Source organism: Emys orbicularis, chromosome 2 (genome assembly GCF_028017835.1).
Source record: "Emys orbicularis isolate rEmyOrb1 chromosome 2, rEmyOrb1.hap1, whole genome shotgun sequence".
NCBI classification, from domain to species: Eukaryota; Metazoa; Chordata; order Testudines; family Emydidae; genus Emys; species Emys orbicularis.
The window spans coordinates 193,911,134-194,487,849 of NC_088684.1; the positions used below are offsets into that span (position 1 = coordinate 193,911,134).

General features: G+C 42.8%; 1 protein-coding gene across 1 annotated transcript; it reads right to left on the reverse strand.

Moving 5' to 3' along the window:
* Positions 1-19,009: 19,009 nt before the first annotated feature.
* On the reverse strand, positions 19,010-260,566 carry ADCY1 (adenylate cyclase 1). Its single transcript, XM_065399454.1, has 20 exons — positions 259,910-260,566; positions 180,927-181,076; positions 149,105-149,223; positions 138,109-138,220; positions 110,579-110,706; positions 90,291-90,449; positions 88,313-88,454; positions 64,804-64,959; positions 61,335-61,529; positions 58,787-58,884; positions 52,843-52,927; positions 49,203-49,292; positions 45,987-46,243; positions 45,101-45,227; positions 33,637-33,753; positions 31,670-31,816; positions 31,149-31,247; positions 22,305-22,419; positions 20,259-20,383; positions 19,010-19,348 (listed from the first exon to the last, which is right to left on the reverse strand). Exons 1-20 carry the CDS (start codon positions 260,564-260,566, stop codon positions 19,010-19,012), a joined length of 3,417 nt encoding a protein of 1,138 aa, XP_065255526.1.
* Between the last annotated feature and the right edge of the window lie 316,150 nt (positions 260,567-576,716).

The window sequence follows — 576,716 nt, forward strand, 5'->3', positions numbered from 1 at the left end:
CTGATGGTATCCAGTTTGCAAATTAATTTCAGTTCTGCAGCTTCACGTTGGAGTCTGCTTTAGAAGTTTTTTTGTTGAAGAATTGCCACTTTTAGGTCTGTTATTGAGTAACCAGAGAGATTGAAGTGTTCTCCTACTGGTTTTTGAATGTTATGATTCCTGATGTCAGATTTTTGTCCATTTATTCTTTTGCATAGAGACTGTCTGGTTTGGCCAATGTACATGGCAGAGGGGCATTGCTGGCACATGATGGCATATATCACATTGGTAGATGTGCAGGTGAATGAGCCCCGGATGGTGTGGCTGATGTGGTTAGGTCCTATGATGATGTCCCTTGAATAGATATGTGGTCAGAGTTGGCACCGGGGTTTGTAGCGGGGTTTGGTTCCTGGGTTGGTGTTTTTGTTGTGTGGTGTGTAGTTGCTGGTGAGTATTTGCTTCAGGTTGGGGGGCTGTCTGTAGGCGAGGACTGGCCTGACTCCCAAGGTCTGTGAGAATGAGGGATCATCTTTCAGGATAGGTTGTAGATCCTTGATGATGCGCTGGAGAGGTTTTAGTTGGGGGCTGTAGGTGGCGGCTAGTGGCGTTCTGTTACTTTCTTTGCTGGGCCTGTCTTTTAGTAGGTGACGTCTCGGTACCCTTCTGGCTTTGTCAATCTGTTTCTTCACTTCACCAGGTGGGTATTGCAGTTTTAAGAATGCTTGATAGAGATTCTGTAGGTGTTTGTCTCTGTCTGAGGGATCAGAGCAAATGTGGTTGTATCTTAGAGCTTGGCTGTAGACAATGGATCGTGTGATGTGGTCTGGATGAAAGCTGGAAGCATGTAGGTAAGTATAGCGGTCAGTAGGTTTCCGGTATAGGGTGGTGTTTATGTGACCATGACTTATTAGCACTGTAGTGTCTAGGAAGTGGACCTCTTGTGTGGACTGGTCCAGGCTGAGGTTGATGGTAGGGTGGAAATCGTTGAAATCTTGGTGGAATTCCTCAAGGGCCTCCTTCCCATGGGTCCAGATGATGAAGATGCCATCAATGTAGCGCAAGTAGAGTAGGGGCGTAAGGGGAAGAGATCTGAGGAAGCGTTATTCTAAGTCAGCCATAAAAATGTTTGCATACTGAGGGACCATGCAAGTACCCATAGCAGTTCCACTGACTTGAAGGTATAAATTGTCCCCAAATCTGAAATAGTTATGGGTGAGGACAAAGTCACAAAGTTCAGCCACCAGGTTTGCCGTGACATTATCAGGGATACTGTTCCTGACGGCTTGTAGTCCATCTTTGTGTGGAATGTTGGTGTAGAGAGCTTCTACATCCATAGTGGCTAGGATAGTGTTTTCTGGAAGATCACCAAAGGATTGTAGTTTCCTCAGGAAGTCAGTGGTGTCTTGAAGATAGCTGGGAGTGCTGGTAGCGTAGGGCCTGAGGAGAGAGTCTACATAGCCAGAAAATCCTGCAGTCAAGGTGCCAATGCCTGAGATGATGAGGCGTCCAGGAGTCCATAAACCTGGGAATCCATCGTGAAGCTGCAGAACTGGCAATAATTTGCAAACTGGATACCATCAGATTAGGCCTGAATAAAGACTGGGAGTGGTTGGGTCATTACAAAACCTAAACTTAACTTCCCCAATACTTATTTCTCCCTATTGTTACTCACACCTTCTTGTCAACTGTCTGTAATGGGCCACTCTCTTACCACTTCAAAAGTTATTTTTCCTCCCTTGGTATCCTGCTGTTAATTGATTTATCTCACTAGACTGACCTCACACTTGGTAAAGCCACCCCCATCCTTTCATTATTTATACCTGCTCCTGTATTTTTCACTTCATTTATCTGATGAAGTGGGTTCTAGCCCACGAAAACTTATGCCCAAATAAATTTGTTAGTCTCTAAGGTGCCACAAGGACTCCTCATTGTTTTTGCTGATACAGACTAACACGGCTACCACTCTGAAACCTGTCTCTATGGTCTGTGTTATGTAGGAGATCAGACTACATGGTCGTAACAGTACCTTCTGGCCTTACATTCTATGGGCAAGAACCTCAGCTGGTGTAAAATGATGTAACTGCAATGAAGGCATTGGCTTTACACTGATAAACAACAGCTGAGGATCCGTATCTGTTGTAGTTTAACAACACTTGTATGACATGTCAATTGCTAGAACCGTACCAACTGTTTCTATTGATACACCCACTGGTATATTCAGCCCATGTCTAGCTAAGAACAAATGTAAAGTAGACACCTACACTATTCAGTCAATATTCATCCTAAATATATAGCAAACTATAATAATATTGGGCCAAATTCTGGCTTCAGCCATGAAAACAGCATAAACCTGTGTCAAACAATGGGCTCAAGTGATGCCTTGTTAATGTAAGCACATATTCTGACTGTCCTTGGCCTCGTACACAGTAAACCTATGCACATTACTACTGCTGCCAGCAGCAGGAATAATCTGCATGGGACTGGGAGTGTAGGATCAGGTCAGGATTCATATGCACCAAACCGTGTGAGCCAGGCTCCCTAAGTCCCATCCTCAAGTATACCCTGCACAACTCCATGGGCCTGATAGGGAGCCAGAATCACAGTGACAGTTTTTGACATGTGGTTCCCTTTCCAGCTGTGGCATTTTGGGTATGTGTGTGTGGGCAGCCCCAGCCAGCACATGGGCCGTGATTAGTACCTGTATAACTATTCCAGTCCATTATGCGACAGCACATCATGTTCCACCATCAGCAATGGGAACCCAATTGACCTACTGATTCAAGAAATGGCTGCAGAACTCTGGATAAAACCGGCATGCTTTGACATAGGTATAACCCAGTGACAACCAACCAATAATGCCCAGCCAATGCACAGAATGTTCTCTTTTATTTTAAAGGTATAAAACTATTTCATAACAGCAAGAAGTGTTATTCCACTCCTTGGGTGGTTTGGCCTTCTTGTCCCAGAATATCACTTGAGGCTATGAACCAATTGCAATGTAGCACATTGCCTGTAGTACTTCATTACTTAAGCAATACAAAAATCTCAGAGCGTGTGATTATGCTACTGACCCAGCTCAGCTGTGTAGGGGGGCACAAGAGGAAACAAACTGTTCCCAAGGTTCAAGGTAGTTGAGCAAGGTCATTAATCAGCACAGATGCATGAGCTAAAGTGTCTCACTGAGATTGTTTAGAGAAACACTGTGAAAGTTACAAATTTTAATATTAAAAAAAATGGCATTAAGTACTTATGTGGAAAAGAATTCCAACCACAAAAGGCCAGCTCTTTAGCTAGTGTAACTCAGCATATCTCCATTGACATCAGTGGAGCTCCACTGATTTACACCAGGTGACAATCTGCTCCATAGAAAAAATGAATGAAAATAAATGGTTATTTAAGGTCTGATACTACACCTCTCACTTATACCAGGGTAAATCACACGTAATTGCATTATATTCAGTGTCATTGTGATCACTGTGCAGCATAAGCTGTGTTCTTTAAGTAACAAGCTAGTGTGTCTGGGAACTACAGTCCAGCATGCTGAATAAAGAATCCTTCACATGAATCCTGACTGGTTTCCATCACAAGGGGACTCCACACTTCCAGTCTCTCCAAGGTACCTCTGAGATCTCCTTTTCTGCAGTGCTAAGCTCTGACTACAGAACCCATTTCCCAAAGCAGAGTGGACTGACCAAGACACTCTCAGCTTTCAGATCAAAATGCAAAACCTGCTTCTTTGCTATACCTTTCCACCATCATACACTAGGAAGACAGAAGAGAATGGTGTTTCATTATCTATCTCTGGCTGCCCATGCCTTGGGCTGAGCCCCACCTGCCCCCATTGAACATATGTGAGAATTGTTTGTATATATCAGAGGGCAGCATCTAGGCCTCATTTTGAGTGAATGCAGCATGAATTTTCCTCAAAGCAGTGTAAATTCTTTATGCTTATCTTCTCAATAGCTTCAGACTTTCCCTCTAGGGGATGATCAATGCTCCATCACAGTCAATGGAAAGACCCCAACTGCTTTCAATGGGCTTTGGAACAGGCCATTAATGAATAAAGCTTTTTGGTAGTACCCATCACTTTTTCACACCATGATCATAGCATCAAGGCTTTGTCTTCACACATTTTAAGCACTGCCACCACCTCCTGTGAACACTCTTATTTCAGATTAAAAGCCTGCCCTATTCTGGGCCTTAAGTCTGTAAGGGACTGATTTAAGCACAATCAATGTAAGCTACAGTTTCAGAACATCCACAAAGGGGTTTTGTGCTAATGTGACTAAATCTGGTTTTAAACCAGTTCTGTTTAACCCAGTGCAGCTTTGTGTGTGGACCAGCCCACTGTCTTCATGCAGCATTCACTCAGCACAGACTTCCTTTGGGATCTGCCATACACAGCAGCTGCTCTACCCATTCTGAACATTGTGTGGATCCCTAAATACACGTTACTTGCAGGGAAGGACTGCTGTTAGGGTGGCAGCATATGATCTAGCTGCCATTCCCCTTCTACTCTTCTCCCTGGACGCACGCTGCCAGTATTTGAACTTCCCTTTGCATAGCTCAATAAATGGGAGCATATGGCCTGAGCTAGCTCCGGTTGTAGTCAATGCAAAGACTCCCATTGACTAAAATGGGAGACGGATTGGGCCCATAGGATTTTGTAGTCCAAGGCAATCCTGAATGTACAATGACAATTCTAGATTTGAGTTCTTAGAATGCAAATGTAAAAGCAGCGCTGTGAGCCCTCTGAAGCACAGTTTAGTGTGGTTAATGTATAGAACGTAGTAAAAGAAACAGCAGCTGTTTACTCAAGCAGATTTTTCCTTTATTTTTTTTTTAGTTAGATTTCAGAAATTATAATAGTGCAAACACTCAGTATAAAAGTTGCAATAAGAAATTTACATTCACATTTACCATTTCAGCCCATTCACTTTTTAACATAAAAATAGGACAAATATTCAATTGCTCTTCTCAAATTTAACAATGCTGAAAAAGAGTGGAAGATACTCTACAGTATTCTATTTACATAAAAATAGACCCGTATTTATGCAAATCTAACATTAGATGTTACCCAGTGTTGTTATTGTATTAATATTTTATATATATATAGTATATGTGTATGTGTGTGTGTGTGTGTATAATATTTCTTTAAAGCATCAGTGGGCTACAGTAGTTGGAAAACAATGACGTCTTGGCCCATTAGTCCATTCCTCAAAGCTATGAATATCCATGTTGTTTTACCTAGAGATGTTCTATTACAGCACAATGAGCCTCATTCTATTCCCATAGAAGTCAATGGCAAAACCCCCTTTGGGGAGCAGACCCTTAATATAAAACCTGACACAAATCCCATTGAAGTTCATGCTTCCATTGATTGCAGTGGATTTTGGATCAGGCTGACAGGATCTTCTGGCGTCTCTTATACCAATACAACTGAGGAAAATGTCTGATTGGCTTCCCATAATTAAGGATGGAATTACATTATATGTGGTGATAATGAACTCAAATACTTTCATTAAAGTATGCAAGTTAGTTTGGAAGCCACATCGAATTTACTGCAATCATCTGTGGTACAGGTAAAACAGCAGATAAAATTACTGTAACATGGTCTTCTTACTTAATGGCTGGATTCAAGTTAGCTCACAATAAAGTATAATAAATGAAGTTTTAATCCCAAAATTGCACAGTTCAAAATCAATCTTTGCTTTGATTTTTGGAGGAAAATATCCCTATAACACTCAGACTAAATGATCATTTCTGAAATTGCTTTACATATGTTATGTATTTTCAGCAGAAGAAAAAAAAATCAAGTTGCTTACACTATATCATTTGGGCCACGTTACTGCTTTCCTAATTCTCTCTAATAATATACACACTGTGTATAAGCCGCATCAAAGCATGTATTATCATATATATCTTAATACACAAAGCAGAATTATGTTAACATCTGAAGTGTGTGTGTGTGTACCTGGCTCTTTTTCTTCTTAGCATCACTCTATTTGTGGATAGGAGTTTAAATGTCTTTGGGATACTTTCAAGCATTCCATGGGGCTACAATGGATAGTATGGCTGGCTGTCATCTGACGACAGACAAGTTTTGATTGTGAAACATACGCTCCATTTTTGCTATCTACCTGCTTGGTGCGGGACAGTTTGTGGTAGAAAGCAGAGACACAGGAGTCAGAAAGCAGGGATAGTGCATCACATCTACCCTTTTCTATTCAACCATTTATAATTATTTGTTTGCTATCTTGTGAGGTGAAATCAAGCCCATGGAGAGGCTAGCACAAAGACTCACCAACACTTGAAAGTGCAGTAGGCCAAGGCACGCTCTGGAACTTCAGCAAGCTGTAACAGTGTCCACATTGGACGTTACATGGCAAGCTGCTGCTCTGGAGATTCACACACTCGCTTGCCAGGGAATTACTTGCCATGTAGACAAGCCCTTAGTCCTACTTGAGAACCACATAGGGGGTGGATAGTTGTTGGGTGAAATCTCGGCCCCACTGAAGTCAATGGGAGGCTTGCCATTGATGTTAATGGGATCAGGCTTTCACCCCTCGTGCTGGCTCTCTGCACAGAGCCAAGCTCACTCTTTAAACACACATCTAGGACACTTTAAAAGACCCAGGGAACATACAGAGGATTTCTCAGAGGAGAAACATAAGTTAAAACAAGGCATATTAAACTTTGTGGGCCAGATCCTGCCGAATTTGGCTGTGTTTTGTGCTAAACACCCAATCTTCCTAACGGCCCAGTTAGTAGGAGATGGGGACAACCCATAATGTCAAATTATGTTTAACTCAGATTGCATTTTTGCTTTACAGTTCAAATCAGGGGGTGAAATCCTGTCCCCACTGAGGTCAAGCCATAGACTTCCACAGAGCCCAGATTTAACTGAGGGTCTTTAATCAAGCTGTTGAAATTAATAAATAACAATATAGAATGGATATGTTTTAATAAAAGGACAGTTGAAAATTAAAAAATACATGTAGGCTGCCATATATTAAAAATGCTTTAGAGTAAGGGAAATGCAGCAAAGGAGCGTGGTGATACATGTTAACAACAATGCCATACGAGAGAGTCAAGCAACTACTGTGCTTCTGAAAAGGACAATCTTTCTATAAATGGGAACAGACGCGGCAACAAAGCTTACTCATGTCAATAGCCTCATTAACTTTAATGGGACTATTTGTGTGAGTAAAGTGAGCAGAATTTGGCCCATAGTGTTATGCATAAGTACACTTGTTCATACTTAAACCAACAATTCTTTCAAGATAATGGAGGAAAAAATATGTACAACATTGTGATGGGGTTTACAGACCTGATACTAAGGCTAAGGGAGTGAAGGAGCAGTATTGGGCCAAGAAGGCCCTGACCCTCAGCAGCTGCAGAGCATGCTCCAAATGGAGGATCTACTTAAAAGGGGACTCGGACAGTCAAGTAGTGAAGGAGAAACAGACTGTCTGGAGCTTTTGGGACACAGGGATCTACATGGGAAGGATCTGGAGTGTAAGACCTGAGTGGGAGAATAGGGGCCTGACCCCCCTTCACCCTGACCAGGGAAAAATGGGGATGCCCCAGCTGATTATCTGAATTGTTGACACTGTGTGAAGAACACCCTTCTGAGAGGGAAGCAGAATGTTGGGACTATGCCCCAAAGCGAAGAGAGAACCAGGGAGGTATGAAGGGGCCCAGGGAAGGTTGGTCTGGTGAATCAGCTAAGATGGGGCTGAGACTCTTTCTCCCCTCTTTCCCCTAGGGCCCTGGACTGGGAGCTGGTGGAGCGGAAGGGCCTGGGTCCCCTTACCCTTCCCTCCTCCTCTGGCTGATTGCAAGAACCCCAGGAGCACCACGCTGACTGTAACTTGGCTGCTGAGCCCTCAGACTGCCTGGCAAGGCCATTCCAAGGCTCTGAGAGACTGTTGAGCTGTGGCCTGCCCACTAGGCCCGCTGGCCCCCAGTGAAGCCTACTACAAACATTGAAAGAAAATCACTTGCAATATAAAATATATTGTACAAACTCAAAATGTTAAGGGCATGTTCACATGAACGTGAAAGCAGGCCAAAGATCTGTAAATCTGCAACATTTAAAAACAAGTTGTTATAGCTCCTGTACTACTAACTCCTGTTAAAAATGTTTGTGCATGAAAAAGTATGTACACACACATACATTGCTGTAAGACATAATACTTATGGCCAAATTCTGGTATAAGCAAAATGATCTGCCAAATGAATATTTATTGCATTAATATGCACCTGTGTTCTGGCTGATAACAGCTTCACACCCTGTTCCCAAATGGAGGCATAAATCTGTGCAAGTGTATGTGCATATGACCATTGCTGGATCAAAGGTGTAAATGCATCAACAAGTGAATCATACTTCCTGACTGCAGTACAGATTACACCTTGGCAGTTGTCACAGAAAGATTGTAGAATGTCTTCTCTCAAAGGCCATACGGGGGCAGAATAAGGGTTGTTGCTATGGGATTTCTAGCTTGCTAGGTAAAATTTGTTCCCAAAAGCTGTAATTTTGAAAGGCATATTTTTATTTTTAAATGTTACAGTGCCTTATTTTCAAAATTGCATGCTTAATTTTTGTGTACAATTACACCAATTCTGTGCAACAATTGGTCATTTGCACCTTAGGGAAAAAAACTTACAGAATTTAACAGAAAATTATACCTATCTATAGAATTTCTGAACCACCTGTACAATTTCATAGAAAATTATGTCCATGCTAGTTGCTATGGAATTCTATAAATTGGTTTAAAGTTCTAAAGAACGGATGTTCTCTATTGAATTCTGTTTTTAGAGTAGTTTCTATAGAAGCTTATTGGCTCCATCCCTATTAAGTTCTATAGGACTTTCCCATCTGGTTGCCTACTTGTGAGTTTAACTGCCTGTCTGGATGCACAGATAACTCATTATTTGCATATGCTGAATCCAAATCTGTAAATGCAAACGTTACAAATTTGCAGTGTGTGTGTGCAAATCAGGCAGTCAATTTACCGTTACACAGTTTTGAAAATCAGGCTGTAAATGTTCAATGGGTTATCAAAGCAAAAGCAAGAGTAACAACGAGAGAAAGTTTTTATTGGGGCTACTCTTTAAAAACATTAAGTAATTTTATTTAGTAGTACACACAATTAACCTTAAATTAATCTACATTTAATCAGAACACGTTGATGTATCACTTGGATTTCCAACTTTAAGTGAAGAAAAAAAAATCTCTAGGTTGTTTAGAGAATAATACAAGTTTTACAATAGCCTAAAATGACTTCAATTTGCTAATTCCAATCTGTCATAACTGCTCCCAGCATCAACACATCTGGGATAAAAGTCATATGCCAGGCACTTTAGCAGTAGACACAATGGAGTGTGCAAAAGCAGTAATTAATGCACACCTTGGCCTAGTCTACAATGAGAATTTTTAGCAGTTCTAACACCATTGGTCTAGCACAGATACAGTTACATTGGTGCTAATGAATGTGAGAGTGCCACTGTAGATTGGAAATAGGTGTTTTTATCAAGATGTCTGTTCTGTACAATATAGGGCCAGCTCCTCCATTTAGGCACCAAAATAACTAGCCAGATTCTCAAAATAGATTAGCATGTTGGATGCTGAGGATTTAGGAGAATCTGGCCCTTATTTAGCTTTCTAAATGGGAGCTGAACACTTTTTAAAAGCAGGCTCCTTAATGATAAATAACAACAATAATGGTGGTAAACATTCCCGTGTGTGGCCAACACAAGCACTTCCACAACTGATGGCACTGGTGCAGTTGTGTTTGTGCTAGATCAAATTGGGGAGGAAGTGGTAAAAATGCTCTATACAGATACAGCTCTGCGGCCTGACTCTCCATTCTGTTCCACCAGTTTTAAGACGGTGTGACTTCTTTGATTTCAATGGAAGCACAGTGGATAAAACTGGAGTAGTGGAAAGGAGAACCGGTCCCCTAAACCATACGGTAAGGCACAAGCAAAGCCAAGTGCTTCAGCACATCGGCCATGTACATTAATCAGCGCTAAGCCACAATCTGAAATATTGTGATTATAAAACAGACATTTAAAAAAAGAGAAAAATAACATTCCAAATTAGTTTAAGATTCTGAATACAGGTGAAAAACCAGCCTATTGACAGATCTTACACTTTATTGTGAAAATGTAAACAAACAATACAAATTTGGCCCTGATTCAGCTAAGCACTTAAGCAGTTGCTTAATTTTAAGCACATGCCTAAATCCAGTTGAAACTAGGCACATGCTTGAATACCTTGCTGAATGGGGGCCTAAGCACTGAACCCTGCACCACTAAATCCACTGGGAATTTCACAACTAACTTCAAAGGGTGCAGGATCAGACCAATACTATTCCTTTTCTTTAACATAGATTTTCATCCCCTGCAGCATTTTGGACCCCCTTCCTGCTTTGTGCTTTTGAATTGCCCTCCCAGTCCTTGCCCTTGCTGCAGTTTGGCCCATTCTAGGCTAGTCAGCCTCTGAGGTGCAGTTTGGCAGATCAAAAAGGGAAATAAGGACCAACAGGCAGCTCCCAGTTAAAATGACACTACCAGCAACATGGGCTGCGATGGGGCAGGTTGGGTGGCTGTGACAGGAGAATGTGTGTAAGGTGTAGTACAAACACTTGGTAAGGAAGGGGAGAAAATTAGATGGAAAAGGGGAGAAAGCAATATATGAAAGCAAAGAAGAGGGTTAGGGTGGTGATGGGAATAGGGGAAGAGATAAGCAGAGGTGTAAGAGTCCAGATTGTCATTACTCATAACAAATATATCACATTTACAATAAAAACATACTGAATTTGAGATGAATTAATCTATACATACTATTAAATGGGTTTAGAAAATCCTTAATTGTCATATGAAGCCAGTCATTCAATAGGATGTAATGATTCATGTATGAAGCCAATTTAGATACATGGATCGATGTCTGCATTTATGATGACAAGGTTACTTATAGAAACACTAGTGTAAATTAACCAGGCAGTCATGTGAAAGGATTTCAAGCCCTATAATAATACCAGATAAAAGTCTGCAAAATGTAAGAAGTCCATGTTAACCCACAGCATAAGTTATGTATACTATACATAGTGCATACACTTTTTCCACTTCCATCAGCCTCAGTGCTGTTCTGTGGTTAGTGGTCTCAAATATATTATTGAATTATTATGTAGCAGAATTGCAGTTGTGTAAATAGTTTGTCAAATACTATTAGCTATAGTAACAGATATTACAGCACAACATTATAAGGATTTAAAGTTTTCATGAGAGATTGAATAGGAGATTGGCTTTGGAATAACTTTCCCATCTTCCCTGCATTGAATGGGATTAAATTGCTTTGAAGCATAAACTACAATCAGTTAAAGGGGCAGATTCTGATCTGTTATACAAATGCACTTGACATCAAAAGCTGTCTCAGGGTCCGATACTGCACCATTGCAGCCAATGGGAGATTTGCCATTGACTTCAGTGGGAGTACGATTGGTGCCTTATACAGGAGGTCCCAGAAAAACCAACACAAAAAAGCCAAGTTTACGTATTTTTTTATCACAATTATATGCAGCACTCTTATATTTTGAGCTATGGTTCATTTTGCAACATGAGTCAAAAAATAAGGCCATAGAATGAAATGTTTATTATATACACACATATATATTTATATGAAAATGATGTATTTGTATAGTGCATTTCTCAGATACAATAACTGTAGTATTTATTACTACATTAAAAAACAATCTGGGTAACACCAATGGGCCAAATTTACTTTTTCCCCCTTCAAATGAATTGTGCCTGCTCACCGCACTTATGAATTTGACAACGGCTCTTTCTCCCTTGATGCCTGTCCTAAATCAAACAGTACCTGTTGAATGCCAGACTTGTTACACTGTTAGAAACTAATATTTCCATTCATTTTTATTTTACAGTAAATGGTGTTTAATTTATTGCTTCTAATGACCAAAAGGTACTTTTTAAAAGATAGCATAGATGTTGATAGCACATTTCATATACCATAACATGGATTTAGCAACACTGAGGTTGGCGTGATTATTAGGTTACAGTTTCTCTTTGTTTTGCTGTTGGTATTTTGCTTTTGCTTTGCAGAATGCACATGCAACTAGTGGATTAAACTCCGTCAAAAGTGATATGTCAAAAATATTTAGGAAAAACTTACTGTTTTCTTTTGTTTTACTGAAGTCAGGCATGTGTGGCATGCAGTAGATTGCAAGGAAAAACAAAAGGATGTCCATTTCCAAAGGATTTATAATCTTCATGCGCATGTAAAACCTCTGTTACAAAAATCATTAACATTTGTTAAAAGTGTGCCTTTTCTTTTTTTTTTATACAAGTGTACATGCAATAACCTGTCATAGCTAAAACTATTTACAAAATTTCATACAATACCTCTTAAGTGAATAATACATGAAAGGCCAATGTTTAACACTGTACAAGATTACAAATAAATAAGGCATTATAATACAGTTTTATCACAAATTAAAAAATGTTGGTTGTCACTGCAATACAAAACTGTAACTTGAAGAAAGAACATTATGGCTAAATAGTCCTCCTGACTGGACAGAACATGTACAGAATTTGGACTTGCTGATGGTAGAGTAAATGCTTAACTTGTGCTACAAGCAGATAATCAAATGAATTAAAATTATTCATATTGACCGCTTACTAATATATTCAATTCCTCAGTTTTGAAATGGCACAGGACAAACACACACAGATGTTTCCCAAATACTTTCTTTGCCTTATACTTACAATACAGGCAAAAATGGGAAAGACATTTAAGTCTGTAATCTACTCTGTTACACTGTTGTAAATAAGGAGCAACTTCAATGGCGTTACTGGAGATTTACCTTAGTATAACCAAAAGCACAATCTGGCATGCACTGGGCCAAGTACTAAACTCCTTCGACATCCCTCATTGATTTGAACTTTTGGGTGCATAAAGAATGCAGGTTCAGGCCTGATAGCTGAAAGTTCAGGCTCTCCCAAAATCTCACCTAAAGGGAGCAGAGCTCACTATTACAAGAGTGTGCTTGTTTTTCAGGTGATGGTAATGGAATGTCAATACTCACAGGTGAGAACATCTACAGAGAAAAAATGCACTTTACCTGTGGGGTAAAATTGCTTTTTAATCGATCCGCGTGTTAAATGTGTGGAAATATCTAGCCAGTAATTCAGCTGAATGCCAGTTTGTAATCATGGTAGAATAAAAAATAATCATTTAAACATAATTGTAACATAGGAACATTTTGAAATTAGTTCCCAAGAGAGAAGGAAGTTTGAAGACCTCTGATGTTTATCTGCTTATGTAAAGAATGAAAGACTTTAAAATTATTACTATTATCTTAAGAGAAAACATGCAAACTGATGTGAAATATTGTGCTTGCATTGACAGACATTAACGACATCTTGCCACAACTGGCACCGGTTTATTGTAGGGCTCCTCCCAGTTAAGTGTTCAAGCCAACAGCTACACAAGAATAAATGTAAACTTAGGACACTATTCTGCCCATGATGTCCATGTAACGTCCCTTAATTAAAATGGGAAGTACATATGTGTATCAAAGGGCAGCACTGACCCCTTAATGGGGCTACAGCAAGATCATCCAGTGCAAAACCTCAGAGCATGAATTGAAAAAATAATAAATCTAATATAGGTGAAATGCACCCTGATCCAAAGCCCACTGAAATCAATGGGAAGCTTTATATTTACTTCCATGGCATTTGGATCAGGCCAGTTATTATCTTCAGATGGTTGCCACAAAGAAACGTAAGGACATTTCTTAAATTTGTCAAGAATCACATGCTTTTGTGGGCTGAGCACAGTTATTACTGCTATTATCGTTCCTGCATAAAGCTTGCTAAAGGCATACATGGGAATGTAAAAGGGTGGAGAGACTACAGAAATATGTCATTTAAAAGAGGATACAAAAATGTACAGAGAGAAATTAAACTGGGAAAGTCAGACAAATAGGAAATGAGAGCAGAAAGGCAAAAATACACTTTTAATACAACATTAGTAGAGTGGGTACCTAGTAGTGCCTGCTGTAATGGCTGCAAAACAGTTTCTATTGTAACTCTGTTTTAATTTTTAAACCCTCTGTTTTTTCCCATTGGGAAGATGCAGCCATCACAATGTAAACCGATGTACTGCTGCCTTGTTAAACCAGCGTTTCAGAATTGCCCCCAACTACAGCAACAGCAAAGGGAGGAATTCACTCTTCCTCACTCTATCACCTCAGTGACATTAGATGTGAAGGCCATTTCCCCTTCATATTTCCTGCTTTTAAACATCCTAGACAATTATTTAGATTGTAAGTTTTTGGGGCCAGGGACCGGCTTATTGTTCTGTTTCTACAGCACCGGGCGCAATGGAGTCCTGGTCTGTGACTGGGGCTCCTGGTGGTACAGTAATTTTACTACTAAAAGTAATAATAAATGAAAAAAAATGGTTTTAATTTGACATAACTGGAATTGTAGTAGGAATGAATGACCCTAAACTGTATGGTTTAACTCACAACGTCAGTAAGTGCATAAGTTAACGGATGGTATTGCACCTATACAGAATTTTCCATTTTGGTTAAATGTCTAGCTTAACATAGGTTGGTTTACTTCACAAAAATGCATATTATAAACCATACAGGATATGCAATGTGACCAAGTTCTCATAGCTTTGGAACCTCATCCTTTCCTGACAACTTTTTATTTGAACAATACAATCTCAATGTTGCATTAATACAGTTTGCTTCAATTTAAATTATGCAATTTTTTGTTCTGGCTAATGTGTGTGATCTGTTTACTTAGAGGGCCCTCATCACCATAGTATTTGAATTAATGATTTTATTCCCAGCAACACCCTTGTGAGGCAGGGAACTATTATTATCCACAATCTGAAGACGGAAATACACAGAGATGAAGTGACTAGGCCAAGGTCACACAGGAAATCTGTGGCAGAGCCTGGAATTGAATCAGATCAATCTAGTTCAGTGCTTTAACCGCAAATCTAGCCTTTCAATCTCTGTACTGACACACTGAAAATCGTTACAGAAATGAATAAAATAATGTCTACAAATCCACGATACACAATATAGCATTGTTTTGGCTACATGGAGAGCTGAAAACAAACTTCATCATGTTTACTCCCACACTCTGCAACTGTTGGGACAACATTTGTCCATAAAGAGACCCCATTAAAAACCCTTTAAAATAAGAACAAAAGAGCTCCTATAGTGGGCAGGCCCAGTATCCTGTCTCCAAGAGTGGTCCATGGCAGAGGTTTAGGGGGGGTGTACAGAATGGGAAATTGTGGAGTGATCCACACATCTTCCACTGCCAGCTTCTGGCAGTCAGAGATTTAGGGTTGGCGTCCCTGACCATCCCGGCTAATAGCCATCGACAGACCTATCCTCCCTGAAGTTACCCAGTTATTTTTTTAACCCAGTTATGCTTTTTGACATCACAACATCCCATGACAATGCGTTCCACAGATTAGTTGTGCAATGTGTGAAAAACTACTTCCTTTTCTTTGCATTAAACCTGCTGCCTACTAATTTTATCAGGTGACCCCTGGTTTTTGTTTTTTTCCACACCATTCATGATTTTATACACTTCTATCATATCCCCACTTAGTCATTTCTCTTCTAAGATGAACAGCCCCAATCTTTTTCGTTTTTCTCATATGGAAGCCGTTAATCTTTGTTGCCCTTCTCTGAAATCTTTTCCAGTTCCACTATATCCTTTTGGAGATGGGGCGACTAGAACTGGACACAGTATTCAAGGTGTGGGCATACTATGGTTTTATATAGTGGCATTATGATATTTTCTGTGTTATTTTTTTATCCCCTTCCTAATAGTTGCTAGGATATAATTAGCCTTTTTGATTGCTGCTGCACACTGAGCAGGAGTTTTCAGAGAACTATCCAAAGTAATTCCGAGATCTTTCTTGGGTGGGAACAGCTAATTTAGAACCCATCATTATATATGTACAGCTGGGATTATTTTTTCAAGGTGCATTATGTTGCATTTAGCAACACTAAATTTAATCTGCCATTTTGTTGCCCAGTCACCCAGCTTTGGAGATCCCTTTGCAATTCCTCAGTCTGCTTTGGACTTAACTATCTTGAATAATTTTGTGTCATCTGCAAACCGTGAAACTTCATTATTCACCCCCTTTTCCAGATCATTAATAAATATGTTGAACAGCACAGGTCCCGGTACAGATGGCTGGGGGAACCCACTGTTCACTTCGCTCCATTGTGAAAACTCACTATTTATTCCTACTCTTTGTTTCCTATCTTGCAACCAGTTACTGATCCACGAGAGGACCTTCCCTCTTATCCCATGGTTACTTAGTTTCCTTAAGAGCCTATGGTGAGGGACCTTGTCAAAGGCTTCCTGACAATCCAAGTACACAATATTGACTGGATCACTCTTATCCACATACTTGTTGACTCTCTCAATAAATTCTAATAGATTGGTGAGGCATGATTTCCCTTTACAAAAGCCATGTTGACTCTTCCCCAAACAAATTGTGTTTTTCTATGTGTTTTTGTTCTTTACTACAGTTTCTACCAATTTGCCTGGTACTGAAGTTAGGCTCACTGGCCTGTAATTGCCAGAATCTACTCTGAAGTCCTCTTTAAAAATTGGCATTAGATTAGCTACCTTCCAGTCATCTGGTACAGAGTGATTTCAGTGATAGGTTACATACAAGTTAGTAGCTCTGCAATTTCATATTTGAGTTCCTTCAGAACTCTTGGGGTGAATGCAAAGATCATTGCAAGCACACTGGCATATGGATGGGCAGTTTACAAAAGAAGTGGCCTATAGAACTTGACTGGGTGTATGCCTTAAGGCTTAATATAGGTGTTTGGATACCACAGTAATGGGTGTGGTATAAGATGATAGACAGACTTATCCATGACAAAAGCCTACTCCAAAAAAAAGCCTCTAGTATCAGAATCACAGTCAGAATTTAAAACCCAATCCTGTTCCTACTGAAGTCAATAACGAACTTCTAGTGGCTCCTGCACTGAGATGGGAACTGTGCAACTAACGTGTGCATTAGATATTAGGAAACTTGTACAGCAAATACAACAGTTTTGTTCTGTTGTACATTCTGCACATTTAAAAATATTTTTTAAACAAAACTAGCTTCTAGCCTCTCCCAGTGGCAATGTGTATTTCACTTGTGTGTGCTGCCTGTACCTTGGAGTGTTGCGTGGCAGCAACCCCTGGACTACCTGTGGCCTAGACCTCTCTGCAATATGACCCACTGTCCTCATCTTTAATACATAAGTGCATGCCACATCATCTTGACTCAAGATGAAACACTGTATGCTGGGACAGGTAATCTTTGTGCATTGCATTTGTTTATTAGAGATCATAAGAGCGGCTGAAATATGTTCCCTTTTATGCGAATTAAGAGCAGCCCTCAAACTCAGGGGAAGTTTACCAACGTGATCGTCATTTGGAGAAAGTTTGATGTGCTTGCCTTTCAGAGTCCTATCTTCAAAAATAGGTATATACTTTCTGTAATTGTGTAACTAAGGGCTGGTCTACACTGGGGGGGGGGGAATCAATCCAAGATACGCAACTTCAGCTACGCGAATAGCGTAGCTGAAGTTGAAGTATCTTGGATCGAATTACCTGGGGTCCAGACGGCGCAGGATCGATGGCCGCGGCTCCCCCGTCGACTGCGCTACCGCCGCTCGCTCTGGTGGAGTTCTGGAGTCGACGGTGAGCGCGTTCGGGGATCGATATATCGCGTCTTAACGAGACGCGATATATCGATCCTGGATAAATCGATTGCTATCCGCCGATACGGCGGGTAGTGAAGACGTACCCTAAGAAGAACAAGCCTGGTGTTGAATTAGGATATATAATAAAATGGTGGCATCAAATTTTTTAAAAAAATGTTGGCAAATGTACAAATATAACAATACTAACAGCACATTTGTAACTGATACTGGTCAGCCCTTTGAACGGTTCAAACAGGCCTAAATCCTCACTGAGCAAGAAAATCTGTGCTTTCAGTGAAAGTCTGCTACTGCATAAAGAGAATGTCCCACTGTTCTCTACCTTCAATACAATTGGCAATGTGCATAAAACAGGAAAGATTGTTTCTATATTGCATAAGCATATTGCTGTGCTTGCAGGATGGCACCTCTGTCTCATACAAGGCCAAAATGTCCTACAGAAAGACAGTATTTTAGCAACCTTCTTTGTCAATGGAAAGAACATTTATTAGTATCTGGTCAAATTCCTAAGCCCTGTCTCTTGTCTAGCTCATAGCATTGTGCTGTAATTGTACCTGGAAAGCATTCAAAGCTACTGAACATGCAAATAAAACTTAAAAGATACCTCAATTTAGCAGTTGGCTTTAATTCAGCCTTCATTTACCAGTCGCTGACGAATTCTTGTTTCCTTATTTCAAGCAGTGGAGCAAGATTTCCATAACGCTTGCTATAGCCCCAGATAATTTTCAATCATCTCACCCTCCTTTCCTAATAGCAGTTTTACTAACCTCAGACCCAACAATACTGGATATGGTGGTAAGAGAAATCTCTCCCTTATGCCATTGCAGGTGGATGTGTAAATAAATACATATTTTATATATATATAAATCTCTGTTATCTATCTCTATATAGGAGTGTTTGTATATGTGCATATATAGATTTAATATATACATATACACACACAAATACAGTGTCACGTGTACACTTTTTTCAATTATAGCATTTATCCTTTAAAAATGCCAAGAAAATATTCCCTATTTCCAAAAAATTGGGTTTAGACTTTTCCTAACAGAATTGCTAGCCCTTATTTGTTCCATTCCAAGAGTTCGTTTATGCAGTTCCCAAGTTCTCTTTGGTTGGGTTGTAGTGATCCTTGGTTGATGCCATGGCCTATGATCCTTGACCTCCTGGTGAAAATTCAGGCAACCTCTGCTCTCTGAGTTCACTGCGAATGCCGTAACCAAATTTTCTCTGCTCTATGCTTCTTTCACAGCTGGCACAGAAGGAAGGTAATGTAATGTTTGATTTGTGTGGGTTGTTGATGCTTGAAGTGCTCCAAGCCCAGCTTTTACAGTAAAGCTGGCGACTGAGGACACTGACGGACAACTGGTGCCCAGTTTGGTTTGAATGTTTGTTCTCCCGTAGGAGTACATTTTCCGCTCTAAGTTTAAAGACCGTGGTTGTGAATTATTTCCATTGGCCTTTCCTTCAAGAAAATAGGTCAACATTTCGCCTTTTCCCTTTACACTGACTTTACCTCGGCACTCAAACTCGTAAGTGCACCTCTTTAATATCCGCTGAACTTCTTCTGTCACCTGTGGGTAAGAACAGCCAGTATTATATTTTACCATTCCTATCAATTAGCTAGGGTTAATCCTAGAGTAAGAAAACAGAATTATACTTCTCTATGGCACTTCCTTTAACTGTGATGAAAGATGCTCCATGGAATGAATGAGTAACTATTGGTTTGGGTTTCCCCTGGTATGTGCTTTGGTGGTAATAATTATAATAATGAATAATGAGATGGGCCCTAAGGAGCAAATTTCAGATCTCCAAAGTTCTGGGGCGTTCAGAGCTGGGGTTTTGGTTCTCTCATTAGAAACACAGGGTCTAATTCTCCGGTGGTGCAAGCTAGCACAGCTTCATTGAAGCTAGTTTACAGCAACAGAGATTTTGGCCAAATGTGAAGTTCAGATACAGGCAGTCCCCAAAGTTCAGTCTGTGCTGGGAGCTGCAGCTTTGTTTCAGGACAATCTCGAAGATTAATAATATTTTACAAGCGTGCGGCGCCTTTCATCCAGAAAGATTCCACAAGCTATACAAGATGTGACTAAATACAATCTGATATAGGTCCTTATCCTGTAGTCCTTATTCAGGCAAAATTCCCAGAGTGAAATGGAAGTTTGGGGGTGACTGGCCTGCGTAAAGACTGCAGATTCAGGCCTATAATCCAACAGAGTGCAGTACAGCACAGCAGGAATTTGAAGGGGAAACCTCTCTTTGTGGTTTGTTGATCCTTTGATTTCACCACTTAAAAGCAGTGGAGCAGATAACAGAAGAATAACTACACAGCAGGCACCTGAATCACCTTGGGGATGTTGCCACCTTCATAAGAAACATGAAGAGATTGAGGCTGAGCTTTCTAAGCAGCCTTGAAAATGTAATCATAGGATTGTTAATAAACAGGAACTTCAAACTGATAAAGAGTGATTGGAATGTACTCACCTGAATTTTACCCTGCACTCCAGTACTATCCATTCTGCTGGCAACGTTTACAGTGTTGCCCCAGATATCGTATTGTGGTCTTCTGGCCCCAATAACTCCTGCCACTACAGGTCCAACATTAATACCTAAAATCAGAACAACGGCTTTTATTTTGTTGTTGCTGCTTCAAGTGCTGTGACATAGATCTAAGAGAAACAGTCACTCTTTCCAACTGTTTCACCATAAATGACTTCAGTGTTTTTACCTGTCATAGTACACAATAGCATCATCTTATATTAGAGCTTTTCAACACCCAGGATCCCGAAGAGTGTTAGAAATTGAACTATACAGGCACACAGAGCTCACCTAAAATATAACATTATTTTAACTCAAATTAAAAAAACCTGTTCTAATCTCATGAGGGAAATTCTCAATTTCAATCTTCCTGGGGGGAGGAGGAGGAGAGGAAGAATCACCTCTGGCATAAAAAGTATCAGCTGTTTAGTAGCACATGTCATGGCAAGAGGTTATTGACCCTTGATTACTTCTTATGGGCTCTACTGTGCTTTTTAAGAGACAGCCTCCTAAGCAGGAGTGCACCGACCAGGCACCGCCATTGGCCTGGGAAACATCAGGAGTTGGGGCAGAGGGAAGCAGGTCACATGAGAAATTCTGATACCAGCACTAGACTAGGGATATATTCTGCATGCAGAGGCACACAGGCTCCCCTGGGAGTGCTATCAGGGGAGAAGTGCTCAGAACTGGCACATACATTTCCTTTTTGGAGGCACAGTATTAGCTCCCAGGCCTTATGCTGATTTCACCAGCTAGTGTGGAAGTGGGGAGCAGCATGACCCTACCGCCTTTTGCGGTTTCTTGCACAGCTGCTGGTTCTAATGGTCTCAGGCCCTGTGCAAGGATGAGAATTGTGGCTTCCCCATGACAAGTTGCACAAGTTAAGTGGGGAGAGGGATCCTGGTGCTCTGTCTGTCCCTTGCACACTTGTGCATGGCCAGCCACACTGTGGTCTTCTAAGGACACTTTGGAGGAAGGCATTGTACTAGTGATGGAGGAAAGCTTCCAGTTGCTGGGCGGTGGGGGAGTTCAGGACTGTAGCATGACTCGCCTCTCCTCACTATTGATGTCATGGTCTATGACCACTTTCACCACTTGGCTGCTAGTGTATCCGCTCCACTTTAAGTGCACAACTGATCCACTCCAGTTTGAGCGCACAACTCAACCAATGAGCGAGGAAACAAAAGGGGTGAGGGTGGGGGAAGCATGTCAAATTAGAGGATTTCACTGAGATGAGAACAGCTGTGGAGTTACCGTTGGGGAAGGGCTGGAAGGAGGGATGGCACTGAAGCAATGAAGGCTGCAGAAGGGAACTGGCTTCCAGGGGTGAGGATCACAGTGCAATTCTTCATGTGGAGGAGAGAAATGTGTGTGTGGCATGCGAGGGCTAAAGAAGGAAGCGGGGGGGGGGGGGGGAAGCAGAAGCTACAGCAACTAGGAGAGGAAATGAGCTAAAAGCAAGAAACCTTTTGATAACATAAGAAAGGTCTCAAAGATTCCAAAGCATTTTACAAACTATATATGCACACAAAACATGTACACACACCAGTGAAGTACAGCTAGCTCTGGAGTGGAATTCTGCAGCAGTTTAACAAGGCACAGCAATATTAGAGAACAGAGTATGACAGGGAATGAAAGCTAACCGTATGCAATTGAAACGCTAAAACAATTTTAGCTAAGCATCACGTAACTAACCAAACTGGAATTGGTCCTGGACATAAAGCCTAGCACCCTTAATCTTGATGCTTTCATTCCCACCTTCTGCATGTGTAACTCCCCTTAAATTAATGGCAGTTGTGCAAACATGCTAATGATAAAATGGCCATCGATCTAGACTCTTCTGGCTCCAAGTTTCACTCAAGAGCATGAATATGAGCATTTTCATTAAAATATATGGGCAATTCTCTACTACTGAACCTCTTAAGATAAAATGGGGAAGGCAGCCAACAGCAATGCTGCGTTTTATAGGCTAACTCTAGAAACATGACTTACCAACTCGGAGGACAAAGTCGTTGTAAGACTGATAGTTGATTTCATCAAGAACGTCAAACATCTCTATTGCAAAATCTGCCAGTGTACTCAAGTGGGAATCAACTGATTTTTTAGCCTAGATACAAAATAACATTTTACATTAGATTTACGCAGTAGTATGAGCCAGATGAAACACTGCCATACCCCTTCATTCTCAACTGCATCTAAACTATTTTGCTAAACGTGAAATGGAACTTTCAATTGTGTTTCGGATGTTTGTATTATTTTCTCCAGTGCTGAATTGTTTTTGTTTCTCTTTTTGACTTCTGGGAGTCATGGGGACAAATCAGGAGACACAGACACTCAATGGGAAAAAGGGATCACAACAACAAGTCAGATGTGGCCAAAGCCGTTATATGAAGCTCCTCCTTCTATATTCCAGTAATTGACATTCTTTGTCTATTTATTATGGATTAGCATTGCAGCTCTGGCACATGACTTACCAAGGACTTACTACCAGCTTAAACTTCAAGACAGAGCTGTCCTTACTTTTGACCATCATCTTTTCTGTCCGAAACTCAAATGCTCTGGATTCCTGCCTTCCTCAGGGGTTTTTGAGAGGAGAAACAGATGAGTAAACACCAGGAAAGCAAAATTGATGTGGGAAAAAGTGTTTCTGTTGCTGGGCAACAGCTATTTGTTCAGAGCTGTAAGCATTGCTTCCTGTGGTAACTGATAACTGGGGCTTTTGCTAGCTAAGTGGGTTCTGGGGGCTTCATGCTGCTCCTGTTGACAACATTCCTGTTGACCTGAGTAGTGCAGGATTGGATTCAATCCTGTCAGGAATGGAGAAGCCTTATCTCCCTTGCTTTCAGTAGGAGGTGAAGGCTGGTCAGACCCTTCAAGGTCTAGTTCCTTTGTAGAGATTTAGTCTGAATTATGTCAAGATTAAATATGAATAGGTAGAACAGATTTTCAAAGTGAAAAGCTTGGAACAACTGTAGAGGGTGGGAGAGAGGTGGAGGGGCCAGTGCAGGGGATGGTTTTGGTGGGGTGGCAGGAAGGTTTGCACAGGAAGGCTTTGGTAGCTGGCATGGGATGAATCGTGATAGGTGAGCAGGCAGCTCACTGGGTGGGTTCATGGTTGTGGAAGCAGAAAAAGAACTGTCAGAAAAGAACTGCAATGCATGACAGTTTGTTAGCAAAAGTCAGGCTAACTGTAACCCTGATAACGCAAGATTTGTAGAAGCGAGGATTGTGTGAGGCGGGTAAAAAAGTACTGTGTGAGAAGTTATTGTGACCCTGTATAAATAAGGTGTAGAAGACCTTGTGTAAATAAGGTATAGAAAATATTGTATGTTGGCAAAAGTCAAAACAAGTAAGGAATTAAAATATCAAGATGGCCTATGTATAAACAAAATGCAGCTGTCCCTCATTATTTCTGTAATGAAAGGTATAAATGCTTGCTGTAATTAGTTACCTGAGAGAGACCTGCTTAGCTCTCTCCCTCTGCACAATTGTGAGAGTTAATAAAGCTTCTGACTTGCTGTACCCAAACAAAAGAGTGAGAACTCAGTTTTTCTCCGACATGATGGTGAGGATGTGACATGTCTAGCTGGGGGAAGTCCAGAGTGGTCCCCAGAGAGATGCATTGTATTGCTGCTCTGTTGTCTAGCATTATTCTGATTGGGTGGCCCTTGATGTGTGGTGGGAACTATTGGCGAGTGTAACAAACTGCTCTGAGCTTCAGTATGTTGACATGGAGGCTCATCTCCTGAGGGGTCCATTTGCCCTGTGCTGTCAGTTTCTGGAACTGTGTGCCCCAACCTATCAGGGAGCATCTGTGATGATAATCCTTCTGGGAGGAAGCTGTAGGAAGGGAACTCCCACACACCCATTTTGTGGGTCCTTCCACCAATTTAGTGAAGCGAGGACTTTCTGAGCAACAGACGCCTGCTTGGATAGACTGAGATTGTTGGGGATGTAGATGGTTTTCAACCGTGCTTGAAGACACTGAGATTGAAGTCTTGCTAAAGGAGTCAAGAATGAAGAGGCTGCCATATGGCCCAAGCATTATAGGCAGGCCTTTGCAGTGATATGTGAACATTGTTGAATTGTTGAAACAAGGTTGGACATTGTGGCGAATCTGTCCTTGGGGAAGTACACTCTGGCAGACAGAATCTAGTGTGGACCTGATGAAATCTATACACAGGGGTGAAAGTAAGTTAGGCCACTTACCAGTATGGGCCGGGGGGGGGACGGGGACTACGGCCCCCGGAAGGGGTGGGGCCTCGGGTGGAAGGGGCGGGGCTGGGGGGGTCAGCATCCCCCAACCAGCTCTTTCAGGCCGCCTGGCCCACGCCACCCAGGGCTCCCGTGTTGATTTAAAGGGCCCGGGGCTCCGGACGCCACTGCTGCGCTAGCGGCAGCAGCGTCTGGAGCCCCGGGCCCTTTTAAATTGCCGGCCCCAGGGCAACTGCTCTCTTTGCCGCTCCTCCCCCCCCATCGGAGGCTATGGGGGGGGGCAATGGGGCAGGGACATTAAAGCACGGCAGGGCTCTTTGCTGCGGCAGCGCTTTAACATTGCTGCACCCCCCGCCAACCCCCACTGCCACGGCAAAGGACCGTCCTTAAAGTGCTGCCGCGGCAAAGGACTGACCTTAAAGCGCTGCTGCAGCAGTGCTTTAATGTCCCTGCCCCTTTTGCCTCCCCTGTCGACGGCCCTGCTGGTACGGACCCTACCAGCAGGGCTGCTGACGGGGGAAAGGGGCAGCGACGTTAAGCACTCCTTAAAGAGCCGCCGCGGCAAAGGACTGTCCTTAAAGCGCTGCCGCGGCAGCGCTTTAACGTCGCTGCCCATCCCGCCCCCCCGGCTCACTTTCACCCCTGTCTATACATCGTGTGGGTGTTAGAGTAGGCTTTTCCACATTGAGGCAGAAGCTCAGAGAGTGAAACAGAGAAAGGGCCTTGCTGATTGATGTCTGTGCTTCAATAAGTAAACAACCTTTCAGGGGCCAATTGTCCTGGTAGGGGAAGATGATTATGCCCATCTGGTGCTGCTGTGGCTGACAGAACTTCGGTAAGAACCCTTTGGGCAATGGAAAGGCCTAAGGATAAGACACAATACTGGCAATGATCCCTGCCTACCACAACACGCAGGGATTGTTTGAGGATGAATGATGACATGAAAATAAGTATCCTGAAGGTCCAGGGAAACAGACCAATCTCCCAGACCTAGGGAGGGAATTATCGTTGCTAGGGTTAGCATTCTGAACGGTTGGGAGTGGGCAAAAGTGTTTAAAATCCTCATGTCCAGAATTACTCTACAGCGTTTTTTTGGGGGATGAGGAAGTACCAGGAATAGAAGCTTTTCCCAACCAAGTCTGGTGGAACAGATTCGATCATCCCAAGAGCTAGCAGGGATTAGAGCTCCTGCCTTAAGAGGTCTTTGTAAGATGGGTTCCTGACGAGGGAGGGAGGAGCCATGGGAGGTGGTAGGGAGCTGAACTGGATGGAAAAGCTTGTAGAAATCACCCCTAGGATCTGTTTGTGACACTGACAGACCAGCTGCCAGCTCACGCCAAGGTCCGTAGGCCATGGAATACTGACAAATGCATAGCTGGAAACCAGTCTGGCTCACCTGTGTGTTAGCAGCGTTAAAATAGATATTAGAGTTATAAGAATGTGGTTAGTGTTTAGACTTAATGAAATGCTTGTAGGATGCTAAATGTATTAATCTTATTTATAATATCTGTATTCCATGTTACAAGGTAATATTTAAGTGTTTGCTCTGCAACTATAAAAATGTTTGCTAAGTCTGAAAACCCCACAGTCGGGAGAGAAGCATTACCAAGTGTGAAATACTGATTTACCACAAGAGGAGTCATCTCCTCCCCAACAAAAGAAGGCCTATAGGCACCAGACAAGCTATTGTGGAACATCAGTGGACATAAGACTTTATTGATTGCTTCCCCTATACCCATGAAGAGGGTATGTGCACAAGCCCTTGTCCCATCTCAGCTTGAATGCTAGGGGAAGGGAATAAAAATTCCTGTTAAGGAGAAATTATCATCACTATGCTGTTTGGGATTTGGAGAGGGCGATATTTCTAAGCATAAGCAAGGGATTACCAAGCCACTTAGTTTGGGTTTGTTAGTCTCTAAGGGTACGTCTACACTACCCGCCGGATCGGCAGGTAGCGATCGATCTATCAGGGATTGATTTATCGCGTGTAGTGTAGACGCGATAAATCGATCCCCGATCGCTCTCCCGTCGACTGCTGAACTCCAACAGTGCGAGAGGTGGAAGCAAAGTCGATGGGGGAGCCGCAGCCGTCGATACTTACTTCGCGTCCTCGTGGTGTGGGAATTTTAATTCGATCTAAGATACGTCGACTTCAGCTACGCTATTCTCGTAGTTGAAGTTGCGTATCTTAGATTGATTCCCCTCCCCCCCCAGTGTAGACCAGGCCTTGGGTGCCACAAGTATTCCTGTTCTTTTTGCGGATACAGACTAACACGGCTGCTACTCTGAAACCTGTCATTATGCAAGGCGCTGAATTTAGCCGTATGGAGTGGAAATCCATCAACTTAATGAAAAAAATCGTACAGAAACAGACAAACATCATCTTCCTTTCCAAATGCAAACAGATGGACATCATACCAAAAGGACTAAAGGTAAAAAATCCATTACAATCTACATATCACACAGACTATGCTGAGAGATTGTGCCACACACTCTCAAAGAAACTGCGAAACCACCTGATCAACATCCTATACAGCAAACCGGGAAAGATTAAGAATGAGCTCTCAAAAACTATGCATCTGATGAAGTGGGTTGTAGCCCACGAAAGCTTATGCTTAAATAAATTTGTTAGTCTCTAAGGCTAGGTCCACACTACCCGCCTGATTCGGCGGGTAGAGATCGATCTTCTGGGATCGATTTATCGCGTCTCATCTGGACGCGATAAATTGATCCCAGAAGTGCTCCCCCGTCGACTGCGGAACTCCTGCTCGCCGAGAGGAGGAAGCGCTGTCGACGGGGAGCTTGCCTGCGCCGCGTGGACCCGCAGTAAGTAAACTTAATTCGATCTAGGAAACGTCGACTTCAGCTACGCTATTCTCGTAGCTGAAGTTGCGTTTCCTAGATCGATCCCCCGCCCCAGTGTGGACCAAGCCTAAGGTGCCACAAGTACTCCTGTTCTTTTTTTAGTTTGGGTTATCACTAAAGGACATATACAGCTTGCATATATAGCAGCTACTATCACCTTTTGTATACGTTTATCTGCTTTAACCTTGTAAATAACCCTTATTTATTTTCTTGGTTAATTAGTTAGTTTATTACAAGATTGTCTACAAGGTTTGTGTTTGGTGAGATCAGGGGTGCAATTGATCTGGGGTGAATGGCTGATCCTTTGGGATTGTGCGTAACCTGAATATTGTTGTGATTTTTGGTGTAAGGGGCCATTTATCACAAAGGTAAGCTTGTCAGGTGGCAATACAGACTGGAGTGCCCAAGGGAACTGTCTGTGACTCCCTGCTAAGGCTTTTATAGTGCTTGTGGAGTTCACACTTGGTACTTGGTTGATGAAATCTAATGACAGAACACACAGCCTATTTGGAGTTTGTGCCCTCTTTCTTGACAGTCTGCCCAGAGCTTGGCTCCCATGTTTGTGAGCCTCTCTAGACTGCTTGACACCATCTGTCTGAGGTGATGAGATCCCAGGAAGTTAAGAAATGGGAGAGATGATCCTCATAAAGATAGGTACAACATAGGATCTGGGGTAAAAAGTTTAGAGACCCTTTACCAATGGGTCAAAATGGGCATTTCAAGGCTGTTGCTGTCTAAGAGGTTGCTGTAGAAGAGAAAACTTTCTTAGTAAATCTGGGTGATTTGGACCCTGTGATCTCAGAGAGTGCTCCATAGGCAGGAATTTAAATCTGACCTCCCTCCGTTTTTTAGATCTGCTTTTAAATCCTAAGCAGATCTTACATTTGGAGTGGATGTGAGTCTCTCTGTTGAATGTCTGTTGCTGGCAGGGTTTGAAGCCCGGGGTCTTAGGCAGAACCTGAACTTGAGGAAAAAAATACAAAGCCCAAGATGGGCAAACAAGGACAGAGGTGGAAAATGCCGTTCAAAGCACAAACTCCGCTAAATAACAGAACAAATAAAGAAAAACTAAAGACTAAGATAAAAGATAAATAAAGTGAGGTATAGCCAGGCACATGGCTGGCTAACGGATACCGTGATGCTCCATCTGAAGCTGCAGGCGGTTGAGAAGGAACTAGAGTGGCAGTGAGACTGCTCCTCCCTATATTCCCAGAGTATCAGGGCACAAGGGTGTCTAGAGCGCAGGCACGGATGCTCCTGATGAAAGTCTCTGATTAAGAGTGAATGAGCACATGCACATCATGACACAGTGTCCCATAGGGACACTACTCAAAGAAGAACAAAAAAGATGTAGACATCTAGCTACTCGATTTATGGGTGCATCAGATAGTCAAATGTCTAACACCTCTCATTTAGAATTATCTGCACCCACAATGATGTGACCACAATCTATTTTAGGCACAAACCTGGAAGTGCAAAATTAAAGGCTGGGTCAGATTTTCTGTTGCAGTTGAGATCCACTTGGCACAGAGGAGATGGGTAAATGTCAGGGAGCCTGATTCTGTGCTTGGTTCCACCTTGGACCCCGGGTAGGTGAGAGCTTCCTAGAGGCTGCACTAATTTACATCAGCTAGCAATGATCCTTAAGGGACCATATGCCAAATGGGGTTTGCCAGAGCTCTGGCTGTGTTCCTTCCACATCTCTAGTACTGGATGAAATGAGAGGAAGAGGAGGGACATAAAAGGCTGGCTACACCTATGCCGGATGAGGACTTCTTCATACCAGGAAATCTCCATAAGGTGATATACAGGGAGTTTCTACTCTCTTTGTACCACATGAACAACACAAAGGGAGCAGAGCAGAACTGAAAATCTAGCTCATTGTCTAAAATTTTGGCCTTTACGGTCTCTGTTTTTATGGAAAAATAATGAGGATATTTTTGAATTTCTATATGATTTTAACCATTGTGCCTGGCTATACCTTACTTTCTTTATCTTTTCTCTTAGTCTTTAGTTACTTTTTCTTTATTTGTTCTGTTATTTAGCGGAGTTTGTGCTTTGAGCGGCATTTTCCGCCTCTGTTCTTGTTTGCTCATCTTGGGCTTTGTATTTTTTTCCTCAAGTTCAGGTTCTGCCTAAGACCCCGGTCTTCAAATCTCTACTATAGACGTTTGAGTGAATATTTCCAGTACTGGACTAATTCAAATGACTCCTCTGCTAGCAAATATACAATACATGAGATAAACATATTTAGCTTTTGGAACATACACTGCTGGAGTTACCCAATAACACACTTGTTTTTGGGATTCTAGTTCAAAGAGCATTTATACCAGACATACTGATATGCCTCTGCTTGTTTGCCTGAGATCACACTGATACAAAATTCAAGTGATCAATTTTTGCCTGTCTCAGGACCTCAATTAGAGTCAACAATTTTACCACACACAAGTATTTTAAAAATACATCTCTGTAGGTTTGGATTTACGTTCGTTTAACAGTAGCACAGAAATGAAGAGAATTAGGAATGGCAAAAAAGCATCAGAGGCATCCTACAATCACAGAATATTCATTATGTGGGATATATTCCAAACTGATCCCAATAATTGATTCAGCTGTAGCCTTGTTTTTTATTTATTTAACAAGGTTAATTGTCTCCTTGAAAAGTTCATGGCTCGTTCTAGCCCTTTTGCCCTCCAGTGCACTGTTATTCTGCAATTCTATTTCAGCTCACTCAAGGGCGCCTCTGTGATTCATGGACATGGACATCAGATCAGGCATGGACAAATTAGGGGGTACATGCTAAAATGCATTGACCATGGCCTCTGATATAGAAGTCCAACTCCAGACTTGCTGTGATTATTCTGATTTATACTAGGTTAGTGCCCAAAGGATCCCTCATTGTGCTAGCTTCTGTACAAACACTTGGAAAACCATGATCCCTGCCCCAAAAAGCTTACAGTGTAATTTAAAATAAGACAATAAATAATAGGAGGAAAAAGTGGAGGGGCGAGGACAAGGGTAGCAGTAATAAGTTCACATGCTTACACAGGGTAACTGTGCACATGGGCAGACGCTCAGAACTGTGCTTAGAACTAGATGGCTCTGAAGTCATTTAAAATTTAAAAGGGAAAAAAAGTTTAACTATGGGGTTGGGGCTAGAGAAAGGATGAGGGGAAGGATGGAAATGGATAGGTTTTGGAGGAACGAGGATGGCAGTTCAACTATCATACCTGAGTTACCCTCCCTGTTTCTGGGTTTTTGGCTGGAAATGTAGACCAATGTCTACATTTGGCCTCAGACTCGTTAACAAACAAACAAACAATCCTTAAGTTATATTCTGGTGGAACTGTCACTGCAGGACTTCCTGCTTCTCTGTTGCACTTATGGAGCTGATACGAGTACAAAGTGGGTGTAAAACACTTCCATTCTGCTTGGGTAGCTTTCACACTTAATTTGCACTGGTGAAGATAACTCCATAAGGTGCAGAGGAGCACAGAATCAAGCCCCAAGTCTTAACCATGTGAGTAATGCTCAGCACACCATGCTCGCATTGTATCTCTAGAGTCTGAAGTTATTGTTTGTTTTTCAGATGTAAAAGAAGGTTCAATTGTTGCAAAGAAATCAAACTGTTATCAGTTCTATTTCTAGCCATATTTTTACGACGGATGGTGTTTAGTTGTTCAGTTGGAGACTGAATTAGCATCACTTGCACATGGAGTACACAGAGTCTTTCATTTTACTGTGTGACCAGCTTACCTTAGTTCCTGTAGTTGGTACAAGTCCTACAGCTGCCATATATGTACTGCCAATTGTCTTGATCTTTTCTATGTCCTTATAACATTCTTTGTCCAGAAGCTTTGTTTAAAACATAAAACTGTTAAACATTACATAATATTTTAGACAACAAACCATAGCTATCAGATAATATGTGCATATTAAAGTTGATAAACCACTTCAGTCTTTATAAGCCCAGTCTTGTTCCCATTCAAGGCAGTGGAAATATTCTCAGTGACTTCTGTGGGAGCCGCATCAGACATAAATGTTTTTAAGGGCATTTTGGGCCAGATTTTATAAAATATTTAAGCATGTACAGAGGCATATGGGTGCCTAATGGGATCTACAAAAGCACCTAGATTCCTAACTCCCACTGAAATCAGATGTTTACAGAGTCACATTATTAGATAGCCAAACTAAGAGGAATTTTCCACAAATAATCTTGAATTGGCAGAAGTCTGGTGGACTCAGTAAGATCAAATGACAGAGAGTTTAGACCTTACCTCATCAAAATCGGCAATAATTTCATTTAAGAGGCGTAAACACTCCACTCCCATGTTATTGCCATCCAGTTCAATGTAGAAATCGTTGAAATTTGGGATGGAAGCAAACATCACTCCCACTTGTGAATATGACTGGTAATAAAGGTCCTGCAATTTTTGAATTATATGGGTTTTTAAAATTAGAATTTGACATAAACAGGCAGTATCATCCTTGTGATTTCTTGAGCTCATATTTACTTTTGTTAAAGAGAAATTCCATAATGTTTACCAAGCTCTGTCCTATAAATGAAACAGGTCATAGAACGCTGTTTTATTTCCTATGACATGTCCTGCCTCATTTTCCACCCCTTCCCCTGGGAGGTGTAGAGGGCCTGAGATGCAGCACAAGCAGTGTAATTTTGGATTTACAGAACTCCTAGAAGGTTGCATGCTTGAGAGATGGGAGCTTGAAGCAAGGTGTGTGATGAAAGCAAAGAAAGACCGTGCAGGTTCACTGGCTATTCTTGCCTGTGAAAGAGGAGCAACGGTGGCTGTACGGGTTACTGCAGCACTGAAGATGCTGTAGCCACTACAGAGTGGCTTTGCTACCACAGAGCAGGCCGAGGGAGGAAGAGACAACTTCCTCCTGTTACAAGATATTACATATAGAGCCAAGTCCTTCACTCAACACACAACCAGAGTATTGAGGCTTTGAGCTGGGAAGATCTATAGGGTTGTATCTGTTTATTTGCTCCACCATCTTTTTACTGTGAGACATAAATACAGTCCACGCATGCATTGCGTTCGTACAACAAATAATTATAAGAGCTCAATCATGCCTCTCCCGAGGCTGGGCCAGACTGGGGATAGGCAGCAGAAGTATTGCTGGAGCACTGGTGCCTGTGGGAGAGCTGCTCCTTTTTCCATTTAGTCAATGTGTGCAGTATGAGCCCAGCAGTGCAGCTGTCTGGGATAGGGAAGGGCAGGGCCTTGGACTTACCCTCACACTGGGCCATAACTAATGGCCAAGCTGGGTCCATTAGTTCTGCCCATAGCTTTAGCACCTTCCCCTACACCCACATTTCCCTACAGATGTGCAATGGAAGTGTGGGAGGTGGGTAAGGAACTCTCTGCACAATTCTCCCCTCCCCCCATGAAAGCTGCATCAGGGCAACCATAATGTAGCCCTAAACATTTTTATGAATTTCACATTTACTACCTAGCATAATGGGATGCTGACCTCAGACTGGGCCTTCTAGGTGCTATTGCAACACTAGCAATAACAGTAATAATTCATAGTGTCATTAGTTGGTCAATTGGTCCATCCCCTGCATTACTACAGGATTTAATTACTCCTACACTCTTCCTTTAAAAAATAGGTGCCTAGATATTAATTATTATTATTATTCTAATCTCAAGTATTCCCAATTATCATGATTCCACGCTATCCTGTAGCAGTTCGTTCCCTTGCCCAAGCTTTAAGATTAGTTTTCACACTCAAAGTTACTGTATCCTTCTAGAGTTGTAGAATTCCTTATTTTGACTTTTAAATTTCTGTTTTTGTAAATGAGGCACATTTCAAGAACCTTGAGTGGCTCAACTGGAAGCGTCTGACATGTCACACTATATTCTATTCAGAACCAAACTGATCTCAGTGGAAGATTGTAATAAACTCCGATCTTTTGACTTGATTGGAAAAGAAATTGGTTATCTGCATGTGGGCACTCAACTGCATTGATGCGGAATGACACTGCATTCACATGAACGGTATTGTACTTAAGTCCTTCAGAAAAGATGAATGCTACCGAGAAAGTGAAACTAACCCTGAACTGACATCTGACAATGGCTTTTACCAGAACTATTCAATTTAATGTGTATGAAATGTAAATGTTTCAAGCTTTTAAGAAAATATATAATTTCCCTGACCTGGGTGTCACACAAAAATCATGCATATCATTACGTGCTTATTTCCCCCCCCATAGCCTTACCATGTTCCTAGGGTTAGACATAAGAAAGTGCTGTGCAACATGTGCTGGCAAGAGATTGAAGAGAATTCTTTTATTATCCAGCTTTACTCTCTCCATATCATCTCTCTCTTCTTCTGCCTAAGGGTGAGAGCGGGAAAAGCTCTTTAAAATTACTGTTTTATAATGAGCATAACATTAATTCAGATTATCAAATTGCTTCGTCCGGCTCCAGGCTTTAAAAATCAGATTGCACGGCAAAATAATAAATATCACTCTCTATTACAGTTGCAAGAGCTGTCTGCTTTTAACATACAGAGCAAAATCCTGAACTCCTTATTAGGGTAAACTCCCACTAAAGTCTGTGGGCCAATTTCTGCTCTTAGGTCTTGATCCGGAGTCCGCAAAAGTCCCCCATTGACTTCAATGGACTTTTGATCAGGACCTTAGTTATAGGTGTAACTCCACTGAAGGCAATGTGGTCCAATGAGAGTTTGTATGAGCAAGGATTGAGTCAATACTTCAGGATTTGGCCCACAAATCCTTCAATGCCTTTTTAAAATTTCAAGTATGCAGATGACAGTTTCCTAAGAAATATTTGCATTCTTGTATGATTTCTACATTATACAGGAATTCTTTGTGCTTCTATAGAGACTTTATCACTTGCAAATGACAGAATTTCTCCAAATGGGGCTGAAGATTCCTACACATTCAGACAACAGAGTCTATCATTTGCTGTAGCGGGTGATAATGCTCAAAAGGACGTTTTAAAACATTTGTACAGGCTAAGGAGCATGCGCACAAAAAGAGCTTGGATGTTGCAAGCTAATCTAACCCTGGGTGCCTAAAGTTAGATTCCTGGATCCATATTCAGGCATCCAAATATAAATGATTTGATCTGCAGAAGACAGAGGGAACTGCGGATTTTCAGCATTTTTGAAAATCAGACCACTTTTATTTAGCTGCCTAAACATGGACCTAGGAATCTGACTTTAGGCACCCTGGTTTGAAAATGTTAGCCTCCGCTCTGAGCAAACACATTTCCCCCAAATTGTATATCCCTAGTCTTTTCTCAAGACACAGTGCCTATCAGATCTTTCATCCAAACGCTCCTAGTGAATCAGACAATTGCTGATCAGGAGGGTAAAATTCAGCCTACGGAAATCACAGCAAGTAGAATTTATTCTTTTAACTTCAACTCCCTCACCAAGCTGTAACACACACTCCATTTGTCATCAAGCACAACAATAATTCTTGTTTACCTATTTGCAAAGTCAGCAAAAAGATGGAGGGCCAAATTCTCAGGTATTATAAATCAATATATCTCAACTGAAGTCAATGGTGGATTTACAACATCTGAGAATCCAGCCTAAAATTTCCCAATGTCTTTTTTATATGTAGACCTTGTCACACTACTAACATTGCAAAATCTGTTTGCTCTTCTCACAAAGACTATGCACATACTGACTAACATGGAGGGTTGCCTGGTACACATTTGCCTGGGAGAAAAATCAGCATGCTATCTCCCATATACATACAATCTTATGATTAGAAGAAAAGTTTTGATGAGGAGAAGCAGGTTTTGTTGTTTTTGATGAAAAGTTTAAATTCTGAATGGAAACTCCCTGCATTTTATTTTTGATAATCTCTACACAACAGTCATTGATCAATTATGGATGGCTTTGCTTAGCAGCCATTTTCTGCAGAGTGTTCTTTGAACTTCTTGTCATTCTTTAAAGAGATGCAGAAAAAGAAAAGCTGAAAAAAACTAATTTTGTCAAGTTGACCTCTTTGGGAATGATCACCCCCTTTGGAAATACCCATTCAGCTTCTGCTCTAATTTGGACTGCAAGAATTTATTATAATTTATTCTGGATCCCTTACTGAAGCTGAGCCCTCCAGTGACTCTGAATACAATTTGCAGTCCAACCAAAGTCTCTGTTTTCCATCTGTGAAGTATTTTCTTGACACTTTTTAATGCTTAGCGTTCACACTCTGTCTGCTTTCTCAAAACAGCCTCACCTCCTCCTATTTTAGAGATGCAAACACTGTGTTTCTTTATCATTATCTACAAGCATTTGAATATGTGAATGATAACAATCTGCAGCCTTATTGGTGGAGTCTGAGTATTTTATAGTAAAAACAAGAAGCTTTTCTTGAACTGCAAACTGAAACTGAGTTGTGTACGTCCTGGCTTGTATTATACTCAACGCATGAAGCTAGGGTTCTGAGAACAGTAATGGGAGTCCTGCATTCCTGAATTCTTACTCTATCTGTGGGCCTTACCAAATGCTTCTATTCCTTCATCTTTAACTCCCGGGAGTGTTATGAGGATTAGTTAGTAATGGTCTGATTTTAGAGGTGTGGAGTACAGTACTTGCAGATCCCATTGAATGGTTGCTGCTGAGAGCTCAGCATTTTTGAAAATCAGAGCACTTATTTAGGTGCCTTGTAAGGATTTTGGGGCACAATTTTAGGTGTCTATTTTTTAAGGCCACCATTTTCAAAAACAGGAACCTATGAAATCTAGAGAAACACTTGAAGGTCAGTATGATAATATTATGCAGGAGGTTGGACTAGATGATCATAATGGTACTCTCTGGCCTTAAAAATCTGTAAAAGGATACTTGTTAGTTAGCTGTGTCTTTACCAAAATGGAAGTGTGAATGATAAACAAGAAATACACATCAATAAACCAGAATACAAAAATTTATAAAGTTAGGTGTGAGGAATATCCCATGTAACCATCAGGTAACGTTCTGTGGTGATGTGCACACCATGATGTAAGACAGATGTAATGTTCTCTTCTGGGAGCACTTCCAGTTTTGGCCTTCTTTCTTGTTAGTATTTATTAGGATCAAGATACCTTTAAATGGTGAATATGCATAGTCATGTAGTCACCACAAACAGTGAACCATGGGTGTTATCATATAACTGTGTATGAAGCAAAATACCCTCCAGATTAACATTACGGGGCAGAACAGAAGTTAAAATAATAGTATACCAAATTCTTCCAGTCATGTAACAGATGTGTGGAGACATATGGTCAAATCAGAGTAGTCTAACAGTAGGGCTGGGTAAGTGGAGTAGAAAATTTGAAGCACTGCATGGATATTAATGCTATTCAATCACTATTTGTTTGGCCATCTGAGGCAGGAGTGCATGATTAGCATTCCTCTAACTCTGATTTGTCCAGTTTTAGGCCATGCTTCCGACTCCTGGGCAAAATAATTGAGCAAGTACTAACCATCAAACTTCATCAACATGTGATATCAGCCAACATCCTGGAGGCCTCACAATCAGGGTTCAGACCAGGGCACAGCAGAGACCGCTCTAGTGGCACTAAAAAAGGTAGGGACCACAAGGTATTACCACACCTACATGACACAACAGGAGTATATAGCCCAGCACTACAGTGGCTCCAACCACTGCTCTCCAACAGAACTTAGAGTGGTGTTCTCCTCTCCAAATGTCCTCATCTGCGGAGCTTTGCAGGGACCCATACTATTCCTGCTGATCTTCAATATCTACATATCTACCACTGGGAGAGATAGTGATATGTAGTGGGTTTAACTGCCAAGAGGAGGCCGACGACACTCAACCACCACTACTAAAATGTCAGAATGCCTGCAAGAAATTAGTTCTTGGATGAAGAGCAGCTGCTTAAGCTGACCCCAGGCAAGACCAAAGTGATGCTGGGTGCAAAGGGGAAACACTTCCAAGAGCCAACACTGGCCAAGATGGTATCTCCACCTTTCACCAGAGTCAGGCGGTCCCCATTAGTCAAAGTGGTGCAAAGCCTCAGGGTCTTGTTTGACTATTCACTAAACTTGGATGAAAAAGGAGGATCAGTTTCCAAAACTGCCTTCTTTCACTTCCAGTTTGCTATGAAATTTCATCCCTTTCTCCCCAATGAGAAACTGGCCACAGTGATCCATACATTTGTCACCTGCAGACTGGACTGCTGTAACTCACTGAATAGGAAGACAATGCACCGGCTCTAGCTGGTACAGAATGCAGCAACTTGCCATTTCCATGCCTTAGCCACAGTGGGCACTAGGGTGACCAGATGAGAGACATGAAATATTGGGGGGGGGGGAGGAAGGGGCACCGGCGGAGCAAAAAAACAAAAAACAAGAGCCGCCAGAGCATAGGAAAAAATGGTGGGGGCTGAGCCCCCACCAGCAGCTCCCCGCCCCGCCCCGCACTCACCTCCACCTCCCCTGAGTGGGCTGCCGCATCCTGCTTCTCCCCCTCCCTCCCAGCGCTTGCGCCGCCATACAGCTGATTCGTGCAAGCCTGGGAGGGAGTGGGGAGGAGGAGGAATGCGGTGTGCTTGGGGAAGAGGCGGGGCCAGGGCGGGGATTTGGGGAGGGATCCAATGGGGCAGGGAGGGGGCAGAGTCAGGGCGGGGCCGGGGCTGAGTTGGGGGCGGGGGGACGCGAGCCCTCTCTGCCTGTGTGCCGGAGTGCAAAATATCGGGACAATTCGCGTCCCGACCGAACATCGGTAGGGATATGGGACAAACAAGTAAATATCGGGACAGTCCCGATAAAATCGGGACGTCTGGTCACCCTAGTGGGCACATCAGGCTTGTGATCAAGACTCGCCAATGTCTCCATCAGCTTCTGATGCCAGCTTAAAGCTTTGGTCCTAATTTTCAAGCTAATTAATGGATTAAACCACAGCTACATCAAAGACTGATTTTCAATCTATGAACCCCCACAACATCTGGCACAATGCAGATCACAAATTCCTGGAGGGAAGCACACGAGAGGGGGCACAAAGCATTCCATGTCCCAGGGATCCAGATAGAGATAAGGTGAATCCAGAGCCTGACCATCTTTAGGGAAGACTGCAAAGCATTCCTCTGAGGAAGAGTTTCCAATATAAGTGACACTCACAATATAACCCCCCCACACTATTCCAAAGCCCTACCAATTCTACAACTCTACCCCCCTCCACAAAAACACCCAAACCATATCCTACGTAAAGCTTTGACCCCAAAAAAGGACAGGTGCCAGAGACCCCATGAAGTCCACTAGAGACTTTGCTATTGCTGTTGATTTTACATGGAAGGACTCAGATACTAGGGTGATGACAGCAGTATAAAACCCTAAGATAGATAGCAGAGCTTGGAGCATGCTGGTCATGCACTCTGAGTTCTGCCTGTGTTGGGCCCAAGCAGAAGGTAGTGTTTCAGCTCATGCACTCTCCTCTCCTCCTCACCAGATAGTGGGTGTGGGGAACAGAACCTTCCCCAAGTCTCAGGGGAAAGGGGAGTAAAGAATTCCACAGGTGCTCCCCTCTCATTATGCCCTGTTAGGGAAGAGGACTAAAAATTCTGCTGCTGCTAGGCTCTGGAGATCCTTCCTCCCCGTACCTCTTAAGGCAGCGCTCATCTTCATCTCCATGGAAGTCAGCAGGGAGGAGAGAGAAGATCTCCTTGCCTCAGTGGCAACTGCAGACTTCCTACCAGGCGCTAAGGAATGAAGATATCCCAGGTCTCAAAGTGAGGTGAGGAAAGACTTCCTTTGATTTTCATCAGCAGAGAGAACTCCAGTACTCCCCTCCTCAGGTGTCTGAGGTGAGGGGAGTGAGGCAGTCACTGTTTCCCTTATGGACCCCATTATCCTTCAGAGGGATGGACATGACTGCTATGACTCTAGCTCCACTCCTCGGGCTTCCTGAAGAGGATAGCAAAGACTCCTGCTGCCCTCCCTCCATGTAGCTGAGATGAGAAGATCTGGCTGGGCCCTTTCCCTGCCCAGACAGAGGCTGACAAAGAAGAAAAAATGGTGTGAGGTCTGCAGTAGGAGGAATAGACCCATATTCATAGGGGGATGATATTTACATTCAGGGACTGAATATTATCCATATAGTTCAATGCCTGAATATTATCCAAGCATTGCGCTGTGTGCCCTCTGTTTCTATTGGTTAGTTCAGGATAGCTGACAGCATGCTGTTTATATAAGAACAAAGTAGATTATTGAGAAAAAGCACGAGACAGGAACTCAGTAGGAATAGCAACAAGAAAACTAACTGTCATATGGACCACAGTAGTTTGGTAGTTATAACATTTACTGGCATTTTGGTATCATTTTGAGAATTCAAAATTGCAATATTGTAAATTAGGACCTTTTTTCCTCTGATAAAAGTAAACAGTTCTCTGATGTCATGTTTTCTAATGTCAACATGATACCTGGGTAGACTTATAACTTTGCATTACATAGTTGCATAACAGCCAGACCTACAAAAAGCTAAGGCAGAGAGGGAGTAAATTCCCATTAGCAAGTAAAAAATGTGTACAAGTACTGACAAATTCTCAAGCTCTATGTTATAGAGATCAGCTGAAACATTCTATGCAATTAGTTAATAGACAAGAAAGGATCTGCTTTGGTAAGGTAACTAACTAGGTAAAAATTATCACACAAAGTTTCACTATCTGGTGATACAGCTAAAAATAAATTGGGCTACCACAGTTCCTTTACCAATACATTCATATCACCTGAAGGGGGCACTAAAATCACAAGAAAGAGACAATATATCAATAAGCAATTTTGTGAACATGGAATAAACAGGGCCAGGTTTTCAGCATTAGGTATGTAAAAAACTTTGAAATTCTGGCCTACAGACTGCAAAACTGCAGTTAGGACAGAGATTCTAGCTTAGAAAATTATTAATGGCTGACATTCTAGTATTCCGTAAATAATTCAACTAAAGAAACAATCAGACAGTAAAGTATCAGGGGGTAGCCGTGTTAGTCTGTATCTACAAAAACAACAAGGAGTCTGGTGGCACCTTAAAGACTAACAGATTTATTTGGGCATAAGCTTTTGTGGGTAAAAACCTCACTTCTTCGGATGCATCCGAAGAAGTGAGGTTTTTACCCACAAAAGCTTATGCCCAAATAAATCTGTTAGTCTTTAAGGTGCAATCATACAGTAAGATTATCCTTATTTTCCTTCCCAGAAAAACAGGTAAATGTCAGAAGTGGGCAAACAATTCACAATGAATAATTTATCTGGTAAGATTAACCTCTTTTTCAGGTTCTTGACATTTTAATTTGTTCATTATTTGTAACAGTTTGTTGAATCTTTTGTAGAAGCAAACTTTATGATTGCACATACTGTTAAAGTACTCATGTGAATATTTGCAATTCACACATATGATTAGTCATATAAAACACATGAGCTGTTTGAAAACTATATCAAAACTTTTTTTTTTGGGATAAAAATGGCTTTTTGAGAAAATGGAAATTTTTGTAAGAACTTCTTTGGTTTTTGGTTTACTTTAAAGTTTTTTTCAGAAACAAAAATACATTTTTTTAACCAGCTCTATGCTGATTAATCGCAAGTGTGAACAGAAAATACGTACACAAATATTTTAACTGTTTGTAGCAATCACAAAGTTTGTTCATACACATGATTTGGCATATTATTAATTATTATTATTATTGTAATATTTCTGTTCCTTGGTTACATAACCTTAACCTTTGTAAACTACCTTTACTTCTGCCTGAAACAAATTTTGTTGATTTACTTAATTTTGGCTACAGGCCCAAAATTTGGTTTCCTCAAACAAAACTTTTTTTGGTGTCACAATTGGAGCTAAGAGATCTGAGACAGCCATTGTGTTAATGGGGTTAGAGAATTATCATATTACTCCTTTCTTAGCTCATGTTGTCAATTTTTACCTACCTCTAATGATTACCTACATTTATTGGGAATTACTGAAGAAGAATCTTACCATGTAATACTTTACTTAGTTGTTTCTCTTAGGGAACCCTAAAATGTTATTAAACAATATTCTCTTTCCTGTTTCTCAGTTGTTTCAGTAACACTCTTCTCTGAACGAAACTGGCTTAAGTCATGTACATTTGCAGTAGCAGACGTTTTAGGAGCAGTGGCTATTTAGCAGGTCTTGGCACATGTGGTCTACGGCGAGAATTTCTTACATGTCTCAGACTGTGTTTCCTGGCTCTTTGTGCACACACTGAATTTAAATTCAGCTTCGACACCTCCCCTCACCCCAGTCTTTCACCAAACTCAAATGTCTGAAAGAAATTGGAATTTCATGTGAGTTTTGCTTTAAGAGAGCAGAACTGAACCCTCAGTGAAGGAAAAAAAACACAAGCTTTTCATTTGGGGTCAGATTTGTAAAGGTATTTAGGCACCTAAAGATGCAGATAGGCACCTAGTGTAATTCTCAGAAGTGCCTAGGCACCTGACTTTCCATTAGTGCTGAGGTACCTAACGTCCGCTGGAGCCTAGACACCTCATTTCAACTTCCAATGGGAGTTAGGTGCCTAGGCACTTTTAAAAATCCTACTAGATGTCTACCTATATCTTTAAGAGCCTAAATACTTCAAAAAAAACCCACTGTCCCTGGGTCACCATTTTCCTAGAACACCACTTTCTATCTTTAAGACTCAGGTATTTAATTTAAGTGTGCTGCCTATGGAATTTGCATGATATAAAAGGGCTAGATTGTGGTCAATTAGGAAACAGAGGCTTGGTCTACACTAAACCCCCAAATCGAACTAAGGTACGCAACTTCAGCTACGTGAATAACGTAGCTGAAGTTCGAAGTACCTTAGTTCGAACTTACCTCGGTCCACACGCGGCAGGCAGGCTCCCCTGTCGACTCCGCGGTACTCCTCTCGTCTAGCTGGAGTACCTTATCGCATCCAGACAAGACGCGATAAGTCGAACCCAGAACTTCGATTCCCAGCCGCCGAACTAGCGGCTGGGTGTAGACATACCCAGAGAAAAACAGGGACCAAATCCTTAGCACCTGTCACTCCCATCAAAGTCAATTAGAGCTGTGGATACTCTACATTTTTCAGGATTTGGGCCAGACTTGTATTGCTGGATTTTCCATGGAGTATAAACGCCTATACATTTTAATCAGTCGTAGACAGCCATCTTATAAGGTGACATATACAATCTCTGCCATATGCTGTATCATCTGTTAACTCTATAAAGTATTAGGGGCAATGATGAAAATCAGGCTGAGATATTACAGAGATGGGCACTGTAGAAACGTGTAAGACATATACACTATACAAACAAATAAGTAATAAACACTATGTTTGAGTTTTGACCTAATATTATTCTGAATATTTAAAATCCATCCAAAATGCTAACAGGAAATATCTACATTTTAAACCAGCCTTCAGATAGTAGAAAGATTATAAGTAACTAATTGATTCCTCTTTATATCCTTATTAACAGTGGTGCTGCTCTCTGGACGCCTCTGTGATGTTTAAAACATGATTTTATTAGGACTAGATTGCCATGCAGCATGGGGTAGGCAGGATGTGGTTTATAAATCATTGGGCAATCAGTAGGAGCAGCATTAATTATTGGTACAAATGTAAATAAACAAAACATTGAACAAAAAGAAAATCCTTCACACTGCAGTGTCACAAATGGGGCTACTCATGCAGGTAAGGTTCTACAGCAGAGGTAGGCAACCTATGGCATGTGTGCCGAAGGCGGCACGTGAGCTGATTTTCAGTGGCACTCACACTGCCCGGGTCCTAGCCACCGGTCCGGGCGGGCTCTGCATTTTAATTTAATTTTAAATGAAGCTTCTTAAACATTTTGAAAACCTTATTTACTTTACATACAACAATAGTTTAGTTATATATTATAGACGTATAGAAGGAGACCTAAAAACGTTAAAATGTATTACTGGCACGCAAAACCTTAAATTAGAGTGAATAAATGAAGACTCGGCACACCACTTCTGAAAGGTTGCCGACACCTGTTCTGCAGGATCAGCCCGATGGCGAGCCTGGATAGAGCTAAGTGACATGAAAGACAGTGTAAAGTATATTTTGGTTGTAATGAATCTCCACTGGTGTAGAGTTTTGTCATTACCACCCCACTTCATTTGTCATTATTTGTGATTTCTTTGCCACTTTGAATGTAATAGGAGGCTACAGAATACACCACTTTGCAAAACACTTATAAGAAGATATCCAAATAAAAGTTTGGGGTACTACAGCCAGCGGAGTCAGCACCACCTCTGGGCGCAATGAGTCCCCATAGTGGCTCCGAGGCTGCCCACCCAAGCTCAGGGGGTGATTCTAGAAGAACAGGGACCTGGTCAGGGTGCCGCTATCCCCAGCAAAGTTCAGCTTCTGGAATGGTCCCTGCGGACCATGGGCTTCTGGGGATATGCCCCCAACATCAGGGAAGCACATGAAACTCCCGTTTCTTCTATACATTTGAGTTTGTAAAATTATAAAAGTAAGGCCTTTTAAGTTTTAAGGATCATATTCCTTAGGGATGCACAATTTTCTTCTCCAAGCCGGGTATGAAAAACTGAGTTTTGTGGAGAGTATTTAGCAGGGTTTGGAAGGATGGAATTCACCTCTGATTCTCAGGCAAGCTTTGGAGCTGCAAAGCATCCCCTCCACAGTTGCTACTCCTCCATCTCCTGGCTGGAATACTGACTACTGCGGTACAAAGCATTAAAGCCAATGGATCCACATAGTTACGGCTCAGAAGGTTCCTCCCACAAACCACCACTATGCACCAGCCTCTATAGGGCCAATTGCTACCCAATTATTCCAGTTATTTGCAGCACATGTCCCATACATTGTCCATACACAGAAGACCAAATGCGGTGATAATTTATACCTGGTGCAATCCCATTGCCACTGCATTCAATGGGGTATAGGTCAGCACAGAATTTGGCCACCAGGATATATAGGAACATTGGAATTCTCATTCTGGATCAGACCCAATGTCCACCGAGTCCAGTATCCTCTCTCTGACAGTAGTCATCACCAGATGCTTCAGAGGAAGGTGCAAGAACCCTGCAGTTAGCAGATGTGGGATATTCTGCTCCCACATCAGGACTCATCCTGACCTTGTATAGAGATTGACTTATGCACAAGGTTTAATATCCCTTTCATTTTTTAATTATGATAGTTCTGGATATTCCTGTTTTCTATGTAAATGTCCAAACCCTTTGAATCTTGCCAAGTTCTTGGTCTCAACAACTTCCTGTGGCAATAAGTTCTGCAGTTTAATTAAACATTGTGTGAAAAAGTATTTCCTTTTATCAGTTTTGAATTTGCCACTGTTTATTGTAATTGAATGCCGCTCCGCCCCGGCCCCGTTGTGGCATGAGACGAGGTGAGCAGAAGCTTTTGATCTATCTTCTCTATAACAATTCTATAACACTGTTTAGTTGATTACATTCCTTAATATGAAATTCCCAATATAGATAAAGTTACTCTAATTTTGATGTATTATTGTAAGACATTAACGCCCACAAGATTCAGTTCTTGGAGGAAAAATATTGTGAAGTTGCACGTGGAAAGAAAATAAGGGACTCCTTTGCTGGTGAGCCACAACAAATATGGAGTTTTGTTTTGCCTAGCCAATGCGTGAAATATGAATGGACAGCATACAAAACAATTAGACAACATTTTGTGTGTGTGTTTTGGAAAGAAAAAGAAGTGCCTTGCCTGCACAGCCCAGAGGTAGTCCAGACGTAACTTCAAGTCCACCTGCCTGGAATGAAGTGCCAAAGCACAAGAAAACAGCAAAATGGCTAATATAGGTTCATAGCCACGCATATAAAAGGAGCCACCCCTTTAAAAAAAAAGAAAGAAAGCATAAGTTAATACAGATCCTTTAAAGCAAAAAACCTTGGTCTAAATCCTCAAAAGTGACTAGTGATTTGGGGTGCCACACTTGAAACACACTGAAAGGGTATGATTGTCAAAGTGCTGAGTATTCATCCTCTGAAAATCAGGATCCTTTAAATTTAGGCACACAGAAATGGAGGCACCCCAAACCACTAGCCCCTTCTCAAAATGCAGGCCCTCTCATGCAAATACTGTCAGTGCACAGGCTGACACTGCTGTATGATCCCTGCACCATGCCCCAAAACAAAGTGTGCCCAATTGCTTCAGGGTCTTACCCATCAAGAGCATAAATGTAGATAATATGTACCATGTACTAATATGCACCATGTACATGTGTGTAGCTTTGTTTAACATTATTTCAGCATTTCAATTACACATAAGGGCTTCATTCACTGCTCTGTTAACACCATTTTTAAACCAGTGAGTGTGACTCCAATGAAATCAACTCTGTTACACCAGTGTAAAACTGGAGTAACGCAATGGGGAACCAGGCCATAGCTGTTAGTTCACAAAAGCAAATGTTCCACTCATGAATATTACCACAATAGCCAGATCCTGCAAGGTACTGGGAGTTGAGCATCTCTCAGTATCTGTCTCTTACACAGTACTGCAGTGTTTTAGAACAACAGTAGTAAAACGGAGTCGGCAATGTTTTGGACCATCCATAATGCTACTACTTTCCTTAATTTTACAGTGTACTTACCCTACTGCTTTTCTGTATCCGCTGAGTTCCAGAACAACTATGTACAAAATAGTAACAAAAAGCAGGAGGATCATTTTTGGCAAGGAAGAGACACGTAGAAATATTGCCAAGGTAAGAGTCCCCACAACGCAGGAAAGGAAAGCATAATGGGCTGTATCACATGGAAGTTCATTCATTGTTTTATTCATTCCACCGGGAGAAATGATAACAATGGAACTGCTGGAATTCGCACTCCATACCCAAGGCATGCATCCAACCTGGGGAAAACAGCAGGGTTTAAAATGAAACACTCCATCAGAAGTTCAGTAGCTCTTGGGCCTGGTTATAGCCCTCTTCCTTCAATCAGATTCTCAAGCCAGAAACAGACCTCATATTTCCCAACTCCTAGACTTGCCTCTTAATAACAAGACTATTCTTCCTCTCCTAGCACATTTCCACCTCTACTTGAGGCAGGAATCATGCTCCCAATCCACTAGATGGCAGCAAAGGTGGAGAATTAGAGTTTGAACATAGTTAAAAAAAACCTCTCCCTTTTCAGTGCTCAAGCAACAAAAGGACCCAAGAAAATATCTATTTATTAATATTTAAAAGTATTTTAATACCCATATAAGTGGCGATCTTTGCTAGAATAGTTCTCACTCACATCAGAGGAAGAAGCATGTTGATTATACACACACTGACTAACTCTAACAATTTAAAAAATCAAGTCACAGACGTAAAACAATTTTTAAATCTCTGATGAAAGATAAGAGGTATGTAATTATTCTCTTTCATCTATGGAGCTAAACGTGAATTACATCAATAACCATAACAGATTCAAATAAGCCAGATATGGATAAGCAGGAAAAGCAGAGATCCACAGATAATTAAGGCTAGGGATCCTATCTCCCTTTTCTCTCTAGTATAACCACCATTAGTTTGGCACTCATCCTCCAGCTGGGAGGAAGTATGATCAAATTCTTCCAAAGATGATGTCAGTGACACATCCCAATTCCAACAGCCCGGAAAGTGAGGAATCCCAAGTGCATGATCTTGTCCCAACATTTTTGTTATTATAATCACACATCAGCTTTTTATCTTACACCATTGGGGAGGACTGGAGTTAACATTAAATGGGAGAGTGTGGTGGTAATGTGGGTTTAGGAGGACATCAGTGTTAGTAGGCATCTACAGATAAGCTCTATCTGTACTCTCCTTCTATTCTGAAATCTATTATTAGTCTTCTAAAAAAGTATTAACCACCGATAATGAAATTTTATAGTGTGCCATAAAATCAGTGACAGTCTGAAAGGTGATGACGCAGTACATTTTATAGGCAGTTACAATCATTTAAGAAGATGAGACTACGAGATAAATACTTAATAGCTAATCTTGTGATACAAAATCAGAAAGAGGGAAGCAAAAAATTAATTGAACACAATTTTGTTCAACAGCTTACTTAAAAATGTCACTTGCACTACACAGCAGCCAACATTTCAAAACTTAGAAACGTACAAGGGCTTTGTAAATGATACGCAACTCATCCAGGAAAACACCATCTGCTCTGTAACTAACTAAGGTGAAACCTCAACATCTATCTGATCGTGAACAATTCTGGAAGGGTTTTTGCAGGAACTTATTCTACTGATTAAACAGCTCCCCAAAACATTTGAAAGGTTATAAGTTATTGCTACACTAAAGTGTAAAGCTACAGATGTGAGATGCAGCATGGTGTAGTGAAAGAAACTGAGGATTGGAGAGGTCAGGAACTTTTGAGTTTTAGCCCCCACTCTTCCATTGACTTGCTCTGTGGCCCTGGACATCACAATCTCTGTATCTCACTTTCCTTATGTGCAAAACAGGGGTAATATTTATTTCACAGGGGACGGAGAAGTGAGGCTTTTATTAAATACTTTGAAGATGTAAGGTGGTGTGTAAAAGCTGCTTCAGAAATGATTACAGACACATACAAGTAGATATTCTTACAACAGGATGGGATTAAATTCCTGGCGGCACTTCTTGGAACAGCACTGTAATTTCAGCGAGAAAGTCTGTGTTACTTGCGATTTTTACTCTACTTTAGGGAGTAGCCAAATAGCAGGATGTGAAAGTAGTGGTTTAGGTAATTCAAATACCTAATTTCCCTGCAGATATCTAAATACCTCTTGGGGAGGGGGATGCCTGTGAGGAGTTGAATCTTTTTTTTAGCCATAAAAGGTCTCCATAATACTTGGCACTATACATCTTTAAATGTTTTATAAACAGTAGGTAATCAACCCTCACAACACTTCTGTGAAGTGGATAGGTAGATATTACTATGTCAATTTTAGAGGTTAGGAAACTGAGCCACAGAGAAGTCATGTGACTTGCCCAAGGTCAGACATCAATTCAATTGAGGAGCCAGGAAAAGAATTTAGAAATACAGAGCTTCTAGCCTCTGCTGCACCACTCTGCTTCTCTAGCTTGGCTTTTAGTTCTAGAATGCCATATTGTGACACACCACATTTAACAGACAGCATCAGCCATCTTGTAATATATTCAAAGCCTAATGTTAATGGAAAGACTCTCTTTGGCTTCAGTGGGATCTGGATCAGGCCCAGTGTTATTTCTCTTGCTTTTTATATATATTTGTGCCCACATTTTCAAACCTGGGATCCTAAGCACTTAAAAAAGTGGCCTGATTTTCAGAAGTGCTGAACACCTATAACTCTATACCAGAGCAATTACACAGGCCTAAGAGATAGATGGACATTATGACTAATATATTTATATACCTCCTTTCATTACATAATACTGTCGTGATTTCAAGATCTGATCTCTCATGATCTATCAGGTATAGAAATAAATGTGTTATTCCATTTGAAAGTGTGGATTCCCTGACAAGTCACAAAATATCAGATGTTCAGCTGGTCCCTGGTCCAATACTGAACATTTCAAACATAATTCTTCTGTAAAGTATGTGACATATGCAGAACATATGATGGTGTGGTTTGATATGAAGATTTATTTCAGCACTAATTTGGAATGAATTGTATAGCTTACTAGTGGCTTCCACTACTCATAACTAATATAGCCTTTAAATCACACCCCATTGCTATAGATACTTTATTAATATATTTACATATTTTGTGCATGAGAGAGAAAGAAAATGGAATGAGGTGGGAGACTAAATGCGATCTATAACAGATTGTTCTTAAACTTAATGTTTATATATTTGGCTTATAGTTGTATACTCACCACGCACCCTTGAGCCACAGAGTAAATTAAGATCACAATAAAAATACATAAAATGGTACGAATCTGTATTGTCAGGCACCCTGGAAAACACTGCAGGAGAAAAAAAAAAGATTGTAAAATAAGGATGTTTTAAATCCAAATAATGTAAAAAACGGGTATGTTATTCTTTACAAGGATAGGATGTCAAATAAAATAGGGAATAGATATGTGAATTCTGCCTGTGCTGTAAATTCCAAATTTTAATAATAAAATAAGAAATGTGCACACATATTTTAAGGACAGTCATGTTTTCTGTAACAAAAAGAAAACAGATTTGTAAGTTATTTCTCACTATAATTAAAACTGGCTTTTATTTTATTTTTAATAGGATTTCTGTTCACGATAAATACAACAAATTAGAATGCTCTAATTAGCATTCTATTCTGTACATGTGAAGAAATGAAAACAAACAAACATTATAACTGTATGGTTTGGAAACTGTCAATTGTAGACAGCACCCCAAGATTCCAGACCATACATACCGCACAGAATTTTGTAGTGATAGTTCAGTAACAGTGAATGCCAGTTGAGTTTTAATTAGTAGAGCCCATATTTAAAAAAGTAATCTAATTTGTCAGACTAGGAAAAGCAGTATGGAGCAAAGATGGTTAATGAAGGCAGAGTCTTGAGCATCCCTCTCTCATCATTCATGTTCATCTAAGTATCTGAGCACTTGCCCTCAATATAAATGAGCTCTTGGGTAGAAAGTGGGAAAGGGAGGGTAACAGTTTGCCTGGAATGTGCACTCGTGCTGGGTTGAGTTATACTGATCTACTTTGGTCCCATGGGGAGCTGCTTGCTTCCTTATCCCCTTGGCTTGCAAATGAGTGGCACATTTGCTATAGCTTGGGGCTTGATCCTGCACCATTCAAGTCAACCCTCAATGACTTGAATGGGAGCAGGACCAGGACCTAGAAGACAAAGGAGTTTCAGTGGGGGAACATCAGTGTGCTTCTAAGACAAGGAAGGTGCTTAGCCCCATCTGGGCTGGATTTGGCTTAGGCCAGTGACGATGAGGGAGAACCAATTTTTGTATGCCTGCTGGTAAATATATGTAAGCCATGCTTGGTTGGTATGGCACTCTGTCCCCCTCTAGTGGTGGCTAGGCCAACTAAGATTAATGAGCCTGCTACAGCTTTGGCTAAGAGAGGTGCATCTTTTTGGCTCAGGCAATAGAGGGCCATCTATTAAAGATTCAGCTGTCCCATGTTCGATCCCAGCTGCTGACGATTCACCCAGAGGTTACAAATACTGGCCTGTACTGGGAACTGAATTCAGTAGATTCTGAAGCTGGGGATGCTTCCCCCTCTAATGGTGGCTAGGCCAACTAGAGATTAATGAGTCTTCCCAATTCAATTGGCTTACACATGATATCCTCCGAACTGCATGAGGAACAGAGAAAATACCATATACACTTCACTGCAGAGTACCACAAAGGGGCTTCTGTAGGAACAGGTATCATGCACTGGAACTCCTGCTCTCCCTTTCACATGTGGAGACATGGACTCACTGGGTTTATGTCACCCCTATGCATGGCAGTGACAGAATATACGGTCAGTGATTGCAGGTGAACTGTACTCATTTGTATTGCAAAAAACATAGGAATACCAATTCTGTGGCTAATTTATTACACCAACAGAGGAAAACAAAACTCAATGTGTATTATGTGATCTTGAAATACATCCTGGCTTCGATGTGGACCAAGGGATAATACCCACATGGATGTAACAAGAGAAACCATTATTGTAATATCAATAGTAGATTGCTATAAACAACATGTTTAAAACAGAATGGGATAAACTGATCCCTAGTGAGTGCAATAAAGTTACGCCAGGAATCAATTTGATCATCTGTCAATATCATTAAAATATGATGGAACATCTGGGATATAACATTAATAAAACAATGATAATATTGTGGAACAAATCTTTCCTACAGCAGTAAACTTGGTCTGCACACAGTATCTTCACACATTGTCCACTATGAGAATCAACTGCTGAAAATCTACTGTGTCATGATAAGGGGAAAGGGTCAGCATTGTGACAAATACTACAAAGTGCAGCAGGGGACAGAACTCATAGCCAGGAACAAAGTCCAATATGCGTCTTACACAGGTGATGTGATTCAGTACCTAACACAACAAAGGATAACTATAATCCCATCGTATGACAGGAAACATTTTTTCATTGTACAGTGAATGATGCAGTTTGCAGTGGAAGTAATTCAAGGATAATTTCCTTGTTCTTCACAAAAGCAATAACAGCAATAATGAAATGCAGGATATTCTGTTAGTACAGTGATAACGCTGCATAGTTAAAATGACAAACAAGTAACAAAAGGTTCCAACTGCAATCCTGCCACATTGTATATCCTGTACATTTTATGGTTTACATACAGTATGAAGCGTAATTAAATAAGCAACAAATTTAACGAGAAAAACTAAGTATAAGTAATGCATGTAAGACTTGGTCGAGTTAAAGTTACACTTAAACTTTTGCATTTCCTGCCTTTTTCTTATGATTTTAATATTGCAATCGCTATATTAACATAGGTTTTTGCATGTCATTGCCTTTATTTACATTTATTTTCAGGACCACTGTATCGTCATTAATTAATTAATCACCCCAGATTCCCTAAGAAGGTTGGTAAATACCTGTATTATTATTTTTTCCATTTTATATGTGAGAAACTGAGGCACAGAGAAGTTGAGTGACCTGTCCAATGTCATACAGCAAGAGAGTGCGCCAGAGCCAGGATTAGAATACAGGAGTTCCTGGCTCCCAGTCCCAAGGCTAAGCTGCTTCTCTAGACAATTGCTGATGTTACATATGGAATGTTCTCTCTCTGTTTTCAGATATAGGGTTCAATCCAGTGAAGTGATGAACACCTTTATAGGGGTTGTCATTGACTTTAGCAACAGCAGGAGCGTACCTTAAGTTTACATTAGCCTCAAAGGACCTTAATAATGGGAACGATTTCTTACAAACTGCATGAGTATGAACTACTGTGCCTTTCTGAAATAAAAGAGACTAACAAAATTACTCCCAAATAATTGTATATGTTTGTAAATAAAGATTTGCTTTTTACCAGTTACTCTGCTAATTAAACTATTTATGTTTCCAAGAAAACAATTCCTCTCCTCTAACCAAAGGGCATTTTTCTTAATTTAAAACAATTGTGTACTAATCAGCAGAGCTGATTAATTGTGTGGGTATTTTCTCCTGCTCTTTATCTGAGAATACCAAATAAAGACTAATCCAATGAGGACTTTCACCAGAAAAATTAGTCTCTGCAGATCCCTACCCTGATTTTCTCCTTCTACAGTGTGCAGAATGTCCTTCTGCTTTATTACCATTTTGAAAACCTGCTCAAAAACATGTCTAGCAGAGGGAAAGAGACATCTTTAAAGTGAGCCAGTCCCAGATTTGTTGGTTCTGTTTGGAGTTTCTAATGCATTGCTTTGCTACAGATTAGGCAGGTTAGAAAAATACACAGATTACATCATGCTATGAAGTGCACATAGGTGTTACCAGGTTCCAAATAACTACCACCAAATAAAACTCCTGAAGGAAGAGGTATCACGAAGACTCAAATCACTTACTTGTACTCGTGTGACATGTAGGTACATAATACAAGCCACTAGGAAGCATATGCAGAACACCAGGAGGACAAGGACTATGGTACTCCTAGAAGAAAAAAATATAGCAGTAAAGCAATGCAACTAAAGAGTATATCTGAGCTAGCTGTACTGGTGTTTTTCTAAAGCCATTTGGTGGATCAGAGCAATGCATGTGGGATTTCCCCCCCAATATCAAACTGATGGACACAGAGGGAGTTTTCATTTTTTTTTAAACCTTCTTCCTATTGTGTTGCCAGAAATCCTTTAGTGAAATTCTCAAGAATGACAATTCAGTACTTTTTTTTTATATAGTATCTATCAGGAACCTAGTAAGGGGATCACACAATCTCAGAGCATCAACTGTATTAGGTCTCAGGTCGTGCAACATGGTGGTGCTGACCCCTGCGCTGATATATAATGGTTATCACAGTTCCTCTCTCTTTAACTCTTTGTGGAGAAAGAAGAGTTATAAAGATTAGAGGTTTGTCCACTCGATCACTTATTGAATTGGATCTTAGCTGCTCCATTTCAGCTGCTCCAGGCAAAGCAACCGGAAACTTAACAGATCTCAACCCTGAGAATGCCCCATGCACAGGGAAAAAATTGGGTACTGCAGAGTAGCTACAGTAACTCCTGTATCAAATTCCCTCCCAGCCCCCAAAGCAGGATATGAGACTAGGAGAAAGGGGATATGGCCAGGCAATCCTATATCTTGAGGATCCTTGGCTGCTGCACTAGTCGCTTGAGTATGTGGATAGTCAGCCATAAATTACAGCATACATGCAGGTGTGCTAATTTATGCACGGGCCAGGCTGGCCCCTGGTAAGCCCCAGGATTGAGGGAGCATATAAATTGCGTAACCTTTTTATAGGCCATTGTGTCTATGTCTGTGTTCTTTTATGTCACCACCAAAAAGTTCTTGCTCTTATAGGGGTTTAGAATCCAATAGTGGAAGAAGAAGAGATTGACTACTTTACAGTGGAATTTTTCCAAGTCACTATATGATCCCAATAAATGTCCCTGATTTAAAATTTAGAGAAGTCCTGCAGTACCTACTGAGACATTTTTTTAAAATTGTGAGAGACTCTAGCTGGGGGTATGTTCTTTAGGACAGGAATTACTGTTTGCTATATGATTGTACAGAGCCTGGCACAATGTCTCCATTGTGACAGATATGGCCTTTTCCTGCAATATCTCTTTGGGGGATCTTAAGTTTATGCATCATTGTGGGCCAGAGATTGCAAGTATTTCCATGGAGTGGGGAAACCACCACCCTCCAGAAACTAAGAAGTGGGCAGGGAGGGGATTAGGCAAATTCACTCAGGCTGTAACAACTTCCAAGAGGTACCACCACCAGGAGAGGCTCACATTCACTGGATTTTCTAGAGACCAACACAGGCAGAAAGGACTTTTGGATAAATAGCCTGAGTTTACACTGACTCAAGACCTGCTTTCTGATCCAGCAAATGGACAGAATCTTCTGTCCAAGGGAGGCTCCAATCGTTCCTGGAAAGTGTTGGAAGGGCTTGACCTATTCATGGGGTATTCTTGTTGTGAGGAAAACATGTTCTAAACTTGTAACCACAGAAAAAACAGTGGGGGGTTAAAAGAACTGTCCACCTGCGAGAGCCCATGCTGGAGTTGGGATGATCTCTGGTAAGCTTATTAGCATGTGTGTATGTTCTTTTATTGTTTGTAATATGTTTTCTCTTTAATGCTTGTACCTTAAGAATAAATGTGCTTGTTTAGAAACAGCTGTGTAGTAACTTAACTATGGGTAATTATGCTGGTTATAGCCTCTGAGGAGAAGGCAAAGCAGGCCTGCTGAAGCATTCTGACTTGCTGGGGAATTCACAGTGTAGGCAGGGAACTGTGCAGCCTGGAATCACTCCGATCAGGAGGAAGAGAGAGATGCATGTCTTCATCCAAAACCGATGATGGCTGATGCGCCTAAGAGTGGGTGCCCTTTCTGGACCACGGAAGGGGAACACAGGTACAGTTGCCCTGAATTGTGACATCCATGATCTGGCTGGCCTGTAGCTGCTGCCGCAATATAAATATTAATAATAATAGTAGAAAGCAGGTGCTACCATGCTTTTAAAGCACTGGCTTCTGTATGGTACAGCCTCATACCACCTTAGCTGGGAGGGGCGCATCTGCTGCATCACCCCAGAAGGTGGTGAAGCATACAGTGTCCTCCATAGTTGGCCAGCGTAGGTAGACAGGATCATGGCCTAACTTTCCCCCACTCCTTTTGGTGAGGCAAGCACCACTTGTCTGTGCAGCCCTTTAGCTTAGTTGATCACAAGGACTGTGAAAGTGACAGAGCCTTGTCATGGTCTGTATCCCTATGTTTACCGTTTCCACAAGACTATGATAAATTTGGAACAAAGTATGCCTTGTGAGGTATCATTTGAAAACTCATAATCTGCTGAACATTACTGTCCTGGTAAAATGTGTGTGGCAACACAGTATGTAAAGTTATTAAATTCTACTGTATAAGACATGTTCAAAGTTTAGAAAAGCAGGCACAAAACAGTTCCTTAGGGACAAAAGGCAAACTAACACCTCAGCTGGGTGTTAATCAAAATCAAATGGACTATCACCAGGTTAAGCGACCATTCTTTAGCAGGAAAGAAAAAAGGGTGTGAGCGATAAATTTACATGTTGGCAAAGAAACAGCTGGAAGTTCCTGTCTCACAAACTTGCTGTTGCCTGAAGCACAGCTGAAGATGATTCTCAAAGAAGAGAAATGTTATAAGAAAGGAGAACAAACTCCTCAGATTACCTCTCTCCCTTCATCTCTACTCAAGGCATCAACAATGCTTGAAAGACAAAAGAAGCATCACTGGACCGGGGAGTGATCCTGGCTGAAAGATTCAGCCAGCAAAACTGCTAGAACATGTGGTGACAGAAATCTGTTGCTTTGAATTCACTCTTATGTTTGTGTTGTGTTTTACCTTTATTTTCTTGTAACCAAATTCTGACTTTTATGCCTCATTACTTGTAATCACATAAAATCTATCTTTTGTAGTTAATAAACTTGTTTATTGTTTTTATCTAAGCCAGTGTGTGTTTGAATTGAAGTGTTGGGGAAACTCCATTTGCGATAACAAGGTTTGTGCATATTAATTTCTATTAATGAAATGACAGACTTTATATGAGCTTGTACTGTGCTAGGCAGTAGAAGACGCACACTTCTGGGGGAAAGTCAGGGACTGGGAATTTGCTGGTGTCACTCTGCTGTATATTTCAAGGGTGGCAGGCTGTCTGATTGAAGCATTCTTGCAGTATAACTGGGGGTAAATTTATATGCTGGAGGCTGTGTGAGAGCAGAGAACTGAGGGGCACAGCTGCCCAAGAATCCAGGTTGTACCCTGGGGAACGTCACAAACCTTTAATAGACAGCACAGTGAGCAAAGGATTCTTCCCCTTTATGTGCTCATGCAATGACTGACCAGAGTCTGGCTTTTAACACGGAGAAATAATATGAAAGATTTTGTTGTTGTCATTGCACGTTCCCTCTGGCAATATTTCTCCCGTTAGAGTCGTCAAGCTTTTTGTTGCTTTGTTATATTTTCGCTCCTGTTGCAATAACATGACCTACATCCTTCAGCCTCTCTTTGTCTCTACTGACCAGAATCTCCTTCGTCATCACATGTGGCTTTTGGCCATTTAAATAGCATTTCCAAGTCAAAAGTGTTGTGGGCAAGGGAGATCAGGGCTTTCCTAACAAGAATTTGCTTTTTCCAAGTTTTGCAATGTGGGCTGTGATTTTGTCACAACCTTCAAAGGAACTGCCCAAGTCAGTACTCAGAAGAAACATTGTCCAAGAACCCCTCCTGTGGATCCTGCAGAGAGTGGTACTAGTTATTTGGGAAGTGCAGCTTTTCTGTCTAAATCAGTAAATAACCAGTGCAACAGCATGGTGTTCAGTAGTGCTGATCAGCTGGTGGGCTGTCAGATTAGATGTTAACCTGAAGGCCTGACCAGATGGTCACTAAATAACTACGCCCCTTTTTATAAGAGTCTATTTCCTATATTTCCAATTCCCTATATTTTTTGTCCCCTTAAGTTCATTCTCAAGTTTCAACTGCATCTGCTATATTTTGACACTTCCTGTCCTGAACTCCTAGATGCTGCTGCTTGAAATTAAGTGAAGCAATTCCTAACTATGTTTTACCTACTTCAGGGAAGCCTTTTGGGGGTTAATTCCCTGATTTTTGTAACTGGCTTTGAAATCCTCAGATGAAAGAGGCAATAACCCTTTAAAGTATTATTATTATTTCAACAATAAACACGTGGCTCAGACTTTCATATTACAGAACCTTATTAAACTACAATTTAATTTAAACTACCAGGAAAATTTAGTAGGGAATCACTGAATTAAGACACCTTAGAGACTAACAAATTTATTAGAGCATAAGCTTTCGTGGGCTACAACCCACTTCTTCGGATGCAAGTGGGTTGTAGCCCACGAAAGCTTATGCTCTAATAAATTTGTTAGTCTCTAAGGTACTCCTGTTCTTTTTGCGGATACAGACTAACACGGCTGCTACTCTGAAAACTGAATTAAGAGTTAAGGGTGGGTGTCATAAGGCAGTGTTTCTCCCCAGCTTGCTAATGGCTCACTCACACCCACAGTCTTTTTAGGCAAGATTTTATTGTCCAAATTTAACAACCAGCCAAAAGCACAGTTTCTCAGCTCACCCTTCATGTCTCAGGCTCTCATTGCCTTCCCTCCCAGGGGACTCTGGCAGTCCTGCCACTCCTGCTTCCTGCAGCTAGCTAGCTAGCTAGCTTGCTTGCTTTCTCTCTCTCTCTCTCATTCTGTTTCCACAACCATCCCTTCACTGGAACTCCCTCTAACCATTTACAACCTCAGATGTAGCCCTGCCCCCTTAATTGGCCCAACTGGGAATACCTGCTTCTGCAGAGGGGCGCTTGACCCACTTCAATTGCAGGGGTCAGCCACTCCGTGACAGTGGGATTTTCAGCCATGGCCTACCTCTATTCACATCAAAGTCCTAATGACTTGGATGGGAACAGAGTTAGCCTAATATTGAGTGCTTCTGAAGATCCCACCCTAAAAAGGATATTGTCAAAAACATTTTTTTTTTAATAATTCTCCCCACTTGCTGACTATAATAACCCCATGGAAACTTGACTCTGATGTCTGCTTCTTTACCAGTTAGAATCAATTCATGAGACTCCGTGCTAATTACTGAATTATATGAATTAGCCAATAAGCAAATGTACAATCAAAAGACAAGATACTACATCACAAAATATTCCTGGCTCTGTTATTTCTCCAGTGCAGCTTAGTTTTAAATACTCATGATAAGACTTCATAGAAAACTAGTAAATATTCTAAAAGTTAAAGGTATTAGTAATATGAGACCTCACTACAGTGCTGCTCTGCTAGTAAACCTTTGCTGAGAATTGGGGAGAGATCAACATTTTGTGTGTGTGAATTATCTAAGCAATGTCCCATTTAGCAAGTTTCTACTGTATTCTTCTTCTGCATGCATACTTTACAAATTTGTTCGTTATTAAAGGGGTTGAGCATCAGAGGTAGGATGCTGGCAATGTGAAAAACCCCCAAAGATGAGCACTGAAGCATTTGTTTTGAAACAAGCCAGCTAAAAATAATTATATGGTGATTTTGTAGACAGGTGGAAGGGACAAGGCTGGAGTTTGGATTTATTGTTTTACCACTGAATTCAAAGTTTACCAACCTTGTCTGTATACTTTCAAAATATCCCTTCAAATGCCTTTTGTTGTTTGGGGTCTCATTTTCCCTGCTGAGTTACAGGATCTAGTAGTATGTACTTCAGTTCTCGCTCCAGAGCAGCTAATGTTTGAATCTGTGTACAAGATCCTTGAAAATGCTGTGCTTTGAATTTAAATAGCAAGAGATACTTACTGTGGGATTATTAGAAGGTAGACAAGGCCAAATAAGGCAGCTAGAATTAGTGAAAGAACTACAGCACTGGTGAAGTATTCATCCTGAAGCTGGTGGTACTGTGAATGAGAAGAGATGCACAAAGACAGTTAGTGAGGCGTCTATACCATATCTTCTGACTCTAAAATAGGAACAACTGTGGTTTAAAATAGAGTGTGCTGCTATATTTCCACATATTTACAAACGTAGCAATGAACGTGTTTTAATTCACACCCAAAAAATATCTTTAAATGTTATGTATATGTAAAGGTAGCCATCCTACAGCAAAAAAAACCTTCAGGACCAGACTCCAAAGAGAAACTGCTGAGCTTCAGTTCATTTGCAAATTTGACACCATCAGATCAGGATTAAACAAAGCCTGTGAATGGCTAGCCAACTACAAAAGCAGTTTCTCCTCCCTTGGTGTTCACACCTCAACTGCTAGCAGAGGACCTCACCCTCCCTGATTGAACTAACCTCGTTATCTCCAGACTGAATCTTGCCTGCATATTTATACCTGCCTCTGGAAATTTCCATTACATGCGTCTGACGAAGTGGGTATTCACCCATGAAAGCTTATGCTCCAATACTTCTGTTAGTCTTAAAGGTGCCACAGGACTCTCTGTTGCTTTTTACAGATTCAGACTAACACAGCTACCCCCTGATACTTTAAATGTTATTATTCAGTATCTGATGTAGTTAAGGCTGCATGACACTTTCCTTTCTCACCCTTTGTTTCTGTACCCCATATCTTTCCCAAACATTCACCTTTCAGTCTGCAATTATTCAGCTTTGCCCTCAGCCCAGAGGTGAATTGGTTTTTTGAAAGATTGAGCAAAAAGAGTTCAGCTACTTTGTGACAGAATGGGGAGGAAAAAATAGACTTTTCCCATTATTAAGAAAAATCTTTGCTGCTTTCAAACAGCCCTTCAACTGAAACAGCTGAGGGAAGAACACTCACTTGTGGCATGGAAATACCTCTTATTGAGAGATGTGAGTGAATCCTTGGTTTTGGTGTAACCAAGGCATGAGTCTGAGAAACCAGTATGCTGCACAGGTAAAGAAGAATTTGAATATGTTTTCTCATTAAGTGCCAGATTCCGATCTCAGTTTCACCAGCACAAACCTGAACTCATTTTACTCAGAGTTATTCAGGATTTACACCAGTGTAACTGAGATTGGTATGTGGTGCTAAACTTAGAAAGTGTGCAGCTACATAAGACTGCATGTGCACCATTGTAAAGTGTGCAGAGGCTGAGCCTAGGGTCCCACATGCTCAAACCCTGTGAGTCTGTAAGATGTAAGTGCACTTTGAAAGTGCACAGGTGACAGCCCTGCTATAATGCACTTCACAAACAGCTTAGGGGTTGTCTTCTGTGGAATTCTTAGGGGCAGGGCTCATCTCCTGGGGTTTAGCCCCCAAAAGTTCCAGGTTATGGAATTTACAAACTATTGCTTTTTTCTTCTTCTTCCCAAATTAATAGAACTTTGAAGCTCTTTCTATGGATTTTTGTTGTTCACACCACCCCCCACCCCATCTCTTGTCTTTGCAGTGTCTACTCCTTCTACATGGAAGCGAGGGAGTGGGAGGCACAGAGCTGGCTAAAATGGCTTTACATGACTCGAGGATTCCCTTCTCTCCAGTGGAATCCTTGGCTCCTTCTTTAGGGCAGCTTTGCAGATGCTTTCTGCTGTAAACCACACAAAATCACCAGCTAAACAAAATGTCTTTTTTAAAAGCTCTAAACATATATTTTCACAAGATTCCATATACCTTTACCCCCAAAAAGAGCTGTTCCATTTTCACTGGTAAACCTCACCCTTTTTTACAACTATACAGGAAGGGCTTGTTTGCTTTTTAAAGAATGAAAATTAAATGATTAATCTGTGGCATCTTGAAATGAATATTAATGGGTAAAAATTCAGTTTTGTGTGTGGGACACTGATCAGAGGTGACAACGTACCCTTGACTGTATGGCTTACATCTGAGGGGGGGAAAAAGGGCTACTACTACATTAGTCTAAAATCAGACCACTTCTGCCTTCCTTCACTTAAAAGAAAAAAATAACCATGTGAGTTAAGACGAGGTAGGTCAGGGCTGGGTCCAGGAGAGATGAACATCAACCCCTGGCTCCAGCTTTACAGAAATTCTCCAGAAAAGATAATGTGGCCTTTTTTCACGGGGTAGGCTACTATAAGGAACCACAGAACCTGTGGAGGCAAGTGCCTCTGCATGGATCCTGAGCCTCCCGCATATGTCCCTACGTATGGGCCCTGCAGCCTATTACGCAGGGCAGGAAATACAATCCCCATGCTCCCAATGGAATGACAGAGGAGGAAATCCACAAAGGAATCATCACTGGGATTTTCTCCTCTTTAGCCCCATCCTGTGGATTTCTGCAGGAGCGAGGTGTCAGGCCTTGTAATATTGTTTAACGATAATGAGCAAAATTTGGACCTTGTCTATGAAGGTGCAACTCCATCTGTCCAATTAGCTTTGGTCAGTGAACTTATTCAAATTCTCACTTACTTTATGCTCACGTTCAATTTGTTTATACTTGAGGGTAATGAAATTCAAGTCAGCCATCTCGGACTCAGTTTGCCGGGCCTCTATCAAACGGCTGATGTATCTGTTTACTCGAGTTCCTGGGGTGGTGTATACCACATTCGTAGAAAAAGAGGAACGATTCCTGAGTTTTTCAGAGGCTGTTCTTAATGCTCTCCTCTGCAGCAGAAAAGAAAACAAGAGCATGACAGCTATTCACTGCAATGACATTATTCGTGACTGAAAATGTCTCATCATTTGTATTGCCAAGTCCCCAGTCAGCATCAGGAATCTGTTCAGCTAAGCAAATACAAATTTGTAGACAAATACATGAAAAGACATAGTCCTTGCTCCTGTCAATTACAGTCTAATTACAAATTAGTTACAATTTCTCAGGTAAAATCCTGGCCCCACTAAATTCCATGGCAAAACTCCCATTGACTTCAGTGGGGCCATGATTTCACTCCTCATCCTTAAAAATCCCTCTACATATTGTCCTTGACAGCACTCTACTCTGCCACTGTGGAGAAAGCCAGCTCATCCCAGATCAGGGTGACTTGATCAGCAAGGTAACAAGAAAATTGATCTCAAATGAGAAAAACTCAATTCTGTGGCTTAGCGGAGACAACTCAAATTAACCTAGACTGTCCATGCCTCTGAACAGTTCTGCTGTTCAGGACGACATGGATGGGATAGTATTTGCAAAGCAATTTTTCTTCACCTTCTCCACATCCACAGCATAAGACTTTGAATAATTTTACATCAGAAGTTTAGCCACAAATATAGGGATAATGAAGGGATTCCCTTATAATTATATTTCCTCTGTTACCATTTCTCTTGTGTTACTCACTCCTGTGGCTGCTGTCCTGCAAGCCTGGGCCTGGCTCCCTGCTCCAGGTGTTGCGACTTGATGCATGGGATGACTGCGCCACTCAAGTTTGGCCTGGCTGTGCCCCTGTCATGCCTATACAGAAGGGCTCAACCTGTTTCTACATAGTCAGAAACATATTTCCTTTATGAAACATTTGCAGGTGTCAGGGAAGGCCATTTAATACATTAGGTTATGACTAATCAGCTTGGGAAAAAAAAAACAGATGTCTACCACCTAGGATATAATAAGAATAATCTTTCCTGTCACTATTAGAAACTTGTTACAAGGTCTCAGTGCAGTGCTGTCAATGTTTAATAGCCCACTTTTTAAAAGGCTATATACCTAGAAAATATCTCTGAGATTTTACAATTCCCTTTCAAAGTCACAGCTCAGGGGACAAAGGTGACCAGCTAAATGTATGGAGAATGAATAGATGTTTCTTTTCTTACTGTGTGTGAAACAGGAGGGGCAGCTCTTCTTAAAATCAAAACGAAACACAACACACAAACAAACACAGGTCAGCAGCTAGTTTACTACCACACATAAGCAGACTTTCCTGTAAAGTAGATATATGAAGCTAGTAATCAGTCAGGAAATACTACAGACCAGTGGCTTGGTTCAGGAGTGGTCCCTGATAAGTACTGGAAGAGAGTCCAAAGCATAAATAAAATATCTTTTCAGTTCTCTCACTGTTTTCTTGTTCTCATATTTACACTATAGTATTGGTGCTAAATGCTTATGCCACAGCTAAAATACCTACTTGAGTTTTGCCGTTTGAGTTTAATATATTGAATAAGCATGTAATCTGAAGGGCCACTATGTTAACATGTACTTAAAATTCCAGTTAACACACACAAATAGATGTGTCATTTCAGATGCTTATATTTTGGTGCCTAATAGTTTTGCTTTCTAAACTAAATTTTGCAGGCTGTTTTTTCAATTAAGTGACCTAGATTTTGTTTGAGTTTTCTGTTGAAGAGAATTAAAATGGAGTGAGCTATTAGCCCACAAAATCAGCTACTGTGCACATATACCTACTTTTTCATTTATTTTCTAACATGCATTTTACCTCTTTTTTCATGTTACAGACTTTCATGATGTCTCAAGTTTTTGCAAGGTAAAGTATTTTGTCAGAGAATTTTTTTAACTTTATTGTAGCACAGATGCAGATAATACTGGGTCAGCTTCAAAGAGTTTTGAGCTGTATATGGCTTTCATGATTTAAGGAATAATGATCTCTGAAGGAAGCCTGGAGAGCAGGTTGGTTTGTATAGATTAACCTCTTACATCATGTTCCCTGAGATAAGAGTCCCATATGAGTTGCAAACACTTGACACACAACTAGGTAAGTTAAATATAACATTATAGCAGTGACTTTGAATGTTCTGACTGTGGGGAATTTAAGCCAGTTCCCTAACATACTATAGGTTTTGTATGTGTACTATGTATACACGCACACACAAAAAAAGACTAAATTGTCACATAACTTTTATAGAATAAACATAGATTTTTCAAAATACTCAAAGAGCGTTTAAAAGACGTAATTCAGAGCAATGATGTCATGTGTGAGTTACTATGTGAGTTACGCTATTTCTATAAATGGTAAATAAAGGCTGCAATAAGAGATTTAAACCAAAAAGAGCTGCTTTTTTAATTTTTGTGTTTCTGTCAGTACTGGGAGAAACAAAATTTTCACGAACAGGAAAGTTCTAATACTGCCAGAAAGGCAGATTTGACGTTTTTCAAAATGTATCTTGTTTATATCAGAGACAGTCCAAGACATAGTTCAAATCCCAATGAATGAACTTCCTGTTCTACCGCAGTTGACATACAAGCAGTAAACTATGTAACATTGCCACCTACTGGCAAAATAAATGATCTGACAACTCTTCCAATCTTTTGGTTTCAATACCAAATCAGCTTTATGATTCATGGTTACCATTCACATTTTCATATAGAAATGTGTAGGCATACAAATATACTTACTTTCTGTATGCTACTGCATGTACAGTGCTATCAGCTGAAAACTGTGGAGGACTCCAGGGATTTGCAAAACAGCTGTTTGAAATTTCTGCAATGGCCTCAGGGACTCTTTTCTGAAGGACAAGGCCCAGATGGTAGCCAGTTGTGAGATGTGTGTGCACGCACTTGTATGGGGGACTCTGCACCTGAAATCTGCTACACTTAAGCTTTGTCTATACTGGGGAAATTCTGCAAAAGTTTCTCATCATTGCTAGCAGTTCAGCTCCAGGACTAATGGGAACACTGGGATCCCTAGCACAGACAGGACGCTGGTGCCATTTGCCTTTTCAAAAGCCAAGTCAATTTACTATGCTCTAATTTACCTGGTGCTTGAAATGTACAGATAAGGCACCTGTGGCTGCCTCAGGATTAAAGCTGCTATTACCTACTGAGCAAAAACCATATTAGCAACGATGGGGAATTTTTTCTAGACAAGGGTTTATTATATTGACAGCACTTATGTAGTAACAACCTGTTTTGGTTTAGTTTGTGAGACAACATGGAGCAACAGACATTTTAAAAGCACACATTCAAGGACCTCAGAGAATCCTTATTAATTACCTTATCATCATCCTCACATGTCATGACATTGGAGAAAGGTATCTCAGCTTTGAACATCTTACGACAATGCATGAGCTGGACCAGCAGGTAGCAGACTGTTTTGAACTTCATTCTTTTGGCAGGCTTTATGTCTGAGAGAATCAGTCCTGGAAATATCTGTCAGGCAATTAAAAATATGAAAAAGATACACACAGGTTTACATACATGTAGACATACCTACATACACATATCCCATCCAATGATCAGAATAAGCATGAAAATATTGTGATCAAACAATGTATTTTATTACATGCCATATTTTCTTAGGGGTAGAATACTTCTCCTTTTTATATCTAGTATATAGAATATGTTTAACATATTATCTTTAAGCACAACAGAACTAATATTTCAAAATTGAGTTTCTATAGAAACTACGAGTATTAAAACCCATTAGCGACTGATGTAGAAGAGAGGCATTATTTGTATTTCTTCTTCTACTTTATATTCATTTGATTTAATAACCATTTTCCCCATGAAAATAAAAGCAGCACGTAAGAAGTATAAGCATGAGTGAGCTTTTCTGTTCATTCCTTTTCTTTTTAGAACATTCCTGTCATGTTCTACTTACCTTCACTCTCCCATTTTAGCAACTAGAGTTCTGGTTCCAGGATACTCGCACGCATCCATGGAACCATGATCAAGCAGGGAACCGGGGGACCCAACTATTATACCCCACATCTTGCTTCTTCAAAACTGGGGACATTGAGCCATGGAGCGGAATTCTGGGGTGAACGTTTATGGGTCCACTTCTTTCAGCACAGAGGACCCGGATTCAGAAAAAGCACTTGCTTAACTTTTAAGCCTGTGTTTAACACCCATTGACTTTGATGGAATGTAAGATATGCTTATGTGCTGTTCTTAGATTAGAACCAGGGCCAGAACCCCCCGATCTATTTTCAGGAGCCATGCAACCTCCTCTGCTTGGATTATTTATGCTTTTGGCATGTGTCATCTGTGACGGAGGATCTGTGAGAATTTTGAAAGGCCACACTACCTGCCAGCACTGTAACACAAAGAAGTACTGTCACTCTGATCAAATTATTATGCACCTATTTTAGGAGCAAAAGTGAAGAGACCCAGAGTTTGGTGCATAGTGCCCAGACACCTGAAACATATTCTCAACCCCAAACAAAGCTCAGATCTTTGTCCTTAGGAGCCAAGGAATATGGCCACTGAAATGAGTAAAAAGGATTTGGTTTATAATTGCCATTAAGAGTCGAGAAGTATGATGGTTGTTTACTGCAGCATTATGTGTCTACCACATGTTCACAACTGGGAGTTGCCCATGCCTATCAGGATCCAGGGAAACAATCCCTTACTTCACCAAAATCATTTCTTCTATAGCTGCCCTCTACCTACACCAACCATGGGAAATGTTACAGAAATTTTTTTGGACAAATTAAAGGGAATCCAACAAAGTGATTCAGAGGAGCGCACTGCAGATGAGTGAGAGTCCCAGCATACATGGAGGGCTGCACTTCTCTATCTTGATAGCACAGATCCAATTTACTATGGCCATGTGTCAGCCAGATAGAATACACTAAATGGAAATGTCATCTTGGTCACTAAAAGTTCTATCCATAAGAGAAAATGTTTGGTCCAAGCTTCCATTATTTGTTTATATCACTTTTTTGGGGAGTGCTCACTTTAATGGTTGGCATTTAGGGTTTGATATCTAATGAACATGATGCAACGGTGTCGACTGCTTCATTACATCAAATCTTAATGAGCAGGGTAGAAAGGAGGAAGTAAATCAGAACTGTTTGCTCAGATACTAGGGTGAACATGTACATACTTGGTTATCTGAATTTAGAGAAACTGGGACAAATTTTCTTCAGTTATACACCCTATATTCAACTTCAGGACCAGTATTCAAAGAGAAACTGCTGAGCTTCAAGTATCAGAGGGGTAGCCGTGTTAGTCTGAATCTGTAAAAAGCAACAGAGGGTCCTGTGGCACCTTTAAGACTAACAGAAGTGTTGGGAGCATAAGCTTTCGTGGGTAAGAACCTCACTTGCATCTGAAGAAGTGAGGTTCTTACCCACGAAAGCTTATGCTCCCAACACTTCTGTTAGTCTTAAAGGTGCCACAGGACCCTCTGTTGCTTTTTGATGAGCTTCAGTTCATTTGCAAATTTGACACCATCAGATCAGGATTAAACAAAGCCTGTGAATGGCTAGCCAACTACAAAAGCAGTTTCTCCTCCTTTGGTGTTCACACCTCACCTGCTAGAAAAGGGCCTCATCCTCCCTGATTGAAGTAACCTCGTTATCTCCAGACTGATTCTTGCCTGCATATTTATACCTGCCTCTGGAAATTTCCACTACATTCATCTGACGAAGTGGGTATTCACCCACGAAAGCTTATGCTCCAATACGTCTGTTAGTCCCACAGGACTCTTTGTTGCTTTTTACACACCCTATATTATACACAGAGTAAGTCAGTGTGGAATTTGGCTTTATATCCAGGTTAAAATATGTATATTTAGGTACTGAGAAATGCATTGCATTTTATGGTGCAATACAGAGCTTTTCCTATTGAGTTGTGTGGGTACTGTTCAGAAGACTACATGTTACACTGCGACAACCAAACACAAAAATCAATTAGTCTGTTTAAATATCTGCATAACATTTTAATTAATGTGTGACACAACCTGTTACTAAATTTAACAGGAAAAATATTCCTGAATGGGCACAATTAGTGTATTGTGCACTTGAAGGATGATTAAAGTAGATTAATACTATCTACATTATACTGCACATCTGATAGTACTTCAATTTAAAGGACAATAGTTTACTGTGCATGTTATTCTGCTATATAAGGAGTTGATTATGTTTAGGTTAGAAATAGTGAAAAAAATCTCTCTTAAGTGGCTTCCCATATAATCTCTCAGTTGAGGAATTTCTGGCAAGTGACTCACTGCTGGAAAGCAATATTCTGCCCAAAGGACATTGTATAGTGACATTCACTTCACTAAATATCTTGAACACATTCCTTAGTTGTTCATACCAAATAAGATATTTTTAGGCATAGATAGCCCTTAGGTCAGAATATGGCAAATGGGATCTACCTTCAGACCAATGCTCTTCAAGGCCCCAAGCTAGAACATAGCCTTTGGGTAGCTAGTTGTGATGTTACGGATTAATCCTATCATGTTTTCTTAACACATCCATAGCTCTTCTAGAAATATGAGTATTTTGCTGCATGCCTTTCTCTAAACCCAACAAAAAATGTAGCAGCTTTTTTTTTGCAATTAACTCCAATACTTTTGCTCTATTTTCCAAGTCGTAGTAATAGAAAGGGAACATATGGAAGGCACTAGGTGAAATAGATCTTAGCATCACCACTGGAGCTCAACTCCAAAACAACTAGTCCCCTTTCCTCTGTCTGTCAGACAAGGTCAGACCTCTCACCTGGAAGTCACATTGAGCAGATCAGTGATTTTGCCACACATCTTGATTTTGGGGGCCATATTAGGCTGATTCTGAGTTGATCTTCTAGGTAAAGAACGAGAAGCTCCTTTGCACCTCGGAGTACCCACAAAAGAGAAACTTTAATATAGCTGGGTGTGCTAATGGAAGTTTCTGCTAGCAGAGCTAAGAGGGCATGTATGAGAGAGCGGCAAGAATAGGGCCATGGTCTCTCTCTCCCCCTGGAAGTGCTGGGAGGAGGGTGCTTTGGAGAGTACAGTCTAAACTTACTTCAGTGTATCAAATCTCCTGTGAACACTCTGCTTCTGTGACTGCCCAGAACCATTATGACTAAGGCCTGGTCCACACTAACCCCCCACTTCGAACTAAGATACGCAACTTCAGCTATGTTAATAACGTAGCTGAAGTTGAAGTACCTTAGTTCGAACTTACCGCGGGTCCAGACGCGGCAGGCAGGCTCCCCCGTCGACTCCGCGTACTCCTCTCGTGAAGCAGGAGTACCGGTGTCGACGGCGAGCACTTCCGGGATCGATCCCAGAAGATCGATTGCTTACCGCCGGACCCGGAGGTAAGTATAGACGTGCCCTTATAGAGGAATAATGTCGCCTGACAACTTTGCTCAGGCAGTGTATCTCCTTCCTTTCCCCAACCTGGCTCTCCCTCAGAAGAACCCTCATGTGTGCAGATAATTTTTATCCAGAATTCCAGAATTTATAACAGCTTCTTTAATATAGCTTCAAAGCAGCAGATGGAGCAAACTGTTTATTTACCAGTCATTAAGCATGGTTGGGCTCCTGCTATAACAGAGACACATGGTCATTGCCAGGAGGGTAGTATTACCTTTTTATGCCACACCTAAAAAAAAAAAAATAGGCCATCCTTGACAGGCATCCCACTGAACTTGCTCATGGCCTGCTTTATTTTATTTTGGCACTTCCTTTTTAAGTGCAGTGAACTGATGCCTGTTCATTTGCAACATAATTTTAGGAAGGGTTCTTTGTAGTAACATAGCCAGCAAATCAGGGTAAGAACAGGGATGTTCTATCAGACCCCTACAAAAGGCAGCCAGCCTATTTACAGCTTTGAGAGTGCATTGAAGCATGTGGAATACAACAATCATTGATTAAAATTCTGAGAAAACATCCCTCTGTTTGCATCTCTTGTAATACTCTGGTAAAGGATCCACTGGTGCTTATCTAGGCTCCTCAGAAACAGCATCAGACTGCAGTTCATTTTGCTATGGTCACCTAGGGGCATGAAAAAAAAAATCACAGAAAAGGAGGTACCGTTGATATTCAAAGTGCATTCACAGAACGCTTCCGTGCTGTATTGTATGTGTCTCTCTTGCTTATGCCTTCAGGTAGTCAGGTCTGAACTTCTTGGTATTAGCATCTTTCCTGTTATTACTTGCAAGTTACTGAGCTTTCCTGTGGACTTTTTTTATCCTGAGATAAGTGAGCAGGTTTGTTCAGGTTTGTCTTTTCACAGCTATGGTAATTAGCAATTTTTAGACAACTCTCTCATATGCCATTTTATTTATTTGTAATCATTTCTTTACTAATATACTAAAGTCCATTTTACTTAGTGGTGAAAGAATACAACTTGTCTAAGAAAGAATTCTCCATAGTTCAAACCAGTTTACCTACCTATCCAACACAAATACAGCAAATATTTCTAATGGTTGCAAGTGTTAAAAGATTGCTGGGAGACCAATAAAATAGATACAACCATTCTCTAAGCCCCTCACCTCTCTCGTCTCCAAGTGCCACATCTTTGGGGAGTAAAATAAAATGGGAGCAACAGAACATAAAGCAAAGGACAAACCCCACTCCCACTGACAGTGATGGAAAACCTGGAATAATTCCAGATTGGGGGGCATCAGACTGACATATGTGCATTTCTGTTCCTAGCGCCATTCACAGTGACAGCAGGAGTGATATGTGACCCTGGCAGATCAGGTCAGATCAGGGCCATAGGCCGATTCACTTGTGTATTAGTGTAGATCGAAGAGAGTAACGTTTTAAACTTCATGAAAGCTAGTGGAATGTTATTCGTATTGTTTTCACTTATCTGTTTCCGTTATAATGTAATAAAACATTTACATTGTATATGCCCATGTAACTCAATAACCCAAAGAAATCTTGTGAAATGCTAATTACCGAATATATCAGAAAGGGTGCTAATTCCAAAGCAAATGGCCATTGTGATGATGACTGGAGGTCAAAAGACTAAGTGCATTCCTCACTCACTGTCATCAAAGGAAAAACCTACATGGGTAGAGACACAGTCAGCTTGCTTTCTGTGTGAAGATACCATAAATATGGATTCAAAGAAAGATCCTTTATCTCTGACAGTTTGGACTTTTACAGGGAAGTGTACCAGACGCAAAGCAGAGATCCCTAGAGACAATTTGGGTATCTTGAAAGACTTTTGGGAAACTGGCAGTTTATTATATCACTGCTACCATTTGGAGTTACAAACTGTGATTCACCTGTACATCTATTTTACCTGCTTTAAACTCTCAATAACTCTCATTTTTTGTTCTTAGCTAATAAACTTTTAGTTAGTTTACTACAGAATTGGCTGCCAGCATTCTCTTTGGTGTAAGGTCCAGAGTACCAATTGATTTGGGGTAAGTGACTGGTCTCTTGGGACTAGGAGAAACCTGATGTGTGATTTTTGGTTGAAGGGACCTTTTATCACAAAGTCCAGTTTGTCTGGGTGGCATGACAGGCTGGGTCCTAAGGGTCCTAAGGGGACTGTTTGTGACTCTGTGGTAAGACTGGGATAGTGATCCCGGAGTTCACATGTGGTGCTGGCTTGGTGAAATCTAATTATAGAATATACTACCAGTTGGTGCTCTTGTTTTCTGACAATCTGCCCTGAGGTAAGCACTCAGTTGTGAGCCACTCCAGATAGCACAACACCCTTATCTCCTTCTTTGGTCAGTGGTAAGCTACTTCCAATGCTAGTTGTGTGTTTGGTAGACCTACAAATAGTGCTCTTCATTGTTAGCACATTTCTGTGCACAGTTTTTGAATTAATACAGATACCCTTCAGTGGAAGCTTTGAACAGTAATTATGTCCCTTCACTGTGTCAGATCTGCATAAACAATGATCAGAATGTTCAAATTTAGGTGGCTAAAGTTAGGCATTTAAATTCACATTTAAGTGCCTAAATAAAAGTGATCTGATTTTTCAGAAGTGCAGGACACCCATTTCTCCCACAGACAAGCAGACAATGGGAGCTGTGGGTGCTCAGTATCTCTGGAAAAAAAAAATCAGACCACATAATTAGGTGCCTAACTATGGATTTAGGTGTCTAACTTCAGGAACCTGAGTTTGAACATTTTGGCCTAATATTTTGGTTTTGTGGTCTCCTCTGCTTGTACAGAACACAAGCCTTAAAAATTTCACCTATGCTGCTGGAAGAGAGTGTCTTTTCTATAGGGACACACTGTTATTCAATGGAATTCACCTTCCTGCAAGGAAGGATATTGCCAGCAAATAAAGATAGAAATTTAAGTCTCTGTTAGTATATAGATGGATATAAAAAAAGAAAATAAAATGGCTGGAATGCTAATTTTAATCCTTTTCCTTCTCTCAATTTATTCTCCCCCCCCCCACTCCCCGCCCCATTCCTTTTTTATTTGTTTACACATTGCTGACTAACAATTTTTCAGCTCATTAAGTTCAGGGGGGTTTGGGTTTTTTTTGGTTAAGAGGAGTGAAAATCTAATCCCCACCATGGTAAAGTTTCTTTGGTTGGTCTGACAAAAACAACAACAGCCTGCTGTCAAAAAACGTATTCCAATAAGAATCATACACATCAAACAACCTACACTTGATGAATAAAAGTCACTTGAAAGCCTTTGCAATAGAATGAAAAGCATCCAGGGACCACATACAGAAAACCAAATGCACTTGATAAATCTGAAGAATGCAAGCTGCTAACAATGATTCACTGATAAAAGCTAAATTGTAAAAACCACGCAGTAATTGTATATTCTGCCTGTTCTTTGACAATGCTATCACTCTTTGATATTGAGTGTTAAATTCTATTTTTGGAGGCAGCTTTACAGGGAGGCTACCAAAAAAGTATTGGTAGGCTAGCTGAAGTGATATTTTGGGGGTACAGGGATATGAGACCCCTGGTATGTCCTATTAATTGTTTTTACTAGAAGATGGAGCCATGAATGGAAGGGTGGAGATCTGAGGGTGGGGGATACCATGATAAAACTTGAGTTCGCTACCCCCTCATACATGAATTCTCAGTCTTTTTCATACTGATATCCCACACTCAGGTACCTGTAATCCATCCTTTGTACTGGTTTTCACACTGCAGTGGGAATTAGCACAATGCTTTAGTGTCTACTTTCAGTATCTTTTTATATGCACAAGTGTCTAAGGAAACTGTTTCAGATGAAAACCAGAGACAGAGAATGAAAGCAGATTCCTATTATATTTGGATCCAGCAGAGGAGATAGAAACACAGCTCTCTGCTGTGCTCCCTTTATTGTTCTTGCAGCAAAACTGAAACCAACATGAAAGTGAGGCTTTGCACTGGGTGGGATAGGGGAGTGCTCAAATATTTAAAGGGACAGGACATCACTTTCGTCCACCCTATTTAAAATTTCCCCCCCAAATATACATACATTTGTGTGTGTGTATATATATAGGCTATATAGTGTTTTATGTTAGCCATGTAAATGATGATGATGATGATGATGATGTGTGTGTGTGTGTGTGTGTATGTGTATATATATATATATATATATATATATATATATATATATACATATACATATACATATACACACACACACACCATCATTTACATGGCTAACATAAAACACTATATAGCCTAACTAAAAGTTGTGGGTAGACTACCAGAGATTCTCAAATGGCAAGGAATTATACTGCCCTGAAATAGCAACTCACTGCCATATAAGATCAGGCGCACCACTGGTTTTCACACTCTCTTGGGATAATGGGGTGATGGTTGTGTGACAGTGTCCTGAACAACAGGAACAGTCGGTGGTAAGGAATCTAGTATGGCTCTAGTATGGAATCAGCTGTGATCCCTTTGGGAGCAGATGCACCTCTCCTCATATCATGGTGTGAGCTGTGGTGCGAGCTGTGGCAACCTGCTGCAATAATCTTTGCACCTGTGTCCCTGACACAGTGAAGGGCAGTTGGAGTACATACAGATCAATAAGAGAATACAGTTCTGTGGGGGGGAAAACACAGCACATAAAATGGCACATTTACTTTGTCAGTCCTTATGTCTGCTTATTATAGCGCAGTCCTAGCATACCAAAGCATACTGACAGTATATCCCCACTGGTTCTGGGGGCAGAGTTAAGGTTGCGTGGCATAGCTTATGTGTACTGTAACTCTGTATTTCCTGGGTTTTAGAGATTTAAGTACAGGTGCACTCGACATTCAGGAAGTACATGGTCATACTTAACTCTGCATTAATGACATTTTGGGGCAGTGAATAATCAAGGTTGCCTAACGTTTTCCACTGTAAGACTCTGTTTTCAGTTACTTATAATTTTCCCAAGTTTTAACTGTGTGGACTGAAATTTTCCATATGGGGTGTCTGCCTTAGGTCGAATATTTTTGGAAAGTTTGGACAAGTTCAACAACACTGGTTCAGTCATTTTTGAGAACAGGGTTGGAGAAAATAGATTGTTTTGCCAATGTTAATTTTTTTTACAACTGTTTAATTGATAATCTCTAGCACCCCATGCTTTGCAGTAGAGACTTTAAATTTGGCTGGGGTCAGAGAGATGTGTTTTCCTCCTGTCCCTGTAAAAATCCACCCACATTTGGCAGTTATAAGCCTCTGAAAATTGCCATTTGCACATGGCTAGTAGAGGTTTGCTAGAGGCTGGCTGCTAAAGAGTATCTGTATGCATGAGCATGCTCCAGCCCAAACTGGCACAGATGAGCAGGATTTTCTGTGCAATTTTCTTCTCTTAGAGGCTATAGTGCTGGACACTGGAACTGAGAGCAGGGAGACTCTCTCCACTGTGCACTCAATGCCTCCTGATGATCCAGGCAGCCTGGAGGAGGAGGAAGCATCCTGCATCAAATGCAGAGGAGGACAGGACAGGCTGAAGTCAAAAGAATGGCCATACTGGGTCAGACCAAAGGTCCATCTAGCCCAATATCCTGTCTTTTGACCGTGGCCACTGCCAAGTGCTTCAGAGGGAATCACCAGAACAGGTAATCGTCAAGTGATCCATCCCTTGTTGCCCATTCCCAACTGTTGGCAAACAGAGGCTAGGGACACCATCCCATCGAGATAAATGGGGTCTGTAGTTTTTTGTGTATTACTGAACTTAGAGTGTGTGTTGTCATTAATGTATCAGATTCCACAATTCATGTTATGCGGCCTATCGTAAAATGTTTATTTTGGGCTTTGTGGAAAAGTGCTAATACAGAACATGCTTTTGCGTGAGTTGGTAAACTGTTTGTAGTGAATAAGTGAACGGACATAGCCCATTTTTACTTTTTGTGAGTTATCTACAGACAGGCTTTGTTTTTTACAAATATGCTATTTATTCAAAATTGTTTGGTGAATGCTTTATGCAAACATATATCAGCCTATCAGCTAGTCCAAACTATTTGATTATATCTTCAAATATTTACTATTCTTCATTAGTAGTGTGTGCCTGGTCATCTATGTCTACACCCAGCCGCTTCCCAGTTCGGCGGCTGGGAATCGAAGTTCTGGGTTCGACTTATCGCGTCTTGTCTGGACGCGATAAGTCGAACCAGGAAGTGATCGCCGTCGACTGCGGTACTCCAGCTAGACGAGAGGAGTACCGCGGCGTCGACGGGGGAACCGCGGCGTCGACGGGGGAGCCTGCCTGCCACGTGTGGACCGAGGTAAGTTCGAACTAAGGTACTTCGAACTTCAGCTACGTTATTCACGTAGCTGAAGTTGCGTACCTTAGTTCGAATTGGGGGGTAAGTGTAGACCAAGCCTAAGTCACCAGGTGTTTGTATTTCTGCTCTCTGACAGGATGACAAAGTGTTCTGAACAGGAGATTTTTAAGATGGTTACCATAATCAATTCTGGCATGAACTTTTGCGCAAACATACATTTGCATGAGTACTTCCCAGACTTCCAGCTTCCCCACAATGAATATTTCATTTTCTTTCTGAATGTTGATTGAAAAAAACAAATGCTAAACTTATTTCATATTGTTTGCACATCACAAAATAAGCCGCATAATATCATGTTGATTTCCTCTTCAGCCTCCCTAATTTCTTAGAGCCCAATCCTGTAATCTTTGTGTGTGTCACTCCCATTGAAGTCAATGGGAGTTTTATGTGAAGATAAATCTCACAATGGCCTAAACAGAACATTTCAGTAAAATATCAAAAATGTTTGTGTTCTTCACATAAGAGTGGGAAATATACTGAATGCTGATAGAATCTGAAGTCTGCTCTGTGCTGTTTGCTCTATGCTATAATAGGCAACATTTGCTCTATGCTCATTCCCAGTGGCGGCTTTAGAGTTAGTGGGTCCCTGTGCACAGCTTCATTTTCCAGGGCTCCCACTCAGGACCCAGCCAAGAAAAAGAACATTCTCTCTTATCTCCCCCCCACATTTTTCCTTCTTTTTTTCTTCATCCCCCTCCTATATTATAAGTAATGGGAAGTAAATGAAAATAAAGTGAGGTTCCTTGATTGGGGCAGGGGGTTGGGGTGCAGGAGGAGGTGTGGGCTCTGGAAGGAAGTTTGGGTGCTGGATGAGGGCTCCGGGCTGGGGCAGGGGGTTGGGGTATGGGAGGGGGTGAGGGGTGCAGGCTCTGGGAGGAAGTTTGGGTGCAGGGTGCAGGCTCTGGGCTGGAGCAGAGGGTTGGGCTGCAGGAGGGAGGCAGGGGGGGAGGCGCTTAACTCGGGTGGCATGGCTCCCAAAGCGACCGGCACACACACCCTTCCGGCAACGGCTCCTAAGCGGGGGAAGCCAGGGGTCTCCATGCACCCCCGCCCGCAGGTGTCACCCCCGCCCGCAGGTGTCACCCCCGCAGCTCCCATTGGCCGCAGTTCCTGGCCAATGGGAACTGCAGAGTCGGCACTCAGGGCAGGGACAGTGCACAGACACCCCACCATCTCAAAGGGCCGCAGGGATATGCCGGCCCCTTCTGGGAGCAAAATGGCGTGGAGGAAGGGAGGCAGACTGGGCAGGGAGCCGCCTTAGCCCTGCTGCTGGCACGTCTCTGTGCACCTCTTGGGTGGAGGGTGGCAGCGGGTCTCCATGCACTGCCGAGGGTGGGGGCAGCGCACGGAGCCACCTCCCACCCCCTGCCAGGGGCGCGCAGAGATGTGCCAGCAGCTGGCCGCTCCCCAGCAGCGGCGTGGGGCCACCGGCCACAGCATGCAGGCAGCTTGCCTGCCTGAGCCCTGCTGCGCCGCTGGCTGGGACTCAGGGGCAGGTTGTCAGATATTTGTCCTGCATTTTGGGGGGCCCGTGCCACCGCATGGTTTGTTTCATGGTAAATCCGCTCCTGCTCATTCCAAGCTGAACAAAACCATCAAATCAGTTGCAGATAAGATACATTAAACAACATGCATTGTTTAGTGGTGAGAAGGCATAGGGCTCAGTACAACATACAGGGACAGATTCTCAGCTGATGTAAACTAGCAAAGCTCAAGTGAAGTCACTGAAGCTACACTGATTTACGCCAGCTGAGGATATTGCACTGTGTCAAAAACAGTGTTCTGATATCCTTCTGAAGCATCAGAATTCTATATAATCTGTTTACTTTACAGCCACTCACTTAGTGACAGGATTGCGACTGCAGGAAGTTTAAAATCACATCTGTTTATGTTAGATGAAAAACAGTGTATGACAGTGATGTGACAGCCATCAACACTTCTTCTGCAGCTGCTGTCACACAATTTAAAATGAATCCCAGGTTACTGAATTTCTGCCTGTTACATCATGAGTCTAATGTAAGAAATTAATTGATCACCTTTTGAGCTATCAAATGTAATTGTGGTTTATAGTAAGTTTTCCTCAGAGGTGTACTGTAGATAATTGCTCTGGATCTCTCCAACACTCAAGCCAGCTGGTAAATTTTAAGCATTTAGTGCTACATATTCCAAAAGATGATCCCAAGGTGTCTCATATGGAGAGGAATCCTGCACTTAAGTGTTTTGAACAGGTCTCTCCTAAAACAAACAATTATTGATTTCCTCTCTATTTGTAGATACGTCATTGGTAGCAGGGTCCATCTAGCTCTCACTTCCTCCTGTCAGGAATCCCACCTGCTGAACACCAGAGAGATTAATGAGGGACAAGGAAAGATCCTACGCCCATTCACCTGGGAATTTCTGATTGGTTACAGTCCCACTGAGTGACCACAACTAATTAGATATGAATAGGCTTTTAGAGGGAGTTGTAGGGAGGTTTTGCTGAGATTTCTTGAGAGTTCCATATTCATATGGTGAGGAAGGAGGGAAAAATGCTAGACCTTTCACAGAGAAAATGGGAAAAATAAGGGAAAGACGAGACAGAGAGAGTAGCCATATGAAGGAATCTGACTAGTCACAGAAAGTAAAAGGAAGGAGATCTTTTTACAGTAGGGTAAGTTGAGTATAAGCCAGCTGAGTGATGAGAGAGCCTAATCAGAGAATGGACTGCAGATCAACCAGGAAGATAATGGATTTTCAGAATTTGAAGAGAGGCAGTTAGCCAGCCTAACATAAAGGGGGCTGAGACTTGTTAAATGCAGATGTAGATTAAGCAGGCCTAGTGAAATGTACAAGTATAAGCTAAGCAATATTCACTCACAAGCAAGCCAAAACCCATGATCCCTGCGATGATAAGATCCATATACATTGACTTGCTGCCCCAAAACGAAAACAAAAGGGAGAAAAAACAGGAATTGGTCACTGACCGGAAAGGCAGCAGGAAGAATCACCTGACACACCTCACCCTCAGTTATGAGCATGTAGAACTGTCACAATACCAGGCCTGAGTATTGAAGGACCTGGGATACTCATTTGCATGAGTAGGCCCTTATATCTGTGCACAGTCCTACAGAAATGAATGGACTTTCCACAAGAACAAGGGCTCTTCTGCACAGATCCCTTCGCAAAATCAGGGTCTTCATTGTAATTCCCTTTTAGACAGTGCACTTAACTGTCTTGTGAATATACAGTTTTTACTGTTTCCCTATACTAATTTCAGTCACACTTCATATTAATAGAATATTTTAAATGATTAGTAGATGTTGTAAGCATGTTACAGAAATGAGTAGCATGCATTATGGATGAACATTAATGTTATCCTATCAGAGAGCAGAAATAACTACCACCTGATTTAGGTGACCAGTCACACACCACAAATAAAGAATAGCAAATAATCAAAGGCAATTCAAATTGTTTGTTAATAATCCATAAGCACATTAGTAGAAGGTGTTGCAGACAGCTGTAAGGAAGCCATTACCTGTTGGACTCTAACAATTCATTACAATTTAATAACTATTAATTAAAACCTCCACGATGTATTTATTAACCCTTTATAAACTATTTATAAATGTACATTTGTATTTAAGTATGACCATTATAATTTTAGTATCACTTCCATGGGTATAACTCCCTCAGATTTTTTTTACTGGTGTTCCACAGAATCATTTGGCCTCTTCTGTTTTTCGGGGTTATCTGTCTTTCCCAAATGGTACTGAATCAAGCAGGAGAGCTTAACTAGTCAAAGAGTGACACTGATGGCATGTACTATCCAGCTGACCACAGAAGTTGAGACTTTCTGGGATAACTTTTTGTACGTTTCTCCCCCCCAGGTAAGTCCAGAGTTGGCCACTGTTTAGGCGTCTGGTAAACTATCTGGACACATTACATCATTAAATGTTTGTTGTTTTCTTAGCATGTGAGATAATGAGGCTTTTTAAGAGGCATGAAAAGAACTAATGCAATGGTTACAAAGGAAGTATACCTAAGACTGTAACTGTCTCGATATTACCAAGGCCAAAGACCAAACCTCATAGATGCAAATGTGCCAACTATACAGCTGGGAGCCAGCTGGAATCCATGTTTCAGCTGTACAAATGAAGCAATGATGCCTTGACTAACTGGCTCTGGTGATTATGAAGACCAGTGAATCAGAGAATGCAGTCCGGTGAAACAAAGGAAGTTAGTCACACACTAAAATTTAATTTTGAATGCAGAACAACATTAGAGTTGGAAGAGTATAAGCCAGGAAAGTTACAAGGGTAATTATCAGATCCAGAGATTTAGCTGGGGCTGATCAGACACTCTTGCAGGGAGCTCCACTGCTGCTAGGAACTGGCCTGGAATTTTCTACAGGGAGCTGAAGTACAGTAACATCAGCAGTACCTCAGCAGGCCAAAAACATCTTTATAACTGGGGGTGTCCCCATGTGTTTCAAGTTGAAAGCTCAATAATTAAGCCAAAATTTTAATTTGACTTCAGTGGGAAAGGTCCATGTTCAGCACCATTGAAAATCAGATGAATTATTTAGGTGGGTTTAGGAGCCTAATGTTAGGTCACCAAGTTTGAAAGTATTGGCTATAATGCTTGCTGATTAAAAACAACAACTATAATTAACCAAACCCTATAATGTAATCTCATGCTTCCATGGAAATAATAATTGTAACGAAGCAAAACATAAAATAAAAAATGACTCAGTGGCTGCTTCCAATAAGTCCCTCTCCACTTGCTAATGTGCATTTTAAGTCAATAATCACACCAGACCTCTAGAGTTGGATGTTAATGGGCCTCATATAAAAGATTAAAAAGTTGTGAATATTTTATAATCTGTTCTCATTTAAAGTGCAACTGGTACATGAAAGGGCTTTCGTGTGTTATTATTCTCGTTCTTGGCTTACAAAATCATCGTGACGATAGATCATTCCAAAAGATTTTGAAGGAAGTGGGGAATATATCTTCCTCTTAATTAAAACAAAATATTCCAAACTGCTCCTATTTACCTTTCAAATTGAACAGATTCTTGGCCATCTGTTGCTGATAACATTGATTTTCATTCCTCTTGGCATCGTACCTGCTAAAGTCAGTTCATATTAATGTCAGAGATGATGCATAAAGAATAAAAAATGTGACCATGTTTCAGCTATTGAGGCTCAGGAGGAAGGAATACAATATTAAACCAGTGGACATCTGAACTCAGCTAAATGTATCAGATTTTGTCCAAGCTTCAGGGACAGTCTTCCATTTATCTGTCTCTAGAGACTTAGTGGTTGATTCAAGAGGGGTGGGGATACTATGTGCTTTGTGGTGAATGTAAAGATAATATAAAACATTTTTAGTCAATGTTTTATGGTCCAGTGATCAATATGCAAGTATACAATGACTATGGAAAGGTTTGATATGCTGCAATGAACTGCAAAGTGACACATTGATTGATCTGTGAGCAGAGTGTAGAAGTCAGTTGATACCAGTAAAATTCATGAAGTGTTTTTCTGCCAGTTTCACAGACACTCCATTGATGCATACCAGAGAGCTAATGTTATTAGCTAAGTTGTACAGCAACATCTGGCACTTCCATAAATCAATCAGTGACACAATAATGGGGAAGGTGCCATTTGCTTTTTGCAGCTGATGACAAGCTAATCATTAGCTTCTCGCTATTCAACACACCCCTTGCAAATATAAAGAACCGTGTGCTCACTTATTATTAGCCCTTCATCCTTGCAATTAAAATGCATGTTGACCTGGTTACCATAATATTTAAAATGGTTTCAACTCATAAATTTTGCTTTGCCAACTCCTCCCTCCTTTTTCCATTTGTCTCTATGCATCAAGTTAGCTTGCTCTTCTCATTTAAGTCCCTCCTAAAAGATCACTTCTTTTAGTTAAGACTTCCTGCTTCCAAACTACCACCACCATCATCATCAATATAATAAATTAGAGATATAATGCTCTAGAAGTTATATTACAATAATGGAGGGGAAAAATCTATAACCAAGAAGCAGCATTTCTAGCCTAAACAATTCCTCCTCCTGCCCCTTCCTGTGTCTCTACATTGTTTAATTTAGGGCCTAATCCTGTTTTTATGGAAGCCAAAAGTAGAACTCCCTCTAGCCATGGGAGCAAGATCCAGCCCCTTGGTTTAAAGGGCCACAAACTTCACAGCAAGTTTATATTGGACCAACAACCTTTACAGAAAAGGCCTCTTAGGAAACATAGGAACATAGGAATTGCAATATTGGATCAGACCAGTACCTCATCTAATTCAGTAATCTCTCTTCAACAGTGTCCAATATGCTTCAGAGAATGTGCATAACCCCTACAACCACCATCTGAGATAACCAGCCCTGAAGGAAAGCTTCCTCCAAACCCCCTTTACTAAGAGGGTGGCTAATGCCCTGAATTGTGGGGACTTATATCTCTTCCACATCTCTTGTTTATTTTTTTCATATTTGCTCTTATAAAACTCTTGGTTACACATATAAATGTCCAGTGCCTAAGAAAAACTTGTTAGGATAGACTAGGAGGGTCAGGTGTATGGAGGTCTGTGTCCTAAGTTGTCTGACGTGGTGTGACGGGGCGCACTCGTCCCGCACTGAACGGGGAAGGGTTCTGCACTGAACGGGGAAGGGTTAAGCCTAAATTGTGGGCTGAGGAAGCCACATCCCCTCAACTCTACTGGGCATGCTCCAAATGCACCAGTATAAAAGGGAGCAGCTCAGCTCAGTTGGGGCTGACTGCCGGAGAGGAAGGGCGCATGACGCTGGCTCCAGCCAAGGATCAGCCGAAGCCCGAGGTCATGAGAGCTGGAGATGCCACAACGCAGGCAGACGTCAGGCTACCCACGGAGGTCCCACAGAGTCCAGAGTCGCCGGGGACAGCACAGACCAGGGAACCCAGAGACAGCCGAGACGCCAAGACCGCAGCAGCAGGAACCACGGTAGGAAGCAGCCCAGGGGAATCAGACAGTGGCCCAATTAGTGAACCAGAATATTGAGTCAGCATGTTTCGGTTGGACTACCCCCACTGACTCAGTGGCATGCACTCCTGCCACTACCAGGGCCCTGGGCTGGAGTCCAGTGGAGAGGGACGGCCCGGGTCCCCTACCTGGGCTGCCACCATCCCCCTTTCTGGGCATGGCTGCCCCCTTCTCTGATTGAGGCCACTTGGCCTCTAGGCCTTACTGCCCTGTGAACAGAGACGAAACAATTGACTAGCCCCTACTGCCCTATTAGAGGGGAAAACCTATTGACTCTGGCCACTGTGCTGCACTGACCTGCTAACGGGCAGATGCAGATGCAGTGACGTTGGTCCCCAGGCCTTGGTGCCCTGCGGACTGGGGCAAATCCATTGACTTTGGTCACTAGGTCTTACTGCCCCGTGGAGGCAGGCGAATACATTGACTTTGGCCACTAGGCCTCATTGCCCTGCTAACAGAGGCGAGTATATTGATTCTGACTACGGAGACATAGAGGCAGGTTATGCACACCCTGCCCCTACACCCTAAGGGAGACGAGGCGCACTCACTCTGCACTAGATGGGGTCCCCCCAACCATGTCACAGGTGGTAGAGAATGTGGGCAACACCCCAGGCCTGAGGAGAGGCCTAAAATAGTAGATCCGAGGGAGGTACGGGTTCTTCCCTTTACCTCCCTAGCGTTCTAGTTACCTGAAATTAGTAGACGCCAGCATGGAATTGGACAAGGTCTTGAAATGGCTCCTAGAAAGCCAGCAAAAACAGGTAGCACAACAACAGCAGCAGCAATATGCACAGGTGTTGCAACAGGTTACTAGCCACCAACAGGAGTTGGCCATCCAGCAGCAAGTCCAACAGCAAAGGCTAGTCCAACAAGTAGCGGTGTTATCAGGGACAGTGGGATACCTTTCTAGCCCATTACTTAACGGGGCCAGCCCAGGTGGCCTATCGCAACCTTGACCACCAGGACGCCGCGGACTATGAAAAAGTGAAGGTGTCCACACTAGACCAGACCGATATCAGCCCCGAGACATACCGCCAGTGCTTTAATCAGAAATGGTACCCTGCAGGGGCTAGGCCACGAGCAGTGGCTCAATGTCTCCGGGACTACACTTGGCGATCACTAAAGCCTGACAAGCGGTTTGGTGCTCAACTGGCAGAAGCGGTAATTTTGGAACAGTTCACCCAAATCCTCCAGAACAGGGGGAAGGAGTGGGTGCATAGAGACTGCCCTGTAACACTTACGGAAGCGGTTGGACTGATGGAGGATTACTTGGTGGCCGAAATTACGGAATCCCAACCCCATAAGATGGAGGAACCTGGGCGGAAAGACCGGCCAGCCAAGGGGAAACCCCTCCCGGCCCCACTGGGAGGACTACAACCCCTGTCGAGAGCCTCAACGAGGAACACTGACATGAGTCTGAAGCCGACTGCTATTCGAGGCCTTACACGGTGGGATGAAAGCCCACTCATCGGAGCCAACCCGATTAGAATGGACTCGCTACCCAGAGGGGCCGAGACCGTTGTTATGAATGTGGTCAAGAGGGGCATTTCCGACATGATGGCCCCTATATGGACTGCAATTACGAGCAGCTCTGGGTAGCCAGCCCCTGGGCTCAGAAGAGGGGCCCAGAGAAGCTCCAGGTCCCGGTGCTCATAGAAGGGGTTCCTGCAACAGCACTGATTGACTCTGGCTGTAGCCAAACTCTCATCCGAGGCGACCTGGTACCAGACCTTGAGCCAGACGGGTCCCCCATCCACATCCAATGCGTCCATGGAGACCTACATTTGTATCCTGCTGCCCGGCTGATGCTGGAGATATACCACCAAAGCGCGGCCCTCTCAGTCGGGCTTGATTCCTAGGCTGGCCTATCCAGTGATTCTGGGGGCGGGACTGGCCGTGGTTCCTAGAACTACTGCAAGAGCCCTCTCAGTACCGTCCGACAGGAGAAGACGAAGGGCCAACAAAAAAGGGGCTACTTGTGAGGGATTGGGATGCCAACCCAGGGGAAGGGCCCTCCAAGTCTGCCATGATCTCGGTGCCCCCGCCTACACCAACAGACTCCTCCGTCAATGATGCACGAACAGAGCTTGAACAAGATGGCGACTTTATCTGGGAACAATGAGAGGACCCTACACTTAGTCATGCCTGGGAGCAGGCTACCGCTAGAGATCAAGAGGGGAGGGGTGCTCCCCAAAAAACCCCAAGGCCCATGCTTCGAAATATGGCATGACCACCTCTATCGCCTGGTGGAAGAGCCACATACTAGAGAATTGCTTCGCCAGCTGCTGGTCCCTCGGAGGTTGCGCCAGGGTCTTTTACACCTCGCCCATTTGGTGCTCTGGGCAGGGCACCTTGGAAGAGAAAAGACCCTCCAACGGGTGGCACGGTGGTTCTTCTGGCTGGATATCCACCAGGAGGTGAAGAATTATTGTGCCTCATGTTCAGAGTGCCAATGCATGGACCCAAAAGGAGTGCTGAAAGGGCCCCTCATCCCCTCCCTGTGGTTAGGATCCCCTTTGAGGGAATAGGACTTGACTTGGTAGGCCCACTAGACAACAGTTCCTCTGGCCACTGGTATATCCTCATGATAGTGGATTACGTGACACGCTACCGAGAAGCAGTCCCATTATATGGACTGCCATGCCCCCTAAGATAGCCGCTGAGCTCATCAAGGTCTTTGCACGGGTAAGGATACCCCACAAAATCTTAACAGATCAGGGGACGAACGTGACTTTCCGATTGATGGCCGACCTCTGCCATCTCTTAGATATATGAGCCCTCAGAACTTCCCTATACCATCCCCAGACAGACAGATTGGTAGAATGTTTTAACAAGACCTTAAAGAGCATGCTACGCAAATTTGTGGAAGAGGATCGGCAACATTCGGATACACTACTCCCAGCCTTGTTGTTTGCCATATGGGAGGTACCCCAAGCATCAACGGGGTTCTCCCCCTTCGAACTCTTATATGGAAGACCACCCTGTGATATCCTCAACCTTCTGAAAGAGGGCTGGGAAGGGCAAGAGACACAGGCAAGGGGGGGTTGTCCATCATGTGATATAGTTGCGGGAGAGGTTTCAGATGGTAGGGACCTTTGCCAGAGAAAATCTGAGGCAGGTGCAGCAGATTCAGGCACAACAGTGTAACAAGGGAGCCAGGCTGCTGAGCTTTGAACCAGGAGACCAGGTCCTAATCCTGCTGCCCTCAACCGAATCCAAACTATTGGCTAAGTGGCAAGGCCCCTTTGAAGTCACGTGGTAGACTGGGCCGGTCGATTATAAGGTCCAGCTGCCAGGCTGCTGAGCTTTGAACCAGGAGACCAGGTCCTAATCCTGCTGCCCTCAACCGAATCCAAACTATTGGCTAAGTGGCAAGGCCCCTTTGAAGTCACGTGGTAGACTGGGCCGGTCGATTATAAGGTCCAGCTGCCAGGCTGGCACCACAAGACATGCACGTATCACGTCAATTTGCTAAAGTCCTGGAGGAGCAGGGAGGCTTTACTAATCACACCCTACACCCCTGAACCAGAATTAGGACCCCTGGTTGATGAATCCTTTGAAGATGGGCCAATGTTGATAGGAACAGGACTCGTCCAGACCCAGAGTCCTGTTGATAGGAACAGGACTCGTCCAGACCCAGAGAGAGCAACTGCAAAGACTCCTGCAGTCCTACCCAGATGTCTTGTCGGCTCATATTGCCACCATACCAGGACAAAAGGTACGCAACCTCCACCGACCTCTGCCCAAGAAGATGTGGGGGGCCGTCCAGAAAGAACTGAAGGTCATGCTGGATATAGATTTGATGGATATAGATTTCATAGCGAGTGGCAAAGCCCAATAGTCTGAGTCCTGAAACCAGACGGGTCCATCCGGTTTTGTATTGACTTTAGAAAGGTGAACAGTATATCCTGATTCAATGTCTACCTGATACTGCGGGTCAACGAACTCCTCGAGAGGTTACTTTGGATCTTACCAAAGGGTATTGGCAAATCCTTCTGACCCCAAACTCACGCTCAAAAATGGCCTTCCCAACCCCCTTTGGCCTGTATCAATTTATAACCATGCCATTTGGGCTACATGGGGCAGTGGCCACCTTCCAGTGACTCGTGAATCGGGTATTACAACCACATGGGCAGTACACCACCGCTTATATCAATGACATCGTCATATATAGCACGAGCTGGGAAGACCACCTTCAACACCTCTCTAAATTCATACATGCACTCAGGGAGGCTGGACGCACGAATCCAACGAAATGCCATCTTGGGCAGAACGAAGTAACATACCTAGGTTATACTGTTGGGGGCAGAGAGCTGCGACCCTTAGTTGGGAAGGTACAAGCGCTGCAGAACTGGCCCATGCCGACGACAGTGACAGGTTCAGCAATTCCTCGGCCTAGCCAGATATTGCCAGTGTTTTGTACCAGATTTTGTGAATTTGGCGGTCCCCCTGACTGACTTGATGAAGAAATCACAATCCCAGAGAGTTCAGTGGTCTTGGGAGTATGAGGCAGCCTTTCAGGCATTAAAGGAACGGCTGACCCGGGAGCCGATCTTGGTCCATCCCAACTTTCAGAAACCCTTCATCCTGCAGACGGACGCATCGGAGGTAGGGATCGGGGCAGTACTGTCTCAAGGAGACACCAGAGAGGAACATCCCATATTATACCTGAGGCGAAAACTGTTCCCCAGAGAGACCCGTTACTTGACTATAGAGAAAGAGGCCCTAGCTGTCAAATGGGCCACAGATTCTCTACAGTATTAGAGAAGGGTCAGGAAAGCACAAGTGCCTCTTCTTTGCACACAAGCCTGCTCTTCACCCCCCACCACATCTCAATAGATCTGGCAGGGGGCAGAGGAGGGGAACAGGGATAGGGGGAGCAGAGCTTTGGGAAGGCTGTGGATTGGAGGGGGGATACTGAGGGCATGTGGGGACTGTGGCTGAAGTGGATGAATGAACAGGGGCAACGAATCTGAGGCCTCAGGAGCAGCTCAGCTCATCAGGAGGAGGAGAATGAACACACTGGGCAGAGTATTGAGTATTTGCTGTGCTACCCTTTTAAGATTTGCTCTAAGGCGCTTGAATGATTAGCAAACACCGATCCAATGGTATATGGACTCAAAACCGGGCTGGCTAACTCTAGCTTCTTCCCCTGACCTCGATAACTAGGCCTGTGCTGTAGAGCTCACATGGCAACTTTTTCAAACTCCCATGGTATGTTAGGTCAATTATGGGTGAGTTCATTTCACTTACTTTTCTGCTGCAGGCAAGACATGACTGTAATCACTATTTTTGCTGCTTCTATCCCCTGGGGACTCCTTCAGGCCTAGTAAATGGGCCACTAGTATCACACATTATTGTAGGAAGGGTTAGGGGAGCATGACTGGGAATGTAAACATGTCCAAATGTGGACATGGGAGAGGGGAGAACAAAAAACAAAAACAAACAAACAAAAAAGTACAAAGATGGAAGGTTTGATGTTCAGAAAGCTTATATAAAAGAAAAGAGGGAGAGAAGAATGAACTTCAGTCACTGGGGTGATATTTTATCACGTACTATTTGACAGTACAGTTGCAGGGTTTGAATGAACCATCTGCTTTTCTGACAGTTCATACTTAAAAGTAGATTATTTTTCAGAGAATGATCAATTTTCAGAACTAATCATGTATGATGTCCCCCTCCCTCCAAAATAAAAGATCCTATTTTCACGGACGGTTTGAAGAACTGTTAATAATTAAGACATTACTTGCAGATTTGTTGTAGCTGTGTTGGTCCCAGGATATGAGAGAGACAAGGTAGGTGAGGTAATACTTTTTATTGGACCAACTTCCGTTGGTGGAAGGGACAAGCTTTTGGGCTTCACAGAGCTGAAGAATTGCTCTGTGAATCTCACAAGCTTGTCCCTTCCACCAACGGAAGTTGGTCTGATAAAAGGTATTGCCTCACCTACGTTGTCTCTCTCAATAGTTAATATATATAGATATTGCCTCTGTTTTAAGGGTGGTTTCACAATATACTTGTTAAACTATGAAATTACACCATGGAACAAGCTAGAATTAGTGAAGCCTACCTTCCTCCGATGGGATGGCACAATAAAAAATGTTTCAATATTATGCTTCTTCAAGAAACTGTTCCTTTCATGGCCATACCCTGGTTCTACCTCATAGTCACCGTTTAGGCACTCTAAGGTGGTCTTTGTTATGTGAACTTTCCTAGAGAGAAAGACAGGAAAAAAGAATTTAAAGCAATGATGCATTATGAGCCAGGACCTATTCATTTGGGTGAAATCCACCACTGTGCAGAGGGCCAACACAAAGGTGAATTACATGCACAAACAGTAGGTGAACTTTTGTTGTAGGGCAGCTAAATTCTTGCAACCAACTAGAATGCAGAGGTGTTTTTAGCATATAAACTTCCTAAATTTAGCAGATGCTTTGAACAAATGTAAGTAACTATAGAGTACCACCTCAAATTGCAGTCTTGTTGATTTTACAAAGTATACAGGCATACATGTTATATTTCAAGTACTCTAGCTTTCTAAGTATTTATTAAAGCACTTGCTGGAGATACTGGCCCTCTGTTTGATGCATGCCACCCCACTCTTTAAATCTTACTAATGGCTGTTCTTTTTCTGCTATATAAAGGTCAGGCTTTTGTATTCACTTTCCCGTCCATTTACAACTCTGAGGGCTCGTCTGCATAAGTGTAATCGGGAAACTGAACCTCAATTAACTTTCAAAGTGGATTAGTTAAACCACATTAGGACTCTGGGTGGACACTCTAAATCAGCATTAAAGTGCCCTTAATTCAGTTTAGTTTAATTCACTTTGGAAGTGAAATAAGCTACACTGAATTACAGTCACTTTAATTTTGAATAAGAGGGTCCACACAGGGGTTTAATGAAGTTTAATCCACTTTACATACACATAGTTGGTTAATTTGGATTAATTTTCCTGAATGTCCCCATGTAGACAAACCCTGATGGTCTCAATTTAGCCAACCTATTTTATTAGCTGCCCCCGCCCATTCTGTTCTCCCAACAATGCCAGCTAGGTTTCTCCCCATTGGTCTATTTTTCCTATAACTGTTTTTATACTTTCTTCTATGTCACCCTTTACACATGGAACATTTTCATAGAAATTAACTGTAAAGGTATTACTTCTCTTAAATATCTTTTCAAATTCTTTTTACTGTGATGCCTTAAGATAAGAGTTTCCAAAGCAAACTAAACTAAACTACCAAAATCATCTATGGTAAACAAATGTCAGCCAAGTAGGAAATTTCCCATCTTACCCACAAGAATTAGCAGGCCCCACTTCTCCCTGTTCAGCAGAACACAAATTGTTTTGTAAAAATCCAACAAATCTCCAGTTGATACAGGGGGTTGTGTTCTAACATGCTTGCATGCACTTAACTTGTACTCAAGAAAGCTCAATGCATCCTTGAAATTTCAGTACCTGCTTGTGCCCATACCCAGTTAAATTACTAGTTCTCCAAGAGCACATGCAAATACATGATTTGCACACATACGCCTAGTATTTGGATACATATTTTAAGCACAAACTAATGTTTGCATGGCATTGGGCATGACTAACTTTGAAAATCTGACTTTGTAATGGTAATACTAAGCCACATATTTGGAGGCAGAGATGGGCAAACCCTCCCCTCCATTACACTGAGGTAACTCCATTTTACTGAGAGGAGTATTTAGCTCTTTCTTTACTAAAATTTTATCATTGCCTCATTCCTACCCTTCATATTTGGCAGTTTCTAGTGAAAAGCTTATTCAAAGGACATTTACATTTTAACAGAATGTTGTTCACATTTACTTCTCTGTACCATTACTAACAGAAATCTACAGGTCACTCAACCCTAGTGTTCCTTAGGAGATGTTTGAACAGCAGGTAATACAGCCTATGAGAGTTCTTAATCTGAAACACCCTTATGTATCAATTATTATAGTAATTGGCTTTGCAAAATACTTTCAGTTAAAGAGAGAAATAATTGATGCTCTCATTCAGGGCTGTAGTTTTTTCTCTGAGACTTACCCAGGCAATCCTCCAGTTTCCATTACATTTGCTAGAGTCACGTCATTTGACCAGACATCATATTGCCATTTGCGGAGACCTAGGACCCCACAAAGCACCCTGCCTGTGTGTAGTCCAACTCTCATGTTGAGATCCACTTCAGTGGCTTCTGCTACAGACCTGCAATAGATGGTATCAGATCTTTAGAGAAGAACATTTCTTTCCATCACCTTCCTGTCTCTTTCTCCCAAGACTCATCATTTCTACACATTGCCAACTGCAGAGAAATGATCTTTAAAAATTTCAGACAGGTGACATAGCCAGTTAAGGTTCTTGCCTTCCCAAGCTTTTGGAAAAGTTCAAACCCTGATTCATATCACTAATGAAATAGATTTGGTGATCTCATCCCAGCCCCCGGCGAATCAAAATCTCAGTATCCAATAGTGGATTTTCGCCTAGAATCTGGCTACTTCATGCTAATTGCAAAATACAAATCCAAACAGCTCTGTGCTAGATGGGCAGTTCCCTGTTCTATCAGTGTAAAAGAAATGATCCCAGCAGTAGAAAAGTTGCTGCCACCACAATGTTCCCCAGAGGTGGATTTTCCATCGTCAGGACCCCCCATGTCACTGTCTATAGCACACTTGTAAAGCTGATTTATTTTCTCTTATTGCTCTCAGTTTTATTTCCTTTCACTTTTGCTCCTATAAAAACTTCTCTTTCTGGTCTCTTGGGGTAATGGCAAGTTTACCCAAGATCTAAACCATAATAATAATAGAATGTTTTGTTTCTTACAAGGAGTGAGTGTTTTAATTCCTAACTTTCAGCACCAAATGAAGTTTTGATTTGATTTTCAGGTTTGAATGAATCCAAACACTCAAAGCAAAATTCAGTCAAAGATTATGTTTCACCTAATTTCATCCAGAAAAAAATTCAGGGTTAAAGCAGATGTTATACATGGCTTCAATTTATATTGTGCCAGGGTCATCTGAAACTGGGTTAAAGTTCATTTGAAAAGTCTGTTCCTCTTAGCAAACATTTTTGTGAACGTGGTCCGAGATTCAAGTTTTGCAAACTGTACTATGAAGTTCTAGTTGCCACCTTCTCAGTATTTGCTATTAAATTCCTTGTGAAGCTTAGATCTCCTATCAAGATAAACAAAATACACTCTACTTGTAACTCAACTGATCCAGTGACAGCCAAACTACAGCACTTGCTTGTTTATCTTCTGTCTCCACTTATTTACCCACAGTTTTTTCTGTCATAAATTTTCCTGTTTCCTAATGCATATTTACTTTAGGCAGCTATGACAGCTGACAGCAAACTGATGGTGGAATCAAAAGAAAATTGTTGAAACTATCTTATTAAGTGTAATTTTAACCTGACATGCATCCAAGCAAACATATTTAAATACAGTATTACAAGGGATTGCTTTCAATTGAATATTAAAATGGACAATATTACTTTTAGAGTTCCTTCATTTCATAGAAAGCATATATTCTATTTATACAGCCTTTTTTTGTGTTAGAGGCTGGAGAATTTTGCCTGGTAATTCGTCTCACACAAAGACCATGGGATTTATATGGGTAAAGGGATTTCACCATAAGCATTCATACAGGGCACTGAGGGGAAGGTTGGTCTTGTGGGTAGAGCACTAAACCGGGATTGAAGAGCTCTGGCGTCAATTCCTAGCTCCACCCTAGACTTCCTGTGTGACCTTGGGCAAGTCACTTAATCTCTCTTTCTCTCAGTTCCCAGTCTGCCAAATGGAGATAACATTTCCCAGCCTTTGTCTGTAAATGGCACAGTGGTTGGCCTCTAGGTGTGACTGTAATACAGATTCATAGCAATGATAATAACGTGATATGGAGGAGATGGTGCTAACCCTCTGTACTAAGGTGAATTCCATCCACTGTTTTCTCTTTGTGCATCAGAGAAAGTCCTAAACAATAAACATCAATAAAAATGTTTATCTTCTCTGATTTATTTCCTTATTCTGTAGTAATGTATTTGCTTGGCATTCTATCTTTTAGTTTTACTTTAGTTTTATTTGATGAACAACTCCACTTCATTTCATTGATTTAAAACTTACTGAGGTAAAAATAATTTTTTGAAGCGTCTCTGATTGTTTAATTTCCTCCTCTACAATGATGCATATTTAAACACACCAGTAGTCATTTTCTTGTATTAATTGCTTACTGCTCTCAAGATTTCAGATTCAGAATCAGTAAGCGGGAAAGATCTGCCCTCCCCCCCCCCCCCCCAAGTCACACAAACATGATATTCCAGTCCTGATCCCTGTGCTCCTGCATGTAGTTGGGTTAGCTATTCAGAAATACATGGGGCTAGATTTTGTCTAGTCCTATGAGACCACCCAGGGAAGTAGGGTCCCCCTGACAGCCAGACACTAGATTCTCTGACTGAGGCTCAGGGAGCAAGGCTGTGCACATAAGACTTTCCCCTCACCTTACCTCTGTGAGCAAATGGGCATGAGGAGATGCCAGTGGGGAATATCAGGGATGGGGCAAAGTCTTGGCTCCACCCTCCATGCATCAGGCAGCTCAGCTGGCAAGACACAGGGGTGGTGGTAAGTAACCCAACAAAGGGTGAAGTAACACGATTCCTCAGCATAGGAAGGTAGCAGGGGAGGAATTGTGACTGAACCGTAATATCTTTCCTCCTGTAGTAGCAAAGCTACCCACTGCCCCATATGCAGGGCTGAGCCTGAAGGCTCAATCTAGCCTGAAGAGATTTACATTTTATACACGCAGGAACTGTAATCAGGGCCGGCTCTAGGCACCAGCAAAACAAGCTGGTGCTTGGGGCGGCACATTTTTAGGGGCGGCATGGCCGGCGCCAGAATGCCACCCCTAAAAATGTGCCCCGGCTGCCCTAGCTCACCTCCGCTGCTGCCGCTCACGCGCCACAGCGCGCAAAACAGCTGATTCGCGCGCCGCTGCTCCCCCTCCCTCCCAGGCTTGAGAGCCTGGGAGGGAAGGGGAGACTCTGAGTGGCCGCGGCGCGCGCGCCGCTTCTCCCCCTCCCTCCTAGGCTTGAGAGCCTGGGGGGAGGAGGCGGCAGGGCTGGGGATTTGGGGAAGGGGCGGAGCTGAGGCAGGGCCGGGGGTGGGGTAAGAAAAAAACGGGGGAGGGGGGCGGCCAAAATTGTTTCTGCTTGGGGCGGCAAAAATCCTAGAGCCGGCCCTGACTGTAATTAGCTGTTAAAGTCATCTCACTCGGGTGGCATTAAGAGGACTTTTTATTTCTAACAATTGACAACAATCTATTGCACGGAAACTGCAAAATCTTACACGTGCTTAGGAGCTATCTCCACAGTTAGGATTGCATTCTAAAATGGGGCATAAATTCCTGTCTCTCTTTAGAACAGGGGTGGGCAACCTTTCAGAAGTGGTGTGCCAAGTCTTCATTTATTCACTCTAATTTAAGGTTTCGCGTGCCGGTAATACATTTTAACGTTTTTAGAAGGTCTCTTTCTATAAGTCTATAATATATAACTAAACTATTGTTGTATGTAAAGTAAATAAGGATTTTAAAATCTTTAAGAAGTTTCATTTAAAATTAAATTAAAATGCAAGCGCCCGCCGGACCGGTGGCCAGGACCTGGGCAGTGTGTGTGCCACTGAAAATCAGCTCGCGTGCCGTCTTCGGCACGCGTGCCATAGGTTGCCTACCCCTGCTCTAGAAGTAGGTGGCCAGCTGGGGTGAATTTCACACAGGGTTAATTTTATGCTGTTTGAATTTTCCATGTAGGTTTTAATTTCGGTTCGCCTCATACATTTTTAATCAGAAACTTTTGAATTTGGGCTGTGGCTAAAATTTCCCTGCAGCAACTTTTCATTGTTGACAGACATCTCTTTGAAAACATTGTCTTTTTCCACATAACTTGGCAGAGAGGCAGACCCTGAAGAAGACTGATGCAAGAGGGAGTTTGTTTTTGAAAAATGCTGAATCTTATGTAATTGTTAGCTGAATCTTATGTAATTGTTTATTCACACTATACTCAAAAAGTTTATGCGCTGAGCACACAAACCTGATGGGGGCCAGGAATACACAAGTCTGATTGGTAGATGGTGGCGGTGCCAGGTGTATATAAGTTTGATTGATTGGGGGTTGGGGGAGGGCCAGTTCATAAAAGCTTCTCTGGGAGGAGCTACATTCTTGTATAAGATTTTTTCCTACAGCAGGGAAGGGCTAACATGCAACTGCCAAGGGATGAAATACTCTCTTGTTGCATTTCTACCCCCCGCCCCCATAGGTCCGCCCCCATCCAATACCCAACCCAGTTAAGTATTAACACCCTATGAAATTAATACGCAAAAAACTGTTGTGAAGCAGTTAGGATGCAACACACACAACCTACCTGACACTAACCCACAAAATCAAGGAAATGGAAAATTAATCCACCTAACAGTACATACCCTTCACCCCCACTCACAAGCACACACCTTACCATTACCACACCAAGAATACACCACAGACCATGCACTATGACAGGGGTGGGCAACTTTTTGGCCTGAGGGCCACATTGGAATTGCAAAACTGTACAGAGGGCCAGGTAGGGAAGGCTGTGCCTCCCCAAACAGCCTGTCCCTTGCCCCCATCCACCCCCTCTCACTTCCCGCCCTCTGACTACCCCCCTCAGAACTTCCGACCCATCCAGCCACCACCACCCCCGGCTCCTTGTCCCCTGACCACCCCCAACCGCCCCCCCGGGACCCCACCCCCATTCAACTGCCCCTGCTCCCTGTCCCCTGACCCCTATCCACACCCCTGCCCGCTGACAGGCCCCTTGGGACTCCCACGCCTATCCAACCCCGCCCCTGTTCCCCATCCCCTGACTGCCCCCCCCAGAACCTCCACCCCATCCAACCGCCCTCTGCTCCCTGTCCCCTAACTTCTCCCCACAACCCTCCGCCCCCTTACCATGCTGCTCAGAGATGCAGAAGCTCGCAGCCCCGCCGCCCAGGCGGAGGCAGCTGAGCTCCCCGCGCGTCAGCGTTGCTGCAGGGGGACGGGACAGCAGGGGAGAGGCCGGGGGCTAGCCTTCCTGGATGGGAGCTCAGAGGCCGGGCAGGACGGTCCCGCGGGCCGGATGTGGCCCGCGGGCTGTAGTTTGCCCACCTCTGCACTATGACCTTAACTTTGCCCCTACAGGGATACCAGCCTTCCATCACCTCCTTTAACCACCCATCTATGCGCAGCCTTTTACCAAACTAGCTTTTTGCAATACAATAACCTACTCCCCCAAACTTCCACAACTGTTAGTGCTGGGGAAAAAGTAAAGTGTGTATGCAAAATGGCAAAAACAGGGCAAAGCTAGGTTTGCAGTGCATGGTCTGTGATATATGGTAGGAATGGTATTGTAAAATATGTGCTTGTGGGTGGAAGAATGGAGAGTATGTACTATTAGCTGGGTTAATTTTTCATTTCTTTGTTTTCGCAGGCTTGTGTCAGGCACCTTGCGTGTGTTGCATCCATAATTTCTTCATGATGGAAGTTGTGTATTAATAATTATTGTATTTATGTCCTATTCTGTGAACTATACTCTCCTTCCTGGTAAGTGGTGCTTCCCTATTAACTTCAGTGTTGCCTGGTGTTACCGAAGGAAGAATTAAGCCCACATGTACATTAACATCGTTAACTAAAAAGACTCTGGTTTATCATTTAGCAGAGTAAACACACACGTTTGCTCACTTTTGACACGTCAAAATGCTTTGAAAAATAATTTTTAACATTTGTTCTTATGTTACAGTGTCAGGGCAGCTTTGCAATAGTTAAAGTTGAAAAATCCTTTCCATTCTAACCCCCTAATTCTAAACTGTCATTACTTTCTCAAAATTATACCATTTGGGTTATAATTTCTTAAATCGGGTCTTAACCAGAGATGAATTTTCACTGGAAATTTGAAGATAATCAGTTTAAGATATATCTGAATTAGGTAAGAGTTAAAAAGAGAAACACACACTTTTTTAATTAAAAAAAAAAAAAAACAAGGAGAGAGGTAACCACAAATGTTTGCACATTCTTACTATGTCTAAATGTTTGAAAAATAATTCAGCTCTTGCTCTTCTGTTATAGTGTTGTGGGTTTAGTGTTTTTATTTTAAAAACACCTTTCATTTTTGTGTTTAATTAATTCAAACTGATCATTTTGAACATTCAAACTAAGGTCACAATCCTGCACACACGTATGCATGTGCTTACCTTTACTCATATGAGCAGTCTCACTGATGCCAGCGAGACGATTCACATGGGTAAATGTAAGTACATTCATGAGAGTTTCAAGATTAGGGCCTTACTAGCCTTTATATAGTCTATCACATAACATAGTAGCTGTATATTAACTGGAGTCAAGTACCTGCAAGTACCTGTGCATAAATTATTATTTTGTATTCACAAAATACTAAAAAATCTTTCATATTACAAAAAAGGTATGTTGAAACTCACATTAAATGTAAAGGGAAGGGGAAGGAAATATTCCCAAAAAGGGAAAAGAGGCACAATCCATCAAGACCTTGAAACTATTCTTTCCTCTGTTCTAAATGTCCTCAAAGGAAAACAAAAACTCATCTCTTAAGGAAATATGCTTCTCAAAACTGGGAAATTGTAACAAAATTTGTCTTCAAAGTTCTAGTTAGAGATCTCAAAAGATAGAGTAAATACTACATTACTGATTATTACATGTTAAGGAAAGCGAGCTTTGCAATATATTCATGGATCATGAAGTAGAATCTGAAGGCATTTTGTGCTTTGTTCAATTAATACAAAATCTAAATTGCAAATGTATTTCTACCCTCTTCCCAGAGACTCCAAAATGTGTCAATGATATTTGTATCACTATTAAAGCCAAGCAGAAAAATTAAAGACACTGTTCATGTATATTTGTTCAAATTTTAAAATTCCCAATTTGCTTTGGGTGTGTTTGTACCTCTTTTGCAATTAGTTTCCATGAATTTTCTAGCAAACATATGAAAAATGGGGAATATTAAGCAACTATTAATGAATACATTGGTGAGCAAGTTTCAGACACAAAATTTCAGCGTGTCCTCCTAATGTCGTGACATTTCTGTCTAATCAAAAAACGAATAAAAATTGTTCTATGTGAATATTAGAATTCACTACAATCTGCTCATTAACAATCCACAGGCCAAGAACTATTTGCCAAAAGTAATCAGTAAATAATTTCAAATTATGAATACATTTCTGAAAGTCACCAGCTATTCAAGGACAACCATATTACTACAAAAGAAATTGAAGTTTGTCAAATTATTCATTCCATAGATTATTTCTGTAGCTAATGATTCAGTTTTTTGCTTTCTAAACTGGACCCAGAAAGAAACTGAGGCTGAAATTCACTCTACCCTCATAATCCTAGTATATTGTGGATCCGTGTAAATGGCCTATGGGTAGATGAAATCCACTCTACCAGCCCAGCCTCTGCTGCTCCTTTAATTTTAAGAAATTATGGATTTAGCTACAATTATTTCACATAGCTCTTACAAACTATCAAACTCATTTTAAAGAAGCTGAACAGTTATCAGATGGAAATGCATTTCAGAATAGATCAGTAGTGACTGAGTTTGAACTGACAGCACTGAAATAAGAAAATGCTTTTTATCCCATTTCCCACAAGTCATTCAGTTCCCACCTTCATTTACCATGTAAGTCCAAAAGTGTCTGCATACAAGTAGATATTTCCTGGTAAAGCCAAAAATGAGCTTTTCTAGCTATTTAAGTGTATGAACTCTGCTTTCTAAGTCTAAAGAATTCCCAGCTGGTGGTCCTTAAATATTAGGAACAGAGTATGTCCCTTGAAGTTTTCCTAGATACTTTTAGGATGGTAGTTCCATTTAAGAACCATCAGGAATCAGTTAGCTCTTGGATGCTAATGACAAAGACTGTCTTACTATGAATTGCCTCCAGATTATCTGGATGTTTTTGAATAAATGTATTAACTGCTATGATAGATGCCATGTCTGGGAGGACCACACACTATCATATTCTTCTGTTGTTTAATATGGGTGTTTCACTGGAGAGTACAGAATACATAGCAACTGAGTGCCATTTGTATAGCTACACAGTGTATACTGTGGGTCAGTCTTTGAAAGGCAAACATCTTAATTGGATCCCTAAATCCCAATGCCAAGATTTAAAAAAAAATAGAAGGCAAATGTTAGGCTCCTAAATCCATGTTCAGACACCTAAATAAATTGCCTGATTTTCAAAAGTACTGGGCAGTCAGCAGTTCTCACTAAAATCAATTCACCTGATACCAAGTGTTTATAAGACTTAACAATCTATTACACATCCTCATCAGTAGGAATGGATAAAGCAGTCTGGGTAAAATATGGGCTGAAATGTTGCCACACGCATGAACTGAACAACACAGAAACTTCTATGACCCATGTCAAAGTCACACCTGATTCTGTATTGCAGGCAACAGCCTTCTGAGAATGCTCCTCAGCTGACTTAGAGCTGTTGTAACAGCTGTACGCTAGCCAAGCTCTCAGGCCCTAGCTTAGGGATATATCTGCTTAGGGAGAAAAAGGGTAAAGGCGGGCCAGGAGTGAAAATGGAGTATGTCTGTAATAGCCATTTTCTGCTTGTCTGAGTCCATAGGATGCCATGAGAAGCAGAACAAAAGTAAGGCTACGATTTAGACACGGGTATTTTTAGTAAAAGTCATGGACAGGCAATAACCAAAAAGTTATGGCCAGTGACCTGTCTGACTTTTACTAAAAATACCCCTAACTAAATCTTACCTGCTGAGGGGGTGGGGAGAATGGTGCTCCAGCGGACGCTGCTGCTCATGGGGGTGGAGGGCAGTTTGGGGCTCTGGCGCTGCTGCTGCTCCTGTTGGGAGGGGCAGTCCAGGGCCCCGCCACCGTCGCTGCTCCTCTGGGCCGAGGGTGGCCTGGAGCACCAAAACTGCTCCTGGACCGCTGCTCCAGGGCAGCACCCGGGACCAGTTGCCTGGGGCCGCCGGAGCAAAGGCTGGTGCGACTGCAGAAGTCACGGAGGTCCCAGAATCCATGACTTCCATGACCTCCCTGAAAGATTCGCAGCCTTAAACATAAGAAAAAGCAGCTTCAGGTCTGCTCTAATTTACCCCAGGGAAAAACAGGCTCTTTGCTGACTCAGAATATATAGTGGGATAAAGTGGTTTAAAGCCACTTTCCTTCACATTCCCATCTATTCTTGCCCCAAATGCAGGGAAGAACCTTACCGTATCCTGTTAGCTCCCACAGTTAAACAGAACTGGACCAGGTGAATATTTGGATGGGAACACCTAAGTGCTGCTGGAAGTGCTATTAGTGATTCAGCTATGGCATGCTTCCCTCTGTATTGAACTGCGCCCCAGCGTGAGACTGTAGTGTGATATGTGCCATCTAGCTGAGGAGAGGTATACCCAAGGATAGTGATTAAAGATCCCCTAACACTTTTCACAAGCTTATGAATGTTAACCCCAGTGTTCTGGCCACATTCCAACTGTAATATTTATCTCCTCCTTACCCATATTCTGTCTTCATTTTCAATTGGATACATTACACTTCATTTCCTGCCCTGTGGCACTACTGAGTACGATTAAATAATTCCCACATTACATCCCTGAAGAGGCTGTATTTCCATCCTGAGGAAAGGAATTCTTTATATGTAATTAGTATATCAGTTTTTGAAATACTTTCGGATCCTTTGGAATGAAAGATGCAAGTTATTATTTTCTGTTTAAAGACTCATACATCTCCCACCTTTAAACGAGGCTGAGGCTCCCACTTCCACCCACTCTACTGGGGAGTAGCCAGCAGCCTGGAAAACTTGAGTTACATAATAAATATACCCTGGCAGTTACATAATAAATATATGATTTTTGAAAGTAAAATACCATCATAAATAATACTGATGACTGAAACCTTCAAGGTGTGACAAGCAATTTAAATAAGATGAAGTGAAAGAATCCCTGGCTTAAATACTATTAAAAAGTGAGATGATGACACCTGCCACATACTGATGAGAAGCTAAAGAATAAGGGCATGTTTAACTATGTCACTAATGAATCTAATAAAAAGAGATTTATGGGCAGAATTCACACCCATGCTGTGGGCCAACAAATTCTATGTAACACTTAACTCTACCTCAAGTCCCACTTAAGACTTAAATGGGGCATACGCCTTGTGCTGTACCCCTGCACAGTGGTGAATGTTTCCATTACCCTAGGGCTATGTAGGAATTCAGCATGCAGAACAAGGATAGGATTGTAGTCTAAGCATTTTACTACTATGAAAGAGATGCCTCACACACTGACCATAGTCTGACTTGGATTGCGCATTTGAAGAGTTTACTCTGAGGAAGAAAGAAGTTGGGGCAACGATAGGAAATTTTCAATATATTTCTTAGAGAATCTCCCAACACCGCTTGGATCACTTTACTGGTATCAAGGAGAAGCACCATCAAATGGAACCTAAATGCAGGGCCATATTTAGGGCATTTAGAAAAGGAGCATCTGCATGGACATGTTAGAGAGTACGTACCTTATTGAGCCTAGGGACTATACAAAAATGTAGTAAAAGACAGTCCCTGCCCTAAAGAGCTTGCAGTTTAAGACCCTGTTACTGCAAGCATTTGTGCACATACATAACATTGCACAAACAGAACTACTCACATGTGTAAGTGTTTGGAGGATCAGGGGCTAACTCTATACACTGAGGACTTTTTTGTCCATCCCAAAGAAAGCTTTACTCCTAGTGTTCCTGTAAATTGGAAATGTCTGTTGCGATTACCTAATCGTTAAACCTTTCCAGAAGATCCACCAGGTGAATATCAAACAGCTCAAACAGATGATTTTTCATTTCATTGTGTAATGTGACAAGGCTGATACTAGGGATGGAACCTTTCTCCAGCCAAGGATTTATACCAGCAATACACCTCTTCTGCAGTGGGGCAAATAGACCTTGAGAAGCCCACTAGTTCTACAGCTCTGATGTTGCCTGAAATGAAGGGTAATTTAAATACCTAAAATGCTTCCACAGGTCATGGAACTGATGAACAACAGCATCTTCAGCTTTGGAATCACTAACCAGACTGATGGACTATAATTAAAGTTGAAATTCAATTTCCATTATAAACTGTGCCTTAAATCCCCTTTTTCATTTGCTCATTACACACTCAAACTAAATTCCTTTGTAGTCTGAAATTTTCCAAGCTTGTTCTCTGCACAGAAGTAAAAAAAAAAAAATTTTTTTTTTACCTATGCATCGACAAAATCCGGTTAGCAGCTCTTGAGTTCTGTGAACGTCTGTTGGCTTGGCTATACATTCCAATCAATCTAATCTCTGCACACATAGCTCAACAGTGTCGGACTGGATGATGCTCCCTGTCGCAGTGTTATGTACTGGGCCTGGATCCAGGCTAGCCTCTGCCTCAGTTTCCCCTTTAGTTCCAAGGCCAATTGCCTGTCCGAATTTCCCAACCTTCCCAGGAAGGCCTCACTGCCATGCCCAGAGTATTTCAGGCCCTTCTTCTAGGGCACCAGTTTATTAATTCAATAAAAGCTCACAATCAGTGCAGGCTGCTGGGACCCAGAGGTCTTTCATTCTACTCCCCTATCTTTCTGTTCCAGGGCTAGTCATAGGAGCCAACCTCTCTCCTGCAGCTCCCCCCTTTCAACTGAGGGCTCTCAGCCCTTTGTAAGGCTCACCTGACCCCCTCTCCAGCTGAGTCTGATAAACTGAACAGGGCTGGTTGGTCCTAGATTCCTGGCCCTTAAAGGGGCAGGCCACCCTGGTACACTCATATTAAAGTGAGGAAAATGTTTGCAGTGATTTCAAAGGCAACATTAGCTGTTCCCTGACCCCCTTCTGATTTCTGAGATGATCACAGTTTCTATGTTAGTTAAGGCATACGCAGCAGGTCTGGGTCTTGCAATCCTTACTCACACAAGTAGTTCCATTGAAATCAATGGATTACTTAAATGTGTGAAAGATGAAGGATTGGCCTCTGCCAATTTAACTCTCTCTATAAATCTGACACCACCAATTACTGCTCCGTCAACCTTGACTCTTCTTCATCTTGCCCTCTCGCACCATCTCCTAATCTCCAATGCACACACTGTGCTGTCTTTTCCAATTTATTAAACCCTGTCAAAAAGAAAATGCTGAAGTTGCCTGTTACTTATCTTCTACCATGAGTTCTCACTGACTATGCCTAGATAATACACAGCAGCCCATCTGCTTCATTCCCTCTTTTCTAATCTGACTTATTGATGTTTACTTTATCATGATAGCAGACATAAACGCAAACATAAAAAGAGAATATGCTCCATTTCTAATATTGGCATAAATGAGATATCCAAAGAGTGGGCAGCTCAAGTGATATCATTACACTACATATATTCACATGAAAGAGAGTCCAACTAATGAAATTATAGATTAACTTTCATATTTAAAAATAGGTAAGAGGAGGAAGCAGTGCCTTTGCATACATTTTAAATGAGAAGTTTACAGAATCTGTAGAAGGTCTATGTGTCTAACTTTACTTCTCCCCAATCCAAAGACTTTCTATAAGTGGAACACCTATGTACTACAGAAGGAATGCTATGCAGAGATGGCTTTGCAGGATACATTTATTTAGTAAAGACAATAATGATTCTGATCCCATTGTGTATATCTGAATTGCTGAAATATCCCTGGTTACTATGTTTTAACTGTGTTTACATAACAAAAATAACTAAAATAATAATAATTATTATTACATAGTAAAAGACATAATAATAGATCTTTAGGTTTGTATATCACCTTTCATCCTAAAATGCTTTACAAATTTCACAATATATACAATACAACAGGAATTTATACTGGATGAATGGATGCCTGAAAATGGACAAGTTTATCCAAACCTCTTAAAATTTTGGTTATTTTGATAAATGGGACATAGAACCAAATCATGCCTGAGCTAATGTATCACAAGGAGACAGAAATGCGATACAGCCACTACCTATATCAGATTCTTCTCTGCCTTTCTCTGCACTATGGAATTCTCCTTAAAGGAAGTCTAAAGGAGCTATGCCACCACAAAGCTCCAGAGCTGGTATGGAGATACAGAATTGTGTGTCTATTGCCATGTATCTCCAAAGGATCTGCAAGGTTTAGAAGACACAATCCTTGCCGTGACTTCAATGCAGACAAACCCATCTCTCAAAAGAATTTGGAATAATAATAATAATAATGATAGAGGAGAACCCCATAAAATTTTCCACAGCTCCAAGCCCCTTCATGAAGCAGCATGATCTGGCTCTTATACAGCTATTTTATATGAATGGAACACACGATGGTGTGGTATTCATCAGCACACATTTCAGGTTCTATCAGCATGCGTTTCAGATAGTCACATTACATACAGGTGGCAAAGTCACTTTTGAGTTATGTAGGTCGCAAGTGCCAGTAAGACTTTTACAGCACAGCACACCATCATATATTGTAGGGCTGTCACATATGATAGACAAAAATACTCATAGCAATGTTTGAGAGAGTTTTTTCAAATGTTATGAGGACTGTTTTTTTCATAATGCGCTGACTGTGAAACTATGGCCTCAATTATCCTGTTTGCTTGTGCTCTGGTCTGATTGCTTTAAATGGACTTTGCACACGTATAACAGACAGCATGCTCTGGCCCCCAGTATCTTCGTCCAGATGTTCAGGTCTCAGAAATATAACTAATGCATTAAAAATACCTCTAAAAAGTACTTAATATCTCACCAATTTAAACCTAGCATTCAGAGCCATTCCTAGGCTAGGAGTGAATGCCAAGTCCCCGCCATAGGGAAGTTGGGAAGCTTCCATTTCAAGACTTAGTGTTTTGTCAGATATCTGTCCTTAAATCTGTCCTTGACCAAGAACTGAATTTGCCCATTCTGCAACTTGGGCAATTAGAATTCTGGGAGCGGGGGCAGGAGGGAGTGCTGCAAAATTCACCTTTGGACTGCAGAGGAAACATTTATTTGGCAAGCTGATTTAAAAAGTAGACAAACATGGTAACTGTGCAGAAACTACTCAATAGTGACTGGAATGTTAGTCTAAGTCCTAAGAGAGATGGATCAGTGAGCAGCGCGGAGGTGAAACGATCAAAGTTACATGCTAATTCATTTATCACGTGGCTCTGTAAGATAACACATGGATATTGCCTCCAAATATGTGGGATAGATAAAGACTGAAAAGCAGACTAAGGCCTGGTCTACACTAGGAGATTATGTCGAATTTAGCAGCGTTAAATCGAATTAACCCTGCACCCGTCCACACAACGAAGCTATTTAGTTCGACATAGTGATCTCTTTAAATCGATTTCTGTACTCCTCCCCGACGAGGGGAGTAGCGCTAAATTCGACATGGCCATGTCGAATTAGGGTAGGTGTGGATGGAATTCGACGCTAATAGCTCCGGGAGCTATCCCACAGTGCACCACTCTGTTGACGCTCTGGACAGCAGTCCGAGCTCGGATGTTCTGACCAGCCACACAGGAAATGCCCCGGGAAAATTTGAATTCCTTTTCCTGTCTGGCCAGTTTGAATCTCATTTCCTGTTTGGACATCGTGGCGAGCTCAGCAGCACTGGCAACGATGCAGAGCTCTCCAGCAGAGGTGACCATGCAATCGCAGAATAGAAAGAGGGCCCCAGCATGGACTGATCGGGAAGTCTTGGATCTGATCGCTGTGTGGGGCGATGAGTCCGTGCTTTTGGAGCTGCGATCGAAAAAACGGAATGCGAAGATCTACAAGAAGATCTCAAAAGCCATGACGGAGAGAGGATACAGCTGGGATGCAATGCAGTGCCGCGTGAAAATCAAGGACCTGAGACAAGGCTACCAGAAGACCAAAGCGGCAAACGGACGCTCCGGATCCCAGCCCCAGACATGCCGTTTCTACGAGGCACTGCATTCCATTCTAGGTGCAGCCGCCACCACTACCCCACCACTGACCGTGGACTCTGACGATGGGGTATTGTCGACGGCCGCTTCCTCGGAGATGTTCGTGGACGGGGAAGATGAGGAAGGAGATGAGGAGGACGAGGCAGTCGACAGCGCTTACAACGCTGATTTCCCCGACAGCCAGGATCTCTTCATCACCCTCACGGAGATCCCCTACCAACCCTCCCAAGGCGTTAACCGTGACCCTGAATCAGGGAAAGGATCAGTCGGTAAGTGTTTAAAACATGTAAACATTTATTTTGAACAGAACAGGAATATTAACAATATTAACAATGGGTTTTTCATGATTAGTTTGCCCTAAGCGCTTAACGTTTTAGTCCTTGGCAGTGCAACTACTGCAAAAGAATCAAACAATGTCCAGTTTATGATGATTAGTTTGCCCTAGGCGCTCTACTTTTTAGTCCTTGCCAGTGCAGCTACTGGAAAAGAAGGTCTACATGTCCGGGGATAGAGCTAAAATCCTCATGGGACATCTCCATGAAGCTCTCCTGGAGGTAACTGGAAAGCCTTTGCATGAGGTTCCTGGGGAGAGCGGCCTTATTGGGTCCTCCGTGGTAGGAAACTTTTCCACGCCAGGCTATCATCAAGTACTCCGGGATCATTGCCTTGCAGAGCATGGTGGCATACGGCCCTGGTTTTTGCTGGCTTTCACGCAGCATGCGGTCTTTCTCTGTCCCAGAAATCCTCAGCAGAGTGATGTCACTCATGGTGACCTGCTTTGAATTAGGGGAATGTTACTGTTGGGACTGCTTGCCTGTTCCTTTACAGAACTGTAACCGGCGGTTTACAGCCATGCGGTGGAGGCGGGAGAGGGGCAGCATACAAGGATCTTTCCCGGGGACAGCCGCGAGGGGGTGGGACAGGGGCAGAGTTCATGCTTGCCGGATTGCCGGCAGCAGGAACTGGCCAACGCTAGGAGCATTGCTTTGAACGTGAAAGGAGGGCACTGCTATAAATTAAGCTTTCAGCAGCCAAAAGTCTACGGCTTACCATGTCCGCCTGCTACCTGAATTCTGCTGTCCTGCCCCGCTTGTGTGATCTGTACTCCAAGACCCCAGGCACTGAATGGGAAGGCCGAAAATTCGACCTTGTCCTGAGTGCGCATGTGATAGGTGCTGTGCATGGTCTTGTTCACAGAAAAAGACTATGTTCATTGTTCATAAAAATGTATCTTTGTGAGGAATTCACTCCCTTTTTCCCATCCCACAGCTGCGAGTGTCTCCCGACATACCCCGGCATCCCCCTCCCAGTGGCTGGCGCAGATTAGGCGGCGAAAGAGAAGGACACGGGACGAGATGTTCTCAGAACTTATGGGCTGCTCCCAAGCCGAGGCGGCACAGCAGACCCAGTGGAGGGAGAACATGTCGCAATACCAGCGATCACACAGCGAACGGGAGGACAGGTGGCAGCAGGAAGACCAGCAGGCGACTCAAACGCTGCTTGGACTAATGAGGGACCAAACGGACACGCTCCGGCGCCTTGTAGATGTTCTGCAGGACCGGAGGCAGGAGGACAGAGCCCCGCTGCAGTCTCTCTCTAACCGCCCTCCCCCGCCACAAAGTCCCATCCCCCCTTCACCCAAAGTCCCAAGAAGGAGGGGCGGCAGGGGCCGTGAAAACAGTCACTCCACCCCTGCAGACTGCTCAAGTACCAGAAGGCTCTCATTCCCAAAGATTTGATAAGTCCTTTCCTTCACTCCAAAAGCACCTCACCCAAGCCCCCGTCCCAGTGTCATCCCCTAACTGTGTAGTTGTTAATAAAAAATACGTTTATCTTAATTACTGTTTCTGTCATGTTCTTTTAGAGGACAGTGTGTTTGAAGGGGGGAAAGGGGGTTGGTAATTGGAGAGGACAGTCACCTTTACCAAGGTACAGACACGGGGTCAGGTTCAGCAGCAGGTCACACACACATTGCAGTCACTAGGCACCCTGGTCAGTCTGGGAGGTGGTTTTCATGTTCTGTGGGGGGGGGGCTATGTGAGTTTGTGGCGGGGGAGGGCGGTTACAGATCTTATGCAGCGGTCCTTAGCCTGGATGACAGAGCCACGCAGCAGGGGATCTGTAACCGTCCTCCCCCGCCACAAAGTCACATAGCCCCCACACAAAGAGTCCCGAAAAGGAGGGGTGGCAGGCTCCGTTGAAACAACCAGTCCACCATTGTGGACCGCTCTAGGAGCAGGAGCCTGTCATTCCTCGAGTTTCAACCCTTTACCACGAAACCCTTAATAAAGAAAACGGTGTTAATGAACAAAGTTCCATTTATTTAATTTTTAAAGGTGTGTTGGAAGGGGGGCAACAGGGTGAAGGGGGTATGTAACTGGAGAGGACAGTCAACATTAAGTGGGAAAAGAAACAGGGGCAGGTTCAGCTTCTCTTTAAACAAACTTAATAGTCTTCTAATCGCCCGGCTGTCTGGCTGGGCGTAATCAGCAGCCAGGCGATGTGCCTCAACCTCCCACCCCACCATAAACGTCTCCCCCTTGCTCTCATAGAGATTGTGGAGCACACAGCAAGCTGCAATAACAAGGATATTGGTTTCGCTGAGATCAGAGCGAGTCAGTAAGCTTCTCCATCTCCCCTTGAGATGTCCAAAAGCACACTCCACCACCATTCTGCACTTGCTCAGCCGGTAGTTGAAGAGTTCTTTTTCACTGTCCAGGGCGCCTGTATAGGGCTTCATGAGCCAGGGTATTAGCAGGTAGGCTGGGTCCCCGAGGATCATTATAGGCATCTCCACATCCCCAACAGTTATTTTGTGGTCCGGGAAGTAAATACCTTCCTGCAGCCGTCTAAACAGACCAGAGTTCCTGAAAACACGAGCGTCATGAACCTTGCCCGGCCATCCGACGTTGATGTTGGTAAAACGTCCCCTATGGTCCACCAGTGCTTGCAGCACCATTGAAAAGTAGCCCTTTCTGTTAATGTACTGGCTGGCCTGGTGGTCCGGTCCCAGGATAGGGATGTGAGTTCCATCTATAGCCCCACCGCAGTTTGGAAATCCCATCACGGCGAAGCCATCTATGATGACCTGCACGTTTCCCAGGGTCACTACCTTTGAGAGCAGTAGCTCAACGATTGCGTTGGCTACTTGCATCACAGCAACCCCCACGGTAGATTTGCCCACGCCAAAGTGGTTCGTGACTGACCGGTAGCTGTCTGGCGTTGCAAGCTTCCAGAGGGCTATGGCCACTCGCTTCTGGACAGTCAGGGCTGCTCGCATCCGGGTGTCCTTACACTTCAGGGCAGGGGACAGCAACTCACAAAGTTCCAGGAAAGTTCCCTTACGCATGCGAAAGTTTCGCAGCCACTGTGATTCATCCCAGACCTGCAGCACTATGCGGTCCCACCAGTCCGTGCTTGTTTCCCGGGCCCAGAATCGCCGTTCCACAGCATCAACATAACCCATTGCCACCATGATGTCCACGGCGTGGGGTCCCGTGCTTTGCAAGAGGTCTGTGCCCCTCTCAGACTTAATGTCCTCACCGCGCTGCCGTAGCCTCCTCGCCCGATTTCTCAGCATCTGCCTCTGAAAAAGGTGGATGATAAGGTGCGAGGTGTTGACAACGGCCATAACTGCAGCGATGATCGCAGCGGGTGGCTCCATGCTCGCAGTGCTGTGGCATCCGCGCTGTCATTCACCAGAAAAGTGCGCGAACTGATTGCCCGCCGGCGCTTTCAGGGAGGGAGGGCGGGAGTGACGGTTGAATGACGACAGTTACCCAAAACCACCCTCGACACATTTTTTTCCCCAGCAGGCATTGGGGGCTCGACCCAGAATTCCAATGGGCAGCGGGGACTGCGGGAACTGTGGGATAGCTGCCCACAGTGCACCGCTTCCAATGTCGACGCTTGCCCCGTTAGTGTGGACTCACAAAGTCGAATTACTGTTCGTAGTGTGGATACACATGTTCGACTTTGTAATATCGGTTCCACTAATTCGATTTAAGTAAAATCGAACTACTCTAGTAGTGTAGACATACCCTAGGACAGAAAGATACTACATTGTAAGGCACTATAGCCTCTTCATAACATTTCTTTAAAATCAGTACTGAAATGTTCCTGAGGACTACAAATGCATACAAATTATGCCTTTCAAAAATTATATAACTTCAAGGCATTTTAATTTTTTGATCACTCTACATAAAACTATAGCACAAAATGTTTTACTGCCTGTTTTCAAATTAAAGGCTAGACTGTACCCTGATTTATGTACCTCTGCTGGGGACTAAGGGGCTGCAGGTGTGTAAGGATCACTTCTCTTCCTCCCCCAAGCAGGTAAGTAATGAGGAGAGGTGGAGCCTTGGCTCTGGTCCCTCTCCTGTCAATGGGACAGCCAGTGCAAGGGGTAGGGGTAGGGGCAGGGGCAGTAATTAGCTACTGATAAGAACTAATAGCCAATTACTATCCCCCCTCAGAACAGGGCTCCTGGAGTGTCACTCCCACGGGGCTTGTGGGAGAGCCATAATCTAGTCCAAAGGCACTAGCATTACATAACTCAGTGTGGCAATGTGTATTTATATGTAGCATGACTATGTGTCTGTGTGTTCACATATATATTGTCTTTGAAATATTAGATACATGGTAGTGAAGAAACCACACAACAACGTCCTCCCCCGCTCCCTCCCCAGTGTCACTATATGAAATACATTTCCAGCTCCTGCTTAGTAACTAGCAGGTCATTCAGAACTCTCTCACATTCACACTTTGCCTTTTGGTAAAAAGGCAATCAGTTCAGAGCTCTGAAGCATAACCAAAACTTCTCTGAGAGGCAAAATGAATTTCACATTACAGCTCTGATGAAAGGCAAAATAAAAGTTTCAAAATGACATACAGAAAGGCAAAAATCAGAGTGAACAATTGATTTGGGAATATGAACACACACAATGGATATACATCAAAGTCTGTTTGGAATTTACATACAAGTGGGTGAACTGAGAGTCGTTTTAATATTGAACAAGCAGGAATTAGATTCCCTGCTTACTGGTTCAATGCACATTGCTATGGCAAATAGTAATAGAGGTAGTTCATGAGTTCCCCTTTTCTCTCCCCCCTCACTGCGCGGCGCATGTGCACGCACACACAAACTCATTTTTTCTCATCAAACTGATTAAATGGAGTAGAAAAGCAGTGCCTAGAATGCACTGTGTAAAAACAAGACTCTCTCATGGCACAAGTGAACCACTGTAAAGGTTTACATGAGCATAGTTCCAGCAGAAACTGCCACTCCCTTAATAACGCAAATCACAAACATGGCAGGGATGATACTGTTTCCCATTGGGCACTGAAGCCTGAGAACAATGACTGAGATACTTACGTGATGGTGTCAATCATATCCAGTCCCATTTCGACACAGCAGTGGGCATGGTCCGTTTTGGGCTGTGTCAATCCTGATACACAATAGTAACAGTCCCCTAGAATTTTAATTCTTCTGCAGTGGTTTTCCTTTAATAAAAACAGACAGGAATAATAGATTATAAAAAAATATTTACAATAGAAATCACATATTTCTGCATAACAAACTTTTTTCATATAAAGTTTATTTGGTCATAGTAAACAATCTACAATGCAGAAGCCATGAGGTCCCAATGCTGAACTGTCACCTTCTGTATATCAAATAGGGCAATCAGTCCAGTTTTGTTCAGTTGGGCAGTATTATAATTCCAGATTACAAAGCAACATTGTGACAGTATGTCTTCCAATAGAGAAGCCTCAAATCAAAACACCGTATCTTAACAGTCACAAACAGTGCATAAGTTTGGATCCAAACTTTGCATCTGGACTGCATGTCTATAATAGTTCAAACCAAAAGGCTGGAACCGAACTACCTCTGAACATTGGGGAAATTTGGATTCAGATGAATTCGTGACTCAAACCCATCTGTAATTTACAAGGCAGGTGTTTTTGTTGTTGTTGTTGCTATGGTGGTGGTATTTTGTTTCTTTCTTTTTTTGTTTTTTCCTTTTTTTTTTAAGAAGATGCTCATTGGTCTGTATTACCAATACATAAATCTGATAGGGCAAACTCATTCTCAATTTAAATGTGCGAACATGACATATGGGTAGAACAGAAGATGCAGTCATGCACTGTTACTGAATTTGTCTCATATTTACATGGGCTGGCAAGTTTTTCAGTAGCAAGCGTATGACTAAATCTCCCATGATTTGAAGAAGAAATGATGGGAGGTGGTGACAGCTATATTATTTTCAGCAGCACCTTCACCACTTGCAAACTAGAACACTGCTTAGTAATAATGCAGCATCATAGGGGTTGAGTTGCTTGCCAGATCTCTGTCCAAAGCCCTGACATGGAAGGTGTTTCCAGTGATCCAATGCACAGCTGCCAGCTAGGACCTCACACATAGAACTATACTGAAATTGTTACTCATTTGTTTGGGACAGTGACTATGTTGAATGGTGAAAGGTAACAACAAATTGGAGATCAGGAAATTCAACTAATGTAGTTGGTACATGATATGAAATATTACTATATAGTCCTGACCAACAACCCAGGATAATGTAGGTAGGGACTGTTTTCCAGAAACCCCTGGTCAGGATCTGGCAATAACACAGTTAAACAAGAAAAGACGGTGATGGTATCCATTGCAACAAGGACTGCACAAAACCCCTGGTGAGAGCAGTGACACAGAGTACCTAAATAAACCAGATTAAAGGCTCCCACTTTTATGGCTGGGACTATGAAGGCACGTGCCTCACGGGAACAGGGAATCAGGGAACAAAAACAATAGCACATGTCTCACCCCATCACCACATATACTTGTATCAACAAATAGCAAACAATTTGGTAAAAACTTTAAGATTAAGAGCTGTTTACTGTGTTTTCATAAAATATATAAGTATTTCTGACTAGTGAACAAGTCTGTATGTATACACACACACACACACACATATATATATATATATAAATTATATATAAAATAAACATCTGTCCTTGAACAGAAAAGAGGGCGAAATCTGTAAAATGAATGGTGAATAGTTTGCCCAACTCCTTTTATACAGCAAATAAAAGAGTAGGCCATTCTTTCCAGGTATGTTCTAACTAGCAGCATAGATATTTTAGTAGGTCAGCTAACTGTTTAATATGCCTTAGCGCATGAGTTGGACTGTATTAGTCTTTATCTTTGTCCATATATATTTTTTATTAATTTCATCATCATTATTTGGAAAAGTCAAAATAGCTTTATGATGCAAAATAACTTCTGGTAAAGAATACGTGTATTTGGCAGTTATTCTTCAAAATTACGCTTTATTGCCTAGGAACCCAATATTGCAAACACATATGAATGTGCTTAAGTTTAACCACTACAACTGGGGCCTTAGTTAGGGCCATTCCTGCAGCCCATACTCAGGAATATTCTTATAGATTTTATTGCAAGTTTTAAGTAAGTAAGGACTACAGATCAAGCCCTAAGTATTTTAAGATCCTTGACTGAATGACAGTATTAATGGAAGGAATGATTACTACAAACAACATACCTATGAATATACAATCCAGGAAGTCCAGCCTGACATGAAACACCTCTTCTTACTCCATGTACTAACTTTTGAACAGGAACTGCTAAATTATGCTGACAAATTAAGCATTTTTAATGGAGCAAATTATGGAGCAGTGGTAGCTGCTCCAGAGTAAAGACTGAAACCCACTTTTTGGCCTACCCTACATAAAGTTTTTTTCAGCTTCAAATTTGGTGTGTGTGGTCTGTGACCAGCAGATGACTGCTTGACCTAATCAGAAGTTAGTTGAACAAAGCCACTTAGAAATATGGATGCAGAAAATTAATTGTGCCACATTGCTTCTTCAATGCCTACTTACAAAATGGCTTGAATGAAAGACTTAGTTTTATTAGAGAGAGCTTGGTGTACAGTACTGCATAAACCACCTGTGAGATGGTGTCAAGGGAACGTACTAAGTTATCAGGATCATCACAGCAGCAAATCAGAATCCAGCAGATTTAAGGATTGTTGGGTACTCCAAGGTGTAAGATAAGACAGAGTTTTTATTATAACTATGTGTATTACCATAGCGCCTGGGAACCCCTTGTACTAAGCATTCTACAAACACAGAACAAAGGATGTTCCCTGCTCCAAAGAGTTTACAATTTAAGTATAAGACAAGAGAAAACAGATGGATAAAGACAGACAGACCAGGAAGAACAATGAGACAATGTTGGTCAGCATGACAGCCAGCAGTCCCAGCACATCAGCAACCTAACTGTTGTCAAGATTTTTTTAAGCATCATGGGAAGGAGAGTTTTAAGGAGAGTTTTTTATTATTATTCTTTTCTATCTCTGTAATTTTTTTAATTCTATTTTTGTTCCTTTCCCTTCCCGAGCCTGGACATAAAATAAGGGAGAAATCAGTTGCATTCCCTTCAAAAAATACTGTATGGTCGATAACTACTCTTCCTACATCAGCTATAACTCAGACAGAGAAAACCACCCCATTGCAAAATTTTCTTTAGGATTGGTTGCGATTTAACCACATGTCTTTCATCAAATTTAATGAAACACACCTGGTGGTTGAGGTAATATCTTTTATTGAACCAGCTTCTGTTAGTGGAAGGGACAAGCTTGTGAACTCCACCATCATTCCTTTAGCCCCCTCTCCCCTCCCAAAAAAACAAAAGCAAAAAACAAAACAAACACGCTTATGGAGGACCTTGGCCTAAATCATCTGCACGGCTTTGAAAAATCCCACTATATTCTTTATCAGCTCTTTTCCTCACTCATATCTATTTATAGCAACTGACTAATGCACAGTGATCTGTAGGAGCTTGTTTGATTTTCTTCTTGCTGCTCTCTCTCTCTGTATGAGGTTGATTTCCAGTGCTAATAGTGAATCTATATGTGAACAATCCCTTTAACTTGATATGCAAGTTAACAAAAGAAACCCTTTCTTTTTCTCAATTTTGTTTTATTGAAACTCCCAGAAACCACCTGAGTCAACACAATTCCACAACAGTGATAGTTATAAATTCAAGTCAACATTGATTCAGGCAGCTCCTGTAATAGTTGATCATTTTGGCCTCATATGCGTAATAGAAGGCACCAGGGTCTGCCAGCATTTCCAGCCCACTGCACCCGCCAACCAGGCCGTCCACCTGCAGGGTTTAATCAAAATACTTCCAAAATGAGCTGCAGAGAGTTCCCTCCAGACAAGAGAGCAATTTGTTGGTATCAGGTGGATGCCTAAATCTACAACTTCACAGATGGCAGACTCTTTCAAGTTGCTAAGTAACCTTTAAATTTTCAACTGAAATGTCTTATAAACCCGTTGGTCTCCTCTGAGTGGGACAAGGGGAGCTTTCTTAATTCAGAAAGGGTTCTGCTGTTTTTACATCTCTTCAGATTTTCTTGCAGAAGTCCTGTTTGCCACCTCGGGATACGGAATACAAAACTGGAATCTCAGACACATTAGATGAAGCCCCTTGTACCGCTCAACCCAAATTATGTTTCATGCTCAGCGGTTAAAGATTTTTAAACAAAATAAAGGGAACAGAATTCACAGAGGAAGAAAGGACCACATAAAAAGGTATTAAAGTTTTGACCTTGAAGGAACTCTTAATAAATGCTTGAGTCCCCCTGAAGCCAATGCTTTGCTGGCTCAGCACTTAGGACTATAACTGAGAGACCTTCTCAACTGCCAAATTCTAACAAGCTCTAGAATTGCTTTTTGTTTGTCTGGTGCCAGCAGAGGAGATAGACAGATGCTGATGGGCATACAGCTGTCTGCTCTGCAGGCTTTATTGTTCTGGCTACAAAACTGAAACTAACTAACATGAAAGTGAGGCTTTGCACTAGGGACGGGGGAGACCATAGAGCTCCCTGAACATTTAAAGGGACAAGGCATCATACTGTTGATCAATGCAACTCCCTTTTTGTACAGGACTGATAAAGAAATTTGTTGTTACATGAACAGATCTAGGTCAACACTTTGAAAATATTGGACATGTCTACACTCGAGACATCTTGCTTGAGCTAGTGCATTGAAAATAGAAGTATAGCTGCAGCAACATGGGAAGTGGGAAGGGGTAGCCACCCCAAGTGCAATCCTGCCCAGGACCCTGGGTACATAATCAGGCAGCTAGTCCATACTAATGCCCACACTGCCATGACTAAACTTCTAGTTTAGTACAGGTATGTCTGCCCAAGCTGGAGATTACACCTTCAGCTCAAGTATAGATGTAATCACTGATGCTTTTAGTTTATTGTTACAGATATTAGAAAGTTACCAATGCAGAGATCAGATGCTTCTCTATTTAGAACACAGTGGAAGCTCTAGGGTTGCAACTATCTATCAGGGCTACAGCATAGTTTCTGCGCACCAAACCCTCCTCCTCCCCCCAAAAAGAGCAAAAAATGAAGACTATTTAAATTTAATTAAGACGAACAAACTCTTAAAATCTAAATGTCAAATGTAGCCCTAAGGTAACTCCATTAACTTCAGGGATAAATTTGACCTTATTTGACTTAAATACAGTTAACTCAGTGTTTGACATATGGATCCAACTTACTTTCTGTAGGCCTATTTTAACCTGTTTTGCAGTTATGTTCTTTGAACAAGTTTATTGCTTAACCCCTCTGGAGTCACAATCCATGAATGGGGGCTGGAGGGAAATCTGTTAAGAGGTAACATTTTTTATTAGTAGAAAAAGCAAGAAAATGTATATCAGCTGAGCCACAGAAAGAGCTCGTTCACCATAGGAGCTAGATTTGGGCTCAGTTCTGCTGTGCAGAGCTACAGGAACAATTAACAAGAACTAGGAAAAGATGCAGAAGCAGGGCTCCCCATTTCTTCCGCCACAGACTCCAATAGCCCTACTCCCTTTCTCAGACAGCTCATGGACATGATAAAGAGTAATACTTAGCTCTTATACCAGCTAGACAGAATGAATGTGAATTCAGTTACTGCTTAACAACCTATTTAAAATGATTACAAGAACCAGAGTATTTAAAAAAAGCAAACAACAAAAATAACCTCCCATATACATATTCAGCTATTTAAATTAAATGCGGGTGTCAGTTTGTGCTGGATAGGCACAGGCCTGCATTGGAAGATGGTGCTGAGTTTCACTCTCTCAGGGGAAGCTCCTACCTAACCTCAGGCTTTTGGCCAGAGACCCAAGCTTTTGTGAGATTTCTCAGTCCTGCCTCCATGGTGCTGCAATCATGAGACTGGCCTCGCATAGAACAGAGAAGTAGGCATATGGGTCTTGTCTGGGCAGGCTGGAAAGACAACAGCTCTTGGGCTCTTCTTCCTCCATACACATTTGGAATCATTATTGCCCTGGTCTTTTAAAAAATACATTTCCTTTATGCTCATTTCCCGCCTCGCATGTCAAAGAGGAGAGGGAAACTGCTAAAACTGGAACATCTCTGGCTTTTCAATTTCTCACTGAAGCCCCAGGAGGGATTGTGCAAGAGCTCCAGGGAGTGCAACGGGAATGTACTCAGCATGGTGAGCAAGCTCCCCGCTCTGTGGCTAGCCAGTGCAGAAGAGAGGAAGGACTGCAGGGCCTCATCGCCCCCCTATTATCTCTGGGGTGTCTTCAATTCATGGCGGTCACAGGTGTGATCAATGAGTAACTGGCCCTTGACTGAGGGAGCAGTCTCTTTGCACTCCCTCTCTCCTTATATATTTTCCTTGCTTCTCTCTGTTCCCCATTTTCACTTCTCTCTGCTACCCCCCCTTCTCCCCTCATTTTTCTGTTCCTCTACACCAGTCCCCAACGTCCAGAATAGCCACAAGCTTTGTTGGCAGTTTTGGTCCTGCAGCCTTTATGTGAGGAGCCCACTGTAGTTATTCACAGGAGTTAGGGACATGGGACCAGATTTCCCGCTGCAGACAAGTGGCATGGCACCACTGATTTCAATGGAACTACACTGATTTACACTAGTCAAGCATCTAGCTCTCAGGATCCAGCCCTTAGCCTATTTAACACCCACTGAAACCATCACAAATGTATCCTTGTTTTAGGGACTAAATATAAAATGATTGTTAGAACAGAAACAACCCCTCCTTCCCCCCACAAGATCATATCATTGCAAGACAAAAAAACAACAACAACCCCCTCAATATTTAATCTGTTTCCCTAATCTAGGACCTAATTCTGCTCCCACAGAAAACCAATGGAATTTTTACCATTGACTTCAGTGGGAACAAGATAAGGCCCCTATTATTTCATTAATGGCTGTACAGACCTTTGAAGATGTGCTATAAAAATGATAAGTAATGTTGCTGTTGTTATCCAGTCTAGCTTCTTTTCAGTTTAATAAATATGTCCAGCTGTAAAGCCCTATGAAGCTTAATAGAAAATTAAAATGGTTTTAGAGGCTTTTTGAATCACCCTATAGAATTTAATAGGGAAGTACTGTACATCTCTACTACAGAAATATATAGGATGGCTAAAAAAAAATAAAATCTATAGGTCCTTACTGGTTTCATCTCTATTAAATGTTATAGATTTTTCCATTAAATTAGAATATTTTATATAGAGACAGAAAAACAGATTATCTTGGGTATAACACTGCACAAACATTCATACACACAATTCTGTACATTCAAATATTCAGCTTCTGACCTATAATTCCTTGAATTCAGTTATTAACTAAGGTTAATGGTAATAATTGTAGGAAGCTTTGTAAAAGCCAAATTGAATAAAATGTATACTCCCATACCACATTAAAATCACATTTAAAAAAACCAGATCTCTTTATTCTTCTTGCCTACTTTATTTCTGCTTCAGTCCAGGAAAGAAACATGCCAGATTAGAAAATAAAAAGGAAGTATAAAACAAGAATAATAAAGGATGGGTGAGTTCCCATCCATAACATTTTCTTAAATTATTAGATTAAACAGAAATCCTGCTACTGCAACTCACTTCATTGGGGCAGTGTGCAGGTATAGGGGTTTGCCTACAGGAATGCAGTTGCAGGATCAGCATCTCAGCTTACTGTTTTATGTATTCTATATTGTATTGTATGCACCTGTTGGAAATTCTGAAACTATTTAAGATGGTGGGAAAGTATGGGTGTTCAACACAACCTGAATCTAATAGCTTTTTGTCTAGATGCTAACCTAAAGTTGTTTGTTTTCAGGACAATATCCCGTATTTCCCTTTCCTACATCATATATGAAATGTATTCTCCCGACACTAGAAATGTGAAATATGAACATAATGGAGAAAATAGTTGGCATTTGATCAAACTGAATAAATAGTATTATCTGTACTGTGTCTTTCATAAACATCTGCCTCTCCCTCCCCCCCCCCCGCACAAGAAAAATATTTTTTTATTTCAATTAGTAAATCAACTGACCACTTGGTGGCTCCAAGCAAAATTTGTAGTCTCTAAAAAATACAGCATTTTGAAAAGACTGCAAAATAGCTACTGACAAGTTATATACATTGTTTGCAGTGTTGTTGTAGCTGTGTTGGTCCCAGGATAGGAGAGAGATAAGGTGGATGATGTAATATCTTTTATTGGACCACCTTCTGTTGGTGACAGAGAGAGGCTTTCGAGCAACACAGAGCTCTTCTTCAGGTAGCTTGAAAGCTTGTCCCTTTCACCAACCGAGTTGGCCCAATGGGCGTTATAGAAGTGTTATTTATTCCAAAATGGCAAGTGTATAAGCAGCTCGTTTTAAGCCAACAATACTGAAGAGCTGTTGAAGAATGTGGAAAAGTAATTATAAAACCACCCCCCTTTGTTACTAAACTTGTTCAATCCATGAGTGCTGAAAAGAGCACACGTCTCAATAACCAACAAATATAGTTATGAGATCACTTGACCTTAGTTCAAAATGAGCGTTGGGAAGGAGTTAGAAGCTTATCAGGCAGAAGAGTCTTCCTGTCCCTGGAAGATGGATGGAGCAGGCACTCTGCACCCCCGCCCCTCCCGCAATCCCATCTGCCCAAAGGAACTGTTGTCTCTGAAGTAGCACGCAGATACTATAGTGATTATATAAAGTGGATCAGCCATGAAAGAAGGAGTTGACCTTCAACGACTCTCACATGAAGTGGTCTCTGGAAGCAGGAACATGCCACCAGTGGCTTAATCATTACAATATTTGTTGGCAACAAAATATTTGAGGCTCATTTTCCCTCAGGTATCTCTTGTAATATAGGTCTCTCTAATTTATTTGAATTCTTTGCGCATGACAACAAAATAGTGGATAAAGCATAACTGACTCTCACAATTTTAGAGTTTTAAAAAGCCTTTGACAAAGTCCTTCACAGGATGGTCTCAGGGAAACAATGTCCACCTTGCAATCATGGGGTGTGACTATAGCACATATGGACCTACTCTAGCTAGCTTGGGTTATTGGTAGCAGTGAAGGCACGGTAGTGCCTGTAGAAGCTGTGGAAGCCCACCCAAAACCCAGGGTACTTACTCAAGTGGCTAGTCTACGCTGAAGCCTGTGCTGTCGCAGCTGCTCTGTTACTGGTACCCAAGCTCGCTGGATTAAAGTTAGCTCAGGTATATCTACACAAACTGCAATCACACCCTTGACTGCAATTTAGACATTCCCTAAATTGTCATGGGGTGAAAACTATGGATTAGAAACTGGCTAAGAGAGTAGGCAGATTAGGAATAAAAAGTCAATTTTCATGATGGCAAAAAGTTAATAATGGGATGCCTCAATGTCCTTTACTAGCATTGGGGCTGTTCAATTATTTATTGATGATCTGGAAGGGGCAGTAAACAGGCAGGTGTCAAAAACTGCAGACTGCACCAATTTACTTAGAAAGAAGAACAGGAGTACTTGTGGCACCTTAGAGACTAACAAATTTATTTGAGCATAAACTTTCGTGGGCTATAGCCCACATCAGATGTAGCCCACGAAAGCTTATGCTCAAATAAATTTGTTAGACTCTAAGGTGCCACAAGTACTCCTGTTCTTTTTGCAGATACAGACTAACACGGCTGCTACTCTGAAACCTGTCAATTTACTTAGGTCATTCATGCCTAGAGATGGCTGTTAGGAACTTTAGAGGGACATAAGAAAACTAGGTGAATGGGCAACCCAATGGCAGATGAAGTTCATGGTTCAGAAATGCAAGGCTATGCACATGGGTAGGAGTAATTCCTGAACTACTCAGGCATCTCATTAGACTCTTAAGTAACTTTAGCCACTCAGGAAAGAGACCTGAACATCACTCTGGACAGCTCAATGAAAACCTCTGCACATTGTGTAATGATAAACAAGAAGGATATTGCAGAAATGTCAAACAGGTGAGGAAAGTGACCCCCCCCCCCAAAAAAGTGACAAAAGTTATTCGATGAATGGAAAGAAGATGAGGATTGTTTAGAGACTAAATTAATAAAAGAGGAGGTATGCAAACTGTAATGAATGGTGCAGATAACATCAGTTGAATGCTCTTCTTTACCGTTTCTCATAAAACATGGAAAAGGGCCCCATCAATGAAACGGAAAGGCAACAAATGCAAAAATCATATGACAAAAACTGTTTACCTAATGCCTAACTAGCCTGTGGAACTCACTGCTATAAGAGATCATTGAGGTTAGCAGGATTCAAAAGAGGACTGGACATTTATATGGATAAGGAGAACATCACTGTAACACTAAGTAGGAGTAAAAACAAAACAGAACTGCAGCAGTTACATGCTTCAGGGCATAAGCCAACCTCTAACAGATGAAGGTTAAGAAGAAACTTTCCCTATGAGCAGGATATTCTGTAATTGTTCACTTTGAGGTTCCTTGCAGCTTCCCCTGAAGCATCTGGTACCAGTCACTGTAGGAAAGAGGATGTTGGACTAGATGAACCATGGGTCTGATACAATATGGAAATTTCTGGGTCCATATGCTATTGTGAGTAAGGGAAAATGGCTTATGAAATACGTGCAGCATTCCAAACCTCTATATTTTGTGGGTGGCTGTCAGGAGAGGTGTATACAGTAGAAGATGCTTATGAGATGCTTATGCTTACACTGTAGTGAAACGCCTGCTATAGTGAAGTAGCATGAGTTATAACTTGTTTCAATGCACTGCCGTGTGCCAATAGCACTTCTAGTTAGAGGGATTCTCCACTTATGAGAGAAGTAATGCTGTCTGTAACGGTGCGGGACTCACCCCTGCGGCGCCTCCTGCTGGTCGTTGGCTCTTTTTCCAGCTCCGGAGCGCCCTCTGCAGGCCGGTTTCCCGCTTGCCGCTGGCCCTCATGTCCCTCCCGGACCCCAGTGCCCCTTTACCTGGGGGCTGCCCCTTGGCAATACCCCCACCAGTCTCTATGGGTCTCCCCTCTCTGGGAAACCCCCAACCCTCTAATCCCCACCTTGCCTCAGTCTGGGCTATTGCCAGTCATCACCAAGCCCCCGCTCCCTGGGGCAGACTGCAGTGTAAAAGCCACTCATCATAGGCAAGGGGGTTCGGACCTCCTGCCTTTCTCTGCCTCCCAGTACCTCTATGGGCCTTGGACCAGGCCCTGCAGCCTGGGGAGTTGCTAGCCTGGAGCGCCCCTGCTCCTCTGGCCTTTCCCCAGCCATGCTTCACTCCCAGTACCCTTTCTGCAGGCAGACAGGCCCTGCTCTCTCCCAGCCTGGAGAGAGACTTCTCTTGGACCTCTGTCTCACAGCCTTTTTATACACAGCTGGCCTGATTGGGGCATGACCCAGCTGCAGCTGCTTCCCCAATCAGCCATCCGCAGGCACAGCCCTCTCCAGGGCTGCCTTTAACCCCTTCTATTTTAGGAGCGGGGTAGCCACCCCGCTACACTGTCTAAAACAAATTACTTAACTATAAGTGTATTTCACTATATCCTGTCCATTACAGTACACATATTTAAAGGATATTTCTGCTGCATTTAATTTTGAACTTTAGGTTAAAAAAATACTGCTCTGGAAACTTTTTGGCTTCAGTGCAGTCACATTCCTGGAATTTAATGTCGGTAACAGTAACTTTACAAAGTTACACTAGTTTTCTTTCATTCCATGATCCCATGCATACAGAAAGCTTAAGAAGGAGCAGCATGCAAGACCCTACCGAGTTCAATTTAGCTGGGTAATGGAGACATGGGCATAGCAATAATAGTGAATATGAGCTTAAAGGGAAGTAAGGCCTTTTACAACATGAGAGGAATAATAGAAAAGGAAAACAAATCTGACTCCAATATAGAAAGTCCCACAGCAAATGGCTTGATGGCTTTGATGGCAGAAAATTGGTTGTCTCCAGTCAAGCCTACATAAATTTGCAATTCAGTGATGTGTTTGTGAGGATGAAGTGAAGTCATAGTAAATGCCCCACCATCCTGGGAACTATATTACAGATGAAACAAAGCAGAGTTATTTACAGTAACCATGAAATGGAAGACACATTTTGTTTCATACAATTTTACTTAGTGTTAAGTATGTATGTTAATTTGTAAGAGTCCAGTGGCTTCTCAACCTTTTTCGTATGTGGAACACCTCTCCCGCCTTGGAATTCCCCTCTAATCTAGTTGGGATCTATCTCTAAATTAGCAATATGGGAATGTCAAAGTGGTCGCAACGCTGGGTTGAGACCAGTTTAATAGTCACATATGTTAATTTACATGCTTGACTACTATAAGGCACGTTGCTAAGAGAAATTTAACATGACAGACTTAGACAAAACTTTTCATTGTCACTCTAACTGTTGTACACTGTGGATGTTGTGGTCTTAAGCCTAGCTTTCAGCCTGTGCCCCTAGGAGGCTGTACTTTGGTCATGCTTTATGCATGTCCTATGCAACTACTAGCACTAATGCAACATCAAGGTTGAAAAGCCAAGTGCAGAAGAAAAAATAAATAAATCGGGAAAAATCAAAGGATTTCTTTCCCAGTCTCTCACCCCACAAAAACCACTGAACAGATTTTGTTCAAGCTTTCCAAAAATAATGTCATTTTAAGCAGGTACTAAACATGGGGAAATTAAGCCACACCCCAAGGTGAATATTTTGGAAAATTATGCATGTGTAAATGCCTGGCAATGGCAGATGACCTTGCATAATAGACATTACTGAAATATGGTGAAATGAGAAAAATCAAAGGGCTGCTGTAATACCTGGCTATAAACTGAACAGATCAAAGGGCGGGGGGGAGTAGTGTTATATTTAAAAGATACCACAGAATCTAGGGAGATAAAAATTCTTAGTGGAAAGGACCACAACTGAATAGGTGTGGATACAAATCCCATGTTACGAGAATACTGGCAGGGTAAGAATTTTGACTATGTTCTACCAACAGCTTCCAGACCAGGCCAAGAATTGCACAGTGCTGAGAAAGCACAACGAGGCAATGTTTAATGAAATGGCAATCATGGAGCAATTCAATTATCTGTATATATTAACTAGTCAGAATGGGATAATGTTTACAGAAACAATTTCTTACATGATTGCTTCTTGAAACAGCTAGTCCTAAAGCACAAAAGAGGAGAAACTATTCATTCTTGATGTAGTACAAAGAAAGAAACAAGAGTTGGTTCAAGAAGCAACTACCGTTAAACCTCTGTGTAACAGTGACTATAATATAATTAAGTTCAAGGTCTCTGGGTATGTCTACACTACCGCGGTAGTTCGACGGCTGGCAATCGAAGTTCTGGGTTCGATTTATCGCGTCTGGTGTGGACGCGATAAATCAAACCAGGAAGCGCTCGCCGTCGACTGCGGTACTCCAGCTAGACGAGAGGAGTACCGCGGAGTCGACGGGGGAGCCTGCCTGCCGCGTGTGGACCGCGTCTGAACCGCGGTAAGTTCGAAGTAAGGTATGTCGAATTCAGCTACGTTATTCACGTAGCTGAATTTGCGTACCTTACTTCGACTTGGGGGGTAAGTGTAGACCAAGCCTCTGAGGGAGGAAAGGTACCGCAAGCTAGCGCTTAACTTTAGAAAGAGGGGAATTTAATAGAAACGAGAAAGCTAGTCAAAAAGGTCTTAAAGTCATGAGTAAATAAATTAAAATACTTAGATTTAGCATGGATTCCATTGACACAGAGTTTCATAGCATATATAACTCTAAACTGAAAGGGAAATAGACATACAAGAAATAAATCAGTGCAACTAAATGGCAACATCCAAGACATTATACAAAGCAATCAGAGATCTTTCAGCATATGGAAGCCCAATCCTAGTGAAGCCAATAGGCAATTTGTAAGAAGGAAATTAGGTGTAGGACAAAGGTGGAGTTTGAAAGGCAGATAATTGAAGGCATACATACAAATAGTAAGAACTTCTCTATGTATATCAGATGTAGGAAGCCTGTGGGGAAATTTTGGGTTCACCACTATGACAGGGAGTATAAAGCCCTCACTGGACAGGAGGGGATTAAGAAGCAACTGTGGGCTAAGGAGGCCCCGCACCTCTGCCCGTGCTTGGGTTGGAAGTGGGGTTTAACAGGTAGCCAGACAGCTCAGTCAGGGCCTGGCAGGCCAGGGAGAAGGACATGCTCTGGGAGCACCTGTGAAAGATGTGAGCCGAGCCCTCACCAAGCCAGGGAACGGGGGAGCCAAAGCACCTGGACACTGAGACCACGGTTGGAAGCCCTGAAGGCAGTGCTCCCAAGGGGTGGCTGGCGGGGATGTAGAATGAGATAGGACGTGACCCAGGGAAGCTGACTGAGGCTGAAAGAAGACACCACAAGGTGAGCAAAGCTGAACCAGCCTTCCAGGGCCCTAGGTGGAAATCCAATGGAGTGGGAGGTCCCGGGTTCCCTACCCAGCCCCAGGACTGCACCCGCTAGGAGGAACGGCTGCTTGAGAGCTGCACCCACTAGGCAGAACTGCTGCTGGGGATGAATCATTGGGTGTGACTGCTGCCTTGGGCCCTAACCGCTAGGGGGAGAACCTGCTCCAGCTCATGACCATTACAGGGAACAATTAAAGAAGACCAGAATATTTGTTGGTTGTTTGTTTTTGGTTCAGTCTTCACCACACAGAATGTTGGGGAGATACCTACTCTTTTCTGGTAATAAAGATGAGGAACTATCCACAAATTAAAGTGTCAGAAGAAGGGGTGCTGGAACAAATGGGCACACTAAAAAGCAACAAGTTACCCAGTGCAGATGGCATACGCCCAAGAGTTCTGAAGGAAGATGAGGATGAAGTGGATGAGCTGTTAAGAAAAATACACAATCTCTCATTGAACAAGTTACCACATGTGACCCAAGGGCCTCTTGATGCCAATTGGCAGTGGGCACAAGGAGTAATAGTAATAGGATGAAATTTAATAGTGAGAAGTGTAAGGTGATGCATTTAGGGATGACTAACAAGAATTTTAGTTATAAGCAGGGGACGCATTGGTTGGAAGTAACAGAAGAGGAAAAGGACCTCGGAGTCCTGGTTGATCGCAGGATGACTATGAGTCGGCAATGTGACGTGGCCGTGAAAAAAGCTAATGCGGTCTTGGGATGCATTAGGCGAGGTATTTCTAGTAGGGATAAGGAGGTGCTGCTTCCGTTATACAAGGCACTGGTGAGACCTCATTTGGAGTACTGTGTGCAGTTCTGGTCTCCCATGTTTAAAAAGGATGAACTCAAACTGGAACGGGTACAGAGAAGGGCCACTAGGATGATCCGAGGAATGGAAAACCTGTCGTATGAAAGGAGACTCGAGGAGCTCGGTTTGTTTACCCTAACCAAAAGAAGGCTGAGGGGGGATATGATTGCTCTCTTTAAATATATCAGAGGGATAAATACCAGGGAGGGAGAGGAATTATTTCAGCTCAGTACTAATGTGGACACGAGAACAAATGGATATAAACTGGCCGTCGGGAAGTTTAGGCTTGAAATTAGACGAAGGTTTCTAACCGTCAGAGGGGTGAAGTTCTGGAACAGCCTTCCGAGGGAAACAGTGGGGGCGAAAGACCTCTCTGGCTTTAAGATTAAGCTTGATAAGTTTATGGTGGGGATGGTTTGATGGGATAACGTGATTTTAGTCAATAGGTCAATAACGTGCCATCGCTGGTAATTAGTAACAATGGTCAATGAGGGTCTGGCTGGAGAATCTTGCCCGCATGCTCGGGGTTCTGCTGATCGCCATATTTGGGGTCGGGAAGGAATTTTCCTCCAGGGTAGATTGGCAGAGGCCCTGGAGGTTTTTCGCCTTCCTCCACAGCATGGGGCAGTGGTCGCTTGCTGGAGGGTTCTCTGCAACTTGAAGTCTTTAAATCATGATTTGGGGACTTCAACAGCTGAGTCAAGGGAGAGAATTATTCCAGGAGTGGGTGGGTCAGCTTTTGTGGCCTGCATCATGCGGGAGGTCAGACTAGATGATCATAATGGTTCCTTCTGACCTTAAAGTCTATGAGTCTATGAGTCTATGATACACAGGGATCCCATGGCTTCACCAAGAAATGTCAGATAAGGTCTCTAATGAAAGCCTCCGTTACAGTGGTCATCAATCATTGTAAGATGTATGTATGGAATAATATGTGAAGAGTTACATATATATGCTGAAAATTACATTCTCTAGGTCTTGTAGTTAAAGCCAGGTTACTCAAAGATAGCGTGCTCTGAGACAGGAGGTGGAATACACTTATCTCCCAGTGGACCATTTTGCGTCTTACAACAGAAGTTGATTAGCATACTGAGTCAAACGCTAATGAAGGGCTTGTGGAGACTTCAGAAGGAAATCAACAGGAAGAGGTAAACAGTGGGGAGGGAACGCTGTTTTCAGATGAAGATCAAAGGTCTGATCTATCTGGGGATGCAGAGAGATGTTCTGGCATCCTTCCATCTTTGAAGACAAGCTGCAGTGGGTTTGATCTTATGAAATGGGAATTTCATCCATCCTGATGGAAAAAGTACTAGGAAAAGGACTTGGGCCAAGCTATCCTGTAGGAGACAGGGGAATGTCCTGAGAGTTAAGTTTAGGCCCTAGAAAGAGTTTTATGACTTTGCTGTATCCCTTACTATTTGTTAAAATATTCTTGCTTACTACCATTTGAATCTCTGTTCTTTGATAATAAACTTCTTATCATTTCCACTATAAAGATACCTAAGTGCTGTGTGTTAAGCAGAGCAGTGATCCTGAGTTAAACTAGTAAACTGGTGTGTACTATTCCTTTGGAAAGAGAGATCTGAGTGTTCAATGAATCAGCGGCTGGGCACTCCAGAGGGATGCTTGGAGGACTCAGGGCTTCGTGTGTGCTTATTGCTAACCGTACAGAGACAGTGAGGTCTGTGGAGGACTGGAAGGTTGTGCTTGTGTTGCCAGAGTCTGGTGGATTTAGGGAGCTGACTCACAGCAGGTGCAGTCATGACTTCCTCTTGCTAAGGGCAGGTGGTATCGAGGTGCCTCATAACCCTGGATACCCCTAGGAGGCATCACACCATATAAAAGAACTGAAGTGCAGCAAGTATTGTACCTATATTTTAATAGAGTGATCTGGGATTTACACACCAGTAAGACTTTTGGTACCTGGTGAACTGACTGAAGTTATAATTAAAACTAAAATACCTAGCAGATACATTCACTTCTAACTAGCACAGCTGCTACTAAGAAAATTGTGCCTCCCTTATCTCTCAGAAATTATTTGAACATGCCTATGAAATAGTGGATAAAGGAGAACTGGTTGATATAGTTTATTTAAACTTTCAAGAGGTCTTTTTGACAAAGTCCTAAACAAGAAGCTGTTAAAGGAAATAAATAGGCATACCATAAGAGGCAGGTGTGAGAGTGCTGTCACGGATCAAAAACCGATTAAGAGAGAGAAACAAAGAGTAGGAATAAATGGTCAACGTTCATCATTGCAAAAGGTTAACAGCAGGGTGTCACAAGATTCCATGCTAGAACCTGTGCAGTGTAATGGATTTATTAATGATGTGGAAAACAGGATGAACAGCAAGGGTACAAAATTCGAAGACAAAGTAATGCATGCTGGAGGGAATAATTTCCCCTGCTCATACACCTTACTGGATTCTAAATTAATTGCATCAACTCCAGAAAGTCCTGGCATCTTTGCATACAGTTCAATGAAGATCTCTGCTCAGTGTAAAAAGAGCAGTCAAGAAGCAAGCAAAATATTAGGATGCATAAGGAATGGGATGGAGAATAACAGAAAATATTACGTCATTATGTAAATCAGTTGTGTGCCCTCTGTGTTCAGTTCTTGTCACTCCATTGTAAAAAAGGACATAGCAGAAATGGAAAGGTTAAAGACTAAGGACTTGCTACATGCCAACCAATACTCAGTGCTAGGAACAAAGACTCAATATAGCCCTTAATGATTATTATAATATATTTTAATCTAGTTTGGGATCATTTGGGATGAAAGGTGCTATTTAAATATTTTTAAAAAAACTAAGCACCAACAACAAACACAATGTACAATCACAGATCACACTTCAGTAGTCACAGGGACCGTACACATTGCAACTAAATGACCATAGATTTTCCTTGCAATTCCCCCCACACACACCCTGGAGTTTTAATGCACACCATTGTTTTTAACCAACACAGACTAGGTCTTTGAACTAATCAGGTACAAAACACACGCAGTAGTTGTTCTAATCAGTAGATTAGAATCCCTGTGAAAAAATCATGTATCTCTGTGCACATTTCATCTGACTGAAAGAGACATGATTACAAGACTCTCTTTACTGCAGAAAAAAAAAAGACAGGTTTTGTCCTCTTTCACACTCTGCTGCCGTACATTACAAACTACTGTCGCATGCAAATGCTGGTTCATGCCTTTGCATCGTTAAGAAGAGACAAGAGATTTCATTTCATTCTCAAAGGAAAACTGTGTGTAAGATTTTAGAAAGTTGAGGCGGGGCGGGGCGGGGGGAGGGTTCACTGCCCCAATCAGAGGATGAAATTCACCCATGAAGTGAAGCTCCAGAGGGCAAGAACTCAGAAAGGTACTTAAGCACATGTGTAGTTTTAAGTACATAGTAGTCCCATTAGCTTCAAAGTTATGCATATGCTTAAGTGCCTTGGGCACTAAGCCCCACATTTTTTCTGGGCAGGGATTCCAATGGTGAATTGATCTTGGAGAGATTTATGTGCAACCCCAGTGTGCCATGTAAACAGTTTCACTATTGGCTCCACATATATTGGCTCAGGACACAATGGGGCTGAAATGGGAAGGAGCCACACATTCACATTTATGCAGCTCCAATAGTGCTAATATTCAGTGCAAACAGCTCAACTGGGCTGTTCTAGTCCATAAACTACAGTAGCAGCCCTGCACCCTGGCCCTGGTTTGGGCAATGGATTTAATCTTTCCAGTTGCTCCATGCTCTACTCACATGCAGCCTGAATACTTGGGATTTATGTGCAACTGACTATCTTGCAAGTGCATAACAGAGTCACCACGTAGTTTTAAAACTCTACCATACACCTTCTTTAGTGTTTATATCTGGGTTAGATTTATGCTCTTGATTTGTTTATTGTCACCATTTGCATGAATCCACTGCATGCTGCCTCAGTGCTAGAATGATGGTGTGGAATGTCCTAGAGTAGACACACCATGAGAGGAGAATCAGGCCTTTCATGTTCTCATTAGATGCAGAAACAGACTTACTACAAGAAAATAAATCATAAGAATTAGATAGCTTTCTTTTATAGCATAAATGCAGCCAAAGCAGAAACAAGACTTTGATGACCCTCCCTAGAAGAGGAACGATGGTCCAGTGGTTAGGACATGAGCTTGAGGTTCAGGAGACCTAGGTCCAATTCTTTGTTCTGCCACAGGCTTCCTGTGTGACCTTGAAAAAGTGAGTCTCTCTCTATGGCTCAGTTCCCCATTTGTAGAATGGGGATACCTCACAGGGGTGACGATAAATGCATTAAAGATTGTGAGCTGCTCAGATTCTGCACCTAAGTACCTTAGGCCTGGTCTACACTATGAGTTTAGGTCGAATTTAGCAGCGTTAATTCGAATTAAGCCTGGACACGTTCACACAACGAAGCCCTTTTTTTCGACTTAAAGGGCCCTTTAAACCGGTTTTTTTACTCCACCTCCGACGAGGGGATTAGTGCTAAAATCGGCCTTTGCGGGTCGGAATTGGGGTAGTGTGGACGGAATTCGACGTTATTGGCCTCCGGGAGCTATCCCACAGTGCTTCATTGTGACCGCTCTGGACAGCACTCTCAACTCAGATGCACTGACCAGGTAGACAGGAAAAGTCCCACGAACTTTTGAATTTCATTTCCTGTTTGCCCAGCGAGGAGAGCACAGGTGACCACGCAGAGCTCATCAGCACAGGTAACCATGATGGAGTCCCAGGATCGCAAAAGAGCTCCATCATGGACCGAACGGGAGGTACGGGATCTGCTTGCCATATGGGGAGATGAATCAGTGCTAGCTGAACTCCGTAGCAGTAAACGAAATGGCAAAATATTAGAAAAGGTCTCAAAGGCCATGAAGGACAGAGGCCATAACAGGGACGCACAGCAGTGCCGCGTGAAAATTAAGGAGCTAAAGCAAGCCTACCACAAAGCCAGAGAGGCAAACGGAAGGTCCGGGGCAGAGCCGCAAACATGCCGCTTCTACGCGGAGCTGCATGCAATCCTAGGGAGTGCAGCCACCACTACCCAAACCGTGTGCTATGACTCCGTCAATGGAGAAACACGCAACAGGGAAGTGGGTTCGGGGTATGAGGAAGATGAGGATGAAGATAATGTAGATAGCTCACAGCAGCAAGGAAGCGGAGAAACCAGTTTCCCCAACAGCCAGGATATGTTTATCACGCTGGACCTGGAACCAGTAACCCCCAAACTCACCCAAGGTGTGCTCCCAGATCCTGAGGGCACACAGGGGACCTCTGGTGAGTGTACCTTTGTAAATATTACACATGGTTTAAAAGCAAGCGTGTTTAATGATTAATGATTAATTTGCCCTGGCAATCGCGGCCAGTACAGCTACTGGAAAAGTCTGTTAACGTGTATGGGGATGGAGCGGAAATCCTCCAGGGACATCTCCAGAAAGCTCTCCTTCATGTACTCCCAAAGCCTTTGCAAAAGGTTTCTGGGGAGGGCTGCCTTATCCCGTCTGCCATGGTAGGACACTTTACCACACCAGGCCAGTAGCACGTAATCTGGAATCATTGCATAACAAAGCATGGCAGCGTATGGTCCCGGTGTTTGCTGGCATGCAGACAACATCCATTCCTTATCTCTCTTTGTTATCCTCAGGAGTGTGATATCATTCACGGTCACCTGGTTGAAATGGGGTGATTTTATTAAGGGGACATTCAGAGGTGCCCGTTCCTGCTCGGCTGAACAAAATGTTCCCCGCTGTTAGCCACGCGGTAGGGGGGAGGGGTGAAGTGATCATCCCAGAGAATTGGGTGCGGGGGGAGGGGGTAGTTGGGTTTGTGCTACATGTTAACTCGGAAACCGCAGCCCCTCCTTTTACATTGCAAACCCATTTTAAATGGCCAACCCAAGGAGTGCTTGGTATGGGAAATGAGGACGCTACTGTTTGAAACCATTCCCACATGTTAAGAAGGTTAAAAAAGCCAAAAGACTGTGGCTTACCATGGCTGCCTGCAAGCCGAAATCTGTTGCCTGGCACTGTGTGAGTGATCTCTCACACCAAACCGGCAGGCCCTCAATATAAGAGGAAAAATGCAACCTTGTAATGAAAGCACATGTGCTGTGTAATGTGAACAGCAACATTTAACGTGAAAGAGTGTACCCACTGTTCTCTAATATGTGTCTTTTTTAACCACCTCTCCCTTCTCCACCACCAGCTGCAAATGTTTCCCCTTCACAGAGGCTAGCGAAGATTAGAAGGAGAAAACGGCGGACTCGGGATGATATGTTCTCGGAGCTCCAGATGTCCTCCCACGCTGACAGAGCACAGCAGAATGCGTGGAGGCAGTCAATGTCAGACTACAGAAAAGCACAATATGAACGAGAGGAGAGGTGGCGGGCTGAATCGCGGGATGAACAGAGCAAGTGGCGGGCTGAAGATGATAGGTGGCGTCAGCTTGCAGACAGAAGGCAAGAGTCGATGCTCTGGCTGCTGGAGCATCAAACTGATATGCTCCAGCGTATGGTTGAGCTGCAGGAAAGGCAGCAGGAGCAGAGACCGCCGCTACAGCCCCTGTGTAACCAACAGCCCTCCTCCCCAAGTTCCATAGCCTCCTCACCCAGACGCCCAAGAACACGGTGGGGGGGCCTCCGGCCACCCAGTCACTCCACCCCAGATGATTGCCCGAGCATCAGAAGGCTGGCCTTCAATAAGAGTTAAAGTTTTAAACTGCAGTGTGACCTTTTCCTTCCCTCCTCCCGCACCCATCCCGGGCTACCTTGGCAATTATCCGCCTGGTTGTGTGATGAATTAACAAAGAATGCATGAATGTGAAGTAACAATGACTTTATTGCCTCTGCAAGCGGTGCTCGAAGGGGGGAGGGGAGGGTGGGGTGGTTGGTTTACAGGGAAGTAGAGTGAACCGGGTTGGGGGGGGGCGGAGGGTTCATCAAGGAGAAACAAACAGAAGTTTCACACCGTAGCCTGGCCAGTCACAAAACTCGTTTTCAAAGCTTCTCTGATGCGCACCGCGCCCTGCTGTGCTCTTCTAACCGCCCTGGTGTCTGGCTGCGCGTAATCAGCGGCCAGGCGATTTGCCTCAACCTCCCACCCCGCCATAAATGTCTCCCCCTTACTCTCACAGATATTGTGGAGCGCACAGCAAGCAGCAATAACAATGGGGATATTCTTTTCGCTGAGGTCTGAGCGAGTCAGTAAGCTGCGCCAGCGCGCTTTTAAACGTCCAAATGCACATTCCACCACCATTCGGCACTTGCTCAGCCTGTAGTTGAACAGGTCCTGACTACTGTCCAGGCTGCCTGTGTACGGCTTCATGAGCCATGGCATTAAGGGGTAGGCTGGGTCCCCAAGGATCACGATAGGCATTTCAACATCCCCAATGGTTATTTTCTGGTCCGGGAAGAAAGTCCCTTCCTCCAGCTTTCGAAACACACCAGAGTGCCTGAAGACGCGAGCATCATGTACCTTTCCCGGACATCCCACGTTGATGTTGGTGAAACGTCCCTTGTGATCCACCAGAACTTGCAGCAGCATTGAAAAGTACCCCTTGCGGTTTATGTACTCGGTGGCTTGGTGCTCCGGTGACAAGATAGGGATATGGGTTCCGTCTATCGCCCCACCACAGTTTGGGAATCCCATTGCAGCAAAGCCATCCACTATGGCCTGCACGTTTCCCAGAGTCACTACCCTTGATATCACCAGGTCTTTGATTGCCCTGGCAACTTGGATCACAGCAGCCCCCACAGTAGATTTGCCCACTCCAAATTGATTCCCGACTGACTGGTAGCTGTCTGGCGTTGCAAGCTTCCACAGGGCTATCGCCACTCGCTTCTCAACTGTGAGGGCTGCTCTCATCCTGGTATTCTGGCGCTTCAGGGCACGGGAAAGCAAGTCACAAAGTTCCACCAAAGTGCCCTTACACATGCGAAAGTTTTGCAGCCACTGGGAATCGTCCCACACCTGCAACACGATGTGGTCCCACCAGTCTGTGCTTGTTTCCTGGGCCCAGAATCAGCGTTCCACGGAATGAACCTGCCCCAGTAACACCATGATTTGCACATTGCTGGGGCCTGTACCTTCTGTGAGGTCTATGTCCATGTTAATTTCCTCATCACTCTCGTCGCCGCGCTGCAATCGCCTCATCGGCTGGTCCTGGTTTTGCTTTGGCATTTCCTGGCCCTGCATATACTCCAGGACAATGCGCGTGCTGTTCATAGTGCTCATAATTGCCGCGGTGATCTGAGCGGGCTCCATGATCCCAGTGCTATGGCATCTGGTCTGAAAAAAGGCGCGAAACTATTGTCTGATGGAGGGAGGGAGGGAGGGAGGGGCGAGTGACGACATGGCGTACAGGTACAGGGAATTAAAATCAGCAAAGGTGGCTGTGCATCAGGGAGAAACACAAACAACTGTCACACAGAATGGCCCCCCCAAAGATTGAACTCAAAACCATGGGTTTAGCAGGCCGTTGATTTCACGGAGGGAGGGGGAAGCAAATGAATACAGAACAAATCTATTTTTTACATCTTAAGCTGGCAGCCGACAGTGCAGCATGACTGATAGCCCTCGGCATCTTCTGGGTGCTTGGCAGAAAATAGTGTATTACGACTGATAGCTGCCATCATCATTGGGAAGGCAGCAGAATATGACTGGGGGACATACAGAGTTTCAGCCATCATCTGATCGAACTGCAGTATGACGACAACGGATACCAGTCGTAATACACCATCTACTGCCAAAAGGCAAGGGGCTGCTGCTGTGTAGCAATGCAGCCCCACGTCTGCCAGCCCCACGTCTGCCAGCACCCAGATCGCCGATGAAGGCTACCAGTCATACTGCACCGTCTACTGCCAAAAGGCAATTAGCTGCTGCTGTGTAGCAATGCAGTACCACGTCTGCCGGCACCCAGATGACATATGGTGACGGTGAGCTGAGCTGAGCTGAGCGGGCTCCATGCTTGGTGTGGTATGTTGTCTGCACAGGTAACCCAGGTAAAAAGGCGCAAATCGATTGTCCGCCGTTGCTCTGACGGAGGGGGAGGGGCCTGACGACATGTACCCAGAACCCCCCGCGACACTGTTTTGCATCATTCAGGCATTGGGATCTCAACCCAGAATTCCAATGGGCGGCGGAGACTGCGGGAACTGTGGGATAGCTACCCATAGTGCAACGCTCCGGAAGTCGACGCTAGCCTCGGTACTGTGGATGCGGTCCGCTGACTTAATGCACTTAGAGCATTTTATGTGGGGACACACACAATCGGCTGTATACAACCGATTTCTATAAAACCGACTTCTATAAATTCGACCTAATTTCGTAGTGTAGACATACCCTAGATCGCCTTCTGTGCCATTCTCTCTGTTTGGGGTATCAAACACTTGCATCTTTGAGTTCTGGGAAAGAAAGTGAGAAGAACGAATAGATGTGTAGGAATAATTGTGAACCACTGACAAGAATCCTACTCTAATGCTGAGAAACACTTTAGTGTCTCCTCATGCTGTTGGAAGGAATTGCAAGAGATCTTGCTCACTTAAATCATGTCTGGCTCTCATGGTCTTCATTAAAGAATTCTCTGAGTCTTCTGGCTGGACCTCTATGGCACATTGAAAACTTCAGAGGATTAATCTACTTTCTCATCTGGTTTCTCAAAGGGTGTCCATGCTTTCGCTACATTACTCCTCAGGAAGGCGTCCTGCCACTGGGAAAGGCATCCCAGACAAGAAATACAGTGCAAGAAATGAATGATATACAACAGAGAATAGGTAGGAGCTACACCTGCAGGAGATAAAGTGTCAACAAGATGAAATGGAGCAAGACAAGATGGTGAGAGCTCAGAACAGGGAAAAGAGAACTGGTGGCAGGGACAATCCCTTTCCCATGATAGTCATATATTCAATGCACATGCCCTACAAAAGGGCAGTTTCAGGTTCTCCCAAGGTGTCCTTGTATGATCTTACTACTAGGCTCCTCTTTGTCTCCTGACACAGGCATTATCCTCATTCTCATCTCCCCTCTATAGCACACAACGTGCAGTAGATTCCTCTTATGGAAGTCATAGGAATCAGAGGAAATGCAAGCACCCTTATTAAAATCCAGAGAAAGACAGGCTAACTCACACCATCTATATACCACTGCTCAATCAGAATGCATCCAATACAGAGATACCCTATCTGGCCAAAGGCCAGGGACACCAATGCTGTAGGCACATTTTATAAATAAAATAATAAGAATAAATTTCACTGAATTCCTGGAGTTTGAATATTTTTATTTTAAAATATTTGTTCTTATTAGTTCCTTAACAAAGAAAATGCAGAAGTCACCTTGAGGTCGAGAGCTAGGACCTAAGGCCTGATCCAAAGACTCCCATTGACTACAATGAACTTTGCCCCATTGCGATTGGTGATTTTTTTTTAATTGTGAAAAACACTCAAGCGTAAAGGGCATCGGGAATGGCCCAAATGCTTATTTATTGTCACACAGGGTTGACATTCATGGAGCTGTGCTGGTATTTAGAAATTATGCAAAGCTTCCCACCTAAATCCATTGTCACTTGGCATCCATCCCGTAGGCCATCAGTCTAATCAGCTCTGCCCATGCTAGTGTTTGGTGCATCTGGCATCCCTAAATGCAGCTCTGAGGTTGAATAATTGTTAAAGATAATTATAAACGCTTCTGTGGCTACATGAGGCAAGTTTTTAGGCTACTTTGATCTAAAAGGAAAAGTGAATTTCTCCCTCACTTTTGTTACGCTACAGGCAGCCCCTACAGAAACAGCTAACACATGTGGGATGGGGCTTAGGGGACACTAGCAGCCCTGCCCCCCAATCATACAGGCTACAGAAGGAAGAACATCTCCCGAGGTGGGGCCAGATCCCTGGGAACAAACAAGGCATCAGCAGAAACTGTAGCTACTCCACTTGCAGGACAAGGAATTGAGAAGCCCAGAAATGGCCATTGTACAGAGGGATGGAGGGCACTTCAGCTGGAATTGCTGCAGCAATGGGGCAGGGAGGCTGCAGCCCAGCCAGTGCACCTCTTTGGGCCTGAACACCATTGGGTGGGGGGACTTTAAGGGATGGGAGAGAAGGTTCTGTCATGGTCTTCCTTCACAGTTTCTGGACTCCTGTGACACAGAAGGAAACTGACATTTTACAGTTTGGCCCTGATCACCTCACGTAGAAGTCCCATTCCCTTAGACAACTGAGAGAAAAGGAGGGCCCCGTAGGTCACCACACCCTCCCCACCCTCCGGTATCGCATACAGCAGGAGACTTCCTCCCACCCAGGAGACACTGCCAGCTATCTTATCAGCAGGCAGTTTGGCAAAGGAATGGGGGGGATGGAAACTGCTCATCTGTCTCCAAGCTTGACATCAGAGTTATATACAGGGACAGGGGATGTGTACTGAGGAAATTAAGGGAGGTTAATCCCTCGGAGGTGCAGAAGGACACACTCTGGGTTGCTGTGTGGAGTCAGGAGAGGAGATGGTAGGATGGTGAGAGAGCACAGTGCATGGGAGGATGTTTTTAGATGGTGAGCGCCCTGTGGGAAGGAATGGAGAGTCTTGATTAAGGGATCACTATATATTGAAAAGGACATTTGTGGAAGAAACATTTTGTACATAATATAGAACATAATTTGGAACAGGACATGGGTGTCACACAAACACCACGTGAACTCATTTGGTCATCTGCAACCACACATCCTCCAACTTCCCCACCAACTGTTTGTATTTCTCGACTGCTATGACTTTGTACCATTAAAATATCAGATCTTATGGGCAAGGAATGTGTCTGTCTTTTTATTCCATAAGGCATCTACTACTCTGTGGGTGCTGTGACTAGATAATAAATACTTGTAATACATCTATTACATCCATAATAGCCTCTTTGATGAGCCATCACAGTTTCTGTGACATGGGCAACTGTCAGCGAGGAACTGAACTGAGGCTCTGAACTCTGGTCACCAACACATAATAGATTTATACTATACATTCAATATTCACATCTTCCACTATACTATTTCTTTTCTATGAATGGTAAAAAAATTACATTTTTAATAGTTACCTCCATTAATGGTAAATAGGTCCAGTCAAGAGCACTGGGGAAAAGTATTTTAAAAATAACAACTGCAGTTTCTTTTCTTACCATTTAAATGGATTGCTTTATCTCAGAAATATAAATCAATGAAAAGAAACATTAGAAACTCATGATTTATGGGCCTCACAGTGGAAATGGGGCTAGCAATCAATCTATTTAATGTCTCTAACATATGTAATCCACCCAAGACATCATTATTCAAAAAGCAATTAAATTAAATAGGGAAAGAAAAGAAAAAAAAGAGAATGACATGCTTACTGTAGCTAATTCATCAAACTTGCCAAAGAGTTCATTCAGAAGCTTCACCAGCTCTTGAGCAGTGCACTGTGATGCCAAACTAGTGAACCCCACAATGTCTGCAAACAAAATGCTGTAAAGAGAAGGAAGGAAACATGGAAACATTAGTGCAAAACACACCTTCTTATTCTAATTATCTTCTTCTATGCACTGAGTGCAACCCAGACCACAAACCCAGACCAAAAAGGATTGCCACCATTAAAGTGCTATGCAGAGCACAAATATCAAAGATTCAGGATCATCTTGCATGTAAAGCACAGAACTAGGAGTCAGGGGAATCTGTGTTCTGTTCCTGGCTCTGCCACAGGCTTCCTGGAACCTCAAGCAAGTTTTGTCTTAGGTACTTATATCGCTCCCCTCCCCATCACTGTAGGGGGTCTGAGTGCCTCAACACCCCTGTGAGGTAGGACAGTACTATTATCTTCATTTTACAGATGGGAACTGAGCCACAGAGAGGCTGAAGTGTCTTGCCCCACATTAGAAAGGAAATCTATGGCAGAACAGGGAATTTAACCTGGAGCTCCTAAGTCCTAGGCTAGCACCCTAACCACTCGACCATCCTTCCTCGCTTAACTTCTAAATTGTATAACCTTTCTGTGTTTCAGTTCGCCTACATGAGAAATGGGGCTCATGTACAGAAAGTACTGTGAGGCTCAACTGATTAATGCTTACAAAACACTCTGAGGAATTAAGGCTGTGGATCAGGACTCAAGAGATCTGGGTTCAATTCCTGCTTTGCCACAGACTGTAAAACCCTGGGCAAATCACTTAGGCTGGAATTTTCAAAACATCCTTAGGGAGTTAAGTACCCAAATCCCACTGACTATCAGTGGGACTTGTATGCCCAACTGCCCTCTCTGCCTTAATTACACTTCCAAACCTCATAGCGATGTTGAGAGGATAAATCTAAACGTATGTGGGAGTTACTCAGATACTGCATTGAAAGGGGCCATATAAATACCTAAGTAGATCCTTGAATGGAAGTGTCTACGGAAGTATTAATTATTTAGATTTACTCACCTGCTGGCCCAGGCCCTGTGGCAGCTGTGGAAATGCTATGGATCTACTCACATGCAGTACCCAGCCTAAATAACATCAAATAATTATTTATTTAGGTTTATAAAAATGCCACCTACCCATATGCTCTAGATGTGCGTGCATGACTTAATACATCTTGAGGACAGCAATTTAAGATAACCCAGCACAAATCTCCCTCCTCCAAAACAATTCTCCATTCTTACAATTGCAGCTCCTTCCCTCCCAATTAATGTAACAGATGCTAGAAACACAAACCTAACCAGTCCCCCATTCTTGCTTCCAGACAAGGTCACCAAATCTGATCCCTCACCCGAAAACCCAAGAAAGGGAAAATATAACCTTCTCAATTCCCAACCCAGCCCTTTATCAAAGGCACATAAGTCACCCCACTGCCACAAATCCTCCCAATACCTAATTTGATTCCATGCAATTGCTAAAATAACTTCTGCCCCCAAAATCCTTTTCACCTCCCCAACCTTGGTAACCTAGCCCAACAAAACACTGAACCTTCTAAATTTCAACAGCTCCAAACCTCAATACAGGTCTAGAAGCTCATGTATGTGCTGTCGTGCATATCCTTAGAGCAACTCCTCTTCACTTCCTAGAACATACTTTGTTAGAGCATTGTTTGAACATATTACACTCCAGAATTTGATCATTTACATCATACATGTGTTTTATCATCATAGTAAAGATTTTTTAAATATAAAATATGTATGGATAGATTAATCTCTGGTGCCTTGTGACTACAGTGTCATGACCATGAGACACCATGGAGATGGCACAGTGAAAGACTTAAATAGAATATAAATAAATATGGTAGTGCCAATAAGTGCTCTTCAGATTTACCCCCAAAGCTCTGCCAATGTACTTCATTTTGGACCTACAACATCACTGCTTGATAGACCTGGATCTGTCTTTCATGAAATCAGTCAGCCAGTGCCAAATCATCATACTAAATTCCCTGAAGTTTTTGAAATACACTCAGATGTGCATTAAAGATTTCTAGAAATTGACCCAAACACACAGGAATTCAGCTATCCAAAAGGTAAAAAGCAAGGACTGTTACAATCCAATGTACCACCTAGCTGTCAGACTTCAATTATATTCAATTAGACATCACTGGTATTTTCTTTCATGAATTATTACTATTCGATTAGAAATTATATTTGGTTTCTCTGTCACGCCAGAAGTTCCCAGGATCTATATAAGCATATGATGAGTTTTTCTGTTTATGTCTGATGTATTGCTCTATGCGTTTTCCTATTCCTGGCTTCAGCCAAATTTTCAGCAGTGGTCACTGTTTTTGGCTGCTCAACATGAGACAGCCAAATGTCTCATGAGATGCCTCATACTGGGCACCCAAAATTAGTGGCTACTATTTTAGAAAATGGTAGCTTTAGAATTTTATGGTTGTTTGTCTTTCAAATCTGGACACTTCTTTAAATCTTTCAAAACATATAAGACAGTAAAACTCAAGTATTTGCTAATCAAGAAATTTTCAAATCGGCACTCGGGGTGAACACACACACAACACAGACTGCCCGATATTTTAATGGAAAGAATGTAAATGCTCAAATAATTAAATGCTAAATATAGTAGGTGACCTACAGTTACTGTTAAGAACAGGTATGCTGTAGGGAATTACATCTAGAGCTCTTCATTATTTAACCATGGCCTACAGTAAAGGTGCTCATTTATTAGCTGTTTACTTAAAGGAGGGTTATTTTACAGAATTGACACAATGAGTTATACAACAAATACATTCATTTAAAAGGAACATTTATTTGGCACATATGTTGATCCTTCTATTTCACCATTTGGTCCATAGGGTTTTCATTTATTAGCAACAGGCCAAATGGGGGATGTATAAAGTGACCCACAACACATACTTGCAAACACTTTCATTTCATACATCACTAGTATATGCATAACTAACTATGTAAAATATATGAATAGTTGTGTGTTAAGAGAGTTCTGAAGTGTATATGGTTACATTTGTTTGTGAAATCTGAAAGGTGAATTTCTATATATCAATACTGTTAATTGAATGTAGACATTTTTTAAAGTTAACAAAATCTTTATATATGTTATCTTACCTTATGGTCATTTCCATTTAAGGTTTAGGGGTTTTGTTTGTTTTTAATAACTGTAAGTTCTTGAACATTTTAATTGTAATGTTCCAATTATACACAGCTGAATATTAATCACAAGTCTTTATTACAAATGTACAATGTTCAAAAATGGCTGTTTTGAGTAAAAAGGCAGTGAAAATGTCAAGTCAAAATTGGACTCAAAATTAACTCTGCCCTCTTGTGCGTATGCACAACAATACAGTCTAATTATATTATTTCAAATAACTGCAGGATACCTGCCTCATTCCATGTATAGCTTGGACAACACACACTGAATAAGACAGAGGTCCTGTGAATCTGTGCCTTATGTTGGATTAAATTATATTTTTCCATTACCACAGTGAAAACCTATAGCAAGCCATAGATTTATTCTGTAAGTCATATTATTCATTCTATAAGTCATATTATTTATTATTTAGGCATGGATTTATTCTGAACAAGTGATAGCAAAACTGAGTCCTCAGCACAGAGAACAGACAGAATGCAATGAATGAAGTAGGGGTCTTCCAAATCCCAGGCCGCTGCTGTATTGCAGCCTCGCTCATTAAATGGTTTGTTGTTGTGCAAACAGTGGGGTGCATTTAGGCCCTATCTTCTATTTATGAAAAAAAAAAAGTATTTAACACACACAAAAGTGGAACGAAGACTCATTTTCCAGTTCAAAAATATTTAACACCATATAGGTTAGTACTGGTCAGCAAGATGTTTCATTGGTTCCATGTACTCCCCATCCGTCAGTATCCATCCGGTATCTTTAGTATTATATTTTGGTTGTAAGCTGCTTGGGGCACAGACCATGTTTTTGTTCTGTGTTTGTAAATCACTTGGCACAATGGGGTCCTGATCCATGACTGGGGCTCATATGTGCTACAGTAATACAAGTAATAAATAATAATAGTAATTCCATTTTGTGGGATAAACACATTGCTTTTCATGATGTCCTTCCCCATTTGTTGGAATGGAAGGGACACTGAAAGGAGGAGGAGAAATTCATCCCTATAGTAAGAACATGAGAGGATTATATGCTTTGTGTAGCCACAGGATTTATAAAGTTGTTAAATAGAGAAATTACAAGAAAATAATACACTAGAGCTATGTTGTAACCTTCTAATTATTTGTAATGCAACCAGTATGTGAATGATCCAAGTCCTACCTGGTCCTCAACAGAGCACACCAACCCTGAATTAGCATCCAAACTCACTCCATGCCTTTGGTTTGGCTTTATTGTTCCCTCAAAAATAATGCCTAATCCATCCCTCGAGGATCTTCTCTGCCTTAGCTCCCTCCCACCGCCCTTATGGCCTTGATGGCATTAACGAGCTGCACCTGCCACAATGAGTCAGCAGACCTTCAGCAGCTTTCTGCTGGGTTCCAACATCTGCTAAAAGTGTGCCTCAAAATTCTGCTGCATAGCATAGCAGATCTAGGCTGCTACGGTTCACTGCTATATCCCATTATTTATATAGCATCCTCGGTTTTGGAAGGAAAACACTGCAAATACCATAGCAAATTTAAATTCTACAGATGGCGAATGTTCACTTTTTAACAGTGTTCATGCATACACTTTATTCACATAAAGAGTCCTATTGACTTCATTGGAACTACTCACATAAGTAAGTGCTCAGCAATGTGAGTAAGGATTGCTAACTGAGCCTTTAGGTCACCTTCAGTCAACATACAATAAGAACAATTTTCTAGTATAATATACTGTCACAGGACGGAATCTATAACAGTTTGATAAATAAAACTGTTTCTACGGGTACATCTACATTTGAGCTGGCAGGTGTGATTCATAACTTGCGTAGATGAACCTGTGCTAGCTCTAAAAATAGCAGCGTTCCCAGGATAGCACAGGCAGCAAGTTGGTCTAGCCACCCAAGTATGTACCCAGGGGCTCTGGGTGGGTACATATTCCATGAGCTAGCCTGAGCTGCCACCCCTGCTACCCAGGCTATACTGCTATTTTTAGCATGGTAGCTGGAGCACAGCTGGCATGAGTATGTCCTATGGGAATGAGCTGGGAATCACACCTCCAATGTAGACACATTCTAAGTCACTAAGATCTACAGTAGGCTGTGTGAATTATGAACTAGGTGCTCACAAAAAGAACATGGGGTTGTTGGAGTGAAATCATGAAAGGAAGAAAATGTATTCTTTATTTTTTTAGAAATTTCCTTAAAATCAATTCCCAATGAACCATCTGCCTCAGGAGCATCACATAACACAAGCTTTGAAACCTCGCTACAGGGTAAATTAAGGGCATTTTTAAAGTCATCTTGACATTTCATAAACATCTGATTTTTAATGAGACTGGTATTTCTGGTCTGATCTTTCTTGGGACTGAAGATGCCACTATTAATCTAGGAAATGTACTGTTTCTTAAGAATAGTAGCCTCTATTTAGGCCTTGAATGTCCAACTCTTACATAGTGGCAAGCATTTACAGGAATAATCCCAGAGATTTTCAGTGGGACTACTTTCACAAGTAAATGTCCAAAGAACCTATAGGGTCTGACCCAAAGCCTGCTGAAGACAATGATAATGTTTCTACTGACATCAATGGGCTTTGGATCAGGTGCTCAGTTTGTAAGAGATCAATATTTTCAATTTCACTCTATATTGTTGCCTGCATTTAGTGTATTATTAAAATTAGGCTAAACTAAACTACCATAGTAGAGACTAGAAAATTCGTAGTAGCTTGAATGCTCATTATCCATTTATATCTTGAGGAATCTGATTCACAGAGCAGAGTGAGTACTTGTCTGTTTACATTCTAAACTGGCCACATTTCTGTAAGCTGCATATATTAAAATATCTCTATTAGCACCTGATTATGAGTGGGAAAAGCTAATTGCAAAGTAGATGAATAGGCAGATTCTCTGGAGGCCCCATATAAAGTGTGCACATGAGATGATTATGTTATTTTGATTAGTCTTATAAGCAGCACCTAGCAACTCCAACCAAGCTTGGAGTCCCATTGTGTTAGGCACATACATATATATATATATATATATATATATATATATATATATAGTAAGAGATGGTTTCTGCCCTGAAGAGTGTATGATTTAAATAGATAAAGCAGACAAAAAGTGGGAGAAAGTATTATTATCCCCATTTTACAGAAAACTAAGGCAAAGACTGATCTTCTGCCCTGATCCACCCTCTTTGTGCCACGCTAAACCTGCTTTTCAAGACCATCCCCCCTCCAATGCCTTTTCCACATCTTTCTTGATGCCGTGATCATGTCAGACAAGCAAATGTAACCACATCTTTCTTTTCTGCTTTCATCCATTTATTCTATGAAGAACTTTTTTCAGGTAACCCATGGCATTTGCATCTGTTCCTATTGTTACATCGAACAGCCCCATTAAAAACAAAACATAAGCAAGCAAACAGTTCTGTTGCTTTCTTGATAACTGACACAACAATTGTTGTCTCTCTGAGGTCAAGGTCCATCCATTAGATAATAACTAATTATTACACACAACATGTAGGAAGAGGAAACAAAGCTACCCAGAAGAGTACAGATTTCATCTGCACAATATTGACTCCCATCAGATTATGAAAAGTCCATTTGACCTCTTCCCTGGAAAGCTTCCAAAGATCAATGTTTTCTGTTTTTAATCATGATTTTTATGTACCTCGGGCCACATCCTAGATATAGTGAAACTTTGCCTTGGAAAGATTTCTTCCCCGCACCCACACATATAAATACACACACAGAAGCCTACCATAACATAATATTTTCTTGTGCAATTATTTGGCTTCTAAGTCTGTGGTCAATTTTGGGTTCATTGATCCTTCTCTTTTGATAGGTAACAGAGCTCAAACCCAAAGTTTTCATGCTCTTTATGGCTTCAGATGATACAGGTAAAAAATGTAAAGCCTTTCTTAACATACTGTCTTTTTAACTGTAAATAATATAAAAAGATACTATGCTATAAACAGCCATGTACTTCAGTTATAAGAAAGCAAGCAAGAATAGCTTATCACTGCTGTGGCTGTGAGTATGATGGAAAAAACAAAGGCTGTAAATAATTATTTGAGAACCCATTTAACCATTTAAATTCAGAATGATATAGCTACAGTGATATAGGCAGAAAATAAGTTGTCTTCAAAGAAAAAAATCTGTAAAAAGATGAATGATGATAGGGAAAGAAATGCAGCACTGATAAGGACCAAAGAACACTTTAAATCATAATTAAAACTAACATTCTAAAGTAATTTATTTAGCACCAACAGTTAGCACAGCATTGCATGAACAAGAGCCTGATTCTGCTCTTTCTTACACTGGAGTAACTCCATTTATGTGACTGAAGTTAAAAGCAGGGTGATAGGAGTGTCAACCTTACAATCTCCGTCTCATTACTGGTGGCACTTCACATTAATAGTCATAACAACGGCTCCTTCCCAAGGAGTTTACCTTGATTTTTTCCCCCTAGGCAAGAGCTTGTGACTTTGTCTTCCTGTCCAGTCTAACCTCCTCTGTGGAGTTTGCCTATGAGAGAAGGTGAGTCAAGATTCCTGGGTATTATAACTAGCCCTACACCTGGCTAAATGAAGACACTTAATCTCTCTGCCTCAGGCTATTTCATCGTAAAAATAAGACTTTATTTATCCTTTTTACTCACAGAAGTGTTAAGAGCCTTAATTATTTTATGCTCATGGCTTAATGTTTGTGACATCCTTGAATGCAATGTGCTGGATCCTACAGGTGTAAATTATTATTTAGTTGATATGATTATTAATGACAGATTTATTGCACCTGTAAGACCAAGTGAAAATTCCTTTGAGTAAGCTTTTAAAATTTCTCATCTAAAATGTATTAATTTTATTTTCATTTAGGATCATCACTTGGAAAATAAATCACTACAAAATTACTGAAATTGCCAAAATGCTTGCAAGTTTCTGGGCGGGCAGGATTTACTGATATCACTACAGTCTCAACTTAAGAATATAATGGTGTCAGACTTAAGGAAGAAGGTAGCTTGTTCTTTGACAGGATGAAAGGTTTAAATGTGATCCATTGAGGTTTATGGAGCAGCATCAAGTTAAAAGCAAATGTAGTTTAAAGTTTTAATCTCGCCCCCACTCTGCACACACGGCTTCCATTCATGTTAAAGGGAGTTTAATGCTTTGAACTGCCGAGTGAGAATAAACCCCTACAGTATTAAGAAGGAAGCTTGAAGTGATTTACAGCTGGAGAGATTCATCTGTGAACAGATGAGAATAAAGAGAGACAAAACTCACTGAGAAACATGCTGGAAAAATGTTTTGGAATAAGCTAAGAGAAACATTTGTTAACATTTCCAGCTTGCTCCACAATGGTGGCCAAATCCAGAAGAGTGGGTCAAGGACACCCAAGAGCTCAAGATGTGACATGTACTGTCCTCACTTCACTTTCTCAATAACCTTCCCTGAAAACATTGGGGCAGAGACTGGTAGCTGGCACCACGCTTTAATAACTCACTATTCAGTGAATATGATGCATCCCTCCCTAGTGAATGCTCTACAAAGGATAGTCTGATAGAGACTCACATTTCTTAAGCACTGGAGGTCCCAAATTCAATCCCCGGTGATGACCTGTTATGACAATCATTACCCTTTCACCAAGGAAAGCATTAATAGGTCTCAATAATTAGCCCCAAGCTTTCTTGATCATGTTTACAAGCCAAGAAGTGCAGGTCCACCTGCCAGCTACCTGGCTGTAATTACCTCAACATTGAAGATTTCACTGAACAAAATTGTACAAAATCCACCCAAGATGGTACTGCATTGAAAACATCCTGGTGACACTGATTCCAAGTGTCACTCACTCAGCTTGGGTAGATTGTTGCAGCAAAGCTTGTAGATTGAAAGCTTGTAGATAGAGAAACTCAACTCTTTAAAAGAGTAAGATAAAAAGGGTTCACTACAGAGCCCAACTCGACTGGTTCTGTTGGACAAGGACTTGCTGATGGTATGTCTGAGGAAGAGAATGTCTCCTTTGACTCAGTCACAGTCACAGCATAGGAATGTGATACAATCTATCTGGCTTAGAAGGTGTTTTCTTCAATCAGTTCTCCAACCTCCCATCCTTATTACTTTATCATTTGTAGGCCATCTGTAAACTATTATGAGATGCAAAGATGATGGGGAGGGTGGCATTTTAGTGCTAGGCACAACAAATAAAGATAGGGGGCAAGATTTTTAAAAAATAGGGACCTAAAATTAGGTTCCTAAATCCATTCTTGTACCTAAAGAAATGGCCTGATTTTCAAAAGTAGGTAGTTCTTTTTTAAGGGAGGAATTTTCAAAATGTGTATAAGTGACTTAAGAGACCAAGTCCCATTGACTTTGAAAGGGACCTGTGCTCCTAAATTGCTTAGGACCTTTGAAAATCTCATCCTAGGTGCCTAGTTATAGGCACCTATTTTTGAAACTCTCAATTTGGGTTTTGCAAAATCCAAGATCAATATGAATGCAGTATTACCAACCCTAAGCATTCAAAAATCATGAGCCAGGACCCCCCAAAAATAATGAGACTGGCTTAAATCTTACCTGCCTTTTGATTTCTGAGCCTGTAGGAGGCACTTGGGTCACATTTTCAAGCTTTTCTCTGAAACTTTGAGGGTTAGAAACTCATTTAAAAATAAAAAGGAAAAGCTGAGATTCTCACGTAATCACAGGATTCCAGGAACTGAGGCTTTAAAAAAACCAAAATCTACCATGAGACCTGCACTAAAATCATGAATGTTGGTAACACTATAAATATGAACTTCCTGACCCTAGTAAAAAGGTTTTTTATTTGGACTTTCCTGCAGAAGTGTTTGGAAACCAAATATTTTTCTGACGTAAACCCAAACCTGCAGCACTGCGCTTGTTCAGAGGAAACAAAGTGAAACTGACTAGAAACTGAGTGCAAATTTCAGTGAAAGTAATTTCTCTGTTTTCATTATCCAAGCTGAATATTAGAAGCAAATGAAAACAAAGAGCATTAATGGTGGAAAGCAGTGTTTTTAAAAATGTTTTCGGTTTTTATAATACAAGTTTCTGCTAAGAACACCATTAGTAGATAAAGAACTTGAACTATTGGATCATTTAACCAGGGCTTTGCAGTAGTAAGAAAAAAAAAATGACTCTTTGTGGAATGGAAGGCACTGTACTCCTGAGCACTAGCAGGACCAGGTCATTTGAGAGGAGAAGGGTGGGAGTGGGATTGAGAAGAATAGCAAGACTGAGATAACAACAATTGATTTCAGAGGGAGTGCACATGGAACAGCACGCTACTTAACACGAGAAGGGTGGCAGAAACAGGCCCTCAGTCAATCATCTGTGAGGCTGAATGATCAAGTGATGGGGATAGATATACATTGTCCTAGGATGACAAATGGATGCACTGCACCAACATTTACTTCCTTCCCATTGTCCGGATAAATGAGCTATTGCACAAACAACCAATGCTTCCTGTTTGTAGGGAAATATAGTCTGTCACTATCACGCAAAATAAATATTCGTATCCACCACAAATATAACAGACTGTATCAGATGACTACTAGGTCATATAAATTTTGGTTCCTCCTAGCATAACTATTCTAAATTATTTATCAACTCAAAATTGTTATCCACAGTCTCTATAGGCAAGTTACCACTCAGCCATCCCAACCTCCCCCAAACCAACACAACGCATCTCCATTGGGCTTGCTTTCTTGTGCTGTAAGATCTCAAAGTCACTGTGTGTCACTCTATTTGCACTACATGTTATCTGCTTTACATTATTTCGTGAGCTGGTTTCACTCCTACCTAACATTGTCATGCCTCTGAATGTAAATCTTGTGAAAAATCCTTTCGGGTGGCTTCAGGAAATCTTCCTTCATTTCCATGGCAACGTTCCTGGGCAAAAGACTCATCAGGAGACGCTCCTAAAAGAAAATGCAAACCCATTAGTTTTGGGGTATAATTTCCCCCCCAGTCAGCAATTCTGAATAAAATCGAACCATTTCCCCTATTCCAGCATATGTCCTGAGGATTTCTGTTCCATAAAGAACATGAACCCTTCCTCTCTTATATTTCTGCTGCCTGTGGGAGAGTTTTTTTCAAATTCCTCTGTACAACATAAGAGACCATACAGTAAGGAAACAGCTAGTTTCAAGAGTAAATCATTGTCCATAATTATACTTATAATCATAAAACTAATAATAACAACTTACTGTATCACCAGTATCATTTATCTGGGAAGGAATTCCAAGATCATTTGCTATGCTTTTGTATCTACTGGTTTGGAACTTAATCAAAGTGTTACTGGGTCTATTAAAGCAGGTTTTTAAACAGTGCAATCTGCTATAATTTTTTCCACACAGCCTGAATCAACTGAACAGTAATAAAGGTACATTTTTATAAAATATAGGCCAGCATGGAAACAGTGGTTTTATCATATGGCGCTCTCCTGCTTACCCAAAATCCCATATTTCCAAAGGTTTTGGATCCCTCTGATATTGGTTAAATTATATTCCCCAAATGGTGACCTACTCATAGGCACTTTAAAAACTTGTGAAGGCTACCCTATTTAGATAGTCCCAGAAGTCCTCAAAGAGAACACAATCTGAGCACCAGCACTTCTTCACATTTTAAACTCAAATATGCCAATTTTTGCCCTAAGATGCATTTGAATGTAAGGACCCAACTCTGCAATCAGATCTGTTAGCATCCCATATGGGAGATGGAATCCATGCTGCCACATCTGATTGCAAGGTTCAGAGCTAAAATAGTGGGAGTTGTGAATGACTGCCCAAGAGCAAACTTTGGCCCAACATTTCTCCTTATTTCATTTGGCCAAGAAAAATAAAGGGGACAAAAATTAAATAAAGTGAAATAAACAGTAAAAGAAAGAAAGAGAATGGAGAAAGAGAAGTGGTTAATAGGAGGTCTGATCAGACTAATGCTCTGCATTGTTTGGTAACATTTTACCACATACTCCTTATGCTCTAGCCATGAGCTCGGGACAGGGCTAAAGTACAACACAAGTCTTCCAACTTTGAGTTCTGACCTATAGTGTTGCTTCCAAAGGCTAATGCTTCAGATATTTACATCATGGAGGAGTGAGTTAAATTTCGCAAGAAAAAGATTACTGACCCCTGATTCTCATGTACAGTAAAGCCCCTTAACATCCCTGTAGCAGCATAAATGGACGTTAGCATAAATGAGAATTAAGTCCCATTAATTTTAATTAGGTTTCTTAATATCCAGGTATAAACTATAGTAAATAAAGTCAAAGAACATGCAGAAATTAAATATTTGTGAGTGGCTTTATACATCAACCAATTCCCTTGCAGAAAAGTCCTAGAGCATTTTAGGAAAATATACTCTTACTATAAGTTTCTGTTTAATTACCTGTGTAATTTTATATTCCTGCTATTGATGGGACTGGACAACAGGATATATCACTCGATTAAATTGCCCTGTTCTGTTCACTCCCTCTGAAGCATCTGGCACCAGCCACTGCTGGGAAATGGGATACTGAGCTAGATGACCCAGTACGGCCATTCTTATATTCTTAGAATTTTACAATGTGGTTCAAAAAACCCAAGTGGGCCAGGCTATGACAGACCCTTACAAAGGTGAGTGGGGGTGGAAGGGATATCTTGCGTAATCCCTATCCTCACTTAGGGTACGTCTTCACTACCCGCCAGATCGGCGGGTAGTAATCGATCCCTGAACGCGCTCCCCGTCGACTCCGGAACTCCACCAGAGCGAGAGGCAGAAGCAGAATCGACGGGGGAGCCGTGGCTGTTGATCCCGTGCCGTGAGGACACGAGGTAAATCGATCTAAGATACGTCGACTTCAGCTACGCTATTCTCGTAGCTGAAGTTGTATATTTTAGATCGATCCCCCCCCCAGTGTAGACCAGCCCTAAGGAACATAGGGACAGCTCCCACAGTACACATCAGAAATGTACAGAGCTCCATAAAGTGCAGAGAAGGGAGTGGGACAGGCACTGCATAGGCTAGATGGAATGCAGGCTGCACCACCATATAGCTGATCACATGTGTTAACAAGAAAGGTACACATCTGAGCTGGAATTCAATTGGCTATAACAAGAAAGTATGTTTTAAAAGATTTTTTTCATGGTAAATTTTATTTTAACAAAAATTAGAGACATTGCCAAAACAAGTCATTAGCAACCGCACAACAGCCACAAAACCTTTACACAAACAAGGTTAGTTGCCTAGAACTGACTGAATGAGTAAAGTCCAATTACAGTACATCCTTGGAAAGAGGACAGACATTGGCGAGCTTTCCAGACCAAGGAGGGAGGTAGCAGAAGGGTTGGATAGCAGAACAATTAAAAGGGAGGCTGGCAAGTATAAGAATTTATAATTTTCTAGTGTATAAAGCAGCAAACAACAAACAAACAAACCCACCCATAGATGACATCAAAAAGTTTGTCTTAAAAAACATGAGAAAAGCCCATTTCCTTTTGGCCAAAATTTGAGCTCTTTCAAGCAATATGGGATTGAATTCCAGATTACCTGAGTAAGGACTGGTTAAGAAACCCAGGGTTTGGACCTATGAAGGAAATAACAGTCCAAGCTATGCAGAAACATGATCAGGTTCAGGAAACAGCATTGTCTGGATCTCCATTAAGTGAGCGCCACTGTGTTGTATCTTCATTTTCTCAGAGAGGGCGACAAAAAAGACCCACACAAGCGACAAGGAATGGAGATCAGCATGGCTGCATAGAACACTGAATGGGAACAAGAGACAGCATAACAAGCAACATTTGTGTTGACATTCATGCTCGAGCAGCTGCTGCCATTGAGGATGACAGAAAAAAGTGAAACAGGTAGAAGAACAGGGAGCACCAACCGATTAGTAACAACTTTGACAAGGAAAAAACACATATGTTGCAGGCCTCCTTTTTAGTGACAAACAGCCTTGTCTTGCATATATCATCAGGATCTAGTGAATTATCATATTGGATCCAAACAAACAGACTCAGCCAGTACACAGAAAAATATAAAGATATATCTGGCTTTCTTGCTGACCTTTGGAACTCTTTAAACATACCCCAACATTACAGTGTAGCTGGACACTGCAAAGAGGGTGACATGCTGGTCTCATTGAAGACAATGGCAAAACTCCACTGACTTCAATGGGGCCATGATTTCAGCTAGAGTATTTTTATTCTGTATCCAATCCATTCACAACATGTCAATCTTCCACAAACATTATTGGATTTAAAGTGTGGTCATACTCTGCGAAAAAACATTAAAGGGTTCTCTGTTTATGGTCTATCCATCTAGAGGACCCAATCTGGCATTCCTTGTACAAAATCTCATTTAGGCCAAGGAATGGCAGAATAGGCTATAAATGTCCTCCATTAACAATGTTGCATTAGGTTTGTATTTTAATTGCCAGTCTTACAAACTCAACTGGGAATCTGGGAATGTCAAGCTTGGCTCTTTCTGTCGAATGTCTCATCATTAATGAAGATTTCTGTGAATGGAACTTAGTTAATTCTAATGATAATGCTTGAGTCAGAAAAGAATCCAGAGATCACTGTCTCACAGTTATATTGGTTCTGCATTGCTAAGAGAAGTAGTAAAAATATTTTTCTTACTAGAGTCAGCAGCTATGACTTAGAATATTAGGGTTACCATTCGTCCGGATTCCCCCGGACATGTCCAGCTTTTTGAGCTAAAAATAGCGTCCGGGGGGAATTTGTAAATGTCTGGACTTCCCCCCCGCCCATGCAGAGCGCGCGCGACTAACAGGGCAGCCGGCCAGATGGTGCCATTTACATGGGGCTCCGACAGCCAGAGAGAGCCCCTCCTCCGCTTCCCCTGCAGCAGAGATCACTCCCTCCCTCCTTCCCTCCCTGCATTCGCAGATCGCCTCCGGCAGTCTGGAGCTCCTCCCCCGCTCCTCCTCCCCTGCTGCCCAGCATGCCGGGACGAGCGGCAGGGTAAGGGGGCCAGGGGGTCGGAGAAGGGGCAGGGAGGTTCTGGAGGGGGCAGTCAAGAGACGGGGGGGGTCGGGAGTTCGGGGGGGGGCTTTTTTGGGGGGGTGGCTAAGGTTTTGGGCAGTCAGGGTACAGGTAGGGTGTAGGGTCCTGGGGGGCAATTAGGGTGGGGGGTCTTAGGAGGGGGCAGTTAGGGGACAAGGAACAGGGAGGCTTAGGTAGGGGGTGGGTTTCTGGAGGGCAGTTAGGAGCAGGGGTCCCAGGAGGGGGCAGTCAGGGGACAAGGAGTGGGGGGGGGGTTGGGAGTTCTGGGGGCGGGGCTGTCAGGGGGCAGGGGTGGGGAGAGGGATCGGAGCAGTCAGGGGACAGGGAGCAGAGGGGTTTAGATGGGTCGGGAGTTCGGGGGGGGGCTGTTAGGGTGTAGGGAGTGGTTGGATGGGGCATGGAAGTCCCAGGGGTCTGTCTGGGGGTGGGGGTGTGGATAAGGGTTGGGGCAGTCAGGGTACAGGTAGGGGGTAGGGTCCTGGGGGGCAATTAGGGTGGGGGGTCTTAGGAGGGGGCAGTTAGGGGACAAGGAACAGGGAGGCTTAGGTAGGGGGTGGAGTCCTGGGGGGCAGTTAAGGGCAGGGGTCCCAGGAGGGGGCAGTCAGGGGACAAGGAGCGGGGGGAGGGTTGGAGGTTCTGAGGGGGGCGGGAAGTGGGAGGGAGTGGAAGGGGCAGGGGCGGGGCTAGGGCAGGACGGGGGCGGGACTAGGGCGGGGCTCCTCCCGTCCTCTTTTTTGCTTGCTGAAATATGGAAACCCTATAGAATATACATGGTAAACAAAGTGGGAAATGGCAATTTTAATGTTGTCACTATTCTGACCAATAGAACACTAACTTTAAGCACACAGTGCAAAAGGAAAAGATACATAAAAGATTGCCATACAATAAGATCTATTGCATTGTTATTGTCTAATCTGGACATTAGCAAAAAAAAAAATTTCTCAAAATAACTGCCCCAAAAACCTCAAACTATACCTTTTCTTTTTTTTATGGTCTTTATATTCTAGCCACACAATAAATTTCACTAATATAATGGACAAATTCAGACAGTATACATTATTTTGGAATGTACAGTCTGTCTTCATCTTCTTCTCCTGGCTACTCTGATAATACATCATTCTAACTATACGTATAGTATTGTTCAGATAAACAATTCCATTGCCGTAACAGATATTAGGAGAGCAAAATAGTATTTTGTTTTGCACACTGTTCAACACTGATTGAGAATACAAACTCTCACATCTTTAGTAAGTTATTGAATATGGTGACTTACTACTCTGATTGCACCAAAACAGATATTTCAAATAAATGAAATTGATGGCAAAACTCCCATTAACTTCAAGATGAACAGTATTTCACTCAATGTATTTTTGGAATTACCAGTATGGGGCGGTGTTATTGTATTAGGAAAATCTTCAATATTTTAGTACATTGGAACTATAACTTTCATCTCCTGCGTATCTGTATTTCCAAACTTAAATTGCCATTAACATAAGATTTTTGTACTTTATTACTTAAAAACTGAAATGGTTTATATAATCTTACATCTTGTACAGTACAAAGAATATATCTTACCATGTTCAGTTAATACTGAATTATGGTAATTTGTATTGCTTCTTATTAACCTATATTAAATTTACAAAATAAACTCATTAAAAAAACTGAACTTTAACTCACCCAAAAAAACCACCATGATGTACACTTGCCACATACACAGTCAAGGAAAGATTTCAACTTCCAGAGTTTAAGATTTCCTCGATTCTGTGATATTAGACTTTTGGAGATTATAAATTCCCTGATCTAGAGCTATTCAACAGCCTGAAATCAGCCATTCTTATGTAAGGCCTCTTGAACCAAGTCAAACTTAACTCACTTGCATTCTTGACTGAATGACATGCTTAACTCAGATGTTTTTATTTAACTTCTTTTTCCAAACGTTCAATACTTTCTCAAACAAATTCCTTCTAAAGGTTCTATACTGATTTATAACACTTTAGGCAGCCCCCAAACAATAGCTTCCAACACAATATAAAATGCTATTATTTTTCTATGAAATTCTTTGTATCAGTGTCCATATGGGATATGGCTGTGACACATTTTTGAATCCTTTCAGCAATCTGTAAATCACTTATGAAACCAAACTCTCATCAGAACACCGGTCTCAAATCAGCAAATTCCATAATGTTCTTCGCCAACATTTCCCCTCTCCCTTCTGTTGCACACTGTGCTGTGGGATGATTGGTTACAACTGTCTACCCACAAACTGGCTGCTTTTCCGTTTATGCTCTTCATTTAAAATAATCTATTTCTAGTGCACCTATGAATTCATAAAATACCATGAGATCTAGGTGTCAGTAGAACAATTAATAGTAGCAGAAACATCACAGTCCGAGCATGGAACACCTTAGCTGCCCCCTCACTATGTCAGGTCATATTTTTAAGGATCATCAAAGGAGAAAAATATATTTAAGAAAAGGGACATCTCATTTGATAGTTTTGTAGATTACTTTATCAAGAGAGGAGGTGTCCTCCCTTATGCTCTAAAAAAAGGTAAGACAAACTGATCTTCAAGATAGGTCAGGATGTCCAAAAGGCCAAAGGCCTTCTATCTAGACTGCCCTTTCCTTACCTCTATTGAGTTTCACCTTGGGCTCTATTAGCAAAAATATCCCTGTGCTGTGGTGGTATTGCATATATCTCCAGTAGAATCCAGATACAGCATTCAGTTATAGTGAAACACTGCTTAGAATGAAGTAAAGTGAATTGCTGCAGTGCATTCCAAAAAACTTTCAGACCTCTTATATAGCTCTCATTAAGAGAACATATAAAGATGTATGCATAACAGTCTTATTCAGCAGCTACTTGCTGGGATTAAAAAAAATATGATTTTCTTGACACCTTCACAATTGCTAGAGTCCCTTGCATTTTCAGGAGGTAGAAACAGCTTGCATCACATCCATGGTGAAGGAACAGGAATATTTTACCAGTCCTTCTCCTGCTATAGTAAAACTCTTTATGTTGACAATTTGAGGGGAGAAGTTAATAGATATGTAGATTTTAAAGCACGAAGGGACCATTAGGAGTCTCACCTCCTGCATAATACAGGCCATAGAACCTCACTCAGTAATTTCTGCCTCAAGCCATAACTTCTGTTTGAGTTCTAGATGTAATGAGTTATTTCACTATAAGGTTCCATCTCAGTTTTTATTTCTTTTTGAGAAAAAAGGCACTAATATCATTAATAAGAGAGCATCACAGTTCAATTTACTTTCATTTGGGAGCTCAGAACTTACTTTATCAACAGAAGCTCCTAAATGCACCCTAAATATTATCACTTGCTACACAATAATGCCTGCATAAGTTGCATGCCTGCATCAGTTTTAAGATAAATCACTGAGCAGCAGGCTCTCTGCTACTCCTACACTACATTGCATAGCTATTTTAATTCCTTCTAGAGCTAAACTACTGTAATGCCCTCACAGTAACTTTATGTAAACTTTACTGAGAGAGTCAAGATAGGTGAGGCAATATCTTTTCTTACAACAGCTATATGTGTGAAACCAGACAATCACTACCCTCCTTGAATGAACTCACACACAGAAAAGTGATAAAAAACAAAGGCAACCCATCATCCATGGGTGAACACTTTTCACAAAGTGATCACTCCGTATCTGACCTCTCAGTCCTCATCCCCAAAGAAAACCTGTACAACACGTTTACAAGATAAGTCTGGGAACTTAAATTCATAACTGTGCTAGACACTAAAAGCCAGAGATACTAGTTTTATGGCCCATTTCAACAATTTGTAACACACCCTGTTGCCTGCTAACATTTAATTGCCCACTTCATTTTAAGTGGTAGCCTACAGCATATGTGAACACCTTATGCTTAACAATCTGTCCCAACTTGTATTTAGCTTAGACACTCTGGTTGCCCTCTCCATACCTGAAGAAGAGCTCTGTGAAGCTCAAAAGGTTGTCCCTTCCACCAACAGAAGTTGGTCCAACAAAAGACATTACCTTGCCTATCTTGTCTCTCATATATCCTGGGCCAACATGACTACAGCACAGTGCAAACAACCATGTGAAGTTTACTATCATTCATTCTTGTAAGCTGTAAAACAAAGGCAGAAGACTTCATTTATACATTATTTTAAATTAAATTATGTTGTGAATATAGTGTTATTGTTATGTATTCCCTAAATAGTGTTAGAGGAAAGAACTACTATATTAAGATGACTTTGCTTTTTTTTTTTTTTTTTTTTTAAAGACCACTAGATGGCAATGTTTCAGAGCATTACTGTAATGTCTCAAAAGTTATCATAATTTGTTAGTGCTTTATTATTGAAATCATAATTGTTGAAGATCATTAGTGATGCTGTACTGCAATACACGGGTTGTGAATATCAGAGAAGCTGGTGGCTCACTGGAGTGTTATGCTAGAAGATGATCAGTTGTTAAAATGCAGATTTTACACCTAGCAGGTGATTTGTCATTTGAAGCTACCAGACGTAAATCTGACAATCAAGCTAAATGATAGCAGCATCAGCCTCACGCAATCCTTCTTAGCACTCCCCAGGGAGACATTCCCACACCACTGAAACCTAATTGACAATGGCTATAAAATGATCAGTGGCCTATCCCAAAGCAGGTGTACTTTAGATGCAAGAGCAGTCCCCTCCTTAGGCCTGGTACGGTAGAGAACATTCTACACACATAGCATTGTTGATATGTAAGAGGCAGCTGGTGAATTTCTGACCTCATAATAGCAATTTCTAGCGGTAAAACCAACTTTTTAGTGAGTCTGCTGTTTTGTAACACATTATTAGCCGACAGAAACCTAAGCTGCAAGTTCAATGTCAATAAGAGGATCAGAGATCTGTTGACAGGAAAAAGAAGAATCTTTACTAAGTTCACGGAGAGCCTTCTCTTGGAAACAAACAATATGAAATGAAACTACATTTACATAGCCAGCTAGCTAGTGACATTACACAGAAAATGACATTGCTTGCCCCAGCCTCTCCGACACAGTAATGGCAGTAAAGAAATCTAGCAGGAGCTATACACAGAGTGCGTCACTTGTACTGAAACTCTGCTCATAATGAGATGGAATGAAAGCGCCACTTGACTGCATTTCAGTGCACTGTTACTCCGTTGAGTCCAAGTTTCACTCTGCTACAAATTGGTGCCACCCTGATAATCTCCTTGAAATGACGCAATCAACACTTACCAGCTTGGTGTGGAATGCTGTATTTCACCTCCCTTTCCTCCTCTGTTCCCAAAGAGAAGAGTAAATGGGAGGAAGAAAAAAGAAGGCATAACTAAGCAGCAAGGAGTGTGGGAGAAGAGAGGCTGTTAATATTTCTACAGTGGCTACCAACAGGGAATGCAAAGGAAATGGAACAGCATAACTGCAGCTGTTTCCTACTACAGATTAAGATAAGGTCTTCTCTCCCCACAAACCTATCAGTGCCATATCATCTGCAAAGAGTGAATTGAGTTCCTAGTATTGCTATTGTGATGAGGAAGAAAAGCAATTGTACCCTCTCCCTGTTATAAAGAAAACCCTGCTTATATTGATGGGAGAGTTTTCAGACAAGAAAAAGACATTTCACAGTAGGAGGGTTTCACTGTTCCTATTTTATGGCAACTGAGAACTTCAGCCAAATTAGAGAGGGGTGAAACTGTCCATCCAGGGAGTAGTGCCCTGGGAGGAGAGGAGTTATCATAAGATAGAGATATTCTTACCAGACGGTGTGTGTCAGGGCCCTGACAAAGTCCTTCAACCCCAACACTACGCCAGGATGTTCAATAATTATGGAAACAGTGTTACTTAAATCCTGCATTTTCATACAGTCCTTATATCAGTGTTCTCCTCCCAAGGACAGAATGACTGAGGCAATGTGGTAAGCCTTCACATTTACCACAAACTGTACGTGTCAGTCTTGTTCATGTCATTGCTCAGTAAACATTTTACTTTATTCAAAGAGTTTAAGGGTCTAGGAGTATCGATGACATCAGCTGTTCAGAGAAATACCTGAAGCTTAGAAGGCCCCTTCGAGGCAAGGGTTCAAACTCATTTAAGTTTGAAGCTGACATAGTCTATCAGTAAATGTTTGTTAGAAGTTGTTAAATTAAAGGTGTGAAAACATATACTAATTAAGAAGTGTTATTGTCTTACAGTCCCCACATTAAGGGCCACACTCCTTCCTTTTTTTGGTTGTATGTAACTCCTATCAACTCGAGTGGGAAGCACATGTGTAAGTCCCTGAGGGTATATTATGGACTGTAAGGCACTCTCATACTCTGCTAATGTGTGTGTGTGTGTGGGGGGGTGTCACATAAGTACCTAAGATACATAAATACCACCCACTTACATAACTTCAAATCTTCATGTTTGTGTTCACTATGGCAAACTAAGAATATTCTGTGCACCTCCTATTTCCACTGAAATCAATGGTAAAACTCTCAGTGAGTATAACAGAAGCAGGATCAGACCCACCGAGTTTGTGTGTTTGCATTTTAGATTAATTATCCAGCCATATCAGCAGTACTGTCCAAATCCTGCTACACGTGCTAAACAGATGTAGAAAAACAAGTGAGATATTAAAAGCACAGCTTGAAAAGCTGCTTTACTTTACACAAGGCTGGTCTTGTTCAAATAAATAAATGAAACTATCAGAAGGAACGTCGGTTACGTGCTACCATAATTCTTAATCAGGCAAGTACCTGGAGATGTGTGTGCTAGTGACTGCTATACACTGAAGTGTTCCATGGTCATGGCATTGTAAATCTGATCCTCACTTGATAATCGCAGCATTCTATTGTCATTATGAAGTTGACAATAATACTGTCATTCTGATCCTCTCTCATTGCTGCTGCTAAGGTGATGGCATTATAAACGGCATCTTCACCGACACTGCTCATTTTCAAGAGAAATGGTAAAGCAGATGGCACTTCACACATAGTGCAGCACAGAACAGAGACGTTTCCTCTCTTGCTTAAGGATCTCTTGATTTCCAACCTTGAACCATGCCTTTGTTGTTAGTCACACCAAGCTAATATTAAACCCCCAAGTAAACACACTTAGTCCTCTCTCACTCTCAGGGAGCGATAAGTCCTTTATGCATATGATCTCTCCACCATCTGGGACAACTGCCCTAACTTTCTACATCTATCTGAATGCTAAGAATTATAATACGTGGAGACATTACAACATTAATGTGAGTTAGGGGAGGGTGAAGGTGGGGAGGGAAGAATCAGACTTCATCTCTACAGGTTAAAATAAACACATATTTAGAGGCGAGGCACCTCACCACAACACATCGCGGGATAGAAGAAGTTTTTTGATAATTCTGTCCAAACGTACAGAAAAAAAATAAGTACGTATGAAAACCTTGATCTGTAGATTCTTAATAGTGGTAGAGCAAGTGGGCGTGCCATAGGCAGATTTACCTTTAACTCAGCAGAGAGAAGCATTGTGATTGATCATGCTATAACTGATCTAGACTTCAGGAAAATAAAAATACACTGGACTCCTAGTTTTGAAAATCTTGATCTTAAAGTTAGGCTCCTAAATCAATATTTAGGAACCCAAATAAGTGGTCAGATTTTCAAAAGTGTTGAGCACCCAACAACTCCTTATTGAAAAATCTTGGCCTAATAGACAAACCACAAGCACATTTATACCTATGCAATCAGAATCTCATTGCAAAACTAAAAACCAGAAAATCTCTCTAGACTACCCAAAAACCAACCTGGGGATCAAATCTGGGAGTAAAACCATAAATAACTCAAGGCACAGAAAACCAATTGATATGTTTCTGAACAAATTATACAGCTCTAGTAACACTTGTCACTGGCTATTTGTCCATGTTATCTCTACAATGGAAAGCAAAGCAATCCTAACCATGCAATCTGCCCCCCCCCCCAAAAAAGATTGCAATTTAAAGAGGGGGGGGGGGGGAAGGAAGGAAAACAGCCTGGAATAAACTAAGGAAGCTGTAAGGGAACTCACCAATTTTAAGCAATCAAATTCACTTGATGCTAATCTACACTTACCATGTACAATAGATTTCAGAGTAGCAGCCGTGTTAGTCTGTATCCGCAAAAATAACAGGAGTACTTGTGGCACCTTAGAGACTAACAAATTTATTAGAGCATAAGCTTTCGTGGGCTACAACCCACTTCTTCGGATGCATATAGAGTGAACAACTCCCTGACAAAGCACAGGAACAAATCTGTACAGACACATGCCTAGAACCCCGACCAGGGACATTCTATTTGCTACCCAAGATCCATAAACCTGGAAATCCTGGACGCCCCATCATCTCAGGCATTGGCACCCTAACATCAGGCTTGTCTGGTTATGTGGACTCTCTCCTCAGACCCTACGCTACCAGCACTCCTAGCTATCTTCGAGATACTACTGACTTCCTGAGGAAACTAGAATCCATCGGTGATCTTCCAGAAAACACCATCCTGGCCACTATGGACGTAGAAGCCCTCTACACCAATATTCCACACACAGATGGACTACAAGCTATCAGGAACAGTATCCCCGATAATGTCACAGCTAACCTGGTGGCTGAACTCTGTGACTTTGTCCTCACCCACAACTATTTCACATTTGGGGACAATATATACCTTCAAGTCAGCGGCACTGCTATGGGTACCCGCATGGCCCCACAGTATGCCAACATTTTTATGGCTGACTTAGAACAACGCTTCCTTAGCTCTCGTCCCCTAACGCCCCTACTCTACTTGCGCTACATTGATGACATCTTCATCATCTGGACCCATGGAAAAGAAGCCCTTGAGGAATTCCACCATGATTTCAATAATTTCCATCCCACCATCAACCTCAGCCTAGATCAATCCACACAAGCGGTCCATTTCCTGGACACTACTGTGCTAATAAGCGATGGTCACATAAATACCACCCTGTACCAGAAACCTACTGACCGCTACACTTACCTACATGCCTCCAGCTTCCATCCAGGACACACCACACGATCCATTGTCTACAGCCAAGCTCTACGATATAACCGCATTTGCTCCAATCCCTCAGATAGAGACAAGCACCTACAAGATCTCTATCAAGCATTCTTAAAACTACAATACCCACCTGCTGAAGTGAAAAAACAGATTGACAGAGCCAGACGAGTACCCAGAAGTCACCTCCTACAAGACAGGGCCAACAAAGAAAATAACAGAACACCACTAGCTGTCACCTTCAGCCCCCAACTAAAACCTCTCCAGCGCATCATCAGAGATCTACAACCTATCCTGAAAGATGATCCTTTACTCTCACAGATCTTGGGAGACAGACCTGTCCTCGCTTACAGACAACCCCCCAACCTAAAGCAAATACTCACCAGCAACCACACATCACTGAACAAAAACACTGACCCAGGAACCTATCCTTGTAACAAAGCCCGATGCCAACTCTGTCCACATATCTATTCAAGTGACACCATCATAGGGCCTAATCACATCAGCCATACCATCTGTGGCTCGTTCACCTGCACATCTACCAATGTGATATATGCCATCATGTGCCAGCAATGCCCCTCTGCCATGTACATTGGCCAAACCGGACAGTCTCTACGCAAAAGAATTAATGGACACAAATCTGACATCAGGAATCATAATACTCAAAAACCAGTGGGAGAACACTTTAACCTGTCTGGCCATTCTTTGACAGACCTGCGGGTGGCTATCTTAAAACAGAAAAACTTCAAAAACAGACTCCAACGAGAGACTGCTGAGCTGGAATTGATATGCAAACTAGACACAATCAACTCAGGGCTAAATAGGGATTGGGAATGGCTGAGCCATTACAAACATTGAATCTATCTCCCCTTGTAAGTATTTTCACACTTGCTTCTTATCAAACTGTCTGTACTGAGCCATCTTGATTATCACTTCAAAAGTTTTTTTCCTCTTACTTAATTGGCCTCTCAGAGTTGGTAAGACAACTCCCACCAGTTCATGCTCTCTGTATGTGTGTGTATATATATCTCCTCAATATATGGTTCACTCTATATGCATCCGAAGAAGTGGGTTGTAGCCCACGAAAGCTTATGCTCTAATAAATTTGTTAGTCTCTAAGGTGCCACAAGTACTCCTGTTACATGTACAATAGAGATTTTCCAATCAATACTAAGACAGAAAAAGAAATGAGACCACATAGGAAAATTAGCACAAGTCAAAAGATGTACTAGATACCTGTTTCTTCTGTGAAATCTGAAGGAATCTGGAAATCTAAACGAAATAAAAAAATATTCCCCACTCCAAAATGATAAAATCCAAACAAAATACTCCTATACAGCATACAAAATGCATTATATTACAAGAAAAGGGGACAGGTTACTACATAGTCTGGTATCTTCTTACCAGCAGAGGTGTGGTCTGCTAGCTTAGGACACATGTAGGGCAAATCATACGTTTGGACCGTATGCTGTCCTATTTTAGATCCAAGCAAAGCGCACCTGCCAGAATACACATAGCTTGCTGAATTAAGGGCAGGATTCATTTCCTGCAATGCCCTCTGATAACGCATAAAACACAAGTAGGGCCCAATTTTCAGCTGATGTAAATTGCTGTTGTCCTACTGGACTCTGTGGAGCTATACCAATTTATAGCACCTGAAGACAGACCATGATATTTTAAAGAAAGAGATGAGAGCATACGTTAACTTGCACTACAGAGCTGGTTGGCTTTTAAGATGAACGTATGGGTGAACACATTTGTAGGGACATCAGTGAGGGGGAGGAAGATTTGATTTAGAAACATGCAGGAGATACAGCCCTATAAGAGTATTCAGGATATCAGTCTTCTACTGCTGAAATAAGAACAACAGTCTAACCACACATTCATAAGTATGTACTGTTTTCACAGTGGTTTGTTAGTGCCCCCACCTCCCGAGGCAACTAACTGAAACACACTACAAATGCTTTGTTGACTTGAAACTGTCTCCCTGTATTTCCATCCTACAAAGAACCCAGCTCACATCCATGAACGTGTGAGAATGCACGCACAAGGTTACATTAGAAAACAGCGCTTTAGACTTAAAAGCCAACCTTGACAAAATGCCTTCTCAAGTATCTGCTCTCATTTAACTTCAGTGTCATATGTTCTGACTTTCTAGAGTTCTGATTATGATTATTTACAAGGTGTTATCTACTGAAAGCAATATGGTAGTCTAGCCTTAACTATGTAACGACAAGCTTTATAGCCTGGATCCACAAAGGTACTTAGGTATTTAAGTCCTGTTTGTAGGTGCCATTGAGATCCACAAAACTCCCACCTGGCTACCATCTAACCCTGTAGACACCTAATCACTGGGCGATGGGATATTCCTCAATCTCACCTATTGAAGTTGTTCCAATTTAATCAAATAATTGAATAATTAAATATTAATTGGGCCAAGGAACAAGTGAGAATGACTCTATAGCCCAGTGGTTAGGGTATTCACCTGGGAGGTGGAAGATCCCTGTTCAAATCCCTTCTCCATATCAGGCAGAGGGGGACTTGAACTGGTGGTTTCCCACATTCCAGGTGAGTGCTGTAACCACTGGGCTAAATGTTATAAGGAAGGGCATCCTCCTCCCCCCTCCACTTTGTGCATTTAGGTGGCCTCTGAGCATGTCCACTGGATCGGATCCCACATGCAACGTAGGCAGAGAAGCATCTATCTTCCCCTGGTTTGTGGATCACTAGAAGACACAGGTAACTCCCTACAGCATGGACTTGGGTGCCTAGCTCCATGAGGGGCTTAACATACCCCCCTCTCATCAGCATCTCTCATTGGCTAGCTTAGGTGGCTCCCCACCTAGCGTGCTGGCTTTATGGATCACATTCTAAGGCACCTATCTCTCGCTGTTCACTGTATAGGAGCCTAGATGCCGGATTCAGACTTTGTGAATCACAGCGTTGTTCCTGTGGCTTTCTAGGTTTCTAAAAGTTAGACCCTTTGTGCATCTGGCACGATGTGTTTGTGTCTTTATCCTTACTCCCTTATCCTCTTTCATGGAAAACAATGAGGTATCAAACAGGCAAAAACAAAACCACCACCAACACCAGAGGCAACACATGGGCGGGTACATGGGGTTACGTGCCCCCCTAGATTTCTTGAGCCGCTTCCAGGGCCAGTTCCAGCTTTTTTGCCGCCCCAAGCGGTGAAGAAAAAAAGAAAAGAAAAACCCGATTGCGCTGCCGACGAAGTGCCGAGAAAGAGAGGGAGTGAAGGACCTGCCGCCAAATTGCCGCCGAAGATCCGGACGTCCCCAATAATGGACAGAGTGCTGCCCCTTTCTATTGGACGCCCCAGGCACCTGCTTCCTTCGCTGGTGCCTGGAGCCGGCCCTGGCCGCTTCTCGCTGGGAAGCCCAGCAGGAGGCAGCAGCTCCCCCGGTGGCAGCACTCACCATGTGTCCATGCAGTGTGGGGAGGGAGACTCCTGGGGGAATTCTGCACCACTATGTATGCACAGAATTCATGTGCCATGCAGAATTTTTCTTCTCAGCAGAAAATACATTCTGCTGAGAAGTGCAGCAGTTACATCTTTCACCCTACAGGGGCCACTGTGGCATCAGAACAGAGAGCAGCTGCTCCTAGGCAGGAGCAACCCCAGCTGTGGATAGGGAAGAGAAGAGGCTGTGTTCCTCACAGTGCCCTGCCTGTGGGGCCAGGTCAGGAGGCCTGGGATATAGGGGCACATGGGGCTGCTGTGTGGTCACAAATTGGGATTCAGAAGGGCTAATGGGGGGGACAGACTGGGGCTGAATGGGATGGGGCTGCAGGGACAAATGGGGATGGAGAGGGACACGGCTGAGTGGGGGTGCAGGGCCACATGGGGGAGGGAGGCTGGGTGAATGGGGGTGCAGTGACACATGGGGATAGGGGCAGATGTGCCTGACTGAATGAGAGAGGCTATGGATCAGCCCGGTCTGCATGGGGAAGGCTCCCTAACAATCCCCCTTCGCCCCCTCCCTCCCAAAAAACCCTGTTCCATACTTCTCCCATCCACACCCAACAACCCTCTAAGTTCACATCCAGGCTCCTTCCCAGCAATTACTTCCTTCTCCCTCAGCTCCTCCATTACCCCTGATTCCCCCAAGCCTTTGCACTGCTTCTGAGGGGTCTGGGAAATACGTTTCTGTATTGTCATTTAAATGAATTATTACACAAAGTTCTATATTAATATGTCTAGTAAGGAACCTATTTGTTAAAAAACATTTCCTGAATCTTTTTTGTTCCTGAATCATACTTGCTGACAGCTATTTTGAAATAAATTACTAAAATAATTGAAACTGGCATGATTATATTGCGTCATTTTGAAAAATAAAATATGCAACATTTTGCAGAATTTTAAGATATTCTGCGCAGAATTTTAATTTTTTTGGCACAGAATTCCACCAGGAGTAGAGGGAGGAAGCAGCAGGGTGGCTGGCTGACGCCTGAGCTCCTCCCCACTGTTACATGGGGCTCCTTCTCCTTCCCTGCTGCTGAAATCCCAGCACTTCCCACTGCCTGCTTTGCAGACCGCCTGCTGAACTCAGTCAGGGGGTATTTTCAAGATTGGGAACAGGAGCTGTGATGTGGTGCTCAGCGCCAGGCCCCATCCAGCCCAAGAGCTCCAGGGGTGAGTGAGGGGTCCTGTCTGGGGGGGACCCTGCTGCTGCCGCTGGGGGAGCATTGAAACAGCAGCGGCCTCCTATGTGCCTATCAAGGAGAAGGTGATTTGGGGGTGTCATATTCCCTGTTCCAACAAAAAGTGACTGATAATTCTCCTACTTCTTGTTAACTGAGATGATCCAAACCCAAGCACCATCCCACCCCGGCGCCACCCACCGTGATGGCGCATGGGGGACTGTGCATCCCAACTGTGTTGCCCCTTTTGTTGGTCTTGTTTTGAACACTTGCTAAATTGATCGAGAATAGTTAAGGCAGGGAGGGTGGGCCACCACAGGACACAGAGCAGGAGGTAGCAGTTCCTAGTGTATGTTGACTACATACATATCAAGTTTCAGGGGGGCGGTGGCAGAGGCAACACATGGGGCGCTCACATGCCCCTACAGAACCTTTCAATTGTGCTGCTTCCCCCCCCCCCCCCCCGCCACTATCCACCGTTATGTGTTACTTCTGTACCACCACTGCAATCCTTTATATGTTTCATTGAGGGTTTTCTAAAAGAGAACACATTTGAAAGTTTCCAGGAACAATACTATGTTTATCACTGAATCCCCCGTAGCTGCTGAAGTTTCAACAGTTTTTAGAATGCTACAAAATGGAAAATTTTAATTTAACTGTTTTTGTTCATCTCTTCAACCTACAATGAGCAAGCGAAGGTTCCATTAGGATAATTAAGAGCTCATTTCATTTTAGTTGCCTTAAATATTTCGCCACATCTATGAGAAAGATATACTGGAATGAGGAATAGTTCAAAACCTCTCTCCTACATTATATCAATTATTAATAACTAGAGCCTGCCCTGTGAAACTGGGAAGAAGTTAATAGAGACATTAGCTTAACTGAGACTTGTGCCTGGGAACCAGAGTTCATGTACTGTATTTATAGGCTTTAAAATCTGTTTACTTGGCATAGCTCTGAGACCTTGTGCCAGATAATGGAAATGGCTGAAAGCTGATTTTGTTGTTTAAATGTCAGTGTGCTATTGGGGTGGAATTAAACTGTAAGTGCAAGTGTTAAAGTGCCTGATATGACAGCAGGTATGAGTAATGTTCTTTTATGAATTTCTTAAGTTTTCTGTATTTTTAATATGATATAATGATTTTATAATTATTTTGTAATTTATAAAAAATTTTATAATGCAAGTACAATTACATTACAATTAAAATGTGTAGCTAATACAGTTTACAGACCTATACTCTACAAGATGCCTTGGGTGTGGTTTTTGTTTTGTTTTGCACTTCTAGATACCAATGCTACATGAAAACCCCACCTTCTGCTATTAGACACATTCAGCTAATTGAGACATTTCTCTGCCTACTAACAGGTCCCCAGTGACCACATTCTACTGTAAAATGAATGCAGGTACTAATTCAGCCACGTGCACCTTCCACTGCAGGTTGCAGAGAGGAGCAAAATGGGGTAGGATAGCCAAACCTGCAGAGGGAGGGAGCATCAACCTAAGGCCCCACTCCTGCAAACACTTACACACATGCTTAACTTTAGTACCGTGAGTAGCCTTAGGATTTACTTGGATTTACCTGGTACTTAAAGTTAAGCATGTGAGTAAGTGTTTGCAGGAGCGGGGCCTAAGGGATGGATTACACAGGAGTGGGGCCAAAGGGATCTTTGTAATTACTGCTGTGTTGACCAGCAATCACTCCCCCTCTACACCTTCTACTTTGGAAAGGGGAAGGGAGGCAAGGAGTAGGGCAATGTGGTGGACGCAGCCAACAGTCTGCCTGAGATGAAAATAAGATAAGCATTTAAATGGTCAACTGGAGTGGAGAATGGGGATGTTCAAACCTTTGGTGCTTGTTATTGCTTGGCGAGGGACTTTTTTCCCTGAAAGCCTGGGTTAGCAGGGCCTCTCAGCACATCAGTTTACAATGCAAGGGCTCTTTTCAAAATGGACAATGGTAAAACCCAACTTAAAATAAAAGAAACAGATTTTTCAGAAAACTGCAAGCTACAGCAAAAACTTCAGTGAGAGCCTGCAATTGTGAACATCATTTTCTCCTCTCCCTGATGCTAAGGAAGGGTGTTCTGTTTTCATGGACGCAGGGATTTTAAGGCCAGAAGGGACTATTAGGGTTATCTGTTCTGATATCCTGCATAAAACGGACCATAGAACCTCACCCAAGGATGCCTGCATCAAGTCCATAATTACTGGTTGATCTAGACTCAGAGTATAGCTTTTAGACATAGACAGTGTTTTACTTGTTTGGAGGGAGGATTGTACTGTGTAAGTCTCAGTGATATATTTAGGCTTCAATTCTGCACGGCCATGTATACAATGTTGCAATTATAAATTCAAGTCACAAAGCACTAAGAAGGACAGGAAGTGTCGGGGAAACCAATTATGCATTAACTAGAGCACAGCTGGCAAGTTACGCTTGCCTAACTGCAAGAGTAAGGCATAAGGGAAACAAAAAGCTGAGCACTTACTACCAGGATACAGAACGTAGCCCAATCCTGCAAACAATTTTATATATGTACAGTTGTATGCACATGAATCATCCCCTTCCACTCAATAGGAACACTTACACATGTAAAGTTACACAGAGGTGTGTTCGCAGGATCTGGGTAAATAGGTACTTAAACCCACCTTTCCTCAGACACACTCATACTCCATCTGTACCAAACCTCATTTTTTAATCCTGTTCACTTGCAAGTTGATTGGTTCATGCTCCTATTCCTTGCTGCCCTGAATACCATGATTAAGGGCCTGTCAACAGGACAAGTCATTGCACAGCACATCGGGTGTGAATCTACCATGCACCAGCTTGCCACACAGTAGTGTCATCCCGTGTCGACACTGCCACAGCGCATTGTAGCAGTGGCCATACGGGATGCTGTTACTGCCTAGCAAACTGGTGTTCTATCGATTCACACCCTGGTTTGCTGTACCGTAATCTGCGGTGTAGACACGTCCTAAGAGTCAAACCTGGACCTCTCCACAGCAAAGTAGAGACTTAACCTGAGACCACTAGGTAGGGCTAGAAATCTTTTTTAATACAATAGTCTACATGAATTAAACACAAAGATGTAGTGGACACATGGAGGGGTTAAGAGGGATTATGTAGAGTGGTGGGAGATTGTCACTAAACTAGAGAAAAATCCTGAGCCCAACTTGCCCTCATTGACATTAATGACAAAACCCTCTATGATATTAGGACTGGTCCCTGTGATTCGGCAAAAAGTCAGACTTTTTCACCTTTTTTGGTGAAAACAAAAAGGCACTTTCACAGGTTGTTAATGCTGCAGAAAGTACATCATTTGGCTGGTGGAAGTGATGCACTTTCACCCTGGATCAAACTCAGGAATATGGGTATGTCTACACTACGACATTAGATCGAATTAATAGAAGCCAGTTTTATAGAAATCGGTTGTATACAGCCGATTGTGTGTGTCCCCACATAAAATGCTCTAAGTGCATGAAGTTGGCGGACCGCGTCCACAGTACCGAGGCTAGCGTCGACTTCCGGCGCATTGCACTATGGGTAGCTATCCCACAGTTCCCGGAGTCTCCGGCGCCCATTGGAATTATGGGTTGAGATCCCAATGCCCGAATGATGCAAAACAGTGCCGCGGGGGGTTCTGGGTACATGTCGTCAGGCCCCTCCCCCTCCGTCACAGCAACGGCAGACAATAGATTCGCGCCTTTTTACCTGGGTTACCTGTGCAGACAACATACCATGGCAAGCATGGAGCCCGCTCAGCTCAGCTCACCGTCACCATATGTCATCCGGGTGCCGGCAGACGTGGGACTGCATTGCTACACAGCAGCAGCAGCTAACTGCCTTTTGGCGGTAGACGGTGCAGCATGACTGGTAGCCTTCATCGGCGATCTGGGTGCTGGTAGCTGTGGGGCTGGCAGCCGTAGGGCTGCATTGCACCAGCCCCTTACCTTTTGCCTTTTGGCAGTAGATGGTTTATTACGACTGGTAACCGTCCTCGTCGTACAGCAGTGGCTGTCAATCATGGGCACCTGGGCAGACATGCTCTGTCCCATCGAACTGTCTTGACAATGATGGCTATCAGTCGTAGTATGCTATTTTCTGCCAAGTGCCCAGTATTTTCTGCTAAGCACCCAGAAGAGGCCGAGGGCGATCTGGGTGCTGGCAGACATGGGGCTGGCAGACGTGGGGCTACATTGCTACACAGCAGCAACCCCTTGCCTTTTGGCAGTAGATAGTATATTATGACTGGTATCCGTCATCATCATACTGCAGTGGGTATCAGATCGTGCAATAGGCCTGAAGGCTAACTGCCAAGCGCCCAGTATTTGCTGCCAAGCACCCAGAAAATGCCGAGGGCTATCAGTCATGCTGCACCGTCGTCTTAAGATGTAAAAAATAGATTTGTTCTGTATTCATTTCCTTCCCCCCTCCCTCCGTCAAATCAACGGCCTGCTAAACCCAGGCTTAGGAGTTCAATCTCTGGGGGGGGGGCATTCTGTGTGACAGTTGTTTGTGTTTCTCCCTGATGCACAGCCACCTTTCTTGATTTTAATTCCCTGTACCTGTACGCCATGTCGTCACTCGCCCCTCCCTCCCTCCCTCCCTCCTTCCCCTGGTCCTTCAGATACTAGTTTCGCGCCTTTTTTCAGACCAGACGCCATAGCTAGCACTGGGATCATGGAGCCCGCTCAGATCACCGCGGCAATTATGAGCACTATGAACACCACGCGCATTGTCCTGGAGTATATGCAGAGCCAGGACATGCCAAAGCAAAACCAGGACCAGCCGAGGAGGAGGCGATTGCAGCGCGGCGACGAGAGTGATGAGGAAATGGACATGGACCTAGACCAAGTCACAGGCCCCAGCAATGTGGAAATCATGGTGTTCCTGGGGCAGGTTGATGCCGTGGAACGCCGATTCTGGGCCCGGGAAACAAGCACAGACTGGTGGGACCGCATCGTGCTGCAGGTGTGGGACGATTCCCAGTGGCTGCAAAACTTTCGCATGCGTAAGGGCACTTTCATGGAACTTTGTGACTTGCTTTCCCCTGCCCTGAAGCACCAGAATACCAGGATGAGAGCAGCCCTCACAGTTGAGAAGCGAGTGGCGATAGCCCTGTGGAAGCTTGCAACGCCAGACAGCTACCGGTCAGTCGGGAATCAATTTGGAGTGGGCAAATCTACTGTGGGGGCTGCTGTGATCCAAGTTGCCAGGGCAATGAGAGACCTGGTGATATCAAAGGTAGTGACTCTGGGAAACGTGCAGGCCATAGTGGATGGCTTTGCTGCAATGGGATTCCCAAACTGTGGTGGGGCGATAGATGGAACCCATATCCCTATCTTGGCACCGGAGCACCAAGCTACCGAGTACATAAACCGCAAGGGGTACTTTTCAATGCTGCTGCAAGCCCTGGTGGATCACAAGGGACGTTTCACCGACATCAACGTGGGCTGGCCGGGAAGGGTACATGATGCTCGCGTCTTCAGGCACTCTGTTCTGTTTCGAAAGCTGGAGGAAGGGACTTTCTTCCCGGACCAGAAAATAACCGTTGGGGATGTTGAAATGCCTATCGTGATCCTTGGGGACCCAGCCTACCCTTTAATGCCATGGCTCATGAAGCCGTACACAGGCAGCCTGGACAGGAGTCAGGACCTGTTCAACTACAGGCTGAGCAAGTGCCGAATGGTGGTGGAATGTGCATTTGGGCGTTTAAAAGCGCGCTGGCGCAGCTTACTGACTCGCTCAGATCTTAGCAAAAAGAATATCCCCATTGTTATTGCTGCTTGCTGTGCGCTCCACAATATCTGTGAGAGTAAGGGGGAGACATTTATGGCGAGGTGGGAGGTAGAGGCAAATCGCCTGGCCGCTGATTACGCGCAGCCAGACACCAGGGCGGTTAGAGGAGCACAGCAGGGCGCGGTGCGCATCAGAGAAGCTTTGAAAACTAGTTTTGTGACTGGCCAGGCTACGGTGTGAAACTTCTGTTTGTTTCTCCTTGATGAAATCTCCGCCCCCCCACCCACCCGGTTAACTCTACTTCCCTGTAAACCAACCACCCCACCCTCCCCTACCCTCCCCCCTTCGAGCACCACTTGCAGAGGCAATAAAGTCATTGTTACTTCACATTCATGCATTCTTTATTAATTCATCACACAACTAGGGGGATAATTGCAAAGGTAGCCCGGGATGGGTGGGGGAGGAGGGAAGGAAAAGGACACACTGCAGTTTAAAACTTTGAAACTTTAACACTTATTGCTCGGGAAATCATCTAGGGTGGAGTGACTGGGTGGCCGGAGGCCCCCCCACCGTGTTCTTGGGCGTCTGGGTGAGGAAGCAATGGGACTTGGGGAGGAGGGCTGTTGGTTACACAGGGGCTGTAGCGGCGGTCTGTGCTCCTGCTGCCTTTCCTGCAGCTCAACCATACGCTGGAGCATATCAGTTTGATGCTCCAGCAGCCGGAGCATCGACTCTTGCCTTCTGTGTGCAAGCTGACGCCACCTCTCCTCTTCAGCCCGCGATTCAGCACGCCACCTCTCCTCTCGCTCATATTGGGCTTTTCTATAATCAGTCATTGACTGCCTCCACGCATTCTGCTGTGCTCTGTCAGCGTGGGAGGCAGTCTGTAGTTCTGTAAACATTTCATCACGCGTCCTTCGCTTCCGCTTTCGAATATTCACTAGCCTCTGTGAAGGAGAAAGATTTGCACCTGGTGGAGGAGAAGGGAGAGGTGGTTAAAAAAGATACATTTTAGAGAACAATGGGTACACTCTTTCACGTTAAATTTTGCTGTTCACATCACACAGCACATGTGCTTTCGTTACAAGGTCGCATTTTTCCTCTTATATTGAGGGCCTGCCGGTTTGGTGTGAGAGATCACTCACACAGTGCCAGGCCACAGATTTCAGCTTGCAGGCAGCCATGGTAAGACACAGTCTTTTGGCTTTTTTAACCTTGTTAACATGTGGGGATGGTTTAAAACAGTACTGCTCTCATTAACCATACCAAGCACCCGTTGGGTTGGCCATTTAAAATGGGTTTGCAATGTAAAAGGAGGGGCTGCGGTTTCAGGGTTAACGTGCAGCACAAACCCAACTAATTCCCCTCCCCCACACACTCAATTCTCTGGGATGATCACTTCACCCCTCCCCCCCACCGCGTGGCTAACAGAGGGGAATATTTCTGTTCAGCAGAGCAGGAAGGGGCACCTCTGAATGTCCCGTTAATAAAATTGCCCCATTTCAACCAGGTGACCGTGAATGATATCACTCTCCTGAGGATAACAAAGAGCAATAAGGAATGGATGTTGTCTGCATGCCAGCAAACACCGGGACCATACGCTGCCATGCTTTGTTATGCAATGATTCCAGACTACGTGCTACTGGCCTGGCGTGGTAAAGTGTCCTACCATGGCGGACGGGATAAGGCAGCCCTCCCCAGAAACCTTTTGCAAAGGCTTTGGGAGTACATGAAGGAGAGCTTTCTGGAGATGTCCCTGGAGGATTTCCGCTCCATCCCCATACACGTTAACAGACTTTTCCAGTAGCTGTACTGGCCGCGATTGCCAGGGCAAATTAATCATTAATCATTAAACACGCTTGCTTTTAAACCATGTGTAATATTTACAAAGGTACACTCACCAGAGGTCCCCTGTGTGCCCACAGGGTCTTGGGTGAGTTCGGGGGTTACTGGTTCCAGGTCCAGCGTGATAAACATATCCTGGCTGTTGGGGAAACCGGTTTCTCCGCTTCCTTGCTGCTGTGAGCTATTTACATTATCTTCATCCTCATCTTCCTCGTACCCCGAACCCGCTTCCCTGTGTGTTTCTCCAGTGAGGGACTCATAGCACACGGTTGGGGTAGTGGTGGCTGCACCCCCTAGAATGGCATGCAGCTCCGCGTAGAAGCGGCATGTTTGCGGCTCAGCCCCGGATCTTCCGTTTGCTTCTCTGGCTTTGTGGTAGGCTTGCCTTAGCTCCTTAATTTTCACACGGCACTGCTGTGCGTCCCTGTTATGGCCTCTGTCCTTCATGGCCTTGGAGACCTTTTCTAATATTTTGCCATTTCGTTTACTGCTTCGGAGTTCAGCCAGCACTGATTCATCTCCCCATATGGCGAGCAGATCCCGTACCTCCCGTTCTGTCCATGCTGGAGCTCTTTTGCGATCCTGGGACTCCATCACGGTTACCTGTGCTGATGAGCTCTGCGTGGTCACCTGTGCTCTCCACGCTGAGCAAACAGGAAATGAAATTCAAACGTTCGCGGGGCTTTTCCTGTCTACCTGGCCAGTGCATCTGAGTTGAGAGTGCTGTCCAGAGCGGTCACAATGAAGCACTGTGGGATAGCTCCCGGAGGCCAATAACGTCGAATTCCGTCCACACTAACCCAATTCCGACCCCCTAAGGCCGATTTTATCGCTAATCCCCTCGTCGGAGGTGGAGTAAAGAAACCAGTTTAAAGGGCCCTTTAAGTCGAAAGAAAGGGCTTCGTCGTGTGAACGTGTCCAGGCTAAATTCGATTTAACGCGGCTAAAGTCGACCTAAACTCGTAGTGTAGACCAGGCCATAGTTGCCAAAAACAACAAAAACAAAAAAAGCATTGGCAAGTGAATACCCAATAAACAAGCACTGCTAATATCACACAACTCTAACATGGTGGTGGGGGGTTAGTAGTATCTTTACAATCTGCCCATGGTAAGGAACAGCAGGTAGCTGCCCCACCCCAAATGCAGACCAGGAAGGGAATTATTACTCACCAAGTCGCAATTCCCTCCCTGGTTCCCCCTTTGTTCTCTGCACTGGCCAAGATTCCACTCACTCCCCACCAACCTGCAATGGAGGGGAAGTAGCAGCTCCAGAAAGCTGCTCTTCCCGCTGTGCTGTGACTTCCAATGCAAGTAGCTAATGCAGTATAGGGGAAGGGAGCTCCTTGCACACGAGGCAGGTGACAATCCCCACCTAAATTAATCTTTTCCTGCTTTCTTGATTGTAGAGCAGAAAATATGGGTAAAACAGAGAGAGAAGAAAAATGCAGGTATTTTGGTTGCAATTACACATTCCGGGCCCAAAGCCTACTCCTTTGGGAGTTTGGCCATTCATTTCAGTAGCAGCAGGATGGAACTCACAATATTTACATTAAGAGGCTTGCTCTAGAAAGGATGGTATTGCTGCTGAGATTTATGAATAACAGGAGCAGCATGCTTTTCCCAAGAGGCTGATCACAGTTATTCTCTTATGCGCACAGTCTCTGTTGGCCCAGAGCCTTGGATTCAGTGGTTGCTTTTGAACCTTAGCCTCCCATCTGGCAGCATAATGAATGCATGCTGCCATGCCAATGAGATAATTTATCTGTCTTAACTGCACGCAGCAAAAAAAGTTGTAAATGCTAAATTAATTTTTTTTAAATCACCCTGCTTCAAATGCCTTCTTGCATGCTCCTACTACAGGGGATGCTGACTTTCTGAACATGCTGTATACAAAAAAAGAGAGATCTTAGCTTTCCCCATTATAAACAGATTTACCACAATTACCATGTGTATCTGCTACTACAGATGTAGTAGCAGGAGGAAATCTCACAGAGGAGGAAATCCACAGAGGAGGAAATGTCCCTTGCAGGTAGATACAGCTGCAGCTCTGTCTTCACAAAGTCACCATTTTAAGTCTAAAAGATTGTGTGTGTTCAAAAGTCAACAGGGGTCTGTTTTTGCTGTTTCATTAATTACATGCATAGGAACATCAGGGAAAGGGTTTTAACATTTTGGTTTGAAATTCTTAATGTAAAAAGGCTACAGTATTTGGGTCAGGGCATTTACATTAGAACAAAATCGGATTAAAAGTATCAGTACTTTTCTTTTTTTACATTTAATATTTGTAATTCTCCAAATGAAGGTACCAGGATGCATATACATGCCCAAGTAGTTCACTAATGTCATTTTATCCCCACCTCTCCACTTTTCAACAGCCCTAGAGTTCTCAGTGGAACTAAATCGCATGATAGGTAGGCCTCAGAGTGTTATCAACTGGAAACTTGGGCTACATTAGGCCATAATGGACTGATAAGAGTATGGTAGCTTGTAATCAGGTCTTGGTGGGGTTTTGGAGGGAGGGAGTTGGGGTTCCCCCCCTCACTGTTTTAAAAGTGTTGTTATTTAGTTTGTGTTGAAGTCACCAAAAGTTGTTTGAAGGTGCTGTATATTGGTAAATGAGTGCTTTTCACCACTGCATATTGTACTGCATAAAGTAATTTCTGCCAATGTATTAAAGTGAAGAATGTAAGCTACTAAGTGTACTGGTGTACTTGCTTATTCAATTAGAAAAATGTTTATCACGTGTATCTTACTTTTAAAATTGTGCAAAGTGCCTCTCTTTTGTCTATTGTTTTTGGGGAGGTGTTTGCTTCTTTGCTTTTTTACAGATAGTTATCAAAGACACATATAAAATAACTAGAGATGGGCAAAACAAACGGTGCTTTGGTTTGAGAACACAGAAATAGATTTTCAAAAGGCACAAATCAGAGTTAGGTATCTAAGTCCCACTGAATTTCATTGTGACTTGGGTGCCTAAATGCCATGCACTTGGAAAATCTGCTCCCTTGTCAATTGGGTTTAATCTTTGTAAAATCATAACCAAAACAAAGAGTGATTTGAATGAAGGTCACATTTTATCCAAACTCCCAAAATTCAAAGGCAAGGAAGTCAGAGGTATCTATGTATGTGTTATATAAATACACATGCGCATGCGCATGCACACAGTACATCTATCTATGCAAGGAGTATGGGGAACAAACAGAGACCACTGGAAGTATTAGTACATAAGCTAAATTATGACTTAAGTAACATAATCGAGACTTGGTGGCCTAAATCTCATGACTGGAATATTGGTATGGAGCGGTATAGGTTTTTCAGGAAGGACAGGAGTAAAAAAGGGAAGAGACATTATATTATCCAGCAAGAATATATACACTTGTTCTGAGGTCCAGAAAGAGATGAGAGAAACGCCAGCTGAAAGTCTCTGGGTAAAGATAAAAGGAGGGGAAATAAGGGTGGCATCATGGTAGGGGTCTACTATAAACCACCAAATCAATAAGAGGCATTTCTAGAACAATTTGTAAGCACCTAGAAGATAATTGGGTTATAAAGAATAGCCAGCATGGATTTGTCAAGAGCAAATAATGTCAAAACAACCTAATTTCCTTCTTTGACAGGGTTACTGGCCTAGAGGAAAGGGGGAAGCAGTAGACTTGATATACCTTGATTTTAGTAATGCTCTTGACACAGTCCCACATGATATTCTCTTAAGCAAACTAGGAAAATGTGGTCTAGATTAAATTACTATAAGGTGGGTGGCACAAGTAGTTGAAAGGCTGTACTCAAAGAGTTGTTATCAGTGGTTCACTATCAAACTGGGAGGCCGTATCTAGTGGGGTCTCACAGAGGCCATACTCCGCTACCCATAGATGTACCATGTGGTGGGTCCGGTACTATTCAATAGTTTCATTAATAACTTGGATAATGGAGTAAAGACTATGTTTATAAAACCTGTGGATGATCCCAAGCTCGGAGGGGTTGCTAGTACTTTGGAGAATAGGATTAGAATTGAAAACAGCTTTGCAAAAAAGGAAAATTGATCTGAAATCAATTAGATGAAATTCAATAAAAACGAGTGCAAAGTACTTCACTTAGGAAAGAACAATCAAATGCACAGCTACAAAATGGAGAATAACTGGCTAGATGGTAGTACTGCTGGAGGTTATAATGGACCACAAGCTGAATATGAGTCAACAAAGTGATGAATTTGCAAAAAGGCTGATATCATTCTGGGACGTATTAACAGCAGTGTCGTATGTAAGAGATGAGAGGTAATTGTCCCACTCTACTCAGCAGTGGTAACACCTCAGCTGAAGTGCTGTGTCCAATTTTGGGCACCACACTTTAGGAAAGATGTGGACAAATTGGAGAGAGTTCAGCGGAGAAAAACAAAAATGACAAAAAGGTTTAGAAAACCTGTCCTATGAGTAGTGCTCTACTAATTTCACGGCCATGAAAAATGTGTCACAGACTGTGAAATAAGCCCTTCCGTGAAATCCAATCTCCCCCTGCTGCTAGGAGTGCCCCAGCCACGGGGCTCCTAGCTCCGGCTGGGCTGTGGAGGGATAGGACTTGTCCAACCCCTGCACAACTGCTTTCAGTGGGAGCTCAGACCCACCTTCGGGTGCCTTCCTCTGCTGCAGTATGCTCTGAGACTGGACAGCAGCCCCAGAGCTTCCTGCAGCTGGAGGAGGCTTCTGGAGGTGGGTCTGATCTCCCCCTGCTGCTAGGAGCGCCCCAGCCAGGGGACTCCTAGCTCTGGCTGGGCTGGGGAGGAACAGGACTGGTCCACCCCTGCATAGCCGCTCTTGGGGGGAGCTCAGACCACCTCCGGGAACCTCCTCCTGTTGCAGGAAGCTCCACGGTTGCTGCCTTCAGAGTCCAGCTTTGAAGGCAGCACAGAAGTGAGGGTGGCAATCCTGTGATCCCCCTACAACAGGTTTGTGACCGCCCCATAATCCCCTTTTGAATCTGGACCCCCACGGTTACAAAACTATGAAATTTCAGATTGAAACACCTGAAAACATGAAATTTACCAAATTTTCAAATCCTATGGCTGTGAAATTAACCATAATGGACCGTGAATTTGGTAGGGCCCTACCTATCAAGAAAACACTAAAATAAAAAATAAAAAAATGGGCATGTTTAGTCCTAAGAAAAGAAGACTGACATAGGGCCTGATAACAAATCTTTAAATATGCTAAGGACTGTTATAAAAATGTTGGTGATCAGTTGTTCTCCATGTCCACTGAAAGAAGGACAAGAAGTAATTGGCTTAATCTTCAGCAAGAGAAATTTATGCTTGATATTAGGAAACACTTTCTAACTATAAGGGTAATTAAACTCTGGAATAGGCTTTCAAGGGAGGCTGTGGAATCCCCATCATTGGAAGTTTTTCAGAATGGGTTGGGGAAACATTTGTCAGGGATGGTCTAGGTGTGCTTGATACTGCCTGAGCACAGGGGGAAGGACTAGATGACCTCTTGAGGTCCCTTACAGCCCTACATTTCTATGATCTATGGTCCCTGTTTTGGACTGTGTTACAAAAAGAGATAGACAATGATAGGGTTGGGGGAAGACCTGATTTTGGAAAATCTCACCAGAGCAGGTTTTGTTTCACAAAACCAAACCTAAGAGCAAGGAGTGACTTGGATCCAAGTCCCATTTTACCCAACTACCCAAAGTTGTTTAAAGAAAAGGCCCTACTTATTCATCATAGACTATGAACAGAATACCACCATGAAGACCTGATCCAAACTCCACTGAAGTCAATAGAAAGACTGACTGGGATTCAGCGGGATTTGGATCAGGCCTCAAGAGAGTGATAATAAGTTTTGCTGCAGTGATTTTCCTTATCATACCTTATTTCCGTGTCAGTGTGGAAGGCTGATTGCTGTAGTTTTAAGTGAAATATACTAAAAACAGTACTATTTTTAAATGAGTGGAGGGATGGGTTGTGGTTCAAACTGTTTGGCTGCAACACTGGAGTCTGTTCTCCCTGTAAAGTGTGTTTTTACCATAATTCTCATTAATATTTATGGAAGGTGCAGACATACACCTAGGCGAAGAGAAATTTGTACAGGATGTCTAAAATCCACCTTACATTCCACATGCAAATAAAAATATGATTTCTATATTGTCTAAAATGTTACCTTTCTCCCCAGCCTAGAAATTTTCCACTTTGGTGCGTGAGCTAATGCTAACTATGTGGATGCTCCTGCATGTTATGTTTTTCTGGCAGATCAAGAGTAAAATGCAAAGCAGAGAAACTCCCCTGGCAATAAGGTAATTAAAGACCTTTCCTCATGAATTAGTCTCTCAACTTACAGTACATGTATCTATAATAATACCAAAGAAAGAAGAGCACTTTTAAACTGACCTGTTTTTCATTTTCATCCTCCAGCTTTAGCCTGTCTTCTATGCAGTTCCTGGCTTGAAGGAATGCCTTCCTCTGAGCCCTTTCCGTCAAAATCCTCACAAAGACCCCATACAAATTTACACTGACAAACAGGATAGCATTGGCCATGAGCTGTAAGGGAAGAAGAAGAAGAGAAAAAAATAAAAAAAAATATTGTAATATACAGATTTTTTTCATATTACTACTCATTAATGAAAAAGTGACTATTTAAAATCTGGCCCTATAGACTACGTTGGTGAAACACTGTCCTATATTACAACAGTGTAGAAGCAACGATACCAGCTGTCATGCATCTAGGCAGGCATATATCACAGTCTACAACTTTTAATTTGCTAAAGGTAACTTTTCTTAAGGTGACCAGTGGCTTATTATTATTTTTGTTCATCATTAAGTCTTTCATTAAGTCATTGGCAAATCTGTCTATGTACCAATATGACCCTTACCACCATCACCTCACAAATCAATAACAGATTTTAGCCTCACATCATCACTGTGAGGTAGGGAAGTATTATGCCCATTTTACAGATAGGGAACTGAGGCACAGAGAGATTAACTGAGTTGCTCACAATCACACAGGAAATCTGTGATTGGGCCAAGAATTGAACCCAGTTATCCTAAGTCCCTCTTCAGTAACTCATCCACTAGGCTGTCTGGCCTGCATCTGTGCCATTAGCAATCATATTGTGTGGTTTTGAACGTCTACTCTAGAGATTATTGACATAACGATCCTGCAGCTTGCTGAGTGCCTTCAAATCTCATTGACCTTAACGGGAGTTGAGGACACTCAGTATGTTGTAAGAGGCACTCAACAGGATCAGTCCCTATCAAAATACTGAAGACAGGAGGAAATGGACTAGCTAGACAGTATACAAATTTCACATTGAAAACTGCACTTCTACCTACGAAAGAAGGGAAACAAAAATGTGTGTTAATCCAAAACAAGGCACTCTTGTGTGAAGTACAACCTTAGATTCATCCCATTAGGTCTTGAGCTGGATTAAGAAGTGAGGCCCTGCTCCAGCAAAACACTTAAGCATATCTGTAACTTTAAGGATATGAGTAATTCCATTCTACCCTAGTGAGAAACTTAAAGATGAACTGCAAAACAGCACCACAACAGTCTGTGCTCCTACGGCTCCATTTTTGTGTCTACCGGAGACCTCACTTTGCTACTGATTTCCTCCTCGGCTTTAAAATATTAAGTGCTGGCTTCCTTTTTCTTTGGAGTGATTGTCAAAATGACATCACCCCAAAATCAGAACTGAATTACAGGTCTTAGAGCCCCTTCTTGAGAGAGGAAGGAATGAAGTTGAGTCTTAGGTTGTCTTCTTTACACAGGCACAAGATTCTCTATGGCCTTGGGCAAGAAAATATGTGGCCTCTCTCCCTCCATGTTCTATAAAATGGCGATAAACATATTTACTTATATATCCACTGCTCAGAGGTGATCATGGGGATGAGTTACTGCTTGTACAGCACTTTGAAGATGTAAAACACAATGTGAATGTTATTATTTAGAGATATTGAGGGCATAGAGAGATGTCTCCGGTTCTTGTCTCCATTTATCTTGTATTGTAATAGAAAGCTGTTCATGGCGTTATCAAATTTCGGCACAAATAAAAGCCACTGAAAATGTACAAGAGAAACTTCAATGGAGCCTGATTTTTAGAGGCATGAATGGTGCCACTATCACTGAATATCTACATTTTATCATACACTCTGCATGATCTAATGGTTGTGACTATTGCAATACTAGTGTGTTGTAAAGCTGATTTGTGCTGGTCCAATGGCTGAAAAACCACATGGATATTTAGCAGTCAAGGCTGGAGGCAGCTATCAAAGACCACAGACTGAACAATCAGAACAACTATGGACAATGCAAATTGCATGACTTTGCTCAGAAGTGGTTCTAGCAACATGACTGTGTTAACAAATGGTGTCAAAACCTAATATTCTTCTTTGGATATTGATATTACAGTGAGATCGGAGCTGGATAATTGTTTTTAGATGGAATAAAAAAAAATTAATTCAATTTCTTGGCCTTCTATTGGAAGCAGTAAAAGAGCATATATTTTAACAATCTGCCAGCTGTTCCGGGGCTGTCATTACGATTTCACTCAAACTCTGGTGATCATCTGGACCCTGAGCAACCAGTAGGTGGGTCGTTGCAATCATGCAGCCACTTTCAAACGCAGCAGGGTAAGTCATTTTCTGACAAAGTTTGAACAGTTCAAGATAAAACAGAGGCTTAGCTGTCAGCATTGGCCTGCAGGGAATCAGGAAAAGCGATAAAGCAAGTAAAAGTCACAGAATTAAGAATGTGAGAAAAGAAAGTAGGGTAGATTGTCTCCTGATAGAAGATTCTCTCCCTCCCCTCCCAAGGCCCTCTAACTTTTTTTTTTTTTTCTGACTGGAAATGCCATATATTTCTTTCACTGTTGGTTTCATGGATGTATGCCATTTTGTGGTCCCAATATACATACACTATCTGACATATGACCTAGGAAAGGTTAGTAAGGTTTTCAGAATTAAAGCCAATAACGAAATGGCTTTTGCCAACTAGATGGACTCAAGCAAGAGGCCAAGATTAGGCCATGAGTCTTAAAAATGATTAGTGACTTTAGGGGTCTCAATTTCTGGGTGCCCAAATCGAGACACCTTAAAGGGGCCTAATTTTCAGAAAGTGCTGAGGGAAAATTCAATACTTTTAAAAGGTGTCTTGGGTTGGGCACCCAGAAATTGAAGCATCAGAAAGAAAACCACTAGTGATGTCCAAAAGTCTTAGTTTAAATTCTTGCTCATAAGATTGTAAGCTCTTTGGGGAAGGGACAGTCTTTTTGTTCTGTGTTTGTACAGTGCCTAGCACAACAGTGTCCTGGTCCATGACTAGGGCCCCTACTTGCTACAGTAATTCAAATACATTCATAATAATAATACTCAGAATATACGCCACGTATTACACTAGAGGGTAGCAACAAAAAGGTGGTATTTTCTAGGTAATTACCATCTTCTATTCGCTTAAAAAGAAACAATTATTTTTTGTTTAATTCATATGACAAGAAATTGCAAAGAAGCTTTTGGGGTCCTCATTTGGAACTGGAAGCACGCAATCAGGCAGCAGCAGAGACCCCCTCCAAAAAAAAAGAACCAAAAAACAAATACAGTACAGTACTGTGTTAAATGCAAACTACTAAAAAAGGGAAAGCAGCATTTTTCTTCTTCAAGTACAGTTTCAAAGCTGTGTTTAGTCAATGTTCAGTTGTAAACTTTTGACAGAACAACCATAACGTTTTCTTCAGAGTTACGAACATTTCAGAGTTATGAACAACCTCCATTCCCAAGCTGTTTGTAACTCTGAGGTTCTACTGTAAATAACTGATGACGTTCATAACCAGGTTACCCACTAGCTGGAATAACAAGGTCCTCAGTAAATTCTTTCCTGAAAACCATTTTCTGTCTTTGATTGAAAAAACTTTTGAGGTTTTGATTACCAGCCCTTCCCACTGGACTATAACCTGGTGCATGACACAAACCTGAGAAATTACAAATGCTAAAAGTTTCTTGATTACTCAGAGGGCCTGCCTCCTATGTAATAGCTCTAACAGGGAAGGATCCTAAAGTACACAGCTGGAATAGACTAAAAGTAAATGAGAGATGTAAATCACTGTGGAACAGTTTTTAACGAGAGCCCCTAATCAAATGAGATTTTGCTCTCTGAATGAGAAAGTCAAGGTCGTGATCTTCTTTAGGATTGAAGACTGATTTCAATGGGAGTTGCAGATGCTTGGCATTCTCTGGATGAGGCCTTAATTGCAAATATCAGTTACACCTCTACCTTGATATAACGCTGTCCTCGGGCGCCAAAAAATCTTATCGTGTTATAGGTGAAACAGTGTTATATTGAACTTGCTTTGATCCACCAGAGTGCACAGCTCCCCCCCCCCCCCGAGCACTGCTTTACCGCATTATATCCAAATTTGTGTTATATTGGGTCGCGTTATATTGAGGTAGCGGTGTACTTGAGTCACTCCCACAGTGGCACAGCTGTTCGTGAGCTGTCACATTGTTCTGTGGGAGGTGGGGAATGCAGCAGAGTGGAAGAGTGAGGGGTTGCTGTTAGCAGTTCTAGTAGAAGGCCAAGATCTGCAGAAAATGCTGGTCCAGTTCTTGTGGATCCTTAGGCATCTGTGGCCAACTGAAAGAGCATAAACTAGTAATCAGAGAAACTGAGTGGTATTCCCAGTTCTTTTCATTGACTTGTTGAGTGACATGGGGGCAAATAACTTATCCTTTCTGTGCCTCAATTACCGTCTGTAATACTGGAACAATAACATTTACTCACTTTTGTAAAATACTTTGAGATGTATGGATGAAAAATGTTATAATTTTTACTATAGACAATACATTTGCCATTATAACTCATGCATCCATGAAAGAGCAACAGGTTTCACAGAACATTGGTAATAAGAGTCTTACTGAAATGAGTTTTAGGCCTGGTCTACACTTAAATTTAGGTTGACATAGCTATGTTGCTCTGGGATGCGAATAATCCACAACCTTGAGAGATGTAGGCATGCCAACTTACTGTGTATACAACTAGGTTGACAGAAGAATGCTTTCATCAACTTCACTACTGTCACTAGTGGAGATGGTGTTCTAACACAGATGGATAAATTCCTTCGATCTGTTAAGACTGCATCTACACTATGGGGATATGCTGTAGTGACGCTGGTATACTCCCCATAATAGAGACATGGCCTTAACGTTAACACTATAACACAATACCATTAAATCTTTGCTGAAAAGTGAGACAAGACTGCTTTTTTGTGTGTGTGAGAATTAGAGAGGATGTAAGTGATCAAAAAGCGAATGAACAAGGTTTTATCAGAGTTTTAAACGAGAGTGTCAAATATTTTTCTTTTTTCTTCCATGGGATATGTTAACATTAGAGCACCTCCTTTATTTACAGCACACGACAGACAGCGTAGAAGAGAATTTCAAGATGCCGTCAATTCTAATATTTCCCGATGCACGATTGCCTCTTGATCCTGATGTGGCTTTGTTAGGTCTAGTAATTCACCTAATCAACTCATTTTACAGCCTCTTGAGAACACTTAATTACTACATCTGCTACCTCCTTGTGCTGAAGTGTCATCACACACAGGAGCAGAGTGCTGACAATGTTCCTTTAGTTCATAACTGCTTCCCAAACAGCACTCCCTGGTACCAGTACAATAAAGTCCAACCAAACAGATGATCTATAGATTTAACATGTATTCCCAGCTTGTATAAAGCCTTCCCTTATTCTTGCTATTTTATTTTTCAATTGGATTATGCCATTTATTAAGCAGATCTCGTGCTTTTGTGCTGACCACTCTTTCTTCTTCCTTTTCAGATTCAAGAGGAAAGTAAATGGTAGTAATGTGGCCTAATAGGGGACTAGCCATTGTGGATATTTCAATGTCCCTATAAAGTGACCACAGGCAACGCACAGCCTTTATGTGCCATATTTTTAGGAAGTGCACATGCACAATGCATGATCTGCGCATATAAGTCAAGGATTTGCACATACGCTCACTTCTGTGTGCATGTGTATTTCACCAGGGTGCACACAGCTCATGAGCATGGTTTTAAAAATGTAAGTCTCAGCATTGTATATAATCCTGGAAATTTTTAGATGAAAGATGTATGATAAGAACAAAGGATTATCTTCAAGCGCCATCAAGTCCTACATCTTATTACTACTAAAACCAAAAGAAGATTTTTGTGGGGAGGAAGAAAGCTTTGAGGAATGCACTTAATATGTTTACTTTTTTCTCTTTCATTTAAGGCATATAGTACAGGGAGATTAAATATATTTCTATTTTCATCAGGGCTTTCATTGAAATAAAATCCAACACTGCTTTTTTTTTGTTTTTGTTTTTTAGCAACTGAAACCCCTTTTTTTTCAGATTTAAACTAAAAATTGAACATATTTTGGTTTTCAGTTTTTCAAGAAAACCTCCCCAAAATATCAATGAAAATAAATAAAAAAATTAATTTCCCAACCAGCTTTAATATATAAGCATCTAAACATTTGGCCTCATTTTTTAAAGTGAGGACCACCTACTAACTGCTAGGTGCTCAACAAGCTTCTTATTTAGGTTCTTAACTATGGCTTTATGAGATTAACTTTAGGTTTCTAATTTTGAATGTTTTGGCCATTGTAACTATTTAGATTCTAAATACAATTTAATACTGAACAGTTACAACCCCTTTTTTGTATTACGTGAACAAGTTACAGAAATATTTTCTTTAAACGTACACATGTTCATGGAAAGCAAATTTCAGGCTGTAGCCAGAGTTCACTTAATCATGAAGAAAAAGTTGTTTCATGGCAAAATGAAATTCATTTCACAAGGAACCAACAGTCAGTTATAAAGTTTCAGTCATCTGATCGAAGTGTGGAGAAAAAAAAATACCACGTGTCCTAGGGGACTAACCTACATTCTAATATTAAAACCTAAACTGCCACTCAAGTATAGAATTGTGCAGATGAAATATAGGAAGGAATAATCACAACAAACATTTTGTAAGCAACTCACAGGCTGAAGCTTGTTCAGTCATAAGATTCAAAAGATTGCAAATAGTGCAGTGCAGACACTGTTTGTTATGAATAGTTGGCCCAGCTCTACTCAGAATGCTATAAGCTGTTGCCAAGTACAGCAGTGGCCTGCAAAGTCCCAGCTATTAAAAAAAATAAAATAAAAATGAAGCCCCAATTTGTTTCCATTTCAAGCCAATTTCTTACCCATCCCGATATGCTCTAGGTCTCACTCACTGGATTTTGAACTCATAATATTTGAATGGATTATTTTTCTTGTTTTCTTATTGGCACTTACTCAGCCATACTGAAGTTAAATACCAACCATATTTCCATACGTATAGTCAGGTCTTATCTACGTGCAAATGCAGGTTTCCTTTTTTTTCAAAATTGTGCAGGGACTACAATGGATGGATAGCAATATTTGAAGGAAAGTCAAATAAGTCAAAAACATTTCCCGCACCTCAGAACAAGTCTGGCAATTCTGAGAACATAGTTTAACACCTCTCTCCTTTTGCTTTGTAACAATATAGTGAGAAATGCAGATAATGGTTGTTATTATTGAAAACCATAACATTATACTAATGATTTTGAAATTTTGCACTGTCACTTAGTGGCAATGTTGCATTAGATGCCTAAAATGTTACATTTCCACCACTTTAATATAGGTGAGTATTCTGAATATGAGTGTTCTGAGCAGAACATATCCCTTTACTATAATTATAGGGCCAAATCACTCCCTTTCTGTGAAAAACCTGCAGGAGTGGGCTACGGGGGAGGAAAGCTTGGGGAGGTTCCTTTTCTGGAGTTTCTTGCAAATGTTTACATGGTAAGGGAAGGAATGGACAGGGGTTGGTCCTATCCACTTCCCCAAGAAACTGCTGGATCCTCTTGCACCATACTGTGGTCCATTATTGGATATCACTTCTCAGGTAATCCACAAGGATAAATAAATAATAATAAACTATTTAGTGTTTCTATAGTCTTGTTGCAGGGTGTTTTTTTTTGTTTTTTTTTTGACATTGCAATTATTTCTGTCCAGTCTGAATAGCTATCGAATCCTACAAAAAAGTATTGTTTCTTTTTCACACAAATCAATATAAAATGTGTCACTAGAATGGTTTGCTGCCGTTTCCACAGAAATTATGGCCAGCATGCCTTTTTCTATTTATGCACAATTACTTTCATTACTTATTAAAGTTCTGTTAAAGACAGTGCCAATTAGTCCCTGCTTGCTTCGCATCAAAATGGGAAAATCACAGCCTCTATCCCCCACACCATGTAGTACAGTGGTAGGCAACCTGAGGCCCGCGGGCCGGCAGACAGTTTGTTTAAATTTGCACGGCTGCACACAGCTCCCAGTGGCCGCGGTTCGCCATTCCCGGCCAATAGGAGCTGTGGGAAGCGGCGGCCAGCACGTCCCTACGGCCCGCGCCGCTTCCCGTGGCGCCCATTGGCCAGGAATGGCAAACCATGGCCACTGGGAGCTGCGGGTGGCCGTGCAAATGTAAACAAACTGTCTGGCGGCCTGGCAGCAGATTACCCTGACGGGCTGCAGGCTGCCCACCACTGATGTAGTGCAATACAGGCTAGATGAAGTGGGTTTTGACAATTATAGCAAAACAGACAGCATTGCTGTCTTAACATTTATTTCCTTGTATTAAATGCAACCACTTAGTCCTTTGACCACCTCCTAGGCTTGTCCCTGTGCAACAACTCATTTAAAAGTTGAAAGATTTTCTAAAAAAGCCACGGTAATTAAAACACACTTAAAAATAATGTCTTCGGGAAATGTTTTCCAAGCTATTTTTGCAGCTTTTGGTGGAGGTAGAGTTGCTAGGTGAATGGATGTGTTAAGCATTTATGCACAATTTTTCTGCATCTATGTTCCAGAGACTCCATGCATGGTTGTGAGAACTGACATACAGTCAGCTTCATTAGGGCTCTATATTGCTCTAGGTGGATAAGCATTGCTTCCTGAGCCTGCAGTACTCATTCTAAAGAGGTACAGGGTTAGACCGTGGCTTCAGTTCAGATCTGCCCTGAGCAAGGGAGAGAACATTGTACTCCTGCCTGTGGAATAGCCTAGGAAGGAGATTGTCACTTGGGCCTAGATTCACAAATGTACTTAGGCACCTAAAACCATGACTTAAGTCCCACTTTTAGGCACCACTGTTATCCACAAAATTCCTACTGAATTCTGTAGGTGCCTAAAGTCACTCTCTACATTTTTTCAGTAAAAGTTCCCTCAGTGCCTATGTTTCTGCCTTTGCGCATGCACATTGCTGCTTCCCTATAGGTGCCTGGACACCTATCTCCTGCCTAAGGCTCAAAGTAATACACAAAGCAGGGAAGACAGTTGTTCCGCTGCCTAAGCCGTGTGTGGGGCCCAATCCAGTAGGCGTCCTCTGAACACACCTACCAGATAAGGCCTCTCAGACAAGTTCACAAAGAATAGTCAGGGGAAGGACCTCACTCAGTGGTCAAGATGCTTGTCTGGGGATGTGGGAAACCCCTAGCTCAAGTTCCTCCTTCATCTGAGTGGTAGAAGGGATTTAAACAGGGATCTGCCACTTTTCAGGCGAGTGCCATGGGCTCCATAAACCTTTCCATTAAAGCTGTCCCACTGTGGATAAATAAAGAAAGACTTATTGGGCCTGAGGGAGAGGACGACCATGAGAACAACTGTGTAGCCTGGTGATTAGAGCAGTCACCCAGGATGGCAGAGTCCGATGGTCTAGAACTCTTGCTCCAGTGACTATTTATCCACAGTGGAACAGCTTCAACAGGAGAGACCGAGGGAGCCTCACCGTCAGAGTATCCCATAGCCCAGCGGTTAGGCCCTCACCCGAGAGGTGGCAGATCTCCTTCCCCTCAGATGGAGGGAGGACTTGAACTCGTATCCCAAGTGAGTACCCTGATCACTGGGCTAACGGTTATGAATGAGGTCTTCCTCCCTTGCCCTCCACCACCACTTCTTACAAAAACAGCGTAAGCACTTAACTCCAAAGAAGGTCCCTGGCTGTAAATCATTAGCAGCACTGTCACCTCCCTGCAGCCCAGCCTGACGCAGCTATCTCCGTGAGTGGAGTGGGGCTTAACACACCCTACTCTAGTCAGCATCTCCTGTTGGTTAACTTAGGCAACTCCCCAGCAACACTGGCTTTGGTGAATTGTATTCTATGGCACACATCTCTCCTCAAGCTTGGATAGGGAGCCTGGGGCCCATCTCTGGCTTTGTGTATTCCAGTGATTTTCTAGGCGCTGTGATGCTCAGCGTCACTAACTCCTTTTGTGCCTCCAGGCCTTGGAGACCAACAATCTCCCAGTTTCCCCACTGTTCTGGGGAGGAAGTAAACTGCACTGTGTCTTTACCTGGTGCAGCACAAACGGCCTGATGTGCTAGTAGCAGCTATGTTGCTGGCCACATTGCCCCCTACCCACCTCAGTGGTGACCACATATTCAGAATATGGGTTTGGTATTACAATTGGTACTGTCTAGCGACTTCTTTCTGACCTTGATTGTCAACTGACTACATGGACATTATCAGCTCTTGGTTCACTGATGCTTGGAGTGTCCAGTTTCTCTCACTAGGTTTGTGAGATAATGGCTGGGCTCCAGGGTAAAATCTACCCTTTTCTTTAAGCTTTACAAGGGGGGTCCTGGTACTCAGTTCTGTGTGAGTCTTGGATTCTTTCACTACCTTATCCTGGTGTATGAGAAAGTTACTCACCTTGTGCAGTAACAATGGTTCTTTGACTAGTGTCCCTATGGGTGCTCCACTATAGGTGTGTCTGTCCCCCTGCACCTCTGATTGGAAAATTTAGGTAGCAGAATCCATTCGGCCTGCACATGCACCCTCCCTCCCTTGTGGTCTGCCTCGAGGCTATCTAGCGTTGCGTGGGCAAACCGCCCTCAGTTCCTTCTCAACTGCCCTCGGCCTGAGACAGAGCGAGTAACAGTCCAGTTTACTTACTTACTTCAGTTACGTTTGTTAAAGATGTCCCCATTTCAGAAATCTGCAGGGGAGCAACCTGGGCCTCTGCCCACACTTTCGCGGAAACTCTATGCAATTATTCAGGACTCAGCCTCTGATACCATCTTCAGCTCCACAGTCCTACTGTCAATAACGGACTCCACTTCAAAGTCCCACCTTGTGCAGTAACAATGGTTCTTCAAGATGTGTGTCCCTATGGGTGCTCCACAATTCACCCTCTTCCCCTCTACTTCGGAGATCTCAACTAGGAACTCTGCAGCAGAGAAGGAACTGAGGCAGTTCGCTCATGCAGTGCTAGATAGCCTCCAGGCAGACCAAGAGGAAGGGTGGACGCATGTGTGGGCCAAACAGACACTGCTACCTACATTCTCTGATTAGAGGTGCAGGGGCCCAAACACACCTACAGTAGAGCATCCACAGGGACACTACCCGAAGAAGAAAGTTCTGTTTTGTCCAGGTGAAAGACACTGGTTCCGTTAGATACTGCTGTTTGAGCAAGTAAATCAACCTATACAGTTATTACTATCGTTAAATCTTTTCCTCACATTTAACAGGGACTTTAATATGGCTTACGACAGGCATTTCATACCCAGAAAATGTGACAAACATTATATACATTGTACCGAGCTGTATGTTGGCAAAACAGTGAGCCAAGCATATTTGAATGATTGTTCCAGTCTCCTGCACTATCTCCCTGGCTGCAAACACTATAAATATTCCCAAATCATTAATTCCCAAAGAAGCAGGAAGTCACTCTTCAATATGTGAAAGCAATGTCTAGATTTTGGGCCATATTCTCTCCTGAGCCAAAATCTGCTCAGTGGAGGGCATAAAAGCAGTGAGCCATCAGGGAGCCAGTCACAGCTCCTTGATTCATTAGCCATATCTGCTTCTGCTCCAGCAGGAGGAAGGACGCAGAGTAGTCTGTGTGATTACAGTGGAAGTAAATGCCTTATTAGTGAAAATCAGGAAGTGTCAAAAAAGATCAGAGGGGTAGCCGTGTTAGTCTGTATCCACAAAAACAACGAGGAGTCCAGTGGCACCTTAAAGACTAACAGATTTATTTGGGCATAAGCTTTTGTGGGTTAAAACCCACTTTTTCAGATGCATGGAGTGAAAATTACAGATGCAGCCATAAACATATACTGGCACATGAAGAGAAGGGAGTTACCTTACAAGTGGAGAACCAGTGCTGACAAGGCCAATTCAGTCAGGGTGGATGTGGTCCACTCCCAAGCTTCTAGGCATAGTGAAATCTACAAAGTTGTGGCCTGAATCTTGCAAACAGACACTCACACATGATGTTGTCTTGACTCTCAATGAACTACTACTTGTGTGGGTAAAATTTAAAGCATTTTTGTGGTTGCAAATCAGAGACTAACTCTATCTGCCTTAAGTGCATAGTCCATACCATTTCATTTAAAAATGCAATTCTTTATTCTAGAGGTCTAGTAAAAAGTACAATCAGAATGCCTCCAAGTAAGAAAAATGGGTTGGCTTTTTTTCACCCTTATGCACAAGAACAGCAGAAGGGATTTTGGTCCTTCCACAGACCAAAGCTGGGAAATTTCAGCTCATATTTGTGAATTTTTCAGAAGTTGTGTTTAAAAGCAAGGAGTTACAACAGACAACATTTTGCAGGCTTAGCAAAGGAAATGTAAAAGTAGAGAATTGTTGCAAGGGAGAGCAATCTGAGCTTTTTTATTTGTTAGTTTGCTGATAGTGGGATATACTGAATTATACTGCTATGTTTTAGTTGTATTTGAGTATTAATTTTGTTGTATGTTTAAGTTATGCCAAAGCAACTAGAGCACAGGGCTAGGTGATCCTTTGTAACATAAATAAAAATACACTTTTTAAGGCGTGTGCAATCTAAATCAACAAGACAGAAGAAGGGTGGGTGAAAGCAAGAATTATTGCTGAGGCACAAAGAATTAAGTGACTTGTGCAAGGTCCCATAGGAAGTTTGTGGAACAGCCAGGAATTGAATCCACATCTCGAGTCCTTCTAATTTACCTAAATGTGATTATAGACATTTTTACAGATTGGGAAACCAAGGTACAGAAAGGTTAAGTAGTGGCAGATTTGCAAATGGAATGTAGAAATCCTGCCTCAGTACCCTGCTTTAAAAACCACAAAACACTCCTTTCCAACTTGTGCAGCATGTACTTTATAATTAAAAAGTCTGTGTCAGACAGAGATTTTAAAAAACATACCACCTGGCTTCACATTTATTTTAGGCTTAAAAAAAAAAAGTTCACCAAATAAATGCCAAATATATAACACACACACACACACACACACACACAGTCCTTCTAACAACTCACCTGCAAATTAAATTGAGTGACTAAATGGTAAGGCCCTGGTTGGTTCTCTCTGCAAAAACACCTGATCCCTTTCCAACTGAATGAGGGCAGTTTGGGGGGGGAAAAAGACAAAGGGAGGGAAAGTACGTGCACTATTGCTCTGACTACCTGCATATTGCTAAGTGACAGCATGACTGCATTAGGATTAAACTGGTTTCCGTCAGTTTCTTTCTCCCCCCAAATATTGCTTAGACCTGACAAATGTTCTCTTGTTCTCGCTCTCTCTGTCTCTTTTTTTTTTTCCCATGCAGATATCGGAAGCAGTCAGTGAATGATGTTCCGTTTGGTCAAATGTCCTCGAAAGATGAAAGTGTTTGCCTTGAGGAAACTATCTCGAACATTGATTTTCATGTTTTATTACACTGAGTTGGTTTACTTTTCTCCTATTGTGCTTTATGACTTGCAAGAGCTGTCACTGCAGATAATAAGATTTTCATTCTGCAGGGTCATTTAAGGTATGGCTTCTTCTGTCAGCATTGGCACTTGAGAGCTTTAATACGGACAAAGTGGCTGAACAGTAATTTAAACTGGGAAAATAGAGGAGGATAGTTTTAAGTCATTTTCTATATTTTTCTATCCAACTTTTAAAATCATTTTTCAAAAGAGAACACATTCATACAGCATATCGGCACACAGCTGCTCAGATACTATGATGATGATAGTCACAAGTAGGCACATAGATAAGAGATAGTACTTTTTATTTTAGTTTTAATATTTGGGGGGGGGGGGGGAAGTGGCAACTTTGGGCTGTAGAATGTCTTTAACTTGAGAGACCGAGTAGCAAAACAAACAGAAATATTTCCGTTGAGGATTAGATTCTTCATAGAAATCATAGGACTGCAAAAGACTAAACATTAAAGGTTACACATTTCTTGGGTAACTCCACTGATTTTAAGGGAATTTTACCAGAAATTAATTTGACTGTAACCTAATCTTCATATAGTACTAATAAAAAGGTCTGGATGTACTAACAAATGTAGGTCCTGATTCTGCAAATGGGGCCACATGGATAGACACAATCTGACCCATGCAGCTCCAAGTGCTGGACCAGGGCCTTACAAAGGCTAACATGCCATTTAAATGAACAGGATGAATTTAAAGAAATATTCCTTTCATGAGAATTTGATTAATCCTTTCTTGACTTTTACAATCTTCCTGTACTCTGTAGAGATTTTTGTTTTGTTTTTTAAACGTGTCACCATTTAGATATAAAGTTTATTCTGGAAAAACTGCATGATAGCACCGCAATCCCCAAACATTAAAAAAATCAGGAGTCGGGCTGCAAACATTCAGGATACTGATTTTAAAATGGTGAGGATTTTTTGTTTTGTTTCTTAAAGTACAGATTTTGCTTTTGGTTATTTGCCTTCTGGTTTGTGAGCTGTTAGGGTTCACACGTTCAAGATTTTCTCTTCAACCAGAGAGGCTAAAAACTTCTTCTTTTTTTTTAAATGAAAGCTGGGATTCTCACATAATCACAGGAGCTGGCAACATTGGAATCAGGTCCAACTGTACCTAACTGGGGGGGTGGGGGAGAGGGGGGAGTGGGGAGTGTGCATGTGGAGGGCATAATGTGGAGCCATCAATCTGCTATGCTCAAGCTCCTCCCTGCTCACTTACTCCGTGGGGGGGGGGCAGGGGAGAGGGAGGGGGAAGCTGTCCTCCCCAGGTCCCAGAGCTAAGATCCAGGTATCACAATAGCTAAGCTGCTCTGCTTCCATATCCAGACTGCTGTAGCACCTGACCAATTCAACATCCATGTTTTCCCTCCTCAGAGGTTGAGTGATGGATGTGAAATGGGGGAGACATTTCTGAGTCTGGGGAGAGGAAGGCAGAGAACTCAGAGTGAATGAGTGTGGCATTAGGTAGGAGGAATGGGCAAAGAAAGAGCAAACAAAAGCATAAAGACTAGAAGAAGAGAAAAACAAGGAGAGGGAGGATACGGATTACAAAGCAGAAGAGGAAGAATTCAAGCAGGACCTGGAGGAAAGGAAATTTAACAAAATAAAAGCACAGGCCACAAAGTGTCTGAATTGAGAGAAAACAATAAAGGTGTGCAGAAGGATAAATGCTATTATCACCATCTTTTACTTTGCCCTGTTACAGTTTTAATTTTTTAAGGTGAGTGTGTGGCCAGGAATGAATTTGGAGGAACTGTTGCTTGGCTGAACATGGAGGGAGTTACCGTCTTTTCTCTCCCCTCCTCCCCCAGATACCAAAAGCCACCATTGTATTGATCCCTGACTCTCACCTAAATGATCACATGGCCCATTCCCTCCTACATATGACAGGTATCTCTGTTTTTCACTTTGAAAGTCTGGTCAACTTTTCTGAGACTGAAGCAGTCAGAAAAGGGGAATGTAGGTAGTTAAGAGAGAGAGTGATATTTTCCTATATGACATATTACAAGAGATTGCAAACACAAGGATTATGTAACCTGGTAAAAAGAATGGGATTTAATTGAGGTATCAAGAATTATGAAGGCTATAAAACAGATTAGTCCCTACTTCTTATCATGTTCCATAACTAGAGAGCAAGAGGACACCCAATGAAATTAATCCCCATATGGCTTTATTTCCAGAGAAGGTAATTAACGGAGTCAGTTGCTATGACTAGACTGTAAAAAAAGATATTGGAATATTTTATAACTATTAACGATGCGAATTATAGTTATGAAACTAAGACAGGAAATCAAAGATCCTGTTTCAGTGCCTGGTTACACCAAGTTCAGGAAGCAATTCCCTGCACCCTCACATACAGCACTACACTGGAAGCATGGTTGCAGGCAGGATATTAGAATTATAGGTCGATTCTCTAGATCTTATTCAGACAAAACTCCAATTGAAGTCGGTATTCTTGAAGGCAACAGAAATTTTGCCTCGATAAGGACTACAGGATTAGATCCTTGCTCTCTTTTAGTATAGCAAAATCTATGACTCTCTTTTTGAAAGAATCCACTAACTTGGGATGTCTCAAATTTCAGGTCATGATGCTATGGTTTGAGTCACAAAGACTGGTGCCAAATCATTAACTGCAAATCCATTTGAGCTGATAATAAAAAGGTTATATAATAAATAAAGCAACACTGCAACATTCATTAATTAGGCTGGAGTTCACTGTATGTACACAAGAATTACATTATACAAAAAATGAGTCAAGGTCATCATTACTCCATGTGAAAGCTTTGCTACCCATTGAAAGATTGAATACATTAAACACGAACTCATGTATCAATTTCATCAATCATTTCAAAAATTTCTATGCCTACTGAATGATCTAAAAAATAACTCAGTAGTTTCTCAATCAGTATAGCATCAAGACAAGCAAAACACTGGAAATTATGAGTCAATACCACAGAAGATGAGTGGATTACAGCAATGATATAGGTAGCCTCAAATTAAGGCTTCATAATAAACACGTGGATATTTATGGTCTAGACCAGGGGTCGGCAACGTTCGGCACGCGGCTCGCCAGGGTAAGCACCCTGGCGGGCCGGGCCAGTTTTATTTACCTGCTGACGCGGCAGGTTCGGCCGATCGCGGCCCCCACTGGCCGCGGTTCGCCGTCTCGGGCCAATGGGAAGCCGCGGCCAGCACATCCCTCGCCCGCGCCACTTCTCGCCACCCCCATTGGCCCGGGACGGCGAACCGCGGCCAGTGGGGGCCGCGATCAGCCGAACCTGCCGTGTCAGCAGGTAAATAAAACTGGCCCGGCCCGCCAGGGTGCTTACCCTGGCGAGCCGCGTGCCGAATGTTGCCGACCCCTGGTCTAGACATATTTAATTCTAAATACAAGCAACAAAATATAATATCACAGTAGGCTGTATTTATCCCCTCTAGAGCTCTCCTTCCTTTTCTTTCTTTTCCCTTGTGTGAAGGAGAATAAAATGAAAATATATATATTACTGTAATAAATAGTAGAATCTTGGTTATATTAATGTATATTCCACTCTGTACAGTTATAAATTGCAGTTAATAGAGATCAGCTTTCATTGTAAATTTTACAAACAATTCTCATCCTGGTCTTTATTTTTTTTAATACAAAGAGTATTTGTTTTTTCAAAATCTGTCATGTCACTTTGAAATCCTCACTTTCCCAATGGTAGAGTGCTATCCTATGAGGTTCTCAGCATCCCCTGGGGACGTAAGTGCTCTCAGCTCCATTGAAAATGTAATGCCGTTAGCCTTTCAACGTATCCCAAAAACTCTTACATGAGTAGCCCTTACAAAAGACAGTTAAAGTAACTCCTCACTTAACGTTGTAGTTATGTTCCTGAAAAATGTGACTTTAAGCAAAACGATGTTAAGCGAATCCAATTTCCCCATAAGAATTAATGTAAATGAGGGGGTTAGGTTCCAGGGAATTTTTTTTCACCAGACACCAATACTGGTACACAGTGATGATGATTGTGAAGTTTGGTTGAGGTGGAGGAGTCAGAGGGTGGGATATTTCCCTTACTGCTAAATGATGAACTAGCATTTGGCTGAGCCCTCAAGGGTTAACTCTCACACTCTACAAGGCAGCAACAATGGAGGGAGGGGAGACAGCATCGCAGACAGAGACAGAGACACACACCATGTGTGTGAGAGAGAGATGCACATTTCCCCTTTAAGGACACTGCCTTGTTAATTAGATTAGGGTTACCATATTGCAGTCCTGGAAAAAGAGGACACTCCAAGGGGCCCCGGCCCTGCCCCAACTCCGCCCCTTCCCTGCCCTGGCCCTGCCCCAACCCGCCCCTTCCCCGCCCCAACTCCGCCCCTTCCCCAAAGTCCCCGCCCCGACTCCGCCCCCTCCCCTGAACGCGCCGCCCCCTGCTCCTCCCGCTCCCCTGCGTCCCGCGAATCAAATGTTCGGAGAACGGAGTGGTCTCTAGTAGTCAAAGACCCTTCTTCCCCGTCCCCTCCAGTCTATGTCTATCCTATTGCTGTCTAACCCGCCCCAGCTCCTCATCTGATTTCAGCTGCCCCCCACTACCGCTCTGGATTCCTTGTCCCAGTTTCCTGGTCCTGTCTCACTCTCCTCTCTCCCCGCCCCCATCCCTCAGATGGGATGTTCGTTCCAGACTGGCAAAATTATAAGGCTTCCCAACATTTCAACACTTCCCATTCTAAATTTTCGGTTGCTTAACTATAGGCTAGTTCTGCCTACAACAAAGCATATTCAGAACCTCTGATTAAAGGGATTATAAATGTAGCAACCTCCATCATAGCTAGTCACCAAAGATTGAACCCGAGCCATCCAGACTTAAAAGCATGAGCTTCTACTACTTGAGTTCAAGCTATAACTCCCTTAGCTGGTAGCTATACAGTTATCCTCTGAAAATCCACCAGAGGAGGGCACAAAACATATGTTGGACAGTGAATTACAAAAGTGCCAAATATTATTATTAGACCTGCAATACTTTTCACAATGAACATCAACGGGGGCAGGGACTGAGGGCAGTGGGTTCGGGGTGGGAGGTACAGAGGGAACTGCGGGGGGAGGCTGAGGGCAGTGGGTCGGGTCTACACTGGCACCTCTCAGCATTGCTATGCCGGGCGGCAGACCTGCACCAGCGCTATCCTGGCGATGGAAGAGTCCTCAGTGGAAATGCAGACTTCATGACAGAGACCCTCGTCACTTCAAACCTGGCGCTGCTCTGGTCAGTCGCTAGGCTCTTGTCACTTTCAAACCAATGCAGGGTATCTGGCTCTTTTTCAGTTCTCAGGTTAAGAAAAGCCTCTGCATTTTGTGAGGGCCTCAGCATTCACTTTCCTACTTGACAAACTGTCTGCCTGACACACTGCTCCCAGGGCATTCATCTTTATTCATTATCGGCAGGTCCATCAGATTAACGAGCAACACAGGGGGAAGCAACACAGTGGTGTCATGGATTTTTAATTTTTCAAACCACTTTGGCCTCAACAGGGATAACAGCAAATCTGGACAGAGCAGATGGGTGTCAGGATGGGTTTGGGTATTTATTTATTTATTTTTTTAAGTGAAAATGTTTGGGTCTGAGCAAAGGCTGCAAACTTCCCTTTGGAAACCTCTGCTGATCTTTTGCCCCAGGGGCTAACGACAACCTGGAATCCGGGACAGATTTCCACATCCATGAAGGGTGAGATGATCAGGGGGAGGGGAGGGGAGGGACTGTGGGGAAGGCTGTTGGAACAGGGGCAGGGACTGAGGGCAGTGGATTGAGGGTGGGGGCACAGGAGGGACACTGTGCGGGAGGCTGAGGGAACAGGGTCAGGGTGGGGGCTGAGGGCAGTGGATTGAGGGTGGGGGGCACAGGAGGGACACTGTGGGGGAGGCTGAGGGAACAGGGTCAGGGTGGGGGCTGAGGGCAGTGGATTGAGGGTGGGGGGCACAGAGGGGACTGTGGGGGAGGCAGAGGGAACAGGGTCAGGGGGACTGAGGGCAGTGGATTGAGGGTGGGGGCACAGGGGGGACACTGCGGGGGAGGCTGAGGGAACAGGGTCAGGGTGGGGGCTGAGGACAGTGGGTCGGGTGAAATGATCGGGGGGAGGGGAGGGACTGTGGGGGAGGCAGAGGGAACAGGGTCGGAGGGCTGAGGGCAGTGGATTGAGGGTGGGAGGCACAGGTGGGACTGCAGGGGAGGCTGAGGGAACAGGGTCAGGGTGGGGGCTGAGGGCAGTGGATCTGAGGGGAGCCCCCCCAGAGGGACCTGCCAGGGGGCCAGGTGAGCCCAGCAGAGCTTACCTGGAGCGGCTCCCAGGAAGCATCCAGCAGGCAGGTCCCTCCCAGTCCCTCTGACTCCTTCCTACGGTTGGGTCGGGTCGAGGGGAGGGGGGCAGGGGCGGAGGGGTCTCTCTGCCCGAGTCTATAAGTCCCGCCCCGCTGCAGCACGCAGGGGAGCGAGACCTCCTCGCTGCCTCTCTGTGTGCTGGGGCAGGGGCAGGGCTGCGTTCTGCAGGCTCCTGCCGGCCGGGCGACGGGCCCCGTGGGCTGACACCGCCGCGCCAGGAGCTCTCAGCTGCTCGCTGCCCCAGGGCCCAGGGAGGAAAGGTGAGTGGCGCCGGCTTGCCGCGGTTCCCCCAGCGCGGCTGCTCTGTCAGCCGCTTTTGGGTCTTTAAATAGCCGTCCGGGGGGAAATCCCAGACATTTTTAGTTTTTACAAATTCCCCCCGGACGGCTGTTTAAAGACCCAAAAGCCGGACATGTCCGGGGAAACCCGGACATATGGTAACCCTAAATTAGATCAGCTTGCTGAGATGCAGCTGCTGCCAGCAAGCTCCCTCCGTCCTGAGCCCTGTCGTGTGTCCCCCCTGCTCTATGGAAGATGGGGTAAGCGGGGTGCAGGAGCAGGGGGGAGGAGGACATCCTGACATTAGCCCCGCTCTTCCTCCCCTCCCCCGGCACAGCAAGCAGGAGTCTCAGGGAGCAGCTCCAAGGCAGAGGGCAGGAGCAGCACATGGCAGTGGGGGAAGGGACAGCTGCAATTGCTAGCCTGCTGGGCAACTGCTGCACAGGGAACTTAGGGGAGCAGAGAGCTGATGGGGGAGCTGGTAGGGGTGCTGCCAGTCCATCCTAGTTCCAAGCCCCCACCAGCTAGCTGCAACGGGCTGCTCTTCCTGCAAGCAGTGGACAAAGCAGGCAGCGGCCAAATGACATTAGAAGGGAGCATTGCACAGCTTTAAACAAGCATGTTCCCTAATTGATCAGCAATGTAACAACGAAACAACCTTAACCGGGACGACTAAGTGAGGAGTTACTGTACCTTTTCCGTAACTGGTGTTCTTCGAGGTGTGTTGCTCGTGTCCATTCCATATTAGGTGTGTATGCTTGCCACATGCACAGATGCTGGAAGTTTTTCCATTTAGCAGCATCCGTAGGGGACTGGCTCTGGTGTCCTCTGGAGTGGCGCCCACATGGCGTGGTATAAGGGGCACCGCCGGCTCTCCCCACCCTCGAAGAACACCAGTTACAAAACAGGTAACTGTCTTTTCTTCTTCTAGTGCTTGCTCATGTCCATTCCATATTAGGTGACTCCAAAGCAGTACCTCTGGAGGTGGATAGGAGTTCCCGGATGTGTAGATTGCAACACAGCTCTGCCGAACCTAGCGTCGTCTCTGGCCTGCTGAGTGATGGCATAATGAGAGGTAAACATGTGAACAGAGGACCACGTTGCGGCTCTACAGATGTCCTGGATAGGGATGTGCACCAGGAAGGCCGCCGAAGACGCCTGCGCTCTCGTTGAGTGGGCTCTGACAATCGGCGGCAGCGGAATCCCCACCAGGTCGTAACAGGTCATTATGCACGAGGTGATCCAATAGGAAATCCTCTGCGAGGACACTGGGTGACCCTTCATCCTATCTGCTGTAGCGATGAAGAGTTGAGTCAATTTTCGGAAAGGCTTGGTATGTTCTAAGTAGAAAGCCAAGGCCCTCCGGACGTCCAAGGCGTGAAGACGCCTCTCCTCACTGGTCTTGTACAGTCTGGGACAGAACATTGGGAGGAAGATGTCTTAGTTCATAGGGAAGGTGGAGACCATCTTTGGCAGGAAGGCCGGGTGGGGCAGCAAATTAACCTTATCTTTGTGGAAGACCATGTACAGAGGTCCTGAAGCGAAGGCTTTAATTTCAGAGACCCGTCTTGCCGACGTCACCACCACTAGGAACGTGACCTTCCATAACAGGTGGAAAAGAGAGCAGGAACCCAGCAGCTCAAAGGGCGGGCCGGTGAGCCTAGAGAGGACCAAGTTAAGATCCCACTGTGGGACAGGAGTCCGTACCTGTGAGAATTGTTTCTTGAGGCCACTCAAGAATCTGACTGTCATGTCATAAGAAAACACCATCTGGCCATGGATCGGTGAGTGAAAAGCAGAGATGGCCAGAAGCTGCACTCTAATGGAAGAGAGTGTGCCCGGCTCTGGTTCCTCAAATGGAGCAGGTAATCTAACATAGACTGTACGGAAGAGCACGGGGAAGAGATGCCACACTCTGACGCCCAGTGGGAAAACCTCGTCCACTTGGCCAGGTAAGTCTGGTTGGACCTGTTGGACCTCATCTGAGCAGGTCCGCTCCTCCGGGTTCAGCCACGCAGCATCCACGCTGAAAAGTGGAGGGATGCAAGGTTGGGGTGCAGGAGCCGACCGTGGTCCTGTGACAGCAGGTCCAGTCAGTTGGGCAGGGGCCAGGGAGGGGCCGATGCCAGGTTCATGAGCATGCCGAACCAGTGCTGGCAAGGCCATGCCGGGGCAATCATGATAACCTGTTCCTTGTCTCTCTTGATCTTTGCCAGGACCCTGCTGTTGAGAGGAATTGGAGGGAACGCATACATCAGATTCCCTGACCACAACAGGAGGAAGGCATCAGAGAGGGAGTCCTTGCCGAACAAAACCGGTGGCATTTCCTGTTTAGCCTAGTGGCAAACAGGTCCACATGGGGAGTTCCCCACCTCTGGAAGATCATGCAGGCTACCTCTGGGTGGAGTGACCACTCGTGGTGAGAGGAGAAGTCCCTGCTCAGGTAATCTGCTAGTGTGTCCTTGACGCCAGGAAGGTGACAAGCTTCCAGATGGATTTTGTGGCTGATGCAGAAGTCCCAAAGACGGAGTGCCTCTTGGCAGAGAGTCGACAAGCGTGCTCCCCCTTGCATGTTGATGTAGAACATCGAGGCCGTATTGTCCGTCAGGACTCTCACCACCTTGTCCGACAGGTGAGGTAGGAAGACTCCGCATGCCAAGCAGACAACCCCGAGTTCGTTGACATTTATGTGTAACGTCATCTTCTCAGGGGATCGCATACCCTGGGTCTGGAGGTTGCCAAGTTATGCGCCCCAGCCAAAGTCCGAGGTGTCTGATACCAATCTGATGGAGTGATGGGGGGTGTCGAATGGAACCCCCGCTAGGATGGTCGTGCGATCGGTCTCCCGTTGCAGTGAGGTGAGTACTGTCAGGGGAATGGTAACGACCTTGTCCAGGTGATCTCTGGACTGGGAATAGACCGTTGCCAGCCATTACTGCAGAGGCCGCATCCAGAGCCTGGCATGGCAGACAACGTATGTGCTGTGACAAAATTCCTCCTCTATCTTGGTGGGTCCTGCGCTTATTGGCGGATTTTCTTGCCTCAGAGATTCACCATGTGGGTTGGGGAACAGCCCAGAGACCTTCCCCTCTGGAAGAACCCACAGTCCAGGTCAATTGGGAGGTTTGGGGGGAACCCGGGCCCGCCCTCTACTCCGGGTTCCAGCCCAGGGCCCTGTGGACTGCAACTGTCTATAGTGCCTCCTGTAACAGCTGCATGACAGCTACAACTCCCTGGGCTACTTCCCCTTGGCCTCCTCCAAACACCTTCCTTATTCTCACTACAGGACCTTCCTCCTGGTGTCTGATAATGCTTGTGCTCCTCAGTCCTCCAGCAGCACACCCTCTCACTCTCAGCTCCTTGCGCCTCTTGCTCCCAGCTCCTCACACTCGCACCACAAACTGAAGTGAGCTCCTTTTTAAAACCCAGGTGCCCTGATTAGCCTGCCTTAATTGATTCTAGCAGCTTCTTCTTAATTGGCTCCAGGTGTCCTAATTGGCCTGCCTGCCTTAACTGGTTCTAGCAGGTTCCTGATTACTCTAGTGCAGCCCCTGCTCTGGTCACTCAGGGAACAGAAAACTACTCATCCAGTGACCAGTATATTTGCCCTCTACCAGACTCCTGTACCCCACTGGTCTGGGTCTGTCACATATCCCTCCCCCCTGCTCAACACCAAGGGGTTGGGCAGCTTGGGACGCCAGACAGTGCACACATGACAAGCCATCGGCGTTGCCATGACGGCTCCCTGCTCTGTGTTGCACACAGAACTGGAAAGGTTGGAGGGATAAGAACCATCTGGTCACCCTTGTGTTCTTCTCCTTGTTCCGCTGCATCCATTGAAGAGGGGCATGGTCGGTCACGAGGACAAATCTGCGCCCGAGCAGGTAGTAGCGCAATGTTTCCATGGCCCATTTTACAGCGAGGCATTCTCTCTCTACCACTGCATATTTTTGTTCCCTTGGAAGGAGTTTCCGACTGAGGTATAGAATTGGGTGTTCCTCCTCCCCGACCATCTATGATAGAACGGCCCCCAACCCTACTTCCAATGCATCCATCTTCAGGATAAACTCCTTGGTGAAATCAAGGACTATCAGTACGGGGTTACTGCAGAGGGCAGTCCGTAGGTCTATGAATGCTTCCTCTGCTGCATCAGACCATCTCACCAGATCAAGTCCACGGGCTTTCACTAGGTCTGTCAGGGGGCTTGCCCTTGTGGCAAAGTGGGGGATAAATCGTCGGTAATACCCCACCACACCTAGGAACGCCTAGACTTGTTTCTTGCGACTTGGTCGGGGCCAATTTTGGATGGCCTCTAACTTGTTCACTTGGGATTTTACCAGACCTTTTCCCACAACGTAGCCAAGATATTTGGCCTCTGTAAACCCTACAGCGCACTTGGCAGGGTTTGCTGTAAGGCCAGCTCGCCTGAAGGTATCGAGGACTGCCTCCACCTTCTCCAGGTGGGTTTCCCAGTCTGGGGTATGAATGACCACATCGTCCAAGTAGGCAGCAGCATAACTGTTATGCGGGCGTAATAGTTTGTCCATGAGGCACTGGAAGGTAGCTGGGGCCCCATGTAGTCCAAAAGGGAGGACAGTATATTGAACAAGACCCTCTGGTATAGAGAACGCAGTCTTTTCCTTTGCGTCTTCTGCAAGGGGAATCTGCCAGTACCCCTTTGTCAAGTCTAGGGTAGTCAAGTACCGGGCATTACCCAGACGGTCCACTAGCTCATCTATGCGAGGTATGGGGTACGCGTCGAACTGGGATACTTCGTTTAGTCGCCGGAAGTCGTTGCAAAATCTTGTGGTGCCATCAGGTTTGGGCACCAGCACGATTGGGCTGGACCACTGACTGTGGGATTCTTCGATGATCCCCAACTCCAGCATTTTTTTTACTTCTGCTTTTATTTCCTCCCTTTTTGCCACTGGCACCCGATAGGGCCTCATTGTTACTCTGGCCCCAGGGTTCGTGACGATGTGGTGATATGTCTCGGTTGTTCGACCCGGTTTTGTCGAGAACACATCTTGGTTCCGGAAGATCATCTCAGACACCTCATTCTTCTGGTCTGGTGTTAAATCGGGAGACACTCTCACCTGTTTGGAAGGCTTGTTTTCCTGGGTTAGGTCTTTTTGGACTGTTGTGCATGCCTCTTGTGCATGCCAGGGTTTCAGAAGGTTAACGTGATAAATATGTTCTTGTTTTCTGCGTCCTGGCTGCCGCACCTTGTAGGTTACTTCCCCCACGGGTTCAACCACCTCATAGGGCCCCTGCCACTGGGCCAGAAGCTTGCTTTCTGCGTGGGTACCAACACCATAACCCGATCCCCTGGTTGGAACTGTCGCACTTTTGCCTGGCGATTGTAATGGATTCGCTGGGCCTCCTGTGCCTTCTCCAAATGTTCCCGTACAATAGGGGTAACCCGGGCTATCCGGTCTCGCATCTGCATTACATGCTCTATTATATTTCTCCCCTCATTGGGTTCCTCTTCCCAGATCTCTCTGGCGATATCTAGTATGCCACGGGGGTGATGCCCATATAATAACTCGAAGGGGGAAAACCCAGTTGAGGCCTGTGGTAGCTCCCGGATAGCGAACATAAGGTAGGGTGTCCCAATCCTTCCCGTCCCGACTTACCACCTTCCTTATCATAGCCTTGAGGGTTCAGTTAAACCTTTCTACCAACCCATCAGTCTGCGGATGGTAGACCGAAGTTCTCAGGGTATGTATATGGAGCAGCGTACAGAGGTCCTTCATTAGCTTCGACATAAATGTGGTTCCTTGGTCGGTTAATATCTCCTTCGGTAGCCCCATTCAGGCAAAGATCCCCACCAGCTCTTTGGCTATAGTTTTAGAGGCCGTGTTCCGCAGGGGGACGGCTTCTGGGTAGCGAGTAGCATAGTCCAAAACAACAAGTATATATTGGTGGCCCTGAGCCGTCTTCTCCAGGGGTCCCACTAGGTCCATGGCTATTCACTCGAAGGGGACCTCTATGATGGGAAGGGGTACTAAAGGTGCCCTCAAGTGGGGACGGGGACTGTGCAGCTGACACTCCGGGCAGGAGGCACAGTACCTCCGCACTTCTTCATGTACTCCGGGCCAGAAGAACCGTCGTAGGACTCGTGCCATGGTCTTCTCTACCCCCAAATGCCCCCCCAAACGATGACTATGAGCAAGACTTAATACAGCGTTCTGGTGTTTTTGAGGTACTAGGATCTGCTGTACTTTCTGCCCCTGTACTGGTGCAACCCGGTATAAGAGATCCTTCTTCATTATGAAGTAGGGTCCTGGTCCCTGGGTTTTCCCTTCCACGGGGACCCCATCTATTTCAGTCACCTCCTTCCTAATGTTGTCATACCTTGGGTCTTCTGCCTGGTCCCATCCAAAATTTCCTCTCCCGGGGCTAATCTGCCCAAGATCTAGGGGCCCAGTCTCTGTTGCCTCTACTGGTTCAGAAGCATTAGGGTGAGGGTCAGACTCAGGTGCTTCTCCCTCCTGCGTGGCCTCCTTTTCAGCTGCGCGGGTCCGCCTACCTACAAGAGCGACCCTCTGGCTTTTGGTCAGTATTCGGGTTCCCAAGGCCTTAGCTGCCCTTCTTTCCCTTTTTGTCTTTCTACCCTGTCTGGGAGTGGAGAACAAATCTGGGGATATTTCAGAGAAGATTGGGGGTTGACAGTCTGCTGTGGATGCCTCATCAATTTTAGGGTCCCCATCTTTCTCCAATCCCCCTACTGGGAGTAAGTTTCCAAACCCTGGGAAGTCCCTCCCTATGAGCACCGGGTATGGGAGTTTAGGGACTACACCTGCTGCTACCTCAGTAGTGTTCCCTTGGATCTCGATTTTTACTGGGATGCTGGGGTAGTAACTAACTGTCCCATGGACATATGTTATCCCCGTACGTTTAGCCTGCAGCAGCTGACTACACTTCACGAGCTTCCCTGAGATAAGCGTGATAGCACTCCCCGAATCAACCAGTGCCGTGGTCCCTACCCCATTTAGTTTCACTGGTCTGGTATACATATGTGGGGTTAGTGAGACCCCCACAAAGTGGATTAGGGAGCATGGATCTGCCCAGTTCCCCAGGTTACACTGCATAGGCTCCTCAGCATTGGGACACTGTGCAGCTATGTGTCCCCACTCCCCGCAGGCATAACATCTGTATGGAGCCCTAGGCGTTCCCCGGTCTCTTGGTTTGGGTAGTCTAACATCACAATCCTCTTCTCCCTCAGTGCTCCGACTCTTTGTGGCCTCTGATGGGCCTTCAGCCTCTCTCTTTTTCCATCTGGGCCCTCCTGGTGGCCCAGTCACCCGAACTTTAGGGCTTGGTGCTGCTAGTTTAACCCGGGGTGCCTCTTCCTTAACTGGTTCTAGCAGGTTCCTGATTACTCTAGTGCAGCCCCTGCTCTGGTCACTCAGGGAACAGAAAACTACTCATCCAGTGACCAGTATATTTGCCCTCTACCAGACTCCTGTACCCCACTGGTCTGGGTCTGTCACAGTGCACACTGCCATGTGACCCAGCAGGCGCAGGCAAAGAATGCGGAGACCTCCGCGATGAGGTCCGTCAACGTCTGGAACCTTTCTAGCGGGAGGAATGCTCTTGCACAGGTTGAGTTGAGCATCGCTCAGATGAACTCTGTCCTTTGCACTGGAACTAACGTAGACTTTTTGTCGTTCACCAGTAGGCCCAGGGAGCAGCACATGGCTTATAGCACCATGACATCCTCCTGGACCTGAGACCTGGAGTTTCCCTTGACTAGCCAGTCGTCGAGGTACGGGTAGATCTGGATACCCTGACACCTGAGATAAGCAGCCACCACTGACATGCACTTGGTAAACACTCTGGGTGCTGTTGCCAGGCCGAACGGTAGGACAGCCAACTGGTAGTGGTGGGGGCCCACCGTAAATTGGAGGAAGCGTCTGTGACCTTGAAAGATCGCTATGTGGAAGTATGCATCCTTCAAGTCGAGGGCGGCATACCAGTCTCCCGGATCCAGGGAGGGGATGATAGAAGCCAAGGAGACCATGCAGTACTTTAGCTTCTTTAGATACTTGTTGTGGTCCCTCAGGTCCAGGATGGACCGCAGACTGCCCTGGGCCTTTGGGATGAAGTAGTACTGGGAATAGAACCTCTTGTTCCTGTACTCGAGAGGAACTTCTTCCACCGCACCCAATTGCACCAACCCCTTTACCTCCTGTGTGAGGAGACTCTCATGAGAAGGGTCCCTGAAGAGGGATGGGGAAGAGGGGTAGGGGGTGGGGTAGAAGTAAACTGTAGGGTATTACCCTCCACCACAGTATTGAGGACACGGCAGTCTGAAGTTATAGCTGTCCATGCGAGGAGGAAAAAAGAAAGGTGGTTGGAGAACAGCAGGACAGATGGATCCAGAGTAAAGTCGGGTAGATCGCCATTGAGCGCACCCTCAAAATGCTCGCTTGCCCCCCTGCTTATTGCGGGTCAAGCCCGACTCGGCAGAGGGAGGAGATGGGTGGCTCAGGTGGTGCTTGAGCCCCTATTCTTCTTATGGGGGGACTCCTGGTGGGGCTGACTCACTTGGCCCTGAGATCATTGCAGTTTGAACCACTTACGGGCTGGACCTGGAACGTACAGCCCCAGAGTTTTCAGGGTAGTGCGGGAATCCTTAAGGCCATGCAGTTTACTGTCCATCTGCTCTGCAAACAGGGCCTGGCCGTCAAAGGGGAGGTCCTGCATCGATTGCTGAGCCCCCGTTGACAGACCCGAGAGGAGCAGCCAGGACGCCCTTTGCATGGAGATGGCCGAGGCCATGGTGCAAGCCGTGGAGTCAGTTGCGTCCAAGGCTGCTTGGAGGGCCGCTCTCACTGCAGACATGCCTGCTACGAGGATCGCCCAGAATTCCTTCTTGCGAAACCTCAAATTTGGCCATAGAATGACACATATTGTAGTCTTAGCAGCCAAGGAGGACTTGGTGGTTGGCCACGCTCAACTGAAGGCTGAAAGACGAATAAATGTTTCGCCCAAACAGATCCAGTCTCTTCGAGTCTTTATTCTTGGACATAGCCCCGGATTGACCCCGCTTCTCCCTCTGGTTAACGACCTCAGCTATGAGGGTGTTTGGGGTGGGGTGAGTATAGAGATATTCATAGCCTTGGCGTCATGATTTCCTGTGCTGCAAGCAGGGCCTCAGGCATCGACGGGTCTTTGAGTTGACAAAGGTCCTCGTCACTGTCCAGTGTGGCAGGCATAGTACGGGAGGGTCTCGACCACTCAACATGAGCTGGGGCCCGACTCCCTGACAGAGGTGTCTTGGCTCTCCTCCGGCCCTCTCTTTCCCCTTACGGGAAGTGGGAGATCTTCCCCTCGCGGACCTCTTGGGCTTCTTGGCCTGGATCAGGGAGAGAGATCGGTGTTGGCTCACAGACAGCACCGGCGGGGCTCTCTGTACCGATGCTGTGGTGCCCGGGGCCGAGTTGGTCCTCTGCTCCGGTGCCAGGGTCAGCGCCGACTCCATCAGGAGTGCCCTGAAACGGATGTCTCTTTCCTTTTTCGTTCTAGGTTTGAACGACTTACAGATGCGACACTTGTCGCTTATGTGTCCTTCTCCTAGACTCCTTAAACAAGTAATGTGCGGGTTGCTGATGGGCATGGGCCACTTACAACAATTGCATGGTTTAAAGCTTGGGGATCGGGGCATGCCCCATCCCTAGGCTGAGTCCCGTCCAGGACCAACTAACTAGAACTAATACTAAGGGTAAATACTAAACTATATTCAACTATTTTACAAAGAAACGTTCATGAGACACACTGAACTAAGTGAGAGCTAGCCGAAGCAGCAGAAGTTCCAGCACCATCACTGGCGGCAAGAAGGAACTGAGGGTGGGGGAGCCAGTGGCGCCCCTTATACTGCACCATGCGTGCACCACTCCAGAGGGCACTAGAGCCAGTCCCCTATGGAAACTGTTAAGGGAAAAACTTCTGGCACCGGTGCATGTGGCGAGAACAGACACCTGATATGGAATGGACATGAGCAAGCACTCGAAGAAGAGGTGAGCTCACTGGACACAATCTCATTACCTTCAGAAGCAAACACTACGGACTTATCCAAAACCCCAATGAAGTCCATTTGGAAGACTTCAGAGGACTTTGGATTGGACCCTATGTCTTGTGGTGCTTGCAGGGTCAGCTCCTAGTGGAAATTCAAGGAGACTTCATTAGAAATATTCATCTGGGCTGAAATCCTGAGAGTTTTGCCATTCATCAAAGTGTCCACTGGAGTTGACACTTCACAGTCAATAATATAAATTATCCCACCTACACTGAGGCAGTGGTTCTCAACCAGGTACCCCTGTACCATGTACCTGTGGGGGTACGCGGAGGTCTTCCAGGGGGCACATCAACTCATCTAGATATTTGCCTAGTTTTACAACCGGCTACATAAAAAGCACCAGAGAAGTCAGTACACGCTAAAATTTCATACAGACAATGACTTGTTTATACTGCTCTATATACTGTACTCTGAAATGTAAGTATAATATTTATAGTCCAGTTGACTTATTTTATTATTATATGGTAACAATGAGAAAGTAAACAATTTTCAGTAACAGTGTGCTGTGACACTTTTGCATTTTTATGTCTGATTTTGTAAGCAAGTAGTTTTTAAGTGAGGTGAAACTTGAGGTATGCAAGACAAATCAGACTCCTGAAAGGAGTACAGTAGTCTGGAATGGTTGAGAGCCACTGCACTAAGGTTTTAACATGTTAACTAATGTGTTAAATCACATCTTTTTTCCTAGTGAAGACAAGGCCTTAAAAGCACAAATGAGAGTAGAATTTGTCCGGTTTTCAACCTCTATATCCAAACAGTTTTCGAAACAATACTTGTTTGCACTTGTATAGTACCTTTCACCTGATGATATCAAAGAGCTTTACAAGTACAATTATGCATTTTTACCAATATTTAAAATGAGAAAGTAAGAGGCTTGTCCAAGACAACAGACCAATTAGTGACAGAATTGGGCATAGAAGATGACTCCTGACATTTTTTGAATTTATTTTATTTTTATGTATATCACTTTTATAGCATCAAGCTCAAGGTCTTGGCACTTCATAAAATTTTAAAAAAAAAGAATAACTGGCACCAAAAATAAATAACTAGAGTCTAGATACATTAATATGTAAACACTTGTGAATATATAATTTTTTCAAAACTAATTCCCTGTCTACTTTACATGTAGCATTTTAATAACCACCAATTTTACTAGCTATACATTACCTAGCTCCTCCTCTTGTCCCTGGAAAAGTGATCCCTTATTTATGCAGTAGAACAATCTATAGCCCACTAACCCCTCCCACCAGCTTTTCAATTTTTTTCTCTTTTCCTCCACTTCACCTTAAATGGCCCCATTGAAATTAGGGTTGCCAACTTTCTGATTGCAGAAAATCAAACACCCTTGCCCGGCCCCTGCCCTGGCCTTCTCTGAGGCCCCGCCCCTGGCTCACTCCATCCCCTGCTCCCTCGCTCATTTTCACCAGGCTGGAGCAGGGGGATTGCGTGCAGGATGGGGTGACGGATCTGGGGTGGGGCTGGAGATGGGTTGTAAGAGGGGGTAAAGGCTCTGGGCTGGGGGTGTGGGCTCCGGGTCAGAAATGAGGGGTTCAGGGTGCAGGAGGGAGCTCTGGGCTGGGGCAAGGGATTGGGGTGCGTGGGAGGTGAGGGCTCCGGCTGGGGGTGCAGGCTCTGGGGTGGGGCCAAAGAAGAAGGGTTTGGGGTACAGGAGGGAGCTCTGGGCTGGGGCCGAGGGTTTCAGATTGTGGGAGGGGGCTCTGGGCTGGGGAAGAGAGTCGGGGGGTGGGGTTATGGGAGGGAGTTTGGGTGTGGGAGGGGGCTCAGGGCTGGGGCAGGGGTTTGAGGTGCAGGAGGGGGTTCGGGCTCCAGGCGGTGCTTACCTCAGGTGGCGCCTAGAAGCGGCAACATGTCCCTCTGCCTCCTAGGTGCAGGGATGACCAGGGGGCTCTGCGCGCTGCCCCATCCACAGGCACCACCCCACAGCTCCTATTGGCCATGGTTCCCAGACAATGGGAGCAGCAGGGCCGGTGCTTGGGGCGGTGCCTGCACCGCGGGCAGGGTCAGCGTGTGCAGCCCCTCTCGCTGCCCCTGTGCCTAGGAGATGGAGGGACATGTTGGCCACTTTCGGAAGCCAGCTGCTGCAGCCAACCAGACTTTTAGAGGCCCAGTCAATAGTTCTGACGGGAGCCGCCAGGGTCCCTTTTTGACCGAGTGTTCTGGTCAAAAACCGGATGCCTAGCAACCCTACTTGAAATATGTTTAACTAATTATGCTAAACAATCTGTTCCACCTTGTATTTAGCTATGACACTCTGAGTACATTTCCCAGACCTGAAGAAGAGCTCTGCATAAGCTCAAAAGCTTGTCTACAACAACAGAAGTTGGTCTAACAAAAGATATTACTTCACCCACCTTATCTTTTTAATACCCCTTGTTTAGGCAGAACTCCACCCTCTTTGGTAAAGATAGCAAAGTACCTACTTTGCTCTCCACTCTCTTATTATTATTTATGTCACAGTACTGCCTAAGGACCCCAATCACAGGCCAGAGCACCACAGTGCTAGGTGCTGTACAAACACAGAACAAGAAGACTGTCCCTTTGCTGAGGTATCCTTGGTGTATAAAAAAATCCTTATTGTTAATATTATTCTGTAGTTTGCTAGCAGATTTATTGCTTTTTGCTCTTTTAATATTTCAGTTTACTTTATCTACTATTTTTATATAAACTTCCATAATCTCAGTCTTTTTTCTGGTTTTCAAATGACCCGTTTGCCTTTTATGTTGCTCTTTACTTCCCTATCTAGCCACTTTAGTTTCTGTTGCCCTTTAGTTCTGTTGATTTTACTGGAATTAATTTTGCTTGTAGCTTCTCCACCTGAACCTTAAATACTTCCCACTGTTTCAGTATTGATTTCCCATGTGGTTGAATTCCAGTCAATTTTCTTATCTTATTTCATATTTCTTTACATTCTACCCTTCTAAGGCTGAATATTTTTGTGTTCCTGCCCTTTCCGTATACTCTCAGAGATATTAGACACTAAGAAGTTATGCTGCTAGTAGTTTTCCAATTTCAACATTATATCTAGCTTATTTCCTATTATTACACCCCGAACAGCCTCTGACCTAGCTATCTATTCAACATACTCTGTACAGAAGTCCTGTGTATCTGTGTACAAACCTCCATCTTTAGATTTTTACATGCAAAACTTTGAGTCTTTCTTTTTTCAGGACAAAACTTGCTGTCAGACACATGGGTATTGCTTTTACTGATTTTAAAGGTCCTGTTGCATGTCCTTCAGTCATATCTGGATATCTAAAAGCTAATGTAGTGGCCACAGAGGATTTCTTAACTGAACTAACATACAATCTGTCACATGCAGAAACATTTGTTTATCTTTTTGTTCTATCCAGGAATCCTCCAGCAATATCCAACAGTCTTTACTGCCATTCACCCCAGAAATCCAACCACCAGCGAGTGATCAAATCAGCACATAAAGGAGATGCCATCACAGATTTCAACCCTGAAGACTACATTAATGAGGTCAACCAACCACTCTCTGACACCACCTACTATAAAGAACTCAAAGAAAGTCCCACACCACAATTCACACAGGAATTTAAGGATATCATCAAATCCTTTCCCAAACAATTCAAAGAGAAATTCTACAAACTCATCCCCCATGAACCCACCCCAGGGGCCTTCTACATGCTTCCCAAGCTACACAAACAAGGGAACCCGGGCAGACCCATTACATCTGGCCCTGGCCACTTACTGAAGGTCTATCAGGACTCATAAAAACCATCCTCAAACCACTCACACACAAAGGGTCAGCTTCCTCCAGAACACAATCAACTTCCTCCAGAAACTGCAACATTAACAACCTTCCTCAGAACACCATCTTTGCCACCATGGACATCACCTCCCTAAACCCCAACATCTATCACAATGACAGCATTGCTGCCTGCCTCAAATATCTCCAAGAACATGGACACTTAGATATCCACCCCAAACATATTGCCAAACTCATCCATTTCATCCTCACCCATAACAATTTTACATTCAACACACACTTGGTCCAAACCATGGGAACAGCCTTGGGTACTAGGATGGCTCCCCAATATGCCAACCTCTTCATGATTCACCCTGAGGAAGAATGAACCACGAAACCAATGATGTACCTCAGGTATACATCAATGATATTTTCATCCTCTGGACACACAACCTAAACTCTGTCACAGAATTCCACCACAAATTCAACAACCACCACCCATCCATCAAACTCTCTCTAGAACACTCCCAAACCAGCAGCAACGTCCTGGATTCCAGGAGCAGCTTCAGCAATGGAACCCAATGCCAGAAACCCATGGATCCCCACACTTACATTCAAATATCCAGTAACCACCCCAAAACACACCAAGAAATCTGTTATCTACAGCTAGGCACTCAGATACCAAAGAGAAAGTCAACTCTAGGATACACGCCTTAACACTTAAAACCACCATCACCAAACCAGGCACTCTGCCAGAGGAGTAGATTGCATCATGGAACAGACCACTTAAATACCTCAAGAGAACCTGCTTCAACAGGGAAATAACCCCCACTCCCCGACTGCACACTCCTAGTTGTCACTTAGCAACCCAGACTGGAACCCATAGGGGGTACCATTAAACAATTACAACCCATACGCGATGGGGACCACATCTTGAAAGAAACCTTTCACAAACCCGCTTCTTCTGGCTTTCAACCAACCCCTAACCTCATTAAGCTCGTCATCAGAAGCAAGCTCCCTACAGACCAAGACACACCAACTCAAGGTGGCACCAGACCCTACCAGAACCTTGAATAGTCTCTTAGAATATGTATTAACTACTTATGCTAGACAATTTGTTCCACCTTGTATTTAGCTGTGACACTCAGAGTACCTTTCCCAGATCTGAAGAACAGCTCTGTGTAGAAGTTGGGCCAATAAAAGATATTATCTCACCCATCTTGTCTCTCTAATAGTCACTCCTTAAATCTAAATAGTCTCTAAAGTGTCAATCAAAACACAGCCTTCACTCAGACAAAGTTCTCACTCACTTTAGTAAGATCAGGCCCCATACTTTTATGCTAATTTGATATTCTCTCTCATCCATAGTACAATCGCCCTTCTTTTCTTTTAAAACTCACAAAAGTAAATGCTATTGTCACTGAGCTCAATTCTGCTCTGTTACACCTGCGCGATGTCAGGGACTTCAGGGGAACAAACAGGTATAACTGAGAGCAGAATTTTGCCCTGATAGTTTAAATGTCCCAGTCAGTATTCTAAATTTTAGTTTTTACATGTATAATCACAATTCTCCATCTACACATAGGCTTTTAGTATAACTGTGACAGGTTCCCCCCGGGGTGCCACCTGGAACTGGGGTACCATTAAGCCACCCTGACCCACCAGCCTGGGCTCCCTCTCACACTGTGCTGCTGTGACGAGTTGCTAAGCTCTCCAAGATTTCTCTTTCAATAAGCATACACCCAGGTAGGGACACACCCAGCTGTGGTAACATGCAGACAGGCTTTCTGACCAGCTCCTGAAAGGGAAGGTTATACAGCTAGGGCACTTACCAGCTTCTCAGGCATACACCTCCTCTGGAGGGTAACCCCAAAATTATACCATCTTGCGCTGCACAGAGATTTTCACAGCGTAAGCTCATGAGATTCGCCCCCTCCCTCAATGTGGAGAGGAATATACACAGCTTTCTGCCCCAAGTTATGATTTCCACACACTGGTTTTAGACAAAACAAAAACAATTTTATTAACTACAAAAGATAGATTTTAAGTGATTATAAGGGATAGCAAACAGATCAAAGAAGATTACCTAGCAAATAAACAAAACACACAATCTAAGCTTAATATACTAAAGAGATTGGATATGAGTAGCAAATTCTCACCCTAATTGTTGATTTAGGCAGTTTGCAGAGATTGTTGTGGGCCAGCTGCCCTTGCTTGCAGCTTAAAACCCCAGGTATTCCTTTCACTGGCTAGAAATCGCTCTAGCCTGGGTTCAGCCCTTCTCCGACAGTCCAGTCCTGGTTCTTCAGGAGTTTCCATTAATCTTCTTGGGTGGGGAGTCAGTGAAGAACCACGATGATGTCACTCCCCTGCCTTAAATAGCTTTTACATATGGTGGGAACCCTTTGTTTCCAACTTTAGTTCCCACGTCTTTCAGTGGAAAAACACTGGTATTCCAAGATGGAGTCCAGTACCAAGTGATCTGGTCACATGCCCCTGTAGTGTTATAGCAGCCATGACTCGGAGGCTGTTTGTAGCATCCTCAGGAAGGCTGCCAGATGGAGATTAGCATCTTCTAAAACCTATTGTTCTTCCTAATGGCCTTTCCCAGCCAGCCATCTAGACCAGTGTTTTTCAACCACTGTTCCGCGGCACACTAGTGTGCCGCGAGATATTGCCTGGTGTGCCGTGGGAAAAAAATATTAAACCATGCTTGAATGTCGGAACTGGTTACTAAAATTTTTGAATCCCACCACTGATGTTAAGGACTATAAATAGCTCAGAATATCAGCTTTGTGTTCAGCCAAACAGGCCCAGGTTGCGCACTGAATAAAGTATTTTATAATTTTTCATATTTCTGTTTACTTACTATTTCATAATAAAGTAATTATAAAATACTTTCTTTGTGTTTATTTGATTCCTATTCAAGAGAATTACTTTATATATAGTCAATATAGGCACAGAGTTAAATTTTTTAACATTTTCTAATGGTGGTGTGCCTCGTGATTTTTTTCATGAAACAAGTGTGCCTTTGCCCAAAAAAAGGTTGAAAAACACTGATCTAGACTGATTGCATTCTGCCTAGTGGGTGTTCCCCAGGTGTAAACAAACTTGTAATAGATGCATATACAATATTCCTAACTTCAGATACCAAAATGATACATACATACAAATAGGATAATCATATTCAGTAAATCATAACCTTTTCAATGATATCTTACATGACCTATCTTGCATAAAATAGATCATAGTTATGCCATAATCATATCAGAATAATATGGGGCGTAATGCCACAATAACAATCTTGTTTCTTTGTCTTATTTCAGCTTCCTATCCCACGTTCCTATCTTTTTCCTATAGCATTTGCTAATAATGTTTATGGATAGCTTTCCTTTGTATTCTTCCTAAACTCTTAGTTTAAAGAAAAGGATCAGTCTACTGAATAATCCAATGAGGAGATAGTTTTGCAATATAGAAATTTAGGGCATGGCTACACTTGCAGATGTAGAGCGCCAGGAGTTAAACCAGCCCTCGGAGAGCGCAGTAGGGAAAATGCTGCCGTGTGTTCACACTGTCAGATTCAAGCGAGCTGGTGTGGCCACATTAGCAGCTCTTGCAACGCCACAAAGAGCAGTGCATTGTGGTAGCTATCCCAGCATGCAAGTGGCTGCAACATGCTTTTCAAATGGGGGCAAGGGTGGAGTGTGACAGGAAGTGTGTTGTGTGTATGTGAGGGGAGAGAGAGTGGGTTTTGAGGGGGCTGAGAGCATGTCAGCATGCTTTCTTGTAAGTTCAGACAGCAGCAGACTCCCTTCTTCCCCCTTCTTTCTCACACACACTCTCAACAGCAACATTCTACAATAATGGCTTGATTTGTCCCGGAGCAGAGAAGCATGCCAGTTGTCAGAAATGGAGCTTTGAAAGGGCATATCCGCATTCCTACAGCCAAGTTCAAAACAATGACAAGAGTGGCCACTTGACTTAAGGGGATTATGGGACATTTCTGGAGGCTGATTTAAGTGCAGTAATGCAACATCTAGTTTACACTGACGCTGGGGCGTTTCAGCCGAGGCGCAGCAAGCGTTATGCTTCTCGTGGAGGTGGATTACCAGGAGCGCTCCAGCTGCAGAGTCCAGGCGCTCTAAGTGCCTTGCCAGTGTGGACAGGTCGTGAGTTAGGGCGCCTGGGGCTGCTTTAATGCGCTCTAACTTGCAAGTGTAGCCAAGCCCTTAGACATGCATATTTCCATACTGTGTATTATTAAAAAGCTTATGCACTACAGTCAATATGTGGAAATAATTGATGCAGATGGGCACTGTGGTAAATATTGTTGCTGGATTTTTATAAGAAGTCTAAACAATTTTCTGACCACTAATAAACACAAAATCATGTCCTCGGAGGCATTATGTGATAGCCAGTGATGACCAACATGACATTTCTGCCTCCCCTCTCACCATGTACAGCATTACTCAGTTAACTTGATATATTTCACACATGAAGCTAATTGCATTTTGTCTATCTAAATTACCCGAGTTTCAGCTAGATTACAGAAGTCTACTACCTGTTAAACAGCTTCTGTATTTCACCTAACCAGTGATTGTATTTCAGTGGTACAATAGGCAAAGTGATCCCACTAAGTTTGTAAACTCTCTTGATGCTTTTGAAAGAAGTAAAGAAAGTAAAGAAATAAAATTGAACCTATCTGTAGTATTACAAAAGTAACTAAGTCCATGTACTGCCTTACACAATCAGATCCCTTTATGACTGTATTACAACATTGCACACTTGAGCTTAACATTGTCAGCAGATACTGTGGTACTTGAGAGGTTAATATTGTAGAATACTGTAGTATTTGTATAAGATCTAGTGCATGTACAATGCTCTGCATTAGTCTGGTGCATCAAGTTGTGGTTAAGGCCAGAAATGGGACATAAAAATAGATGGACTCATGATCTGACCTGGTAAGGAAACTCCTTGGAAAAAATGCATTACATAATTTTAGGAAATTTAAGGGATCTGAAAACCCAGCAGTCAGCCTAGGCTTATTCTCAAACTCTATAGTAAAAAGCCAGATTCTCTTGTTCAAAAAGAAGAATAAAAGTAGTCTACTGTACTTTTCCATTTTTCACTATCCAGACACAACCCTAATTAATTATTATTATATTCCCAAGATTATTTTGATTTGGAGTATGATTTCCAAGCACCCATGATTAAAGAGCCTAAATTCCATTTTCCCCAAAAAAGTGATTTAGGCACCGAGGAGCCTAAGTCCCATTGACTTTCAATCACAGGCACTTCTGAAAATGTTATGTATAGTTTACAAATAATTCCACTTTCTGAATGTGTGAGCCTTGTGAGATTTAGCACTTTGGAGCAGTAAGTAATGTGTCACATACCACAATGTATGTCTGTATTCCAAGTGGCTGAAGATTATGAAGCAGTAAGATACATCTGATCCTACTGTATTATAAAATGTTCCCACAGCCTGTTTGCAAGGGAAAGTAGGAAATGGTTATAAACGTGTGGACCTTAGAGATACTTAACTTTTTTGTGTGAAATAATCGCAAAAGGGGACTGACAGAGAACTTTAAATTATCAAGGCTATTTAACAATGGAACAGATACAACAAAAATTTGAGCTTCTCATTAGGACAGCTCTGACTAGAGGAACAGCCTCAAAGTGAGGGAGGATAGTTCAGTTTTCATGTTCAACCAAAAAGAAGCCTCTGTGCCTAAATCTCTAGCTACAAATTAGAAACACATTCACTTGTGAAGCACTTCTGAAAGGTCCTGGAAGCTGAATCCAATACAATTAACAATAAATAATAAGCATTGTTTGAACTGTGGGGAAGAACTGCTCTTGAGGGCAGAAACACATTCTGAAGATGCCTAGGGCTACAAGATTTGCAGCAGGAGGTTGTACAATATAAGAGCAAGAGGGTAAGAGTGTGTAAAATTGAAAGGTTTCTTCATTAATGAGAAGATCTGAATGGTGAATGTGATATTAGGGTGCCCTACAAGGGGTAGAATCTTCAGGAAAGAGAACATGGAGAAGATAGGTAGGGTTCCATTTCTAGCACCTGCTCCATCTGAGGTCAATGGCAGTTTTACCACTGACTTCAGTGGAAGTAGGACCTGTCCCATAATCAGAGGTGAAAGTAAGCCGATATGGTATGGCGTACCAGCAAGAGCCAGTACGCCGTGCCAGACTGGACCAGCTTCCGCGGCGGTAATTTAAAGGGCCCGGGGCTCCAGCTGCTGCGGGGAGCCCTGGGCCCTTTAAAGCGCCATCGGAGCTCCGGCAGCCGGGCTCCCGTGGTGATTTAAAGGGCCCGGAGCTCCGCGGCGGCCGGAGCCCCGGGCCCTTTAATTCGCCCCTGAGCCCCGGGGCTCCCAGCCGCCTCTGCAGCTGGTAGCTCCGGGGTGATTTAAAGGCCCTGGGGCTCCTCGCCACAGCCGGAGCTCCAGGGCCTTTAAATCGTGAAAGGCCCCGCCTCTTCCGGTTGAGGCCATGCCTCTTCCGGTTGAGGCCACACCCCCGCTCAGGACTCTGGTGTACCGGTAAGTCCTTTAAGTTACTTTCACCCCTGCCCATAGTAGAAATAAATCAGGTTTCAAAATTCTGTGTACCAATTTGCCCAGGGAGAGCAAACCATTTCAGTCTCTTGTTGACAATAACAGAGTTTTTGCTGGAATCGTGATCACGATAAAGGGTGGGTCAAGCTGATTTTGTGATTGGGCTGGTAAACAAACTGGGTGAATTAAACAAAATAGTAATGTACATGGGATTAGCTTTCGGCTCTACAGGCAAGAAGTCCCAGGAGAGAGGTAAAAGAGAGACAGGGAGGGCTATAAAGATTCAGAAATGTTGATTTCAATCTGCTAAACCCACAGATAGACAGACAAACAAGAAAAGAGACAGGCTGCTTTTAGGTCCTGAAGACAGCAAGGCAGACAGAGGAGAGGAAAAATTGGCAGTTAACTATTTATCATCTGGGAGATCCAGTCAGGCAGCCAAAATTCAGTAACAGATAATGAACTTATGCACCATACAGGGTGGAAATGTTAGTGGTAGCAGCCATCTGTAAAATGAGCCAGCTAACTCTGCTGCCAAATCAGTCCCAGTTCACTTGATAGCTACCAGCTATCCATGTGACCAGAGAATGAACCAGCCACTGCCTACTGAAAGAGACAGTCAGATAGCCACCTACTGTGCAGTAATTTAGGGGGAATTACAGATTGCAACAGTCAACCTAAGGTACCAAAGTTTCAATGATTTTTCACTAAACGCAGTTTGGGGCTGAAGCTCCAAATCAATACATTTTCAACAGCCACTGAAAGTTAGTGACTTGTAGTGACATGTAAGCATGCTGTGCTTTTGTAGCTTTTATCATTTAGATTAGATTCCCATGAATGGAATGCAAAATATCTGCCCTCTCTTGTTAATTTACCCCAAATAAATCAATTTAATTTCATTTACAAAAAGATTTGGTATAAATAGCCTTGGCCAGATTAGATTTTTATAAGTAAATATTGGTAAATTTTGATTTCACTGTACACACGCAAACCAACAATACAATATTTCCATCAATAATCATCAAAATTTACACACAGGGAAACAGTGCTGCTTGAAAACTTATTAAAATTTGATGTAATGATATTTGCTTTATATATTTTGATGTAAGGTTGACAATTTGTGTTTTAATGGTTATAAAGTGGAACTTTTTCAATCTCAAGGTCTACTGTCATTAAATAATGATTGTCTGTTCCCCCACACATAATTCCCCATAGCTGTGAAAAATGTAAACCAATACAAATAAAAATAAAGGTTTATTTTTAAATGTTGATATTATCCATTACAATTATAAAAATAAAAATTAAATTCCGTCAACCTTAGGTATAAATAGACTTTTTATTGACCCCCTTTATTGATTTTAGAGTGGAACTCAGCCAGTCAGTGCAAAAAGCCAGCCAAGACTTATGGATCATTCCTGACCCATTTAAGATCTATTTTGTAGTTTAAAATGGGACCTGAATAGGCCTCTTGTAGGTTTAAATGGGAGTGATGCTGGCTCTCCGTACACAGGAGAAGCACTGCCTCAGTGTTAGAACACCAAAGTGGCACACGGCCAAAGACGGTGAGAGGAAAAAAATGACACATAAATTACTGTAATCTCTCCTGATTGTTCTGCTGACATATAAAGAGACTTAAAACAAATGTTAAGGTAAGTTACTGGAAAACCCAGCTTTGCACGTCCTGCAGTCCCACAATAAACAAACAAGTCCATAGTTTTCTGCACAGTCTGATAGAAATATTTCATTATTATTGTGATTGCGATTAAATATGATCATAAATATCTGTCAATTTCATAAATGAGTAATGTGCTTGACTTCTAAGATGGGATGAGACTGTTTCCACACCCTCATCTCCAGAGTATCAGGTCAGTGACTACAACTCATGGAGAGTGAATGTGTTTAACTGCTCAAACAATGGAGCAGCCATCATTCTCCTGGATAGCCCCTAATGGATGCTTCTGCTGACTGGAGGAGGAAAAACACAAAACAAAAATAGTTTGAACCATCTGATGAGGACCCGCAGACTATCACCAGCACTCAGAGAAGGAGGAGAGCAGCAGAGCATGCTGTGAGTGATAACTGGTGGGGGGTGGGGGGTTACAGAAGGATCTGGGCTGCTGAGAGAGAATGTAAATAGGGTCTGTCCTTTCCTCTTACGTTACAGGAACAGCCCATCTAATTTAGCTTCTAGTGAAGCATAACATTAGATTATGATCATTGAGAATCATTGAGATTAGATATGCCTGTAGGCTGTTTGCTGTTTTAGATTCCTCTGCTCTTGGATACTTTATTCCAATTGCAAAATAAAAATAAATTGTTTTAAGAAGTCTGTTTGGTCATTATCACTAGTCACAGGTTCCCGAAGGGAAGAAAAGCTGAGGCCCAAAACCCAGTTGGACCTGCAGGGGGATAAGCAGTTGGTACACACAGGATAGCACATTGCTCCAAGAACTGAAGAATCACGAGATTCTACCCAGGGCCCAAGACCTAGAATCCCGTTACTGTGTCAGAGATCCAAAATAGAATAGTAGAGAATCCCTGGCTGACCTATATCCTGGGTTGTCTCATTTCAATTTGTAATGATCTAAACATTTTTCTACAGAAATTAAAATTCCCCTGTGGATTATTTGATAATTGATTACTCAGAATTATTCAAAAGGCAAATTGGGCTGACAGATCTGTCTCAATAACAGGAAATATTCCTTTTCAACAAAAACTCCTGAGTAATATCTCACCTATTTTTTAACATTACAGCTACATGAATGTAGGTCAGAAGGCAGTGACTATATTTGACCGATCATCTGACTAGAATCCCCAATTAAAGCAGCCTGAATTTAACTTACTGCAATATACCATTTTAGAAGTAAGAAAAACATTCCTGATTCCACGTCAGAATAACTAAAAAAATTATCACAAATATTATTATAAATTCAAAACACACAAAGGTGTCCATGTACATTATGGGCCAGATCTCTCCTTTTACAATATACACCAATTTGCCATGTTTCTCTGACCAGGCTGTTCCCTCCCATGAGACAGAGCTGAGCTTCCAGGTAGTGGCCATGCAAGTGAGAAAGCGATGCTAACACTTTGATACCACTCAGTTCCAGGTGGCCCTTGACAAGTTTTACCTGTTGTGTGATTATTTAGCTCTCCTCCATCCCTGCAGCATATGGACACACACACACACACACACACACACACACACACACACACACAGAGTCTCTCTCTCTATCTACACACACATGCACACACAAGCACACAACTGTAGATCACATATATACTATTCGGATTTGATTATACAATGCAAGGTTTACTATAAGGCTTTAATATTTTCTAAAAGTTGTTTGATCACAAAGTAAATAATAAAATCTAAAGCACAATGAGCAATGTGTTTACCAATATAATAACAGAAGTAACATGCGTTAATTGCACAGTTTTGATGCAACAGTGCTCTAAATAGTTACTTTGTAGGTATAACTATTGCCAATGTATTTGTCATGTAGTTATCATCAAATAAAGTCCACTGCTACATATTCATAAAGTCCAGATTACATTAGCAAGTTAGCTGGTGTCAACCAAGTAAATTCTGGTCTTAAATTCTGCACTCACTACTGCCATTGGAGTAAATGGATTTATTCCAATGCAGCTGAGAGCAGAATTGCTCTACGGTTTGGTTTTTATAGTTGTATTGGTTTTGTTTAGCTGTTGACCCTTTTGATTAGTTATTGTGGAATGTAAACAGAATGCAAGGCACAAAGTCAACAACTAAACCTTTTAGTGCTTTGGGAGTTAACCAGTTTGACAGCCCTTAGGACTGACCTATCTATAAGCCACAGAACATGGATGATTTTGGCTCCACCAATTACCTCATTGTGCCCTAGAGGAATGGCCTCCCACATTGAGAAGGTAGCTCATTCTACATACACATACATCGCTAGACACTCTGCTGAATCTGGCAGCAGTGGTGCCACATTGTGAGGTCAACATACATCCACTAGTATTGACAGAGCCCACCAACTCATTTTATTTCACAGACTGAACAGCTGTCAAATGGTAATGATGTGATCACTACAGACCTGAGATTAAACTGAATCAGTGATCTGGATGTGAAAACTCCCTACTCTAGTCCCCAGTCACCCTTTGTGATTTGGGTTATATGGACCTGTATCTTCTGCGGGGGATGGAGGGAAGTGGGAGGAGCACAAAATATCTGGAACATATTTCTGGAAGGTGCAAGATTGGAACACAGACTACTTAGTGCCTTGATGTTGTGACGGGTTGGATCACAGAAACCCCCTTGGGAGCTGCCACCCAATGTGCCAAGACTACCCCTGCTTCTGTTTTCCCTGCCAGCTCAGGATTCCAGCACCCTGTCTTGCTGAGCCAGACACTCCAGTCTGCTCTAACAAAGACTCAGGGTCTGAATCACTTGTCCCAAAGCTGCAAGTTTACCTGAAAACCAGCTCACAGGAGTGTGCTTGTCTTTAGCACTCAGATGCCCAACTCCCAATGGGGTCTAAACCCAGATAAATCCGTTTTACCCTGCATAAAGTTTATGCAGGGCAAACTCATAAATTGTTCGCCCTCTATAACACTGATAGAGAGATATGCACAGTTGTTTGCTCCCCCAGGTATTAATACATACTCTGAGTAAATTACTAAATAAAAAGTGATTTTATTAAATACAGACAGTAGGATTTAAGTGGTTCAAAGTAGTAACAGACAGAACAAAGTAGGTCACAAGCAAAATAAAATAAAATGCGCAAATCTATGCCTAATCAAACTAAATACAGATAATCTCACCCTCAGAGATGCTTCAGTAAGTTTTTCTCAGACTGGACACCTTCCAGGCCTGGGCACAATTCTTTCCCCTGGTACAGCTTTTGTTCCAGCTTAGGTGTTATCTAGGGGATTCTCCATGATGGCTCCTCTCCCTCTCTGTTCTCTTCCACCCCTTTATATATCTTTTGCATAAGGCGGGAACCCTTTGTCTCTCTGGGTTTCCACCCCCTCCCCTCACTGGAAAAGCACCAGGTTAAAGATGGATTCCAGTTCAGGTGACATGATCACATGTCACTGCAAGACTTCATTACTCACTTGCCAGCACACACATATACAGGGAGACTCACAGGTAAACAGCCATCTGCAGACAATGGGAGTCATCAAGATTCCAAACCATCATTAATGGCCCACACTTTACATAATTACAATAGGCCCTCAGAGTTACATTTTATATTTCTAGTTTTAGATACAAGAGTGGTGCATTTCTACAAATAGGATGATCACACTCAGTAGCTTATGAGCTTTATAATGATACCTTACAAGAGACCTTTTGCACAAAGCATATCCCATTTGCATTATAGTCACTTATTATCAAATTTTTTATAAAACTATCCCAGTTACATTATATTCACTTATGATCATGTTTTTATAAAACCATGTAGACTGCACAACGTCACAGATGTATGTCTGGAGTCAGTGTTTATTGTTCTCTGGGTGTGTCAGGCTAAAATATTTGTGTGGGGAGTATGTGTAATCAGGGACCATCTTAAACAAAACTGGGATAGAAAGAGGAAAATTCTGTGCACATTTGATGTATGCTTGTACTTTACTTGTTACTTTCACCCATTATTGTTTTTTATTTACAATTGTTATTGATGATGTGGATGGGGTAGCTTCACTGACAACTTGTTTGACGCTGTAGGTTGTTGTTATCTGTCTTCAGATTTAGCTGCTTACTTATGATTGTGTCTAAGTGGGTAACGTGATATGTATATTGACTTGGGATTTGATGTTATCCTTGTACAACACACTATGCTGGTTCCTAGAAGAGTGTGTTCAGAGCCAATACAAGTACCGGAAATAACTTCACTGGGAGTCTCTCATTCTGCAGCAGAATAGGGGCCCTAGAGAAAAAGTACAGTGATCTCCCAGGCCACTTAGCAACAGCAAAGGGTATCAAGGAAAATGAGAGATTTATCAGTGAGAGCTTCAGTGGAGTGAATATGCCACAGGCAGTGGGAATGGAATGGTGAGGCCCATAAAGCAGAGCATGAAGTGACAGAGTGACAGCGCACAGAGTAATAAAGAGGCTTTTCTGACAAGCTGACACACCATGCTCTTGACCTAAGAATAGATTATCAGAATCTTGAAGATCATAGCAATGTAAAGGATAATATCTGGGCAGAAAAACATCAGATAGCCTGTCTCTAAGAGTAAATACAATAGGGCTTCCCTTAGCCATAGTCCAATGTAAATATGTGTAGTGTGCCTCAGTTCAGCAAAGTTCCAAGGTGAAGAGTAAAACACTCCAGTTCTTCTCTCACCTTCAGCCCTTTTCCTGGAGGCTTTTCCTTTGTGAATCTCACTAAGAGATTCAGCTTCCCTCAGCACATCCCTTTTACAAGAGTATTCCAGGAAGAGGGGACAGGATAGGATAGTGTAGGAATTAATTAATCCCAGCCCTCTTCCCTGCCCGCATGACAGGCAGATGTTGTCCCTCTAGCTTCGAAGAGGATTAATCCTTCCCTAGCAGAGGTCTATGGATGGGTTCTAGTCACCCACGCAAACATGCAATACAGCGTTTCTTATGTCAGGAAGTGTTCCACAGACGATCTTGTAATTAGGAATGATTAGGTGACCAGGGCCGGCTCCAGCTTTTCTGCCGGCCCAAGCGGCAAAAAAAAAAAAAAAGATGAGCGGTGGCAGCTAAATCGCGCCGCTTCTTCGGCAGCAGTTCGGCGGCGGATCCTCCCTCTCTTCCTCTTTGGCGGCAATTCGGCGGCAGCTCAAAAGGGAAGAGAGGGAATGAGACCTGGATGTGCTGCCCCGATACCAGACAGAGTGCCGCCCCTTTGAATTGGCCACCCCAAGCACCTGCTTCCTACGCTGGTGCCTGGAGCCGGCCCTGTAGGTGACTGGCGGCACACTGCAATAGTAAAAGATCAAGGGCCTGGTAATTGATACATTTTTAGGAGACTAAGAAGGTTAGGAACATAGGTGACAAATCTGGTTCTTTCCTCTCACTGAAATAAAGACCCTTCTTAAATCCATTGTATTGAAATAGACATCTCATCCTTTTCCTTACACCACCAGGGTGGATATCACTTGTTATTGACATGATCAGTATTAGGCACCAGTGTCCAAAGATCACAGGTCATGTCCTACTTTCTGGGACAGAGACGGACTTTTTGTTGTGCTTGGCCAGCACCTAGCACAGGGGAGTTCTGGCGCAGGAGTGGAGCTCCTAGGCACTACCACAAAACAAACAACAGCCTCTAGCCTACAATGATGGGGGGTAGAATGGAGATTTACCAACCCACAAGAAGCACTGGCAGGGATTCTGCCCAACATCATTTTCATTGTCTTTGGGGAACATGAAGTTTTTCACTTGCTGTGACCGATGCAGTACAAGGAAGTCCCTCAGGCTACTGCTCAAGTGGGTCCACAGTCCTGGATCATCTAGACTTAAGGAACTAAACTCAGCAGCAGCTGTTTCTTGCGCCTCCACCACACTCTTCTCTGATCTACACTTTTCTTCAGGAATGTGCATGGTTACATCCATTTGAGATGGAGATATGGATGCTGCAGTAGCTGCCAGGTCACCTGCATTCTGACTAACTGGAAGATCAGGCATCTCCTCACCACTCACATCCTCACTGGGGCCAGAAGGCTCACCATGAACATTTGTGTCTATGTATCTCAGGAGAGCTCCCTCCTGCTTAGATAGAAAAGCTTCCTTTGCTTTCTTTATTTTTCTGAATGCAGCCCCAGAGGGGTGTTTTCTTCTTTCACTCATGACTGCTGTTCTGTGCCAGCTATAGTGGCTCTCAACACTCAATTGAAGGGGACAAATAAGCAGGCTGGTAGCAGGGCCTGAATGAGGGAAGATATCAGCGTCTTAAGGGCCTAAATAGCTCCTACTACTTCAGTTGACTGCCTGTTTTCCTCAAGTGGGTTCAGGGAAGCAGCAGGAAACAGGAAGCTCCCTGAGAAGCTGATGTTAATCAGTCCAGACTCCTGGGGGGTGCTAGAGAGGTACATAAGAGGCTCCTCCTCCTCTCTCTCCCTGCAACTCCTGCTGCTTTCCGTTATTCCCTCTCACCTTTTCTCCTGCCTGTTATGTCTCTTGTGCCCTCCTTCCTCCAGCACAGCACTCCACCATCTCAGTGCATCTAGAGCAGAGAGAATACATATGCACCAGCAGCAGTCACAATTTTCTACACTCTGGGTCCTAGTGGCGCTCCCCCCACCCCACAGTCTGGCACCTGAGGCGGCCGCCTCAGTTCGCCTCATGGTAAGGCCAGCCCTGAGTTGCTGCACTGTGGCATAGGGGCCAAAATCTCTGTTAGGTAACATGTTAGTTCTGTTGTAGGTACTGCAGCTAAGGCAAGTTCATTTAAGCAGCCCTAGTGGTATAGCACGAGTGGCGCACACAGGGCCTAAAATGTTATTCTAGAGCTTAAAATGAGACTCTTGGGACCACATTTGAGACAGCAGGCCAAACTTTCCGATTTAGGCATGCTCAAATCTATGCCTGTATTGGTGTATGCCTAACTTATCCCTGCAAATATCAGATGTCTGTGCACATATCATGCATGTCCAGGAAGGTACGTCTTAATTGTATTTTTATACGGATAGTCTATATGCTCAGAGCACTGGATAGGCATTTTTTCTATAAATCAGAAATGGAGGAATATAAAAACAGATAAAAACAGGCAACGGTTAAAAGAAATCTAAGAGAGAAAACAAAACAAAAGGTAAGCACCAAGTAAATGTCTTTGCTTATACCTCATTGAACTCAATGGGACTTCACACTGGCACAAAGAGCTACACTAGAAGATCCCAATCCAGGACCAGTGCTTAAGTGAGCTAATTTACAGACAAACTGGGAGAGGGAAAGGGATAGAATAAAAGCCTGAAAATATTATTTGATCCTCTGCCAAATTCCCACTTTTCATTGCCACACAGCCCAGACCAAACTGCAGTGATTTCTGTTGTTTGTTGTTGTTAACCCTCCAGTTAAAATGGGATATTTATAACATAAAAGCAAGCGGGGGGGGGGGGGGGGGGACGGGGACATAACACAACACATTCTAGCAAGAACCCAAAATGACTCATCATCTTCTGCAGTTCACCTTCAAAATGACCTGCCCAAAGATTAAACAGAAAGTCAGGGTAGAACCGGGATCAGAATTAACATCTCAGCTTCCAGCCCCAGGGTCTCTCCAGCAGACCAGAGGTTCTCAAACTGTAGTCTATGAAGCATTGTTGCACCATAGAACACTAACTGGTGAGCCTTGGAGAGTCAGATAGACATATGCTAATGGCTTCCCTCTTTGTGTCAAGCTGAGAGACATAGAGCACATGGAAAGGAGAGATGAAAGAAAGATCAAAAGAAGATACCAAGATTAACTTTAGGGGGAAAAAAAAAGACAGACCATTTATCACACTAAAGACAATGAAAAAAACATCAAATACTTTCTTATCTATCTTAGGGTTTTATACAGCCACTCATCACCCTATTATCTGAGTGCCTTCCACAAAAAAATAGAGAGCAAAACCAAAGTCCCCCAGGGACCTTGAAAGAGACTGTGGTGGTTTTCCATTTTGGGGATTAAAAAGACTGCTTGGAGTAGAGAATGTTTGCTTTGACTGATTGGTTTATTTGTGTCAGGGTTTGTCTGTTTGCCTGCTAATGTTGCTCTCAAGGAAAAGTAACTTCTGTAGTTCGAGTAGGGATGTTACTTAGGAGGACAGGGAGAGGAGGTGGTGAGATGGTCCCAGAGACAATCTTTCTATTAAGATCACCTGCAGGCATGTCACCTCTCATATATCACAAGAGCTTGAAAAGCAGAAGCTTTCTCAAGCAGTGGCCTAACACCAATAACACTAGTGACCTGAAGACAAACTCTGTGTAAGCTTGAAAGCTTGTCTTTCTCACCAACAGAAGCTGCTCCAATAAAAGATATGACCTCACCTAGCTGGTCTCTCTAATATCCTGGGACCGACATGGCCACAACACAACACCAATAAAATCACTTTTAAAATGAGCTTAAGTATTTCCTAGGTACATTTGTCTATTGGTTGCTTTGTGAAGGAGCGGCTTTCCTGTACCTACCGAGCTAGCACTGGTCTCCAGCTGCCGCAGGCTCATTAAACTTCTTAGCATGAGAACACAACATATGCATCTCACATGCTCTGCCTTCAATAATTGCTAAGCGCCTGAAAATCCCCAGCCTTGATGCTATATTATTGTGCTCATCAGCATGATTAGAAAACAAAAATCCTAATCTGTGCACTAACAAACACATGCTACCTTGGACACAAACCCTCCTAGCAGGGCAGAAATCACTTATCTGTGTGATTCTGTCTGTGTTGCTCTCTCCTCAGACTGATGTCACACACAATCAAGCTGTATTCTCCAACTGTAGTACAGTATACTCCCCTTTTCCAATTATCCGAACCTCTGCTTCATCCAAATTCCTTCCTTGCCCCACAGCATGAGAGACATGCCCGCTGTAACATGCATCTTATGCTTTGATACAAGGAAAGGATTCAGCTAATGAGGAGGTTTGGATAATAGAGCAGAGACTCCCGGCCAGGACTGTGAGGAGAACAGCGAGGAGGATGAGCTGCTGGGGAGGCCACACTGCTTTTTGAATGGCTCCTGCGGCAGTGCAGGGAGCCCTGTGCAGCACAACTGTCATGAGAGTGAGTGAGTAGGGCTGTGACAGCGGAGCTGCAAAGGGCTCTCTGCACTGCTGCAGGGCCAGTGATGCTCAAGCCCTGCAAGCACAAGGCGCAGGGAAAGCTGGCAGGGCAGGGCAGAAGCAGAGCAGAGCCACACACTCTTCCCCCGGTCACGACTGTGAGGAGGCTAAATGACTCCTTCCCCCTCAATTTTCCAAACTCCTGATTCTCCATATAAAATCCATGTCCCCGTGCTATGTGGGAGTATACTGTATATCCCTTGCTTGAGTGCATGACTGTGGAAGAGAGACTATTAATAATATTATTTTCTTCCTAAATTCTTCAAAGTACTAGTTCGGTGATGGTAAATGTATTATGGCCTGATCCTGTAGGTGCCTACTACCAGGTGCAGTGCTCAATGGACTCACTCCTAGTAATTAGTACTATGGGGCAGATCGTCAGCTGGTGTAAACTGACATCAATAGAATTGTGACAATTTACACCAGCTGAGGATCCGCCCCTATGCCTGGTAGTAAGTGTTTTCATGATCAGCCCGTGGGTCTCAATTCTTATTGATGGGTGAGTTCATCTGTTTGCTCCGGTTTACATAATTAAATGAAGCACCTATCTAACATTACATTATTTTGGGAAAGATCATAGATTGCAAGGCTAGAAGGAACCATTGTGATCATCTAGTCTGACTCCAGTATACCAAAGGCCAAAGAACTTCCCCAAAATAACTCCTAGAACAGATCTTTTCGGAAAAAAACCCTCCAATCTTGATTTAAAAATTGTCAATGATGTAGAATCCACTACAACCCTTGGTAAATTGTTCCCATAGTTAATTGCCCTCATTGTTAAAAATTTACACCTTATTTCCGGTCTGAATTTGTCTAGCTTCAACTTCTAGCCATTGGATCATGTTATACTAGAATGAAGAGCCCATTATCAAATATTTGTTCCCCGTGTAGGTACTTACAGACTGTAGTAATCAAGTGACCCCTTAACCTTCGTTTTGTTAAGTTAAATAGACTCATGGAGCTCAGTCATTATAAGGCAGGTTTTCTAATCCTTTAATCATTCTCATGGTTCTTCTCTGAACCCTCTCCAGTTTATTAACACCCTTCTTGAATTGCGTACACCAGAACTGGATACATGATTCCAGGAGCAGCCACACCAGTGTCAAATACAGGAGATAAAATAACCTCTCTGCTCCTACTCAAGATTCCCCTATTTATGCATCCAAGGCTCACATTAGCCTTTTTGGTCACAGCATTGCACTGGGAGCTAATGTTTAGCTGATTACCCATCCCCAGCACCAAATCTTTTTTTAGATTCTTGCTTCCCAGAATAGAGTCCCACATCCCGTAAGGATGGCCTATGTTCTTTGTTCCTAGATGTAGACATTTACATTTAATTATATTAAAAACACTTATTGTTTGCTTGTGCCCAGAGTACTAAGCTATCCAGGTTGCTCTGTATCAGTGACCTGTCCTCTTCATTATATCCACTCCCCTAATTTTTGGGTCATCTGCAAATGTATTCAGTGATGAATTTATGTTGTGTTCTAGGTCATTGATAAAAGTGTTAAATAGTGTAGAGAGAAGAAACAATCCCTGCAGGATTCCACACACCCGCTTACTAATTATTCCCCATTTAAAATTACATTTTAAGCCCTATAAATTGTTACATATTATAGCGATTAAACGTTGGCTAATTTTATATCATTCTAGTTTTTTAAAATCAATGTCAAGGCGTGCCTACAGAAGTCTAAGCCTATTACATCAACGCTATTACCTTTAGCGAGCAAACTTGTAATCTCATCACTAGAAGGTATCATGTTAATTTGACAGCATCTATTTTCACCAACCCATGTTTATTGGCATTAATTATGTTACCCTCCTCTAATTCTTGATTAATTATGTCCTACATCAGCTGCTTCATTATCTTGCCCAGGATCAGTGTCAGACTGACAGGCCTATAATTACCTGGGTCATCCCATTAACCCTTTTAAAATAAGTTCTCTGGCATGGGCTATACAGAAGATCAGACTAGATGATCACAATGGTTCCTTCTGGCCATGGAACCCACAAAAGGCACCATATTAAGGGCCTATACATGGTTGCTTTACTGCCACAGCACCACCTGGCATTAAGAAATTACATTGCAGGAGACTTTGCCTTTCATGCTCCCTGTTGACCATTTCCTTGGACTCATAATGGGTACCTCTGTCTGGTCATTCTCTGGCCTGGCCTTCCAGCCAGGTCACCTCTTAAATTCAGCCGCCTTCTAGGATAACAAGAGGTTCAACTGAAAGTCCAAAAAATTTCCAAATAGTAATTCTTCTGTCTCATTGGGCTATGCTGAAGTTCTCCACTTTTTGATGCCTACTTTTGGGCCCTGCAGAATTTCTCCTATGCTACTTCCTCCTAGCAGGTTTTCCCCCACTGCCTGTCCTCCCCAGGAACTCCGGTAGCATCCCTCAGGGAACCCGCCGCTCCTTGTAGGCCCCAGCTCAGGACTCCCCCACAGGAGTTGAGCCTACCCTGCTCCAGTGGGAATTCCACTTATTCATCTCTCTTGCGTCTCCACACCCAGAGGGAGTTCACAGCTCAGTTTCCTCTGATTCTCCCACAGCTGGGGGCAGTCATTATAATTAAGTCTCCATCACCCCCAGCTGGGATCATTAATCATCACTATGTTGCTCGATCACCAGTGAGGCTGAGGGATAGCTGCTAAGTCACAGGCAGGCTGAGCCTGTGAGAGGTACCAATCCTGTGAATCAGCTCTGAGCTAGATCCATAACAAAGACTTAGGTTCAGCATTGCAATGGCTAACGTTTAAGAGCCCTGCCGCTCAGTGGAATCCACAGCCCCAAGTTAGGCACCCAGGCTCCCTATATAATGCATGGGGAGAGTTAGGTGTCTAACAATGGGATTCACAAAAGCCAACAAGGTGAGCAGGGAGCTACCTAAACTACCCACTAGGAATTGCCAAAGACAGGGGTGAGGCCTAAGCCCTGCCCTTCAAAAGGAGTCAGTCATTTTCTGCCACTTGGAATTCACAGCTGTGAACTCTCACTTGGAGGCAGGTACCTAAAACAGATCAGCCCTTTCTCATGAATTGTTGTGGTAGTGGGGGTGCAGCTACTACCACTACTGCCTCCAAACACTATAGCCCAGTGGCTAGGACATTTTTCCGGGAAGTGCGAGATCTCAGTTCAATCCCTGCTCCAAACCAAGCAGAGGGGGAACTTGAACCTGGTTCACTCACATCCTAGGTGAGTGCTCTAACCATTGGGATAGAGAGTAACAGTGAGGAACTTCCTCCTTGGTTGTTATGTGCAGGGTCTGAGGCAGCAGGTGGCGTCTGTGCACACCTACTGCATCAGATCCCACAGGAGAGATAGGTGGAGGAATACTTAGTTTGAGCATCCCACTGGAGTTTTGGAATTGAACTGCTCAGCAGCATCAAGAGTTAACGAGCTTTGCGCACGCGCACTGGCAGACACTTAGAGTGTGCCTATAATGCAATGTAAGCTCGTGCCTGAGCCTGGTCTCAAGCCTAACCCCCTTGTGTCTACTCTGCAAGTGTGTTAAGCCAGGCTCCTAGGACACGCTCGAGTTAAGCCAGGACCCACGGACTGAGTGCTATTGCTTTGCAGTGTAGACACAGCCCCATTTGACTCAGGTCCTGGGAGTCAGCCAGACATATCCCACAATTCCATGGGACAATTTCCTTAGTCCTTTCTATCCCAACAGTCTGCAATCACTCCACTGAAAACGGAAGCCACCCCACCTTTGCAAAACGGCAGCAGCTCAAGTCAGCATTAACCCATTCTGTTCTGATCACCAATCTGCAAGCACACTATCAGAGGGCCTCCTGGGTTTGCAATGGAGAGTGAACCAATCAAACCTTTTCCAACATGAGCTGTTTCCTGGTAACATGCAGCGCAGGCAGTAAAGTTTTCCCACAGTGCACTGTGGTCCTAGGGCTAGAGCAGCCACATTTTGGTGTGTGTGTGGGGGTGGGGGGGCGGGGTGCTAGGGACTCTGGGCTAGGATTTCTTTGACTTGGGTCTGCACAGTGCAGTTTGAATGCCAGAGCCCTAGGTTCCAGCACAGGTTAGAAAATCTTAACCTAGGGTTATAATACAGTGTAGATCCTCAAGCCCAGGGTTCCCTAACATGCTTCCTCTGCAGCCAGGGGCACAGGTCACTTGCTGGTGGATTCTCTGTACCTTGAAGTCTTTAAACCACAATTTGAGGACTTCAGTAGCTCAGACATAGGTTAGGAGTTTGATACAGGGGTGGGTGCGTGAGATTCTGTGACCTGCATTGTGCAGGTCAGACTAGACGATCATAATGGTCCCTTCTGACCTTAAAGTCTATGATTCTATGGGTCAGCTGACTCAAGTCCCACTAACCCTTGGCTTACATTGTAGTGTAGACATATCCTTAGGGGCCTATAGGGTTAGTTGGAAGCTAAGGATCCAAATTTTGGATTGAGGCAGTTTAAATAGCAATTAGGCACCTAAATCCCTCTGTGGCTCTAGCCCTATATGCTTTCTGTAATGTACTACTAGTGGAATTTTCAAAAGCATCTACTCACATTTGGTGTACAACTTCCGTTGATTTCAGTGGGGAGTTAGATGCCTTGCCTGTTTAGGTGCTTTTGAAAAAAAAATCATCCTGTAAGTGCCCTCATTTTTTACTGACTTCAATGGCAGTGAAGGGCTCTCTGTAGCACACTGTGCTATTTCATATTGGCAAAAAAACTATGATAAATATTTGTCTCAAACACCATAGTGGCAAATACTGAGGAACTAAGCACCTCTAAATCTCACTGCAGCTAGTGGGTCAAATCTTGAAATCTTTACTCCCTTTTTTCTTAGGACCTAATTTGTAAAGATATTTAGGTGCCTAAAGATGCAGATAGGCACCCAGTGCAAATTTCAAAAGGAACTAGACATCTAACATCCATTGATTTCAGGATCAGGCCCTTCAGGAATAGAGTCATGGAGCCAAATTCTGATCTCATTTACATCAATGTAAATTTAGAATAATGCCATGAACGCCAGTTGAATTGTTTCAGATTTATACTGGTTTAATGAGATCCTAATTTAGCTCATTAATTCATATTCTGTCCTTAGAAGTGCTCAAAGCAGTTTTCTAAGGAAATCAATAGAATCTGTGCAAGTGCATCTGAGGGCAGAATTTGGACCATTTTCCATAATTACAGCAGTTCTCCTTAAAAATCTTCAGTTGCCTCAGATTACTGTAAATGTGGTGGTAACATTATTTCATTTTCCCCAGATATTTCCCAGACTAACCATACTGTAAATACCATGGAAAGGTTATCTAAGGCAAACCTGGAAAGCTTTTGAGCACAACTACTGTATCTTTGAACTGACTGTGATTTCTGATACAACAATAACCCTCTTAAATCCTACTGAAACCAAGAGTAAGCAGGCACTCGTATTATGGTGATGAGCATGGCATAAAGACCTATGTAGTGTAGAAGAAAGTGCTTTACTGAGTCAGGGCCTAATAAACTGAGTCAAAAGGCAAGCTTGTAACTCCACTGACTTCAGTGGGGTTGCATACACTGTAACTAAAACCAGGATTGGGTCCAGTCCTTACTGTTCAACAGCAGTGGTACCAATGCCTTTTTTTTTTTTAGGAAACAACCTCCTTCCTAGAATGATTTAATTCAAGTTATGGAGGTACATAATATTTGTTATGTACATAATGTTTCTGTATTGCAACATTACATCTTTCTCCTCTGCTCCATAAAGTGTGTACAATCTTCTCAACCAGATTTTGTCAACAGAAAATTATGCTGCTTATTTTCCCAACTCTGCTGAAACCCATATATCTTCTGCCAGACAAAGCTGTTTCCTTTTCAGTGAATTAATAGCAACAACTTTAATCTGGGATTTGAAGATCATCAGATACATATTACAAACAATGCAGCGTTTTGAGGGGGTTGTTTGTCAGACTGCTTATTGGACTCAGTGAAGATGATACTGGCAGCACAAGGGAAAACGCGTCAGGTTTCTTTTAGTATAATAGTCATATTTATAGTTACAAATGCAGTTATACAATATATTTTAAAGCCTTACTTTCAAATAATCCTGATCTGAATGAGTATGATAAAAGACATTTTTTTTCACTGGGGGATATGATTTTCAAGATGAATGTGCTTAAATGTAAAATAATCTTCCAGCAGACAGGCAAATGTTTCTAGTTGAGAGCACAGTGATTATGAAAGAGAAGACCCTTTAGTTGCCCTGGAAACTATATTTGTAAAGGGCCACTATTTATATTGTCCCAGAAGCTTTTAACATCTGCATCAAAGCTTCAGAAGAAGAGAATTGTCAGTGAGTATTTATTCACAAAAGAAAACGTCATTTCAGGGAGGTGGAGTGATGCACTTTTTTTCCTAATTCATAATAAATGATCTCTCTTCTTGGGAGGTAAAAAATGAAAGTTGTGGAGTTGTAACATGTTCATGGAAAGACAAGAGCAGCACATTTTCATTGTTAACACTTGCCGGCTTGGGTTACACAGAGAACCTTCACAGATAAACATGAAGAAAAAGCAACACCAACACCGCCATAGTTTTAAGTAGTGTCTCTGTTTCTATTTACTCTTGTTAAACAGTTATACTGAAGTTGCACCAAGAGGCCTCAACCAGGTCGGGACCCCACTAATCAGGCCACAGTACAGTTGCATAGTCAATTACATTCCACACACCAAGAGTTTACAATACAAAAAGGCTGACACGTTGGCAGTAATATTTTGATTTAGCTTGAAACTTAACAAGAAGTCTCAACATTCAGAACAGGGTGGATTTTATTTTTAAAAGGATTATTTCTTCATACTTTTCAAACTTATTGGTTTGTATTATTTCTGTTTTACAAAAAATAAAAAAAATCTACTTGTCTCTAATACCTGCCTTCACACATATTAATGAAAAGCAGCTTTGGAATGAATCCTGAAGTCTATGGTACAAGGGCTGAGTAAAAACTTCAGGATTTTACCCTTCAATTTAAGACATTTCAGGGACTATTCTCTTTACCCAAAGATTTTGGCTCATATCCACTCTTTTGTGAGTGTGAGGAGTGGTGACATGAGATGCAATTTGCATAATAACTTACTAGGAATTTCCAGGGTAGAACACTGCATATAGTGACTATTTCTCCAGTTCTTGCCCCCTTTGACAGATCATGCTCTACCATACTTCCTCATACAGAGCTGAGTTGAAAGGCAATAGCCAAGGAGGTTCTAGAGAAAGCTACATGGTCTGGATATGTTACCAAATAGCTCAGTTTCTGAACTCTCCATCCAGACCTCAATGCCTCTGCCCATTTTCATTTTTTTATTATTATTTTTTGTTCTGGAGGAGCTCATACGCCACAATAATAGTAGTTTCACACAATGGGTGGGGGGCACCCCTGGCCAGAGATTATTCCATACTTCCATGGTTCTCCCAAGCCAAAGGGAACACCGCAGGCTCAATAAACCAATTTCTGTATAACTGTATTTGCCTCACTTGCTCATAAGAACGGCCATACTGAGTCAGACCAAAGGTCCATCTAGCCCAGTATCCTGTCTTTTGACAGTGGCCAATGCCAGGTGCCCCAGAGGGAATGAACAGAAAGGTAATCATCAAGTGATGCATCCCGTCGCCCATTCCCAGCTTCTGACAAACAAAGGCTAGGGACACCATCCCTGCCCCTCCTGGCTAATAGCCATTGATGGACCTATCCTCCATGAATTTATCTAGTTATTTTTTGAACCCTGTTATAGTCTTGGCCTTTACAACATCCTTTGGCAAGGAGTTCCACAGGTTGACTGTGCGCTGTGTGAAAAAAGTCTTCCTTTTATTTGTTTTAAACCTGCTGCCTATTAATTTCATTTGGTGACTCCTAGTTCTTGTGTTCCTGTTGTATAAGTCTGGTGGACAGTGGAAATCCTGGAGGCTCACATAAATGGTAGCTAAGTGGACCAGTTTCCTGTGGAGAGATGGGAACTGGAAAGGGACAACTTGGGGGAAAGGTAGGTAAAAGTAGCATCAAGGGGCAGATCAAGTCCTCAAGCAACTCCTCTGGGGGAGAGAAAGGCACCATACACATGGATTCTCCAGCTTAACTGTGTGAAGCAGCAAAGGAAACCTCCCTCTTTCCAAGAAGCTCTCTATAGCTGCAGAAATAGAGCTGAGACTCCATCACTTGGAGTCTTTAAAATGAAGACTGAATGTCTTTCAAAGAGATATGCTCTAGCATTCAACCAGAAGTTATGGGCTTGAGGCAGGGCAAAGGTCTATAGCCTGTGGTATGCAGAAGGTCAGAGTAGATGGCCATAATAGTTCCTTCTGCCCTTAACTATGGTTCCTGTGGAGATGCATGGAGAGAAAGTTTGGGATAGGAGAGAACTTTGGGGAAGGAAGAGCATGGAGTAGAGCCAGAATGAGAAAGAGAGACTGAGGGAACAGAGAGAACTAGGGGCCTTCGGCCTGTTTCCTTTGCAAAGGAAGAAAAATGGAAGAAGGAAGAGAAGAAATATTAAAGAAAACCGACCTGATTCTCCTCTCACTAATACTGGTTAAGTGTCGCAATAACTCTCCTGACTTACACCTGTTCTCTCCTGGTATAGGTGAGAGGAGACTCAGGCCCAAAGCATACAAATTGAAAAAGAACTACGGTTAGAGACATTAAAGGACAGACGTACAGTAGAGGTACAGAAAAGCAACGCAAAACCTCACAATGGGGAAATGATAATTTTGTACATACAACTCTACCCCGATATAACACGATCAGATATAACATGAATTCGGATATAACGCAGTAAAGCAGTGCTCCGGGGTGCTCTGCACACTCTGGTGGATCAAAGCAAGTTCGATATAACGCGGTTTCACCTATAACGTGGTAAGATTTTTTGGCTCCCGAGGACAGCGTTATATCGAGGTAGAGGTGTACTATTTTATTTAACTAAGTTTAATTATGATACTGTACATATTACTGGCATGAAAAGCCATTTTATTAGTACTGATAAAATACATGACGCAGACAAAAAGTCCTTAATGTGAGTCATGTATCTCCTTGTTATCCTGTTGAGAGTTATGCTTTCAACCACAAGGCTACAGCTAAAAGCTACCATCCTTCCAGGCCCATGAGACTTGGCAGGATTCATTTCTGCACCCGTGATCCCATCACAAACATCTAAAGGAACTGCTGTTGAGCAACACAGATGATAAAATGAGGACAGCTCCCCCTGCTCTGCCTGGCTCGGGTGAGTAGTGCTCTCTTGTAGCTCCCCCTCTATCTTGCCTGATGCAGTGAGAGCTTTCCCTCCTCCCTGTTTTCATCTACTTTAATCACTGCAGTAACATAAAGCCAAAATTCTCCCCGGGGGGTAGCAGGAAGATGCTGCTTCCAGGCTGTTAATATTCTTTTAAAATATCATTCATAAAAGAAAAAGGAATTCAACATAGTTTTTAAAAAAAACAGCGTTTAAGAACCTTTTTTGGTTCTTTCTTTTTACAGAATCAAGCACAATCAGGTCCTGGTTCATCACTGGCACTCTTAGGCACTACTGTAATACAAATAACTAATAATAATGATTATGGTGTGACACAGACTGGCAAGAGTTCCTTGATCTGTATCCCTGAATCCTCTAGGCTGCTGTGTTTAAACAATGAATGTTTTTGTATAACATGTTTGTTGCATCAGATAGACCACAGTAGAACAAACTGTAAAGTGAAACTATCTCAGCTATTAGTGGATAAAAATAAACCAACATGAATAAAATTATTCTTCTTGCTTTCATTCATTGTCAGTCTTGATTAGGTCAAACAAGAACAACATTTCAGGCAAAGTTTATGCTGTTAATAATCAAACTACTGAGAGAAATACATTTTTTTTAAAAGTCTAAGCAGCTCCTAAACATGCTCCATTTAACTGTAACATGAAATGCCTCATTCTTTTGTGAGCATCGTGCCCCAAGTCAGAATGCTGACCCAAGAGAGAGGAAAGTGTTCACCTCAAAGTAACTGGAAAGAAGAGAACATGACAGCATAGGATAGCCCAAGCTAAATTGAAATATTTTAAGATAATCCTAGGGGGTCTATAACCCTCAAGAGAAACTCTTATTTATGACATCCTGGTCTAGTAGACAGGACACTGAACAAGGAGTCAGGAAACATGGGTTCTATTCCCCATTCTGCCACTGACCTGCTATATAAGCCTGGACAGCGATTTGACTGCTTTGTTCTTCTGTTTCCCTTCCAGCTCTTTGTCTGTCTTGTCTATATAGAGTGCAAGATCCTTGGGGCAGGGGCTGTTTCTTAAGTGTTTGTACAGCACCTAGCACAATGGGAAGGGGGGAATCTGGGTTATGACCTGTAGGTGTTACCCTAACATAAATAGTAAATAATATAAAACAATAATGAATTGAGCCTAGCATTTGTAGTGGGTGGCTGCAGAAGCTCTCTCTGTGTTAATATTATCTGAACTGGGGATGAGAAGACGATAATGCAAATAAAAGGTTTTCCTTATCTAAGCTGTGCTTAACTGAGACTAGTACAAAGATACTTGTTTCAGGATATGTAACTAGTGAACTTTAAAGCACTGGGTCACAAAGTTACTAATTTTCAGAGAGGCATCTTTTGCCTTTTCTGTGAGTTTGCTGCAAGATGATATTATCTGAACATGTGTGACTACAGCATCATGCGAGCTCACTTTTTGCAAAATACTGTGGGGGGCAAATTTAAAATAAAATATCATGAGGCTTCTTCTGCTCTTGAGTTCTACTGGCTGGGAATGCTCAGGCATTGTAGAGTACAGCTTATTATAAGATATAATTTGTGCTCCCATAATTAAGGTTTTCTTTGGTGTTTCCTTATAATACAGGTGTTTCAAACTCAGGCATTAGTAATGCAATGGAATTATTGCAAGGTTAATATCAAAGGTGGAACAATTATGTATGTGGAATAAGAACACAAGAATGGCCATACTGGGTCAGACCAAAGGTCCATCTAGCCCAGTATCCTGTCTTCTGACAGTGGCCAATGCCAGGTGCCCCAGAGGGAATGGACAGGAAATCACCAAGTGATCCATCCCCTGTAACCCATTCCCAGCTTCTGGTAAACAGAGTGTAGGGACACCATCCCTGACCATCCTGGCTAATAGCCAATGATGGACCTATCTAGTTCTTTTTTGAACCCTGTTATAGACTTGGCCTTCACAATATCCTCTGGCAAGCAGTTCCACAGGTTGACTGTGCATTGTGTGAAAAATACTTCCTTTTGTTTGTTTTAAACCTGCTGCCTATTAATTTCATTTGGTGACCCCTAGTTCTTGTGTTATGAGAAGGAGTAAATAACACTTCCTTATTTACTTTCTCCACACCAGTCATGATTTTATAGCTAGTTTTTTATTTTTATAGCTAGCTTTATTCCTCCCCCCCCCCGCCCTCAAGAAATAGCATGTAATGGAACTGTTATTTGGATAAAATGCAAAGTCCCATTGATTTCTTATCCCAAAGTACAGTGCCTAGTATTTTTAGTACTCATTGACCCATTCTCTGTACCTGCTCCAGAGCTAATGACTCCACATGATGAACTGATTTAATGCACTGTGGCTGATATCAATACAATGGTACTTTAAGGGTGCTGGGCCACTTTTTCAAAATTATTTAGGCACCTAAAAATGCAGATACACATCTAGTGAGATTTTCAAAAGTACCTAAGCAGGTTAAGTAGAAATCAATGGGACTAAGGCACCTGTGCTTCTGAAAATCTCAGTAGGCACCTCTCTGCATCTTTAGGCACCTGCATACCTTTAAAGATCTGGACCACTGTGTATAAATGGCTAGCGGATGCAGTGAAGAGGAATTGCAATTTGCTTAGCCTTTACACGTATCTTCTGAGATTTACTTCTTGCCAAAGCATCTGGATATGGATTAAAAATACATGTGCTTGGACATGAAATGAAGAGTAACATGATGAGAGGTTGCATTTTCAAAAGCACTCAGCATTGGCTTAACTCTGCGCCCACTGAAGGTCAATCAGAGTTTTACCACTGACTTCAGTGGGAATAAAGTTAGGCAGATACTGAGCACTTTTGAAAGTCCCACTAGCCGTTTGATCTCTTTTACCCAATATGTCAATGTATTGCAGGGGTCTTGGAACAGATTGCAGTTTCATGATAGCACAGGCACAGGCAAAATTAAGGTAAAATGAAAACTGGAGGGAGGGACTCTATGGTGCAGCTCGTCAATGTGCCAGAATTCTATCAGCAAGTTAGTTTACTAATGCACTAGCCTTCCACCTCCCAAGTCTCAGGTCCCAATCCCGTAGGGCCAGAAATGAAAATCCATTAGATTGAGTTGGCATCAAATTTACTGGGCATTTATACACATTACGAAAAACAGCACAGCCTTTGTACACAAGGTCTAGAACTGGAACAGCATTTGTTTTGCTGATCAGGACTGAAGTGCATTAGCAGACATGTGCAAGCAGAAGTTTACTTAGTGCCTTTCAGCTCTATGTCTGGCACTGTCAGTGCTATTTGTCCATCAGTTTAATAAGCCCTAAATTAATCCATAAATCTGAAGGCAGGATCAAGCGGTTAGCATTTACTAATTGCAATCAGATGATAGTCTTACTTTTATTTATGTGTAATACTCCACTGGGGATTTTGTTTAAAACAACTTCCAATGATATTTCCCTTTTAGGAGGGTATGCATTAGAAGAATTACTGTATTCAATTTATGTAATACCAAAATAATCCTGTTAGATTGTGGACTAACTAAATAGGTTAGGCTTCAATTAAGTTACAGCAGTAGAAGACCCTTCGGGGTAATGTCTGTCTGTTGCACAAACAACATGTGTTTCAAGATCATTACTGTTAAAAATGTTAACCAACAAAAGACCAAGTTAATTTTGCTCATAAATATTTCTCTCACACACACACTTGATGCGCAGATGCACACAGCTGCACTCCTAATATGAACTGGGATTTGCAGCTCTGTCTTTGAAAGACTTTAGAGAGTTAGTTATTTTAACAACTGCTTCATGAAGCTTTTCTATACAATTCTTTCCAGAACTTACAATTTTTTTTTATATAGGCACAAATTACTATTCATATTCGAGACCTCAGTCTTTTATTTCTAGATGCCTTATATCTGGGGCTTCTAATTCAAGGTTTTAACCAATAAAATACCAATAAACCACTCAATAAAAAAGGAAAAAAGAAACTGTTTATCCAATAAACACCAGAAATAGTTAGTTGTATCTATGGGCTTGTATCTATACAGAGCAGTAACGCAGACTATAGGGGGTGTGATTTCTAAAGCACACAATCATGTTGCGCATAACAGGTCCATGCAGCCCCAGCAGGCCTGCACTAAAGTTTCCCTAGTGCGCTTTAAAACACTACTACATTAATGCCCACTAGAGAATATTATAAGGAGATAACTCATTACAGAAGTACATTCTGTAATGAGTAATGTAAATAATATTCATTACTCATTACAGTGTATACAAAGAGAAAGCACCAAAAAAAAAAAAATCAACTTTATGGGCATCTACATAAAACTTGAACCCAACGCCCTAAAAATAAAATTAATAAACCCTCTAAAAAGAAAAACCCTACATATATTCTATACCTAACTTGAATAACGAATTATATAAAAACACAAGTTGGCCAAATCCTGAGGTCTGCTCTGAGCAGGGCCGGCTCTAGGCACCAGCAAAACAAGCTGGTGCTTGGGGCGGCACATTTTTAGGGGCGGCATGGCCGGCGCCAGAATGCCGCCCCTAAAAATGTGCCGCGGCCGCCCTAGCTCACCTCCGCTGCTGCTGCCTGGAAGGGAGGCGGAGATCCCGAGCGGCCGCGGCGCGCGAAACACCTGTTTCGCGCGCCGCTGCTCCCCCTCCCTCCCAGGCTTGAGAGCCTGGGGGGAGGAGGCAGGGCTGGGGAAGGGGCGGAGTTGAGGCGGGGCGGGGGTGGGGTAATTAAAAAACGGGGGGCGGCCAAAATTGTGTTTGCTTTGGGCGGCAAAAATCCTAGAGCCGGCCCTGGCTCTGAGACAGATCTTGTCCTCTGGCTCTGCATGAAGAGGGGACCCTCCATGTGCAGATATCCCAACCCCCAGATAGAAAAGGGGGCATTCAGTTGCCTCCATAGCATCATCCCCCTCTCCTCTATAACCCACACAGAATTCTACGTGAGGAGGGATCAGGAGCTAAGTGGACCAAGGATGAGAGATATCCTCCACTGGACCCAGTGAGCAAACGTGGTGAAAACTAAGGCTGTCCTGTCCTGTTTCTGTGGAGCTGCCTCCCTGGGAGAGAACCTCCATGAAAGTTGGTACCCAGGTGCTGCAGAGAGTCCAGAGGCACAACAAAGAAGACACTAATGTCTGAGTGGATGGGGCCATGCCACCAGCAGATCTCTGAGATCCATGTTGATCCCAAGGGCTTCCTCAACAGAAGACTGCACAAGAAACTCTGTGAGGGGAATTTCACTGAGTTTTTTAGCCCCTATGTAGGTATTTCTGTAGAGACAAATGATCTGGCCCTCAGTTTTCACTTGATCTTGACTTAGAGTCTATGTGAATTTTGCCTGAATAAGGATCTCAATATTTGGCTCAACACATTAAAAAACAAACACACACACAAACCCTGACACCAGCCTATATGTTTTGTTCCTTCCACTTTGATGTATTAAATAAGTTAATACTAGCAATGGGCAGTAGTGTGGAAGGTCTGGAGTAGTTACATTCTCTGCAAACTAAACCTTAATATTCTAAGATGTGCATGTTAACTCAGAGCAATTTTTGATACTTCAGAAAAATGCCTCTCTTCTGGTCAATAAACCAAGTAAACAAGAGAAAAGGTGAGCAATTCTGGTTTAAAAACACCAGCCACCTAGTAACCATCCCTATATGCAAGTAGCTACTATGTCATGGAAAAAGTAGTATGTAAATCATAACTTGTGAACTGTTTTCCTCTGGTGCACTCTTCATGTTGAATCATGTCTGCAGGCCCGCCCTACGGTCCACACAGGATGATTTGTATGACCAAGGGTTTATCTTAATTTTTTAGTTTTTGATTAAATGTGGCAGATCAAAAGGCCTAATCTGCTGTCCACACAATAGCTATGGTATAAGTGACCATGGATGCTTCCCCCACAATATTTGTCAACCCTGACCTCGAGGGGCCATCTCTAAGTCTGCATAGGCATGGGGAATTAAATCTTTGGCCACTCTTTGCTAAAACTGCAAAGGGTGCCAGTTAGTGCTGGTGGATTTTTGTGTCAACTGTAATGATTATTTGTACATGTGCCCTGCACGAACTGGACTAACACTATCAATCCATTTTACATGCCGTAGGGCATCATAAAAGATATTAGATGGTAATGGTGTTCAGTCATTGTCAACCTAAATTAACTGGAGCTGCTGACCTAGGAGAGGAAAAGCTCTTCATCGCTTTATTCCTCTCATGAGCTATGTAATTTAAAAACAAAACAAAACGCCCTTTCCAGGACTCTGATTGTGGAATAGAACAGTCTCTTTTAAAGTTTGTACTTAGAAGGTCTATAGTAATTTAATTTAGCAGCATACTATAAATCAGCTTTGGAGTTCTTTGTTTTATTGCCAAAGGACAGTCTCAGAAACAAGAGCCTTCAGTTGCAATGTCTTGTATAAAGTAGTTCTGGCCTTGGAAGTAGAATTCCCTTATCTCATCTCTTTCTTCTGAACGACAGACCTATTACTTGTGATCATTCTGGATAAAGATGAGTTTTGATTGGATTATTCATTGCCAGGATGCATCTCCTTCCCAAATCAACTGCTGATTTTCCTTCTACTTCATAGCCCTGTACTTCCCACAATTAGCACATCATTTTTTCTATGCAGTTGCAGCAAATGTCAGAAACCATGCAAAGCAAGTCTACATACTATTTGACTCCTCTTTTTCACTACACAAAGGATCTTTTAAGGTGGGCTAGGTTATGGGTTTTGTGTATGAGTGAAAGTCATCCCTGTGCAGCGATCCAGGCCTATTCACATCAAGTCCCAGTTAATCCCCTCAAAATAGATCTAGGATTTTAGGGGTGTGTAGGCCTCATGCAGACAGTGTGCATAGAGGCTGATTTTCACTCACTTTAAATATTGTGCATTTCATTCAATAAAGGGCAAATTCCCTGAACTTATGCTCTAAAGCTGAACCAGACTCATCATATGAGTGCACTGGGAGATGAGAGAGACTGGTTCAGAGATCATGCTGCTATATCTCTAGATGTTGTGGAATTAAATCAGAGTCTTTTGACTACAAGGTCCAAACACCTCTGAACTGGAGCTACCAGCCACAGTGGATGAACCAGAAGGTCTCCTATTCCTGAATAGCATGGGACATCTCAGCTCTTGCCCCAATCACATCCAAGGCTTCCTCATCCACATGGGAATACTCTGTCTTCTCATCCCTGGTCCATTAAATTTATTTAATTTAATTCTCACTTGGAGCAGATCTGGTAGGAAAACTGTTATTAACTACCAAGGAACCCCCAATTTTCTTCTGGGGGTATTCCAGCTCCACTGAAGTCTTTGTGTTAATATACCTTGCACTTCACTGTGTGCATTAATGACAGAAATACCATCATAGTGGGCTCTGTGAAAGATATTGCAACCACATGCAATATCTTTGGAGGAACATATTGTATTAAGCAGTGGTGGAGTGAATAGGGGGGCTAGAAGTGGTACCTGCCCCCCCAGCAGTTGTTAGGTGTACATGTGGCTTTTCAAGCCAAGAGGTGGCTTGAATTGAAGGTGGTTCCACCACTGCACAAAACCCAGCTCTGCTACTGGCATTAAATTTATGAATAGTTTATGTATCACTCTGGAGCAGGGATTATATGCAACTCCAATGGGAAGAAGGGTTGCCACAGCTCCATCAGAAACTAAAAACACAGGTGATTAAGGTAAATCACTCAGGTTGTAGACACGTCCAGACAGGTACCACTCTCTGGGAAGGCTTGCATATGCTGGTTAAAGCTGGGTTTTCCAGAGACCAACAGACAAAGCTAGGGCTTTTGGAATTAAAAAAAGGCTGCATTTAAACTGAATCAGAGCCTTCATTCTGATCCAGCAAATGGACAGAGCCTTCTGTCCAAGAGGGCTCCCAATCCTTGTGGAAGAGTTGAAAAATCGTTGGCCTACTAGGCCCCATAAGATGGTGAAACCTCTAGTGAATTTTTAGCGTGTGCATAGGATGAAGATCAGAAAAGTAAATAGAAACTTCCAAAGTGGTAGAATAGTGACAGCTGCTACAGTCAGTTCATCTCCTCCCTTTCTCAACTGGGGGTGGCTCCATTCACTCATTCAACATAATGATACTGATTTCAAAACAACCAGTAACTATGTGTCAAAGCTTAGTTGAATGCAAGGAGGGCAGACTTATCTCCACTAATGCAGACATAGGGAACTAGGTTTCTTCTGACTTCTGTGTCTACCCTGCTACAATCCTAGCTACAGAAAAAAGACAAGGATCGAGATATAAAGATAAGCAAATACTAGGTTGTAATACAGTGGAACCCTGGCCGAGTGGTGCTGATGTCATTTTTTGTTTTACAGACGAATTTCTCTACAAGCATAGGTTCCCTCTCACTGTGGTTGCTATTTACAAATTACAGTGCACGTAAACACACTCTGACCTTCTTAGCAAGTCCCATTAAATGGAATTCCACTATATTTGGGTTCACAGTGAGTGGAATTCACCCCAGCGCAGAAGACCTATGCAGGACCCGCACACCCCACAAGTCTCCACGAAGCCTGTAGTAAGGGCTTAAGTGGACCATAAGTGGGATGAGGGCCTTGCCTGGTCCCTCTGCATTGAGACGGATGCTGCTGTATGAAGGGGTGCATTTCATAGTATCAACAAAACCAAATAGCATAGCAAAACACAACATTACTAATTTTAAAGTAGTTTTTATGAAAATGTGAACTGACCCAGTTGAACTGCTGCCTCCAATATGGAATTTATTAATTGTCTCTTTTAGCTTGCTTTCCTCCCAAACCTCAAACATGAAACCATCCAACATTGTGTTCAACCCCAGTAACAGGCTGGTACAGGAAGAGGGAATTCTTCACTCTGAACTAGATGATCTAGTTGGCAGTTAATGCTATAGCAAACATTAGAAGCACTGGCCCATTCTCCGCTTTTAAGTAGGGAATTACATAAGTACTATTCAAGCAAAGTATTTTTTTCTGGCTTGTCAATACTTCAGATTATGAGTATATTTTAAGCAAGACTCTATTGTAAATGTGTTTATTAATGTTGCTTTATTTCCTAATTTTGTGTGGGTGGATAATTACTTATAGTCCTCAGAGCTTCATAAGTGAATTACAGAAGTCTAAAAAATGTCTCTGCTATTATAGTATATGAATGAACAACTAAAGTATTGTGTGAAAGAAAGGCAGACTAGTAGATTTGCTATAATTAGAAACATTATTCTTGTGGCAACAGTTGGAAAGGACAATTAATTGTAATCCTTATGTTTAGCTCAGAGGCTGCATAACCATTGTTAGCAAATTCAATAAAGCATTCCTTTGTGCAAAAAGGCAACTTCTGGATTGTGTCAATAGCACTTTCTACTATAGCTATATTTTAATGCATCCAGGTAGTGTGCATTTCTTCTTTCCAATGGAACATTTTACAGCCCTGCAGTTTCTGAAACACCCAAGAAAATAGTGTCTTGGGCAACACTGAATCTGTATTTCTGTTGTAATCTACCTGGCTTGGCCTAAATAAGTTCTCTCCTTACATCACAATTTACTATTTCATTCTGTACAAGAATGTTTGGGATACTGTTTGTATGAAAATGCTACTCAGAATAAATTTGCTTTGTATTGTTACATTTATCCATACTGAGATGAGAATTTGGCCCAGTAACACTAGTGTAAATCCAGAGTAACTCTACTGAAGTCAATATTTCCTCCAGATTTAGTACAGATGGATGGACAGTGTAGTGAAAATGCTGTTTCCTCAAAACTCCTGAACTATGTACTTCAAATCGTTAAAGATTTTGAGCTATATCATCTTGTCTGGAGCAAAAGTGGAATTTCCTTATGAAATTTCATTAATTTGCTAGGGAATAAAGCTGCATAGAATGGCATCACCCTGTCCCCCTTCTATATCCCTCCAAAACCTAGAGATCCCAACAACTTAGTGTTCATGCAGAGAAGCAAACATGAGCTTAGGAACAGTGAAGGATGATGCTATTAGGCTCTTCTCACGCCTTCCAAATGTGCCATCTGCATTTGGCTTTGATTTGTGCTACTCCCATTGTCACTACATCTAAAGTGAAAGTGAGGATCTGGCCCTCTGAATTTAAAAATCATGACAGCCAAAAGCCGTTATTTTATGTTTGCCAGCTGTTTATGGAAATGAAAGCAGCATAGACCACTGTATGAGAGAGAGAGTATAATTTACCTACATTGTCAAGCAACAAAATTTAATAAGAAGGTTATAAATGAAACTTTTCACCACAGCCACCCTAGTTAGAAAGGATCATATCACACAATGCAAAGACACACTGAAACATGTAGAGATTCATGATTGCAGTTAAATCTGATCAAAACAATCTGAAACCCACCATATCTAGATACTGGGCTATACCAGATATATACAGTAGTGTACTGTATTACAACTGTAATTGGGAAAGTCATATTGAGAAAAAATACAATAAACAGTTGGAGCCAAATTTTGCACTTACATTAGGGGGGAAATATCTGCCCCAACCTTAACTATGCTGCTGTGACCAGCTCAAGCCTAAATTATAAAAATATAATTACACATACACTCTGTGTGATGCTCCTACCCAAATGATGACCACCTCTCTGTCTGCATTCTGCCCACAACTCCTCCTCCCTCCGCCATACCTGGGCTACTTCTAACATTCCAAGGCATCAGAGCTTGAGACAGGTTTTTTATATTGTTAGAAAGCCAGAAGCTTTCATTCTAATGGGACATTTGTTTCTAGTCCTGGTAGAGCTCAAGATATCCAGCCTTCGAATGTATCATTACTATGTGTTGGAACACTATTTTAGTTAATTCTGTAAGTTTCTAAACTATATTAGTATAACATTTCCTTTCCTCTGAGGTCTCTACAGTTGTACTCATGGTTCTAAATGAGTTTACTATTCCCAGAAATGGGATATGAAAAACAAACCCCCAAAAAGAAATGTTTACATTCTCATCCAATCAGCGGACAAAACTGTAAACTCTTTGGGGCAATGACCTTTTTTTTTTTTTTTTTTTTTTTTTTAAATACAGCACCTAGCACAATGAGAGTTCTTGGTCCATGACTGGGGCACCTAAGTACTGCAATAATACAAATAAATAAAGAAATAAAATAAAAATCTACATTATTTCACCAATCACAACTATCCAGCCTAGCTTAAATAATGAATACTTGTAAAGAAATGCAAACAAACTCAGAGGATTTTTTTTAAGTGCAAAAGAATTTGATAAATATATGTTTGAAGAAATGTGAGGGAAGCACTGTCTGCTCACAGACATTCTGTAAGCAGAAGAAAAGTAGCTAAACTTATCTGACAAATTATTCATTGTTAATGATTTCCTCAGCTCTATGTGATTTTTGGCAGTTTCACTGATGCCCACTGGTTCTCAAACACAGCTGAGAAACTGACTAGTTTTGAAACTGCATTCTGTTGCTGCCTAATCCCTAAGCAGCAACAGAGGTACTAAAGATGCCTGTCTACAGACTTATGAAGCCAAAGCTATTAGTTTATAGAATCATAGACTTTACGGTCAGAAGGGACCATTATGATTGTCTAGTCTGACCTCCTGCACAACGCAGGCCACAGAATCTCACCCACCCACTCCTGTATCTAACCCCTAAGCTATGTGTGAGCTACTGAAGTCCTCAAATCGTGGTTTAAAGACTTCAAGGCGCAGAGAATCCTCTAGCAAGTGACCCGTGCCCCACGCTGCAGAGGAAGGCGAAAAACCCTCTGCCAATCTGCCCTGGAGGAAAATTCCTTCCCAACCCCAAATATGGTGATCAGCTAAACCCTGAGCATGTGGGCAAGACTCACCAGCCAAACACCCAGGAAAGAATTCTCTGTAGTAACTCAGATCCCTCCCCATCTAACATTCCATTACAGGCCATTGGGCATATTTACCGCTAATAGTTAAAGATCAATTAATTGCCAAAATTAGGCTATCCCATCATACCATTCCCTCCATAAAGTTATTAAGCTTATTCTTGAAGCCAGATGTGTCTTTTGCCCCCACTGCTCCCCTTGGAAGGCTGTTCCAGAACTTCACTCCTCTGATGGTTAGAAACCTTCGTCTAATTTCAAGTCTAAACTTCCTGATGGCCAGTTTGTATCTATTTGTTCTTGTGTCCACATTGGTACTGAGCTTAAATAATATATATTCAGTTCACATTTGCAAAATCATCTTCACAACTGTAGCCCTTCATGTGATTTTTAAAATGCAACTCTACGCTCTGCAGAAACAAATGGCACGCCATCTCCAACTCACCAAGAACTTACCTATTCACCACTTTTCAAGGTATGTTGTAACTGAAGACTAAAATTCTACTTTAACTACAAAGACATCAGTGTCCTTCACCCTTCCACAAGTAAGTTTCCTTCAAATACAGGATGAAATTCAGCTGGAAGTTATGCATGGAGGCTGAACACACTACCAATATTGGCCCCAATCCTACAAACGCTTTAATAACAGGAGTACTTGTGGCACCTTAGAGACTAACAAATTTATTAGAGCATAAGCTTTCGTGGGCTACAACCCACTTCTTCGGATGCATATAGAGTGAAACATATATTGAGGAGATATATATACACACACATACAGAGAGCATGAACAGGTGGGAGTTGTCTTACCAACTCTGAGAGGCCAATTAAGTAAGAGAAAAAAAACTTTTGAAGTGATAATCAAGATGGCTCAGTACAGACAGTTTGATAAGAAGCAAGTGTGAAAATACTTACAAGGGGAGATAGATTCAATGTTTGTAATGGCTCAGCCATTCCCAATCCCTATTTAGCCCTGAGTTGATTGTGTCTAGTTTGCATATCAATTCCAGCTCAGCAGTCTCTCGTTGGAGTCTGTTTTTGAAGTTTTTCTGTTTTAAGATAGCCACCCGCAGGTCTGTCAAAGAATGGCCAGACAGGTTAAAGTGTTCTCCCACTGGTTTTTGAGTATTATGATTCCTGATGTCAGATTTGTGTCCATTAATTCTTTTGCGTAGATATATATGTTTCACTCTATATGCATCCGAAGAAGTGGGTTGTAGCCCACGAAAGCTTATGCTCTAATAAATTTGTTAGTCTCTAAGGTGCCACAAGTACTCCTGTTATTTTTGCGGATACAGACTAACACGGCTGCTACTCTGAAACCTACAAACGCTTTGTAACTTTAGGCATGTGGAGAATCCCATGGATTTCAATGGGACTACTGATATGCAGAAGCATTTGCGAGACTAGGGACATACTTGGCACTTCTTGTACATAATGCTTTCCAATATTAACTACTGCATAAACGTGGAAAATGAAGCGAGGAAGTAAGCAACTAGTCCAATGCAACAATATAAGACTGCATCAGATACTAGATTAGAATTTAATAGCTCTTGACTTCCACTCCTTTTATTATACCACTAGACCTCACCTCTGTTTTGCAAAGGGAACAGGGGGATCAACAGTCCTGTCAACGATGTGGTTAATTAACTGCCTTTTCCACACTAGCAGAAAAATACGAACCATATAAAACACAAAATGTGGACAACTCTGTGTGATATTGTGGATTATTTTGCCAGTGGCCTGGGAAGTGCTACAATAACTTAATCAAACTGTAAATATTAAAGGGCATAAAATGTGTTCTTTCAACATTTTCTAAATCACCAGCCTCCCTCCAGCTGCTCTTTCCATAATTTACCACTTCCCCTTTACTCATCCATTTTCCAAGTTGGCCCTATTTGGTTACTGGCTTGACCCAATAAATTTTCAGCTTGAAATACATTTAAATATAAAATAGATTGAAGGGTACACTACAAAAATATTGCTCTGTCCACAGAGTTGAAAAGAAGAAATATTTATGGTCATTTAAAATGGCATCCATGTTTCTGCTTTGTTCTGTTAACTTGTGTTGCAATTCTTTGGTTTGCATACACAATTCTATATCAGCTACCACATGCCTACTACTTTACAAGACTCACCTACTGTACTTGCAGGTGGATATTATATAATAGGTATATGATATACCGATATATATGCTGTTAATGAGCAAGAGAACAAAATATTTAAAATGTTGTACAAAGTTAATTTGTTTAACAGCAACTTAAGATATGAAGATGAGCCCACAGCACAGATAAGTAATTACAGTAACCCTTGCTTACCCCATCTGCCTTTAGTGTCTATAACGCCCACTCATTGCATCTCAACATAAATTAGACTAAGCTTTTGGAGCAGGGATTATATCTTTTAACTGTGCTGTTAAGCACCTAGCACATGTTTGGGCACTGCATAAATGAATCAAACTAGTGCAAATGTAATTAAATCTTCCTTTGTAGGTTCTATCTTTTCCAGATACTGCTTTATGGTTTTACTCACAAAAACACTGGGGGCGAGGGAGAAATAGTCAACATGCAATCATGACTCCCACTGCAGTCAATGAGAGTCATGTGGCTAAAATGCTATTGATTACATATACTATGTAGACCTTTATGACTATGTTGTAGCTAGATATACAAAAATAGTTGAAATCCTGCCCCCAACGAAGTCAGTAGGAGTTTTATCATTAACTTCAATGTCAGGATTTCACCCTAGCAATGCCCCTCTGCCATGTACATTGGCCAAACCGGACAGTCTCTATGCAAAAGAATAAATGGACACAAATCAGACGTCAAAAATTATAACATTCAAAAACCAGTCAGAGAACACTTCAGCCTCCCTGGACACTCAACTACAGACTTCAAAGTCACAATTCTTCAACAACAACAAAACTTCAAAAACAGACTCCAATGAGAAACTGCAGAACTGGAATTAATTTGCAAACTGGACACCATTAAATTAGACTTGAATAAAGACTGGGAGTGGATGGGTCATTACACAAACTAAAAACTATTTCCCCATGCTAATTTTCCCCCCTACTGTTACTCACACCTTCTTGTCAACTGTTGGAAATGGGCCATCCTGATTATCACTACAAAAGTTGTTTTTCTCCTGCTGATAATAGCCCACCTTAATTGATTAGTCTCGTTAGAGTTGGTATGGCAACCCCCATATCTTTTCATGTTCTCTGTGTGTGTATACATATCTTCCTACTGTATTTTTCACTCCATGCATCTGACGAAGTGGGTTTTAGCCCACGAAAGCTTATGCCCAAATACATTTGTTAGTCTCTAAGGTGCCACAAGTACTCCTCGTTCTTTTTGCTGATACAGACTAACACGGCTACCACTCTGAAACCTGGCACCCTAGGTATGTTATACATAAGTAACATTCAATTCTTTATATTTTATTTTACTTCAATTATTCAGTTAATGGGGGATCCCAATCCCCAATGTTAAGTCACAAACAGGTACAGAATGGACAGCTACAGTGCAATTTTTTTCATCTTACCCTGTCAATGTGCTTTATCCCTGACTTGGAGGGAACACCTCGAGTGGTGTAGAAGGCTATGTGAAATAAGCCAGGGAGTCCCCATAAACAACTCCCTGCATTACTAACCACAATTACATTTGATCTAAATATTCCCGAAGTTCACTTAAGGCTTGAACCTCATGAAAAACTATTTTCACAACAAGCTGGTGTATTGGTTTTAATATGCAAAATTGTTCATATTTTTATATGAATGCAAATTTTATGCATACAGAAGAGCCCATTTAGGGACTGATCCTGCACCACGGAAGTCCATGGGAGTTTGGCACTTCAATGGGAGCAGGAGCAGGGCCTGATGGAGGTCTTGGATATAAAGAAACTCTGTTTATAATGGAATGAAAACCTTACGGCCAAAAACTTTTCAAAAGTGGCCTCTGTATTTGGTCACCTCCGTTTTTGCAAGACCAGCTTCAGACACGTTGGGCCTGATTTTGCTGACAACTCACTTCAGTGGAAGTCATGGGCACTGAGCATTTCTGAAGATCAGAGCCAATGCATCTCAAGTTGGGCTCCCAAAAGCTGAGGCACCCAGGAGTCAGAGGCCATGTTTGAAAAAGCTGACCTCAGTTGTTCTATTGCTTTGTATGTCTGGTTGCAGTAAATCTCTGTATACAGGGTCCAGGCAAACCCTTTCATTCGGTTGCAGCTCTGCACAGCTCCACAAGCCTGGACAATGGACTGTGTCCTGCGTTCATACAGGCCAGCACAGAAGGGAGCACTGAGGGCAGGCTGAATTAAATCCTGTAACTAGAACACATCCCCTGCCTGAGATACAACTGCTATTGCAGCTCACGCATAGGAGCAGCTCCTCCAAAAGGGCTGTGCTACCCCCAGGATGCCCACATAAGATTCAATTACTCTGGTATTATGCAGGCTTCAGAATTTCAACGGTTGTGAAAATACTGTGCGAAAAACCGACAACTTCATCATAAGCAACACACATCTCTGTTAAATTCACAGACCGATTAATTTGCTCGATTTGGAGCAGGTTTCTGCCTAATATTCTCACCAAAGCATAATACCCGTGGGACTTTGTATAAATGACAAATTACTTTGTAAGGGGGAAAATGTACAAATGCTATACCAGCCTCTAGCAGGATTTTTTAACATTGCCTGTTGATTAGCTGAGGGGAGATCAATAAGAGGACAAAAAGCTTATCAAAATGTTTATCGTCAAGCCCTGGGTAAGAGAATACCATAAACAGACGTGGTCGTGCAAGTTAGATCCTTTGTGTAATTCTGGTGGAAAAGCAGGTGCCACTTGTAGCTGTAACCCAGCATCAGTGAATATCTGCCTCCATGTCATGGGGATTAGGATTGCCTGGGCCCCACTTGGGAGTAAAAGGTTCCCGACTTCTGGTACAAGAAGCAGTCTGTAACCCCATTCAAAGCAGAGTATTTTTGTGTTTTTCTTTTATTCTTTTGGATGTTTTCAATGAAGACTCCCTGAATTTCATCAGCACTCTCTCTCATGGAAATTCTAAATCACGCACTTAAAAATAGACACATCAGATTATCTGGGTAAATCATAAAGCTCAGCTTATCTCTCTCTTCCCCTTCAAAACATACAATTTATTTTGTCCACCAGCATCAAGCCAAGAGTAATCCTGTAGTCCCAGCAACCTCACTTCCTTGGCTATCTATTATATGCATATATGTGTGTCTGAGATTCTAGGTGAGGGTGTATGAATGCATGCCTTGGTGCATGTGACTGTGTTTGTGTTACTGTGTCTGGGGGTGTATGTCTAAGTGTCACGACGCAGCCTGATATGACCAAGGAGAATAACATCAAAACTCAAAAGCAATAAAGTAGCAAATAATCTAAACAAGGAATAAAGTATCACTAAATATTAATCTAAAATCCCTAAGATCCATTATTGTTCCTCTTAAGAGAAAACATAACTGATCCAGTACTAGAGAGAATAAATCAGTCTCTCCCAGTGGTTCAGATACACATCATAATAGAACCTAAACAGACAATCCTGACTCCTAGCCCCACCGCTTCAAACATGCGCATCTCCCTACTCTCCTCCCCCATTCCCAGTACAGCCCATCAGACCATGGGAGCTGGAGAAAGCCCTGCAGGGCTATAAATAGCCACTCCTGGGAGGGGGCACAGAGGATGGAGGAAGTGCAGCAGCACATTCCCAAAAATGCTGCAGAGGGAGGCATCACCGGCTTAATTCTTGGGGGGGGGGGGGACTGTTAGGAAGTTCAATGACATACTAACTAATCTGCATGGGGAGGAGGAAATGGCTGGAATTGGGAAACTAAACTGGGAATGTCATGCACACTGGGAGAAGAAGGGGGTGGAATTTCCATTTCTGGCTCCCCACCCTCTTCCAAGGAGTTTCTCCAGCTCCCCTGAGCTCTGCTATTTGGGGTCGAGGGTTGGGGAGGGTCTCCTGGGGGTAGAGCCTGTGGAAAAAATGAGAATATCAATTCATGGCGATCTCACCAAACAAGTCTAGCTACCTATTCCAAGTCTATAGTGAGTCAGATGGAATTTATTTATATTCATTGACTGCACCTCCCGCATGAAGTGTCCCCATCGACGAAGTACTGCTGCTGCTTTTTATTATTACTATTAGACAAAGTCAGAAAGCTTTTCCTTGCCTTTTCACCCAGCAGCCAAATATCCCTCCCTTAACTCTGACCCCACCTCTGCCCTACATCCCCCCTCCAAACTTTGTGATGCTGGGAACCAGCAGGCAGACGGCGACATGCCTTCTCTAAGCACACACGTCCCAACACAGATTATTCAGCATCCACTGCTTCCCACGAGCCGCTACACAGACCAGATACCCCGATATACTATTAACACACCAGCCATAGGCACACTCCATGCGTCCAATACGCACCACACAGGCACCGTATGTCTAGCTCACACACTCACTTCCCCAATACAACTACAGACACACTGCAACACGAACTCATACACACACACACACACACTTCCCCAATGCATAAACATACAAACACACACCCCGCATGTCCCACAATGCACACACCGTCCCTGTATTCTATACACATCCCAGGTCCAATACACACACTCCAACACACACAAACTAAACTCCTCACACTCTGGACCCCCTAACCCCCCCCCCCCCCAACGCACACAGCAGCTGCAGCCTCCCCCCCGCTGCTCCCCTCCTTTCCCTAGGACTTACCGTCCTCCAGAGCCGCTGCCTCTTGGCACTGACCGAGGTGGCGGTGACGATGAGGTGGGAGACCGCCACCACCAGCCCGAAGACGATGGCTAGCAGGGTCCGCACGGGCAGCAGCGAGTAGGAGACGAAGGTGACCAGCATGAGCTGCCACATGCCCTGCTCGGGGGCGCTGGGGGGCTCCAGGCCGTAAGCGCCCAGCGAGAAGGGGCAGCAGAGGAAGGAGAAGGTGAAGCTGAACAGCAGGGTGAGCTTGACGATCTGCTGCAGCTGGGTGACCTGCAGGTACTTGACGTTGGTGACGATGAAGAGGGAGAGGAAGATGATGCAGTGCACCGGGTGCGAGCCCTTGGAGATGGTCAGGCTGGGGCCGGAGAGCAGCTCCACCAGGGCCAGGCTGGCGGTCAGCACGATGAGCACGGCCAGCGCCTTGAGGGTGGAGGTCTGCTCCAGCTTCAGGTTGTAGCTCTGGAAGAGGGACTCCAGCTCCTTGCAGTCGAACTCGTCCTCGCAGGCGATGGCATCCAGCAGCAGTAGCGGAGGGGGTCCCCCCAGCCCGGCGCCCGCCGCGGCCGGGGGGGAGCAGCAGCAGTGGCAGCACTTCTTCCTCTTGGTCTTGACTTTCTGAAACGGTATTTCCTCCATGTCAGTGCCATTCATAAACCCCGGGGAAGGAATGCTCCTCCTGGCGTCCCCTGCTGCTGCTGCTCCTCTGCCTCTCTGCTCATAGAGAGAGAGAGAGAGAGAGAGGGGCTGCGAGCTGGAGCAGCAGCAGCCGCCAACTAGGAGCCGGCAACCCCCAGCTGCAAAGCCTCCTAGGAGCCGGCAACCAGAGCCAATCTACTAGCAACCAGAAGCAGCCCTAGGGAGGGATCCAGCCACCCCCAGATGCAACCTGGTATCCAGAGATCACTGGGATGGCTGCAGGACAGAGTCAAAATCTCAGTTGTGTTATTATTCCAGCCTCTCCCCCCCACCCCCTCTCTGGAGCTCCAGGGATGATAATCTCCTAATGACACCAAAACACCATCCAAAGGTTTGAAATCAAGCAAGGAAAGGTGGGGTGGGAGTAATCAACAGGCAGAACTGGCTTCAGAGAGCCTGGTTAGAGAAGCGGGAGCTGGGGGGATACTGTTTCCTAGGGAGTAGGCGACGTTAAAAACAACAAGGGGGCCTGGACTAAGCAGAGGAAAAGAGAGAGGTGGGGGGAGGAGAGAGAGGGAAGGAGACACAGACAGGGAAAGAGGGTGATCCCCTTCCTACGTCCAAGAGCATTTCACTGGGGCTCGGGAATGGTATGCGCCTGCGCACTGATTGCTTGAGAAGCCAGACACGTCTCCCCATTCGGAGCAGATTGACAAGAAGAAAACACAGATCTGACAACAGGACCACGTTTGAGTCTGCTTTGCAGCCCCCCTCCCCCGCCCGCTGCCGCCTCCCTCCCGCCATCGGAACACACACATCCAGCCATCGCTTGCCCAGAGTCAGCCGTGCTTTGCTTCACTTCGTGCTTTGATCAGGCTCCGCATTTGTTTTACGTCCCTGCAAACGCAATAGTGTGTGGACCCGCCAGCGGCAGAGGAGGAGAAGCCTAGCCTTCTTGGTACAAGTATAGTAATAATACGAGCCACGAGAAAGATAAAAACTTTACACCTACAGCCTAGTTAGTCTGCAGACATTCTGTCTGATGTGGGAGAAATATAACCCATTACAGTAGGATGCGAAATAGCATAATTTGATTTTAATGGGATATGTAAAAGAAAGATTGCAAGTTTTTGAGTAAAATGTAGAGCTCACTTAATGCTTGTCTCTGCCACTGCTAGTCAATTATACATTAAATCAGTCCTTAAATCATGAAGAGTTTTACTTTCTTGTGCACCGTTACATATTCTGCGCCAAATTCTGTCCCTGTTTATATTTATGCAATCCTATTGACTTCACAAGCTGTCATTTAGTGCAGAAGTTAGTCTCAGATCTGTATTTAAATTGAAAAAAAGTGATATTATGCAAGTGCATGTTTCCGAAATAATTTATATACCTGGGGTGCGCCTACTCCCTAGGAAACATTTTTAATCAGTAGCTGTCAATCTCACCACACACACAATTTCCGTAGATAATCAAAATTTATAGATAGGCAAAGTAAGAAAAATGGTTTTGAATTAAGCTTGTTACAAATAAATTAGCAGATGAATTGTAAAAACAGATATACTTTGTTGATTTAAGGATATTGACTTTGTATATGTTGACATGTGATGTTGACAATTTGGGTTTTAAATGTTTATAAAACTAACTTTTTGAATGGCAACATCTCCTGTCATTAAATAATTGTCTGAATCTCTGCTCTTAATTTCCCACATCTGTGAAAATTTAAAATCAATAACCATCTAAAAATGCTTACAAATAAATAGACATTATAAAAAAAATAATCTACCAAGCATATATATATAAAAATGTTGTGTGTGTGTCCTGCTTCAAAATGTGTGCAGATATTAAAAGTGAAAGGCAACAAAGAACATAGAAAATTATCTTAAAATCTCAAACAACATTTCTGTCAGCACTTCTGACTTTTTCAGGGAATAAATCAGGTCAGTAGCGGGGGGGCAGATAGATATTCTTATTATATGAGTTATTTTCCATTTGACATAGGAGTATATTATGCTTCAGCAAGATTTTTTTTAAACTTTCAGTGCTAACACTACACTACTGCCCAGTAATACTGCCATGTTATCTCAAATTTTAAACTTCTGTAACCCTTTTACTCAAGTTTGAGGCTATTGACCTGATTCAAAGCTCATGACGTCCAGGGGAAATACTCCCATCCTCTTCAATGGTCTTTGGATCAGACTTTAAAATGCTTTCCTAATTATTTTCATATAAAGAGCCAGAACAACATTATAAACTGTACATGCGGATGATATTGTTTTTTGTCTGAAAAAGACCATAGGATTGCTTTAATGATCTTGTGGGTACATTTAAGTCTTGATGGCCTAATCTCTCTCTCATTGATGTCACTTAAATCTTGATCATCAACTTCAGTGGATGACCCCGAAGTCTGATGGTTTGCATTGCTTTCTTGGTGTTTACATTGCTTTTCAGGATGCTATATATAATTTCTGAAAGGTAAAAATTGCTTTAAAAAGTCTCTGATAAATGTTCTGATGTAGTGTCAAACATAACAGAAAAGAGCAAAACACAAACAAGGTTATCTGTTATATTCCTGTAATCAATGTTATTTAAAAAATGCCAAGAGTCCAAGTAGCTTTGACAGGTTGGCTGTTTTGTTTAAAAACCTTGGATTTTACCCAAAGTCCTTGATGATCTGAGTTTTAAAGCATGAAAAATAAAATTTATGATATCATGACCACTCATTGTGTGGTCTACATTTGAGAAAATAGCTACAGTGCTCAAACATTAAACAGATATAACACTGTTTATAAATACTTTGCAACTTGCTTTTCCTGAAAAGAAAAAAAAACAGCAGAATTTGGATAACTTCTCTTAGCTGCAAAGTGCATCTTTCAAAGATGGAACTATAAAGGTGGTACTGCAAGTCCCGAGGTAATAAAATATATGCCTAAATTCTATTAACAAGAGTAGTGGTATAAATCAAACTTGCTTTAAATGAGTTTGTAAAAACCTGAAAAGCTGTTTTATTTCTTTTACTGTTATAGTTGTATATGGTACCAAAGAGTTAAATCTCTCTTCTACAGAAAGGATAGCTAATTGGTACTCCTCATGCTGCCCAATAATAGGGAGAGAGAAATTCTTTGGCCAAGAACATCTAACTAAGCTCCTTCTCCTTAAATATCTCATTGCCCCTTTGTTATGTATATGCAGAGCAGACAGGAACTCGATTGTTAAAAAAATAAATGTCTCGGTGTCTAGACTCAGTATAGACAGAGAAAATATACTCTACCACAATAGGGTTGCATTTACTTCTTTTCCCTAAGTCTACAGAATTGAGTGTCCCTGCACATCAGGGGGTCTTCAACTTCTTCAACTCTTGCTTCTCATCTAAGCTTTCCAGGACAGCATGATGCTCCTGTGACCTACTGAACTTCTATGTTAATACTAATGAATCATTTCAGCAAGCAGGCAAATACTGGCTGCTTACTTTTCAGCCAACATGATTTATGGCAGGTCAGCTTAATCCTCCTTGCTTTTGACAAATCATTCACCTCCATCAGTACCGTATCCACGCTGATGTATCTGTTCTTCATTTAAAAAAATATACACACCTAAGGGCTGTTTAATAAGATAACACGAAGATTATTCAGTGCTATTTACATGAAGAATCCACTGATTGATTACCTGGCTTCACTGGTCTTTTCTATCATTGTTCCTCTTCAGGTGTCTTCAGAAAAAGGAAGCAGGACAACAACAACAACAACAAACATCATCATCATCATGTAGGCTGAGATTTCCAAAGCTGCCTAAGGAGTCTGACACCCAGGTCCCATTAATGGGCAGCCAGCTCCCCAAGGCACCTTTAAAAAAACATCAGCCTTAGTGTTAAGACTAAAATGTTTCTATGTGTCCTAGACTTATTGTCCACTCTATCCTGCAATTCACATTTAGGATTTTAGCAAAATACCGCATCACAGGAAGGCAATAATATTTCATGGTTATATATGGGTCTGATCCTGTTTCATCAAAAGCAATGAGAATTTCACCATTAATTTCAGATGGATAAGGCCTGAGGTGCTCTGCACTTTAAGCAACAACCCACTCTTCTCAGGGAAGATCCTATCTCCATCTCTTTGCTTTCACATTACCCTTTTTCCATGACAAGTGGATGGCATTGACTGATCTGATTGGTTGCATTTGCCTAATCTGAATTATTTTAATTGCCGTTTAAGGAAAAACCTGGCCATAATATTTTGAAAGTTCAAAAGCTAAGGAACTTACAAAAAAAATGAAATGTATGCAAAAATAGAGATTGTAATTACAGTTGCACTTCTGAACTATTGCTGGTATCATATTGTATTCATCCAGCTACATATAATAAGTACTAAAAGAGCAATGTACTCACAAGAACTATTGAACCCCTTACATGGCATACATATTCCTGGATCTACTGCTGAAAAGATTAGTTCCAAGTCCTCAGGGGAAGGGGGTGTAAAGAACTATCTCATTTTGTAAGATTTGTAATTTACTGTATCAATTTCATTTTGCAAATTTTCCTTCTCGTATGTATGTTTTCCTTCTCTGAAGCCTTCTCTCTCGATACTATTCATTACTTTCCATCATATTGAATTCATTCTGCTGAACAGCCACCTGAAGACCTCAGATTCCATCCTGGACTGATTCAGGCAAGATTCCTCACGGACTTCACTGGGGGCGATTTTTATCTCAGTAAGGATTACAAGAGCAGGCCCCTAATGGGCACATTTTCATCTGGAAAATTTCTTGTCTTATTGGAATGAAAAGTACATTCTCAGTAAGATCATCATCAACAAAAACTTCTGTTTCAATTCCTGCTGGAGAAAAAAATATGTCCCTCTATTATGGCAACACCGTGGTGCTTTCTGTTTATAATGATAAAGCTAATAATAATAAGCAACAGAGGGTCCTGTGGCACCTTTAAGACTAACAGAAGTATTGGGAGCATAAGCTTTCGTGGGTAAGAACCTCACTTCTTCAGATGCTAATAATAATGTCACCTGGTTTCAAATCCACTGCAGCACATAATAAACTCTTTTTTTTTTTTTGTAAGTCATTGTGGGCCTAAGCCAAAAGCCCATTGAAGTCAATAAATAAAGAGTCCCACTGATTCAATAAGCTTTGCATCAGGCACTAAGTTACTGACTTCCAATGGCCAGTTATATGTTTGTATAGCACTTAATACAATGGGGTCCTGGTCCATGATTAGAGCTCCTAGACACTACAGTAATACAAATAAAATAATAAGATTAATGCAGATTTACAAATTTTCCACACAGAAATTTGTTACCCCTTTGGGGCTCCAACTCAGACATATTAAACATTAATTAAAAAAACACTTTAGTGTGCATGGGGGACAAGAACAGGGACCTGCTCAGCTTCATTTAAATAGATAAAGCCATTGGATTTCCCTACTAGTTACTACTGACATTCTATCACCCATGAGATAAAAAAGGTCTATTTCTTTGCACCTATAACTACAAACGTAAATAGAGCATCCACATAAGAGGGCAAGACCTTGAAAAGTATCATTAAGATTTTTTTTAAACAGAAGATGGTAGATGTTTTCTAGAACTTCAACCCCACCCGCTCTGCAAATACTGGACATCATACCCAGATAGAGGATGTATCCGGTATTTACTGATACTACTTTTGATCTTTGCCAAAGGCCAAGATTCTGTCTATCTTACATCTAACCTATATAATGAGATTCTTCATATAATTCCTGGAACTAGTAACAACTAATTAGGTCAAATTAGCTGCACATATGTTACTGGTTCTATTTTGAGTTTAACCCCTCAAGATGGAGCTACCCTCTTCTTTGAGGTTCAAATGCTGCTCTAGTCAGATGATAGTAAAAAGCGTATTGTGTTTCCTATTCCCTTAGTCATACCATTACCCATTTTAAAAACAGATTTCCATTGGTTTTCAATGCTAGGTTCATTCTCTTGTCTTTTACTGTCCCACCCTTCACCCTAAACAAGTTGTATAAATCCACTTAATGCTATTTAGCTTATGTCTCCATTGTTACTATAAATAAGTGAGCAAGAGCTGCAGCTTAGTGAGGCAATTCTTTTCTTGTCTCATTCTTCCTTATGTCTGGATAAGTGTGAAAATTAAGTAATAAATGTCATTATGCTCACAAAGCACAAAAGTCTTTTGAGGTAATACAAAGAAGAATAGCCCTAAAAACAACCCATAATATTGTAACATTTCATTTGACTGTTCATGACGTAGGATTCAGTGATTTTTTTTTTTAAATTCAGAAAAGGGAAATATCTTTTTTTTTTCTTACCAGAGAAGCTGACGCCACAAGAGACGAGACCTGTTTACTGAAGTAAAGAATACACTGCTAGAATCTCATCTAATAGATGTCTTTAATGTAAAGAACACATGCAGAGTCTACACACTGACAGTTCTCTTAAAATAATTTGTGTTCTCTCTTTTTGTTGGACTATCATGACCAAGATCGTCAAACATTGATGACACTGGACACTCAGGCCATTTCTTTAAATGCCTACATATGAGCTTACAAGTCTACTTGTAGACACCCATTTTTAAAAATCTCTGCCAAGGCTCTGAAAGGTGAAGATTTTAAATTCTCTAACCATTAATGCTACTAACCATTCCTCACTTCTCAGAACAGTGACAGAAACCGCACCGGTTTATATATAGCACTTCATGCCGATGAAATGTATTCATTTCTGGAAAAGCTATTGCCATAGTACTTTAACAGTTAATTCCAGAAAACCTTTCCTCTCCCCGGTCCTGAGGGTAGCACGTTACAACACAGAGAGATATTATTCTATATAAAATAAGCTTACAAATGCTTATAACTCTAGACTGAATACCGACAAGCCCTAATGCATCTATTGTAGAGTAGGTCTTATCCCTTAGCCTGAAGTGTACCTCACTTGTCACAACAAGGTTAAGTGCTGTTTTTCCTCTTCTAATCCTGATTAGAAGGACAGCCCTAGTAGCCCAATTTAATGGGACAAAGGTCACACAAGATTATTTCAAAGACATCAGGTGGCACCAAAGGGGGATTGCTTTTTCCTAAAGGATTTTGGCTCATTTAGGTAGCAAATAGAAAGAACACAAGATCAAGAAAGACGACAGAGGAAAGAACATAAGAATAGCCATACAGGGTCAGAGACCAGTGGCCCATCTAACTAAGTGTCCTGTCTCTGGCAGCAGCTAGTGCCAGATGCTTCAGAAGAAATGAAGAGAACAGGGCAATTTCAGACATCCTGTTGTCCAATCCCAGCTCCTGGCAGTTGAAGGTTTAGGGGCACCCGGAGCATGCGGTTGTGTCCCTGATCTTCTTGGCTAAGGAAAGGAAGGAAAATATTAATATTGGGGAAAAAATGAAAGAGTTCAAACATTTCAATAGTGATCTCTGCTAGTGGCTTAGGAGATTTTGTGATTATGTTTTGGAGTTTTATACAATGTACATTAGATCTTGTCCTTTTTTAGCTCTTGATCCAACTCTCATTGAAATCAAAAGGACTCTCCCATTTGACTTCTGATCTCATGTACTGCTCTAAACTATGTAAGAAGGTGCTCTAATATGCGATAGCTAAGTTTGGAAATCTGCTACAAGAAGAATTAGATGGCTCAGAGTACAGGGAACAGACTACTCATGTCTGGTTCAAATCCAACCATGGTCAGTAGCATATAGAAGCTGTTACCATCTCATGGCTTTTTGGCACCCTAAGTGAAATGAGTTTGGTGGATTAGTTCACCAGACAGGTGTCCATATTACAGAACCCTTCACCCAGGGCCGGCTCCAGGCACCAGCTAAGGAAGCAGGTGCTTGGGGCGGCCGATACAAAGGGGCAGAACCCACCGCCGAACTGCCGCCGAAGACTGGAGTGGCGCGATTGAGCTGCCGCCAAAGTGCCGCCGATCGCCCTTCCCCCCCCCCCCCCCGCCACTTGGGGCGGCAGAAAACCTGGAGCCAGCCCTGCCTTCACCCTGTGCCAGTGCTAACCCATTGGGGGACCTAAGCAGGAATATTTTGGGGCCCTGCCCCACACAACACATACTAATGATTAATAGGGGGCCCTACCACAGGTTCTTCCTTCCCCTCTGTTGTTACTCTGAGCAGAGGTAGCCAGGGACATAATTGTACTGCATACACAAAAGGGAGCACTATGTTCTTACCTTGATAACTGAAGTTTTCACAATGGCTGAACCTTTTGAACACCTCCTTCCCAGTGTTCCCTAGAGCATATAGTTTCTAGACACTCCCTACTGTTGCTGGCTAGGGTTGTTGTGGCATGGAGGAAACATTTTAGTCTGAGCCCTGTTTCATACAGCCCCTTGAGTCTCTCTGTTCTGCATTATAGGAATGTGCTATACGTTTATGCTTTAAAGAGTTCTAAAACATTTATTGCCTCCATATAAAATGGTTTAAAGTGCTAGGAATATGTTGATACAGAAAGTAACTTGCAGTCTGTTGTTTTGCTCTGTTGGGTCAGGCCTTGAACACTATGTACTGTAAAGGAGCAGAAAAGCTTAAACTACATGGCTCATTATTGTTAGGCTATTAAATCAAGTTGCCCAGCCACATCAAACTGTGTTTAAGACATTTTAGTTTGAACCCTGTTCCATGTAGACCCCGGAGTCTCTCTCAGCTCTGTATTACAGGTGTTTATGCTATCTAAGATAAAGAATCTGGTGCCTTCAAAGAGCAGACGCTGAATTTGAAGTGTGTTACATAATCAGCATGGAGAATTAACCAACTCCTAGAGGAAGTTTCTTCAAGTCAGGCTAGAGGCACACTCCTAGGGAAGCATGAAGGAATGTGTACTGTCACTGCATATTTGAGCTGGTTGGGAAGACATTGTGTTTTCTTCCCAATTCTCTGACCATCTCTACTGCCATGTTGTACCTGCTCTGTGGGACAAGGACTTCATTCTCCTTCAGCTGGCTCTCCCCACCCTGAAGGATATGAGTAACTCCCACAGACTTTAAATTGGGGGGAGGGATAGCTCAGTGGTTTGAGCATTGGCCTGCTAAACCCAGGGTTATGAGTTCAGTCCTTGAGGGGGCCATTTAGGGATCTGAGGCAAAAATCAGTCTGAGGATTGGCCTTGTTTTGAGCAGGGTGTTGAACTAAATGACCTTCTAAGCTCCCTTCCAACCCTGACATTCTATGATTCAAAACTCCCTGAAGTCAATAGAATTTTTCCACTGACTCACTGGACTTCAGATCAGGCCCCAAGTGTATATATTTTGTGCTCACATGAGAGAGGAAATTAATTCTCTCCCTCTCAAGCCATTTTTCACAAGTATTCTGTCTCTAGGTACCAAATTTCAAAGTGTATTTTTCCAAAGTTTTCATTTCTAATGCTCTAATTTAATAGCCTTTGTATTATATTGTAGTTTCTCCCTGCCCCCTATTAACTACTTCATGATTTCCATGGCTTTTTGATTGGCATTATCATTTTTTTCCTCATGCTTGCATGTACACTAGTTTATACGATTAAACTACACAATAAAACCAAAGGAAAGGAAATGCTGACTGCATGAGACACTACTCAGCTAGTAGATCTGCACTGAAGGCCATTTGTCTTGGTTCATTAACATCCTTCTGTGTGTCCTTTTTTTGTATTCTTGTGACCGTGGTAAAATTCTTTATAGACTCTTTATATGCAACAATTCCTTTCGCCTAGTCTGCTAGTTGAGCTATTCAGATTAGATGAAACATAACTCTGAAATATCATTTTTCTTTCAAATGGATCAGTCTGGCTTTTAAATAGATTCTCCGAGGGTTGATAGATTTACCAAGGGGTATTTTTGTTAATGTAAGCAGTATTATGCATACATTTATGGTAATGAGTACAAGCTATTATGCTAGTCATAATACCCAGCAATTCATCTGAGATTATTTTCATAAAGAAGGTTTGAGACAACACACACCTACAGTTTAAACTAGGTGAGAACACTTACCACTTCTCCCTGCCAGGTGCACCCCAGACTCAAATGACATTCCTAGCTAGATGAGACAAAATAATGACTATGGGATTCTATAGGTTCAGGCGGGGATGATGCAGTATTTGTAGACTCAGATGGGCATCACTGGGATAGCATTTGATTTCCTCACCATTGTAGAGTCCTGTGTATGGGGTGGTGCATTATCCCATGGAAGCACCAGGGTAGATAGCGCCCCAAGAAACAACACTCCATCTTGGGGTTCCTTGGGGTGCAAGAGGGAGTTAGGGGATCCTTAACTTTGGAACTTGCTTCCCCCCCACACCCTGGGTTCACCAGAGTATTCAGATTTGTTAACGTTCAAGTACATTGCAAAGCCCATTAACTTCCTGAGGCTACTGCATATAGGGTGAGCATAGGTCAATAGCTCCCACACCCAACAGCTTTGCATGGGCACCTCTACATATTTTTAAATGCAAATACATACATATATATGAAGCAAGCCATTCTTCCCATACTACTGTTCCAGTTGCTCTGAAATCATTGCCGTCTCCTGTATGGATTGAGAATAATCCATTAGCAGCTGTTGCTCTATTCTTGCTCTAAATTAGTATTTGTGTGTTTCATCTGGAGATCTTTAAAGCAGATGGAGGCTTATGGACCTTTTCCTGGCACACTTCAAGAGATCATGGCTGGTACTCTGTTTGGAATTTGCCTGTTTGGCTGTTAAGTTTAAAGAGTCTGAGAAAATGAGGAACTGTTTTAAAGTAGCGAGAGGGTGGAATTCATCCACTTTTCTTTGCTGTTCCTTGTAGAAGTAATGGGGATAAGGAAACTCCTTTATATTGTAGCTGCTTGGGTATGGCTGCCATGGCAGATACACCAATATCATCTTCCGTATTGGTGGTGTGCAAGAGAAGAATGAATGAGAATGTAATTTACTGGTTAACAGTCTGGAGGTAATATCTGTAATAATGTCATGTTTTACCAGGATTGGTAGTGAATTGTATTCTGATAGCACAGTGGAGCTCTGTTTAGAGCTTCTAGGTACTAAGTGCTGTATAGATACCTAGCAAGATACAGTCCCTGTGCTGAAGAGCTTACAATCTAAACAAACAAGACAGATGAAGGCTGTAGGCACTAACAGACATGAAAAATACAAGGAGACTCTTTCACTGAATGTCTGAGGCAGACAGATCTGGGAAGAAATGCTGTGTTAGTTGTGAGACGATTCTTTTAGAATCTGTTGAATCCACAAGTAAGATTTGTTCACGGAGTCCGTTTTTTTTTCTGATCAGAATAATTTCTCCAGTGCAGAGCTGCTGCTTACAGAACACTCACACAAAGGAATAGAGGCTGATTCCCAACTGTGCCATTAAGATTGTTTTCCTTTATGCACAAGTCCTACTCTGGTTTTATTTCTGTATCTCCATGCAAAATGGCTCCCACTGCACGTGCCGTAACAAAGTATCCATTACGTTTAATGTCAAACAATTAACAATGACTATGGGCATTTGGACCTTTCCTCCCCTTATTGGCTCTCAAAGCTTAATCTCATTTGTTTCCATTTGTTTTATTTATCCATATTCTTGTTTACTCTTCCGCACATGAATAGGCTCATTGCTTATCACCAAAAGAAGTTCATGATCCAGCTGTGACAGCCCATATCCCTATGTTCACCTCTTTTATAAATGATACATTTCATACAAAGAATGCTTTGTGAGGTATCATTTGAAAACTCAATATACTGATCAATATTGTTCTGGTAAAATGTACATAGCAACATTGTATGTAAAGTTATACGACTCTACTAAAGATGTTCTAAGTCTGGGGAAAAGTCACAAACCAGTTCCCCAGAGCCAAAAGATTAGCCGACACCTCATCCAGGCATCAACAAAATCAAATAGATTAGCATCTGGTTAAGGGGCCATTCTTTGGCAGGAAAGAGGATGTGCGTGAAAATCTACATCTTGACAAAGACACAGCTGGGGGTTTCCATCCACACAGACTATCTGTCTCCTGAACCTCAGCAGAAGATGATTCTCAAATAAGTGAAAGAGCTATAAAAAGGGGGAGCAGATGCCCCAAATCATCCCTTCTTTCTCTCTACCCACAGTGTCCACAATACCTGAACAAAGGGAACGGCTTTGGACTGAGGGAGGGATCCTGACTGAAAGATTCAGTTAGTAAGACTGCTAAAACATGTGAGAGAGACCTTTGCTTCGAATTCACTCTAGCTTGTTAAGTTAGGCATTAGTTACAATTTACTTTTATTTTCTTGTAACCAATTCTGACTTTTATGCTTCATTACTTGTAATCACTTAACATCTATCTTTCTGTAGTTAATAAACTTGTTTTATCTAGACCAAGGTGTTTGTACTGAAGTTTTAGGGAAGCTCCATTTAGAATAACAGGACATGTGCATATCATTTTCTATTAATAAAATTACAGACTTCATATGAGGTTGTATTGTCCATTTCTGAGGGGAAGTCTGGGACTGGGAATTTGCTGGTGTTACTCTGCAGTGTAATTCAAGGGTGGCTGGCTATAGCACTCTTGTAGTATAACTGGGATTAATTTACATGCTGAAGGCTGTGTGGGGGCAGACCAGGAGTGGTTGCTCTCACAGCAAAGCAGTGTAAAAGACACTCCAGGATGGAGAACACAGGGGGTGGGGGGGCAGCTGTTCATCAGTACAGATTGTACCCTGGGTAATGTCGTACTGGCCTTTTAGTTATCAGAAGTACAGGGTGGTGAAGTAGTCACATCATAGCTCAGAGTGGGATGGTTGAGCCAGGGACTAGTTCCATTCTTACCATACTTATCGGATAAATCCTTATTATAAAAACCTAAACATATAGGAAGAATCTGTTTCAAAGCCCCGTGAAGTCAATGAAGTTTTTCGGCATACTTCAGTGAGCTTTGAATCAGGCCCATAGTGATTGTCAGGCTCTACCTTCTTCTACACAGAGTCTTTAAAAGAAGTTGTAAGATAGGCACTGGTGAGGAAGAGATCCAAAAGGAGTCAGGCATTAACAAGAAAACTTAAGAACATTTCTTTAATATCTTCTCAAATAGTATATAATTAAAGCTATATTTAATAACTGGTCAGCTTAGTAACAGAATTTCTACTAATGCAGAAATGGAAGTACAATTGTTGCAAAAAGGGGGGAAAGTGCTGCTGAAAACAGAAGAAATCTATTTAAAAAACAAACAAAAACCGTAAACTTGAGAATTATCCTGAACAAAATAGCAATAGTATTCCAGAGGATGCAGAAAAAAGTGTACCACTGACTTTTAGCTAGAGAACTAATTAACTGAATCTCCCACTAGGTTTTAACTTGGAAACAGAAAGAGTTCCCCCCACCTACATACACACAAAAGATACTAAAAGTATGTGTCAGAGGACCTACACACAAGTAAGCTGTTGAGGTTTAAACATAAAGGAGATGGTGCTGGAAAACATACAGGTTTATTATATTGTAAAAATTCAAGATGTGTTATATAAATACCAGAAGACATTAGTGGCGTAGTCTGGGAATGTTCTATGGGTTACAGAGTGCCTGTTCTTTTTAATCTACCTCTTAATTGCTGAAAAATGTGAGAAAACCCACCATGTCCCTGGTCCTGTGATGATTTATATATGTGAGTATCTTTATGCACATGGTTAGTCACACTGAGCTCAGCACATAAGTCGTGGCAGGAACTGGGCCTATTTTTATTATATTAAATTCACATCCTGAGCCAAATTTATCTGAGCTACTTACCCACTTATACCAGGCTTAAAGTCAATATACCTCACTATAGGACTTTTCCATTTCTAAAGCCCATTATGAACTGAAACTTCCAACTGATATTCTGGCTCAGGGGGAAAAAATGGACATACCCCTAGGCACACAGTATGCTTCAGGTTCCAAGTTCACCTGTATGGACTGAAACTGAGACAAGGCCTTTCTATTTGAAACAACCAACCAGAGTCTGATCACAGGGGTCAGATATATAATATAGTCAGTTTTTCCCCTTCTCTCTCCCCCACAACATATATATAGCCAACCAACCTGAACCTTCTAATGAAATAGGTGTTACCCACCAACATTTCACAAAACTGAATAAATGTATTACTCCTTTAAAAACTGTCAAATCCCCAAATCCCAGGTGATAATAGGAAACACTGTAACGTCAAAGATATTGAATATAGAAAACCACCAGTAAATGTGTCAAGAATATCCAAAAATGTTTTGCTACGTTTGTTAAAAAAGTAAACAAACCAAATATGTGATATTAGAGTCTTCAAATTAGTACAGAAAAACCACTTTACTACATACAATGTAAGAATTAAGGATTAAAGCATTAAAAAGGTGTATTTCCAGGGACAGATATAATAAGCATAGCAGCAAAGTTAGCAATGTGAATTTGATCCAACTCTCAGTGAAATCCATACAGTTTTCATTTAATTCAGTGGGAGCTGGATCAGGTCCCGTTTGGATAATTTTAATCTCCTTTATAGAATTTTGTGCTAGAAAATAAACTGTAAAGGAAGAAGATAAAAATCAACAACATGCTGCTTGTGTTATAGGTGGTAAAACAATGTTCGAGAGCCTAATGGGAATAGACACTGCCTGTAAATCTTGTCACATATAATGAAGAGCAAGAGTATAAAAAGAGATGTGAGCAATCGGTTAGAGTACGCTTAGGTCATACATGCTTTAAAATACCTTAAATAATGTTATCTAGATGCCAAAATAGCATTTTCTATATCAGTCTGCAATAGCCAATATTATAGATTGTTTTAAGAGACAACTGGTATGCTAGTCAATTAGAAAAAAAAAAATCTCCTCCTAAACACTCCCTCTCCCCTGCCACCTTTTTGTGCCTTTAAAGGATATAAAAAACATGAATGTGTTTTTTTTCTTGCAGCAACAGAAGATAAACTAACACAAAATGGGGTGGAGGCAGCTGACCAACTGAAGTCCAGACATGCCTGAAGTAGCTTACACCATGATCAGTGAGACTCTTTGCAGAGGAAGTTACTATTTAGTGTGACTAAGGGAAGTGAGGGAGGTGGGGGGAGAGAATCTGGGCATTATTGATAAGTTGGAGGAACAGGTAAACTGAATTCACACAAAATCCTGTGGAATGCACAAAACACAACCTTTTTTCTGTAAAAAGCGTCATGCATCTGACGAAGTGGGTATTCACCCACGAAAACTTATGCTCCAATACGTCTGTTAGTTTATAAGGTGCCACAGGACTCTTTGTCACTTTTTACAGATCCAGACTAACACGGCTATCCCTCTGATACTTGACAACCTTTTTTCTGTTATACTTACTAGAGCTGATCAAAGAGATTTAGATGAAAAGTGGCTTTTTGACAAAATGAATATTTTTGCAGAAAGTATCATAATTCCTCATTTTGTTCAGTGAAATATTCAAAAGAATTTTTTTTGTTTCATTTTGAGGTTTTTTTGAAAGGGCCCAATCCAGGAAGAAATTGTGTGTCACTAAACCTCTGCACGGACACAGCAAATTCAGTGGGGATCTGCATGGGTGCAGGACCCACCTTTGGGCAACAATCTGTAGGAATAATACCACCTCCACCAACAAGCTCTTATTCATCAGTAGAACTCAAAGCATTTTACAAAAAGAGGTTTGTCCCCACTTTACAGAACTGAGGCACACATAAGTGGAGTGACTTGCCAAGGTCACCCAGTAGGCTAGTGGCAAAGCTAGGAACAGAACCCAGGTCTCCTGAGGCCCAATCTAGTACTCTATCCACTTGATCACACTACACCAAGCTTTAGTTGAAAGTGATAAAAAACATGACGGGAATGATAAGCTCTTGGGTGCAGGTACTCTCTTTTTGTTCTGTGTTTGTGCAGCAACTGGCACAATGCAGTCCTGGTCCATGACTGTGGCTTCTCGGCACTACTGCAACAGACAGTAAACAATACTAATTACAGACAATGCTTGGAAAAAGATTTGTCATGTGTCCATCATCAATTCTACTATGCCATCATAGAACCCCAGTCTTAAGATTTCAATCCTTGATACATAATATTTTTGGGGGTGGGCTGGGGGGAGGCAAAGTTGAAAAGTTAGTAGAATAGAATTTATGTTTACATATCACTCTTCATATTCAAAATGTCACAAACTGATTTACTAGCAAGGAACTGCATATCAGGTTGCGTACCCAATTCAGAGTCAACTTTTCTGCTTTTTAAAAATTCTCCCCGGACTCACTGCTCCCTCTTTTTGTTTTCTTGTTTCCTTCGCCCTATTTTATGGTTATACAAATCTTTGCCAGAACCAGAGATCTGGAAACAATGCTTATAGCCAGATCACCATACTCAGGGATAGGTCACAAAAAAGTAGTCTGTGTTGCAAGTTGTGCTGCAAATAGATACAGCTATTTTGAGCCATTTGGAGGAAAAATGAGCCCTTTAGTCCTTTGTGAAGGTATTTTTTGATTCTTATAATGCAGAACTGTTAAAAATGTATTCTACAAAATGTGAACTATTTTACTAACAATAAAGAGTCTTTTCCCTAAGACACTCACAGTTATATAAAGGATATCAATATGAATATGTCCTGGCCTATCATTTTGGTGCATCTCTGGCAGTTTGCACAGAAAAACAGCCTCTCTCCAGAATAGCTACCTTTTCCTTTGGCAAAAATATGATTATGTTATTACTACTAGTATGATTGGAGGTCTCATACAATTAAGAGCTGACATATTGGGTGGATTATTGTGTGTTATTTTTCCAAGGTCTAAGAGACTGACAGCTTTTATAATCACATCATGTAGACAGAAACAGCAAAGGAAATGGTATCCCCCTGCCAAAAAAAAAAAAAAAAAAAAGGGATTTCTTCTTACCTTTTTACAACACTTCTTAAAATTACCATCCTTTAATAAGAATCCATGATCCCAAAAGCGCCAGCACTGTAACAATCTTCTCTCTCATGACAATGCTGGGCACCATGACACAGAGAATGACATGCTCCCTCCCCTCAGGAGCCATTCTGCCTCCCTGATACGCTGAAGCCCTCTTTGTCCAAGTCTCAGAAACTTGGTGAAATCGTGGTCTTACTAAAGTCAATGGCTATTTGGTCATTGACTTCAATAGGACCAGGATTTCATCCTGGACTTTGGATTCCCTCCTAAGGGCAGTGCATACACTGTTTATGGTGCCACTAAGGTTATTGGCCCAACCCAATGGAAAAGATCTTAACTGGCCAACCAACTGATTAAAGCCAAACACTATCTATAGTTGACATTTTAAAATCTGGATCAGCTCTCTTGTGGCTCCTTATTGTACCTAGAACTATTTAAGGAAGAAGTAAAATTTCATTCAGTCAGCACCTTGTTTAAAAAAAACAACAAATGCTGACTGACAGCCCTTGCCAGCATAAGTCAGATGCAGATTCCGAAGCTTCAGACTGTGCAGCTAGTTTTACAGAAAAATTATATAGCTAAGGCCTGTTTGTCTCACTAAATTGAGATAATCATTCATGTATTTGCACCGGTTGGCACACAGCCAGTTTAAAAATCAGACACTTCCAGATTTTACCTTTCAAATTTCTACAGCTTAATTGGTACAAACAAAAAACTCACTAAATTTAAAGTTGAAATAAATTCCAAATGATATAATCTACATAATTTTAATAGTTTATCTGGCAGGAAATTAAGTAAGAGCATGTCCAAGAGTCAGTGGCGTCTGGTGTCTGGAAAGGCCAAGGCATGCTTATGAATTTCACAATTGCAGTGCTAATTTTTCTTTGGTTTTATTACAGCAAATATTAATTTTTTAATTTAAAAAGTGTTCACTCCCTCACCCAGCCAATCTCACCAAAGAACAGAAATGAAAGGAAGCAGATCTTGGTTTTGCTGGAGTTGTTTAAACAGTCTGAAGCAATAAAAGGCAACAACTCTCACCTAGGTTTCAATTAACCCCCTACAGACATAGCTAAAGGTATTTACCACAGCCCTAATGAGAATGGGGAAGCTCCATCTATCTGATAATGCACAGCTGATTGGCTGCTTGGAAGAGACCCAGTGTAATTCAACTCAACTTTTAAAAGGATCATCTGAAAATCTTTGACACTGCAAATGTCACCTACAACAGGACCATAACACAAACAAACATTTATATGCTAACAACTATGGCATTCTTCCACCAGAAGAGACTCACAATGGCCCTGTTTCCTTTTTCAATTTGATAGTGATTGAAGAGCATTTTATTTACTGTCCCTACAGAAGGTAGATTGTATGGAGGGGTTATTTTTTGTTTTGGTTTGATTTTTACACTTTTCCATTGCTCTGGGAGACAGTGTGGCTGGCAAGTAAGACAAAGATTGGGAGTCAAGAGTGCTGGATTCTATTCCCAATTTTAAACTACAACTTGCTATGTGAATTACTCAAGTCACTTATTGTTATAACCTCTTTCTCTCTCTCTAATTTGGGTATTTTCCTAAGAGAGGCACTGTGAGGCTTAGGATCAGATTATGTTCAATAGAGACATACATAAAGATGGTGAACAATCCTTTCTTGTGTCCCAGAAATTGCAAGAGGAGTTTATATACTGCACCATCCCTTACCATGGGACAGCTTGCTCCAGTACTAGAAAGCTCTGATATGAAGATTTTTCAGTAGACTTCATATATTCCTCAGAGATAGTCATCAAGCTAGGAAATCTGGAGTTTCAGAGTGAACTGTTGAAGCTACAGAGTCTGTGGAATTTATAAGCTTAACAGTCCAGAGAGTTACTTGGGCCAGAACTCCTGCAGTGCTTAATAAGCTTCATAGGTCAGAAGCTCCAGAAACAGCCAACGGATCTGGGAAGTCTGATGTTTCCAAGTGCCTCACAGCCAGAATGTTTCTGCTGCATAACCTCTCTCTGGCTCCATGGAGCTTGTAAGTTCTGCAGTTGCTCTGAACCTGGTAGTCTTGCAGCACTTATAGTAATTCCATGCTCTAATAATAAGAATATAGCAGTAGGGATATATTACCGACCACCTGACCAGGATAGTGGCAGTGACTGCGAAATGCTCAGGGAGATTAGAGAGGCTATAAAAATTTTTAAAAAACCCTCCATAATACTGGGAGATTATAACTATCCCCATATTGATAGGGTGCATGTCACCTCAGGATGGGATGCAGAGAAAGTTTCTTAAATTGACTTGAATGTTGAAGTTCCTTAAATGACTGCTTCTTGGAGCAGCTAGTCCTGGAACTCACAAGAGGAGAGGCAATTCTTGATTTAGTCCTAAATGGAGCACAGGATCTGGTCCAAGACGTAAATATGGCTGGACCACTTGGTAATAGTGACCATAATATAAATTAAATGTAACATCCCTGTGGCAGAGAAAACACCACAGCAGCCCAACATGATAGCATTTCATTTCAGAAAGGGGGACTACACAAAAATGAGGAACTTAAACATAAAATAAAAGGTACAGTGCAAAAAGTGAAATCCCTGCAAGCTGCATAGAAACTTTTTAAAGACACCATAATAGAGGCTCAACTTAAATGTATACTCCAAAATTAAAAATAAATAAATAAATAAATAATAATAATAATAGAACCAATAAAAAGGCCTCCGTGGCTAAACAACCAGGTAAAAGAAGCAATGAGAGGCAAAAAGGCATCCTTTAAAAAAGTGGAAGTTAAATCTTAGTGAGGAAAATAAAAAGGAACATAAACTCTGGCAAGTGAAGTGTAAAAATAGAACTAGGAAGTCCAAAAAAGAATTTGAAGAACAGCTAGCCAAAGACTCAAAAAGTAATAGCAACATTTTCTTTAAGTACATCAGAAGCAGGAAGCCTTCTAAACAACCAGTGGGGCTCTGGGCGATCGAGATACTAAAGGAGCACTCAAGGACGATAAGGCCATTGCGAAGAAACTAAATGAATTCTTTACATCGGTCTTCACGGCTGAGGATTTGAGACAGATTCTCAAACCTCAGCCATTCTTTTTAGGTGACAAATATGAGGAACTGTCCCAGATTGAGGTGTCATTAGAGAAGATTTTGGACCAAAATGATAAATTAAATAGTAATAAGTCACTAGGACCAGATGGTATTCACCCAAGAGTTCTGAAGGAACTCAAATGTGAAATTGCAGAACTACTAACTATGGTTTGTAACCTATCATTTAAATCAGCTTCTATACCAAATGACTGGAGGATAGCTAATATGATGCCAATTTAAAAAAAACGGCACCAGAGGTGATCCTAGCAATTATAGGCCGGTAAGCCTGACTTCAGTACTGGGCAAACTGGTTGAAACTATAGTAAGGAACAAAATTGTCAGACACATAGATGAACATAATTTGTTGGGGAAGAGTCAACGTGGTTTTTGTAAAGGGAAATCATGGCTCACCAATCTACTAGAATTCTTTGAGGGGGTCAACAAGCACGTGGACAAGGGTACTTAGATTTTCAGAAAGCCTTTGATAAGTCCCTCACCAAAGGCTCTTAAGAAATGTAAGCTGTGATGGGAAAAGAGGGAAGGTCCTCTCATGGATCAGTAACTAGTTAAAAGATAGGAAACAAAGGGTAGGCATAAATGGTCAGTTTTCAGAATGGAGAGAGGTAAATAGTGGTGTCCCCCAGGGGTCTGTACTGGGACCGGTACTGTACAATATATTCGTAAATGATCTGGGGAAAAAGGATAAACAGTGAGGTGGCAAAATTTGCAGATGATACAAAACTACTCAAGATAGTTAAGTCCAAAGTAGACTGTGAACAGCTGCAAAGGGATCTCACAAAACTGGGTAACTGGGCAACAAAATGGCAAATGTTATTCAATGTGGATAAATGCATAGTAATGCACATTGGAAAACATAATCCCAATTGTACATATAATTGGATGGGGTCTGAATTAGCAGTTACCACTCAAGAAAGAGATCTTGGAGATATTGTGGATAGTTCTCTGAAAACATCCACTCAATGTGCAGTGGCAGTCAAAAACACTAACAGAATGTTGGGAATCATTAGGAAAGGGATAGGTAATAAGACAGAAAATATCGTATTGCCTCTATATAAATCCATGGTACGCCCATATCTTGAATACTGCATGCAGATGTGGTTGCCCCGTCTCAAAAAAGATATATTGTAATTGGAAAAGGTTCAGAAAAGGGCAATAAAATTGATGAGGGATATGGAACAGTTTCCATATGAGGAGAGATTAATATGGTTGGGACTTTTCAGCTTGGAAAATAGATGACTAAGGGGGGATATGATAGAGGTCTATAAAATCATGACTGGTGTGGAGAAAGTAAATAAGGAAGTATTTACTCCTTCTCATAACACAAGAACCAGGGGTTGCCAAATGAAATTAATAGGCAGCATGTTAAAAACAAACAAAAAGTAGTATTTCTTCACACAACGCACAGTCAACCTGTGGAATTCTTTTGCCAGAGAATGTTGTGAAGGCCAAGACTATAACAGGATTCAAAAAAATAACTAGATACATTTATGGAGGATAGGTCCATCAATGGCTATTAGCCAGGATGGACGGGGATGGTGTCCCTAGCCTCTGTTTGCCGGAAGCTGGGAATGGGCGATGGGGACGGATCACTTGATGATTACCTGTTCTGTTCATTCCCTCTGGGGCACCTGACATTGGCCATTGTCAGAAGACTTGGCTAGATGGACCTTTGGTCTGACCCAGTATGGCCGTTCTTATGTTCTTATATATTCAATAGCCTTCCTGACTTAATTCTTGCTGATCCTCAGAGTTGATAAATGCCACCAACACCCCAAGCCTCAGCAGCATTCTCTGATAAGCCTGACAATAGTCATCGGCTAGTGGCTCTCTCTAGGTAGCCTCTGGAGTTTATAAATGCCACTGAGAAGCCTGCAAAATTTATAAACTCTGCAGATTCCTTGATAGAATAATTCTCAGAATGTAAAAGGGACCATCAGAGAACAACTCAAAAATGCATTGTTTAAAATTTGGTACTCCAAGTTGTCAGGAATAAACAAACACGTTAAAAATTGACTCTCCTGTTTTAGAGATATGAAACCTCATACAGGTTTCATATAATTTTAGGAGACTTACAAACAGGAAGTCTCTACATTTTCAAAGCTCAGCTCTTATTAGTGTCTTGTCTGATTAGCTTAGTTCCCCCAACATACTTCGGTGGCATAAGACTACACATGAGAAATGTCAGGCAGAATGGCACTTTTCTCATGAAGTAATAGAAAGGGGCACATGTCAGAGAGTGAGAGAAAACAGAAAAGCAGAAATCTTGTTACAGCCCTAATTGTGGGCTTACTGTTGCGGCTTCGTAGCTTTTTTAAATGTCAAACTTACGGTCAAATGAGCACCTCTGAGACAACAAACAGCAAAGTATGTTACCTCTCTAAATCAATCACACCAGAAGGCAGATAATTTGTCTGATCTTGTGGATATCTGAAACTGTTAAATAGCTTCCAGTAGTTCTCCAGTTGCCTTAATATACCCATGGCCTTCCCAGCTCTCTATGTATCCTTGTCTGCAGAGGATTCTTTAACTACACCCGGAGCTTCTTTGATTCCCCCCTCTCCCTCACACATACAATACCTTCAGCCCTCTAACCTTCTCCTACTATGTACCAGTGCAATCCTCACCCATAAGAACCAGCATTTTGTCAGGATGTTTTAAGTTGGTATTTGAAGTTATTTTGTAAAAGGAACAGGATTAAACATTTGTCTGAGATTTAATTTTACCATGGGCACAATGTTGCATGTGTGCTTGATATCCAGAGACAGAAATGTCCTACATCTTGTTGACTAACAACAAAACAGATGCCATTTGCACACCCACCAGTTACCATCAAGCATCTCATTCTGCAAGTTCTCTCTTTTGAGTTTTGTCCTACAAAGCACAGGTACATTTTTGTTGCACTGGAGTGCAACTACTTTGTGTTCCCCACTGAGTGCCAAATGAATACTAGTATTAGTAGGAAAAACATAAAGGCCTTGTACTATTACTAGTTTTTCCTTCTTTCAGTGACACATTTGAGAGGTGAACATTTACTAAAATAGTTTTTCCAACAAATGGCATAGTATCATAGATGGTACATACTGACATAATTCTGTACTCCTCCATTCTATACACAGTAGAAGTCAGTGCAGTTACACCAGGGATGGATTTGGCCCATTGTTTACAAGAGACTTACACACACCATTTAACACTGGAGTACGTTTTACTCCAATACAATTGAAAGGACTTGAGAAGTTAGGGCATAGGCTGAACAAGTTTTTGGGGTGAAGGGCATGAGGGGATGGTAATAAGAACCCAGCACCAAATTTTTCAGGAGAGAAGGCATAGAATGGTTTCTTCAACAGCAGGAGCATTCAGCTCTGTCCAGAACTGTTCAAGCTTTGGAAATATTCTGTTCACACTGGGCATGCCAAGAGGCATTTGCATAATCAGTCCCCATACTAGTGATTTGATATCTATCTTTATGTATAGGTGTAGAGGAGTGGACTCACTGCTAGAGCACCCCTTTGTGGCTATGCTTGGTGCAGCAGCTCTTTCCTGTCTACTATTCCCTGCCAACCGTCACATCTGTCCTGTGGTGGTCTCCGTCTTCTTGTGACTTAACCCTCCAGCAAGGTCAAATTACAGTCTCGCCCCTTCTGAGGTATCAGTGTCCCAAACATATGGATGTGACACTGGTAAATGGTATAAGTTGTCTACCTCTCCAGGGCTTGTCTTCCATTGCACTCTGTTAGAATAGTGACTCCAGGACTTCTCCCTGGTGTCCTTCAACCAAATTCAAAAGCAAAACAAAAACTACAATGAAAGAAATTTTTGCCATCTCCCTTGGACTGGAACTTTTAATCCATCCTGGGTCCTCCCCAGCTGTATGTTCTTCTCCAAAATGCTGACTCCCAAGAGTTGCCTCACTGCACTCTACCCCCAACACTGTTTGTCTGGTGGTTGGCCATCTCTAAGGCCCACTTCAGGAGTCACTTTAATCTCTGCTGCCCTTTTTCATCCAGGCCTGTCCCCAGGTTTAAACTCCCCCCTGAAGCTCCTTTTCAGTGGAGAACCTTCTTGAGTTTCTTCCCTGAAGGTCCAGGCCCTTTTGTTAGGACTCACCACCAGAGCATGCTCCACCCTAGTGGTTTCTCTGTATCTCTCCAGGTACCAGTCTCTACTGCTCACTCAGAGGGACTGCAGAATTCCTCTTCCTCTCTCCCTGCAGACTCCATCCACTCTGGACTTCCTCTCTTTACAGAAACTATCACAATTCAGGGCAACTGCATTCTCTCTCTATGATCCAACACGGGCACCCACTCTCAGTCTTCTGGATCCCCAGCCGTCACCTACATTGGGTGGAGAGCTGCCTGACGGGGGGGTTTCCACTCTGCAGAGTTCCCTGCCTACAATGAGATCCGTAGCAAGTCCAACTGCCTAAGCAGGCCTGCTTGGCTGTCTCCTCAGAGGCTACAAACAGCACAATTGCTCATGGGTATATGTTACCACACAGCTCTTTTTAAGCAAGCACATTTATTCTTAAGGTGAAAGCATTACAGAGAAAACATATTAAATCAACTGCCTACATGCTAATAAGCTTACCAGAGACCACCCAACTCCAACAAGGACTCTGGCAGGTCCTTCAAACCCCACCAAGGAGTTTTTCTGTGGTCACCAGTTCATAACCACCTTGGCTCAGAACAAGAACACCATGAATCTGAGAGTCACTCCTTTATACAATTTGGGCCTCTAATATTGTCCTCATATAATAGGTGATCAACAGACAAAAGGTACCTTCATCAGGGTGCAGCTTCAAAAGGCTTGCATAACCAGAGCGGGTACATTTGCATATATCTCCCCCTATAGATTTCCTGGGAAACTCACTTAACTTTGAAAGTTCATTCTTGTCTGGCCCATTGTTTCAAATAGTCCTTTGAAGCTCATAGCATTTCCCACGATTTACATTAATGTCTCCCCCTAGAGATGTTACATACAATACCACAATAAACAGTTGTGTTTTTAAACACAATGAGCTCCTAGACACAAAATTAATTCAGTAAAGTTTGTCCAGGATATTACAAAATATTACTATATCTGTCATAGAAATTACCCAGCTCTCCATCAGGGACTCCTTCTAGGTGCAACTGGGAGCCCTAAACAAGCTCTCCATCTTCAGTTAACTTTTTTAGAGCCAGGATGAGCTATACACCCCATCACAGTGGGGTTGCACTTTCATGAAAAATGTTGCTTCCCCACCCCCGCTACCCCTTAGTATCTGATCACACAATTTTCAAGAGTAATGCTATGGTATTTTTACATCTTTGATTAATAATACTCCTTATGCTTTGCTTTCTAATCTAATTATATTTGAAATTAAAGGATGTATCACCCCCATCATCTCAGATATGTACTACCCAAGATTATTACAGATGAAACTGTTTTGTCCATAGTAGGTGGGCAGAGAAGTGAACCACAGGCCTCAAAATCAAGGCACAGTATTTTCTCTTCCAAAGAAAAACTGAAAGGACTAATACTGAAGTGCAATCTTAGTATCTCAAAGTTTCAGTCTGCATCATATGCTGTAGGCAAACACAGAAAGGACACAACATCAAAACATCTGGACATGTACTTTCATGTATTTAACTGTGACACTGATTACATTTCCCAGACCCGAAGAAGAGCTCTGTGTAAGCTCAAAAGCTTGTCTCTTACCAACAGAAGTTGGTTCAATAAAAAAAAAGGTATTACCTCACCTACCTTGTCACTCTAATATCCTGGGACCAATACAGCTACAACAACTCTTCTCTATATTGGAAGACATTAGAAATGGGGCCAAGCTACGTAGTTTGGACAAAGATTCAGGCCTAAATCTGAACTTTCCTAAAGTCTGGAAAGGTTTGGATCCAGGGCTCCAATTCAGGCCTTTTTTAACTGAAAGGGGTTATACATCTAAATGTCTTTAGTTCCCTTATTTAAAATATGTTCTCTTCTTTTTTCCTTTACGAAAACTGTCATCCAAATAAAGCAAACACTTTGCTCCTGAAGGGAGCAAGGAAACAAAGACTAGCAAATAAAAGTGACAAGGGAAAATATTGCCACAGCTCGTGTGGTCCAGTTGTGCATTCATATTGAAATATAAAGCTATAGCATTCCATGCCAAATCAGGAACAGTTTGTTCTTCATGGGAATAAGTTCTGTGGGGAGGCAAAGTGATACATTTTAAATTTCAGTACCTTCTTATATACTAGTGCAGCATGTTATGAAGGAACAGGCCCATAACACAAGTAGACATAATCTTCAATAACTTAAGAGGCCCTTTGCCTGCTAGCTTCCTTAACTGCCCAACTGTAATTCTAAAAGGTGTGTAACAAAATATCTCAGCATACTTATTAACAGTCCATTCACTGCTGGCAACGCATTGATTAAAAAAAAAAAAAAAAAGCCACAGAAAAGACAAAAAGAAAAACAGAAAGAAAAAGAATCCTTAGCTACCCTGGAAAAAAGTCCTTTACAAAAGTCAGGTTGTGCATTTCAGTGTCCCCAAAAAAGTACTCAACCTGTCATGATAAGTACCTCATTTCCGAGAGAACACGGGTGGAATTCACAGATTTCTATAGAATATTTCTCATGCAATGCATATGTTTGGATGGTCACTGAACAGAGACCAATCAGATTCCTCTCTCAGTGCCCGTTAATCTAAGGGTATTCATAACAACCAGGAAATTTGAGATGATCAAGGATCCCGTTTTCTCCATTTTCAATAGTGTGGTTTTGAATGTTGTCCATGTGAATAAGATCAGCATTCTGTTTTATAAAATGAGCCAGCCATCTCAAGGTATCAGACTATCTGCTCTACCCAAGCTTCGCTCAGCACAGGAAAGATGTGTGTGTAAAAAGCATGAGGAAGTAGGTGCCTTTTAGTCACCTTTGTGCCTTCCCGTGTACGGGAGTTGTGCAGGGCCAGTTCAGCCCTCATGCAATTTAGGTTTAGTCTACCCTATGAAGTTTTGCCAGCTTAGCTATGTCAGGTAGGAGTGTTAAAAATAAATTGCACCCTTTAGCTGACACAGCTATGACAACAAAAGCTATAATGCAGATGCAGTTATACTGGCACCAGAGGCCATTTTCTTAGGTCCTTCAGGGAGGTAGTTTACTATGGCAGCAAAAGAATTTAATTTTGTTGGTTTAACTGTCTCCACTAGGGGGATTCGCTAGCATAGCTCTACTGCGATAGTATTTGTAGCCTAGATAAACCCTTCGAGCACCCTCAGGGCTTCTCTAAATTTCACCTTAAGGGCCACAAAGCCAGTCAAGAATAGCCATAGTATAGCATGTTTGGCCACACCTTTTCTCCAGCCACATCCTCTACACTAGGGGAGGCAAGGAGGAGGAGTGAAGAGCCACTTAACATGGGTAACACCATGTATTTTTTTCCAAATCTCATTCTTGGAAACCATTTAGCTGAAATTTCACGAATAAAATAAATACTCAGCTTGAGGCAGACACCCGCCATGGAAAATTTCAGCCTGAGCTGTTTAAGTTTGCTGAAGTTATAAGCAACTGAAAGCAGGGTCTTTATAGTAGAAAATGTCAGGCACTCAACTACAGGCAATGCTGCCAGCTCTGCCTAGAATACAGAGATTACCTAAATAGCACTAGTCCCCTCTCTAATTGCATAAATTAGATTCCAGTTGCAACATAATACCTTGAAGGCTGGATTATCATTTCAGATCCAGTTCTTGTGCATGGCACACAGCACAAAAGAGCTGATTTTTGCCAGTAACTAGCCTGTTGAAAAGTTCCCCAGCAGGTGGCAATGCTCAGCTTGTGGAGCTTACTCCTATGCAAACACCTCTTCCTCAAGGATAGGGGTGTGCTGAGGGTGAGGAGAGTGGGGGCTACACTCTGCGGATGGAGGGTGTGATAGACCATGCACCACTGGCATAACTCATTGCAATCTCTAGAGCTAGGCTGCTAGAACTCATGCTGGAACTAGGGCTGGCACTGACCTGCTCAGAGAATCAAGGATCTATATCCACCACCATACATAGCTGATCTTGGATGCAGGAGTCCTGAGTGTTGTACTTAATACATCTTTTGTTGAAAAAAAAATTGTCACATTCTTTGCAATTACTAATCTTTAACATCAGCAATTTAGAACAGCACAATACCACTACACAGGCATATTTGCTAAAGAAAGAAACAAGCTCCAGAAGGGAAACCATATATACTATAGCATGAAGTAATTCTATTTTTTTTCCATAGTGCAGTCAATAAAAAGTTGCCATTTGTCATTAAAAATCTGTTTTATTCTGAACACCAAATATTGTTCTCATAACCTGCAGCCCAGGAGAATAAGGTAATCAACTCCATTCTCTTGTAGGCAAAGCATCTGTCCAGTGACAGTGCATGCTGCATTCCAATACTTCTGTTTGGTGCAGTGATGGCAGGCATTAATGACTGTCATCAAGGGGTCCCATGGGATCCTTGCCAACATTTCTGCATTAAGCTGTGTTATGCCAGTCAAGGCGACAACTACATTTGACCATGATGGTTCCATGTGGACTCTTTAAACTTGCCCACTGCTAACTATATCAAGGAGCAATGAGTATGTAAAGCACAACCTCAGGATCCTATTGGGAGTTCCAGAAGGCATCAGGCCATGTTCTGGCTACAAGCCCCAACACCCCAATCCTCCTGCTTTGCATTGCTCTCAGTAACACAACATAGTCATAAAGCTGATTTACTCAACTCGCTGGGTCATTAAAGGGGAATTGCCTGAGTGACAGGGCAATACCTGCTCTATGCCACCTTCTGTGCTGGCCTTGGTATTAAAGTGTGGCTGGGAAATAAGAGGCATGATAATTGCTATACTCTGGCTATTCCTGGCTGCTGGAATGATCTCTTAAGGTGACAGAGAGCCAAGTGTAAGTTAGAGGAGACAGAGGGTTCTAACTTGTACAGAGCACTCTGGACCAGTTCCCAGCCTGCCTCAGGATACAGGAACTGCAACAAGGTGATTTGTTGTCTCCTCTTTCCAAGCACCCCAAAGCTGCACTGAGCACAGTACAGCTGTTACTGAGATTTGCAGCCATTGTGTCTCAAGTAGGCACTCATGAAATTTCATTGATAAAAGGTGCTACACCCCTGAAGGCTACCCTTCAAGAGTGGCCAGCTCCTGTAAGATAGCACAGCAAAGAGGGAGGTATGGAGTTGGCCAAAAAATTAACAACAAGGAGAAACATTTCAAAGTTGTTTCATGAGAGTTGAGAGACCCATTTTCATGAAATTCTTTTTTAAACATCCTGATGATATTTTTTTCATTTCTCCTCATTTCAATTCCTCCTCTCCCCCCCCCCCCATCATTTTTCAAAAAGATAGATATGGAGTTTCAAAAATGACTGGAGAAAAGAAAGAAAGATAGAAAAAACAAATGACAAAATAAAAACGATAAATGAAAAAATTGAAAAAAGGAGAACATAGTGAAACAAAAATATTAAAATTTTGGTGAATTATTTTTAATATATGGGGGGGGGGCTTTTTTGAGAAGAAACTGTTTTCATTTGAAAAATATTGACCAGCACTAGTAAATGTCAAAATAGACTGATAGCAACAAATAATACCATGTCCGCACTGTACCTCAAAAGTAACACCCTGTAACCCACATATTAATCATTTGTATATGGTTGTGATATTTCATACAAAGTATGCCTTGTAAGGTCACAATTTGCTGAAACTCATTGTTCTGTCAAAATATGTATATTGTTATTGTGTATGAAGTTATGAGATTTTGCTATATGGTTGTTATTGAAATATGTTGTGATTCTGGGAGATGCCCACAGCTAGTTCTCCAGTGACAACAAAGGAGGTGACGCACATCCAAACTGGCGTTAAGTGACCAATACGAGCCATTGACCAGCAGGGGAATTGTAAACAAGAGATTTACAATTCTGTAAGGGGCGGTTGCCCAAGCACTACACAATGGAGATTACTCAAGTGTGACTCAGCAAGCCCCACCAGGACACGTCTAGGCCAGGATCTTCCCTGGGACATGAACTGAGATTATAAAATAAGGGGCAGTGGCCTCATGAGACCACCTCTCCTCCCCCACCTACGCTGAAGGCAACAAGAATGCTGGGAGGACTTTGAACTGAGGAGATTGGTCACAGGCCAAGAAGGAAATTCAGCCTGTATATTAAGATAGGGTTACCATATTTCAACAATCAAAAAAGAGGATGGGAGGAGCCCCGCCCTAGCCCCGCCCCCGTCCTGCCCTAGCCCCGCCCCTGCCCCTTCCACTCCCTCCCACTTCCCGCCCCCCTCAGAACCCCCAACCCTCCCCCCCACTCCTTGTCCCCTGACTGCCCCCTCCTGAGACCTTCCCCCCATCCTAACTGGCCCCCTAGGACCCTACCCCCTACCTGTCCCCTGACTGCCCCAACCCTTATCCACCCCTCCACCCCCAGACAGACACCAGGGACTCCCATGCCCCATCCAACCCCCCTCCACTGACAGCCCCCCACCGAACTCCCGACCCATCTAAACCCCTCTGCTCCCTGTCCCCTGACTGCCCCCTCCTGGGACCCCTGCTCCTAACTGCCCTCCAGAACCCCACCCCCTACCTAAGCCTCCCTGTTCCTTGTTCCCTAACTACCCCCTCCTGAGACCCCCCCCACCCTAACTGCCCCCCAGGACCCTACCTCCTATCTGTACCTTGACTGCCCAAAACCTTACACCCCCAACCCCCAGACAGCCCCCCCGAACTCCCGACCCATCCAACCCTGCTCCCTGTCTCTTGACTGCTCCCTCCAGAACCTCCCTGCCCCTTCTCTGACCCCCTGGCCCCCTTACCGTGCCGCTCAGAACAGAGTGCTGCGGAGCGGCGCGCTGGGCAGCAGGGGAGGGGGAGCAGGAGCAGGGGGAGGAGCTCCAAACTGCCAGAGGCCCAATGCGAACGGCTGGCCGGCGATCTGCGAATGCAGGGAGGGGGAGGGAGAGAGCGAGAGGAGGGGGAAGTGGAGGAGGGGCTCTGGCTGTCAGAGCCCCGTGCGAGTGGCATGATCCGGCCAGCTGCCCTGTCAGCGCACGCGCTCTGCATGGGGGGGAAATCCGGACATTTACAAATTCCCCCAGGACGCTATTTTTAACTCAAAAAAGCTGGACATGTCCAGCAGAATCTGGACGAATGGTAACCTAATTAAGAACCGTAACCTACCTGCAACATCCACTGGGGTGAGAAGGGCTGTTTGATTAAAATCTTCCTTAGTCTGTTAAAGTTTAGAATTAAGACTGTGATTTTATTTTATTTCTTTTGTAACCATCTTTGTCCTATATGCCTACCACTTATAATCACTTACAATCTTTCTTTTAACATTTTAACCCCTACCAGTGAGTTTGTCTAAAGTGCTTGGGGAATCTGCTCAGCTTATAACGTTTGGTGCATGTCCACTATCGCTTCATGAACTGACAAACTAATTAATGAGTTTGCATTGTTCAAGACAAGGTCTTGAGCAGTGTAAGATGGTACATTTCTGGGGTGCAAGGCTGGGATGATTTACTGGTGTTTCCCTGTGTCTGGTTCATGAGTCGCTTAGAGATCATTCATGTAACTTAGCTGCAGGGCCGGCTCCAGGCACCAGCCCTCCAAGCATGTGCTTGGAGCGGCACCTGGAGGGGGGCGGCGCTCACCCGGGGAGAGCGGGGCCGCGGCCGGGCTCGCCGCCCTCCTCCCGGCGCTCCGGCCGATCGGGGAGAGCGGGGCCCCGGCCGGGCTCGCCACCCTCCCCACGGCACTCCGGTCGGCCGGGGAGAGAGGGGCCGCCCTCCCCTGGCGCTCCGGCCGGCCGGGGAGAGCGGGGCCCCGGCCGGGCTCGCCGCCCTCCCCACGGCGCTCCGGTCGGCCGGGGAGAGAGAGGCCGCCCTCCCCTGGCACTCCGGCCGGCCGGGGAGAGCGGGGCCGCGGCGGGCTCGCCGCCCTCCCCCCGGGGCTCCGGCCGGTCGGGGAGAGCGGGGCCGCGGCCGGGCTCGGCGCCTTCCCCCCCCCCCGCGCTCCCCGCGGGGGGGGGGTGCACGCGGCGGGAGGCTTTTTTGCCTGGGGCGGCAAAAAAGCCAGAGCCGGCCCTGCTTAGCTGGGGATGTCCCTACATGCTACTGACTGAGTGACCGCAGGACCTGGAGAGGTTTGATGCTTGTCACTAGCAAAGCATCATGAGAGACAGCCCAGCCTGTAGGGGCCACAGTGGTCCCCAGTTCCAGGCTGTACTCTTTGGAGTACTAGCAGTACTAGCTCAAAACCAGATTGTGACCAGATGACATGTTGAGCCATACTGGTGTAGAGGCTAAGGCTCTATAACCACTCATGATCCAACCAGCCACCACCTGGCACTAAAATCAAAAGGGAGTTAAATCTGAGCAATAAAAACAGAATCCCACCCACACTTAATGGTCACTGTGCATCTGAAACTCTGTTTTATTAGGACATCAGCATACTAAAGCAAGAAAAACTTCAGGTAGCTATCTGCCTTAGAGCCCTGTTGTATGGATAAGAGCCCAGTCTTGAACGTTCTTACACACAAGGGCCCATCTTCACGGGGATTACTCACATGCATAAATGCTTGCAGGATCGAGCTCTGAGACTCACCACTGATATTACAAAGTTCTGTTATCATTCTAAATTTAATATTTATATGATTGTAGCAACCTAGCATCCAATTATCATTGGAACTTCATTACACTTGGTACTATACAAACAGATACAAAGATACTAGGTTTTCAGAGCTAGCTAGTTGTATTCATAGAGACAAGAACAAAATCATCACTGGTGTAACTGCTTTGATTTCAGCTGCCACCGTCTACTCCAACAAGCCCTGTGAACTCACCCTTTCCTTGGATTTGGCAGCCACATTTTCCAGAGGGTTTTTTGGTTGTATTGTTCATCCAACCATTTGCACATACCATTTTTGTACACTATCACAGACTAATGATAGACTTCAAACTATTTTATACGCATAACCCCCCCCCAAATATTTGTACATATACCTCGAGCACAAATTTAATGTAAAGAGTATTTGCAGGCCTCTCATTTGTATGCTAGAGTCTTAGTCTGCAATAGCTGTACACAAAAGAAAATTGAGTTGAGGCCCCTTTGATAATATGGGGCTGGCGGTCTTCAGAAGCATCCCATGGCTTGTTTCAGGGAGGGGGGTAGAAGAAATAAGTGGCTGGCTGAGGGAGATTCACAGGCTTTTCTACAGCATAAACAACCTTGTGAGCTGGTGTCTTTCCCAACCTGCCCTAAAAAAAAAAAAAAAAAAAAAAAAAAAGTCCACACACACTGTGCAGTCAGAAACTCATCCCCTTCTTGTGGGTTCACTTGAAAGATATTTAAATAACCAGCTATGAATTTTAAGGCCAGAGGGGACCATTAGATCATCTAAGCTGACCTCCTATATATCATACACCATTACATTTCACCTAGTTATCCCTGTACTAGGCCTAATAACTTGTGTTCAGCTCAAGCTTATCTAATAGAAAGGCTCCAGTCAGGATTTGAATGCTTTAAGAGATGGAGAGTCCACCACTTCCATTTGTAGATTAAACATTAAAACAATCACCCTCAATTAAAATTTGTGCCTTATTTCTAATTTGAAAGTGTCTGACTTCAGCTTCCATGCACTACTTCTTGTTATCTCTTTCTCCGCTAGATTAAAGAACCCTTCAGAACCCAGTATTTTCTACCCATTGAGGTATTTAAACACTGCAGTCAAGTCACTTCTCAATCTTCTTTTTGATAAGCTAAACAAACTGAGCTCCATGTAAGATGTTTTTTCCAGTCCTCAAATCATTTTTGCAGGTCTTCTCTACACTCTCTCTAATTTTTCATTTTTTTTTCCAACTGTGGACACCAGAATTATATGCAGTATTCTATTATCAGTCTCATCAATTCTATATAAAGAGAGATTAAATCACCCCCCTACTGTCTACTTCCCTGTTTATATGTCTAAGGATTGCATTAGTTCTTTTTGCCACAGCATCATACTGGGAGATCATATTGAGTAGCCCATTCACTGTGATCCCTAAATCCTTTCCGGAGTAACTTCTTTCCAGGAAAACGTTCTCTGCATTTCTTGTTCCTACATGAATAACTTTGCACTTGGCTACATCGAAACACATTTTGTTTGAATGGGACCAGTACCACGGGATCCAGACTGCCCTGTCATTATGTACCACTCTGCCAATCTTTGTGTTGTCCACAGATACAATCAGCAGTGATTTTATGTTTATTTCCAGGTCACTGATGAAAATGCTGAATAACTTAAGGTCTACTTCTGATCCCCGAGGAACCCTACTAGAAACACTCCCATTTGATGAGGACTCTTCATCAACTACTTTGAAATCTGTCAATTAGCCAATTCTTAATCCATTTAAAGTTATTGATATTGTACATTGCTCTTTTTTTAATCAGAATGTCATGTGGTAAGTCAAACACCTTACAAAAGTCCAAGTATTTCATATGTACACAGTTCATTTTATCGACCAAACTCAAAGCATTAAATCAGATTTGTTTGACAAAACTTATGTTCCAAAAATCATGTTGGCTAGCATTAATTATATCCCTCTCCTTTACTTCTTTATTAAATTGGATGCAATATGAACTTTTCCATTATGTTGCTTGGGACTGATGTCGGTCTAATCAACCTACAGATATTCAGGTCATCCTGCTTGCTTTTTTTTTGAATATTGGCACCATATTAGCACTCTTCCAGACTTCTGGGATTTCCCCAGGATTCAACGTTTAGTAAAAATGATGATCAGCAGGGCAGAAATCTCAGCCATCTCTTTTTGGACTCTTGGGTGCAAAGTTATACAGGCCTGCCAATTTAAAAATGTTTATGCCTAGTAGATGTCTAACATCCGCCTTACATGTTAATGGACTGGAAAGTACTTCATCATCCTCATGCACTATGAGTGCATCATGTCATACCAACCTAATACCTCGTCAAAGAAAGCTAACAAGCCTTTTGGATAGGAGGGAAGTGGTAGATGTGGTATCTTGACTATAGTAAGGCTTTTGATACTGTCTTGCATGACCTACTCATAAACAAACTAGAGAACTGCAACCTAGATGGAGTTACTATAAAGGTGGATGTGTAACTGTTTGGAAAACTATTCCCAGAGAGTAGTTATCAGTGGTTCACAGTCATGCTGGAAGGGCATAGTGAGTGGGGTCCCACAGGGGTCAGTTCTGGGTCTGGTTCTGTTCAACATCAGTGATTTAGGAAATGGCAGAGAGTACACTTATAAAGTTTGTGGACGATACCAAGCTGGGAGGGGTTGCAAGTGCTTTGGAGGATAAGATTAAAATTCATGATGATCTGGACAAACTGGAAAAGTGGTCTGAGGAAAATAGGATGAAGTTCAATAAGGACAAATGCAAGGCACTCCACTTAGTAAGGAACAATCAGTTGCACACATACAAAATGGGAAATGGCTGCCTAGGAAGGAGTACTTCGGAAAGGGATCTGGGGGTCATATCACAAGCTAAATATGCGTCAACAGTGTAACACTCTTGCAAAAAACCCAATCATCATTCAGGAATGTATTAGTAGAAGTGTTGTAAACAAGACACGATAAGTAATTCTTCCACTCTACTCTGCGCTGATATGGCCTCAGTTGGAGTATTGTGTCCAGTGCTGGGTGCCACATTTCAGGAAGGATGTGGACAAATTGGAGGAAGTCCAGAGAAGAGCAACAAAAATGATTAAAGGTCTAGAAAATATGACCTATGAGGGAAGATTGAAAAAATTGGATTTGTTTAGTCTGGAGAAGAGAAGACTGAGAGGGGACACGATAACAGTATTCAAGTACATAAAAGGTTGTTACAAGGAGGGAGAAAAATTGTTCTTAACATCTGAGGGTAGGACAAGACGCAATGGGCTTAAACTGCAGCAAGGGCATTTGGATTGGACATTAGGAAAAACTTCCTGTCAGAGTGGTTAAGCACTGGAATAAATTGTCTAGGGAGGTTGTGGAATATCCATCATTGGAGATTTTTAAGAGCAGGTTAGACAAACACCTGTCAAGATAGTCTAGATAATACTTAGTCCTGCCATGAGTGCAGGGGATTGGACTAGATGACCTCTCCCTTCCAATCCTATGATTCTGCTTCTTTCCAACTAGAGAACAGAAATATTTATTAAACACTTTTGTCTTTTTGGCATTAATAACAATCTTACCCATCTTTATCTAATAATGGGCCTATACCACTGCTAGGATTTTGTTTGTTCCTAAGATACTTACATTTCTTCTTGTCCTTATACCTGCCAACTGTAGATTTTTTTTCCTGATCTTTTTAGCTTCCCTTATCAAATCTTTGGCTCAAACCTCCTCCCTATGCATGGCTGTTCCTAGAGAGGCTTCCTACCTCAGCCCACTAGAGAGCCACTCCTAATTCCCTTATGTTCAGGTTGGGTCATACACCACCTGCTTCAATGTGTCAGCCAAACAGACAGAGCCATCCCGTCCATAGGTCAGAACGGGGCAACCGCCCTGGGCCCCTGCTTTAGGGGCCCCTGCACTTCAGGAGGATGCGGGGGGGGGGCAGGGCAGCCCAGGGGGCTAACAGGGGGCCTGGCTGGTGCCGGCAGCAGAGCTCGGGCCCACGCCCCGCACTCACCGGCACGGGCTTTTCTTTCTTTTTTTTTTTTTTTTTTGCCGGCAGCTCCCGGGCTCGGGCTCAGTCTCTGCAGCAGCAGCGAGCGACCCGGCCCCAGCCTGCTCCACTCTGCTGGCTCCTAGCGTCGCCTGCCTCTGCAGGGTCCTAGCACCCTCTACCACTACTGCCAGGGCAGGCTGACCCTGACACTGCCCTTCTGCCTTGGACAGAACCTTCCCTTTTCCAGCAGGAGCCTCCACCAGCACAGGGGGCCCCCCTTGTCCCTAGCACAGGTGAGTGCCAGCCAATAGTCTCCATCATCCTTCACCTGTCACCCAGCACTGGTGTCCCTCCACTGCCCTTTCTCCCCTCTCCCAGCACTGGGTGGGGTCCTCCAATGCAACCTCCAGGCCAGGGCCAGCCCTTATCACCCCCCCGCGTCTCAGGGTCCTCCTTGCCTTTCAGCTCTCCAGCCTTGGAGTCCCCTCCCCGCCGTACCAGGACCTGGGGTCCCACAACTCTGCCCTCTCCACCACCCACCAGGACTGGGGTCCCTCAATCCATCTGCTTTTCTGCCTCCCCTCCCCCTCCCCTCCCCTCCCCCAGACAAAACAGATCTTAGAGCCCCTCCTCCATGCTGGAGGGTCCTGGGGTCCCCCCCGCACCAGGGTACATATAGGCCCTCCAAGAGCCACCCAGTTCCCGAGACCTGAGCTCCCAGTGTTGCGAATGTGTAATTACATTTTTAAAAAGTCCACTGAGGGTAGCGAGACCATATGCACCTGGGAAGTGTGTTTGCTGCAAGGAAGTCCAGGAAGGTGGATTTCAGAATGTAAGTGGCACAACACTGATCGTGATTGGTGAATTGTTTTTTTTTTTTAATTATATGAACTTCATTATAATTATAAAAAAGAACTACAATATACCAACATAATTATACAGCTGGGCGCTATCAATATTTAACCTGCGGCCAGCAGCTGCCATTGAAGTTCACTGTAACCAGATTTCACCTGCATAAAAAATGTTAAGGGGGGGCCCCATGCAGGCTGATTTGCCCCGGACCCTGAACCTCCCTAGGGACGGCCTTGCAAACAGGATGTGCTAACAGAGTCTGGTGTTTCAGGCAAACACTGTCAGCTTCTTCCAAACTCTTCATCCATGTTAGCCACACTCTTTCAAGCAGAGGCTGAGCTCAGGGAACATATCAGACCACCAAGAACAAAAGGTTAAACTGCAGTGGGCTTGAGGTTCAATGAAAATCTCTTGCCCAGCTCTATTGTGATTGGCTTCCATTTCAAAACATACACCCGCCTCCCTGTGTCTTCTTTTGCTTAAAGTGCATTCTGCCACCATATGTGTAAGAGCACAGACTGTTCCTGCAAGCAGCTGTTCATTTTTTCTTTCTGGTCCACATTATTTACTAAAGTGCTCCTAGCATAGAATTAAAAAGACACAGAGTTTAGTTGCACAATAGGTACTCTCTCCTCTCCTCCCTCTTTTCCTTCCCCTGCCCCTGCCCATCTCTTGATTTTTGGTTCACTTGCAGAGGCATGTGATATCAGGTGTATAGTTTGAGAGGGGAAATACTTGGTGAATTTGGTCAGAACTGTCTGTTGCCCACAGCAACTCCTCAGTTTAAGAATTTTTATTAAAAAAAGTTTTAGCGATACAGGTTACATAAGCAGGCCGAACACAAGGAAAATAAACCCTAGAGATCTGTTCACAACATGCAAACTCATTTACCAGGTAATCTTAAAAAAGGACCTCGGGGCAAAAACATCAATTGCATTTTCTTCTTTCTGTAGGTATTTTCATTAGTTTGCAGCTCTGACAAGTTAAGTAAGCATCAGATTTAGGGGCAAGTGAGCACATGGAGCTCTGATTTTTATTCTATTACAGGACATATCCTCTGGTGTAGAGGAGCTCCCCCCTCCCCAACCCACAATTGGTCAGAAATTAAAGATGGCCTATTTGAGCTAATATAGCTCACTGCCAAAGCTGGATTTAATAGAGATTTGGGTTTCTTATCCTTGGCCACATGCATTGCAATTTCCCTTGGGTTAGGAAGCTAGTTTAAAAACACATTTTGTGACACTAGTTTCCATGAATGTGGCTATACTTTTTGCATGTAAGGACCAATTGCTTTGCAGATTGGTAAGATAAGCTTACTTTGCCTATTTATTAAACATACCCAGAATAGTTAGTTTCTGCCTCCCTTATTTACCATAAGCATATTCATAATAGTTAATTGTTTCAGCAATTACTTGTTCACTTTTGTTCAACAGTTACTTGTTCAGGCATGGACCTGCTCATGTCAGCTAAGTTAGCCCTAAGTTAGGGGGTAGCAGAGAAAACCCAAACATCATGTTGCCAACTCTCATGTTTTTATTGCAAGTCTCGTATTTGGTGTCGTCTTAAAGCTACAGCTACTGGAGTCTGGTGATCATATGGGAACCCCAGCTTTCATTTAAAACAAAAAGCATGTAGCCCTGGTGGATGCAAAGAAAAGCTTAAAAATGTGAGCTAGATGCACCCTAAAGGTAAGAGATTAAAATAGAGAGCGCCCCCCCCCCCATAATTTACTATTTAAGACTCTCAAGGTTTGCGGTTTTTTTGTTTTTGTTTTTTGGATAGCTATGACTCATGATATTTGAATGCTTCAGATTGGCTATACTGCAAAGGAGGCAAAAAGATAAACCATTTCTTGCTGCAGCTTCTTCTCTTTATCCAACCATAAATTCTGGATCCTACCTCTGCTTTCCTTTCCTCCATTTCCAAGCAGGCCACCATCCAATCCCATTTCCTGTGCTCCCTTCTCCCTCAACACACGTTTCTACTCATCATTGCCACACAGCTTGCTTGTATAGTCATTAACTATAGTCCGTGCAAAGCTTGTGTTACACCACCATTCTGAAACACGATTCCAGAGTGAGTTCGAATCTGATGACCAGTGTCGTCATTTCCCTGCACAATAGGTGCATGGCAAATGGCAAATCAGGCTCAGAGGTTCCAGCCAGTCCCCTACAGAGCAGTTGATTGCAATGCAGTTTATTTAATTTGGTCTGAGATTAAATGATACAGAAACAGCAGAGTCTTGATGAAGGCATTTAGTTTGGAGACCCAGCTCAGTGCTATCCTCCCTCTGGGAGAGTGGTGAGGGAGGACTTCCCTCTTATTGTAGCCTTTGTTAGAGGAGGAGAAAGAGGTTCCCTTGGGTAAAGAGCAAACTTTTCTTGAAAATATATCACAATAGCTCTCCATAAAGGCCTCTCAACTTTGGAACCCACTTGCTGCCTTGATATAGCAGAGCCTGGTCTTGTTAGCCTTCCTGCCTTTTCCCCCCACAGCAATTTAAGGGGTGCATCTGTGTGTGTCAGCATCAGTGGTCTCGACATGGGGGGTTAAACTGGTTTTTTTAAGGCTGTTAAGATAATGTATGAAGGTGCATCTCTGAACTGGCTAATATATTTTATTTGGAATCACCACAAGCATGGACACATTGGGGAAGAAAGGGGAATTGAGTTAGTATTTATAATCTGTTTTATTAATGCGTCTAGTTAATATTTTGCACCAGATAGTTATTTTTAGTTTTGTGAAAGAGAATTTTGATATCTGTGCCATATTATCAAAATACATACATTAAGTGATCTCAAACAGCAGCTTGATCTAAACATTTAGAATTCTAGAGCACCACTGGACCTTCTATAGTAGTTTACAGTTTAATGCCAGAAGGGACCCTTAGACCTTCTAGTCTGACCTCCTCTACAATCACTGGACATTAAATTTCACCTAGTTACCCCTTTACTGAGCTAGACAACTTGTTGACTAAAGCCCTGTTCAGTTGCAAGCAGCATTTGACTATAAAGCTGTTTTAGGTTAGGTGCCCCTTTCTACTATTCTTAATACTTTAAAATTCTCATATTTCTGCTTCATATTTGTATGCATGATCTTTGGACAGAGGCAAATCACATTTAAAGTAAATCTGGCAAGCCATTTCTGAAATATTGGAAACAGCTGGCAAATTCTGGTTTTGAAAATTCTTATACTTTTTCACCCCATCTCTCAAGAATGGTTTGACTTAGAAACATCAAATTTGGTGTATTCAGTGTTATCTGGGAAAAAGTGTACCTTTCATCTGTAAAAAAGTGATGTGGATATTTGGTAAAATTATTCATTAATTACTTAGGAGTGCCAGAACAATCTTCAGGGTTCAGTTAAAATTTTATAAAGTTGACTCCGATTGACAGGTTTTGTCAACTTTCCAAAGAAACGAAGAGTTTGTGTAGTCTAAGTGGCAGGATAATCAGTATTCATTCACTGAGGGTCAGGGAGACCCAAGCAGGGGCAAGACTGGGCACCATTTAAGACCTATTTTGTGCATCAAGTGGTCTCTTGCACAGGCCTTCTGCACAGGGGTGAATATCACCCTCTGGAAGCTAAAGCTACAGGGCCAGTGTGCAGTCAGCATCTTGAATCCCCTTTGTATTTACTATACCTGAGTCTTACAGTGGCCATCAGGATGGCCACTGTATTTGGAACAAGGAGACAGCAGTAACTAACCAAGAAAATATTAGTTGTGTCCTGATTTTCTGTTTTGCTGGTGCAGGGGGTGGAATGTCAAAACTGAAAATCTAGCCCCAAGAAGCTGCAAAACAGGGCTGAGAGGGAGGAGCCTTAAAACCCATACACTGCAGTAGGCTTAGTTTAAAACAGATACTGTGAAACCAACTAACCCTTCTAACTGGTGGCACAGGGTGCCCTAAGCTTCATAAAGGCAAAACTGTCATACACTGCGAGGCTCTTTGTAATTAAACCCCTAATATTGTAGATTTTTTTAAAGATACATGAAGACAGATTTTTTTAAAATGATTCGGGACTGTAGCAATGGACTAGAGTTCTGGTGGCCTTTGTTTCAGCCACTACAATGCAGACAATTGTTATAGCCCAAGTTCAACATGTTTCCAGAATTCCGTTTCCTCTACATTTTATATTATACAGGTACCTCCAAAGAGCAAATATTTTAGTGTGAGCATTGAGGAAAGGATACAAGTTAAACATTATTATGCTGTGCACACTCTTTAAATGTTGGCAGGCAAGCCATGACATTTGGGAGCCCAGCAGTAAACACGGTTTTGTCCTGAGACATCTAGCAAGCGAGCTCTCTATGATCCCTTCCAGAAGGCATTTTTTTTTAATTTATTTCCTCTTTGTCAAGTTCTTTTGGTTCTGCTACTTATGTAACCAATGAGGTTCAGGTCCTAGGTCTCGATTTAGCAATATTTGACCTGCATGATATCTATTTATGTGGAGTCAGACAGAGCTATTGGATGCACTGCCTATAGCTTTGCTACATGCAGTACCTATCCCATTTTTTTCCTTTGCGGTCTTGCGTGACCTGATATACCTAGAGAGTTTTCTAGTAATAGAGTTACACTCTGCTTACAGTTCACATAGGCAAACATTTTTTAAAAGGCAACAGGTTATTATCATAATAGAACTGGTCAAAAAAGGGAGGAAAACCGATATTTTTTTAAAAAAACTTTTCCCCTTCCAATTAATTAAAAAAATAATTTAAATGAAATTTCATAGAACAATTTTGACCAGTTCTACACCTTTATTGTATTATCTAATACAATTCTGGCTCCAGTGTAAGATGGCATGTCCAGTAGCCATGCCCCTTAAAACATGGGTTGTTAAAGGCTGAGTAATTTTCTATCTACTGGATCCCCAGACTCACTTCCTGCCACTTTCAGGGGTGTTGGAAGATGCTTTTGACCTTCAGGTATCCCCTTGTGGTGCAGTTGGGTAACACAGCAACTCTGCCTCAGTTTCCCTCCTTTAATGACTGATCACCATCTAGTTCATTTCGGCTTTTTAATATGTTTAATATGTTTTGAATATGACATTGGCCCTCTGGCCTAGTCGTTGGTAGTCCAGAACATCAGCAGGACAATCACCCTAGAGGAAGGGTGTGCAGTCCCTGCTCTCTTCAAGTATGGCTTATTTGTTCAAGTCTTTAATAAACCCCTTGCTGGGTTTGGTTGGGGGAACCCAGGCCTGCCCACTCCTTTGAGTTCTAGGTCAGTGACCCTTTAAGAAGTGGTTGGCACCAGTCTCTCCCAACTCCTTACTGTTTCCCTAGCATACTTCATACCATGCCTCTCTCGCAGGCTGTTCTCCTCAGGATCATGCCCTCTCTTCCAGGAGGTCCAGCTTGCTGGGTGGCTTCTCACCAGCCTGTGGTTGGAAGGTTCTGCTCTCAGCAGCTCCTCAGTCTCTAAGGGAGCTCCCTGGAATCCTTTTATGCTTCCTGACCTCGGGTCAGGGCCAGTCCCAGGGGATAAATTCTGTACTTCAGCTCTCCTCTCTCAGTTCTTCCCTATTGGCTCTGCAGTCCTTTCTTTATAGGAACCACCTAGTCTGGTTCACCCCACCTGAGTCTAATACTTAATTACCTATTTTCTCGCCAGGTGCCACAAAACAGGCTAATCCCTTAACACCATCACTGCCAGTGTGGGGTCTATACAACCCATCACAAAGAGATTCCTGAAAGTCTCTCAGCCAACAGTGCTTACCTCTGCTCAGCTAGTGAGATCGGCCAAGGTCACAATAAACATCTATATGTCCTGTGTATGAACAGGTAATCAGTTCTAAAAGCATACCGGTTTTGTCATGTTTTTTAAGTCTGAGTATTACTAATCATGTTTTATTATATTAGTGTGTAAGGGCCTACCTAGAACTGCACCCCATTGTGCTAGGCACTACAGAAAGAGAGTATTAGACAATCCCTGTGCCATAGAGTTTGCAGGCTAAATAGACAAGACAGACAGAAGGTAGGGGATAGGGTATATGTGTGCATGCCTAATTATATCATGATCAGCTGATTGCAGTGTTTTCAGAATGTTTAGTCAATTTGTTTGCAATAAGGAGAAATGCATATAATATTAAAAGAAATATATAGAGAGCACTTATCTCCAAAGTACTTTATGAGCAAGTTATACTACACTGATGAGTGCAGTATAAGAATCTATATCTAAGAGAATAGAATTGGTGTCTTTAGTGTTATTCAGACTCTCTATAGGCAAAGACTTGTGTGTGTGTGGGGGGGGGGGAGTGAATCATTGAAGGCTGAATCAGAAGCTTGGGGGGGGTGGGAAGGGTGGAGAATCTAATTATCTGTGAATTGGAAATCTCAAAGGCTCATTTTAGTGTTCTGATAAAAGACAGTGCTTTTTATACCCAGGCATTGGACAGATGGAAATTAAAGCTGTAGCCAACAGGCACCAAGTCTTCCAGATAGAACAGATTACTCTTACTAAATTTGGGACTGTATCTCAATCTATATTTACCCAATCTGCATACAGAGGGTTAAGGAAATATTATATACTGTATAATTTCTCTCTTCTCTGCTCTATCCCCCTTTCTGTTAACATCAGGACATGCCCAGTAACTAGGCATAAACATTTTTATAAAAAGTGTTGCGTAGAGTGGGTTCGGTCCTGCATTTGAATCTGCGTGGGAGCGCCACTGTGAAGCTCTGTTCTCTTCTGTCAGGTTCCCCGTTGCACACTGTAGATTGCAGGACTGGGGCCACATATTTGATATGTCCTGTCACCAAAAACAGATGTTAGGGGTAGGGTTTTATTTATGTGCAAGTTAGGAAGTGAGGGACAACAATTATTCAGCAACAATCTAAGATGGGTTTTGTTTGGTGTTTTCTCTAATAAGAATTACTTGCATGCACAGATTTATGCATTAAACTTTGGCTGTAACTAATATTATAAAGAAGCAAAGACAAAAAATGCATATCTTACACAATGACTTGCATTTCTGTTAGCACCAGTTACCCTATGGTGACATTTTCTATTTGGTATTCAATGGGTGATGTTCTAAAAAAAAATACAACACAGTGTGCCCATCTAGACTACAAGCCACTTGATTGTAACATCACGGAAAGTTCTGTTCTGACCACAGTTGACCATGGGAACATGTTTACATAAAATGTTAATAAGATGATAATGAGAATAAGGAGAACTCAGAACCACTGTGAAAAGCAGAGTAACCCAAAATGTATGGAGTGTGTAAGTACAGATAAGGAAAAGGAGGGTTGGACTCCGCATGGTCGTAATAACGGGATAAAAGGGGTTCTCTGCTATGGATAGGGTGGAAAGATCCTAAAGGAAGATCTCCTTGGGAAGCTCCCAGCAGGACCCACCCTTCTATTAATGACCACCCGTTGAGAGCGCCACCAGACTCTATAACATATGTGAAGTAGGAGCTATTGCATCTCGGGTTTTGTATACTTATGTGTGATTGTAACATTAGTCATCTGCTTAGTGAAACTTATAATACAGACAAGACTTCTTACTTGTAACTGTGTGTGTAGTCACTGTCTTTGTTCTTCGTGTGTCCCTAGAGCCTACAAATCTAAGAGAGATTTTCACCTTGTTGATCTTAAAACTGCAGCAAACACAGGAGCCAGACTCATTATGATTTAACACAGAACTACCAGTTCAAACAAAGTCTACAAAATAAATTGTCTTAAGTATCTCACAAATCTGTAGTATGTGCACAGGAATCTACTTGTGTGAGATATGTTGTAGTGCATTCTTAAAATGATTTGACTTAGAAGCATTTGCTTTCTATCACTCAAACCCTACTAAATTACGGTGGCAGATTTCACCTTGCTTTCTCCATAATATCTGCATTCATCCCTAGATTGTAAGATGAAAGTACGGAAAAGGCTGAAGAGAGTGTATTGTGAGTCATGCAGCTCATCCCTGACAGGTCTCTAAAGGAAGCAATCGGTTCCCTGCAGAAAGATGAGCAGGACCTATACTTAGCTCAGGCAGACTCACTACAGCTTTAACAAAATAGGTATGTTGAGTTGCAAAGGGTCACTAGTGAAGTGCAGAATCAATACATGGCTCAACCTCAAACCTTGCCAGATATACAGGTACAAGAGGGCAGTGAGATCCACACCCACTGGTTGCCAAATTACAAATTTTGAGAACTGTAGGAGGTGTGTCCACTATAGCTTGTAGTCTGATTTCTGTACCCAGTGTCCTGTTTCATAACAGAATGATTGTCAGTCTGTATTACCTATGCACTTCTTAGTGTGCACTCTTCAATTATCTACCTGAAATTTCCATTGATTTCAGTGGGAACATCATACACAGAACAAGGGCAAACTATGCAATGTGGATGTCAATAGAGAATTTTGCCCTTTGAAATATAAAAATCAATACACGTGAATACAAAGAATCCAAATGTTCTAATTTTGCTGCTTCAAAGTAGCAAGGGTGTCATAAGAAGAGATATTATTTTGTAGTTGGAGTCTGGTCTTTCTACTGTACCTTTTTTGCTAGTAAATCTATATATTTGAATATTCTTTTCAGCCTTTGGGCTAGACTGTGCCTTTAAGCACCACTCTGAGCAAGGGATGGTGGGCAGGGTACACTCTCTCAGAAAACACTGTACCTCAGGAGGGGCCCTTCTGAAGCACAGTTCCTCCAGTGCCTCCCTCTTTCACTGGGAAAGCACTTTACAGATTACAACATACTCCTCCTCCCTCTTGTACAGCCATCTCTGCTGGATGGTACACGAGGGGTGAGGAACCATGGCTCTCACTCCCTCCTCGACCACCACCTTGCAGTATTGGACACTCAGCCCCTACTCTTCTACCCATACCCAGGGCAGGGCTGAAGTGACCATTCAGTGGTGTGGGACTTTAGTCCCTGCACTACAGCCAGGCCAGTCATGCAAGACAAGGCAACAATGTAGCCTCTGAGGGGTTCTTGTCACAATAGCCAGTTAAATCATTACTCGTGGCCAAATTTCATACTAAGTAGCACCTTATTTTGAGAGTAGTCCCATTACCATCAATGGGGCTACTTGCAGAGTAAAGGCCCAGTTCATCATTGCTCTGCACCTTGTACAGCCATTTACAACAACAGTGTGAGGTGGACATAGAGAGTTACACTACTGCTTTGATTTGGTAGCGAAGTGCAAGACACAAAGTGCAGGATAGTCATAAAACAGGACCCAAAGATTCAATAGAAGCTTCAGGAGGTTTTTGTAGCATTAATACAAGTGAATGCTAACAATCTACGGTGCTGAAGAGAGCTCCCAGGCTTTCTTAGGTCTCAGATCACAATATTGACTTTGATGCATCAGGAGGAAAAAATAATATGAATTTCAAATAAGATGGAAAGTCACTAACTTGATTGCAAGTTGGTGACAATGCCCTTCTTCTCTTCCTTCCTCCCCCGGATCATGTGGTCTAAAATATCAGCAGGTGTCTGGAAACCTTCCCCTGGATATCATACAAGCCTTGTTGACAGAAATCTTTGGCAGATGGTATGTGAGTGGAAGGGAAGATGAGCTAAAATTTTTGGGCTAACAACCAGTTAAAAGTAAATCAAGGTATGGAAAATTCAAGAGGCCAACTATTTCCCCCTTAATGCACACACACAACTCCTACAAACACTAAAGGGCACCATGGGTATGCTGCCAGGAGAGAAATAAGAATCCTATATTAGTACACTTAGCATAGCAATGAGTATGTACCTAGCGTAGATGGAATGCTAAGAGAGTTAGAAGTGGGATGTCTTCACAAGCAAGCTTTGAAAGAAGCTGTCCACGTGCTCTCAGTTTAATTTTAGCATGTCAATCCTGCAAGTCACTGCTTCACAGAACTCTCATTGACTTCACAAAGCAGGCAAAGCAATAATAAGAGCAACATTTTATGCTCTTAAAGGAGCCATATAACTCTCAGATAGTTGTGTCCTGTGATCATCAAACAAAAAGGTCCTGAGTTTTGGTTCACTGAGTTCCTTTAGGGCCTACTCACAGAGAACATCCAGCAATTTTCATGGGAGTTCTACATGAAATCCGCTTGCAGACTGAGCCATTGTCATCTCTGAGTTGGAGTATCCAATGACCGAGCAATGGTGCTCAAGAAACAGCCGGTATCAAGTGGAGTGCCCCAGGGGTCGTTCCTGTTCAACATCTCATTAATGATCTGGATGATGGGATGGATTGCATCCTCAGCAAGTTCGCGGATGACACTAAGCTCGAGGGAGAGGTAGATACACTGGAGGGTAGGGATAGGGTCCAGAGTGACCTAGACAAATTGGAGGATTGGTCTAAAAGAAATATGATGAGGTTGAACAAAGACAATTGCAGAGTCCTGTACTTGGGATGGAAGAATTCCATGCACTGCTACAGGCTGGGGACTAACTGGCTAAGTGGTAGTTCTGCAGAAAAGGACCTGGGGATTACAGTGGATGAGATGCTGGATATGAGTGAACAGTGTGCCCTTGTTGCCAGGAAGGCTAACAGCATATTGGGTTGCATTAGTAGGAGCATTGCCAGCAGATCAAGGGAAGTGATTATTCCCCTCTATTCAGTACTGATGAGGCCACAGCTGGAGTATTGCGTCCAGTTTTGGACCCCCCACTACAGAAAGGATGTGGACAAATTGGAGAGAGTCCAGCGGAGGGCAACAAAAATGATTAGGGGACTGGGACACATGACTTATGGGGAGAGGCTGAGGGAACTGGGCTTATTTAATCTGCACAAGAGAAGAGTGAGGGGGGATTTGATAGCAGCCTCCAAAGAGGATGGAGTAGGCTGTTCTCAGTGGTGGCAGATAACAGAACAAGGAGCAATGGTTTCAAGTTGCAGTGGGGGAGGTCTAGGTTGGATATTAGGAAAAACTCTTTCACTAGGAGGGTGGTGAAGCACTGGGATGGGTTACCTAGAGAGGTGGTGGAATCTCCATCATTAGAGGTTTTTAAGGCCTGGCTTGACAAAGCCCTGGCTGGGATGATTTAATTGGGTTGGACTAGATGACCTCCTGAGGTCTCTTCCAACCCTAATCTTCGATGATTTGTTAGGACTTGAAGCCCCTCCCCATATCACCTTGCACCATTTGCCAGTCCATCAAAATGGAGACTTCAACAAGTAAAGGTGGGGAATTGCTGCCTTGGGGCCTGACCCAGAGCCCATTGATGTTGACCTCAGTGGACTTTGGATCAGGATCTTTAAAAAAAGATAGCCAAAAAAACCCTATAAGTAAGATTCTTCTATTTGCCTGATTTATTTTCTCTTTAACTTGTGCAGTTTTCATTGAAGAAAATGGATCCAAGAACATCTGGCTTTTGCTAACATCAAGACAAACTAACAGAAAATGATGGGGTTTTTACAAAAATCAGAATGACATCTTTGTGTTGCCATTGTATAAAACACTAGTTTCAAGTGAGGCAACTTCACTGAATTGGCTAGCATCTTATTGCTCAATGGAAATTCAAATTGCTAGTACCTCACCAAGTTACTTAAGCCAGAGTAGTGTTCTAGCTTCAAAACAGTGGTTACTATGGACCCAATTTCACCACCTTTATTCAGCTTTAGTAGCAGCTTACTCCAAAGTTAGGCCAGGTCTACACTACCGCGGTAGTTCGACAGCTGGCAATTGAACTTCCAGGTTCGATTTATCGCGTCTGGTCTGGACGCGATATATCGATCCCGGAAGCGCTCGCCGTCGACTGCGGTACTCCAGCTCGGCGAGAGGAGTACCGCGGAGTCGACGGGGAGCCTGCCTGCCGCGTGTGGACCGCGTCTGAACCGCGGTAAGTTCGAACTAAGGTATGTCGACTTCAGCTACGTTATTCACGTAGCTGAAATTGCGTACCTTAGTTCGAATTTGGGGGTTAGTGTAGACCAGGCCTTAGATCTACTGAAACCAATGGATCTACTTGTGGAGCAAGGTACTACTCAACCTGAGTAAGTTTGGCAGAATCTGACCCAATATATTGTAAAGTGGCATGTAATTTATTGGACTACCAAGTACAGTGGAGGACAAATAAGTCCAGCAAAAAAAGCTTTCAGGCTTAGTTATCAAAGGAAGCAGTTGCTACAAAAGCGTCTTAAATTAATTGTACATCGATAAATGTACATTTACCATGTGTTTTTTTTAAACCTAAGCAGGAAAATGGACAGTATCATTTACAGTAGTTTACAGTTCACATCATAATTCAGTAGTGCTAATGAGAAACAGATGTATGCCACCCTCTCACCCCTCCCCCACACCACCCCCCTCCCCAGCAATTCAATTCACTTGGCTACAATCTTTGGATTTGGGGGGGGATGAAGAAGTGCACCACAAAACCATTTTAGCATGTGTCAGAGCTGTCATAGTTGACATGTCAAATACATTATGCCTTTTCTATTCTACAATTTGTTAACAATGAGTCAGCTCACATTAAGAATAGCGAGTAGCTTCTGTGAGAATTGCTCACAACTGTCATTGTGTTCAATTAAGCTCCCCATCACCATGTGCTCTAATGTTTTGCCAATAAGATGATGTCATAATAACTTTTAAAAATAATGAAACCATTCTCTTTCTACTTGACAAGCGCAAAATATTTGACAAATGCTAATGGATTAAATTTCACAAAATCCCCTGTGAGGAAGTGAAGCATTATTCCGAGTTTTCAGGAAGGGAAACGGGGGCACAGAAAGGTCAGGTAATTTGCTCAAGGCTACATAGCAGTCTGTGGCGGAGCCGGGAACAAAGTGCAGATCTCCTCACTCCCACTGCTGTACCAGACAATGTCCCCTTTGTAGAGGCCTGGGGATCGTGTCCCCTAAGATCCCATGTGTTAAGGTGTTCTATGTGAAAATCTCCCTTCTTCCACAGGAGGTTGGGTGCCCCACATGGCACCTCCTCCTCTTCCCCTAAGCCTGCAGAGGGTGCTCACACCAGTCCAGGGACTACATGTGTGTGTGTGGGGGGGAATAGTGGGCAAGTCATCCCCACTGCAGACCCATGGAAGATACTTAGAATAAAGTTAAAAAATAACCTGAGAGTGTATTAACAGCCCTGGATCCCCTGCCGCACATCCAGGAACCTCAGAAATCACTGTGGCCAAGGGGGGTGGGGAGTCTTTTTTTCATTGTGGAACTGCCAGGCTTAGAGATGGCTTCTCTGTGGGTAGACTAATCCCACTCTGACAGGTCATTGCAGAAGAACACCTAAAGAAATCTTCAAGGAGATTTTCATGCAAAACTCCCCTTTAACACATGTGGGACAACGTGCACCAACGAGAGCATGCTAGGTACTGGAATAAGTCTCTCCCTTTAAATTTTGTCAAGTTTAGCATTTTATAGTTATATGGAGATATACCTATCTCATAGAGCTGGAAGAGACCCCAAAAGGTCATGGAGTCCAGCCCCCTGCCTTCACTAGCAGGACCAAGTACTGATTTTGCTCCAGATCCCTAAGTGGCCCCCTCAAGGATTGAACTCCCAACCCTGAATTTAGCAGGCCAATGCTCAAATCACTGAACTATCCGTCCCCCCACTCACTGCAGTAGTACATAAGTAGTTTATCTGCTTTGTTTCAGCCTTATTGTTGGATCCAAAGATCACTGAAGTAATGGCAATTGACAAGCAATTTAGATCAGGAAAATACACCTCAAGTTCTACTCCACCTCCTTGGTGAAGTGTCAATGTTCCAAGGGACAACAGGGCCTTAAAACATAGGAAGCAGTGTAGTCTAGAGGATAGGGCATATGGAGAGAATACAATAAGCTAATGGATAGAAAATAAAGCCAGAGAAGGTAGGAAGGCATACAAGAGAGGGGATCCTAAAAAGCTTTTTCTAGTATCTAAACCATGGATATCATAACTTATGAACCATAGTACATTGTGAAGACTCGGGATGGTACAACAAATATCAGGTTGGAAATCAATAAAAACAATTTCCACTATATGATAATGTATCACAGCACAAGGGCTACGAGTTTACGTTGGGTTGTATCTTCCTGTATTAAATCACTAACTCTATCCAAGCCACCAAGAATTCTATGCATTATATTAGAAGTTGGGGTGTGTGTGTGTGTGGGGGGGGAAGATTAAGACTCTGATCCCTCTTCTACACCAGTTTTACGCATATGTAATTCAGTTGAATTCTTGATTTACACAGATGTACGTTAGATGAGATATGACTTTCCCTTAAGTGTAGAAGGATCTTAATGGCATCATGCCCAAAACAGTTAGGTACCCAAAATACTGTATTTGAATAGTTCAGGAAGTTTATCTTTAAACCCTATCTCTTTATGCATAATAATAGACACGTATGAGACGGACCTAAAAATGCTTTAAAACAACTGGATAATGAGCACTTCTAACCACTAATTGCTAAAGTAAGTTGTAGCAGAAAACATGAATCCTGAACTTTCAAAGGAAGTGGGAATCTGGAAAAAAAAAGTGAAGCTATTTATACATATAGTATATACTATGTTTATACCACAGGAATATAGATTTTATTTATTTCATTTAGATTTTAAAAAGTGCACCCATCCTTTCACCCTAGGTAGGTGCAGGGCTATATAACTATACTGTTGGTGATGTGCTGAGAGAAAGTTAATACTAACAGATCACGTAAGTATTTTTATTACAGTTTGGTCTAGAACTAAATCAGAATTTTTCCTTAATTAAGGGGTATTTGAATTCTTGGTTGTTGTTCAGATCCATTTCTAGCTTCTATCTAGGGAGGCCTGGCCTCATGGATAGAGCAGTGGACTGGGATTCAGGAGACCTGCGTTCCAATTCCTGGTCCTACCAGTAACCTGGTGTGTGACCTTGGGCAAGATGCTTCCCCTCTCTGTGTACTGAAAATCAGCTAGGGGATAGCTGCTACCTCATAGGCAAGGCAGAACCTGACTCCCTTTAAAGGGGACAGCCAGCCTATGGCAATAGGTTAGCTCCATTTGCCATCAATAGTTTAGTTCTGGGTTTTGGGGTGCATAAGGGACAGATTTGGGACTCAAGGCCAAGTTTTTCAGACGCAACCAGTGATTTTTAGATACATCTATTTAGGGGTGTCCAACTTCAGATATCTTGAAGAGGTCAGACCTTCAGAGTGGGGGCCTTAGTACTTTCTGAAAACCAAGCCCCTTTTAAGGTTTCACAAGTTGGAAACTTGCAATTACGAGTCATGTTTGAAAATCCAAGATCACTGAATACCCAAAGGGTTCTTCCACACCCTATATTTGTTTAAAAAAAAAAGAAAAAAAAGAGGCTTGGTTTTATCTGCTACATTTAGTTTCCACAAAAGCCTGACAAGCTGCATCACAATTTGCATTGTGATTGCGATGAACTCTGAAAAATAAAAGATGGAAAGCAGCAGGGATGGGGAGGTAAATAATAAGCCTTATATGAATTTATCTTCTGTAAGTTTTTAGTCCATTTCAGTCAGTTCTCAGTAAGCCAAGTATCCATTATTTATCCCTTCTTTTCACAAAGCCGGAGAAAACCCTGGACTCTCCCTGACATGAGGGCTAGCTGGGGGGGAAAAAAAAAATAAAAAAATAAAATCTTTCATTCACTAACAACCTCCCCCCACCCAGAAAAACCCACAAACACGACTTAGCATTTTCCCTGAAAAACTCTGTTTCTGCCTGCACTGGAGGAAAAGATTCTACACAGTCATCATCACAATTGATCCTGCCACAACCACAGCAGGACAGATCACCGGGGGAAAGTGGCCTCACTCTGGGAACAGGAGAACTACTAGTGTTAGCTGCAATGCTACAGAGGCTGGATGGATCTCTAACCAACTAGGGTATCAAATGCCCTGCCTGAACAGCCAGGGCCAGCACTGGCTAGTCAGCCATTTATCACCTCAGTCTCAGCATAGAAGTTAGGAGAATTATGTCTTCTTCTCACCTCCCTGTTGCCAACAGAATTTCCAGATCAACAGTTAATCCTAATGTTATTAAAATATCCAGATTGAAAGCCCTCATCCCACAGTCTGAGCCATGCTAACAAAATAGTCTGTGCAGAATCCCACTGAAATCAACAGGGCTCTGGTTGGGAACAGAGGTCTGCCTGGATGGCTCAGCTAGCAGGGTTAGGAAGACAGTCTGTCATATCACATGGAATAAGCAATTATTCAGTAACTAGGAGTAGTCTGCTTTTTTTTGCATTCTGAGATTCTATATGATTAGCATGGCAAAGTTGTCACTGTGCCTTTAGCTACTCATCACTATGCTTGTGTGTGTTTTTAGAACTATCATGAATTTGCAGTATTTTACCCACTCCCACTGCACTGGAGGGTACTACTATGTACTAAGCACATTAAAATAAAATTTTGTGTAGAAGATGCTCCCCCTTAAAAATCGATGGTGTTTTTTTAAGTGGTATTGTACCAAAATGTTAAAGATAATGCTTAATATTTTTCAACAGAATTTGTGCTGGAAGCACTCTTATGGTTATGAGAGTGCCTCTTCACACATTTTTAGAGTGTTGGATCTTTTCAGCTTAACTGCATGGTTCTCTCGCCATAAAAACACGTGAAGGATGCACTCAAATAACCATGAGTGCATTCAAGCACTCTCACATTCAGAAACAGTCTCTGGAAATATAACTGGCATCGTTTGGAAGTCAAAACCTCTATGCTACAGTCTCAGGACATTCCCTCTGAAGCAAATCCAACCAAGTAAACTTCATTTCACATCTTTAATAGTGGCACGAATAAGACATCTTAGGGCTCCTAGTCCTTGATCTTGATCCCTTGAAGTAAATGACAAAACTGTCTGTGACTTTAGTGGTACAGGATTGGGCCATTTGGATAGCAAGATGGTAGACACCTTAGAGAAGTTATTTGTATTCTTCGTAGCCCCACAGGTTGCAACCAAGATCAGAGCTCCATGATGCTGTACACATACTCATATGAAAAAGAAATACAGTCTCTGTCCTGAATAGCTTACATCAAACAAGGGGTCCGACAAACAAGGGGTCCGGTGTTATTGTCACCCTCATTTTACAGAGGGGAAACTGGCACAGAGACACTAAATGACTTGTCCAAGTTCATACAAGAAATCTGTGGCAGAGGCACAAATTGAATCTTGAGCTCCCGTCCTAGTACAGTGCCTTAAATACAAGACCTTTTCCCTCTCTATGATGCACGCGTCACACTCTAATGGAAATCGTTAACTACATGTTCCATTTCTGTTTTACTGGCAAAAATAATGAGTGTCTATTCCTAAGTATAAGTGAACCCACATAGAAGCTGTAAATTACATTTCAGTGGTTAGAAGCTAGTATAATTACCATTCAAATTAAATTCAAATGCACCATTATCTTTCTGTAGGGGTCTGACACAGATATCTTTTCAAGTGTCAAAGTAACAGAGGGGTAGCTGTGTTGGCCTGAATCTGTAAAAAGCAACAGAGTCTCCTGTGGCACCTTTAAGACTAACAGAAGTATTGGAGCATAAGCTTTCGTGGGTGAATGCCCACTTCATCAGACGCAAGTGTATTGCTCCTGCTCTCACTGTGGCAGGGGCAAAAGAGAAGCAGGGACTCATTTTGTGATGTTACCAGTCTCCTTAACTTTCTTGATTGGCTAATGAATGAGCTTAAAATCGATTCCCATTGTAAGCAGGGTCTGAATGAACTCTCCCCTGACAGCTAGTTCAGGAGAGGGAAAGACTTCAGGGAGCAAACTGTATTTACATGAACACACCTACTCTGCGTACGTATCCAGCAGACAGGACTTGTGTAGCTCCAAGTGATCAACGTTGGCTCATTTTGGGTTACAAATCATTTTAGTATTGAATGCAGGGGTAGTGAAATGTTATCAATGTTATCTTCATTGTATGACTAAAGGGGAGCAGAACTGTACTGAGCTTGTCCCAGTTGAGGGGTCACCCTCAGATGAAAGGAACTGGCTAAGTTAGGGGCTTGAATGCTAGACCCCTGTGAAAGTAAAAGGGGTGGGGACAGGTGTCCCAGCCAGGAGGTGTGGGCTCTCCCTAAGGGTCCCCAATCTGGTTTAACCTGTTCCTCCCCACTGTTCAAAGCTAGAGCTAAATAGGCTTTATTAGGAGCCTTTTGTTATGTTAAAGTGCTCACATGAGAGCTGAAAACACTTGTGGTGGGGAAGTGTTTCTGGCCAGCCTGCAAAGAGCTGAAAATCACTAGGAGACTGATGTGCAGAGGTCACAGCAGAGAGGCAGATGGCAGCAGAAGGTGACTGACAGGCGACTGGTGAGACAGTGAGTAGAACGAGTGGCTGGCGGGGTGGCTGGGCAGAGCAAGTGCTCAGCAATCGCTCAGTGTTCAGCAAGCAAGATGCCTTCTTCTCCGGGTCAAAGGTGAACTCACACAGATGTACCTCTCAACCCTGGGTCCTCACTGACCAAGGACAACCACTGTGAGTGGGGTATGGTCAGGGAGCAGAAAGGGGCACAGAAAAGGAACTTTTGGTTGTAGAATTTTTTGAATTACAGACCACCCCTGGACGCCTCTGACAGGCAATACTTCCCCAGGCAACCTGGAAGTGAGGAAGGACTGTGCTCATCTGAATAGAACTTTAAAAAAAAGACCTCTTGAGCTTATCTTGGCAGGCCTCTCACTTTTACCTACATCTGTCTATGCTTTTCTACTCCGCCTTTAACTTCTTTCCCATCTTTGTGGCAGGTGATCAGATTTTTGCTTCATAAGTCATTGCCAGCAAAGTGAAAGAATAGTAATAAAATCAAATAGAAAGATTTCTTCAAAGCAGAAGTAGGATCTTCTCTCCTCATTGCTACTTCTAGGCTCCATCTATACTATGATTAGTCAGAACAGTTAAGAGCTCATCTAATATCATTCACAATATAAATAACTTGCAGTAAAACAGGCCTATTTTGAGAGGTCCTAAGCAGTTGCAGTGCTCACTAATGTCACCAAAAAGTTGTAGATGCTAAGGGCCTCTGAGAAATTAGGCTCAAGAAAACTCAATCTTTACAGCGGCAACCATAAAAGAACAAAACTGTCCATTTGCCGAAGGGACTATCAGCCAACAACTTTTTTGTAGTATACCTGATGTTTCATTTTTAATCATCCTTCTTACATATTTAATAAATATACTTTGCAGTTCTGTACAGCATTCTCCCTGAGGAACTCTGGGCATGTTACAAACATTAAATGAATTAAGTCTTAAAAACAGTGTAGCAGAGTAGGCCAGTAAAATCTCCATTTTACAGATGAGCTGTTCAGGCAGGAAAAAAAGGTTCACATTTGGGTGCATAAAGCTAAGCATTCAACTCTATATTTCTATTTATAAAAAGCGTAGAGAGAAAAAGGTTGTTTATGCCAGGCTTGAGATGCCGTTGACAAGAGTTAAAAATGCAGTCAATTAAAAAAAATAAAGCTACGAGGCTGCTCCTCAACCCCAAACCAAAGATAACGACCAACTATAATAAGTCAAGTTCAAGCAGCATCCCCTTCTCAAATAGACATCGGCCATTAGTGGGTCCCTTCCTTCCAAAAATCTTGGGTAAAGTGATGGGCTTTGGAGTACGAGATGAGGGCCAACAAAGCTGGGCTATTTCAAAGCAAGAGACAGGAGTAGGCTTCATATTTGAAGAAATTATCCTGCCAAGAGCTCCCATGCTGAGGGAGGTCCAGTTATGGCCTGGGGTCTCAGCTAGGCATGTCCAAAGCCACTGATGGCTTTACAAGAAGCAAACACTTTAAACTCAACCCAGAAATCAATAGGCAGCAAGAGTACTCCCAGAACTCCAACAATGTGCGCTCCCACACAGACACCCCACTTAATAGGTAAGCGGCTCCATTTCATGCTAACTTCAGTTACTGGGTGGATTAAAGGGGCAGCTCCACAAAGAGCACAGGGGAGTAGCCTAATCTCAAGTTGTGATAAATGGGGGGGGGGTAAGATCCCTTTTATGGACACCCAGCTAGCCAGTTAGCTATAAAGTCCCTCTTGGTGGCTGCTTGCTTTACCTGTTAAAAAGTCCCCCAGGTAAAGGAAAGGGACTGGACACCTGACCAAAAGAGCCAATGGGAAGGCTAGAACTTTTTAAAATTGTGAAAAAAGCTTTCCCTTTCTGTTCTCCGAAGAGAGGGGAACAGAGTAAAGTCAGGGCTATGACTATGCTGTAAAAAGCTTTTTGCCAGGGATGGAAATCATCAGATTATACCTAGAACTACCCAAATATGTAAAAGGATTAGGAAATGTCTAGAAAGACGTGATTAGGTTTATTTCTTTTATTTTCTGTAAGGCTTGTGGACGCCTCTGTGCTAATCCCCAGCTAGACCTCAAGAAGGTTATTCTTGATGTTTATTTTTGTAGTGGGTTTTTTAAATCTAGCAAAAGCCTAAATTCCAGATGTATTTTCTTTCTTTTTGTTTTTTTATAAAATTTACCTTTTTTAAGAACAGGATTGGGTTTTTGTATCGTAAGAGGTTTGTGCATATGCTGTTTAATTATCTGGTGGCAACAGCTGATTTCCTTTGTTTTGTTTTTTTCAGCTCTTCCCAGGAAGGGGGGGTGGTGGTGAAAGGGCTTGAGGGTACCCCACAGGAAGGAATTCCTTCCTGGGATATCAAAGTGGGGGGGTTGCAATTGGGTGGTGGCAGCATCTACCCATCCAAGGTCAGAGAGAAGCTGTGACCTTGGGAGTTTAATACCAGCTTGGAGTGGCCAGTATTAATTTTTAAAATCCTTGCAGGCCCTCACCTTCTGCACTTGAAGTGCCAGAGTGGGGAATCAGCCTTGACACAAGGTGACAGAGGAATGGATCACAGTAGTAAGGTCTGCATCTGAAGGAAACCATTAGTCACTATGAAGGAGATAAAAACAAATTTAGCCCCCCCCGCTTCCTCAGAGAGGTAAATATAATCTTTGCCACTATATTTTACTGCTTCCTATAATCTACCAGCAGCAGCTCATTTTTAATCCAGATTGAGCACCAGCGAGCTAGCTGTCATCCATGCCACATTCTCACCTAAGTTTACATTTTGGCTTAAAAATAAGTTGCCCAAAGTTTCACAATGAGTTTTTGGACAAATCTGGAGCAGAATCCACATCCTTTGATTGAAGTCTGTGCCTGGTTCACAAGAGTAGCCTTTCCAGCTATTTTTTTTTTAAAGAATTAACCCCGCCCCACACACACAATATTGTTTCATGTGTTACACTAATAAAATACAAAAAGACACAGTATATAAGTGCAATATCACCACATGTCATGAGACCCACTAATTTAATGGGCTGAAACCCTAGTTTGTTCTGCAACAGGAGGATAAACATATTTTTTCTCCAGAGGGAAAGGCTTATAGCTTCTGCCTGACCATAACTCATGGAGTTCCATGTCCAAGGGGGATTACTCACTCAGGGGATGAATTGGCCTTTATTACTAGTATGTGTCTGCTGGTAAACTGCTCTTACAATTTAACTGAAAATGTATTGATTTAAGCTAACTTTCCGAGAGCTTTGTTATGGAGTAGGCACTCCCAAGGCAATTGGAAATAAAGAGTAATATAATTAAACTGTGAAGCTGTGTCACAATGGCTCCAAGGGAAAAATCCCCTCAATCAACTCCACTACTAACGTACGAAGGAGCTGCAACTTAATGGACTTTGTCAGAGAACCTGTATGGTTATAAACAACATGAGCTGACAAAGCACAGGTAAGAACCTGTGAAGCTAGGGAGAGCTGCAGCACAAATACAGTTGCAAAGGGACTGAATGTACATTCTTGACAACAGATGTGGGTAGGTTTTACTGAGATGGTGGAAGGAGAAGAGTACGTCTGTGGAGAGGGGGAAGGACAAAAAGACATGGCAGATCCCCAGCTGGTGTACATCATTGTCACTCCAATGACTTGAATGGAGCCGTGCAGATTTACACCAGCTGAAGATAAATGTAACTAAGAACTGTCATTTGTAAAGAAAGACTTTCTAATATTTCATCAAAAAACTAGGCTGCTCAATAAAACTGTGTGATTTTGTTTTCCTTCATTCTAGTTTAAGTCCGTATAAAAAAATCACTTTAAAATAGTTGTTTGCTTTAAAAAAAAAAATCTTTAAAAATCTCACCATTTCAAAATGAAAGCCTAAGAAATGTGATGTTCACTTTAATGGGCCAACTTCAACTCAGGTTGTACCTATACCATTAGTAGTGGTGGTTGGCCCAGTTGTGCTGTTGCTTTCCTCAGTCTCCATAAGTTTAGCAGTTAAACTGCTACTATTTGCCATGGGTACCTAAGCTAGCCTTATAAGTTCCACTCCTCCATTTTCCAGAGATTAATAAGGTTTCTTGATGCGCAAGTAAAATATCATTACATTTTTCTTTCAGTCCTGCAAAGGGCAGGCAAATAGACTTTGTGCTGGCGCTGATTGAATTTCATAGCTTAGATCAGCCTTTAAAAACTGCTAGTATATACACCATCTACCCACTGCTTAATCACATCAAACTTCGACCCTTGCTTGGCTCACACTACAACCGCAAACCAGTCAGGGTGCCTTTTCCACCTGAACACACGTTCAGGGGCAAGGAGTACTTTTTGAGAGAAGTCAAATATTGCAAGACCTCTGTTATAAATCGCAAATATCCAACTGTCTGTTCAAATAAAATACTATTTGTTGGTTTGCCCTGAAATTGTCTCTTGCCTCAATTCACAGGATTCCAATGAACTAGATATCCAGCTTTGAGGAGTTCTTCACAACCTCAAGCTGAAAGTTTCACACTGTGAAGCTCTGAGGGCCACAGGGCTCACATAGGGCATGATCCTGGTTATGTTGACACTCCCATTGACTTCAGTGGAAGCAGAATCAGGTCAATGGAGCAAGGGGGAAAGGAAGAGTTAAGCTCATAAGAAACTTTAGTTTGCTTTAAAAAAAAAAAAAAGTGCAAAGTACCCTCAATTTTTCCAAAATAGCAGTCTAAACCAAATTCCCTGCCTTCATTTACACATTTTTAACCAGAATCATATTGTAAAGTTAGATCCACAGAATGATTACATTGGTTACTTAACTGTTACAGACAGTGGGCTAAATTCAACTTTAGCGGAATTATTGCCTTCACTAGAGTTGCATCAGGAGTAAATGTGGACAATGCATTAAATATGCAAACAAATTAAAAAGGCGTACATCCTTTTCCTGGCTAATAGTTTTGAATACATTTTATGGTACAGATGTTCAAAGCCACTGGCGGTTTTAGAGTCATCATTGCCATTAAATGTAATGGAAGTGATGGCTCCAAATCCCTAAATGGATTTGAACATCAAAACCTATGAAGGCTACAGGTGGGCCAGACCTGCAAGATTTTGAATCCTGTCAAGGGCGGAAGAAGATGTGGAAGCAGTAGAAATTTAAGCATAAGTGGCCAAACCCTAGATAGCAAAAGCAGTGTTCATTTCAAACTAAATGTTGTGCACATTTTAAGAATGTATTTCATGTCTACATGCTATAGTAACTGGTGGTCTATAAAGGCCATAGGGCTGGGGTGGGCAAACTATGGCCCACGGGCCGGATCCAGGCCATCAGGGCTTTGGATCTGTCCCATGGGATTGCCACCCCCATGGTGCTGCGGGCCCCGTGCTGCTCCTGGAAGCGGCTGGCACCACATCCCTGCGGCCCCTGGGGGAGCGGGGGGGGCCCACGCACTGCCCTCGCCTGCAGGCACCGCTCCCCGCAGCTCCCATTGGCCGGGAACCGTGGCCAATGGGAGCCTTGGGGGAGGTACCCGCAGGTGAGGGCTGCACGTGGAGCACTCTCCCCGCCCTCCCCCAGGGGCCGCAGGGACGTGGTGCTGGCCACTTCCCGGAGCAGCGCGGGGCCAGGGCAGGCAGGGAGCCTGTCTTAGCCCCGCTACACGCCGCTGCCACCCTGGAGCCACTCCAGGGAAGCGGCGCCAGGCCAGAACCTGCACCCAGAACCTCTCCTCAAGATACTCCTTCCAAACAAAACATATCTGCTCAATATTAACATTGGGACATTGTGCTGTTACAGGCCCACACAGGAGCTTAATTGCAATCTGTTTGAATCAGATCATATGAACTCTTGTTTCTAAGTACAGAATATGTTGTGGTGGAGGGGAGAGGGGGATGGAAATGGAATCTCACTAGTTACTCCAGTTGTGGTTATTGCATAAGAAACCCTGCAGAGATTTTTGTGCAAACTATAAATGCAATACATTTTACGTACCTCCTTTGAGCACTGGCTGTTGTGTGTTGAGATTTTTTAGGCTTGGTACACAATTCCATACCTTAACCCAAAGAGTTTCTTTTTTTTAAGAAATCCTGTATTCTTAGCATCCTTAGGAGTATATTTATCTTCTTTATTATATTTCAATGTATAAAATCACAAGTGACTGACTCACTAGGCATATCAAATATTTAAAAGTGCAATAAATCTGTGTAGCAAAATAAATAGTAACCCATCACATGTGAGATACTTGGCCAATGCAACAGAATAGTTAAAGGATGTGCAAGAGTTCTATTTGGTATCACAAGCCATAGGAGGAGTCTATCCTCCACTCTTATTTGCCTTGTGCTCTTTACCAAGATTCAATTGAAGATAGCCGACAAAACTGTTTTTATATATAATCTGGAGATTATTTGATCCAAATCTGTGCATTATTTGATCGAAATCAGTGCAATGTTAAAATGTATCAGTGCTATCTCTGGACTAAAATCGATATAGAAATAGGCTTTCTGGATTCATGGCACTAACACTGAGTCTGTCAACATGCCTAGGCTTTTATTTTGTGGCATAGATACTAAGCTTGTGACAGTGATTTTGATGCCACAATATACAAACGATTAGGCCATTTATACAGAAGTAGAGGCTTCCCTCACAATTTGCTAGTTCATTTCAGATTGCGGCACTTTCAGTTTGTTCTTTTGCCTGCCATTTGTGCATGATATCTTGGCAATTAGCGATATTCTGAAGATAAAATTTCTCAAAGTGGCAGATAAATCCCTTAGATTTCCATCATATACAAACAAATAGCAAAGCACTACGATCTCCCCAAAAAATCAGATTAAGATGGCCCAAAAGCTTAATTATCTAGCACATCCAAGGGAAACATTCAGTTCATAAAAATACCAACATGTACAGAGATCACCATTAAAAACAGTGTCAAGTATCAGAGGGGTAGCCGTGTTAGTCTGGATCTGTAAAAAGCAAAGAGTCCTGTGGCACCTTATAGACCAACAGATGTATTGGAGCATAAGCTTTTGCATGCGTCTGACAAAGTGGGTATTCACCCACGAAAGCTTATGCTCCAATACATCTATTAGTTTATAAGGTGCCACAGGACTCTTTGTTGCTTATTAAAAACAGTATTTACCAGCATTTCTCAGGCTAGGTCTACACTACGGGGGCGGGTGGGGTCGACCTAAGATACGCAACTTCAGCTACGTGAATAGCGTAGCTGAAGTTGCGTATTTTAGGTCGACTTACCTGGCTGTGAGGACGGCGGCGAGTCAACCGCTGCCGCGCCGCCGTCGACTCCACTTCCGCCTCTTGCCGCGGTGGATTTCCGGAGTCGACGGCAGAGCCATCGGGGATCGATTTTATCGCGTCTTCACTAGACGCGATAAGTCGATCCCCAATAGATCGATTGCTACACGCCGATCCGGCGGGTAGTGAAGACGTGCCCTCAGATACCAGTATCTAAGGTACTGGGCCAAATTCATTTCTGGTGTAGATGCTTTCTATTGCTGAATGATACACCAAGAATAAATTTGGCCTATTGTAACTCCACTGAGTGCAGATTCCCATGTCTTTTCTGCAGTCACATACATCTGCCAGAGGTCCTCAACTACCTAATAAGCTGGTCTCACGCTATTCCTGATAGGACTTGAACCCACTGGGCAGGGTAAGGAAAAGACAGGAATGAACAGCCCTTTGATTATTTGTTATAGAGAACTAGAGTGAGTATATGGGATTCCAACTAGATTCCAGATACGAGCCATTTCTAAAACACAAATATTATGCCATTAAGCACAAATTCACATTTATGGGATAAGTAACTCAAAATGAATTGCAACCTCGCTACGTTGTGTAGAATTTTTAAGCACTGTTTTAAGAAGGGAAATGAGAAAGTCTATATACAATATTCAGTTTTCAGAGCCTGTGGACCAGCAATTCCTTTTAAAATCAATGTGCATGCTTATAAAGATAAATTTTGACCCTTTTGTAGGTCATATTCACATATAGATACTTGACTAAAACACAGCCAGCTCACACAGATTGCTTCTTTTTCCAGGAATTTCTCCCTGAAAATAGCGAAACAGGATTTGGCCCCAAAGAGACTTTTACTTAAAAAAATATATTAAATGACACAATCCAGCATCTCTCTATTATTAGCAACTAAAAAACTTCATGTTGTGTGCACATACACACTCTCCCATACAGGGCTGCCCAGAGGGGGTGGGGGGGGGGCAAGTGGAGCAATTTGCCCCAGGCCCCGGGCCCCGCAGGGGCCCCCACGAGAATATAGTATTCTATAGTATTGCAACTTTTTTTTATGGAAGGGGCCCCGAAAATTGCTTTGCCCCAGGCCCCCTGAATCCTCTGGTCGGCCCTGCTCCCATACATCCCCACTGTCCGGAGACAGACACTCTTGTGAATAGAAATGTGCTTGAATCAGAACACCAAAACCAAACACTCTAGAACTTTGAGGCAAATCCAGATTCAGACAAGCAACTAGACTGACCTGAAGCAGAATCCAACCTGTGACTCAGACCTGTAACGTGCAATGCAATAATTTATATACCAGTGCTCAAATAATATAACTGGAACATACAATCATTACATTTATTGGGACAACTCTTTAGGACAAGGACTATGAACTACTCTGTGTTTCTATGGTGCCTAGCACAGTTCTTGGTTGATGATTAGGCACTACAATAATACACATGAATAATAATTGTAATAATGATAATTTCAATACTGCAACTTAGAGTAGTCAGAGTTCAAAACTGAAAGGTCAAAGGCCTCTCCAGAACAGCATTTAATATTTCAACTTGAGTATGTACATTTTTTAAAAAAAATCCAAGTCTTTCTGCATTATCAGATACATCTGTGATCAGAGCAGGTATCTTCAGTGTGGCTGAATAGTCACTTCATGGGTACACTGCTGAGCAGAGCTCCTACTAAAAGACAAAAACAACAAGGAGTCTGGTGGCACCTTAAAGACTAACAGATTTATTTGGGCATAAGCTTTCATGGGTAAAAACCTCACTTCTTCAGATGCATAGAGTGAAAGTTACAGATGCAGGCATTATATACTGACACATGGAGAGCAGGGAGTTACTTCACAAGTGGAGAACCAGTGTTGACAGGGCCAATTCAATCAGGTGGATGTAGTCCACTCCCAATAATAGATGAGGAGGTGTCAATTCCAGGAGAGGAAAAGCTGCTTCTGTAATGAGTGCACACTTCACTTCTCTACAGAGGAAAAAGGAAAATAAGCTATCTAAACTCCTACCTGCCACAGGGGGCTACAACAGTGGTACCCTCAACTCATCTAACAACATTGTCAATCTTTCCAACCACACACTTAGCCCAGCAGAAAAGTCTGTCCTATCTCGGATAAAAACCTCACTTCTTCGGATGCATAGAGTGAAAGTTACAGATGCAGGCATTATATACTGACACACGGAGAGCAGGAAGTTACTTCGCAAGTGGAGAACCTGTGTTGACAGGGCCAATTCAATCAGGGGGGATGTAGTACACTCCCAATAATGGATTGTAGGTAGCCAGGGTGGCTGCCCTCTGAACATGAGGGTAAAGGGCCTTTCTCTCAGCCTGAGTGGGCGGGGCCAGCCCAAGCTTGCTCCACCCCCCGGAAGGGGAGGGGTGGAACAGGAAGTATAAAGGGCAGGGCCCTTAGCTCAGTTAGAGCAGCACCAGGGAGGGAGGCAGACGCAGACCGCGGGCTGCTCCCTTCAGACCCTGCTGCCATGCCAGGGGAGGCCCTGGACCAGTGGAAACCTCACCTGGAGGACGGACTGGGGCTGCCAGGACTGCCCGCTGCCGAGTACCCAGAGGAACTGGAGGAGCCGGAGGGGGAGCTGGAGCTGCCAGCAGCCAAGGACCAGGAGGAGCTGGAGGACCCTGAGGGGGAGCTGGAGCTGCCAACAGCGGACTACCCCGACGCACTGGCGGGACCAGAGGGATTCGGACGAGCAATCGGGTAGGAAGTAGCCCAGGGACAGAGCTGCACAGTGGTGAGTCTGTATCGCGGAAGGACCCCGCTGATCCAGTGGCGGGACCCTCGTCCTGCCACTGTCAGGGCCCGGGGCTGGAACGCAGTGGTGTAGGGTGGGCCTGCGTTCCCCTACCCGGCCGAGCCACGCCGGGACCTTTGCCGGCGCTCCCCTGCCTGAGGGGCGCGCTATTGACCTTTGCCAGCACTCCCCTGCCTGAGGGCGCGCTATTGACCTTTGCTGGCGCTCCCCTGCCTGAGGGGCGTGCTATTGACCTTTGCCGGCGCTCCCCTGCCTGAGGGGCGCGCTATTGACCTTTGCCGGTGCTCCCCTGCCTGAGGGGAGCGGTACTGACCTGTACTGGTGCTCCCCTGCCTGAGGGGCGCGCTATTGACCTTTGCCGGCGCTCCCCTGCCTGAGGGGCGCGGTATTGACCTTTGCCGGCGCTCCCCTGCCTGAGGGGCATGCTATTGACCTTTGCCGGCGCTCCCTTGCCTGAGGGGCGCTACAGACTCTGGCTGGCAGCCTTCCCGCTGCTATTCCCCGCTGGCGGAGGCGTTATGCAGGCCGGCCAGTGACGTCGTAGCTCCCCACCGCCCCCTAGCGGGTAGGTGGACCGACACCGATCACATGGATGAGGAGGTGTCAATTCCAGGAGAGGAAAAGCTGCTTCTGTAATGAGCCAGCCACTCCCAGTCCCTATTCAAGCCCAGATTAGTGGTGTTAAATTTGCAAATGAATTTTAGTTCTGCTGTTTCTCTTTGAAGTCTGTTTCTGAAGTTTTTTTGTTCAATGATAGTGACTTTTAAATCTTTAGTAGAATGACCAGGGAGATTGAAGTGTTCACTTACTGGCTTATGTATGTTACCATTCCTGATGTCCGATTTGTGTCCATTTATTCTTTTGCAGAGGGACTGTCTGGTTTGGCCAATGTACATGGCAGAGGGGCATTGCTGGCACATGATGGCATATATAACATTAGTGGATGTGCAGGTGAATGAGCCCTTGATGGTGTGGCTGATGTGGTTGGGTCCTCTGATGGTGATCTGGAAGCCTACTTTCGTCGTCTCCGACTCAAGGAATATTTTCAACACACCACTGAACAGTGCACTGACCCACAGGAACCCTCCTACCAACACTACAAGAAGAACTCTGCGTGGACTCCTCCTGACGGTTGAAATGACAGACTGGACCTCTACATAGAGTGCTTCAGCAGACGTGCACAGGCTGAAATTGTGGACAAACAACATCACTTGTCACATAACCTCAGCCGTACAGAACGCAACGCCATCCACAGCCTCAGAAACAACTCTGACATTATCATCAAAGGGGCTGACAAAGGAGGTGCTGTAGTCATAATGAACAGGTCAGATTATGAACAGGAGGCTGCCAGGCAACTCTCCAAGACCACATTCTACAGGCCACTATCCTCTGATCCCACTGAGGAATACCAAAAGAAACTACACCATCTGCTCAAGAAATTCCCAGCTACAGTACGGGAACAAATCTACATGGACACCCCCCCAGAACCCCGACCAGGGGTATTCTGTCTGCTACCCAAGATCCATAAACCCGGAAACCCTGGACGCCCCATCATCTCAGGCATTGGCACTCTTACAGCAGGATTATCTGGCTATTTGGACTCTCTCCTCAGACCCTACGCTACCAGCACTCCCAGCTATCTTCGAGACACCACCGACTTCCTGAGGAAACTACAATGCATTGGTGTTCTTCCTGAAAACACCATCCTGGCCACCATGGGTGTAGAAGCACTTTACACCAATATTCCACATGAGGATGGACTACAAGCTGTCAGGAACAGTATCCCTGATGATGGCACAGTACGCCTGGTGACTGAGCTTTGTGACTTTGTCCTCACCCACAACCACTTCAAATTTGGGGACAACTTATACCTTCAAGTCAGTGGCACTGCTATGGGTACCTGCATGGCCCCACAGTATGCCAACATTTTTATGGCTGACTTAGAACAACGCTTCCTCAGCTCTTGTCCCCTAGTGCCCCTCCTCTACTTGCGCTACATTGATGACATCTTCATCATATGGACCCACGGAAAGGAGGCCCTTGAAGAATTCCACCTGGACTTCAACAATTTCCACCCCACCATTAACCTCAGCCTGGACCAGTCCACACAAGAGATCCACTTCCTGGACACTACAGTGCAAATAAGGGATGGTAACATAAACACCACCCTATACCGGAAACCTACTGACCGCTATACGTACCTACATGCCTCCAGCTTCCATCCAAGACACATCACACGATGCATTGTCTACAGCCAAGCCCTAAGATACAACCGAATTTGCTCCAACCCCTCAGACAGAGACAAATACCTACAAGATCTTTATCAAGCATTCGTAAAACTACAATACCCACCTGGGGAAGTGAGGAAACAGATTGACAGAGCAAGACGGGTACCCAGAAGTCACCTACTACAGGACAGGCCCAACAAGGACAATAACAGAACACCACTGGCCATCACATACAGCCCCCAGCTAAAACCTCTCCAGCGCATTATCCACGATCTACAACCTATCCTGGAAAATGATCCCTCACTCTCACAGACCTTGGGAGGCAGGCCAGTCCTCGCTTACAGACAACCCCCCAACCTGAAGCAAATACTCACCAGCAACTACACACCACACCACAGAAACACCAACCCAGGAACCAATCCCTGTAGCAAACCTCGTTGCCTACTCTGTCCCCATATCTACTCTGGCGACACCATCAGAGGACCCAACCACATCAGCCACACCATCAAGGGCTCATTCACCTGCACATCCACTAATGTTATATATGCCATCATGTGCCAGCAATGCCCCTCTGCCATGTACATTGGCCAAACCGGACAGTCCCTCCGCAAAAGAATAAATGGACACAAATCGGACATCAGGAATGTTAACATACATAAGCCAGTAAGTGAACACTTCAATCTCCCTGGTCATTCTATTACAGATTTAAAAGTCACTATCATTGAACAAAAAAACTTCAGAAACAGACTTCAAAGAGAAACAGCAGAACTAAAATTCATTTGCAAATTTAACATCATTAATCTGGGCTTGAATAGGGACTGGGAGTGGCTGGCTCATTACAGAAGCAGCTTTTCCTCTCCTGGAATTGACACCTCCTCATCTATTATTGGGAGTGGACTACATCCACCCTGATTGAATTGGCCCTGTCAACACTGGTTCTCCACTTGCGAAGTAACTCCCTGCTCTCCATGTGTCAGTATATAATGCCTGCATCTGTAACTTTCACTCTATGCATCTGAAGAAGTGAGGTTTTTACCCACGAAAGCTTATGCCCAAATAAATCTGTTAGTCTTTAAGGTGCCACCAGACTCCTTGTTGTTTTTGTAGATACAGACTAACACGGCTACTCCCTGATACTAAAAGACAGTGCAAATTGCAGATAGATTTGGAAGTCTGATTGCATTCTGTTTCCACTAGCGCATGAGGTAATCTGTGCTGGGCACACTAAGCTCTGAGAGATAGCTTCTTCTCCAAAGCATTTTAACATACGGACAAGTTTGTCATAATCTTCTCTGCACAGCAACACACACTTGCACTACTGTATACATGCAGGTTTCTTTTACAGGTGGCTGAACTTGGTTTCTTTCTTTGGTTTTGTTTTGCCATCTCCAGTTTGTGCTGTTTCTTATTTTTGTCCTTCCCCCACTGAATAACAATTCACCCCTTTGAACTAAATGGCTAAGATTTCAATGTAAGATCTTATATGCAGGCAACTGTGGAACTTCCCTCACTGAGACCTGGCATGGCTAAACTGGTCCCAAATAGTTCATAACAATTTTGCGGTCTGGAACATCTGTTTTTGGATAGGTAGCCAGTGCATGAATAGCAGGGATTGCTACAAAATTGTTGGCTAGGCCAGAGTTTTTCTGCTAAGTCCACACCTCAACTATTTAGTGAGCTTAAATCTCCATCTTTGAGAGACTGCACCCATGACAGAACCAGTGGGCCGGCACCAAAACCCTCAGAGCAGATGACAGTGAGATCTCCTTTATTTCTAAGCAGGTTGTAAGTAGAGTCATGACATCTTGAAACAGCTGGGAAGCAGCCAAGCCTAGTTTGCTTTGTAAAAGATATGTGGCTTACAGAACATGAAACAAGAATGTCCTTAGAAATGGCAGACCACCTTCTGGCTAGCTGTGACTAAGTTTGCCATAGAGGGCTGCTCTTGATGCAGAACATGTGTGAAGCTTCCTAAGCTGTATATATTACAGTCACAAACACCTTTTGGGTTAGCTTCATTGTCTCAGAACACCATATGGAGAATATCTTTGGCCACCTGCCATTTATCAAGCATGCCCAGAAATGCCTACTAAACAGCATTTCCATGTGATGTTTTTGACAACACACACAAAGCAGTACAAAAGTGGAGGCCTGTTGCATTCACACCTGCCTACCTGATTTCTTATGAATGTTAACTGTCCACTGACAGGACCTGCCAGAGTTGACATGACAGTGCATGAGTACCCAACACCTGTTCTTTTCAGAAACATTCTAGCGATTCCAAAGCTTTCACTAACAGGGGAATCATATACAAATCAAATCCAAATGAGAGTACATTGGATCTTGAGAACTGAAGGCTACTGTAGATTATTTGCTTTATTAAAATGCACCCCAGTCCAGAGTGCATGTGCAGACTTTCCCAATAAACTAAATATTATTAATAATAATAATTTTTAAAGATCAGCTACAGCTAGATGGAAGCTAGAGGGGAAATAAAGAATTTATTGGAAAAGATTTAGGATTTAAAAAAAAAAATTAATCTAAGTTTTCCTGGTAAAAAATACACACAGTTGACTAAGGTTCCCATTCTAGAATGTTATTTCCAGTCATCTGATGTACTGCAGGCTATATAGTTAGAGATAATTATTACCTGTGGTGAGTAGCATAATCCACTGCCAACTAATTGTAAGGATGCTTAGCACTGTATCAGAGCAAGCCCTCAAGGTGTCTGGGTTCTTTAAAGCTGCCAGAACTCATCTGCTACAGCAGCAACTTATGCTATGCTACTGCCAGCCTAAAAATACATTGGGAGAAGGAGAAGAAGTAGGTGTAATTTATCTACCTTCCAATGGATGTCATCTCGTACTCCAAAAACAATTTGAAATTCAGCATCACATCAAAAAGGTGGCATTTAACATTCTGCAATATAAACCTTGAACAATTTTTACCCTGCCATAGTGTTAGCTTGCTGCTTTTGCTGTATACTGTACATAAAGCAGGTGGAATATTTGTATGCAGTTCCTTCATTAGTTCATTTCATTGTGCCAGAGACTAATATGATTAGTACTGGGGAATATATCAGGTACATATGAATAGACACACACTTCCCACTAAGGCTAATGGATGCAACAGAAAAAAGAATTTGATTATAAGGTTTTATTTACCCCAAATTTCATGCAAAATTTCATTTTCCCTCTGAATAATTTTATATATAAATAATTAGGAAGGGATCCTAAACTAAGATGAGCTCATGAAAACATTCATTTTACAGTACTACTGTCTCACTAAATTCTTATTACATGCTATGCTTATTTGTTTGTAAAAACAATTAAAGTATGTGCACATGATATAAAGTATAACAAACTGACTAGTATATTCATACAGGTATCTTATTTTCCATGTGTATCTTTGAGGAGGGATGGAAGAAGCATTAGTGATAAATAATACAGCAGCTTTAAAGTCCTTCCTTATAGAAAGTAGTGCATTTCATGCAATTACCCTCACTTGCTAAGAGACTACAAGACACATGATTCTTAACTGTATGAATAAATGTAGAACTAAAATAAACTCAACACAGCAGGACACAGAGAATTCAAATGCCTAAAAGTGACACTGAACTACAGGGTGTCAGAAGCCCAGTGCTGTGAAACCCTTTAAACAAATGTGAGACTTATGAGACTGTATGTCTTTCATTCCCCTATCTACAGTACTTTTATCATTAAAAATATTTCTACAGTGCCCGTCACATTAAGAAATATTAGCTGAGAGAGCCTGTCATTATGAAATTCAAACAGGAGGCCAAATATTGCCCTTGATCCAAACATTCAACTCCTTTGGATGTCAGAGGGACTTTTTCAATGGATCAGTGTCAGCAGACAACTAGCAATATTTTAAAATAGGATTCCAGTTACAAGAAGCTCCACTGAAGTGTAAATATTATTTTATTTTCATGGGAAGAACAAGTCCTTGGATTCTATAAAAGCAACCATAAAACAAGTCATTGTTCATAGCTGAATTCCTGTTCCAAGGAGCTTCACAGATAGTTCTGTGAGGGGAGGGGAGAGCTAACAAATAACCAGTTACCATATGACTACTGGATTTCATGGAGAGGTAGAGGACAAATAACTAAACTGGAAATGCCAGGAAGCTACAGGGTCTGTTATTCCTTAGATGTAGGAAGGACAGGACACCTTACTGGAACTCTGGAGTTGTCGTCGATCCCTCGAGGTCGAGGACAATCTCTTTCACAGGTTTTATTTTTAATGGGTCCTTTGGTGACTGAGTAGTCCAATCCTTGAGCCACAGGCTCGTTGGCAGACATTGCAGGTGGTGATGGAAGACAGGGTTGGGCTGCGATTGCTGTGTGACCATTGTCTCTCTTTTCTGGCATTTTTCTGAGACCAGGGCAAGGCGATTTTCCTCGAAAGTGGACGTTGCCTCTCGGACAAGTCTTCACCAATTATCCCTATCCTGGGCTGCCATCTCCCAGTGTGTGGTGTCAATGCCACATCTCTTGATGTTTATCTTGAGGGTGTCTTTAAAGCATTTCTTTTGGCCTCCCTGTTTCCTTTAAAAGAGAACTGGATAAATTCATGGTGGTTAAGTCCATTAATGGCTATTAGCCAGGATGGGTAAGGAATGGTGTCCCTAGCCTCTGTTTGTCAGAGGATGGAGATGGATGGCAGGAGAGAGATCACTTGATCATTGCCTGTTGGTCCACTCCCTCTGGGGCACCTGGCATTGGCCACTGTCGGTAGACAGGATACTGGGCTAGATGGACCTTTGGTCTGACCCGGCATGGCCGTTCTTATGTTCTTTTTCCTTTGGTGAGTTGGGCATATAGCAGTTGTTTTGATAAGCATACATCAGGCATGCGCACACAACACCCGCTCCACCTCAGCTGGTGCTGGATAATCAGGACCTCAACATTGAAGATGTTGGCCTCTGTGAGGACCCTGACATTAGTACGATGATCCTCCCACTTTATGTTGAGGATCTTCTGAAGAAAGTGCTGGTGCTGGCATTCCAGTTGTTTTCTATAGGTCACCCAAGTCTCTCAGCCATAGAGGAGAGTTGGGATTACCACCACTTTATAAACTAAAAATCTAGTATGTCTAGTATAATCTAAAAGTCTTCCAGGAACTCTGGAGTAGGACTGGCTGGAAAACAAGAATTCTGTTTCACAAAAAAAAATAAAGGAGGTTTTGAAATTAGTTTTTGTCTCACAATGGAACAAAGAGCCCTTTTAGCAATTTCACAAGAGAAAAATAAATAAAAAAACCACCTCAGAACAGCTAATAGGTGATCATCCTAGCCAATTGGCTGACATGTGAGACACCCAAGTTCAAATCCCTATTCCAAATCAGAGACTTGAACTTGGTTCTCCCCTATGTCAGGTGAGTGTCCTAACCATTGAGTTATTGGCTGTTGTGGGGTGGGAGTGCTCTCCCCCTCCTACACCTCAGAAAGGTGCTGAGAGGATTAAATCCATGAATGATTGTGAGGCACCCAGATATAAAGGTGATTAGGGACTTATAAGTCCCTTGATACATAGTGGGATGTCACTTTCAAGAATTAAGACAATTCAGAACCCAGTAATATCTACTTTGATCTGAAGGATAGGTAAAGTGATTAATCCCCCTGTGCACACCTAAATTCAAAGATTATAAAAAAGGAGCTGCCACCTGTTGATCAATCTCTAATATTTTTTAAAGGTAGAAAGATACTTTGGGAACCAATTTCTCTGTTGAAAAGTGTTTGCTTTAGTAGTGTTTTTTGTACCCAGAAGAACTCTTCAATAGTTCTTAGGAGGAGTAATGAGGGGTTTTTGCTGTCATGTGTATGGTGAGAATACATCATAGGATCATCACTGCAGAACTGAGATGGGGGTTACTGCCTGAGGTATTCCAAGCTGTATGTAATGGTAGATAGATGTATGGAACATGGGGACGTAACAAGAGTGGGGACTGCTTGGGAGTAACTAATGCCCCTCTTGAAAAATGAGGTAGTTAACATAAAAGATCTGGCCAGCTAAAAAACTTCAGTACAGCCAAGTGAAGTCAGAACTTCAGAGAACATTCAGCTGTAGCAATGCAAGCCACTGGGGAGAAGCAAGCACGGCTGCAAGTTTGATAAGACAACCTGGGATGGCTGTGGGACCTTCCAGGACAGGTCTGTTTTGTGTGTGATGCATGACTCCAGTTTTAGTCTATGGACTAGCACTATAATGGCTGAATATTTTTCTAGCTCTGTTTTTCTTGTCCCTGACTTATCACTGTTCAGGGACAGGAAGCAGAGCCAGATCATGGGACAGGTTTGGATTAAAGCCAGGCTAGAACTTTGATTAACTCACCCGCCTCTAGGGAAAGTATATTAAATAAAGTTACAGGAGAATAGCAAGAGAAGCAGAACATTCTTTTATTTAAATATATGAGACAAATGAATATTTAACTTCACATCCTACAAACCTCCAAGTCAAGGATTTTCTATTCTAACAAATACAACCACATTGTCACAATCCTTTCTGGACACAGATGCATGTGCCAGGGATTTAACATGGTACTGTAACAATGCAAGGTCAGGCTTTTCATCTTTAGATAACGAATTCTCAGAGTCATATTGAAGACCCATATTTCATTTGGAAAGAGAAACATTGCCTCTGACCATTTACTTGGTTTAAAACAAATTTAACTGGACCCTTGAAATATACCAAACCTAACTCAAGTCAATAACATTTTTAATTCATTTCCTCCTCCCAACCCCCACTCACACACTTTTTCCCCTGCTGCCCCTCCTTGTTAACCAGTGTTAGGACCCAGCAGAGCTGCATGTTAATTACTAATGACCCACCTAAGCAGAGGGACTTGTTAGATTCTACCATTAATATAAGAAAGGTGGGAATAGCCCTCTGGGGCAAGAAACATGGAGTTTGAGACAAACATCTTCAGGGACAGAAGCCCTAGAGGCAGCCAGGCCTATGGAGAAGGCTTAGTTTGGATAACCATTTTTTCTCGCTGTCTCCCACATGCCAGTCTCATTTATATCTCAAAACCTCAGAGCCATCTCAAAACCTATGGGACTTCGAGGAAAGGCTTTGATTTTAAAGCATTGCTTGCATGTTCTGTGCTAGCTTGATAGATACTTTCCAAAGCCAGTAATAATGATTGGCTGTTGTCTTAAAATTACTGCAAGGATTGCTTATGAGAAAACCAGCAGTTTTTCCCAGGTTGGACTAATCTGAACTTCAGTCCCAGTGTACCTTCTATTTATTTCCAAGATGTTCAGTCCTTTTGGCCTCTTGCTGAAGAGTATAACAAAGCCATTACATTTATGGCTTTTTAATGTCTTTTGAAGATTCTGCAGCTTGTACTAGTGCTAGCTGGAGTAGATGGCCTCTGCCATGTGTATAGGAGAGATTAGGGTTACATTTTTCTCTGAGCAAAGCTTCCACTCCTATAACCTGAACATTTAGAATGCATCTACTGGCCTACCACGGACATCAAGATAATGTACACAATGACTTAATACTTGATGCCTATTTGCATTGGTGCATTCATCAGCCATGTATGCACATTTTTTGAATATGGTGAGAGAATTCTTAACTTTTTCAACTGCTGAGTCTTTCACTGTTGCATCACTTGCTTCTAGACAGTCAGCTGAGGCTTTTGCAGAAAAATAGCAAGCATTTGCCAGTCTTGTTCGGAACCAGTGTCCAACTTCAGGATTAACAAGTGACAATGCATTTAACATTGGCCTCCAGTTTTTAGTGTGTGGTATCTCTTGCTTAAATAGAAAGTATGATGCAACAGCCATGTTGGTTCACATAAACTGAGTTGTGTCCCCAGCATTGTTAACAGCCTCATTAAGTGCTTCTAAAATTGTCTTTGACAGTCACTGGCTTATAAGGCTTTCTGCATGGTGATGCAGTCCAGAGGCATGGTGTTTTGTAGCCTTTTCATGTAGGTTGTCAGTATTGGCTTGGCTGATCAGTCTGGCAAACCAAACTCCTCCACTTTTACTATATAAATCCAGAATATGTCCACATCTTGAATACCGCATGCAGTTCTGGTCACCTCATCTCAAAATTATTAATATATACACATACATATACACACATACATATACACACACACACACACACACCCCTCTACCTCGATATAATGCTACCCAATATAACACAAATTCGGATTGAACGCGGTAAAGCAGTGCTCCGGGGGGGTGGGGCTGCGCACTCCGGTGGATTGAAGCAAATTCAATATAACGCGGTTTCACCTATAACGCAGTAAGAGGACAGCGTTATATCGAGGTAGAGGTGTGTGTGTGTGTGTGTGTGTGTGTGTGTGTGTGTGTGCGTGTATATATATATACACACACACTCATTCTCATATATATGAGAATGAGAGGAATTGGAAAAGGAACAGAGAAGGGCAACAAAAATGATTAGGGGTGTGGAACAGATTCCGTATGAGGAGAGATTAAAAAGACTGGGACTTTCAGCTTGGAAAAGAGACGACTAAGAGGGGATATGATAGAGGCCTATAAAATCTTGACTGGTGTGGAGAAAATGAATAAGCAAGTGTTATTTACCCCTTCACTTAACACAAGAACCAGAAGTCACTCAATGAAACTAATAGGCAGCAAGTTTAAAACAAACAAAAGGAGGTATTTCTTCACACAGTCACCCGTGGAACTTTTTGCCAGGGATGTTATGAAGACCAAAATTATAACAGGGTTCAAAAAAGAAATAGATAAGTTCATGGAGGTTATCTCCATCAGTGGCCATTAGCCAGGATGGGCAGGGATGCAACTCCATGCTGAGTGTCCCTAGCCCAGTTTCCCAGAAGCTGGGAGTAGACGACAGGGGGACAGATAACTCGATGATTCCCTGTTCTGTTCATTCCCTCTGAAGCACCTGGCATTGGCCACTGTCAGAAGACAGAATACTGGGGTAGATGGACCATTGATTAGATCCAATATGGCTGTTCTTACATAAAAATTAATTATAATAAAGTTTAGTACAGAAACGCCCCAAGATAATGACCTCTCGAGATAGCGATGATGTGAGAGAACGACCTTGGCAAATAATGCATTTTAAAAATCTTGGCCTACTAGGAAACATATTTATATAAATTTCCCACTCACAAATCTAGCATTCTGGAGTGAAATCACTAAAACATAGTCCAACAAACAAATGCTCTGGCTGCTGTTGTTCATTGTGCCACTGTTCACTCCACCACTCCAGCCCCAATGGCCCTGTACCATCACCTGCCACAGTGACCTCTGCAAGTCCACTCAGCTCAGTGATTTCAGCTCTCAATGGGGGAACCTCGCTGCTGGTGCAGGCTGGACTATCTCTTCCACAGAAACACTGTCCCACAGCAGATCTAAGCACTTAGACCTGATTATCAGTGATTTCAGCTCTAGTGGTCACTTAAACCAAAAGACTCTCTATGGAGCCTAATCAGCTCGATCTCTAAACAGGAGAGAGGGGCAGGTCAAATAGTGCCTGCGACTCTTAGGCAGAGCCCACCTCACCAAGAAAAACACCTGTGCCCCACCCTCTCTCTCTTCACTAGAATATGGCATCCAAACCTCCTGCTTAGCGAGTGCAGTTCAGTTGAGGGTGACCAGTGCTGAATTTGTAATGAAAGAGGTGCCAGGGCTCAAGCAAGTTTATTACTTTAATAACTGATGTGACAAGCCCAGAGGTCCCAGGGCTATGAACTGCCAAGCCTAGAGGTGCCGCCCCTGGCAAGCCCTAGCACAAATTACACACCAAGGGAGACCCCCTCATTCAGGCAGGCTAAGTACAGTTCTGCTGCCCTTTACTCATACAATAAGGATAACAACATTTCATGACCCCCACATTCAAAACTAAAGTGATTTGTAACCCAACAGCAGCCAAAATTGATCACGTGGGCATCAAAGCTCTGTCTGCTGGATACTAAGGCAGAGTAGATGTGTTCATGTAAATACAGTCTGGTCCTGAAGCTTTTCCTCCCCACCCCCTGGCTCATAACTAGCTGTCGGGGAGAGCTCATTCAGACCTTGCTTACAAATCAGAATTTGTAATGATTAGGAAGGCCAATATAGCCAAAACAAATGCGTTGACACTGATAAATAACAGCTGTATGAGGAACCCATTATGCGTTCTCAGGTACAAGTATTTTTGCATATATTGCATATGCTTTTAAAGTGTGTATTAATGTTTCAATTGTAATTCAAATTTCCAACCAACTAAATTGGCAACCGACCACTGGGGAGGGAGTTGGGAAAATTCTGCGGGGGAGGGAAATCCCTGCAGATATTGATGAACTATTAGGGGATAATCATTGTATCTTCCACATTACAATGAAAATATTTCCTAAAAACAGTTGAGTGAGACATGATTTATGGCTGGTGTTTATCAACATAGCAGAAAAATAATATGAAATTCATTAATATCTATGAAGCAGAATTTGAATGCTTATCTAACAGTATGTTCCATGCTACGTGACACCTTTAGAGTCAGCTCTTTCAGGAATATTAAACTGGGGAGAAAGGCACCTTACTGACTTGCAGAAAGAAAAATGAGGTAGATGGTGAGGTCTGTGTTGTGATAGATTTTACCTACGCTGCAGAAATTGTACAATATCAGCACTTTAAAATTACAAACATGTGCTGCACCTGGATCCTGAGCAAACAAAGCACAACATGAGACTCTCCCTTGATGACTTACTTTTGATGAAATCATTGAGCCAATTCAGAAAGCTGGAATCACAAAAGCACTAGCCTGAATAGGTCAGTTTACCTCTGCTACAATGACTTTCTCTCAGTGAAGGCTGCCTATTTTATCAATAGCTCTGTCAACAGTTGAAACCCTCTCAGTCTCAGCTTGTTGAATGTAAACAAGCCACCTGCATTTAAAGATCAAAACAAGATTTGTTCAGGTAGAGATGAGATCCTGGATGAAACAAATACCATTCCCCATTCGCTTTCCTTAACCTACAGCTGGGGAAAGTGTAGACAATGCTCAAACGGAGGACCAGAATAAGAGACACCAAGGGAATTTAATAGTGTATATATAGTAATAATACCTAGTTCTTACATAGCATTTTCCATCAGTAGCGCTCAAAGTGTTTCATAATCTTCACAACACCTTTATAAGGGAGGCAAATATTATGATCCCCATTTTACAGATGGAAACTGAGGCACAGAAAGACTAAGTGATTTGCTGAAGGTCACACAGGAAGTCTGTGGGAAAGACTGGAATTTAACCCAGGTTTCCCAAGGGCTAGGCTAGTGCCCTAACCACTGGATCATCCTCTTGGAGCATCAATTGGTCTATTTTAGAGTCTATTGAAAATGTTATAAGAGCATTCATTTAATGCCCATATAGTTTGTAAAAAAAATAAATTCATATACACATCAGCTAGGTTTCCTGAAGGTAGCATGGCAGAAATGGGTCTAAGCAAAGGACTGGCTGTGGGTAAGGGCCTTGTGCATGAGCTCAGGAAGGTTGAACTGTGCACAGAGGGCAATAGAGTCAAGGTGTGCACGTGAGAGATGGAAAAATGGGTAGTTGAGGGTGGGAACATGAGTGGAGTCTCCCCTTCAGCAAGGGAGGTGGCAACAAAAGCTAAGACCTGGCCCTAGCACTCTGTGGGTGCACAGCCCAGACAGTGTTCTTCACTTAGCTGAGCTCTAGAGGATACAGGAGAGGATACCACCCCCAGAGCAGCAGGCCCAGAGGCAGAGGTTTCACCCTTGCTCTAGCATGCATGGCAACATGGGCAAAGGGGAGCGATGACTATGAGTATTGGGGGCTGTTCCTTTAAGGGCTGTGCTTTGCAGCCAGAGTCTGGACAGGGCACCATCATTATGAAAGCCAGTTGGAATCAGAAACCAAATAAAGCAGAGCTCCTGCAAGCACTGAGTGACCACTGACATCACATGGTACCAAGAGTAAAAAGGAACCAAGACTATATCTGTTTATCAGAACAGTTAAAAAGCCACACCAGAGCTGAAATTCAGGAAATGTGGAAAACTGGAGAAGGTTTAGTGAGCGCTTGACTCTGCATTTCATTGGGTGCCAGCAAAGAAGATGACAGTCAGAAATAAGGCTACTTTTGACAATAGCTGGCTCTGAGGAATTTGATGTTTCAGTTTTAAAGGGGAGGCTAATTATGAAACTAGTACAGAAATCTGAGTACTGCACTCCATGTACAAGACAGAGAGATGTTTTTAAAACAGAGTACAAAAAGGAGGTGAAACCACAGAGGAGAGAGAGAGAGAGAAACACACACACACACACCCCTACCTGAAAGACTTAGAATTAACCCTGGACAAACCATTTAGAAGTTGCCAAGCAAAAGAAGACACCCCGTCCAGAATAAATCTTACAGAGGGGTAAGATTACATGAGCAATCCCAGCAACTTCATCAGTTCTCCAGGTCCTAAGTATGGGAGCTATATAGAGCCACTTCTCCCCCCCGCCTCCTCTCTCATCCATTCTTTGGCCCTCAGAACTGGGCAGATCAGTGCAGAGCTATCCTGTACATACAACAGGTTCAGAATTTGGTGCATTCATCTTAAACCAAAAGTTAGTTCCAAGTTCTCTGGAGTTCTGTAAATTTTTGGCAGCTAGCTTGACTCCCATTAATCAGCAGGAAAATTAAACACTTAATTTTCACCTTTCATTATATAGGTGAATTCAATAGATCATGAGGAAAATCATTTTTTTGAATTTTCAATAATTTCCTTCTGACTTACTTTATCAGTATAACATTTTCTGACTTGGGAGATAAAGAGGTTTGTACAAGCTTATCCAGAACCTCTTACCGCTAACAGTCCCAAACCTACTATCACAGATGGCAATGGGAGTTTTGCCCTTGGTTTAAGTGAACACAGGTTCAATGTCCATAGTGCAAGAGCGCCTTAAAAATGGCTGGTTTTTAAGACATCATCCTACATATGGTACACGGGGAAAGAGTTATATTGACCAATTTCCAATATAAAAATGTTATTGGTTTTTTTCCTCCAGATTTTCTAAGAACATGGACTGTAAGAGCATGCTTTCTCAAACATGCTTTCTATATAGCAGATCTGTTCTCTCTTGTTTCCTAGCATATCCATTCATGTATTGTCAAAAATGTAAGATTTCAGTGAGGGTACATGTATAAACATCTGATGGTCTGATTTGTTCATTGCTTATTGCAAGTATGGCCAAATAATGCTCAATAATAAAAGCTCACGCAAATCCAAAAGAAATAAAACACCTCACCCACAAACACCAAATTAGAAGGGTGGCAAGCTCAAAAAGTACAAATGCCGATATCCCACCACATGTACATTTGTTCGTGTGGTTTAAAATTGATGTTCTGACATTTCCACCATCCTACATATTTTGGGCCGTGTTCAAAATACATAGAGACAGCTGCACATCCATAGAGAGAGCCAGATTTACATGAAAGAGGGGAGTGATATACTGGAAATTCAATTTTAGTAAAGAAAACCGTTTCAGATTAGTAGCTTTCAGTAAGGGTCTGATAATCTATCTAGGGAAATAGACCACACATTTTACAAGAAAAATGAGCAGATGGTTCATTGGCACATCATTTTCTCTTCCCTCCCATCTCAGAGTGGGTAGGGGTAGATTGAGAGGTGGATGTTAGAGCGCAATATTTTATTTTGAGGGAAATCTAGAGCACAAATGGTCTTTTAGCTGGAACTAAATGCAACCAGGTTCAAAATCTCCCACCGACCGCAATCTCTCAGAATGGAGGAAGGCAAGTTACGAACCTGTACCTGAAGGGTTTTCTCTACATCTAACAAACAAACCTAATAAAATAAAATGAGGTCAGAGGAACTCTTTTCCAACAGGTTCAGAATTTGGTGCATTCATGATTCTCTGCCCATCTGTCAAACTGGGGCTTTAAAGCTGCCATTAAAAGAGGGGTGAGTCCGCTAGTCATATACTATAAACAGAGTCTGAAACCTTTGTTAAATATCCCAAAGTCTGTTTGGTAGTTTTAGGTGGCAGATACTTGGACTTCTAATAATCAGAAATTAACGATGGATTACTGCCACTAATTCTGCCTTCTAATATACTTGTACGATTCTTATTTGAATTATATTCAAACTTTAATAAAAATGGGAAAAATAATGCAGGGCTATGTGTGGTTTTTGGTACATGTGATGCAAAACAATTTAGCTCAGCCCAATGCTGGACATTCTCAGAGCTGGACAAACATCCCATGATCAATAGTTAACTTGATGGATCCAGCATCTTTTTGATGCTATTTTCTTCAGTGTATTAGTTATTTGAATTTTTTCCACTAGATACTCAAACAAATGGGGAACAAGAAAGGAAAACTCTAAAACTCTCCCACATTCACCAAGAGCCTAGAAGCCCCAACCGTCCAAGTTATTTAAAGCATTGTCCTTTTAAGGAGGAGCAATTGGACTCCACTTCTTCTATGCAAAGGAAGCTGGTGGCAGCCCAAAGATTTCTGAACCAAATGAGACCATTAAATTTGGGGGTCAGGCACAAGGAGTCATTTCACTGACTCATCCCAAAATCCTAATGTTTGTTCTACACATAGAGATGTGACACAATGAACAGACAGAAACTGGACAAGTTAGGAACGTGTGTAAAATTGTTTTGTAGGCCCATCCTAAACAGCTTAGAACAGTAGGAAAAGAGATACTCCTTCCTTGGATTGGGTCCATGGAGGCGGTGGAGTCAGAGCACATGAGGCTTCAGCAGCCTGGAGGAACTGAAAGTGGCAGTCACTGGATAGCAAAGCAGCAGCAGGACATGAAGGTGGTTTCAACCTCAGAACTTGCCTGTTTTGAGAAATTCTGGATTGCAAATCATCACAGAGAACTGGAGACTACCTTCATGTGAATCCCTGTGGAAAGCAAGCACCAAATTTGGCATGATTCTATGCATGAGCATGTGGAAGTGCCATAAGAGACTGCGGGGGACACAGAACAGTAACTAAAATGAGATCAGCGATTCCTCTTTGACCTAATGAATGGCTAAGACAACAGATATTTTTGCAGAAAAGATGGTTGGCCTTAGTGTGCCCATAGACAACAGCTTTTAGTTTATCACACCAAATGGAGATACAGCAAGTAGTGCTGAAGGGCCAGATGGCCTGGGTTTTTTATTGGCTTATGCAGTTGTTATTCTTGCAGATTAGATGGATCTCATCTTCACATAATAAAGTGTTATTTTGCACCAAGTTACTGGGAACAGATAATTCTTCAATAAGAAGAGATGGTACAATTACTGTAGGTGCCATGAGTTATTTATTTATTGTCATTGGTTTCCACCCACTAAAGTGAGTCCTAATGAAATCAAGTCAAACCATTTGTCTGATCTACTGAGCCTGAGTCTGGAAGGAACAGATCTGGTCCAGTGATTTTCATAGGCTTTTGGAAAGTCTGTACACCCTGGGTGTAGCCTGATCTATAGATTATGTATTACTGATATTGATTACTTAAGAATTCCCAGTTATCACTTTGAGGATTGACAGGTTTGTTTTCCCAAGATCAAGCCCAGTATTATTAAAATTACCATATTATTTGGTTTCAGAGTAGCAGCCGTGTTAGCCTGTATCCGCAAAAAACAGGAGTACTTGTGCCACAAGTACTCCTGTTCTTTTTGCATATTATTTGGGAACCCTGATGTTTACAGTTACAACACTCACACTGTAGGAACTCTTCTATATTTACAAATAGTTTATTAATCCATTTAGCAAAGTAACAAACATTCTAACTCAGTAAAGTAGAGAGAGACACTACAGAATGTACATTTGAACATACATGTACTCACACCATCTCTTGCAGGACAACCTGAAGTGCTAGCCATCGTCTTCTTCATCACCATCACCTTCCTCATCTTCATGAGTGGCCATCATTCTGGCACCTCCCAAGGGCTACGTCTCTCTCTCTCCCCTACTGCCTCCAGCCTAGGATGCCACTTTTATAATATGTTACTGACATTACCACGTCTAATACATATTCAATAGAGGTTTCTCTCCTCTTCCTTATTTGTATTGTCTCACCTTCCTAATGTTGAAGTTTCCTTCTATAGGTTAGAATATTAATGATCTCAACTTATTATCATGTACATCAGTTTCTTGCCATGGAACTCTTGGGGTTGGATGTTCTTTCCAAAACTTTCCAAAAGCTGGTGTTAGCTCATGTTTCTGTGGTTGGCTGATGTCATTATGCACAAAATCCACTCTCTCCCCCTCTCCCCCGCACTCTATTTCCAGTTCCCCCAAAGTTAGGAGTTACTGTCCGGCTGTTTATCTGTGCCAGTGTTTGTAGGGCTTAAGCCAACTGCTCACGCTAATGTCTCACAGGATACAGGCCTGTAGGTTCTTTACATTATAGCTGAATATAATAATATTGATAAACTTGATATAATAAAGGCAAGCTAGCCCCATGGGCTACAAGAGGAAGTCAGGAGGAAGCAGTCCTTGCCCACAACTGCTTACATAGGTTGCACTGCAGGAGGAGAAAAGAGATATTGTGCCCTTGCTATTCAGTGCGCCTACCTAAGGCCAGACTATCTCTGAGAGGGGCTTTATAAAGGATAGGACAGGTGAGAAGTGCAGGAAGGTTTGCAAGTAAACAGAGCCATTAACAGTTCATTGATTCTGAAGCACCCTTAATGGTTTCCACTTAATATGTTTACATCGGTAATACAAGTTTATATCTTATTCTCCTAACTCCAGACACAGAAATATTGCATGCAAACAAATAGGATGAACACATTCAGTAGATTATAAGATTTGTAATGATACCTAACAAGAGACCTTTTGCATAAAGTATATTCCAGTTACAGCATATTCACATTCATAAGCATATTTTCATAAAGCATATGGGATGCAACATCACACCGGGAGTTGCCATCTTTGAGATTTAATAATTTACTTGACAAATAAGAGCTAGAATAGGCTTCAATAGCAGTCTATAGGAGAATAATTTCCAGTTAAGGCGAATAAGTAGTTAGGATGCTCTGAAGGTGTATAGCTTGTAGAAATGAGAAATTACACAAAGGAATAGTTGACACTGGACATCAGAAAGAAGTTCCAAGTGTTAACATCTATTAGAGTTTCTCCCAAGGGAAGTGATGGAAACCCCATCTGAGTAAGCTCTTGGTTGGTGGCATGCACTTCCCTTCTCAGCAACCCTGTCTCCTACCTGCCCTTTATGGAGCCACAGAGTAATACAGAAATTGTGATGTCCACTGGCTCTTGCACAGGGTAGATTCTTGTATCTTGTCTGCTCTTGAGAATCCATGCTAGATACAAGCAAAATTGGGTCTGATCATTTTATGCCTTTCTTATTTTAATACCTGTTATGTCTTTGACTAGACTCTCTACACACAAAGCTTATGTTTGTCTTTTCAGAAAAGCCTGGCTTGATAAATACACTTAGAGACAAGTTAAAATGCAAAGGGAACCTCAAGCTCTGAAAAAGAGATAACAAACATTACAGCTTGGATGCTTTCAACATTGAATGCTTTGCCCACTCCCTTAACCCTACAGACACAAAAGCTCTAGAATGTATAAATAATTTCTCTCATAAATACAAACACAGAGACGTCTTATATTCCCCCCCCCCCCCCCGAGTCATCAACTGTCAAAAACAAGCCATTGACCTACATAGTGCCATGATAAAGGCACCTCTGTGGTGAGCTGCTGTCCCAATGCTTTCATCATGCAGAAGTAGTGGTATGAAAGTTACTCCTAAATGCAGCCATTGCTTCCCCATGGAAACATCAATGCAAACTGCAAAGTCTTCAGAGCGGACAATAAATTAATGTTCAAGTCACAACTGGCTTAATGGGCTTTTTACTATTCATTGTGGAGAGGGGGTAGGAGTTTCTCCTGAACATCACATTTTGCTGCACCCCAGATCGTATCAGTCATATACTCATAAACAGAATGAGTAGAAGCAAGGGGGGCATTTTGCCAGCCAAAGCATACGGAGCTATGATTAGCTTCATTTCATGAAGCTAACAATAATGAGATGGATGGGATATATTTATTAAATATTAATGACACATTTGCTTAGCTGCAACTTCCTCCCACATGCCTAAAAGCTCAAGGAGCCTTCCCAGTTTCTTCCTCACCTACTTTTCTTACATGCTGCAGCATACAGAGGAGAGGGATAGCTCAGTGGTTTGAGCATTGGCCTATTAAACCCAGAGTTGTGAGTTCAATCCTTGAGGGGGCCACTTAGGGATCTGGGGCAAAATCAGTACTTGGTCCTGCTAGTGAAGGCAGGGGGCTGGACTCAATGACCTTTCAGTGTCCCTTCCAGCTCTATGAGATAGGTATATCTCCACTAAACTAGATGGCATTTAGAGAGAATGCCTCCTTTCAGGGAAATATTGTACTTTAGTTACTAACATCTAACTTTGTGAGTGTAGACAGCATTGGTCTCAGACATTCAAACGTTTCTCTGCACCATCCTCTTGGGTCTGTATGACAGGCTCCCTTCTCCACCCTTTGTGCCAGCAAAAAGAGGCTCAGTGCTTTCAAGCTGATAAACACCAGTGTGTTATTTATTGGGTCCTCACCACAAGTACAGCCTTGTGCAGCACCATACAATTAGAAGTAAACTTCCCCTTACCTACTCTGGAGAAAGCTCTCCTCATATTGAGATGCTAGCTCCCCTAGCTGCTACCAGCCTTCTTCTTTGTACTGCCTTCCTGTCCTTTAACTGTTCCCAGCTGATGAGTTGATTGCTTTCATTAGCTCACCCACCTCCTGCCTAATTGCCACTAAGCACCCATCTCCCAATTAAGTCCACTCCAGGAGGAAATAGCTAGTACCTTAGTGACCAAGCTGTAGGGTCAGCTCTAGGCTCCTAGCCCTCTATCAGTCTTAAAAACTGCGTAAAAAAACTCAGATGATCAAGTGCCTCATGAAATTACTGCTATTCCTTGCTTTCAGTAGGGATGAAAACATTATAATAGGCAAAACCAGAATGGCTTTACAAAAATTCTTCAATCAGGGGTCGTTTGGATTCAAGTCCCATTTATCTGAACCACCCTCTCAATAAGGTTGGATAAATATCTCTGGTTTTTGTCCATCTCCTATTGCCAGAGTGACTATCAAGCTCCAACACTACATCTGCCAACATCCTGGAGGCTTTGTAATCAGGCTTCAGACAGGATGCAACATGTAGAAAGCAACAGTAGCACTAAAGGATACCCCTTTTATTGCAATGAACGGTGGCAGTTTCTCAGTGCTCATGCTAATCAACCTCTCCGCAGTTTTCAACAATTAACTTCTGGGGTGATTGACTCACCTTAATTGAATATCAGGCAGATTGTGCAGTACGACAATGGCAATAGTCTTTATCTTTCAAGGACCCAGAGAGTAAAAATAATCAGCTGCTTCTAATTCTAATGCAGACTCTTACATTGGAATCTGCTCTAGAATTCTATGTTTTTAAGATTCTCGGGAATCCTGTTCCAGTTTGGTGTGGGTCACAATTGGAAATGAGTGTGGTGGTCACAGGTACCTGTAAACCTCAGTAGACATGATCTACATCAGTACTATCGCACAATTGCCAGTCTCTCCTGAAAGCACAGCTTAGTAAATAGGATTGCAGTTCTGAGTATGGAGAAGCTTACATCTATGAGGTGTTGAGTACCTTCAACACTTATTGACTTTAGTCAGCAACTGTAGCTATTTGGTCTACACTAGAATATTTTTACTTCAAGTTAATTGATTGCCATGTAGGACTGGCTGTAAATCAAGAATTCCATTTAGTGATTTCCCCCCCCCCACAATAAAAGTACATATATATGTGTGTGAGAGAATTCACAACCCCCGTATGGGCAATAGGCTAGTGGTTCTCAACCAGGGGTGCATGTACCCCTGGTAGTACTCAGAAGTCTTCCAGGGGGCACCTCAAATCATCTAGATATTTGCCTACTTTTACAACAGGCTACAAAAAAAGCACTAGCAAAGTCAGTACAAACTAAAATTTCATAGACAATGACTTGTTTATACTGCTCTATATACTATACACCGAATTGTAGGTACAATATTTATATTCCAATTGATTTATTTTATAATTATGTGTAAAAATGAGTAAGTGAATAATAGTGTGTTATGACACTTTTGTATTTTTATGTCTGATTCTGAAGTTTTTAAGTGAGGTGAAACTTGGGGTACTCAAGACAAATCAGACTCTTGAAAGGGGTACAGTAGTCTGGAAAGGTTGAGAGCCCTCACTTAGAATGTAGGAAATCCAGGCTAAAGTCCCTTCTTTGCCTGATTCAAGGTAGGGATTTGAACATGCATCTCTCACAGTCTAGGCTAACCCTGTAGTTACTGAGCTATTGGTTATTCTGGGCTGTGCACACACACATTCTCTCTCTCTTTCCCCTACCCCAGACCTGAGAAAGTTTAGTCAAAACCAATATGTTTCAGTGAAAAGTTTGTTTCAATAAATTTCATTGAAAAATGCCTGACCAGCTCCATTGCCAAGTGATTTACAGTATTTAATACATTTGTAAAGACTACTCTGGATACTTCAGAAAGGTTTGAACCAGGCTACAGACATCTGTGGTTTACGTGTATCCTGAATCAAGTGTTTAGAGAGTGTCCAGACTAACCTTTTCAAACATGTTAACTACCATGAGTTACTCAGCAGTCAATTAACACAAGGTTAAAAAAAATCATCTAGCTTAGACAATCCCTTAAAATGACTCTATGTTTAGGGATTTTAATCACTGAAGTGCTTCTGAAAATTTGACCCGTATAGCCTGATTCTGCAAAGTGCCCAGAACTCTCAATTTGAAAATTTGACCCTAAGCCATTATTTTCAGTCTCTCGTTTTCAAAATTATAACTCATACCCAGGCCCAAATATATAAATTCTCCAACAAATGAAGATGAAATGAACATCTCAGAGGTTAAAGATTTTTTCCTCTAAAAATAATTTGAAGAATGTGTACATCATGAAATACCTAGAAGCTCATGCTGCATTATGCTTTTTATTTTCCTTTAAACTTTAAGAATCCTTTTAATTTTTGGTACAAAATTATTTTGATCATTCTAAATAAACAGAATTGGTCAATAACTCTGATTCCAGCAATTGCTTCATATGTAGGTAGATTTTGGCAAGTCAATGGCAAAAATAAATAAGATCACTCTTTTCATTTTTTGGCCAACACTGTCTGCTGTACACACAAATATAGGTTTTATATCGTACAATTATGAAGGCTATTTTTAGTAGTGCATCAGAGGTACATGGACTCCTGCCATTACAAGAGACAGCAAAGACAGAGCTGTTGTGGTTTTGGTGTTGAACAAGAGTGCAGGAGATCTGGGTTCCATCCCCAGCTCTGGTACAGACTACCTGTGTGACTTTGGGCAGATCACTTAATCTGTCTGTGCCTCAGTTCCCTATCTGTCTAATAGCAATAATGTTTCCTTCTCTCATCTTTTAGGCCACAATCCTGCAACAGTGTATGCACATTGTTAACTTCACGCATTGTAATTAGTCCCCTGGAAGTAAATGGGACGATTCACAGAGCATAAAACTAAGCAAATGAGTAAGGACTAGGGTCTTAGAATGTAAACTCAGTAAATGCACGAGGTCAGGAATTTTCTTACTGTGTACAGCAGCTATCACAGGGGGACCCAATCTTAGTCAAGGCCTCTAGGCATTACTGTAATACAAATAATAAATATAGAAAAAATTATGGCACCACTATACAAACCTATCAAAAGGGATCAAACCTTGCTTGATAACACTACTGCAGTAGGGCCTGATCCAAAGCTCACTGAGGTCAATGGAAAGACTCCCATTTATTGCAACAGGTTTTGGATTAGGCCCTAATAAATGTCTAACCCTTCAATCTGCTGTGTGATCACTTTAATTCTCGATTTAATATCACCATGAAATTACTGAGTATATGAAAGGTTATTGTCAAGCACAAATATGGAATTTAACACCACAAATTTGCCCTGAGCAGTGAGCTGCAAGGTCACTAAGATACAAGTATTCTATCTCTTCCTTATTTTGTCTCTTTATTGCTATTAGCATTTTCATATTTCAATTTTATGGACAGTGGATAGATTAGGTGCCCAAACATCTTTTATCCTTGACCTCCACAATTCTGCAATGCAGTTTTTACAACTGGTCCTTCCCTATGTAGGTTTTTTCTTTTTATTTATTTGTATTGTGGTAGCATGTGGGAGCACTGATCATGGCCAGCACCCCATTGAACTCCAGGTTATAAAGGTTTCTTATTTTACTTCAAACTTTAAACCAAAATAGCATACTAAACCGTGAGGAGGAGATGCCTGGTTTTCATATGGTTATCCTTATTTGATGAAGAGCATTTGATGAAGGTGCATTATGCTAGAAGATGCAAGAAATAATGTGTAGGGGACCTCGGTAAGCTTGTCACTGAAAATCTTATCAGTCTTGGTATTAATATATCCAGAATTCCAAGACAGAGGATGAATGCATCCATTTTTAAAAACCAAAATATAGTGCAATCAAGGGAGGCAGCCAGGGCCGGTGCAACCATTTAGGCAAACTAGGCGACCGCCTAGGGCGCCTAGTGTTTGGGGGTGCCTAAAAGCCCGCTCAGGCAAGGAGATGGAGTGGAGGTGAGCTGGGGCGGGGGGGGGGGGGGAGAGCCGCCCGCAGTAACAGGGGGGGGGCGCACAGGGGAACCGCTCCCCGCCCCAGATCACCTCCACTCTGCCTCCTCCGCTGAGCACACAGCCCCCGCTCTAAGTCTCCTCCAATCGGCGCCGCAAGCCTGCGAGGGGAGGAGAATTAGAGCAGTGCCGGCGTGCTCAGCGGAGGAGGCGGAGCCGAGGTGAGCTGGGGCGGGCTCCCCACGCGGGGTTAGCTGCTGCGGGGGGAAGTCTCCCTGTGTGGGGTTAGCTGCCGTGGAGTCAGGCTCCCCGGGCGGGGTTAGCTGCCGTGGAGGGGGGGTAGCTGCTGCAAGGGGGGGGACTCCCCGGGCGGGGGCGTGACGGGCTCCCCGGGTGGTGGCTGGGTTAGCTGCCTGGGGGCGGGGGCGGGGTTAGCTGGATGAGGTAGGGGGCACAAGGTGGAAGTTTTGCCTAGGGCGCGAAACTTCCTTGCACCGGCCCTGGAGGCAGCCTATTGTAGTGAACACAGCACTGGATGGGGGAGGAGAGGGTAGTAAACTTGGGTTCTAATTTAAGATCTGCCAGTGACCTGCTGTATGACTATGTGCAAGTTACTTCACTCCTCTGTCTTGTCTATTTAGACTAAGTTCTGTGGGTCAGGGACTATGTCTTTATATGGCACGTTTCACAGAGGGGCTTGCACCACAGTTGGCGCCTCTAGGCACTACTGTAATATAAATAAATAAATACAAGACCATTCATTAAAATCCTGCTTTGACATTCGTATAGGGTCAGTCAACGTGCAGACTGCCCACTAGGAAGCTAGAAAGGCATAAGCAGCTTGTAAAAATGCAATCACCTGTTTCATAAAAGAACAAGTATCTAAAGGAGTTAGAGAAAGGATAAAGTCACTTGCAAAAGACAGTTTGGAATAATCATACAATGAAAAAGTTGTATAGTTCACTAGGGAGAAATACAATCTTAAATTATTACAAAGAAACTACATCAAAGGATTGTTAAGATTGAAAGGCAAGTGCTCAAGAGTTAGAAAATGCCAGAACTAAGGTTGCTTACAAAATGTGACAAAATGTTTTGGTCCTTATCTTTTCTGTTGAAAGGACTCTGGCCTCCACGTAACATCTAATGCATGAGAGAAAAGAAATAATTCTGGTGTAGAACATCATTCAGCAATCATAAGTCAATGGGAGTTTTTTCTGCATTAAGACTCAAGATCAGATCCTTAAATACACAAACTTTGCAGAAATTAAGGATACCCTAGGAATGGGACCCGGGTTCAGAGACTGAACAGAATATGCTGCTTCCCATCAATAAAGACTTAAGTTATGCTGGTTTATATGTGATATATTTAAATCATGAACCAGCTATAATGGACAGCAGATAGAATGAATAAAATGGTACTTTTTGTGTTAGCATCATTCTGCACATGCAGGATCTTATGTCAGCATATTTTGGGTTTGAGTTTAAAAAAATCTGGACTAAAATATTGGAAATAATGAAGCTGATTTTTCATTTTGATAGTACTTTGTCAAAATCCCTCTGCCTTCCAGGAGATACCACTAAACAGAGTACATTTTCAAGAAGTAAAATAAAATGGATTAAAGCAAGAATACTGTTTGCAAAGAAGGTAATCCTTCATCTCTCCCACTTCAAAAGGATAGCAGCCAGCATGGGTAGACATGGTAGCTTGTGATAGGGTATCCTTCAGAAGAATAGGAATACATTTGCTAAAATTCATCTTAATCTACATGAACACTATGGTACAAGGAAAAAAATATTAGTTGCTTTGAAGGACTGAGGGATATCCGGGTGTCGCCTTGTTTTTATTCATGAATGGCTGGGTATAGCATTCATGTACTCAGTTGGGAGTTACTTTGCATGCTGGTGGCTGTGAGTGAACACAGCCTGGAAGGGTTTGCTGTTCACTAGTAAAGTAGTGTAAAAGGCACCCTAGACTGGAGAGTTAAGGGGAGTTCAGCAGTCCAGGTTGTACCCTGAGTAATGTCACAGGTAGGTGTTACTGAGGGAATAATCTGAAGACAATAGGGTTTCATAGAGGTAGTTGAGGGCCTAATTTAATCTGCAGATCATTTATTACAGATGATGAGGCAAGAGGTGGAAAGCATCCAGCTTGCAAAGTAACTCCCAGCTGACTACAGGAATGCTATGCCCAGCCATACACGAATAAAAACAGGGAGACACCTGCATATTCCTCAGTCCCAGTAGTTCTGCCCCCCAGAAATATGCGTCTTGTACTGTTCAGCAGTCCACTGGACCGTACACGCTCATAAATTACTCCGTCATTCCAACAAAGGGTAAGTAATATGCACCAGCCTTGTTGTCTCAAGTGGAGGCCTCCCAAGTACTTAAACCAAATACACTGGTTTAGATAAAAAAGAAACAAGTTTATTAACTTGGGAAAGATAGATTGTAAGTTGTTTGCAAGTGATAAGATATAAAAGCCAGAGTTGGTTACAAAAGAAATAAAAAGATAAACACGCAAGCTAATTCCTAAACTTTATCAAGGCTAATAAGTTTAAAAGCAAAAAAGGTTTCTCTCACACAAAAGCTTTCAACAGTCTGTACTGGCTGGAAAAACCTCCAAGCCAGGACCACTTGCCCCTGTTCAATGATGTTTTTCAAGTGATCTTGCTGGCGAGAGTAGAGATGGAGGAGGAAAAATAATGAGGAGGTCACTCTCTCTCCTCTTTTATACTCTGGTCCCTTGGAAAAGTCTTTGCTGGGGTCAGGCAATTCCATGGGGTATGTGAGCTGCCAACTGTCCTTCAGGTGAATTGTAAATTTCTTATTTACAACTCCCCTGCTGGTGAATCTCCAATTAACCTTTTAGCACCTGGCTGGCATGCCAGTACAGTGCCTTTGTCTTTGAGAAAATGGTCTGAGTGCATTACCCAGAACTACATCGTATTTCAATAATAATCATATAGTAAAATCTCAGAGCTCCATGTACAATGCTGATAAACGCATTTTAACAGGGCAATGATGTTCAGTAGACTATGAGTTGTCAAATAATACCTCACAAGGCATACTTGGTACAAAATATAACTGTATAAAAGTGGTGAACATGGGGAACAGGATGTCACATGGTGTACAGTATGTCACACTGCTTCACTTCATTGGGTTTGCACAGGGTTTGCACTGACTGGACCTTACTAAACAATTCTGTTTGTGCACAATGTAAAAAACCACTATGGTCACAAAACTCATCATTTATGATTCAAAATAAACACCAAACGTGGGTCTGTTTAAGAAGGTGTGTAGTGTTGTTGTAGCCATGCTGGATATTAGAGACACAAGGTGAGAGGTCACATCTTTTATTGGACCTACTTCTCTTGGTGGGAGAGACAAGCTTTGGCGCTTACACAGAGCTCAAAATCAAATAATCATGAAAAAAGTGACCATGGTGGAAACTAAACTACACAAAGGGCTGAATTTGGCCCTAAATTGTAAACTCTAATAACTGAATTAAGCTTCCAATATCTGAGTATGCATTACCACTGTTCCTATAAAGTCAGATATTGCACTTCCATATGCACTTATAGTTGGAGATTTTATACAGAGCTCTGTGTAAGCTCAAAAGCTTGTCTCTCTCGTCAACAGAATTTGATCCAATAAAAGATATGACCTCACCTACCTTGTCTATTTAACAAGGTGACATTTTTACATAGCCAATTTGCAGAGTACAACTGCATTTTAATCTGAGGAATTTAATAACATTTCTACAGATAGATGAGCATCAACTGAAATATATGTTGTAAAATCTCCAACTATATGTGCCTATGGAAATACAATATCTGACTTTATAGGAACTTTATAGTAATGCACACTCATACTGGAAGCATAATTCAGTTGTTACAGTTTGCAGTTTAGGGCCAAGTTTGCCCTCTGTGAGGTTTAGTTTCCACCAAGGTCACTTTTTTCATGGTTGTTTGATTTTGCTTAAGATGTGGAAAATATAAACTAGGATAGTATTTGCAGCTACAGTATAGGTGATTATGGTATAAATTATATTCATCAGATACTGTAGGGAGTAAATACATATAAAGAGCTTTTAATAGCTTATTTACCCAGTAAACTGAAATGGATCCTTTGAGACTTTTCAGTCTACTAGTTTAATCAGCAAGAAAGTTTTATATGGTGCACTAACACAGTTATTGAGATAGACTCTGTGCATGCTGTTCCAGTCTACAGATTTACACAAAGCTATTTAGGAACTAGAGCAGGGAATGATGAAACTCTCCTAACAAGTAGGCAGCGCGTCACGTAGAAATTATTGCTCTTCTCTAGCTGACAGGCACCTCAGGCTACTTACACTTTACACATAAGCCCATTTTAGTTCATGTGGAGGTTGAATTGAAACACCTTACATAATGTTGCATGCTACTCAGTCTAGCTGCATTTAGGAGTGGGTGAACTGGTTGAAATAAAATAAAAAGACTCTTCCCCTTGCCCTGCTTTCACCCAGAATTGGAACCCAACCCAAACGGAAATTTTTTGGAGGTTTGAGAAAATTCAACTAACATTTCCCACCCCTCTGCCCTGCCACACACACTTTTTCATTTTGTATCCCTTCTCTGTTAAAGATAGTACATCACATAAACATATGGAGTAAAATCCTGCCCCATTAAAGCCAATGGCAAAACCCCCACTGAGTTCAGTGGAAGCAGAATTTCAACCAGTGTTTCTAGTTGCATTTGGTTTTGCCATCTAATTTTATTGATTTTCCAACAATAATAAAATAAAGAATGCTAACACTTGACAAGAGTAAGGGGAAGGAGAAAGGAACCTCTACCAAAAAGAGCAAGCAATATTGGAGGTAAGACACTAATTAAATTATATTTCTAACATTTTTGCCTACAGCCACATCTGACCAGAAGTGCCAACAGAATCCCAATAGAGGCAGATCTTGTGGCCTTTCAGATTGGAAATAGAAAATAGTTGCAGCTCACATTTGCTGAACCAAGGGATTCAGTCAGTTCAGAAAGACGTAATACCAGTGCCATTAATTACCACTAGCCAATGTATTCAGAGGGACCATTCAACCACTGGAACTATTTATCAAGGGTGGATTCTTCATCACTGGCAATTTTAAAATCAAGATTGGGTGTTTCTCTAAGAGATGATTTAGGAATTATTTGGGGCAGTTCCATGGCCTGTGTTACAGAGGAGGCCAGACTAGAGGATCACAATGGTCCCTTCTGGCCTTGGAATCTATGAAAAAAACCTGTGTTCACAAGTCAGGGTGGTGTTGACCTGGCTGCCTATCTAATGGCAATTGGATCTGATATAATCAGTTGATTGAGGCTACATCTACACTACAGGGGGGGGTCGATTTAAGATACGCAAATTCAGCTACGCGAATAGCGTAGCTGAATTCGACGTATCGCATCCGACTTACCCCGCTGTGAGGACGGCGGCAAAATCGACCTCTGCGGCTTCCCGTCGACGGCTCTTACTCCCACTTTCGCTGGTGGAGTAAGAGCGTCGATTCGGGGATCGATTGTCGCGTCCTGACGGGACGCGATAAATCGATCCCCGAGAGGTCGATTTCTACCCGCCGATTCAGGCGGGTAGTGTAGACCAGGCCTAAGTCAAAGCATCCAGCACTTGCAAGGAAATGTGCACAATGCACCTCTGACAGCACCTCTCACTGATCTGCTTACTGCTTCATAACAATCTTAGATTAATAAAAATACCTCAGGGTCCACACAACTAATAGGATCTATTTAAAGCAGCTAGATTTTTGTTGACCTAATTAAATTACATCCATGGTCCTTTCTACAGACATAGTGGAAGGGCACATATTATTACCAACATTCAAGTGGACTATGTATATTGTTTTATCCATAATGGGAGTGATATTGCCAGGAAGTGATCTGAATTTAGATAAATGCCAAAGATGATGGCAAATTCATTGAGCTACCAGTCAAAACAGGCATTGGGAACCTATTCAGAGCAGGAAGGATGGCAAATGGGCAACCTGAGGCAACTACGGTGTCAAGGGGCTTATCTAAAGTGGATTCAGTGCAACAAAGGAACTTTCAGTGCAAAGCAGCAGGGTTCAAATGGGCCAGGCAGTGAACAACATACTAGTGTTCACGGGAACTTACACCCCTCTAGTTCAGACTAATGCACTATGCAGACAAGCTCAAAGTCTTTTCATAATCAAAACAGTGGCAAGTTTAAAATTGTGATGATCCTCCATCAGTAATCAGTCCAAGTTTTGCACTTCTTTAAGTGCAATACACAAAGTGCTTTTATTCAAATGATAAGAGGTTTTAGATTATGTCTTGCTGGCATATCATGTTGAATGTCAAAATTGATTTATTTATTTATTGGCATTTCAATCAAATATTTGCTCCAAAAATGGAGAGAGAGAGAAGATTCCCTTATTAAAAAGTGTAAGCGCTTTGAACGATAGCTAGAGATGGAGAGAAAAATATTGACCAGTACATTTCTATTGTATACATAAAGTGTTCTATTTGTTCAGAAAATTTGTGAAAATTGAAGATCAGTGTGATGCTATGCTAAATCGTTTCTTCATTCATTGTGTCCAGGACTTTCTACTAAAGTATTGTGCCTTATTTCATGACATTATATGAAGCAACTGCAGTTCATCCCTTCCCGATCTCATGATCACTTATCAGTCATATGACACCTCTACTAGTTAACTGTTTTTTTCAGTGATAGATTTCCCTAGAGTATTTTTCTAAATCTCTTAGATGATGCAACATAATTAAACTGTATAGCACATTAGGGAATATTTCAAATTATTCGGTACACTGGAAGCAAAGCATTCCCGCTCCCCATATACACCGTTTGGTTTAATGTTTAACTTAAAAGACCTGTCTACCAAAAAAATAAAGAGAAAGTATGAGGAGACAATATAGAAAGAGACAATAGACTGAAAGTAGAACATTTGAAAAGGATATTTACTGAGTATTCCTGCTGCAAAGTAATCTATTTCAATTTTTCTCAACTGGCCTTATGACATGCACATGTCAGTAAACTCCACATTAGCTGAAGACGAGAGACTGAGATGGTTATACAAGACAGGAATTTAGTTTGTCACTAGTTCACTACAGCTGAATGAACTATCCACAGTGAACAACTTCTCTGATGAATTTCACCCTTTTTCTGCTTCCAAAAATGTTCCTGAGCAGATTTTAATTTTTTATTGATTTGTTATTCAAAATTCATAGCTGTATCTTGCAAACAAATATAAGACCTTGCTTGTTGCAGGTTTGTGTTGTTTGAGCAGAGTGAATGTCATCATATATTGTTTCCTTTCCCCTGTTCTGATGAGCGTAACTACTAAACAGAGAATGGGTGTGATTAAATGCTGTGTTTTTTATTCCCTCGGGGAATCAGATTGTGGAGGAGCTGGGTTGGCAGGATTCAGGGCTGGTTGGTTTGTTTGGGATATTCTAAAGAAAGAGAGAAGAGGAGCGATAAGAGAAAAAAGAAGAAGGAAATGGAGAACAAGCAAGCAAACCCATAGCTCTATAAGGGGAGAAAATTTAAACACTGACCTATTTTAATTTTCTCTAGAGAGGTGCTCAGATATGGCAATGATGGGCAGTGATATAAGAAAACAGATACTATTGCCTGAAGTCAGATTTAGAATTAGTTATGTTTCATCACATTCACACGAAGCAATTACATGCAGCATGGGCATGCCTGGTCCTTACAGCAGAGAGTGATGCCAGATCAACATCTAGCTCATTCAGTTGCCTGTGTGCCAGGGCTCTGGCCAGCGATTTTGCAAAGTCCTCTCTGCAGAGGCTGGTGTTGGACATCTTTGTTGATCTTGTGTTACTGCCATGTCTCTGGCCTGGGCTTTGGGGAATATTGGCTTGACTTACTGTTAAGGAGTGTGACCCATTCCTCAAATTCAAACCCACTTGAACATCATGGGTTTGAATGTTTGACTCAAAATGGAATGGCACTGGGTTCTTGCTCTGCGTAGGAGAGACAGAAAAGAAGTCTCTTAAGAATGGAGGGCTGACAGAATAAAGAACAAATATGCTGAGACAGAAAGGAGTTGGGAGAAAAACTTCTAAAAAGTGATTGCAGTAGACTGAATATAGGGCAACCACTAGTGTGGGGTTCTATCCCTAAGTAGAACACTGGTTCTCTTAAGCTAGAGAAGGCTTCTGTTCTTTAAAAAATTGAAATGTTGAATAATAACTAGTATTGTGGACGAAAATATAATTAAGAGCTTTGCCAAACTTCATGCTTTACTCATTGGTCCATCTCTGTAACTCTGTTTTGGAAAAGGACCCTAGAAACAATTAAACAGGCCCCAAAGCTGCAAACACTTACAGGTACGAATAATCTTACATACTTGAGACCTCCCATTGATTTCTATGGGCTACTATGTGAGTAAAGTTACTCGTATATGCAAGTGTTTGCAGGATTGTGGCTTTTGTTATTAAATCTTACATCTAGCATATCAACTTTGCATTATAAGCAACCTATACTAGTAGTTTGTACTCCCACTGTCAAAGTGGAAGATCAAGACAGCATCCAACATTAGTCTATGGGGATTAAAAATATTTAAGTACATTGTCTTTGTCTAATCCAGAACATTACATCCTGTGACCAGATCTGACTATCCTTCCTTTACTTTTTACATCACAAAAAACCCTGGCCAATTTACACTGTCAACAAATGTACTCTTAAAAGAGGACACACCAAACAGTTTTCTACTAGGGTACAAATGTTGTACCCTTTTATGAGGTTATTCATGCCCTCATTAGTACTACAGGGTAGTGAGGGAAGTTGAAAGGGAAAATACAGGATTTTTTTGGCCTCATTTAGGTTGTTTGTTTCTTTTGGCTTCACCTGGTGAGTGGGACAGTGGCAATGAGGTGCTGTACAGCACTACAAGTAGAGAAGAAGTATGGCAGGACCCGCAAAAGCACAATGTGAGGATTTTATTCCTCTGCTTCCCTCCCAAAGAGGCGAGTGGCAGACACCACTGATTTGCTCAACTTAATGTATCCTCTCTACACACATGCACATCAAAACTCTTTTGAAAGCTTATTATGTCTACTTTAAGATGGGGTATAATGTGGAGCTAGCAAGTCTGCTGTTACTATAGAAACAGGGATAAACAATGACACTATCAACATGTGGAAATGACCATTTTGAAATATTTGCATTCGTTAAATGACTGTATTATTTCAAGACATAAAACTGGATTTCTTTGTGACCTCAAAGCATCACAACAACAATTTAAAGGGTAAAACAAAATCTACTAATAAATTTGTACAGCTATCATTGAAATGTAAGAGCTAGTGACATGACTAGTCAACATCTTGTTCATCATTATGATCTCTGTTGAGAGAATGTGGGTTACCACAGTCTTCCTTTTTTTTGGCGTGTTCAAAGTTCTGTGCAGGGAAGATTGTTCTGACTAAAGATACAGTTGATTGTGCAGTGACCCTTACCAGGCCCAAATAAGGTAATGTGGAAGCTCTGATGCCATTGGACCCTTGAAGAATACAAGAAGTGGTCAGTCATCCACATTTTTCTATCCATGTTGCAATGGTGATCCAATATCTGGTTTACCTATGTGCAAAGAAATGTAATTCTTTGCCAAGATGTTCTTTTGACATGTTCTTCAAAACTGTCCTCACATGGTTGGGGTTTGGCTAGTGACTTGGCCTTTTTGATGGTTAGATTCAGGCATCAGCAATGCAGGTCTCTGTGGGTGTCATTTTCTTTCTCATTTTGGTTATACAGCACTGCTACCAACTTCCTTGTTGCAGAAATTGTGGCTTGTCCGTCACTCTCCCCCAATTTGGCAAGATCTTTGAAGTGACAAGCTCTCTTTGTTTTGACAATGTGTTGGGGTGTTGAAGTCAGAACCCAGCAGCACCACCCAGCGGCAAGAGCCAGCGGCTGTATTGCTCTGCAGTGATAGGCAATGGCCAGGGGTAGGGAAACCTGTGCCCACCCTTTTCGACCGAGTTCCAACCCAGGATGCTGTGAATAATAGCTTAGATATGTGACCTGGGGGCAGGTGCCTTACCCCAGCGTCAGTTTCTCCGTCAGTGCCACTGCTCTGTTTCTAGATCCCCCCAGGAGTTCTCTCTGATTGTGCTCCAGAAGGTCTTCCTCTACCAGCTGCACCCATCATTCCCAGCCTCTGTGGGGTGAAGATCCTGTGGCAGCTTGGCAGTGGGGCCTGGTCTCAACCGCATGGAGCCCTGGCAGCTTCTCTGCAGGAGTTTGCATTGTACAACTGCTTCCTTGCTCTGTCCACCTAGACTGAACTGAGCTGCTCCCTTTTGAGCTCAGCCTCCAATGTGAGCATGCCCAGCAGGTGTGACTGGGTGGGGCCTTCTGGGCCCAGAGCTGTTCTTTAACATTTAGTTCACCAGTGTGGGGGCTCGTACACCTCATCACACAACATTAAACATATTTTTCCCAACTACCAAATAGGGATGACAGTCATAGCCTGTTAATGTGTGTACAGAAGGAAGTATGTTACAGAAGTCAGGAGCAAGTGTGTTACAAAATGGATGCACAGGTATGAAGTGACACTTGCCAGTTGTGCTGATAATGGTGTTTGTTTCAATCCACATGTTATCTGTGTGTTTTATTTTTGGTAAGTAGTGAATAGCAAGGACAAAACATCCAAATCAGGTGACGTAATTACTATGGTTCCTTTGACTCCAAGAGACTCAAAAGCCATATTGGCACATACAGTATGCAGAGCCATCCTTGGGTCTGCTTCCTCTTGAGTACTGTACAAGTCTTGGGTTTCTTAAAACACCTGTACTGATGATGCACTTTGCTAATTCACCATTGGAAAAGCCTCCAGCAAGAAGGTTTGTATGGGGTGTGCTCCTCCACTTCCAGGTGTATTTTGAATCATATATTCAGAGGAATTTTACTTGTTGGATGCCATGTTTGATAACTTTTTCCCTGGAGGCACAGGGCATCCATCAATCACCTGGCATTTTTTGCATCCAACCTTAAATCCTGTCTAGCATTGTCTTTCTACAGTTTTCACAGAGTTACTTTTGTCATACCTGTCAAAGACTTCGATTACAGAATTAGCTCAGTCAAATCTCTGTAGGAGCTGTCTCAAATACTCAGCAGCCGATTCACAGAATGTGTGGAATTGCCTTGTCCATGCTGTGTGTGGAATGAAATTGCAGAACCATGGTGTTTTTCTAATCTTGCCTGTAATTTGTTACTGGAATAGCTTGCAGTGTCTATGTGTGAGGGAAGAATGGCTTTCTATCTTTGGAATAGCTTGGACAGGAGACATAAGATCATTCCTTTTCTCTTCAATCAGCTGACAAAATGCAATGTCACACGGTGACTGTATTTTTGCAGTGCAACTAGATGGTATTGCTTTAAGATTTGTTTTACTCGAGTAGTATGTTGAGTGATAAACTGCATCCTTAGCAATCAAGTCTTCCACAGATATTCTGAGCAACGTCATCATTTCCTCTTTGAAGTGCTGCCTCCCTTAGATTGGTTGCTTTCTTAAATGTTTTTATTTTATGAAGTTTTCTTGTCTTTCTTGTGTGTTTTTCCTCAAGGAAACAATGCAACAGGACCAATCGGTGGAGGACCTGTTTGCTCTGGTGGCTATAGAAGCAGGTGAACATGATGCTTTTTGATCAGATTTAGAGTCTGTTTTCTTCCCTGGGTTCAATAAAACTCTGACATGTGCCAAATTTGACTTGCTTGTGTATTTATGAAAGCAACCCTTGTGACAGAGTATTGGTGGCACCTAATCTAAACTAGAAAACTCATCCAGTAGCAACCAATACAATTAACCTCTCTTGGCTTTTGATGCTAGCATCACAGATTATTCTTGCCAGCACTGGTGGCTTTTGATGGTTTTACATTCTTTTGATTTTCTTGACAAATAAATTTTTCAAAGTTTGTGGAGAGTCTTTTCCTCTTTGATATAAGTGTTAAGGGACTTGTATCCTCTTTGCCTTCGTATACTATAACATCCTCATAGGGATAAAATTCCCTACTTATATTGTTAGTATTACCACCACCATTATTCATCATTTTTCATTTAGTATATATATATACATAAACACACACATACTTATTTAGCTCTATATGTTAATATCAAATTGTCATTTTTGTTTAGTTGATTGAAGCTCGATACAAAGCTGAGCTCTACAAACATACAGTTCTAGAGGTTGCCACCTTCCTGGTACAGAGCAAGGTCCTCCAAGCTTAAGCCGTACCATCCTTCAGCTCCAACCTTTGCTCCCTGCAACCCTCTGCCTGACAAGTTCAATGGTGATTGTGACAAACACCTAAATTAGTTTCTAATCCTATTTCTGCTACACCCTCAGTCATAGTCCACTGACCAAGTCTGAATGGGACTGATTATCAGCCTGTTTACCAGGGAGGCTCTGGATTGGGCATCTCCACTCCTGGAAAAGTCAAGTCCACTTTTGAGACAATTAGAGGACTTTATTTGAGCTAAGGCAGCGATCTTTGATGATTCGAGTCATGAGCATATGGCCAAAGCCTCACTTCAGGTGCTGTGGCAAGATACTAAATATGTAGTAGAGTTCCAGCTCTTGGTAGTAGTCATCAAGTGGGATCAGGATGCCCAGCATTATCATTTTCAGCTCAATGATGATATAAAGATGCAAAGTGGTGAGATAATATCTTTTTTTGGACTAACTTCTATTGGTGATAGAGATAAGCTTTCTTAAAGATGAAATGGCAAGGGCAGAATCCCCATCTTACCTGGATGCCTTGGCCGACCTATGAATCAAGATCAATGATCATCTGAATGAACAACATTGAGAAAAAAAGATGGTCCTCCCAGCTCCCACCAGGCCTGCTGGCTCCGGCCCCTCCCATCACCAGTCCCTTCTCCGTCGCCTGAACCCATGCAAGTCGATCAGGTTTGGCCCTACCTCTCTGACATAGAGAAGAACCGATGTTGGGTATCAGGCCTATGCCTATACTGTGGGGAACCAGGATGCTCTGCATCAAGCTATGCTGTCAAGGTCCAATCTTCATCCTGGACAGGAAATATTAAAACCCAATGGGGGGAATCTAGGCTGGACTGGTGCCCTTCCCCTCTCCCCAGCAGTCTGCACCAACCTTTGACTACCTGTACCCTTAGTGATAGCCAATCAATATCCAACACATCTCCAACTCCCTCACCAGCTCTGGCGCCCTGTGATGGTCAACACCTACCTAGAGACACTGCTAGACTCAGGTGCCTCATGCAATTTCATGGATCTGGAGTTCGCCTGAGCACACAACACCCCCACACAGTGAAAGGACTCCCCAACTTAGTGGAGTTCATCAACAGGTCACTCTTTTGTCCGGACTGGTCCCGCACTAGATAGGCCCCCTAGAGGTAACTAGCCTTTGAGGTCACTGAGAAATCCTCCAGTTTGGGCTAATTTTGTGAACGGTATTAGTCAGTTGTCCTTGGCATCCCCTGGCTCATCACCTATGACCTGTGCAGCCACTGGCAGTCAGTATGCACTACTGCTTTCACTCCCTGTTTTGCCCAAGAGCCAACCCAGAACCAGCAGCCCTTTGGGGCTTACTCAGTCCTCCAAAGAATTCAGAGATGCAAAGAGAGGATCCAAAGACAACCCCAACAACCTCCCCTCCCCTGGCCCCAACAGCTCCTGGGATTCTTGTTAAATAGCAGCACTATGCTAGCATGTTCAACAAAAGGAAAGCAGACACCCCCCCACCCCACACACACACACACCATCCCAGCGCAGTTATGACTGCCCCCTCAACCTCCTGCTGGGAGCAGACATTCCCTTCAGGTGCATTTACTCCCTCTCTGAACCTGAACTACAGGGACACTGGAATTACCTTAAGGAAAACCTGCAGAAAGGATTAATTTGTCCCTCCAAGTTCCCAGCAGAGGCCCCTGATAGACTTCATGGTGAAGAAAGACAGTTCCCTCTGTCCTTGTGTTGACCTCAAAGCTCTGAACAAGATTACAATCTGAAACCAGTATGCCTTACCACATATTAATGAGTTGTTCAAAAGACTCTACTCTGCTAAGTCTTCCCAAAGTTGGAGCTCTGTGGAGCTTATAAGCTGGTGAGGATCTGGGAAGGAGATGAACTGAAGACTGCCTTCCATACCAGGTCTGGTCACTTTGAGTATTTGGTCAAATGCTGTTTTGGTTACGCAATGCCTCCTCAACTTTCCAGCATTTCATAAATGACATCTTTAGGGACCTCATCATTTACCTGGATGGCATCCTTGTTTTCTCCAAATGTCAGGCTCTCCACTATCATCTTGTGTGCACTGTCTTGGAGAGACTCTTCCAAAATAACCACTACATGAACTTGAAATATGTGAGTTCAATAAGGACACAGTGGAATTCTTGTGAAATATTGCTTGCATGATGTACTCACCATAGACCTGCATAAGGTGACAGCAATATCCAATTGGGCCGCACCCAAGGACATATGCGCGTTTGCCAATTTCTACAGGCAATTTATTAAAAACATTCTTTAGCCTGGTTGCACCCAGAATAGCATTCCTGCAAAAGGGGGCCTGGTTCTCCTGATCCATAGAGACCCAGTTGGCCTTTGATCAACTGAAGAGGGCATTCACCTCAGCACACATCCTGATTTACCCAGATTCCACTAAACCAGGGGTTCTCAAACTGGGGGTTGGGACCCCTCAGGGGGTTGCAAGGTTATTATATGGGGGGGGGGGAGGGTGTCGCAAGCTGCCAGCCTCCACCCCAAACCTTGCTTTGCCTCCAGAATTTATAACGGTGTTAAATAGATTTAAAAGTGTTTATAATTTATAAAGGGGGTCACACTCAGAGGCTTGCTATGTGAAAGGGGTCACCAGTACAAAAGTTTGAGAACCACTGCACTAAACCATTTATGATTGAGGCAGACACCTCAAATTTTACCATTGTGCATTTTTATCTCTAAAGTGGGCCTCCACAACCAACTCCACCCTATACCTTTTATTTTCAGAAGCTAACCCTGTCAGAAAAAGCCACCCACCTGCCAAACCTGGCCCCCTTCCAGAGTATAAAATGGGGAAACCCAATGGCCTTCAGGTTACAGCTATCTGAGTCCTTGAAGATCCACCCGTCTTTGACATCTTATTTTTAAAGTCCTATACTGAAAATCCAAACTGCTCCAACTCACCACCACCACCCATAACAGTCCATAGAAGAGTACTTGGTCCACCTAATCCTTGACTTTGAGTTAGGGGAAGGATCCAGTACCTGATGGACTGGGAAGGCTAAAGTCCCTACGAGCAGTCTTGGGACCCGGTAAAGAACACCCATGCCCTGGACCTACTACAAGAGTTCCATTGGAAGTACCCTGAGAAACTGGGCTCCAAGGTGGCACACTTGGTAGGGGGGTACTGTTAGGAATCAGGGTCTCCAGCAGACCCATTCTCAGAGCAACATAACAAGTACACCTGGCCTGTAGAAGGCTGTTTGATTGGCTATACTACCTGATTGATGGGAAGAGTCAGCAGACCAGCTCTTAAGCCCATCAGCAATATGACTTTGGTAGCTGCTCAGGACATTTGCCTAGACCTATGACAGCTCCTGTGCCTGCTTGTTCCAGCCCTGCTCCTGTAATTGGACTCAGCCCAGACCTGACCCTAGGCTCCAATTTCTGGCATCTGGCCCCCAACTCCAGTTCTGACTCTTGGTGCTGATTCCTGGTTACCAGCTCCTGCTCTAAGCACTAGACCTGTCTCCTGCTCCAATAACTAGGCATGACTGCCCACATTCCAACTTCTGACATTATGCTTGTTTTGTACCTACAACTGAATTTACCCGAGTCCTTATTAACAAGCTTATCCCAGTCATGTGACTTGTTGATATTGACTATTGTAGAGTCAGATACCGTTCTTTAGTATCATTTCTTTTCCAGGTCCTCAATCCTGCAAACATTTGGGCCCAAATTCTCAAAAGTTTTAAGGCATTTAACTCCCATAGATTTAGGCAACTTAAATACCTTTATGCATGTGATTAAGGCCCAGATCCTCAAAGATATATGTAACTCATTGAATGGGTCAATGGGACCACTCACACGAATAAAGTTACATACACGATTAGTGGTTATCAGAGCAAGACCTATGTTTTCTCTCCCAATTTATACTTAAATAATATCACAGTATGTCATGTTTATCTTTCAGAGGGGTCCTTATCCAGTGCATCATACCTATTGTATCATAATCTTCTTATCTCTGTATTCACACATAGCAATACATTTGCAAGACTATTTGTTTCTTTAAATTTTAAATGTACTAAAAGAATCATTTAAAAAATCTTCTTGGACCACAGGATTAAAAATAAAACCAACTGATACTATTTTAGTTTATAGTATCCTCTGGTTTGATATTTTAAGAAGGCAAAGAACATTTATCAAAAAAGCTTTTCTGTGTCACATTCTGGCAAAGTCAAGATTTACATTTGGTACACAGATTGAGATTATATAACATCCTTTTCTCTGAGTAGTCTTTATTCAATTTGTAAATTCTGTTAAATCTAAAATACTTTTGTTTTTTCTCTTTTAACTTTCCTACCCTGGTATGTCTAGTGATTACATATGAAGATATCACAGTTTAACAACTTCAAAGCACTCTTGAGTCTAAAGTTATTTATCCTTTGGACATATCACCACTGGATGCAATTCGTGCAGTATGACAGGTTGATTAATTCTTCTTGTGCCATCAATGGAACACTCTCCTCTCCACGAGGCTGGGACTATTATGTTTATTCGACATTAATTTTATACAATGTAAAATCTGCTTGACACTCTACAGTACAATTAAATGGCATGATTCCTCTTCCCAGAGTGTGCTGTCTAATTACAGATATAACTCAATGGGTGCGGAAAACAAATATAGGGCAGTTCCTCAGTTGGTAACTTGTCATAGCTCCACTGATTTCAATGGCACTATGACACCATACCAGCTGAGGCTCTGCCCCCATGGGGGAATGGGTGAGGAAGGCTAAGGGATACAGGAACATCACACAGTTACTCAGTTGTAGCATATAATCATCTTATTAGTTCTGCTAAGTACATATATGCATAAACTAGTCTTCATATGTATGTAGGCTTGTGTTTATACACATATGGAAAAGCACTAAAGAGAGTGTTTTAGAATGCAGAGTGCCCCAAACGTGTGTAATCAGATAAACCTCATAGTTGATTAGATTTAATCAGAAACATTTCAAGGTAGAGCCGAGATTATGAATTCTGAGCATTTACACAGTCTGACAGCTTTTCCAAATGATCCCACTGCAATCAAATGCATACAACTGCCCCTTTCTGACTTCACTTAAAAAATGCATTAACCAGAATGTCTATTAGTTTCTCCCTTCCCTCTTTTGCAAGTGCTGACAGTGTTCCCACCCCTGACTGCTTTTTTGTCCACTTCTTGCAAAGCCGATGCCCTGTCCACAGTTAAGTCCCTTTTACAGACCCACTTACATGGTGACACATATAAAAAGGAATCCCCATTTATTATTCCCCTCTCCTCACCTCTCTACTTCAGCAGTTTGTCCCTAGATTGAACTTTTGGTGTAGAGACCATCCCTTCTAGAATGTCTGGAAAGTGCCTAAGACATTACACCTCTACCCCGATATAACACGACCTGATATAACACGAATTCGGATACAACGCGGTAAAGCAGTGCTCCAGCGGATCAAAGCAAGTTCGATATAACGTGGTTTCACCTATAATGCGGTAAGATTTTTTGGCTCCCAAGGACAGCGTTATATCGGGGTAGAGGTATATTTGACACTTCCGTAAGCAAAGAATTATAATAATGTCAATATTCATCTTAGAAGTGGTAACCAGCTGATGGATAGTGAAGGAAGATTATTGAGTTCAATTTCAAGAAGGATAATTGCTAGCAATAAAGGAAGACCTGCTGCTTTTCACAGGCAGCCCTTTAGGCAGTGTGCAGGAAGGAGTGTGGCCAGAATTGCTCTCCTTGCTCTGAGGAACACAGAAACTGTTCCCTCCATGCAGCACCAGAGAAGCATATTTCCTCAAAGGGGGCTGGGAGTAGTTAAGACCATGGCCCCATCCCACCCTCTGCAAGAGGAGGTGGAGCTGCACAGTCATGCAAGAAGGAGAATATCCTGCCCCATCTGAAATAGAATAGTGGTAGGCATGGCCACTCTGGGCCAGTTCAGGGATGTTCCTTAAAGGCACAAATGCCTTTGGCAGCACTACATAGTCATCCTAAATAAAAGAGAAACAAGAAAACCAGTCCAATAAAATTATAGTTGTCACATTCCATAACACAGTGGGCATCTCAACTATAACAATTTAAAAAAGCCTCGTAACTCCCCGCCCCTGCAAAATGTAAAAACCCATCAACCCACCCCCCCACATTAACACAAACAAAAATCAAGCAACCAATAACTAAGTTTGGAAAATTAACCTCAACTCTGTCTCTTCTGCTTTTCATATCATTAGTCAGTTAATGTAATATATAAATAAAAGCTAATTTTTTTCCTATAGAAAGTTACAGTACAGTATTAACTTGCCTTGATTTTTAAAATCTCAATGTGATCTAAAAAAACAAGCCAAATTGAAGAGCATTGATTTGGTAGCTTTTTTAAAAACAAGTTGACATGCATCATATTCATGAGTATTTTCTACCACAGTGCTTCATTCAGAGTTCATACTAACTTTTAAAATATAATATACGATACACAGATGAGGTAGCTAGAAAGGTCTGGATTATATAAGCATCTTTTACCTCAATGATGGGATTAATCAAAAGCCTGCAGGAGCTAAAAGGATTCCTGGGTTGTATTATTTTAACTACAATAAGTGGAATCCAGTAGAATTAAACAGTATTGTTTATTAAGTTAGTTCACAAACTAGCTGCCACCCATTGTGGTGTTTTTCCTCATCTGATGGAAAAGTCTCTGTCCTCTGCCTGGTCTCTGACCAGACCAGTGGGATACAGTGACCAGACAGACTGCTTAAAAACAAAATATTGCTTATTTTAACAGTCAGACTGAAGAATAAGAGGGAAATGATTTTAAACAACAAATACTCTGTGCATGTGTCTATCTGACCTATAGGCTTATCAGCCCCCCACTGGTAACCGAGGCAGGCCTAACTTCTTCAGACACTCCCGTGGGTGCCTGGATCAGTCTGCTTTTCCAGACAACTCCCACCCACATCCTGAGGGAGTCCCTTTTAAAAATGTTATAGTCCTTTTGATTTCTGGTTACCTGGCCTTTTCCCAGCCCGATGTTACCTCTTAACAACTGTGAGTGTCTGCTGAGAAGTGGCTTATCTTGACTTAAGCCATTCCTTTTCCTTCCTGCTTGTTTTTCCTTACAGCCCCCTATTAAACTAAGCCAATATATTCATACATTGAGCATCCCAGTAACCAGGTCAACATACATTATTCATGAATTACAGAGCAGCTCCACTTCCATTGCAGTCCTATAGAATTTATTTGGGTTCAACAGAAATCAAATAGGATACAATAGGAATGTAATTAAACAATATCCTTTAGATACATTTTCAACACCATACTATACAACAGTTAATACCTCCCCTATGACTGCCCTATCCACTGGTCTATAGTGTCATTCTCACACTGTGAATTACCAACAATTCAGCACATCTTTTCCTAGAAGATAATAGAAGATATAGACTACACAACTGCAACGTTTTCTAGTCATGAATGAATGTGAAAACAATCAGCATTCTGTTATTTAAACAAGAGCGGCATACTTTTTTTGCAATAAACCAATGTGAGTAGTGCACTGACCTTTTATGACCTAGCATCTAAGCATTTGAAACTAAAAATGTAAATAAATTATAGACTTATTATCTACAGAGCAGACACTAATCAATTAATCATTGTTTTTTGGCTGGCATAAGTGCTCCAAAGATATTGGTTTTATGAGATATTTATCACTTAGCAATCAACAACTACCCCATAGGATTAGCATTAATTGTACTATTTGCAGAGAAACAGCTAATGCACTTCATCCCAGGCAATAAAACTAAATTGATATATAGTGAGGTTTTTGTGTAGGCTTTGTTCATTTTAAATGTGAGAACACTGCCTGGAACTCTTATAGACTGAAGGCATGCAAGGTACATGGGCTTTACTTTGCTAAATAAAATACAATCAGAAGTATATTAGGCCAGATTCATCTCTGGCATGACTTTATTGAAGGAAATGAAGTTATCCCAGCGATGATCTTGGCTCATAGTGTAGGAACAGAGGAATTGCCATACTGGATCAGATCAGTGGCCCATCCTCTATTCTATCACGAACAGTGCTCAGTACCAGATGCTTCAGAGGAAAGTGCACAAAACCCTGCAATAGCTGTTATAGCAGTTCCCTTGTCCCCAGAGAAAATGTCTTCATAATCTCTAATAGAGGTTGGTTTAAAACCTGAAGCATAAGCACTTTTTAATTACTGTTATGAGCTGGTTGGAACCCTGTTATACTTTGAGTTAAACCCACTCCTAAGACAAAAGAAGCATGTGAACTTGCCTGAGTTTTGTTTTGGGAAGGTGTGTGCAGAGGATGTGTGGGTGGAGGCAGAACAAAAAAACTGGGAGAGAGAGAGAGAGAGAGAGAGAGACTAAAGGAGAAGCTGAAATCATGGTGGCTGGCCTTGGAAGAAACCTGGGGAGAGGTTTTTGGGTCAAAGGAGCAGGTTGAAAAGATTCTTTTGGTGCTGTGAGCAAAAGAATCTGTTTCCTGCTATTTTGATTCTGTGTTCAGAGAGACAGGACTTGGTACATTCTTTGTAAAGAAACAAAACTGCATCAAAGAAAATACCAGACACCATCAACTTCTACTTCTGAGGGAACATCACCAGAATCCTGAAACTTTGACTCACTGCTCAGATCAAAAAGGGCAACACATTATGATAATTTATCTATTGTTATAAAAAGGCAGTCAGCAGCGAACCAGCTGAGCGGCGAACAGCGGAGGCTAACAGAGGGAGTTTGCCTGGGAGTTCGCCTGGGGAGAGCGCACTGATGCTTTCATCTTGCAGGCTTCTCTGAGTAATTACTGCAACAGCTGAGGAAGCTGTTAGAAGGAAGGTAATATGGATGGTGAGCGTTCAGCTGTTGTTACCTGCACAAGATGTGCCATGTTTGTCTTTCTTCCACAGGACAGAAATGACTTTGTCTGTACAAAGAGAAGAGAAGGTTCGAGGTCTGGAGAAACATGTATCGACCTGCATTGCATAAGAGAAAATGAAGATTTCCTGGACAGACGTCAGGATATGCTTCTACGGGCACAACATTCTGAAGAATCAGAGTAGGCTGCACAGTGGGGACAGAAGGACAGTGAAGAAATTTGGCAGCATGTGACCTCCAGAAGAAAGAGGAGCGTCCATGTACCAGCAATGCAGATACAGGTGATTAACCATTTTCATGTTCTCTCCACAGGTACTAATGCGGAGAGTGGACTAGATGATACATCTGAGGGAAGGGAGCAGAAGGAGACTCCACCGACTGGAAGGCATGAGATGCACTGTCCTAGGGATGGGGGTTCCATGACCTCCGCTCCCAAGAGAAGGAGGTGGGTGGTGGTGGTCGGGGACTCCCTCCTCAGGGGGACTGAGTCATCTATCTGCCGCCCCGACCAGGAAAACCGAGAGGTCTGCTGCTTGCCAGGAGCTAGGATTCATGATGTGATGGAGAGACTGCCGAGACTCATCAAGCCCTCGGATCGCTACACCTTCCTGCTTTTCCATGTGGGCACCAATGATACTGCCAAGAATGACCTTGAGCGGATCACTGCAGACTATGTGGCTCTGGGAAGAAGGATAGAGGAGTTTGAGGCGCAAGTAGTGTTCTCGTCCATCGTCCCTGTGGAAGGAAAAGGCCCAGGTAGAGTCTGTTGAATTGTGGAAGTTTTTGGAAAATCCAGGAAGTTTTTGGAAAGTGTAGGGGACAATTTCCTGGTTCAAGTGCTGGAGGAACCAACTAGGGACAGAGCTCTTCTTGACCTGCTGCTCAGAAACCGGGAACAATTAGTAGGGGAAGCAAAAGTGGATGGGAACCTGGGAGGCAGTGACCATGAGATGGTTGAGTTCAGGATCCTGACACAAGGAAGAAAGGAGAGCAGCAGAATACGGACCCTGGACTTCAGAAAAGCAGATTTTGACTCCCTCAGGGAACTGATGGGCAGGATCCCCTGGGGGAATAACATGAGGGGGAAAGGAGTCCAGGAGAGCTGGCTGTATTTTAAAGAATCCTTATTGAGGTTGCAGGAACAAACCATCCCGATGTGTAGAAAGAATAGTAAATATGGCAGGCGACCAGCTTGGCTTAACAGTGAAATCCTTGCCGATCTTAAACACAAAAAAGAAGCTTACAAGAAGTGGAAGATTGGACAAATGACCAGGGAGGAGTATAAAAATATTGCTCAGGCATGCAGAAGTGAAATCAGGAAGGCCAAATCACACTTGGAGTTGCAGCTAGCAAGAGATGTTAAGAGTAACAAGAAGGGTTTCTTCAGGTATGTTAGCAACAAGAAGAAAGTCAAGGAAAGTGTGGGCCCCTTACTGAATGAGGGAGGCAACCTAGTGACAGAGGATGTGGAAAAAGTTCATGTACTCAATGCTTTTTTTGCCTCTGTCTTCACGAACAAGGTCAGCTCCCAGACTACTGCACTCGGCAGCATAGAATGGGGAGGAGGTGACCAGCCCTCTGTGGAGAAAGAAGTGGTTCAGGACTATTTAGAAAAGCTGGACGAGCACAAGTCCATGGGGCCGGATGCGCTGCATCTAAGAGTGCTAAAGGAGTTGGCGGATCTGATTGCAGAGCCATTGGCCATTATCTTTGAAAACTCATGGCGATCGGGGGAGGTCCCGGATGACTGGAAAAAGGCTAATGTAGTGCCCATCTTTAAAAAAAGGGAAGGAGGAGGATTCGGGGAACTACAGGCCAGTCAGCCTCACCTCAGTCCCTGGAAAAATCACGGAGCAGGTCCTCAAGGAATCAATTCTGAAGCACTTAGAGGAGAGGAAAGTGATCAGGAACAGTCAGCATGGATTCACCAAGGGCAAGTCATGCCTGACTAACCTAATTGCCTTCTATGATGAGATAACTGGCTCTGTGGATGAAGGGAAAGCAGTGGATGTCTTATTCCTTGACTTTAGCAAAGCTTTTGATATGGTCTCCCACAGTATTCTTGCCAGCAAGTAAAAGAAGTATGGGCTGGATGAATGGACTATAAGGTGGATAGAAAGCTGGCTAGATCGTTGGGCACAACGGGTAGTGATCAATGGCTCCATGTCTAGTTGGCAGCCGGCATCAAGCGGAGTGCCCCAAGGTTTGATCCTGGGGCCGGTTTTGTTCAATATCTTCATTAACGATCTGGAGGATGGCATGGACTGCACCCTCAGCAAGTTTGCAGATGACACTAAACTGGGAGGAATGGTAGATATGCTGGAGGGTAGGGATAGGATACAGAGGGACCTAGACAAATTAGAGGATTGGGCCAAAAGAAATCTGATGAGGTCCAACAAGGACAAGTGCAGAGTCCTGCACTTAGGAAGGAAGAATCCCATGCACTGCTACAGACTAGGTACCGAATGGCTAGGCAGCAGTTCTGCAGAAAAGGACCTAGGGGTTACAGTGGACGAGAAGCTGGATATGAGTCAACAGTGTGCCCTTGTTGCCAAGAAGGCTAACGGCATTTTGGGCTGTATAAGTAGGGGCATTGCCAGCAGATCGAGGGATGTGATCATTCCCCTCTATTCAACATTGGTGTGGCCTCATCTGGAGTACTGTGTCCAGTTTTGGGCCCCACACTACAAGAAGGTTGCGGAAAAATTGGAAAGAGTTCAGCGGAGGTCAACAAAAATGATTAGGGGGCTGGAGCACATGACTTATGAGGAGAGGCTGAGGAACTGGGATTATTTAGTCTACTGAAGAGAAGCATGAGGGGGGATTTGATAGGTGCTTTCAACTACCTGAAAGGGGGTTCCAAAGAGGACGGATCTAGACTGTTCTCAGTGGTAGCAGATGACAGAACAAGGAGTAATGGTCTCAAGTTGCAGTGTGGGAGGTTTAGGTTGGATATTAGGAAAAAACTTTTTCACTAGGAGGGTGGTGAAACACTGGAATGGGTTACCTAGGGAGGTGGTGGAATCTCCTTCCATAGAGGTTTTAAAGGTCAAACTTGACAAAGCCCTGGCTGGGATGATTTAGTTGGGGATCGGTCCTGCTTTGAGCCGGGGGTTGGACTAGATGACCTCCTCAGGTCCCTTCCAACCCTAATATTCTATGATTCTATTTAAATAATTTATTAAAGGTTGATCTTTATTGCTTCAAACACTATACTGATGAGAAGTAATCATTATTATTAATTTATGTTGCAGTAGCATCCTGGCTGGGATGATTTAGTTGGGGATCGGTCCTGCTTTGAGCCGGGGGTTGGACTAGATGACCTCCTCAGGTCCCTTCCAACCCTAATATTCTATGATTCTATTTAAATAATTTATTAAAGGTTGATCTTTATTGCTTCAAACACTATACTGATGAGAAGTAATCATTATTATTAATTTATGTTGCAGTAGCACCTAAGAGCCCCAGTCACGGACCAGAACCCCAGTGTGCTAGATGCTGTACAAACAGAACAGAGTTTGTTCCTGTCCCAGAGAGCTTAGAATATAAATATAGACTTTCATGCAGCTGAATGACTATGTCATTATTCAATTGATCTCTGACTTAGGGAACCAACGAAAAGCAGTTAGTTAGGTTTATACAATATTATTGATTACCTATTTATAATTTAGAGGAAAAAATATGTATGATAAGGATTTTTATATTGGACAGAAAGAAAGGATGGATCACTGGTTAGTGAACTAGTCTAGGACTTGGGAAACCCAGATTAAATTGCCTTTTCTGCCACAGATTTCCTGTGGGACCTTGGGCAAGTCACTTAGTATCTCTGTGCCTCAGTTCCCCATCTGTAAAATGGAGATACATAGCACTTACCTACCTCACAGCTGTGTTGTGAGGATAAAAATACATTTGAGATTGTGAGATGTGCTGATACTACAGTGATGGGGGGCCAGCTGAATCTCTTACATAGAATAATAATATGTTAGGACAAAAATATTCACACCTGGGTGTCTAACATTAGGCTCCTAAATCCATATTGAAATGCTTAAATGGGAGTGGCCTGATTGACAGATGTGTTGAGCACCCACAAACCCCACTGAAGTCAGTGGGAGTTGCTGGATACTCCAGATTTCTAAAAGTCAGACCACTTATTTAGGTGCCTAAATATAGACTTAGTAGCTTGACTTTAGGCACCCACTTATTAAAATCTTGGCCTGTATACACACAGTATTAGTGAAATGCAGCCATTACAGCCTGGAGAGCAGTGATTAAGTGGCACATAGCACAAGAATGTAGGGGAGGAAAATTTTGCATTCAGATCACTTTAGGAGTTTGTTCCAATGAAGTCATGGCCCTATTAAAATCAATGACAAAACTTGGAGGCAATGGGATAGTCAATGTCCTCGCAGATTAGATTGGACATTAAACTTTAAGGCCAAATCTGAGAGACCCTCTACATAGACTAACTGAATTCCATGCAATTTCCTATCTCAGAAAAATGAATAGGGGCTGTGACACTGCTGGAATTCGAACCTACTCTCTGGGAAATATAGTTGGAAATCTGAGGTTTAGACCACTGAGAACCTAATCATGCAAGATTTTTGACCTTTATGTTCCATTGACTTTGGTGTGAGTATGCCGAACACCTTACAGACCAGGGGCCCAAGTTTTCCTTTCTATTCTGTGTGAATCTTCCCTCTACCATTTAGCATACCCTAAATAAGTTACCTGGAGCTCATAAAGTCCACATTTAAAAAAACAACAGGGGCCTCAGTGTCAAATGCAAAACATGTGAGGATCAAAAAGGTAATTGCATAAACAAACACCTATTTGTTCACCAACTTATCCATGTTGTCATTGGTTATATTACAGGAGCATATGTTGGGCTCTTAGAGTTTATATAGGAGGGCACAGTCCTTGTCCCAAACAGCTTACAATCTATAAACTAAAATTACATCTTTGTTCCTTCTCACACATATTATGCTTCCATAATACTAGTATCGATTCTTGAAAAGCTGGTCCTCCCAAACAGAAAGCTTTCAATGAGATGTTTTGTTCAGTCCTTTGTAAGCCAGCTTTTAAGAAATCAACCCTCAACTTCTTTACTGGGGTGACAGTGTAAATTCTGGGGAAAAAAATATTTTTTGTTTCTGTTCTTAAATTCATTCAAAATCCTACTTCTATTCCCAGATGAAGTTAGCAACTATTAGGTCAGATTCTCAGCTCATGTAATCAGTATAGTTCCACTGATGTCAGTGGAGTTACTCCAAAGCACACCGGCTGAGAAACTGGTTCAGAATGCCTCCGTTTGACATTCTCGCTAGCTGTTACTTTTCTGGTCACTTTTAGGATGGTTTGTTTGCAGCTCCAATATATGCTAGAGCGGTTGGAAGCACATTTCTTTTTGACATGATTTCTGAAGTGACCTTTTAACGAAGGGTGAACTGAATTTCAAACCCAATTATGTTGTTAATTAAACTTCTCCTTCATACAATATTTTAGCCACTAGCTCCACATTGCTCATATGCCTGGTTTTTATTACAGTTTCTGGTGCATTATGACAGTTACCTTTACAAGCACCTTTGAAATAACCCCTAGGGCATTAGCTTTAGTAGATAATTCTTGAAAGAGTAGGGAGCTGATTTCAGCAGTTCTGTTCCATCTCCTCATCCAGCATCCACGCAAATAGGTGTATATTACTTTCCAATTATATCATGGAAGTTAATGAAGAGTTTAAAATGATCTCACTTTTACCTCCCAATGAATGTGCCAGTTGTCTTGAATGGGGTTGCCACAAGATTATTTGTCTGGCTGGTGAATTGTTCACTGCAAACAACTTGTCTTATCATCTGTAGTCCTTTCACTTGTTCATGAACAGATCACAATTTTGATACGTTTGCTCCCTATTCACATTTTTCCAACCATTATTTGCACAAATACGTTTACATTTCTGGGTTGTAGCAAATACTCACTATGAGGGGTGAAATCTAGCTAAACTAAGTCAATAGCAAAACTTGACTTGAGTGGGGCCAGGATTTCACCCTAAGGAATTTGCTATTTAAGATGTGTGAATGGCCATCTATAGATCTGAGTGCTTTATGCTGCCATCCATCTGTAGTATTTGAAGCCCAGATCCTCAGAGGTACTGAGGCACCTTTTTAATCAATGGATTTAGGTCCTAAATACCTTTGAGGAGCTGGGTTTCATGTAAAAGTAAAACAATATCGAAGTCCTTAATAGATTCCTGGCACTTCACCCTTTTTGGGGTCAAAACTCTGTTTGGGGTAGGATTTTTGTTTTTGAGTTTTTTACATCCATGTGACCTAAGTTTCTTCTCCCTTGTGGATGACCATTGGCCAGGTAAGGGAGAAGAGCTATCTAATGGAATAACAGAGGCTGCAGGCAGCATTAGGGCTATTGCAGAATTCCACAGTGCTGTCTTTGCTGCTCCACACAGGCAAATTTAATTGAGAATTATATCCCTATAGATTATAGATGTTATGTAATTCTCTTATGTAAATCTATATAGTTTTAGACCACTTGCTAGAGAATGAAGTGACAAAGAATCCTGTGGCACCTTATAGACTAACAGAAGTATTGGAGCATAAGCTTCGTCAGACGTCATGTTGCTTTTTACAGATCCAGACTAACACGGCTACCCCTCTGATACTTGACATTATGATGGTGGCAGACCAGGTGCCAGCTCATGCCAAGGCCCCCAGGCCTCAACTGAACATTGACCAATACATAGCTGGAAACCCGTCTGGCTCACCTGTGTGTTAGTATTGTTAAAACAAATGTTTAGTTAATAAATAATGTGTTTAGACTTTATGAAATACTTGTAAGTTGCTGCAGGTATTGATCTCACTGATAATATCTGTATCCTATGTTATAAGGTAATATTTAAGTGTTTGCTCTGTAAATGTAAAATTGTTTTCTCAGAAACGGTAAACCACCAGCGAAGAGAGAAGCATTACCAAGTGTGAAATACTAGTTTGCCACAGGAGGTTTTATCTCCTGCCCAACAACAAAAAAGGCCCGTAGACACAAGACAAACCATTGTGGAACATCAGAGGATGAAAGACATTATTGATTGCTCCCCCTCCCCACCCATGAAGAGGAGATGTGCATGTGAACTTGACCCCTCATGTGAACTTGTCCCACAGCTTGAACTTTGGAGGAAGAGAATAAAAATTCCTGACAAGAAGAAACTGTATCTCTAGGCAGCTTGCACTATGGTGGGGAGGGGGGAGATTTCTAAGCATAAGCAAGAGATCCCCAGCAGCGAAGTCTGGGTTAGCCCTAGAGGACATATGGAGCTTGTATATTACAGCAGCTTCTATTGCTTTTTGAACCTGAGACTGTAATTCATTTATGTTTGTATGTTTATCTGCTTTAACCTTGTAAATAACTCATTTCTTTCCTTAGTTAAAGCATTTTTAAATAGTTTATTGTAAGATTGGCTACAAAGTTTGTCTTTGGTGTGAGATCTAAGGTGTAATTAACCTGAATATTGTGATTTTTGGTGTAAGGGACCATCCATCAGAAAGGCAAGTTTGCTTAGATGGCAAGATAGACCAAAGTACACAAGGGAACTGTCTGTGACTCCATGATCAGTTATAGCGCTTGAGGAGTTTACACTTGATACTTGGTTGGTGAAATCTAAGTGTAGAACTCACAACCAGTTTGGGGTTTGTGGCCTGCTTCTTAACAGTTTACCCTGAGGTTGGTACTCATGTTCTGGAGCCACTCCGGACATTTTTTCATACATTTATAATTAATTTTTAGTCCTGCATGAAATACTGGAAGTAGAATCAATTTATTTGCCACTACATTCTACAAAACATTGTTTTGTTTTGTTTGTTTGTTTTTTGCTGTAAGTTACATGTAACTAACTGGATCAGACCTAACCTCAAGTTCCTTTTAAACTGAATATTCCTGAACAGTTAGTGTTCGTAATTTTCAGATCTTCTTAATTCTTACTTAATCCATCAATATGCGTAATTACGCAGCAAATACAATTGACGATAGCTGTTTGATCTGGTGTTTACGGCATGCCAACTTGCTATTTACCTCTGCGTCTCTTCCCAACACATATAATGGGAAGGAGGTTTGGAGTTAGTTCCATTTGCAGCAGAAGAACAGGAGGTACAAACATTCAAGTGTTTAAGGCCTTGTCTGCAATGGGATTTAACTGCATATGTTAGCTGCTTCAGTGCAAACCACTGCTGTAGACGGGATTTATACTGGAGCAGCATGAATTACAGCAGTGCAGCTTACTTTGGTTTCAAACAAGGGTAGGCTTAGCTAATAAAACCGGGCTGCACAGGTGTAAATCATGTTTGCACTAGGGGCCCACACATCAATGGCTAAGTGCCCCAGGTAGACAAGGCCTAAGTATTTGGATTGGACAAATCCACTTTTAATAAATATCAAGCATCTGAACCTGAGGCCAATCTTCACATCTTTAGGGGGAAATTTTCAATGGCAAAAGGGCTCGTATGTGCCCAACTCTCATTGAAAATCCCAGCCTTAAGATGTAGTTAAGGAATTCCACCTACCCACTCCTCCTGTCTCCAGATGAGACCACAAGATACCACTAGCTGTCTTCCTTGAGCATTCAAGTACACTGCCAGCTCTTTCTTCTATGGCAAGATACTCTGACTGTGCATATTAGCTTCCTTCCCCTGCATCTTTGGAGTCTGCTACATCCTCACCTTTTAAAGGAGATTTGGATGAAAGTCAGCTGTATAACAGAGGCTACGGTGATTGAAAGAAGGAAGCATGGCAAATAACTGACAGAGCAAATGACAATTCTCTTGACTGAGGTGATCTGGGAACCAATGCAAAAGACCCTGCCACCTTGGTCAATCCTCTGGGCATCATGGATCTTCAGTATGCACAACACTAGTCCCCAGAGACTACTCTGGCTCTGTGGCTGCAGTCACGCTATCAAAGCAAACAGAAGGTAGTAGAAAGGCCAGTACAACAGGGCCCAGGCATCTGGGGCTTAGTCACAGCTCTCCAGAAGACTGGCAGGGTGACATAATCTTCAGCTTCACCATCACTGTTATCGGTTGATAGTTTCAAAATTACAGCCCTTCTACCTGGCTGACACTCAGCTGGGGAGACCCCTCCCTAGTGACACCGGGGAAGAAATCAGTTTCCCCTAGCCAAACATCACTCCACGGATGCCTCTCCTCCCCTTACATGTACTGAAGGTGGAGGCAAAGTAATTGACTCTGCTGCTGGGAGAAGAAGCAGAGAAAGGCACAGCACCCACTGAAGAAAGAAGCCTTCCTCTTCACGATTTGGTAAGATTGCAACAATCCAAGGCTGCTGGTTCATGTAGCTGTGGCCATACTGGGTAAGACCAATGGTCCAACTAGCCATCTTATGACAGTGACCAATGCCAGGTGCTTCAGAGGGAATGAACAGAACAAGTAATCATCAAATGATCCATAACATCTCCCATTTCCAGCTTCTGGCAAACAGAGGCTAGGGACACCATGCTTGTCCATCTTGGTTAATAGCCATTGATGGACTTATCCTCCATGAATTTATCTAGTTCTTTTTTTAATCCTGTTATAGTCTTGGCCTTCACAACATCCTCTGGCAAAGAGTTCCACAGGTTGACTATGTGTTGTGTGAAGAAATACTTAATTTTGTTTGTTTTAAACCTGCTACCTATTAATTTCATTTGTTGACCCCAAGTTCTTGTGTTATGAGAAGGAGTAAATAACACTTTCTTATCTAATTTCTCCACACCAGTCATGATATTATAGACTTCTATCATATCCCCCCTTAATTGTCTCTTTTCCAAGCTAAAAAGTCCCAGTCTTATTAATCTCTCCTCATATGGAAGCTGTTCCATACCCCTAATCATTTTTGTTGCCCTTTTCTGTACGTTTCCCAATGCCAATATATCTTTTTTGAGATGGGATGACCAGATCTGCACACAGTATTCAAGATGTGTGCATACCATGGATTTATGTAGGGGCAATATGATGTTTTCTGTCTTGTTATCTATTCCTTTCCTAGTTATTCCCAACATTCTGTTCGCTTTTTTGACTGCCGCTGCACATTGAGTGGATGTTTTCAGAGAACTATCCACAATGATGCCAAGATCTCTTTCTTGAGTTGTAACAGTTAATTTAGACCCCATCATTTTATATGTATAGTTAGGATTATGTTTCCAATTACTTTGCATTTATCAACATTGAATTTCATCTGCCATTTTGTTGCCCAGATACCCAGTTTTGTGATATCCCTTTGTAACTCTTCGCAGTCTGCTTTGGACTAAACTGTCTTGAGTAGTTTTGTATCATCTGCAAATTTTTACCACCTCACTACTTGCCCCCTTTTCCAGATCATTTATGAATATGTTGAACAGTACTGATCCTAGTACAGACCCCTGGGAGGCACCACTATTTACCTTTCTCCATTCTGAAAACTGACCATTTATTCCTACCCTTTGTTTTCTATCTTTTAACCAGTTACTGAGCCATGAGAGGACCTTCCCTCTTATCCCATGACAGCTTACTTAGCTTAAGAGCCTTTGGTGAGGGACCTCGTGAAATTGGGCTTTCTTTAAAATCTGAGTGCACTGTATCCACTGGATCACCCTTGTCCACATGCTTGTTGACCCCCCTCAAAGGATTCTAGTAGATTGGTGAGGCATGATCTCTTTACAAAAAACATGTTGACTCATCCCCAACAAATTGTGTTAATCTATGTGTCTGATAATTCTGTTCTTTATTTTAGTTTCAACCAATTTGCCTGGTACTGAAGTTAAGCTTACCTGTAATTGACGGGATTGCCTCTGGAACCTTTTAAAAAAGTTGGCATCACGTTAGCTATCCTCCAGTCATCTGGTATAGAAGCTGATTTAAATGATATGTTACATAACACAGTTAGTAGTTCTGCAATTTCACATTGGAGTTCCTTCAGAACTCTTGGGTGAATACAATCTGGTCCTGGTGACTTATTACTGTTTAATTTATCAGTTTGTTCCAAAACCTTATCTAATGACACCTCAATCTGGGGAAATTCAAATTCTATCTAACAGTAAAGTCAAACATTTTGGGGGGTAAAAAATAGAAAAATAGATCATTTTTTTATTGTGCTTGGCTCGAGTCTTTCTAGATGGAAGAATTCTGTTCTTCTAGAAGTGTATTTTTCATGTAAACATTTGCTTATGCCTTGCACTACAATACATTACTACAAGGCATTAGCAACAGGAGAGAGAGAGAGGGAAAGAGAGGGGGGCAGTATTGCCAACCTCAAGTGTTGGAAAGTCACAAGTCAGGCTTCAAAAATCATGAGTGGCTTAAAAATTACAATATTCAAAAAAATTGAACTTTTAAAGTTTGCTTTCTGTGTTTTGAACCTGACTCCAGGAGCTGGGTCTTAAATAATGCCCCCCCCCCTTCCACCACACCAAATATGAGGAGAGTCACGATAAAATGATGAGAGTTAGCGGCACAGGAAGTGTGATGATGCAAAATGCTCTGAAAACCCAAAAGGGAAATGACACAAAACCAAGACATGTAGCAAACAATGCCTATACATAGCAACATGATGCCATACTACACTGCATGACACATAACTGCTCTTGAACATTTTCAAAATGAGTATTTCAAATTATCCAGAAGTACTGTCAGGGGGAAAAGGATGTGCAGGTAATTTTAAGGCTAAACATTCATACTATTGTCTGCTACTTGACCACACAGCTACCAACCTCATTAGTGCAATGATCTCCTGGTTATTTTCTCCTGGATTAATCAATACTACATGTTATTTTCTACTTTATTTTGCCCTTTTATATCATCAGTGTCCCTTTGTTCTGCCAATTGCTTTCAAAGCTCTTTAAAGAGGCAGAACCCTTGTTTAACACATTGGAAAAAATAATAAGTACTTCAAAAGCTCTTTTTTCAAATGGCTTATCCATTTGTGAAAAGGACTCCCATGAGGGCTATTAGGAAACCCGGAAGAAAATTTAACATCCCTTTTATCACCCCCCTCTCATTTCCACTGGCATCTAACTGAGTGAACAGAGACCTACGGGAATAATCTGAGCCATCAAAGGTAAAAACTCAGACAGAAAAGGCACCTTAACAGCTTAATATTCAGCCACTGTAACTCTACAACATTAGATTTTACTAATTTGTGGCTTTCAAAAAATGGAAAGAGATTGCCTTATAGGGAAAAGGCACCATCACAGGCTAAAATCAAGTTTAAAAGAACATTCACAGAGACTGACGTTTGCTGTCAGGAGCCCAATTTAAATTGACGGAAACTGAGAAATCCAAATATTAGGCTGATCTCTGTCTGTACCTCACGTTGTTTCAGTAGGTTTTTTTGTTTGTTTGTGTGACTTAGGGTTCAAGGTACTGAGTGCCCTGAATTTCCATGGAAGTCAGTCAGAGTTAAGGGTGCTCAACCCCTTGCTGGATCACTCAGCCTCATACAGGACTGAGCTCTTAAAGACACAATTTCAATGTTAACCTTTAAGGCTTGGTTGAACTCAGGCCTTTAATATTTAGATTTTTTAAAAAAATTGAAATGTGTCTATACATTTCTTCCCCTATCCCTTCAATTGCTTCCATTGGTCTTATGGCGCTGCATTTTAACAGACTGCTTTTTGGGCCTACCTCTGCATCAAGCTTTTAAAATTTGTGCACCATTGACAAGATAAACCAGAACAGCGTACCAGGTGAGTGAACTTTGATATAGCATCACGGTTCATTTTCAGCCAACATTAGACCCTCTGCTGCACTCTGACTGACTGTCTGTGATGATAAGTAAACTGTAACTCAGTCATTCTCTTGCCATCCTTAATGGGGCAACATTTCTAATGGTGCTTAAAGCCCCAGTAGATTTAACTTCTGTCAGAAGAGTTTTAATCTATAATGCTTGAGTGAATTTGTAAGTGTCTAGAATTTGTTCCTCTGGTCCCCATTTGGGCTATGAAAACAGTTCAGCTGACCTATTTCTTCTCCTATCAAGCTGTTTTGTCTGTGCTGATTTACGGGTAGGTTCTCAGGTTGAATAAATTGCCATATCTCCATTGACTTCAGTGATGCTTCCATCAATTTAAACCCGCTGATGGTCTGCCCTGAGATGTGGAAAGAATGGCCTACAGGTTTTTGCATATCAGATTGTGTCCTTTAACTTTTAAAATACTGATGACAGTTGGATGTCAGAGGTTCCAAATTATTCTAGAAATGTCCACAAGAATGTTTCCCTTTATTGTGGGGAGGAAAAAAAGAGAAGCAAAACAGTGCTGCTGTATTCATTTAAACCTTCACAGAAGCACATATAGTGAAAGAGGAGTAACAAATAATGAAATAAAGGACTAACCAAAGCAAATGCAAAGAATTTTAGAGACCGATTAAAAAAGTTATTGCAAGGAGTCACTGGAAGAAATTTCCTTAGCTATAGGATTCGGTTCATATATAGTACAATGCTGTTTGAGCAACACAGTGAAATGGGCTTTTGTCACACAGTTATCCAGAAACAAAAATGCAGCTAAGAGGAAGGATGAATAATCCCCTATGTTTTGGTGGTGTGTGTGTGTATTGGTGGAGTTAAAGGAAGGGTTGTGCATTAGTCCTATGGTCTGCATTAGCCCTATGCTTCATAATGAAAGCACATTTTAAGTATATATTATTCCTGATCAGGTACAGTAGAAATCTATTCTGCCCTGGCAGCACATGTAACTGCTACTGCTGTTCACAGAAGATATATTTGCAGGTTTGTCATCTTTATTTTCAGTGTTAGTGGATTAAAAGCTCATTCTCTACAATGAGTATAGGGCATTCTTTAAAACAGTGAAACTAAAAATACAGGAGAAAGTTTTCAAATCAGAATGCCTAACCTTAGGTCAGCTAAACAAGTGGTCCAATTTTCAGAGATAGAGAAGAAGCCACCAGGGCTGAGGGAAACTGAGTATTCAGCCAGTCTTATGTTCAGGCAGCTTTTTTATCTGGCTACTATGGATTTAAGGGCATAGCTTTAGGCACCCAAGTCTAAAAGGAGCAGCACAACCAAGAGGTGAATGTGAATGTATGGATTTGGAAGAAGTAGGGAAAAGCAAGCTGAAAGAGAAAGTCTGGCTTAATTACTCTTTGTGACAGGGCTGTAATCTCAGAGTGGTCACTGATACTCTGTACTGTTAGCTATCTAACTTCAATTAGCTCTTCAAAAACAGTAAAGAAACTATTGCACATGTTTTAATTGTCAAATAAATGTGGTTCTTGTGAAAGGTATTACCTGGTATTTGGAAACAGTAGGGGGAGCCCACCAGGTCAAAAGGCCCATTGCCTCCAGTTGCAGGCGTGCAAGGTGCTTGAATGACAATCATGGGGCCTGAAGTTCCTGGAAAAGGAAAAGTGCAAGATGGGCAGCAGCAGTTTCAGTTCCTGCAAACCCTCTCTGTCATTGTTCCTTCACTGTCATTTGGAATGACGATCTGTGAGGGGCAGGTAGTTCAGTCTCAATGCCCCTTCATTCCTTGTTCTCTCTGCTGAGACCTCCACTAGTGCCAATTAACAACTACTGTAATGGTAGTTTTTGTGATAGGAGCACCTTGTCATGTCCTTAGCAGACTCATAATGTATCTGGTCAGGTGAAACTTCATGAAATACAGTTAGCTTATGTAATAGTATAATTTATGTCGTTGTATATTACATTGTATTGCTCACTTCATAATAGCTTGAATTAAAGCTGAGAGAATCCCCAGTGAACAGCTCACTGCAGCGTGAGCCTGGGTATCTTGCCTTTATACTTCATTGCTTTGTACTGCATTGCCAGAAAGCTATTTTTAGAGATGGTTCTGCATTTGCACAGTTATTGCTTATGTCTTGTCTAAAGGAAGTAAGGTTGCTTTTCTGAGACTTTGCCCTTCTCTCAAGGGTAAACTAAAATCCATCAAATTTAAACACATACTGTAAACCCTAATACATTAGTGGCTGCAATGGAAATATTATGTATTTATTTATAACAAGATACCCATTTGGGAAAGTGAAATAAATAGGTGTATCTGCAAATTGCTGCCTTTTTGTTCTCTTTTTAAAGTCATCATCTTTGCTACTTCAGACTGAAAGTTTACTCAACTGGCAATAAGAAAAAGCAAAGCAAATATATCTGCATAGAACAGATCATAGTTTCCCACAATAAATATTTTATAAAAAGTAACATGAATTCCATTGGGCCAAATTCTACTGTGCTACTCCAGCATAAATCCAGAGGAGTACCATTGACATCAGAGAAGTTGCTCTGGATTTCGGTGCTCAGATATCATGGTTAGTAGGACCATAAAAGTATCTGGTTAGATACTGGTGCCAACAGAGCAGAATTGCTAGCCACAGTCAAGGTTTCTCTACCTTATTTTGAGCTTTAAAAGTTACATTCAAAGTCAGCTAAAATATTACTTATAATACTCCTAATATGATTTTATCAGCAATTGTTGTAATTGACTCAGAGAAGAGATTACAAATAAGGCAATAGGGAGTGGTGGCAGTTTGTGCAATGGCGAGAGGGAGTGGCAGGTGTCCTTGAGACAATGAAGTGTGGTCCATGCTATGAAAAATTATGAGAACCCCTGCACTAAGATGAGAAACTAAAAAAATCCAATTTGACCGTCATGTCTGGATGTATGTTATGTGTTTGAATGCATTCAAATTAGAGGACAAGAACTGTACCTAGAAACAAGGACTGATGATATGCAATGAATACCTAGCTGAAGTCTGTGGCTTTTCCTGTGATTCTTTGGAGAGATCCTGTAGCAATCACATATATCGTACTGTAATGAGATTTACACACACACATCTGAGTGCAGAAGTTGACCCAATGAATCTCTCTCTTTTTCAAGTGAACCTTAATCACCCCAGGAGTGAGTGCTTTATAACTTTTAGGAGAATAGCAGAAAATGTGCCAGATAATTGATCTGGTCAGATTCAAAGAGCTTCACAATCAAATAGACATCCTATAAGAATGGTTGGAAAGTTACCATTGTTAAAGGCTTAGCAGAAAGAAGTAAAGAAACTTGCTTATTTTAAACTCATAGTTGTAATTATTCTGACTTTAGATTCTTTACACCAGGTTCTTTTCAGACAAGTCACAGAAGAAACAAGAGACTCCACTAGATCTCTCTTTTACATCCTAAGTCCTAGGTTTTTGATAGTGAGCAAGTGTTCTAACTTGAATACATTCAAATCTTTGACATGTTCTGAGAGGAGAGGTCAAACTGGGGACTTTTGCTTAGTTCCTTAGTATAAAGCAGAGCAGGCACTGTGAAGAAAAATGTCTCTGATCCATATCCAGGTATATGGCTACTCAAGTATGTAGTCATCCTCCTTTCTGGAATAATTTATTGATATTCCTCAGTCTTAATTACTTTCATTCATTAATTGCATTATATTCATAAGCATTTACATTTGCAATACAATTTAAGGCAACAAGTAACACCAAGAGGGTGATATGTTGGCTAGCAGTGGGATGGCTTTGTTCTATAGTAGGAAGACAAATGAGTGGAAGAGATGCCACTTGCTTTGTTCTACAGTCAGCCTCTCCCAGCCCATCTTTGGTTAGCAGCTATATTCTTTGGCATGGGACCATTTGAGTGGGCATGCTGCCACTTGAGCAGATGGGCAAGTGTATAGGTATGCAAATTAGCTAGCATGCACATTCATTTGGAGGATTGTGGGCATAAATCAGTCAGTCCATGCAGAATCTCCACACCCAAGATTATGGCAATGATAAATTACATAAAACATAGGAAAAAGAATAAGGAGTACTTGTGACACCTTAGAGGTGCCACAAGTACTCGTTCTTTTTGCTGATACAGACTAACACAGCTACCACTCTGAAACATAAAACATAGGGTCGTCCTGAACCAGGATAATTATTGACACACAGACCTATTGTTCATGTTGTCCAAGAACAATATTAAAGGGAAACAATTTGGAAAATGGAAGGCACCATTTATTACATACAATAAAATCCTATTTGCTTCTAGGCCTACAGTGCTCAGTGGCCAGGTTAAAAGACAAAGAGGGGTGCTGTTAAATTCTTCAACTTGTTGCCATTTAACAAACTTACTTGTATATCAGGATGGTGAAGTGTACACAGTAGATAGAAATACCTGGGAGATGATTTGCTTGAAATTCAATGCACAACCCTGTCACGTTTCCATGACCACTACAGTGGCTGGAAAGTTCCAAGTCTATACATAAACAAAATCCTCAAGATTGTCTCATTTCACTGTGTCTGACAGGTGAGCAGGGACCAAAAGGACAGCAGGCGTTTAAAGAGATGCACAGAGAAAACATCCCAAGAGGTAGAAAAAGTTAGATAGTGTCAACACCTGTCCTACTTTACAAAGCATCCTGAATTCAATAAGTTACAGTATACAAGTATACAAGTATAAATGCACCAGAACAAACAAACAAAATTGCTTAGTTTGTTTGTCCTTTTATATAGTTAGTTTATTTATTATTGAGGAGCAAACTCTATTCTCTTCTTCTTGGTTAGATGGGGCCACACAATATTTCCCTTGATGTAAAGATCCATTTGTCTGATGCTGACTCCTATTCTTCCTCACACAGTGCACAACATGTTTTGTGTGTCCTAGAAAACCTGAGAACTATCCTACACATTCATTGCCAGCTACTGATATCAAAAAGGCGGAATCATAAAACTGAGGTTACCGAAAGTGTTATTCACACTAATGTAAGGGATCCCACAGAACTGAGTTTTCTGCATGAATATTTTTGTGCCTCTTGTTTTGGGCATTTGTCAGACATCACATCTCACATTTGGGCCGTGACAGATGGAGAAATACATGGGAGTGTAGTGGGTGGGCCAGAGGAGGAAGGAACAGGCTCTGACAGATGTCACAAGGCAAATCTACGGTTATTTCATTTGATCTAGGAATCATCTAGGTCGGATATTTTAACAAATTAAAAAGCATGCAAGGCAATATGAACTAGTGTGTATCAGAGGCTGATCTAAAGAGTTGTATGGAGGAAGCCATTTGCAGTGCACAAGAAGTTTTGTTGATCCTACAAAACTAAAGAACTGCATGACACATTCTTGAGAGCCATCTACTGACATTTTGTCTATTAATGAACCATGTACACAGAGCACTCTCATAACACCTTGAACCCGTGGGACTAGCTTTGCCTCTGGGGCAGGAAGATGGCAGTACTAGGGGAAGGCAGCTGTATGCTCCAGTTGTAGTACCATAGTAGCTCAACCAGTGGTGATGGCAAATGGGATGCACTGAATAAGTTCATTTCCCAGCTTACTTTGCCGTGCCACATCCTTGCTGGCCATGTTCACAGAGAGATAATTACTGTTAAAAAGAGACACGGGGAGCCAGGGCTAGAACCTTCTTCAATTAAAAATAGATGATAGGAGTAGTAATCTCTCATTCTTTTTATCAGCCAACTATATGATAGCAATATGATACAAACACACAAAATCTGTACATTACACACTGACCAGACATGGAATCAGACATATCAACCCTTGAGGAGGAGGCATGAAATCATGAAAATTGTCATGAACCATAAGCGGTGACTCCATGGGTGTTCCAGAGCTGGAGCAGACCTTGTCCCACACACGAAAAAAAATTCAGATTCAATGAATCCACATTTTTCAACAACAACAACAAAGGCTTGCGGAAAAATTCCAAATCAGCTCTACTTTAAACCTCACTACTGAAGGCTTCACATTTTAATGTAATGTACAACTTCTGACCACAACACTAGGTCTCTTTCTGGCCAGCTGAACCCAGCAAAGGCATTGAGAGCAGGCAGCAAACAACTGTTTATGCAGTCAAACATACCACGACCACTCAGTGGAGTTTCATGGAAAAATTCCAGATGATCCCCCACCCAAAGTGTCAGGTTTCAGTGGTAGCCGTGTTAGGATGGGGGACTCCAAAGTGAAGCTGCAGAACTGGAATTAATTTGCAAACTATATACCATCAGATTAGGCCTGAATAAAGACTGGTAGTGGTTGGGTCATTACAAAACCTAAACTTAATTTCCCCATTACTAATTTTTCCCTACTGATACTCACATCTTCTTGTCAACTGTCTGTAATGGGTCACTCTCTTACCACTTCAAAAGTTATTTTTCCTCCCTTCGTATCCTGCTGTTAATTGATTTATCTCATTCGACTGACCTAACATTTGGTAAAGCACTCCATCCTTTCATGTATTTATACCTGCTCCTGTATTTTTAACTTCATACATCTGATGAAGTGGGTTCTAGCCCACAAAAGCTTATGCCCAAATAAATTTGTTAGTCTCTAAGGTGCCACAAGGACTCCTTGTTTTTTTTCACCCAAAGTGTGACATCAGGGCCTTTTGGCTGAATACTGTGAAGCTGTTCTCTTTGTACAAGCTTCCTTATATAAAGGATGATCATATAGTTTCACTCTAAATGTCTTATGTTAGAATAAGGAAAATAATAAAACAAGAATAAACAAAGTGAACCCTCCTTGAGAGAGCTCAGTATGTGTCTCCTCTGTAACAGGGTGCAGAGAGTCTGAGAACCAATTGACTTCTGCCTCTGTACACAGCAGCCCCCACTAGAAATGTAAAGATTCAGTAAACAGAAAACAAAATCATACCAGTTACGAGCAACATCTATCACATTAAACATCTCCATCCAAGATATTCTGAATCCCATATTTCTCCCTGAACTGTCACCTGGGGTACAGTTGTTCTTGTTATGCCTGTGGTGGGTTCTGCCTCCCTATCCCCTCTCCACATCACTGTTGGTCCTCTACAGCAGCTTCTTTGTCTGTCCTTTGTCCTATACAGTGTTGTTGTAGCTGTGTTGGTCCCAGGATATTAGAGAGACAAGGTGGGTGAAGCAATATTTTTTATTGGACCAACTTCTGTTGGTGAGAGAGACAAGCTTTCAAGCCACACAGAGCTCTTCTTAGGTCTGGGAAAGGTACTTGGAGTGTCACAGCTAAATACAAGAGGCCAACTGACACCTCTCCAACACGACCTACTATAAAGAACTCAAAGAAGACCCCACATCGCAGTTTATCCAGGAATTTAAGGATATCATCAAATCCTTCCCTATACAACTCCAAGAGAAATTTTACAAACTCATCCCCCACGTACATACCCTAGAGACCTTCTACATGCTTCTCAAGATACTTAAAACAAGGGAACCCAGGCTGCCTCATCATATCTGGCCATGGTACTCTTATTGAAGGAATATCAGGACTCACAGAAACCACTCACCCCACAAAGGGCCAGCTTCCTCCAGGACACAACCAACTTCCTCCACAATCTCTGCAACATTAACATCCTTGCCACCATGGATGCCACTTCCCTAGACCAGCATCCCTCACAATGACAGTATAGCTGTCTGCCTCAAATATTCACAAGACAATGGACAACCCTCAGATATCCACCCCAAATACATCACCAACTCATCCATTCCGTCCTCACCCACAACAATTTTACATTCAACAACAAAACACTTCGTCCAAACCACGAGAACAGCCATGGATACTAGGCTGGCACCCCAATATACCAACCTCTTTATGGGCCCCCTGGAAGAAGAATTTCTGGACAAATCAATGATACCCCTGAGATAGATCTATGATATTTTCATCTTCTGGACAGACAACAAACTCCCTCCTAGATTTCCACCACAACTTCAACAACTACCACCCATCCATTGAACTCTCTCTGGAACACTTCTATACTAGCATCGACTTCCTGGACACCACAATCAGCTTCAACAAGGTGACTGCTAGCAGCAAATATCTCCAGTGGCCGATGATGAGACACCATTGTAGGCAATGCCACATGCCATAGTAGGCAATTTCATCATACTATGCCCTCCATAAACTTATCAAGGTCAGCCTTGACACAAGTTAGGTTTTTTCACCCCACTGCTCCCCTTGAAAGGCTGTTCCAGAACTTTACTCCTCTGCTTGTTAGAAACATTCATCTATTTTCAAGCCTAAACATTTTGATAGCCAGTTTATCAATTTGTTCTTGTGTCCACACTGGCATTTAACTTAAATAAATCCTCTCCCTCCCAGGTATTTATCCCACTGATGCATTTATAAAGAGAAATCATATCTCCACTCAGGCCTCATTTGGTTAGGCTAAACAAGCCAAGCTCTTTGAGTCTCCTTTCATACGGTAGGTTTTCTGGTTCTCATATTATCCTAGTAGCTCTTCTCTGCCCCTGTTACAATTTGAATTAATCTTTCTTAAACAGGAGAAACCAGAATTGCACACAGTATTCCAGATGAGGTCTCATCAGTGCCGTGTATAATGGTACTAACACTTCCCTGTCTCTATTGGAAATACCTCACCTGATGCATCCTAGTACTGTATTAGCCTTTTTCATGGCCGCGTCACACTGGTGGCTCATAATCATACTGTGATCAACCAATACACCCAGGTCTTTCTCCTTCTCTGTCACTTCCAACTGATAAGTCCCCAGCTTATAGTAAAAATTCTACTGGACAATCACTAAGCTCTCAAATGAACTCACACAGGAAAATGATAACAGATAAAAACACCATATAACCTGCGGGTGAACACTTTTCACAAAGCGATCAGTCTATATCTGACCTATCAGTCCTCATCCTCAGGAAACCTGCACAACACTTTCAAAGGTAAGCCTGGGAGAATAAATTCATAACTTTGCTAGATGCTAAAAATCACGGTCTTTATAAAGAGACTGGATTTATGGCTTATTACAACAATCTTTAACCCACTAACCCCCGTTTTAGTCCTGTGACTACAGGGATGTTAATGGACCACTTCATTTTGAATGGTCCCTTAGAATACGTTCTAAATACTTATGCTAAATAATCTGTTCAATCTCATATTTAGCTGTGACTCTCCTTTCCCAGACCTGAGGAAGAGCTCCCTCTAGCTTGAAAGCTTGTCTCTCTCATCAATTGAAGTTGGTCACCCACCTTGCTCTTTGTCCTGGCAGAAGTGTGGCTCCTTTGGAGAAGGAAGGAAGGGCATGTCTACACTTGCCATTTAAAGAGCAAAAAGTCCCTTTTTTTGCATAAAAACCACGGGAGCGTCTACACTCACCAATGACTTTTTGTGGTGAAACTCAGAAGTTTCACTGCAAACAGAAAACCACCTCCACGAGAGGCGTACAGTTCTTACCGGTGATACTTTTGTGGTGATGTACAAGTGAAGACACGTTCTTCCTGTTTACACAGCTTTTAGCCTCCTCAGGATATCCTACAGTGCCTAAGTGACCACTCTGGCCAGCAGCTCTGCTGCTGTGATGCCAGGTAAACAGACGTCCGCCCCTTCCTCTGTAAAGCCCCAGGAACTTTGAAACTCCCCTTCCTGTTTTCTTGGCAAATGCTCACATATCATCTGGCCAGGTGACAATGCCTGCTCCATGGAGCAAATGATCTCCTGCTTGGAGCAATGCTGAGCTACTGGAGCTGATCAGTGTTTGGGGAGAGGAGGCTGTGAGGGGACACAGAATGCCCTGCGATCACCTCCCCCACCCCTTCCCACAAGATCTGTCCTCAAAATGGAGAGAGCTGCACTGTGTAGGGTTACCATATTTTAATTTTTAAAAAGGAGGACACTCCATGGGGCCCCGCCCCCGCCCCAACTCCGCCCCCAGCCCCGCCCCAACTCTGCCCCCTCCCCTGAACGCTCCGCCCCCTGCTCCTCCCCCTCCCCTGCTTCCCGCGAATCAAATGTTCGCGGGAAGCCTGAAACAGGGAGGCAGCAGGTAAGCTGGGGCGGGGTGCGGCGCGGCTCAGTCCGGCCCCCCTGGCCGAGCGGCTCCCTTCGGCGGCGGGCCGGTCCAGGCCAAGAGGCTCTGGCCCCGGCGTCTCCCGCCCGGCTGGGGCCCCGGCCCCCGGCCAAGTGCCCGCACCCCCGGCCGAGCACCGCGCCGGCCCCCGGCCAGGTGCCCGCACCCCTGGCCCAGCACCGTGCCGGCCCCGTGCCCCCAGCCCCGGCCGAGCATCGCGCCGACCCTGGTCCTGGCCCCAGCCCCGGCCCCAAGCCGAGCGCCCGCGCCGGCCCCCGGCCCAGCACCGCGCCGGCCCCCAGCCCAGCACCACGCCGACCCTGGTCCCGGCCCTGGCCCCGGCCCCCGGCCCGGCCCCCGGCCGAGCGCCCGCGCCGGCCCCCAGCCAAGTGCCCGCGTCCCTAGCCCAGCACCATGCCGGCCCCGCGCCCCGGCCAAGCATCGCGCCGACCCCGGTCCCGGCCCCGGCCAAGTGCCCGCGCCCCCGGCCCAGCACCGTGCCGGCCCCGCACCCCCGGCCCCAGCCCCGGCCGAGCACCGCGCCGACCCCGGTCCCAGTCCCGACCCCGGCCCCCGGCCAAGTACCCGCGCCCCCGGCCCGGCCCCCGGCCCAGCACCGCGCTGGCCCCGCGCCCGGTCCCAGCCCCTGCGAGCACCACGCCGGCCCCCGGCCCCGCACCGCCCGGCCCTACCTCCCTATTTTCCCGGACATGTCCAGCTTTTTGGGATTTCCCCCCGGACGGGGATTTGAGGCCCAAAAAGCTGGACATGTCCAGGAAAATCCGGACGTATGGTAACCCTAACACTGTGGGATAGCTGCCCTCAGTGCGCTGCTCTCATCCTCGATGGAAGTGCTGCAAATGTGAACACTCTCTGACACCTGTGGAAGTAAGTGAGAACACAAACCAGCGCTTCTCTTTTACCGGTTTCCTATCACCGGTGAAACTGACAGCGCAAAAACTCTGCAAGTGTAGACAAAGCCGAAGATACACCCAAACCCCCAATGCCTCATTCCAGTCCAGTCCCTTGAGCACTGTAACAGGGTTTCTGGAGGACACTGGAAGGATATATAGCTTGAGCTATTGGCCCTCTTGGAACAATGGGGAGCACAGCTTAGCTTTATTGCAGGCTTCACTGATAGCATGGTGGGGTGTGGGGGAACCTCTCAGCACATCCCGAAATGACTATCCAATAGTCCAGAAAGTGTTCAGGGGTGGAGTCAGCTGGCTAGGTAGGGGCACAGTGGAGATTGCAGCCACAATTTTACAGCAAAAAAACTTCAGGACCAGACTCCAAAGAGAAACTGCTGAGCTTCAGTTCATTTGCAAATTTGACACCATCAGATCAGGATTAAACAAAGCCTGTGAATGGCTAGCCAACTACAAAAGCAGTTTCTCGTCCCTTGGTGTTCACACCTCAACGGCTAGCAGAGGACCTCACCCTCCCTGATTGAACTAACGTCGTTATCTCCAGACTGATTCTTGCCTGCCTATTTATACCTGCCTCTGGAAATTTCCATTACATGCGTCTGACGAAGTGGGTATTCACCCACGAAAGCTTATGCTCCAATACTTCTGTTAGTCTCAAAGGTGCCACAGGACTCTCTGTTGCTTTTTACAGATCCAGACTAACACGGCTACCCCTCTGATACATTGCAGCCACAGTGGCAGTAGCCCAATGCATCCCCTCAGCAGCCTGCCTCACTGAAGTGTAAAAGACTGCTGTAGTGATGGCTAAGCAGGTGGCAGGATCATGGTGGAGGAGGCCTAAGGAGTCACGCACACAGGGACAGGGCTGGCTCCATGTCTGCTGCAAGCCCGGCAGGGCAGCCCGCGTCCTTCCCTCCCCGCCGACTGGAGCGGCGCGGAGCCCTCCCGGCAGGCGGCGCAGCAGTCGGGGCCACGTGGCGAGCGCCCCACTGAAGCCCTGGACGCTCCCCTTCTCTCTCTCCCCCCGCTCCCTCCCCCAGTCCCCCCACTAGCCGGGGCACGTCTGCAGCACAGGGAGTCCCCCTGCACCCTGGCTCCGGCTGCCCCACAGGTTTTTTTTTTCTGCTTTGCCGCTCCGGCCGCGCTGATTTTTTTTTTTTTTTTTGCTTGGAGCGGCAAAAAAGCCAGAGCCGGCCCTGCACAGGGAAGGCTTGTTGGCTATCAAACAGTATAATGAAGGTGTGGAGGACAGAGTGCAGGGAAGGAGCAAGGCCGAACTCCCGTGGAGGGTGACTACCTGGCAGCCACTGGAAATAAATGTAAAAAAATGCTTCCTTTCAGGTGGGAAGCAGAGGGTAAAATGACCTGGCCTCTTGCTGCTCCCTACTTGAAGGCCTGCTTCCTCAGCCTGCTGGCCAATCTGGCTCTTTATTCAGGGCCAGTGGAGGAAGCCATCCAAATGGTCTGTGAAATAACGGGCCATTGTTGGCTAGTGGGATAGGTGGCCTGACTGTTCCATATTCCTCAAGTGACTCCAGCAGCCCACTAGAGGAGGCGACTGGAACAATATCTCACGCATTCAAACACTAATACTTAACAGAAGTGGTGCTCAGAGGGGCAGCCGTGTTAGTCTGTATCCACAAAAACAATGAGGAGTCCGGTGGCACCTTAGAGACTAACACATTTATTTGGGCAAAAGCTTTCATGGGTAAAAAACCCACTTCTTCAGATGCAACTTCTGTTACAACATTTAGAGGCGCAATGCTGCAGTCCTTGCACACATAAAGTACCTGATGATTTCAATTCTGGTTTTCGTCTACTCTTTCAACATTCAGACAGTAGTGTCTACCCCATTTTTTTCATCCCCTCATTGTCCAAGTTCCAATTACCACCAGAAACAGAAGGACTAGATATCTTATGAGAACCTCTGTTTGTGAGTTTTCCAGCTTTGATAAGTATCTGAACTTTTGAGAGCTTCTCTAAGTTTGCCATCACAAGTAAACCTGTTTCTTGCAAGCCCTGTGTTTCAGGACCAGATATTACTGGGCCTTCTATTTCTAATGCCATTTATTATTTAAAGCTCTTCATATGCCTCCCATTACATTCGAGTTTCATTCAAAGCCTATCAGTTAGTAATAAAACAGCCACAGTTGGCAAGAGAGGAGTTATTAGCACTTAAAGAGGTTACAAATCCTTTAGTTTCTGCCTGTGACAAAGTACAATATGCATGAATTTATTGTACTAAAACCAACTCTGCTCTTCATTAAAGAGTATTATTATAGCTGCTCACTCTGACATGAGACCATCACACACTCACCATATACATAAAAAGCACCAGTCACAAATAAAACAACAATTAAATACAACAACAAAACGAACATGGCACTATTTGTATTAAACAAAATGCTTAATTGCAGCTGGGGGAGTTCCATTGCTTTGCATGACTGTTTCAGGATTAGTGATACAATGTGAAAAATATTTTTACTACAGCTTCATAGAAGTACAAGGCATGCATTGTTGTGTATGGTGTTACAGCAGGGGAAATGGGAGTCAGCATGTCTGGGATCTGATTCTGCCGTTGCTACTGATTTACTGTGTGACTTTAAGCAAGAAAATGTGGCTAGTATTTTCAAGAGTCCACTAATTTTTGGGTGCCTATCTTGACATACCTAATCCCTCCACGCCTAATGTTTCCTTATCTTAAATTAGGTGTAATATATCTTTTGGGCTCTGCAAATATTCATTCATTTACACGAGTGGTAAACTGCTCCCATGCAATATGAGTTTGCAGGATCAGGGTCTTAGATGGATTGTAAACTCTCTATGGTAGGGACTATGCCTTCTGTTAGGTTTGGAAAGCATCTACCACACATATATGTATGCCTGAAAAGATCTAATTAACAATAATAATGTTTGTATAATAACTCAGAAGTGGCGTGAGACTTGACTAATTAGTATTGCAAAGAACTTTGAGAACCGTAGATAAAATGCTGACAGGCACTATATACTGTACATTCAGAGTGGTATTGCTTTTACTGCAGAGACTAGATAACAATAACTTGCAGCATAGCTAATAAGCATAATCATACGTTCATAGTTCTCTATGTGATCACTATTGTACCCTTTTCCCAAGGCTATACTTAGGGAAATTATGAGCCAGCTTGAAAGGTTATTTGATTCCTGAGCAATACTAACAGTTATTGGGAGGTAATGTGGTGTAGTGGAGCCATGCTGAATAACTGAACACCACACACCTCTTTACAAAAGGCAACTGATCAAAGTCTAATTCAGTCAGTCTTGGCCAAGAGTGGAGAATGCCCTCTTATTGTATGAAGTCCCTGTGCTATGCTTAAAAGAAATAAAACAGAAACGGTGATTCTTTAGTTAATAGCAAGCTATAAATGAATTTGGAGAAAACAAAATTTAAAAATATTTATCTTATCAAGTCAAAAACAATCACATTCTTTGTAAGTATAAAAAATGTACTTAGCATCTTATAGAAATATGTAACAGCTGTCAAAGGTAGCAAAATCCCCATACTACCGGAGGGTTGGAAAGTACCCATATGCTTTTGTTACCTGTAATAATAATTGGTATTTTGGCAGCACTTGCGAACAGTTGTTGTTTTGTTTCTTTGTTAATGAAGCTTTACATTGGAAGATCTCTTTGTGAGCTGCTCTAGGAGAGATTAAACAGGAAAAAATGTCCATCCTCATGGCATTTGATGAAAAAAAACTCTAGACTGTATTGTTGTTAGATGTTTTGTTCAGATGGTAGTAAGAATAAATTGTGTTTCTACCTTTTCTTCCCTCATTAGAGCTTTTATCACAAGAATGGACCAGGTGGGTTGGAGATTGTGTTCTCATTACAATCTTTGTCATAAAAATAAGTTCTATAATTAGAAATACCATGAAGTTTCCCCAAAACAATTATTTTTGGATCCTCTGAAGATGTGATAACACACCTACAAAACATGCTGATGGGATACATTTTTAATTACATTTATTTAACAAGTTAAGTGGGTAGAGGATTGAACTGGGAGTCAGGAGATCTGGGTTCTGTACTTGGCTCTGCCACTGACCTGCGGAGTGATCTTGGACAAATCATTTCCTCTCTCTATATCTCAGTTTCCTCATCTGTAAAAAGGGGAATAATGATACTGACCTTCTTCGCAAAGCATGTTGAGATGTTCAGATAAAAAGTGGTATATGGGCATAAACCAATGCCCATTACAACCAATGAGCTTACAAATAAGATCTTGGCAATGTGGCCTACTGGATAGAGTATCAGACTGGGTTTCAGGAGACTTAAGTTCTATTTCCAGCTCTGCCAATGGCATACTGAGTGACCTTGGGCAAGTGACTTCACTGCTCTGCACCTCAGTTTTCCAACCTGTAAAATGGGAATAATGATACTGACCTAATTTGTAAAGTGTTTTGAGATCTACGGATGAAGACAGCTAGGTATTACTACTATTTTGTTATTATTAATCAGACTGTGTTGAGCATTGGATTAGGTCCCATCACAATTAAATCTTATTCAGGTGACAAAGATTACCAATCCCAAGCATTCAAAAATCATGAGTCAGCCCTCCCCCCAAAATTATGAGATTTAGGTTGTTGGTTTTTTTGGGTAAAGATTGCCTTCTTTTTATTTACCTTCAGGTTTTGGAGCCTCTATGGAGCACTCAGGTCACATATTGAAGCTTTTCCCCATTACTATAAGGGCTACAAATTTAATCAAATTTCACAAGACTCAGGACAGAGTTACTACAACTGGCAACACTAAGAAAGGGGCAGTTAGTGATAAACACCTTATAATTAACACACACAGTTCAAAACTGTAATCTTGTGGCTCCTCATTACTTACCTGAGAGCTGAACAAGAGCAGGCTGCAGTCTCATCTGAAGAAAAACATCTCTCATTTTAACTCAGAACAACTAGAGTTCTAGATAATGGACATCTTTCTCCCATGGAAACGAACGAACAGACAAATTACCTGCACTCAGGAAATGTGCTGTACCCTAGATATGACATTATCACTCAGTTTGGTAGAGCATGTGCTGGAGTCTCCTCTAGTGCAGAATCTCACCTTGACCTCTCCCTGGATGACGTGGGTGACTGTGAATGTAAAACTAAACCCCACATTCTTCCTTTCCTTCTAGAACTAGTGTTGTCTTTTGAGCTATTTGTTTCCTACTTCATAGCAAACGCTAAAGGAAATTCACCAACTTTGAAAAAAAATGTTCTATGAACGTAATAGAATTGCAGGAATCCACCTATCACTTCTTAATTGGATAACATAGAAATATTTATTTGGGGGAAACTTCTCTTTAATCATTTCCCATAGAAAGTGTAGGCAGAACAATCTATTTCAAGAGGCATTTTTAATAAGAACTACTATCTTGTCAAAAGGTATATTTGCTAAAGACATAGGGGTCCTTAGAAGAGCTAGGACAATGCTGCTATTCCCTCTCCCCAATAAATGTTTGCAACACATTTTTATAATAAATTTGTTGTGGCCATGGTCACATCCTATTACATTCACTTTCTGTGAAATTTTATTTGATGACTGCTGTATCAGTAGGATAAATATTTCTATAATGAAATTTCTAAATTAATAACATTAAATGATAACAATAATAGTTTAGTGGGGGATGCAGCTTATACCAGCAGAGAATTTTGGCCCATGTTATGGTAGCATCTAAATGGCCCAATCAGGATCAGTCCCCCCATCTTCTGAGTGAATCATTTTTGGTCAGGGATTGTCTTTTTTCTGTTTGTGCAGTGCCCAACACATTGGGGCCCAAATCCCAACCAAATAAATATTTACTACTACTTATAAATATTGTGGTGGGTGCTATTCAAACACAGATGAAGAGACGGACCCAGGATCTACGTGAGCAAGTAGTTACAGAAACAATATTTTAGATTAATGGAGGTCAGAAGAGCTTGCTCAGTCAGTCACCCAGTCAAAGAACAGAAACAATGCCATGTGAATTGTCTGACTAATCACAAATAACCAACACACCTTGAATAGCAAATATGCATACAAAACTGTTTATGATCAATCCGTGAAATTAAACAAATTCACAAACCTCCTTGGCTTTACATTAACTTTTCCCTTTTGATGGTCTTTTATTAATTTGCTGAAATGCCACTAAAAATTACCAGTAATTAAGTACTTCAAAACTAAACAGAGCAGCATTACAGGAAAATTTCCCACTGATTTCAGTGAGCGTTGAATCAGGCCCTTAAACAATCTTTGTCTTAGTTTCCATGTGTATAGAATGAGGATAACAATTACTTACCTCACAGTGGTGTTGTAAAGACTAATTCTTGAAAAAGTGCTTTGAGAACCATGGATGAAAGATGCTATGGAAAAGTGCAAGATATAATTACAGTCAGTTTGATGGTCAATAGGTTTTAAAAAAAATTGCATCTCCCACAGTGTTTCCTTTCATAGTAAAATAAATGAAGATGTTTTGTTTGTTAATTTCTTCTTGTAACAGTAGGTTCTTGTCTCCATTTTTTTTGTCTTGATTCGGTGTATCAGTGCATTTGGGTTGTTAAGCAGACATATGCAATGAACATGTGTGGATGGGATGCCAAGAGAATAATTTCTCCAGAAATAGTAATGACAACAGAAGAAGGCAACATTATCTTCCTCTGCTTTCATAAGATGTGGTGGGCTCAACTTTCAAAAGGCACCTCTGAACTTGCAAAATTGCATGCACAAAATCTGCACATGTGCATTTACGTAGGGCAGCACACATGCATATCTGGAACTGCATGTCTAACTGCAGCTTTGCCTGTGGAGGTACCATTTGACATGCATAGATGGGGGCAGCAGCAACTTGTAAGCGCACGGGTGAGATGCCATTTTTGTAAATCGGTTTTTAAAAAAGTGACCCTCAAAACTGCACCTTCAAAAATACCTTTTGTACATTTGTAAATGGAAATCTGATTTGTACACGCAAATGACTACTAGTACAGGCAACCAAGAACTGTCTCCATGAAAACAACCGTGTTTGCAGTTATTCTGAATACAGATAGGAAGGATCAATGCCACCTTGACTTTCTTTGTTACATACTCAAGGTGTGAGAACTGAAATAGGCCAAGTACAGCACTCACCTCAAAATTGCTACAAAAGGAAGAAAACATTTTCCACACATTTTTCACTTTCCTTATCAACGTACCTATTTCCCAACCTGCATTGTATAAAGGGCCAGATCCTCAGCGGGTGTAAAGAAGCATAACTCCATGGATTTCAACAGAGCAGTGATTTACAGAAACTGAGCATCGGGCTCAAAATATTTTTGTAGACTTCTTTTGATTACACATATTGCTTGTGCTTTCTTCTGTGCTTTTGAATTACTTCAATTATTTCCTGTACTGAAAGTGAAAAGAAAAAGCAATAGTAAATAAGTACGTCTATTGACAGGACCACATTAATTCTGAAACCCTACATTTTATTTTATTTTATTATCTTCGTTATATTTCTTTTTCTACCCAGAATATAAAACCAGAACACACTGCTGCCATAATCAATTACAGTCAGCATCTTGCTGTCTTCATCATATTTATTATTTTATAGTATTCTGTTGTGTATTATCATGTTTATCCTCATCTATTTTTTGCCAGCTAGACTACTGAGGCAATTTTCTTCTCATTACCACAGTATGATTTTTATTACTCAGGATTACACCACACAAATTATTGCTACTTATTTTTAGGGAAGGCAATTTCTCTTTCCAGGATTCATTTATAATGATGCATAATAAATTTAAAAAACAAACAAACTCTCCAAATTTAAAACAAAATCCAGCACTAACAATGATACTTTTATTGACACTATATTGGTGAAAATATAGAAATGCAGATATGATTATATTTTGTACATAAATTTATCTTACAGCAAGAAACTGGCCATTTATTGTTAAAGTTCATATGTGATTTTTCAAAAATCAGCAGCACATTGCAGTTAAATTTATTTGGATAGGTGACTGAGGGAGCTGATTTAAACTTAAGAAATGGCCACATCTATGCCTGTCACACTATTTTCCCCTTAGTGTGTCAAGTGGCAGATACACAATACATTATGTTCAGCAGCTATAACTCTGAAAGAGAGATGGGCATCTATTCACCCAGCCTTTTCCTTGTAATCTGTCAGCAAAGAACAGAGAGGAAAGAAGGGAGGCAATGTATATTTAATAATGTTTAAAATATTGAGGTAGCATTGCAGAAATAATGTTTCTGCATTGTGTCATTATCTGAGATGCATGCCACAGCTACATTTCAAACTGTGAACACAAGTCATTTCCCAGGAGAGAGAATAATGAAGAGGGGAATCAAAAAACCAACATACAATAAATATTCAATAGGACAGTTGGGACTATACCTGATAGGCCACATTCTTCTCTGACTAACCCTCTCCCACCATGTGACCCCACTGATGGCTCTGGGCAAATTTGACTCTCAGGGTATGTCTACACTACGAGAGTAGTTCGATTTCACTTAAATCGAATATGTGGAATCGATATTACAAAGTCGAACGTGTGTGTCCACACTAAGGACAGTAATTCGACTTTGTGAGTCCACACTAACGGGGCAAGCGTCGACATTGGAAGCGGTGCACTGTGGGCAGCTATCCCACAGTTCCCTCAGTCCCCGCTGCCCATTGGAATTCTGGGTCGAGCCCCCAATGCCTTCTGGGTAAAAAAATGTGTCGAGGGTGCTTTTGGGTAACTGTCGTCATCCGTCCGTCACTACCGTCCTCCCTCCCTCCCTGAAAGCGCCGGCGGGAAATCAGTTTGCGCACTTTTCTGATCAGTGACAGCGCGGACGCCACAGCACTGCGAGCATGGATCCCGCTGCGACTATCGCTGCAGTTGTGGCCGTTCTCAACGCCTCGCAGCTTATCATACACCTTTCCCTGAGGCAGATGCAGAGAAATCAGGAGAGGAGGCTACGGCACCGCCGTGAGGGCCTGAAGTCGGAGAGTAGCACAGAGCTGTCAGAAACCACGAGACCCAGCGCCCAGGACATCACGGTGGCAATGGGTCTTGTGGATATTGTGGAACGGCGATTCTGGGCCCTGGAAACAAGCACGGACTGGTGGGACCGCATAGTGCTGCAGGTCTGGGATGAATCCCAGTGGCTGCGAAACTTTCGCATGCGGAAGGGGACTTTCCTCGAACTTTCTGAGTTGCTGTCCCCTGCCCTGAAGCGCAAGGACACCCGGATGTGAGCAGCCCTGACTGTCCAGAAGCGAGTGGCCATAGCCCTCTGGAAGCTTGCAACGCCGGACAGCTACCGGTCAGTCGCGAACCACTTTGGTGTGGGCAAATCTACCGTGGGGGTTGTTGTCATGCAAGTAGCCAAGGCAATCGTCAAGGTACTGCTCTCAAAGGTAGTGACCCTGGAAAACGTGGAGGTCATCATAGATGGCTTCGCCGCGATGGGATTCCCAAACTGCGGTGGGGCTATAGATGGGACTCACATCCCTATCCTGGGACCGGAGCACCAGGCCAGCCAGTACATTAACAGAAAGGGCTACTTTTCAATGGTGCTGCAAGCACTGGTGGACCACAGGGGACGTTTTACAAACATCAACGTCGGATGGCCGGGCAAGGTTCATGACGCTCGCGTGTTCAGGAACTCTGGTCTGTTTAGACGGCTGCAGGAAGGTATTTACTTCCCAGACCACAAAATAAGTCTTGGGGATGTGGAGATGCCTACAGTGATCCTCGGGGACCCTGCATACCCGCTAATGCCCTGGCTCATGAAGCCCTATACTGGCGCCCTGGACTCAGAAAAAGAACTGTTCAACTACCGTCTGAGCAAGTGCAGAATGGTGGTGGAGTGTGCTTTTGGCCGTCTCAAGGGGAGATGGAGAAGCTTACTGACTCGCTGTGATCTCAGCGAAACCAATATCCCCATTGTTATAGCAGCTTGCTGTGTGCTCCACAATCTCTGTGAGAGCAAGGGGGAGACCTTTATGGCGGGGTGGGAGGTTGAGGCAAATAGCCTGGCTGCTGATTACGCCCAGCCAGACCGCCGGGCGATTAGAAGATCCCAGCGGGACGCGCTGTGCATCCGGGAGGCTTTGAAAGCTAGGTTCCAGACTGAGCAGGGTAACCAGTGACTGTTAAGTTTGTGGACACAGAAGCTGAACCTGCCCCCGTTTCTTTACCCAGTTAATGTTGACTATCCTTCCAAGTTACATACCCCCTTCACCACCTTCCCAAAAAATAAAATCTGTTCTGTTTTGTTAATGAACACCGTTGTCTTTATTACTGTTTTCGCGGGAATGTTTTAAACCGGGGACACAGAGTGTGGCGGGGAGCGGGTTTAGTGTTCTGATGCAAATGATGCTTCTAAACTCCAGGAATGACAGGCTCCGCAGTGGTGGACTGGTTGTTTCAACGGAGCCTGCCAGCACTCCTGGGCGGGACTGCGTGTATGTGTCGGCTATGTGACTTTCTGGCAGGGGGAGGAGGGTTACAGATCCCCTGCTGCGTGGCTCTGTGATCCAGGATAAGTACCGCGGCATAAGATCTGTAACTGCCCTCCCCCGCCACAAAGTCACAGATCAACCCCCCCCCCGCCCCCCCAGAACATGAAAACCACCTCCCAGACTGACCAGGGTAACTAGTGACTGCACTGTGTATATGTCCTGATGCTGGACCTGCCCCCGCCTCTGTACCCTGCTAAAGGTGACTGTCCTGTCCAATTACCAAGCACCTTCCCCCCCTTCAGACAGAGTCTCCTCCAAAAGAAAATCATGGAAACAGTAATTAACAGAAACGAATATTTTATTATGAACCACACATGAAACGGGGGGGGGGGGTGAAACTTGGACGGGGGCTTGTGTGAGGTGGGTAGGAAAGGACTTTTCAAATTTTGGGGAATGAGAGCCTTCTAGTGCTAGAGCAGTCTTCAGGAGTTGACTGAAAGTTTTAATGGCCCTTGCCGCCCCTCCTTCTTTGGACTTTGGGTGAGGGGGGTGTGGGACTTGGTGGCGGGGGAGGGCGGTTAGAGATAGACTGCAGCGGGGCTCTGTCCTCCTGCCTCCGGTCTTGCAGAACATCCACAAGGCGCCGGAGCGTGTCCGTTTGCTCCCTCATTAGTCCAAGCAGCGTTTGAGTCACCTGCTGGTCTTCCTGACGCCACCTCTCCTCCCGTTCCATGATTGCTCGGTGCATTTGGGACAAGTTCTCCCTCCACTGTGTCTGCTGGGCTGCCTGGGCTCGGGAGCAGTCCATTAGTTCTGAGAACATGTCCTCACGCGTCTTCTTCTTCCTCCGCCTAATCTGCGCTAGCCTCTGGGAGTGTGATGCCAGGCTGGGTTGGGAGACAGTCGCAGATGTGTCTGTGGGAATGGGAAAAAGGGAGTGAATACCTGAGACAGATAAATGAAGTTGTGAACAAAGAACATAGTCTTTCTCTGTGAACAAGACCATGCACTGCACCTCTCACATGCGCACTCAGGACAAGGTCGAATTTTCGGCCCTCGCCTTCAGTGCCTGGGGTCTTGCAGTGGCGATCTGAGAAGTGGGGCAGGACACCTGAACTTGTGTAGCAGGCAAACATGGTAAGCCGTAGACTTGTGGCTGCTTAAAACTTTAGTAGTAGAACTGGGCTCCTTTCGCATTGAAAGCAATGCCAGTCTCTGCTGGCAGCAATTAGGCAAGCATGAACTCTGCCCCTGTCCCACCCCCTCGCGGCTGTCCCAGGGAAAGATCCCTGTATGCTGCCCCTCTCCCGCCTCCACCGCGTGGCTGTAAAGCAGTCCCAATACTAACATTCCCCTCCCTAATTCAAAGCAGGGCATCATGAGCGACATCACCCTGATGAGGATCTCGGAGAGCGACAGGGAATGGATGCTTAGGGAAAGCATGCAAAAACCAGGGCCCTATGCCGCCATGCTCTGCCGTGCAATGATCCCTGAGTACTTGATTGACTCCTGGCGCGGAAACGTCTCGTACCATGGAGGACCCAATAAGATCGCTCTGCCAAGGAACCTGATGCACAGGCTTGAACATTACCTCCAGGAGAGCTACGTTGAGATCTCCCATGAGGATTTCGTCTCTATCCCCGGACATATAGACCGGATTTTGGTGTAGCTGTACTGGCAGGGACTACAGAGTGGAGCGTCTTGGGCAGCAGAATCATGAAAATCCGGACATTGTTAGATTTTTTTTACATAGTTGGGACTAAATAGTTAAGCGCCTAAGGCAAAGAAATCATGAAAAACCCATTGTTAATATTATAAATATTCCAGTTCTGTTAAAAATAAAAGTTTATATGTTTAAATCACTTAATGAAAAACCCATTGTTAATATTATAAATATTCCAGTTCTGTTAAAAATAAATGTTTAGATGTTTAAAGCACTTACTGCTTGATCCTTCCCCTGATTCTGTGTCCGGGGTAACGGATGGGGACGGTTGGTAGGGGATCTCTATAAGGGTGATGAAGAGCTCCTGGCTGTCGGGAAAATCAGCGGTGCAAGCGCTGTCGACTGCCTCGTCCTCCTCATCTCCTTCCTCATCTTCCCCGTCCGCTAACATTTCCGACGAGGAACCGGCCGCGGACAATATCCCATCCTCAGAGTCCACGGTCAGTGGTGGGGTAGTGGTGGCGGCCGCACCTAGGATGGAATGCAGTGCCTCGTAGAAACGGGATGTGTGGGGCTGGGATCCGGAGCGTCCGTTTGCCTCTTTGGTTTTTTGGTAGCCTTGTCTCAGCTCCTTGATTTTCACGCGGCACTGCGTTGCATCCCGGCTGTATCCTCTCTCTGCCATGGCTTTAGAGATCTTCTCGTAGATCTTTGCATTCCTTCTTTTGGAGCGCAGCTCGGAAAGCACAAACTCATCGCCCCACACAGCGATGAGATCCAAGACTTCCCGATCAGTCCATGCTGGGGCCCTCTTTCTATTCTGGGATTGCACGGCCATCTCTGCTGGAGAGCTCTGCATCGTTGCCAGTGCTGCTGAGCTCGCCACGATGTCCAAACAGAAAATGAGATTCAAACTGCCCAGACAGGAAAAAGAATTCAAATTTTCCCGGGGCTTTTCCTGTGTGGCTGGTCAGAGCATCCGAGCTCGGACTGCTGTCCAGAGCGTCAACAGAGTGGTGCACTGTGGGATAGCTCCCGGAGCTATTAGCGTCGATTTCCATCCACACCTAGCCTAATTCGATATGGCCATTTCGAATTTAGCGCTACTCCTCTTGTTGGGGAGGAGTACAGAAGTCGAATTTAAGAGAGCTCTATGTCGAACTAAATAGCTTCGTGGTGTGGACGGGTGCAGGGTTAATTCGATGTAACGGCGCTAAATTCGACATAAAAGCCTAGTGTAGACCAGGCCTCAGTTAATAGCATTTAGCACTTACATAGCACTTTTCATCTGAAGATCTCATATGCACTTTAAACAGGGGGTAAGCATTATTATTTCCACTTTGCAGCTAGGAAACCGAAGCACAAAAAAGTTAAGTGACTTGTCCAAGAGCACGCAGCAAGTTATTGACAGACCTAGCATTAGAAACCTTGAGTGAAACCTGGGTTCCACTGAAGTCAGTGGGAGTTTTGTGATCGCCTTCAATGGAGCCAGGTTTACAGCTCTCTTCGTCTTACTAATAGTCCCATCTGGTAGCTAGTAGCACACGTTCCCCCGTGCCCGCCCCCACCATATCATAGGCAGGGCTGATAGCAGCACCTATTATTAACATTGCCCAACATTTCTCATTTTAAGACCCTCTTTTCAGCGACTAATAACTTTGTTACATTTTAACCATTTTGGCTGAAATATTCTATGCCTGGTGTCTGCTTCGGGCTGAATATTTTTTGGAAAATTTCAGCCAATATTGTTCAGTTGTTTCCAAAAAGAAGACTACTGAAAATAATGTTGTTCTGTCCATGTTAGAGGACTGGTGATCTTTGCTTTGAAATGCTCTGGTGCCCCATGTTTTGGAGCATGGACTTGAAAGTTAGCAGGGGACTGGTCTTGTGTTGGTGATGTGTGATGTACCCTTTGATGTCCCCTTAGAAAATCCAGGAATCTTGAGTTCCTTACCAGGCTCTGGATGGGAGTGTGCTTTAGTAGGGACAGACTTCCTCCCAAAGCTTCACCTCTTCTGCTCCGTCCCCTCCAACCTGTTCCTGTACCTCTCCTGTCTTCTCCACCTGTGGCTCCTTGTCCCAGTTCCATTCTCCTTGCCCAGCTAGTACTAGTTTCCCCCTCTGGTTTGTCAGAGTCCCAATCTCTTCCTCCACTCACTCTCTCTCTCCTTCCCCACATCTAGCCCAGTTCTCTTGCCCAGCCAGTCTCAAGTTCCCTCCTCCTGACACTCCTTTTCCTCTCCCCACACTGATTCCCAGTCATGGTCTCCCTCCCCATCCCTCATCCAACTTCAGTCTCCACCCCACTCTCTTCCTAGCTCTTTGTCCCAGTCTTCTTGCCCAGCCAATCACAGTCTTTCCCCTCTCCCCTCCTCCTCTGTTCACAGTGTCCTCCACCAGCCAACTGTCTCCCAGTTACAGCTCCCCCCCATTTCCCTCCTCAGCATTTCCCCAGTTTTCTCCCCCTCATTGCTCCCAGTCCCAGTCTCCCTGCTGAACCAATCCCAGTTCCCGCCTCTCCGCCCCACTGGCTCCCAGTCCCTGTCTACTTGCCCAGCCAGCCACAGTTTCTCTTCCCCTCCATCCAGTCTCACCAGACTCCTTGTCCCACTACACTCCTTTTCCTTCCCCCAGTCTGCCTTGTGTACTCCCTGCATTTGAATCAGATGGCTTCCTCCTCCTTCTTGGGTGCCAGCAGGGGCCCACTGAGAACACAGAAGAGACGAGTTCCCTGCTCTCAGTTCCAGTGTCCAGCTGCACCCCAGCCCAAAGCAGCCATTATGGGAAAAGTCCACCTTGGTCCTGTAGCCCTGACTGAAACATGCTCACTTGGTCTGTGGGAATGGCTCATGCATAGTCTGATCAGTACTAGGAGCTGTGAGGGGCTTGAGCATGGTCACTGAGGATGGAATATTCAGAGATTTTCATTGTTTAGTTCTAGTAAATCTCTACTTTCAAAAGATCTGGTACAGAGATAGGGGAAATGTGGGGTGAACCTTTGGGAGAAAGTCTGTCTCCCCCTGGAGCATAATCCCATCCAGACCCTAGAAAGGAACCCAAGATTCCTGAGTTTTAGGTTGGATATTAGGAAAAACTTCCTCTCAGGGTGGTTAAGCACTGGAATAAATTGCCTAGGGAGGTTGTGGAATCTCCATCACTGGAGATTTTTAAGAACAGGTTAGACAAATACTTGTCAGGAATGGTCTAGAAAATACATAGTCCTGCCACAAGTGCAGGTGACTGGACTAGATGACATCACGAGGTCCCTTCCAGTTCTATGATTCTATGATTCCTCATCTGTCAGCAAATATCTCTGAAACCCACTAGCAGAGTGGGTGGGTCATTCCCACTAGTGCTAGTCCACACAGAGGATGAAACCTATTACTGCTATCAGTTAGTTCATTAGCTCTAGTGGCAGAGGCCTGAGCAGTGGATCTAAAGATTTCAATCCTGGAGATGAACCTCATACGTGTCAACAGGATGCTACATGATGGGATTTCTGTTTTTTTCAGTTTGCTTTTTTAACAATCTAGGGAATTACATACAAAAATGATGTTAAAAGAACATTATTCAGGTTGCAAAGTCAAGCACTCAAAAGTTAGAAAATGCCATGATTAAAGTTGCCTGTGCAACCTTCATTCAGCCCTCCACGCATATCAATTATGATACAGTCTCTAATTGCATGACTGGACTACGTATTTTAAAATCACTTTAGAAAAACTGGAGTTTTTTATGACAAGAGCCTTGGTTCAGTCCTTATACATTTTATTATTTATTATTTGTATTACAGTAGCACCTATAGGCCAGGGGCCCACTGTGCTGGGTGCTATACAAACAGAAGAAAGAGACAGTGGCTGTCCCAAAGAGCTTAGAATCTAAGTGGAAGAGCTGACAAGCTAAGTGTGTCCATTACCTCTCCCTTGGTTTTGGTTGTTTTGATGAAGAGGGACAAAGTATATAAAATTAGAAATGTGAAGTGATAATCATATGATTATGCTTTAAATGTCACTTTTCAAAAATATATTTGATTGCAGAAGCCTGGCAAACTTGCCATGAGAGTGTAGCAGGAGAGGCAAAAATCTATTCCTCTACAACTGGCAATGATAAGGAGGGGGGAAAATAATATTTTACTTGTCTATTAAAAACAAAAACAACCCCCGCCACTCATCTCAGGTCAGTGGATGAGTAGAATTTGACAAGGTTGAATTACAGGGCATGTTCAGTATGATATGAAAATGGGAGATTTACAAATCATATTGACAAGGAGAGGATAATTTTCAGTGTACTATAAATATCAAATCTACATTCAGATCCAGATCCAGCGAGAAGCAAACCTCAAAGGATTTGAGAGGTCAGTTTGTAACTTTCCCTTTTCATTGAGGGTCTGATCCAGCTCTATTGAAGTCAATAGGACTCTTTCCAATGGGCTGTGGAGCAGAATTTTACATAGCATCTTTTGCCTGAGTATTTCAGTGTGTTCTACTAACACTGATTAACTGAAACTAATTCTAGGGCTGATGTAAGGGAAGATGAGGCTTTGAAAATAAGGATTTACAAAAATAAATCTGGGATTTTGGATGCCTCCTTTTTTTTGTGCCCAATTTGAGAAACTTTGAGGCTGATTTTCAGAAGCACTGAGCACCCAACAACTCCAAATGAGACCTGCAGGTGCTCAGCCTATTTAGGCCACATACTTAGGTGTCTAAATATGGAGTTAGGAGCAACATTTTAGGCCCCCAGCTTTTAAAATGCTGGCCTGTAGGTGCAAACATGGAAGCTGGGTTAAGGCTGTGCTGAAAATCAGACACTTACTATGAACTTCAGCCTAACTTTTGGAACTACTGTATACTTTAGAATGCCTTTACAAAAGCTGCAGGCAATATGTAGTACATTGTCAATAAGTATATGATTCCTCTCTTGGGAATAATAAAAATCCAACCTTGGGCAATGCAATTAAATGGCATTTTATTTAAATGTCTGAGGGGCTCACTGATGTGGTCCAGAGGCAGGAGGAAATGGTTTTATCAGTATCAACAGGAATTGGGGAATAAGTGTAAGCAAACACTAGGCTCTTTAAAGCAGTATCATATGCAACTTTTTAAAGCATAATGCAGAGGCAAAAGGTATCATGAATCTTGACAAACGCTAGGATAGGTTTCTGATTGAGGGTTTTCCTGTCCATAGGCTTGATCCAGTGCCCAGTAAGATCTGTGGAAGTATTTTCATTGACTTCAGCCGTCTTTGAATCAGGCCTGAGTGCAAAAGGGCACACAATTCAGCAAATGTAGATAGCTCCCCACAACCTTTACTCTAACCACAGACTAAATCTTTTTGGGGGTATGAAAATTTGCAGTTTCTAGCTATTAATTGTTTCCATTATTCAACCATTCCAGGTTCTGGCCATGGCAGAGATGAAATACCATGAAAATGACACATCATACTCTATGTCCAGACTAAGTGAAAGCAAGAGGTACTACTGTCAGGGCCAGCTCCAGGTTTTCTGCCGCCCCAAGCGAAAAAAAATAAAAAAAGCGGCAGCAGCGTGATCGCGCCACTCCACTCTTCGGCGGCAAGTCCGCTAGCTGCAAGGTATAACACACAATTAAAGTCTGTAAACCCAGGTTTGAGAAACACTGCTTTCCACTGTTGTAATCTTGAGTTTATTACCAGGCAAACTAGTTACTAAAAAGCAGTGGCTGGATTCATTAAAATGCAATTAACCCGAGTCACTAGGGGATTCAGTTGTCCTATTTCACAGAGACCCGAGTAGCTAAAATTGCATTTTAAACACTACTCACAAGCTCCCATAAACCATCTCTTTGAGGTCAGATCCTGATTTAGGAAGCAAATATATCCCTGGATTTTAGCTTGGCTTTGATTTACAGTTTACACTATTTGGAAGCCTAACTTCTTAGTATCAGATTACTGGTTCCAATTTATCACACCCCAAAATCAAAGAGAAAACTTTTCCATGCTACACAATCTACTTTCTTACACTGGCACCTTGCTTATCCTCTGCAAAGGGAATCGCTATTTCAGGATCAAGCAGGCAAAAGGGATCTGAGCAGAAATTAAAACAAACAAAAAACAACTAGTAAATACAAAACTTGACAGCCTGCTGTAATCTTTTGTGGCAAAATTGAAACTGAGGCTGCATGGCTAATTAATTTTGGGAAAGCATCCCTAGCCAACAACACTTAGCCCTGGTCTACACTACAAGTTTAGCAGCGTTAGATCGATTTAACCCTGCACCTGTCCACACAACGAAGCCATTTTTGTTGACTTAAAGGGCTCTTAAAATCGATTTCTGTACTCCTCCCCGACAAGGGGATTAGTGCTGAAATCGACCCTGCTGGGTCGAATTTGGGGTAGTGTGGAGGCAATTCGATGGTATTGGCCTCCGGGAGCTATCCCAGAGTGCTCCATTGTGACCGCTCTGGACAGCACTCTCAACTAAGATGCACTGGCCAGGTAGACAGGAAAAGCCCCAAAAACTTTTGAATTTCATTTCCTGTTTGGCCAGCGTAGCGAGCTGATCAGCACAGGTGACCATGCAGAGCTCATCAGCACAGGTGACCATGGAGTCCCAAAATCGCAAAAGAGCTCCAGCATGGACCGAACGGGAGGTACTGCATCTGATCGCTGTATGGGAAGACGAATCCGTGCTATCAGAACTCCATTTCAAAAGATGAAATGCCAGAATATTTGAAAAAAATCTCCAAGGGCATGAAGGACATAGGTTATAACAGGGACCTGCAGCAGTGCCGCGTGAAGCCTACCAAAGAACCAGAGAGGCAAACGGCCGCTCCGGGTCAGAGCCCCAGACATGCCGCTTCTATGATGAGCTGCATGCCATACCCCACCCCTGTGCTTCCCTCCTCCCCCACCCCTCCTGGGCTACCTTGGCAGTTATCCCCCCATTTGTGTGATGAATTAATAAAGAATGCATGAATTTGAAACAACAATGACTTTATTGCCTGTGCAAGCGGAGATCAAAGAGGGGAGGGGTGGGCGGTTGGCTTACAGGGAAGTAGAGTGAACCAAGGAGGCGGGTTTTCATCAAGGAGAAACAAACAGAACTTTCACACCGTAGCCTGACCAGTCATGAAACTGGTTTTCAAAGCTTCTCTGATGCACAGCGCGCCCTGCTGTGATCTTCTAACCGCCCTGGTGTCTGGCTGCACATAATCAGTGGCCAGGCAATTTGCCTCAACCTCCCACCCCACCATAAACGTCTCCCCCTTGCTCTCACAGATATTGTGGAGCACACAGCAAGCAGTAATAACGATGGGAATATTGGTTTCACTGAGGTCTAACCGCGTCAGTAAACTGCACCAGTGAGCTTTTAAACATCCAAAGGCACATTCTACCCAGAAGCGGCGCCAGGGTTTTTGGCGCCCTAGGCGGGGGTCCTTCCGCGCTCCCGGTCGTCGTCGGCAATTCTGCGGCGGGGGGGGGGGGGGGGGGGGGCTTCTGTGCTCCCGGTCTTCGGGGCACTTCGGCGGCGGGTCCCGGAGTGAGTGAAGGACCTGCCGCAGAATTGCCGCCGAAGACCCGGAGCGCGGAAGGACTCCCCGCTGCTGAATTGCCACCCCCCCAAATCCTGGTGCCCTAGGCGACCGCCTAGGTCGCCTAAATGGAAGCGCCAGCCCTGATTCTACCACCATTATGCACTTGCTCAGCCTATAGTTGAACTGCTCTTTACTACTGTCCAGGCTTCATGAGCCATGGGAGCAAGGGGTAGGTTGGGGTAGGTGCGACCACGCGGTGCTGCTGACTGGGAGAGCAGCCTGAGGCAGAAACCTCCAGCTGGCATGATATTCCAGGCAGGACTGAATCTCCATGAGACGAAACTTAAAGAAGAGAATGACCTGCAGTCATTCCCATTTTTGTCCAGGCACCCCCGACCGACCTCACTGAGGCCAGCCAGGAGCACCCATGTTTGCCCAGGCACCCCCTAACCGAGGTCAGCCAGGAGCACCCACAGGACGACGACGACGGCTAGCAGTCGTATTGCACCGTCTGCCGTCCGCAAGGCAAGGCAAGGCAAGGCAAGGCAAGGCAAGGCAAGGGGATGCTGCTGTGTAGCACGGCAGTACCGTGTCTGCCAGCAGCACCCAGTAGACATATGGTGACAGTGAGCTGAGCGAGCTCCATGCTTGCCATGGTCTGCATGGGTAACCCAGGAAAAAAGGCAAGAAACGATTTTTTGCAATTGTTTTCACAGAGGGAGGGAGGGAAGGGGGCCTGACGACATGTACCCAGAACCACCCGTGACAATGTTTTTGCCCCATCAGGCATTGGGAGCTCAACCCAGAATTCCAATGGGCGGCGGAGACTGCGGGAACTGTGGGATAGCTACCACAGGGCAACGCTCCGAAAGTCGACGCTAGCCTCGGTACTGTGGATGCACACTGCCGACTTAATGCACTTAGGGGGACACACACAATCGACTGTATCTAATCGATTTCTAAAAAATTGACTTCTATTAAATTGACATAATTTCATAGTGTAGATATACCCTAAATCATGTCTTTAAATCCCATTGAAGTCAAGGGTCTTCTTGTACTTAATTGATTTCCTGAGTTCAGCTCTTAATTGGCTGTGAATTCTGTGAAAAATAGAATAGAGGCTGCAGAAGCATATATTCAAGAATAGAAAAAAGGAAACTTTAAGCTATCTGGGAACCATGAAACTATAATATGAATAATTTCATAGGAAAAAAAAAGTACGTGAACATCTCCCTAGACAACAGAAATAGTTATGTTAGAGTCAGGTAGTAGGTGTATGGCTCCTTTAAGAGCAGTTAAATTTTTTCCAACAAGCACCTTACACTTTTTCTCATGGCACTGCTTATGCATGGGAAGAGCTCCTCGTAAATACCAACAGAGTTGCTTCCTTCAATTCCCTCTCTGCCATGGTGCCTACAAAATTACTCATCAATGGTTAGGCAGCTTATTTGCTGTGACCAGTGTGCTTCACACTGACCAATATCACCCCAATGTTCCCTGTGTTCCCCTCATCTGTTCATTTTATTCACCTATCTATAGTCTTAGACATAGGGTACGTCTACCCAGTTAAGCAAAACCTGAGGCTGGCCCATACTAGCTGATTCAGGCTCACAGGGCTCAGGCTTCGGAGCTGTTTCAATGCTGTATAGACTTCTGGGCTCGGGCTGGAGCCTGAGCTCTGGGACACTCCCACCGTGCAGGATCCTAGAACCCAGGCTCCAACCTAGGCCTGGAAGTCTACACTACAGTAAAACGGCCCCACAGCCCAGTCCCTGAGAGCCCGAATTGGCTGGCAAGGGCCAGCTGTGAGTTTTTCTTTGCTGTGTAGACATATCCTTCGATTTTAAGTTTTCTGGGGCGAGGACTATCTGTTATATGTTTGTATAGCACCTAGCACAATGGGACCTTGGCCTCTAAGTGCTACCATAATATAAATAATGAGAACTGGTATATTGTGCTAGATAAAACCACAATATTGTAAAGGCAACTCCCTACAAGAGAAATACATCATAAGAGGCAGATTCAGCACATTTTGGTGAACTTTGCCCTTGAATGGTTGTTCTGAAAACCAGTGGAGTTTTTCTTGGTTTCTATTTTTATGTTTCTAATTTTATTCCAGTTAAATAAACTGACTACAAATCGAGACCGGCTACCAAAATTATCTCCTCTATCCACACCCTTATATAATTTCTTCTGTTCTGCCACCTGAACTTCAGGAGGTGTCCAGATTAGAGCTTGGCCAGCACACTGAAATAAATCAGGGGAAATATTTGGTTCAATTCTGAAAATGTCTGGAATTTATCAGCAAATTAGAAAAAAATCATTTTGGTCCAGAACATAGGAAGTGCTCCCCTTTGAACCTAGTGGTTGAGGCACTTGTCATGGATGTGAAAGACCCAGATTTGAATCCCCCGCCCTCTAGCACAGGGACTTGAACTCAAGCCTCTCCTACCATGTTAGTGCTCTTACCCTCAGGCTAGAGGCTACTTTGTGATGGGGCTCTTGCAATCTCTCCTACTGAAGCAGTTCCACTTTGTAAAACGACTTAAATTTTCCTTGTGCCATAGACTGAAGGTGAGAACAACTCTATAGCCTGGTAGACAAGGCTCTCCCCTGGGGGTGGAGGGTTGATGCTGTGTATAAGAAAGATGACCATTTGTATAATTGTTGCTACCACTGTTATACAGTTGCAACAAATCTTATACAAAGTATGTCATGTAAGGTAGGTTTCAATGGAAAATGTACAATCTATTAAATATAATTATCCTGTTTATATACATGTACCATCTTTATATGTAAAGTTATGAATATTGGCTATGTATTTGATCCCAGATGTGTTTGTTCCTGGGTGACAGATAAGATTTACATTAGCACCAGGGGAGCTATGTGTTGACGGTTCATTAAAGGACACCTCACTCTAACAATGGGCCATAGAAGAAGCTCGTCCCACTCCATGAGTTTTCCTGTGGACTCCCCAGCCCGAATATGGGTAATGGCTGCCTCTGTGAGTCAGCAAGCCATGTAAGGGCATGTGACTTGCTCAAGTGACCCTGGACTCCATCTTGTGCCTGTAAGTTTCCACAAACTGAGGCTGTGGCTTTGTCTGAAACAGAAAATTATATCTTTGCCAGGTGCCTGGAAAAACACTGGAAACATCTCCATCTTGCCTCTTTCCTGCTATGATTCTCTGGACTTACAACTAAAAGCAGCATTCTAATCTATGGACTGAGGACCTTCCAATCTTTGGAACCAACCAGAGACTTTACAAGCCAGCAGTCTAACATCATTGCTACAAACCTAAGACAAGAACTTTGCAATGATTGTATGTATATGATCTATTAGCCAATTAAACTCTCTTCTTCTTTTCTCTTATAAATAAACCTCTTGATTTCAGTTACTAAAGGATTGGCAGCAGTGTGATTATTGGGTAAGATCTGAGTTATATACTGACCTGGCTTTGTGGTTGGTCTCTTGAGATCAGAAGAACACTTTGTTCGATGAAACTGGTTTTCAATAATCACTCATCATAAACTCTAGTGTCTGGGTGGTGAAATAAGGGCTGGGATGCTTAAGGAGACTGCAGTTTTTACTTCTTATTAATTGGTGTGGTGAGACAGAAGTTAACTTTTGTTACTGGCTTGGTATATTAATAATAGCATAACCACCAGTCTGGGGGTGAGCCTGCCCTATTTCTCAGCAGTTTGTTTTGAATCTGGCATCCTCAGCTGTTACCCACTGAGGCATGGTGACAGGTAGTCGGAGCTGTAGATTCAAATCTTCTCTCTTCCTGATTCAAAGAACAGATTTGAGTTCCACATCCCCGGTAAGTCCCCTCCCTACTGAGCTAAAGTTTATAAAAGGGGGGCCAAGCGCACTCATACACACACTTTAGTTTCAGCTGGGGAAAAGATTTCAGGATCAATAATCAGCTAAAATTTGCAAATAGTTTGGGGTTGGCCAAAACTGCATTTTTTTTATGAATAAACTATTTATGCCTCCAAAAAATGTTGTCCAGTTCTAGTCCAGATAGACAATACTCATATTCGAGAGACACTAGCAGCAGCAGTAGTGCAGTGTGCCCTGCTTCTAACTCTCTTTAACCAGCAAAACCTGTATAAATGGGACCCCACAAGGGTGGCTGTCTCATTAGTGATTTTCCCTTTTTTTTCAGTTTGCTTGACATTTTTGAGATTGAGATTTGTTATTGACTAGAATCCTATGACAGAGGGCTGAGAGATGAGTCTTCAGTGACAGAGAATATATAGCAAAGAAAGAAAACAAGCTAGAAATTGAAATGACAGCTGTGTTAATAGCTTGCTGTTGATGTTGCTTATTGTGCAGTGATGTAGTCAAGTGAACTATGTTCCTAATGTACCTGAAAAGAAATTTCAAACAGCAGCAACAAATTGCTATTTCTTTTTTACTATTATTAAGAACATATGTCTTTGGTGGTATTGCAACTTGTATAAATGAAATTGGTATTGAATGCTCACAATAATACAGCTAGTCATTACCAAACATTTTTGAAAAAATATGCAACTTGTACAAAACCTCAAAATGCTTTCCAAGAAAAGTTTATTTGGGTAGCTGCTGTCCTCCCTGGATCTAATCCCTTATTCAGTCACCTGTTCAACTAGATCAATACTACATGAAATTAGAGATCCTCATTTCAAACACCCAAACTCAGGGGAATATAGGAGGTGTCATAGATGTGGAAGTTTGTTTCAAGCCATTAGAAATAGGGACCAGTAATTACATTCATATCTGAATTTAGATGATCCCCCTACTCCAAATTTCAAGAGACCTTGCATTCGGAGTTTGCTTTGGGTCCATAATTAAACAGAAATAAAATACCAGGGGTTCCCAGTTGCCATATGTATCTTTTTATAAGAGGATTCAGCTTAGAAGATGGAAAGTGGGGAGGTGGGTTGTAAGCTGGAATAAAACTGGAAAATCAAGATGGTGAAGAACAGATAGCATACAGAAAGCACAGCTACTAAAATAACAGCAGAGACTACAGGCAATCACTGTGATTTTCATCCTAAGGCTGTTTAAAGCTGAGAGTATGGTAGTAAGTGTTTAATTTTGCTTCCATCAGACGTCAGGACGCCGCATTATTGGAGTGATGGGGGCCATATAATCATCTAGTCAGATTGGTGTTCGTGTGTGGGAGTTCTAATACTGCCCCACATTGACGGTGATGGGGAGCTGCCCTAACGCAGGAGGTATTGTGCCTTAGGACACATTCCCTTTGGTTATCTTCTTTTCACAAGAGCACTTATGCACCTGCTGTGCTACCCTTAGAACGATCTCCTTCTCAGATAGACAGCTATTCTAGACGGTGTGGAGATGACAGTCTGAGTCATCATCTTGGGCTGGCTTTTGCCTCACAGATTGCTAGGAAAGAGAAGTTTGTGGACTCGGGAGCACTGGGACTGTTGTTCCTAGCTATTTTTGCCTGCTTAGAGAGGCACAATCTAGCCCTTAACTTCCTAATGCTACATCTGATCAGGCTGATTAAATATAAACTGTTCCATACATCATCATCTACTGTACAGAACAGCACATTGCCAGCATGTCATTTTATATTAGCGTGTAGTAGAGTTGATGGCCCAGGTCCCAGATATGTAAATCTCTGCACATTGTACATACATGTGAAATCTGAATGAGGTATTTGCCCAGTGGTACTGAATGTCATACTGCCTAGCACGTGAGACACGTTGGAAGAAGTTATAAAGCCCTTCTCCGCTACTGTAATTGTTATTTACATAAATCTGAGCTCTGGTACATTCTGTAACTTCAGTAGAGAGCTGCATCAAAAACACACACATTGTTTTTTAATGTATAAAGTCAAACCCTAATACAATTCATGCACAAACATCCAGTACCTTGTGAGATAAGCACCTTGATTTTTTTTTTTTTTTTTGCTTATCACAATCAACATGGTAACTTAAAAGAAACTTGGAGCCAAATTCACGCCTGGTGTTAGTGGATATAATTCCATTGAAGGCAGTCATTTCTCACTCATCAATGTGTTCTCTTAATCCAATAATGCTTAGTCTTATATAAACACTTATTTTCTACAGATCTCAAAACACTTTACATGGTCAGTATCATTATACCCCCTTCACAAATGGGGAAACTGAGGCACAGAGAAGTGAAATGACTTGTTTAAGGTCACCCAGCATGGCAGTGGCAGAGCCAGAACTTGAAACTAGAACTCCGGTGTCCCAGTCTAGGGCTCTGTCACCTGGACCACACTCTCATAATGTCGTATCCTATCACATGCAAGAGATTGGCCCCTTAGAAAAGGACTTGAGATTCCAAGATGTATATTGCTTTATGTCTTGTGAACTTTTTTTTCCAGAATGCCCGCTTTGTTTTTTTTTTAAACCCTACCTAAACTACTCTATTGTTGCTTAGTGCTATAGTATTTCAGGACCAGATTTTTGTGCAGCAGTCAAAGTAAGCATGCTCCGGAAAGTTTAATTATGAATGTATTGAGATCTGTGAATTTAATTTATACCTTTGAATATTATTTGAACAAGAACTTTTACTCTGAATGAATAATGTTAATGATTTACTGTAAACCAATCATGTAAACTAATTTCAGACCTGCCATTAAATCTTGCGTGGAGGTGTCATACTCTGAACTAATATTTCAGTAGAAAAAAGGACTAAAGGTCATGGGATCAAGTAGTCCAATATTTTGTATGTTACAATACAGATGCACATACATGTGCATGCAGTGTGATTACTGCTTAAAATGGAACCCTGCACTTCTCCTGTAGTGGGGGAAATTAGGAAGAGTTGCAAGATAAGAAAGAAGCTGGCTGTTTGGCTGAACAGCTCTATTATGCCACTACCCTCAAGGTGGGGAAGTTGCCATTCAGTCCATCTCCCACCCCCATAACTTTTCTCTGTACCCCCCCCCCCAACAATTTCTTCTTGCACTATTTCAGTCTCCCTCCTGCTCCCATTACTGCTCTCCCTTTAGTCTCCTCCTCCCAGCACCTTCCCCCAGCCGCCCTCCATTCCCCATGCAAGTGCTAGATCTGGGCTCCTGTTCCACCAGTTCCATGCTCATCCCCTCAGTCTTTGCTGCTCCTCACAGTCCATTTCCTAAGAGTGTCCTGCCCAGCCCCATAAACCATACAGTGGCAGCCATTTTGTCTGTGGACATGGCTTCAGTCTCATTGAAAATATTGGGAGGTGGCAGCCATTTTTATTAGCAGCAGCTTCACTTAGGGTGACCAGATGTCCCCATTTTATAGGGACAGTCATGATTTTTGGGTCTCTTTCTTATATAGGCTCCTATTACCCCCCACCCCCGTCCCGATTTTTCACATTTGCTGTCTGGTCACCTTAGCTTCATTTCCACGTGCAGATAAACTTCAGGGAAGCAATGGCCATCTTGCTGGCTTCCTCTCCATTGACATGGGAGATGGAGGCCGTTTTGAATAAGGGAAATTTGTGAGCTGGAAGCCTTTCATCACATTTTCATGAGACAAATTAAAAGAAAAGAAAAAGATCACCCCAAAATTGCTAGACTCATGACAAAATCATGAGATTTGTCAACATCGTATGTCTAATTTGGAGTATCACCAGACGCATCACCTCTCAGGCACTATGGGCACATTCTTCTCTCAACGATGATAATGCAGCTCTCCACTGGCTTCCATGCAGTGATTCTCAATTTACATCAGTGTGAATAACAGTAGAATCTGGTCCTGCAATTTTTCACCAAGTTTGTAATGAGCTAGTGACATGATTTGCTCTGAATATTGTTTGTACCCACACACAACACTCTCAGTTATTAACTGTGGCAGCTAACCATTTGTTCCCCTGGCAATACCTAGGCTAGACGTGGTTGTCATACTGCAGTGAGTTTGGCCCCTAATTCTTTGGCACAAAAAAAGCAAATTGAGAAGAAATTTATTTATTTTCTGAATTCAATTAGTAAACGTGCCATGCCATTTTTTTGTTTTATACATGTTGGGAGGGTGCAAGCCATATTTTTCCTTTTAAAGACAAATATCTTCTGCATTGACTAGGGGGCTGCCTACAGCAAACCGTGGAAAAAACTGCCACTTATTTCCATGAAGTGAACATCTGACCAAACCTTCAGACTTTGTTCTTCTCAGAAACACAACTTTGTGAACTCAGCCTTGCATTTTGTGCTTTCTAATTCAACTTCTGTGCTTTTAAAAGCTGTAATGGTATGGTGGAGAACACTACATTACAGAAAAATGCAGATGGCACTTGTGAGACTTGACACAGATTTACAGACGAAGGCTCCTACTAAGTTAAAATGGGAAATCTCATGAGATTTGTCATGGTTGAACTTTAATGTAAAGCTTTTAATGTAGCTCAACTCAGGAGTAGAAAAAATACAGATCTGTGTTGGCTGATTGCTAAGTTACCATTCATTTCAGCTTCTAGAAAACAGTAGAAGTTCTAAAAGAATGGAAGTTTTCAAAGGCAAACATAACTTTTGTACTAATTTTCACAGTGTGGAGGCCTTTATTAAGACATTAGCGATACCAGGACCAACTCTGACTGCCTCAATCTCTGTTTTGGCAGCCTGCTAACCTTCCTCCTCAATAGGACAGGCTCCTCATGGGCCATTGAACAGCTACTAGACTATGTAAAACATGGTCTTGAACATCAGTATAACAGAGGAGCAATTTTTAAGGACATAGGACAACATGAATGTTAATTCTGTTCTATTCAGCTTCTTATGCCATGGCTATTACTATGGTTATCTGAGGTTTGATCAAATTAGCACTCACTATGGGGAAATATAAGCAAATCTGAAAGCAAATATGAAGCAAATCTATAATAATATCCTACATTATTTAGTCTTTCATCTTGAAAGATCACAAAGGACTTTACAAATTATGTACATACACGAATGACTTCATCTCTTCTGGGTTGTAAAAAAGAAGCTATTCTCCAATACAAAGAAAAACTTTACAAAAATTTAGGAAAGCAAGGGAAGAATTGTGTATTCAGTGAAATTTAAAGAAGTCATTTAGGTATGTGGACTATAATTACCAAATTTTCTAAGACATTGGGTCTAAAATCCACAGTGTTAAAAAAATGGCCCAAAAGACCTGGATTCTGATGAACTCCCCATAGAGCACCCCAAGTTCACTCTCAGATCAAAGAGTTGCAGAGTTTCTCCTCATGCTGTAGAACTTGAATCTAACTAGAACTGGTTAGAGAATTTGTGACAGAACCATATCTCATCAGACTATGTGGTTCCATCTTGATGGAATGTTTTGATCAATTTGAAACATTTTTTTTCAGAATTTTCCTTCATGAAGAATGTCAAAATGTTTGGGTTTCTTCCAATTCAGAATGAAGCCAAAATTCTAAATCGCCAAATTGTTTGTGTTGACACTTAAAGAGAGGCAAAGAAAGATTGCAAGACTCCCATGATGCTTCATAGTTAAGATAAAGCTAACTTTAAAGAATGGCATTTTGCCAAGCAGTAACCCTTAGCTTATTTTAAAAACCGTTTAAGATATATTTTAAAATGTACCAACCACAAGATGTATAATGGATGAAATTATCCAAAAAAGGGCATAGACACTGACTAACAACTAAATGTTGAGACAGTTGGACAATTGCAATGGAACAGAGATCCTTGGAAATACCCTAAGATAAGCAGAAGTCTGTACCAAAAAAGAGAAAATAGGTAAGGGTTGGAATGATAAACAATGAAGGGCAACAAGGGTATAATTACCCTAAGAAGTCATGGGGAAGTAAGACCATCTGAACACAGGCTGTCAGAAACTACAGGGAAGGTCTTCCACAGATGTTGGTAATTGTATGCCTTTCTGTGTATGTGCTGTCTGTACTAACTGTTTGATTAATAAATCCAATCAAAGCTGACTTACCAAGGTTTATCAAAGCTGATTTATCTGAGGTTTATTATTAAACTAATCCAGATTCAACAGAACACCTGTCACTAAACATAATCACAATTAAAATTTCTATCAATTATTGGCTATTGATAAATTATTGATCATGAGTTACTGATTATTAGCATTTGTGAAAAGGGACTTCTGTCCTCCACACAGGTCTAGATCTAAACCTGGCCTCCTACGACTCCGTCACTCTCCATTCTCCCATTGCAACATCCACATATGTTTTCTCCCCCCTTTGTTCTCTGTAATGCAGCCCCAAAAGGCTCTCTCACTACTTTCCCTAGCCAATCGCTCCCTGATACTTCCATTCCATTTTCTCTAACCTCCTGGAACACCCAACCCTTGGTCTTTCAGTTCCTTTATACTTCTCACTCCTTCCAACTCTTCCCCACATTTCCCAGCTTCCATTCTACTTGTCCCACCACCACTGCTTCTAGTGTACTTGACACTTCTCCACCTTCCTGATGCCATTTCCCTCCATTTTGATTTTCCAGCCCTCCTCTTCCCCATGCCCTTTCCTTCTGCGGCTCCAGTCAACAATTGGCTGAATCTCATGTAAGATTCCATTTCATCCTACGTAATTCAAGAACAAAGGGGTTAAAGACCAAAATGTGTCAAGACCCAGAGTGAAAAGTTGGCCCCACTGAAGTCCATGGGAGTTTTGCCATTGATTTAAATAAGGCTAGGATTTTACCCATAGACTTTATGTTAAATCCAAAACACAGAGGGCCTAATACATCAGGGATGAAAGCGTGGCACATTCCCATCAGAGTCAATGGGAACTGTGCCAGGCTGTATTTGATCCAGCATCTCCAGCACCAGTGCTAGGGCAATGGTTTAGTACTGACTCAGAAGAAAAAGTTCCACCTAGTGGATCATCAACATTTTCATGGAGCACCCTACATTTTCTTTGGGGTTTCTTCTTCAATTAATGACCAGGCTCTACCCAGCCTAACTTGGGAGATCTGATAAAATTACCAGAACTGGTATTTTTTCTTACTCAAGTGGCACATAGCTTGAGACTAATTTCTCCTGATTGAAATTATGTTCCATTTATTTTTTTCTTTACTTTAGCAAAATGCCTTTGCTGCTACATAGCTATGTTAAATTATAACTTCTCGCCCATGTGTGTCTTTCCTTACCTTTAATGCTCTCCACAACCTGCCATTGCCTTCTTGTCACTTATTTCATCATCCATCACTTCCCCTCCTCCAACAGTGCCAACCTCGTCCACATGCATGTCAGCTTTTCATAAAAATAATTGTGCCTTCTTCTGTGATAGCTTTATGCATGAAAGGCCCTTGCTGATCTGACCTTTGAGGCCACACATTACTTTGTCCTTCAAATCCCTTCTCAAGACTCCAGGTAGAATTTTCAAAAGTGACTTTAGGCCTTTAAATGAGACTTCGGCTCCTAAAATCAAATGTACAGGAAATGAGGCATCCGTATCCAACAAAAGACAGAGGAATCTGGAAGGATATTGGAGAAGGTTTATCTATTAGAAATAATATAAATTTGTACTAAGATATCACAATAATGGGAACACCACTAGCTGTCACCTTCAGCCCCCAACTAAAACCTCTCCAGCGCATCATCAGAGATCTACAACCTATCCTGAAAGATGATCCTTTACTCTCACAGATCTTGGGAGACAGACCTGTCCTCGCTTACAGACAACCCCCCAACCTAAAGCAAATACTCACCAGCAACCACACATCACTGAACAAAAACACTGATCCAGGAACCTATCCTTGTAACAAAGCCTGATGCCAACTCTGTCCACATATCTATTCAAGTGACACCATCATAGGGCCTAATCACATCAGCCATACCATCAGTGGCTCGTTCACCTGCACATCTACCAATGTGATATATGCCATCATGTGCCAGCAATGCCCCTCTGCCATGTACATTGGCCAAACCGGACAGTCTCTACGCAAAAGAATTAATGGACACAAATCTGACATCAGGAATCATAATACTCAAAAACCAGTGGGAGAACACTTTAACCTGTCTGGCCATTCTTTGACAGACCTGCGGGTGGCTATCTTAAAACAGAAAAACTTCAAAAACAGACTCCAAGGAGAGACTGCTGAGCTGGAATTGATATGCAAACTAGACACAATCAACTCAGGGCTAAATAGGGATTGGGAATGGCTGAGCCATTACAAACATTGAATCTATCTCCCCTTGTAAGTATTTTCACACTTGCTTCTTATCAAACTGTCTGTACTGAGCCATCTTGATTATCACTTCAAAAGTTTTTTTTTTTTTTTTTTTTTTCTCTTACTTAATTGGCCTCTCAGAGTTGGTAAGACAACTCCCACCTGTTCATGCTCTCTGTATGTGTGTGTATATATATCTCCTCAATATATGGTTCACTCTATATGCATCCGAAGAAGTGGGTTGTAGCCCACGAAAGCTTATGCTCTAATAAATGTGTTAGTCTCTAAGGTGCCACAAGTACTCCTGTTATTTTTGCGGATACAGACTAACACGGCTGCTACTCTGAAACCTGTAAAACATGTAATAATGCATATTAATATCCTATATTATCTTGCAAATGTTATGTACTATTAATTATACATTATCAGAGTACTGTCATCCTTCTTGGAGAAAATGATACAAAGGATCTTTATGTATGTTAGGAACAAGTAAATAGCCAATGGGGGTGTTTGGAGGATACTGATGTTTCAAGTTGATGGTACTTAGAAACTCCAAAGCATTTAAATTGCTGAAGCAGAACAAAATTACTTTCTAGGTTTCCCATACTAGCCTGGATGAAAGGCATTCCTGGAAATATGTGCATTTTGAACTGGCACAGTGTGAATGGCTGGCCCAGAACTGAGACATATTTGTGGTAAGGCTTTGGCATGTCAAAACTTCTGGTCCCAGCTCTTTGCCAAACAACAGTGCTCTACACTTTCAGATACAGTCTTTGTTACTAACACCACTTATCCTTCAAAATTCTATAGGAAATCATTGCTAAGATCAGTCAAAAAATACCTTTTCCTGGAGAAACGGAAGCACTTCACATACCAGCTTATAGTTTTTGGCTATAAATAGTATTTGCTCTTGCTCATATGCCAGTCTACAGCTGGCTAAAAATATTCATGAAGCCCAGAGCGGACAATAGATACTATATAGCATAATAGTATATGGCTGATCATTTTTTAAAGACTCAGATCCATTACCAGATCTACAGCTGGTGCAAATCAGCATAGGTCCTTTGTCTTCAGTGCAGCTGTACTCATTTACACCTGCTGAGAATCTGGTCGCAGTGTTTTGACAAGTGAAAAAAGGCCATGTAGTATTTTTTAGATCAAAATGTCTGAATTGCTGAAAATAAAATCTGAACATGTTCTTAGTTATTGATTAAACTCATAAGGTTCAAAGTTGGAATCTAGTTTAAAAAGTCAAATCTCCTGTGTCTGGGGGGAAAAAAAGTGATTGGAAATGTGTTAAGAAGAGGCTTTCTTGTAAAGTTTCCAATACTTCCTACTTCCAGTCAAGCAGAACACATTGCAAGAACAGCCTCCCTGGTGGGATTCAGGCATTCAGGTTCTGGTCCCAGCCAGAATTTAGACATGCAGAAATGCCCCAAAATGATACATAGTGAACAAAAGGGGAAAGGAACATCCAAATATTAATATTTCAGAACCATTCAAATTTGAGGTATTGTGAGTGCTGATTTCAAACTAGATTGCCAATCCCTTTTCCTTGTACTTTAAATATTTGTTTCCTTAGGCGTATATTTCCATGGGTATGTATTTCCAAAGTCATTAGCTGTGTGGGCTACTGGGAAAGGGAGTGATATGGCTACAGCCTCACATATCAAGTTGAGAACAATAAACCCATTAACTGAATTAAATAGCATGCAAGAGGATCAATTTCTGAGCTTGGGTGTTAATGAAAAGGCCAATTAAATCTTTGTGAAGCATCTCATTGAAATTTAGCAGTGTGGTTGATGCACAGGGCATAGGATTTGGGAGAGTCAGGAGACCTGGATGCTATTCCTGGCTCCACTACTGACTCACTGTGTGTCCTTGGTCTAGTCACTTAACTACCGGGCAGTCCAGTTTCTCCATCTGTGAAGTGTAGATAATGATAGTTATCCACCTATGTGGAACAACTGAAATCTATGGATATATATGTGACTATTGTTACTAATTTTGGTAGCTTTCATAAGAGAACCCAATGGTTTCTAACAAACTGCTTTGCATCATTGGCAGACATAGGTATCTATATAGGCAGACCCTATATCTCAGGCCTTGTCTATAGAATGACATGTAGGTTATGTGTAGCTACACGTCACAGTGAAAAGCAGGCTGTGTCCATACTGCACTGTGTAGCTACACATGGCAGTGAAAGGCTCTGGTAGGGGGAGGCAGCAGGGAAAAGCTCCAGCAGTGGGGAGGTAGCAGGACACTACACTACTAAAAACAGCAGTGGGGAGGCACGGCTGGGGTGAGTAGAGAGCCATGTAGGGTATATACCCTATGTTTGTGGTGTGTCTTTACTCTCTTCACCTAGGGAGTGCCTCACCGTCTATAATGCTGTTTATACCTGTGCGCCTGTATGTACTCTACACGCCACTGTTAGTGTAGTCATAGCCTTAGTAGGGTTATAGTTATACTAACATTTGGGTTTATTTATTGTGCAGTATAAGAGAATAATAAAAGTTCTGGAGCTCCCTTGCATGATTATTCCTGCTAAATTTTTATTGCTTCCTACACCCCTGCAGAGTGATGAGACAGGTGTTGGTACGCCTCCAAACAACTACCCACATATGTGTATTTTTAGGAGCTTCACAAGGCCTATCTTTCATGGCCAGATTGTTCCTCCAAACCTGCGTCACTCATTTGTTATATCTTGTCTTAAACTAAATTGTAAGCTTGCTGGGGCAGGGGCTTATTTCATTATATAAGTTTCTAGCACTATGATATCCCAATCTGGCTGGAGTCTCTCGGGACTACTGCAATACAAACAATAATAAGAAGAAAATTATCCAGTTCCTTGGTACAAAGATTTGGTAATTGAAGCCATTACCTTTAGCAGGGATACTTCAGTACGGAAGATTTTATTCAACAGAAATCTTTTCAGTGGAAAACACTAGCAATCACATTTCATGTCTTTTCATAATGATATGTGCTTCAGTGACAGTTTCCTGTGTTATTTCTGTCTTTTTAAGTAACTGTTGATCGATATCATCCCATGAGATATCACAGTCATAGCTCACATGAAAGTAGTGATCTAGACAAAAGTTTTTTTGAGACCTGGATATCCCAGCTTTTGACAGTAAATTTCAGAGCACAGGGACCCCTACAATGGAAAGCACAAATAGAGGGAGATTGTGGTGGCTCAAGACATCTGCAATCTCTGCTCCTCCTGGTGGAGGAGTGTAGCCAAGGCAGCTTTTGAAGGGGGTGGACCTGGTTAGGCTAGAGCAGAGGTTCTCCATCTGTGGTCCATGGACCACCAGTGGTCCGCGAACTCCATTCAGGTGGTCCGCGGATAGTTCCTTCTAAGGTGCACATCTGGGCGGCCGCACATGAGAGAATGAAGGGCTGCCCACCTAATTAGTGGAGCCGTGCCGGGGAAATAGGGAAATAGGAAGTAGGTGGGCAGGGGGCAGTGGGGTGAGAAGCGGGGGGGGGGGGGGGTTGGGACGTGGAGGGCTGTGGCGGCCAGAGAAAGAGGCAACTTGCTCTAGGGTTGCAGTTGCTGGGGAGAGAACCCCCTCCTTCCCCGCCCCAGCTCAGGGGCTGTCACAATGGGGGAAAGAGAGAGAGACCCCGCCTCCTTCCCAGCCCAGCTCGGTGGCTGCCACAGCAGGGGAGAGACTACTGATATTAAAATATGAGTTGTGTGCTTTTATTTGTAGAACAAACAAAGTTTGCAATATTTAGGTTTTTTTAATATAGCATTTTTATCCAAAGCGCTTTACAATAGTTAGCTAATGGTACAAACAACTTTTGGAAAGATCATTAAGTGGTCCGCCAAGATCTTCAGCAATTTTCAAGGGGTCCGTGAAAAAAAAGTTTGAGAACCATTGGGCAAGAGGATAATCATAGTGTCACAGTTACAAAGGCAGCAGCACTTCTGACCCCTCATTGTCTCTGAGTGTACACCCTCAAAGTCTCAGGCTTCGCTTCCTTCACCTTTCCTGGGCTGGAATCATAAGATTCTCCCACTCTTAGACTAGGTCTTAGTCTAAAGTACCCTCTGGATCAACCATGCTTATCCCAATAGGTTTGACTGTAGTTATCTCCTAATTTCCAGCCAGATTTCTCACACTAAAGTATTGCTTAATCTTAACAGTAGGAACAAAGCATAACATGAGAGAAAAAGGATTTTAAAACAGGTGTCTATCTTACCTGAAGTCCTAACACCCTATGATAGAAGACTCCCCATAAATAACTGCCTGACCTCTGGACACTACAGCCAGCGTCTTTTTAACTGACACTGAATCATTCTGATCTGTGGGTTTCTAGCATTGGCAAAACCACCTGGGTAACTTGGCTGAAGCCCAAAGAAGAAGGTTCTTCCCAGTTAACAGCACAGATATTGTCTCTTAAAAGTTGAAGTGTTTACTACGGCGGTATTTTTATCTGGAGCCACTGTCTGGCCTTCTTGCTTATTTCCCAACCACCTGCTATGAAATTAAACAAACATGCATACAGTAAACATCCTAATGACTGAAATAGCCATACAGTAGCTATCCCAATAATCAGGTGATATACAGCATTCATAAATTATTACAGAGCAGCTCCACATTCATGGCACCCAGGAAATGCACTGATTCAGCCAACTAATTGTAGAGGGTTATGGTAACACAATTAGCTCTTTCCATAACCTAAGCACTTGACAAACACTAACTAAACCCCCAAACACCACTGTAATGCATGTAAGTATATATTATCACCATAGCACAATGCACCAAACCCAAACTCAAATTGACTTCAGTGGGGAAAGGATTTCATCCTGAAGCATTCAAGGTTCGCCTAACACTACTATCTATTTACCCTGATATTCCTGACTTTTGTCAGTTTAAGCCAAAGCCAATGTCAATTAGAACTCATAGCCTATTAAATCAATATTGCCTCCATTGCAAAATCGTATTATAAAAGACAGCATAAGTTACTTAAGGTAGGATTCAAAGTTTGCAATTGTTTCAACAAAAGGACTGTAATTATAGTGTGTTACAAAAGGCTATTAGGCTAAATTGCAATTTTGCATTGCTTGTAAGATGAAGGAGGTTTCTTAATTCAAGGGAGATAATAAATGTAATGGTAACAAAGACAACATTATCTGTAGTCAGATATGCAGAGCAAGCATTTGAATTAGGTACCATGCTATTTACTTTCAAGGATGGGTGACAATGAAAGTTGTTTTGTGGAATGGTGTCCCTTTGGTAGAATCTTATAGCAGTAACTCCAGATAATGCAAAATAAACATCCTTGGAAGTGTCATTACTTGGAAACTTGTTTAGATAAAGGAGATGCTATTCCAGGTTGGTTTCATGAGCCTATTATCTTCAGACAGTATAAAGCAGAGTGCTTTAGCCAGTTCTTCAGTTTGTGAGTTATCCCCAGGCAATAAATAAATAAATTCAACTTGGTTAAGGCCCGGTCTCTACTTTAAACTTATGCTGACATAGCTACAACCGTTAGAGGTGTGATTTATTTATTTATTGACATAGCTATGCTGATATAAGTCCTACTGTAGACACACTTATACCAGCATAAAAGTGCTTTTACCAGTATAGCTTGTGTCTCGCAGGGAACTGATGTAAACTATGCCAGCAGAACACTTTTATGCCAGTAAAACCTGTGTCTGCACTAGGAGGATTTGTCAGTACAGTGAAACCATTATTGCTGTGACAGGAAACTTTTCTAATGTAGACAAGGCCTAAGAAGGAATTCATGTTGAACAGACATAGGACCAATCTTTTCTGAAGGAGCCTTAAAAGAATGCTTCAATTATATATATCTTTAAAAAAAAAAAAACTAACAAAACGAATACCTTTCCCACATGGAGAAGCACACACTCCTCATTGAGGACTATTCATGTACCATTTCCTAAGTTCAATCATTTCCCCTATAAACATGTCAATTTTCTTGCAACAGAAAATGAGGGGTCTGTGGCTTGAGGGAAATGATATTCATTTTTAAAAGTAAAAGGTGGTTGAACAGGTTTCACATTTAAAGAAGAAGGTTTAAGAAGAAACTTCCTGTGGGGGTTCTGTAATAATTAAAAGTTTTTTTTTTATTATAGCTAGAGAAATAAATCTGACTGATGTACATTCATCAATTCTCTGCCAACAAGTCACTAGCCAAAAGGTTTATCCTAGTCAGCAGGGTTTGTGAGCAGTGTAAGGGAAATATTGGCTCTATTCCCCTTTACCTGCCACTATCAGATGCCTTCCCTTTAAGACAGAACTTCTGTGGTGTTTACAACCGTAAGTGCTGATACTGAGCTCCTGCCATGCTGGCAAACATCTCTCTGCCACAGCATATGCCACCTATGAATTTTAACTCGCAAAATACAAGCAGTCAAGTGGGCATGAAGTATGAATGAAAGTTTAACTTACTGGGAGGTTCTGTTGCTTCTTTAGCTGCTTATAAGTGTGTCATTAACTGGATTAAGAAGCCTGTGACCTGACCCTATTACTGCCATTGCAAATGATGGTTAGATTGGTGAGGCCTCTTACATGAAGTTTGCTGGCCAAGGTCAAAATCAAAGGTAAAGAGTAGCCTGGCCAGTCATATAGGTAAATGTAATCACTCACCGAAAGGCAAGACACTCTATTAAAAAAAAAAACAAAAAAAAAACCACAAGGAATTTATTTCCTAGACTGTGAAGCGGGATACATATTTTTAAAATATCAGAGAACAATTTTTTTTGCATAACAATGCATTGTGCCAGCAATCATTTCGAGAATGATAAATTGGGATATTTTTAGTCTCAAAGATACTGAGCGCAAAAATGCCATTTTGATAACAGGAAATACACCAACAATCTCAAACTGGTTCTTAATCTCATAGATGGTATTTTTTAAAATACCCTTTTCTCAAATACTATACAAGTGTCTAATCAAAATTATGATTATATAGAACTATACGTCGCTTTGACTCATTAGATAAGGAAACAGTTAATGCCTCTACTACTTATCAATCTCAAAAAGATGGAAGGTTGGTGCAGGTACGGTTTGTTAATTAACTCTTTAATCACTGGCATCTCAGAACAGTCACACTGAAAAGTCCATCAGCTTTAATGGTGTTTACAGACAAATGAGAAACTAAACCCTATTGATCATGAGGAACCTATAAGACAGTGCAAAAATTAAGACAAAGGAAGAAGAAATTAAATGTTTAATACAATATTATCAATATTTTCCTTTTCCTACGAAGGACCTATTTCCCTCCAGGAGCTGAGCCTGAGTAAAGCCTTCATCCTCATTGTCTATTTCTGTAGATGTGACTTAACTTTCTCTCATCCTGGCAGTTATCATGATACTTTCCTTCTTCAGGTTCAGTTTTTAGTGGCACAATTTGCAAAGTTACTACTCAAGAGAGTGATAACACAATTAGGTCCTTTGGGAGTGTAAAGGAGTATTTTTAAGATTAGATAGGAGAAGCAGGCTGCATGCTAAAGCTAAAGGTTGTGAAGTGCAGTTTCACTGCAGTAGTCCATGGAGAGGCTGGTCAAAGTAGAACACAGAAGGAAAGTATCTACATATGATGCGGTGTTTCTTGTTTGGGGAAAGACGGTACAGACAAAAGCAAGCAGTCAAATTCAGGACAAAACTGAAGGAAATATGATTTTTTTCCCAGCCTGAAATGTGCACCACATCATTTCCCATTGCATATAACCCTGTGTACCACATTTGTGTGATGGTAACATTTCTAATATAATTGCATCTTGAAACAAAATAAAAATATTCCAAAATGGGGACAATAAAGGCTGTGCTTCCTACCTATAAATTGGCAAGCTCTGCTTCAGATATTGGTTTATCATCTCTTTTACCAGCGTTCAACCCTCATCTTCTGACCCATCTCAGAGCTCTCCCTTTTCTTTTGGCCAGGAGGGGTGGTGGTCCTAGATAACTTGGATATCAACCAAGAAATGACTTTCCAACACCTTCAGCAAAATCATTGACCACCAAGAGAAACCTGAGTGCTTCTACTATTCCAACTGACTCCAGCAGGCCTACCAGTGCCCACAACCAAGCCAGGCAGCTTCAGTTATCAATTAACCCCAAACATTGTTGGTCAACTCAACACTTATCACTTGGTCATTTGGGTTGGCCAAAACCCATGACAAATCATTATCTACCATTAGACTGCCCAGTGTATCCTCTTTTCTGTGGACCACCCAGGGGCCTATAAGCTCACTGTTCAACTGTCAGCCATCAAGGAATATTTAGAACTCATACAGTTTTAACTTTTAAGGGACCATACCCCAAACTGGCCCTCAATAAGGCCCACAATGTGGCTTAAGAGGACCTCTTGGTGACCATTGACTGAGTCAACAGTGCACAAGTCATCACTGGCCCCTAAGAGCATGGATACACTGTACCACCAGCCATTAAGTGACTCAGTAGGAGCTTCATCCCCATCTACTACCAAAGGAGTCACCACTCCCACCAAAACCTACTGGTATCAGGAATTCCCTTCAGCACCCGCACTACAAACAATACTTAGGTAAGAGATCCTTCAACATTCTGAATGCAATTGGAGCCACTGAATGGGCTTGCCAATGCCCCCACTAAAGAGAGGCCACAAAGCAGCCCATCAGAATCACCATTGTTTCAGTAATGCTCCTTTAGAACCAGCTTCAAAGACATAATAGTGGCAAAATTTAAAAGATTTCTTCTAGTCAAAGTTAAGAAAAATTGACTGATACAGAGAGAGAGAGAGAGAGAGAGAGCTTGTGATTCTGCATCCCTAGTTTTGCATGAAAACTCATTGTGCTTTGCAAAACTGGGCACACATTGTTTTTCATGCACAAATGGGAATACCCGTCCCTCTTCAGCCCAATTTGCTTGGTAAAAGTACTTTTTTTTAAAAGGTTTAAGTTTGCAGCAAATTTTGCAGGCACAATCATTTGCATACACAAGATTAGCCATGAAAATGCAAAGGCTTATTGTGACTGCCAGAATTTTAGATCTTTGAACTTTAAATCCTTATGATTTCTGCTGTGACACGTCTCTAGCTTTTATTATGCCATTTATATATGTCTCTTCCCTGCTTTCAGGTAGAATTTGAGTCAGGTGCTCACACCCCAGTTTTTTAGTAATCTTCACCATCAATTTCAACAGTACAAGCACAACATACGCTATAGATTTTTGTCTTTTTTTTTAAGCGAGGAAAGCTTCTGAAAATGATACTTCATCAAAATGACCCAGGTAAGTGAACCACGAAGCTAAGTCTGGTTTACAAGCAGAATCGTAGCTTGGGAATGGTGAACTTCATGGAGGTTAAAGTCCTGCAGAAATTATGAATGACTTCTTGACTTTCAAAAGTTTATGAATGTTTTTCCCCACTGCAGTTTCATCCCATCTTCTACATTTTTCAGACCTTGGTGCATGAAGGAGAGGAGAAAGGAGATGGAAAGGGCTTCTTTTCTAATTACAACTACATTAAAAACTTGGGCTAAATTTGTCATCTTTATCTTATTCTCATTTCCTAGAAACATTAAATACTGAGAACTCATGGAGTAGGGATTTCCTTCCAATATAATCAGACTTGCCACCGTTTTGTTTCGAAATGAAGGACAAGTATATTGAGTGATTAACGCCTGGTTGCCAGTTGCCCTTTCTACATCCCTGTTTCTGTTAAGTGGTTTCTCCAATAAGCAGGCAAATTGAGCCATCTTATTTTACAAAATATCTATACTTACTATCTGTATATCATCTTCTGTCAGCCAGCACTTAAACAGATTCATACAGTTTACAAAGAAAGATAAATATAATTTTCCCATTATCTCAGAGAGGATAAATGGTTGGCCAAATGCCACATAGAAAGCCAGGAAAATAATGTTGGTCCACATATTGGTTTCATGCCCTATCCATGGGGCTATCTGAAGCTCAATTCTGTCACCAGCTTTGACACACCCCTGTCCCCACTCCTTTTGGATTTGCTTGATCTCATGTGAGCAGTGGCACATAGAAAATTGCTAGTGTTGGCATACAGTAGCTGCAGAAATTTTACAACACTTGAAAGTCAATGTTGTAGGAGCTCCAACTATTAAAGCATCTAATGCTAATTAAGATTACTCAAAAATGACACTCGTGGTCAGGGGTCTTAATAAATCCACTAATAATGGATTATTAGTGTACCACACTAATTGTGGATTTTGAGTACCACACTCAAAACTTAATTAATGCACCTTCACAATATGAAAGATGGGAGGATATGCAATAACATTTTTGGAATGAAGAGGCAGTTACAGTATGCGCTTTTCCAGTTCATAGCCCTATTGTGTGGCTCTGTACAGTGTTCCCCACAAATGCACACTCAGGGTATGTCTACTCCTTAAGCTGGAAGGTGTAATTTTCAGCTTGAGGAGACATATCTGAGCTAGCTCAGATCTAGTTAGTATGCTAAAAATGGAAGTGTAGTCATGGTGGCTTGAACAGCAAGACGGGCTAGCCACCCAAGTACATACCCATCTGAGATGCTAGGTATGTACCTGAGCAAAACCTCTTTTGTCTAAGCAAACCTTTTCCTCCATGGGTCCCTCTAGCTCACCTGAGCCCATCCCTGGCTCTTTGACGCCCCTGTCCCCCCCAAAAAACCCAAAGGTTCATATAAGCATGCCTAACTCAATCAGACCTTATCTTTCTCCATTTGGATTTCAGGTGCCCCCTGAATTTTTCTCCCATTCTCGTAAAGGGACCTAATGTTGTCTTCCTTCCTTCTGCTGGAAATCAGGCCATTGGTCTCAAGTGTCCCACCTCCATAAACTCATGATGAATGTAAGGCAACAGTCTCAGCCCATCCTGGAATCTGACTGACTGGTTCCAAAGGAACTCAACAATCCATCAAAACCTGCTCTGTTCCTGCTACTGAAAGGACAGTAATAATAGTCCTTTAGGGACCATTACACACAGGATCAGAATGGTTCAGTAAGTACAGTCCTTTTCATCCAAGAGTAGAACCACACTTTAATATGCAGCTGTCTGATGAAGTACTTTTGCTATATTTTATATAGTAACTGTAATTTTTACCTCTTCTGATACCATTTTGTCTTTTCGCTTTTCAGAGCAAGGAACAGTGTTCATCAGGCATAAACTTCAAAGTAATGAACATTAAAACTGATCACATGTTTTTGTCACTTTTGTACAGACTTCTCTACACATATTATTAAACTACTATGACGTGCGCAAGGCATTAACATTGTAACCTTCATACTCCCTCTTCCCTTCCCACCATGTTGCTTTCCCCCTCACTTCATGTGTCTTATATTTACTTTTATCTCTTTGGAACAGGGAATGTCATTCTTATGTGCATGCAAAGTGTCCAGAACACTTCTGGGAATCAGAACTATATACTACTAATAATAAATACACAGGGCTTTGCCTTAATGCTTCGCCTTACTATGGTTTGAAAAGCACTGACTTCCCAAGATGAGTACTCTCCTGAAGTGTGTACCTTATAACCTAACAGAAGATGCTACTGCACATGTGCAGTATGTAATTTTCAAATCCTCTTAACTCTATTAAGTAAATCCTAATTTCTTTTGAACATAAGCAAGCATGCTGGAGGCTTTTCTGTGCTCATTTCTAAGTTCAACCATTGTTTGCAGGAGTCTGGGCAAGAGACGAACGGTGAGAATTTTCTAAAAATGATGTCATAGGTGTTGGAGTTTTGTGTTTGTTTCTTTTTCTTAGAAAAATCTCTTAACTCAAAAATGGCGAAGGAGTTTTTCTTGAAATTTCCCAATAAAAACAATTTCATTTTTGAATAAGGGTCCAAGCTTAGAAACTTACATCCACCCCAAGTGAATTTCAGAAAATTGTGAGTGACTGAAAGCAAAAGGTATAGTGTTTTGCAACCTTTACTAAGTACACCTCTAATGTATAATGCGACCTGATATAACACGAATTCGGATATAACGCAGTAAAGCAGTGCTCCGGGGGGCAGGGCTGTGCACTCCGGCGGATCAAAGCAAGTTCGATATAACGCAGTTTCACCTTTAACACGGTAAGTTTTTTTGGCTCTTGAGGACAGCGTTATATCGGGGTAGAGGTGTATTAGTGTTTGTAGGTGAAGGATATCATCTGACATAGTAGAGAAAGAGAATAGAGTTTTATGCAGTAATGTCTGAAGGATTCATTTATTAAGGAGACATTTGGAGCTTTCATAGAGGACTATTTATTTCATTAACAGACAGAACAGCGAGAAAAGAGGAACAGGTCAAATGCATAAGAGCCTTCCTGAAGGAAAAATTATGAGCTTAAGGTGGTAAGTGTCTATGTACTGAATAATGCTTATATTTCCCCAATTTGGGAATGTTCTGAGTAGAAAGAGGCCAACAATAGTCCCCAGTTTCCAACCACCTCCAGTCACTGGAGAAAGGAAATTCGGGGTGGAGGGGCGTAAACCCAAACTTTTGGATAGGTGGCTTCATCTGAATAGTTTGGCAAAATCACTGGTGCTGAATAAACTTACTGCATGTCACCAGAATTATATGCTGGGAAAAGGGAAAGAAATTTCTCCCCAGACTTGAGTTGACCTCCCTATTTCAAATGTTAAAGCCATGAAGCACCATAAATGAGATGTCAAAGCAGAGGAAAATAAAAAAGATTCAGGATTTCTAGAGACACAAGCAGGGGACCCCGATTCTGTGGGAATGGAGTTGGGAAACAATTATTTTAGAAAAGGATGAGTGGAGGGGGTTCTGGATGCTATAGGTCACACTCAAAAGGCATTGCCAGATTCCTGATGTTGCTCTCCTGGTGTCCTTTCTGTCTCTTTACATTTCACTTCCATAATGCACCACTTTAAAAATAAAATCACACTGAGCTGCTTTCACTTACTCTTAAACTGCCATGGAAGATGGGTTGAAATGAACGTTCTGTCAATGAAGAAGACAGAAGGAAAAGTTGAAATAATTTAGGAACACAAGGCAGCTCTAGGAATCAGGGATTCATTATTTCCATCCCTGTGCAACATTTTCTTTCAAAACGCCCCAATAATGCATAAGCAGACAGTAAGACATTTCTGCTTGCACGAGAAAAGCTCCACAGGACTGAGAAAAATCCAAGAACCTGAAAATACGTTTCAGTGTCTCAGTCAAAGCCATCCTATATATTATGGAAAAAAAACAATTAGATCTATAGGGTCAGAATCTCTGTTGGTTTAAATCAGAAGAGTTCCATTTAAGTTTCTATTTCTGTTTCCGTCTTTATGCATATCCTATGCAAAAAGCCAGTGTTAATGCAAAGTTAAAATGCAGAAATAAACCACTGATGAGTCAAGAATTGCAAAGGTGGAAGCTCTACTTCTTTGTGTGTGGGCTATGTTTATACTATCTATACCATTATAAATTATTTGTCAATTAATACAACATTTAATAGAATAGAAATGAGCGTCTCTTATAAAACCTTACATACAGCAAGTTACTGCACAGCACACAGAGTCTTCAGACTCAACTTTATTTTGAAATCTCATTTGATTTACTAAATTAACCATGTTGGAAGTAAATTGATTATAATATATCTGAGATGGCCCAGACAAGAACACCAAATCCATCTCTCATTGTGCAGGGAACCTGCAGATCTTGATCTGAATTTTGTGGTTCAGATCCATGTCTAATTTATAGATCAATTTATGGGCTGATCTATAGCCCAATTCAAGTCAATGGGAATCTCTCAATTGATTTCACTGGGCTTTGAATCAGGCCTTTAGGAAGATTACAGAACAACACATTAATCACCACAGTAGAACACGGGGTGATCTCTTTGCTGCTCCTATTGCTGCCACAGGAAAAAAAATGCTGAGAATGGAGTGGAATTAAATTTAAAAACAGAAGACAAGGCAATTGAATAAAAGCGTGATATTTCTAGATAGTGAGCTGAGGTGCAGGTAATGTTCACCATTTAAGGGGCAGATTTTATTTCTGAGAAAAACTATTTCAATAGATTTAATTTAAGGTAAAACTTTCAGAGATCAGCTGGGTCTCCTTTGTGCTTCATAGGCTCACCCAGAGTTAGGGACAACCCAGGGTTGCCCAGTCTAGAATGAGCATTGCTGCAACGGGAGCACAAGGAGACATTCTGCATTACACAAACAGAATGCCTTCCAGAGCTCCTGGCACATAGAAACTGCACGTCCACTGCTATTCCCCTTTTAACAAACACAAAGCATGACCGCTTGTGGAGCCAGCCACCTCTGCCAGTCAATTTGGGGAAGTTGGGGCCTTCATTCTCCTGCACAACCTCAAGAGAGTTGTGTGAAGAATTCCTTCGCCAGCAGGTATTGGGGGTGAAAAAACAAACAGCTTGAATAGAATGTAGTAATTTGAGGAAGGTAGAATAGAAACACACTAATTCAAAAAGTTATCTTCTGGGACCAAAAAAACAAAAACATCCAGTATTTTTCTAAGAAACTTGTGTGGGAAGAAGACTGATTTTCCTGAGGAAGCTGCCAGGGATGAACTGCCGGTGTTTTCCGCAAGCAGAAGTTCAGGTTGGCAGAGTATCATGTGAACAGCTAAAGGTCTTGTTTGGCAAGCTGACCTGTAGGTTTGTTTCACTGTCAATGCTGTTTTAGAGTTTCTAAGATAATTTTTCTCCTATCTGGATTTTATTTTGAAACTCCAATTTGCTGAAGTGCTCTACCTTCTTGCAAGACACTTTAAAAATCAGAGTATCTTAATTATCTGCATTTACTGCATATTGGCTTCCACCTGGAAGTAACAGGGGTTATTTTTAATTTATAAAACCACAAACTGCTTGAGATGTGCCTAACTGAAAGCCCACCTTTCCCACTGTGCTTAACTGCCACAGTTACAATCGTCAGAGGCTCTTGAGTTTTTGTCCTTCATTATATGGCTGGTAAAATGTTCTGAAAACTTTCAATTCTCTCCACTTGAACATCTCAAATAGCCCAAATGTGTTGACTGTCTTTTTAAATCATAGATTCATAGAATCATAGCATATCAGGATTAGAAGGGACCTCAGGAGGTCATCTAGTCCAACCCCCTGCTCAAAGCAGGACCAATCCCCAACTAAATCATCCCAGACAGGGCTTTGTCAAGCCTGACCTTAAAAACCTCTAAGGAAGGATATTCCACCACCTCCCTTGGTAACCCATTCCAGTGCTTCACCACCCTCCTAGTGAAAAAGTTTTTCCTAATGTCCAACCAAAACCTCCCCCACTGCAACTTGAGACCATTACTCCTTGTTCTGTCATCTGGTACCACTGAGAACAGTCTAGATCCATCCTCTTTGGAGCCCCCTTTCAGGTAGTTGAAAGCAGCTATCAAATCCCTCCTCATTCTTCTCCTCTGCAGACTAAATAATCCCAGTTCCCTCAGCCTCTCCTCATAAGTCATGTGCTCCAGGCCCCTAATCATTTTTGTTGCCATTGGGGGAAGGCTAAAGCAGTTAAGAATGTGGGAAGAGGGTGGCTTAAACTGTATTGGTCATGGGGTAGCTGATTAAATGATGGTGAGGTAAGGAAGGAAGTGCTGAGACTGTTTTGGATACTTTAGACCAGGGGTCAGCAACGTTCGGCACGCGGCTCGCCAGGGTAAGCACCCTAGCGGGCCAGGCCAGTTTATTTACCTGCTGACGCGGCAGGTTCGGCCGATTGCGGCCCCCACTGGGTGCGGTTTGCCGTCTCGGGCCAATGGGGGCGGCGGGAAGCCGCGGCCAGCACATCCCTCAGCCTGCGCCGCTTCCTGCCGCCCCCATTGGCCCGGGACAGCGAACCACGGCGAGTGGGGGCCGTGATCGGCCGAACCTGCCGCGTCAGCAGGTAAATAAACTGGCCCGGCCCGCTAGGGTGCTTACCCTGGCGAGCCACGTGCCGAACGTTGCCGACACCTGCTTTAGACGTATGTCATGGGACCCCAGAGCTTTGGATGGGCACGCTTATGGAATATAAATAAATAAATAAAAACAATTATGGCATGGGGTGGGTCATCATCTGTGGGCTTGCATTTGGTACAATCTTTTACACTTCTACAAACAGTTAATGTTGAGGTATAAATACAAACATAGGACATGGTAAAGAGAGAAAATAGAATAGATGTGTGATATGCTACTGCTCAATATTCCACAAAGTCAGCATTCTCAGAGTTGGGTTTTAGGACTTCATGTCATCAGGATTTTATAATATAAATGAAATAATAGCTCACCGTCCTCCTCTTCCTCCACCCACTATATCCTGAGGAACTAGGAACACTGAATCCAAGTGGCATTCTCCCACCACTGCCCAGATCCTTATATAACACTTTCCTGAATGACGCCTCAGATCACTGGCACCAGACAAGAGCATTAGCAGTCTGCACCCTCCTAATATCTTTTAGACTCTGTGTGTCTTTCTCCACTGCCATCAGAATCATTTCTTTGGAGAGGCACAGACTCTAGCTGAAATAGTCAATAACTTACTCTTTCCTCACCAGTGCACCCTGATAAATCATGCCTCCTACTAGTATCCTCCTGATACTTAACCTCCATCTCCATTCTGTTTCTGATGTCTCTCCACTCAGAGCTCCCTCTCTACATCCCACTGCCCTCCACATCCCACCATCCTCTTTCTTTCACCCGCCCCCTCCTTCACTCCAGTCAGTTTCACTTCCCATCAACAAGAAAAGATCCCTTTTAAAATTAATTTAATTGGAGTGAAAAAGTACCTTAAACATACCTTAATTTTGAGAGGCACCCACGAAATTCCTAAGCAACCTTGATGCTCCCTCCTCCCTCTCGACAGCCCCTCCCACTGTTTCTTGCTCTCACATGTTTTGTCTTATATTTATCATAGATGGTAATCTCCTTGGAGAAGGGAATATTATTATTTATTTGTGAGGTGCCTAGCACACTTTTGGGATACTGACAAATAATAATAATACTGCAAAGGGGTCCAGGTGGCAATAGATCGGTCCATATCTTGTCTCCTGATAAGAACCAATTCAGAAATGGCAGTATCCATTTACTACTGGAAGCAAGTGGACTCCCTGCTGGGGTGCCCCCTTGTGGCTGGTGTGGTATAGTAGGTTCTTCTTCTCTACACCCCCGGCACCAGCTGCTCTAGCCCTGCAGTGGTCCGCCTCTTCTCATGTCCCAGGCCTCCAGCCAGGCCATGTTTAGTCACACCCCTTTCAGGATAAATAATAAATCACATAAACTAAGCCAAAATAAACATAGTTCTTCACCCTTACCTGGGCTCACACCACAGACTCTTCACTGGCTTTCTGCAGGGTCACTCTCCCACCCTTGCACAGTGATGCCTCCCAGGGCTTTCCCCCTGGAGTCCAGGTCCATACTCCTTCTCCCCCTTGTGTCAGAGTGTTTCAGCATTACCTTTTCTAGGGGGTTGGTAGGTAGGGTGACCAGATGTCCCGATTTTTATAGGGACAATCCTGATATTTGGGGCTTTTTGTTATATAGGCTCCTATTACCCTCCACCCCCTGTCCCAGTTTTTCACACTTGCTATCTGGTCACCCTACTGGTAGGGGACCCCAGGCCCTCTCTCTACTCGGGATTCCAATCCATGGACTCCATGGCAAGCAACTAAGGTCTGCGCCCTCAGACGCCTCCCTGCAACCTTGGGCTTCCTCCTAACTTGGCCTTTCCTCAGGCCCTTTCCCACAGCCCCTCCTTGGGCTTACTGTACAGCTGCCTCTGGCTAGTCTTTCCTCCACACTCTACCAACCACAGAGGGACTACAGAGTTCTTTCCCTCTCTCCATGCAGCCTCCTTCTCATCTGGGATTCCTCCCTTAATGGTCACCATTCACCTCCTCCCCCACCTGGTCTTCAGTTTCATTTGGGCCTGGCCCACCCTCCAGGTATATTAATTACTCTGTCTCCAGTTAACTCTTTCATTACCTGTGTAGGGTACATACCTCATCACATTAATAAAAATATATTGAACAATAATGATCAGGAAGTGTCTTTTCTTTAGTGCTGATGTGTTTTTTGAGAATGTAAGAAATCTCAGAACTCAAGACGTGAAAAGCCACTGAGCTCATGCAGGAGGCTATGGAGTGGCCCAATGGGATTCCTAAACTCTAAAGCCACAGGTTTTAGTGCGTTTAGCGTTTTGGATTCAAAATGTGGTGGTGGTAGGATATTGTCCATTCTGAAGGTGGTGTGTTTGAATGAAGTACATGCTACAATTTGTGCATCACATGCACCCCTTTCCTGGGGTACTTTCCCTCCTGTTGTAGTACCCCTTCTACAGCATTACCATATGATGGTACAAACTGTAGGTGAATTCAAAGTGCAGGTAATAATCTGATTTACATAGTTTAACTGAAAGAGCCACATTACCCAGCCCATGGCTTTAAATCACGCAAAGCAGAGAAAGTAGGTGATAAAGAAATAAGGCCCTTAACATCTGGCATAAAGCTTTAAAACAATGGCTATTATTCTCTCTGCAAACAGCTGACTTGATACAGTAGAAATGAAAACTACAGTAGAAACAGTAGAAATGGGTCACTTAGGGATAATGAGTGTCTGAAGTCAGGCAGAACTTTATTCCTTATAGTTAACAAAGAAACATTATTGACCTGCTACAAAGTCAATTGCATCCATTCTTCCTTTACTGGCTGACAGCTGGAGATGCCAAAGGCATCCTGTTTGCCATCCCCACACTCCTCTAACATACCAGCAAGGTAGGTTAATCTACTGTTCTGTCCCAGATGATACCCGGTATGATAATGTAACAACCCCCTCCTCCCTTATCTCAAGGCTACAGGTTAGGATAGCCAGGCTCTGAGACAGAGAAGAGAGGACGTGAGTAATTTTATTTATCTTCAGCTACATTTGGCAAAGCACAAGGATAACCTGAACATTCTAGCAGACTTGAGGTCCTGCAAATTGGTGAGTTGTATAAAATAGAACATAAAATTCACCAGTATGCACACACAGCCAAATGGTGGCCATGGACTGCTAGTACTTCATTTTATATGAGATTTCCATTGTGTGAGTTTTCCAATGTGACCAGTTAGTAGGGAGACATTCACTTGTGCTGTAGAGGCAGCAATTGGGCCACACTATGAGAGATCCCTAATTCCTAGGAAAGCAACGCAGCTAGCAAAAGACAGAGCAGCCTTGGTATTTGGGGAGAAAAAAGTGCTATTTTGCTGCCTCTGTAATAATGTGTGGATCATTTAAATGACTCCCAGCTCAGCTTTGCATAAGGGGCACCAAGCAGTGACTTTTTTAGTTAAAGTACAAGTGATATTAATTGGATCCATTAAGTTCTCTTCCCCAACAGGGAAACAGCATACAGAGAAAGCCTGGCGGGCAGCGGGGAAATATTTATCTGAGGAGGTCCAACATACAGGTGACTGAATTTTCCCTACTTCCACTCTGTATAAAAGTAATCTTGAAATAGGAAAGTTCTTTTACTGGCAGAATTCACCCTCCCCATTTCTGTCTATCTTTACCATTCTCATCTTTTAACATTTGAAATACTCAGTTATTCCATTTAACCTTCCATTGGATTTAGCTTTCACATAACTTTCTTCCCTCTATTAAAAAGCGTGGTTATATGCTGTAGCATCAAATGAAAAGCCATCATTAAAGCCATCCCAGGTCAGATTCTATTAGTTAGTTAGCAGGTGGGCAAAATGGCCACTCAGAGGCTTACACAAATTAGACAGAATACTTCAAAGACTCTGAAAATCTTGGTAAAGCTTTATATATTTGTACTAAAGCTGTGATCTGTAGGCTTTGCCTCCAGCCAACATCCACTCAAAGTGAAATGGGTCTAAAAAAAAACCCCTCACAATAAATAGACACCTCATGAGGTATTATAGCTTACATATCTTCTCCTTTGTGCTTGGAACAAAGACACCAGGAAAACTTCGAAAATCTTCCATAGAAAGAAAAAAAAGAGAGAGGGGAAAAAAAGAAACAGGGGAATTGCTTTCTATTTTTTCCCACATTTGGTAAGTGGCTTCCTTTCTGCACACATGTCACAGAAGATCTATTTTAAAACATAACATGAGGGGAATGTGACCACTGTACCAGCAGCAAAGTCTGAAGTACCATTTCTCCATCTATTTCATGTTAGTCCCCCAAGAGTTGGCTTTTACTTTCCTAAGTCAGTTGCTAGATTATATGCTACTTACAGTGGGCTGTGCGCTTTTCAGAAACCATTGTTTCTGGCAAAGTATTCTACAGGCCTGCATAGCCTTGTGTGAAAAATCCAGGTTTTATTTTGCTGCTGACCCTCATGATATTGGGTATCAACATAATGGAGTAGAAAGCTTTAAGGATTGCATGAAAGATGCATGTTGGGTCTGGCACAGTTAAGGCTGAGAACGTTCTGGGACACAAAGTTCAACAGACTTTTCACTCATTACCAGTTCTTTTTTGTTGATATTTTTGGTGCAAGATCCTTTCTAATTCTAACAAGATGCATGCAGATTTTTAAGATCATGCTTGGCACTTATACAACACCCACCAAAACTTCAAAACACTTAACAAACAATAGATTTACCTTCAGATACCCCTATCATAGAGAGACTTTTTGGTACCTTCATTCGACACATAGGGAAATGAAGTCTCAGAGAGGTTTCAGTCACGTATGCCAAAGCCAGATAGAAAGAATGGGGCAGAGCTGGTAATAAAAAAAGACAGCTCCTGACATCCCCAAGAGGGACTACTGGGAAACCAGGTCTCCTGTTTAACCATAAGATCATCCTTCTTCTCTTTGGGAATATCTCATTTACCATGATATTCTATTATGGGTTTGATTCCCCTCGAGTGTACACCTTGTAGTGATTTACCTCTGATCATGGTGGCTGTGATGTGCTATCATTCTGATCTGGTAGAGTTTTACACCTATTTTACATGCCCACCACTTGGATCTCAAAATACTATATTTTGTGGACCTCTAATGAGCCTCAGACCAGTTTGTGAACCAGTTTGAGAATCAATGTATAACGTGATAAGATGAGAGGGAAAAGTCAGCATGAGATCACAAATGTGGAGGGTAGGGGGGAAGAGGAGAAAAAATATAGTAATGGTGTGATGACTCAAGAAATAACTTTAAGATACCTTCAAACAAAGCCTATTTGCTAACTTTCAGATAGAACATACTAAGCTCTCAGTTCTGCTTCTAGCATTTAGGTATTTATAGGGCAGTGAGTTCTCTATGTATTGCATGATAAAGCAATTTTTTTCTAAATGGCAATATACACACCCTATCAGAAACAGACATCTTGCAGTAGTATACTTAGGAACCTTCTTCTTTTAATACTCCCAATAGTAGTGATTAGCAAAAAAAAGTTAAAATAAAGTAACTACTGACTACAACCTTTAGCCCAAATTCAAACTGAACTCAAACTAAATCTTTTCTGAATTTTGGAAATATTTGAATAATTTAACTTTTTGACAGTAAGAATTCAAAGAGAGCTATTGGGTGGTTAGCACTTTTGACAATCAGACTACTTATTTAGATGCTTTCATATGGATTTAGGAGACAAACTTTAGCACCTATTCTTGAAAATCTCAGGGCTTGTCTACACACTTCGTGGCAAGCTGGAATCCAAATCTACCCTGTACATGGAGCCTGATGACATGCATTCCAATTTGTTAATGTACTTGGATCTAGTCTCCTTTGAAACAGGGCTAATCAAAGCACATCACCAATCTGTTAGAATCATAAAATATCAGGGTTAGAAGAGCCCTCAGGAGGTCATCTAGTCCAACCGCTTGCTCAAAGCAGGACCAATCCCCAACTAAATCATCCCAGCCAGGGCTTTGTCAAGCCTGACCTTAAAAAGCTCTAAGGAAGGAGATTCCACCACCTCCCTAGGTAACCCATTCCAGTGCTTCACCACCCTCCTAGTGAAAAAGTTTTTCCTAATATCCAACCTAAACCTCCCCCACTGCAATTTGAGATCATTACTCCTTGTTCTGTCATCTGGTACCACTGAGAACAGTCTAGATCCATCCTCTTTGGAACCCCCTTTCAGGTAGTTGAAAGCAGCTATCAAATCCCCCCTCATTCTTCTCTTCTGCAGACTAAATAATCCCAGTTCCCTCAGCTCTCCTCAGAAGTCATGTGCTCCAGCCCCCTAATCATTTGTGTTGCCCTCTGCTGGACTCTTTCCAATTTTTCCACATCCTTCCTATAGTGTGGGGCCCAAAACTGGACACAGTACTCCAGACGAGGCCTCACCAATGTCAAATAGAGGGGAACGATCATGTCCCTCGATCTGCTGGCAATGCCCCTGTTATTGTACGTTATCAGGGTCCACATGAACAGTTAGTCCTCAGTAGGGGAGTATCAGCTTGAGGCAAATTAAATGCCTCTGTAGACAAGCCCTTATATTTCATTTGTGCATGCCTATGAATTTCCTTGAACCATCCAGGAATGGAAAGTGACAAAATACCATGGGAAAGTCTGTGTGTGACATTTTCAAAATGAAGTCTGAAGACTCAGGAGATGCCTACAGTTCTCCAAATTTGAGGTGTCCAAAACAAACCTCCAAAACTTTCTAGGGTCCTCCTGGTATGAATATGAGTTTTGCACAGCTATCTCAGTTTCTGCCCATGATTCCATTTGCCAAAAATGAATGCTGGACTTACTGACTGCAGGCAAGGGAAAAACAAAAACAACACAACACATTGCTCCAAATTCAGCCTTCAGGCAATTCCACTGAAGGCAGGGCAGAATTTGACTCGTTGTCTTGGTCTCACTTTGCAATTGTCTCAAGATTACACATAGCATACTGTTGTGGAAATTACCTATAAACTCAGATTATTTTTCATTGTCTAAAAATGTACTTTTTGCTCCATCTGCCCTACATCATGGAAATGAAATATTAAATTGCCACTTAAAGAGAGAAATAACAACTAGCCTGGATAATGAGGAAAGACAAATATAAGGGGAAAAGGTAAGAGACAATGAAATTGTGTATGAAACAAAAGTGTGATAAAAGGAGGAAACAGATTAGTGAAAAATTTATGATTAGCTCCCAGAAGCTGGGTTACCCAATGCCCTGCTTTGTCATTAAGTGAGGTAAGTTTTAAATGGAATTGCTGATATTGCAATGACACAACTAAATGTTCACTCTATAGGCATGTCTAAAAATTGGAAATGCACAAGCAAATGGATGTTCGGGCAGGCAAATGTAAAATTCATTCTGCATCAAATGTGCTAAACCATAAGTGGGTTGGCAGTTTACAAACCCCTTAAAACACAAGTTGAGAGTGGGTGTTCCTGCATTTTTGGAATTTCCCATAAGAACAGAACATCAGCTGCAAACATATGAGCACAGTTCCTGATGCATTACAAGAATCACACCGGCTAAGAAATTACAAGGTTGATTTCATTTGGTGATTGTAGGGCATAAAAAAGTAGAATATCTTGAGGCACAAAAACAGTTTTAACAGAATTTTTCTTACACTCTTTATTGAGTCTGTCTTTCTGGTCTGATCTTCTATTTCTCCTAATTATCCCTTTGTGCACCACACTACTGCTTTTCTATCCTTCTCACTCTCATCTTCGTCTTCTATGCTGCACCATGCACCTGGAGTGGCTTCTCCGGATATGTCGACAATTGCAATTAGAGACAGGTGGCTGGTCTGTGCCATCTTACTTGGGCTCATGGGGCTCAGGCTGTGGGGCTGTTTAACTGCAGTGTAGAATTCTGGAATCAGGCCACAGCCTGAACTCTGGGACCCACCCACCCTGCAGGGTCCCAGAGCCTCGGCTCCTGCCCATGCCTGGACGTCTACACTGCAATTAAACAGCCCCGCAATCCGAGTCCCATGAGCTTGATTCAGCCACATATGGGCCAGCTGCAAGTTTTTAATTGCAGTTTAGACATATCCTTAATGTTAGCATATATTCCAGAATAGTTTTTGGAGTTGATCCTGCTGAAATGTATCTTGAAAGGGCTTTCAGTTCATCACCTAAATCACTCACATCAATATCGTGCATGTCATCATGTGTCAACACTGTCTCTAGTGCCCTGCATTGCTTGTGTAGGTCTTCTTCAGGCACAGTGAGGAGTTTGGGAATATCATACAACTTCCCAAATATACTGCTGTGTTCCTTGAGCTGCATGAAACGTTCTTCAACTGACTGTATTGCACATTCTAGCACCTGGTTAAAGAATTCAACTTTGAATTGTTTTTGGGGTCTGTAGCAGGGTGGTCACCCACTCCTGCCCTGAAGGGCTTAAAACAGCCCTGGGAGAGGGCTGTGGCAGGGAAAGCAGCTAATAGGCTGATTGGGGAAGCAGTTGCAGCTGGGCCACATCCCAATCAGGCCTCAGCTGGCCCTATATAAGAGGCTGGGAGGCAAGAACTCAGCAGTTTTTTCTCTCTCTAGCTGTAGAGGGAGATGGACCTGGCTGCAGGGACCTGAGCAGAGTACCTGAGTGGAGCAGGGCAGGGGAAAGGCAGAGGAGCTGGGGAGGCTCCAGCCTGGAAAGCCCCAGGCTGCGGCCTAGCAGAAGGCCAACAGGTACTGGGGGTTGCAGAGGGCAGCCCACAGGTAGCCAGAGGCAGCAGGTCCAAACCCTCCTTGCCAGTGATGAGTGGCTTATACTGCAGTCTGCCCCAGGGAACGGGGGCTAGTTGGTGATTGGCAGTAGCCCATGACTGAGGCAAGGCGGGGATAGAGCGTTGGGGATTCCCCTGGGTGGGGAGACCCTGAGACTGCAGGGGTATTGCCAGGGGCCAGCGCCCAAAGATAACGGGGCACCGGAGTCCAGGGAGGGACATGGGGGCCAAGCGGCAGTGGGACACCGGCCAGCAGAGGGCGCTCTGGAGGCTGGAGAACTAATTCCCTGAGATGACCAGCAGGAGGCGCCACAGCGGTGAGTCCCACCCCATTACAGGGTCTCTTATGGGATTATTCCGTGCCTCGTAATCAAAATGTCTTCTTCTTCGGTGACTCTTGTATTCTTGAATGAGTGGGAAAATAGCTTCAGTGTGAAGTTCCTCTGCCAACTTCTGTGCACTCTTCAGAACGTTTTGAAATCCCTCATCTGACTGGTAAGACTATAGGTATGACTTTGCTTTGTCCAGTTGTTCCATTGCTCCAGATATATCAAGGTCAACACCCTGGAGTCTCTTGCTTACAACATTTATTTCAAACAGTATGTCATGCCACAACACTAAGCCACACAGAAATTTGAAGTTGTGTATGTTTCTGGTGATTCCATTTCCCTCTGCCACTGTTCTCCCACGAACAGTTCCTGTCATAGCATTATCCTCCATAATGGCAACTATGGTATCATCTATCTTCCCAATCTGGTGTTTGATAGGCTTTATCGCCTCCACTCGACTTTCCCATCGTGTGGCACTCAGTGATTTCAGTGTCAGAGAGGATGTTCCCAGATGTTGCTTCAAAATTTGCCGTTGATGCAGAGAAAAATACATACATGCTTTGAATGACATTAAAAAATTCAGCAGCCTCACTAGAAGCTGATGCTGCATCACTGACCACCAAGTTCAATGAATGAGAACTGCATGAGACAAAAAAAGCTCGAGGGTTTAACTCTCAGCTCTGTGTCTGCACTCCTCTGTTCTTTCCTCTCATGTTGGCACCATTATTGTAGCCCTGACCTCTCATGCCAGCTATCACAATTCCCGTATCTTCCAGCTTTTTAAGAAGCACATTTGTCATACCAGCTCCTGTAGTATCATCAATGTCAATAAATTCTAGAAAATGCTCTCTGACAATCACCATTGCAGGGACATTTTCACTAGGTTCTGTTGTTGTTACAAAACACACCACTAAAGTCATTTGTTCCGTATGGCTGATGTCAGGTGTGCAATCCAGAAGAACAGAATAATATCTTGCTGACTTCAGATCTCCCACAATCTTGTGTTTGACTTTTGTTGCCAGTAACTGTATGTTCTCATTTTGAATTGTTTTTCCAAGGTAGTGGTGTGTGTACATTTCTTGGGTGGTGACTCTTCTTAGATGCTCCTGGAATACAGCATCAAACTCAGCCATCAGCTCCACAATTTTAAGGAAGTTTCCATTGTTTGGCAGATACAGCTGATCTGAAGTGCCATGCAGTGCTAGGTTTTAGGTAGCAAGCATTCTCACAATGGCAATGAGCCTTTTCAGAACATTTTGCCAGTAAAGAGACTCTGATGCAATCTTCTCTTGATGCTGATCATCTATAGAGGCCTTTAACCTTAGTCTCATCTCAAGCTCTTTCCACCTATGGAATGCTCTCTGATGATTTGCTGCCTTCTCATGGCATGCCAGATTTCTAGCCAGATTTTTCCAGTCCTTTGTTCCTGTAGAACCCAATGTGGCTGGAACATTAGACTGGAAGAGTTTACAATAAAAACAGTATGCAGCATTCTGGGTTTTTGAGTACATAAGCCGTGGCCTCTCCACTTTGTCACCATTGGGGATTTCACGCCAGTAATGTGTTGGATGGAACTTCTATTTTCATTGTCTTTGGGGAACATGAAGTTTTTCACTTGCTGTGGCCCATGCAGTACAAGGAAGTCCCTAAGGCTCAAGTGGGTCCACAGTCCTGGATCATCTAGACTTAAGGAACTAAACTCCGCAGCAGCTGTTTCTTGCACCTCCACCAAACCTTTCTTCAGGAATGTGCACGGTTACATCCATTTGAGATGGAGATATGGATGCTGCAGTAGCTGCCAGGTCACCTGTACTCTGACTAACTGGAAGATCAGGCATCTCCTCACCACTCACATCCTCACTGGGGCCGGAAGGCTCACCGTGAACATTTGTGTCTATGTATGTCAGGAGACCTCCTTCCTGCTTAGATAGAAAAGCTTCCTTTGCTTTCTTTCTTTTTCTGAATGCTGCCCCAGAGGGGCGTTTTCTTCTTTCACTCATGACTGCTGTTCTGTGCCAGCTGTAGTGGCTCTCAACACTCAATTGATGGGGACAAATAAGCAGGCTGGTAGCAGGGCCTGAGTGAGGGAAGGTATCAGCATCTTAAGGGACTAACTGGCTCCTACTACTTCAGTTGACTGCCTGTTCTCCTCAAGTGGGTTCAGGGAAGCAGCAGGAAACAGGAAGCTCCCTGAGAAGCCGGTGTTAATCAATTCAGGCTCCTGGGGGGGGCTAGAGAGGTACATAAGAGGCTCCTCCTCTCTCTCCCTGCAGCTCCTGCCTGTTGTCTCTTGTCCTCCTTCCTCCAGCACAGCATTCCACCATCTCTGTGCATCTAGAGCAGAGAGAATACATATGCACTAGCAGCAGACACAATTTTCTACACTCTGGGTCCTAGTGGCACCCCCCACAGTCTGGCACCTGAGGCAGCTGCCTCAGTTTGCCTCATGGTAAGGCCAGCCCTGCATGTTCTCCTTCAATTCTCTCCTCAGTGAACAATTTCTGCAAGGCCCATCAATGCTAATTCCAATTTTGAAAGCTCTAACTGTAGAACAGGTCTTTCATGCATATAGATTTGAACTTTATTTGACCCAAGTAAGGAGTGTAAAGGGTATTTGGATCAATAAGTTCCTATAAAATAGTAACAGGCATAAACAGCAGTCCTAGTCTCAAATCAATCTGAGAACATGCCGAAGATTCTAATATACATGGTTAAATTAACCTCTTTCGTCAGACCATTCTTTCTTCCCTTCCCCAGTCTGATTTGCTTTTCAAATCCTGCTGTTCTCTGAACAATCAGAGGAAGTTTGCCCTCCACCCCTCAAAACCTCTCCTACCTCTCTTCTCACTTTAGTACCATCCTCAGTTAAACAATAAATAAATCATGATTGATCATGCTGTATGTATGTAGCTTATAGGTACTAATCACAGCTAGGTAAATAATGCAACAAATAAATCACACATTTATTTGTATCCAAAATGCAATTTTGTTCTGCCATATTTGAGACGGGAGCTGTGTGTGAGGGAGGAGATGGGGGAATCTTCAATCAGATATATGAAAAACGTCACCAAATACCCACAACTTCTTCAGTGCAACATGTCTGTGAGCAGTCTGCCCTGCTCTAGTGCTATTGATCCCATTTCAATACCACACAGTACTTGGGTTTGAAGAGTCTTAGTCTCAGTTCTGAAGCGGGTGTGGGATCAGCCACACACCTGTGAGTCTCAGACATTAGAACCAGCCAGAACTTAGAGTGTGCTGGAAACAAAGCAGGAGCAGCACACAACTCCTCTTCCACAGACTGTGAAAGAGGAGTCCCCTCCCCTCCCTAAGTACAGTGGCGTGAGAAGTTTTAACATTGTACATGGCAATTAAGAGTAAGAGTATTAGAGATAATTAGAGAGCACAGAATTTGACTGTGGCTTCCTCTGGTGGATTAGGAGGCTTCTACCTGTTTCCTGTCATGGTTGAAATGGCTCCCCCTAAAAAAAGTGGGAAGCTACCCCACCAGAGGTCATTATATAAAACATAATCCATTCCTATATTTGACTGCGTGGCTGATTATCATACCTAATCACTTTTTCCTCTCATGTCTTCCCAAGATGTCCCTATAGTCTCACCCCATTACTGACATTAGATGTTTTTGGATACTGAACTCCATAGAGAGCCAAAACATTCCATGTTCTATAGATCTGGGTTTTTTTGAGTGAAGTCCTCTATCCCCGACATTTTCCTCCATCACAGCCACAGCAGTACTACTTCAAAGAGTATGTATTAACACATTCTCCAGCGGAAGTCTTCAACAGAATCAATTTGATCTAAAGGAGTACCCTTCATGTCAACACTTGCTTGCAATATTTTTATTACATGAGTTCTGAAGTTTCCCTTTGAATTGTGGTGTTAGCAAATACACACACACACACATACAAATACTGAGAAATCAAGAGCTTATAATGCATTATTATTATTAACATTTATATTGCAGTTGTGCCTAAAGGCCAAAAAATGATTTGGGCCATTTGTGCAAGGCAGTATACAAACCCTGAACATATGAGATCCCTACTCCTAAGAGTATTACAAATTTAAGTACCGAACACCGTATATGCACAGGATTGAAACCATCAGCTGCCAGACTGATCCTCATGAAACGCTGAAGGTAGTGAAGGTGTGGAGGGATGGCTGGGGCCTTCAACATGACACTAATGGAGGACTTTTTTTTCCCCATTACTGAGTAAACCCCCCTAATCCAAAGGAGGTTCAGATCAAGTTTAAGTTCAGTAGACCTCTCTACAGAAAGGATAGTCCCCAAGGAAAAGGATAAGTGACTCTTGAGCTTTGCTGCAATATAATTCTGTTCAGCTTCCTAAGCAAGCATTCTCTGCCTCTCTATATTCCTCCCTAACCCCACCGTCTCACCCACTTTCAACCAGGGTGCACCATTTTTTCAGATTTATAAAATGACAAATAGGTGCCCATTCAAAAGCTTTGGGTAGCCTGCCGTTACTTACATTACACAGCAATTAGATAGACATGGTTACTGTTTAATTAAACTGCTTGTAATATATTCAGCATATAGTTTACCATATACTGTATGCCAACAAACTATGTCAAGTGACAAAAATCAGTGGGTTATGTCAGATGATTTAGCTGTAGAAACTATTGATTTTTTGCTACTTGACATAATCTGCTGATTAAACTACAGTATATACTAAGCATAGGAACAAGTGAAACTTTCCTGATGAAGGAGCAGGGCCACCCGGGGGAGAGAGGGGGGGCAAGTGGGGCAATTTGCCCCAGGCCCCCACGAGAGTTTTTCGGGGCCCCTGGAGCGGGGTCCTTCACTCGCTCCAGGGGCCCCGGAAAACTCTCACGGGGCCTGGGCCCCCAGAGCTTCTTCCGCTCCAGGTCTTTGGCGGCAATTCGGCGGCGGGGGGTCCTTCCCCTCCGGGACCCGCCGCCGAAGTGCCCCGAAGACCCGCGGCGGGGGGTCCTTCCGCCCTGGGACCCGCAGCCAAAGTGCCGGGTCTTCAGGGGCAATTCGGCGGCGGGTCCCCTGAATCCTCAGGTCCCCTGAATCCTCTGGGCGGCCCTGTGAAGGAGCTGCTGCTACAGCAGCGGAGCACAGAATTGAAACACCCCAACTTGATAAATTAGGATATTGTTTAAGAAAGTAAATAAACAAGGAGCTGAAATTAGATGATTATGTAGTTAAATTGGTATATTACCAGGTGGATCAACAATTTATAAGCCAGATTCTACCTGGCCCTTCATGAGATCATAGAGCAGGCAAGATGTGCAAGGATCCTTCTCATCCCCTGTACAGCCTGTATTAAGAAACAAGTAGATTTGCAGCTTCCCTGCTCCTTCAGTGACACCTGGTGCTCCAAATGGGGCAGGGAAGGGCAAGCAGGAGACAGAGGCCATGACTCCCCCTCCCTCTCTCCCACCTTGCACCTCTACCCCAAAACCCTGCCCAGCAATGCTGGCAGCCTGTATAGGGTGGGTGCAAATTGAAGCCCACCAACAGATAGAGTAGAAGGCACGTTGAATAATGCCTTCCAGTTTCCCCCTCTGGACCACTGTGGATGTACACAGTCCTCACAGAGTTAAGTCAAACAGGCACAAGCAAGCTCTGCATGAAAAACGTGATTACTGAAAGATGCAGCATTGACAGTATGCAAAAGGTAAAGTGTGCAATTTGATCATTTAGGGTTGGCTCTGATCTCAGAATATACTTGCGTGAATGTGGATTGACTTTAATGGGTTTAAACTGGTGTAAATTAAATCACACACTTGCCTTTTAAGAGTGATAATAAAGCCCATGGATGGAATGATGCTTATCCTAAAAGTAACAATACCATGGGGTAAGTCTGACAAAGCATATGATCAAGAAGAAATTCTTCAGAACAAATAAGCATGTAAAGGAATGAATGCTAGGTAGTGGGCAGGACAACTGTTTGGATTCATACAACCACTACTCTAACTAATCTAATCACTTCTTGGTTGTTTTTCCCCATCATTCTTAGATATTTTTAAATGAATTTAGGACCCAATCTAGGAAAGCACTTAATATGTATCTAACTTTAAACACATGAGTAATCTCAAATATTTTGCAAGCTTAGGGTCTTAATACTCATAGAAGGTGTTGTCTTGACAATCCTAGAGACTGAAGTCCAGTCTGTGCACAAAACAGGTGTATCACAAGGGTAGTACATGCATCCCTTTCAGCAACCTGTTACCTGTTTTATATGTGCAGGTTTCTGTGTGCAAAGCACACGTGCATATTTTATAGATGTAACAGAAACCCATATTTGAAACTTTTAAAAGCAAGTTTACTCCAGTAATCCTTTAAAAGGATTTCATTGCATTTCTCTCTCCATTCTCAGGCACAGAAAGTGTTTTCTTTTTTGCACATTCTTTCAAGTAGGCTTCCTTGTGCATTTTCCTTCTACTTCAGTTTATACAAGTAGATCTGTAGTGATATGGTAAAAACATGTCAGCCATTGGCTATCCAAGGATATTAAAAAGGAAAATTTATCATTTTTTTCATAGATCAGAGACAGGCTGTATTTTGTAACATTCTTTTTCTTTAAGTTTCAGCAATTAACCTAAACTAGTGGGCCATAGGGCTTGTCTACACTGCAAGTGGTGCGTACCAAAGTGCTGCGCTGTAACTCCCTCGTGTGGACACCGTGGGCATGAATTAAAAGATACCTAGTTCACACCCACATAGGTTGCCAGGTGTCCAATTTTCAACCGAACACCTGGTCAAAAAGGGATCCTGCCTAGCCCGGTGAAAAGGAGCGAGTGAGTGAGGGTGGGGGAGAGCGAGCGACGGACAGAGCGGGGATGGAGTAAGCAGGGACGGGCCTGGGAGAAGGGGCGGGGAAAGAGTGTTTGGTTTTGTTTGGTCAGAAAATTGGCAACCCTAATCATAGTCCAAACTCTGGGGCAGCGCAGACATAATGTAATTGAGTTCTGTTGACTAGAGCCCTTCTCTTTTTAGCAGTTTATTTAATATGTATTTGTAAAAAGCAGCTGCCTCATTTTCTGTTTTTAATTCCAAAATAATTAAAACACTCCCCACTGTCTCAGCATTCCCCAGTGTCTACAATAAAGAAATAGGAGAACCTTCTCTTTTTTGTTTTAAATTTCATGTTGCATTATAAACATAGATCTAATATACTAAACTGACTAAGCAGGCCTCTACAGAAGACATGGTTGAGGTTACCATCCCTGGTGTGGAACTACATTGTGAAAAGTGTATCTGACAGCAACCCTGTCCCACATCCACAAGACATGTAATGTTAGCTTATAAGGCACTTATTTATGTATAATACAAACAGCAAGATTCTCACTAGGAAACAGTGATAAGTCCATTTCACACAGGAATAGTTGAAGTTAATCTAATGACTAGTGAAACCTTAAATCCTAGCTCCTCCCATCCCCCTCCAAAATATAGAGGGAAAATACACCTCTACCCCGATATAACGCGACCCGATATGACACGAATTCGGATATAACGCGGTAAAGCAGTGCTCCGGGGGGGCGGGGCTGCACAATCCAGTGGATCAAAGCAAGTTCGATATAACGTGGTTTCACCTATAACGCGGTAAGATTTTTTGGCTCCCGAGGACAGCGTTATATCGAGGTAGAAGTGTATCTATTCCCAAGAATAAGTAATTAGAAGTAGATACCATTTCAAATCTTTCAACCCTGTTAGGATAAATAAAGTGGTTACTGAGTCCATTATCACATTTTGTTCTATTTGTACTCCACACATTTCTGTTACTCTGGGAACATCATCTAGATGTGACACTAAGCATGCTAAAAATTGGTTGTGTAACGAAAGTGGTCTTCTAATGAGATGAGTGGAATGTTATAGAATACGGGTGTAGGAATGCATTGCATGAGATCTCTTAGGACAGGAGGGTCCCTCAGACAGATGGCATCTAGTACAGATTTCACTCTATTTGGGAATGACAGTCAAATATGAAAAAAATTGTCTTTACTCTCTGTGAACCTGTACATGGAACAAATGCACTCTTAATCACTGCTTACTGTTCAATTTTATGAAGAATTTTGAGATATAATTTGTATGACATTGGTTAACCAAAGTACAGTTGTATTCTATTAGCGCTGGTGGGCGTGAAGCTGCAGTATTCCAGTGATAGAAATTGTTATGCTTACAGCACACAAACAGAATAGTTAGATAAAAACATAAAGTACTCTTTTAGGAATAACAAGGAGTACTTGTGGCACCTTAGAGACTAACATTTATTTGGGCATAAGCTTTCGTGGGCTAAAACCCACTTCATCAGATGCATAGAGTGGAAAATGCATTAGGCAGGTATAAATACACAGTACATGAAAAGATGGGAGTTGCCTTACCAAGTGGGGGGGTCAGTGCTAATGAAACAATTCAATTAAGGTGGAAGTGGGATATTCTCAACAGTAGACTACCAAGAGAGGAAAAATCACTTTTGTAGTGGTAATGAGGCCAATGTAATCAGGGTGGCCCATTTCATACAGTTGACAAGAAGGTGTGAGTATCAGTAGGGGGAAATTAGTTTTTGTAGTGACACATTCACTCCCAGTCTTTATTCAGGCCTAATTTTATGGTGTCCAGTTTGCAAATTAATTCTAGTTCTGCAGTCTGTTATTGAGTGTCCATTGGCCAAACTGGACAGTCTACGCAAAAGAATAAATGGACACAAATCAGATGTCAAGAATTATAACGTTCAAAAACCAGTTGGAGAACACTTCAATCTCCCTGGACACTCAGTAACAGACTTAAAAGTGGCAATTCTTCAACAAAAAAACTTCAAAAACAGACTACAACGAGAAACTCACAGTAACCAAAAACAGAGAGAGACAGCAGGCTATTCCTTAAGGCAGAGAGGCACAACTCACCCTCCTTTACTCTAGGCTGGCTCTCTGTAGACTGTCTCTAATTCCACACTTCCCTACAGGGCACCCTAAAATGCAAGCAGGACCAGGAAAACCCTTGCTATTTAAAGTGACAGCTTATATTTTTGACACAGTTTTCAATACACTGGTGCCTTGTCTAAAGTTTATTAAAGTCAATAGAAGTATTCCATTGTGTTCAGTGGTCTCTAAATCAGGCACTACTGTACCAATTCAGAAGTCTTTCTGATTAAAATAGAGATTCACATTGTTTCAGTTATTACATGTTGATCCAGCTGACCAGTTTTCTGGAGTTGTTTTAATAACCATGAAGGGCCAAATTGCACTCTTTGATGTTCACATGTAACTCTTGTTGACATTACTGGCTGTCATGCACATGCCTTCCAGGGCAGAGTTTAAATCATAGATAAATAAGACAAAGTTAGAAAATATCAGAATGCAGAGTAGCAATTTGACTGTGTCTGGAATTTCCTGTGCCTGTTTACATAGGGCTCCTTATACTTAATTATAATAAATAATCATTACAATTGTTTTGGACTGATCATGAAGAAGAAACTAATTGTGAAGGGCTTCTCACAAGAGCAAGCCATTCTACTTAAGTGAGTGAGCTCTAATGCTTCAAAAACTCTGTTACTTTATCCCTCATTTACATCTCAGCAGGCCTTTCACTGTCTGGGGCCACGAGCCACGCAAAATTTTATCAGTGGACTTCACTAAAAAGTGACCACTTGAAAATAGTCAAAGAATTAATTTTTTTTCTCGTATTTTATTGGTGTAATGAAAACCCATATTTAGGTTAATTCCCCCCTTCTGCTCCTGCATTTCATTAACATGGAAGCTATTGTGATGTGACAAAAGCTGGACTATGGCATCACTGAATGAATTGAGCAACGGGAATATGGCAATCAGGAGGGAGTTATTGCTGTGGATTTCCAAATAGCTTTCTGATCAATGCAAGAATGGGAAAGGAAATATGGAAAGTGTGTCTAACATTACAGGCCCAGATTCACCAGAGAACTTAAATGTAGGCATATGCTAAGTCCATCCCTATTCAACAAAGCATTTAAACTTATGTTTAGCTTCAATGCAACATAAGCATATGCTTAAAGTTAATCATGCTGCTTAATAGAGATGAACTTATGTAAATGATTAAGTACTTTGCTGACTCCTTAGTACCTGATCCTGCAAGATGTTGAGTGCCCTCATCTATTACTGAGTCAATGAAAATGGAATGGCTAAATCTCTCACAAGGTCAAGATCTTAATTCGTTCTGGTAAAATATGTTTTTAAAATTTTCCCCTCAGTGAATAAGTTTTTGTTTGTTTTGTTTTTAACCTGGATTGAGCCAGATCAAATTCATTCCTGTTGTAAACTGAGTGAAGTCAAATTTGGCCTGTAGGGGTCAAGCATTTTGCAAGCTCTCCCAATGCACATCAACTTGCAAGAGCCCTTTTGCTAGGTCCTCCTGGTTCCCTCTTGATAGCAACTGCTAATTGTACCAAATTGTTCAGTGCAACATGGACTGGGATGAAAAAACAATCACTCTCACTTACAATCAAATCAGGAACTAAACCTATCACTCTACAAGTGAAAGACTACTATACTAGTCTAATGTACTATCCAGTCCCATCAGAAATTATCTTTTAAAATAGATCTAGGGAGACTTGTCAAGCTGCCCTGAAGTCATACAATCTTTCATTAGGCAGTAAAATGTATGGACTCAGCCATATCTATTATTAAATTGGAAAGGTGCAAAAAATATTTGACATCTCTGGGGTGGAAGTCATACATGTAAAAGACAGGGTTTTTAGTTAATAAAATATCAGATTAAATAACATTCCATCATTCTCCTGTGACTAATAATACTTAAAATTAACTATACTAATTAAAACTTTCATAAGCCCATCCAGAATTGATGAATTTCCTAAAGGGATACTACTGATTCAGATTCATATTTATTCTCAGTTAATTGGACTGTGCAAATTTAATATTGTGTTTTTACCTGCAAGAAATATTATTAAATTGCACCATCCTTTATGAATTGCTAAACAGATGAATACTGCTTAATCCCAAAGAGAGATTAAGAGGTGTGGGGGGACACAACACCTTGAGATGCCCACATCTTCCACTGAAATGACTATTTTATTTAACTCATAACAAAAACCTGCCTTTTTTGATTCAGTGAAGTCTTGGAGAGAGGGAAGCAATGTACTTAGCTCTTCATGTTAAGAATGAATTGTAAAAAAGCCACATTCCCATCAAATAAACAATTAGATTTTCTGAAAATTAAAAGTGACCTGTTTTTATTAATTGGAATTAATGTCATATTATTTTTACAGTTTGGAACTATCACTGCCTCATACTTGACAGTCACTCTTGCCAAGTTTTTCTCAACAACACCTGATGGTCTCCTGTGACATTTAACCAATCAGACCAGTTAGCTGCAGACGTTCCTGTAAATCTGTCACTTCACTCACGAACACCTGCTGGGGCAGCTGCCCTCTAACTCAGTGGGCAGGATACTCATACACTTCTAAGTCTATATTCTTCATTACAGATTTTATCCAGATCGTAATAGTATTTATTGTGACTGACCTGCAGGGAGGGGTTACTGTGGTTCCAAAAATATCTATTCCAATCATTCAATGTATTGTCTTACACAGGAAAGGATTCAAACTAGTTTCTGACTGTGACCCAGGGACTCCTTGATGCCAGCAGGCAGAAGACAAAGGGGGTGCTTAGGGTTTTAGAGGGATCCCCTAAGTTGGATATATAATAATATAATAGTCCACTAAAGGGTGGCAGAAATGGATCTCTACCAAGATCCAGTAGTTCACTGGTTGTCATAATCATTGCAAAATGTGCATACAGATAATAATTAAGGAGTTATGTACTTACACTAAAAATTATGTTCTTAAGGTCATTGAGTCAAGGCATGTCACAAGGCGGTGACATACCTCAGAAACATTCCTTCTAGGCGGGAGGTTACAGATGCCTAGCTCCCTGCCTGGCCAGTTGTGTATTGTATGCCTCACCATGTATTCCTATTTGTATACTGAGTCAGCTGCAAACCGAGAGATTGTGAAATCTACAAGAATAAAGAAACAGCAGAGGGGGGTGTCCAGTTTATGAATAAAGACAAAGGATTGTTCTGGTATGTGATAAATGAGGGGGTGGGTATCACCCTTTTATGGACACCCAGCCAGCCAGTAGCTATAAAATCCCTCTTAGTAGCTGTTCTCTAATTGCTCTACCTGTATAGGATTAAAAAGTCTCACTGCTATGCATAGGTAAAAGGAAGTGAGTGGGCATCTGGCCAAAAGAGCCAATGGGAAGGCTAGAACTTTTAAAATTGAAAAATGACTCCCCTTTTGTCTGTTTGTTGTTGTTCTCCAAGGGAGAGGGGACAGGGTAGAGCTATGCTGTAAGAAGCTTGGGGCCAGGTATGAAAAAATCATCAGTATCATACCTAAAAACTACTCATTTGAAAACCCAGATATGTAAGTAGATCAGGAAATGTCTAGGAAGATGTGATTAGGTTTATCCCTTTTATTTCTTTATGGCTTGTGGATTCCTCTGTGCTAACCCCAGGTGCTTTTGTTTTGCTTGTAACCTTTAAGCTGGACTTCAAGGAAATTATTCTTGGTGCTTAATCCTTGTAGTACTCTTTTAAAAATCCAGCAATAGCCTGAATTCCCAGATGTATTTTCTCTTCTTTTTTATTTAAATAAAATTTACCTTTTTTAAGAACAGAATAGGATTTTTGTGTCTTAAGAGGTTTATGCACATGTTTAATTAGCTGGTTGCAACAGCTAATTTCCCTTTTTTTTTTCTTTCTCCGCTCTTCCCTGGAGGCAGGGTGAAAGGGCTTAAGGGTACCCCACAGGAAGGAATTCCCAAGTGCGCCTTCCTGGGCTCTCAAAGGGGTTCTGCATTTGGGTGGTGGCAGCATCTACCAATCCAAGGTCAGAGAAAAGCTGTAATCTTGGGAGTTTAATACAAGCCTGGAGTGGCCAATATTAATTTATAGAATCCTTGCGAGTGCCCCGCCCCCCCGAAGTGCCAGAATGGAGAATTAGCCTTGTCCTGGTATATCTTGGAGTACAAGGGGACACATTGAGTCCTTCCCCGAGAAGGCAAACTGACAGCCTGTATGTCTCATGAAAGCAGGGTCACAGCCAGCCTGGCTGTAAAACCACTGCATAGATTTTAGGTGAGCAATACTCTACAAGACATGAGTGTATCTTGTTAATTAAGTTTAGACACTAGAATGCTAGAATTTTATTTTCTATGTAGCCTTTTGTTTCCAATACTTCTACTTGCTATCACTTGAATCTCTGTGCTTCATTAAATAAACTTGCACTTGATTTCACTATTAACATATCTAGGTGCTGTGTGTTATGTGGAGCAATGATCTGAGATGGATCTGGTAAGCCGAGGGGTATTGCTTTTTTGGAAGCAGTGAATCTGTGAATACTGGTAGTATCCAGTGGACCAGGGGGCTGGACAGTTTCAAGGTAGATGCTTGGAGGGCTCAGGGGTTGAGATGTGCTTATTGCTAACCTGTAAAGTGACAGCCAGGCCTGCAAGGCCCAGAGGGGAGTGCTTGTGTTGCCCATGGCCGGTGGAGTTGGGGAGCTGACCCACCGCAGGCACAGATAAGGCTTCCTAATGGTTAGAGAAGATGGTAGTGAGGAATCTCACAGCCCTGGGTACCTCCAGGAAGTGACACACTGGTCCTGTAAAGATTTATGAATATGTTTAACTTTACGCATTGCTAGGATTCTGTAATGGAATAAACTCATCATCAAAGTGTCCCCTCAAACCAGGATGTAGCATTGTAGGGGTTTTCCCATTCTAGTGTTCCCTACTGTCTACAGGTTTGGTTCTGCCACAGACTGCAGCTTCCATGGCCAAGTCCCTCAGCCAGATCACCTTTCAAGGCCAGTCCCCTTCTGGGGTAACACAAAGTCCAACTAAACACCCAAACAAACAAAAGGTTCTTCCGCTCCTCTTGTGCTATTCTTCAGTCTACCTTCTGGGCTCAGTTCCCAGCCCCTTCTGGGCTACCTTTAAGTCCTTCCCTATGCTGTTAGAGTGCAGTGACACCCAGGTGGCTTTCCCCAGCAATCTATCACTCACTTAACTCCTACTCCCAGGCCCTAAAGACTTTTTCTTGTAGTGAACACTGCCTTTCAGGAAGCCCTTTTCCCCAAGCAGGCTCCCACTGCCTCCCCTCCCAGGGAACGGTGGCAGCTTCTCCCAAAGACCTTCTTGCAGATTCTACCTCCAGTCGTCCCACACATGCCTAACCTGCTTTCTGTAGTTCCACCTCTGAGTTCACTCAGCCATTTTTTTTATGAGGCCCAAGTGTTCATCAGGCTGACTTTTGATCTCATTAGTCCCACCCTTCAGGCTGGAAAGCAACTAATTTTGGCCCCTTAAAGGGTCCAATTTCTCCATGACGTAGTCCCATTGATGTCCCTAGGACTTAAGTATCAGAGGGGTAGCCGTGTTAGTCTGAATCTGTAAAAAGCAACAGAGGGTCCTGTGGCACCTTTAAGACTAACAGAAGTATTGGGAGCATAAGCTTTCGTGGGTAAGAACCTCACTTCTTCAGATGCAAGTCATCTTGCATCTGAAGAAGTGAGGTTCTTACCCACGAAAGCTTATGCTCCCAATACTTCTGTTAGCCTAGGACTTAGGTTCCTAAATGCCTATGTCACTTTTGAAAATGAGATTTAGGTTCTTAAGTCAGTTAGGCATTGCCATGCTGAGCTGAGAAATGGCTAAATACCTTTCAGAATTTGGGCACAAGCCTTAAATCCTGAAAGGACATTTTTACCTCACAGAACAAAGACCATATAAACTGCATTATACATTTTGTTGGTTGCATGTCTTTCAATCTGAAAATAGGACCTCAACTGTTTGTTCCTGAAATCCTGTGTTCTGCCAGCAAACATGGAATTGTCTGGAAATCTTTCATCACAAGATTGTCTCTCTGTACCCTCTGCATCTGGGTCATCACGTTCAGCTTCATTCTACCATTGGGAACTATTTTAAGAACCACAGGACTGGATGTAAAGTCAGAAGGAACCGAATCTCAGGAAATCTGTGCTATTAGTTGATAGCCATTCATCTTTTAATCAATCTCATCTTTGCCATGTCTACTAAAATCAAAGGGCAATATTCTAATTAATCTCTAGACACAGCAGCTTCACATGTATGGGGATTCAAACATTCAACAACAGTTAAGCTAGTGGGTTGTAGTCTGCTTCAACCAATCTCCATAAAGATTATCAGTGCAAGAGTTCAATGAAATCTCATTCTGAAATCAGGTTTAAATCAGAATACAGTAATTCCAACCCCACCATTATTTCTCTTTTGACATCATAGTTTAGGGAGTTCATTTTTTAAAATCTACATATTTTCTCAGTCTTATAGATGAATACTGGTTCCATGATTGCCTCACTCACCCTGTTGTTACTAATTCACGATTTGTATATCTTAACCACAATTAAGATTACAAAGTTGGCATTTATGTGCTTTTGCTTCAGAATGGAGCAACAAACAGGCACAAGAAATGACAACTTGAAAATTTCAGCTGAAGTCCGAGCTGCCCAGGGGGGAAGGGGAAGAAACGGGCAGTTTGCCCTGAGTCCCCCATTGGAGAGGGCCCCCAGATCAAGTGGCATTGCAATGAGGTCACAGAACCACTCAGGCTTGGCCTGGCAGCCCCTGTCATAATAGAGGGATGGCTGGGAGAAACCGGAGTTGTACTGCAACTCCACATGCCAGATTACAGTGCCACTCACTGAAATTTGGCCCAGCGGCACCTCTGTCACAACAGAAGGTGAATCAAGGCCAAACCTGAGGGTGTTGCTGTATACCCAGAGTTTGACAGTACTGCAGTCAGCCATCTTGTGTGTTCAGCCATTGCCAGCTGAAAACCAAACATCACATAGCTAGAAATAAAATTAGACCCTGAGAGGCCTAAATCTAGCTCTCTAGGAATAAGGAAAAGTTATTTACTTATTCCCACAATATAAGAACTAGGGACCACCAAATGAAATTAATGGGCAGCAGGTTTAAAACAAATAAAAGGAAGTTCTTCTTCACACAGCCAACCTGTGGAACTCCTTGCCTGAGGAGGTTGTGAAGGCTAGGACTATAACAGGGTTTAAAAGAGAGCTAGATAAATTCATGGAGGTTAAGTCCATTAATGGCTATTAGCCAGGAGGGGTAAGGAATAGTGTCCCTAACTTCTGTTTGTCAGAGGGTAGAGATGGATGGCAGGAGAGAGATCACTTGATCATTACCTGTTAGGTTCATTCCCTCTGGGACACCTGGCATTGATCACGGTCAGTAGACAGGATACTGGTCTGGATGGACCTTTGGTCTGACCCAGTACCGCCGTTCTTATGTTCTTATGAGGCAATGTCATGTAGCTGCATGTTTGCAGCCCTACTAATCAGAATGGGAGTTTGGGACAGAGAGTTAATGTTCCATGAAAATAGAAGGAAGGTTTGGACAGCCGACCTTGGTTTTAGGTGCCTCTGACATGTAAGTTTTAATGTTATGACTAGAAATGCTTTGCTGATAAGGAGAATAATGAATTGTTATTGGCTGTTGCTAGGGAAATTGTTAGTATATTAAGGGCTATTATGAGTTATGTGCTTAGTGAGGAGAAAATTTTTAAAAAGTTTAGTTAGAAAGTGTGCTTTGGAGCAGTCCAAGGAAGCTTTTCTTTGGGCAAGGATTTGACACCTAAGTTCCCCAGCAGTCAGATGGAAGGAGGGCCCCCAGAAGCCAGTGTCAATTGCTCAAAACCATTTCAGACTTTTTGGGCAACTATAAATGTTTGGAATTCTCTGAACCTACTGCTACAGCCTGTGTGTGCGTGTGCTTGAGACCTAATCAAAAAGTAGTTTTAGGTGAAAGCTCTCTGGTTTGTATCAATCATTTATCAGATGGAGGGACTGTGCCCCCATTGATTTATTCCTGACACTGCCTGGCGAGAAACAGTTAAGTTACCACTGCTTTGGGTTCTGAAAACCTGGATAACATTGCGACCCGTGTACCAGATTGCACTATTTGGAGTGGGGAGCTGGGCCCAGACCTGTAGGAGAGGAGCTGCCACTGTGGGATAAGAGTGGTGGGTATTCACTCTCCAGCACCTCCCCTCTGCTTTCACTCAATAATAATTTTGCTTGAAGAGTGGGGGGCCTCAGTTTTAGATTTTGAGCCCTCCAAAACCTCTGTGCAACCCTGGTTGAAGTAGTTCGGCAAAACGCCACTGACTCCAATGGAGCTATGCCAGTTTACACCAGCTGAGAATCTGGCCCTTGATTTTATAAAGGACATGGAAGATTGTGACAAGCCCATGGGACAAGGGCTTGAACCATAGAACTGCATGTGATTTTTCATTCTGTCTGAATAACTGGAAAATATTTATAGATTCTGAATGAAGTGTCACAGAGTTCTCTGCTCTGCTGCCTTGAATGGCAAGGAACAGCAAAACTGGAAACAGTGCTGTCATATGTATCTACCCAGTGAATGAATCTAATCTTATGGGTGCTGACTCCACTGTTTCTTATTGTTTGTAAATATTGGAGTTTATTATTGGCATAGAACATTTTAGCATCTTGTAGGAGCACACCCTTGCCTCTACAGTGCCTCCCTGTGTCCAGAAACAGTGTTGCAGGGGTCCTTTCAGTTTAAGGCCCCCTCCAACCCATCTGGTGTCAAAGACAGTTGGTTGTCGTATGTGGCCTAGCTCTCCAACCAAGTCACTGCTCAGTCTATCCCCTTTCGTGGTTAACAGAAAAGTCCAAAAATAAGGAACTCAAAGTCAAGCACTCTTGGAATCTCTCCTCCAGCCGTTGTGTAACACTTTTTGTTCTTAACCATTTTCCCTCTCCCTTCCTAATCTGGGGAAGCAATAGAGAAATCCAGGCCTACCTGCTCCTGGGTTCCAGCTCAGGGTCCTTGTTCAGAAAAGCCAGAGTTAACCCTTCTCAAGTCCCTTGCTGTTCCCTGAGTTGCTTCCTACGTCTGTGGGTTTTCTAGCCCCTTGTTCGGTTTCTCCCCCTCTTTCTGGAGTGTTGGCCTCTCTAGTGGCTTCTCACCAGTTTGTCTGCAGGACCTGCTCTCCACAGTCCCTTTGCATCTCTGACAGCCACCCCGCCCTCCTCCCTTACAATCACTTTATCATCACAGTTGCTGTGGGGTGGCCAATCAGCTCTGGGTGAGCAGGCAGGCAGTTTCTGCATTAATCCTTTGGTTGCCAAACCAGCATTGGGTGTATAGACCCCATGGCACACCTATGTTGGCATTACATGAGTGGTTTATACTATATTTGCACTGATTTCTCTACGTATTTTATATAGGATATTAAAAGTTAGGAGATGCTAGAAGTATGGTTGCCTTTGCAGATTCAGTTTGGATTCCTTGTGCATATACATTATGATAGAGTCTTCTATGACATACCACAGACTATTTTTTGTACAGGATCCCTGCCTCATTCAGTGAATGGGTAGTTCTTTATTTCTTTTAATGCTCTAAATTCAATGTGCAGTCGCAAGCCTTATTTAAAGCACACTATCCAAATACTTTATTGAATACAATATTTTTAACTATATATATTATTAATGCTCATAAGCATTTCTATGGTGCCCTTGCCTACAGAATCTGAGTGCTTCACAAATATTAATGATTTTAACTTTAAAACACCTCTGTCAAATGAGATGGTTGTATCATTCCCATTTTAAACATGGGGAATTGAGCCACAGATATTAATGCCAAAATTAATTGCTAATTTTAGTTTTGGTTAGAATTTAAAAAAAAAATCCCCCCCCCCCCAAAATCAAAATATTTCATTTTGACATTTTTTGAAATAAATCGTTTTGAGGTTTCAGTTCAATGATTTTTCATTTCATATTTCCTTTAACTTTTTTTGAAGCTTAAAAACAGGTCAAAATGTAAATAAACCTTTTTTTTTTTTAAACCTGAAATGAAATTTTTGACTCTTCAATTTGCCAAAATTTTCAAAAAACATTCCTTTTTTGGTTTGATCCAAAACTAATTTTTATTTTTCAGAATCACCAGTGAAGTGAAAAATCTATTTGCACAGCTCTACTCAGCGCTTTTGCAAGTCAGACTCCATGTGTCTCACATTGGGCACCCAGAAAAATAAGAACAAATACTTTGTGAAATGTTTGGTTTAAGTAACTTTCCCAGCATCACATAGGAACTCTATAGCAGAGGCAGGGATAGAATCCAGTTCTTCAGAGCCCCATTCAACTGTCTTAATAAAGAGACCATCCTTTCTCTTCCTGCAGTCCCCGGCCTCATTCACTACACACCTTCCAGCTACTGCAAAAATTGAAGCAAGGGTCCATCAGATAACAGCTTCATTCATTATACAACCCTGATCTATTTGCAGGGTGCTGTCCATTCTTGTTTGCTGCAGATTGCCTATATGTTTTTGTCTGAGTTTTACTACCAAAAAGTTCTGTATATATATTTGAGGATCACTGTGAAATTAAGGACTCACTGGAAACAAATTTAGAGGGATTAGACCAATGCTTACGTTGCCAACTCTTAGAGACAGATGTTACATTAAGTGTCAGCCTATAGCAAAAGGAGGGGTCTGCTGTAACATTGCTGATGCTGGCAATAGGAATGGTTTATAGATCTACAAATCTTTTTAGAGCCTATTCTCAGATTTTTATAGTGAGTACAAGGGCTACTGATTATTGACTTACACATGCCATATGTCAGATGCATTCTATCTGGGGAAAATGTGTATTTAATGGGGTAAGGCAGTATAGGGGCTTAAAAACCCATGGAAAAAACTAGAGACCATGAGTCCTAACAGCTAAAATGATCATTTTTGGGTATCCAATTTAAGAAACCTTAAAAGGACGTGATTTTCAGAGGGTGAGTGCTCAGCAGTTTCAAAAACTCAGGTCCCTTTAAGGTATGTCAAATTATGTTTCCAAAAATTCAGGAACCCAAAATCACCAGGTAGTTTCAAAAATCTAGGCGATTGGTTTACTTCCTTTCTATTTCTTGGCTGCTGCTTGGAAAGAGAATGCCCCCCGCCCCCATTCCTGTGCCAACTTTTGAGCACCTGTGATTATTTTAACGGAGAGTGGAGAAGGTGAAAGGCTAAACATTGAGAGTGTGGTGCTTGACTTTCCAAGCAACCTTGGCAGACAAATATTTCCCTGCTTTCCTAGCCTTAATTAATAGATCCTTTAGGCTTCTGACATACAGCATGTCCTGAAATAATTGGGGGAGAAAAGGAAGTAATTGAGCCAATTATTCTGGTTAGACGCCTGCGGGAGAATATCCAACCTTGAGGGTGAAGTGACGTTTCTAAATAAGCGATAGTAATTTGCATAAAGAAACTAAAGTTTAAATCTTTGAAAATTAGCAAAGGGGAAAAAAAAGAGGGTACTTGTAATTCTCTCTCCCTACCCCCCTCCCAACTGAAAATCAAAAGACCCTGAAGATCTTTTAAAACACATACCATTTCAAAGTTCTTTGTTCTGGCCTGGAGGGCAGCATCCAGAAAATAGGTAGCATTGTCTAGTGGATAAGATACTAGACTCAGAGTCAGGAGTCTGCGTTCTACTTACAGTTTTGCCACTGACTTGCTGAGCAGGCAGGGCCGGCTCCAAGGTTTTGGCCGCCCCAAGCAGCCAAAAAAAAAAAAAAAAAAGCCGCGATCGCGATCTGCGGCAGCAATTCAGTGGAAGGTCCTTCGCTCCGAGCGGGAGTGAGGGACAGTCTGCTGAATTGCCACCGAATAGCTGGACCTGCCGCCCCTCTCCGGAGTGCCTGCCCCAAGCACCTGCTTGCCAAGCTGGTGCCTGGAGCCAGCCCTGTGGGCAGGTAGCCTCTCACCTCTTAGTACCTGCTTCCCCTCCCACCCTACATCTGTTGTGCCTATTCAGGGCCAGATTGTGATCCTCTTCCTCATGATGGATAGTACTTTACACCCAGGGCCGGCTCCAGGCACCAGCCGAGCAAGCTCGTGCTTGGGGCGGCCGATTCTACGGGGCGGCATTCCGCCCAATCCTAGGGCGGCACGGATGCTTTTTTTTTTTTGTTCGCTGATCCGGCCGCCCTGTAGGGGGCGGTGGCACGGAGGAGGGGAGCGCTCTGCTGGGAGCAGGCTGTGCGCTCCGTCTGCCCCAGCTGGGGCCAGGTCTGCAGCAAGCCCGGCAGGGCAGACCGCGGCCTTCCCTCCCCACCGACCGGAGCAGTGTGGAGCCCTCCCAGCAGGCGGCGTGGGGGTCGGGGCCGCGAGGCGAGCGCCCCGCTGAAGCCCTGGCCACCCCCCTTCTCTCTCTCCCCCTGCTCCCTCTCCTTACCCCCGCTAGCCGGGGCACATCTGCAGCTCAGGGAGTCCCCCTGCACCCTGGCTCCGGCCACGCCGCAGGTTTTTTTTTTTTTTTTTTGCGCTTGGGGCGGCAAAAAAGCCAGAGCCGGCCCTGTTTACACCTACCATTAATTGTGGAGTAAGGTGCAAGTAAGGATATCACAATCTGGTCTTTAGCTTGTCAGCAATTTGAGTAGGCACTATCTTTTACTAGGGCTTGTAGAGTGCCTAGCACAAGGTGGGTTCAGCTACTATAGCTGCTACTATATTACTACCCCCAGGATCAATAAGTGTTGCCTTGTATGTCCTGTCAGATTTCACTTGTCATACCTTTATATATACACATACACACAGCTAGACCAAAGACCAAATAACACATTGTTCTCCAACCCACACAAATTATTTTTGAATCTTGGTCTCTACATTGACGACTCAATAAACATCCTAGCTTATCAACAGACCTCTTGAACAATTACATTTGTTTTTACATCCATGTAAGAACTGCTTTTAATAATGATTTCAGCCTAACACGTCCATGTTTGCTCTAAATATCTTATGTGAAATGCATTTAAGCAATAAAATGCAAGTGAGTAATGACACAAACTGCACATCACCTGACTGGCTAGTCTTGTAAGATACTGTTCTCAAATGGAATTGATGTTTACTCCGGTACAGAGAAGCTGCCAGATATCATTAAGTGAAGAAATGAGACAAATGAAATAGCAAATTAACAAGTGTGAGGTAATATGCATATGAAAATTAAAGATAAAGAAAATCCAGAAAATGCATGGTCTGTGCCTGTTCTTTCCACAGACATCTCTAGAATACAAATTTGTAAGTGCTGAATTACTACATCTTCAGATTTGGTTCAGGCCAATATCCAAAGTTTGGATCTGGACAGAAACTTCACCAGGTTCAGTGAGGTTTGGATCTAGGGGATAAGTTTGGGCTCTATCTCCAGGTCAGATTTGAAATACCACTCCTAGAACTAATTATTATTCATTGGTTTTCTTAGTACTTTAATGTTTGCTCTCATACAGTGCTTTTCATCCATAGATTTCGAAGCACGAAACAGTATTTCCATGGTTTCCCAATACAGTTAAAAGGCCAGTGCTAGGCTGTATCTACACTAGCCTATTTTTTCCACAGTGGCTTCAACACTGGCCGCTGGTCTGTGCTTTTTCTCCCAGCATTGTTAGCAACAGCGGAAATACAATAGTGGGAAATTTTAATGAAAAGAGGCTAGTATAGATGAGACCTTAATTTGCTTCTTTCATCTACTGACCCAATCAGTTAACAAATGGCATCAGGCCTGTAACACAGTAAAAAAATAATAGTAACCTTAAGTTTTTGTAAGATGCCCAACTGTCAAAAAATGGCTCTATGTGTCCCTGAATCAAGTGGATAATGTTCTGGTCCACTTTGTTCCAGTGGCTTTGATTTTATTTTTCTGAATCATTTGTCTTATTGTATTAATTTCATACCGAATTGGGTTCAGGTCTTGATATTACACACTCAAGGAGCACTGTGAAAACACATCTAAAGTTCTTAGTAGGAGAAAAGATTAGGGCCAGTAAGATTATGAAGTGCATTACTGCATTAGAGCTTGTTTAGTGCCATTGCTATACACATTCATATAGTTATCTTTGAAATTTTAGCATTGATTGAGATGATTTGAGACCAAAATGTTGATTTTACACACAAGACACAAACACTTGAATTCATCAGAGTTTAAACTTTAAGCTTCACTTGACAGACTATAATTTGTCACGAGGACTCCCTTTGATGTCCTTAAGTAAACTTTATCTTTAAGTATATAATTACTTTGATGTCCTTTTTAATTCAAAGTAGCCAGCAGCAGTTTGAAGTGCTACAGAATAAAATTGTAGTTAAAAAAAGATTTTTTCCCTCCACCATTTTTATAGCAGAGGAGCAAATCAGATATATTTAATTGAAATCTCTTGAAAATAATTCTTACACAGTAGCCTAGTGGTTCTAAGGTAGCCCATTTTAGCATTATACATATCCAAATTCTCTGCCAGCACATTTCTTGCCCATGTACTGTACTACTCTGGCGAAATTCAGCCAGCCTACATGCACCCTCCCAAATACATGTATTTTAATGATAGCTGCCTGCACATGCACAAGACTATTTCCATAATTGCTTTGTGTCAGATGTTAGATGATTTACATTAAAACCTTGAGCTAAATCTGTAACAACAATATTTTTTACTGGCCTCAGACCCATTTGAGAAAAATGGGAGGCCGTGGCCATTTTGAAAGAGTAACATAACTGAGGGCACTCTGTGGCGTCAGTCCTGTTGAAAACAATAACGGTTAGTAGACATATTGAAAGAGAGACAGTCTTCATGGAAGTCTCTAAAGGGGAACATTATTCGTCAGCTTGGGCTGAAGGAGAAACTTTTAAAACTGTGAAGAATAACAGCAATCAATGACCATTAATCCTAAAAAAAGCATCAGCAACTGTAGCCTATGCACAAGATGTCTGAGTTTTAACTATACGGGAGGTTTTAAGAGTGTTAGTTATTCCATTATTAAGATTAATAGGTAAAATAAAACAGTCTGCCACCAGGTGCTAAATTTCTGAAAGGACTCGTTTTTAGTTTAGTTTTAGTTAAAATTAATTAACAGATAGACGTGTAAATTCTTTCTATTCAAATAATAAGAGGGTAATTTTGGCAATCATAGGCTGTACTTTTCCTACAGAACAATAAAATTGACTGCTTGCTTTCAGTTCAAATCTCAACTCAACCTTAACTATAGAGCCACAGCTGGTGCTTCCATAATAATAATAATAATTAATAATATCACTCATTGTATTGGCTACTTAAAAAAATATTGACTGGAAAGCATCATATATCATCATATATTTAATATTTGTCTGTATTAATATATGTTTATAGTCACTTGTCACCATTCAGCCTTCAGGAAAGCAGGATCATCCTAGTCCCAATACTGAAACTTTGTGCAAATGATCTTTCCCCAAACAAGATTTTCACCTTTTTCTTGATCATATACATCGATTTGTAACTTTCTTTGGAAGCCCAGAGGGAGGACCCTGAGGGGATGGAAAAAGCAGCAAAGGTGCTAAGAAGCCACAAAGCTAGAGACAGTGACACAGGCAGGTACCAATCGATGAGGGGGAGGAAATAACAAAGAAGGAGGAGACAGTGAAGAAGACAGAAGCTGTAAAACACTTTAAAGAAGCAGCCAAATATCAGAGCTGATTGAGAAGCAGAAGATGCAAGTCAAAAAGAAAGAGGCAGCAGGAAAAACATGAAAAGCAGGAGAGAGATGACAGGAGATGATGCAGAAAGGAGAATGAGAGATGCCACAAAGCTCTGGAGGAAGAGAAGGGGAGGTAATCAGTCTGAACCTGGCGAAAGGGGATGTGGAGGATGATGAGAAGGAGGTAGCTAAAAAGGAGCACTTAATTTCAGGAAATTACTTCAAAAGAATAGATGTTACCCTACTAGCCAGAAGTGTAATTTATACAGTTTCCCTCCTTCCTTGCCTACTTGCAGTCCCCACCCTATTGTTAATATATATCACCACCATCATACATACAAAGCAGAGGAATTCTGTCCTCTATGACTTCAAAGAACAATTTAAAGGATGTTCAGGTTGTAATGATCAGGAGTGTATACCCCATTAGTCATCTCTAGATATAATGCTTCTGTCTTTGGTGGTCAGTTAAGAAAGCTGGTGTTTATCTTTTGTAAAGGGACCATTCAAGTGCAACAACAACAACAAGATAACCACTCTACTCACAGTATTTGTAGGCTGGGAACTTGCTGCTTTATTAAACTGCATAACAAACAGAGTGGGAGGAAAAGCCCCCTAACAAAACAGAAAGTAATGCAGTAGTGGAGCATGGCTCCGTCCCCTAATACTTCGGGTAACCCAGTTAACCCTGCTTTACTACAATATCCTTATCTCTTGCCTCTCTGGGTCTTTATAGGTTTTTGAGGGAGATGTGAATTAATTCTCTTAAAAACAAACAGATACAGCCTCATTTAATCTCTCACTTTGTTTCTCCTCCTCTGACATCTTCAGGTGCAGCTGGAAAAAAAAAAAAACCACCACCAGATGACCACCTACAAACACAGCCCCTAATTTTATAACATGCATTGCTAACAGTGGGTATGTTTGCACTGCACATGAAGCCGAAGTCTGTGGAACCCAAGCTTGCAGACTCAGTTTTTCTAAGCCCATGCTTGAGCCACCCCCACTGCACTGGAAACCTGGATTTACAGTTCCTGGACTCTACTCACAGCCGTGCTAACGTGTTCATTCTGCTTATGCAGACCTTCCAACTTGGGACTGCAGCTTCACCTGCACCCACACCACAAAATGAGAGGGCTTGGGCCGGAGTCACAGCGGGACTCGGGCTCTGATGCACCCTGCTAGCAGGGACCCAGGTCATGAGTGCTTGCGGACCCAAGTCAGACTGATTTGCCTGTGGACAGAAGTGGGGCTTGAGCTCAAATCTGAGTCAGAGCCTGATCTTAATGTGCAGTGTAGACATACCCAATGAGTTCAAGCAGTAATATTGAAAGCATACACTCATGTTAATGGAAAGTAATAATCAGTGACATCTGAATAATGGAGCATTGTAAATGCAGTGTAAACATTGTATGCAAGATTGCTTAGAACGTACCACCTGTATTCTTGCTTTAAGGTAAGATTTGAGTCATCTCTGCACTCTGTGTACATTCTGGAATTCTTATGAACCTCACTAGATAGTCTACGGCCATTTCCAGATCATGCACTTCTTCAAGCAGATGAACTAACTTTCTATTGCATGTGTTTTATCTATCCGATGGAAACTTTGAAACAGCATCTTCAGTATTACAGATTGAGTCACATTTTCAAAAGTAACCAAGAACTTAATTTTCAAAAATGATTTAGGCACTTAGGCTTCTAAGTTTCAATGAAAAAAACTGTGGGAGTTAGGCACCTAACTTGCTTAGGTACTTTTGAAAATTCCCAGTAGGCATCTTCATCTTTGGGTACCTAAATACCTTTAAAAATCTGGCCCTAAGTGCCCAAGGCTCAGATTCTCAAAGGTATTTAGGTTCCTAACTTCCACTGATTTAAATGGAAGTTAGGAGCCTAAATACTTTTGAGACTCTGGGCCCTACTGTCTTTTGAAAATGGGACATAGACTCCTAAGTCATTTAGGCACTTATGAAAATTTTACCCTTTTGTCTTTTGCTGCACTGCTTCTAGCGTTTAATTTAGCAAAGGTTTTGTTCTTTTTTAAAACACTTCAGCTGTTTCTTTTGCTGAGTTCTGCAAACTGCTTAGCAATGGAGCAGTCACATTGCCACCAGGGCTGTGGCTAAAAAACAGCTTTTATTCTACTTATTTTCAGCTCAAACGCTTTCATTCTATCAGGCAGGTAAAAGGGGATTATAACCCCACTGTGATGGTTCTTGGAGTAGCCAGGACTGAGAGTTACCCTGTTACCTTCTGCCTCCAGTAAGAGAGAGTCTTTCTTGTGGTAGCTGGGTGTTAGCTCCCTGGCACCACAAGCCTTTTAGCCACTCAAGCACTCTTCTTTGGGCTGTTTTAGCCGTATCCCTTGCAGGTTAACAATAGGTGCACCCCAATCCCTGAACCCCCTTGAATCTTTCTCCTGTGCTATCCAGTCCTTGACTCAATCTACTCAGAATTTCCACATATTCTGCATCCAAAGTTGCAGTGTAATGCAGTTTACCTTAAACCACTGCTCCTTGGAACTACACAGCACTTTGAACACTCATGATAAATCATCTTTTATTTTATTTTAAAAAGAATAAAGAGTTACCTAGAAACAAGGGAGAGAGGAAGAAACAAGTGTTTACAATAAAAAACAAAACATAAAATGTGAACCTGGGTCTAAACTTATCAATAATTACCTTTCCAACCTAATAAAGTAGATTACCCTCCAAAAATCAGTCTTTTGCAGAGCTGGCTGGTTTCAGACAAACCAGGATCCAAGTGTTCATGAATGCAGCCCTGCTCTTCAAGGGGTTTCCTCAGTGAATGGATACAGTGTCCTCTGTTATACTGTAAGCAGTCTGTTGTTTCTATTCAGAGATGGGGCGAGCTCCTGTCTTGTTGCAAAGTTTCTTTACCTTTACGTGGTTCTGATAGCTTGTCCTTGCCTCCGATGGTTCCCATTAAAAGTCTTACTATTGTGCAAGTTTTGTCTTGCTTTGCAATAGCAGCCAGATATGGAGGGGTAATAATTCCCCCTTGCCTAAATGGGCCATGACAGACACAAATCTTTACTTTTTAGTCCAAGTCTATAAAACATACTTTCAGTATAAATACACTTTTCCTTAAATATTACCTGTAAAACCATCTCACAATGATTATGAGCTTTGACAAGTTATGAGCTGTCTGTAGATACCTCACATGATAACACTTATGGATAAATACCCTACAAGGTATGTATTTGGTATAATGAGTTTGTCAGGTCTGAGACTAGAGCTGTTTACCAATAACAGGAGACCCTTTGCCAATGGGTCTCTGTGTCACACTCCCCCCACCTTTTTTTTGTACGTCTGGAACTTCAAAACCTCCCCTCTCCTGAGAAGCACAATTTGTTCATCATCTTCTGTTTTTTTCTATATCAAACTGAACTCCTGATAAAGCCTATTTTTCAGCCTTTGAACCAAATTGGGTATGGCTTTGCATCGAATCTCCACTAAGACACCAAGAAATTTAGTTAGGCTCCACATTTTCAGCATACCTATTCTTCCCCAAATGGAGAGTGGCACAGCGCTTCATCTTTGTTTAAGTCTAGCTTTAAGATTGGGAGGGAAGCATGCTATTTAGGTCACTTAAGATTTTGTTACATTTATTGTGATCATCAATCTTTCATGGATTCCAATGAGTACTGTGGTATCAGCGTTTTTCTTCAAACAGTCCCTAACTGTGCACCAAATGCAACATGGCAGAGGCAAATGCTGTAGGCAGTTAAGCTGCTAAGGCCCTAATGGATCATGCTATGCATTCTCCAACTGTCTTCAACACTACCCAAGGAAACCTAGACACCCTGCCTCCACAGCCTACTCAGAGTGGAATATCATCTATATAAGGACACACTTAAATGTCCATCTTCTCACATGTCCCTAGCCCCCCCTTGCAAAAAATTTCCAGTGAAATCTAGTAGTAAGGACAGACAGCTCTTCTCCTTTCTTCCACTCCTCACAGGCCCCCGAGAGATGAGCAGGAGGTGACTCTTGATGGTTCTTAGGGGGCCATCTGTTATAATCCTGCGACCCAATGAAAGAGATAGGATGTTCCCCTGCCTCTGACAGTCTCCTCTTTGTGTGCTGCTGAAACATCCCTTTCAGAGATCACAGGGCTTATACAAATACTAATGAAGAGTAAATTTTGTATCTTTGGAATGGACCAGATTGCATCAACTGGCATATATTTTTTATTTTAAAAGTCTGCCCTTTTTATTTCTTTTTATTCACATGGGAAAACAAATGAATAGATTCCCATATCTTCCCTACCCCTGTAGCACATACAAACATTTCCCTCCTTCCATGTTCTGTAGGATATTTGTAGGCCAATCTCTACTTTTACCTGTGCCTGGCAAAGAAAATCCTATTAGATAGTTTTGAAGGCTTTCCCCATATCTGTGGCGAAGGCCCCAACAGGCTCCTTGACTTCTCTTTGCAGTATGAATTATAATTAGTTTGGCAACAAGCAGCCTTTCGCAGATCACACCTGTTCTTGTCCAATTTAAATTCCTTAGCACTCCCTTGAGGCATCATGCCTTGACACCTTATAATCAGCATTGATTTGTGATACTGGAATAGAACTACCATAAGAAAAGGGGTATCTAACCTTTTTTTAATAGAATAATTTTAGCTTTAGTCATGAGGTAGGAAGGAACTGGTTTCTAAGATGTAACTAAATGCTCCAGCCAGCATAGGAATAAATGCTTTCTAAAATAAAAGAATAAAATCATATTCACTGTTAATAGCACTTTCTCCCAATCTTAACAGTCCAAAGTTGCTAAGGGTTTGTCAAGGTATTCTCCGTTCCCTTACCTGCAGTTTAGAATACTTTTAGAGTCATTTAGGACACTTTTAGAAGCTAATTATAAGGAGTTTGAAATCTTTTACCAAAGATTTCCTTTGGGGTTTTTGCAATGTTTACAATTCCCTCACCTTTAATGGTTTCTGTAATTGTACTTATGTGATTGTACTTAATCTTCCCAAACATCTATTGTCAAGCTTTCCCTCCTCAGATTACAAAGGTTTCAGTCCTCTCCTTTAAGATGTTTAGAATTTCTTCTCTTGCATTTTTATCCATGAACTATTCTAAAGATTATGTGTGATCTCAGATTAAGGGAAAATTTTGAGAGTTACAGCTCCACCCTCTTTTGCTTTTGAGAGGCCTCTCTACATCAGAGGTTATTTGCTTAAATTGTATGTTTTGTTTACCAAATAAAACCATGACACTACTAGATTTCGTAATGAGCACCTAGATCAGGAATGGACTCTGCACCCCTTAATAGACTTGCTTGAATACCTTTGTAGTGGGCTTTGTAAGTGGAAAAGTGAATTAAGAAATGTTTTTTCTCCATTAGGAAGCTAACATGCAACAGGGGCTTTCTTCATCCAAAGTCAAGTAACACCCTGCCTACTTCAGCCGTCTCACAGCAGAGGTCTAAAATATGGCTCATTTAGCCAAGTCCCTTGATTCCACCATCCTGATTCTCCTCTCAGCTACTTCTTAGAGCTCCTGACTCTCACTGCCAGACCCAGTGCTTAATTTCCAAACAGTTTCCTCTTATGGTGTACTCAAGGAGACTTAATTACCACATGTGGCCCACATCTACCTGCTACCCTGCCGATCCTATGCTGAAGGCAGACAGCTGTGGTCCTTCGTTTGCTCAGAGGATTAACTCCTTCCCTGCCAGACTCTGGATAGAGTTATATAGTCTATCACATATGGGAAGTTATTGCCAATTTTTTCATCTCCTCATCATTTTAAAAGTTTCATTTATATCAAGATGAGTTTCCCAAGGATAGCCCAGATTAGGATGCATAAATAATGAGATAGAGATTAATACGGAAAATATAATACCACTATATAAACCAATGGCGCAGCTTCATCGGGAATACTTTGTGCTGTACCACTCACCTCATCTCAAAAAGGATATTGCAAGACTGGAGCGGGTTCAGAGAAGGGTGACAAGAATGATTAAGGACCCAGAAAGACTCATAGGAAGGAGGATTGAAGACTTGGATCACTCACTTTAGAAGATAATAAGAAGGACATGATAGAAGTATATAAAATCATGATTGACATAGAGAAGGTAAGATTGGGAACTTCTGTTCTCTGTGTCTCAGCACAAGAACAAGTGGACATTCAAATAAATTCAAAGGTGGAAAATTCAAAACCAATAAAAAAATACATATTCACACAATGTATAATTAAACTGTGGAACTCATTGCCACAGGATGTCATTGAGGCCAAGAATATAACAAGGTTAAAAATGGGATTAGACATCTATGGAGATAATAAGAAGATCCAATATTATCATAATTAATGATAACAGAAATTTAGGGAGGTATATTAAATCCCTCCCCTCTTCACATGGCCTTGGGGGAAACCTGCAGAGAACAGCCAGCCAGAGACGTCAGCCCATAGGAGCAGAAGCAGCCAAAGCAGGGATCTCAGGACATTCTGGTCAAAACTAAAATGTTCTCTAATTTTCTCTGTCCTGTGCTGATTGGCTGTTGCCCCAACCCTCCCTCAGTCTCTTCACCTCAGATTCGCTACGTACCTGCCCCTCCCACTCGCTCCATCTCCCGCCTCATCTCCCTTACTCCTTTTCATTTATCTGATCACCTCTGTGATGCTGGCAGACCAGGTCATGTCAGAGTGTATCCAGGCCAATTCACTTGTGTATTAGTATAGATCAAAGCAATCGTTAAATGTATAAGTGTTTGGGTGTTTAAACTTCACAAAACTAATGGGACATTATATGCATTGTTTTCTCTTATCTGTATCCTGTTATGATGCAACAGCAAACATTTACATTGTAAATACCCCTATAACTAAATAGCATCAGATTATCACATCTGCCTACTGCAAAATTCTTGCACCTTCCTCTGAAGCACCTGGTACTGGCCACTCCTGGAAAAAGCATACTGGACTAGATGGACCTTCGGTCTGATCCAGTGTGGGTGTTCCTATTAGAACTTCATTTTTTAAGATGTTGTAATTAGAGACGATATCTGAACCCCAGATCCAGATTCTCATTTGAGTTTCACTTGACTATTACTGTAAATAGTTTGAATTCAAATAGCCTGAATTTTGGGAATGTTCAGATATTTATCCAGATTTAGAATATGCCTGTTTGAGAGTGTTCAATTATGGGGTCTTAGTTTTGTCCATTATAAAGATAAGAAGTTTACAACCAGACCTAACAGTTTGGGTCAAGCCCTCTCTAGCTGTAGGGTTGCCAACTTTCTAATCGCACAAACCTGAACATCCTTGCCCCTCCCCCTGCCGCACCCATTCTCCAAGACCCTTCCCCCACTCATTCCATCCCCCCTCCTTCTGTTGCTTGTTCTCCCCCACCCTCACTCACTTTCACCAGGCTGGGGCAGGGGGTTGCGGTGCAGGAGGGGGTGAAGGCTCCAGCTGGGGGTGTGGGCTCTGTGGTGCAGGAGGGGGCTCTGGGCTGGGAATAAGGTGTTTGGAGTGTGGGATGGGGCTCAGGGCTGGGGCAAGTGGTTGGGTGAGGGAGGGGGTGAGGGCTTCAGCTTGGGGTGCAGGCTCTGGGGTGGGGCTGAGGGGTGCAGGAGGGGGCTCCGGGTTGGGGAGTTTGGGTGCAGGAGGGGGAGGGGGTACAGGCTCCGGCTGGGCAGCGCTTACCTCGGGCATCTCCTGGAAGTGGCCAGCATGTCCAGCTCCTAGGCTTAGGGGCGGCCAGATGACTCCACACGCTGCCCCTGCCTGCGGGCACCGCCCCCACAGTTCCCAGCAATTGGAAGCTGTGGAGTCAGCGCTCGGGGTGGGGCATGGGGGCAGCACGTAGAGACCCCCTGGCTGCCCCTATGCCTCTGAGCCGGACATGCCAGCCACTTCCGGGAGCCATGTGGAACCAGGGCAGGTAGGGAGCCTGTCTTAGCCCCACTGCACCGCCGACTGGACTTTTGGCCTATTAAAATCTCCCAGATTGCTTTTAATAGGCACCATGAGATTAAGGCTGATTCCAGTAGACTCCTGGCCAATCCAGCAGGATTGGCAACCCTATCTAGCTGTACAGTTTGTACTTTTCCCCCCAGGGTTTTGAACTTCTTAATAACATTCCCTGAGGTAACAGTGTGTGCTTGAATCTCTTCTTTCCTATGGCAGTTTGCTTTCTATCTTGTTCAACCTCTAGGACATGGGTTTCAGTAACAGGATTATTAATGACTACGTGTTGGACATTTCTTCCCTCTATTACTGTAACCTTCTGCTGCCTAGCTTCCCAGACTCCGACTACTCTTTTAAAAGCTGCTTAAAAAGCCACGGTTAAAGTAATCTTCTTTTCTTCAACTTTAAGACCACTGGCTTCCTGTCCCTTACCAAATCAAAGTCCAGGCCTCCATAATCCTCCCAGAGAAGGCCCTACACAATCTTGCTATTCTTATTTCTCCATATTCCTCTCTCACTTCCTATGCTAGAGGTTCCAAACCTAGATATTGGGCTCCCTTTGCAGCAACTAAACTACAGCAAGGGCTTTGAAGCCATTTCAGCAGCAACCTGTGCCACCCAGCCTGAAACACTAGTGGTGAAAACACTAAATTAAAGGAGCCTCTGTGCAAATCTTTCCATTTCTCCTTCGCTCTGCCTCTTACTGGCCCCCCTGAGGTAGGAGGAGGATTTTTTCAGACACAGGCCTGGGGATAAGCATCACTATATGGCCCGTAAAAAAGGATATTCTCTATGATTAAGTTCTAGAGGGTTTTTTGAGTAATTTTTAATAACTTTATTTAAATTAATTTAAACGCTTCTGGTTTCATCCTTATTCTCTGGGACAATTGTTCTAAATGTGCCCAGAGATTGTGAGAAATGCTGATTTTATTAAACAAAAAATACAATGGGCCGCATTTTGATACTCTCACACTGAATAGGACCTTACTCTGGAAAGTTATATTGACTTCAGTGGAACTATTTGAGTCATAAGGAACAATTCATCACAAGTACAGGTATCACCAATTGGTCCAATGAGAATAGTCTTTCCCCCATTATTATGGTATTTCCACTTCTAGTTCCAAATCCCTCTTATCTTAGTGGTGTACAGTTCCCATTGGACCCTTAACATAGAATGGTTTGGGAGGTGGAGAGAGGGTTAAAAAGAGAAGGAAGTGCTAAAGCATATGGAATTTATTTTCCAAAGCTGTTAACCAACAATTTAAAACTTCAACTTTGAGTTCTGAGTGAAGTTTGGGTCAGTTCTTATGTTCACCTAAAATGTTTATCCATCCCCAGATAGAAGATCACTGCAGTAGGGTTTTCAATAGATATGTGCTCAGTAAAACACATACTACTAGGTTCATCTCAGGAGAAAAACAGAAAACATGCTTGTAGCTGTCATCACAAATTGCTTTCATGACATTGACTCTACTGTCAAAAACGATATATTCAAGTCTCAGCGCTCCTAGTGTTTTTGAGATCTCTGCTTCAGTTTAAGCTCACTTAAAAAAATAAATAGCAAATTTGCTAAAGCCTTGAAAGCACAGAGGAGCTATTTAATTGTATTTTTTTGATTTCTCAGTGTGCTGGAAAATAATTTCTAGTGAACAGGTATTTGCCATGTCATTCTGTCTTTACCACCAATTCATCCACCTAAAGTAAAAAAAACTTAGATATTTCTAAAAAGACCCTCCCCAATGTGTTTTCTATATGGATTGTGTTAATAATATTATATAAATGGAATATTCCAAGTGTCAACCTACAATGTAGGTGAGGGCCCACTTTCATTAATCTTAATGAACATGCCTCTTTTATTATGCCTCTTTCAATTTCAGCAGAAGCGTGTTTCTCTACACTTAGAAAAGTAAATAACTGCAGGATCTAAAATCTCACTGTGTGGTAAATGGGGATAAATATTGACATTTTAATGTCAGCCACTACAGTTGTTCCACAGTCAATCATTGCAGTTCTTCTTGCAAATATATTATTAGATACCTTTGTGTTTGATGGCAGTGGAGATAAAGTGTGCAGGTGTCTGTGTAAATGAATCATGCAGCTGTTATGGGTTTCAGATAATGTTAAAGTTCTGTAATAATTATAAGATTGCAAAGAAATGGGAATAAATAAACCCTCCCACACACACACTTTTGGATGCATCTACCTCCAAGCTCTTCTCAATCGGGAATCAAACTTTATAGAACAGATTTAAAATTGCTTGCGATGGTCTTCAGACAAATGACTTTTCACAAACCATATATTGAAACTTAATAATCAATAATATTTAACAGTGAGAAATCTAAGTATTTAGTGTTCTCTTTAAAAAAAAAAAAAAAGAAAGAAAAAACCCACCACCACTACAGAACTATATTTGTCCACCTTCATGGACTACCATGACTCCTAAGAAAATTTCACTCGCAGTTCTGAGGCCACATGCCTTGTCATAAGTAGATCTATTACATCAGCATCTTTACCTCCTGCTATTTATGTATTTTCATCACAAATGCATCATTCTTGAAACTGAAATCAACCAATTTCTCATGTCTCCAATTGCCTGTGGTATTTTCAGGTTCTGCTACCTCTTACTACCTTGCAAGATAACGGGAAAAAAAAAAAAAAAAACAGCCAAAACACATTCAGATGCTTCTTCCTTCCAGATCGCCTCAGTCTGGAAAGAAAGTGGATCCCTTACTAATGTGTTGTCCATAGGTCAATTCTCTTTTTAGTGCAGTGATACTTAGACTTCAGGAGCCAAATTAGCCATCAACATTACCCAAAAGAAGCACAGTCGTATGAATTCATTGTTTAATTTACTTTATATATAAAAATAATTCTCACAGCAAAATGACTAAGTATTATTATTTTATCAACTACTATTGGGTAATAACAATGTAAAAGCATCCAGATTGCTTAATAATTTAGACTGGTTAATAATTAAAGCACACAGTGTTTTTATATCATGTGCTGCAAAGAGCCACAGAGACACATTAAAGAGCCACTTGCGGCTTGTGAGCCTCAGTCTGAGTATCTCTGTTTTAATGGCACCTGCTATTGGTCAAGTGGCTTGTCTGGTTCTTCTTTATAGCATATAATTACATAGTGTAGCGGAGTGCATTTAACATGTTGACTGCAGCTGGATATTTTCCTGGCTCACACACAGCCAACATAAATAATAACCACGGTTCCTTCTAGTTTCCCCGCCCCTCCCCATGTGTGGAATAAATGTCTGTGAGAGTACCAGCAAATATGAAATATGCAGTGATGTGATAGTGGGGAGTTGCTGGCAAATGAAAAAGTAGGTTTTTCAAGTTTCATCATGGCTTTCCAGGGTTGTTTATATTTCACATTTCTGTGACTCTGAAATCTTTTCATAAACACAATATGTGTTTAAGTTTTTTCATGTTAGAAATGTTAGGATCTAATTTCAACCAGGGAAAGAAAACGGTAAATATGCTAAAAAAAAATTAGAGGGGAAGTAACCACAGAATCAGAGAAGACCATTAAAGTTCCTGTTATTAGGAAACAAGTAGAAAGTTATAGAACAGTCCAGAGAGGAAGGGGAATGGGTGTGTGGAGAGAGTAGATAGGAAGTGGATGGAATCAATAGTCACTGAAAGCTAGAGGAAGGAGTAGATATGATCAACCTAAACTTCAAACCTTCACTAGAAAAGAAGTACTGCAATATATGACATACTCCTAAAGTACATAAGAGTATGTTCTTCTACAACTGCCTTCCGAACTAGAGTTGGGTGAGTGAAAGAGGAGGATTTATGCCCCATGACGACATTCTATGGAACCCTCATGAAGATTACATCTCTCCAATTGTATCCAAATAATGCAAGTATGATGAAATTTAGACGGAGGACATAGAATACTTTTATAACAGCTAGCATACATTTTACACCACATGGGATTGTACAAAATAGTACTATATTTACAAAAGCAATTTAAAGTTGGAGGGACTTCATAGATTTAGACCTGGTCTACACTAACCCCCAAATTCGAACTAAGGTACGCAACTTCAGCTACGTGAATAACGTAGCTGAAGTCGACATACCTTAGTTTGAACTTTCCGCGGTTCAGACGCGGTCCACACGCGGCAGGCAGGCTCCCCGTCGACTCCGCGGTACTCCTCTCGCCGAGCTGGAGTACTGCAGTCGACGGCGAGCGCTTCCGGGATCGATTTATCGCGTCCAGACCAGACGCGATAAATCGAACCCGGAACTTCGATTGCCAGCTGTCGAACTACCACGGTAGTGTAGACCTGGCCTTAAAGTCAGAAGGGACCACTATGATCATCTAGTCTGACCACTTGCATAACGCCATCCAAAGAACATCACCAACTAATCTCTGCATCAAACTTCTGGTTGAATATAGCAAATCTTTTAGAACATGATAGAGAATCCATCACATCTCTAGGTTAATTATTCCAATGGTTAATTACCCTTGCTGTTAAAAATGTGTGCCTTATTTCTAGTCTGAATTTGTCTCGCTTGAGCTTCCAACAATTGGATCTTGTTATGCTTTTTTTTTTTAAAGATTAAAGAGTTGTCTACAATCAGAAATCTCTTCCTCATGTAGATACCTGTAGACTGTGCTCAAGTCACCTCAATCTTCACTTGGATAAACTAAATAGATCAAGCTCTTAAGTTTCTCACTATGAGGCATAGTTCCCAAGACTGAAAGATTATTGATTGAGGACACAACTACATCAGTCTCAGTGGAAATCTGGCTTGTTCTAATTAACAAAAACATATACAAGGACAAAAATTGAAAAATGATTTGAAGAAGCTGTGGAACCTTTTCATTTCGTAGAAAACATGACTGATCTTAAAATATTGATAAGGTAGGTGCTGAAGAGTGGCAGATGTAGGCTGCAGTTGAAGCTGGGGAAATTTTAGTTTTGAGACTTTGACTTTAAACATGTTTCCTTTACCATTACCCTCACTCACCCTTCTTCAATCACTCCACTTCCCTCTCTCACTTTCCTTTGTTGTCGTCTTAAGTTGAATATTGAATACCATTTCTGAAATACATTTATTTATTCAGACGCTTTTATTTCCTTTACACCAGTGGTCACCAACCCATAGATTGTGATCGACTGGTCGATCCTGGAGCCTCTTCCAGTCGATCATGATCTTTGGCCACTTAAAGGGGGTCTCTGAGTGCTGCTCCTGCCTGCAAACACTGCCACTACAGCTCCTATTGGCCGTAGTGCTTGCAGGCAGGAGCAGCGTGCAGAGCCATGTGCCCCCCCAGGGGCCGCAGGGGCATGCTGGCCACTTCCGGGAGCGGCGTGGGGCCGAGACAGGCAGGGAGCATGCTTTAGCCCCGCTGTGCCGCTGACCAGGAGTTGTCCGAGGTAAGTGCCACTTGGCAGAGAGCTCGCACCCCAACCCCCAGCCCTAAACCCCCTCACTGAGCCAGCCGCCCTTACCCCCTCCTGCACCCCAACCCCCTGCTCCAGCCCTGACCTCCCTCCCAGAGTCAGCACCTTGTACCCCCTCCTGCACCCCAACACTGTGCCCCAGCCTGGAGCCCCCTCCTGCAACCAAACTCCCTCCCAGAGCTTGCACCCCTCACCTCCTCCAACATCCCAACCCACTACCCGAGGCTCAGCCTCCTACACGCCAACCCCCACAGCCCTAGCCCAGAGCCCGCACCCCTCCCGAACCCCAACCCCCTTCCCCAGCCCAGTGAAAGTAAATGAGGGTGGGGGAGAGTGAGGGCCAGAGGGAGGCAGGGGATGGAGTGGGCAGGGCTTTGGGGAAAGGGTCTAGCCTCGAGGAAGGGGCGAGGTAGATCCTGGGCTGCACTTAAATTCAAAAAATGTGATCTTGTGCATAAAAAAAAACAAAAAAAGGTTGGAGACCACTGCCCTAGACTGACCTCTTACATTCAGGAAGGTGCAATTTTGATGTAAGGACTCAAGGCACAGATCCTCATAGGTAGACACCTAACTCAAATTGATTTCACAGGTAGATAGGCACCTTAAATACCTGTGAGGATATGCAACCTAGGAGCCTGTATTACTGGCAAACAAAACAATCCAACATCAAGACCAGTTGGATTATGTACCTGGAGCACTAATGAAGCTCTAAAGTTGAATATTTAAGATGTCTTGATCAAACATTTCAAGGAGGAGATATTTCAGGTAAGTAATTTCCTAAATTTGTCAAGATCAACCTTGTCTTAAGAATAAGAAGAAAAAAAGAAACTGAACAAGATTGGGTTCCCAGGTTTCTTTGTTTTGTGTTTTTGCTACATTACATGTGTATCCTCCAATTGTGTCTCCCATACAATGCTCCACAAATCCATCATGTTGAAAACTGTGTCTTAGACAGTACCAGTTCATCAGGCCTGAGACTTCATTAGACAGACACAGAGCAAAACTGATGCTTAACTCCCCTCAACCCAGTACAGACATCAACTGCTACAATTGCCTTTCATAGCTCTCAGTCATATCCTCTCCTCTCCAAACACATGCTGGTTACTGCAACATGACAGGATCCACCCTTCTACAAATTCTTTCTTCTACAGTCCACAAATCCATCAACTGCTTCTTCTACCTACTCTCCCATCCAAGTCCATCAACTGGTTTCCCACTATCTCCTCAAATTAACCAACATTCTGCCCTCTCACATCCACCACGCATTTCTCTCATCCCTTTACTCAAAGTGTTAATCCTGCCCTATATCCCCATTCAAATTCTTTAACTTCGCTCCCCGCTCCGGTCTCCAATGGGTGAATAGCAATGTATCACACGTGAAGACAAGACAGGAGAATCTGTTTAAGAGCAGCAAAACTTCTGGCTTCTCTGCTTTACCATATCCCTTTTTTCAACCACTCTCTGCAGAGCTTGGCTGCTGACCATGCAAGCAATATGTACCCACCGAACCATCTCCCCAACTCCAATTTCATCCTCTTTTGCACAGCAGCACTACCATTGGTTCTTCTGCTAATATGATCTCCATTGCTGTTGTGATACAGCAGGGCCAGGGAGCAGCGGGAGAGTGGTTGAGGGGAGGTATATAAGCCATAGGCTAATTAAGGCATGATTCCCTGTAAACTAGGCAAGGTTACCACAGGTTTATTGGAGCACCTGTAGCCAATTAAGTTCCTGTCAGGAACTTAATTAAAAAAACCCTGCAGATAGGGTGGAGTGAGGAAGGAGAGAGGACTGGAGTTTGGAGGTGTATTGCTGAGAATGGAAAGACCAGAGAAAGGGAGACCCTGCCCAGCAGAGCAGGGAGACTCCCTCCCCCAGCATCAAGGACTGAGGGTAACCCTACCCAGGGGGAAGAGGGTAAGAAACCCATAGGGGTTGAGAGGGGCTGGGGCTCAGAGTGAGGAGCAAACCCAGACCTCCTTTCCCACTTCATTCCTCTACCACCTTCCTGGGCCCCTAGTGGGGCCCTTGGGGCCCCAAAAGCAGGGTTAAGGGGTGGTGTACTAGCCCCCCTGCCAAGAAAAGTGTGGGACCCACCATACCACCATTGGCCATTTTGTCACACTGTGCAGGGATGGGAGAGGAGGATTCTCCTTGGGAATCTGTTCTAGTGGATGGGGCCAAGCTCTGAAAGACTATTCTAATTCAGGAGATAAGTATTCTTCTTGCCTCTCCTGTGACAAACAGAAAGTGGCAGAGTCCATAGAGTGATGACAAACAATAAAAGCCATGCTTTAAGCAGCAACTAGAGAACTGCTTGACAGGGAAGTTCATAATTTTATTAAGCTCCTCCTGCAACACATACTGGTACTCTCTGGTAACTGAGGAGGACCAGGAACTCTATAACCACTCTGCAGAGTGGAGGTCTAAAGAGTAGAGATTTACTATTACAAAATATCTACTCAATGCATACTATGCCAGGGGTAGCGTGAGGGTTGCCATCTTGACAACATTTTGGGGAATGAACCAGGGACTTCCAGCACTAAACGGCATGAGCTGCTGTATCTTGAGCTAAAGCATCAACATTCTAGAAATAGGGACTGTGACAACTCATATCATCCCTGAATTGATACAAAGGTGGACTTGTAACATATTCACCAGTGGGTTACATTAGCATTCAACTAGGTTGCCATGATGCGGTGACATCTGCTCAAATGGAACATATCAAGGCTAAAATGGGGATAACTGAAGCATATTTTGCTATGTTTATCCTATTCTGACTTTTTTTTTTTAAATGAAGTGAAAAAGATATAAGCCAAAGCAAGTATTTTGCCTCCAAACAGCCATAGGGCATCTTTTCTGATGGTGCAGATTTGTCCTTCCCCTAAAGAGTGCCACTATCTCAGTAGCAAACCACATACTTTGAGCATAGAAAGGGTGCCAAGGAAAAAAGTAAAGCACACCAATGGCCCAAAGGCAACTGATATCACCATAGATAATAGGTAAGGATCACATGCCATCTAGCAGAAGAGTATTTAAGTGGATTTCTTATTGATTTTGTGTCATTCTTTGTTCCTCTGTGTGTTCTGCCAGGAATTGGAGAGTTTATTTAGTATTTAATAAATTTTAGTATTATTCATTTAGTACAAGGCATTTCTCCCCCCCCCCCCCCCCAAAGTGGCTGTGCAGTTGTCTGGTGCATTATTACACAACAAGACACCGCTCAAGGAAGCATCCTCAGCCATACATACTGCAATGCAAGATGGACAAGTATCTCTATTTAATGAGAGTTTTTGATGTGGACTGGTTTCTACAGAAGAGCTGCACCCTGGGTAAATAAATCCTACTACATTGTGCAGAAATTAAAGGAGGTAACAGATTTTAAAATGACTGACACCAAACTATCAGGGCTAAATTCATCGCTGTGTTGGTGCAGGAAGGAGAGGTTTGGCATATGCGTCCCCTATTCAGGGGCTACTAGGGGTCAACACAGCCTTTCCCAACACAGCTTGGGCAGCCTTTAGGTGCGTATAATAGCTAGGACACAAGGACTGACCTAGTCACATCCTCCCCAAACCTCAATCGGTCTCCTCCCTCCTCTTGTCCACTGCACCCTGCCCCAGAACACCCTGAGGCCACAGTTGTGAAGAGATGGTGCAGAGGCGGTGGAAAGATGGCAGAGTTTAGGGTTAGATTATGATGCTTTTGTGCAAACTTAGGTAACCCAAACAGTCTTCCCAACTCCTTGTCCTTTCTCCTGCTCCTTCTAGGATTTCTTCATTGCCCTGCCTGCTCCTAAAATTTATCAGTAATCCACAGTACATTTGGCTCTTTCCGCATATTTCATTTGATTCCAGTACTACTTGTGAACATGCGAGATGTGGAGACTTTTCTTAGCTTTAGTTCCTTTTCATTTGTACAGCCTTAGAGTGTATTTGATTAAATAAAGTAGCTGGAATGTACAGCAGTTACCAGTCTTACGGGGAGCAGGACAGTAGATAGTAAACCAAATAAATTTAGTGTGGAGATGAAACTCTAGCCTAGCTTTTACTCGAGGCTAACTTTTCACCAGCTGTGTGTTAACATAGTCTAATATCATTTTAAACAGGGTGAAGGATCCCTCAGTCTGCTCATCCCTTGGGAATAATTTTAGAGTAAATTTTCACTTGTGTTAATTACAGGAGACTCCCCCAATGGAGGTTGTGCCATAACTGAAATGAATTTCAATTACAGTCTGATCCTAATGTCTGGGGAAAACAAAACTATTAATTGTGAAGAAAATGTTCTTGTGCATTAAATTCCACACATTTTCAAACTCAGCCAAAGAAAGCAGGATGTGATTGTAAAATGCATTTGGGAGAGGAAAGATGGTTCACTGAGGGGCAACATCATTGTCGTCCTTCAGATTCCGCCTTAAAACAATCTTGTGCCAATAATCACTACTCTTAAACTGGGAACATCATTTTTTTTTCCTCGTCAGAGCAACCCTTATTAAAATCTTATTTTTAAAAAAGCAACAACACTATCCCCTCCCTTTTACTTAGAGTCCTTTCTATGTATAGGCATTCTTCATTTGCATTTGTAGGAATAGTCTAAAAACTGAATTTCACTACTCTATGTTCAATCCTGGATTCCTGAAAATAGCTCCATAGAAAACAAAACTGAAATATTACTGACTTCAGGTAATGAGTGTCAGAGAGAACACTCTAGCTATCTGCTCATTCCCTTGGTATGATCTCCTCCCCATCCCCATGTGAAATGAGCACTTGTGAAAATGATTAGACAAAGGTTAAGTCTACACAGGGATAAAGGACACCCAGAACAGCCACTACTGGCCTGGGTCAGCTGACTCAGGCTTGTGGGGTTTGGACTGTGAGGCTAAAAATCACTTTAGACAGTTGGGCTTGGGCTGGAGCCTGAGCTCTGGGACCCTCCGCCCTCGCAGGATCTCAGAGCTCAGTAATTTTTCAGCATGGAGCCCAAGCCCCTGGACCCCAAGTCAGCTGACCCAGGCCAGCTGTGGGTTCTTTATCCCTGTGTAGATGTACCCTGAGATCCCTGAAGTCCTCCTATATAGTTACTAAGAAAACATGATACAGGTTATTGATGTGTAGTAATCTTGACCTTTAGGGACTACATATACAAATGAAAGGACAACTCAGATCCATATTCATTCAGCCTCTGCTAAGAGTATAAACAAAGATGTCATAACAGCCACTGGACACTTTACCCTGTCATGTGATAGGGGTATTAACCTTTTGTAACCCACAGCCAGGAAATAAAGTTCAGGGTCTGACTAGTATTCCTGTGTCTCACATCTTCATTACATTAGCCCTATAACCTTTCTTTCTCTCAGACATCACAGACCTGGGTGACTTATCCTCATCTTATGGAATCATATAAAATCAAACTTTCTGTAGGATGTTCTTAGTGAACTCCTGAGTCAGGACATTTTGTTTTGTGTGGCAAACAGTAAACTTTAGGTTGCCCTTGAACAAAAATATTTGGGAGGGAACAACTTGCATGAGAAATTGCACGGGCAACAGAGAGCTCCAGTTACCATGCAGCATCTGCTGCGGTTCTGATGCAGGTCTGCAAGAGTCAAGGGACCTGAACTGCCTATATAGGCATGTGGGAAACCCTGACAGCTCCTTGATCAAATGCAAAGAAGGACTCTTCTTCCATCCTACTCTCAGCAATGCCAGCTCCTCCCAGCCTCTTATCCTCCAGCACAACTCAGGCTGCTGTGCTATCGGCTCATGTGTCACAGGTGTTCTGTGACAGGGCCCACCCCCATGGTGACTCCTTGTGACCCAAAAGGGCACCACTCACCCTGCCACAGGGTCTCCAGCAATTGTTTGTCACCTCTCAAGGGGTCCAGTGCAGTGGTGCTTTAGCTCTGTGGCTAAGAGCTCTGTGTTCTACTCCTTTCAGGGTGTTGTCTTTGACTAATTTAGAGTGAAAAATTAATAACTCACTGATAACAGATGAATTATGTGGCTGCCACAGTAAATAAAGGATGAGATTGGTGAGTCACACATAGAAACAGAAACTTTACTTAAAATCCAAGTAAATCCTAGCAGAAGGATTAGCATACAGAAAACATATATACAAAGAGAGCACCCCCAGTGTTGACATACTCCCATCATGGAAATTGCTGGAAAGAAAGATAAAAGCAACAGGCAGTGGAGAGCATCATAAGCAGGATGCTTATGATGTTCCAAGCTTCTGCCATCCTGTCACCCCAATATGTCCACTAGAGGTTTGATTATATATAGTTTTATACACTTTTTCTGCATACCGCGACATGGCTGGTGACCATATTTAGATTGCCTCATGGCCCCACATCCACATGAGGCATTCAGGGGGAACTATAACTGGGGTTCCAATTGTTGACATAAGCTATTTGGGTTAATACATTTCCCAATACATTAATGCAGTTAATCTCATGGTTGCATATTGCAAAAATTCCCTAGAAATCCATTATTTCAAACTTGTTTTGTTCCAAAACACTTATCGCTAAATTTCATAACCTTAGGTTAAACATTCGTGCTAACTGCTGCTTAATTCTCACATTAACTACCCTGGGCATTACTAGGCCTCAAGCTTGTTACAAAACCTATCTTAAACATTAATACGATGTTTCATGTTCCATCTAACTGTATTACAACTTAATTCAGTTCCTTATCAACATTTCTTAGCATGTAAACTATGTCCTGTTTTCAAATACAGACCTCCCAAGACTAGGTCAGTGGCCAACAGTCAACAAGAACATTAAAGTAAAAAATAAAAGAATGCTAAGAACTCAGCAGGATCTTCCAAAGGGTCTTCAGCAGGACCCTGCCCTTCTACTTAGGGCTCATCTTCATACAGCCAGTCCTTTTGATCAAACTCCCTGGGCCCAGTTGTCCCATCCTCTGGAGACTCCTCCAGGAAGAAAGCCATCTCAGACGTATCCTCCCTCATCAAGGGAGAAGAATAGCGCTGCTCTCCTTCCAGGTGAGCCCTGAACTAAGCTGGATCTTCTCCTTTTAACTCTCCTCTCCACACCCGACATTTGCTGCCGGTATAGCATGGCAGGGACAGAGGAGGCCCAGGCCTTCATTAACCCCCTCCTTGCCAATCTGGGGCCAATATGCCCCTTCACAGCTCCCTCCTTATCCCACACAAAGCACCACAGCCCTCAGTGACCTTCCAAGCAGAATGGCCAAAAACATCTGTTTTTGTGTAGAAATAGTCCCACCTCATAGAAAAGTCATGACTCATTTCCCGACTCACCAGCCACTCCCACTTTTAATGGCACTTCTCCCATATGGAATTTCTGTAAGGGGAAGTAAAGGCTTGGTGGCTGCTAGGAAATTCCATCCCCTTATGGCTCATCTCTGTGTGATTTATACAATTTTGTTTCCCACTGTGCTGTGCAATGGAGCAGAATTTGGACACTAGTGATTGTTAGCAGTTATATTTTGTATGCTGAAGAGCATATCGAGGCTTTACAGTTTGGTCATGGAGCTAAGACAGCATCACCACTATGAAATGAGAAGAGGTGCGATAGTATTTCTCTTGAAACAGGCTGATCTGTTAACAGTCATGTCTGCACTACTAGTAGCTAGCTATTTTCTTTCTTGGTTTTGGAATCTGAAAGCATCTATATTTCACACATTTCATCACTGGGATTTGTGAGTCTGATATTTGTATGCTCACCTCTCTGGTTTCAGGGAAAAAACCAAATCCTGCTCTTGTGTCTTTTGTGACTATATGAAAACAAAGGCAGAGCTAGGACAATAGTCCTGTCTCTGTAATCTCTTTATTCTAAAGTGCTTCAGTTAAGCATTTTTTTTTAAGTGACAGCTTTAGAAATTAAGGGCGAATTCCTGGCTCCATTGAAGTGAAGGGGGAAGGCTTTCATCCAAAGCATCTAACTATGTTTATGTAAAAGGCCATTAAATAAAAATAAGAAGGGGATAAGCTGTGGGTGGTGAAGTGCGGTGAATTGTGCACTGACCATAGCTAAATGTGCTGAATGTTTGATGAGGTATATAAATAATTAGTAACAAACGTACATTAAAAAGTTTCTCTCTTACCCTTACTCTCTCGCTCAAGTATCTGACATTTGGGTTACAAAAGAGCACAATGCTTTTAGTTGTGATTTCTATGCACATACGTATGTAATAGAACACTAGGCTGGAAATCAGGATTTTTGGTCTGGGTTCTTTTTCCAGTCCTATCACTGACCTGCTATGTGAGCAGGATTGTGTCATTTCACCTCTCAATTTCCTCATCTGCAAGGATGGTAAATATCAATATTCCTGTTTTACAGATTGACTTAATCCAAGTCTGAATGGAAGACAGCATAGGTACACATCTTCATTAGAACACTTTCTATTAATTTTTTCCTATATGATTAACCTATGATGGTTTAAAACATTGGGCATCAACAGACAAATAGGGAAATTCCTTGTAAGAACATAGCATTAATATAGTATTGATGTTGGGAAATACACTACTGCATAGCATCCAGGTACCATAACAATGGGTGCAGTGTAAGAACCTGAGAAGAATTGCAGGAAAGAAAATATTAATACACATAATGACATAGGAATATTTTTGGCACATGTATGTATCGGACAAGGTCCTAAACACACCCATAAATACATTATCCAATTAAATCTTAATAGTCCTCCAACAGCCAGAACCCCAAAGAGAATTGCATATATGAAAGGACAGAATCTGCTATAAACTGCTACTGCAGTGGCCATGCAGAGATCATCCAACCCCCCCCCCCACCCCCCCCCAAAAGACAACCAGCTCTATTTGTGTAGCAGGGATTTCTAAACCATCCCCAAAAGGTATACTTTTTAAAACTCGCTTTCATAAATCTAGGCTTAAGACAATTACATCCTTGAAAATCTTGGAGCTCATGCAGTGCATTACACTACATCACATTGGCCTGCATAATTGCAGTCTTGATGGGATGTCAAGTTAAACTTGACGCGACCCAGTACTGTGTGTTTGATGTAACACAGTGTGGTACCAAAAGTTCTCAAAAGCTCGGATTGTTTAACGTAGTGTGATTGGATAGGATGCGTATATAATCTACATTCAGCCAGGCAGGGAAGGGGCTCATTGTCTTCAAAGAGAATCAGAGGGCCTGCTGCACACCAAAGAAGCTGCTTAGCCTGCTGGAGAATCCCCACCTAGGCTCATTAGGGCAGCTATCTAACCAACTAGGGGAATTAGCTTGGGGTTCTCTGAGGGATGAAGAAACAGACTCCCTGATCAAGAGGCACAGAGAAACTAGGAAACAGACTACTTTAATCACTCCAGGTGAGAGTACATCTTGGCAAATCCTCTAAGTTAATGCTATGTATTTCCACTTTATTTTGTTTTCCCAGGGCTGAATCAAGTCCCCCTGTGCTTGTCAACAGAGTAAGCTGGGGAAAGTCTTTATCCCAATTCATTTTAAGGTGGTCAAAGTAGAGAGGCTTCCTGTAGACAAGTGCATGCCTTAAAGAGATAGTATTTTGTTTCTCCTTGTTTTGTTTGGTTTCCCCCTTTACTGGTGCACTGTATCAAGCCCAGGAATTCAGCATTTTTAATTTGACCTATCCCTGTATCTTTCTTCCAGCAGATGCATGCATTTCTGCATGTACACCATATAGATATATGAGCCAAAGCCCTTTGAAGTCAATGGAAGCCTTTCCCCTTATGTCAGCATTATTCGTTACAGACTTCTCACTCCTAGAAACCCCCCTCAATTTATAGATCATTGCTCACTAATCATTAGGAACCAGAAAAACATTTATGAAATATGGCAGACTACTGAAACTTTCTCCCATTATTTCAGTCCATCTTTTATTTTAGGTTATTTTTGCATGACTTTGCACTTCCACTTTCTCGCTAGCATCTGGACCTGAAATTCTGGAACACTTCAAGAGATGTGATTACTGGATAATTTGCAGCCAGAACCAAAAAATGGAATCATTCGAAGTCCTGGGACAACCTGTATTTTTCAGGAGATTTCTAGCTCAATTTGCAGATTCCAGAACTCATATTTAGATGCTTAAGTGACCCACATCCTGAACTCTGAAGATTTTTAAGCATTAATAATGGTTTAAAAAAACTGGAGAGGAAATTGTTCCTTTTAACATTAGTATAAACAATCTCAAAGCATTGACTACACACAGCCAAAAAAACATATGGCCACCTCCTATCACCAATTTTTAAGCTACACTCAGAAACCTTTTGTCAATTTACAAAATTAAGAATAGGTGTTGGTTACAAGGAACATTCCCATAAGTAGAGCTGAGGTGAATGAAACAAGAAAACCACATTCTGATTTTGGGCTTCAATACTATAATAATTTTTTAATGTCAAACTGGTGTCTTTTTGTCTATGAAGAGATAATACACTGAAAAGGCCATGGAGTTGGTTCATGCCTTAGTTAAGCTGTTTCACACCTGAAGGATATTTGTGAAAATCGGAGATGAATAAAAGGACAGTCTATTTTCAGTCAACCATAACAGATCTTAAGTTAACATTAAAATTGTAATGCTAAGTGAAGACTGCTTGGCAAGAAATATAATTGGAGAAAATAAAGGGCATGTGTACTCATATAAACACCTATCTAGCAGATTTCCAGGTTTGACCCGCTCCACTCACTGAATTGATAACCTCACAGTAATTTTTCTCCCCAAGTTAATGGAAGTTCAAAATAAAACAAAACTCAAATTAAAATTACATATTTACAAATATCTCCAAAAACTCTGGGGACTAAATATCTAGGATTATAAACTGCTAAACTATTGGCTAGATCTTAGCTGCTGTAAAATGGTATTACTCCATTGATGGATTGACAGTGACTGACACCAGCTATGGATCTGGGCCTCTGAATAAAGTGTACTGGACTCCGACATTAGATATGCCTTTTGGTTTCCAAACATATGGAAAAATCTCACTAACAGGGTACTTTAGTGTATTTTGTGGGGGAATGTCAGAAGGTGTAGCCAGTTCAAAATATTCAGATCATTCTATCAGTCATTCTTGGTTTTCCACCCAAAAGCAACTCCAAGCATCTTAAAACATTTATATGTAAATGTACATGAATTATTATAACAATCAAAACACATTCAGGAGGGAGGGGAGGAAAAAGAGTGTCTCCAAATAGATGATCAACTCCAGTTATGAACACTTGTCTCAAAAGAGGACAAAACCTAAAGCAGATCATTACCCAAATCATTCAAATAAAGGAAAACAAAGTTAAATGTCCATAAGTTAAGTAAAAACCAAAGCAATACTACACTTTCAATAAATCAATGGGGGGGAAAAAAGTCAAAAAATAATTTACTCAACATAGAAAAAAACACCACCACCTGTAGCCAAGAATTCTGTAATTAGGCCCCATCCTGCAACTGGCTTGGCATGGAGACAGGGGGCTTCATACATGAAACCAGTGGCAGGATTTGGGCCCAGGTCAAGAGAGAATCTGGTAAGTATTCAACAACCTTATCTCCCTTTTCAGATTATGGATCTGTGAGGGTTAGGTAAAAATACCCTCTTGCTTTATCATATTTAAAAAAATATGATCTATTTTCTCTACAGAGTCACAATTTTGCTGTTAAGAATACAGACAAAATTGCCATTCCAAGGGAGTAAATATTTTTATGAACTTGCAGTGTTTTGGGCAGCTCAGGAAAAGTATGTACTGTGAGCTCACTATGATAATGATATCCCACTGATTCTGAACTGCTTTCAAAACCCTTTCCGAAACAATACTTTTTTTTTTTTTTTTTTAAGTAACAACTTTAGGAAGTGAAGGAGTTGATCAATTTAAAGGCAGAGAGGCAACATTTTTGTTAGGCATTTAAAAATATTAGTACCCAAATAGACAGGTAAAAAATCCTCTAGCAATTCATTAAATCAACAGATTCTAAAAATCTGTTTATTATACCTGAAATATTAGAGATAATCTTAATTGTTACTTGGTACAAAAGAAGGCAAAACTTTTGCGTACAGAAGTGTAATTTTTTTAAGTTGACTATCTATTAAATGCTTTTAAAGCCTCTACTTTAGCATGATGATCTGTAGCTTGGGCAGGGAAAATGGAATGACACTGTTTCATGAATAAAGAAAACCTTCCTAACTTTACATGGACCACAGCCCATTAAGAGTTTGTGGATGTCAACAATGAGTCTTTATTGGGAATGTTTTGGGGAGGCTATATTTAAAGCTGATAGTTCAATAAGTGCTATGGAGTAAAACTGGACATTATTGATACATATACTGTATTTTGCTGTTTCATGTGCTTCATTTTCACTGTAATGTTGAATTTTACATAGCTCCAACCTTAAATGATCTCCCTAATCTTGTGTACATTCCCCCCTCCCAAGATTAGTGGCAGAAAGTTCTCTCTTGGCCAATGGTATCACAAAAACCATGCTGCTCATAGCAAACACTGAGAAGTAGGTGACAATATTCCACAGAAAATAAGCACAGCACTGGCGATAGACTTCATAGTGTTTTATAATGAGTTGATGGGCATGTTAACTATATACAGCAAGCTTCAAAAGCCATTAGTCCTGATAGCAGCCATGAAAAACAACAAACCCACCATGCATTTTGATGAATGTGGACTAAATTAATTAATGGAGGGCCTGACCTTTAGTTATTGCAAATCAGCTTAAATTCATTAAATCAATTGGGCTACACCAATTTACTCCAGTTGAGGATCTGGCCTGTAACATTTAGTATCGTAACAGTATTTCACCTTCAAGATGCCACATTAGAGCTTAGAAACAAAAAGCACAATTATGAGGGCTGCTGAGTGCCCTTAATTTCTGTTGTTGAGGAGGCACAACAGTTTGCAAGATCAGGTCCAAAGTTAGAGTGGTCTGGAATCCACTGAAATGCTAATTTTGATATTATGCTTTTGAAGTTTCTTTTTAAAGTTTCTTCTGAAAATGTATTTCATTATTTTTATTAAACATTTGTACAGAAAGATATTTATAGGTCAGATGATACTGTTTTCATAGTTAAAGCCGAACTTGCTACAAGAAATACGTGCTGGAATCCTTCTGTGAGGGAGAACAATATGGGAGCACAACATTGTAAAAATGGGAAATTATCCTGAAGAATGTCCAGAAGATCTGTGAACTTACACATCAGAGTTGTACAATTGGTTTTTGTAAAGTCTTCCATAAGATATTGTAAATCATTAAAGAAAAGTCTATTCTATTTTGTTGTATTTTTTAATAAAAAATAAAATGTCATTTATAATAACTTAGTAACCCACTCACATAAGACATTTCACCTGAAAATTACTTAGAACAAATTGGTCATACATTGGAATACTACAAAATGCGAACTTTGTTGTTTGCACTATTTCTAGATATTTTTGAGGATAAAACAAATGAAATTGTGCTCTTCAGACCAATGTTGGATATGGTGCTTCTGTGCAGAGATGTATGTTGCAGAGTCCTGCTTCAACATAGCACTGAAGTATGTGCTTGAGTTTATGCAGGTGAATAAGGGGACCATACACCTGTTTGAAGTTAACCACGTGCTTAAGTGCTTTTCTGGATTGGGGCTTATGCTACAAAGGCAGTGAGGGAGAGGGGGCCTTTTTTTGTAAATAAATACACACACATATATTATACACACACTCTAAGTTAATTTCTCTCCCTTTTCAGCATATTTCCTTCCCCTGAATTTGTTCACAATCCTAAATTTTCCAAGGAGCAAGTTTCAAAGCTATCCCCCAGTCTTAAAATGAGGAATATAGCTAGAACCACTAGTATCTCTAGACCTAGCATGAAATTTTTCAAAGTGTGCCTACTATGCTTAATGTGTTGTTGAAGAAGAAAAAGTAGTCCTCTTAGGCCTATAAAGACAACAAAAATGTGTTTTGATACCCTACAATGCTTTATAGTGATACTGGAAAGTAAATATATGCCCTTGCCTTATTTTAGATATATTCTACCATTGTTTATCCAGACTTAAAGAAGATATTGAATTCTGCTGAGGTGAATATAAAGACTTATTGAACCAGGTGACGATGAAGTCAATATTTTTCCTCAAGGACTAATAAATCTTTATATCCATAAAACAAGAAGTCAATATTTGTAACGGTTCCATAAATTGTGAATGCTTTCAGCGAACATACCTGGAAATTCCTCTAGTATGGGTAATAATTTTTTTAAGGGACATTTTTTTTCCATTTATGAAACTCTTTCTAAAAAAAGGAGACGAAGTTAGATGACAAGTAAAAACAATATAGTCACCTTCTGAGTGAAAGATAGTAATTGCCACAGAACTCCATGAATCATACCAGGAAGTAGTAATCTAATTTCTTAATGTTTTTTTCCAGATTTCATGGAGATAAGCAAGAGAAATTCACTGATAGATCTATTTTCACTCAACCACAATAGAGGATCCATACTACTTTGGGCTAAGGTATGGCTACATTAGAGATCAAATCATGCTCCTATTGCATAATTAGGCCCCAATTCTGCAGGGAACTCTGCTCTGTATTGACACAGTCCCCTGAATCTACTAGAAACCCAACCAACTTTAGTGGGGCTCTGCACATGGATACGGGTCAACCAATGTAGAGCTTATCACAGGATTGAGGCCTAAGCCACTACTAGATCAATATCAATGGAGCTAGTTACACAAGTAAACTGAGAACAGTTAGGATTAATGCCTCTATTTGAATTCACTAATAAAAGCAAAAAATCCCACTTTTGGATAGTTTTTCAGTACTTAATTCTCTAAAAATTAAGAAAAGTTTTTTAAGCATATTTGATTAGAATTGAAATTGACAGGACATTCCTTCAGCTGAACAATTTTGTAAAAAATAATGATGGCTTGTTAGGTATTTACTATATAATGTGGCATATCATATATTAGATCACCATTCTATAAGGTCTTATATCATGTGAAATAAGTGGTGTATTATGGTGCAATTTATATATAGATCAGACAGGGCGTTTGAAGTATTGCTTCACATGGTATCAGTGATGAAAGTTAAAATACATTATATGCAACAATGTTGTCTCACTGACAGCACTCCTCTTTGTCTGGAATTCTTCCTCCTGGTTCATTTGTTAGTGTGTCTTGATTCTTGTATAATCCGAAGTGACAATTCCCCATCAATATATAGGAGAATATAACTTTCCCCTTGACATGTTTGCACACAGTAAACTACAATTAACATGTAGGGGTTTTTTTGCATGAGCATGAGGAGAATAGACCATACACTGGAAAAACAGATGCCATTGAACAAATTGCAATGTAAATTTCAGAGATAGCCTCTGGTACAATGAACCACCCTGTGCTGGAATTTTTCAAGATGCATAACTCCTGCCGACTTTGAAAATCCCAGTTTAGTTGTTCAAGTTTTGTTCCTTTACGTCTTCCAGTGAAATAAACTTCAAGGAAAATTGTGGCCACATTCACTATCTGTTGCATAAGAGTAGAAAACTCTGGCTCATAATTTGCTGAAAACAGTTGTGATGAAACAGGCCCGTGTTATATACTTTTTCAGAGGTCACAAATACTTAGCTCTAGACAAATATCAGCCACTCAGATTACATATGGAAATAAAGCATCTGAATTGGCTACTACTAAAATCAGTGCAAACTATTAACTTTATCAGAAAACCTGTTCACTGTGAATAGTTCTATCTCCTGTTTGGGGGCCCTTAGGTGCTATTGCAACAGAAATAATCATTTCTTACTCAGACAAATCTCCCACTGACTTTTATGACAATTGCTTAAGAATTTAAGGACTGGAGGATTTGGTCCACTGACTTTTTCCATTTAACATCAACATTTGTTGACCCAGGAGTTAAAAATACTGACCTCAGCTTCACCTCCAACCAGATTTACCTCTCAATCAATACATCTTCATGTTCATCTCAAGAACAATCAATATCTGGCTTTCTTCTGGAATACATTCTAATTCTATTCATCATGATGAGCACTGTAATGTGAACTTGATTTCTTATCCTGTTAATTGCATTGTAACATAGCATTAATTCACAACTATTTATCTTGCAGAGAAATGTCTAAAATTACAAATGTTCTACCTCTTGTTGGCTTCCGATATCTGTCCTGCATTATCTTTTATTATCCAATCATGATTCATGTGTTTAACTTTTCCTGATGACATTTTTACATGCCATATTTTCAGCACTGCCTCCTGCTCCTGACCTTTCTTCCATCCTCAAAATTAGACTAGATAGTATGCATGGAAGAACATTTATCCAGGCTTTTTCTGCACTCTTCACTTTTTATTAAGTGCTAAGGTGCCCTGATTTAAACTATCCATGACAAGGTACTCATACCAAATCATTAGTTCTACAGGAGTTACAAAGATCACTTTGCTGAAGCAAGTAACTTGTAGTGTAGTGATATCTGTCTACCAAGTTTAATTGAAAAGCCTGAGATTTTCATCTTATTATCCACATTCCTGTCCCCAAAGACTCTTTTGCCATATGACAAAAATGATATATGAAAACTGTGGGGTTTAATTTTTTTTTATTTATTTATTTATTTTTTTAAATCAGAAAATTTCCAAATTTTAAAAAGCTTTGGCAATCAGCGGTAGGTCTCAAGAGTGAAAGCTCTTCCTTTTTTGCAGCCATGCCTATTTAGTTCTCTTACACATACCAATTCTACTTAACGTCACATTCTCAGCTGCAGTGCTAAAAGTACTGACATTTTTAAGGGCCGGAGAAACTCTACAAAGGCCTGAGGCCAAGATTTTAAAAAAACTGGAGGCGTAAAGTTAGGCACTTAAAACAGTGACCTGATTTTGAAAAGTGCTGAACGCTCAGCAGCTCCCACAGAGGTCTAGGGGAGCTTCTGGTTGCCTAGGTCTTTTGTAAATTAAGCTAATAATGTAGTGTGACAAAGTTCCTCCTCTATCTTGGTGGGTCCTGCGCTTATTGGCAGATTTTCTTGCCTCAGAGATTCACCATGTGGGTTGGGGAACAGCCCAGAGGCCTTCCCCTCTGGAAGAACCCACAGTCCAGGTCAATTGGGAGGTTTGGGGGGAACCCGGGCATGCCCTCTACTCCGGGTTCCAGCCCAGGGCCCTGTGGACTGCAGCTGTCTATAGTGCCTCCTGTAACAGCTGCATGACAGCTACAACTCCCTGGGCTATTTCCCCATGGCCTCCTCCAAACACCTTCCTTATTCTCACCACAGGACCTTCCTCCTGGTGTCTGATAACGCTAGTGCTCCTCAGTCCTCCAGCAGCACACCCTCTCCCTCTCAGCTCCTTGCGCCTCTTGCTCCCAGCTCCTCACACTCGCACCACAAACTGAAGTGAGCTCCTTTTAAAACCCAGGTGCCCTGATTAGCCTGCCTGCCTTAACTGGTTCTAGCAGGTTCCTGATTACTCTAGTGCAGCCCCTGCTCTGGTCACTCAGGGAACAGAAACCCTGTCTGACCTGGGATAATAGATCACTCTCCTGTAGCCCTCTGGCCTGAAGGAAGGGGGCTGCTCCTCCTCTTTCTCTACTACATGCTTGCTGGCTGGCTGCTAGACCCACCCACACCCTTGGTTGCTGCTGCTACAGCCCCTTGGGGGGGGGCCTGCTGGCCCACTCCCCAGAGGAGGGGAGGGAGAGACCCCAGCCATTGCTCCTGCTGCTGGGGATGCCACCATCATTGACCACCACCTGAGAAGGGTCCTTCCTGCTGGCCACCAGACTGCCACCTGGAGCTACTGCGTTTGCTGCTGGGGAGCTGCTGGAGCCCTGAGGAGAAGAAGAGGACCATCTGCCAGTGGGGGAACGCGTAGGAATTCTACAGACCACCGTGGAGGGAGCCCTCCCGGACTGAGTAACTTTTGAACTGTGCTCTTGTGGTGGGGATCTAGACTGTGTTTGTGGGGACACAGGGGGTGTGGCGTGGAGCCTGCCCCCTGGTCCATCTGTGTCCCCCCCCCCGATCCCCACCACCACCATCATCGTTGCCCCCTCCACCACCCCCACCGACTACTCACCATCTGCCTCGAGCTCCTGCCTCTGGGACTCAGCTGCTCACCTAGGCTTGCCATGCCCTGTTGCCACCATTGGGCCTGATACAGCAGCCAGCCTAAACTGCTTTTCCTTTTGTTACAAGCGCACGTAGGTGCACGTTCCCCCCCCTTTTGGACTGACCTCCTCCCCCCTGCAGCAAGCCCCCAGCTTTACCCCTGCTGCCTACCCATTTGCCCCTTGCTGCCTTTTGCCCCTCCCCCTTGCCCCAGCCCCTTGCTAGCTCCAGTTTGTTTGCCTGCCCCGCCCTTTCCCTCTGCAGCCTTTGTCTGTTTGACCCGCCCCAGCCTCTAAAGCTAGCCCCGTGGTTCCTCTGCCCCATTTCCCGCCTGGTTGCTCCCTTCCCCCTGCGGTCCCCTTGCCCTGATTAGCCCCTCCCCTCGTGCGCCCATGTCCCCTCCCTTGCGCTTGTACCCCTCCCCGTTTTAGTTTGATTCTGTCTCACTGCACCCCCCAATGCTGTTCTATCCTCCCTTCCTTGGTGCAACAAGAGGAGCCGGAAACCTTCCCTGGGTCGGTGACTGACCCCTAGCCCTTGATAGCCCACCCCCATCCACCCCCTCCTTTTTCGGCGCCCTCCTCCCCTACCTACAGCCTAGCGGGGAGGAGTGGTCGACCTGCTTCCCCCTTCCCTACCCCCCCTCCAGTGTTTGCTCTCCCCCCATCCTCATTATGGCAGGGGACGAGGAGAGTGAGACCCCTCGGGCGGACCCTGCTGCCCCTCCTCCACCCGCCCCACCATCGTCCTCCCTAGCCTCTACCTCAACCGCCGCTGCCGAGCCACCTACTACCACCCCTGCTGGAGTGCCGGCAGCGGTGGGTAACGAGGTGACCTCCGCTGCTGCCACGTCCCTCGCCCCCTCTGACTCTGGGGGAGTCCCTCCAACCGGCAGGAAGGGCCAGGGCACAAAGAAGGGTAAAGGCCCCGCTAAAAAAGCCAGGCCCTCCATGGCAGGGGGTGCCCCCACTGCCACGGCCCCGCAACCGGCCGCGGCGTCCCTCCCTGCTGTTCCTTCCACCAGCTCTGTGGGTGTCCCTCCCTCGACCCCCAGGGCATACGCCCAGGTGGCGGCGGCCCCCCCGCCAGCCGCTACGTCATCTCCCCCATCCACCGCCTCTGCTACCATCTATAGCGGCCGGGGCCCCTTCCCCACCTTGACTAGGAAGCACGGCATCCGTTGCCTCCTGGTACCCGCCTCGCCCCACGTGGAGACCTACGTGCGGGCGTTGGCAAGGGTGGTGGGGCCCACGGCCATTGTGGCGGCCTCCAAGATGTACGGAAAGGTCGTCTTCTTCCTAGCATCGGAGGCCGCCGCCCAGGAGGCAGTGGAGAAGGGCCTGGCGGTAGGGGGCGTGTACGTCCCCCTGGAGCCGCTAGAAGACCTGGGCGCCCGACTGGTCCTGACTTCTGTCCCTCCATTCCTTCCAAATGCCGCCCTGTTACCCGCCCTCTCTACCCTGGGAAGGCCGATCTCTGTGGTCAGCCCTCTCCCATTGGGCTGCAAAGACCCCGCCCTCCGTCATGTCCTCTCATTCCGCCGGCAGGTACAGTTACAACTGCCGCCGGCGGCACGTGACGGAGCGGCGCTTGAGGGGTCCTTCTTGGTCCCCTACCAGGGGGCCCGCTACCGGGTGCATTATTCAACGGGGGAGGCCCGGTGCTACCTCTGCCGGGCGATGGGACACGTCCGGAGGGACTGCCCCTTGGCCCGGCACGGAGGGACATCCGAGACCCCCGAGCCCCGGCAGGGCGCCGGCCCCGTCATCGCCGGTGCCCCTAGCTACCCGGCGCCCGAAGCCGCCCCTCCTCCTTTCCGGCCCACCAAAGCTCCCGCTCGGGCCCAAGGGGTATCTCCCCCAGTGCGCCTAGACGAGCGGGAGGGCCACGCCTCTGCCTCCTGCGTTCTGGCAGGGCCTGTAGAGGAGGGTGAGGTAGGGATACCTCCGGGCATAGAAGAGGGCATGCCCCAGGGAGAATCCTCCCTCCTACATGTTACCCCACCATTACCTCCCCGAGTCCCTAAGCTTTCGTCCTTGCTCCCTGACCCAACACCTGTTAGCCAGCCCCCAGATGATGCCATGGAGGGCTGGTCCTTAGTACAGGGGAAGCGGGGCAAGCGGAAGGCTCGAGCTCCGCTCCTCCCATCTGATGCGGTAGCCCCCCGGAAGACCAGGAAGGGGGGCACCGATGCTGAGCCTTCCGCTTTGCCCCCGGGTGGGTTTTGTCCACCATTACCGGCTAGGGAAGACGTGGCAGCATCGGAGGAAAGCACTACCCCTCCTCCGGTGTCCCTTCCTATGGAAGCCCCTGATGGAGCCCCTCTCGCCCCCTTACAATCTGTAGCCCCTGTATGCACCAAGGCGAGCGTTGCTTTGGGTACAGACGGGGAGAGCCCTGGGGTGGTGGAAGGTGATCTCCCCTCCATTTATGAGGAGATCGAGGCCCTGGGTCTGACCCCGGTTACCCAGGGGGAGGACGACCCTCTGCCAGCGGGCCTCGATCTGAGCGACCTCGCCTCAGCCCCCCTTTCCCCATGTTCCGTCCCCTTACCCACTGCTTCCGCTCCCGCCTCCGAGGAGCCCCTGGACTCTTCCACCAACCCGGCTGCAGATGGCACCCCGCTAGCGGTCGCCGAGCCTCTTGAGGCGACGGCCAGTGCCATGCAACCGGGACCTGAGTCACAAGGGGACTCCCTCATGGCTGAGGGGCAGCCGACCTCCTTCCCGGGTGGGGGCCCCACCGTTGTTTCTCCACCTACAGATGCCGTGGCCTTACCATCTGCCTTGGAGCACGAGCCTGGCATCGCAGAGGGCCCACCTCCCTCCCCGCAAATTCCTGAGCCCATTTGCGGGGTGTTACCCCCCCCACCCAGTGGCCTGGCTGCTGGGACCCCCGATCCCAATATCACCCCTTCCCCTGTCCCTATTCCTGATTCCAGCCCTACCCTTGACACCGACCCTGTCCCTGTCCCCTCCACTTCCCATGATGCTTTTGCCGCCCCTGGGGCTGTCTCCTTCCTTATCCCAGAGGATGACCCCCAAGGAGCGGCCTTTGTTTTTCCCTGTCCCGACCCACCAGGGGCTGCTAGTTTCCCTCCGCCGCCCCCCAGTGAGCCGGGATCTGAGGCAGGCCACGTGGCGTCGGCCCATCGGACGCCACGTCGAGGGTCTGCCCCCTGTTTGCCCGTCTCGGTGGGCCACGGGGCTGTGACAGGGGCCCCACTGGGGGAAAGCCTTAGATCAGTAACCCCACCCCCCCATACGCTGAGAGAGGAGCTACGGGAGTTCCTTGAGGACGTCCGTGGCTCCCGCAACAAGGTACAGCTTGCACTCCAGCGATGGGGGGATTTTCATCAGATCCTCCGGGCCGCGAGGGCCCTCATGGGGGAGGGTAAGAGGACCGGGAGGCAGGCCGCTGCGGCCTACCAACGGGTCCGCCTCTTCCGTGACTCCTTAATCGCCCACGGGGTAGGTCACGGATTGTTGCGCGGCCCGACGGAGGCCGTGAGCGTCTCTGCAGGCGAGGATCCCCCCCAGCCCTCCTCATGGCACCGATCATCTTTGCAACATTAAACACCCGGGGCTGTAGGATGGGTCTCCGCAGGAGCCAGGTGCTCTCCTTTCTTCGGGAGGGGGGGTACTCTGTGATTTTCCTGCAGGAGACCCATACGGATCCGGCCGCTGAAGCTAGCTGGCGGCTGGAGTGGGGGGACAGAGTCTATTTTAGCCACCTCACAGTTCGTACGGCTGGAGTGGCGACCCTGTTCTCCCCCGACCTACGGCCCGAGGTGCTGGGGGTCGCCGAGGCTGTGCCAGGCCGCCTGCTACACCTCCGGGTCCGCATGGAGGGGCTTGTGGTTAATCTCGTCAACGTTTACGCCCCGACATTGGGCCCGGAGAGGTTGTGTTTTTATCAGCAGGCGTCCGCCTTCCTCGGCACCTTGGATCCTCGCGAGTGCCTGGTCCTGGGCGGGGACTTTAACGCCACCCTTGAGGAACGGGACCGCTCGGGGACCGAGCAGCACCAGGCCGCCGCGGATGTCCTCCGGGAGATCGTCGAACATCACTCCCTGGTGGACGTCTGGCGCGACCACCACCCGGATGACGTTTCGACATTCACTTTTGTCCGGGTGGAGGTCCATCGGTCGTACCACTCCCGGTTGGACCGCATCTATATGTCACGCTTCCATCTTTCCCGGGCCCACTCCTCCAGCGTCCGGCCGGCCCCTTTTTCAGATCACCATCTAGCCACCGTGACAGCCTCTCTTTGCGCGGAGAGGCCGGGGCCGGCCTATTGTTATTTTAATAATAGCTTGTTGGAGGATGTGGGCTTTGTGGCGTCCTTCCGGGAGTTCTGGCTGGCCTGGCGAGGGCAGCGGCGTGCCTTTCCCTCGGCGCGGCGGTGGTGGGACCTGGGGAAGGTGCGCACCCGGCTCTTCTGCCGTGACTACACCCGGGGCGCCAGCCGACGGAGGGATGCGACGATAGGGCAGTTGGAACGGGAGGTCTTAGAGCTGGAGAGGCGTCTGGCTGCCAGCCCCGGTGATCCATCCCTCTGCGGAGCGTGCCGGGAGAAGCGGGAAGAGCTCCGGACCCTCGAGGACCATCGGGCCCGAGATGCCTTTGTTCGATCCCGCATCCGCCTCCTTCGGGAGATGGATCGCGGCTCCCGCTTCTTCTACGCCCTGGAGAAAAAGAGGGGGGCCAAGAAGCACGTCACCTGCCTTTTAGCAGAGGACGGCACCCCCCTCACGGATCCGGCGGAAATGTGCGGGAGGGCCAGGGCCTTCTACGCGGGCCTTTTCTCCCCGGATCCGACCGATCCTAACGCTTGCAGAATGCTCTGGGATGAACTCCCGACGGTCAGCGCGAGCGACCGAGACTGGCTGGAGCTACCTCTCACTCTGGCCGAGTTCTCGGAAGCCCTCCGTCGCATGCCCACCAATAAATCTCCAGGCATGGACGGGCTGACCGTGGAGTTCTACCGCGTGTTTTGGGATGTCCTCGGCCCAGACCTTGTCACCGTCTGGGCCGAGTCCTTGCAGGGCGGGGTCCTCCCTCTTTCGTGCAGGCGAGCCGTGCTCGCCTTATTGCCGAAGAAGGGGGACCTCCGCGATTTACGGAATTGGCGTCCCATCTCGCTCCTCAGCACGGACTATACAATCGTAGCAAAGGCCATCTCGCTGCGGCTAGGGTCCGTGCTGGCGGACGTGATCCACCCAGACCAGACCTACACCGTCCCGGGCCGCACCATCTTCGACAACTTGTATCTGGTCCGGGACCTCTTGGAACTCGGGTGTAGGGATGGTCTGTCGTTCGCCCTCCTGTCCCTGGATCAGGAGAAGGCGTTCGACAGGGTGGACCACGGGTATCTCCTGGGCACTCTGCGAGCGTTTGGCTTCGGGCCCCAGTTTGTGAGTTTTCTCCAGGTGCTGTACGCCTCCGCAGAGTGTTTGGTCAGGCTCAACTGGACCCTGACCGAACCGGTCAGCTTCGGGCGAGGAGTACGTCAAGGGTGCCCCCTCTCGGGCCAGCTGTATGCTCTGGCGATCGAGCCCTTCCTCTGTCTCCTCCGTAGGAGGTTGGCAGGGTTGGTGCTGCGGGAGCCGGAGCTGCGGCTGGTCCTGTCGGCGTACGCCGACGACGTGCTCCTCGTGGTCCAGGACCCGGGCGACTTGGTGCGGGTGGAGGCTTGCCAGACCATCTATTCGGCGGCCTCCTCCGCCCGGGTCAACTGGGTCAAGAGCTCTGGCCTGGTGGTAGGGGACGGGTGGCAGGCGAGCTCCCTCCCACCCGCGCTTCAGGCCATCCGGTGGAGCGCGGGTCCGCTGCTCTATCTCGGCGTTTACCTTTCTGCCACACATCCGTCTCCGCCGGAGAACTGGCTAGGTTTAGAGGGCAGGGTGTCGGAGCGGCTCCGGAAATGGAAAGGACTGCTCCGGTGTCTCTCCCTTCGAGGGAGAGCACTGGTGCTCAATCAACTAGTCCTGTCCATGCTCTGGTACCGGCTCAACACCCTGGTCCCGGCCCCGGGCTTCCTGACCACCCTCCGGACGTTGATTCTGGAGTTCTTTTGGTCAGGACTGCACTGGGTCTCTGCGGGGGTTCTCCATCTACCCCTGGAGGAGGGAGGGCAGGGCCTGAAGTGTCTGCATGCTCAGGTCCACGTCTTCCGCCTCCAGGCCCTGCAGAGGCTCCTTTATGGTGCAGGTAGTCCGGCATGGAGCGTATTGGCGCACGCCTTCCTGCGCCGCTTCCGAGGGCTCCGATATGACCGGCAGCTCCTTTGTCTCCATCCGAGAGGTCTTCCGCGAGGCCTCTCCGAGCTGCCGGTCTTCTACCAGGACCTCCTCCGGACCTGGAAACTGTTTTCAGTGACCAGGTCCGTGGCGGCCACCGTGGGGGCAGATCTCCTCGCGGAGCCCCTGCTACACAACCCCCAGCTTCGTGTGCAGGTGGCGGAGTCCCCCATGGTGCGCCAGAGGTTGGTCCTAGCAGAAGTCACCAAAGTCGGAGACCTCCTGGACTACGACCGAGGAGACTGGCTGGATCCCCTGACGCTTGCTCAGCGCATGGGACTCTCCAGACCTCGTACTCCCCGGCGCGTGCTTCAGGAGGTGAGGGCCGCTTTGCCGCCCGCTGCTCGGGACTATCTCGACCGGGTCCTGCGAGAGGGCACGCCCCGCCCACCCTCCACTCCGAGCCCTCCAGACTTTTTCATCGGGCCCTTGCCCCGTGGACCCAACCAGCCCCCTCCCCGTCCATTCGCCATGAGCCGGCTGCACCATTTGCAGCCGGTTCTGTTCCGGACCGCGCCAAGGAAACATCTATACACGCTCGTGCTACATGTTCTTCATGTCCTCACCCTCGCGTCCCGCCCCGATACAAAGTGGCGGGACCTTCTGCCACCTCTGGAGGGTGAGGAGCCCCGGTGGGCCAGCCTTTATTCTGCTCTGATCCCGAAGCCCACCGGGGACATCAGTTGGCGGCTCCTTCACGGAGCCGTAAGCACGGGCATGTACTTGGCGCGGTTTACCCCTATCCCAGACACCTGCCCCTTTTGCGGCGTGAGGGAGACCCTGGCGCATGTTTACCTAGAGTGCACCAGGCTGCAGCCCCTATTCCGGCTCCTCACAGATATTTTGTTAAGATTTTGGTTGCACTTTTCTCCACACCTTTTTATTTATGCACTCCCTATCCGTCGCCCCACAAAGTTGCGGGACCTCCTGGTCAACCTCCTTCTGGCCTTAGCAAAACTGGCCATCTATAAAACCAGAGTGAGGAGGTTGGCCGATGGAGTTTCCTGTGACTGTGGGGCGTATTTCAGGTCCTCCGTTCTTTCACGTATCCGGGCAGAGTTCCTCTGGGCGACGTCCACTGGCTCCCTTGACGCCTTCGAGGAGCAGTGGGCGCTGTCCGGGGTTCTCTGCTCGGTGTCCCCGTCTGGTTCGCTTCTTTTGACCCTTTGACCTCACTCCTGTCCCTGTTCTTTTATTAGTTGTCCCCCTTAATTTTTTGGTCTCCAGGTCCTGTGGACCCCCCCCTTAGGCTGGGGGGGGATCCTTTAGCAGTGGGCGGGCTTCGCCCGCCCACTTCCTGGATCCCAATAGGTCTGGTCACTCAGGGAACAGAAAACTACTCATCCAGTGACCAGTATATTTGTCCTCTACCAGACTCCTGTACCCCACTGGTCTGGGTCTGTCACAGTAGGTGCCTCACTTTAGGACCCCCCGTACGTGAAATTCCAGCTTGTGGACAGGATGTCTCCACTTAGGGCTTAAATAATTTGATTTGTATTTACATTCAAGTTTATCTAGTAGCACTGTACTAATATTCTAATACCAGATAACAGTATTACAAGAGAGTATTTTCTGGGATTCCACTATAGAAGACTTTAATTAATTATGAAGTCATTGTCGCATCATTAGTTTTGATACTGTACTACATTGACGTTATGATTGGGTTACATGTGCTCATAATACTATGTAAATGGAATGACAATAGAACATTAAATGGCATTATCCAGCTATGGTATTTCAATAGCAAGCATGAAAGGAAACATTTATGCATCATTACTATATTGCCTTTCCTCAATTCCAATAATGTTTTAAAAAAAAAGATTATTTTTTTTTCAAATTCAGAACAGAGCAGAAGTTATTTTTGATATACATTACCAAATGCACATATGTATACTCTGTTTGTATATTGTATGCTGCCACAATGAGTGAAATTCATTTCCTTGTTGACACAGCCCTTATCAGAAAATAGGATACACAACTCAACAAGCCCAGTTAACATGGAGAACTTTAAATCAAGAATGTTCATATGGTATATTAAGTTTTTCTGCTAACTAATACCTTAGAGATTCTTTTTAGAAGTACTACCCTTCCCATTTTCTTGGAGATGGGAGTGTGTGTGTGTGTGTGTGTGTGTGTGTGTGTGTGTGTGTGAGAGAGATTTGATTATACTGTTAAATAAGATGTGATTACATAACATCAATCTCACACTGGATACTAAAAGCAAAATTATATAAGCGACTCGATTTCAGCTACATTCCTTTTCAGGAGAGCTCTCTATTTTTGGCTTGGTGAAACACAGCAAAGTAATGATTTCCTTGAATATTAATCTGTAGATCTGTATTGTACCGGGGAGTGACAGCAGTTTAAGGAAAGACGGCAGCAGCAATTTTTAGATCTCTGAATATTTATAGCCTCATTTCCAATTCATTGTTGCTGCTGTGTTATGTAAGCATGGAGGCAGTTCTGCTGCCTACACAAAGTGGGCATATGGTATCTTCACTGGAAAAGCACAAAACAGTGTACGTGTTCCAGGCACATAATGATTGAAAAAGTGGCAGTGGTAGGGGGAAACCAATTTCCTTAATGATGCCATTTGCACACAACAGTGAAATTCCCTGAAAACTTCTCCTATAGTAAGGAGTCTTCCCAGACATTCTGTATGTGCGCCTGCATAAATTTATACTTCAATCCAGGCTGCTGTTACAAACAGCATTAGGTTGTCAGGCAGTGAGAATAGATATCACCAGAAGACCATTTCCCATTATCCCTTCAATAATAGCACTTGACATCAATTCAGGGCACATCTGCTTTCCTGGGGATGCTCTTTGGTGAACTTTGTAGAGTGGTGATAAAATATTGCTTCACAAGACATTAAGGAAAATACAAAATGTGATGACAGTCTGCCTACATTCCACTTGCTGTGTTGTGCAGTGTTTACAGCTTACTAAACCAACAGTAAAAACAAATGGACACACACTGGGAGAAGAGTTAAACATTTTAGATCATTATAAAAAAAAAAAAGAAAAAGAAAAAAAAAAATCTATCCTGCTGGAGATTAACTGTTGGAAATTAACTCTTCTGTAGCTGTGTGTAATTTATGATTCCATGGCCACTGAAGACTTCCTGGCTACCAGCTATTCTGCATTAATGTGACCAGAAAGGATTTCCCAGTAAACAATGCGAATAAAATTCATGACATTTCCATCCAGAAAACACAGGCTTCTACCATTTGCAGTAAAGAGAATTTTCCAATAACTATAATGGTAACAGGGTTAATGGCTTCTTTGTAGGGTGACCAGCAGAGCGTGATGGGGACAGGATGTAAACTTTGAACATGGCTGATAGTCTAGCCAACCGAGGGAAGTAGAGACATACAACGTTTTGGCCCCAATTGTAAAGTTACTCATCTGCGTACTTGCAGTATCAGAGCCAAAGGATGCACGTGTCAAAGGGGTAAAACAAACCGTGGGTCAAAGCTACAAGTGAAAAAACAAACAAAGACCAAATCAATGGGCAAAACAAACAAGGATAGAAAAAACAATCTATATAAATCGAAAACAGGATTAGTGTTGTGTGAGTTGGGAGAGAAGAATCTTGCGGTGAATCCTTTTGATCTTGATTTCATTGATTTAGACCCTAATCCTGTAACAGGATATGCACAGGCACACCCCATACATGTATAAAGCACCACTGAAGTCAACAGGGCTCTGTGGATGCAGTGGGCTGGCCACATGGATGTAGTTCAGGATCAGAGCTGTAAATTGTAAGCTCATTGAGTGTACAACTATCTTCTTATGTGCTAGTAAAGCACTCAACACACTAGGTTCTATATAAATAATTAATACTAATCAAAGTGAATTGCTCTAGCCCCGAGAATAAAATCTTCAATAACTTCACAAAGAAGAAGATGAAGTAGATTTTGAAAAGTTTTCCCCAGCTCTCTCAATTTCGTTCAGGGAAAAAAAAAAAAATAGAAGTAGTGCTGAGGATAGAGCAAAAAACCATGCAAACAGCTATCTGACTTAGATGAAAGGTCTTACCACTTGCTTGTGAATTTCCCTATATTTACCATTTAGTCAAATTTATTCTTTCCTGTATCAAGAAGCGTGACAGCATTGCTCACTGCCTATGTCTGATTGCTGAGTGTTTGCATGCAGTCTCACCATGAAGATCAGCTTATTAGGAACGTTGCCAAAGTGAAACTCAAACACAGTTTAGGTGTCACATGTTATTATTTATATTGCTGCAGTGTCTAAAGCCCCAGCCATGACTGGGGCCCTATCATACTAGGTGATGTACAAATACACAGGTAGACAGAGGTTTTTCCCCCAAAATTACATAATCTAATTTGAAACAAGCTGTTACATGAAAGTGCAACAAACAGGAAGGAAGAAAGAAGTGGAGACAAGAGTAACTAAGACGAGATTGTGTGGTTATATAGGTATTTAGAGCATAACTTGATGGGTCCTGTTTATATGCCAACATAGAGTTCTCTTGGGGGCTATGATTAAAGGTCTTGAGAACATGACCTATGAAGGAAGGCTGAAAGAATTGGGTTTGTTTAGTTTGGAAAAGAGAAGACTGAGAGGGGACATGATAGCAGTTTTCAGGTATCTAAAAGGGTGTCATAAGGAGGAGGGAGAAAACTTGTTCACCTTAGCCTCTGAGGATAGAACAAGAAGCAATGGGCTTAAACTGCAGCAAGGGAGGTCTAGGTTGGACATTAGGAAAAAGTTCCTAACTGTCAGGGTGGTTAAACACTGGAATAAATTGCCTAGGGAGGTTGTGGAATCTCCATCTCTGGAGATATTTAAGAGTAGGTTAGATAGATGGTCTAGACAGTATTTGGTCCTGCCATGCGGGCAGGGGACTGGACTCGATGACCTCTCGAGGTCCCTTCCAGTCCTAGAATCTATGAATATATGAAAACGGACTGTGTGTTCCTTGGGTTTCATTGTTTGCTTACCTATCAATAAACCATCACCCCAGAGTAATATCTGGGGTTATCATATTCAGTTTAATATTTTCCATAGAGGCCACTGTCAGAAGACAGGATACTGGACATGATGGACCTTTGGTCTGACCCAGCATAGCCATTCTTATGTCCTGATTGAGGAGTTCTTTTTGAGCAGGAATGGAATCGGGATGCCCAGATTTTCAAGGTAACTCAGGTTGGGGGAGTGGAGGGACCAACGGGACAGTTTAGATGAAGGAATCTGTGTGAGCCAATTATTACTGCCCAACTCACTTCTACATGTGACCATGTAAATCTCCCTTCTCCTCCTCAAGTAAGAGGGTAACACAGTCTGCAGGGAGGCAGCCTGAAAGTTGTCAGTATCCACGTGACTAGTTATTCTCTACAGGATGTACATTTGATGCTGACAGTATCCTTCCCATTTCTTTGCCCACATGACTCAAGCCATGAAGAATGTCTACTTCCCCCACCCCACGTAGTCAACCCAAAGAAAGCCAGATACCTAGTGGCATCCAACACTGGAGGGGATGCACTTGAAATGGCAGTGGAGGGAGAGAACACTGAGGTATAGAATATTAAAAAAAAAAAAAAACCATGCAAAAGCTGTTTGCATTAATAGATATCTTTTGGAAGTGCTTCAGGAAACTACTGAAAGACAACAGTAGGCTGCTGATGAGTTGAGACCACTGCCTATGATGCTGACCAATACGGTCATTATTTCCTTGCAGTCCTCCTCTGTTTGCATTCACCTGTTGTCTCTTGTCTGATACTTCAATTGTAAACTCTTTGGGGCAAAGACTATTTTGTCCTGTTTGTGTACTGTGCCTAGCACAATGGGGTTCTGTTCCATGATTGGGGCTTCTGGCATTATGATAGTATAAAACAAAATAAATACATACTACTACTACAATGATGCTCTTGTAATACATAAGCAGTGAAATGGGCTGTGTTTGAATAAGAGGTGCAGAAAATTGGATTCAAATGATAGGAAAACCAATTTAGGAATGCTCTGTTAAATGAACAGGGAAAAAAATTGTATTTCCAATTATTTAAAATTGCTCTGATTCCTGTGACTGATTAGCAAGGATGAACCATACTGAGATTATGCTGTTGCACCTTCTTGAACAAGGCTAGAATCTGCAGCTCAGGCTTTGTAGGGCCCAATCCCACAAAGATTTACACATGTTTATTTTTATGCAGGAGAAGGCCAAATGACTATGCCCAGTGTGCATAAAGTTAAGCAGGTGAAAAGTCTTTTGCCCTTGAGAGCAAATAGTGCCTCAGGAAAAACATTTTAAACTCTTCCACATAGAAACAATTCTGCCTCCTCATTGTTTCCTCTCTCCTCACCCTCTTGTTTTATTGCTGGATATGTTTACATACATGTTTTTGAAGACTTCATCAGTGCCAGGTCCTTATTTACCACCTGAAGTCAAGCCTCTGCTTGTGGGTTATCATATCCATAGTAACTTATTGCAATGCTATTTAAAAAAAAAAAAAAAAAAAAAAGGAAAAAAAAAGGGATTAAGACTACAGGTAAAAACATACAGCAAGAAAATATTTAAAAGATTTCAGCTGAATATTTTTTATTAGTTACATTACATTCTCCCTCCCCCCCCCCCCCCCCAAATCCTCAAAAATGATTGAAGGACTTTACCCAAATATTTGCTTTTGGGCTGAGATCAAGCTTGCATAGTTTAAACCACAAAAGAAGAATTTTTCACAAAGTTATGATATATGAAAACAAGTGCTTATTTCAAACATAACCATCTATAGTTTTTGCTAGAAACCAGTACATTAACTACATAGTTGTTATACTTTTTGATTCATGTATTTGCTAAAAAATTCTAAAGTTAGATTTCACTAGATGGATACATTTTAAAGAGAACCCTTATTTTTGTTTTTAAGACTTAATCAATCCATGTACTTATACCTGCAATTGGACTCTACTAATCTTCATTTCTGATTGGGAATGGAGAACTTTTAATTGCTTTCAAAATTGTTTTGAATAAACCAAAAATTCTCATTTCTAAAATGTCAAAACAAACTAGGTTATTTGGGGGATTTTTTTTCTCCTGAAGTGAACAATTCTGTGAAATTGACACAAATTCACAAAACATTTCAATGTCACCAAATCTGCATTTTCCCACCACCATCACCACACATGCAAAAAAAAGTTTTGGTCAAAAACATTTTGCCCACCTCTAGTCAATATATAAATTGGATTAGAAATTGCTCAAAACTGCAATTTCCAATGTGTTTCTTTTCAGACTTGCGGTCAGATTCTCAAAGATATATAGGTGCTGAAGATCTAGATAGGCACCCAGGAGGATTTTCAAAAGTGCAATCAATGGGAGTTAGATTCATAGATTTCAAGGCCAGAAGGGACCATTGTGATCCTCTAGTCTGACCTTCTGCAAAACAGACCATAGACCTTTCCCAAAATAATTCCTAGCGCATTTCTTTAGGGAAAAAATAAATAAAAAAAATTCAATCTTGATTTCAAAATTGTTAGTGATAGAGAATCTGCCATAACCTTTGGTAAATTGTTCCACTGGTTAAAATACTCTCACTGTTAAAAAATTTACACTGAATTTGTCTAGCTTCAACTTCCAGCCATTGGAAGAAAGGCACCTAGCCTTGGTGGTTTTAGTTTAAAATAATTGCTGTGAACCCGTTAGTTCAATGGGCTTACACAGGTGTAACATACAGACGCCCCCCAGGTTATACAAACCCGATTTACACAAGTCCACACTTATGGAAAAAGTTCCATAAGCTAGAAATAGGAGGGGTTTTTTTGGGGGGGGGAAGGGGGCGCGTAATTGTCGGGTATGTGTTTCCGACTTATGCAAAATTTGAGTTACGCAAGGCGTTCCGGAATGGAATGCTTGCGTAAGTCGGGGAGCGTCTGTATTGGAATTTAGTAATAGTTTTCTAGAATATATGCACAAAGGAGGACTAAAATTCAGCTCATTTTCTTTGCTTTTTTTTTTTTTTTTTTTTTTAGTTCTGTGGGACTAACAGGAGTGTAATGTAGGAAAAACACGTCACTAGATTCAGCAAATGTGACTCTGAATACATACAAGGAACAGATCTTTAGAATAGTAAATTGCCACTTTTGCATAATCACTTTGCAGAGTAGGATTGCACTTTAATGCTAAGTGGTGTTGGAAATTAGGCTGCTCAGACTTACCATGTTATTAGCAGTGGATCTAGGGCACCATACAGACAAGGTTTGTGAAGAGTATCAATAGGACTATTCACAGTGCGTCAAGTTAAACCAGTGCCTAAACTAATCCTGCAAAGGCATATTTTGTATCCCAGAAATACTACTAGCTTAAATCCTAGGAGACGCAGAACAATTACAAAATGAAAAGATACTTATCCGGCCATGATAATATTGTTGACCACTGATATGCCTTAAAAAGGATTCACTTAGATGCTTTAGGGATTGATCCAAAGCCCACTGAGGTCAATAGAGAGACTCCTGTCAAGCTTTATGGGCTTTGAATCAAGCACTCAAGGCAGGCTGCTTAGAGATCTCTAAAAAGCGGTTTCATAAGAGACAACATGGTGTTGGGGAAGCATTACACTTTTCTTAGAACACTTCTTAAAGCTGCCAAGAACTGCATTATCATCAATATAAAAGGATCTAGGACTTTATTTCTCCTCAAGTTATTGGTATAGGTGCTATTCCTTTTGGACAGAATGTCACGCACACACACACAAAGAGTTTTTAAAAAAAAAAGAAAAAAAGAAGAAGAAATTACTCTTGTTTTTTCTTTGCCAGTTTCACAGCAATCAAAATACCTTTCATTCCTTTATGGCATCTATAAAAAATGAAAAAGGTCAGATTCGGTGTTCTTTGATCACTTTTTATTCTGGCAAACTCCACTTACTTATAGTCATGTGAAGTGAACAGGTCTGATTTTCCTCTCATTTACATCTGTTTTAGAGCAGTGTAATTCTATCAACTTTAGCTGAGTTATTCATTTATACCAAATTAATCAAGAGGAGAATTAGACCCAATGGGAGTAAGAAACTTAGAAGTTGACCCTCCCAAAAAAAACAACAAAAATTTCACTGCTGTTATAGTGCCATATTACAGTGATAAGAGGGGTTTTTTTTTGCCTGCATCAAGAATATGAATATTTGAGACATTCCTAGATGACATCTGACTACAGGGCATAGTCACTGGTAAACAAAGTAGTATTTTTCCATTGTCCAAATATGAAAGTTATCATGAAAATACTTTAAAATATTTTCCCAGGCAAAAATCCCCAAAGCAGAAAATAGATTCCCCCACCCCCGGTCTGCTTGTTCTGTCTGGGACTGCCTTGAGGCCACACAGTTGATCCACTTCTTTAACGTGAGGGGAGACTTCCTCAGACTGATTACAGCCTGCCAATCCTTCACATTGATCTCAGCTGACTGCTTTCCCTACAGGAGAGGCAGGCAGCAAGACTAGAGCTTTCAGTGATGAATGTATCCTTAGAAACAAGCAACAATCATCTTTCTGGCAGATGCGAGCCTGTGGGCACACGGCAGGGAACTTGTGAGGCTGGAAGGGGGTCACAAAACTCTTGGAAACAGCTCACTTCTGTAGCTGTAATCCACGTTTCCTAAAACATGAGACTTCTGGCAACCCAGGGTCATCTAAATAATGTTATCAGTGTGCTGCTGAAAATACATGACAGTTTCAGTCACAGTTATCTTTCTTCTCCACTCTCCTTCTGATCTACTTCTTTGAACATGTTAAGTGCTGTCTGCCAACCCTAAGGGCAGCCCTGAATTAGTACACTTTTGATAGCACTGCCCTCCTATAAGTAGCTCTTTATGTATAGATTTCTTTTTCTGGCTGCTAATAATAATTAATGTCAGATGGTCACATTATCAGACGACAATACTGTACTTCTCTGAGAAAAGAGATTAAGTCTAGAGAAGTCTCGCTATATATAATTCATAAGGCTTGCAAAAGAGTTCATTTATCTTCAGTCTTTCTGTCTGGAGTTAGTATATTTAGCAACCACCACCTGCACTGGTTGTGCTTTTATTAAAAGAGAAATTATATCTTTTCTGTAGAGGAGTGATAATCAGTACAGGGCAAGTAACAGACCACAAATGTTCATGGGGTAATTAAAGAGCTCTTCAACCTGTCTGCTTCAAATGATGGGTTCCAGATTGTGTTTGAGAAAATGGGATACTAACGATGGAAGCTCCCTCCGGCCCCACACACCGATATATAAGATCTGTAGTCAAACAAGATGAAACAATGGAAATCTGGTGATTTATTTACATCATGTGTCCCACAGATTCAGTGTGCTTCCCTGAATAATAAAAGCCAGATTTCCTCTCTTCATTCTTTGCACCATGGCATGGAAATGTTCAGGCCTGCCTGATTCATGTGGCAGACTGCCATGATTTATGCACAAACAAATAGACAAAGAGGGTGCCATATATACACTTTCTAATTTGAAGGATAGTTAAGCTCTGGAATACACTTCCGAGGGAAATTGTGGGATCCCACTCATTGGAGGTTTTTAAGAAAAGGTTGAACAAACACCTGTCAGGGATGGTCTAGGTTTACTTGGTCCTGCCCCAGTGCAGGGGGCTGGATTTGATAACTTCTCAAGGACACCTCCAGCACTACATTTCTATGATTCTATAGGTTAATTTGCAAAGAATTCAATGGAATGCAGGTTAAACAAACAAACAAAAAGTGAATGAAATCAACAAATATGTATTTAAATAGAATTTGAGAATGCAAAGTGTTATTTTTCTTACACTGCACGGTGTAGCGGACGAATTCTACCATTACTTAGATTATAAGCTTTTGGGGGCAGGAACTGTCTTTTTGTTCTGTGTTTGCACCATACCTAGCACAATGGGGTCCTGGTCCATGACTGGGCTCCTAAGTGCTATTGTAGTACAAATAAATAAAATAAGACACAGAATGGTTGCCCTCCATTTTGGGATGCTTTATAAACTTACTAATCAAATATCAAGATCTTAATTTTTTTTTAAAGTTATTGTAGACTGGTGGGGCATTCACACTTCAGCATGCAAAGCCAGTCAGAATGCGAATATATACAAGAACTTGAAGTTCAGAAAGGTATCTAAATTTTGATTAGTTATCCTACCTATTCTGAGCTCTTGAGTCTGCAGAGTTGGATTAGAAATCGCAAATGAAGAGGCTCTCTCACCATCTGGGACTATCAATCCTATATGAAACACCCACTATGCTAGCGTGTGTGAGAACATTCAATAAACTCATTATTAAAAAGGTTCAGTTCTAAATGTGGGCAATGATTGATTGGCACATATGGGTGGGTAGGTGGGTGGAAACACTATTTTATCCCAACATTTTCAGCCATTTATAAAACAGAAGGGCTAAATCAGGGAAGATTTTCAGCTGCAACAACGTGAGAAGGAAAGTAGTCTTGCAAACAATTAACATTAAGACAGACGACGAAAAGTAGTTTTAATAACTCTTCCTAAAGGCAACTATGACTGTTGGCTCTTTCACACACGGGCTGGACGCAATCCTGTATGTCCTCAAGTTTCATCAGAATAGAAAGTGTGAGAACAGGCCCAGTGACTTAAACTCAATATTATTCGAAGAACGTATGATGGCTCTAGAATTATTATATATTTGTTGAACACCAACAATGCTTTTGGTGTTGTATGAGAAACAAAATACAATCATCCCCTACCCCCACCCTAAGGAATAGTACATTGTGAGTAGATGCCTAAATTAAACAGGTTTCTTCCACACAATACACAACTGTCTGACCTTAATCTAAGCTTACATTAACGCACTAGGTTTCCTATTATACTCTTCACATTAATCATTGTTCTCTCTGCATCTCATCTTCTATACACAGTAGTCTTACAATTCTCCTAATTACCCATAAGAAGAAATTCTTTAGGAAAGGATATCATAACATACATAATGGGACCCCACTTTCTACATTCTCAACTTGTCTATATGGTCATTGCTCTAGCTGTCATAAGCATTTGCCTTTAAGAACAATTTTTGTTTTATAATTTGCACATTTAGTGTTCCTAGTGAAATGTATGTTGCATTATTTCACAGCAAGTTAGTATTTCCTGTGGTGTGAACAAGAGGAGACTATTCTTGATATTTCTGTTCCTTTATCAGGGTTGTGCAGGCATTTCAACTATTTCAGAACATTTTTCCTCAGCATACCTATCCTCACTCAAAAAATGAGCACCGATATGGAAAACCACACTAGCTGTACTTGGTTACCATATCCTGGGAAGAAATTAATATTTTTATCATCATCACAGTGCTACATATTTATATATCAATATAGTACTGTTTTCATCTTTGTTATACTCATTTCCTGTAAATGCACTGCAACTCTATGACCAAGATGATATATTTAAATAGTAATGTGATTCAAATATAATTGCTTATATGATTTAAGTTTAATTACATTAAAAAATAAGTGAAAGTGCTTGATTAAATGTCTTTAAAAAAAAAAAAAAAAGTTTCCCCAACAAATTCAGCTATGGAAATTAATGGAAGCTCCCACAGAAAAGAACAATTTGGAGTATTTTATTTGTGCATGTATGTTAAAAATGTATATGAAAGGAAATGTAAGCTTTCCTGGTATTCAACAGCAGATTCATTTCAGACCTGGCTCATTCCCCACCTTGAAAAGTGTAAACTAATTTACTGTTATACTTCAGACCAATTTCTTCACGAGAAAGCATTAGCGTAGTTATCACATCACCCTGCTTTTTAACATTCCAATGTGGAAACAACTGCTGACAAACTTGAGGTTGCTCTTTCCCTTGTGCCCATCAGACATTTTCAAGGGCATCAAAGTTCTTCTGTGTTGCAGAAGGAAAGGTACTTGAAGATTCATAGTGAAGGAAGAATGATCTTGTTAAGGCACTGGACTAGATTCAGATGACTTGGAGTGACCTTGGTAAGTTACTTAAGCTCGGTCTCAGTTCACCATTTGTAAAATGGGGATAATATTCTCATCTACTTAATAAACTGTTGCTATGCCAGCATACAGCTTCTAGCACAACTAGGCCTTGTCAAAGCTTATGTCTCAAAGTCACCCCTTGGGGTGACAACAGGAACCTCAAACCTTTCTCTGGGTGACAGTAAGCCTGTGGTCTGGTACTGGGACATAGCCCTTGGGCAGTACCTCTTAGCAAGTCCACCTCCTTAGAGTGAGGTTTTTAAAAAAGGAAGTTCATTCCAAGGGCCAGCCCCCCTCTCTTTTGCAAAGGAGGGGAAGCAGTCTTTCAGGATCTGCAGGAAATCTCAGCTCCCACCCTCCTGGATGGCTAAAGGCCAAGAGGTTATCCCTGGGGATTTCCAGAAAAGAAACAAACCAGACCATCTTCATGACTCAGAGGGCTCAGGTTGATGGTACTCTGAAGCTGTTCCTCAGCAAATAACCAAATGCCATGCTCAGCTGGTTTCAGACCACCCCCCCAACTGGACCAAGTTCCTCCCTTTCAAAGGCCCTCCTCTAGGCCTGACAAGCCACACAGTTGCAGTAGGTTGGAGCTGATTTTAGCCACTGGAGCTCTTTAACCCCTTCTTGGCTGATGGAGGGGGGTGGGTTATCTGCCCCACTAAAGGCTCTGAACCCAGTTACCTGGTTTGCATGGCCCAGATCCTCAACATGTATTTAGATTTCTAACTCCCATTGAGTTCAGTTGGAGTTAGGAGCCTAACTACCCCTAAGGATCTGGGCCTCAGCCCTTTGGAGCAGGGACTGTCTATTTATTGTGCTAGGTGCTGTACAAACACAGAATAGAGTCCTGGTCCATGAATGGGGCTTCTGGGTGATAACATGACAACATCATCATCAGTTTTTACCTGTATACACCACCACAATACAAATGATTAATAACATAAGTGAAATCGTGCTAATTCCAGTTCACCTACTCCTTTCTCTCAGTCAAACAGCTAGAAAAAATTAGGGAGACCAATACTCGTGTAGAAAAATCCTCCTTTTCTTCTCAGGAATTATTATTAGTTTACAAGTTCTCCATTTTCTGGATTCCTTGGGCAGTCTCTTTAGATTCAGTTATGATATCATGAGATATATCTATATCTATATCTATATCTATACACACACACACACACACACACACACAGGAAAACCAAGTTCAGTCACATTCTGTGAGGGATAAAACCTCTAAGAGTCTTTGGAGTTGACAGACTGACCTCAGGCATAGCATACACCTGCATCCCAATTTTAAACAGCAAATAATCTCTTTCTAGTTTTGGACTGGACCAGGGACTAACCCCTGAAAGCGGAGTTTGGATTCAGCAACAGAATTCTCTCCTCACAAGTTGTTCACATTTGAGGTTTTGGTCCATCCATAGTTATGACAAAGTTTATTGTCTGTAGGAGCCAAGACACTGTGGGCTTAACGGTGAAAACATCACAGAAAATATGTATAATGCCTCTCGCCTCAGATTATAATATGCTTGCTAACACCTGTCATAAGGCAGATGGCACACAAGGCCTCATTTCACACAGCTGTCCACCTTCAGCTAATCTGTCACAAGACTTACCAGGAAGGAACAAACTGGGACATTTTCATTGTATATTTAATTTGCAAAAATAAGCAATTTATTCTCTGTCTCTACCTGGAATTATTAACTGGGAGGTGGTTTGAAACAAAAGGGAGACATGTAGAGCTATAACATTAAATGAAGCCTTTAAAAGAACTAATCACTGACAACATCCAGAAAACTGCTATAAACCATAAGCAAAACCAAAACATGGTGATTGACTCCTGTTGTCCTTTCAGACACTGTCTGCACATCTTAGTATATTTTTAAGAGATATCTAGGGAAGATAATGATCTTTCCACTGCTGTGCTCCTCACCCCAATTCCTCAAAACCAGGGCCTACATACAAATTCAGGATGGCACATGTAGACATACTGCTGGAAGATAGATTAGGGCCTGATTTTCATTTACACCATTTCCCCTTTACATTGAGAATCAGGCCCATATTCTTTAAATGGTAAGCAGAACAAAATTATGTGATAATATGTTGCAGAAACTATCAGGGTGTGTCAATGAGAAATCTACGGGTTTGTTTCTCCTTTCAAACCCATGTACAGCATGAGTAATCCTCTTGAAGTAAATGGAGTTGCACTCTAGTAAATCTAGAGTGAGGATAATCATCTACAAGGATGTTACTTTTCGAGAAGGGTTCCATTTAGTACATTAGATTTTATGTACAAGGTACATAAAGGGCAGGAAGCTTTGTCCGGTGAGTGAGCTATTAGACTGGGAGTCAGGAGATCTAGATTCTATTCTAGATCTAGTGCCTTAGTTTTCCCATATGTAAAGTGGAGATAATTAGACTTAAAGTTCTTTACAAAGGAAGGTAAGATTCATAGATCAAGAATGCTACATAATTTTATATTTAAATGTTGTATTTAATTTGACCAGTCAATTTGCCTTTGAATATGAATCTTAGACCAGATTTAAATCATTTCTTCCACTTTCAGTAAGCCTTGGGAAAAAAATTCTTAAATATCTGTGCAGCCTTCTGCACACATCCATGATTTGGAAGCTACACAGAATTTTATTATATCTGTTCCTATCTACTATAAGAAGCTCCAGTAGAAATGTTCAATAAAATATATGAGAGAGAGAAGTCATCCAGGATTTTATGGTGGCTATAATACAATATTAAGAAGCATGTGCCAGTATTGCATTAAGATACTAAGATGGAATAAATCAAGCCAAATAGGTTTAACATTTGCAGAATAGAGAGATAAACAATATCAGGGCAGGGCAGATTCAGTCAATCTTCCTGAAAATCCAATGACTTTCTACACAGTTGACCCAGGCTCTGAGACTTGCTCTTCAGGGTTTTCTTTAGTTTTTTTGGCAGTGTAGACTTTCCCTAAGGTCCTTGCTATGAAGGCAGTCTGGTTAGGAACAGGAGGAGCTCTTATATATATAAATAAAAAGCCCTTTCTGCATTTTAAGTTCCCGATCAAGTAGATGAAATTATCTTGTATGGAATGATTAAAAAAAAAAATGCACTACTTTGTTTCTCCTCATCTGATTAAAATATTCTGAGCTAAAGTCAATGAAGCTAAGGCCAGGTGATGTATGTATCTGAGGCAGAGAGAGGGTGAGAATTACATTGCAACAGAGGGTGGACAGCACCACATTTCCATGGTGTTTTCTGCTAGGAGAACTATGGCTGGGCCTCAAGGGATCCTGCCATTGCAGGTAGTTGGGAAGAATGTGCTGGATCTGGTGGATCCCACAGCTGTGCTGTCTACGTACTTTCTGTTGCCAGCACCATCCCATCTGGAGTAGTGCTGGCCCCTCTAAAACTCTCTCTAGAATGCTAGATAACCCAAAGAATTGACAATGGGATATAGAGGGCTTGTCCACATGAAGACTTAGTGCATGGCAAACTAGGGTGTTGATGTGCAGTGCTCTAAACTGCCATGCACTGACTGGCCCTGTGGATTCTGCTACTGCGCACTAAAAAGTTCTGTAGCATGCTTTGACATATAGCTATATGAAACAGGAGTACACCATAGAACATTTAGTGAATGGTAGCAAGGCCCATGCAGCCAGTTAGCACACAGCAGCCTAGAGCACTTATAGAGTTACACTCTGGCTTGTCCCATGCTGACAGAATATAAACAAACCTAGAGCTTTTCACCTCTAAGTCATCAGCTCCAACTGACTCATAAGTAGCAACTGAAAGTCATTTTGGTTGTCTTTGTGAAAGGAGTTGGGTGGCACAATCAGTTCTGGGTTTACAAGGTGGTCAAATCACAGCTGTCATTACCTGCCCTTTGATAGAAGGCCTTGCCCTTCTCTTGTTGTGTAGGCTCTCCTTGTGCTCAGCATGGTTACAGCCAGCTGTAGCAGGCCCCACAGAACCTTTGGTCAAGCATCACACCAGTGACTTTTGTTATTTGTTTCTCCCTTGAGGGCAGAGGCCAGGTTCATTTTCTCTGGGCATGCTCAGTTTCCTTTTGGAAAAATTGTGTGTTCATTCTCTCCATGAAGAGTTCTCTGTTTCCCTAAATTAGCAGTGGGCACACAATATATCGACAACATGAAACTTACTATAATTGCTGTAACAATTCATATTGGATGGTCAAGGTCTAGACCATGAGGGCAGTCTTGTTGGCTCTCTCAGAAGAGAAACTATGGCTAGAATGGATACAGAAACTGGCTTAGTCACCCACCCCAGAGTGGTCTATCCCTAATGAGGGCTGAGGGTTACACTCTTGTAAAACCAATATAAGGCATATTGGTTGAGCAGTAGGTGGTGGTGGTGGGGCGGGAAGCTTGTTCTACCTTTTCTGTAAGTGCTTGAGTCTGCAAGGTGCTCAGCAATGACTGCAGATCATGAATGACCTCAACTCCCACAGGAGAAGAAGGGAGTGAAGGTGTTAGGCACTTCTTGGAGCTATTCAGAACTTTGCAAAATTTGTCCTTTAATGAACAGAGGTTTGTGAACTCCAGGTTTATCAACTTGGCATTCTTCATGAACATGAAATTGAATAAAATGCATAGATTAACCCACCCCCCGATTCCATCAACTCATATTCTGTATTCCAATGTAATCTTGTTGACAATGAGAACAGCAAAAGAAGAACTTTAGCTTTTCTGCTTCAAACATCAAGCCCTGTAGTGCTATTCTTTATTTTGTGAACTCAATCTACCTGTCATTATAATCTTCCCTTTATAATTAGAAAGGTAGCCAGGATGTCATCTGTGATTTAAGAAGAGAAAAGATGCCTATTTCGGCCTATTTCATAACAAGACCTCCATAGACCTGACTGTGCTCCTCTTGCTCACACTGGTGAGCATGTGCGTCATCAATGGGACTGCTAACATAACTCACCAATGCGGGGAGTGGTTGCACAATGAGGCTTAAGGATGATCCTATTTTGTAAACTGCAGACACTTGATCAGATTGGGTCCTGAGACACAAACCACCTGAAGTCAATGCCAAACTCAGATTGGGGCCTCTGTTACCAATTTCATCTGTATTTAAATTAGAAACTACTCTAAATGTCTGCCGAGAACACCAGGTGTAAAGCTACAGGAGTGTTAACAACTCTTTCTTATTGGGTGGAAGTGTCTGGGTCAAAGTAAAAGACAGCAAGCACATGCTGCTCCAAAAGTGCTACAACCCACAATTTATGTAACTCTTTATTTGCTGGATAAACTCAGGATGCCAAACAACAGGTCTAATGCAGTCAGATCAAAACAATACTGACTCTAATTATAGTCCCAGTGTATTTGCCAACAGTTAGTGTACCACTGTGTTTGTGCTACCACAGTTTCTACCTAAAATTAAAATCAGGAAATAGCTAATGTCATTGTTCGTTAACTGTTGGTAAATGTTGATATTCTAGTGGCAAGACATTTAAAATTTTTTCCTCCATATTTCATCGTCATCAAATTTTCAGGCCAGAAGGGACCATTATGATCATCTAGCCTGACCTCCTGCATAACACAGGACAAAGAACCTCACCTAATAATTTTTGTATCAAGCCCATAACTTCTGTTTGAGCTATAAAAGATCTTTTAAAAGAAGATATCCAGTCTTGATTTAAAAGCTTCAAGTGATGGAGAATCGAGCACATCCTGAGATAAGTGTTATTTCTGGGATGAGGGTTGAGTCCAAGGGTGTAAACATTTCATCAAAATCTTCAAATCAGTGAACCTGGCCATAGATTACACTGTACTGTGTAACTGGGATTACATTTTCAGTATTGTCAACCCCAAGTATTCAAAAATCACGAGTCCCATCCGCCAAATATAGTGGGATTGGCTTAGAAGTCATGAGATTTTAAAACATAAATAGTCTTGGGACTTTTGTAACGTCTGATTTTTGAGCCATTAGGGTTCCCATTTTCAAGACATACAACCACATGGTTTACAACTCACATATTTTACCAAGAAAGCGGAGATTCTCATGCAGTTATGATACCAGGAAGAGAGGCTTTAAGAAAAATACCAGAGTGTAAAATTCACAAAAACAAACAAAAAAACCCAAACACTACATTGTAATTTACAAGGAAAACATGATAAAAATAGGCTTGTTTACAGTAAAAAACATGCATATTTTACAGTAATAAAAAGAACCAAGTATCCATCCAATTTCTCTTATGGTTGTCCGATAGCAGATGAATTTTGCTTCTCAGCAAGTACTGTTTACCCAGAAGTCTATTGGGCATTAAGACCCTAATCCTGTCCTTCTAAAGTCAAAAGGAATTTTGATTTGACCCAGATAGCCAGTCCTCTTTCAAATTGTGGTCAGTGCTACCCAAAACTGATCACTCACAGTGTGCTGTACTTAGAACAGAAATGATGGTAACTGGGTTGGCTTTGAGTTCCCAGAGAAAAATGTCTTTACATTAATATAAACATTAGAAACATGCTGATTCTTGCACCTCTTAAGCCATTCCTGTCTAAAATAACAGCAACAACATTTGACTTGCAAAGGATGTTTTGGATATTGTTATATTTCTTTACAAAAACTACTTCAAACAAGGCTGAGTGAGAATGTGCAATTACAAGCAACACAACAACTCTCTCAGCCAAGACATTGTACCACGGATTAAGAGAGACCTCTTTTCCTCATGTGCTTTGAGAGCAGTGTGCAGCTGCTAGAGATTCAGGCTTGGTTCAGAAAGCAGAATACTCCCAAGTAGAAGAGCAGCCTTTCTGCCTGAACTTTCTGATGTTAAGCTTTAGCAGAACAAAGCCTCCTCGGTCCAATGCTCAGTCTATTTTTAATAGCCTACAGCAACAAGTATGAGAATTTGAAAAGATTATTTATTTTGTACCTAAATCCAAGCTCACTCCTGCAAGTTGATAAAGCCCCTCATCTCACACTGACTGCAGTTGTCCCCAAGTTAACTTAATACATACGGTTAATGTTCTTATTTAAAAAAAACAAAACAAAACAAAAAAAAAAAACACCACTTCAGAATATAGTATTGCAAGGGACATTTTCTACTGGATTACAATCCACCATCAAGGGCTCATTCACCTGCACATCTACTAATGTTATATATGCCATCATGTGCCAGCCATGCCCCTCTGCCATGTACATTGGCCAAACCGGACAGTCACTCCGCAAAAGAATAAATGGACACAAATTGGACATCAGGAATGGTAACATACAAAAGCCAGTAAGTGAACACTTCAATCTCCCTGGTCATTCTATTACAGATTTAAAAGTCACTATCATTGAACAAAAAAACTTCAGAAACAGACTTCAAAGAGAAACAGCAGAACTAAAATTCATTTGCAAATTTAACACCATTAATCTGGGCTTGAATAGGGACTGGGAGTGGCTGGCTCATTACAGAAGCAGCTTTTCCTCTCCTGGAATTGACACTTCCTCATCTATTATTGGGAGTGGACTACATCCACCCTGATTGAATTGGCCCTGTCAACACTGGTTCTCCACTTGCGAAGTAACTCCCTGCTCTCCATGTGTCAGTATATAATGCCTGCATCTGTAACTTTCACTCTATGCATCTGAAGAAGTGAGGTTTTTACCCACGAAAGCTTATGCCCAAATACATCTGTTAGTCTTTAAGGTGCCACCAGACTCCTTGTTGTTAATCCATTAGAAAACACCAAGTAAAACCTTTTGAGTTATAAATACAATAGAAGTCAATATCAGTTAAGATTTAAGTAAATCTTACAATATAAAAAAACCAACCCTAAATTATTCGTCTTGTTCTTGAGCTACTACACTTCTACCCCGATATAACGCTGTCCTCGGGAGCCAAAAAGTCTTATTGCATTATAGGTGAAACCGCATTATATCGAACTTGCTTTGATCCGCAGGAGTGCGCCCCTCCCCCGCCCCCCAGAGCGCTGCTTTACCGCATTATATCCGAATTCATGTTATATTGGGTCGCGTTATATTGGGGTAGAGGTGTATAATAAATAATAGATATGGAATATGCTGTAAGTTGCTTCAGTCTTTTCATTAGGAAAATATTTAAAAGTTTAAGGTTACAAATGATTCATTTTTATTACATGTACAGTAACTCCTCACTTAACGTTGTAGTTATGTTCCTGAAAAATGCAACTTTAAGCGAAACGATGTTAAGTTAATCCAATTTCCCCATAAGAATTAATGTAAATGAGGGGGTTAGGTTCCAGGGAATTTGTGGGTTGTTGTGTTTGTTTGTTTTTCCTCTCTCTCTCTAAAAAATATTAGACACACACACACACACACACACACACACAGAGTGTGTGTGTAAGTTTTAAACAAACAATTTAATACTGGTACACAGTGATGATGATTGTGAAGCTTGGTTGAGGTGGAGGAGTCAGAAGGTGGGATATTTGCCAGGGAATGCCTTACTGCTAAATGATGAACTAGCAATTGGCTGAGCCCTCAAGGGTTAACTCTCACAGTCTACAAGGCAGCAGGAATGGAGGGAGGGGAGAGAGCATTGCAGACAGAGACACACACTGTGCGCGTGTGTGCGCGTGTGTGCATTTCCCCTTTAAGTACCCTGCCTTGTTAATTAGATCAGCTTGCTGAGACCACAGCTGCTGCTGCCAGCAATCTCCCTCTGTCCTGAACCCTGTCGTGTGTGTCTCCTGCTCTATGGAAGATTGGGTAAGCGGGGTGCAGGAGCAGGGGGACACCCTGACATTAGCCCCCCCTCCCCCCCCCAGCAAGCAGGAGTCTTGGGGAGCAGCTCCAAGGCAGAGGGCAGGAGCAGCACATGGCAGTGGGGGGAGGGACAGCTGCAATTGCTAGCCTGCTGGGCAGCTGCTGCACAGGGAACTTAGGGGAGCGGGGAGCTGATAGGGGGGCTGCCGGTCCACCCTAGTTCCAAGTCCTCACCAGCTAGCTGCAACGGGCTGCTCTTCCTGCAAGCAGTGGACAAAGCAGGTGGCTGCCAAATGACATTAGAAGGGAGCATTGCACAACTTTAAACGAGCATGTTCCCTAATTGATCAGCAATGTAACAACGAAACAATGTTAACCGGGACAACTTTAAGTGAGGAATTACTGTACATACTACTTCAGCCTCCGAGTGATTCATTGCCAGATCTTGCAGGCAATCATGCAGTCTCATTCACATAGTAGTCCCACTGATTCAGAGGATGGGGCCCTTAAGAAAACCTAGGCCAGAAATACCAGCAGGTCTAGTTTTGCTATAAGCAACTTGTTTATGACAGGGTGAAAGTACTGTATCTATTATTTGTTGCCATCAGAAGCATTTGCTAATGTATTATGTGCAAATGAGTGCATACCAAATGCAGGAAATGGAAAAAGCAAACACAGACAGCACCTCATTTTTGGTGATAATATGAAGGCTACATCTTGTCTCACTTACAAACATTCTAATCATTTTCAAGTCTGATGCATGCTAGGAAGTTATCAGCTACAGTGGATGGAGATAAACTCCTAAGAACAGTCATACTGGGTCAGACCAGTTGTCCATCTAGCCCCTTACCCTCTCTTCCAACAGTGACCAATGCCATGTGCTGTAGAAGGAATGAACAGAACAGGGCAATTTTGAATCATCCATTCCCTGTTGCCCAGTCCCAGCTTCTGGCAGTTGGAGGTTCAGGGACACTTCAACAATCTGGGCCAATAGCCATAGATGGACCTATCCTCCATGAACTTACCTAATTCTTTTTTTAACCCAATTATACATTTGGCCTTCACAGCATCCCTGCAACAAATGTCTGCACCTTGTGTCAGGTACTTCTTTTTGTTTGTTTTAAACCTGCTGCCTATTAATTTCATTGGGGGACGCCTAGTTCTCCTGGTAGGTGAAGGGGTAAATAACACTTCCCTATTCACTTTTTATAAACCTCTATCGGATCCCGCCTTAGTTGTCTTTTTTCTAAGATGAACAACCCCAGTCTTTTTACTCTCTCCTTGTATAGAAGCTGTTCCATGCCCCCTAATAATTGTTGTCGCTCTTCTATGTACTTCTTCCAATTCTAATACATCTGTTTTGAGATGTCGTGACCAAAACTGCATGCAGCATTTAAGGTGTGGGCATACTATGAATTTGTATAGTGGAATTGTGATATCTACGGTCTTATTATCTATCCCTTTCCTAATATTCTGTCAGCTTTTTTGACTGCTGATGCACATTGAGTGGGCATTTTCAGAGAACTAACCATAATGACTCCAAAAATCTTTCTGGAGTTGTATCAGCTAATTTACACCCCATTGTTTTTATATTACACACAATCCCAACTCATGTGTGTGTGTGTGTGTGTGTGTGTGTGTATTTCCCCCCCCCCACCCAAAATGTGTGCATTACTTGGCACTTAACATTGAATTTCATCTGCCCAGTCACCCAGGTTAGTGAGATCCTTTTGTAACTCTACTCAAGATAACTAAGTCCAAAGATGGCTGCATAATTTTGTATCTTCTGCAAATTTTGCCACCTCACTGCTCATACTCTTTTCCAGATCACTTATGAATATGTTGAACAGCATAGGTCCCAATATAAAAGTTTGGGGGACTCCGGTGTTCACCTCATTCCATTGTGAAAACTGACTACTGTTTTTACCACCGTTTGTTTCCGGTCTTTTAACCAGTTACTGATCCATGAGAGGACCTTCCCTCTCATTCCAGGACTGCTTATTTTGCTTAAGAGCTTTGGTGTGGGACCTTGTCAAAGGCTTGCAGAAAGTCTAATTACACTATATCCACTGGATAACCCTTGTCCACATGTTTGTTAACACCCGCAAAGAATTCTAGTAGTTTGGAGAGGTATGATTTCCTTTTACAAGGACAACAAACAAACACCCCCCCACACTCCCCCGCACCAAAGAGTTAGAACAAAACCAGAAATAAATGAAGAGAAAGTATATAGGTCAAAGCCCATATGGCTAGCCTGAGCTACTACCAGTGCTTCAACATCCACACTGCTGCTTCTAGCATGTCAGCTCAATGAGAGCCAGGGCCGGTGCTACCATTAAGGCAAACTAGGCGGTTGCCATGGGCGACAAGATTTGGGGGCGCCAAAAAGTGGTGCGCCAATTTTTTTTTTTTTTTTTAAACAGCGTTCCTCCCCGAGCGTGCGGTTGCCGCTCCACTTCTCCTGCCTCCCAGACTTGCAGCGCCAATCAGCTGTTTGGCACCGCAAGCCTGGGAGGAGAATTAGAGCTGGGGTGGCGTGCTCGAGGAGGAGGTGGAGCAGAGGTGAGCTGGGGTGAGGAGGTGCCGCATGGCTCCCCAGGCCGGGGGGGGGGAGCTGCCTCAGGGCTCCCCACCCCAGCTCACCTCTGCTACACCCCCCCCCCCGAGCACGCCGTCGTTGCTCCACTTCTCCTGCCTCCAAGGCTTGCGGCGCCAATCAGCTGTTTGGCGCCACAAGCCTGGGAGGGGAGGAGAATTAGAGTGGGGGTGGTGTGCTTGGGGAGGAGGCGGAGCAGAGGTGAGCTGGGGTGGGGAGCTGCCGCACGGCTCCCCGGGGGGGTTGCGGGGGGGGGCACCTCAGGGCAGAGGGGGGGCGGGGAGCTGCCGCAGGGCTGGGGTGCAAGGTGGAAGTTTCGCACCCTAGGCGAAACTTCCTTGTACTGGCCCTGATGAGAGCTAGTGTGAGATTGTCTACCTGCACTGGGAATCCCACCTCCTATCTGCAGCGTTGACATGACAGTCCAGACTGGATTGTTAAAAGTGACCTCAATTGTTGGATCCCCATCTTCAGGTGCCTCGAAAAAAAACCTGATCAGGTGGTGCGATTGAAGCCTGCATAAACATATTTCAGCTAGCTTTGACCTAGCTAGATCAGAACTAGCTTGAGTAACAGCAGCAGTGTAGCTACAGCAGTAGGGGTGTCTAAGCATGCTGCAATTGTACCTCCCAGCTGCACCGTAGACATACCCATACAGTAACTGCTGAGCATCCACCCCCTAAAAGTAAGGCCCTGCAAGCTGCCTCAGGTCGGGGACCCAAAAATCACTAATCATTTCAAAAGCTTCAGTAGGTTTAAGTGAATATATTGCTCACGAGAGATTCCAGTTTGATATCTCTGTAGAATAAAGCCCACCATTTATGCCCCTAACTCTCACTTCTGCTGTACAAGTTTCCTCACACTGCCCTGCCAAAACACCACAATGCTTTTCTACCCCCTTCCAGGTAGTTCGGTTTCCATGGCCCATGCAGTTGGCTTCTTCAGTGGGAGTGCTAATTGTGGTGCATTCCTATCAGCTCATTCCATGTAGCGCACCCAACATCTTATAGGAACAAGTTTACCTCACAACTTACCAGGGATGTAATATTGAAAATCACTAGAGGTAAAATTTCCCAGATTCCATCACCAACCTGCTGAATCATCCCCTTTGCAATGGAAATGAACATTATACAGTTCATCTTTACACCCATTGTTCGTATTGTAATATAGGAATTCTCTTTTCCAACCATTGACTTGACACTATTTGAGCATATATTTCTCTGTGGGGGAGAAGGGGGCTCAGTGGAATCTCCAGCATGATACAGAACTGAGCTGTAGGAATGAGGGCTTGTGGGGGGAGCAAAATCTCCTAATCTAAGAGTTGAAGAGGCCTAATGGGGGGGGGGGGGGAAGCATGGTCTGGGGGTTAGGGCTAGGTTAGTCCTAGGTTCTCTACCTGGATTTGCCACTGACCTGCTGTGTGACCTTGGACAAGTTACTTCACTTTTCTGCCCCCTTTTTCTCCTCCCATCATTTGTCTTTTTAGGTAGGAGCAGAGACTGTATCTCACTGTGTGTTTACACACTGCTCAGCACAATGGAGCCACTGTAATAAAAATAATAAAATAATAATAATAATAATAAAGTGTGTCATGTAGGACACTGGCCTTGAACATGTTGAAAAATGTTTGATCCAGTGTGTCTAAAATATGAGCAGTTTACCTATTTATAGGTTTTTCCTATAGTGCTGATCACAAACATCTGCGGGCCTCAAAAATATTTGTCCTAATGCCACCTCTGTGAGGTAGGCAGTGTTATTACCCCATTTTACAGGCATGGGACTGCCTTCAGAGTTAATTTTTGTTAACATCAGTATTGCTATTTTTGTCTGAAGAGTGATGGCTATTCAGGAAAAAAAAATAAATGCATCCATAAAGAGAGTCAAGCTACATTCTCCCTTCCTATAGAAAAACATGTGGAGGAGGGGAGGAAAGGTGCTTTGAAAACTGCATGGACTGAAAAAAATTGCCTGACATATTTAAGAGTAATGCTGCCCTTTTTCCTGAGGTGATTTCTACTTGAAAATGTGATGGGTATGCACGGGCACATGCTTTTTACTGACTCCTACAGAGCACACAATTCTCATACAAATATCAGCTCCACAGCATTTGTACTGAAGGGTATGCCCCAGCACGGGGGTGGGAACTGGAACATGCTACGTTAGGTCTGCTCCCCCATCAGAGGTTTAGAGCCTTATGTCCATTTTTCCTCCCCTCTGGCTGCATGATGCAGAGAGGAGCAAAGGGAACATAGAGCCTGTAAGGATTACTAAATAAAATATGGTGCCCATTCTTCCATTGAGGCACATCTGTCACAGGAGAAGCGTACCCCGCAGCGGCTAGCTGAGCAATTTGCCTCAGACAAGAAATGGTTTCCTGCTTAGGAAGTTAAGCTCATGGAACTTGATGTGGATCTCGCTCTGGCTTTACACTGGTGCTACTGTGAGAATCCAGACCAATATATTGAACCATAAAATTAAATTATTTACAAACATGTCAGTAAAAAAGTCAAATCACAAAACATTATATGCAGTATTTTATATTGCATTTTTAGAGGAGATCATTTCTAGGCTTCAAAGATAGGGACTACCAAGATCATTTTTTGGAGATGCCTCCGAAGGAGTTTTCAGTTACAGTGATGGAAAGATTTAAGCAATTTTAGTCCATGCTGTTTAGTGAGTGTTGAGACATTTTGGGCACAGTAGGTCTAACTCAGACTTTATGAAATCTTCCAAACTAATTATAGCATCTAATTAAGATTTCCATCAAAAACCACCAAATCTTAATTTAAAATAAATTGAAAGGCTTTAATATTACTTTATTAGATTTCCCTGCTAACTTAATTTTTAAATAAGGGATTTACAGAAGCGTCTGAGTTGGTGAAGTGGACCAAGCTGAGGTTTTTGAGTGCACTGATTCTGAGATTAAATAACCCCCTCACCCTCAGTTTGGTGTTTTAATCAGTCCTTTAGGAAGATACGGCACCACTAACAGGAATTAAAGGCCAACCTTGCTCTCAAGTGGTTGTTTTCATAGTTTCCTTTACAGCCTTTAAGAACCTGATTAGACCTTCCCTTGCCAGCTTTGCCTTCCTACTCCATCCTGTGCACCTGTCAGTCATCAAACTCAGGAATTAAACTTCCTGATTAATGGGGAAGACAATGCAGAGACACTGAATCTTTGTGGCATTTATATGATAAAGGGGAAGTTAACCATTCTACATCTCTTCCAGCTGCTATTCAAGTGTGCACTGCCCAGAGTGGTCATTAGCATTGACACTATTTTCAGAGCCTCCACCACACACTTAACCAATGCCTCTTCACAGTGATCATGGCATAGAACCGGCCCATGGATTTGATGAGTTGATCCAAAGCCCATTGCAGTCAAGGGAAATACTTTCACTGAACCCAGTGGGTTTTGGATCAGGAAGAAATCTTGGGTTTCCAAATGTGACTGGTTCATTCTATATGAAAGAAAACCAGAGTGGTGGGATCTTTGGGCAGCCCACCCAACAGTCTTCTGTGCTGCCAGAAAAAAGCCCTTCTTCTGGCATCCATACTATGTTATAATAACTGGATTGTTGTTTCTTTCCAATGAAGGAAGCATTGTCATAATAAACTGTGGTGTGGGGGCCGTTATGCTTCCATATATGTGCAGGCTGGCAAGTTTCAAGTTATTGTTTCTCAGTTTTCAAAAAGACTATGGTTAAAACCTTTTGCAAGGAGACATTTTATTTTTAATTCCTCGTAACTCAAAAATAAAGGAAAAGATTTTGCTTAACCCTCCTGCAACCCTTCCCCAAAACAGCAACCAGAAAAAAAAAAAAAAAACCTGCCCCCTCCCCCCCCACCCCCCGCCGATCATTTTCAGCAAAAAAACAAGCATGAAAATTTTCACCCCAGATGTGAATATTTGGAAAGTTATGCACCTGTGAAAACAAGGTTACAGATTGATCTCCATTTTAACCTTAGTTATAGTAGGTGCAACAGATCACCTCATTAATTAGAGCAAGATGTTTTATATGCTTTATTTTTTGCAATAAATAACCCCCCAGCCCCACCCACCCCCCCCAAAAAAACCAACCCCCCCCCCCACACACACAAATGGCAAGGAAAGTGCTCCTCCCCTTTTTGGAGAAGTAGGCCCTGATACTTCAGTTGGCCCCTAGGAGTGCAACCTCGGCACCCACACAGAGCCCGATTGATTCACTGGAACCAGCTGCAGTATTATGCCCCTGTTGTTTTAGAATTTGTCCTAGTTCATTTAGGTAGACAGTGGGGATAATCTAGTAATCTGAGAAAGACACTGGAGTTTTCTAGCTAAGAAACAACAACAACAACAACAACAGTAGTCACCACCTTTCCCTCTACACGATTCCACTGAAGCTACTCATCAAAAGTGTTCATCTAGATATTAGCTTGTGTTTGACAATATATTGTACGCTAATTAGGGAGAAAACAAAAGGAAAGGACTTACTGTTTTCAGTCTAGCCCAACGGTATCTGATATCAATATTATCATGAAAGCAAAATGCCAGCTATGAAGGAGATTGGTAGAATAGCCGCAGGGGTTTCCCAATAGAGGAGTAATCCTCAGATGGCTAGGTAAGCCCGCTTCATGACTGCTTTGTGCCACTTGAGCAGCAAAAAGCCGCTAGAATGGAACAGACGATCAGGCTGCAGGAAAAGAGAGTAGTGAAGAAGGCCAGGGTGGATAAGCTGTAGAGAAGGAGGTATGATAAATAGCTTCGAAAGCAGCAGAGAGGTCAAGGAGGATGAAGATGGAGAAGAGACCCTGAGACCTGGCCACAAGGCGGTCATTAAAGACCTTGGTGAAAACAGATTTAGAGAAGGGAGGCACTGCATTGTCTCTGGCTGTGGATTCACTGAAAGTCCTAAGATTTTGGAGGCAGTGGTGAAGACTTCAAAAATCTCCCACAAGCCCGAGGTTAGGCAACAATGGCAATGATCCAATATGCCTCCCTCCTAGTACAATGTGCAGTCACATTAAATCTCACCAAATACGGGAAACCTCATGATCAGACTGTGGATTAAATGATACTGAATGCAACAGGGTTGGCAGTCCAGGAGATCGAAATCTTCTATTTAGCCACATAAGAATTACAGCACGTACAGCTGCAGAGCAAGCTGCTCCTTCATCACCCTTCCAATGTGTTTCAATCCCTGGTGTAGGGGTGGCAGACCCCAATATAATTGAAGTATTTGCTTTAATTCTAATGCATTGCCATTTAGAAATTAAGCTGTCATGTTTCCTAATTGGTTCACATAAACGCTGACATTCCTGAGTTAGCTCTTTAATTCTATTTATTCAGGGTCACGAAGTGTAGAGCCAATATTCAGAGACTGTTCTCTATTTTTTTTTTAAAGCTATTAAATTGAGTTTAAGGCTATACTGTGGAGAACAGACTTGTCCCTCTGTTCCCTTGAGTACCACTGCTTCACTGCCTGAAACAGCCTGGTCCATAAAACTCTGTGGGTTTCCCAGGCTACACCGATATGGAGACTAGTCCTGAATCTGAAGAGTTATTTGCCTTTTCAGTACAGACTGTTAGATCCTAGACTAGCAGCACTGCCAACCCCAGGCACTCAAAAATTGTGAGTCAGGCTCCAAAAATCATGAGATACTTTTAAAAATCTCATAGTTTTTAAGCCAAATAAACTTTGGGGTCTTTATTTGGCTTCTGGTGTTGGAGCCTTTCAGGTTCATGTTTTCCAGCTTTTCTCTGTAACCACAAAGGCTATAAACTTACTGTATTTTTTTTTAAATGAAAGCTGAGATTCTCAGCTTTTCACATGACTAAGAACTGGAGCTATCAAAGAAATACCAACTCCTGCGTGAGACGACAATGTAGGACTAGGCATTATATAAATACTTACAGCCAATCCCTTCTCACAGCTGGCGTCGGTGGGCCAAATTCCATTCATTTACTTTGGTGTAAATCAAGAGTGACTCCACTGATTGCAAGTTACTCTGGATTTACCCCTGCATAACAGAGAAGAATAGGAACCCAGGACTCTACAACAGTCAAGTGCCATTATCTGGCAATCAAGCTCAAAGAAGTGATGAACAACCTGGCATCATAACACGCAGGTGAATGGGACAATTATTTTCTATATTGAGAAGATGTTGTAAAAGGCTGATGGCCTAAAGATATATCTTTGATTAACCATTTTGTGCCTGGTAGCAAGGGATAAAAAGAAATGCATTCCTCCCCCAGTCTCAGGAGACTTCTCGCCTCCCACACAAGAATGGTGATCATGGTGAAGAATGTAGTGCCTCCCAGGATTATCTCGGATGGAAGTAAATTCTCTGAAGGTTTGAGAAAGAACAAATGCCACTTTCCACAGTTTGAGGTAAATTATGCTTTACTTTGCCACTCATTGTACCAACAGGTGCAACATTAATGGTAAGATGGCAACAGCTTATATCTGCCCTTCAATGTGTGGATCCTGTTAAATAAGCAAAACCAGTCTGGCTATTTCACAACCCTCACCAAATATCACCGGGGAATAGAACTTCATCCCTTTAGCACCAAAAGAACAGGTCTCTACAACTTGAGTTAATGGGATAACTCTGCTGGTTAGAAGCAGTAGTAAGCTTATTCTCTAAAAGAATGAGGAGTACTTGTGGCACCTTAGAGACTAACAAATTTATTTGAGCATAAGCTTTGGTGTTAGTCTCTAAGGTGCCACAACTACTCCTCATTCTTTTGCTGATACAGACTAACACGGCTACCACTCTGAAACCTCTTATTCTCTTATTCTAACTACTGAAGATGAATGCAACACATCTAGGGCTGAATTGTAGCTTTGCAACAAGCCCTGTGAAAGGAACAGCATATAACTATATCACCCCAGGAGCTGCTCAAGAAATTAATTGTGCCTCTAATAAATCCTTTCCCTGTTTTTTCCTTGCCTTAGGGAAAGAATAATTTGCTACTGGCCTAAATCAGCAGTAAATTGTAAAGCCACTGGCCAATGCGACCTCCTCCCTGGCTCAGTGAAAGGGAAGTAATAGGCACACAACACCAGTTTATTCCTGCATGTCCAGATACAAGGTCAGGCTAGCCTGCGCAAGAGTGTAAACGTGATTCTTAATCCCATTTATACCCCTACATGGTTGTGCAGTCTAGGACTCAATTTGCCCGCAGCCAGGGAATTACAACTACAGAGGCAGTTTTTCACAAATACCTTTGCCTGTTTCCCTTTGATAAATTGTAACTGGCTTGCGCATCTGCTTTCTTTACACAGTTGCCTGCTGCATTCAGTACACAGAGGTTTCTGCAGCTAGCATGGCTTGAGGGCTACAGTAACTGTGGCAGAAGAGGGCCACCTTAGCTCTCATGTAGCTCTGGTAACCTGCTGAATGAACATGGAGATCTTTATATTCTGGGTACTTTTTTTTAAAATCTGATTTTCCTCTCAAACTGAACTTTTAAAAAAGTTTACAATGTAATTTATCCCCCCTTTTAACAGATATCAGCTGTGCTGCTTATTCCAAGAACGTGGAAGAATGTCTTGTCTTACCGCCAAGTAGCTGTTCTGATGTAAGACCAGGTCATTCTGTATCTCCTAGCTTAGGGTCAGAGTCATTTAAAAAGGCTTTCTCACCACAAAGCTTTTGTTTCCACAAGCCAGAGACCCAGCATCAGAACTTCAGCTGGTGTGTAGCTCTATTGATGTCACCTGAGCTAAACTGATTTATACCAGCTGAGGCTCTGGCTGCACTGTGAGAGAGAATGAAAGTGTATTCAGCCTTGAATAATCTGCAGACACTCTAAGGAGCTGGCTCTGTACTTGTTACTCAAGCAAACTCCCCATGAACTCCCATTGCAGAATTGGCCTCTAAATATATAGCAAGACTGAATACAATAAAATCACAGTTTTGCATACATAAACTATTTCAGTATTCATAAGGAGAGGTTTGCAGAGCCAATTCTGTTATCTTGGATTCAGTATGCAGTTTCATACGGTGGATTAAGTTTCCAGTATGATCAAGACAATAGTTTATTTAAGGCATCTAGAAAAACAGTGCTTCTCCAAGCAAAATGTAGCAAGGCTAGCTAATTTATTTAGAAGTCATCTGCTTTGGGTGATTGTCTCAAGTGTAGAAATATTTTGAATAAAAATGCTGTAATTTAACTCATCTTTTATTTGTCACATTCATGTATAGAATGCATTTCACAATTTTGAATGGGGTTTGAGGTGGGAGGGATTTTTTGTTTGTTTTTTGTGTGCAATTCAGCATTCAAAACTGAACCTTGCTGGTAGAGAAATTGATGTGGGAGCGGTGATCTGAAACAGTTTATGTCAAATGCTTAAAGTGTTATTCTAGTGAGAAAAAATATTTTGTGAAAGTCACATATTGGTATTGTTTTATATTAGAACATTGCAAACTCCATAAGTTCAGTGCAACATGTACTGAAAAATATCATCACCTGCACTATTTATTGAGAGCACAAAATACCGTCTAAGCAGTTCTCTGAACTTCATTGGTAGAAGTTGAACTATGACACCAGATTTTCCAAATGTGCATTAGGTTTACATCAAATGAACTGCATTTTCCAGCCAAAACCCAAGCATTCTAGTAGTAGCTCAAATCAAGATAGAGTAATGGTAGGTCTTTCTTTCTATCTATGGACCTGAGTCACAAGTACACAAGCACGTGTCTAACTTTAACAACCCATATTCTTACAGTTAGGCACATATTTAAAAGATCTTGGGGAAAATGATAGTGATTTTATGAGAAATGTGAAAATTTCAAACATGATTTTGTTTAGAAGAATTCTCAAATAAATCCATGTTTCAAAATTAATCACTGATTTTTTATGTTTGAATTCTTTATCAAAAAATTATTGAAAACTTTATTGAAATGATTATAGAAATGTTTCATTTTCTGAAAACCTTGTTTTGGTAAATAAAAAAAGCAGTAACCATTTTGATATTTTCAATCTATTTTAAAATAGCACACATTTTAGAAGAAAAGGAACAATTTTGACAATGCTGACAAATTTTGCAAAACAGTTCATTTTAGAAAAAGACTTTTGTTACCCCCCACACACACACACATTTTTGTTGGAAAACTTTTGACCAGGTTTCATGTTTATGCACCCTGCTGAATCAGGACTGTTATTAAGCTAAACTTGATGGAGATCTAGAAGTTTTGCCTTGACACAATATAAAGAATTGGATTTAATTCTAGTCTCCTATTCAGGGAGAGAAAACTTTTGTCTATATGAAGGCCCCTGTCCTGAAAATGACTCTACCTGAGCACAGAGGTTTCCCTGCAACCAGCTGTAGGATTCGAGCTGTGGATTCTTCATACTGATACTTTTTGGATCAATAGAGCTTATGCCATACAACCATCTACAACTGTGAGTGACAGTGATCAACATTAACACTGAAGTTAGAAATTCAAATAGTATAAACAGTTATTTTGAGCCAGATCATTACTCCCACACTTGTGACCAGTTACTGAAACAAATAGCCCCAATGATATTAAGAGAGATAGTTACAGGGAGTAGAATCCACCTCCACAAATCAGCAGGCAAGCCAAGGGGCTGAAACAAAGCTCTCCTTTGTGACCAGTCATCTACTCATGCCAGTGAATATTATCAAACAGAATACGATCAGATTTCCCTGGGGATTCACCCCAGTTATATGTCCCAAGTGCACTGCACTATGAAATGGACTGAGAACTCTTACTAAATGGTAGCTTCTTTTTGTGAATACAGTAGATATGCATGGAGTACCTACATAAATACATAGCTACAATATATGTAATTAAAAAGCTGTGCCAGTTCTTGACCATATTCATTTACTTGCATATTGTCACCTCTTTGTTTGTGTCTTCAGATTGGTTCTCAGGATTGGCTCAGTTTGAATAATTTTAATTTATAATTCTCCATGTATTATTAATCAAGGTAAATATTTTTGGAGAACCAAGACCTGTGTATTTACAGATAGATGAACAGTTTATTAGATAATTTTCACCTCTTTATCTGTTTGCAAAGCATCCACTCATGAGTTATTTAAAAATTAACCACTATACTTGTGGAAATTTTTGGTAGTATACACCCCAAGTTATGAGTCACAAGAAGTATATATGCAATTATTATAGAAGTTACAGCAACAATTTGATTTTAAGCAGTTGGCTGGCTTGTTCATCCACTACATATTCCTATAGTGAGTATTGTTTTTTGCAACTACATTCATTTGGGAATGTTTCTTTGAATACAACGCTTGCATCAGCTTTCTGATATTACCAGTAGTTTTTCAACTAAGGGTTTCTCAGAAGATATAAATATAATTTCCTATGTGAGGGTGGCACAATCCTGGTTGAGTTTCCCCTTTTGGGCACTCACCGAGTGGCTGTGTTTGGGTCCCAGTATGCTGGACCCATGTGCATTTAAGCTTCCCTTGGTCTGGATAGGCTTTTTGCCTCTCTGGAACACTGCCTGGGCACAGACTCTGTCTGTTACCCCTTCACTGAATTGTGACTTCTTGGTCCAGCTGCCCTAGGCTTCCAAGTCCATTGTCCATCCCCAATACCCCACTGTCACAGAGGCTCCAACACTGTGGGTGCTCTGGTTGACACTTTACCTCTCCAGAGACTTGTGATAGTTGAAGCACAGGATATCAGGGTTGGAAGGGACCTCAGGAGATCATCTAGTCCAATCCCCTGACAGATTTTTGCCCCAGTTCCCTAAATGGCCCCCTCAAGGATTGAACTCACAACCCTGGGTTTAGCAGGCCAATGCTCAAACCACTGAGCTATCCCTCCCTCTCCTTCCCAACCTGCGGCTGTTGTGGTAGGGGAGAGAGGGAGAGACCCCCCCTCCTTCCCAGCCCCAACTCAGGGGGAGATGGCACATCCATTGCATTAGAAAGGTAAGACTACTACTGATATTAAAATATGAGTTGTGTGCTTTTATATGTAGAACAAAAAAACAATTAATTATTAATTATTTTATATAGCACTTTTATCCAAATCACTTTACAATAGTTAGCTAATGGTACAAACAACATTTGGAAAGATCATTAAGTGATCAGGGCCAGAGCACTCGGCACTTTGCAGGATCAAGCCCCTATTGAAGATAGATTTTACTTAAATGTTTTCCAGTGCTTATGATTTTGTAAACTGTGTTTTCTATTGAAAGATTTAAAAGTCCAGATTTTCTTAATGGAGGCTTTTTAGCTCAGTTTTGTTAAATACCACATTTCCTGCTGCAATGGTCTGCTATTTAAAAAAAGTAATATTCCCAACAGCAATGATATGAAGGGATGATGCTCAAAGCCCAGAAGCACAATATTCTGCCATTCCCTACTCCCTAAATGAAGTCGTAGGACATTTGCCAAGGAAATACAATATAATGTAGAAGCATGAATTAATAAAACAAAACTCATCAACCTTAAAGTTATGCACTGTGCCTTACATTTCCTTCCCTATCTCTTTATTCTTTTTATTCTCTCCATTTTTCTATTTCCTTATCTTTCTCTTTATAACTTTCTCTCTGTCCCGCAACTATTCCAATGTGGTTTTTACCTTCACACATTTTTCTCCTATTTTGCATGCTAGAGAATATCTTTTTCTTGTTCCACTGATCTCTTTTCTCTCCTTCCTTGATCTTCCTCATAAGTGACTTCTGGATTAGGCCTTTAAAAAGTACTTCAAGATCATTGGATGAAAAGCTCTAAAACCAGTAAACTAGTGAAACTAAAATCAAAGTAAATGAAAAAAAATGGGTGGAATTTTCAGAGCTGCCACGTGGATTTAGATATCCAATTCCCATTATTTTCACTCTGGCATCCATATTCCTTAAAGTGACTTTGAAAATCTCAGTCAATATGTTCAACTGCTATGGCACTAAAGAAGTGTAACCATCTCTCAATAGTGTCTGAAAGGTGATGTATTTATACATATGTACACAAGAGAAAAGGTTACAAGAATCTCACAGAAAAGGTTACAAGAATCTTTAATAATGGAAAGTGTTTGGCAACCTAACACAGGAGGGTGCTACCAACTCTCCCTATATAACAATGTATATTTGTTCTTTTTTATTCCCTTCCACCCCTTCTTTCACATTTTCGGGTTTTTATTGAAAAAAATATGGAAAGTTACAAATTTAGAGTATCATGCTAGCTATTTAATACAAAGCACTATTGAAAAAGCAAGGCACTATGTAAATGCTATGTATTATCATGCTAATTATTTATCACCTGTGAACCACTGTTATAGTTAAAGAGCGATTAGTTCACAGAATGTCAGTTCACCCCCTCTCACCTTGCCAGATATTCAGTGCACCAACACTGCAGCTGGTGCTATTTATCTCTCTAGGGATCAGAACAAAAGCCTTCTTCACTGAGCTGTGGAACAAGTCTTCAAGATACTTGAGCGCACTCTTCACAAATAGAGTTTATTATAATTCATCTGGCCCCAGTTGTTCATTTTAGAAAGCGAACAGAATAAAGAGCAGTTAGCAGAATATATTTCTGCACTTCAAGCAGAAGATTTTAAGAAACCTCACTTTTATATGCAAGGTCTTGTTATGGCAGTACTGGAATTCAAGAGAGCTGGATTAGATTCCCAACTCTACCAAAGACTTCTTTGTGTGATCTCCAATAAGACACGGGCCAACATTTTTCAGACTTGGATACAAAACCCTATTCGGGCATCTGCATATGACTGGCCTCATTTTTAAAGGTGCTAAGCACCGGTATTTCCTAGGATTGTAGTTCTGGGATTTATGGATGCTAGGTGCTTCTGAAAAATCAGGCACTTTTATTGATACAGATTTAGAAGCCTAACTTTAGGTACCCAAGTCTGACTATTTTGCATGTACTTGGTTTCCCATCCATAAAAGGGGAAGATAATTCTTTCCTGCCTCAGAGAGGCGGGTGAGCACAAATTCATTAATGTTTTGGAGGAACTCAGGTACTAGAGCAATGAGGTCTATTAAGTACCTTATTTGAGAGGTCATGAGCTACCTCCTGTATCTGTTATTTTTGTCACAGTATTTTTCTGCACGGTTTAGCATTGCAGACATATTTATAGAAATTACAATGTAGTGTTCTATTCTTTTTTTGTTTGTGAGGGGAGAGAGCTTTTTTTCTTAAAAAAGCAAACATTACCTTTCTTGTTTAGAAACAGTCTGTTTTATAGTACTATGCTACACACATTTATAGAAAAAATACATTAAAATATTTTTATTACTATACGAGGAGCTAGTAGTAAACCCTATTTTGTCCTGGACAGATGGTAAGGCAGATAAAATAGAAGGGATGTGGTTGAACTAAGCCGCAACTTTAACTCATCTGGGATCTGTCCAGGTATAACTACTACAGTGCAGGTCATCAATCCTTCCTCACTTGTTTCGATGTAGTGGAGTGGCTGCTGTCAGCCCTCTATTTCTCCATACCTGATCCCAGCCTACTGCTAAGACCCCACCGCTCTCCTCTTATATGAAGTGGGACACTGTATGATTGAGATATGACCATGAATATCATTGTTGCTACCACTGTTATACAATTGCAACAAATCTTATTAAAAGTAAGTTATATAAGGTATCAATGGAAAAGTTAATCTATCACATATAATTATCCTGTTTATATGCATGTATCTAAAGTTATGAATATTGACTATGTACCTGTATTTCAAATGTGTCTGTTCCTGGAGTAACACACACCAGGTAAAATCTATATTGAAGTCAGACAGCTTTATGTTGATGGCCCATCAAACGCAATTGACTCTCATAATGGGCCATAGTAGAAACTCATTCCACCACAACGGCTCGTCCTGCAGACACCTTAGCCTCCAAGTGGCCAATGGCTTGCGCCTGTGACTCAGCAAGCCATGTAAGGGCATGACGCTGGACTTCTTCTTGTGCCTGTATTTTCCACAAACTGTGCTGTGAGCAGGGGTGAAAGTAGAAATAGGGCCTTACCGGTACGGGGCTGGGTTGGGGCTGGCTCTGGCCCCCGGAAGGGGTGGGGCCTCGGGCGGAAGGGGCAGGGATGGGGGGGGTCAGAGCCAGCCCCGGCCCGCCCTGTACCGGTAAGTGCTCTCCCCCGCCAGGGTAGCAGCGGCAGCCGGGGGCTCCGGCAGCAGTTTAAATGGCCCAGGGCTCGGCCGCTGCTACTGCCCCGGGCCCTTTAAACCGCTGCCGGAGCCCCCGGCTGCTGCTGCTACCCCAGGGCTCCAGCAGCAGGGCTCCGGGGGCTATTTAAAGGGCCAGGGGCTCCCCGCCTCTACTGCCCCAAGCCCTTTAAATAGCCACCGGAGCCTGCCAGAGCCGCGGCGGGGCTCCGGCGGCTATTTAAAGGGCCGGGGCCGTAAAGGCAGCAGGAGCCCTGGGCCCTTTAAATAGCCCCGCTACTCCAGGGCTCCCCTGCTTCTACCACCCCGGCCCTTTAAATAGCCCCCGAAGCCCTGGGGTAGTGGCGGCGGGGCTCCAGTGGCTATTTAAAGGGCCCAGGGCAGTAGAGGCAGCGGGAGCCCCGGCCCTTTAAATAACCCCCGGAGCCCCGCTGCTGCTACCCCAGGGCTCCAGCGGGAGCCCCAGGCCCTTTAAATTGCCGCCTGGGGAAGCCGGGCTGCCCCGGTACGGGGCACCGGCTCTTGCTGGTATGCCGTACTGGGGCGTACCGGCTTACTTTCACCTCTGGCTGTGAGCTTTGTTTGGGACACTAAACTTCCATCCATATGGCAGAGGACATAAAAGACCCTGGAAACATCTCCATCATGCCTCTTTTCTGCTCGGACTCTCTGGACTATGGATTTACAACTGAAAAGAGCATATTGACTATGTTCTGAAGTCACAGGTGCTGGCTTCCTCTGGGTTCCGGGGGTGCTCAACCCCCCCTCCATCCCAGGCCCCACTCCCACCCTGCCCCACCCCCCTCCAACCCCGCCCTTCCTACCCAGCTCCACTCCCTCCCCCTAAGCACACCCCATCCCTGCTCCTCCCCCTTCCTCACTGTGCCTCCTGCAAGCTGTGGAACAGCTGATCACAGCGGGCGGGAGATGCTGAGAGGGAGGGAGGGCGGGGGAGGCGTTGATCAGTGGGGCCACTGGCAGATGGGAGATGCTGGGGAGGGTTGGAGGGGAGCTGGTGGCTGGTTCGTGCTAAGCACCCACAATTTTTTTTTCCCATGGGTGCTCCAGCCCTGGAGAACCCACGTAGTCGGTGCCTATGACTGAGTACCCTCCAATCTTTTGGAAATTACCAGAGACTTTACAAGCCAGCAGTTTATTACATCACTGCTTCAAACATGATACAAGAATTTGGCAATGATTGTATGTATATGATCTATTAACCATTTTAACTCTCTTCTTCTTGTCTCTTATAAACCAACCTCTAGATTTTAGTTACTAAAGGATTGGCAGCAGTGCGATTATTGGGTAAGATCTGAGTTATATATTGACCAGGCTGTGTGGCTGCTCTCTTGTCTCATGAAACTGGTTTTCTATAACCACTCATCATATAGTCAAGAGTCTGGGGCCGGGGGGAGGGGGGAAGATAAGGGCTGGAATGCCTAAGGAGACCGCATTTTTGACTTTTTGTTAACCCATGTGGTGAGACATAAGTCTACTTTTGTTACTGGCTTGGTATATTTAATGGTAGAATAACTGCCAGTCTGGGGTGACTCTGCCCTAATTCTCAGCAGTTTGTCCTGAATCTGACATCCTTAGCTGTGACTCACTGAGAAATGGTGACAGAGGTCTAAGGGGGCTTTCTCCTTGCTGCACCAGACAGTAGAAGCCCTAACCCCATTCCCTAGGTTCATTAGAGAACATGGGCGGTGGGTGAACCACGGGCTCGGGGAGGCTAGCCCCTGGCTTGGCCTATCCCTTCACACCACTCCTCCCATCCCCTTTCCCCGCCAAAGCCCAGAGGGCCCCCAGCAGCTGCCAGTCCCCTCCAGCCCCAGGCCGCCTGAGCACCTCCAGCCACGGAGCAGGAGTGAGGCAGCCCCCCCCCCCACACACAAAGGTGTGAGGCAGCCCCCCACACACACACACACAAAGCCCCGGAGTACTGGGTAAGCAGCACACGCTCCCCACCCTCCCCCCGAGCCCCAGAGCACCGGGCGGGCTTCTCCCCCGTGCAGCCCTGGAGCACCGGGCGGTACAGCCTCTGTGCCCCCAGGACTGGAGTGCCGAGGGCCTCCCCAGCCCTGGGCAGCCCCAGCCACCCCAAGTCCCATCTGCCCTAGCTCCAGAGTCCAGCCCCAGCAGGTTTCCTGGAACTTGGAACAGCCTGTCTTGGCTGGGGCCAGCTAGTGGCAAGCAGGAGGCAGCCTTGGGGGTGGGGCCATGCAGAGCTGTTTGCGGAGGCACAGCCTTCACCAGCCTATTATACGCGCCACCCACATTAGAGGATGCCTTCCTCTGTGTCTACTTTCAATTCTGATTTATCAGGGAACTTGACACCTGCCACCATGAGGCACCAGCAATTCGCTTGGCTGCCTCTACCCCACCCCCAGCTGGGTTCCCATATAGTTAATTGTTCCCTCCCTAAAACTGGCCAAAATTGTTTGAAAGGTGTGTCCCACTATCCCTGAAAGCTTAGGGTATACAATATGATATTTTAGTGGGTAATTACTGATCCCCCCCATTTCTGATGATTCACACATCTTCTGGCCTTATCAACTCATGGAGGCCTGGCAGATCCTTGCCAAACCTTATACTTCAGTATTTCAGACCAGTTTACAATCTCTTTTGGGAAAAGGTCCGGAATCTCCCTTAAATCTCTGTCCTGAGGATTAAGTCGACCCCTTACAATAGCCTCGATCATTGCTTAACAATGTAAGTTGTTCCAAGAGCATGACAGTCTGTATTACATTGTACTATACTAGGATATTTATACCTCTGAATATATTAAAAGATATATTTTTCTTATTACATAGGGTGCTAGCTATGACCCCTATATTTAGGTTGCAGAACACTTTCCATTATACAGGATTCTTGCTACTTTCCCCCTTCCCTTAGAGAAGCTCTTGGAGCGCTATTGTTTGCAGCAGCCTTTGAAGTTTGGCAGGTAGAATGCCCTGAGGCTAGAGATGTGCCTTTTTTCTTTGTCTCATGAAATTCCATTCATATTTTGCTGAGATACCAACCATTATAAAAAAAAATCACCATTTCCAAGGGCCAGTTTTGCATGGCTCATCTCCTACCTCACCTCCTTAGGAGAGGCTGGCCCGACTCTCGTTGCTCGTCTGGATTGATATTTGTACTTAGTGCCAGGACTGCTGTTGTGTCTGGTCTTGAACAGAACTGCAAGGGGATGCATGGCAGTTCTTTGTACCTCTTCTTCCTTGTGCACTGTTGCATGGTCAGACACGATCACAAGACATCTCCACCCCCACCCCATAACAATCTATTCCCACATCTTATAGCAATAACAAAAAAGGAGTGTTCTGTTTGACAACTTGGCTCCAAATAACATCTCTTATCCCCTGCTTCAACCAATTCCCATTCCATACAGCTATCTCTTCCTTAGGAAAAGTCTGGGGAAACAAATGGCTCTTACAGTGTGTTGTGAAGGTCAGGAAATCTGGGCTCTGGTGGACTAAGAAGTGAAGAAAGTTCCAGAACCAAGGGTCCTTCAGCAAGAACACACTGCCAGCAGCACCTTCTTTTGTATTCCAGGGATGCACTGCTAGCTTGAGTTCCTCAGATAACAGTGATTTGTTAGGGAGGTTTCCAGGTAACCGCTCAATGGTTGCAGAGTTTCTTTCTCTCCATCCAGAAGCGGAGCTCTGCTGGCTTGTTTTTACTTATAATGCCCAGTCTCATCAGCCACAAAACATTTAAGAATCTTTCTTGAAGGGCTATAAACAAATGACACAGTTGCACTGAAGATTCATTGAAATGCTATAGGGAAACATTTTGTTTTGAACTACTAGACACTATGACAATGCCAATTGCTTGGAGACAGCGAAGGGCATCTTTGCATTCTCCGCCTGAAGTATAGTATCTTTCTCAGCTCTAAGTGACTGTTACTGACCGGGTTATTCAGTCCTGATGGATTTGAAATATGATTTACAACTACAGAGAGCTGGAAGATGTTGTCAGTTGTTGCTAGATGCCAGCAAGTGAGCACCAAAAGTTAGTGGGCAAGAGATGGAGATTTCAGTTAATGTGACTAGGCAGCATAATGCACTTTCCCTAGGAAAGCTATTTTTAAAAATTTAAAACAAGTTCTCAAATATGGAAAAAGCTGACTTCCTCAATATTGATAGCATCTAATTTATTCAGCAATGGATGCCACAAACACTTTAACAAATGGAAAGGTGCCAGGGTTAGCTTCCTAGCAGAGTATTATAAATTACACCTGGGTAGCAATAACGCTGCTTAACAGATCTATTTAAAACAATATTTGAAGAGGAGTTACTACTTGACACACAGCTAGCTGCCAATTTTTGGTGAGTCCCCAAAAATAGGAAGGGAGAGAATTTAGTGCATTAAAAAATACCATTGACTGGGCTTTGGAGACAGAAGGAAACAGACAATTCTGTGAGTTCACTTTCAAAAAATTTTAAGGGGCTTATTTGGCCCAAACCCAGCATTGTTTCATACACTTTCGTATGATGGGTACTCATTGTTTGCACAGCCTAAGTAGTGGTATCTGTACAAAGAAAAATGAGTGTCTCTCGAAGAAATTATGCAAAATCAGATCTTTGATCAGATTTAAGTTTGAAAGGCTTGTTTTAAAATATCCATGGCTTATCCATAAGGATATTTAGTTTCTCCCAGTGACTTAAGATATTGAAGCAAACAGCGGAAGGAAGCTTTAGGCCCAACTCCTGCAATGTACAACACGGACCAGCTTCAGTGGGGCTCTCTGTGGGCACAGCAGTCACTCAGCACTCTATGCTCCAGGATGTGGGCCTGAGGAGTTCTGAATATATCTTATGGACCAAATTCTATAGTCAGACACACCACAATACATCTGAAGTAACATCCTTGCAATAATTTTAAAGGGCCAATATGTCATAATTGGGGTCTGGTAGTTGAGGAATCTGGTCTGAATAAAACAATGTTCAGAATTGCAGGGAGATGGATCAGATTGGTCTTTCCCCATTTCTATTACAGATGATTCTCTCACACATACACATAACACCATCTCCTAAATCATCTATGAAGACCCACCTCATTTATCCTACATCAGTAGAAGAGAGAATAAAGGAAAGCCAACTCCCATCTCACCAGCTTCTTAAATACTTATCTTTAAAGAGGTTTCTGATGTAAATTATATCTCTACCTTATAGTTTGCATTATCTGAACCAGCACCAGTTCTCTGTTTATTACTGTTTTCTTCTTCCTCGGTCTCTCTTTTAAATTTGGTATCTATTGGGAATAAACATGATACCTAATAGCAGAATAGCTATGTGAAAAGAGATTCAACTTCTGTAGTGGTGCAAAACATATGCCAGCATACTAGGATGCAACCAATCAGGAAATACACCTAGGTATCTATTCTAGATGGAATAGGTACAGTATATCCTGATTTCAGACATCTACCAAGACATACACAATCGATCTGCAGTGACAAGCCAACTCATGCTACTTTATCAAAATTAAATTTAAAACAAAGCAAATGAGGCCTCCTTGCCTTTAAAAATGTTATTTTTTCCCCTTCCCCTTGCAGTATGTCAGACTGGTTTAAGTACCAGGCTAAATGTATTTAGATTGGACTGTTTAGTAAAATATTTAGAAAACACCAGGGGCCAAATCCTGAAGTCATTATTTTGAGTTCACTCATGCCTTATTTTAAAGAAAACTGCCACTGTCTTCACGGAGAGATTTTTCTGAGCAAGAACTGGGCAAAAAAAAGTCCAGAAAAAGCAAGAGTGCAACAATGAATGTTTAGTGCCAAATCCAGTGCCAGTTTACATCAGCTGAGAATTTAGCCCCTATTTTTTATACTCCACATACTGAAAACAATAAAGATACAGTGCAGTGGAAAGAATCCTTAAATAGCAGAAAGCAATCCTAGGAGCTTGCATGTGGCTTTAAGCCACAGCTTGCATTGGGGAGGAAGTAAAGACAGTATTGGCACCAACTAGTGACTAGAGCTGGTCAAAACTTAGCATTTCCATTCTGCAGCAAATTCTGAGAAGAAGTTTAATTCTGAATTGGCACAAGAACTAGACATTTTGAAATTTCCCACGAAAAGGACATATTGAAAAAAGACATTTTCATTGGATTTTACCAAAAGGAAATGGAACAGCCAGCTGCCCTGATTTCTAGAAACTCCCCACATTGCCCTGACTCTGGGGAATTCTCTGGGATGTCCTGAACTCCAAGGGACTTCCTAGGTTGCCCCAGATTCCCTGTAGAAGAGGGGTCAGCACGAACATTCTCTGAGAGTCAGAGGAGTCCCCCTGTTGTGGAGTGGAGAGCCTAGAAGCCCTGAAAGCTCTGACTGGAGCTGAGGCTTTCAGGGCTTCCAGGCTGTTGGCTCCATGGCAGGGACCCTAAAGCCCTTGGATCACTGACTCAGAGATAGTCCATATGGCAGGGCTGCCCTGGAGCTGCAGACCCCAGGGGCTGCAGGAAGCGGCAGCCAGCACATCCATCGGCCCACACTGCTTCCTGCAGCCCCCATTGGCCTGGAACAGTGAACCATGGCCAGTGGGAGCTGCGATCGGCCGAACTTGCAGATGCTGCAGGTAAACAAACTGTCCCGGCCCACCAGCGGATTTCCCTGATGGGCCACGTGCCAAAGGTTGCCAATCCCTGCTCTACACACTATTGTAATAACCTTTGTCAAAAGTATGCCTTGTATGGTATCATTTGACAACTCATAGTTTGCTTGTCAGTATTCTCCTGATAAAATGTGTGGCGAGAGTACCACTGGCAGCCCTGCCTCCAAACAGGAAGTGAAACAGGCTGTTAATTTCTAAATTCTACCCAAACTGAAGTACTTTAATGAGTTCATTTAATATCAAAAGTTTTTTCATCCACTAGGGCCAGATGGCCCTTAATATTTAACAAGTGTGCATAAATGTATAGTGCATTTCAAAGCTGCAACTCCTGGTTTATTTTTTGTCTTCCTCTTTCAACAAATTCAGTGCCTTTTCTTAAAACAAAACAAAACAAAACACACACAACCCTAAAGAATAAAGAGGGGATTGATTTTGTAATCAGTCCATGCTCCCTTTCTCTTCTTTCACTCTTGAAAATACATTGGTTGGTTTGTACTTAATTAAGTCTGTCCCCTTTCCACACACTGCCTCTCAGATGCAGGTCACTATTCTGTCCTCCAGCTCATTTCGTACCACCCCCATCTCCCCAAAATAAGTTATGTTCAGCCAGTAGCGTAGCTAGTGGGGTGCAGGGGAAGCAGCCACTTCCCCTCAGCACATGTTCCATAAGCGGCCGGAGGAGCGAGGGGGGGCGCAGGCTGGCGGCCCGCAGCGCGGCCGGCAGCTGCGGCCGGAGGAGCGAGGGGGGACGCAGGCTGGCGGCCTGCAGCGCGGCTGGCAGCCATGGGGGGACGGCGGGCATGGCCGGAGGAGTGGGGGGGGACGCGGCCGGAGGAGTGGGGGGCGCAGCATGCGGCCCGCAGCATGGCCAGCAGCCACGGCCGGAGGAGCAAGGTGGGGCGCAGGCTGGCGGCCGGCAGCCGCGGCTTATTCTTCATGGTAGACCCAACCGATACATTTAGGCCCTGCGTAAACACCACAGCTATGCTAGACAAGACAACTCTCAAGCTATGAAGAAGCTGCTAGCTATAGCTTATCCGTGCAGGCAAATAGTTTGTTGCTATGATAATGTGCAGAAAGCTCTTCCAGATTATTCAGACATTATTTAATCTTTGGCAATATTTTGATTAGAAAACAGAAATAAACTGCATGTCCCTCTTCTGTTTCTTTCATCATCATCTCCTCCTCTTTTTTGGTTAATTCTGGAAAATATCTATCTATAGATCACAGAGAGAGACATGAAGAAAAACATATTAAGTGTGTATGTGTAATAGATAAACACAATATATGCACTTGTTTATTAATGCACAGTCTATATTAATTAACACTAAGGCTGTAATTTAAAGCATTCAAGAATCAGGAAATTAAAATATTGAGGTTCTCATGTAACAATAGCTCAGGGGCATGTGCAGGAGTTAAAATTTGACCCCTTTGGAGGGGCACAGAAGCTTGCTCTCCCCTCTCCCCATCCCTGGTCCCAGGAGTAGCTCACTGCCCCCCCCCAACCCCAGGAGGAGCTCACTGCCCCCCTCTCCTCCCTGCCCTAGCCCTGGGAGGAGCTCGCTGCCCCTCCTCCCCACCCGGGCCCTGGGGAGAGAGGACTCCCCCAGCCCCAGCTGCGGTGGGGAGAGAGCCGCAGCCCCGGGGCAGAGGGAGTACTGCATCCCTTGCTGATTATTGGGGGGCCTGTGTCCCTGCTTGCCCCCCTTGTGCATGCCCCTGCAATAGCTAGAATTTTGGATTCTTACCCATGCAGTTTATTGTATATCTTGAGCCACAGCAGATAAAATTCAATCCCATTGTACCAGGTGCAACTGCCATAGACATCAATGTGCAATTGTCATTGAGTTCAATGAAAGGTGGATCAGGTTCTGCAACTGGTCATATGCACTCTATAATCATCTTATTTATATACAGGGCCAGTCAACAAAACTCACTGATTTCTACTACCAGAGAATCTGACCTACAATATAATCATATATAGGATAATGAAACAGCATTCAATTCTGTATATAAAGGACTCCGCCTGATTCTGTTGCCACACAACAATGTCATTAAAGCCAAAGATATATAACCAATAAGAAAATGAAAAGTAGAACAATACTATAGAAAGCACGATGTGGATGTGAAGCAAGACTGCAGTGACTTGGGATACCGATGATCATCTGAAAGGAATGTTTAATGCAAAAATATGTCAGAATATTTAAAATATGACATGATAACAGTGTACAAAAAATTACAAACATAACATTGCTGTGTTGTTATAAATTATTGTATAGTTCCCAAAAGTGCTGGGCACTTAGAACATATAGGAAGAAATAGTCCCTGCCCTGGACAGAGTACAATCTAATTAGGCAAAGACGCACAAAGGATGGGGTAAAGAGAAGCAGCAGATCAACAAAATGATCTAGGTGATGCTAGGTGCACTTCTGACTAGGGATGCATAAATCCATCTTTCCCCTCTTGGCTCTCACATTCCCCTGGCTAACTATTGTTATCAATTTTATTATTGCCAATATAAAAAAAATAATTAGATTGTATACTTTTTTTTTAAATCTCATGATTTTTAAGCCCTTTGAGTTGGTATTTTTGTTGTTTGTTTTTGGTTTGGGTTTTTTTTCTTTTTTGGCAACTACTTTTTTCTGAGCCTTTAGGTTACACTTGTGCCCCATTTTCCAATTTTTGAGGACTAGAAACTTACTTTTAAAGAAAACTGAAAACAGATTTTTTTTTCATAATTAATGATTCCAGGAACTGGGGCTTTTAGAAAAACACAAAATGTGAAGAGATTCACAATAAAATCACCAGTGTTGGGCAACACTGCCATATCCTCCTCCTTTTCACTTCCCATTCTCCTACCTTTCTTCATCCATAAATACCCTCCCCTTCAGAACTAGGGTTGCCAACTTTGTAATCCCACAAAACCAAACACCCTAGCTCCACCCCTTCCCAAGGCCCTGCCCCCCACTCACTACCCCTTCCCGAGGCCCTGACCCCACTCACTCTCCCTCGGTGGCTCGCTCTCCCCCACCCTCACTCACTTTCACTGGGCTGGGGCAGGGGGTTGGGGTACGGGAGGGGAGAGGTTTGGGCTCTGGTATGGGGCTGGGGATTTGGGCTCTGGTATGGGGCTGGGGATGAGAGGTTTGGGGTGCAGGAGGGAACTCCAGGCTGGTGGGTGGGGCAGAGGGATTCAGAATGTGGGAGGGGGCTGCAGGTTGAGGCAGGGGGTTGGGGTGTGGGAGGGGGTACGGGCTCTGCGCTGGGGGTGCGGGCTTTTGGGTGGGGCCGAGGATGAGGGGTCTGGAGTGCAGGAAGGAGCTCCAGGCTGGGGCAGGCAAGGGTTTCAGAGTGCAGAGGGGGCTGCGGGTTGAGAGAGGGGATTGGAATGTGGGAGGGGGTGAGGGCTCTGGACTGGGGCTGGGGATGAGGGGCTTGGGTGCAGGGAGGGGTCTCCAGGCTGCGGGGTGGGGCCGAGGGATTCGGAGTGTGGGAGAGGGCTGCAGGTTGAGGCAGGGATGTTGGGTGTGAGACGGAATATGGGCTCCGGGATGGGGATGTGGGCTCTGGTGTGGGCCCAGGGATGAGGGGCTGTGGTGCAGGAGGGGTCTCCAGATGGGGGGTGGGGCCGAGGGATTCGGCTTGTGGGAGGGGGTTGCGGGTTGAGGCAGGGGGTTGGGGTGCAGGAGCGGGTACAGGCTCTGGGGTGGGGGTGGGGATGAGGGGTCCAGGGTGTGGGAGGAGGCTCCGGGATGGGGCAGAGGGTTGGGATGTGGGGGGTGAGGGCTCCAGCTGGGGGTGCAGGCTCTGGGGTGGGGCCAGGGATGAGGGGGTTGGGGTGCAGGAGGCGGCTCCGGGTTGTGGGGGGCTCAGGACTGGGGCTCAGGGTTGGGGCCCGGGATTACCTCGGTGGCTCCCGGTCAGCAGTGTAGAGGGACTAAGGCAGGCTCCCTGCCTGGCCTGGCCCTGTGCTGCAGGTCCAACTCCTAGGCGGCGGCGCTTGGGGGAAGGCAGGAGTCTCCACAGGCTGCTCTTGCTTGCAGGCACCGCCCCCTTCCCCCCGCTCCCATTGGCCGCGCTTCCCAGCCAATGGGAGTGCGGAGCAGTGCCCCGTGTACCCCCCCACCTAGGAGTTGGACCTGGTGGCTGCTTCTGGGGTACAGCACGCTGCCAGAATAGGTAGGCACTAGCCTGCCTTAGCCCTGCAGCACCGCCGACCAGACTTTTAACAGCCCGGTTGGCGGAGCTGACTGGAGCCACTAGGGTCCCTTTTCAAGCAGGCATTCTGGTCAAAAAATGGACACCTGGCAATCCTATTTAGAACCCAGGGTAGAGAATTAGTGAGTTGGAACATTAGTCATATTAAATTGATGAGAAGGCACCCTTAAATGAGCGAAGTCAGTGGCAAACTTCCCACTGATTTCAGTGAGGCCAGGATTTCACCCACTATGAATTTACTCCATGACTAGCCCCACTGGTTTCAGTGAGACATTTGGCTGAGCAAGGTACTACTCAATATGAGTACGGCTCTTATGTTACTAAAAGAGTGGAATTCTTATTTTCAAAGGAATGTTTTCTACATTTTTTTTGTTCTTGTCACTCTGCTTGGCTTCCTTTCATAATGGTTTAAAACCACAGGTGAATCCTGGCATCAGAATAGATGACTCGTATCTGCATAATGGGATTTGCACATTGTAGGAGTCATCAAATGGGTACTGAAGGAAGGTTCTCTCAAAGCTCAATGTAGTGACAAGTGATTGCTCCCTCTGGCACTCTCATCAGTCCCAGCCTCTCTCTAATACTTATGGAGCTCCATCAGATAATTCTTGCTTTGAATAATAATCAATCATCAGCAACAGAAATGAACCTTCAAAATAGTCTTGGACTGTTCTCTCTTTTTGGCAAAGACCAACACACTTTTTTGTTGCATAAAGTGCCTCAGTGATCATTATTAACATAATGGTTTAAATGTTTATTGGGTTATGGCCCTTCCTTAGCTATTAGTCTGGGAAAAACCTTATTAACTACTCTCTGCAGGGCAAGTTTGACCTGCAAAACAACCTGTGAGGAATAAAAAATACCAAGACATATTGTAATTTCACCAGGTTTTGATGTTTTAAGTCACACTCAGAAATGCTGCACTTCATGTGGATGAAAGCTGCTCAGTATCTAACATGGATGCTGATTGGCCATAAGGGCCTTATGTAAGTGCATTGTGGGGAGGGGAAGGGAGTAAAGGGCTTCCCTGTCAGGAACTCAGGTGGTTCTGGGAGTGGTCGCCCAACAACGGAAGGAGATTGATTTGGCCCAATAAACCCTAACTAAGAGACTGTGCTCCCTGATTGGACAGAATGGCCAACAGATTCCTATTTTAGTCTTGTAGCAACAGCAGTAACTGCTCAATGCATTTCACACCCACAGCTGTACATAACCAGCTTCCTGTACTTGCCTTTGCTCCAACCCATGCCTTCAACTGTTCCAGCCCTAGTCCCCACTTTCCTTAGAACTCCTGATTCCTGGTTCCAACCATTGGCCTTGTCTCATGACCACAACTCCAGTTCTGCCGTTTGGTTCTGTTCTGACCACTAGGTCAGACTCCTGTCCTGACCACTACATCCCACAACCTCCCCAGTGTGTCACAGTTTGACTTCGTCCCACAGCATGGAGCTCCCCTCTGGAAGGGCCTCAACAGGAGCCCAACCCACCTTCTCATATGTTGTTGGGTCCTACAGGAACTGTAGGCTTAGGTCACTGCACTACATGACCAGTATGCATACTTATAGGTCCAGGTAAAAGCCCCAGCATCGTCTTCTGTCCCCACAACTCTCACATCCAGTTTCCATGAGCCCAAGCTGCCTTTACCTTATAAGTTCAGTGGGGATGGATCATACCAAATTTTGCAGGTTCCTAAACCAATTTCATCTCCAATTTGTGTCGCAGCCACAGTTCTACCCTACAGATCAGTCCAGAGTGGGAGTAGTGCTTAGTCTGCTCACTGTAGAGGTCTTTAAATGGGCATCCCCACTCCTGGAGGGGTCCAGACCTTTCTTTGAACACTTTGAGAACTTTGAAGAAGCAATAGTGGGCATCTTCAATGATCCTAACTGAGAATATACCACAGAAGCTGCTTTCCATGCCCTCCAGCAGGTTCCCAGGTCCGCCACCACATATGCAGCAGAATTTCAATATCTGGCTGCAAACCCACTGGAATGAGGCCATGCAGCAATGTTACTTCAGGCAGGGACTCAACAACTTTATTAAAGGTGAATTAGCATGGGTGGAACCTCGGCCAAGCCTGGAGCCTATATTAGAATTGGTGATTGGGTACTGGAGCGAGCCCAAGAAAAACAGCATGCCATCCAACCTCCGCTGGCCAGAACTCCTTCATCTTCCAGGGCCCCAGTTGCCTCACCAGACCCCAAACCAATGAGCCCAGCCCCACCTGTCTGCTGACTAAAAAGAATTGTTGTCAAGCATTGGAGTTGTACCTTCATTGTGGGATGCCTGGGCATATTGCAGCAGGGTACCTGGCTAAGGTCCAGCCCACCTCTGGATCAGGAAACACCAGAGCCCAACCCCAAAAGGGGGGCTAGTGTTGAGTCAGCACTCCACTCCTCCCCACAGTGAATTGCATGGCCACCTATCCACTGAAATCGTGGTTACCCTTAAAAATCACACTACCCTATTCCATCTCTCTCCTCAACTCTGGCATTCTGCCATGCACAACATCCACTTAGAAGCATTGGTTCATTTGGGCACCTCTGGCAATTTCATCGATAATGAATTTGTGAAGGGGCATCAAATTCCCATCCTTCACAAGGACTTTCCTGGACTTGTCAAGGCTAGCTATGGGTCACTTCTCTCCTCAGTACCCATTATTCCTGAGAGAGAGTTCTCCTAGATATCATTACCCTCTGTGTCACTGAGAGATCTTGCAGTTCAGAGTCAACTGTACTCCACTCTTGTAGGTCATCCTTGGTGTCCCATGGCTTGTCATTCATGACTCCTGAATCAGCTGGCACTTGTGATCTATACTCTTCCATTCTTCATGATAATGATGATCATGCCTTCCCAGCTCTACCTCCTCACAGCAGTTACGATTGCCTAATCAACCTTCAACTGGGAACGGAGCTCCCATTTGGATGCATTTACATCTGAACCCGAGCGCAGGCCCTCTGGGACTACCTTTAGGAGTATCTGCTGACCATCCGCCCTTCCACTTCCCCAGCGGGAGCACCTATCTTCTTTGTGGCTAAGAAGGATGGCTCTCTACAAATGTGTGTCAATTATCAAGACCTAAGCAAAATCACTGTCCACAATCAATACCCCCTTGCTCTCATAAACAAACTCCTAGAAAGATTCCATTTGCCTCAAGTCTTCATGAAGCTAGGTCTGTGTAAAGCAGACAACCTGGTCAGAATTCAACAGGGGAATGAATGGAAGACTGCATTTCAAACCTAATATGTCCATTTTGAATACTTGGTAATGCCATTTAGTTTGTGTAATACCCCCACAATCTTCCAGCATTTCATGAATGACATCTACAGCAATATCCTCGAACAATTTATGATCATCTACTTTGATGATATTCTTATTTTTTCAGAGAATCAGGAACTCCGTGACTACTACATGCACACAGTTCTTAATTGGCTTTGCCAAAATCAACTTTATGGGAAACCTGAGAAATATGAATTTGACAAGGATACCATGGGAGTTTCTGGACTATATCATCTCTCCAGCAGGACTTGCCATGGACCCCCACAAGATTAGAGCCATTACCAAGTGGAAGGCATCATCGAATATACACGGAGTGCAGCAGTTCCTCAGATTTCCAAAATTTTACCTGCAATTCATCTAAGGATTCTCTATAGCTCCTATAACAAGTCCCTCCTTAAGAGGAGGACTAAGTTCACCTGGTTCACTGACATGCAGGCAGCTTTCAACAGTTTGAAAAAATCATTTATTTCTACCCCTGTTTTGACCCATCTGGACCCCACAAATGCCTTCATAGTCAAGACCAACACCTCAGACTTTGCAATAGGCCTGGACCTCTCACAATCTACAGGCCCTCACCAGTTGCTTTGTCCTTGAGCCTTTTTTCTTGGAAACAGATTCCTGCTGAGAAAACTTATGATATATGGGACAATATATATATATAGAGAGAGATGTACCTATCTCATAGAACTGGAAGGGACCCTGAAAGGTCATCGAGTCTAGCCCCCTGCCTTCACTAGCAGGACCAAGTACTGATTTTGCCCCAGCTCCCTAAGTGGCCCCCTCAAGGATTGAACTCACAACCCTGGGTTTAGCAGGCTAGTGCTCAAACCACTGAGCTATCCCTCCCCCCGAAAGTATTTTTTCACCCCAGATGGGACATGAACCCAAAGCCATTGCCTTATCCACAAGGAGCTCCTAACCATCAAGGCTGCTTTTGAAGAGTGGCACCATCTTCTTGAGAAGGCCCACACACCTATACAAGTCTGGACGGATCACAAGAATGTGGAGCATCTACAGACAACATGATGACACAACCAGCATCAGATTTGCTGGGCCCTTTTCCTCTCCCAATTTGACTTTACAGTTATGTGCCATCCTGGAACTAAGAACAGGAAGGTGGATGCTTTGTCCCACAAGGCTGAGGACCATGAAGTGGGATAGGAGGCTCACACCACTGGTCTTAGTACCTCCCACTTTGTCTGTGGGATCAGCACTGGTCACGTGATGACCATTAGCTGTTCTTTCCTTCCAAGTGACTTTTTTGTGGCTCCAGTCTTCCAGACTCTAAGTGCTTCCCCAGATTCAAGGTTTCATCTGCAACAAGACTTCTTTTATCATGGAGATCATCTGCACATTCCCAAGGGCAGCTCCTGCCTTTAGATGCTAAGGTTGTGTCATGACTCATCCATGGCAGGATATTTCAGCCAATTTAAAATTTGGAACCAGATCACTAGATATTTCTGGTGGCCAACCCTACAAACTGATGTTATAAACTATGTTAGGTCATGCAATCGTTATGCCTGCATGAAGAAACCATGAGCAAAAACTTGGGGGCCTCCTTCACCCCACTCCATGCCTCTGCTTCCTTTGGTCCACCCTCTCAATGGACTTTATAGTGAAGTTACTGTGCTCCCAAAGGCACTCAGTTATCCAGACTGTACTGAATTCCCTGACCAAGATGGCTTATGTAATTCCATGCTGCATCATGCCCATGAAATCACCCAAACTTTCTTGGAGCACATCTTTCAGCACCACAACATGCCATTTCAGATCAAGGATCTCACTGTGTTTCTCAATTCTGGTAGGAATTTCTTTGCCTTCTCAGCTTCTCACCTTGACAGCCCACTATCCACAGACTGATAGCCAATCTGAAAGAGTCAATCAAACCCTCAAGAAGTCTCTCTGTTGTTTTCTGAATTTCCATCAGGATGATTGGCTCCCATTTCTGTGTTTGGCTGAGTTTGTGTACAACTCAATCCACACTTCAACACAACAGACCTCATTGATCACAAATTTTGTTTTTCACCCCCACTGATTCCATCCAGATCTGTGTGAAGGCTCTGCCAACCCAGCAGCCATGGACCTAGTCATCCATCTCCAGCAAATGCACCAGGAACTCTCATTTGCCACTAAAGAAACTCATAAGCATTGTGTAGAAAGAAAGTGACAGGCCACCCCAGCCTTGAAGTAGAGGATAAGGTCTGGCTCAACTCAGAACCTGAGAATGGATTGTCTTTTGGGTAAGCATGATCACCAATGCCTGGGTCCTTTTTGGATCACTGATCAAATTAACCCAGTTGCCTTCAAGTTTCAGCTCTCAGAATCCCTCAACATTCACCCCACCATTCACCCCACCAAGGGCAGCTCCTGGCTTTAGATGCTAAGGTTGTGTCATGACTCAAACTATTCATTAACAACCCTTTCACCGACCAGGTAGATCCTCCTCCACTCCCACTAATTGTATATGGGCAGGAGGTATCTGAAGTCCATCAGGTGCTCAGCACCCGATGGGCTGGGGCAATCTTCAGTATTTAATAGATTGGAAGGGGTACAGGCCAGAGGAATGATCCTGGGAACCAGAAGAAAGTATTCATGCTCCTAATTTCCTGCAGGAATTTCACCAAAGATACCTTGATCTATCAGGGACCCCCCCCCCCCAGCCCCCAGAGGCACTCTCAGGGGTGGGGAATGGTATTCTCAGGAACTCAGCTGGCTCTGGGTACAGTTACCTAGCAACCAAGTGATCTTGGCTGGGCCCAATAAACCCCCACTAAGAGATTGTGCTCTCTGATTGGACAGAAAATCATACAGCTCACTATTCAAGTGTTGCAGCAACAGCAGCACCGTAGCTGCTCAATGCGTTCCATGCCTGCACCTGTGCTAAACCCGCTTCCTGTACTAGCCCTTGTTCCAACTTGCACCGGCTCCTGTTCCAGCCCTAGTCTTTACCTGCCTTAGAACTCCTGGCTATAACCGCTGGCTTGTCTCCTGGCCACCACTCCAGTTCTCCCCACTGAGTCTGCTCCAACCACTAGGCAAGACTCCTGTTCCAAACACTAGCATCACCTATACCCTGATGTGTGACCTGTGAAAGAGCTGGCAGAATTGTAGCCCTTGCGTGCAGGGACTTCTCCCTCTCAGCTCCCCTGGCGAGCAGAAGGGGAGAACGTGGCTGGAGCCTTAGCACCACCTCCACATGAGCTGGTCACAGAGTTGGCTGGCTGTGCCATGAGGGGCCTGGGAGAGGGGCTATGCTCTTTCAAGGGGAATAGCAATGTATACATGGCCTCTGTGCATCAGGGAGTTTCAGAATGCCTCTGGGGCTGCACCTCAGGTGGTGGGACTCCACACAGTGTCACAGTGCAGGGTTGTGTCGAAATAGCACAAGTGAGCCCACATTAAAAGAAAATACATTAATCTCTTTTTGGGTAAACCATTGTGTCATTTTAAATTAAACTCAGGGCTCTCTTCTCCCTTATACCAGTGTAAATCCATAGTAACTCCACTAAAGTCAATGGGAGTCATGCCCATATAATTAAGAGCAGAAGTGGGCCTTACATATTGTATTTCAATTGCATCATTCATAATGTAATAGTTGTGCTAGTCTGTGTAATTAGAACTATAGTGTGGCTTCACACTATGTACAGTATCCTATAGGGGCATACATGTGTGTATGTAACTAAAGTATATCAGTGCCAGCAATTCAGTGTAGATAAGCCATATTCACGAGAGATACTTGTGCCTACCTCCATGCTCTGTATGCAATGCATTTGACGGTTCTGTTGATAGCACATTAGTTTTTGGAGGTGTCATGTACACTCCCCAGTGCCAGTCCTCCTCTTCTAGTTAGTGGGAAAGGAGAGCAGGGCTCCACTGATGGGCTCAGATCATGCTTGGTGCATAAATACTTACTGTGTTTCTTTTTAGAGGAATGGGATCTATAAAATGCAGTTATTGATTTAAATTAAATCAACATCTGAATATGCTTCATGAAGATTGACCAGGGCCACGTCCTTGTAAGAGAGCAAAACCTGATTAAAACATTGGGTGAAATTGTGAACTGAGACACTGAGGCCAGATTTGTAAAAGTACTTAGATACCTAAAGATGCAAATACATGCCTAGTAGCATTTTCAAAAGCACGTAACTCCCATTGATTGAAAATTTTGAAAATCCCACTGCATCTTTAGGCATCTAAATGTCTTTGGAAATTTGGCCCTGAATATGGGATGTAGGGCCAAGACACTAAACTAGATGGCCTGATTATGTGGGATGAAGCAGTGGGTGGCTGGGGCCTTTCCCTGCTCAGGATTGACCCTGAGTAGTTACTAGTTTCTTTAATATGATATACTCTAATATGTTGTAGCAATATGTACTACATTCCATGGTATCTATGCTTTGTAAGTGGTCATTCATTTATTAAGTCCTGCAAAATAATTTATACTTAATCATTGATTTTACAGAGCTACTGCATTTCTCACTTAAGCCCCTTTATTTCCTGCTCTCCATCTCAGTTTCATGCAGCCATGGAAAGTAGCAGCATTTCCCCGAAGTGCCAGTGTTTCATGGGAACATCAGCACTTCCTGCCTGGCCCAAGGAGAAACACTGGCAGTGTCTTGTTTAATGCACAGTATCAGGCAGCACTGAAATAGTTATTATCAGATACTATAAAAAATCTCTTAGTGAATTTCTAACACGGTAAAAAAAAAAAAAGAAACTCTCACATGCAGTGGCAAGCAACTTTTTAGCTGGAATTGAGAGAAAACACACACACACACACACACACACACACACACACACACACTTACTTTTGAGGAGAAAAAGAAACATTAAACAAGTAGCCCCAGATTGTCCCTGGCACTGACATGTGCATGCGAGGGAGGGAGGGAGCATGCATATATACACTTTGCACACACTGTGTAAGTCCCAAGGACGATAGCATTTGCCGAGTTCAGGGAAGTACAGGGACAGGCAATGACGAAGTTGGATTATAGGGCAATGCATCGTACCAGAGAAGCACTATTCATCCCAGAGCTCCCACAATGCCTCCTGCTCATGACTATGGCTAAACTCTACACTCTAGCTCCTGGTGTTGGCTGAATTCTCAGAAGCCATCAAAAGTCTTATATAAATATAAACTGGGACAAAATAATGTGAAAGGAAAGGCAGAATACCTTTCTATGGCTTTATTTCCTGCAAGGTTCTGTTATGCCATGGAGAATCCACACATCAGAAAGCATGCAAACTACTATGTGAACACAGAGTACATTTCCATAGAGATGGGCTCATTAACTATTACTTATTTCCTAGCTCAAATGGTACATGAAGTGCATTCTGAAAAAGAGAAGAAAGACTTGGCCGTTGTCAAGAAATCATCTGAAGGGGGGGGGGGGAAAGATATTGCCTTATAGCTTAATAATATTTCTCTTTGTTTATTTATTAGCTGATATCTTTCCCTGAATCCAGCCTTATTTTTTAAAAATGCCCAAAAGGTTCTCTTCAATTATTTAACTACCATTTTAAAAAGTAAACATCTCTCTCTACTTGTTTAGAAGGTATATTCTTTACTTCAAGCCCTCATAAACGTTCAGCTACAGTATCTTAAAGCAAATAAAATAAGATGAAATAAATCCATTTATTTCCTACCAGTCCTTTCCCCTCACCTATTAAATAAGTTGAACAAAGATTGCACTGTATGCATTATTTATAGCTTGGGTAGATTAACAGCTTCTTGTTTGCTTGTGTTTCACAAAGCAAACATTGAAATCTGTGGTCAGGGCTGTGGTAGGATGTTGCTCTTTTTTGATCTTACCATTTTGATACAATGAGTAGATGTGTAGGAGTATGTTTTGCTGCATGTAGGATCTGTTGAGTCCATCAATATGCATTTTAGTAGGGTTCAATGTGTTTATCTCTCTCCTCAACTGCAGCAGATATTGCAAGTGCTGTGTGGGACAATACTACTGCAATCAAGATAAACCTTCTGACCACAACTTCAGTTTAGTTGGTATTTCAAATCTAATAGGACTTTGTGTTCTTGTAGGGCCAGGGCCGGCTCCAGCTTTTTTGCCGCTCCAAGCGGTGAAGCCAAAAAAAAAAAAAAGTCATGATCGGCACTTTGGCGGCAGCTCTACCGCCGCCACTTCATTCTTCGGCGATGGGTCCTTCCCTCCGAGAGGGAGTGAGGGACCCGCCGCCGAATTGCCGCCGAAGACCCGGACGTGCCGCCCCTTTCCATTGGCCGCCCCAAGCACCTGCTTCCTGCACTGGTGCCTGGAGCCGGCCTTGTGTAGGGCTCACATACAAGGGGAGCACGAGGTTTCAGGAGACCACTTACACTCTGCACAAGCTACCCACTTTGCCAGAGCCTGTACTGTGGAAAAAGCCGCCACTACAAGGCTGATAATTTTCATCCCCCAAGGGGGCAGGGAGTGAAAGGACCCACTTCCACTGCCCCAATGCACTGGCCTGAACCTCTGCTTTGGCCCAGTGGAGGGAAATAGTGTGCACCAGCAAAAAGACTGGTACAGCTTACTTCTCTCCCCCCACTGCCCCAAACAAGGGGGAAGCACCAGATTGTGACTGTGGGTGATGCAGTTACATGCTACCCCTTACTTCAGCAGGGCTGTAAAGTTACAAAGCAGCCCTTAGTACCTTATAAATATTAATTAAGCCTCCCGTGTCTGTGAGGTAAGTATTACTACTCCTATTTTACTTGGTAAAGCGCGGGCTAGTCTACACTAGAAGCACTACATTGGCGCAGCTGCACCGCTGCAGTGTATCTGGTGAAGATGCTCGATGCCAACAGGAGAGCTCTCTCCCATAAACACAATTATTCCAGCTCCACGAGAGGCAGAAGCTATGTCGGTGGGAGAGTGTCTCCCACTGACATAGCACTGGTATGGACAGCTCTTAGGTCTCTATAACTTGCGTCGCCCAGGGAGGTGTCTTTTTCACATCCCTGAGTGAGGTAAGTTATATCGACTTAAGCGATAGGGTAGACCTGCCCTGAGTGTTTACCTCCCTACTCCAAACTGCCTTAACTCTGCCCTGATAGCAACGCCCTGAAAACAATCAGAAAAATAGACTGCCTTGTCCATCCTAACAAACAGTTCTATTGTATCCTTGGTCACATCAGCCAGAATGCCTGAACCTTCATCATAAAGGGGTGGAGCACTTATGTTAAAACAAGCAAACATTAGTGAGGTGACAAGTCACAATGTACACTGGAGACTTACATGTACAAAATAAACTATAGAATCAGTGTTTTGTGGTACCATTTTGAGATTGTTCAGGAAAGGATACATGAGCAGTTGAGCATCTCTGTGGAGGCAATGTGATGGTTGTTGTGTGACTTAGTTGAGAAGTACAACTATGTGTGGATATGTGGGCAACAAAACGATTATATTAAATTGCCCACAGATATTTTACTATATCATTGGTTATTAAACACCAGTGATTCATTCTTACCACAACAAAAGGGTATGTATGTATGTGTATGATATAAGCCTGCACATATTTTCCTCTTCTGTTACATTACATCATATTACATGGTAAGTCACATGATATAAGCCCCTATCCAGAATGCATTTTCTTTTTCTCCAAGACGTGCTTCTCTGGGGCAGATGGATACAAAGGTCAGATGCTAGATAGAAATACTGCTAGATATCCAGCCTGTGAATTATCACCTTTTGCCTCAATCATTTCACAATATATGGATCAAGCTTTAAGTTTTATGTGGAAAAAACATCCACTCTCCATGGGTGAAAGAACAGTAGAGAACAGGATACCACAGACCAGTAGCCAGCTCAGTTTGACTCACTAATATAAAATGTCAAAGTTTAATCTTTAGTCGCTGAAATCTTAATGTGCAGAACAGCTACCAAATATGAAGCCCAATGTGGCATCAGCTTGGAGCTCTGACTTCAGGATATTTCTGATCTACTTCCCAAACATTTTGTAGTAGAAGGATAAGGCTAAAGATCTAGTGGGAATGCACTGTACAGCCATGTAGGAGATCTATGACTTCAAGTCCCAGTTTAACAAAGATTATGCAGAGAAAAGCAAAATTCAGCTTGTCGTAATTTCTGATCAGAGATTAGCATTCTTTCCATCTACCATATCCCATTTTTTCATTTACAGAAATGCAACACAAATTTTCTGTACTTCCTATGTGTGTGTTCACTTGCTACCCAATTAACACCCTATTCCCCTGTAGTAGTTTTGTCCTCGGACAAATACACTTGAGCTTTTAACCTTTTCTAACCCATCTGTATTACACTAGAAAAAAAACAAGGTGTGTTTTTAACACACATCAGGTAACATGTTAAAAACCTAGTGGTGACAGCATGTTATAGGTTTAACATGTGTTAGAGTTTCCTTGAGCAGCTACACCCACCCCAGGTTTCATCCCTCCCAGCTAACACATGAAAAATACAAATTGCTTGAACACATTAGCTAACATGCTAAAAACACCTTTCTTACTACTGAAGACAAGGCCTCAGTTCCTGATATTTATCCCCTCAGGGTATGCCTAATGTCACTGGAGGATGAAGGAATGGAGTTGGTGAGCTCACCAGAAGGCCTTGTCACTACCTGGGAGGACGGGGACTGTGATGCAATCTCTAACATGGGAGACATAAAGCTTGGTAAATGCAGGGTAGAGACAGGGCCGGCCCACAACATTTTGGCACCTGAGGCAGGGAGCTCAAATGACGCCCCCATGCCTCCTCGCTTGGGCCAAAACTTTGAATGGTCTCAATTCTGCCTTCTTCCTGTTCTACTCCTCTCATGGTACTGCTCTGCTACCTACCCCAATAAAGGAGAACTAACAACTTAAAATGCCTTGTTCAAAAATTTTAAGTAACACTTAACTTTCAAACGCCTGAACAGCAAATGTCACTTTTCTTGTCTGCACAGTAAACATTGGCATTTTTATCTGTTTGAATAATCAAAGTGGTGTGGTGCTTTCCGTGCCTTCTGGGTTGCAAAGATTTGAACTGCTTCCTGCTGAAGGTCCACAGTCTGGGCCAGCTCATGCTGTATTGAGATGGTTGCAAGCCCGACCAGCCTCCCCTGTGTCACTGTGGAGCGTAGATATGTTTTTATTAACTTCAGCTTGGAGAAGCTGCGTTCTCCACTGGCAACTGTTACAGGAAGTGTTAGAAGTATGCGCAGAGCAACAAAAGCATTTGGAAAGAGGGTGGTCATCTTATTTGTGTACATATATTCCAGAACAGCCTTTGGAGTTGATCCTGCTGAAATGTATCTTGAAAGGGCTTTGAGTTCATCACCTAAATCACTCGCATCAATATTGCGCAGGTCATCATGTGTCAACACTGTCTCTAGTGCCCTGCATTGCTGGTGTAGGTCTTCTTCAGGTATAGTGAGGAGTTTTGGAATATCATACAACATCCCAAATATACTGCTGTGTTCCTTGAGCTGCCTGAAACGT

Coding starts and splice junctions, on each gene's coding strand:
- ADCY1 (XM_065399454.1), bottom strand. CDS start 260,566: ATGAATGGCACTGACATGGAGGAAATACCGTTTCAGAAAGTCAAGACC. Junction 61,530..64,803: donor CATGTGAGGATGATGATAAG/GTAATTAATAAG, acceptor TTTCTGCTGCAG/AGGAGAGCATTAAGAACAGC. Junction 22,420..31,148: donor TACCAACTACAGGAACTAAG/GTAAGCTGGTCA, acceptor TTTTGTATCTAG/GCTAAAAAATCAGTTGATTC.